At 35.0% G+C, this 487,587-nt stretch overlaps 1 protein-coding gene across 1 annotated transcript; it reads left to right on the forward strand.

The window, feature by feature from the left end:
- Positions 1 to 10,591: 10,591 nt before the first annotated feature.
- Positions 10,592 to 487,297, forward strand: LOC145666042 (opioid-binding protein/cell adhesion molecule homolog). Its single transcript, XM_081733141.1, has 10 exons — positions 10,592 to 10,817; positions 15,028 to 15,131; positions 89,907 to 90,114; positions 150,226 to 150,381; positions 278,238 to 278,366; positions 290,299 to 290,436; positions 414,866 to 415,015; positions 424,814 to 424,894; positions 442,403 to 442,498; positions 484,816 to 487,297. Exons 1-10 carry the CDS (start codon positions 10,592 to 10,594, stop codon positions 484,989 to 484,991), a joined length of 1,464 nt encoding a protein of 487 aa, XP_081589267.1. The 3' UTR covers positions 484,992 to 487,297.
- Positions 487,298 to 487,587: the final 290 nt, after the last annotated feature.

Consider the following 487,587-nt stretch of genomic DNA (forward strand, 5'->3'; position numbering starts at 1 on the left):
TCAACTGTATATTAGTACTGTTCCTGGTAAACGAGAAATTGTACGTTTGTGTGACATATGAAGTGTGTGATCCAAAGGAACTGATATGAAAATGCACACAAAAATTATGACGATGAGAAAATTGGAATATTGACATTAGCAGCAAAGATTATAAAGGCGGTGATTCCTGAGCACGTGTACAATATTAATATTTACCCAGAAATAGAAGAGATGAGATCCATTTTAGGTAAGCCATGGCTTCTAATATCCTTGCAAATATTGCTGCAGCATCTAATTTCTTCTGCGAGGAAACAGGCATCACTTGGTCATGTGATCATCTATGCCTGCAGAGAGAGATCTACGATCCCCCCAACAATGCTTAGTGTCGGAGTGAATATGAATCATGCATTTGGAACTCGCTCGTTGATAGAAGAACTGTACCAACTGGTTTTTCAGTGCCTTACAGCGAAGTCATGTGCTACAAACAACCGTAATAGATTCTGATAGTGGCAACAACATCTTGAGAGAGTTCTGGAGATTTCCTTCAATGGGCCGCAGACAACATTCATCATAACATCAACACCTTTGCGTATGAGCTTACCCCTTGGCCAACACCATTGTTCAAATATATTCATGCAGAAACCAGACAAAAGAAGCCTTACTACAGTGATTACAAAAGATTGTTACACGGTGTCTTTATTCAAAATTTAGGATTAAGTTCATTCTGAACGTTGGAGCAGTACTTCATCGAGTTCGTTGGACGAAGAAAAATTCAGAGATTCGAGTGGGTGATATTGTCAAGGAATACCGCTTATTCGTATTGTCGACGTCCGAACGTGGAGTTTCCGTTGTACTTGATGGATATGATTCTCCAAGTGCGAAGAGTCATGAGCGCGAAAGACGTAACTGTTATAATTATGAACCAGATGTGTTTTCTGGCTCCCCCATAGATATTTGCAGCCAGAAAACCTACGGTATGCGTCAAAATATACAGTACTGAAACTCGCGCATCTCGAACACGTGGTTGCGTTTTTCGACGGGGCGTAGCTCCAGCTACACGTGTTCGTATTGGAAGTGACTCTCTTGAAAGGAGGAAAAAGTGCTCAATTTCAGTTGCAATTCAGAGAGCCTGTTTATTTATAAAATGGTCAGATTTTAATTTATTGTTAGTTACGTATTTTTGTTTTAGCTGATTTAATTCATATGGAAGCAGTTCTTACGCATAATTGTAAATTAAGAAGCCTGCATTTCTTTCATACCGCAAATATTCAAACATGATACTTTACGAAATTGTAATATTTAAAAGCGTTTTATATCTTCAGCAGACTGTATTTTGCTACATCTGCGCTTGTATTATAAAGGAAAAATAAAATTTTGTTCCACTCTGTATGTGCGCATAGACTTGTGAGTAAAAGATGATGTATATATGTAAAACTGTGCAGTTTTCCACTTTGAAAGAATTAAAGTGCTCATGTGAGTCAATTTTTGCTACATAAAGTTATTCTATACAATTTTATTTGACGTATTTATATGGTAATTTCAGCAACTTCGGACCACCCTGTATACATTATCCCAACTTGGATAGCGGTGGGCTTTTAATGTCTCAATCTTGGATGGATTCTGCATCAAATGAGACTAAACTCAACTTTATTACTTCTAGGTTGATCCTAATTTTTAGCTGGTGCGCCTACACTAATATGTAGCCATTTTCGTCTTAACACCCAAGTAGGGGGCTTACGGGTAAGGGATCTTGGTATTGGTAACAATGAAAATTTGCATTATTGAAATAGCGGCATAGTGTAATTTATTTAAGTTTGTCGTGGAGAAGTCAGAAGTACAGGAACCATAATTTTATGATTATGCAGTAAGAGAGAAAGAAACTAAAGCTAGGCACTTTGACTCACTTTTGAGGTATATAATGGGGACAGTTAATACATACGATATATTATAAATCAGTAAATGAAATATTTCTTTTCGGATTTAAAGTTGCAAAATCTTTAAAAATGCGAAATAATTTCTTCTTCTATTATTCTTTAGGTTATCATTATATTTGGACAAAATTTAATGAGTAGTTTAAGAAGAAATATTTTAATAATTCAAGTTGCAGAATCTTTGAGTGTGAATTTGTAAATAATCTTTCTTATAATGAAAGAACGAAAGGATTTCCTTAATACGTAGAACCAAACTTCAGGAAATTTAGAGAATTGCTTACCCATGGTTGGAGAAAGTTTCCGGCCACTCTGAGACATTTCTTTCCTGCATGCTTGTGTGTTCTCTGCTTGTTCTTTTAACTTGATTATTACTTAAATGCTTGTTTGCAGTCCGGCGGGAAAATTAAAGAATGAGCGGGAAAATATGAGCGTGACACACATTAGAATTGCAAATTAAGTTGAGACAGCTGATAAAACAATGAACACTATACGTAAAGGCGGCTCCTTGGTTCGATTTCTGGTGAGAACACTTGATCGAAAAAGTGTACAAGCTTTCTCAGGGCGGCCACCGTGAGTGAAACTTTCCTTGTTTACTCCCATCAACAACTGACAAATGCTGGGATGATACCTAGCATAATTATTCCAGACCGCTTTCTCCTTTCCTATTCCCTTATTCCTCTTCAATTCCCCGGGTAGTGTGATCTGCGAGGGACGCCATCCCTCGTATGTGATAAGCTAGCATAGCCATAGTTCCCGATAGCCCAGAACTCAAATTTCTAATTTTAATCTGCAAATGGCCAAGTCGACCATTCCTTGAAGAGAATATTTATTCTTTATGTCTCAAAATAGTTGTTCATGGATTGAGTCAATAGTCATGTCAATAAGTCTATATTTTATGTTTTACTGTGGACTCACAAATATGTTCGATGAGTTTTGTATTTTCTTCCTTAGTTATCGAATACTCCGTTAGAAAATATCAATCGTACCTCTTGTTCGAAATTAGTTTTGCTAAAATAATTATTCATGAATAAAGCAAGTAAGTCTTGAGCTACTTTATGCTGCGAGTATATAAGATACTTAATTACTTTTCACACTTTTAGACCTATTACTATACATAAAGAAGCCTTTAGGAGGAAGAAAAGTCTGTTTTGTGGGACCTTCAATAAAGAGTTGAGAAAAAGACTCATAAAATGCTTTGTGTGGAGTGTTGTACTGTATGGGGCGGAAACGTGGACATTACGTAAAGGTGACGAAAATCGACAGGAAGCCTTCGAAATGTGGGTGTGGAGAAGAATGGAAGGAATTAGTTGGGTCGAGCGGAAAACGAATGAGAGAGTGTTAGAAATGGTGGGTGAGAAAAAACACTTTTGGATATTATTAGGAAGAAGAGAAACTGATTGGGACATTGCCTAAGAAGAGATTGTATCATGAGGGACGTCCTAGAGGGTATGGTGGCGGGAAAGAGAGGGAGGGAGCGAAGGACACTACAATTAATGGATGATATTAAAACAGAAAGATCATACGCGAAGACGAAGAGGTTAGCGGAGGACAGTGGAGCATGGAAGCTTCTCAGCTGCGGCAAGTGACCTGCCAATAAAGACAGAATACCTATGATGATGATGATGACTATACATTCCGCGTCACGATGAGTTTGGACGATCACTCCATCAAATGTACCATTTCTAATGTGTACTTTCAAATTCTACATTAAATATTGATTGTAAGAATACTATCCACTTTAGCCAATAAGGGCAAAATGTACACGGGCATTTTAAAGGAAGTGTCTACAAGCCGGAAGGAAGTCTAGGAAGGTGTCTAAGGAAGTGCCGTTGCTAGGATGGGCGGTCGCTTTAGTTTTGTAGGTATATACCTTGCTCTCTAACTCGACCCATGTTTAGTTATACCTGTAGTAATTGCTCGTTCACAGTGAAGTCCATGAAGCAAAACACAAAACCATACCACAAGTATAATAATCAAATAAGCTCATTTCTAGAAAGGTCGAAGCCGATCTTCCAGTTATTCCTAATGGAAGGTGATTTGTCAAGAAAGTACGGGTCTAACAGTATTTGCAATGTTCATAGCTGAGCACCTGCCCCTATTGGTGCCAAAGTCCACCTGGTGCCAAATTTCACAGTATGTCAACAACCCTGCATAGAGACCAACTCGAGTCCGGGATCCCATTAAATTTCAGAAGTGGTTAGCCAATTAAAGACCCTGCTCGTGCTGTGGTACTACGTACGTCTCCCTGACCCAACTGGGCAACCCTTACTTCGTTAATTTTAGGACGGCTGCTAGATAAGTTTTTGAAAACTATTACTAACAGAGGCGCTAGTGCTCCACTATTATAAAAGAATAGACCTTACTATGTTCATATTATAAGTGATTGATTATTTAATGTCTATTTGTTTATTTTGCACATTTTGAAGAAATACTTCAGAAATCGCTACTCGGAATGTGTCAACAGATATTTTAGGCGTCACAAATTGCTTACCCAATGCATCTTATGTTTCATGTATGGGATCAAAAATAAGTCATTAAATGTTACGTAGAATGATTGCTAGTAATGAGTCATTAATTCGAAACCTTTACTAGAAAAACTTAAACAGTTTGGTGTGCTGAGTGGGAACTGGCGTTATGGTAATGAAGAATGATCGATGATTTTGGTTTCTCTTACTTAATTCATTGATGATCTCTGGCAAACAAATTATTTCATACTACGCAGCTTTGCAGTTCTTTGATCTCCTAAGGTTGTGATAGCCACATATCTGGTATAACCGAAGAAGAAAACAATGATCTGCTTAATCAGCACACCTCGAATGAACATCTTTCGTTAGTTCTGGCCCCTTTAAAATACCCAAAGAGTGGATTGCTGTTTAGTTTTGAGTTCGTATAAATAGATACAAATTTTGTCTCTTGTAGCGATGTAGTATACCAAATTTGACTTATCTCAGCTGAATTCTTTAAGCACTTCTTGACACCAATTAGCATGATCCTGTTTTCTGGTTTCGGTTAAGATATGTGGGGTCGAACTGGCTGAACGTTGGCAAACGTTCAAATGATCATCTAAAGTCGTAGGTATTGCTTTCATGTTAGTGCGCAGGGAAGAATGAAACTCACAGTATGTTGTCTCTCTCAATTATTTTCTGCACATGATATGGCAACTTTGCTGGCAGCAAACCCATGTGGACGGGCGACTTTCACTAAATTCATTATTGAGAAATGTGCGATCATGATGGAGTTCAAACATTCCATTGTAAACTAACAAACTGAATGGCACTTTATGTCCAAAAGCCAAATAAAGTGGCTCGATGCAATGTTTTAGCATTAAACTACATTTGAAATGACAAAAATCCATTGCTCGAAAGTATTCACGAGAAATTACCATTTGTCACATAAAACTGCTGCTTCAAACTGCTGTGAAAAATAGAGGTATAGGCTTGGACAAACAAAAATAATTTATACATAGAAAGTTCTATTTTTAAAATGTTATAATAGGATGGCGTTAGGAAGAGTAGTTTTAAACGTTTCCAGCAGCTCTCGTACGTAATGAGGTACCACGTAGTTTTTCACACACTCAATGAGATATAATAGTTGTCCATTTGAAAGTTGAAAAAGACACTCCTCCTCCCGTAAGAGCGACAGAACCCAAAATCTTTCTACCTCAAATTACGGTTGAGGACTCCTATGTTACCACTTCCTATTACTGATATACAATGACTGACTGAACAGGTATGATCGTTTGGGAGATGTTAGGTTCGCTAAAGTTAATTCATTGCTAGAACCTCTACTTACGTCATAAATATTCAAATACCATGCTGATGTATCTGATGCACTTCAAAATGCAATGAGGCGTGCTACTCTCTCTCTCATTTTGGAAACGGATCAAAAGCGGGACAGACGGGATTTAAAAATTATATCCAAACACCTGTGGAAACACGACAGAATTTCCACAATTCACAAAGTTATTGCCCTCAATATAGAGAATGGTGTTCATTGTAAATTCGTAGTTAAAGAAGTAATAGTTGAAGACATCTCGAATTTCAGAACATGGTAGCCACATTATTAGAAAAAAAATATGCAACTTCTGAGGACATGAAACACATGTGTAGAACCGAAATACAAAACTTTTGAATTACTTTCTTTATAGTCTTGATAGAAGAGGGTATCTCAAATGGTATTCCAGAATCAATAGTTTGGTTGGTCACATTTTGCATGGCAGCGAAACTTGTGTTACCAGCACAAACTTCTTCATCTGTTTATCCAAGTGGACAAGTTCCTATCAAACAAGTAATGATTCAAGATTTAATGAGGATCCAGGTCTACATTCCTTATAAATACCAACGTTTATTTTTAATATGCCTATTGACCAACAGAATATGTTCGCTACGTGGAACAGTAACATAATAAAGAATAGTACTGCCAGTGATGAAAATTTTCCGGAAAATTTTCCGATTCATAAAAACATACTCCACTTAATCCTACATCGTTGTATAGCCGTGGTGTGAGGTGGAAAATTTTCTTCTATATTTTCCGGAAAATTTTCCGTTAATAACAAATACTGTATCAGTGATCAAGTAACAATTCCTCAGTATTCATAAATTGATTAAATTCATGTATAGAAATGTTAAAAATTGTAAGATTGTTTAAAGAATCTGAAAATTTTCATGGGTCAGACAATTTTCAGTACTATGTAGGAATAAGTGAAACAATTTTTCATGAATCGAAGAATTGTCTGTCCTGTACAGTGAAAATTTTCCGGAAAATTTTGAAACGGAAAATTTTCCGATTCATAAAAGCATACTCCATTTATTCCTACATCGTTGTTTAGTTGTGATGTGAGGTGAAAAATTTTCTTCTATATTTTTCCGGAAAATTTTCCGTTCTTAATAAATATCAGTGATCAAGTAACAGTTCCTGAGCATTCATAAAATTGATTGAAATTATGTATAGAAATGTTAAAAAGTGAAAGGTCGTTTAAAGAATCTGAAAATTTTCATGGCTCAGACAATTTTCAGTACTATGTAGGAACAAGTGAAACAATTTTTCATGAATCGAAGAATTGTCTGTCCTGTAGTGATGAAAATTTTCCGGAAAATTTTCCGATTCATAAAAACATACTCCACGTACTCCTATATCGTTGTTTAGCCGTGATGTAAGGTGGAAAATTTTCTTCTATATTTTTCCGGAAAATTTTCCGTTCTTAACAAATATCAGTGATCAAGTAACAGTTCCTCAGTATTCATAAAATTGATTGAAATCATATATATATATATATATATATATATATATATATATATATATATATATATATATATATATATATATATATGTGTGTGTGTGTGTGTGTGTGTATATATATATATAAATGTTAAAAAAGTGAAAGATCATTTAAAGAATCTGAAAATGTTCATGGCTCACAATTTTCAGTACTATGTAGGAACAAGTGAAACAATGTTTCATAAATCGAAATATTTTGTGTCTTGTATGGAAAAATTGAAGAACCTTTTATGAGGGAAAATTTTCATCATTTTGAAGCAAAAAGTAAAACAACTTTTTGTGAATCGGAAAGTTTTATTGCTCTGTAGAAACAAATGTAAGGAATTTTCATGAATCGGAAAATTTTCATCACGATGTAGAAACAAGTGAAAACGCTTTTCATAATCCGGACAGTTTTGGATATTATGTATAGTGATGTTAGGTGGAAAATTTTCCAGTATATTTAACTGCACATTGAGATATACAATTCCTATAGTGGAAAATTAGACAGCAACAAATTATAATATTCCAATTAGGTTTTGGGAACCAGAAAATTTTCTAATATTTCAAGTTGGGAAGTAAAAATTTACATAGTGTTTTTTTCTCTCTCTATTATATCTACTTATTTATAAATGTTGCAGAATGTAAATCTATAAAAGTAGTAAAGCTATGATAAAACCGTCTTATGCGTATTAAACTGACTAAATCTAATATTGTAAGATCAAAGGTGGATTCTGAGGGAAGAACGCATTGAAGTTTTTGAAACATTCTTGAAATGAAGAATTGTTAGATTTTCACTTCATGAAACTTTTAAAGATAATATTTATTACTAATAAATTTTACGGCTAAACAACGATGTAGGAATAAGTGGAGTATGTTTTTGTGAATCGGAAAACATTCATGACTTTTAATAAATTGAAATTTTAAATAATAGAATTGGATATTTGTACTCTACGAACTCATGTTCTCTGCACTTTGCATACACACACAGAGAGAGAGAGAGAGGAGTTGAATTGAGTTGATTTTGAGTTTAACGTCCCTTTCAGCAGCGAGACTATATAAGATGGGACCATATGATTAACGTGAAATCCGAACTACATGAGCTCCCGCTGGGAATCGAAGCCAGGTCTTCCATGCTAAAGGTGCGTATGCTAACTGCTTAGGAACGAAGGAGCTCGCAGATGAAGAGAGAGAGAGAAACATTGTGTAAAATTTACTTCCCAACTTGAAATATTAGAAAATTTTCCGATCCCGAAAGCTAATTGGAAAATTATAAATTGTTGTTGACTAACTTTCCTCTACAGAAATTCAATTTTGTAGCTGAATGTGCAGTTAAATATAGTGGAAAATTTTCCACCTAACATAACTATACATAATATCCAAAATTTTCCGGCTTATGAAGTTTTTTCCACTTGTTTCTACATCGTGACGAAAATTTTCCGATCTATGAAAATTCCTTTCATTTGTTTCTACAAAGCAATAAAACTTTCCGATGCACAAAAAGTTGTTTTACTTTTTGCTTCAAAATGATGAAAATTTTCCGACTCATAAAACGTTCTTCAATTTTTCCATTAAGACAGAAAATATTTCGATTCATGAAAAATGGTTTAACTTGTTCCTACATAGTACTGAAAATTGTGTAAGCGATGAAAATTTTCAGATTCTTTAAACGATCTTTCACATTTTTACATTTCTGTACACGAATTCAACCAATTTTATGATTGCTGAGAAATTGTTACTTGATTACTGATATTTTTTAGAACGGAAAATTTTCCACCTCACATCACTAAGTACTGCAAAGTAGTCTTCCTTTACTCTTAATGTTTAATACCATCATGCTTACAAAATGTTATTATTGTGCAGTAGCCTAAAATCATGTATGTCACTGCCATACTGTGTTAAAACAAAAAGCAAATCAATTGGCCTCTTTAAATCATTTTAAAAACCAAATTATTAAAAATTTCTCATTAATTCAAATACAAAACATTTAATCTTGAGTGTACCTTATCAGACAAGCTTGTGTAAACCAGCATATTCATCTTGTCATTGTAAATTAGCCAATAAACGAAAGACTAGTGTTCTTTCTTTCCACTTCAAATTCCTTTCTGCATTTGAAGCTTCCAAGTTGAATGAACGCTGGTATCAGTGCTTCAACAAAACCACGGGAAACACGTTTCTAGTGGTAGAAATTTCAGAAGTGCGAAATCGCAGAAAGCAAGATCAAGTTCAATTGGTGACAACTTCATTCCACACTCTTGGATCGTAGGCAAATAGGTTCAACACCGCAGAAGTAATTCAAGAATAGTGATCAAACCATTTTCCAGAAGTTGAGAACAACTCATTTCATCGCTCCTGGCAGTTTTGACTGGACTCCAGTCCAGATGTCAATTTCGTCTGATTTCGTCTGTTTTCAACAATTGCAAACCAGGAAATGGGGAAACATAGAGGAGAGTCCATTCATCATTCCATACAACAACATCAGCACAGACGAGGAATATTTGAGGCTGGTGCTCATTCCTATACTGTTAATTAATCTCTTCTTTCCTCCCTCGTTTCTCTTCCACTTAATCTATCTTTATCTTGAGTTCAATTTATGTTTAAACATAACCTTCTCTTTTACAAGTTCCGTGTGAGACATCAGTTCTCGTTCCTTTTACATCCCTTTGTTTGAGATATCTTGTGATAAATTAGTTTTAAATTAGTACCTAAATCTGGACTAAAGCACTGATGTCCGCATCAGCACATTATTTACTCATAACGTTAATATCATACTAAGTACTTCATATTTTCCTGTAATGTATTTAAGCTTTCCTCACATAAATTTATCTGGAATAAAATATTTAACTTAGTTACCTTTAATTTTGTTGTAAATTCTTTTAAAACATGACTTTGAAACTGCACAGAAACACTAATATAATATCCCTCGCATAGTAATAATAAGATGTAAGTGGCAAGCTATACGAGGGGGAGTCATAAAGATTTTAATTATCACCTCGAAAAAGTAAGGTTATTTAAGTTTTCTTCCAGGTGCATGTCTGTAGTCATGCCCGTGCCACGTCGCACTCCGCTAGAGGAGCCAAAACAAAATGTCGCAATCCATTAATAATGTGAAATATCGTGCGGTAATTCGTTTTCAGCATTTGAAGGAAAGAACGTTGCAAAAATAATTAATACTGAATTGATAGAAGTGTATAGAAACAATGCACCACGACGTGGCACATTAGCTAGGTGGCGTAGGTGCTTCCAGTGTGGCCAGACAAACCTGAAAGACAAAGAACGAAATAGCAGACCATCTTTCTGTGAAGAACCGAGAATAGCAGAAAGGGTGCTGCCCCTGATGTTCGCAGACCGGCGTATCACAATCGAGGCGATAGTGGAAAGAGTGAAAATCAGTCATGGTCTATATTTTGCACTACATTTTACACATGACAAAGATCGCTGCCTGCTTAGTTCCGCGACTGCTCACACTTATTCAAAAAGTCTACCGAACAAAAACAGGAGCGGAAATTTTGCACCTGTTTCAGGCCAGTACAGATGACTTCTTTAAACGCCTAATCACCATGGGTGATTTCTGGGTGTACCATTATGACCTCGAAGCAAAGGAGCAGAGCAAGCAGTGGAAACGTGTAGGTTCACTACCGCCAAAAAAAGGTGAAAATCCAACTATAGTCGGGCAAGGAGATGTTTAGCGCTTTCTAGGACTGCCATGATGTAGTGCTAACAAATTATGCTCGTAAGGGAAACATCATCATAGGAGCATACTACTGATATCTCTTGACGATTTTACGAGAGCGTATCAAGGCGAAATGTCGAAGGATGCTTTCCAAAAGGGTATTTTTGCTCCATAACAACGTTCCAACTTATTCTGCACAGGGCACCGTCTCACATGCTGCTTCTTTCAGCTATCAAATTTTGCCTTATCCCTGTATCCTCCAGTCATGGCAATCACTAACTTTTTCCTCTCTCCGCGGATGAAAAAAAAAAACATTTCGTAGCAGATATATCCGGAATGACAAAGAGGTCATTTTAGGGACGAAACGTTTTCAGAACAGCCAAAATAAGCACTTCTATAACGAAGGTCTCCGCCAGTTCATCTATTCACTAAGTAATGTCCTTTCATCTTTTCAACCTCTTCTTCAAATATTTTGCTCTTCGCTGATGACTGTAAACTAGAGTTATTATGATGCCTCTTTACTACAAATTGAAAATTTTGAAACTTTTGAGTTATGCCGGTTATGCCGGTTAGGCTAAAGGAGACGGTGATGATGAGTGATGAATGAAATGGTGGAATGAAGAAAGTGGGAGGAAACAGGAGAACCCCGAGAAAACCCACGCACACGGTGTTTGTTCATCACAAAGTTCACTTGGCGGAGGCTGGAATCGAACCCGGGACCCCATGCACCAGAGGTGAACGCTCTACCACTGAGCCATCGCGGCCCCTTACTACAAATTGACATAGATATGCTAAGTAACTGGTGCTCTAAATGAAACCTGTCTTTAAACCCTAACAAATGTTCTACCCTTTCTATCTTCTTAGAAAAGAATGTACTTTGACAAATATATACTGTCAACAATGTACCCATTAAACGGGTTTCATCTCAAAAAGATCTAGATATTGTCTTCGACGAAAAACTCTCCTTTGCGGATCACATCATATCGACCTCATCCAAAGCTATGAAACTACTTAGTCTACTTTCTAGATTTCCTTAAATACAATGTTTCCCTGCCCCAGGTTTGCCAACTTTTCTTAAGAAAAAATCGGGACGGGACAGTCGGTGTTGGAGCCACCCTCCTTCCCCCGGAGACGACTACACGTATGGCGAGTCATTGAAAACAATATAAATAATCAGCTGAATAACACGAGCCTGAATGAATGCGGCACCTTATTTTTTTATTTTCCCCACCCATTGCTCATCACTAGGAATAAGCAATACTGTATGCAGCAAATTCAAACCAAAACAACTGCAATTTATTTAATATAAGCAAAGATTAGAAAGAAAACTATACAATTTTTTTATATCACAAATGAGTGCATAACATTGTTGAGGAATTACTGACAAAGAGTGTTACTAAAATCAAGTCTTATTCTTTGGCTATCATCATACAACAAATCCAAGCCAAAACAGTTGTAATTCATTTAAGAAAAACAACGTTTAAAAAGAAAACTATATAGAATGTTGGTTTTTATCACAAACAAATGAGTTCCTTTAAAGAATGATTGAAACAGACTATCAAGTAAACAAGTCTTTTCCTTTTTATTCCCTTTGGTAAACTTAAATTTAAAAAAAAAATACAAAAGAAAGGCTTCGGTACTCCTAGTAATAGTATACTTTTCGGTACTCCTAGTAGCCTTGATCAATATATTGTTGCTCTTATAAGTTCAGATAAAGTCAACATGTCCAAGTTTAAAGTAATGAGTAGCTCAGCTCTTGTTAAGTCGACAGTGCAGCGGTTCCGAACATTTCTCTGGAACATGAATCAAATTAAAACGCAAATTTGTTAAATTGATTCTATACATAAAACTGAACGTGTAAAAGAATAAATTATTCCTTCGTATAAATGGCCCAGTAAAACGTTCATTAACTTTGAAAATCGATAAATTGGGACAATACGTGTCCCAACGAGTGTCCGGTCGGGACGCGGAACAAATAAGTCAGAAATCGGTACAGTCCCTACAAAATCGGGACGGTTCGCAACCCTGTCCGGGCTTTATGATGTTTTAGAAAGCGTTTATTTCCCCGCTCATTGAATATTTTTCACCTGTATGGAATATGACTGTACCTACTAATCTATCTCGCAGTTACTCGGTTTCAAACTTCTTTCATGGAATAGTTAGATTTAGAATTCTTGAATTACTTGATCACTCGAAGCAGGAACTAGTGTCCATAATGAACGTATGTACCCCTGACAAACAACGTCGCGCAGCTGCTTTACTTTACCTATATAAGATCATTAATGGTAAAGTTGATTTTGAATTCCTATTATCGCAGATTAACCTTCGTGTTCCTCCGCACTGTCTTGCTATCTAAATTTGCAAACTTACGAGGTTCCTATTTTATTATTTTTTTAAAGACCAGAGTGTGATTACAACACAGGTTTCAACAGGTTTCAGCATCTTTATTACGAAACGAAACTTTAGAACTCAAGTGAAGAGAATATTGTAAATTGGGAAACGAATTTTTTATTTGTATTTGTTTTTGCTTCTATCTTTATTTTTCTCCATGCTGTTCTGTTTCAGCCAAATGGCCTTATTCTGTGTGAAACTTTGTGAATTAGTAAATAAATAAAATAAAACATAATTGGTAAAAATGTGTTGCATTGAAAGGTGAATATGTACAGAAGGAGTTTTGTAGTCGCACCTTTGTATTTTCGATGTGATAATTAATACTTTTCGTATTTATTCTATGCAATTTTACTTTTAATCATTTATTTTTCAATTTCCCTAAAATGTTTCCAAGATGAATTAAAGAATTAAATCCTTTTAACAAAAAATCAATTCATACGATATTTGTTGGTTTCATGATACCAAGCTACAATCCACCACAAGGCATTAGCTTTGCACGGTACAATAGGACTGTAATAGGGTACAGTTCATCTCAACTCAAGAACGTTTTCTTGAGTTGTATTTTATACCATGCTAAAAAGTGAATCTTTTTGAAGAAGCTAATAGTAATTTTGAAACAAATACACAAAAGTGAATCATAAGTAGTTCCGCTTGATTTGTTTACTCAGCTCAACGAGGAAAGAAACAGAGGGACAACTTAACAATTGTGGAAACCAAGGGATATACAACTTAGAGGAAAACAAACATAAGCAAGAATATTGTCAAGAATATTAGAACAGTTACGTAAGCACATGGGTAAGAAATTAGGTACTTCATATAAAAGATACCAAACTTCGCCTGTAGTCTGGATAATCGCCTTGGTTCTGTTTGGAAATGATTCTACATGGTGTTGTAGGTATGCCAAATAGATATCAATTCATTCGTCATTGTTAGGCCGCTTAATACGTCCCTCTAAGAGGTAATAGGGGAGGTCATTCTAAGCGAAAGAGTTCATGTAATGATGAGCATTATTCTCAACGGTTTAAGAGCTACAAGTTGTGAACATTTTTTACTATATGATGTTTATTGCTCAACCTATACATATTCTACAGAGGTAAGTTATAGCAGAATGATATCCCATACCACCTCCCAATGGGAAGCTATTTCGTCCTATGGACACCATATATTCTTAGTTAGATTTAATTCAGGATATTTGTACGCCAGACGATGTGCGACAGGACGTCTGAATGTTCTTTAAACCTTGTGCAAATGCTTTGAGCCTTGCGAGCACTGCAGTTGTCGTATTGGAAGCTGGTAATCTACATTCACATTCGTCAAATGTTAGATAAATAGTAACATCTGGTCACCGATATCCAAATATATACGCTGATTCATGTTAATTCATGTTTATTTTTTCCTGTACTTGTGTACGATATGATCAGTATTTTACCTATTTTATTTCTATGCGGCATCATCAGCAATAATGTACCACTAAATCTTGGCGTTAGTCCTCATGTAGGTGGCACTGTCTTTACGAAGGTAATATCACGTGCTCCTAAAGTGTAGAATATTGAAGATACTAACATCTAATAAGGTAGTTATTAAAAGAACGTGCATCAGAATTACGTCATACACTAGTTGGTAATAACAGAAAATATCTCAACATTCGCTTTCTTTCTGCATAAAATATTTAACCTGTTTCATATGTTACAAATGTTACTTAAATATGAATAAACAGCTTAAATTCAGTATCGGTAATTGCTGTTAAGGTGTAATTTGTACTAGGCGCTGATGAAAATGTTTTATTAACTTTTTCAGAGGCTATGTTACCGAGGTTTGCTGAACCAATTCCTAACGTGACGGTGACAGTAGGTAGGGACGCATTGCTGCCTTGCGTCGTGGAAAATTTACGAGGGTACAAGGTAAGAGAAATAATTATCACATTGAATTTAATTTTCTATAATTTAATATTTATACATGGTAATGTAATCTCTTCAACGAGTACGTAGTTTTAAAACAAACATGAAATTTGTCAATTTTACGTCTCATCCTCGTACTCTGAAGGCTAAATCAGACGGTTATGATGAGAATGAATGAAATAGTGGCATGAGGAAAGTGGAAGGAAACGGAAGAATCCCAATAAACCCTTGGGATTCATCAGTTTCAAAACAAAACAAGTAGAATAGTAGGATAAACATAACACTCATTAAAGTTACAGAATCAATCTACACATAAAATACGAACTGAAGATTGAAATATTAATAGTATCTTCCAAGGTTATCTCTACTTCCTTATTAAGAAAGAAACTGTAAGAGTATATAGTCGTCTGGTGAAATATTAAGATCCAAAGTGACGCAGAACTCGAATCTCTTATAGTCTGTTCGTTTTTCTAGAAAACGAGCTTTCCGTTTTGCGCTAGTCAGTAATGTAAATTCTAGAATGTACATTAGTTCTACTCGTTTAAAACTAATGTTGAGTAAAGAATGGGTTTATACTTCAATTCATAAAGAACCTACACCAAAATCCATCAACAAATGTAAAACAAAAATTCAGCTCTACAAATGGGCACTCAGTTTAAGTTAATCATAATACGAGATTTTTGAATGAAGTGTTATCCATTATTACTAGAACATACAATAAAATGGGAACTACTTATAGTAGAGATGCCATGTGCTGCAACCCTGAACCACTTAAATTTACTGCCGCCAGTACAAGAATACATTTCTTGGAAATTTTATTTATTTAGTAAAAAAAAAAAAAAAGAAAGAAAAAAAGAAAAAAAGAGTTGAAATGATGATAGTTAAAAGGGAAATAACTTGTCATCTATATTTCAAGGTGAAGATCTTGGAAGTAGTCGAGATAGGTCGTGCTTTCTATATAACGTTTTAGTGTGCTGCTACTAGGTACATTTTACGTGCTTGGAGGAAACCAACTAACTCTTGGTATGGTAACCGCAGTTAAATACATTCTCACTCACTATGTGGTGAGTGGAAACTTGGACAACTGAACAATTTTATGTGAACAGAATCTCCAAACAGCCCACAGACACGCACCTCAAATTGACTGTACTTCCATCAGCAGATAATTATCACTTCAAGTGTTTCACCAGTTACTCATGAATGTACTCTTTTTTCAGTGATACTGAAATTATTTTGACATCTTTCAAAGCTCTTCAACAACCTACAATTTCAATATCAAAACTTGTAATAGTAAGAGACGTTTATAATTACTTGAATATTAAATATTTCAGGATATTAATATTACTTAAATATTTAAAACGTAAATTAAAAATCATTTCCTAATTTTCCGTCAATACTATTATATATCTCAAAATATGTAGTTGATACGAATAAAAGACCAATTTTTTACAGTTTGCTAATAATTTCCCTGAATAATTTGGTACAGGAATGACGTTTATACAATCACTTTCTGACAAGTTTGACTCCTCCACAAATTATCCTATAAACTTTGACAGTAGCCAAATCAATGATGTCAAATCCGCTAAGCCAACAGCTGTATTCTTTTAAACTTTTGTGAGCAATATTTCGTAAAACGTTCGTATATTTCAGCAGGTTTCGTTTCTTATATCTAGATTGACTCCTAATTTTCCTGGACATTCTGAAAGCAAACGTTATCAACATGGCGCTACACTACAGAATAAATTTGAACTAAGGAAGTAGAATACAAAATGCTATACTATATTGAAGTTATAAACAAAACTAGTAGTACCATACAACAAAACATGCAAATTCGTGGTTTAATCAAAATATACAGAATATTTCAAGATGCCTCTATATTATCGAGATCTTAAATTTTTGTGGAAATAAAAACTCAAGATATTTGGAAATTTCAAATTAAGAGGTGAGAAAAACTGGCCATTCTCTTTTTATTTTTTGACTGACTGGTTATATTAAGTACGGTTGAAAGTTATGTAGAATTTAAGCTGATATATACTTAGTCTTATTAGTCATCATCCAATATGTGATGTCCCTTTTCCAATATGACGTTAAACCAGCGCATTCTTAGGTTATATACACAACACAGAATAGTGGGTGAACTGAAAAAGAAGATGCAGTTCCGCAATGAAGTTTATTTCTCATTGTGTAAACACAATGTTCTTCGTCGAATCTGGAAACCGAGAACGCGTGGAAGATCAAGTCTGTGGTCCGGTTCATGACGCCCTCAACCAGAAGGTTGAGGAAAGAAATAATCACATCCATTGGCATGTTGAAACTCTCCATAAAATACAAAATCACAACATCATGAGATTGATTTGATCTTATGTATGACATAGCCTATCCTGATGCTCACTGAATATATATAATTTTAATTTAGAGACCATTTTAAATGAAATTTTACCTGTTAATCCTTGAGATAGCTTATATTATCAACATCTCGTTCTTCTTTTCCGTACACTATTATATTGACTTAATTCAGTTTTAACTGTTCCTGACAGTTAATAAAATAGATTATATACAGGGTGTTAATAAACTATACCGAATAACTTTAAGAGGTGATTCCTCACATCAAAATAAGAGAAAAAGTTCGTATGGACCTATAGCTAAAAGTGCATAGTTTCAGAGATAGGGGTGTCCAAAATCGTGAAAAAGTTAAATTTCAATAGGGTGTACTTCGAATTCGAGTAACTGTGGATGATGGTCTTTATCGGCTTAACGGAAGTCACGCGTAAGCAATCCATAAATGTTCAATGGGTGTGCAGAGTATTCTCTACAGGGTGCTCTCAACAGTGTTTTCAGATATGCCCTGAGTATAAGGTAGATCCAAGGTAGGCAAGGTGTTAGCCTTGGCAACAATGGACACCTAATGCTTCGGAGGGAAGTCGGAAGTTTTAGGAACCGGCAGCTCTACCGTCTTTTGTGTTCGGAATAACTTGTTCTGTGATGTAATTCAGCACGGTATCTTTCTCGTTTTTAGCACTTATAAGCATAAAAGATCGCAGCACGCGTTTTCCCAAATACTAGAAATCGTGCTGCTGACGGTCCTCAACACTTCCGATATCCTAACAAAAGATTCCGTGTTCACTGCTGTCAAAGCTTATCGTTTGCCTACTTTGAACCAAACATAAAGTTAGAGCACATTTAAAAATTCGGTTGATCTCTCTTTACGCTCATAACTACAACCGTCCACAGTTTCTCGAATTCGAAATATGGTTAGTTGAAATTTAGCTTTTTCGCGATTCTCGACAGCCCTAGCTCTGAAACTATATACTTTCCCCCATAAGTCCATATGAACTCCTTCTCTTATTTTGATGTAAGGAATCACTTCTTTCACTTTGTCGGTATAGTTCATTAACACCCTGTATATCAGTGGCGGCTGGTGCTTTGAATTTTAGGTGGTGTACAATAGATGAGCTCTCCTTTTTCATTATTATTATTATTATAAATAATAATAGTTTGATAATAATAATAATATACATAATAATAATAATAATAATAGCAGTGGCGTATTCATGATTTTGTTTCGGGGGGCTTTGCTAACTCTCGGGGGGGCTTTGCCTGAAAATGTGAAAATTCTGCAAGATATTGCATATACTTTACTATAGTAAGATTTCGGGGGGCTTAAGCCCGGAAGCCCCCCTAAATACGCCACTGATAGTTATTATAAATAATAATAGCGATTTCTTCATGGCATGCTTCAAGCATGTAATGGACAACCTCATTTTGTATGATTTTTGACGTACTCTTGAAAATTATTGCGCTTTCTAAATGACTCTTGAGAGCGCTGTCAAGTTCTGCACTGAAATTAATTAATCTACGAAAAACGCCTCGATTTGAAGACAAGTCTGTTTTTCATCATGTCCTCTTAAACCCAATTCGAAGGTGCCACGAAACCAAATGCAATTGATGATTATATTAAGCACGTACCTGTTTTGCGTCACTTTTTGATTGTGATTCTCAATGGACCGCCTATAACCAGCATTTAGTTGAGCAGCAATATTCACGTTTCCCAACACAGTGAGATTAAACTTCCTTGTAAATGTTCGTTTCTGATTTCTAATTACTTGCGTTATATTGAAAGTCAGAATCGGTCTTCCGATGCCTTTCACAAGTAGGTTTGCTTCTGAAGTTCTTTTCGAAAACGGCTAATTCAGCAGAGACGTTAGAGAATTCATTGCTACTGCATTGCTAGTTCACGTATATCAGGGACAGACACGTAATTATGCAATTACAGCTACAATATTCCAATGAACAACAAAGACCGGCACACACATACACACACACACAAACATGCAACACAACAAAGTCCGCTACCCGCTTTAAAATCTCACCCCTTCCCCAATTAACGCCCTTTTTCTAAAAACTACCCTCCAATTTTCTCATTCACCCAGGCACACATGAAAAGGAAAACATTGTATCTATGCTGCCAAATTTCTACTTATTCAGATACGAGTCTATTAAATATTGACATCCTCAATTTGTCTTCACTCTTCACGGACATCCAATGCTTCGGAGGGAAGTCGGAAGTGTTAGGAACTGGCAGCTCCTTGCTTTTTTGTGTTCGGAATAATGTTTGATGCGATGAATTTCGTCAAGGTAAACTTCACGTTTTCTTTACTTATAAGCGTGAAAGAAAACATTGCAGCATGAGTTTTCCCGAGTACGAAAAACCGTGCTGCTGACGATCCTTAACACTTTCGACATCGCGCCAAAGGATTCTGTTTTCACTGGTATCAAGACTTATTGTTTGCCTACTTTGGACTAATCATAAAGTTAGAGCATATCTCAAAATTCGGTTAATAACATGTCTGAGAACATCACCCTGTATGGAATACTCTGTACACCCACGGAAAATTAATGAAATATGCATTTTCGGATTGCGAATGCGTGACTTCCTTTAAGCTGATAAGGACCACCAACCATATTTTCTGAAATTCCATACAGGGCCTGTTAAAATTTGAGTTTTTTGCAATTTTGGACAGCCCTAGCTCTGAAACTATGCACTTTTCCCCGCAGGTCCATATGGACTTTTTCTCTTATTTTGATGTATGGAATCATCTGTTACAGTTTGTCGGTATAGTTTATTAACACCCTATATATATTAGGGTGTCTCTTATTTTGGGTAATTTCGTGTTGCATATGCTACCGTAAACACGCATTAGTGAAATAGCAGCTCTCTATGAGAACGTTAACCCGTGCCGACTTGACGACAAAGTCATAAAATAACATTTCCACATTAAAATATAATTTAGAATTTCCAACCGTGATAACGGAGAAACTAGAAGAGACAGAGAAATGAAACTTTGCACGAGGCAACTACAGAAAGGACGACATCTACCTGCGTATTGAAGAACATCTCCGAGTGAACAATGTAGCCAATCCAAAAGAAAGTTTTTTTTTTTTGTAAATTAAATGGCCTAAATACGATATCATCATTGGAAGGGACAATAAACATAAAGACAAAAGAGATGGTAAATGCAGATCAGTGTTGCACATTTTTCGAGAAATAACGTGAAATATGTGCAAATGCCGTTGGTGCATAAAGGGATTGACTTGCTAACATTTTGTACACAACAAATTAAATACTGATAAGAACTGTTTAATCTGACTCTAAGTCTAGAAGGGTCAGCGGAATAGTGTTGCCATCAACAGAAGAGAAATGTTTAGTTTGGAAAAGGTACAATACCTCGGAAATGGTCACTAGTGCTATATGGTTTAAAACCAATAATGTAAGGGGTTAAAGCATGCGGAGTAGTATCGTGGTTATGTAAGATCCACAAGTCACGTTATTTCCGTAGAATTCTAACAACCTGGTTAAAATATGAAAACAGCGAGCAATTTGCATGGGTATATGTACTCGTGGGTTTCTGAGGTCGCTGATAACGATGATGATGTCAAGATTAAAGAACCGCCACTGTGCAGCGTTGCCCCTTTAACAAACCTTACTTCTCAGCTTTAACAAGATACAGAATATCTCTGTCAGTACGTGACTTATCGATCTCACATAACTACGGTACTACTCCGCATGCTATACCGGCTTGTATTATATGTTTTAAGCCATACAGCACTTTACTGACCTTTTCTGAGTTATTATAACTTTTCCAAACTTAACTTTTCTCTTCTGTTAATATCACCACTGTTCAGCTGACCCTTCTAGACTTAGAGTCAGCTTAAACAGTTCTTATCAATATTTAATTTAACGTTTACAAAATGTTAGTACCTCACTCTCTGTATGCGCCAACAGCATTTGCACATGATTCACGTTATTTCCCGAAAATTTTGCAACACTGATCCGCGTTTACCATCTCTATTGTCTTTATGTTTATTGTCCCTTCCAATGACGATATCCTGTTTAGGCCATTTAGTTTCTTTCTCCGTTATCACGGTTGGAAATTCTAAATTATATTATAATGTGGAAACGTCATTTTATGACTTTGTCGTCAAGTCGGCACGGGTTGTCTTTCTCATAGAGAGCTGCTATTTCACTAATGCGTGTTTACGGTCACATAGAATACATTTGGGGGTATGCGTATCGCAACATGAAATTACCCAAAATAAGGGAAACCCTAATTTTATATATAAGTTTTTTAAAGTTTTTTTTTCTGTTCCTTTTGATGTGTAATGTTTAATATTGTATTCTTTTGACAAGGGTTAGGTGGTAGAGCAGCCATGGCTGAACCTCGCCCGCTTCAATAAAGACATTTTCATTTCATTTCATTTCATATATATATATATATATATATATATATATATATATATATATATATATATATATATATATATATATATATATATATATATATATATGTGTGTGTGTGTGTGTGTGTGTAGCGTCAGAATACTTATATACATTAACCCAAATCTTTAAGAAAATAGCATCATTGATTTATGTCAGTATTTGCACGAATGCTACGTAAGAATAAAGCAATTTCGAATTACTTGTATGATGTATATGTCATTGATTTTGATGAAGGTAATCGACATATTACTGCATGATATGTATCATAATTTCATCTACTTGTTTTCGGTATAAATACAAGGGTATGGAAGGGAAATTTACTTCCGAGCTATTTCCTTTACAGTTTAGCTATTATTATCTTTATTTAGCTCCCACGAAACAATACTTAGGCCTAACATATGAATCCACGCGCTCCATAACAGCACGAGTACACATTTTGGTAATGGAAAGAAACAGCCGCATCGAATTTAGCGTGGTCGTGTATAAGAACAGCATAACGTTCCACTGTCGCCGCATGGACGCGCGCGCATCAAGGTCTGATTGGATAGAAATCATACAAAATGTACTAGTGCTGTCGAAATCGTTTTTGGAAAACCGAAAACCGGTTTTTGAAAAACGTTAAATTTCATAAAACCGAAATGTCGGTTTTAAAAACCAAAAACCGCTTTTGAGGTTTCGGTTTTCAAAAACCACTTTTGCGGCTTCGGTTTTGAAAACCGAATTTGTGGTTTCGGTTTTGAAAACCGCTTTTGCGGTTTCGGTATGACTTTAAAGTAGGAAATCCAGGTTTTGTCAGTTTTGCGACACAAGAGTTTCAGGAGCCAATGGCTCCCTTCAAAATGACGAAGGACCCCGATGGTGATGGTGATCGACTCCTCTTCGGGATCGTCGTCTGCTTGTTTGTGTTTATTATCAACACGTGTAGTACGCATGGCTATTGGATGGTACGGCAACATGGGGATCGTTACACCCCCGGGGCGTAGAAAAAAATAAGCCACTGGATTATATTTTGTTTGTGCCAACATATGGAATCTACATATTGGACAGAGTATACACTGTAAATGCACGATAACATGAAACACAAAATCAAAGTTAAAAGCACTGGTCACAGATATCACTGTTCGATATATAATCACATAAAGAAAGTTTAAATTAAAGTTGAAGTTGGAGCACTGACAGTTTGTCCTTTTAATCTAAGCAGGATCCGTATATTACGTCATCTCAATGAAAGGAGAGGCTGTCGAAGCTCTGGTGAGTACAGTTAATAGTTATAACTACGTCATTGATGGTAATGTCCGTAGTATATTTTATGAAGTTCTCGCGTCATATGGTGCTATTATAGCAAAGTTACTAATATTGGTCTAGTTCTGGCTAGTACTAGTTAATAGATGACAGAACACACTTAGAGAACGGTTAAATTCAGTACTTTGATAAATGTAGTCACGCCGGAAAAAGGTTGCCAATCAAAAGTCCTGATTTTCTGAACACTCTGTATATCTAGGTCAATATGTTAGTGACAGTTATATGATACACAGCAGAGAAACGAAGATAAAAATTTTGTAGCTGGCCTTGTAAAGTTCGTTCGCTCGAAGTCGAAAGTAAATGATGGCTTGCAATTTAGTTTACTGAAGGAAATTTTATGTATGGATGCTTGTTTATATGACAGAATGCAGGTTGGTTAGGAATTATAAGAGTGAAAAAAAACAAGGGATCGCTTGCAATTTGAATACTAAGGTAGGTACTAGATTTGGTCACTTCAAATAGTTAGCTGTATCAGATGATGTATCTTGTTTTCTTCTATTCCATGTTTTTATTTCTTTTCTCGCTTTTTTTGTATGTCGCGGAAACATGAAGAGTGCGCTTCGCATGTCGCACGTGTATATCTGTTGGGATGATGATAATCTCTTTTTCCTGTTTTGTTCTTTCTGTTCGGTTCGTCATCTTATCCGCTGCGTTCTGCATTTTCCTCGTGTGGTGTGTGTTCCTCGCCATCATGGTAAAATTTGATTCTATCGATGGAGATATTCTGTTCTCTGTCCCTGAAATTGTGGGGCATGCGAACTCGGTAGAGATTATTGTTTAGTTTTTAGATTATTGTAGCCGGTCCGCAGTATCTATTGGTCCATTGAGATGACTCTCCAATTTTTCGAAAGGGAAAGTAAATGAGTACTTTATCTCCAGTGTGAAAATTTTGTTGTTTATGTCTTTTATCAAAATACTTCTTTTGTTGTTCGTGAGCCTTCAGTAAGTTATGCCGTGTCTTTTCTCAAGTTTTACGAGTTAATCCCGTTGAATCTGTAGCTGATGGGTAATCTGTAGTTTGCAATCGCTGATTGTCCTAGGTTCGTATCCAAACACGAGAAAGAAGCTGGATTTCTTCGTTCCTAATTTAGCGAAACTATTTAAACCAAAAGTAATATGAGGTAATAACTTTGGCCATGTTTCGTGATTTTGTTGGACGAAACATTTTAATGAATTCTGCAATGTTTTGTTAATGACTTCGAGTAATCCTATGTCTTGATGGTTGAAAGTAGGGCAGAACTTAAATTCAAAGTTATATATCTCTGCTAGTTTTTGAAATTTCTTCGCTCTGTGCACAGGATGTCTGTCCACATGAAGGAACCGAAAGGCGCCAAATTTCAGAATTATTTCTTCCAATAAAAATTGTTCAATTGTGTCTGCCGTAATCCCATTAACAGCCTTCGTCACTATATAACGTGTACTTGTTTCGATGGCGACTAAAACATATTTTGGTTTCCCTTCTTCGTGCGGATAGGGACCTAAGCCGTCAAACATCCATATTTCTCCTATATGACCTATCGGGTGGTGCAGAAGTTCACCTTGTTGTTTTCTGGGTAGTTTTTTCAAAAGTTGGCACTCCCTACAGTTCTTGATTCTGAATGCCAAGTATGATTTCATGTTTGGCATGTAGTATTTGTTAAGGATAGTTTTATATGTCTTTGAAAACCCAAAATGGGGAGCTGACGGGTCTTTATGAATAGACTCAAACCAGTATCCTGCCAAGCTTTTCGGGATGCACAAAAGATGAAGTAGCCCAAGTTCTGGATGTTTTTGTGTACGATACAATATGTTGTCTTTTAATCGAAAATATTTGGCTGCCCTCGTGGTGGAACTTTTTGCTTGTTCTTTCCCTTCTTAAACTGTTATAATATCAGCGTATGCGTCATCCTTACGCTGCTCTTCTCGTAAGTTCTTCAAAGATCCTGAGTATTCTATTTGGAGAATGAGTTCCTCTAGAGAATTGGATCTGTATGCATGTAGATCTTCGATTGCCTGATGTGGGTCCATGGGTTCTGAAGTATCACTGCTATTCTGCTCTAAACGGCTGGTGATATCAGCCGGATGTTTCTTTCCTTTGATGTGGCAGATATCGAAATTATAGTCAGCTAAGAAAAGTCTATAGCGAGTGTATTTTCCTACTCTGTCCGGGTGAGTACGCAAAGAGGTTAGACATTTTGCGTCTGTAAACAATTTAAATTTACGATTGAGTAAGAAATATCTAAATTTGCGTAATGCATATATAATAGCGTATAGTTCTTTCTGCCAGACTGAGCTTTTGGTCTCAGTTTTTGTGAGATATCTGCTACAATAGGAAAGATTCTTTCTTCGTTAGTTTTGGGGTCATAACAGGCTAATAGCCCTCCGATCTGGTGAGAGGATGCGTCTGTGTACAGCCTTATCTCTAGCTTTTCGTCGAAATGATAGAGAGAAGGGGCTCTCAAAATGTCTTCTTTCAGCTTCTCGAATAATTCGTCATGTTTTTCTATCCATTTAAATTTGGCATTTTTAGTAAGAAGCTGTTGGAAAGGTTCTATCTTGGTCGTGAAGTCCTTGATATGACTTCGTAAATAAGAACAGAGGCCAATAAAGCTCTGAAGTATGCGTTTGGTAGTCGGCTTTTTAAAATTCTTGATTTTCTTTGCTATTTTTGGTGAGATGCTTATCTTCTCTCCGCGTACAAGGAATCCTAGTACTGGGAGTTCTCTATATAACAGGTGCGTCTTCTTGGGGTTGGCTCGGAAGTCTTGTTTCCTTAATTTTTGGAATAAAAGTTCCAAATCTGAGAGTTGCTGTTCCCACGTATAAGAACCCATCACAATGTCATCTGCGAAATTGGTTATGTGTTTTGGTAAGCCGTCTAATAGCATTTTTATTACTATAGTTAAAGATTGGGAAGAGGGACAATGTCCCATTACGCATCTAAGGAATTTATAGCTTTTGCGTGTATGATTTACCTCGAAAGTCATGTATTTAGTGCTTTTAGGATGCAATTTTATCTGAAAATACGACTGCGAAATGTCCAAGGTTGAAATTAGTTTTTTTTTTCCTTTTAAAACCTGTAAAACGTCCTCTGTATATTGAAATGGTATGCTTAAATATTTGGTGTAGCTATTACATGCCTAGAGATTCAGCACAAGCCTGAAATCTGAACTCTTTGGCTTTTTAATCGCAATTAAAGGTGAGGAGAAATTACTAGTCTGTGTCTCCGTTATGATTTTGGCATCTAACAGCTGTTGTATCTGCTTATCAATTTGATCTCTTATCCCTAAAGGAATTGGTGGGGAACGGTGATGGAATGACGCACTTTTATCTATACGAATGTTGTGTTCATATCCTCTAAAATAGCCTATATCATCTGGGCTGTATGAAAACACATCCCTGTATTTGTACAATAAGTTGGTTACAGCTATTTGCTGGTATTCCGGTGAATCCGGATTTATATAAAAAAAAGGGTCAATGTTAAAAGTATTAGGGGTTTGTCTTAATCTTTCCTTTATCTCTTCTTGAGTACGTAATTGGTACGCTTTCTTTTCGTCTTCTTCTATTCTAAATGAAAATCTTCCACGCTCTCCTCTGTATACGCCACTGGTGTACCTTTATTTAGCATTATTATTCGTGGCGTAGGATTGGAAATTAGTAACGTAAGGTCGTTACTCGGTACTCTCATGGTCATTGCCTGTAAGCCGTATCGGTCTAATAATGATTGTAGTGGAGTAATATAAAATGCAGCGTGATGAATTGTTTCTCTTTGAATCGATACAGGGAAGTAGAAATGTGATTTCGCCGGAATCGTAATTTTACTTGCTGTGATGACGTTGTTACGCCTAAAATTGGTCTTCATGGCATTCTGTGCCAGCATTAACGATAACTCGGCCATTTGATTTGCTAATTTGGTAAGGTCCGTGTGAGGAGGTTGTGAGGGCGGGTTTTGACTTTAGTGGGGGTGCGGATTCGAAACATCAGGTGCAGAGGAAGTTGTCTGTGGAGGGGAAATATTCTGTAATGGAGGCGCGGAAGGCAACGATTGGGAAGTTGGCTGTTGCATATAGGTTGGCAAGTATGAATTAGGATTCGTTTGGCTATAATGGTCGTACAAAGGGAGTGATGAGGGTCGGTTAGGTTGGCCGATTAAAGAATGAATTGCCTGTGACAATTCTACATAATTTCTCTTTTGCATGAGATCCTGAGCTTTTTTCAATTCATGAAGTCGATCCTGCAGCTGCTGGATTGTTGGAAAGGATTCTAACGCTATCTTTTGCAACAAATTTCTTTGTAGTCCTAACGAAAGAAAATGAATTTTCTGTTTCTCTGAAGCTTCTGGCATTAGCTGTCTGATGGCCCTTAATTTCCTTAAGAAATATGAATCGACCGATTCATTTTCGTTTTGTTGTATTTGAAAAATTTCTAATTCCGCCTTATACGCTGGTAAATTTGGGCGGGACAGAGAAATTAAATTGGTTTTCAGTTGTTCGTAATTTAGTGTGTCGAATTGATTCAGATTTTGCAATTGTAAGACAAAGTCGAAAACTACGTCCTGCAGATACATAGGAAGAATTTCATTCTTCTTTTCAGGGGTCCAAGCCTGAAATAAAGCCAAATGATCAAACAGCATGAAAAATCGATCGGGGTCATCTGTACTGTGACTAGAATATCTAGTTAAATAAGGAATATTAAGAGGTATACGGGAGCCTGATTCTGCCATATTGTTATCACCTTCTTTATATGTATTTTTCCCAGATCTAGTTGTCGGCATAAATACCTGCCCGCCTGTAACGAATCAATCTACCGTTAATGAAACTATTTATAACAATACGGATACTATCTTTTATACGATCTTGCTTTTAGTAACACTTACACTGTATTGTTAAAAATTTTTTCGGTAATAAAAAGTTTTTCGTTAATAAATAAGTCCGTGTTTTCGTTAATAGAAAGAGCGCCCTGTAGGAAAGTCCTTTTAGTGTCTGTAAATAAACGCCGACGCATCTACTATGTAAAATTTCTTGGGTAGAGCAAAAAAATGTACTCGGAATTTGGACTTTCCCTTCACCTTTTTATTATAAAAATGTCTTTTATGTACACAAATTATAATAAGTATTCCTCTACTATTTAGGTAAGATTAGATAGGAGCCCGGTGACCAAGCGTCGTGGGCTTTGAGGTGAGATACTCTCGGAGACCAAGCGTCGTGAGAGGGACGTAGATTAGGTATCTCTCTCTCGGTGGCCGTGCGTCGTGAGAAAGAGAATAGGAACCCGGTGACCAAGCGTCGTGGGTATAAGGATGGGTACCACTCGGTGACCAAGCGTCGTGAGAGGAGTTTTAGGCGTTTCGATCAATCCGAGAAGATTGATGTTGGTCGAGGCGTGTAGGTCCCTTTTATCCTGTACTGTCGGCTTCCTTCGTTGATTCTCGTCTTTCCGACTGTTGGCGATGGTGATCGACTCCTCTTCGGGATCGTCGTCTGCTTGTTTGTGTTTATTATCAACACGTGTAGTACGCATGGCTATTGCATGGTACGGCGACATGGGGATCCTTAAAATATTTTTGATTACGGTGTAAATGAATGAAACTGTGATACGTTGTAGATGTCATGATCCTGAGAAAAATTGTTTGGGCTTTCCAGAGTTTTTCTTTTTCCCTCAGCATGAACATCCGAATGTTGTCTATGCTCATGTTAGCCGCTATTCTCTCCATCTCTCTTCCGGGTTGTGGGATAGGACTATTCATGGCTTCATACAATTCCACCAAAATTCCAAAATATCGTTACCTTCTGCTGTTTTAAGAAATGTGGTCCCGTAGTTGCCAAATTGTTAATGTTTGGTTGTTGTGTCCTTTGAGCCTTTTTTTCAGTATCACAATATCTACAATATATCACGGTTTCATTAACAACATATTACGGTTTCAAAAAATTCCACCGAAATTCAGAATACAGTTACCTTCTACTATTTTCAAAAAAGTGGCCTCGTAGTGGCCAAACTGTCAGCAACATATCACAGTTTCAAGCAATTACAATGAAATCCAGAATTCCGTTACCTTCTGATCATTTAACCTTTACAGAACGAACGGCTCAAGAATTGAGCCAGTAGTTTAAACCTCCATCACTTCGCTCCTAATTAACCTACAGAGGTAACTTAGGGATCAAACTTTCCAACGGTGTGCATTTCGTCCACATCGAGGGTCCAGGGGCGGAAGGGTAGGAGAAAAGTTGGATGTTTTAGTTCCCCCTTCCCCTCAGCATTTTAGTTCCCCCTTCTCCTTCCAAAGGAGCTGCAAGCATAAAAAGTGGTATCAATAAAGGTAAATAAACACTCTAAATAATGACATCTTGGGTATCGCCATTCTTGCCCCCGACAAATAATAGTGTTCCAATTTCTAAAAAATGTATTTTTTATTTCAAATCTTTTGAATTTCTTCTGTTTTTTTTTTACGGGTTTGGCACGAGGAGCACAAACGTTATTTCGTTGTAATCTATGTCCCATAAGATTTCCAACGATGTATAGCTTGTATCTCTGTGACGATTAGGGGCGTCAGGGTAGACGAAAACATTTCGAAAAATATATACAGGGCGATTCACGTAGGACACACGTTTGAATTTTCTTTGTCACTTGGTATTGAACTTCGTCCTTCGTCTTTTTTTATATGATTGTACTCAATGTCTGGCGTAAACGTGAACATATGTTTTTCTATCGTACGGCAAATAACAGGGTTGCCATAGTCCCACAAGCTTCGACAAATGTATGTTTTCTAATGTTTGTGAATTTTTTCTTCTTTCTCTTTAATGGGTTGGGTACGGGGAGCACAAAAGTAACCTCGCTGGAATCTGTGTCTCATAAACTTTCCAATCAGGTACGGCTTATATCTTTGTGACGATTAGCGGCGTCAGGGTAGACCAAAATATTTCGAAAAATATGTACAGGGTGAATCTCGTACGAATCATGTTTGGAATTTTTTTTCACTTGGTATTGAACTTTTGCCCTTCACTTTTCTACATAATTACACCCAATATCTTGCGTACACGTGAAAATATTTTTTCCTACGTGCGATAAATAATAGTGTTGCCATATTCCCACACGCTTCGAAAACAATGTATTTTCTTCTCAAATTTTCAAAATTTCTTCTTCTTCTTCTTTTACGGGTTAGTCACGGGGGAATAAAAGTTACCTCGTTAGAATCTGTGCCTCACAAGCTTTCAAACGAAGTATGGCTTATATTTCTCTGCCAATTAGAGGCGTCAGGGCAGACCAAAATATTTCGAAAAATATGTACAGGGTCATTCTCGTAGGAAACACATTCGTAATTTTCTCTCACTTGGTATTGAGCTTTCGCCCTTCACTTTTCTACATGATTCTACCCAATGTCTGGCGTACACGTGAAAATATTTCTTCCTGCGTACGACAAGTAACAGTGTTGCCAGCTTCTGACAAATTTCCAAAAACAAAAGATCTCATTTTTACAAAAAAAAACGTCTTCTTCTTCTTCTTCTACGGATTTGGCACGAGGGGCACAAAATTTAGCTCGTTAGAATGTGCGTTTCATAAACTTTACAATCAGGTATAGTTTGTGTCCCTGTGACAATTAGAAGGGGTACTAGGGCCACCAACATAAAGGTCTACGATTTTCTTGAAATCCCTATGCGTCCTGTAAAAAAGTGGCTATATAGTGGCCAAACGGTCAGTGATGGATGGTTGTACAAATGGAGACATTTTCTCAGGATCACAATATCTACAACATATCACGGTTTCATTCATTTTTATCGAAATCCAGAATACCGTTACTTTCAGCTGTTTTCAAAGATGTGGCCCTGTAGCAGCCGAACGGTCAGTGATTTGTGGTTGTGCCCATTGAGAATTTTTCTCAGGATCACAATTATTTCCAACATATCACAGTTTCAGTCATTTTCATCGAAATCCAGAATATCGTTATTTTCGGCTGTTTTCAAAAAGTGGCGCTGTTGTGGCCAAGTGGTCAGTGATTTTTGGTTGTGCCCATTGAGACTTTTTCTTAGGTACACAATATCTACAACATATCACGATTTCAAGCTAACGATTTCAAACAAACGAACAACATATCATGATTTGAAAACCGCATTTGCGGTTTTCCGAAAACCGGTTTTCTCAAACACCGAAAACCGCAAGTGTCCCAAAAATTCGACAGCACTAAAATATATCAAGAATTATTAATGTAGTTAAAATGGAACAAAGTAAGATTAAAGATTTTAAGGCCTTTTTTTAAAAATATTAAAAAACCTTCTCCACTTACTAAACAACAAGAAAAGTAGAGAGCGACATTTTATAAAATAATTGAATACTGACCAAAAAACATTACTACAAGCAAGATATCACGTGGCTTAGTTACAGAAAGATTCATGATGACATAAAAAGCAGAAGTTCATGAGAAAAACTTGGAGAAAGCATATAGGGCTGAAATTCAGTTGAAAGCTGCTAAAACAAGGGATATTGAAAAATACCTGTCCTCAATTTTACCTGCAGAGCAACTTTATCTTTAGAGACTTCTGGACCAGTGCTGAGGAATCAGGAAGTGCTGGGATTCTAATCAAGTGAAAGAAAGATATGAATAAACTAAATGTGTTGTTGTTGTATTACGTTATTGTGAAAATAGAGACAATGTTAATGGAAAATGACTGTTGTTTCATTTTCACATTATTGGCTCAACATCAGTATATTTCTTTACCGAATCAGAGTTATAGTATCTAAAACCAATTTAACAAACCAATGAGTTCCCAATAACACAAGTCCAGTATTTTCGTTATTTTATTATAGATAAATTACTTGTAATACTCGTTATTTAATACTTAGTGACATTTGTTATTAATCGAAGTATAAGTATGAAATCAATCTTATTTCCAAGTTTAAATTTCCATGAAATATTCATTTTTATTGATTTCCTCAATACCTTTTCAGCTCTATTTGCGTGGTTATGGAAGTCAGCGACTCGTATATTAATTACCTCACGCAGCTGAAGAAGACACAGACACTAGACCTCTCTTAATGTCCTTTTCTCTGTATTTGAAATTGCTTCTTTCGATAAAACTAAGGTAATTATAAAATTGAAGCAGTGAATTGCATAACCACACAAGTCCAGCTAGAGAGATATTTTGAGAAAGTCAATAAAAGTTTAATATTTGCTAGAAATATGAACTTGAAAATCAATCTCTTTTCATACATAGTGATATTTGTTATTCAGCAGAATGTAAGTATAAAAAGTCTGATTTCCAAGTTTACATTTCCAACAAATATTCAGTCTTTTATTGATTTCTCAATTTCTTCAGCTGGATTCGTTTGGTTATGGAAGTCACGTCTTCAATTATTTACAGGTTTTTCGGTCGACTTTTTGCATTGTTTTAATCGATGCAAAAACCAAGGATGTTATAAATAGAGGATCTGCCCATATGTATCTTCATCCTATTAAATCGGTGAAGCCAAAAAGCAACCAAGCATCGGCACATCTGATTGGTTACTTTCGTTTCTGCCATTGTCTGATTGGCTACTTTCGTTTCCGTCATGATTGTTGGCTCAAAACATTGCGACCCTATTGGGCGGAGTGGGCAGAGTAGGGGTGGTGAAACTGTGACGTTTGGCTTCAATATTTTGTTGTAAAGGCAGATCCTCTATTTTATAAGATCCTTGGCAAAAACACTTGAGTTATACAATTTGATTTGAACCTTCTTTTTCTTCGGGAAATGAATATGGTGCAGAAATTTGACTTTATCGTCTACATATTAAAAGTTCGGATTGCTTCCTTAAGAAATCCTTGCAATAAATTGGAATAGTACATTTACAAACTGTAGATCAGTAATAAGGACAATAAACTCATAATTCGTGGTGCAGATGAAGATTAGATTATGGGTGCGTTAAAATTTGGTACAAAATTTCTCATAAGTATGAACATTTCCATGTAGAGTCTTAAAGTTAAAGAACTGCACTTCATATATTATAATAAATATTTACTTCGTTGGTTATAAGTTATTTTCAAGTTTTGCAAAACCTCTGCATATTCAGAGTATTTCCTAAAGAATATAAGATATGAAGCTTATGCTTTGAGGCACAAGTATATTACAGAATTCAGTAAATCTCGTCCAATAAAATTAACACAAATATTGCGTATAATTACACTTACACTTTCACATTCCTACGTAGTAGGCTACACATATAAATCCACCCATAACGCAGTAAAGTTCATCTGAATTTTTAGTATGTATCATACGTATAATACTTATTCAAATAGTATTTATCATAGTATACATATTTTCTACAGTAGAATAATATTTTTCTTGAATGTGTTATATATTATATCCATCATATATAATATTTGAGCAGTTTCATCTTCTTGTTTCATTTAAAGGGTGGTTTCTGGAATAAATATGAATCATGGAAGATTTGCAGTCACCCCCTAATGACCTTAGCTGTCACTTACGCCGTAACAGATTAACAGAAGACTGATGATTTCTACTGCAGGAAAGGGAGAAAGACCAATACAGAAGTACGACAAGTAGGACTGTAAGGGAACGCCCGTTAGCATAACGCTCATCCACTACAAATCCCTCAAAGATTATGAAACGTATCTAGAAGTCGAGTTTATTTAAAAACCAAGCGAAATCTCCATAGTAAAACTGGCCACCTGCCCACAGAACCTCTACAATACAAATTCCAAAGTGAATATCAAAAGCAGAGAAAAATAATGCTTACTTTGATGTTCGAGTATATGTACATGTATGCAGATACAAAGAAACGAGATAATAAACTTGTATCGCTCGTGACTAAAAGGGCAGTTTTCACCACTGCTACGTGATAATCCTGCTAAGCCTTTACCCCTCTCTTTGTACTTGGTATCCTATGACTCTTTTTGTGCCTCAAATAAACCTTGTCATTTATTTATTAAGCTTTGTAAATTAACCAGTACAAAAAGTGAGCTGCTCACAACGAGAAGAAATCACTTTAGTCCATGGTCTAGGACCTGCCATTTTCTATAAACCCCGCGGCAAGTCACAAATGTTGATCACATACATTACTATCTAAATATAGCAATGATAGTCGCACTAAAAATGAATAATTTATTTTATCATTTGAAACTTCTTACATTCTTAAATACTGTGGCCTATTTCACTAAATCACGCTTAGTAGAAGAAGAATTAAGAATACAACGACCAAACTAACCCAAGTCATTCATTTTGCAAACTGTCGCGTATTTCCAACAATGTTTTAAAAAGTAGTATAAGTTAGATATTTAATGTTGTGTATTTAAAGATATAGAAATACAATGTGATGTTCGGGTGGATGGCAGCACCGTAACTTGGAACTTTTTCCTGTAAGGGCAAACATTAATATTTGGGTCTTCGTAGAAAAAAAATGTAAAGTTTGCTCCAGATTACATTTATTCTTCATTTTAAACAAATAGTAAGACTATTCATGGCTTTGGATTAATTGTTTTAACAAAAGAGACACTGACCAAAGCTTAAAACTTTACTTTATTTTAAATTATAATTTGTAACTGTTTCGGATATCTAGCATATCCTTCTTCAGACACGATCGAAATTAATGAAAATACAGACATATATATAAATGTTGTTATAACAGAGTTTAATATATATAATAATAATAAAACATAATAATAATAAACAATGAATATATATATGACGGTTAAAGAATTTAAACTCTGTTATAACAACATTTATATATATGTCTGTATTTTCATTAATTTCGATCGTGTCTGAAGAAGGATATGCTAGATATCCGAAACAGTTACAAATTATAATTTAAAATAAAGTAAAGTTTTAAGCTTTGGTCAGTTTCTCTTTTGTTTAAACAAATATATTTTGTTCAGATGTTGGAGGAACAGCATCATCTTAACTTATTTTCAGTTGTTTTGGAAATGGTATTTTAAGCACATGCGATGTTTTATAAATTAGGTCGAGGGGTCTATATTTGACACAACATAAAGCGTTACAAAATGTGTAGTATTTCTGGAGATCTTAATTGTAGACATTGTACAAAAGTGGGTTCTAAGCACATTTTATTTTCATTAAGACATTTTTTATGTGTTGAACCCATTCCACGCTTCATTTATGCATTGATATTCGTATCGTATCATAGATATGGAATAGGAAAATTTAATCTTAAAGTGGGCTCCCATCAAATGCCGGCGAGCTTGCGTGCTTGAGTGTTGCCACCCTGGCTACCCACAAGTTGGTTCCCTCGTAGAAAAATATATTCTCGAGAGAAACAAAATTATTATATAAACAGATGTTTAACCATCATACAGGCCATACTACTGTAAATACAAACGTGAAATTGAGACAGAAAACTCTTTTTTCTTTTTCTTTCTTTTTTTTATGAAATCAACAGATGATGAATCACTTTTGCAAATGCATATTATAAGGCGAAGTGAGGAGTTCAAACGATTGCCAATAATAGTGAATTTCAAAAATCCCTAAAGTTAGAGAGAAAAAAATTGGCATATGAACTTTTTATTATAAATAGTTGAACATATGATTTAGTGTTTTTCAAAATTTTTTTCCTAAGTAGAGAAAAGGCAATTTCTAATAAATATCGAACTATTTATTCAGAAAATTACCAATGTGAGGATTCGCTTTTGTTGAGGTTTGAACTTATAAACAAAATAAAGGAAATGCGGTTTCAGCTTTTGCAAAAATTACGTAAAAATGTGTTCTGTTATCTTCTCGAGCGCAAGATACTAGGGTTCGGTTCTCTATAGGAACTAATGTGGTTCGGACCTCACGTTGACTTGTAGGTTCACACCTCAAATAAGCCCTCTGTTCAAAGAAACACTAAACTCTAATTAACCAATTATTATCCTCTCAGTTGTAAGAACATCATCCCACCATGATCTTTTTAAGTAATAGAATAGTTCACTTTTTTCTTATATATTTTAAAATGGCAAAATCATAAATTTTGTAGAAATGAATGAAGAAATATTTACGTTGTTCTTATTACAATTACCGTATATAATACCTATTTCTGTGGAAAGAAGGTGTTCAACTCAAAATTAAAACTTGAATACTGCTTCGTGTCGCAATTTAGGGTTCCATCTTATATAAAAATAGTGCTGCAAAGGGACATTAAATTCAAATTAATTAGTAAATTAATCAACCTAATACTGTAACAAATATGACACAGTGTGTCGTAGAAGAATAGGACTAATATCAATAATATGTAAATTACTATTCGGTAATATCAGGTTGTATAAAAGGTACTATGTATTTGGAGGTCAAAATTGAGAACACATTTATTGTCAATTAAAAATAGCATTATGAAACCACATATGCACCATTTTATTCGACGATTCTTTGTCATTGTTCTGACAATACCATAGTCCTGTTGCTATAGAACTTTTGTTATTTCTATGACTCGTGGTTTTCTGGACTCATTTCAAACTAACTTAATATCATTCAGAGTATTCCGAAGAGATCGAAACAAATGATAGTCTGACGGTACCCGCTTCGGGGCATTCTTTGGTTACATTAGAATCTCCAAGCTCTCATAACATCTAACGGGTCATTAAATATGCATGCAGTTAGGTGTTGTCAGCGTAGTACCGGACACTCTTCTCCAGCCGTTTGTTTTGAATTCTTAGGTGCACTCGAGCTAGTTGTCAACAGTACAGATACGAGTCCATTGCTCTGCCAGGCGGCAGCAGCTCGTGATGCTCGATGACCTGACAATCTGATGACACGCACAGCATAATCTTCTTGGACGACAGTGTGGAGTTTGCCACAGACTGTGGCGCTTGTCCATATCTCAAATGCGATCATTCTCTAGATTGTTCTAGGTTATAACTTTCAAAAGAAAGGCTTAAAAGTTCAAAGGAGCACAGGATGAATCTGAGAAAATTTACAAAACATTTAGAAAGTTCATTACTGCTTAATGTTATTTTGCCACTTTATGTAAAGCACTGAACTCTCTGTTCAAAATTTGTTTAGGTGAAAAACAATTAAATCAATGTATTTTATTTACTTATCAAGTACTCATGAGTAACCACAATGATCTGACGACACCGATTTTATTCAATTCCATCTATCTCCTCTATGCAATTAGTTCACCCTCTTTTGGTTACGAAAATCCCGCTGCTGCATCATTCTTCGGCCAGACGGACACGACTATTGCAGACTTCAAAACGTATGTAGTCAACATCTTTCTCTGGCACTTGTACTTTCCTAGATTGTAGAATATTTTCATTTTTAAGCAGCTGGACGAAGTTCAGAGCCGCATTGGGACCAAAGCAAAATTACAAGATGTTCCTGCTCATACCGGCTTTCGAACTCAGGTCTTCCAGTTATTGGTGAAACCACTTACTGACTACTCAATTGCATCTCTTTTCACAAAGCAAAACATGTGTTTTCTTGAATTTAGAGAGTTACTATTGTTGGTTGGTAACTGGTGAATTGTAAGACGATGCAAATATCAACTTTTAATACAATACAACTTTAATAAACTGTTCATACAATCACGTTGTTGAAGTGGAGGTACATTTTCAGTTCCTACTCCAGAGATCATAATACTCCACATCGCAAATCTATCTTCATCCTAAAGACGCATTGCATATCGGTGAATTATCCATAGTACAGTGTGTTACATTATCAAACTTCTCACATTTAAGAGGAAAATTAAGTAACAATATCTTTCGTATCACATCGTTCCAATTCTTATTATTTTACAGTATTACACGTATTCCACTTTAAAATTTAAAAATAATAAAAAGTAAGAAAACAGAATGGGACTCGACTCAAAGTATTTGAAGTTTACCTTGTGAGATTATCGATTACCCTGTACTAACTCTGCTTAATTAACCTTCTACTTTTGACCATTTATTCACGTTTCCAGTCATAGTTCATCGCCTCAAGCCCTAAGAGAAGGATTTCTTCTGTCTGTTTCTATATTTTATATGATATCTTAGTGTATGGACGGTAGAAAATATAGACATAAGTTTTACCTCTTCACGGATATGGCATCAAATGATGCCACATTTTTGGTGGGAAAATAATGTACTTTAGTGCACTGAAATAGTATTCGTTCCAACGCTTGTTGCCAGGGTGAATTGTTGACGTGTCAGTAGATGGCTAGAGCAATCGTAACATACAGAAAATTTTGACGCGGTTTAGGGAGTTGTTTGTTTAATCACGTTCTGTGTCACTGCGCTTTTGATGTTTTTTTTTTTTTTCATGAAGAAGAGTGCGAACTGAAGGTAAGTAAAAATTATATTTTGAAGCACTGGTATCTTGCTTTTCAAATTATTGTGTATGTATGTAGCTATGTCAATCCTTTCGAAAATTATGAGCCAATTAAATGATGACATCGAATGATGCCTTTGTACAGATATAGTTGTGATTAGTCGCATTTATGTAGTAACTATTTTGAAACTGAAAAAAATATCTAACAATAATTTCTTGCTCACATTATGTAACGATATATATTCTAAACAAATAATTTCTTGCTCACATTATGTAACAATATATATTTGAAACAATCACAGAGGTACACAAAACGTGTTTTTAGTGTCATAGCCTGAACTTGTAACACGAGGGTTGCTTACGAATCACAATAAACGTTAGTTTCACATGTAGGGACGCTATTTCTCCGTGGTAATCACATAGAAACGTGAGAATCAAGGAATTACGGATGGGAGGGGTGTTCTGGGGCTTTGAACTCCTGAAACCTAGCTTTATTTGAAAAATGAGTCTGACTTTAGGGATAATTTTACATATTCAGTAATTTACCCTCATATTGAAATTGTCTTGAGCCAAAGATCCTTGCTGCAATACTTGGTTCACAATAGTTCATCATCAAAATTAGATCTTCATAGCACAGATTTCAAGGTATAAAATATTTATTTTTGACTGGTTAAATTTTATACAAGTTTTAGAAGTGAATTGCTCAGTGGCATATCTAGCTCGGGAATAGAGGGCTAGCCCCCATCTTTTCTGGACTAAAAATTAAATCAGGTTAGTAATTTTTTAAAAAATTTTGTAGTAGTATATAAGTGATGATGCGTTACATTCTCGAATCATTTGCAATGGCCCCTCCCCCCTAAGTTTTGCGCTTCTAGGTCCGCCAATGAAATTTGCTGCATATGTATTAGTAGATGGAATAATCGTATGCTTACCTACTTGTACTTGGATATTTATTATTTTTTTTTACAGAATTTCTATGGCTCAAGGTTGAGGCAGGATGAAATTACGAGCCTTCTATATTCAGAATTTCCATCAGACTCCGAGGTCAGCTTCTGCAGTGGTGATAAAGATGACTATCCGCCCAACGATCAGAGTAATCCTATTTGTGAGGGAGATTTTTTTTATTCACGTGATGAAGACAGCAACCCTAATGTCTCTGAATTGAGTGATTCCTGTAAACAGGATCAATCACAAATTCCTGTAATGAATTATCTGTAAATCAGGTGAGTTCGGCGATCCTCTCAAATATCTCCGATGCGAATTCACAATCCACATTTCAAGATCATTTAATTTTTTGTGCGAGAGTACCCCCTACTTCTGGAAAACGTTCTATGATTTGGTTTGATGGCAAAGACAATGATTACGTAAACAATGTTCCTGCTTTCAGTGGTCAACGTAATATCTGAGTAAAAGTGGTACCCGAGAGTGTTCTTTCATGTCGTCAACATGAGCATCTTTAACGCGTGGATATGCTACAGAGAAGTATCAAATGTCCCATTACTTCAATTCAATTCCGCTATCGTTTCGACACTCATATACCATGGAACGAATAATGATGACAAACGAGAGCGTCCATCAACCGAAGGGGAACCTCAACCAAAGAAGAAAAAGATCAAAGCACCAAATCCACTCCGATACGATGGTATAAATCATTTTCCACGAAAAGTAAAGGTCAAGCAGGCTTCTAGATGCCATGACCGATTGTGCGGCAAGAGAACAAGGTACATTTGCAAGAAATGTGATGAACCTGTGTCCAAATTGCATGGAGAATATTCACATGGGACAGTGAAACAAACAAACAAACAACAACAACAACAAAAACAGAGTATGCATGAGTATAAGTTATGTAGTAGTCTCGTGTTCCTTTTCAGTGAAGTCGCTTTTCTGTTCTCATATATTGTGTTCTGTTTCAACTATGTAGCATTTTTGTTCTAAATATTTACCACTAGTCCATGGAGAACTTTCACGCGGGACAGTGAAACAAAAAAGACTATACATGAGTATTAGTTACGCAATAGTTTTGTGTGCCTTTTCAGTGAAGTCGCTTTTCTATACAAATGTATTGTGTTGTGTATCAACGTTATGTAGCAAAGATTATTTAAAAAAATAATAATAACACCCCTAGTAAATGTATTTTAGCCAATATAAATAATTTTATTATTTATAAGGTCTAATCCTAAGGACGTCACCATCTTCATCTCATGGAAGGAAATCATTATAGACTCACTTTGCTCAGAGACCATCGAATCTAAGACCTGCCATCATCACTTCAGAGGAACATTGAAAATTATTTCAGTTTGTTCCAGAGATGTGGCATCGCCTGATGCCAGGTCAAATATTCCTTTATTGCACGCTGGCAACAAGTGATGCCAGGTCTGGGAAACACCAGAACCCTCACAAAACAAAACTAACATATTTTCTGACTTAAATTCTAGTCTGAATACACAATGTCGATTTTTTCACACCTAGAACATATAGCGTGCAAGAAGAGGTTAAAGCATGTTGAAATGTAAATAGCATTAGCGGAAGAATAGCAGTTGCTCTCAGTTTGAACTTGACCTTCCAACGATCAACATCAACACTATACTAAAAGCGACCTTATCCTGATAGCCGAGATACGCAGCTCCAATTCGAGCCACTCCGCGCACGTTACATAGTTCGTAACATTACACACGAAAAACATTACTTAGGAGATCAATTCAAAGAGCTAATTGAATGTAAATATATAAAAATGCCAATACAGGAACAACATTTAAAATAAAAGATACTAGGTTCATTAGTAACGGGTTATGAAAATGACGTCACGATTCAGAACTGGAAAGAGAGAAGGAAAGAAAGGAGTGAAAAGACGGCATCTAAGATGCGAGTCTCTTGTAAGTGTTGCAAAATTATAAACTTGAAAAATCTTATATCGAAAACAGAAAACCACTACAATTACTTGATTGATCAATGTTGGAAATCGTGAACAGTGGATAGGAAATGGCTTAATATTTTTATATATAAATTAAGTAGAGTAACTACCCGTAAGAAACTTTTTTGTCTGCTGGTAAATGAAACAAAGCAAAGAATGGGAGTCACGTGTAATGTCTGCAATTGTTGTGCAGATGGTAACTCTACTCTGCTAAATATCGTCTGCGCGCGTGCGTTAGTGTGAGTACGTGGGTGTAGTGAAACTGAAACAATGGAGAGTGTTGAGCGCGAAATTAAAAATATGAATGAATCCGAATCACCTTCTCGATATTATCGCAAACACGAGAAAGGGAAACCTCTTCTAAGTCAAGCAAAGCAAATTGTCATCAATGTGTATGCTCGACTAAGAGAAAAATATGCAGACAAAACAGTTGAGGAAATTGTTGATATGACAGCGTACTTCACTGGTGTTAGTGCCGCAGCAATATTTCATGTGAAACGTGAGTTCAACAGCGCAGGAGAATTTACAACTCCAGGCAAAAAGCGGCCAAATCGAAGTGATCGTGGGGAAAGTAAGTGCAGAAAATTAGATAATTTTGAGAGGGGTAGTGTGCGGAAGAAAATTCATGATTTTTATAGAAGAAACGAAGTACCAACGGTAGAAAAAATTGCTATTGTTGAAGATGAAGAGTTGCCTATTGTAAGTAACACTACAACCCGAAACGTAATGAAGGAAATTGGTTTTAAATATGGTCGTATAAAACACTCATCATCCATGATCGATAGGGAAGACATAATTAATTGGCGACATAGATATCTTCGCGAAATTAGGCGGTACAGGGAGGAGGGTATACATATTTATTATTTGGATGAAACTTGGATCAACGAGGGCCATACAGTATCTTATGTTTGGACAGACACCACTATAAAAAGTAGTAAACAGGCGTTTCTAGAAGGGTTAACAACTGGATTTAAACCACCGTCGGGAAGAGGAGGAAGGTTGATTGTTGTGCACATTGGAAGTGAAGAGGGATTTGTGACTGGTGCAGAATTAATATTTAGAGCGAAAAGGGGACATGGGGATTTATCATCAAGAGATGAACAGTAGTAGATTCGAGGCTTGGTTTGCATCTGCTCTTCCAAAACTACGCCCAAATAGTGTAATTGTAATGGACAACGCACCATATCACACTGTTTTCGTTGAAAAGATTCCAAATTCAAAATCAAAAAAAGAGGAAATTACACAATGGTTGGACGCCAAGAAAGCAGAGACGATATCTGAAGAAGAAAGGCAACTCCTAACATATACTCCGCAAATGCTGAAATGCGATCTCCTGGACATTGTGAAAAAAGTTAAACATAAGTATATACAACATAAAGTGGATAAAATGGCTTGTGAGGCGGGGCACAAAATTCTACGATTGCCACCAAGACATTGCGAATTAAACCCTATCGAGAGTGTCTGGAGTGAAGTGAAAAGATATATAGCCGATAAAAATAGCACGTTTAAAATGCCGGATGTTGAAAATTTACTGACAGAGGGACTTCATAAAGTAACAGCAGAAAGGTGGAAATCCTATGTGTCGCATGCCATCGCAGAAGAGGAAAAATTGTGGAGAATGGATGGACTGACGGATGATATAGAACCTGTGATCATCCAAACTGGAAGTGACTCCGATTCCGATGATATGGATGGAATTGAAGAACTCCAGTAAATCGTAAGTTATCTGACATTCTCTCTGTAGTTAATAGGGAACCGGGACAGTGATTCTGCCAGACCCCCCGCTCCTTGTAGGGTGTGTCATCCCAAAATTCTCAAAAAACAATTGTCCCAACTTAACTTTGTGTGCTCAAAAATACACAAAAATACATAGAAATCGTGCAAAACTCTATTTACACCCCCAAACTGAAAATCCTGGCTGAATCCCTGACTCGGGAGAAATTTTAACAACGTAACGTAGCGCTCGTTTTGCCGGGTCGCTGCTGCTTTACTCATTGCTAAGGTAGGAGTTGCGGTGTTTTGTTTAAAAAAAAAATGTTTTTAATTTAGTGTGTGGGAGGGTAGCTGCTCGTGTGTTTCTGTTTACTATTGACCTTTTGCAGGTAGACATATGAACATAACTTCATTTCTTATCCTTTGTTACTTTAATCAATGAAAACGAATAAGCAAAATAGTGTTCATGCTCTCGGGTTTTAATTGTGAGGATTCCAAATAAATCACGTGCAAATTTAAAATACATTTATTCCTCTTGTCGTGTCTTAATGAATTATTAAAAACAAATAGGCCAAGAAACATATTTTTTTTAGCGACAGAAAATGAACAATAAATCACCGCTCCCTGCATATCAGCTGAGACCCCAGAGCAGCGTCAGTCAAAACAATTGGCGATTGAGAACCAACAGGACGATGCAAACCAAAAAAAAAAAAAAAAAAAAAAAAAAAACACAAAGGTTTCCCTGTGTAAAGGTTCGCGCGCCAACAATGTAGTAATGCGCTTGTGATCCGGCTCTCAAGTTAACATTGCGTTTAGTATAGTCCTGTTAAAAGACAGATCAAACGATTAGTTTTTTCTTAAGTCATGAAATGAAATGAGTTACCTCATCAATAATGCCAAATTCCAACTCTTCACTGTTAGAACACTAGAAAGCAATACTATTATACTGGAATTGAATACACTGAGTTCAAAAGCAAGATGCATGGCAAAGGACATTCATTGCTGTGCTACTTGTTCCAGTCGTACATTTACAGTCTGAGGACGCCCGATCACAAAATAGAACACACTATCGACCTCTATTGTAGATAGTTCTGAATTATGATAGTTATGATATATAATGCCATTGAGCAAGAACGACTTAAGTATGTGCAATATAACATTGACATATCCAAGAAACGTGTATATTAATAGGTTCTTGGCATAGATGATTTTTAAGCATGATCGTTAAGATCGATGATGTCGTTGAGCAACAGTAGCAGAAAAATCGATTGAAACTTAGAATGATTTCTCCAACACTGTTTGAGATAAAAGGATCAAATTCTATATGTTAATAAAAATGTTTTAATATTCAGTCATATCTTGAGAGAAAGTGGTTGAAAAATTTTTGAGCCTGAGCATTAGCAGACGGAAGATTTTTTTTTATTTCCTGATAGAAATAATGCGTCCATTGGAAATAAAATGAAAATAAAGTACAGATGGTGTTTTGGGATAAAGAAATATGTTAATGTTTTTTAGAAGTTGTATACTATTACCGTCTTTAGAAATAAATAAATCACATTTTCTCTCCCACGTGCAAATTAATAATGGCGATGTATGAATTAGTTGGCTAAAAATGTACTAGCTTCTCTATAAATGAGACACATATTGCCTTAAAGTTTTATTATGTTACCGAGTTTCAATTTTTGCTAGATATGCTTGCAGAAGAGCACTTGTTTCGTAAGCCATTGGAAAACGTGTGATCAGCTGAGCAAGTAATAAACAGCAAAATCGGGAGAGAAGCATAGAAAGTTATTGTGTGAAAGACATAAGAACCGTGACTAAAAATTTCTTGCAATAATTTATATAAGGAGTGTGTGTTTTGTATATTATTTCTCTTATAGACAATTATATTGTAATGAAAAGACATCATTTATATTTTATTTATATATTTAGTTAATAGCTATGGTACATAACATATATTTTATTCATATCTTTCTATCCATCTGCTTTCAATTGTGCTGCCGGTTAGAATTAATTTGCACTGAGTTTTTTGCTGCCTGAGTCATTTTAAATAAACGTTGTGTAGTTTTAAGAGCTTTGTAGTTCTGACCCAAGTTGATTATTGTCGATTAGGCTATTAAGAATTAATATGCAGATTCCGCCCTATACTATGGTTATCATTACTAGTTTCAGCGTATTAATGGAATTTCATTGAAAGAATTAAAAATTATTTTACATGAAACACCATAGTGTTTTAAGAGATGACTCTTGTTCAATGAAAGAAAATTTTAATCCTTATATAAATATCTGATACAAATATCAGAAAATAATAAAACATTATCTACATCTTTCAATTTACATAACTTTCCATTCGTACACTTTTATTATAATTTTGCTTGCATAATTTTGGAACTTTGAAACTTAGACATATCATATAGCAGTTTGTTTATAATTTATCGAATCACCTTCACTAGAATCTATGGGTTTCCACTTCTTTGCTCAAATTGGACATTCTTGCAGTTCATAGCTTTGACATCACTTTTTGATTACTTTGACGCTAACCTTTGTTTGCTAAATTATTTGATCATATAACAAATTATCTTTCGAAGTCTTTCACTCGTCATTAAATATTTCAAATCAAATTTTATTGTTAACCAGAGAAAGAGAGAAGACATCAGCTATTAGGCTTTAAAAAAAACTACTTCAAACATTATTAATTTGCATCTGAAGTGATCTTAGATACTGTAACTGAATTATGACAGATATTGTAAATTTTAATTCCTTATCACCCACCTATATTTAAAAAAATAGGATAGAATTTCATACAAGCCCCGTTTAGTAAGGATATTGCTGTCTTTCTCCCAGTCCTTTTATGTTAAGTTGTGTTTCTTACGTGAAGCGGTGGCAGGGTAAAGACCCCCTCTATCTTCCCACTTTCCTCTGTAAACACGGTAAAATGGGTGTCAATAAATCTCCCCAAAAGTAATTAAATGGAGTGGGAAGAAGGAACACGCGACTTTGACGGATGATGTTAAAAGGAGTGGCGAGGAGGGAGATTCTGAGTAAACGAGAAAAGTGGAATGAACTAGAAGAAATACGGAGTGAACAGGGGACGAAAAAATATATCGTTTTGCATCGAGATTTTCGGAAGATAGAAGTGGGGAAAAGATAGTGCTCTCATCCCTACAAAGGTTTATAGAGTTTTCTGAAAAGCTCAGTTTAACTTTTCCTAATACTGCTGAAATCTTCATCTGACTATTTCATGAGTGTAGCTCTCTATACATAATTAATTTATTACAAAGAGTTAAAGTTTTATTTTTATATAAAAATGAAATGAAATCTTTTAGTTTTACGTCCCACGGTTATGCCGGCTAGGCTAAAGGAGACGGTGATGATGTGAAATGAATGAAATAGTGGAATGAAGAAAGTGGGAGGAAACGGGAGAACCCCGAGGAAACCCATGCACACGGTGTTTTTCCACCACAAAATGCACTTGACGAGAACTGGGATCGAACCAGGGACCCCATGCACCAGAGTTGAACGCTCTACCACTCAGCCACTGAGGCCTCTTATTTTAATATAGTATAATGATATTGCATGGGTATCTGTGTTACCATATTTGTTTCAAGTATTTTGTTATTTTATTATTGTAAAGAGCAAAATAAAGAACAGTTAATATAGAGCCTATTGCAATATATGGTTGTAAAATTGCATTCATATTGCAATATTGCTATCTTTCCTGCCACAAAAAAGTACGAAATTAATTCAGTTCTGTAGCGTGTAAACAAATTTCAGTTTCGATAACTTAACCTACTTAAACTGACCCTAAACTAACCTACACTAACAAAACTAATATAACCTAACAAAGCACAACCCAACATAAACTAACATACTAATATTATCGATGCCACAAATGAGGATGTTCCTAATTGTAAACATTTTTATTGCGGTACTCCTGTACCCCTGTTGGGAATCCGGAGTTAAAATATGTCATGGGTATCCGAGGGTTAAAACGAATCAGGCCATCGGCTGAGGGAAATATAATTGCCAGTCGAAGTTCTGAAATCCTAATTGCTTTCAAAATAACCTTCTCGAGACTCATTTCTTCCAATCATTTCCCTATAGGTGAAAGCGTATTAAAAACTAATCTTCGGAAATTAAGTTAGCAGGACTGTTTCATTGATAATACTACTAATAATAACAACATTAACAATAATTGCGATGGAACCACCGACGTGGTGACATTAAGAACGATAAAGGGAGTAAGGGGCAGTACTTCCGGAGACAACAATATCCGCTGAATGCCCTCTCAGCCATATTGCATGTTAATGTAGGTCATGTAATATAAAGCATTTTTTTAAATTAATAACTGCCGCCGAATGCCAATTAATAGTTGCCACAAAAATGTCTCTGCCCCTCCTGCCCCCTCAAAAAAGTAGAGCAGGAGTCGTCACTGTGTCCTGACTACAGAGCACTCTTAAACTTGATTATCAGCGGCTGAAACTCGAAGAACATGAAGTAGAATCAGTAGAATAATTGTAAGGTATTTCTGAAAATACTAATATTGTTATTTGTAATTTATCATACTATTATTATACACACAAATTTAATTGTTGTGCGCGGTTGAAAAGGCATGAATAGATGCCAAGAATGCCAAGGTCCTTTTTTGTGAAGTAAACCATGTATCTACCTAATTTATAAAGATCGTTTGCGAGATACACCTTTACAAATTCGACGAACGTGATCTATAAATCATACTTTTTAACACTCGCCCAACGGGGATCGGGTCATTTTTGACCAATAAATGTGTTATTTTTTACCTTTTTTCCTATGTCTTCCTTTTTCCGGTCATCGGCCTAGGTATGCTTCTATTAACCTATGTATATACGATGTAATAACACTTCTATATCCCTAACGTTCTTTATTTGTCAACCACAGATAAACAATTTTTTGTTTGGGTCTTGAATGACCCGGTTTTTCGCTGTTTACGTGAAGGATATTTTTTATTTGTCTTGTCGACATCACACCGTCCGATTTCTTGCCATTTTACTCACTCTACATGATCACTTCTACTCATGGTCACTTGCTCATCCCCTTAGCATGCTTGCTTAGTGATACAGCGTTCACTTCCGGTGCTTGGGGTCCGTGGTTCGATCCCAGCTCGCGCCGTGTGGACTTTGTGGTGGACAAACACCATGCCCCTGGTTTTTCTCGGGGTTATCCCGTTTCCTCCCACTCCATCCCACCATTTCACTCATCTCATCATCACCGTCTCCTTTAGCCTAACCGGCATAACCGTGAGACGTAAAACTTAAAAGGTTTTTCCCTTAGCATGCTCCAACATGTCAGCAATGTTACCAGGTGGCAAAAAATTACCACGAAACGGGAAATTCATATCAGTGGTGGCAATGCGGGATATTCTCTTCCAAATATGTAGGATATGAGAAAATTTTCTTCAAAATATGTACCAATGGAAACGCATGGTAATATATATGTCGCGAGTGAGTTGACTCGCCTAATAGAATGGTTTTCAATTCTAAGTGAGCTGTTCCGTCTCGTAATTCGTCAAGAGAATTCTGACTCAACTCATGTAACTGATGCATACCAGACATCACGCCAATTTAATGTTTTTTTTTTCCCTTGCCAATCGATACATAAGTGTTTAATTGGCTCCCCTAGCCTTGATATGAGCCAACGGAGGTCGAAGGCAGTCCACCACATCCAGCAGATCAAGCATTTGACAACGACAATCGTTATGTCTTTCTGTAATCAGACTTGATCAGACATTTCCGGCGTTTGATCAATGCCCAAAAACCCAATATAGTCATTTTTTTATTAGGAAGATAAATTCACGTTAGCACAATCATTTTTCCCTTGCCAGTCGATACTTTATAGTTTCATTAGTCCTTTTGCCGAGATGTAAGCCGATGAAGTAGGGGGGCCTAGCCACCCCACATTCATCTGGTGAGCACTTGACCAGGTTTATCATTAGTTCTTTTGTTTTTAATATCAGATTAGAGCCAGCGGGAAGTCTTATAGTACTGCTTTGTCCGTCTGTCCGTCTTTCCTTTTGTCCATAGTACCAGAGCAAAGTTTGTAAAAGATATCGAGAGCGGTTCTTTCGTAATCGATTTAGAGTCCCAGGAATAGGTTACATTTATTTCATTAACACCCTATTCAAACCGGGATTGGTTCAAATTAGCCATTCCCGGCTTCGTCAATTTTCGCCAGAAAACAATAATGGTTTTAGATAGGCACAAGAGGTTTTCTGCAATCGATTAAAGGTCTCAAAAGAACATATAATCACAACCCCAATACTCCACCCAATGAACGGAAGTGGTTGAAATTTACTACTACCACTTCAGGTTTGAATACTGATTTCCGTGGAGCAAAACCAGTAAGAGTCCGAGATCTTTTACTTACGTTCCAAGAATAGGTTGCATCTCCTAACCCTCTATTTAAACTGAAAGTGATTTAAATTTACAATTTCCGAATTCAACATTTATCGCATTAGAACAAAAGCAGTAAGGGATAACAAGTAGGCTTAATGTTTTTTTTTATATGGATTCAGCGTCCGAGGAATAGATTTTATCTTTGATCTTATTACTCTATTGGAACCAGTAGTTATAGATATACTATTTCAAGCTTGAGTATTGAATTCACATAGTTTGGAAGTCAACTGTAATTTCACACGTAAAACGGCACTCTTTGTTATTAAAAGGGGGTTAACTTCACGACAGCTTTCCCTATATTTAATATCAATATTTTTTCCTCTAGCCGAAAGATCATCTTTTGTTTAATAATTCCTAAGAAGCAATGTTTTAAAAAAGAACAACGCTATGTTGCTACCTAATAAGAAAAACGTTCGATATCACAATTTTTCTAGAAAATTAAAATAGTTCGGAATTTTGTATGTTACGAGGATGGGCACGTACCCGTGTGAAGTTTCCTTCTCTCGCTTTCAAATTTAGACTCGAAACCAAAATCAATCGTTTGTTGTTTGTTTGTTATTGATTGTTTTGAACAAAAAATTGTTTGTTTCGAAAAATTTCAAGAGATAATTACAAAATAAAATTGGTGTGGGGAGCAACTTCACACTGGCCCGCACTTTCAAATTTTGAATCGAAACTTAAGCCAATCGTTTGTTTTCCGTTTGTTACTGATTGTTTTGAAGAAAAGAAATTCGTTTGTTACAAAAAATTCAAGAGATAATTACGCTTTCACTGTCCGCCCTTACACACACACTTTGAAATTTCGATCCAACACCGTAGCCAATCGTTTGTTTTTCATTTGTTATTGATCGTTTTGAAGAAAAAATATTTGATTCGAAAATCATAAAGATATTTACAAAATAAATTTGGGATGGGACCAAATTTACCATTTACAAATTTCGATTGGAAACTAAAATCAAATTTTTGTTGTTAATTATTTTGAAGACAATCGGTTTATTTCGAAAAACGTAATGATATACTGTATATACATAATATTAAAAGTCATTGGCAAAATGACATTGGGTGGGCCAACTTCACACTGGGCTTTCAAATTTCAAATTCCGACTCAAAATCAAACTGTCATTTGTTTTTCGTTCGTAATTGATTGTTTTGAAGAAAAATCGAAAAGAATTACAGACATTTTGATACTAAAGTTGGTTGTCACATTCACTCTTGCCCTGCACTTCAAAATATCATTCAAACGGTAAAATGAGAAGAGAAAACAATCAGTAGCGTACGCAGAAGTTCGTCAAGGGGTGTTTAGACTCTCAAGTTCATATTGTTTGCGTATCTATCTTAACATAATAAATGTTTATTTTTACCATATATAACAACGGGGGGGGGGGTGTTCAAACTTCGAAATCCCTCTTCTTGCATACACACTGAACAGATTAATGCTATTTGACAGGAGCATATATTTTATGATAGCGCAATACATTTTATGGTTTTAAAAATTAAAAAAAGAGAAAACTATAATTGTAATAATAATACCTGAAATGAATGCAGATTCAATAATAAACCAATATTTCGTTATTTTATTTTAACTTGTAAAATGAGAATTGAAACAGTACAACAAATACAAATTGGATAATAACGCAATATTTTATAATAGCTTTACTATTTGAAACGAACAAAAATTGAAGAAAAAACAGTGTTTCGTCTCCCTTTATACATTAAACAAGTAACTATGTCAAATTTACACCACGTGAGGGAGTTCAGTTTGTATGGTGTGATATATTTTCTCAATTATTACACTGGTCGGCAAAATGAAACTTTTTTTCCCTCCCACGAAGGAAAATAAGTTATTCCTATAGGTTTCGAGCTCCTGAGTTCGAATCCGTAACCCGATTTTCTCCAGGATGTACCAGTTTTGAGGGAGGAGGGTTTGGGTGTTTCAATATACGCCCAAAAATGCTATTCTCTACCCATAATAATTTGCACGTTATAATTTAAATATCAATATAAATTATGCAGATAAAATTGCATAAAAAGTTAAGCACTTACGTTATACCACTGAGCCATCGCGGCCCTCGCCAGATAAACAAACTTTTACGACCAACCAGGGGTGCCACCGTTGTGTTTCAAAATTTACCACTTCGTCTCAGAGGCACATGTTTCGGTTAAAGTGTTAAACGCTTATCTACTCGTGCGCCCAGGAACGGCTTTAGGTATTACGAGACACTGTTCCCTTTATATTCTACAATTATATCGTCATTCCCTGTCCCCTTTCGGTGCCTTTATTTAGATAAAAAAAAATACCCTCCTGAATTTGAAATTTTTCGCTACAACCATTGGAAATTGTATTTAGAAATACATATTATTATCTATGATGTTTTATTTTAAAAATTGAACTACCATATATATTTTGTAACAGATTGCACCACTGTAATATAAAAACAATGCTGAAGGCATTATTCAGTGTTATATGTTTCAAGTATTTTCTTCTTCTTCTTCTTTTTCTTTTTCTTCTTCTTCTTCTTATTATTATTATTAAAAAATTTGCATAAATATTGCTTACGAATCCAAGAATTTTGGCCATTCTACAAATGCCAGCAATCGAGAACATTCTTGAGATACCATTACACATTGTCGCTTCGTTGTTCCGAATAGAACTGAAATATATTTAGTTGTTATTTATTTGTAACGAAATTGCAAATCTCTCAACAAAGTAAATCAAACGTAGGAAACTGTTGATCAAATTTGATAAAATGAAGATCAAACAAGTAGCATCAAGAAAGTCCGAATCTGGCAAGAGACAAGTGTAGACTATAGTTAGCCCCCTACTAAGTAGAGCTTATATTTATGTTAGTAAGGCTGATCATACGTCAAAAATTGTTCATCATATCTGATCAAACGATTGACATAAGAAAAAGTCTAATCGGAGGTGTAGGGGGCTTGCCCACATTTTGGAACCCTTATATCTCTCTTATTAAAGTTGATCAAATGTTGAAAATTTTTGATCAAACCTGATCAAGGGGTGATCAAACGATTGGTATCGAAAAATTTCGAATCTGGTGTGAAGGGAGAACTAGCATGCAGTTATCACCCCTACTAAATATCGCTTATAAGCTCATTAGACGTTAAAAATTATTGATAATACCTGATCAAACGATGATCAAATGATTGATATAAGAAAAAGTCTAATCGGAGGTGTAAGGGGGCTGACCTCCCATTTTGGAACCCTTGTATCTCTGTTATTAAAGTTGATCAAACGTTGAAAGTTGTTGATCAAACCTGATGAAACGATGATCAAATGATTGGCATCGAAAAATTTCGAATCTGGCGTGAAGGGTGGTTTAGCGTGTAGTTACCCGCCTACTAAATATGGCTTATATTTATGTTAGTAAAGCTCATCAAACGTTAAAAGTTGTTGATCATACCTGGTCAAACGATGATCAAACGATTGACAAAAATAATTTTAAATTTAACATGTGGGTGGGCTAACTGCACACACGTCCAGTGTGGGCCAATCATAGATTAACCTAAATCTTTACCGGGACAGTTGCAGATTAAGAATAGATAATTGTTTCAAAAATTTTCTGGTAAAATATGTCAATTCACAAAGGAAGAGTAATATTTAAAGAAGTGACTGTCGTAGGTGTATAACATTTGTGTCACTTGTGAACATAGAAACAGCGTTAAAAATAGAGTTCATTACTTTGTACTTATAATGGAAAGAAAGCTTATAGCTTCACTTAGCACATGTTGGTTAAAAATTATTATCATTATACTTCAGATAAAAATTCGAAGTCACTACATTAGGATCATCATTTGGTGCTTCATTAGGGAGCAAGTAGTGGGGAGAGTTTCAGGTAATATTCAATTTAATAAAGAGTATAGTTATGTATTTATCAAAAACCGGAAACTTCTCTCAAGTCGGAGAATCTCCTTCGAAACCTGTTATGTTGCTGCTGCACTCTGTGGGGTACTGCACAAAGTACGTTAAATATTTTTGTATTGACTTAATAATACGAAAATATTACAGTAAACTTTCTATTTTGTATTTACTTAGCAAATAAGATAGTACTTCTGTTTTATAGAATAAAACTTATTTTACTGTAATTATTATTAGATATTCGCTTTATTGTAATTCAGGATAGATTACAACATAGTCATTGTAGACAATAGACTGACTTGTGCAATATTTCTGTTTAGTTTCACACCTTCTGTTAAGATGGGAAATCTTCAATTTTTAATTTAAACTGTTTGAAAATTATTGTTTTCAGGAGTATGCGCATATTCTACACTTGTGCTGTATAATATTTCATTGTCTTTTCTTTCAGATAGTTATGATTCAGAACTTCAATTACGGTGATTTGTTTGCGTGATATTTCACGTACACAAATCACTTGTAATCGGAGGAATGAATCGAAATATTGAATCGTGTGTGTCAACAAGTATAATTGTTACAACTGTCAAAACATTCTAATCTTTAGTAATCGTTATTAAGGAATGTGAACAACACATTAACACAGCGAATTTCTCATGTTAAACGGTGACCACACTGTGAATAGAATACTAAAATAATAATAAAATGACTATATTAATTTTCCCTCTTATAGAAGTATATTGCAGACATTTATTACATGTTTTGTTATTGTTAAACAGACAAATGTGTCACGTTAACTAATTGTGGGGAAACTGTATCTACAGAGTGATCTCAAAGTCCTGTTTTCTTCTATCGCGTGTTCACATATTCATGCATTGTCGCATTGTCTTAATGTTGGGTCATTGGAGCATGGCGGAGGACAACTGAAGTAGTGTGACTATTCTTTACTTATTATTCCAGTGTGTGTGTGTGTGTGTGTACACTATCGTTTTCATAATAGAGATGACTCTCTTCCATGCACGATGTGAAATTCTCCTCAACATTGCTTGCGTGATGGTAGTAAATGTACGTCGAACAGCATTCTTAAATTCATCAACTGTCTCTTAACGTATGACAGCAACATTTTGTTTAATGAACCCTTGTAATGCATTTTCGCAAGGTGACAGATCAGGATTTCGGGTTTGCCAGTCAAAAGGTACAGCCAAGTGTACAGAACAACGTCCAATCCATTTGTCAGGAAATACCTCATTGAGATATTCTCTACCGGCAATAGCATAATGGGTTGGCGTCCCATCCTGCTGGAACTATACACGACCAAGCAGTCCCCGATCTTGCAAATATGTAATAAACCAATCAGGTAACACAATGAGGTAAGCAAATGTAATTCACACCATCGTCAAAGAAAGATGGGCCTACCAAGTGGGTTGCGGACATTGCAGCCCAGATCATGACATATGGTTGGTCGTGTTCAAGTACTTCATAAAAATGTAGTTGACTTTAGTCCAGAAGTAAACGTTTCTGGCTTTTGCAACGTAGTATATTGCATACTCGTCCGAGAAAGATACTTTACTCATTGAAGGAAGAGTTGTAAAGACTTTAAACATTCCCCAAAAAGCCTGCTGACTTTTTTGCGTGTTCCTATCACTCAATTTATTTACAAACGAAGCTTTAAATGCCTTTAACTGCAAATCCTGTATATGTTTTTGGAGTATGGAGTATCGAGTATAGAACATAAAATTCCTGTAACTGCCTAAGAATGAACATTTGGCGAACGTTCGACAGTCGTTGCAGCTTCCACACATGTTTCGAGTTGTGTTAGTGGTCGTTCTGAACGGGACTTATCTTTTATGACACCAACTGTAAAAGCTTTTTCTCCCACTATAAAATTATTATCTTTGGATGGAAAAGTTTCTGAAACCTCACACTGAAATCATGCTGAACATCTCTCATTGATCTTCAGTATGGGATCGTTCGTGAGCCCATGTGCTCCTTACAATCCGTTCTTCCATGGTGTAAGTGGACTCGGCAGCAATGATGTAGGTATATCTTAGCACCTGCAACAATATGAAACAGTAATTCATTAAGATCTATGTAATACATAAGGGATAACGGGACTTTGTGATCACTCTGTACATTATAAACAGTACGAAGAACACCAAAACGGTGAATAGCTTCTTGTACTGGAATTACGCTTTACCATCCAAAAGAAATCATCTGCAGCATCATCTGTTTCAAAGGCAGCGTGTAAAGGTCAATTACGGATTATTCTGCTATCATAAGTAGTCAAAATATCGAGCAATAATATTTCTCATGTGCAGCTCTGCATCACTCACTGTTTGTGCGTTTAGGGAAACGTTAAGTAAGTACAATCTATTGCAGGTCGATTGACACTGTGTTCCTGTAGCGTAAACCCTCAATTTAATGAATATAATATTTACTTCATTCTACATGTTATTTGGAAACTACAAACTATTTAAAAGGCTCAAACACACTTCTTTCTTGTAGGAAAACTTGACAATTGTGCAGCTTTTCCCAATGAGATCAAACCCACTGTTAACTTAGATCTTTCCTTAAAATCTTAAATCGCAAATATTTTTAAAATCTTCTATTTCTTACATGAATTTATAACGTCTTCCAAACAGTATACATGTTTGAAATCGTCGATATCATTGTACGACTTTGCTTACAAAATTTACAGCTACTACGCATTATCCAAGATCAAGTTAAGCCCGGAAATCGGTCGTTCAAGATTAAACCTAGTTGCCCCACCCAGGCACGTAGCCAGGATTTCGTGAAGGGAAGGGGGGGTCCGTGACATGAAATACTGTGGTCATCAAAAAAGGGACTCGATCACTCTAAACTATTTTACTGGAACATATGTTGGTTCGTTTAGCCAGGATTTCGTAACGGGGGGGGGGGGGGGGTGACATGAAATTCTGATGGCCCAGGAGCTCGATCAATCTACTACTTTACTGTCAACATATATTGGTTTGTTAGGACAATAAAATGAGGTTATGTTGGCAAGTATTTTAATAACAAACTAGGAAGAAATTTCGAGCAAAATAATAAAAAAAAAGTATTGAAAAAGATTTTGCAATATTTACGTCCTTCTCCTGTTTATTCAAATATAACAATTTTCCTTTCGTTATGACCTCAATTATTATAAAAAGTACATGCTGAATACTGTCTTGTAAACTATCTTCTATTATAAATAAAATAAAGAGTTTGTTTGTGCGTTTGTCTGTCTGTCTGTCTGTGTGCGGCCTGGGGACCAGACAAGTGGACCGAGAGTTACCAAATTTTGGTCAGGGGTACCTTGGCCCAGGCCCCAGATCAAGACGAAGCGTTTTTTTGTCAAATTTCGAAACAGTGGGTTCTCAGGGGGGCGTTTACCGGAATCGACTTGGGAACCAGACAAATTGACCGAGAGTTACCAAATTTTAGTCACGAATACCTTGGTCCAGGCTCCAGACCAGGGTTAAACGTTTTTGTCGAAATTCGAACCAAGGGGGTCTCAGAGGGGCGTTTACCTTGACATGTAAAAGTAGTAGAAAATGACCGATATTTATTTATTTATTTAACAATCACCAGATACAGCTCAGAGGCCATTTTACATTGGATATCCAACAACATTAACAATGGAAAGGATTTGGGAAGGTATCGGCCAGGGCCTGTTTAGTAGGTGCCATCCCGGCATTTGCCTAGTAGGACTGAGGGAAACCCTGGAAAACCTCAGTCAGGATGGTAGGCAGCGGGATTCGACGCCACGACCTCCCGAATGCCAAGCCAACGCTCTACCACTTGAGCTATTAGTGTCGAATTCATATTTTCGCGGTCGTTGAAATCAATGGTGAAACTCCAGTCGCATTAACTTCCAAATTCACGCTATTCGGCTCCGGGCCGGGGGTCACTGGAGTTGGGGTGGGATACCAAGACATATAAAAGTAATCCAAAATGACCGATATTAGTGTCAAATCCATAGTTTTCGCGTTCGCTGAAATCAATGGTGACACTTCCATTAACGATGACTTGCAAGCATGCGGGCCGGGAGTCAGCGGGGGGTGGATAGCGAGACATGTAAAAAATAGCCCAAAAAGACCGCTATTAGTATCAAATCCATAGTTTTCGCGGTCGCTGAGATCAATGGTGATACTCCCACAGCAGGGGCGTCATTTCAGACTTTGCTTGAGGGGGGCAAGAGCACCACCGACATAACACTTTCACGTTTTGTATTAGTATATTAGTAGACAATATATTAAAGTATATGTATTCCTCAAACTCTTGGGGGGGCAATTGCCCCCTCCTGCCCCCCTTAAATGAAACCCCTGTCCTTTAGGCGTTGACTTCCAAATACAGCCCCTGTGCGAAGCATGTGTATATTCAACTAGTTTTACAATATATGCGTTCCTTTCTCTGTTGAATCAAATGCTAACAGAACTTTCTTTTAACATAATTTTTTGTTTTTATTATTCTTTCAACTACTGTACTGTCGGTTCCAAATGACAGGTTAAAGGAGCAACAGAAAATTGTCCTTCAAATAACATGTTTGATACTGCAAGGATACGATGACGAAAAGTTATGATTAAAAATGTCCACGCTGTTACACAACGGCACTTATGCTTTCGAAAGGTTGAAATCTCCCTGACTAGTAGCAGGAATTCTGAGAATTCCATAACTTTTCTTGAAATTTCAAATTCCCTTACTCTTCCAGAATACCTCGCTTACCTCGCTACCATATTGCAAGTAATACAAATCTCCTCATAAGAAAGAGTAAGCAAAAGCTTCCTGTAGTTTTCTTTTTAATTTTTAACGATGATCCTTCTTTTTGTCATTTCATTTTGTTTTATCCTTCCTTATTTTTTTCATTTCTAGTCTCTAAGGGGGGGGTCCGGACCCCCCTGGACCCCCCCTTGGCTACATGCCTGCCCCACCACTTGATCGAGACTTGACATTGAACGTTGTTTGTGCAACAGATATTTTCACTAGACTTTGTTATGAACCTTCAGTTGAACTTCGTTAGTGCACACGGCTGTTCACAAGGTCAGAGTACTTTGCAGGAGAATATTAATGATTTACCTAAATGAATGTATGTATAATGAAGCCATTATTTCTCACTTCGGTATATGTTGGATTCTCGATTTATCCATTTATTCCAGTTGTTAATGTCTTTTCTCCAATCTCACCAAAGATCAAAATTAATTTGCCACATTACCGATTTTGTATTGTCTTAGTGACCTCACTAAAAAGCATGTTGAATTATCTTCAAGAAAAGTGCCTAAATAAATTGAGTAAGCCACCTTCTGAAACAGTGGAACATTAAATCTATTTCTTGTTGTTGTTATTATCATTTCGGTTCTTTTTTACGTTTCAACAAAATTACCACATACATATAAATAATATTGCCAATTTTGTAAAATAAAATGTGTGTAATAGGAAAGAATGACAAAGATTAAATACATATTATTCTACACTTTCTCCGAACTTCACTGTCGGGTGAAAATGAGTATTTATCTGATTGTCAAGGAATTATGTGAAAAAAATATATTATTTCAATGAAGCTGGCAAAGCAGTTAAAAATACTCAATATTTTGATACAAACAGCTGAATGCAACGTATCTATCGAGTCACTGGTAAATAGGACGTATGTTTCCATAAGTCGATTGAACAAATTATCAATCGTTTTTACGTTTCAAATTCCTTATACTTCCTGATATCTGTGTAAGCAAGCGCTATGTTTTCGTGTAATATATATAGTTCAACTCTGTCTCGTGTGATGACAAGGTTAGCTTGGATTTCATATTGGTGTGTGTTTGCTTCGCAAAGGTTCATCTAACTGCCAAGCACAGCTGTTGGTCGCCATCGGCTCATAACCTCCTCTGAAGTTGAAGATAAGTCTCCTCAAAAGTCTATCCTTGCCTTGCTCCTTATAACAAGATCCTTGCTTCAATTTCTTCTCCTTTTACTTTAGTTGATAGATTGTCAGACTCCCCTTTGTTTATCATGAAAAACATCCTGTCTTAGTAGAACATGTAGTAGATATTAGGTAACGAATAAAAGCTTGTATTTTAATATAGTATCACTTTAAGTAACAGAAAGCAGATTTAATTCAATAAAAAATATCTTTGAATACTATCATAATTGGGTCATTTCGCAATTCAATGTAAATCAAAAGTCACTACCTTCTTAATTTAAATAGTTTAATTTCTAGATTAAACTAATTTTAATAACTCCTCATAACAGAATAATGAATACGTCCAAGTTAAAGAATATATATATATATATATATATATATATATATATATATATATATATATATATATATATATATATATATATATTGTCATTCAGTAAATTTGTAATTACAAGTAATATGGCATCACCTTTGACATCAAATTCGTCACTATCATAAAGATAAAAAAGCAAGTTCTGTTGCTTTTCCACCCACCATCTCCGAACATCAATATGTCACCTAACACGTATCTGGAAGATCAAAAATAGTCCCCACCAGCATCGACCACCTTCTGCTAATGTTCTAGGAGACCATGGATTCTACCGCGGTAGAACTTGGTGTGCCGTGAAGCGAAGAAGATATCAAGTGCATGTTGCGCCTCTACTAGGGATTTGTACTGGCGTCCTCTAAGGTGATTGTCCAAGGAATGGAACAGATGATAATCAGACGGTGCAATGTCCGGAGAGTAGGCGAATTCAATAATGTTCCCATCCAAGTCGTAGAGTGGTGTTCCGGGTTATCCTAGTCACGTGGGGCTTAGCGTTGTCCTGTAACAGGAGGACCACTTTGCGATTTAGAAATGTTTTCTCCAGACTTTTGAGTTTTTTCTTGAACACGGCTCAACTGCTGACAATACACAGTTATGTTGCGTTGGTGCTCTGACCAGCTGGTAGCAGTTCCCCATGCACGATGCCGCGAGCAGTCTATCAAGCACACAGGAGGACCTTCTTCTGGTGCAGTGTTTGTTTCGGCTGTTTTGGAACCGGTTAATGAGATGCTAACCAACGAGTATGGCGCCGTGGAGCTTGGTACGGGATTCACTTCTTATCACATGTTAACACCCTGTCCAGAAATGGCTCCTTCCTCAGACGAGACAGCAAAGAAACACTGAATTGTAGACCCAGCTCTACACATGTCTGGCCACTGTTCATCTCAATTGCTGCTTGAAGATCTTCATTTTGTACATGTATTGGTCTTCTAACACATGGTGCGTCTCGGAGTGTTTCGTCACCGTTCTTTAACTTGTTAAACCACTGCTGCACTGTCAGCGTATTCACGACAGCCTTACCAAAGGCCTGGCATATCTTCCGCCCCATTGCAGCGGCGTTTGACCCAGTTTGAACTCATATAACATACACGCCCTTATGACGCTCTGTGGAGGTCTCATGTTCACTCTGTCCTTACGCAAGTTCACGGTATAACTGATGGATATACCCATATGTTGGATATACCCACACCAACAACTGACCTTCCCCTTATCTTCATTCGCATTTAACTTACGGTGTGAGGACCAAATGAACACAGACCTTCACGAAAAGCGACATCACTTTCTTGGTTACCTTTATAAAAGTGTGTGTGTCAGTCAGTGCTAGGATTTCAAGTGTCATTGTTGCGAAAAAATAAAACAACAGTTGATATATCCCGTTACTTAATAATGTGTATTATTCATTTGCAGTATGTAAATATTTAATTTCTTTGAACAGAATCCGAAGTACATTAGGTGATAACGAACGATATACTTTATAGCGCCATGAAAATTCGTTGTTCTTGATTTTCTCGAACCCTACAGACAAAGATTTGTCATCAAAAATTTCATTTTGCTTAGCTTCATGTGATTTATCGACTGATATACATTATGTCTTATCCTTGGATAATATTATAATTAACCAAAAATTAAAATTTAAGACTGTCCTAATGTCACAATGAAATGTTTGATTCATCTTAATACGTGTTGGTTATCGTACATTTCCAAATTTAAGATTTATAAAAATTTGTCTTTTTTCGATTTTCTGGAAAACTAGGCATGAGGATTTGTATTATCCAAAGTCGCTTTTGTTGGTTTATTGAGATTTATTGATTGCTATATGTCTTACTTTTAGACATCTTCCAATTTCCAACAAACGGTTATAATATTGTAAAATGTAATTTCCGTGAACCAGTCTCTCAATCTTAGTGAGCAAAAGGATACACATATAATTATTCTGTAAAAAATAATTTGAAATGTTTATCTGCTACTATCAGGGATTCATCACTGATTTGCATGAAATTTAAGGGTAAGAGGCAACTAAACTTATTTCTTGCTACTAAAGGCTAAACACACTCTCTTTTATTCCGATTATATTATATGTAGAATGAGTTCCTACTTTATGTGAAGGGAGACATGTGTGCTCGTTAAACTAACAGTAAGAGTTAGGAAAGTGTAACTCAGATATGTACTTTTGTAACCATTATTTATATTCAGAGATTTAAATGACTTGGCTACTTGAATAGATACAACAATACGCGATTTTGATATATAGGCCTATATATATATATATATATATATATATATATATATATATATATATATATATATATATATATATATATATATATATATATATATATATATATATATATATAGATAGATAGATAGATATAGATAGATAGATAGATAGATAGATAGATAGATAGATAGATAGATAGATAGATAGATAGATAGATAGATAGATAGATAGATAGATAAATATATAAAACCGTCAAACATTTGAGAAGATCTAGGAAGATAAACAGTGACGACGCCAGAGGGGGGGCAAGGGGGGCGAGCGCCCCCCTGGTGGCCATTCCTGCCTCCCTGACTGACATCTAGACTGCCCCCCCAGACTCCTACAATCATAAAATATTCTACATATAGTATTTTATATCAGTTTCATAACCAATCTCACTGTCAGGTCGTACTATCTATGCATTTACAGAGTACTATGTAGCAGATTAGTTCTTAAGCTTTCTTCTTTGAACGTCTGGATATCCACGCATATTTCTGTTTTCTAATTTAGCGACTTTTCCGGTAAATTTTAGTTATAATTCTTTCTTATGAATTTTAATTATTGTGCCTAGCGAACAATAGCAGATTTGGTCCACTTGTTTTCTTCTCATTGGATCAACTTCGGTTAGAAACAAAAGAAAGGTAAAACCAATTACATAACTTGTTTGTATTTATTGAGATTTGAAGTTTTCAGTTTCATATTTGGTTTTATTTAAAGGATATATACTTCTATTTCCTGAAACATTATTTTCGGCTTTTAATATTTAGAGGATGGGCTTATAACAGCTTCATTTGCGACTACCAGGACTTAATTTTTTTGAAGGGGATAAACAGAGTTGTGTTTTCCCTTCCTGCAAATGATAATAATAATAAATGTATGGAATTAAATTGATATTTAGCTCCCCCTCCCCCCCAAAAAAAGGTGTCGTCAGAGTGCTGATCTTTAGTTAGTAATTGGTATGCATTATTGCTCCCTTACTTATTTTGTTTCAAAGTACTGACGTGACGTTTACCATATTGACTAGAAATATACGAGAAGCTGCTGAAAAATTCGTAGCCCAAACCAGAAGGTGTGCACTGGAATGGTGAAGTTTTACCTCTTCTATACTTCCCCCGAGAGTCAATATTCATATTCATATTGTCTTTATTGCAGAAACTTCAGAGGCCATCCAAAGCATTACAATCATCAGATCTTAAAGTTACAGATTAAAATGCATACAGAAAAGAAAGAATATATATATTCTTTCTTTTCTGTATGCATTTTAATCTGTAACTTTAAGATCTGATGATTGTAATGCTTTGGATGGCCTCTGAAGTTATATATATATATATATATATATATATATATATATATATATATATATATATATATATATATATATATATATATATATATATATATATATAAAGATATAACTGTAATACATAACCTAATGTATATGAATTCTCGATTGTAATTCCAATACAATACAAAGAATAACGATTAAAACACAATACGATAGATAACTACTCGTACTATGCATGTCTATTTATTTTTCTCATAGTTCTTCAATGCTATGTTATTTTTTACTTTAACTGCTTTGTAATTTCGATAAACTCTTCTATATCATATATTGGATTATGTAATAAGAGTGACTTAAGTTTACTTTTACTATCTTATACAGTGCTCCAGTTTTTGCAGAAAAGTTAAAACAAAATCTGGAGACTTCCTCGCACTACTGTTCGTCGCATCTACCCTTATCAGATCTAAAATGGCGTCCTTTCAAGTGTTATTTAAGTTGGGAAATAAATACAGGCAATAGTTAGACGGAGCTAAATCTGGGGAATAAGGATGATGATCTAGACATTACAATCCTAGATTATGCAATGCCAAGTGTGTTCGCAGGGGCTTGATGGACAGGTGTATTCTCCTGAAGGAACAGAATTTTTCTTTCCATTTTCCGCGGTGTTGAACTTTGAATTTCTCTTTCAGTTTTGTGAGTAATGTAGATATTCTGGATTAAATATCTGATCGTTGTGGAGGTAGTCTATGAGTACGACTCCATACTTAGCCCAGAAGAATGTTGCAGTTTCTCAACCTACTTCTGTGTCTTAAACTTCGTGGGGCGAGGGAGAAATGAGTGCTATTACTTCACTGACTGTTGTTTCGTTTCAAGATCATAGTGATACAACAATATTTCGTCCATGGTTACTATTCGTGAGCGAAATGATCAGCATTACAGTCAAATTGGAAGAATACTTCTCTTAATGCCCTCACTCTTTTATTCTCCTGACAGATCTTTTGGGAACCCATTATATCGAGAACTTGCACATACCCAAGCCATTCTGAACTATGCTACCGACGCGTTCCAAAGAAATGACCACAATCTATGTCTCAAGAAGTTTTGCTGAGACGGTAAAAACTTTGAAAGGGGGTTGCAGTCAGACCCCAGACTATAATAAGTATATCGTGAGTTTACTATACACTTTAAAAAGTATATAAACAGTAGCTTAAATTATTTTTGTCACTTAAAATCTGGGGTGGCTTAGGCTCCCCGGCCCCGGACTATATCCACCACTGGTTGAAATTTTCAAGAATAATGTCACAAATTGCATCCATGATTTCGAGAACAGTCACTGCTTTAAGTCATCCTGGATGTAAAGCATAATTTGTTGAGAAATCGTCACGTTTAAACTAAGCCACTCACTTCTTCACCACTGTATTTAACGGAGAAGAGTATAGTAGTGTTTCATTGATTTCCTGATTAATTTACTTCGGTGACTATCCTTGGCGGAACAAAGGGAGGATTTAGGATTTAGATTTCAGGGCTTTCGGCATCTAAGGCCATTTAACCCATCGCGTTTTGAGGGATGACTCTCTCGGCGAGCACAATATCCGGGGAAAGGAAAGGAAGAAAGGATTGAGGAAGGAAAGAAGGAGCCTGGGACCTATAAGTTAGGTACCGCTCCGGCATTTGCCTAGTGGCAATGAGAAAAACCCAGGAAAACCTCATTCAGGGTGGCTGGCCTGAAAAAGCGTTTTACACGTTTTCGACAAAAACGTTATAACAGTTGTGATCTGGATGTTAGTGAAATTCACTCTTTGGGCACACATAATCACTTCAGAGGCCTGAGAAAGGAATAAGAATTTATTATTAATATGAAAATTTGTTTTTGTACATACAGAGATATGTTTTTCAAAACTACAGTTTCATCTTTGTACCTAGTACCTACATTCCTTCTGGGTTGGACAACGAGATTTTCAGCAGCAGCTCCCCGTGAATTACATATATAGCCCCCATAGCCCCCTTTGGATCCGTCACTGTATATATATAGTACTAGACAAATGTGTTACTTGTATCATACGCGAAAGTAATTCAATTTATGTTAAGGTTTCAAAAGTTGCATTGAAAAATATTTCATGTGCAGACGTTACTTATTTGTTAGTTACAAATTTTACTTGAAATAAGTTTATCATATAGGTCTAATACAAACAACAACGAAATACACAATGTAATGTAAAGTAAGTAAAAAAAACAATTAATGTCATTTTTTGTGTGGAAAATAGCCCCCCCCCCCGAAAATGTATCTGCCCCTCCTTTGCCCCCCTAAAAACTTAAAGCTGGCGTCGTCACTGAAGATAAATAATTTAATACTTTGGTATGGACAGTTCGCCTAATATGTTGCTTATAAGACTGTAGCGTTCCGCATGCTGCCATGATTTGACAAATGAGGTACTGGTAATTATTTAGGAACTTTCGATTCACATATGTTGTAAGCATTAAGGAAAAAATATACTATACAGTTGTCAGTGCTAAAATACTTACAAGTACATTATAATCAGTTGTTTAATAACGTAACAGTTACAAAATAACCTACATCTTAAAAGCACTGCTGTAGTTGCAGGTTCACTTTATTTTGTATATTTCACTTCCATAGAAGTTATGTTCGAAACTAAAACCACAAGTAATATGTTTTAGGAATACAGTATAAGAAACCTCATCACATATCATGTTGGTTCTGCTTCTGTCATACATTTTCCTTCACGTTAGTTGTTAGTTATATGTTTATATTAACCAGGTAGACTTAGTTTCTTACCTTTTGCATTGTTAACTCAACTTGCATTACACTTCATTGTATAGGCCTAATGTCTTGACATATACAGTGAACCCGTTATTAAATGATAACTATTTATTTCATTGAAAACAGATTGTTCAGCGACAGATGCTTAATAAAGTGCTGTTATTTTCTATTTTTAAATGTTGATCTTTGCTTAACTATGAACATGTGTTATGTATTTTTTCGGTTCTTTTTCTAACTACCCTCTTTACATTGGTAGTTAAATTGATTGTTTAAATTAGTGGTAGGCACAAAAACCGGTTTTTCGGTTTTCGATTTTTAGAAAAACCGGTTCGATTTTTCACCGGTTTCGGTTTCCTTCAAAACTGGTTCCAGTTTTTTCCCAAAATTTGTTCTATTTCTGACCAGAATAGTGTTTCGTTGTTCTCCGGAAACCGGTTTCCACAGAGTTTCATGTGTTTTCCAAGAGTTTTCACCAAAACCAGTTTCGGTGAAAACCGAAACCGGTTACGGTGAAAAACCAAACCGGGTTTTGGAGAAAACCGAAACCGGGTTTGTAGAAAACCGAAATGTCGGTTTTTCGGGTTTTGGTTTTTCTGGAAACCGGTTTCCGGTTTTTATAAAAACTTGTTTTGCCCATCCCTAGTTTAAGTATCAACAAAGAGGAGCACTGTTGCTCAGTTGTAGAGAGCTTATTACTGTTGCATGGGGTCTCTTGTTTGATCAATGGCCAAGTATGTTTGTGGTGTACAATAAAGTGTCCGTGGGTTTTCTTGCGGTACTTTCGTTTCCTCCCTCAATACCATTACACTAATTCTTCCATTATCATTCACTCCCTTAATCATTTGTCTCTCTCAGCCTAAAGGACATAATCGTAGAACATTAATTTGAAATTTCATTTCATTTCATAAATGTCAAGGATGTAATGTGGAAGAACACGTTAAAATAAAGACGTTTCTGTCCAGATAAATGCATTTTGGTGAATAACCCTCTTCGTTGAGAAAATACTCTCTTTTCTTTACTCATATGGTCTCATTCCTATTTGATAACACAAACCAAGGATATAGCGAAGGGTGGATGTTCATGGGATCCAAACCCCTTCCCGAAAGCTATATGAAACGAAAAAAAAAAAAATTACTACTTATAGAAGAAAAATAGCAATTTTCACGTTTGCGAAATCTATCCAGTCACTCACGGTTAGTTTAACTTATCTTCCTCAACTCATGCAGCAATTTCAAGTGCTTTTTTCTTTTAACAATGGATCCCTAATGATATATTTGTGGTACGTGCACTTTTAAACAGCTCCAACAGTATGGAATTACTACAACGTTTCAAATCTTCGCACTTTTATGTCTTTACTTTGATCCTCTTTCCATTGTTACATAATATAATCTGTTTCGCAGTGAAAATTTCTGCTAATTTTCTCTCGCATTGTATTTAATCAATGTCTTTCGCATTTTATGTAATAAGACGCACTCTCTCCTAAACACTTAACTCTTTTTTCTTTTTACCTTGCAATAAGACATCTCAAAGATATAAATAAACTGAATAAAACGAAAGACAAACATCCGACGCATAGTCTGACAGTTACACAGAAATTCAAAATAAGAAATTCTTAATTGCAGACATTTTGGAAGTCCATGTTGTTTCTTCTCCTGTCAAGAACCATTGAATGCATCACGATAGTTTGCCCACCTTGAACTGTAGTCTTTGGTGTAAAAAATAACTTGCTAAACTTTAGCAAATAAATAATCTAAATATGAGAATTCTAGTGGCGGTCTTCAGGTGACAGGAAAACTTTTTAAAAATGTCAAATTACTTTTCTTTTCGTAAAAGTAATTTATGTCTTCATTTTCCACTTGTTTTCTTCATTTCCACGCAATGTGGTTGAGGGTATGTCAACATTTAGCAGCCACTGTAGTATATAACAAGGGTTGGGCTGTCTTTTTTGGCAGTAGTATGAGGCAAGAATTTTAATCTGTGAAACTACAGCTTGCTGGACCTTCTATAGAGACCTAAGAGCGAAAAACTCAGCGGGTGCTGGAAATAACCTACAACACAGATTAATTTAACTTGAATTCAAAACATTTCAGGCGATAAACGGGCCGTGAAGTGTTCAATTTTGTGATATTTTTATATTTGCAACATCATTCTCCTGTTCTTGAGTGTTTCATATCAAAGCAAAAGGTGATCGATTAAGAAAACTCATCCGTTCTTTGCTGTCCTTCGGTCGAGATGAGGAGTGACTATTGAAGGAAAGTTCGAAATACTTTTAACTTACAAAATTTCAAGTCAGTTTCTGAATGAATGGTCGTTAAGAGAGCTGGCCGTCATAGGCGGCGCCACAGTGGGTGCAGTGGATGCAGCTGCACCCACATTAACTTCGATTTTCAGATTTCTTATAATAATCCTTTCTCTTTTGTATATTTCTTGTTCCCTATTTTTTGGATATATTTAAGTGACTTCTTAAGTCTCTCATAAGTTACTTGCTTTCATACAGTCATTTTCTAGTTTTTTTTTATTTTTTTAGTAAAGCTTAGAGATTATTTTTGAGATCTCAAGGCTCAATAGTGCAGAGCGTTCTGGCAACAACGTTAGGATGTGTTGTCCCATCCTAGCCTGCACCCTCATTACCAAAATCCTGGCGCCGCCTATGGTGGCCGTTGAGGGAATTTCTCACAACAATCTGTCTTCGACAGTTATTTTCCATGTGCTTCTTGCAGTATGTCCTAGAAACAATCACTTTTGTATGATGTACTTCAGCTATCTTCTTTTTTCTTTCCACAGGTTACTCTTAGTACGATCTCTTATAAATCTCGTAATGGTCCTTTGTTTAATTAGCAAACGTTAAATGTCTGAAATCTGTGGATAGTATCTGCTATGCAATTGGAAGGGAACAATTGAAGATGTGTGAATCCCCCAAACCAGATATATAAAGTCTTACCAGTACCTCCTATTACACCAGACTAGAAACTACATTTCCATGGTGAAAATTAATGTTTTAACTGATGATAAGACGGACAGAAAGAAGGCTCTTTCCTGAATATAGCTTCAACTTGATTTTTAATCACATTTTTAATATAGCTTTAATTCTTTCTTTACACATCTTTTTAATTCCATCCACACACGATACGTCTTCTTTATTTTTCTTCTCCATTCCCACCAACCTTAATAACAATATATTCTAACTATAGATACCAATTCAACATTACTACTAATAACCTAACTGATCAAAATATTGATTCATAATATTAACTAAAACTAAACTTGTTCGATGACATTATTATTGTAGACGTAAATGAATCTTCTATTAAGAGGTTACTCTATAATCACCTTTCTATTGTTCACAACTTAAAGCTGAAGTAGAATATTTGTACCTACGTCAACAGCTTCGGAAATCTTCCGAACGGCGAAAATAGATTCACACTTCTTATATCTCCTTAGAGTTGGATTTCAGCAAAACACTCTCTTATCCACAGCAACCCTATTTCATTGTAATCTACGTTCTGGTATATAACCTTATTTGACACTAAGATATAAAGGCACCAATCTATTGAATAAAGAAGACTGAACATGATGAGGTAAAAGAATTACTAGGAAAACCAGTTGGAACTCCGAAGAAATGCAACAGAAAGCAATTGGTCAGGTGCAAATGTCCCGGAATATCTCATGCACCCACAATTTAAGGGGGCAAACTACTAAAAATGATACAAAAGCTAACCATTTTTCTTTTGCCCGTTTTCCGTAAGTGAAAAGAGATAATGAAATACAACTTACCACTAATAGATAATGTTATTCGAAAATACGAATTGGAAGAATCTTCAGTGTTGCCATCCATAGAATTTACAGTGTGGCCAGGATATGTATTACCCAAAATCTAGGTTAAGGCAGCGATTAGAAAAATGAATTCAACGGTAATTGATTTATCATGTTGTCTTGGCTCCTTGTTAGCTACTTCTTAAATAAATACAAATATTATTTTAAAAGTAGTTAAGAAGGAGCCAAAACAACATAATAATACATCAGTTACGTTGAGTTCATTATTCTAGTCGCTCCCTCAACCTAGATTTTTGGGTAATTCATATTCTGGCCACACTGTAAATTCTGTGGATGGCAACACTGAAAATTCTTCCGATTCGTATTTTCGGGTGTAGAATAACATTATTTATTACTGTGGTAAGTTACTTTTTTTTTTTTTTTTTTTTTTTTTTTGCTTACGGAAAACGGGCAAAAGGAAAATGGTTAGCTTTTGTATCATTTTTAGTTGTCTACTCCCTTAATAAAGATAGAAGATACAGTTCCATTGTGATAAGTACAACTAAAAGAAGATATGATTCCTCGGGACAATAACCATATACAGTAATGCACCATTACAAAGACTGTTTCTATTCAAAAACACGAACTACAAGTACTCCAATCTATTCGAGACACCAGGACATGTTTTATTTGAATCACACTCAGTATATCACTCAAAAACACAACGAAATCTATATAACACATAAGAAGCAAAAATGTTTATAACATATGTAAGGATTTGAATGAAAATTTTAGAAACAATATATAGATCTAATAGCCGGGTTCGATTCCCGGTGTGGGCACTCGGTCGAAAAAGTGTAAAACGCTTTTTCAGACCAGCCACCCTGAATGAGGTTTTCCTGGGTTTTCCTCATTCACACTAGGCAAATGCCGGGGTGGTACCTAACTTATAGGTCCCAGGCCGCTTCCTTCCTTCCCTTTCCCGGATAGTGTGCTCGCCGAGGGACGTCATTTCTCAAACGTGACAGGCTAAATGACCTTAGATGCCGAAAGCCCAGAAATCTAAATCCTAAATCCTAAATAAATTTAATAGCAAAAAGGAGAAGCAAACAATTGCCAACAGGACAACATACCTTTGGTGTATATCTGGTTATGTTACAATAGTATATGCTATGGTTATCAATTTATCAATTGATCTGGAGGCGATTGCCTTTATATCGTTATAGTAAAATATTAAAACACTAAAATAATCGTAGATATGTAAATCCGGAGACTGTCCGAGAGAAACGGATACGTCTGGTTAACATGACTATTATGAAAGCTTAATATAGCAAAAAAAAAAAAAAAAAAAAAAAAGAAAAGAAAAGAAAAAAGAAAAAAAGAAAGAAAGAAAGAAAAAAACAATAGTGAGTACAAAAAAAAGGAAGATTAAGTATTAATCTCCACAAATCAAGAAAAATTGTGCCATACGATGAAAGACCAGAGAGAGAGAGAGAGAGAGAGAGAGAGATTGGTGGAGAATTTACATGCTTTGTTTTCTTTTTCTTTTTTCTTTTTTTTTTTTAAGAATTAGAGGAAACAACATTCCAGTTACATGAAACTATAAAACTCTGATGGGACAGTGAACAAGACAAAAGAATTGTTTCTATTGTGTCAGTGTATTTTTATTAATGTTGGTAATAGGGCATTGCTAGTAAACAAACAAAAAAAATCAAAGGTAACGTAAGTAAGTAATGTGCAATTTAAAAGATCAATGTTTTATTGAGTAGCCTCCCAGATCTAAGATAATTCATCAGGGTATTAAGTGAGACAAAACAGAACCACGGAGCACATCCGCGTCAGTGAAAAGCATAAAAATTAATACAACATACCATATATGTTACATATGTAATACGGTGGTTATATTGACTTGTCATTCAAATGGAACCCATTACTGATCAATACAAAAAAACATGTGTTAAGTTACTTTGGAAAGATGCTTTTCAAATCAGGGTTATATAAATGAATAATAAATGTTCCTGATAAGCCCGAGACGTGAATAAGACGGTAATCTACGAAATAAAACTATTAAAAGGAGAAAGATGTTTAGGAAAGGATTTTACAAAATTTCAATTGAATTGGATTAGAGTTTAGCATACCGTTCAGCAGCGAGACTATATGGGATCTAAATCTATGGCTTAACATGGTTGCGAACAACATGAACTCCCTCCGGGAATCAAACCCGGCCTCCCACGCCAAGGTGCGTACGCTATCTACACAGCCACGAGGGAATTTTACAAAATTTCAAGTTGCTACGTACGCTCAGCAGTTTTAAATGATAGCTGAATGATTCAATGAGTTCATATATAGATACTTATTAATTTAAAGATAACACATGGAACAGTGTAACTTACAAGATTAATAAGGGTTGAACCACATTTGCCCCTCTGATCAGATCTAATGCAACGTAGAATGACTCACAGATGTCGTGAATGGTAGCAACTGGAATACTACAGTATTACACATGCATTGCAGCATTCAGTTTTATGAAAGAGGATGGAGGCTCTTGCTTGAAGATCTGCTCCACATTCGTTTCACCAAAACGGACCACAGTTGTTAAATTATGTTCAGGTCAGAAATTAAGGGAGGCCGGAGGAAGTAGTCAACTATATCCTGATGTTCTTCAAACTACAACACAATAGCTCCTGCTGTGTCAATTGGCTTATTTTTATTCTAGAATATGACATCAATATGATGTACCTGGTTCCCTAAGATGTCAACATGATCACATGGAGTGACGCAACCGCTAAATATCAGCACAGGACTCAATGAAAATCAGGATATCGTAGCCCAGAGCCTCACACAGCTACATCATGTTTCACGGTTGGACGGATATAGTGCGGATCCTAAATTTATTTGGGCTACCACTGCACATAAACATAACGCGTGGTTTAAAATTAGGCCAGAGATAACTTAGCCGATCATATCACACATTTGCACTCATGGGCGCTGCATATTGTGTTTTCGCAGCATTACACAGTGGCCTCAATTACCTAAAACGCGATCAAGATTATTTTTTGTTACATTTCGTGTTCATTACTTGCAGTACGAGATAGAAACCACAATGAGGTACTTATAAGTGCATACAATCTCATTAGAAGAACAGACATACGTGTTTAACTTAATCATTTTTATCGCTGTCTGTTTCAGGGGTAGAGGATCCCTTCTGGGTCTGGGTTGCTGGATTTAGGAGACCAATGACTTCTTGAGGAAAATTTCGTCTTTTTGGTTTTATATGGAGTTGCAACCTTAGTGAGGAAATCACGAGGTCTGATGTTTCTAATAGTCGGTGCATGATGTTAACATTTGTTGCCTCTTCTGACGTTTTCCGGGAGTGAAACTGCTTTTGTCCTTTGAAATGTTTATTTCTTGTCTCTTGTTCTTCTTCTGATATCTGTCCTATGGATAGCACTGCTGCAGAAACAATTTTCTGCACCGTGAACTAGAACTTTCTGGACATATAATACTACGGATATAGGGAAACGAAGAGCTCGGCTATTTCTTTACGGTAATAATTAAACGTATCAGCTTTGACGAAAAAGCTACTTGATAATATGCATAATATAACACCAACCCTGTGAATAAGTTCTCGATGCGGATACTGCATCTCAATATATATGTATTACTATTTTTGCTCTGTGAAGATCAATATTGAAAGCAGAAGGACTAGTAATTTTTCACTAGTTCTTTTTTTAATAGAAAAATACTGGTAAAAATGGTGTATTTTCTTGACACGTTGAATTAATAAAACAAAGAAAAGAAAGAAAGGAAAAATCTCCTTACGCTTATTATTACCACTGTCTCTATGGCGATCAAAGTTGAATCTGGAAACGGTTGTCTCTTACCATTTCCGGGTTCAATAGAATATCAGTGGGAAAGATAGAATATATTCTTGTGAAGCTGGTTCGATTCCAACGAAGTGCTTCTTGTTGTATCTTACTGTCTTTGTTCTGCAGAGATCAATACTATAAACAGAAGTACTTGTAAATTTTTACCTACTTTTGATTTTAGTAGAGTAGAGATATTGGAGAAACAGGAAAATAGCTTTAAAAAAGTTTAAAACTCAATATTAGGATGACGTGAGACTTAAAAGAGAAAATAACGCGATATATAAACATGTAGAAGAAACAGGACATAATATACATTGGGAAAGGGTACAAGGTTTAGAAAAAGAGAATAGAACATTAATAAGAAACTGAAAAGAAGCGAAAAGGTTTTAAGAGAGAAAAAAGATAATAAATTGGAAAATGGACTTCAAATTCATGAATTATGGGATAGCTTGTTAGAAAGAATTGAAGAATAAAAATTCATGAATATTTGGGGAATTTAATTGGTATTTGGGAATAATAAGAAGAAAAGAAACAGAAAAATGATAATAATAGTGATTATATACATTATATATAATTTATGTATATGAGGGTAACACGGCGGAGGGTAAAGTATGTGCTTCTCTTTTTGCATCAGTTTTTCTTTGGGGGGAGGAAGACAGCAAAATTTCAGGCGTGGATTCCTTATGGGTAGACAAGCAAAAAAGATCATATGATCATATGTTGGGCCATTGAGCCGCCTGATGGTGTGAAATAGTCACATTCTGGTAGTCCCTTAATGTGACTCAATTTAAACCTCAATTGCTGCCGTGGTCCGCCATGGTACCTCCCAACATACATCAAATACATATCGGTTGAAAGTTACATTCTTCAAGAACACAATACCAAAATTATCTTCCTAGCTGAATTAGGGGTAGAGTTATTGAGGTTTAAATTGAGCCACAATAAGGAGTGACCAGGATGTGACTATTTCACACCTTCAGGCGGATCAATGGCCGTAACTCTGTAACGATACATTTCCCGACATATGGTCATATAAACTTTTTGCTTGTATACCCATAAGGAATCTACTCCTGAAATTTGGGGTACCTCTTTGTTACACCCTGTATATATAGCCTATACAGGATCTCACCTAACTTTGAGACCTGAAACATTTCCGAAATGACAAAAAAATTGACAAATTTAGTTACGCAGGAATGTACCCATGGCAGGGGCCTGAAAAATTCTGTAAACAGCGAGTGCCCCCAGGTATCCCATCATAGGGCCGCAGGGACCAGCTTGAAAATTTCTAATGGAAACCCCTATTTTTATTGCAGATTCTGATTCTGCGATCAAAATTAAGCAACTTTTACTTCAAACACTTTCTCGTTGTTCTAATAGATGGCGCTGTAATCGCAAAGAAATTACTATCGTACGTACGCCCCCTAACTTTGCGATCTGAAATACTTCCGAAATAACAAAAAATATGACAAATCCAGTTACGTAAGAATGTACCTATGTCAGGGTCTTATAATATTCTGTAAACAACAAGTGCCCCCAGGGGTCCTATCGTAGGACTCCAGGGGCCAACTTGAAAATTTTAAATAGAAACCCTCTATTTTTATTGCAGATTTTGATTCTGCGATCGATCATAACTAAGAAACTTTTACTTGAAGCACATTTTCATTATTCTAATAGATGGCGCTGTAATCGCAAAGAAATTATCATCATCATACGTACGCCCCCTAAATATGCGACCTGAAATACTTCCGAAATAACAAAAAAAAAAAAAAAAAAAAGTGACAAATCTAGTTGAGTAAGAATGTACCCATGTCAGGGTCCTATAAAATTCTGTAAACAAGTGCCCCCAGGGGTCCTATCGTAGGGCCCCAGGGGCCAACTTGAAAATTTTAAATGGAAACTTATTTTTGTTGTAGGTTCGAATTTTGCGATCAAAAATATGCAACTTTTACTGAAGTACTTTTCATTACCCACCTATATGGCGCTGTCATCACAAATATTATCGTACGCTACCTGGGATTAATGATAAACTAAATATCTCGAAAAATGCACCGGCAATTAAAAAGCACGAAATACGTGACCAATATTTTAAAAAAGACAGCATAAAATAAAATTGCTTTCATTTACTTTTCAATGCTACCATGGTAGACCATTACGATATGGAAAGGAAAGTGTTTATGTTTTGCAACAAGAAACATCTTCCCTAGTATTGTAAAGGTCAAATAGACCAATTTGTTTATGAAATATCACGTGACACGGACAGATTAAATAAAATCATTATTTCACACTAGTACGTAAAAGCACAAATGGCAAAGGAGATTTCATAAGAGAAGAAATTTACAAAACCTGAATAAAGCGCGAAGAAACTTAATTGTTATACAGGGCTATTGTAAATGATCTTCCCGATTTCAAAGGTTAATAACTCACATTTGTTTAGTCACAATGGCAGCTTATGTTAAATGAGAGAAAACTCAAAATTATTTTTATTTATAAACACATGCGTGTTGTGTTCCTTGTCAAAATTGCTCAAGACGAGTGCCGTTTGTAATTCAAGATACATCAGTTTGACAGTCTAATTCTTGGCACACTCTTTTCTACATCCCAGAATTAGGATATCCATCTGCTTCTCAAATGTGTTCTCGAAGTTCAGTTAAATAGTTAGGGAGGGTGACTGATACACTTGGACTTAACATAATCCTAGCTTCGTTGAAAATTCCGTTCACATGAAAGTAGAGATTTTTAAAAAAAAAAATGTTCTCCTGTCTTCGTTTCCTGCTATCTAAATTCACTGTTACCCTAGTTACTGAATGTGTAACTATACATCAGCTTTATCAGCCATGCAGTGTCTTCCTTTTTTTTTTTTTTGTCTTTTTTTTTCGAAGAACTTGATTATCATGAGTCCCCTTGCCTTTCACGACTTGGTTGTCTAAAATTGGCAGATGAAAAAATTGTAAGTGATGTTCTACAATATACGCTCAAACTACACAACTTTCTTGGTCTGGCAGTGAGCAATTCGATGGTAAAAGACAAATACTGCATTCCTGATGACATCCAGTTCAATAAGTGCAACTTCATTAATAACCCTTTCGTTAAGATTATCCAAAGTGTTTGGCAAAGTGATGAATTTTGTATGAGTGGAACTTCATTTTCTTCAACATTCTTCTCGCAGATATGTGACTAATGTCCTATTGTTCAGCAGCTTTATGAATGCTAAGTTGAGTATTTTTAACAAATGACTGCAACATCAAGCTGTTTGTCGCCGATTACGGTCGACCACGAATGTTACAATGCTTTATAGTCACCGTTTCCTGGACACGTCTTACGATGCACTCCACAGTAGATCTGGAAATGGGATTGTGTGAACGCGATTTTTTTCCGTTAAATATTACCCTTACTTCAGTACATGACCCTTGGTGATTGCCCCATCCTCGTATCACCGAGAGTGTTAGAACTTCACTTTGAGAGCTTACAGTTGAAATGCAGTTTGAGTGTTCAGAGGTTCTCGGTAATAATGATTACTGCTATCAATATCTAATGGCTTCTACGTTACTGGACCGTAATTTACAATCAACAGTAAGTATTTGCAGAACATGGCATAGGGATGACACATATGTGTCTTCTGGTCAAATGTTATTTGTTCCACTAAATTTATAAGAGCACATTTGCTCTCTAGCGATCAACTTTACATGTTCATATTCACTTTCACTTCTCAAATGGAATTATATGCAGTTTCAAATCAAATCGTAATTATGCACATCTACATAACCATAACAACAAAATGACGATGTCCTTTTAAACTTTAATAGATCCACCGATCAACCTTACGTGTTCATTTCCAATTTTACCTCTAGGTAAAATCACATGTTCTATATTCAAATCAAATCGTCATTATACATATCTACAAAAAATGACAAAAATGAATAACTTAATTCTCTTTTGACACTATGTTCGATTATTAATTGAAACTTCATATCCCAACGGAGAGCTAATCAACTTTCATAGTATCTACAAGCTCACAGAAAAAATCTCAGTTCTTGAAGAATATTATTGTTACAAACATGTTCTAACTTTATTTCTTTGCAAGTCTTAGCACCACCATCACACAGCATGTCCAGTTCTTGAAACAGCTTTTTATTTATCAACCTCAGGTACAATGATATTATTATTTTTGCGACTTATGTGTTATCTAGGAGGACAACAAAAAATACTTAAACTATAGTACGGAGGGTATAACGTCTTTGGCTTCCCGCAAAAAGTTGTAGTGACGTTTATGAGGAGTTGCCAGTCTCGTTTTTGGTGTAAAGAGATCAATTTTGCAACCGAAAGTATAGTAAAGCCCCGATCATCCGCTGAATTGGGTGGCAACGGCACTATGGATAGTGGAAATCAGGATAACCCGAAGGAAAAGACCAAAAATGAGGTGCAAACACGAAAAAAAAAGTATTTCAGCATAAAACCTATGCTTTATTGTACCAAAAATAAAATAAAATAAAACTTTTAAAATATGGACCGTACAGGAGAAACATTTGCTCTACGTCTAAAACCCTAAAATAAAGCAGAGTAAAAGAAAAAAAAAAGAAAAGAAAACAATACTGTGTTGCAAATAAAAACCGTTCAGTTATGCCTTTAAAAAACAAATAATGCACTATTGTTGGAAATATTGATGCAGTTTCCTGCACTAATGCCACTTTTTATTGCATACGAGAACATTCATTTACTGCACATAAACAAATTTCGAGGTGGATCTTTATTGTTTACCTTAAAATGCAATAAGACATACCATTTTGTATGAACAGAACTTTCGATGTTGTACGCGTGCTACTTGTGATAAACGCATTTAATTTTTTAGTCAATTTGTACTTCAATCACAGTACATCCCTGCAGCAGCAAATGCAGCAATTCTCGATTCCTAACAGTCGAGCAAACTTTGAGCACGATGGGTTAACTTTGACTCTTTAAATCTGACCACCATTAATAATACTTGCTGCTGTATCCCAACCGGTCTTTTATACTTGCAAACCCATTTCCCTGCAGAACGTCATATTATTCTACTGTTGTTCCTGTCATCTGTGATTTCTTTGTGACTCATTACGGGTACAATGGGTGCAATTCCAAACAACTTGATTTTAGACTTTTGCACAGCTAGATTGTGCATTTGGTCTACTGTGATGCGGTTTGAATAGAGAGTTAACTAGGAAGACAGAAGCTAATTCTTGGGATGCGGAATCGAATCCAGAAAACCACTTCTCGATATCTGTAACACTTGTTGCTATATGGATAATAATATTAAAACCTGAAATACTAAGAAGTTTCTACCTCTTTGGTTTTAGTACAGTATTACGGATGAAGTTAGGGTCTTTATCGAGACTGTGGATCGATTCCAGAAACTGCCTCTTGATAATTTTTACCGTCTTTGCTCTGATATCTAGAGATGGAAAAACGATGAGACGGGACATAGCCGTTCTGTAAAAGTTCCTATGCATATGCATAGAATAGTTTGGAACTTCTATAATTATAATAATATGTTTATAATATTAACGCTTCCGAAAGTTGGAACATATTTGAATTTCTTATTCAGGACAAGCATTTTTCATATAATTTCTTGTTCACATCTTAATAATGAATATTCCTTATTTTCTTGTAAGGGGGTAACCTGTTGTTACATACGACAGTACCATAGAATATGAACTTGGCAGCAAACGTAGTCACCTAGTATCTTTTTGAGAATCTAGCTTAAAAATACTAAGTACAAATTAAATTATTTTCATTAGACACAGTACTTGTGTAAAATTAAGATAAAAAACTATATATGTTGTAACAACAAAAGAAATTTAATATTACTCTTGTCGAAGCTCAGTGAAATAACTATGATTAGAAATAGGAGGATAAACTAGAAAAGGGTTAAAAATAAATAGCAAGGAAAAGATAAAAGTTTATAAAAACACGGTGAAAGCATGGATCAGGAGAAGAGAAGTCATTTCAGATTTCCTCGAAGGCACAGACACAAGTAATTACTTTCCATTGGCGAGATCCTGGAAGACGAGTTCTTTGAGTAAAAGATGGAAGAGGAAACAAGCTAAGGGGAAGAGTAAAGAAGAAAAAGAAGAAAAGAAAATTTTCCAGAGAGAACATAGGCGAGGAGAAAAGTGAAAAGTAGTGGGGAAAGAGTGATGGGAAGAGGTTTGCCGTTTTTAAATACTTTTCCGGAGGCAGAGAAAATCGATCAAGGGTTAATCTTAGTTGTTTAATAAGGTTCCACAATGCAAATGAAGGGGAAGAACTTAATCTGTGGACAAATTGCGAAGACGGACCTTTCAAGTGCCCTGAATTAACAGCTAAAGCGTTCGTCTTGATCGGTTTCCACTGGAAAATTAATGTTTCAGATGGAAATGGAAAATGATGAAAGTCTTTATTAGAATAGGAAAACAATTAGTCTTACAGTGCTTTCAGAATTTGTTGTAGTTTCCCTTTATACCGAAATTGTAGTCTTATGATTCTGAAATGTTTGTCTTATAATCATATTTTTTAAATTTTATTCTTATTCTTTTAAGTGTAATTTCATTCCCATTTGAAGGAACATCTTCTCTGGGGTCATGAGGATTTATTTATTAGCAGTATCATTGGAGGATAGATATCAGGATTTATACATTTATTGTCTGATTAGTGATTATGTAAATGATGAGGTGAAGTGCAATGAACAAAACATAAAGACATGTATTAGTTTAAACAATTGTATTATCTTCTGCTCTGGGGCTACTCAGAGCAGGTGTAGATACTTGGAGCCCTGTTAGTGAAAACGAAGGAGTGCATTAATGAGATCATGCGCTATTGATGTATGGATGACGATTATAAATGCGACAATGATACAGTACTAAAACTTAGTTGTATGTTTATTTATTGGCAAAATGCAAACAATATAACACAATTTAATAATTAGAATGTTTACAAAAGCGAATAAACCATATATTCAAATGAATTGCAGTTATTTGTACAGTTCGCAGCAAATACCTGCAACATGAGAATTCAAGTTTATTGTGAAACGACGAAGTCTTTTGCTCCAAAATAAGAGTGCAAGGGAGGACGCCGAGGTTTCTCCTGGCGTAATTCGTGCCACTTAGACGTTATGTTGATTCAATGCGCTGTTAGGCATAGTTTCACAATAAACTTAAATGCTCATGTTGCAAGTTTTTTGCTGCCGACTGTACAGTGCGACTGAAAGTATGAAGAAATTGTCAAGTTAGTTCTCCACCTGCTCATTACAGAAAGGAAATATGAAACTGTTTTAGGTCACTCTTAGTGTTAAGATGATAGTATATCTAAAGAGCAAAATTTTATAGTGTATCTCAAGAGCAAAATTTTATATATGTGCATTCTGCTTGTTTTGTCTTGCGAATTATAAATTTGGTACTAGCTAAATCATATATTCACTGCCTGCCAACTATACAACGAAGCATGGGGAAATGTATGCTAGAAATCGGCCGCAAAGATAGGGAAATGATCACAATCAGTTTCTTACTCATATTTCGTAAGTTTAGTTTTGCAGTGTTCTTCCACAGCACACACAGTTTAAAAAAAAAAACTGATAATACTTCTCTCCATCAGCAAAAGGAAAAATATGTTTAATGATAGATTCATGGATTTAAATTGAGGCAATGTTTCGTCTTCCAACGTTATAGCCGTTTAATTATTAAATAATTACTGAATTAGAGATCTGGTTAGAATCTTTATTTGTTGCTTTCTACTGCTGAATTACAAACGTAAAATTTTGCACTTATCTTCTTTAGACATTGGTTTAGAATTTGCTTCAGATACATCTTAGACGCAAACTCTCTCCTCGCCTCTAATGTTTCCTTTGAAGATAAAACTTGTGAGTGTAGGTGCGTGCAGGGTTAGATTTGGAGGGGGAATCTGAGGTTCTTCCAAGTTTCTGGGTCTCGAGCTTTTGTATTAAAACAAGAGATGAGGAGAAGACTCAACATGAAGTGTTTTGTTTCGTAACGGAAAAGAGAAGGAGGTTTGGTGGAGCGGACAGCCTTTAATTAAGGTAAGCGTGTCCCCTCGAGACATATCATGCTGAGTTGTTGAAGACTGCACGAAGAACCCGAGTAGAATTTACCGACATTGTGAAAGGAAGGAATAATGGATCTCATCTTGGATTTATCGAGTGGCGAACTTAATCCGCCTCTAGGCATCACCTCTGTGGGGACTTTTCTTAGTGGCTTCTTGTCAGCCTCAAGATGCTCTCTCTTTCTCTCTCTCTTTACCGTTGCTCGAGGCTTACTCAAGATACACTACACTGCCATTGTATTGCTCTTTGGGTGTAAGTTAGATAAGTAAACAAAATCTTCCGCTCTTCTGTCATATATAGCCAAACTTCCTGATTATTATTTGTGCAACTTCTTGTATCTAAAAGGAAACATAATAAACTCCATTCATAGTTAATAAAATACGTGCCTATATACACAAATACTTCAACACAAGATCACACGTACACTTGGATAAGTCTTAACGCAAAGTTATAAAGGGTATATATGAATGTGAACTCTGCTTGTAGAGAATCGTAAAATAGATAAAAGTTATTAGAAAAATAATTATCAATTTTGATAGTCTGTTTATATATGTTTCAAAGTATCATAATTATCAGTGCTTTCAACCTGCTTAGTGTACACAAGTGTACGACCATATGTATTCTATTGAAGAATCATCCTGATTGAACAAATGAGGCAACTTAATAAGGGAGGGCATCAAATAATGAATAAATAGTGGATTGCATTTTCTTAATTCTATTATCTTACGAACATTAATTTATACAGATTTCAAAGTTTGAAACGACTGTATTTCTAGTTTCTCGGAGCAAAGTGAAACTGATTTACAGCAGCAACATTTAAAACGAATATATATTTAAAATGGCTAATAAAAATAGGTGTGAAAATTTGAAACAATATTGGTCATAGCCAGTGGCGTATTTAGGGGGGTCTTCCGGGCTTAATCCCCCCAAAAATGTTTCTTAGTATAGTAAAGTAAATGAAATATCTTGCAGAATTTTCAGTTTTCCAGGCAAAGCCCCCCCCCGAAAGTTAGCAAAGCCCCTCCCGAAACAAAATCGTAAATACGCCACTGGTCATAGCTAGTAATGGAAAAAGTAACTGAATTGGACATAATTTGAGAACAAATTGAAGCTAGTACATACAGTACTTCTTAAATGTTTTAGACCAACTCAGATTTGAGTGAACCTTTACTATGGAATTTATATTTGGTGGATTAACTTCGTAGCCATGTACAGTACAACAGGTACTCCTGTGAAAAACATAAAATTGGACGGCGGTTGGATTGCGGTATTAAAAGATACTGTAAATATGTTTAATTGTATTTCTTAAAATGTACACCGAAAAAGAGATAATGTAAACAAAGGGTTGGAAGAGGAGACAGTATTTTGGTTTCATTTCAGAGATATTTACATAGAAGGATGATATAGAGACACATTTTAAAGGATAACAAGTTGTAAATGTTTCGTACTTCTTTCTAGCTTGTTGGTATGTTAACGCCTCAAAAGCTAAAAGTTCCTATGTTTTGAAAAGTGTTTACAACGACCCTCATATTGTCACTCACTGGGAGCGTAGTGCTCGTTATTGCCACTTCAACGAGCAACAATTGGCGTACGAAGCTTTGAAGAATGCTTTTCAAAATATATTTATTTTTGACTTTTTAAACGTTAACAAATCAAGTTAGAAAGAAATCATTTACAATTTGCTGTTTTTCAAATTTAAGTCACTGCATTGCCTCCTATGGGCATCTCTTTTAAACAAATGTAAAATTTTGTGTCGTTTTTCATCCCTTTCTTTACATTATGCAATATGTCTGTCCATTTTAAGAATTATAATTAGACATATAATCTGCAGTATCTCTCAGACCGCAATCCAATTATCGTCAAATTGTAGCTATGCTTTGGACAGGAGTAGTCTACTTGTGATACACGGCTAAGATGTTAATGCCCCAAAATAGAAGGTCTACAGTAGAGTCTCACCTAAATCCAAGATGCTCCTAAACCTTTGACCGGTACTGTAGTTGAAATGTTCGTCCTTCGTACTGGTAAGACTGCCAAATGTCCCGTAAAAAACGGGACAGTCCCGATTTTGGGCCCGAGTGTCCCGTGTCCCCGTAAATGTAGTCGGGACAGGCAAATGTCCCATATTTTAATCCGGTCCCATTTCTTCTATCAATAGCCCCTATCAGCTTATTCGAAAAGTGAAAAATCAAAAATTGTGACATTAGCTGGGAATTTTGTAATTAGTGAATGAACAATAAGCTGTAACATGTAAGAGCTTCGAGCAAGTTATCACATCACCCTCTCCGATTTGATAGCGAGCAAGCGAATAGACTCACAGCGCAGAGTTGGAGTTATCCCTTAGGAATCAAGGGGATCTGCAGTCTTTGATAAAATGCACGAGCTGGGCTGTCGTTGATAATACATTACAAGTAAAGTGTTCGAATTTTGTATCAACAAGGATGTCGAAACTGAAGTGCACGTATTCTTCCAATTTGAAAGATAAGTGCCCGTATCTGAAAGCAATGAAGTTGACTGCAAACTTTGTAATGTTACTTTTTCATTGCACCTGGTGGAAACTCGGACACTCCACAACATAAAAAAAAAAAAAGTAAATGTAAAATGGCTTTGAGTGCATCTACAAGCACAGTGAAGACAAGTGATCTTTTCTCCAGCAAAACATTCGATAAGTTAAAAATAATTATGAATAATTTTTTTGAGAGGCTAGGGAACAGAATTGTGCTTTGCTGTAGGGCTTTGAAATATGTTAATCCAGCCCTGACAATTACACACAACGTAGCGAGAAAAATCAGCTAAGTTTTTTATCAGATTAAACTGACAAACATAATTTTGGCAAATACAGCCATGTAATTAAATATCGCTAAACACACGAAGAATATCGAAGTTAGATTGTATCACTCATTTAAATAAAACGAGATTATTTGCATATTGTTTTCCGCTATAAGACATCACCTTGAATTTTTAAGGCGATTCTTTTGTAGTTGGATTGTGAATATCTTCACTCCGTACAATTAATTGCAGGTAACGATGAGAAAAAAGTAGCTGTAGCTTAGGGAACTTTCGCCTATTATGTTATTATTGTTCATAACCAGAGCTACAATTCGTTGGATTGTGTTGAAAAGTTTGGGGAGGACGGAAGATCGGAAGGTGTCCCGTATTCTCATGAAGAAAATATAGCAGGCTTACGCACCGGGAAAATACTTTTATAGAAAATATTTCAAAGGTTTATTTGAATTCCCTCACCCTCCGTAGGAATGCACTTTAATGAAAGTAACATGACACAAAACAGACTCGAACCTACTGCTACGTTCTGAAATTAATTTCATATAGTTAAGTTACTTTTCCATTACGACGAGACAGATTATGTCGAATATATTATAGAAATTACCCACTTTCTCCTCCTAGAAGCAACGGTTTCAAAGAAACTTCTGAAGAACTTGACCATTTATTTGTAAGTTTGTTTTTATAAACTTAGGTTTATCTTCCTAACATGAAAGGCTATTGAAATATGCACCTTTTTGGCGTACATTTTTAACTTTATCAACCCCATTAGGATACATATTCTAATAAAAGTGACATGGTAAAAACTCAGCTCAAGACAAGTATTATATTTAGAAAATAATTTCAAAAGTTTAGTCTGTTTCCGTGTAATATTAAGACACGCTGTCTTTTTATATATTGATAAAGAAATAAGAAATATCTACCAACCCCTTCCTTAGAAGCGAAGTCCCCGAAATCGCTAAAGCATGTGTCTATGTTGTTAAAAAAAATTGATTGTGTACCGAGTTCTGTCCTCATAAGCTGAGTATCTCATAAGAAACTCTGTTTTAACTACATTTCAAACCTCTCATTTTTTCTTACGGTACATATTTAAATAAAAGTAGGACGATAAAAACTCGGTCAAGGAAACTGTTTAAAAATTTATTTCAGATACTTAATGAAATTAGGCTCATTTCATTCTTCATCTTCCTCAGGGCCGTATCCGGGGTGGTCTAGGGAAGGCCGCCTCCCCTAAATTTTTGCGGGCCCCCCTATAATTTTCAAGGTAGGCTTGCAAATGAACTATAATATGGTGATGAACTGTAATATTTTTTATCGGGCACCCCTAACTTGAGCCGGGCCCCCCCTACATTTTTGGGCTGGCTACCGGCCTGATCTTCCTAATTTAAGGAATTCTTAGAGATTTATATTTGGTGTAAATTTTGAGTTGCTTCTTCTCCCGTAGGATATGGCAAGACGAAATCCCGGTTCGAAGTACTATTTTCCAAACTTCACCTGTCTTTCCGTTATGGTATATGGTATTTTGACCCTGTTTTTCAAGGACTTGATTATTTATTCACTCTCAGATTTGCGATATTAATTATCGAGCGGATATGTGCGTTAATGAGAAAAAAAACTAATTGAGAATCAATTCGAATGATCCAATATTTTCTGTTAACATTCTTTCTTTACAGTTAAAATTGGTAATATATATATTTTTTTTAATACGATCCAATTTTTTAGCTTGTATAAACTTAATGCGATTCTTATTTTTCTATTCTCCAGTAGTCATTTTTTTTTGTAACGAAAAACTATTCATTAAAAATTAGACCTTTGGGATTGTTGAAATTGATTTTTAAATTGAGCGGTTAAATGCTTAATAAGGGAGTCATTCTTGAAAAAATGTTGAGGTAAATATTCGTACATTATACAGATTGTTCATAGAAATTTTTAGATAAATTATTGCGCACTTACATGTCACAGATAGAGGCATTTCGGAGAGAATTTATTGTTAATTTAAATAAGTATGACCGACTACGTTATTGTCTTGAATTTTTGACTATTCAGAATTTGACTGAGAATTGAGATTAAATATTAATCACTATTTGGAGTGTAGGAAACTTTATGTCAGATAAGAATCTGAAAAGGAGTGAAGAATTGATTGAATACATTAAGAATTTGAGAAAAATACATTTTTAACTATTTGGATCAGTACAATATTTTTTTATATTATTGAAATTCAGTCAATTCAAGACATTCAGCTGTTGCGTCATTATCTATATTATCTTTAATTGCTATACAGTTTGTGTATATATGTTATTCAAACGCAATAGCACATATACACCGTCGCAATCTGGTTTGAATAAAATTGTTATAGAAAATTGACTTGTTTTTGTTTAATTTGCATGTATATGCCTTTTTCCTGATTTGTGTTTTGTACTTGGAAATATTGGATCATATGTCGGCCTTATTTTCAGAACAAGGGGAAAAGGGTCTTTTGTTCAGTCCCATCTGCCCGGCTTTGTCTAAGTGAGTTCTAATCGACAGTTTTATTATTATTATTATTATTATTATTATTATTATTATTATTATTATTATTATTATTATTATTATTATTATTATTATTATTATTATTAACCTTTTATAAAACTCTCGGTTTGAATTCGAACTGATGTTGCTAGGTGGAGGTGGACGTTACATCTTACATAGTAACGTATATATAATTTATAGTTACATATAAGTAACAAGTTCGCACTACAGGCAAAAAGGTTAGCGTACGGTTTACCAAGTGGTAGAATAATCGTTATATTCCCGGTACAATAAACAATGTAGATTCCCTGTAGCCTACAAATTACATTACGCTATATCTTAGTTAATTTATAATTCTATATAAGAACTCTGAATAATATGGTTTCCAATATAGGAAAATCTTCAATCAATTCTCTTTAGAACAAACTCTTCCTTTCCCGTATATTCCCAACAATTACGAGTGTTTTTACAAGTATTTCGTTTACAATGTTACTTCCCATATAAAAACAAACATGAACAAGTATGAAAACAAAAATGGAAATACTACAAAGTTAGTACCTACCAGCAAATGAATCGGTATTTATATAACTCTAATAACCTTGAGAGCAAACTCAAAACTTCCAGAATTATCTTTCCCCGATTCCAACGACCAAACTTCCAGAATCCTCTTTCCCTCATTCCGACGACCAAAATTCCAGAATCTTCTTTCCCTCATTCCAACGATCAACATCCGCTGCCGTGTTAAATGTTTTGCCGTACTAAATGAAACAAACAATATATTAATTTCTTGTACATGTGTGATTTGCATATTTCATTTCTAAACGCAAGTTATATCCTGCTTGTCAAATTAGCATTTCTTCAAGCGGAAAAGATTCATTGTACGTCATATTCTCTTTCCAATTAAAAAAAAACCGTCAGTACGTTTAGTAATCCATAGCTGCATTTATTATCGTATTTCTTCTGTGTCATTTAAATATATTAAGTGATTAATTAATATGCTGGGAAAGGTGTATCAATTATTCAAACTGTCGACCGCCCGTGAATACAACTATTAAATATCATGGATTTATATCTTTAAGAACTGTCAAAAGTCAAGAATTTCCACGGAATATGTCATTAGGAACTGCTAGAATGGCAAAATCTCTACACTCATAAATATTTATGAGTGAGGATAATTCTCTAAAAATCTTCTCAGCCAATGGTATATTAATCCGGCTAAGATCCCTTTAGTGCAGATCCTTCTGAGATACACTACCAGCAGGACGTTGTGACCATAACGTTACACATTGCCCTACACTTCCTGAGTGGACTTAATGTTACACTACTTTCTTGCCGGTGTGTTCTTCCGTTCTCACGCTGACTGAAGACATCTGTTAATGATTGCACAACGACTGTCACATCAGTAAACTCCACTAGCTACAGTTAATGAGCTGTGATGTTGTGTCGAAGATTCATAGTTTACCATTCGATAAAAGGACGTCCAAGGACTTGTTTTCTAAAAGCCTCACCTTGTTAGCTGCTTTGGCACCCATTGTGGCCTCACAGCCTACTGACTATCGCCAATTTTGCTTCGCTGTTGCCACTTTGTCACGCGTTGCACAGAGTGGTAGTTTAATCATTTCCATTTTACAATCAGGTTTCTGGTTGCCAACTTTTGATCTGCTATCTTGTCTCCTTCATGGTAGTCATTTAATGGAGAACAATTACATGTTTTTGGTATGTATATAAATACATCATATCCAAATAATTTAAAAACGTTTTATATTTGTTATACAATATTTTGAAATGTTATAAGTTATTATTCCTAAAAATATAATTCGCACCTAACACCTTCAGAAATATGCTTTATGATTTTGACTATGACTACATAGTCATATCTCCGTTTTTAGGACCATATTATAATAACTTCTAGGACAAATATTAATGTGTATACTAAAAGTGTACTTATGGACCTCCAAGAAGTCCGAATTCTAATTATTAGTAGGTAGTTTCGTTCATCCCATATACCAGCTTTGTACGGTTGTTTTTATCGATGTTGTAAACGTTCCTATAAACTTATTTATTTCAGTACAATTTTGTATTTATTATTATTTTGTCTACAGACAATTTTGGTCTAAACACGCTCTAAGGAATTATACGTAAACAGTAAATGACTGTTTTTAGTTTATCTTAAATTTAATGTGGCGGCATTTCTTTGCCCAGGGCCTTCTAGACCCCCCCCCCCCCGCGTTAACATGATTAGCGCACATGACTTCGGTAGTAGATCAAGGGAAAATTCACTGCGATTTTTCACTGGTATGGATCCCCGCTGTACTTTGGCGTTTTATATAGCCTCAGTGCTGAACGGTCATATTAGACTGCAAACTCGAATTAAACTAAAGAGAATGCTTGTAACAGAAACCTCTACGGCTGTGATATATCGTTAGTGAGTATTTTGTAGCCTGTTGGTTAATACTGATAGTACGAGGCCCTGATTTCAGTTATAGCTGAATGTTTTTCTTTGATATTCATTCAACATCATTAAGTAATTATACAATACCTCCAATTACGAATCAGTAAAACTATTCAGTGCGAAAAATTTGGGTGTGCTGGGCATATATCACTCAAACGTCTTTGACCATAACCTATCGGAATGTATTTCTTTTATATATAAATATGCGTTCTTATAGTAAGTAGAAATTTAAAATATAGATTGTTCATCAATTTCAAAATGCACTTTCGAATTATTTATTCATTCTTTTGAAAAATCGAAGTCACTAGAACTAAAGAACTTTCTGAACATTGGAATTGTCAAACTCAAAGATAAATTATGAAACAGAACAGTAAATTCATCAGTGTTTCATCATCATTGCAATCTCATTTTATATTAAAAGAACAATTATGAACTGGGATTACCAAAGCTAAGAAATGTGAGTTGTTTGACGATCAATTCATGTTGCTGTGGTTATTTCAAACTGATTTCTCTATAAAAAAAAAATACATCATTGTGTTTTTCTCTTCCAGGTTGCATGGGTTCGAGTCGATACACAAACAATTCTTACCATTCACCATAGCGTCATAACACAAAACCTTCGAATATCTTTGACTCACAACGACCACCGGTCTTGGTACTTACATATCAAGAACGTGCAGGAAGAGGACAGAGGATGGTACATGTGTCAGATAAATACAGATCCTATGAGAAGTCGAGTGGGATATATTCAAGTTGTTGGTAAGTTGACTGTGTTTCGCACTGCGTGAGTACAATGCACTTTCTTGAGGATATTATTATCATTTAGTGGTTAGGTTTCTAATTATTCAATCTTGTCCACTAAAAGTGGGGCAACTCGTGTTTTGTTTTTTAAATTCTTGGCTCATTATCGGGAATTTTGGAATGAATAATAAGGGTTTTCACCTTTCTCCTTATATATTCCAAATGCAAACATTTTATTTTATCGAAATTCTCCTTCCTCATTGAGCAATATGCAAAACCACTTACATTTACTGATCGATCATTTACCTATGACTTCCCGATTCTCTTTCAATGGAGGTTTCTTTTTCTGAAAATGGTTCACTTTAAGAATCAGAAACAGTGTTTTAAGATTATATTAAGTTATGAGTTTATTGTAATACAGTCGAATGTTTTAGAAAATTGAATGTTTTACATAGTGTCTATTCAAATAATATTAGGTCTTTCCCTAAAATCCTCCGAATTGCTTGAAGTAGTGTTCCTTTGAATGGTATGCATGCTCAGTATCCAACCGACAACCCACTGATATTGTGCAAACCAGTATTTCTTAAGTTTTGGTTGACGCGTGCCAAACGCATCTAGACAATGCGAAACTTACATTTTTCTTTATATCTCTTGAACCTTTTAAGGCTTATAGTTGAAAATAATGAAAACCCCGTACATAACCTTAAGGGATATTCCTAGGTTTCCCATTCTCAATTTACTTATATTTTTCACCATTTACTATCCTGAGGTTGAGCCAGATTCGTCACTAGTTTGGAGGAACAAGTCGGAGTTTGACGTAACTCAAAGTCATCTAATTCACTAACAGACACTTGTGTAGATCCTCACGCAATTTTGAAATTAATTTTCAATCTTTTAAAAATCTTCTTATGCTTCACACGACTTTTACTTGAATCACTTTCAAAGTATTTAATCTAGAGTCCATTGAAGATTACATAAATACTTCAGCCTGGCAGAGGGTAAACGTATTAACCATGCTTACCGAGTAACATCCAATTTCAAAAATTTTAATTTCTGTCCACCGACCTCGATAGTTGATCCAACTACGAAGTAATTTAGCTATATGTATAGAAACAAACTAACAAAAATACTCCAATTTTTCACATACGTGAGGTTAGCCTGATCACTTTCTCCGAATCGAAATCTTTTGGTGGCAGGAATTAGTGACGAATCAATGCTAATCAGTATCCGATCCGCAAAAATTGTGATACTTGCGTTCAGACAGAAAACTGCTGGGTTAATTTCACACTGGTCTAATCACTATTTACTTGATTATGGAGTATCACTTAGTTTCAGGTGAAGATTAAGAAAAAGTAAATTAAAACTCTTCATCTTCTTTCCTTTTGTTGTTTATGTTATCAATTCAGATAGACAAAAGATTTTCTTTACTTTTAGACTGTGGCACATGACTTTAGAGGAATAACCACTAGTAGAAAATCATTAAGCTTGAACGCCACAACGGGAAAAAGCCTTGTAACGTAAGATACATGAGAAATGATACACTAGTAAGAGTATACAGACAATGTTAGAGTTATGTGAATTACATTCATCAACTCCTGTAGCTTTGCAAAATAATCACCGGTTATTATTAACTTCATATTTAACTAATAAACAATTAGAAAAACAAACCGTTTTGTAACAGATTAAAGTGTTTTGAATATTCTACATCGTAAAACATACATCTCAAGACAAATTAATTTACTACGTGCGATCATTGAAACCTCTATCTATACATCTAACCTTGAAAGAATTATATCACATTTGTCATTTGAAATTATTACATAAATAATGAGGGGGGATGTTGCTCGGATCATCATAATTTACACAGCTGAAAGAGGAACACACACACACAAGTTGCAGCTGAACTTTATTTTGAAATTTCAAAAAAATGACAGTAACTCATTACCACAAAGTTAAAGTGGAAAAGAAAACAGTGTTTATTATGTAATTGAAAACATTATAAAGTGGTGTTATAAACTGGACGTATAGAAATAGCACTATAATACTAAGTACGATGTTTTTTAGTGGCAAAACTCTGTGTCAAAATACTGATCTTGCTCATTAATCGAAACAATATTTTGCATACTCGAAACGGAACAATTTCGATTAATTTGGATGTGCGGTTACTCTTAATGTGCTAACACCTCACGCTAGACAAAATATCGTTCATTTGTGGTAAAATCAATGTTTTCTCTTAAATTATGTGCTTCATTCAAGGTTTTAAGGACTTGGTGGTTTAAACCGAAAATTTTTATTGCGTATTATTATTACTATTTTAGAATCTAACTGGTTTATTTTTTAAAAAATAAAAGCAAAAGTACCACAATTTGAGTGAATTTCATGGTGAAGTTTTTCACATATCTGAAATCATGTAGAACATCTTTTACCTATCCTACAAATCATACATTACATTACAAATCATACATCTTTTACAAATAACACATTACAAACGTAGGAATCATGAACGTAAATAAGTATTGAAATCAAAGAAGATAAAATTCATGGGAGGAAGAAAGTTTAGAGATGAACTCGTTTGTTTTAAATCGGTGGAATGTAAACTCTGACGAATGAATTACAGATTTCGCAATTTAGAAGTACAGAGTTACATGATGCGAAAAAATTGCATTTTGCTCACAGCTAGTAATTATCAAAGAGCACAAAGATACAAAACACACGGAGATTCAGTGTTGACTAAGGATTTCACAGCATGTGAAGCACCATAAACATTTTCCAACCAACAATCTGAGAATATTGTTCTATGAAAATGAGTATTTTTCTCGAGATAGCTATTTTATTTTATTCGCTTCCTAGTTTCTTTCTTCATTATTCCCAAGCATCTTGCGGAGCCCTTGATCACCTTGTACGTCTCCGCGGAGTACACTTTGAGAAACTCTGGTTTAGAGGAACAAAGCTGATACATAAATTCGTAGTATTCAAGATTTTTATTCCTGCAAAGTCACGTCTTCCAATTATTTAAGTTTAACATTTATTTATTATAGACGTTTTAAAGCATTCCCTTACTCTCTCTTTCAGGAAGATAACTTTTTAAGGGATAGAATAAAGCACGTTTATTTTTAAACCTTCAAGTAATCTCACCTGTGTATTAGTGAATATCCATACAGTCCAGTGTATGTGAATAAACAATATTAAAGACAATATTAGTGATGCGGTGAGCAGATTTACCCAAGTTCAGCCTTCTGAAGAGGGTTTAAGATTGGAAAAGATAAATGACTATTCTCTAGTCATGGAGCATTTGAAAATACCTAGAGAAAAAGAAGATGTTTGGAGATACGTATAGATTTTCCCACACAGGGGTTATTATGAGTAGTAATTCAGTGAGATAAGCGAAATTATATTCATTAATCGAAGGAAAATTATATGGGATTTATAAATTTATACATAACACCAAATGTTTGCTGTGTATCCCAACTGCGCTTAGAGAGCAAGTTTTTCAAAGAATTGCATACTGATCCAAAAGTAGGTACACATTTTGGTGAACAAAAACTTACAATCTGACACTGACTAAAATACATATCGCCAGAATGAAGCAATATACTCAGGTGCGCGTATGAAGAAATCTTCAAGTATAAAGTTGGGTAAACACTTGTGAGGAAGAACACTTCAAGCGCTGTTTCAGTATGACTTGTTATTGCTGAATTCATGTCCGCCGTATGCCACGCTGTAACATTCACTGTTTCTCAGAAATTCACAAAAACAAAATGACGGTCGAAAGTACTTTTTGTAACAAAGAGAACTCAAAATATGTGTTTGTTCAACAACAGTTTGCACACCGGTGAACAAATTTTCTATTAAAGTTGGCATAAATATTCTTCGATATTCTAGAAAAACGATTCTTTGAATTTAAACCTTCAAGCAACCAGTTGTTAGTGTTACCAACCTATTACAATTTTTTTTTCCGATGTATTCCTTACCGTTCAACGTATCTGTGCCAAACTTGATATGAACATTATTCGATATCCTAGGAACATTATTTTCTTGAAATGACACTGCATCGGTTTGTAGAGTATTTGGTATTTTATAATGATAATACATATATATGTAGTAAATTATGCATTGTACCAAACTGCTGATTTTATATCAGCTCGATCGTTAAAATCCCGATCAAATGTCTGATTCATGCAAGTTCATGAGTCGCTGCAGAATGTTTCTATCAGCTTTCACCGTTTTTATATTCCCAAGTCTTGCACCTAACTGTTTCACTTCACACAGAGATGCAAAGATCAGATACTTGTTTTGAAGCGGTTTTTCCTTAAAATTTATTGTTCTTTCTTCAGTTGGCAGAAACCTTTCTTCCAAAGACATTAAATCAATATTGTCCTCTCTACGCGCCTCCAAGAGATCACCCTCAATGCCTTGGGTAGCCAAGTCCTTGTTAGCAATGTTTTGCAATGTCTGAGGCATGTTACTTGAGAAGAGGTCAAATCCCTGCAAAACTAAAACCAATGTGTTTTCGTATCTCCAATCCAATTTCATTCTGCCTTTCACTGTCTTGTTGTGAACATAGTTTCTCTTCGTTGCCTAAAAGACCAAAACCTCCAAATTGACTGATGATGTTGTGCTTCTCAGTTTTTTGGGTGATATGTAATTTTCGGTTCCTGAGCTTTTAGCTCTCTTTGGTAGTCGCTGAATCTTAGTCTTGCTTGTGAAAGATGAAAAACATGACTTATGCCACCACAGTACGTTGACACATGATAATACCACTGCTTGGATTCGATTGACTGCAGATTTGTTGTCCGTGTCAAGTAGTTTATTTCTTGTCTCGAAAGCTTACCTTAACGTCTCTAGATTTCGTTCGGTGTCACATATTAATCTCTCACTTCTTCTTTCTTGACAGATAAAACACTCTTCAACATCGAACTTCACATTACTTTTGAGGCTGCAAACAGCTTCTATGTTGGAATCTGAATAATGTCATCAATTCAGAAACACAACAAAATCCGAACCTACTGCAATGACAACAGCACTAACGAATTAAAGAACTGGAGACTAACGATAGCGTTTACTTTCTCTTCCGTAAAGTAAATTACCTCACAAATACGTTGTAATGACGATTTTTTAAATGTTCAATTTCATCCCTATCCGAAGATGGGCAAGCCGTAGAAGGTAACGCCTCGTCTGAGGAAGGAGCCATTTCTGGACAAGGTGTTGACATGTGATGAGAAGTGGGTCCTGTACGAAGGTCCAAGGCGCCTTCATCATTGGTTAGCATCCCATGAAGAGCCAAAACCGGTACTGCGCCAGAAGAAGGTCCTCCTGTGTGTTTGGTGGACTGTTCGCGGCATCGTGCATCGAGAACTGCTACCAGCTAGTCAGAACATCAATGCAACTGTGTACTGTCAGTAGTTGAGTCGTGTTCAAGAAACACTCAAAACTCTGGGGTCAGCACTTCAAAATCGCAAAGAGGCCCTCCTATTACATGACAACGCTAAGCTCCACGTGGCAGGGATTACGTGGGACATCATTCTGCGCCTTGGATGGGAAACATTATTGCATCCGACATACTCCCCGGACATTGTACCGTCCGATTATTACATTTTCCATTCCTTGGAAAATCACCTGAGAGGACACTAGTTCAAATACCTAGTAGAGGTGCAAAGTGCACTTGATAACTTCTTCGCTTCATGGCCCACCAAGTTCTACCCCGATGAAATCCATGGCCTTCCAAAACGTTGACAGAAGGTCGTCAATGCTAGTAAGGACTATTTTTGATCTTTCAGATACGTCTTAGGTGACATATCGGTGTTCTTAGGTGGTGGGTGAAACAGCGATAGAACTTTCTTGGTTACCTTTGTAACTATTAGCAAATAGTTCAGACTATTTGATATCAATATTAAAAAATGTTTCTTTTATGGGTATAATATAAGTTACTTAATATATTTAAAAGGACCATCTCGTATACGAATAATTGTAAATATTAACAAAGTGATATCAGAAGTATAATAAAAATCAGTACCTGCTTCAAGAGATATAATGATAGTAAGTATAATAATACAGGAAGTCCTATAAAAAGCATGACAAAATAGACTTATAGATTTAGTAAATCTTCCTCAGAAGAGATTACATGAATGGGGCTTTGACCACCCTTCTAATTATAACTCTTCCACTAATCTTCGCACAGATATTCAAACTGTTTTTCACGCTGAAACTGCTTTGCCTTAGCTAATAATACATTTCTCGTTGTGGCCAAGGATTGGTTGATATATATTGGGTTGTCATTGTTCATACATTTATCAATAGTAGATAAGTTTCGTTTTACTTTTCTTCTTGAAAGAAACAATTTCTATAATGCCCTCCGACAAATTTCACTATTATACCCGTCGTAGATCGATTATTAAATTCTTTTCATCGATGACAAGCATCAATTATAGATTCATCATTTAAAATCTTTCCAACCTTAATGACAATTTCAGGGATATTTTCTGGAGGAGATTCAAGAACTCCATACATTCTCAATGCATTACACAAAATATTATTCCACGTCAACAGACTCAGCTTTTAACTTCACCTTTTTGTTTTTTTAAAATACTTTATTTTCACTTCACAAAATGTCAAATTACTGCCTCTTATTTTTCAGAACCTGCAAAAATCATGTTTTTAACAACATTTGATTACTATCCAACTTTTCGTGACAGAAATATAATGATTTACCTAAGTCTTCTTCCATTTCACGGAAGACTCTTAGATCACTAATTTCATCTTTCATATCGAACAATAATTTGTAAACATCCTAAGTGAGGAAATAGATTTAGCTAACACTTTTAACTCCTGCATCTATCCTACAGTTTCTTCAAACACTTAGGATAGCGCCAGTGTTCAGTTTGAGGTTTAATAAACTTAACATTCGTTCCGTTTAGCTTCACACATCCAGAATGCATTCAGTTACTACAGTTCACACGCTACAATTTCTGATACATCTTGTCTCGGCCCTGGTTTTACATTCTGAACAAACTCTAATGAGAATAATGGATGTTTTCAATAACTGAAGACTCTGAAAATTAAGGGTTGCTGATATGGCTACCCTGTTCGACAATGTAAACATGAGTTGAAACGACTTTTACTATATACTGTACAACGATAACGTTGTATATAGCATTAGCAATCTGTACCATCTTATAAAAAGGGTCAGAGGCAAATTATTTGAGCAGTAGTATATAAAGAAAAGAAAGATACAAAGAAATATCTTTAGGTTATTTTGATCGTCAAATATGGATGTAATCTCTATGGAAACATAATAAATGTATGTATAAGGGTGCGGACATCTTGTTAAGTATGTAAAAAGTGGATTATTTATGCTTCATTTGATTGAATATTAAAATCAGTTAAGAAAATGGTAAAACGTGTGAAGTATTTGAAGATTAGTTAATTAAGTTAAGTTAAGTCGCTTACTAAATTTAGTGGTGTACCGGAAGATATACCCGCTAGGGGATTTCTTGAAAAATTTGAGGACGAATGTGAACTGATGGGTGTAGATGAGTCTCAATTTTTAAAATTATTGCCACATATATTATTACCACCCTGTTTAACGTGGTTCAAAGCTATCAGGAGCAGTCTTCGTACATATTCTGATTTCAAGAATGATCTACTATCGAATTGTGGGAATGATTTTATGATAGCGAATAGAGATGCCGTCTTGCGAACGAAATATTTCAATTCAAAATTACACCGGAGTATTACGGACTTTGTAGTATCTACATATAACGAGTTAAGATCACTAAATCCAAATCATCCGGAATCTCGTATCATAGCTTCCATTAGAATCTTATTACCATTCCGATTACAACAACTGTTAATGACGGCGCAATGTATCAACTTTAATCACCTAATTATGCTTGTTCAAAATTATGAAAGTCAGTCAGCAATACAGAATAACAATAGAATACAGGATACAGGTCAGGGCAATTCTGGACGTAATCAGACACAATATGCTTTTGTTCGTAATATAAATGTACAACCTGGAAATAATTCTAACGTGCCTAGTTTTAATAATAGAATGTATAGTTCTAATGATACCGGTAATCGAACGCAACCTAATTACAGAAATGGAACAGGGAATTTTAGAAACAGCAACAGAAATTTCAGTAGAAACAATAATCATCGCCGATTTTCACAAAATCGGTTTGCAGATGGCAGGAATTTTGTAAATAGGAATCAAAATATGGTAACATCCTATGAAAGACAAGAACGTACCCAAGATTGTGCTATACAATGTTGCTTAAATGCGCCCTTTGAACGTATAACTTGAACCATTAAAAAAAGGCGTCTGACGGATTTGTATTAGATTGACCTTTGCTTGCGTCTATGGTTAATGTGTTCTTCGTTTAATTTATTATTAAAATGTATGTTAAAAGTGGATTTTTTACGCTTCTCTTGATTCAATATTAAAATCAGTTAAGAAAATGGTAAAACGTGTGAATTATTTGAAGAATTGTTAAGAACCAGGATATAATCTAGATACTACGTAAAAAGCAAACGTAGTAATAACTGTGGTATTACGTACTTACTGTTATAATATACTAACCAACGTCACTATTGTATATTCATAGTTAATTACAAAGACTAGACATCTGTGTAGTTAACACTTTACACTCTATTGTAGCCAAAATTACTGAACACGAGAGAAATAGGTTTTCCAACTCCCATGTCAACGTTGCCAAGAAGTTAGGAAACCGTATGTTGTTCATCGAAGGTCGACATAGGCAAACTCTGAGAATCGGAATTTCGCTGTAAATCCTGTGCAGTGAATCCTTGGGGATGGTTACGTGATTCTCACAAATGCATGCTATTTGCTACACCAATATTGTGGTTTGAATCTCGTGATCACTTAAACGACTACTACTTTTGTCTTTCAGATGTAAAGCGAACAACGTAAAAAGTTATAAAATCAGTTCAGTACTTAAGAGCCAGTGCCGCCAGATGTAAAGTAGACAAAAAATAGGTTCAATCTCAAACAAATATAGAGGACGTGATCAAGGCTACAAAGAAGTATAAATGTAGATGGTAGATGGACGACAAGTGTTTCATATAGGACTTTAGAGGCTACTAGTTGAATTTATATATGAAATGAAGCATTTTGTAGTACCTGCACGGATCAGGGAAACAACTGTCATATATCTGTAAAGAAAAGTATATGAAAATTACCTAATATTTCTTTGAGCGAAGCTTCCACTCAGCAGTAAACTGATAACGGTTGAATGTGAATATAGATAAATTCATAGAGGCTAAAGACGTAGTTTGATATGTATCCTTTCCCCTGTAAAGCAACTTCAGCAACTTTACAAAGATTATTTTCTTCCTCATTAGGTATTTACTTATCCTTGGAGTCAGATGTTAAGAAATTCATTATGTTGTGAAAGAAAACTATTGATATAATGTATATGAATGCATAAGCATTGTAAAAATTAATGTAGTCCATACAGTTATCGAAATTAAACCTCAACTTTTGACAAGATGAGTACGGAAATTGAGATTACTTTTCTTGTTGTAAAACATCATATTCCTCTTCGATGCAGAAGTTCCGTCTTATATCTCTGATAAAAGTACTTGAAATTCGAATTTCATGTTAAGCTCTAGGTGTACCACTTATTATGATCTAATGTTTAAGAAAGAATATAAAAACTCTAAAGAAGCAAGCTAAGAAAGTTCATGTTCGAGAAATGTGTTCACGACTACGAAGATCGCATGACATTTGTGTAGTTAGAAACAAATGTAGAGATTTTTGAATGAGAACGAACTTCATAAATCGTTTCTACGATGCCACAGCATAATTGATAGTCTCTACTTTTAAAAAATAAAAGGCAAGTAAAGAGAACAATATAAGTAACGCTGTCTAACCAAGCACTTCAGTTTGATCAAATAGTAGACCTATGTCAAATATTTTTGATCTTACTATAGAATTTTCATCAATTTAATTTATTCGTATCATATGATGACCAGTACTTACACAAACTTGTTTCGCGAAAATCATATGAGGAGCTGAGAAAAAACTCTGTGTTTCCTTGAAATAAACGCATATAAACTAGCTAAATATGTATTATACACATACCACTTTCGTGCGTTCGTGAACGAAGTGTCATTTTTTCATTTTAATCCTTGATTAATAGGGATGATATCCTGATGAACAAATATAAAGATTTTATTGGTTGGATTTATGTGTACGGAAACACATAATAAAAGAAGTTACTTATCTGTTTGTTCTTCGTTAAAAAGAAATAGCACACATATAGCAGAGGAAAATAATTCACTGATCGAGGAACTCAGGAACAATAGTTGTTGAATTACAACTTCAGACTCTTAGTTGAGGCTACCGGTATATGTTTTAAATCATCATATTTGTGTTTATGAAAGAACATACAATTGATTATGCAACTTATATTTTTATTATTTTAGGCTGCAGAATTCTGCATAATATGCAATTAAAAACTCACATGCATTCATCGATTTAGTCTTGTTTGTATTGCAGTTTTAGAATCTTTATTAACTGAACTTAAACGAGAATAGGATATTCTAGAAGACCATATGAAATCATGAAAACGACTACTTGTAAATAGTACTTTTATCTTCTGCAGTATCAAATGCCACAGTGTTGTTACTTTTAAAGCTAGGACATTTTTGGTAAGATGAACAATTTAAATGTTGATTATTTAGTATATCTCATTAACTATTTAACCCAATTGTTGATACGAATCTAAGTATTCTTAGAGAAAACACATTCCAAAAATTCATACCAAAATGCAATATACAAGTTGTTAATGAATTAGAACAACAAGCTGTAAGACATAGACGATCACATCAAAATAAGAAGAAACATTCGTATTGATCTATGGAGATTATGTGGATAGGGTAAGCGCCTACGAAGTGGGAGACCCGGTCTCGGTTCCTAGCGGAAGCTCATGTGGTTCTCGTCCCATATTAAGCCTCAGGTCCACGTCTCATATATGTAGTCTCGCTACTAAAATTGATATTAAATTCAAAAATTTGGATCTAAATCTATGGAGAAAGGTGCATCGTTTCGAATCTATGGAGTTCCAAATATATTTAAAAATTTATCGCAATACTTCCGACTTTCCGCAGATACCTTCCTTGTTCATGGCTGTCAGGGATTCTGTTTGCCTGTTTTGAAACCACCTTTAGGTGAACATATCTGAGAATTGCTTATACTTTGTAAGGAATCCCTTGCGAACCCATTGCATGCACTTCTGGATTGCGTATATATGACTTGCTTTACGCTATCGTGGACCATCAACTCTACAGTTCCTTGAGTTCGAAATATCGCGTTTTCAAGTACTTTTCCACGCTTTCTTCTCACAGGTCTACATAAACTACTTTTCTTATTTGGGTATGAGAAATTGATTCTTACAATTTATCAGTCTAGCTCATTAACACCTTATATTCATATAATAAATGGCATATACAGGGTGATTTTTAGGATTTAGATGTCTGGGCTTTCGGCATCAATGGCCATGTTAGCCCGTCACGTTTCAGGGATGATTCCCTCGATCAGCTCATACTATCCGGAGAAAGGAAAGGAAGAAGGAATTGGGGAAAGAAGGAAGCTGCCTGGGACCTATAAGTTAGGTACCACCCCGGCATTTGCCTCGTTTGAATTAGAAAAACCCAGGAAAACCTCACTCAGGATGGCTGGCCTGGGAAAGCTGATTACACTTTTTCGACCGAGTGCCCTCATCGAGAATCGAACCCAGGGTGATCTGTTTAAACGTGTTCGCAAAATATTTAAAGAAATAACCATCAGACGAAAAATTTTAAAATAAAAGTTAACATTTTGTAGGGAGAAATTCACTTGAAATAAAATTATCCCCAATCGCCTTCCCTGTGAGTAGAGCGCGGGATAATTTTAAAAAGTTAAATGGAGACATCCACTTTTTATTGCGAATTCAAAATCTGAATCAGTAATAAAAGTTGGGTGTCCCATTTAAACTTCCAAAATTGTTTCCTGCTCACCCCCCGAGAGAGGTGGTGTGGTGTTAGTTTTAGCACAGGTGAATTTCTCCCTCCAGATTATAATATTTTTATTTCGAACATTTTTTCGTTTGATACTTATTTCTCCAGATATTTTGCAGTCTCACCCTGTTTATTATACATAAGTTACATATGATACTATTTTAACTATGTTAATCAGCAAGAAATGTAATATTATGTGACTAATACAACAAACAAGACTGTGGATTTAGCATTTTATTGGCTGTGCAGTTCAACAACTTGAAAGGCAAAGACACCTACAATTGTGACCTCAAATCTTCACTATCATTCTTCTTTCTTTTCAAATCGACTGTAGGAAAACACAGGAAGGTTGTCGCCATATTTTCCGGAGGGGTGACGCGTTTCTTCCGTCCAGTTGAATTCATCTGTGTACGGACCAGAGAGCTTTTGACGTTTTCGGTGTCAGGTTGCAGCTGCAGATGATATCTCATCCCCTATTTCCTTTTTTTCCTACAATATATTTTTCCTCGGAAAAAGATGAAAAGAAAAAAGATAAAAGAAATAAATCTTGAGTGATTGTTCACAATGAATTTTATTAGGTTGGCAACTTTTTTTGGACAAATTATCTCATGTGGCAGTCTATGTTTTTTCTATATAATTTGTTCAACTATCAGTGTCCTTGTACACTTACTAAACTATTCTTCGTATTGAAAAAGAAGCTAGTTATCTAATACGAAACAAACTATAAAAACACTGGGAAAAAAATAAAAATGTATAAATCAACGGTCATGGAACGAAAGTATGCGTCAACTATAAAATTTAGAGAGGGGAAAATAGCACAATTGGCTAAGTTTTGGTACCTATGTAATAATGTGAATGAATTTCCAGAGTGAGAACCCATGATGTAAACCATGGATAGTAATGATCTTAGTGAGTTTTCCTAGTCACTGAATTAAAAGTTGGAAAATGAATAACATCATCAAATGTATCGCCCAGTGTATTCTAATATATAAAGCAAGAAATCATACATTATGAAATTTTTATGTATTTAAAATGTTGGTATGAAATATAATTAAGTATACTAATTAGCTTGGTGGAATGGAATGTCAATAAAAAATGGTTAATATATTTTGTAATAGAAGAGGAAACAACGAGATAAGTGTGATTACAGAGAGAAAGAGAATTCTATTATAATTGTGTACTGGATAATGCAATAAAAGATGTGGCGGAGGAAAAATATGAACTGGGAAAGAAAATTATAATTGATAGAAGTTGATAATGATAACTCCTAGCTAAAGAACACGGTAATTTACATAAAGACATAGAAGTTCTCGGTTTGTTCCAAGTAGGTTACCAGCATTCGCCAATATTTATGATGATAATAACTATTATATGGTTTTAAGGATCTTGTTACTTCAGAGCGATAATAGGAATAAATAAAATCTAGTAACTATGAGGAAATTTATTTATTTACCTAGGTATTTATTTCATAAGGACAACACAATAAGCTTAATGCCCAGTTATAGTCGTGTACATAATTTTCTAACATTCACTATTATATTATACATTATTACACATACACAAATATACATCGTTTAATTATGCAGAAGTTACTGTCTGACATTTTTTTGAACTTGTTTTCGGAATACTAAGTAAATCTACTACATGAAATACAATCATTTCCTTATATGAAAATTGAATTTGAAATTTCAATTTTTTTCAGTCCTTCACTCTGTAAAAATATTTTGTTATTATTATTATTTAGTTTAGCCTGTCTGTTCGTTTGTGCTGATATGTGTACACCTAAAATTGACAGATAGCTCAGCATCCAAACAGATTTCAAACTTATGATTTTGTTAGAATTGATTTCCTTCCTTCCAAATAAGTCACTTGTCTCGCAGGTAGAACTTGAACATTTCTGCTTTCTAGAAAATGGCTTAAACATTTTTTCTCTTGAATGAATCCAGAAGGGGTAGTTAGCAGGGGAGCATTTTTGGACATTTTTAAGACAACGGTTCAACTTATTTTGTGAGCTTTTCATAAATTAATATTTTACTTATATGCTACAATATGATACAAGCAAGCTATCTCTTTAGAAATATTTAATTAGTAATTTACGTTTGGTGTAAGTTATAAAAGGATAATTTCTCAAAAATGACAGATGAATTTGCTCAAATTTCATGATCAAATAGATCTAACTTCAGAATATGGCATGAGATTTTCCTTTTCCAAAAATCTTTTTATTTTCAAAGAGCTGTTCGGACTCTTTTGACTGAAAAAAAAAAAAAACAGGAAAGAACATGATCCAGTGAATTAAAAAAAAATATATGCTGTACTGGTGTATGTATGTTTCATGATGACGGTTCTCGAAAATTTCTCTAATGATTAGTTTAGGATTATGTATATACTCCATGATTTTAGATTGTAGTACAATTCATTTCTTTCCAAGGAAACTAAGATGTTTAAGTTAAAGAATCCAGAAAATTTGAATTCCTTAAAGAATGAGCTGTGTATATATATCTATTGTTAGATAGGCAGGTATAGACCAAATTTTCCGAAAATTCCTATTATAATTTTGTTCATACATTATAAATACATATTTCAGTAACTACTGCAGTTTGGCGCAGCTCATAATGAGAGGAGAAAGTCTAATACAGCCACCTGTATTTTTTATTTAATTTATTAAGAACTTAAATACGAAATAATTATTGATTATAGTCATAAATGTATTTAAAAATCAGTATTTCTTGTTGAGGTTCCAAGAATTATAAAACAAGTTCAAAGTCAAATGAGTACGCATTCACCTTGATTTTTGTACTATAACATTTTGCTTCATGGTTTCAAAACTTAATAAGCACAATAATAATTAAAGTTCATATCGCATTGAAGATCAAAGAACAAATACAGAAATAAACTACTAATAACTGAAGATAATCAACAGTGGAAAAATTTATAGAAAAAGAAATTGTAACTAAGTGTGGTTAGTGAAAACTGAGAATATGGCCACCAATTCGGAATATTGGAAATAATTCATTCATTTTCTACAACAAAGAAAAATAAATAAAATATTAACTACCTAGGGCCTTGTTCTGAAACGAGCAGCAGCTGAATGTTCAGTATTAGCAACCAGTTATAATATTAGAACAGGTTTTGTTACAGTAGGTAAAACGGCGATATTGCAAGTATCTGAAGATAATATGGCCACTTACAAATTCCAGGATATAAAAAATAGAAATATGAATTTGACTACTAGTTTTCAATCCATTATTAGAAGAGAACATAACCAAGGGTCCCGACGTTCTTGATATCGAGTTTCTATCGTTCTTATATCCTGGTGAAACCGTTATCCCATTTCGTCGCTTACATCTGCAAGATTTTCTGGAAAGAAGTTGAAGTGGGAGTGCAGAAAGTGGATTTTCAAAGACATGCGACATCCCAGAGCTTCATATGCCACCAGAAGTTGCTGCACTAGGGCCTCGTACTTTTGAAATTTAGTTTTGACCAAAAAACCTTTCACAACTTGAACAAAAGCACGCCAGGCATTTAACTCTTTGTCGTTTAAACTCTGTTCAAACAATTCGTCATTGATAAGTTTGCGAATATCAGGTCCTGTGAAAACTCCTTCTTTTAATTTACCATTACTTAGTTTTGGAAAACACTGTCTAAGATATTTAAATCCTTCACCTTCTTTGTCCATAGCTTTTACGAAATTCTTCGTGAGGCCCAACTTAATATGAAGAGGTGGAAGCAGCATCTTGGCTAGATCGATCGGAGGCTCATACATGACACTGTTGGTACCGGGCTTAAATATCTCTCCGGGGGCCACTCTTTTTGTGAATAATGTTTTCCTGTGGCTCTTGAGTCCCAAAGACAAAAAAAAAAAAAAATACTTTGTAAATCCACCTCGCAACCAAGTAATATTGCAATAACTTTCAAATCTCCGCAAATTTGCCAACCATATTCTTTGTAGTTAATACGATTTAAAATGAGTTCGAGATTCTCGTAAGTCTCTTTCATCGAAACAGAGTGTGCCACAGGAATAGACGGCAGCTTATTTCCATTATGAAGTAAAACTACTTTCAGACTGTACTTAGACGAATCTATGAAAATACGCCAATCGGACGGATCATTGTGAATTTCTAATTCATTCATCAGACCATTGATGTAAGTGCATACGCAAAGGGAACCTTCCGTTCTGTAGTATTCTGAAAAGGGCTCGTTCCATTTCCTGTAGTGAGTGTAAGTAGTTTCAGCAGCCCGTAATTTTCACTCTTTAAATCTAGCACCCAGAAGTTGAGCTTTCCCTTTCGAAAGTTGTAACTCTCTCACTAAATCATTCAACTCATGTTGTAGGATGAAGTGAGGCTCATCTTTTACGTGGAGGGAACTGTCTCTCGGTTCTGCATTTGCAGATATTGAGTTGGTGTCCTCATCGCTTCCTGTAGGCGCTGTAATATCGATAGTTTCCCAATCTTTCGGAGGAGTAGGTACAGGTAAATTTTCTCCATGGGGCACTGGTCTGATGGCGGATTGAAAGTTTGGGTATTCGATGGCACGTTGTTTCTTCTTGTTACTTCCTGCTGTGTTCGTCATACAGAAATAGCAATAATCATAATGATTCCGGGTTCTCTCCATATCATCGAAACAGCAAAAGGCATCCTTCGTTTGGTTCCTTTAAGCCAGGTAGTCAGAGTCGCATGACAGATCAAACAACATACATGAGGGGCCCAGCTTTTATCTAGATCACCGATCTTGCAGCCAAAATAAAAATAATATGCTTTCCTAACGTCATCAATTATCGATCTAATCTGCGACTTAACCATAAATACGCCACAGATATAACAAAATCTGTCCGGTGAGTCTTTACATCCTCTGCGGAAAGAACTTCACATTTTGCCTCGGAAAGCGAAACTTAGAGCAACAGCACAACCACTTATTCCATAAAATCACTAAAAGATACTGAAAACACAGGCAAGTAGTTCTAAAAATACGGGAAAATAGAACTGAAGTTACTGACGTAAAAATTCCAAATCAATTCTCCCTACAAAATACTTATACACTTTAGAGATTACTTAGTGCAATACATAAGAACAAGACTGAGCCACGCAATAACGGCGCAGTCGGCGCTTTTTTCTCCCGCGTCATCGTGCCACGCATTGTTGCCACATTGACCATATTTTTAAAACCGGTTTCAGTGGTCTGAAAACGAACAAACAAAGGAGGGGGAGGAACACAAGTGTCAAACATTTCAATCATCCCCGTCCTCCCGGTATTCATTGTTATATATATATATATATATATATATATATATATATATATATATATATATATATATATATATATATATGCCAACAACAAGAGGGAATTATCTGTCGCCAACTGAGTGAAATCTAATTTATGTCTTACTCAAATAGCATTATTGTCAGACCGGTTATTTCGATGACAACTAAAGCCGTCCCTACAAAATGGCAAAATTGGCAACAATGCATAACACGAAAACACGAGCAAATGTAGTAAAACGGCTATCAATTTCAAATTCAGCATCCTGAAATTATTCAGAATCAGAGGTTTTCCTTTGTGTAACTAAACTGACATCGGCCAGTGTTATTAAAAATACCATGAGCCTCAGAGGCTCACCTTGCGTAGATTAAGGGGAAAAATACCTTGCGTAGTCTAGGATTAACATATAGTGGTTGAATAGTGCTATGAAAATTTCCTTTCTATAGACATAAGAGCTGATACAAATGTTAAAAATTCGTGTTTTCAAAAAGAATAGTGATTAATTGGTCAAATGTCCGTCTTATACAATTGTAGGATCTTTGGTTGCCTCTTAAACTATATTAGAAGGATAGTCGAAAGTGTCGCAGTATTTTAGTCATTTACTTCCCTTATACCTCAAGTTACAATGCAAACTACATGCACTCAATGTGAAGAATGTCATGTTCCAGTGTGTGAAGGTTACTTTTGTCAGTTATTCGATTCCATTAATATCATCTTTGGTCTTTGAGATAAACATGTTCTGCAATGTATATTCAACCCCCTCTTTAATTGTTGAGACATCTCAAGTGCTGCACATGAACATGAACTGGACCAAATAATAACCCAAGGAAGCGAGGTATGAACTTTATACTGCATGTATCATATGTTTAATTCTCTCAACTTCCTGAAGCATTTTCCGATATCATTAAAGTATAGTATAGGAGTTGTGCTGGAAAACGGATCACTTTTTGCTTTCCAATGAAGGATATTTTTGTTGCATAATGCCACACCTTCTCATGCTGTTCGGAGTACAAGTTGGTGTTGATGGTTCGACCGTCTGGAAAGAACTCTACTTAATTATTCCTCACTAATATCACAAGAGATAACCTTATTATATGTTGAAAAATAAAATGGGACGAAATTTTTCAGTTTAAAGTTCCACGAATTTGCCCTTTAGACTAATTGATATGATGATTAAGGCAAGTGAATAATGATGGAAGACTTGGTGAAATGAGAATGTAAGAGGAAACGGAAGTACACGGACATGACGTTGTCCATCACTAAATTACTTGTCCGGGGATCGAACCAAGGACCCCATGCATCAGACTTAAGCCACCATACCGGCCTTGTTTTATGTTCGAAACACTCTTGTTTGGCGAAAGGTTCCAGCACCTGGTCCTTGTTTAACCACAGTTTAAACACGTTAAGATTTCGAAAAAAATATCTACGTCGCCTCGCACATTATTATTCTCTTCAGGAATTGCAGATCACAGTTTCTCCTAAGAGTTTCTTACACACATCAACTAGCTTCTGTGCTTCAATTGAGACCAATTCATGAGGTACAATTCGGAAATTCTGAATGTATTTATCAAGGTTTGAATCTCATTCTAATGTAGTAAACCGGTACAGACTTGTAACTTCCATGTGCTAATCGTAAAGTTTGTCTCTATAATCTAGCACATGAACTACAAATATTGCTTTTGTCTCCTAATCATTGCTGACTTACCTTGATCTTTAAACTTAGTAAAATTTCTGGAACTATCTGTTTTCTTTAGATTGATCAGATGTCCATCCACCTTTCGCAATTAAAAGCTTTCAGTATCTTCACAGCATTATGTAGTTCGAATTCATGCTTCAAGAGTATCCAAGTTAGAGTTTTTTCTTGAACCTTTATCTTTGTGACTGTTAAATCCCACAGAAAATGCAGTCTTTCAGGGAACCAATTTCCACTAGCTGCGTGTGCAATCACGCACCCTTGATGGCATGTAAGTGCATGCACGTTAGTAGGTTTCGTAAAGACTCTCAATTAAACAACTCGTTATATTTCCCTAATATCCGGATTGATACGCATAATCGCTGGGACAGTACCTACTAGCTGCAAAACGTTACATATTGCAAAAGAGGTATCAAATTATAAACTGTAGTGATAATCTTAGTTCTGACTGGAAGTAGCATAATTTCATATTCAAATTAATTACAATTACTTAATATGTTCAATATCTGTCAATTGCCAAAAATGCCTTTCATGGCTTAATCTGAATTTATCTTACAAAATTCAAGAGATTTATTCGAAATTTCTTGAATCTTCTCGCATTCTTTTTATAACTACTGAAAGCAAAAAACTGCTTGTTGTATGTAGCAAATTTGAATATCAAAAACAAAGGAATAATTTAAAAGTAAGACAAGTTGGAAAGTATGTTTTCTTCATTCCAACCATTTTTGGGCTCATTTTCCTAAAATGATATTATGTTTCCTTTATTTTCTGTCATTTCCATAGCAACCCTTCTTTGTATTTCTTTTCTTTTACTTTCCCTTTTCTTACAATCCAAAGTGCCTTTCAGCAGTACATCTTGGCCCAGACAATGCTTCTTTACGGGGTGTCCTTATTTCTTAAAGAAAAGAAGGGGAAAATACAAACGAGAATGGTTCTAGCTTAAATTCTTCCATGTGACACACCGGAAACTCTCAAAAAAAGCATCAAAAAAAGCGGAAAAGTAAGAAAAGGAGAAGAAGCAGTGGGTCTTCTATTGTGAAAACAAATGGAGAGAAAATTTAACATCTTCGGAGGAATGTTCAAGGTAAGAATAGAATCCGCAGGTAGAGGTTAATAGTTTATATACTTCTTTCCTCGTCGAAACATCAACCTTTTATATACGTAAGACGACCACACAACATCACTGAGCAAGTTCATTTTCTCCGCCTTTGAGACTTTAATGTGTACGTATTTTTCTTTCCCTTTTACTTGAGTGGTAAAAGGAACAACATCTTGTCCGCAGACACTAAAAGAAAGAAAAAATACTAGAATGAAACAAATTGTTAAGCTCAGCTTACACTTTTGTGCTGTCACAAAATCTCATTACTAACTTGCTTTTGTTTCTTTAACTTAAAGAAATGACTTAATACAGTGTATCATTCAAGCGTAGTTGCTACAAGACGGGAAAATTAATTGCGTTCTTTATTTAACTCACAACCTTGTATTTGAAGAATTTTTAAAATTACAATTTGATATGCTTACTGAATGAAGCATGGTTGTCTACAAATTTTCAATTCAGTCTTAATGAAAAATAGTTGTACTTTAGTAGTTGCTTATTATCTCATCCTTTTCAAAGAGTTATGCAACACTCAAAACAGTATTTATCTATGGAGATACAACTTATATTCCCTTTTGCCTCACTTCCCCTACATCATCAATTATTTTATACAATCTTCAGTGACGTGTGCGTGGGTTTTCTCGTGGTTCTCCCGTTTCCTCCCACTTTCTTCATTCCACCGTTTCATTCATTACTCATCATCACCGTCTCCTTTAGCCTAACCGGCATAACCGTGAGACGTAAAACTCAAAGATTTCATTTTTATACAATCTTCAGTGAACCATCTACATCTCCCTGTCACGTATAACCAGAACTCATCAATAATTCAATAAGCAACAAGTTTCATCCTCTTCTGTCTATGGAATAATAGTCTGTAGTCCAGGCGTTTCAAGTAGGAAGGGGCAAACTGTTCAGGGAAAATATATTTTACTAGATGTAAAAATTTGGAATCGATCTAATTTTATGTGCGATAGAGTCCTAATTATTAATTTCATGCTTCTAAAACTACCTACATTTGTTTTCTTCTATAAATACAAATTGCTTTCTCAAATTTTAGCTCTGAAAATGCAATTATAACATTCAACTTAATGTAGTCGAATTTACAGTTCCGGACTGTTTTGGAAACAATTACACACTTTCATGTTCATCTTTCCTGCAACAGAATTAGCTCTAATGTATAGTACTTAATATCTTAGGAACCAGGGGTGTACTCAGCTAGTTTTTTTTTGGAGAAGAGGGCGACATTTCCAGAGAGCACAGACTTTTACAAACTAAACACGAACTGAAAGCCCTGTTACAGAATATGATACAGGCCCGGACTGGCTCAGGGGGCTAGGCTTCGATCACCGCCCAGACAGGGGCCAAATGAACATTTTAATAAAAAGAGAAGGTAAGGAGGAACAGAAAGAAATGTTGAAAACGTGTGCAACAACTAACATTCTTGTGAACAGTGACGACGGCAATTTGCATTCATCAAGCTCGTTTAGCAATTCATTAACATTTTGCTGTGACTTACGTCCTCTTAAAGTAAGAATGGGCCATGCTAGCTTCAGAGTCATGTCGGTGAAGCAAAACAATAGTGAAAACCAACACGCTTCCCATTGCGGAATATGAAAGGGAGCCGAAAGTATTGTGGCCAGACAATACAATTATTGAAAGTTTAGTTTATTGGCCAAAGAAAAATATCAAGTTGAAACACAACAGAAAGAGATCTGAGATCACTTTCATGATTTATGATATCACGATGTTGCACCGTCTCCTCTGTAACATGATCCCGTGCTTTTGATATTGTTGAGTCACTCATGAGTGTGTTTTTTTTTTTTTCACCTTCTTGTAGTTGCAAATTTTTTCAGCCAAGAAGCCTTGCTGTGATCAGCAGTGTTCGTTGTTGGTGGGAAATTTCCCTTCGGTAGGTAATTTTAGCAAAAAGGAAAAAAGGGAATTTTTCGATAAAACGTGAAAATCCAGGGAAATTCTCGCGCTGAGTGAGTGACCAATGTAAATGTTGAAATTTTCTTTGATTTTCAGAAATAAACCAATACAATAGCAACAGTTTATGTGTGTGTTCAAAGCAGCATAAATTGCATCTTTGTTAGCTGGGTCAATTTATGTAAGTTTTTTGTAAGAAAGAAAAAGAAAGTGAAGGAAAAAGTAAAAAAATAGAAACAAAAAGCAAATGCTGTTGATACTTCCTTTAATATAGCTAAATTAATCTTATCATAGAACTTCTGTCATAGAAACTGGACACTCAGCAATCTAGGGAAAATTTGATAAGAAAAGGGAATATTTTGCATCAGTTGGGGGAAGTTTTCTTAAGGAAACCTACGGACACTGGTGATCAGTTATTCGAAGTCTGTGTTAATGTAAGGTAGTGTATGTCCTTATCGTATCGTTTCGAAAATTACGGTGGGAACAGAGGTTAGTGCTATTATAACAAATGGATTATAAATTCGAACTTCTTGAATCTGTAGGATTGATAAACGAAAAAGTTGCGAATTCTTTATATGTAGATGTTTCTTTTAAATAAAACTGTGGATGCTATTGAATTCGTCTTCACGGTTGTCTAGGGTGACCAGATTTTTTTAAATCCAAAAGAGTATATATATAAAAAAAATGACAGTAAGTATGAAGACAGATGAATTACAGTATTTTATCCAATGCGCATGCAAATGAGTTAAATACTTAAAACAGTTTTACTCACCACCATTCATACTTCTGCGACGATCTTGCTTTCTTGAGTAAGTTAATGTTATCCTTGATTGCCAGTCTGAACTCTTCACAGGTCATGCTTACATTGAACTTCACTTTCATCACTTGTTCCAGTGTCGACACTGTGAGTTGACTTTTTTCTTCGCTCCAGTAAGTGTTAATAGCACTGAAGAGCCTCTCACAATCAACATTAGTGTCCGGTAAAGTAAACAAGAATTGCACGAGTGTCAAATCACTTTTAAATTTGACCCAGCCCGCACTAAATCTTTATACACTATTTTCCATTTCCCAACCATTGTCTCTCTTTTCTCTCCCCATTGTTCAAGGTGTTCTATAACACATCTGGATATTGCACAGTAAGTGTCAAAAATATCATTATCACTGAATTTCAACGAACTGTTTACATGTTTTACCTGTTCATAGAAATATGCAAACGACTCCTGACATTCTTCATAGGTAACTGATGTGTCAAGTAGTAAATGTTTCATCTTGTTTACTTCTCCGAAAAAACGATGTGACCACATCTCTAAGTATGTTATCACTTCAAAGTAAAACCTTCTTGACACTGAGTAGGCATATTCCTCTTTTATATTCCCTTCTTTTACAAGTTTCGTAAGTACATTTCTAGCAGAAAACGGAAAAAAGTTTTGTTCAATTCTATCTTTGTATTTCCTCAGAAGCTCAAAATATCCAACAGAAACTTCAGTCACTGTTATATCCTCCCTCTCAATTTTTGTAATTGTTTCAGTAAACAAGATTAACTGAGCGTGCAAGAAATACAGTCACAACTCAATTGTTTCGTCCCGAAAGAAATTGACTATAGCTATTGGAGCATTTTCATCACTCAAAAAGTACCCCTTAAGTGGTTCATACTGACGTATAATTTTTTCTACACACGGAAGGAGAGACAAGAATCTCGTCTTTGAGTGATACAAAAGACCCTCATAATGACAGGCAATGAGCTCACAAAAGTTTTTCAAATTTGCTGTCCTTACAGTAAAAATACTGAAATGGTTGTATATTTTAAAAACCAAATTCTCAACATCGATCGGTATTACTCTCGAACACGCCACAGAAATTCCATTGTGAAGGATATGAGCCCCACACCCGATAGGCAAAACATTTTTCTTCTACCTGCACTCTAGTTCGCTATGCACCTTTCCTGTTGTTTTATTTTTTATGCTTCCAAAATTTACTGGTGCATTATCAGCTACAAAACCGATTACCTTATTTTCCAAACAAAACTGACGTAATGTTCCCATTAATGCGTTCGACACAGTTTGCGAGGTTTCATTTGATATGCTATGAATTTTTAGAAGACATGTTTTTACATTAATATCAGTATCTACTTCACGGTACCGCACTAAAACAGGCATGAGTTTGGTCGCTTTACGATTGGAAGCATCACAAGCAACAACAGCGAAAGGAGCCTTTTTATCACTATTACTTAAAATATTTTCTGACCACACTCTTGTTAACAAAGCCTCCGTTTTCGTTCTTGCACATGCAAAATTTTTATTCACTGTTGATTTCAAAAGTTTGCTAGTGCAGTTCATGCTTCTAAAAGAGTGGTTATGTTTAACATTATGGTATAACCACACAAGTTCTAGTCCAATTAAATCTAGCTCTTCTGAAGATTCTGTGGTGAAAAGCTATCCAAATTACCTGTTTCGTAAGTTGATGAGCATTCAGTGTGCGACTTAGATTTTATATGTTGTTCTATATCATGTTTCCCTTTATTTTTTTTTATAGAGAACTCCTTACATACCGTGAACCATGCTTTGTAAACATCGTTACTGCGGGCCCTTTTAATGCAAGGATAGCTTATTTCAAACGCTTGATTATACTGACATTTTCCTCGCGACATTGTTAATAAAATAAATCCTTCCAATCCTCGAATAATATAATTGATTGAGTGTACGTATGCACGTTAATTAGAATAATAAGCACTGCGCGATTCTCACTACCAAGAACACTCACTTTGAAGGGAAAACAAAACCCCGTGCTATGAACTGTAGGAATACCAGATATAAATTCCGAAAATATTTATCATTCCAGGTACTCAATCAATTTAATTAACAATTTAATAATTAAAACATTGAAAGTTTGGATAAATTTATCACTTTAATTTTACCGTCTTTACTATAGTGTTAGTACTAATAAAAACAGTTTAGTTATATTATTATTTTTTTCTTTTGCAAAAAGAAAATCTGGCAACCCTACAATGCAACGAGGACGAAAAACGCAGCACAGCGCAGCGGGTCTGCTACTACGAAGTACTAAATAGTGTTCTCAACGTCCAAATTTTTACAAGAAAAAATTGCGATTTTCAGTGGGAAAATGCATTAAACGTTAAATGAAATTGAAAATACCACAAAAGAGTATAATTCGATATTTTTGGGAAGAAAAAAGAGTATAGAGTATATGAACCTCGAAAAGAGAATAATACTCTTAAAAAGAGTATGTCTGGTCACCCTACGGTTGTCGTTATGTATCCATGCACTACAATTGCTATTACAGTAAGAACTGCATATACACATAAATTTGGAATTACGTAAATCAAAATGAAAATTCATTACATCGCTTTCTGGTAGCAATATTACGATTTATTGATTATTTCTTTCCTGATTGTCTATTACGTCGCAACCATAGTAGGTAATTCCATTACGACCACCTGGTTGGCCTATAATATATTACGTCCACACGATTTGCATAAGTACACCCAATCTGGGTACTTCACATAGTTCGTGGACCACAAGTCCTCACTGATATTCATATCCATACGAGAGGATTTTGTCGTGGTTGTTCCGGAGGGTATATCCCCCCGAAAAATGTGCAGTTGGCTTTATTTTGCAACTTATCGTATCCCTTGATCACGAATACTGAAACTGCCAGCGCTGACTTTAAATTAATTTGTCCGTAGTTCTTTATCAACAAATTACAAATCTCAGCTGTCCCAAGGCGAGACGAAAAAAGAAATATCTGGTGTAGTAAAAAGTAATCCATTATTTTGGCATGACATTGAAGGCTTGACTTACCACAGTTAGAATGATCCGATTTAGATCACATATGCGCCGTTTTGTTCGATAACGTGTTGACATTCGGGAGGTAATATCACGATGCCTCCCTCATAGAAGCCCTTGTCCCTAGTGGCAAAAAAAATTGAGACAGTCGATTTCACAAGTCTCTCTTGGAGCGACTTTTTCACCAGCAAACGTGTTCGCCATGGACAGGAACAGATGGTAATCACTCGGTGCCAGATCCGGACTATAAGGGGGATGCATAAGAACCTCCCAACGAAGCTCCCAGAGCTTCTGGCGAGTCACTATCGATTTGTGTGGTCTGGCATTGTTCTGGTGGAACACAATGACTCTCCTGTTGGCCAAAGCTGGCCGCTTTTGGGCGATTGCTGCCTTCAGACGGTCCAATTGTTGACAGTACAGTTCCGAGTTAAGGGTTTGGCCGTAGGGGAGCAGCTCATAGTAGATAATTCCCTGCCAATCCCACCAAACACATAGCAAAACCTTCCTGGCCGTCAATCCCGGCTTGGGCACCGTTTTCGCGTGACGTTGTCGTAAGTGAACCACTTTTCATCGCCAGTCACCAACCGCTTCAGAAATGGGTCGATTTCGTTCCGATTCAGAAGCGATTCGCAGATGGAAATTGGGTCCATGAGATTTTTTTTTGCGTTAACTCATGTGACACCCATACATCAAGCTTCATTTTGTATCCAGCCTTATGCAAATGGTTCCACACGGTTTTTTGTGCAATGTTTAGCTCTTGGGTAATCGACACTGTGCTTACATGACGGTCGGACGCGACAATGTCCATGATTCTATCGACATTTTCGACACTTGGCCTTCCAGTGCGTGGTGCACCTTTGACGTCAAAATTACCGGAACGGAATCGACGAAACCAAATTTGCGCATGATTGGCTGTTACAGTATTAGGACCATAAACACTTTTCACATGTGCAGCCGCCTGACTTGCGTTTTCGCCTTTATCGAAGAAAAACTATAAAATATAGCGTATTTTCTCTTTACTAGTGTCCATTTTGACTCGCGCTCACACAACACTGAGTCAATTCATCACAACTATCTGAACAGTGTTTGTAGTACGCAGTCAGATCGTTTGAACGCCATCTCGTTGAACTTGATCGGACTTATACAAAGTGAGATACAGATCACTGGAGCCATCTATTGGTAAAATAATGGATTACTTTTTACTACACCAAATATATATGCTAATGATTACTGTCTGTGTTGTTCTCATAAATATTGTTACATACCCTGATTCTATTATGACCTTTATGGTATAATGTACGGTGTGGCTCTAAAGAAATGTGTGCTTTATCTAGGATAATAGTATGCTTTCATTGTGGAAAAACAATAAGCAATTCGGGGCGATTGGGGGCGAAGACAATATGTCAGCCACCGGGGCCAACTAATAGCCAGTCCGGCCCTGATATGATAGCATTAATAACTTATGATGCATAGACTACATGTTAATAAATAATACACATCTTACAATTATAATTGTTGTTATTATTATTATCTGCAGTTGAAACATCAGTTTTGATATTACAAAATTAGAATCACAGTTTGTCGGAAATGTACAAATAAATTATTCATTTGGAAATAAAAGTATTTTAGAAAGTTCATCTGATTAATTTCGCATATACATGACTAAACAAGTGAGTCTCATTTCACAGTGAAATTACAGCAGACTTCCGAACTAGGAATTCAATTCTCAAACTTGAAGTAGTACATGTATAACTGGTACTTGCAACATATTAAAAAAAATCAAATAGCACCTGTTCCTCTGACAATGAATCCATATCAGAAACCCGTTGCTCGCTGTGCCTTACTGTATTTTGGTCTCTGGCTATAAAGATGAAACCAGAAAACGTTAATTTGAAACACTTCCGGTTCGAATACATAGTTAATGGAATAGAGAGAATCTACTCTTGGGAAGCTGAATCGATGGCAAGGAAATAGCATCTCAATATCCCTTAAAGTTTTTGCTCTACGGAAATCAGTATTGAAACCGGAAGTAGCAATAAATTTCAACAATTTCTAGTTTCTGTAGAGTCTTTTTGGGATATGATGGTATGTTCTCTTAAAACCCTAAATCGATTACAGAAATAGCTTGCTGCTACCGACTACCAATTTTGTTCTGTGGCGATAAATGTTGAAACAAGAAATCGTTAATTTTAATCACTTCAGGTTAGAGTAAACGGTTAATGAAGAAGCCGAAACTTATTCTGGGGAAGCTGAATCAATTGCAGTAAAGCGCAACTCAATATCTCTTATCGTGTTTACTGTATGGACATCAATATTGAAACCGGAAGTAATAGTAAATTTCAACCCTTTCCAGTTTCGACAGACTGTTGCAGGTTATGATTGTATGTTCTTCTGATATCCTGAATCTTTCGCTGAAACCGTTTGTCACCATCTAATACCATTTTGTTTTACGACATTAATGTTGGAAACGGTTTATTTTAACCCTACAATGCATAATGAGACAGATATGGGTCAAAGTGGTAAATGTAATCTGTGCTTTCCTACATAACGGTAAGTAGTTACTAATGCATGTTAAACCAGATTGAGAACGTTCGAAGCTGGTTGTAATTCCATAGTTTCCGCTGGCACTTAAACGTACCGGTACTTCCGTTACTCATTTTTATTTTCTCTTGCAAAGCTATTTTTTTTTTTTTTACATAAAATAAAATAATGCATTGTAGGGTTAACCACTTCTGGCTTGAATAGGGATTACTGGAGAAGATAAAACTAATTCTTGGGATGCTGAATCAATTTAAAAACCGCAACTCGATATCTCCTACTGTTATTGCTTTATCAAAATAAGCATTGAAACCGGAAGTAATAGTAAATTTCATCCACTGCTGGTATTGGTAGAGTGTTTGGAGTTGACATAGTACGTTATCTTGAGATGCCGAATCGTTTGCAAGAAAAGCACTTCCGCTATGTTGCCGTTTTCGTTCTACGGCAAGAAACGAAACCGAAAATGGATAACTTGAACTACTTGCGGTCTGACTAAAGGGTTAATGTAGAAAATGGAATCTTTCCTGGGATGTTAATCGATTGCCGAAAACCGCATCTTGATATCTCTTACCGTTTTGCTTGTGGAAATCAATATTGAAACCTGAAAGAATATTAAATTTGCACCACTTTCGGTTTTGATATAGTTTGCGATAGTCATGGTACGTTACCTTGAAAGGCTGAATCTTTTAGAAAAGACTGCTTTTTAATATATGTTAGTTTTGTTCTATGGCGATAAATGATACCGGAAATGGATAACTTGAACTACTTCCGGTTTGAATAAAGAGTTAATGTAGAACGTGTCCTTGGGACCTTAATCGATTGCCGAAAACATTGTATCGATATCTCTTATGGAAATCAGTATTAAAACCAAAAGTATTATTAAATTTGTCTCACATCCGGTTCTTGTAAAGTGTTCACAATAGTCATAGTACGTTGCTTTCAGAAGCTGAATAGTTTGCAAAGAACCGCTTCTCGCTATATTTTACCGTTTTCATTTTATGGCAATAAACTTTGAAACTGGGAAAGACTAATTTGAACTATTTGCAGTTTGAGTGGAGAGTTACCGAAGGAGACGGAACGTGTCCTTGGGACGCTGAACCAATTTCAAAAAACCGCAACTCGATATCTCTTACCGTTTGTGCTCTGAAATCTGTCGACAACCGGGCGGACGGATAGACGGACAAAGCCGTTCTGTAAGACTTCCGACAATTATACTTAACATAGTTTGGAAATGTAATAAAAGCTATAGTCTACAGTACTGAATTTTCTCGATCTAATTTCTTATGCTGAACTTATTACTGAAACATTATTTGTGAAATTGAACAAAATCATATTTCCGGAAAATGTCAAAGAAAACTGAACCTTAAAAATAAGCTACCGTTACTTTCTAATGACAAATGATATTCTGCTACTAGGCTTATTTACGAAACATTGTTTATTATATATCAACAAAATTGTATGAGTTGTATTTATTGAGAAAATAGTTTGTAATAATAATAATAATAATAATAATAATAATAATAATAATAATAATAATAATAATAATAGTACCCTTGTAAATATTTTCGTAACAAGCGATTTGCACAACGTTATAGAATTATTAATGAAATATAAGGAAAGTCTGAGTCTTTTTTGAAAATAAATCACTTCCCAGAATAAATTATTACTTATGATTTATGCAAGGTTGTTAAGTTATTAATAAAACGTCCATTAATGAAATATGAACCCAAATTCGTTCTGACTCGTTTGAGAAAATCGTCCGCAAAATACATCGAATAGTAAACTACCCCTGTAAATTCTTTCGAAACAAATGTGTTATACCATATTGTCAGATTATTAATGAAATATTTCTCTACGTAATATGTATGAACATAATCGCCTCTATCGTTTTTAAGAAATTAGTAGGTCTATAGAAAACTCACCTAGAAAAATAAACTACATCTTCTATTTTTTTTCCTAAGAAAATGAGTTATACTATTTTAAGATTTTTAGTAGAACACTGATTTATGAAATACGAAAGAAATCGTAAGAGTCGTAAGAAAATCGTAAATTTAAATGTTCACCCTTCAGTATACTACCTTTACTTTTAGGAGTAAGAAAAAAAATCAAAACGCTTAGAGAATCTTAGCCTTTAAAAGCTTTAAGTTTTAAATTTGGTTTTGGTAAGTTGAACGGTATGGCCTCTAGATGAATGAACATCTTTACATCAGGGCGAACGGACGGACGGACGAACAGATGGACAGACATGAAAATATGGCACGTAGAGGTCATGATATAACAAGTAGCTTAAGAAAATAACAACTGCGTGAATACAGTTAGGTAGCAGTATTGTCATTTACCTAGTACCCAGTTAGGTAAATGAGAGTAACAATGACGATTAATCAGCACCAGTAACGTGGGCAGGGCGCTGACTGGGTGCAAGTCTCCTTTGGTACAGTGATACGAAATGGATTCTGCTTTCATATCATGTGTAAAATTTGTGACTCTTTTATATGACGTGCTACGACTGTTTTACGTATATAACTTTACATAGACATCTTTAAAAAAAAAACTTAATTCCCATAATCTCTATCCTTAAATCTACACAAGATTTCAACAGATTTGTTTGTATTCTGTACTTGTTTTTCAATTCTTTTCGTTACCATAGGCATAAAATTTTACCATCTGCGAGTGCGATAGGAAAGAGAGTGGATGTTTAAATTTTATTATTACTGTTTAGCTCCGATTTAACCACATTGTTAGTGTGCGCGACCTCGGTGTGCATGGTCCCTTATTCTATTGTTGTTGGGAACGTTAAAAGTTTCAGATATTTACCCAGCATCATTAGGCAATTCGGGTCCTACCTGGATTAGGAAGTAGCGAATTCTGATAGAAAGACTAGAAATAATGGCACCTGAGAACCGATGCGCTGGCCAGGGGCGTCATTTAGGGAGGGCAGGAGGGGGCAATTGCCCCCCAAAGAGTTTGAAGAATACATATATTTTAATCGATTGTCTACTAATATACTAGTACAAAACCGGAAATTCTTATGTCTGTGGTGCTTTTGCCCCCCCCCCCCTCTAGCGAAGTCTGAAATGACGCTCTTGGCGCTGGCCACTAAAATCACCCATCTGAAAGTAAGCCATCCTGCTGGGCATAATCTGTCCTGGCTTTAGCGTCAGGAAGTTTAATTCACTTCTTTGGTATTTTCACCAGTATTTCAGTACTGTGTAACTAAAGAAAACAGAAAAGAAGGTAAGCCCTTTCTTATCTGTCTCACCTGCATTTCGCCTCGCCTCTGTGTGCTAAAATGCAATACTAAAATTCGTGTCACAAGAGCCTATGAAGTTATTTGGCTGATCATATCACATTTCAGCCAGTAAGACACATGATGCCTATGTATATGTATATATATGTGTGAAATTGTAGTTCTTCGTTATGGCAATTATTATTACTGTCTATGATAAATTTCTGGCTACGACACTGATCACTACTATCAATAGTATTGCACTAACTATTGCCATGTGGGAAGTTGTAATTATTATAATGTGTTGACTCAGTTTAGAATATTTCCTTATATACCTATACTATTATATGAAAAAGTAAAACTGACTCATTCATCAAGAAACATAACATTTGTACGGGAAACTCTCTTGCTATGAAAACAACTTGTAAAAAGTAATTTTAGAAATACATATTTTAAAGGAGGGTAAACGGGTTTAGATGTTGTCTCCAGGAGTGAAGTATCTCACATTAAGTGAAATACTTGACATAGTTTTCCATTAAAAATTATCGAAGATGTGTTTCACAATTTTTCGAACGTTTCGTTCTTAAATAGAGGAAAGGGGGCAATTTCTATGTTAAAACTTTCTACTCTTTATTATGAAACTGCCAAATGTGAGGGTTTACTCAAGTTAGAGATGTGGAGTTCTTCATTTAAACTCTTAATCAAATGTAAGGGAATACATGTTTTGGCAATTCTCCTTATAATGGAGAAAGAGAATAATTTCTGTAATACTAAAATTTCCGATTCTTGTACAGAAAAATGTGAGTGCCCGTTTAAGCTGAGGATAAGAAGTCTGGTACATGAACTTCAAGTTGAAATTAATCAAAAGCTCGTTTCAGCATTTTATAAAATTAGGTTCCTAATGGGGACAATTTCCATTATTAAAATTTTCGATTTTTTGTTCAGAAAATTCTTAATGTGAGTATTCGCCTAAGTTGGAGGCCTAAATTTCGATAGGCCCTATAAACTTAAATAGAAAATGAGTTGAGTTGATTTTGAGTTTATCGTCCCTTTTCAGCAGCGAGGCTATATGAGACGTGGACCCACTGATTAACGTGGAATCTGAACCACGTAAGCTCCCGCCGGGTCTCCCACGCCAAAGGCGCGTACGCTAACCTCTTAGCCACGACGGAGCTCACCAAATAGAAAATGAGTAGCGACATTTTCGACGATTCGCTTCAAAATGGAAAAAAGGGACTTTTAAAAAAAATAATACTGAAATTTCTAGTTTTATAGTAATTAGAATATTTCTTTCGTGTAAAGAATGGGCATCCTTGTTTCTTCTATTATAAAGATTCGTCATTTGCTTTAGTGAATGTGTTTTAAAAAACGCCTAATAGTCGAACTCCATTTAAGGGGAAACGGAGTCATTTTGGGGGACCGGGCCCCCATTTACTCCCCGTAGGTGCACCTCTGAGAAACCAATATTGCTTTTCATCTAAAAAAAATACTAGCAGAATATGACAATATTGATAAAGTTGTTTTATAACGTACTGTTGCATTTACACAGAGAAAAATGCGTTCTCCAGACAGCGGTATATTGTACAAATATACGATATTATCTTGCTTTCTATAGAAATCAGTACGGAGCATACGTTATCCGTATGCTACATAGGCACTGCCCTTAGGTGTTACATCATGCCGTTGCAGGATGTCTGACATCTAACAGTTTTCCGTATGAACATAAACGTCAAGACACTATTCATACTTCCATTTACCTCATTTCTACTAAATCACCAACTATTTTATTATATCGCACCCAGTGGAAGAGTGTTACAACTCAAAAACTGGCCATTTTGAGTTATCATCGCTCAAAAGAGAATAGAGAGAGAGAGAGAGATGCGAGCTCTACTTGGTATTTTTGTATAAACGTAACTAAACAAATTAAGCCCCAAATGACAGAAATACTACTATTCCTTTGAATGATTTTGATAGAATAACAATTTTTAATAGTCATTTTCCCAGAAATGTATATTTTTGACTTGTAACCAGTCGTTCTTTCAGAAAAAAATGTTCCGGGGAGGCACACTTAGTATTCCGGGGGGCATTGCTGGTACTTTTCTATTTATTATTATATTGTAGACATATTAATTTAGTCTCCTCCGGTGGGGCACTCTCAGAGCTCCGGGGAGTCAGTGCCCTCCCAAAAACAGGTCTGGAAAAAACACTGCTTGTAACGATCTTCCACCGGGTGTGCTATATGTCTTTAGTGAATCACCTAAATCCCACTGTCATTTAGAACCAGAATTCATCAATAATACAATAATCAACTTTGATTCTCTTTTATCTATTTAACTATCTAGTGTTACATACTCAGCAGCAATTTGAAAATCCCGATATATTAATCCTGGCCAACAACTATTTACTGGTACAATAGTCTCTTCTAAGTTTTTATTGTTAAACCTTTTTTAACAGTTAACATTTTAAAGTTTTGATCTGATCCACTTTAATTTCACTTTATTATTCCTACTTCTCTAGTACAGAAACGATTCCCATTCTTTATTCTGGTTGAAACTAACATAGTATAGTGGTATAGCTTTATACTGCAATGTCCATTTTTCGCCTTTTTTTTTAACGAATTATTCCACATTATTCCTTATATTCTGTTTCACCCTAGCTTTGCCTGTTCTTAGTGAAATTCGGGAACATAAGCAGACTCTGTGATCTGTAAATCCTTATCCTACTCTCTCGATTAAATTTGTGCATTATCGTTTACGTTTCCTGAATTGCGCTGATCATTAGATCGACTTTATTGTGTACATGTTACCTCGAATTGTTTGACCTTTTGTTTCCCTGAAGTTGATTGGATCCTTCCAGAACTTTCTAATGGTTTTGTGAATGTGTCAGTATAAAATTGTAATTCTCAGTGTGCTTCTTCGAGTATTGTGTTAGAGGACCAAGCGAAGGCCAAATGTAAATCAAATTATCTTATTGTTTATATATGAAACAAGCTTTGTTTTTTGCTGGACATTGCTTTACTCAATGACTAAGCAAACAATATTTACAGCTCTTTTAACTTAGTTAACTTTACGAGTTCCTTTAACATCTGTAACACTGTTCGCTCTGTACTTCCTAGTGAAGCAAAATATTCTTCATGTTTGATAAGCCCTTGACTAAGTAACGAATTCATATATCTCTTTCAGAGCCCTGCCATAAAACAATGTTCACTGTTAACTTGTGACTTTTTGTGTAGCATGATTGCTAGCTTTCAACCTTGTCATTGCAGTTGTAAGTTATCGCGGCTCTATTTATGTGGGTTCTCGAAAGCCGGTTACCAGCTGCAGATGTTGATAAAATTGTCTTATAACTTATTGCTTCAGGTTGTTACTAACGTTAATCACTAGACGTACAATAACAATAATCGTTAACGATTCCTTCAATATATATTTATTTTCATTATCAGAACACTTATCAGAATTTTTATTACACGAGCGTAAACATCGGGATGTTCATATACCCTTCAGAGCAGGTGTAGTTTCATATTACCGTCCTACTACAGGTTGTGGTCTGAATAATAAGAAGGCGGAGACATCTGAGGACGATTATTAACTTCATATAATTCTCATTTCTATGGTGCAGAATGTGATTATTTTAAGCTAAAATCCAGATAAGATTGGTTTCTATATCAGTATGAAGTAATTGATATTACAAGATTCTACACGTGCTCTCAACATCACGTGCTGGCTGTAAACACACTTCAGACAACAACCACGAACAAGACGATAACCATCGTCGACGATCGTGAAGTGACGAAGGTTAATCAAGTCAGCAATATTTCTGAATAAAAGGAGCCGAAACACCCCAAAAGGTGTCAATCTTCACCGATTGATCATCACGACCACTCTCTAGGACGCCTTGTTTCTGACAGTTCCTTTATCCTTACCACTGTCTAGGGCGCCTGGTCTCTGGATTTTATTCTCCTCTCTTGTACACCTTGTCTCTGAGAGGCTCCTACCTACACCTTGGACGCAAGAAACTTGGTTCCTATCGCCCTAAGTATCTTGGTCATTGGGTTTTTACAAATTCATCAGCAAAACACCAAGTTATCTTAAAGGAACTTATATTTTGTCTGTAATATTTATTACTATTGTATATAAGGAGAAACGTTTATTGTAAAATGTGATTGGGAAAAGTCTAATTTCCAGTGTATCATCTTTTAGCTCTATTCTAAAAGACGTTATTTCACAATATTGTCATTCAATTGGGAAGCAGACATTCCGTTTATGTCCTTAGTATTTTACAGTGGATTTCCTGTGTCTTGTTCACCAGTTTTCCTTATCTGGTTGGCGTGGCGTGGAAGACCAAGATTCATTCTCCTTGGGACCTTATGTAGTTCCAATCCCACACTCAGCTGTAAGTCTACAACTCATGTAGCCTCATTGCTGGAAAGGACATCAAAACTCCAATCCAACCAATTTCCTTACAGGACACACTTTCATTTCTATCAGAGAAAGAAAAGGTAGTGCTTTATATCGACTATCTAACTTGTGAAACACAGTATATGCCTGCGAATGAAAATATCAAACCGGAAGACACTTTGAGATAAGATAACTGAGCAATTTCATAAAAATTAAGTACACTAAATGCTTTTGTGCCACTTGTCTCCTGTCTCTGAGAGCCCAAATCCTAAAATAACAGTAACCATCTGAAACTCTGAAAACTCTGTGAGTATGTCTATTGTTCCAAGCGGTAATGATACATCTTATGCCTTGGCTGCAAAACAATATTAAAACCATCATTTATAACCATGCATATACAAGTGCAACTGAATATATATTACAACGTTTAGAGAAGGGTCTATATATGGAAACAAAAAGTCAATGTAACACATAATGAAATTTGGCATCCTTTTCGAGGTTACAGATGCTGCAAATAGTGGAAAATGAAATGTGGCATACCATAGCGGACAAAACATGAAATAAAATGGTTCTAAACATTTAGAGGAAGTCGTGTTGAAGGATTGAACAGAATCACAGGAGGGGTGTATGGACGCTTTGGAAGGAATGTCTCAAATGTGTAACGAAATTACCGAAAAACTTGTGCACAGAACGCTCTAATTGGACGTAGAAACCCATAAACTGCTTACAACGCATGTGCATTACAAAACTATTGGGCGTGATCTGTGGTGAAATCACAGAGGCCAGCGAGGTGTTACACCAGAAACTTTTGCACCCCAGCTGGGACAGTACATATACTGCAGGAACTGAAAAGATGAAGGAGCTGTGAGAGAAGTTGGAACCCCATGCTTTTCTGTTAAATGCCAGTCAATGATGCCAGTCCAACTGCTAAATGTCTTTCAATGCTAATATTCACGGGGTATAATGCATAGAAGTTATCATTCCAATCATGGCTGGTTGATACTAAAGATGATTTCTCGCGTTGAGGACTCTACATCTTAGAAGGGAATGCACCACGGAGGCGCTGGTAACCCACCAACATTGCAGGAACAAAGTACACAATTTATTCGTGGTGCAAATTCGCACCCTATACAAGAGACAAGAATGAAGTTATTGGTCGTGCAAAACGCATAGTCACTCATGTAATTCACAACCATTTTATGACCAATTGCATAGTTACTCATTGAAGGAATAACCATATGCTCCAGCACGACTTCTTCAAGTGCAGCCGTTTCGATTGTCCTTCCAGCATCTTAGTTTTATCGGTTGATTGTAAATGCATCTGTTTCTAGTAGACACCCTTCAATTCTTGCAAATATGGTATTTAATGACGTGCGACAACTGAAAATGCGTTGCGCATAAAAGCAATTATCAGTTAGTTCTTATCATAGTTCAAGACCAAATCGATTTATTTGCTTTATGTATATTCTGCCATTAAAATGTTATATTGAACTGTCTAAGTGTATTGCAAACACGTGTTATCGTGTATTACTAGAAAGATGTCGTAGAGCATGGAGCACATGTTCACGGCTAACCTATCGGAAGACGTTGCATCGCCTGTCCACCCATGTGTTTGGCAAAACTTGTTCCCTGTCACTCCACATTCTTTGTGTTTACTTCGGCTGTATTATTACATTGTTATGAGCATATTCATATTAATCTCACTTACAAGTATTAAAATACATAAGTGTAGTAATAATGTACATTAAGCTATCCTTACGTTATTAGTAGAGACCGGATGTTTAGGCACTAAAATCCTAGAAAATAGGCAGGCAAATAGGCACTAAAAATTTAAAAAATAGGAAGTAAAATAGGCACTAAAATCTAGGTCGAAATAATGAAGATAAATACTCAATACTGTTAAAAAATAGATTCAAGTCATAAATAATGCTCAAAGAATATAGAAACATATTTCTTTGTCAATATCTTCTTTTATTGTATATATAAAAACTAAGCTCGTTACGCATTCCATACATACTGGGTGAACCTGGAAGATGTTCACATACTTCGGGAGGTGATTCGTGACATCAAAAGAATACAAAAAGTCTTTTTGCATGTTGTGGAATTCCGCGTCGTATACGAGTGACAGGGGGGCCAACTTGGAATCGAAAATCGAATCCTGACAATTGGAGCGAGACATGTGCACATACTTTGGGAGGTGATTCGTGACGTTGAAGAGGACTTTTGTCTTCTTTTCATGTTAGGAATCACGTCCCAATGTATGTACACATCTATCTGTTCCATTCCAATTGTCAAGATTTGATTTTCGATTTCAAGTTGGCATCACTATCACTCGCACACGACACGGAATTCGACAAACTACAAGAGAACTTTTTTGTCTTCTTTTGATATCATTAATCACCTCGGAAATATGTACACATCTTTGAAGTTCACCCTGTGTATATATTGTAACGTACCACGTGCTCGTGTTTTCAAACACCTAATATATGTATATATGTATGTATTATTTATGTTATATAAATTATATATTTTCCCAATGAAGGCTTACTTTGAAGAAAATGCATAGAATAGGCAACATTAGGCACTAAAGTAATTATTTAGGCAGTAAATGTCGAAATAGGCAAAATAGGCAAAATAAAATTGGCTTAAATCGAAACTATAACCCTCTATATAAACTTTAAAACGTTATTTTTGATCATATCTTTAATATTAAAGAATAGGCATTTTGCCTAACATCCGGTCTCTAGTTATTAGTATATTAGTAACCTATGTTTCCTAGCTTATGCCTGGTAGCTTTTCCGCTTGCTTGATTTAATTTTAGTTTAGCGTCTCTTTCAGCAGTGAGGCCATATGGGACGTGAAACTACAGGTTAACGTGGATTCGAACTTTCGCCGGAAATTAAAACCGGGTTTCCTACGCCAGCTCTTCCCTTTGCAAATTACAGAGCAATCTTCTGTAATGTTCGAATGCTAATATATTGTTTAATGTTTTCTTACTTAAAGAAAAATAAGAAAAATTGGTGGTGGTAGGCCTAGTTATAATGAACGTATTTCCGAACTAATATGAAATTTCTCACCGAAAAAATTAACATAATACAACAAAACCCAATAAAACACGTTAAATAATATACTGAAAACGATTAAATAAATTAACTGTTGTGTATGTGATAATATTTTGTTACGTTAAAATATTGATCACTTGAGATAATTACAACATAACATACCTGTTTAAATAATATATTGATAATATACCTTTTTCAACGAAATCACTAATTAAAGCGGATATACATCTAAAATATTTATGAAAATTGCATGAACATATTTTTGCTGTTTTCTTAAACTGAAACACTCGTTTTAGTTGTTAGAAAGTAGAAGAGAATTGAAGCTTGGAAACTAAGGCAAAAGATAAGGGAGACGAAACAATCCTTTTAATTACAGAAACAGATGGAGAAAACCTTCTCATTAAGACATACATTTGCCGCAAGTATTTTCAACTTTCCTTTTTGAAAAGATTATAATTACAAGATGTAATTAATGTAAGATGTTTCTCTTAGAAATTCGTCTCCTCGTGATAAGTTTTGGAAATTAACCTAAGTCTCCTCTAGGGAGCGGTCTCCTCTATGTCTGTTTGGTTTTTCACTTATTTTTCTTTCATTCCGTTCTCTCTCTTTCTCTCTTTCGCATTTTCTTATTTTCACTTTTGTTTCATTCCTTCAAAATATAAAAAGATATATTATTGTACCAGAAAGAGATTTCTTTCAAGTTTATTTCTTATTTTAAATCACAGATCCTTGGTAGAGTTGCCACTCATTCTTTTTAAGAGTTTCTCTACTATACAAAGTATTTTTTTTATAAAGTTTCGTGTAGGATATTTATGCTTTATGTAAGTTGAAAAAATATTTATGTCCCCTTCTGTAAAACCATTTGTGATATATTTTCGAAATTTTACATAGTATTCCGAATTTTTATTGCACCGTTATTCAAAACCATTATACACCTTGTTTAAGAAATACATACACAAAGTGTAAATTCAGGTGGGTCTTATGCAATAATCAAAAGCATCATGACTAGTGTTGTAAAGGCCTGGAAAAAACGGAAATTTTGGGTGAGAAACAGCTTTTTACTGTTGTCCCGAGCTTGGAAAAAAACGGAAAAATTGAAATTTTCGAATATTTTACTACATTATGCTTTTGAAAAGAGAACTATTTTATATTTACTAGTTTACAGTTAAGATCATTGAGTAGTTATGTTTCTCGTATTAGAATAGGGAAATTTTTAAAGTTAGCACCATTCCTTTAAAGTTAGCACCGTGATAGAATGGAGTTATGGCTACAAAAGATACTAAAATATAATCCTAATTAGATTAATTAATATAGACGCATTGAAATTATCTTAAGTAATCTTATAAAGTTGCCGTTTTATGGCAGGGGAGGGAAATGTTAAAGTAATAGAGCCAGAATCATTTTAGTTAATACCAGAATGTTAAAATCAAATATATATTTTATGGAGATACATATATTCCTTGTGCTTTGCAAAATTTCCGAAAATTTTGAACCCATTAGAAAAAAATCTTTTGTTCGGAAATATTGGGAAAACGCGGAAAAATAAATTATACACTTTTTATTCGTCTGATGCTAATCTTTTTGTTGCAACGTGTCTGCTGCATCTATACAACGTATTTTGCTACCAGGAAAAATATTTAGAGCAACAGCTTTAATTTTAGTTTTAGTTTTCTGATATCTAATAAAAATTCCTCTTTATTATTTGTATATTTGGTCTAGGAATTAATTCATGCGGGTGGACAAGAGATGGCGCAACGAACGGAGCGTCCCACAGTTCCGTGTATCCACACATGTGTTGCAAACCCCTGTCATCGCGTATCGTTCGTAGTATAGGGCAGTGGATTAAAGCGTCAACAACACCAGTTTGTAGTTAAGTGAACATGGCGCAATTTGTGCCTGACAAAGTGTTTTTGCGGGGTGTCCTGCTGCATTACTTTAACATGCAGAAAAGTGCGACTGAAAGTCATCGTATTTTGGTGGAAGTGTATGGTGACCATGCTCTAGCTGAGCGAACGTGTCAGAAGTGGTTTGCACGGTTTAGAAGTGGTGATTTCAGCTTGGCAGACCAAGAGCGAGCTGGACAGCCAAAAAAATTTCAAGACGAAGAATTGACAGCATTGCTCGAGCAGGATTCGTGTCAAACACAGGAACAACTTGCAGCAGCATTAGGCGTTGATCAAACAACAGTCTCCAAACGCTTGAAAGCCATGGGAATGATTCAAAAGATGTCACATTGGGTTCCACATGAATTGAAAGACAGAGACGTTGAAAGACGAAAAACCATTTGCGAATTGCTGCTTCAACGACAGAGCAGAAAGGGGTTTCTGCATCGAATTATTACGGGTGATGAGAAGTGGATCCATTACGAGAACCCTAAACGAAAAAATGCCTGGGTGAAACCAGGTGAACCAGGTCCATCACAACCAAAACGAGATATTCACTGTGCAAAGGTTATGCTGTGTATATGGTGGGATATGAAAGGTGTGGTGTACTATGAGCTGCTGCAACCGGGTGAAACTATGAATGGAGAACGTTATCGACGACAATTAATGCGTTTGAAGCAAGCTCTGGCCAGAACACGACCAGAATGGGAGAACAGACATGATAAACTTATTGTTCAACATGATAACGCTCGCCCACATATCGCAAAACCGGTCAAAACCTATTTAGAAAATGTCGGATGGGAAGTTTTACCCCACCCGCCGTATTCACCAGACGTTGCTCCTTCGGACTACTACTTGTTCGATTGCATGAACAACGATTTGATTGGACAGCGGTTTACTTCTTCAGAAGATATCGAAACATGGGTCTCTGACTGGATCGCTTCCAAGGATGAGGACTTCTTTCGCCACGGAATCCGTACATTGCCTGACAGATGGGCGAAAGTGGTGGCTAGCGATGGACAATATTTTTCTTAAGGTATTTATGTATTTTGTGTTTGTACTACAGCTTCAATGTGTGCGTACCAACCGCACGAATTAATTCCTAGACCAAATATTTTTCGAATAACTCAAAAAAAGAGATGATCTTTTACATATACTGTACACACATACACCGCACAAGTGCGTAAATTTGAGCAGTGACAAATATATTAAAGCACCGGGAGCCAACCAAAATACCCGTTCTTAGCACGGTGAGAATACGTTTCATTTTGAGTATAACGGGCACCAAAACTCTCACCAATGAACTTAGGGACCACTGAATTCGACACTAATATCGATCATTTTGCATCATGTTTATATACCTCTCCCTCCAACAATTTGCGGGAATAAATTTGGACTTAAACGGCATCGAAAGTGTCACTATTCACCTCAGCGACCCCGAAAACTATAAATTCGACACTGATATCGGCTATTTTCGATTATATATATATATATAGTGTATATATATATCCCCTTCCCCAAGTTGTAGTGCTGAATTCGAATTTAAACTTCATCGGAAATATCACTGTTCATCTCAGCAACTCCGGAAACTTCGGGTTCGACACTAAGATCGGTAATTTTCAATATATATCCAGACTCCCTTCCTCCAAGTTGTACCTTCAAAGTGAAATGATAAAATCATCCTAGGCTGGAACCTCATCTATATTGAAAATTTCTATCGAGATCAGTGTAGTGGTTCAAAAGTTGTTAAGTTACAAATATAGGTACTTTCGTTTTATATATATATATATATATATATATATATATATATATATATATATAGAGAGAGAGAGAGAGAGAGAGAGAGAATTTGTCGCACTGGAAAGTAGGTATTTGTTTACATACAAAATTTTGTACATAAAGTTTATATTATAGTGTGCATTTGAATATTAATTATATGTCTTAGTGCATGAGTATTAATGAAATTTGGCTACTGCTCTTTCTTTTAAGAAGTAATTTAGTTAAAATTTAAAAAAATTCACCAGATCAAAGAGCACACTAAGAACTCAGTTTCATTCAAGAGCCCTATTTGTTGCAACAGAAACGCTTCATTATGGTAGATGTGTATGCAATTGTAAAAGATATGTAATTAATGCACAACCACGAATAAACAACTAGGAAACACATAAAGGAATTGAGTGCAGACTATTAATTTTCAAGAATAAATACTACAGTTTTATTTTCTAATGCTTCTTTCTTTAAATATTCGCAACATTGAAATTTCTGAACTTACATTTTTTACGCGTTCGAAAAATAAAACTGTTCCATTACTAGTAAAACTAACCTAATACAAAGATTTTTGTTATTTTCCAAATTGTTCCAATTTTCCCGGAAAGAAACCGGATAAAACTGTTTTTTTTTTTACCAGCAGGTTCAAAATTTCCGGAAATTTTACAATACTAATCATGACGGGCATGACCCATAAACAAATTGATTATAAGCTCTAAAATCTTTTGAATATTATTGCTTGAAAACTAAGATGACTAGCTAAAGCTACTATACAAATTATATATATATAAAAGACAGCTTGTTATATCTAAATAGTGCTTACGGTTTAGTGTGAGAGGTTTTGGAGCTAGAGTGATTGCTTTTTTTTTTTTAAAAAAAAAAACAACAACAACAACTTAAATTTCTAACTCCTGTAGTTGTGTTTCTCGACTCATATTTATTATTTTTTTTCTTTGCTAAATTAATTCGTCTTATTTGTACTTGCAATTGGAACTTAAAACTGGTTATGTAATTTCAACCTTTGCTCAACATAGTAAATTATATTTCGTAACTCGTGTTTGTAAATTATTATCAACCACAACTCAGTGAGTAAGTATCCGGAATAACTATTAGTAAACAACTTTTAGTATTTTCGTCAGTGTGTGGTTGAAAGTTTTAAATAAATTCTGCTGAAGACTAGTTCAGACTTTCTTCACTTGAAATCATTACAAAAGTAAGATAATCATTATAAAAGGTAACTTGGATATTGGCCATAATTCCCAATCAATATGGCAATGTAGAATATAGGTGTCCTCCAGTTTGTTGACATAGTACCGCCAGACACGTATCAGATTCTTATAATGTTACCGATACGCGTAAAAGCGCGAGTCTTCCTACAAAATAATGTCGTGCCATTGGACTCTCCATACGGTATGTTCTCGGCGCCACTGAATAACCACATATCTATTATGTGCAAATAAAGGGAATTATAGCAATAGACGCCATGCAAATATGTTCCGTTCTCCTAACGATATCGAACTCTTCGTGAGAACAGTGTTTGCTGCTCAACAACCCCAGATTCGTGCACTGGTGCTCTGCGTGTGGTTGTTGGATCCACCGTAGTACAAGTCAGTCCTTTCAATTTCTTGTATGACTCGGCTATTAGAATAATGCATGGTGCTGTTTACAGCCTTCCTGGAATAATTCAAGCAGTATTACATGTTTGCATAATTGTAGCTGTAATAGCCTAATACAGACATCAAATTTGTGAAATAATTATCTGAAGTAGATATATGTCAAAAATTTTCTGTAGTCAAGGGTGGAATCCTGCAGGAATTGCTTCCGCATTAAATAACGAGGAAGTCATCGACTGTTTAAACATACTTATGTCTTGCTAACACTTACGTTATGCTATTCGTGCTGCTGTACAAGTCTTTCTGGCCTGTGATTGTCATTTTTAGGAACGTGGACAGTGGGTAAGTTGCTTATTTAAAATTCATATACGGTGCTTTATGGTAAACAGAACATACGTCATTCGTTTATATGGATATAAAAATCATCAACAAAAAAATTGAAAAGAGTAGAACTTTTATACTTCCGAACATATAGCCACAATAGTGACGTTTGGATTCTGTGTCTTAAGGAACCCAAACTACGATTTATTCATTTAGAAAGATCTACATACAACTTGCAAGGGCAATTTAAAGGGATTATCAAGAATAAATAACAATAATAACAGTAATTGGATAGAAAGTGAAAGAAAGTCATCCATGCTATATTTTAAAGATACTATCCTGCCATACGTCTGGTAAAAGTAAAGAATAACATCGAAGAAATTCAGGATAGTCAGCTACCAGAATCGCATCCGGAATCTCTCGTTTTCTAAGCTAGAATGCTAACTGATCGCCTTCAGACGCTCGGTAAATATTTTGTTTTGCAGCAATCTCAAGAAGTTTATGCTGAATGAGTTAGAGAAGGTAGAGATTTAAAGTATTATACACTACATATTTCTGCTAATATTTTGTAGTGCATCAATGAAGAAATGAGTTACCTTTTTGTTCAGAGAATAGAACTCTTTATTTACTTTTACTATTTCTATGTTGAAAATATAAGGGTAGAGGCCAAGGAGAAAGACAGGGTGCAGAAGACAGTATACCATCGCGCAAGTATCTTATGCAAAAATGTGTGTATTCATTATTCACACCATCAAATCAGTGCCGTAGATTTGGGGGGCAGGGGACAACTTCCCTAATTTAAGATCTCTCCCTCGGTTCAACGATACTTCACCTGAAGATAAAACATTATACTCCATATGATAAGAGAGTTCCCTCGTGGCTAAGCGGTTAGCGTACGCACCTTAAGCGTGGGAGACGCAGGTTCGAATCCCGGCGGGAACTGATATGGTTCGGATCCCTCATGAGGCTGGGGGACTACATCTCATATAGCCTCGCTGTTGAAGTGGACGCTAAACTAATCAGACGCAAACATGAATGTGTAAATGGGTCATATAATAGATTCACAATGCCCACTCCACCTCAAAACCAAGCCCATTTCGGTAAAGAATTTATTAATAAGAATATATATATATATATATATATATATATATATATATATATATATATATATATATATATATATATATTAATTTAATTATGTCAAATATTCAGGATTTAATTGTGTCAAATATTTTCTACTTACTGTAACTAATGAAACATAGAACGGGCCCACCATACTATATCAAAACGAACTGAAAATAAAATTTCCCTAATATGAAGCATAAATGTCATTTGGGCCCTATTTCAGTAAAACACCAACTTTTGCCCCTTGAAGTAATAAACATTTTTATTATGGTTTTAAATTCTAAAAAGGCCCAAAATTTTATGTTTGTCTAGGGGGGCCAATGTCATATCTTTCTAGGGGCTCCATATATTTATCCCTGGCGCTCAGAGAAAGATCGAACCTACGGCACAGCATCAACTAATGTGTGACCTAACAAAAGCGTTGAAACTGCACATAGTAATAAAATGCATGTGCATTCTTGTCTTCAATGACGTAAATAATTTCTTTCTTTTCTCCCTCGCTCATTAATATATATCCAACATAGTACATACAGAGAAAGAAAAGAAATCAACAGGTATAATAAGACCAAGTTGTACTTGAAACTTTCGTGACGTCATCATATTTACTTTAAAGTGCCCAAAGAGAGAAGAAAGTACAGTGATCACGAAAAAAATCAAATTCGAGATTCAACGGATTTACATGTTTCATGGCCCATAGACATCGAAAAAGCTATTTTTCGCCATCTGTCCGTCTGTTCGTTCGTTCTTCCAGATGCACTTCAGAAGCATCTTCCGAATTTTCTTTCTACTCTTGAAAATAAGGGTAGTTTACTCAAAGGTAATTTTTTAAAAAAATATGATTTTGTCAGAAACGACTAATGATTTTGTTCATATTTCATACATAAATATTACATTAATAACTTCATTATCTTGCGTAAATTACTACTGCGAATAAATTACAAAAAATAATTTAGTATTGAGATGAGTTACTAGTATTGAGATGAGTTGATATTTATTTATGAAATATGAACGAAATCACCTGAGATATTTTTGAGACTACTTTCTCAAAAATAGCTCAGGTGATTTCGTTCATATTTCATAAATAAATATTTCATTAATATTTCTATAATGTTGCGTACATCATTCCCATGAGAATATCCACAAGGGGTAGTTTACTCTAGAGGTGAGTTTTTTTTATGGTTTTGTGAAAAACGATTTCTGAAAATTTTCTTATTTTATATACATATATTTTACTACTAATAATAAAATATGGCATTTACTTATAGAAAAGTTTACAGAGAGTAGTTTACTTCTGGAGTGAGATTTCTTGTGACGAAATTTTCCGAAATCGCCTTCTAATTTCGTTCGTATTTCACAAGGACATATTTTATTAACAACTACAGCACAACGAGATTTAGTTCAAGAAATTGGAGAGAGGATTTAGCTAGCGTGCTCCTTGGATCATGTATTGGATGAAACTCTTAGAATCGGCGAGTATGCGTGCAAAGAAGCCATATGAGAGCAAGTTTCGTTGTGGTGAATGAGTACGAAGTCTAATGGAGTTAAAGCAAAATTGACACATCTTGCTTCATAGCCCCATAATAGTCTGTTTTAAAGAAGTGATATTAATAATGTTAGTCTACGTAATGTAGAAGAAGTGAATAAATGAACACCAACAACCAGAATCAAAACTTAGACACAATCAAACACATTCTTTCATGGAGCAATCAATGGATTTCATTAAATAGAAAGAAGCTCCACACAATCAATCCTAGAATGCGGTAAGTTATATCATAAACCGAATACTTTGGTTTAAAGTGAAATTAATAAATTTTGCAGAAACAAGACTAACAGAAGCAATCCCATAATACGGAAAGAATACTCATCAATCGAACATTTTGATTTATAATGATAGTAATTCAAAAGCTAAGTAAGAGAAAGAAAGAGATAAAGACAAGGGAAACTGTGTATCAGACAAAGAAATTTCTTTCTCTTGAATATAGTTTGTTTGAATATCACAAGCACTGTATAATACAATATGAAACACATCCACATATAGACTTTCAATAGACTTTAAGGAGCTGAGTAACATTTGTCCTTCTTTGTTTAATTAATAGAAAGCTGTTGAAAGATATGCGTTTTCTAAAAAAACATAAACATACCTACATTGAAATACAGGTTGATAAATTCAAATGATAAAGAGTTAATTGCTGTAATGAATGTAAATATTCAAGAGAAAAATGTGCATAGTGCTCCGATTGAAACTTTTAGTTTTGATTTTCAAATTCAGAGAAATCTGTAATGTTGTCACAAACTTTTATGATACTTTTGTTTGCAAAATTAAGTGACTTGAAGATGATGAATTCTTGATTCATGCGCAACACACAATACTAACAACATTCAGTTCCAACAGCAAGGAATCAGTTTACTGGAAGAAGATCTTGATTTTTCAAAATGTTATTTCTTCGCTAAATCCTGAACATAACCGAATTCTTGGTTTCATGGATTGTCTAAGTTACGAATCGCCACATTCAATGCTTTTTTTTTTTTTTTTTTTTTTTTTTTTAGTAAGATAGGTTGTTACAAACCTTCACAGTCGAAGATGGAAGTGCAGTATCTTGTTTCGAGGAGAGCAGATGTTTACTCTGCACGCTTGGAGAGATTTCCCCGAGGTGAATCCCTACTGCTACTTCTGTTGAGCTGGCAATTAGCAGGCTGAGCATCTCATGGGAATATTAGCTCTTGTGTGCCTTCCTGCTATAGTGGCGCAAATGGGTAGGTCAGACGATATTGAAGGTGATTGAATACCAGAATCATCTGAGAGCTGTTGGTCACTTAATCTGCTTTCAGATTACTTTCATCGCCTTATCTCTCACATTCTTTCCTCTTCCTCACCCAGCGTGTGTGATGAGATCCTAAGACTTCTCTCTTATAATCCAATCCGAGGGACGCACATATAAGTACAAACATAGGACATAATTTAACAAGTACTAATAAAACAAATCCTGTGTGGAAACGTAATATTCTATCGAATAACTTTTTACTGATGTGTTTGATTTTAACACTAACATTATTCGATTTAAGCGACATCGAGACGGAGCTTTTTAAATTATTTTGATGAAGAACCTGTTAAACGTGAATTTTTTCTTTGTCTTTCTTTCTTTCTGAACAATCTATAAGAGACACAAATGATTTTATGAATAGTAAGACTCGCTCTTTATATTCCTCCTTCCTTTGTAAACAATCCAAAATAATGGTGGGAAAATATATTAAACTTCTTAAACTTCGCATCATTCCTTTCAAACTTTGTGGTGCTACTGATTTTTTACACTAAAAAAAACAGCTATAAGCACAATATAATAAAAATATTGTAGCAACTGTATTACAACAAACAAAGCTCAAACAAATTATTGTAACAAGCCTTGCAAATCTGTTAAAATACACATTATTTGATATTTGATATAGAGATAACTGCGTGAGTTAAACCAAATCTAATTTGTAACCGTTTCTAACTTACAAGGAAAAATGTTTACGAACTACATTATCGGCAATGTCCGAAAGAAATATTTTTGAAACTTGATAAATAGAGTTTTATTTTAAATACATTTTGTCTTCTATGTGAAATAATTATTTCCACTTTGATCTAAAGAAGTGTACGATAAAATCAAATTGCGTTGAAATTAGTTATAATTATTTGTAATTAATTAATAAAATTTTCACGGCAGGCTTGCAAACGAACTATAATATGATTGGATCGCCCCTCTAACTTCTACCTCCCCCCATACATTTTTGGGCTGGCTACTCACCTGAGCAGCTCATATAAATCTTCAAATAACAGTACAAAGAACAATTGTAAACTAAAAATAAAATCCGTGCTAAATGCCAAAAATGGAAACGTTCGGTTTAATGTCAAGATTTGGCCTATGTGCCTAACACTCCTCAGAGGATAACGGGCTATCTAGTATTCACTGTGGAAGTAGTTCAAATAATCGCCAGAAGAATGCGCGTGGGCATATGTTCCACCAGTTCTGAAGTAAAATCTGGGACTTTTACTCAACATTTTCAATTTGGCACTTAGCACGGATTTTATAGTCAGTCTACAATTGGTGTTCACAGATATACAGCCAATGCATCTTGGTGAGACTCGGAGACGTGCAGGGTAGCTCGCTCCAAATAAGCATTATGGTGTGCAAATACAGCGTGAGTTTGTTTTCTCGAGGCCCTCTCGTTTTCTCCCACTTCCTTCATTTCAGTATATCATTTATTTTCATCATCACCATCTTCTCTAAACTATGTGGCGTAACTGTAGGATATAAAATTGAAAGATTTCATTTTATTTCATACAGGGTAAACCACATAAAATTAACTCGGACAGGTAATACCAGGGACGAAGAAATGATTATGTATAGTTCTCTGAATAATTCTGGTTGATGCCGGTGTGCTGCCCAATGATGTGCAAATGTTTAGTATCCTGTGGGGTCTATTTCTATCTAGCTCCGCGTTGTGGCGCCAGCATGCCATTCGGTATACAATTGTTTAGATTAGAATACAGTGCCTGTTATGGTAAATAAGTCGTTTAGAGCAGCAGCAATTCCTTTCAGAAGCAAAGTGTGATGGTGGAGGAATATGTGCGGACGGTGTCAATTAAGAACACACAGGATACCATCACTGTCAGATACCCAATAACGAAACCACCTCCGAAATGTTGTGTTTAGACTTCTCTGTAAAAAGGGCGTCAAACCGGTCTGTAGCGAATGCCAGTAGGCTAAAAGCAAATGTTGTCCGAATCACGAAGATAGTACTACTTGATATTCAACAGCGGATAACACGAGCCCTCTAAAACTCTACCCGGAAATTACCACAGCAGGTTAGTATATCACGAACAACGTGTTGGCGTGTATTGAAATCTCTGAAACTGAAACTATATCGAGAAACAGATATGTGGGATCTGACGAAGCCGGACACAGGTAAACGGATTGCGTAGTGTAAATGGTTACTGACACTAATTGCGAATGGACGTTTGCTGTAGGTACTGTACTTTGTGTCCAACAAAGCATGGTTTCATTTACAGAGTTACGTAAGTGCTAAGAATGCGTGGTACGAATCTGCTGAAAATCCACATCCTGCACGAAGCATCCGTCCGAAGTATAACGAAGGAAATGTTGTTCAGTGCACAGCTTCAGACACTTGTAATGAGTCCAGTGTTATTTGCATCATCAGTGAATAGTGAAATTTATCGTGGCTTCTTATAACAGTTTTACTGATACTAAAAGAAAGACTATATTCTTTCAACAAGATGAAGCGCATGTTATATTGAATAAAATCGCTAGCACTCTGTATGAATTGTTTACATAAGAACGTACAGTAAGCATGAGGATGTGGCCCTCTCGTTCATCGGATGCACTCCTTTTTATCTCTGGGAAGTTTAAAGCAGAAATTAACTCTACTATACTGGCTAAACCGCAGCAAAACATAATTTTCCTAGAATTTCAGCCAGTATCCGGTATTGCCATGCCGGGTTACTTTTAAGTGGGTCAACGAGTAGTACTTTTTATTCTATGCTTAAAAGACATGGCATGACGCTAAAAATCTTTAGATAAAAGTTTTTTTTTTAGCACATCAGGGCACTGTGTCTTCAGTAAGGAGTGTATCGAAAAGTAGTTAGCAACATTGCATATGTCAGGAAAGTCAGAAGAAAAGATAAAAAGTAAAGCAAACCCACATTTTTATTAATAGAGAACCTCTATGTATCTACATGACAAAGAAAATACAACTTACATGTCCCGTCGTACATATGAACGTAGTTTCTGTTTAATTCGAGCCATTAACCGTTGCACAGTCTCGACGATGCATTTCCTCGATGCTGCAGCCCAGTTTCTCTTGAATTCCGCCATGTTGCGCACTGGTTTATCATTCTTTCGGAAGTTGCGTTTGACAATTGCCCAATATCTTTCGATTGGACGGAGTTGTAGGCAGTTTTTTGGATTCATGTGTTTCCCTACAAACTCGATGTTCTGTTCATTGAGCCACCGTACTCTCGTCTTAGCATAGTGCGCTGCTGCTAAGTCGGGCCGAAACAAGGGGGAGATTGCATGCCTTTTATACAATGGCAGCAGTCTTTTTTGTAGACATTCCTTTCGGTACACTTCTGAGTTTATGGTGGATTCTGCATAAAAAATAGCGGAGCGCAAACCGCAAGAGCAGATTGCCTGCCATACCAGTACCTTTTTGCCAAATTTTTCCACGTCAACGTACCTCTGTGCAGCATATACATTCCCAGCATTGCGTGCAGTATAATATTTGGGTCCCGGAAGTGTTTTTGAGTCCTTTTTTACGTGCGTTTCATCATCCATCAATACACATCGCTCTGGTGACTTTACGATGTTGTCATACAGCTTGCGGGCTCTTGTTTGTGCCGTTTGTCTCTGGTTTGGTGTTTGTTTCGCACGTTTTTGCTTCTTATAGGTCTTCAAATTATGTCTGGAATTGATACACTGAATCATTCCTATGGACGTTTTCGCTTTGGTAGCCAAATCCCGCACAGACATTGATGGATTTTGGTGTATCAACCGCACAACATCACGGTCGAGTCCAGGGTTTCTGGGACCATTTTTTCGCCCGGATCTCGGCATATCTTCAAAGCTGTAATGTTCACTGAATTTCTCAATGACCGATTTCACAGTTGTATGATGAACCCCACACTTATTTCCTATCTGATTGTATGTTATGCCTTAGACTGTGCACCAATTGTGCAGGATTTCCCACTTCACTTCGCGTTTTACACGCGACATTTCCCATTCAACTCAGCAACACAGCAACAAGCATGCAGCTATCCGCTTACAAGACTTCAACTGACCAGGTGCTTCCAGGTTTTGCCGTCTATGCAACCTCGCAAGTGCACACCGATACCCCCAATGTTGCTAACTACTTTTCGATACACTCCTTACTTGATTCCAACCAAGTGTGAAGTACCAAATGTCTACAAAAACGACCTCATATGTTCTTACAGTGGAGGTTTTCCGAGTAATGGTAAATACGGAGACAAAATTGTAGTGAATATAAATAAAGTATACAAGTGTTCTAGCCGCGTTAGGCAAATGCGGGGAAAATGTTTCCCCAAATATAAAAATACTAATTAAGATACTTGTTGTCTTCCCGTTTACACAGCTTCAGTAGAATGAAACATTTCAAAACTGAGATTAATTAGAACGTACATTTTCTATGAGGGACAGATCAATAGATTGGATAGGTTTTAGTCATAGAGACTTTTCCTCAGATATTACTATCTATCTTGAAATTTTAAAAGAGAACCACGTATTAATTTTCTTATTCTATTAGATCGAATTATAATTAGACCAAAGTTGGTAGTGAGAATAATAATAGATATACCGACATTTGCCAAGATCGTGGGCAAACTTTTTGACGCATACAGTTTCGTTTTCAAATTTACATACAAAACTTGATTCCGGTCGCGTGACGGGGCAAATTGAGAATATTTTGAACTTATATTTAAAGATATTTTCTTTTCGTACATTATAGTAAATGTAATGTTTTTTGGATTAACTTTACATTACACGCTCCAGTTCACTTTTATGCGGATCAAGAAGTAGAACTGGTTGAGAAGTAATTTGTGAGAAATTGCATTTTGTACCTTAATATACAAGTTAAACATGGCGTAGTTGTGCGGAAAACACCCACCAACTTCTCTTAGGTGATCACGCAAGTGGCGGATCTAGAAGTAGCGTAGGAGTGAGACGCTCCCCGGTGAAGAGGAAATTAATTTTTTGTTTCTTAAGTCAAGATACGACACAACAAAATATTTTTTGTCAATATATTACACCAATAGTAAGCTCTTAATCTATTATTACTACAAACTTGCTAATATTTCTAAGCTAATATTCCTCAGCAGGTAATATTTGCGAAACCTCCAAATATTCCATCCTTTTGTGAAAGAATGAAGATATGTAAAGCGACGAATCCAGAAGTGGTTGCGCAAGTGAAAATGTAACTGTTTCTGTGTTTCTTCAACGAGACAAAAGGTCAAGAGGGTTTTCTCCATTTACATAATGGACCAATAATATGTTATTTAGCTGTTTGTTGCTATAAATTAGCTAATATTCCCAGTGTTATAATATATTTTGCACCCCCTTCAAATATTCCATCCTTTTGCACAAAAACGAAGAGATATAAACCTTCTGTGGCTTAGCAGTGAATCCAAAAGCGACTGCGTCTACCCCTTCAATTGAAAATGTAACTGCATTTGTGTTTTTTCAAGAAAACAAAACGTCAAGAGTATTTTTCTCTATCAATCTATGTGATACTATTGTCACTACAAACTATCAAATATTCCCAGTGTTATAGCGTGTAATATTTTGCGCCCATTTTTTTGTGTAAGGATGGAAAGAGATAAATCTTCCGAGGCCCAGCAGCAGATCCGGAAATGAGCACATGCCTCTTCAAGTGAAAAATTGCCCTTTTTGTGGTTTTCAACAACACGAGACGACGCAAGTAACATACTTTATACTGTCAATATAATATAGCAGTAATCTGTGTGCAGTCTATTGTTAGTCTAAACTAGCTAATATCTCCAGTTTTGATAGGGGTAAGGTTTGTCGCCATCTTCAAGTCGGCCATCTTTTTGTGCAAGAGTGGAAAGATATGAATCTTTCGAGGTCAAAGCTCTAACTTTTTAAAAAATCTAAGAATTACTCAAGATGCTTTTTCTGATGATGCGCCCCGTCATCCCGGTACCAACATGAACATGGACCTTTCCATACTGGTCAGAGATTAATATTTAAAAATTAAAAGCCAGCTACTTCATACTGAATTACACAGACGTCTTAAAGAAGCTATAGAATGGAAGTTTCAGTACAATATGTTGTAAAAAAGACATGAAATTTTCTCCAGTTACACCCTTTCAAAATTTCTTGCGCTGCACTTGTTTCAGTAGAAACGGTTTAGATATCCCTTGCATACATCTGAACAGGCTTTGCTAAGAAAAATATGTTCAAGGGCAAACAGAAAGTCTGAGGGTACTCCACTGGAACATTATTTGTTCAATGAGATACCCTGCGCAAGATTGACATGTAATTGAACTTTAAATTATCTTGGCTCTGGCATGGTACAGGGAAGCTAATCAACTCCTGAGGACCCCAGGTAGTACGCCTGCTAGAAACATTGCAGCTAAACAATTTGATGATTGTTTTTTTTTCTCTCTTGTAATATATAGGGCAAACATTATAAGGGAACAAGAATTAACATTCATCAGAAATGCACGTACTGCCTTTTATTCTTGAAGTCGTTTAAAAATACAACCTATTCTCACTCCATTCCCTTGCTTCAATTTTGGATCTTACTTTGTTTCCTTTTCAGAGTATAACGAAACTGGGCATAAGTAAATAAATTATAAATTTAAAATATAAGAAAACATACAAATGTGTTTATTATATGTAGAAATCTGTTTCATTGGATTCTGTTCTGCGCCAAGTCAACCTATCCTGGATTTTTTACACACTTTCCCAAGTCCTTCTTTGTATTATACTCCCAACGTTTTCTTGGTTTACCCAAATCAATACTTCCCTTTAGTTCTCACACTAGAACTATGTGTAGCCCGTGAGTACTACTGATGTCAGTTACGTATTCCGCCCATCTTACACGTCTCGACGTGATTATCTTCATGCTATTAAGTTACCTCATAGTACATTTCCAAATCCTGTAGTTGTTCCGAAAATCATCATTACGGAAACATGTAAAGAAAAAGCGCAACGTACCAGTTGGAACGCCTTTCGCCCTCAGAATTGCTCTGGTGCGATATGCAATAGAGCCATAGAGGTTGTGGGTTTTAGCATGTTGAACATTATACCTTTCTTCATGAGGTGCATCACTCAGTTCCGTACAGAGAATGAAGACGGAATTCTGTACCGGATGAACGTTTCCGAAACCGACCACAGATGTTCAAATATGTCCAGGTTCGGAGATTTGACGGATCAAGCGGGGTGTTCAAATTTATCCTAATGTTTCTCAAACCACAAGGCAGAAGTTCCAACTGAGTGAATGGGCACATCATCATCCTAGAATATGACTTCATTCCACAGAAATAACATTTCGATCATATGCTACATGTGGTCCTCTAAAATTACAACACAATCAGAGGCAATGACATGACTGGTAAGCGTCAACACAGGACTTACTGAAAACCGGAATATTGTAATCCGCCCACAACTCATAGAGTTTCACGATTGAGCGGAGACACTATAGGTCATAAACATCTTTGGGCCTCCGTCACATTTAAACACGTCCTGTGGTTTGAAATAAAGTGAACGATGACATCTATATCACATATTTACATGTCACATGTTTCCATTTATCTACTATGTTCATCTTATGTATCTCATGGTGAACTGTGATTATCGATACAGGTTGTGGGAGGTGTTGCTTAGAGTTCTTCTGTTACTTGCACAATAGTATCCCTACACGACAGTTTAGAGTGATAATTCTCTTTAATGTTCGGAGAAACTTGTCGTTCAGATTTTTTACCGACCATTGTTCATCTTCATCAATGTTTTGTGAGGTTAAACTGGTTAAAGTTAAAGCTTTATCTCTTTATGCTAAGAAATAAAAACTCTCGAAAGTATTAATTGTTGTATACAATAATTAGTACATTCAGAAAGTTTTCTTCTTTTACTATTTGACGAACCGGTGTGTCATTCCCTACCGGCTGCCTCTGGATGTGAGCTATGTAGGCCGACATCAACTTGACAGTGTCCATCACGATGCCCCAACACACTTGCCACCTTCGTCACGCTCATACCACAGGCCAATAATTTGACATATAATCGAGCGCCACACTCGGGTAGTGCAACTTCGATGTAAATCTAACCTTACTCCCCAACAGCTCGATGCTGCGGTACTCACTTGATTGTTGCCAACATATTTCTGACATGTTTCCAGCTACAGGTATTTCTATTTTATTAAGTTGTGAGAATTTGTATATGTATTATGTATTATGCATATACTGTATATATGTACTGTTAATTACTATTATTATTCTTAACCATGCATTTTTACAGTATGTGACATTAGAATCGTTGCTTTCGATAATACCTAACTTATAAACTGTTGATAAGGAAACACAATTGTTTATTAAAGTCCATTTGTTTGACTACGTTCATATGGATAACAATAAAACAATCGAAAAAAAATAAACTCAGACACTGTTATGGAATAGTGTAGTAATAAATTCGCAAGTATGTTCATTCAGCTAGGCAAATGACAGTAAAAAAAATGGATGATTCATTTAATTGTTTTAATTATGTTAGTGGACATGTGTCAATGTTTATTTTCTTTTTTCTTTTTTAATAATTTACTTTTATATTCTATTATAAACTTCTTCGCTTGCTGTAAGCATTAAACAAGTTTGATAATCATGTAACTTAAAATAATTTTTTTTGAGAATCTAAAAATTCGATAGGGATCCGAGCACTTATTTGCCCCAAACCCCCTTCCTTGGCTACATTCCAGCACCGAAGTATCTTGTAACAATTTTGCAGACTTTTTATGATATGTATGTATAAAGTTCTAGTTTAAATGCCCTCTCTACACACAGGGAGAATAAGGTTATGGGAAATATTTGAATCCTCTTCCTCCTTGGAACATTTACTTCAATGAAAGTGTAATAAAAAAAATATACAGAAGATACTTTACTTTTGGTTAGGTTAGGTTGAACACACTAATCCAGAATACGTCTTTAATTAAATTGAAATGAATTAAAAACACACACACACACACACACACACACACACATAGCTCGAAGTGTATCTTCCAAAACTCATTTCAAACGGATCAGACTTTTACCCGACCTGGAAACTAAATTTGACACAAATCTAAGTTATTTCTGATGTTGTATTTTTAGCTACCCCACTCCACTCTCTGCGAATGGGAATTAACTTAGATTTAAATGGGAGCGTCACTATTCATTTCAGGGACTCTGAAATCTATGGATTCGACAGTAATATGGGCCGCTTTCGAACATTTTTATATGCCATTTTTCGTACCCTCCCTAGGTATGCTAGTGGAATCTTATCCTCATTGGGGGGTGAAATTGGTCTTAAGTGGCATGGGAACCGTCACCCATCAGCAGATAGACCCTAACAAACTATGGATTCGACAATAATATCGGTAATTTTCGATCATTGTTTATGTCTCCCTTCCCCCTAGTTGGGATTTCTTTAACCAGACTGTAAATAATATGTGTACCAAATTTTGTTAAAATTCCTGATGTTTCAGAGATATGCTGGAACACACTGCACATGCATCCACTTATATATATATATATATAAAGATTCCTACTCTTATCGGAAGACTGAAAACGAGTTTTGAGCAATATATAATATTCTAGTAGTCAGAAATGTTGAGATGTGGGGACAAATAACTCTTAAGAGCTTATGAACATAGTTACTAGAAGAAAACAAAAAATACATATAGTCACATTGAAGAATTATTGGCCACTCTAGAAAGCAATGTTTTGGCAGCTGTATTGTGCCGGTGCTGTGCCATCAATTGTAGCTCAGAATAATCTCTAAAATATTCACTGAATAAACGTAACATTTGAGGATGAAACTGATGCACAACACGGTACTTAACTGCAAAATTATGGTTGAATTAAAATAAAATTCAAATGTTTTAATTTTGAATGTGACTAGTTGGGGAAAGGGTGAGAGAGAGAGATAGGTTATGATTAAGAAATAAAGGATGAGCACTAGCCTGACAGATCCGATTAGACTAGTTTCGTTCTGGTCATCTGGATGATTAATGGTTTTCCCTGGGGGAGTCTGGATGTACTGGAGTCATCCAACAACTGGATCTTAATCCTGCTGGACTGCCAAGGTCGTCGAGTTCTCTCATATCGATGCGTTTCCAATGATGTTCTCCTACACATTCATTCCACTAATCAGACATTAGACTCTATTGAATGTGCGGCGATGAACCGACAGAATGGTACTCCCAAGACATGGAATAGGTTGTTCCTCAATGGTGTGATGTGCTTCTCCGACGATCATGCACCTTCCTAAACTTCGTGGCGAATACCCCTGTCGATGTGTCCTCCATGGTTTTACTTAGTCGAAAAACGATGAGTCTGACGTTCAGTGAACCAGGATTTGTCAAGCTAGGCGGAAATCAACGCGGAAAAGCAAGAAGGAAACTAGTCGCGTTTATTGACAATTTCAAAAATAACAATTAACAAATACATGCTTATACAAACTATCTGGAAATGTACAGCATTAATAAAAGGTTTTGTTCCGTTGGATTTTAAAGTTCATGATACTGTCTTGGATAAACGCAATTTAATAAAATAACTGGATTTAGCGAATTAAGTTAAGAGTTTACACAGTTACCAAATGGTCACTTCACATCTAGTGCACAGCTACTTCGCAGTATGTGGAATTATCTAATACTTTGCCGATATCGCAATTGGCAGAGGAAATTAACGTTTATTTAATTACAACTGTAAGTGAAAGTGTAAGGCTTTCAAAGAGAGATGGACGGACAGATATGTTGAATCAAGACTGCATGTATAGCTAAATAAAGTTGTTGCACCAGTGACAGGGAACGTTTAATTTTCTAACCACTTCTAGAGGTTGTCATATTATGTCAATTACGCTCCTGTTCACTTGTCTTATGTTAAAATACAACGTAGTCGATAGAAAGAGTGCAAATACAATAGCGGCGGTCCTACATAATATGTAAAGTGTTATCTTGAGTGAAATTAAGATTGGACAATCCAATGAAACATTGAATGCAGTAAATAGCTGGAAAATAAATTTGTTATCGTGCTTAGAGATAACCCAGTGTTTACGAGCATAAACATGCGGATTAGAAAAATGAGTAATTCATGAGGAGAAACAATGTAACACCTGCTGCTTCTCCCGAACACAAAATAAAAGGGTTACACGCAGTATATCTCGTTTAGAATCAGCGGCTCTTCTATCTGTGAATGATCATTTGTTATCGTAAGGGTCTAATAACGTGTAACAAAGCAAAAGCAGCCCATATTCAGAACTCGGTTCCCTTCTGTATTAAACGATTGAAATATTTCTTGTTCTCTTTCTCAAAATATATAGTTTTTGTTTGAATTGTTATAAGAATGTACTGTACATCTTTAAATAGTAGAAAGAATAAGGTCCAAGAGCTACTATTAAAGTAGGATTCGAACTATTTCTTGTGTTTGAAATTGAGGCATCGCAATCATATGAGTTTGAGTTTGTGAAACTGCACTTAGAAGTACGGTTAGGAGTACTTAGGAGTAATGTATGGTTCAAATTGTTATTGTTATTTATATTTACACTAACATATTAATATTTCTAATAGAGAGTAGTAGAAGGACAATAACAAGTGAATGATTTAATGCTTCTCTCTTTCAGTACCTCCTAGCATAGTAGACAAGGAAACGAGCACAGACATGGTGGTGAGAGAAGGAGCCAATGTGACACTGGCATGTAAAGCCACTGGTTACCCTGAGCCTTATGTAATGTGGCGGCGAGAAGATGGAGAAGATATCCACTATAATGGAGTGGATGGTAAGTACAAATCTGACATTATTTACCTAGGTAGTATAGCATACAAATGTTTCATTCGTTTGTGATTTTGAATAATAACATGATGCATCTATGTTTCGAATAAGTTGAACACCATGTTGTTAGAAATTTTGAAAATGTTCAGGAAACTAGTTACTTTGAGAGATATCCCGGATTTCTTGAAAGCCCGAAGTATAGGTCCTTTTAATGGAAGGTAGTTTACCACTGTTCGTAGTTCACTTCCCTCCATTTTCGTCTGAGATGTTATGTTGTCTTATAAATGCAGTAATTTCATTGTTTGAAGATCAACTGAGAGAATTAAGACTATAATGCTTTTCGTGTATTATGATTTTTGTACACATTTAAAATGATGTGAAGTTTTTTTTTATTTAATTAATGATTTAATTTAACTTACATATTAGAAATTAAAAGTTCGCATTGGATTAAAATATCTCGATTGTTCGCAACGAAAATTCGTCTTTTTGTAAATAGCATTGTTCAATGAAATTTGCTGAAGGTTTGAGGCAGGCGTACATAGAAACAACAATTATGATCCTTTAAAGTTGACCGGAGCATCAAATGAAGAGAGATATAGAAATTAGCACGAAAGCAGATATGCCAAGTCTTAAAGCGAAAGTAACTCAGTAGAAATCTTAATCACTTAACGAAGAGGTATCATAAATTAAATTATGAAAATATTTGTTCTTGCAACTGAAGCCCGATTCTATTTTGAAGGTATCTCGTAAATAATGAATTATATATTTAATATTGCGTCACACCATTAATCAAGTCAAAGTGATATGTAGAAGGCAGACGTTTCAAGCGTATTGGGTTCATTATTTGAGCACTCAGCTTTAAGAAAATTATCCGTATCCTACTACGACTTGAAGCTATCCTTTGTCGAAATTCGAAGAGATAATTTTAATATGAGTTACAATAGCCTGTAATACATTTTATCAAGTCTATATTCTGTCGAGGAATTTGAAGCTTAAAATATATTAAATTATAATCATGCACGTGGTTCTGTATGGTTGCGAAACATGGTCGCTTAGTCTGAGGGAAGAACATAGACTGAAAGTATTTGACAACAAGATCCTGAGACGAATATTCGGACCCAAGAGGAACGGGAATGGGGAACGGCGGAAACTTCATAACGAGGAACTACAAAATTTATACGGTTTACCAAATATTGTTAGAGTCGTCAAGTCTAGGAGGCTTAGATGGGCAGGTCATCTAGCTAGAATGGAAGAAAGTAGAAACGCTTTCAAAGTCTTGACTGGAAGACCCATCGGAAAACGACCATTAGGAAAACCTAGGCGCAGATGGGAGGACAATATTAAGATGGATCTCGCAGAGATTGGAATACAAAGTAGAAACTGGATGCAGTTAGCTAAGAATAGAAGTCAGTGGAGAGCTTTTGTGAACGCGGCATTGAAGCTCCGGGTTCCATATGTCATAGAGTTATTTAGTAAGTTAGTTATATTGATGTGGAGTTCAGTCAACCTGTTCTATGTAACTAGTGAAGAGTACAGTGGAAAAGTATGGAGGCACAGTGTGATGCTACTCAGAAATATGCCATTTAAGATTCATACGTATAGAAAATACTTTTGAAAACCAATTATTGCTTGTGCAGCAAGGCAAGGAAAATAAATTATATTTTGATGTAAGTGTTGTTCAATAGAATGAAATTTAATATTATGAATTAAGTAAAACAACTTTTAATACGAAGAATACAGGGTAAGTTTGCGTGTGTCACCATACAATCAGAGGGAAGAATTGGAAGTAATACATCCAACACCAAAAAATTACCTCGCACACCTCCTTGCTAATTTTGCAGTTGAGTAGAATGTTCAGAAATAAACCTTGTGCACATTGGCAACTTTGATAAGCTGAGAACAATAAGCTATGCATGCAACTTAACTGAAATCCAATATAGTTTATGGTTTCTAACTTTATTTTGCGCTAAATAAAACGCTTTCAAGTTATCGTATATACAAGTGTTCCTGAATGGCGACCATCTTTGTTGTCGGTGGAATGACATTTTTGCATTTGAAAGCGTTTGCGAAAAATACAGTTTCTCAGAACTACGTAGCAGACGAACAACAAACAAAAACGAATGTTTAGAGAAGAGACTGAGGTACACGAAGAATATATACTGTTGCTTCTAAATAAATATACAGAGTTGCAAACCAATACATGAAATCACTAGAAAAAGTACAGAAAAGTACATTTTAAAGGGGCTGTAATTTGGAATGACATAAAGAGGGGGGGGATTTATAAGTTTTGTGTTGAATGCTATTGCATGTAAAGAGTCTGCAAAAAATATCCACACCTATGATACTACTGGCACCATAGATTTATGGTGGTCCGAAAGTTGAAGTTTGTGATTTTGATGCCATATTAAGGGGCGTAATATCTCTGAAGGGCAAAGTGCCAAAAATTGCTGCTTAGGCTACAAATTAATTTTGTATGTGAATAAACTATTGCAAAAGAAACTAATGGCTCATATTACATGGAGAAAAAAGTAAGGACATGGTAAAAACGTGAAGAAAGCACGCGCTTGACGATGGTCGTAGCCCGAAAAAAATAAAATGTTTTGATATGTTTCATGCTAGATCTGAAAAACTACGCATGGTTCAGCATTTAGGCCAACTTTGGTTTGTGTTAAGTTGTGCAAAAGCTTGCGATTAGTTTTCGTTATATCTTTCTAGCTCCAAGATCATTGCCACATCAGCAGGGTGGACAATTTATCTTGGCCACTTGCTATAACAGACAAACCAAAAGAGACAGAAAAGCGAAACTTTGCACGAAGCAAGTATAATGAGGGTAACGTATATGTATGTAAATAGAAAGACATAACAGTGTTGCAACCTAATATAAAATTAGGTTATTTTTCACATGGCACTACGTCAGAATATTACATATTTAAAATCAACGTGTCAAACGTAAACGTATAATGCCACGTTTATTATTCAGTGTTCCGTACTAAGGATGTTATACTATCACAAACATCCAAAGTTCGGAAGCCTCTAATACAAATACAACATAATGGAGATGCACATGATAATGCAGATCGAAAGTAACTCAGTGTTGAATACCATGGTCATGATATGACTTTTTTCGAATGAATAGGAACGAAGCTTGAAAATTTTAAGTTTGTTTAAAAGCCTTTCTTTCGAAAAAAATGTTAAAATAAATATCACATCTAGTTACTTGTATGGTTTGTAATGGATATGTAAATTATTTTGCCGTTTACAGAACGTCGATATCTCAAACCGTTTCCTAGATATGATAAACATTGAAGTTTGCAACACTGCTTAAATCATGTAATTGCGAGAACTTGTTGTAATTAAAGCTACTAAACGCTATTGATGTAATGCTACAGAGGAGAAGAGGAAACAGCAATCATTTTAAATATTTTCTACAAATACGCCAGTTTCAGCAGAATAGGATAGAATGTGTAACGCAATTTCGTGAACACAGTAACTTCCGTAACTGGGATTGGATTATAATGATACTTTGCTGATACATTAAGTGACTTAATACCGTGGTCCAGTTCGACGATGGGTGTCGTGGGTTCAATGGGGACCTAACCCCTTTACCATATAGACATGGCAATGATCATGGAACTAGAAAGATGGAACAAAGGCTAGTCGTAAACTTTTGCACAACTGAACACAAACAAAACCGGACCTGATTGCTGAACCATGCGTAGTTTTTGAGATCTGGCATGAAACATATCAAATCATTTAAATTTTTCCAGGTTATAACCGTCGTCACGCTCGTTCTTTCTTCACGTTTTTGCGATGTCCTTACTTTTTTTCTCCATGTAATATCAGTCATGAATTTTTTTTGCAATAGTTTATTCACATACAGAATTACTTTGTGGCCTAAGCAGCAATTTTAGGCACTTTGCCCTTCTGTGATATTACGCCCCACACATGGCATCAAAATCACAAACTTCAACTTAGACCACCATAAATCTATGGTGCCAGTAGCATCATAAATGTGGATATTTTTGCAGACTCTTTACATGCAATAACATTCAACACAATACTTATGAACCCCCTATTTTATTCCATTCCAAATTACAGCCCCTCTAATTTGTACTTTTCTGTACTTTTTCTTGTGATTTCATGTATTGGTTTGCAACTCTGCATATTTATTTAGAAGCAAGAGTATATATTCTTAGTGTACCTCAGTTTCTTTTCTAAACATTCGTTTTTGCTTGTTGTTCGTCTTGCAAATGAAAAAAAAAAAAGCACTATACCGACTACCGACAATAAAGATGGCCGCCATTCAGAAACACTTGTACATACGACAATGTGAATGATGTTATTGATCTTCTCATACACAAGGCTCATCACACTCCAATTTCTATAATTGTCGGATATGGCCGAGCAACCATTTTCGTCATTTTTGGATCACTACAGATGGATTGGCCCAATTGAGTTGACTGGAGTCAAGAATTGTTCAATATGAAGTTTACAACAAATATATATATATATATATATATATATATATATATATATATATATATATATATATGTGTGTGTGTGTGTGTGTGTGTGTGTAAAACAATTTTCAATTTTTATTATAAACACAAGAAATAAAAGACTTACGTAGATCGTTATTTTTGTTTCCGTTTCCTACTTTTGAAATAAGTTGTGCGTAATATATTGTAGCCTCCAGCATGGTTAATTTTGCTTTTCATTTTATTGATACTAAGAACGATGGTTGTTTTTGTAGCCTCGATAGTGTTTTGTTTCTGGTGTAATGAGCTTAACGACAAGCATCAGAGCCATCTATTTGAGTGCGTTCGAAACTCTGTTTGGCTCCACGCCACATGGCTGGCTGGTTCATTTTTTTAAAATCTTTTTTTCGCTCTTGTTTTTCAACTGAAATTGCACCACTAACGAAAGGATAACATGACAGGAAAAAGGAAAACAAATGAAGACGCGAAAGCACAAGCATTATCTTACAATGAATTGTAAATGTATTGCCGAAAAAAACCGCTTATAGTCTACTTGATACGTAGTTAATTGTTGATAACACAGAGACAAAGAAAACATTATTATTGTACATGAAGTGGTCACAATGGTCTTATCCACCTTCTTTCTGAAAGTTGCGTAGTGGTTTATAGCTTTGTTTCCAATAATGTTTCCAATATTTTAAAATACCGTTTTTTTTTTTTTTTTTTTTTTTTTTACATTACAGAGGGTATTTTAAAATGGTAGTCGAAGTTACAAACATTCACTACTTTATTTAATAAAAACAAATAAATACATGCAACATTCAGAAAACTTACCGAGCTTGGTTGTGAACTATTACAAATGTTCAATGTAGAACGTTTCAGATATCTAGGCGGTAGTCCATTTCCTGCCGTACACGGCCTAGCATGTCACGCGTAACAATGTGGATTGTATTGGTTTTGCGCGTCTACAGTCCGTTGGTTGTACACAGTAATGGAGGATAGTAAACTGCATCTTTAACGTTGCTGTAGAAGAGGAAATCAGAAGGGAAAAGGTCTGGAGAACGTGATAGCTGACAGAAGTTTGGAATCATCAACACGTACTCGCCAAATCCAACGATGTGGTACGGTTCTGTTCAAGAATGATCTCATCTCACTGTGAAAATGTAGTGGGGCTCCATCCAATTGTATGATGTAGGTGTTACTATCATCAACCAGTTGTGGAAATAACCACTCGGTCAACATATCAAGGAAAATTAATCCCGAAAAGAATTTCTGCATGGATAAAATAGAAAAACACGTAAACATATTCTTTTCACGTAGCATGAAATACATTATCATTTTAGCAAGCACCCAAAAAGGTTTTCAGTGATACTGTTCCTGACAAATAGTATAGTGCACAAATCTCGAGGCAAGGCGAGTGACTACTCCCGATTCAAGGGCTAAGTGTACATATCCAATAGATAAGAAGGAATTAATTGCATTCCTATGACTGTGCATTCAGGCAAGGATGGAACGTAATTGGGACTGTCCTGTAGTAGAACTGTACAAAGGTACAAATGCTAATTTGTTTTTCGATTTTATGATAAACAAACACGCGCAAATTATGGATACATTAAAATGTCAAATAATACTTCTGACAGAGTAGATACTTTCAAATATCTAGGATCAATATTAACAGACGAACACCATATTCACGGAGAAATTTAATGTCGACTGAAAGCAGGGAATTCATGTTATTATTCAGTTCAAAATCTCTTGTCGTTGCAAATTCTGTCGACGAATTTGAAGCTTAAAATATATAAAACGATAATCATGCCTGCTGTTCTGTATGGTTGCGAAACATGGTCACTTACTCTGAGGGAAGAACGTAGACTGAAAGTGCTTATGAACAAGATCCGAGACGAATATTCGGACCCAAAAGGAACGGAAATGGGGAATGGCGGAAACTTCATAATGAGGAACTACATAATTTATACGATTTACCAAACATTGCTAGGGTCATCAAGTCTAGGAGGCTCAGGTGGGCAAGTTATATATCCAGGAAGGAAGAAAGTAGGAACACTTTCAATCTTAACTGGAAGAGCAATCGGAAAACGACTATTAGGACAGTATTAAGATGGATCTCGCAGAGATAGGAATACTAAATAGAAACTGGAGCCAGTTGGCTAAGGATAGAAGTCAGTGGAGAGCTTTTGCGAACGCGGTATTGAACCTCCAGGTTTCATAGGCCATAGAGTTAGTTAGATAGTTAGTGTATATTTACCGATCATTATGCTCATAAACTGTGTAATCCAATGAGCGCGTTATGAGTGTACTGGCAAGCAGTGCATTTTTTTTTAAGAAATCACTACTGGGTATCCAGGCATGAAAGGGCCCTTGACACACAGCAAAATTCAAACGCACAGAGAGTTTTTAAAGTGGATCATTGTATAATGTACACTTTTGAAGTAATGACATACAAAATGACGTATTTGTCAGACTTCTGCTAACCGTTTCATTTCCAATTCAAGATATCGCCATCAATAGAGGAGCGGACATTTTCTTTTTTACATTTTGGGTCAGATCACCCTTCAGGCCAATATTTAAAGTTAAAATCATACTCTCATAATTGGATAGTTTCCTTTATTTATTTATTTTTTTATGCCCATATTTCTAACTCAAGTCAGAAATACAACTGGCTATCGTTGTAATGCAAAGTGTTCCCGAAAGTGTAAAAGTTCTATTCACAGTATTTTTTCAAAAATGATGAGTCTTAATTGTAATAAACCAAAGCAGTGTTGTAAGCTGCAGATAAGTAAAGAATCCTATTTCATAAAAAAAAAAAAATATCCAAAACAGTAAGTTGTTGTCTTCTGTCATTTTCTCTCAGAGACTATTCAAAAGGTATATAGGCCAAACATCATTGCGACCGTTACACGTGAGAGTTCGGCTTCAACCTTTCTACCTTCTTGGTTGGTCTATTAACTTTCTCTGTATTAAAGTTGAGTTAATTTTGAGTTTAACGTCACTTTTAGCAGCGAGGCTACATGATGGGACGTGGAATGATTAACGTCGGATCCGAACCACATGAGTTCCGGCCGAGAATGTTCTCTGTATTACACTGGGAAAAATTTCGTAGTTGAATTCCCAAATATCAGTGTAAAATTATTTACCCTTCATTTTGTAAGTTAATATACATTTCCTAAGATTAAACTACAACATTTGCTGTTTTTTTAACACATTTACAGTAAAGTTATAAAAAAATATATTTTTTTGATAAAAATGTAATTTTTGCACCATTTCGTATTAGTTATTTTACTTTATAGGTGTAAATTGAGTTGCATAGAAGCTTGGGAAACAGATTGCCATCGTTTTTTTGTAAATTTGCCTACGGAATTTTTCAGTGTAGAGTAGAATGAAAATATTAGCATCCCCAGGTAGACTAATAAGTACGCGAAACGAAGTAAAGAACAATATCTGAAATTTCAAGAATGAACCTTTCCAATCTTACCCCTGTCCACAGAGTACAAGCAAATACATATAGTCACAAAACCAAAATATATTTATATAATTTTAAATCAACAGTAATTTAATTAATTTATTATTCAAGTACTCTTCCAGTAATTTAAAGGTTTATGAAGTGCATTAGGTATTCAACCTGCTGGGCCTGGGTTCCAAGTGCTGGGCCTGGATATCCATTTGGATACAAAACGTTAGATTAAAAATGCTCTACTGGCAAGAACTTGTTTCATGAAAATGTAGTCGAATATCAGCCCATAAAACACGTGTGCATCGATTGTAGTTTATTTACATGAAATCTGGAAAGCCCTTCCTAAAGCGGGTAGATTGGAAAATAATTACCACTTACTCCAATGCTAAAAGTTGCCATGTTGGGACAAATTTCTAATTGTGCTTTACATATTAATTTGAGAATTCTCAATACAGTAGAATTATTTTTGAATATATCTATCCATTAAGTCAAAAAGTAAGAGACGTCAAAGTATGGGTATTTGAACTACCACTCATGACATTATTAAATATGCCCACGGTTGAACATAAGTTCTAATTACATTTTTTATACTAACTATGTGGACGTCAAATCTAAAATAATTAATGTGAACTTATCCGTTCTTGAGATCACAAGAAAAATCACCTCAAAGTTGGGAATTTATATTTATTTATGTTTCAACTTTGAAAGCATTCTTCTTCTATTCTTTGGAAAGTTATAGTTATATTGGATTCATTACATCTTATGTTGCAAGTGATTGCAGTCACGTAGTAATATACAGTCTACTTGTACAGCGGGGCACACTTCTAAATGGTACACCTTAGCCGTAGATCTCCATATGGCTGTACCATTTAGAAGTTTCCCCTCTGTACAATAGTCACGAAGGTGGTTAAGTGTTTAAATTATACTGAGCCTGTTTTTAATCCTTTTTTGAAAACTTAAAATTTTTCATTGCTGTTTTATTTTATTGCATGTCCAACGAGTATAGTTTTAGTTTAGTTTCTAATTCTTAAATGAAATGAAACATACATACATAATTAAAATATACTTTATGCCTTGCTTGGAGTTTCGATATATTCTATTTCATTTAAATAGTATTTAATAAGATCAAGATAGAAGTATATATATATACGTATATATATATATATATATAGGCTATATATATATATATATATATATATATATATATATATATATATATATATATATATATATATATATATATATAGAGAGAGAGAGAGAGAGAGAGAGAGAGAGAGAGAGAGAAATAGCTTGCAAAGTTATGGCTTGCAGTGGTTATTCATTACAGGACGTTCGAAAAATAATAATGATTGAACATTATAGGAACGATAATGAATTCAAACTTAGATCAGTAAATACGAAGATGAAGAAGATATTCTCCCATCCGTATTTTATAAATGTTATTCTCAAGAGCAGAAGCGCACTCACATGTGAACGTATACATGCATTTATTATTGCAATTGCTGTTTCTACAGACCAGTAACCGCCGCTAGTATATACTTACGCAAAGTTAAACATAAATACAGTTTTAAGATATGTCAGAAATTAATTTATTTCATACTTGTAAATAATTTATGAAATAAATGGTATTTGTAATAAGCCTACTAATATTGTTACTTGAACTCGTTAGAAGGAATTGTGGTAAAGCAATTCCAATTTAACAATGTTTCATAAGATTTACTTTTGGCAGCATAAAATGATTGAATGAAAGGAAAGCAATCCTCTGATTTTCGCCCAAACTTATTCTCCATGGTGATTGCTCTTAAAAAGATTGCTTGTAGAAATAACATTAAATTCATCATGTTGAATCTCACTTTCTTGCTTTTTTCCTCTTGGAATCAACAATTATTTTCTAAGATTACAAAGAGCTTTTCTTGTTTGTAATTTATATTAAATTATAGAAGCATCACCATGTTCACGCTGTTGGGTATATCTTAACTAATGAGGTATATGTCCGATAATTGCCAATTATGAGATTCGATATTACGTTCGTTATGTTGCAACTTTTTAATCAGAAATCTGTCAAAAGATGCTGACTACCCCAGAAAAAGAGAGAAACTTCTTTTTCATACTCTTCGGTTGAAGCTACTCATCTACATGAATGGAAATATATATAGATAGTGTATTACGCGTTCAGTGTACGAGGAAATCAAGTCCTCGTATGGTCATTTTGTGTATATTTAATTTTCAAGATCTTACCCTGAAACTCCTTTCAGAGTTTAAAAGATTCGTGTTCAGATATTATAAATAACTTATATAGGGTAAACAGAAAAAAAAGAAAAAGAAAGAAAAAAGTAATAACTTCACTATGTTCTTGAGCGTACTGTAAAAAAAAAATGTCTGTTTATCTCACAACTTCGGTAATTGGAGTTGAATTACCTGCGTCCTGAACGCCCATATATGATATACAGGGTGATCCAAAAGTCCCCTGACATCGATAACTCTGTTATTATAACAAAACAAAATGCAAGAGGGGAAACCGTCTCCAAATATGATGTTTTCAATCTAAAGGAAAGCATTTTTTTTTAAATCGATCAGCCATTTGGACTGTACATTCTTGATGTGCCCAATGTTAAATAAAAATCCAACGTTGCCATTTACCTGCACCCACAACGTAAGTGAATGAAGTTACTGTCTTTTACGCTAACGTGTCAATAGCCAGCCCCCATTTCAAAAATAACTTTACTCACTTATGTTGTGCGTTCGATTTAAAAAATTCCTTCACTTTAGATTGAAAACATTATATTTGAAGACTTTTTTCTCTTACATTTTGATAATAACAGAGTTATCCTATGTCAGAGGACTTTCCAGACACCCTATATGAATATAATATTTTCTTTATTGCACGGGTGCTCAATCTGTGAGAGAAATGCATGGGGGACACGAAGAGAAGTGGAAAAGATAAATGTAATAAGAATATATTGCAGTAGCGGAAAATTATATTTATAAAGATTGTTCTGAATTTCTTATTGATAGACATACTCTTATTCCCATAATTCTTCTCAAATAGAGTAAAGAACGTTAAACAAATAAAGAAAATATCAATAATTAAGGAAGTTATTACAAACCAGAAATTCCTCATGGCGGTTGTTGGTAAAAGGTTATGACAAGTGAATTGTGACATGCAATAGAATATTTATAAATTGCTTGCGTTTTACAATACCTTAATTGGCCGTCATCATTACGATCATTGACATCATTATTCTCTTCCACTAGTAACTGGTCTCATTATTTATACAAAGGAAAATAATCTTGGGGTTAAAATTTACCGGTTCTAGGTCAAACAGCGCAAACAATAACAGCGATGGGCGAAAACTGCGTGTGTAAGTACAGCGTGGACAAAAACAGTGCATGGACAAAAACCGCACAAGGACAAAAGCCCATGCAAATATCGTGTGGACAACAGCTCATGAACAAAAACCGCGCAAGGACAAAAACAGCGTACGCAATACCGCGTAGACAAAAACCGCGCAAGAACAAAAGCAGTGCATACAAATACCGCGAGTACAAGAACAGCGCATGGGCAAAAACCGCGCAAGGACAAAAGACATAGATGAACATTTTGCACTAGGCTCGCTCGCGCTCGAGATCGCTTGTTTCAACTCGTCTCGCGCTCACTCGGGCTCGCACTTCCAACCACTTCCCTCAACTGTTCTCAAAATCATTCGCGCTCTCGGTCACTTGGGCTGGTGCTCACTTCCCTCGACTGGGCTCGTAGTCACTCGAGCTTGCACTAACATGAACGGGTCAAGATATGAATTAGGTTGAGAACCATTGCCAAAGACTGTTTAAAAGTTTTATAGACATCTTTAGGAAAGATGAGCCACGAACATTTACAGGAGAACTCCCTTAAGTTTGACAACCAAATGTATTTACTGTGTTTCAGGTTGCATAATTGACAGGCACCTTTTCTAGTTAAATATATATAAGGACAAAAACAGTGTATCAACAAAAACCACGCAAGGAGAGAAACACTGCATGCAAATACTGTGTGAACCAAAACAGCCCATAAACGTTTTGCCATGGACCTTAGATGAACATTTTACACTAAGCTCGGTCGCGCTCGAGCTCATTCCTTTCAACTGAGCTCGCGATCCCTTACCTCAATGGGGATCGCGCTCATTTCTCTCGACAAGGGCTCGTATTCACTCGAGCTTGAATTCAAAGGAGCTAGCACTCATTATTTTTAACTGGGCTCGCTTTCACTCGGGCTCACGTTTACTTCTCTCAACTGAGCTCGCACACACTCGGGCTCGCGCTCATTTCCATCAACATGACTCGAGCTCGCGATCACTTCTCTTGACTAGGCTCACGATCACTTCTCCAAACTGGGCTCTCGTTCACACGAGCTCGCACTCAATTCTCTGGAGTGGGCTCGCGCTCAATAATCGTAACTGGGCTCGCACTCACTCAAGTTCACGCTAACTTCCCTCAACTAAGCTCCACTCGGGATCACTTCTTTCAACTTAGCTCGGGGTCACTCGGGCTCCCGATCACTTCCAGAAACTGGGCTCGCAATCAATTCTCTCGAATGGGCTCGCTCTCACTAATCCTAAATGGAGTTGCGTTCAGTCGGACTCGCGCTCACTTCTCTCAACTGATCTCGCGCTCACTGAGGCTCACGATCGCTTCTCACAACTGGGCTCGGGCTCATTCAGTCTCGCATTCATTTCTCTCGACTGGGATCATGCTCAGTCGGACTCGCGCATACTTATTTCATTGAGGCTCGGGCTGACTCAGGCTCGTGCTCAATTATTGAGTCGAAGCACGACTAAGCGCGAGTGCCGAGCTCACGAGCGTCGGGCTTCCTAGTTTGGACACCTATGACGAAAGCAGTGCATGCATGGCCCGTAATACACATCCTTTCCCAAAGCAAACATTAAGACAATAGTTGTGAGACTAATGTAGTAAAGTACACTATCTCTTGCGCTCAACCCGACTCTTGGCTAGATCACGCTGACTTGCAGTATTTCAGCCTTCACTATAGACTTCATCTTACTGATGATTCCTGTCAGTAGGACTATATTAGTTGACTGCCACGGGGGTAAAGTGGTTTCCTGAGCTTGGGGCCACGCCGCGAAATTTTAAAATTACCATTATTTCTGTAATTTTTGTTTACTTCTATATTGTAAACACATACTATAAAAAATCCACGGGCTACGATCACCTTGGAACTTTCTGAGGCCAAACGAATATTTCAATCCATATTATCAAGTACGAGGTGAGGTATTGATAAAGACCACAAGGTCTGAAGCAGTTGTAGTGAAACCTGAAAACAGGTCTCGTGGCCTACTCAAGATATGTATGTGAACCAGATTTCGTGTCTCATGGCAGTCAACCTGTTAACAAGTAACACTTCCCAATTGTGACACTCCGATTTTGATAATATTTGGCAGTTAAATACTACAAATAAAACAAACGAATACGTGTTTTTAAATAATCTGCGGAAAAACGGTTTTACAGGGCAAAAGTCCTCACAAAATTTTTGAAAGTTGATGTTCGAAAGGCAAAAAGAAGTGTACCGAAGGGAACGAAATTGTGCACAGTTATTGTAGACGTAAAATGAGGGGATATGTGTTACGTATTTTCCTGGAAGAAATGGTTAGATGGATCACGTACCCCGCCAAGCCTTTGGTCACGAAATATCAAAAATGCTAATAACCGTATGTCAGATGTGTAAAGGACATGAAGAATTGCAACGAAACTTCGTATAGGGACAATAAGCAAAAATAAACGAATGCGCTTTTTATTTTCTGAGAAAAAACTGTTTTAGGGGGCAAAAGCCCCCCAAACAAACTTTTGAAAGTTGATGACAGAAAGGCAATATCAAGCGCACCAAAGTGAATGAAATTGTGCACATATATTGTAGACGTAATTTGAGGGAAGGCGTGTTTCGTATTTTTCTGGAAGAAACGGTTAAGTGGGGCACGGATCCCTCCAAACATTTGATCACGATTTATGAAAAGTGATAATAACAATATATCAGAAGTGCCAAAAGGACATGAAGAATTGCAACGAAACTTTGTGTGGTGACAATACGCAAAAAATAAACGAATACGTTTGTTTATTTGCTGAGGAAAAACGGTTTGGGGGCAAAAGCCCTCACCCAAAGTTTTGAAAGTTGACGACCGAAAATCGAAAAGTTAACCAAAGTGAATGAAACTGTATACAGGTATTGTAGACGTGAAATGAGGGACTATATGTTTCGTATTTTCCTAAAAATAAAGGGGGGTTGAGTAGACCACAAACCTTCTAGACTGTTGATTACAAAATATCACAAGTGCAAATAAGTATACATCAGAAGCTTGTAAAGGATATGGAGAATTGCAACGAAACTTCGTGTAGAGACAATTTGCAAAACAAACGAAACGTGTTTTAATTTGTGTGGAAAACTGTGTTGGGCCAAAGTTCCCTCAGAAAGAAGTAAATGTTACCGTAATATTGCAGGAAGGAGTGGACCGAAGCAATGAAATTATGTGTAGATATTGTATATGTAAAATAAGGCTTTTGTGTTTCTCAAATGTTCCTATCCGTTTTGATTCAAATTTGACACATCAACAGCAAGGATGAAATAAATTGACACGTGTTTTTGTTTATGCGGGAAAACGTTGTAAGGGTTAAAGGCGCCTCCTGAAATACTATAAAATACGCTATACTATTTGTGCTTTCTGTTGATCTGCCAAATTTGAAGAAATCGGATGTGAAACACGAAAGGCCTTATTTTACATATATAATTTTTACGCACAATTTCGTTCGGTTCGGTGTAATACTTCTGCCACCAATCTCCTAGGTCCACCGAATAGATTTTTCTTTTCAGAAAATACGAAACACGCATTCCCTCATCTTACTTCTACAATATCTGCGCACAATTTCATTCACTTCGGTCCGCTTCGGTCTTGCTTTTCGGACGTCAAATTTCAAAATTTTTGGGTGCGGCTTTTGCCCCTAAAACCGATTTTCCGCACGAAATAAAAAACTCGTATTCGTTTATCTTTTGCTTATTGTCCCTACACCAAGTTTTGTCCAAATTTTTCATGTCCTTTAGCCATTTCTGACACTGTTACTAGCACTTTTGATATATCGTGATCAAAATTTTGGAGGGATTCGTGAACCACCCAACCGTTTTATCCAGGAAAATACGAAACACGTAATCCCTAAATTTACGTCTACACGCCTGGGCACAATTTCGTTCACTTCGGTCCACTTGTTTTCGCCTTTCGGGCGTCAACTTCCAAAATATTTGGTGGGGCTTTTGCCCCCCAAAACCGTTTATCCGCAGAAAATAAAAAGCACGTATTCGTTTATTTCATGTGTAGTGTATCCCTGCCAAATTTTATCAAAATCGGAGTGTTACACTTTGGAAGTGTTACTTGTTAGTCACGCGTTACGGAAAATGGGATAAATAGAGCATCGAAGGTGTCAATGCGAACAAATAGGCATACCAGAACATTACGTATTATGGTATCCATTACTAGAAGAACGGCTAGAGGGAAGCGATCAAATAAAAAGGGAAGAAATAAACGAAATTATAGTTAATAAGGAGGAAATTATAGTTAATAACTAATCAGAAGTAATAAGAGGACAATATACTAGCACAAATTATTAAAATTGTAAACAAAACGGAGAAACACCAAAATAGGAGTAATATTTTTAATAGTGTTGCTGAATGAATGGAAGAGTGCCTGTGAATCTTTCTGGGCCGGAGGAATCCTCCAGGATGGATTAACTCGGTATATCCCCGGTTAAACCGGATACGAAATCTGAATATCGAGAGTGTGTATATTTGTGTCAGGAACGATTTCGAAAAGTGTGTTTTGTGTAAAAAGTAAATTTATAAAAACCTTTAGTGAAAGAATGTGCCGGAATGAAGCACATTCCGGTATTCGCATTGCCGTATTCAAATGACATACGTACCTCACAAGGAATATACATGAACGTGTCATCCGGACATCCGAAACAAACCTAGTCCATTCGATAAACATAATAAAGATATGTTCATGCACTAAGAGTTAGGTACCATGGGCAATGAAATAAGTCCCTGGACCCCATTAATACTCTTAGCATAATTAAAATTGTAGACTCGCAGTTTAAAATATATTGCATGAACACTGTTCATTGAAAAGTCATGCTTTATAGTTCAATCTCTTCAGCATGAAACAAGTTCTCTAAAGGTGCTATGTATTGGCGCCCATAACGTATTTGAAAACGGGAAATTGGGAAAATCCCCTCCAAAAATACTTCCCATCAAATTTGGCCCCCTCTGGAATTGCCCCAGAAAAAAGCACACAATCCAAATGTATCTTGAAAAATACTACAGGGGTTAAAAATGAGGGTACCAAGTTTCGTTTTGATAGACGGAATAGATATGAAGGGAAATTTTGTATACCAATACGCTATGTATATACAAAACCGAACCGATGACTTGAGCTATGAGGAGAACACAATATAAAAAGTATAAACGCAATACTATTTATTGAGATATCAAGAATTTTACAACGTTTGGTTTGGGAAATTTTGTGCATTCCAGGCTAAGCATGGGCTGTTTTTGTCATAGGTGTCCAAACTCACGATCTCGGGCTCGCGTGCCAACTCGTCCTCAACTGGGCTCTGGCTCAATAATTGGGCGTGAGCCCGAGCCTCAATTATATCAGTGAGCGCGAGTCTGAGTGAGAGTGGGGCCAGACAAAAGGAGTAAGTGCGAGCGCGAGCCCAGTTTGATGATTGCTAGCCCGAGTGAGTGCGAGTCCAGTTGAGAGAAGTGATCACTAGCGCGAGCTCAGTCGAGAGAAGTGAAAACGAGTTCGAGTGAACGCGAGCCCACTTAGAATTAGTGAGCGCAAGCGCATTAGAGGGGATTGAGTGCGAGCCCGAGCTCAGTTGACAGAAGTGAGCGCGAGTCCGAGTTAACGCGAGCTCACTTAGGATTAGTGAGCGTAAACCCGAGTGAGGGCGAGCCTACTCCACAGAATTGAGTGCTAGCCCGTATGAGAGCGAGCCCACTTTGGGGAATTTATCACGAGCTCAGTTGAGAGAATTGATCGAACTCGAGCCCGGTTGAGGGAAGTATGTGGAAGCTCCAGTGAGCGCGAGCCCAATTGAGGTAAATGATCGCGAACCCAGTTCCAAGAAGTGTGCAAAAGCCTAGTGCAAAATGTTCATCGATGATTTTTGTCCACGCTGTATTTGCATGCGCTATTTTTGTCCTTGCGCGGTTTTGTCCATGTGCTGTTTTTGTCCTTATATTTATTTAACTAGGAAGAGTGCCTGTCAATTTTGGACCTGAAACACAGTAAAGACATGTGGGTTGTCAAACTTAAGCTGACGTCTGCTTAACTTTGTTGACTTCTGCTGTAATTGTTCCTGACTCATCTTTTTGATATCTATAAAAATTGTAAACAGTCTGTGAAAGTTGACTTGTAAGACAGAGAAAGACTTGTATAGATCATATTTTTTTAAAGCACCAAAGTCCACTGAATGCCACATCAGCTGTGCTGCAGACAAGTATAACTGATAACTTTCTCTCTAGTATAAATGTTCTCATTATAATGCAAGATGGAAAAATGTCATATGAAACAACAATTATAGATTATATTTTATTAAATGAAGAATTGAAAATGTGCGTAACTGGAATCAGGTAATACAGAGTAATTGTATTAATAGTGCTACTTCGAATTTCATCCAAATGATAAAAATTGTATAAGCAATTCACTTGTTAACAATAAAAATAAAAAAGTAAGTAGTAAATATCCCAAAATAAAACTATGGATAACAAAAGGATTAGTCAATTCCATAAGAGAAAGAGATAGATTAAGTCATTTAGTAATAAGAAACCAAAATGATTTAGAATTTAAGGAATATTACAGAAGGTATAGAAATAAACTTACACAATTAATAAATGAAGTTAAAAACGACTACTATAGAAAGCAAATTATATTATATAATAACAATGATAGTAAATTATGAAAGGTAATAGCAGATATTATAGATAAAAATGACAAAACATGTGTAGAAATAAATGAACTAAACACTAAAAATGGTCTAGTAATGTAAGAACTTGATCCAGTGTTAGTAGTTGAAAGTTTTAATGAGCATTTTTTCCAGTGTTGATAAAAAATATAGTTAACAAAGTAATTAATGTTAAAATAAATATTAATTTGAATTCCCAAGCTAAAGTGGTAAACTCTATATTTTTCACTCCAATCACTGAACATGAAATTGAAGGCTTCATAAATGAATTATCACCAAACACAACATCTCGTATAGATGGATTATCAGCAAGTGTGTTGAAATATACGAAATCAAATATATTAAAACCTTTGCAGTATACCTTTAACCTAAGTTTCGAAAGAGGTGTATTTCGTGATGATTTTAAGACTACTGTAATATAACCTATACATAAAAAAGGCTGACCCTAATAACTGTAAACTTATATCGATTCTCAGTACCAGTGCTAAAATGTTAGAAAAATGTATAAAGAGAAGATTAGTTAATTTTCTTGAACAAAATAAATTCTTTCCTTCAAATCAAGATGGATTTCAAAAAGATAAAATACATCAGATGCGGTGTACAATTTAACAGAGATAGTTTGTAAAAATGTTGGTAAAGCTGAAAAAGTAATTGCATTTTTCCTAAACCTAGCTAAAGCATTCGACACAATATCATACAAAATTCTCTTAAATAAACTAGAAAGATGTGGAATAATGGGTATATTGCTATCTTGGTTTAGCAGTTATTTGAAAGAAAGAAAACAAGCCTTGGAAATCGGTAATTTTCAAAGCAATTATTCATATGTAAAACAAAAAGTCCCACAAGGAACTGTGTTAGGTCCAATATTATTTTTAATTTATATAAATGATTTGTGTAATTTGAAAATGGACGGGCATATACAATCATTTGCTGATGACGTCTCTCTTATATTTACTGGTAAAACATGGACAGATGTATTCAAGAAAATGAAGCAGAAATGAAGAAAGTGAAACAATAGCTTGATAATCATGAGTTAGTATTACCTAGGTAAATGCTGAAAAAGGAGGTATATAACTGGTTTTCGCCAACTTTAACAGGACGGCCGGAAAACATGTCACTAAAATTGCATTATTGTCAAAAGTACTGAAAAATGTAACTGTTGTTCTCTTATTAGTGAAACTAAAGTAAAACACTTAGGTATATTTATTGATAAGCATCTAAAATGGTCTCACATTACACATATTGCAACAATATTAAGAAAATTATTATATAAATTTGTTCAATTAAGAAACATTGTAAGCATAAAAATATTACTTACTGTATATTATGCTCTTGTAAATAGTATACTTACATATGGTATATTAATTTCGGGTGCTGCTTACCCTACTCATTTAAAACCTTTGATTGTTCAGCAAAATATTATTGTAAGAATATGTTTAAAAATGAACTTGAAAGTAGACTAGATAGACTCTATGACCAATTTTCAGTGTTAACACTTTCAAAATTATATTTGCAGAAGGTATTATATTTGAAAAAGCTAGCCTAGTGCGAAGGTTCACCTATGGTTTTTGTCCATGGGCTGTTTTGCTCACACGATATTTGCATGCGCTGTTTTGTCCACGCGGTATTTCTATGCGCTGTTTTTATCCGTGCCCGGTTTTGTCGATGCGCTGTATTTGTCCACGCGGTATTTGCATGCGCTGTTTTCGTCCTTGCGCGGTTTTTATTCATGCGCTGTTTTTGTCCTTGTGCGGTTTTTGTCCATGCCCAGGTTTTGTCCTTGTGCTGTTTTGACCGGATACCAAATTTACCATAGTTGATTAAAATTACTATCCCCCCCATATTTCTCGTATACATTCCTTTTAACAACTATATGTAGAATACTCGTTTCTTCTATATTTGAGAGATTGCGTTATCCTAAGAAAATGGTAACGGATTTAATACGTTGTTCATTTCCCGTATTGTAATAGAAATTAAAATGTGATTTACTCTTTGACTTACCCAAGATTATGCTGATCAAAATGAGGATTCTGAGAGTAAAAGTTGTTCTGAATGAAAACGAAACTATTGGAAGATAAATTCACGGAGGTGATGACCATTATGTATGCAGGAATTACGAAAGAGATTAGACTAATGATTACAAAAAATGAATAAAAATTTTCACGAATTTATATCTACGGATTCTTTCTTTTCTTAAGTTTAGTGTCCCACGATTATGCATGAAGCTAAGGGAGACGGTGATGATGGGGGTAGATAATAATGGTAGAGTAACAAAAGTAGTAGAAAATGGGAGAACCCTGAAGAAGCTCACACAATGTTTATCCACCACAAAGCCCATTTGGCAGAACTAAGATAGAACCAAACAACCCAAGCTCAAGAGGAGCGGTCTCTACTACTTTTCCTTAAAGAACGTTCTGGCTATTATTTTTCACTGTTCAAGACGATCGGACTAGAAATAATACGAAGATAAAACCATCGAGAACATTTAAAACTCAATTCATGCTACTATAGAGGAAGCCAAACTCCAATGTATTTAACCTCAGAATCATCAGCCAAACACCTCAAACCACCCGACCTACACTTACCGGTGCCCATTTATCTACCGCGGTCTAATCTGCGGTTTTATCGAAAATTTTGGGGATATATTGTAAATAAACATGATTAATAAGTTACCTATTAGAGAAATTGATTCAGGTCAATAGTCTAAACAAACATCATCTGAAGACTATTCTGATCACTCAATAAGCGAAATTTGTAATTTCTTACAAGGGGCAATAGATCTCTGGGAGACTTGATTTTGATGAAACTCGGTATGTAGGTGTGATCTAGGAGAAACTACACAACCAATATTATAGCTGCTACTTCCAACAGTGAAAGACAGGATTTGTCACTGAAGATGAAGCATCGTAAATATCATATGAAAAAGGAACGTGCTTTACGTTCGGAAATATCTGAAATAACTATAAATTCTGATGGACATAGATCGATACTAGGAAGGACATTTCTTAACGGCATCCTGTAGTTGTTAACATTCTATTGCATTGTTTAACTTCCGTGTATATTAATTAATTATATATTAATCTTATGCATAATCAACTCAAAATCAGCTTGAATATATACGGAAATATTAACTTTTATCAGTAGCAGAGTGTATGGAATGAATATATATTTTTAAGTTAACTCTCGCAAAAACTCTTTGTAATAGAGTTTTTCTTACAGACTTCCTCGCATTTCACTTTGATCACATTCTTTTTACATTATTCACTCGCCTGGGATCGATGTCATACTTGTGGAAAGATTGGTGCGCTCTAAAAATGTGAAGCGATATAAAGTATTGAAGACTATTATAGTTTTGTGTTTGTCTATTAGTGATTGTTATTCATATAGAAGTTTTCGTTCTCGTCCATAAGAGAGAAGAGTATTTCCTGATAATACCAAATTATCCTATGTATTTTTGCTTATTGTGCATTGTATGTCAAATCGTATAGGAAAATTTGGAACTATACAGTTTTCTATGAATCTATAATATTGTTACATATGATTAATTTTTGTGAAGGTAGATATAGTGTTTTATATGGTAATATTACAGATTTTATATTTCTTAAGTTGTTATGTGTTGATCTCCATTGGTGAACAGAAACGTCCGCAAGATTTTTCCAAGGGATTGGGACAAAAGACAGACAAGCAAGAAAAGTCGTGAATATCAACACCTTTAGGAACTTAATTCCTTATGTAAAAAAATATTACTAACACACATTACATAACTATAATTAACTACAACACACATATATTCAATTCTGTAGTGGGTAAGTAAGCAAACCTAATATGTTTTAACGTGTATTTCGAAGAAACGAACTGCTTTCGAAAATTCAGTTACGGCCGATTGCCTTCTGCTGCGGGCGCCTATGGCAGTCAACATATTTGTTGTCTCTTATCCAGCAGCCGTACTTAGTTTCATTTATTCACTCACTTCCGATTTTCATAATATCATCGTTGTTGATGGGTGAAAACGGATGGTATACGTAACTCTTACATGTTGGCAGAGATGCCCCTTCTCGTTTAATTAGAAGATCATCATTCAGATAATTGTATTCAGTAGTTTGTTTAGAAACAACCTAGTCTTTTATTTTGAGTTTAACGTCTTCTTGTAGCACCTAGGCTATAAGAAAAGTGGTTCTATAGTCTAACGTTCAATTTGAACGACACACAAGCGCTGTTACATATACACGCACACACACGCCAAGATGCAACCATTCTCGTATTTCACGTAAAACACAATTATCTACGCACAATGCAAAGTTTATAAACTACAAGAAATATACAATATACCGGTATTAATATTATAGTGTGTGAATAAGCAAATCTTATATGTTTTGATATGTAAGTATTTCGAAAACCTAAATTCTCTTCCAAAATTCAGGGGATGGACAGTTGTAGCCCTTACTCAATCCTGTGGTCGACCATGCTTATGTTTCTAATTATAGCTGTCTTATATTATCTGATCTTTCCCCTTTCCCCCTTCACGTGATATTTCCTTTCAGTTGGTTAATTGTGATAGTATTATATTTACTTTATAGGCAGTCATTACGTTCTGCAGTTGGACATTTCATCATGCTCACCCTATGCCTTACAACCACAATAAAGAGGTATTCTCTTGTTTCTTTCATGATTCAGGCTTTGGTTTCTTCTTTGCAAAGTCACCGTTAGTACGGACATAAACTGTTAATGAAGTTACTTTTGAGAAATTTTAAGTCATTCGTTTGCTATTTTCTCTCTTGTAGTTAGGAGTTCAATACCATAAAGAGGAAAAGTGAGAGAGAAAGAGTAACCTGTTTGCAAAATCCTCTTAAAAGCTTCGCAAGATGTCACTTAATTCTAGTAGTAGCTTTCTGAACAGCAATTTGATTCTTCATCTACGTCACTCGAACTTCCTAAGAACTTCCGGATGCTGTCATATCTTCGGAAACTCCTTCAGAGTAATTACATTTTCTACTCTTCTCATCTTCGAAACTTCTCCTACTTTTTATTCTTACTCTGATCTTTTTTTCTATTCTTTCTCTTCATCTTCACATCTTTCTTTCAAGGATTGAAACATTTCACTTTTCATCTCTTTCTCCTATTCTTCTTCACTACATTTAACTATTTCAACTGTTTTGCTTTCTTCCTTATTGGCCTTCTATCCGTAAGATTCATTCTTGTTTCTGTAGAAAAGTGAATGCGAGAGGAGAGAAGATACGTCTATAGAAGGGAAACAAAAAGAGTCTTGACTTATCTTCATCAAACCGGTGATGCTCCAATTACAAATTTACGGCTGGATTCCGACTATATCATCATTAAAAGCTCAGTTTATGACCACATAAAGATTCACCCGGTGAATAGAAATCGCAAATTAGCGACCTTCTTTTTCCCCTCTTTTCATTCTTCTTTTCACATATTTTTTTAATGCTTGTTAATTGTTAAGAAAAAAATAAACTTTCTTTTTTACATGTAGGCTATCTTGTTAGAGAAAATATATTTTAAAAAAAAGAAATTGTCAATTTCGTCCTTTAATGACTCTCAGTCACTTCAAACGTACAACTTTCATAATTTGGATTCGTAGATTTTTCTGCATATTCGTCCCATTTATTTGGTTAATTAACACTTCGAGTCGTTTCTTTTCTTTTTGGAAGTAACGTGTTATTTTAGAAAGTAATTCTACAGTACACTAAAATAAAACATGAGAAGCTCGTTTTTAAACTAGTAAACGACAATGAATAAGGATGCACACGAATTGAGTGACGAGTCGATGTTTAGAGCTCACTGGATTCATCTCGAGAAGGTTTTGTCTCAACTTGTCTCAAGTTTCGAGACTTAGATGTCTCGTGTACGTGACGAGACAAAAATAATACGAGTTAAAACACAAAACTAAAAATTTAATGCGGGAAATTTGTAACGTTCTCATGAATACGCTCCAACTCTCACAAGTTATGACAGAAGAGACTGACAATCTGACAAGACAAGAATGATGAACAGATAGTTGACGATGTAATCTGTTATTTTTATCTGCTCAACTTTGAAGCCAGAAAAATAAATAAACAAAAATAACAATCCCAAACTTTCTCTGCGTAATTACTTAGTAGTTAGAGCAGCGTTTCCCAACCTTTTTCAACTTGCGGCACACTTCAGGGTAACTTGAATTCTCGCGGCACACATATTATTATTATTATTATTATTATTATTATTATTATTATTATTATTTGAAAATATAAAATACTGTAGTATTTTTTTTTTCTGATTACTGATATCCTTCTCACAGAGAAGAAAGCTAGACCACTGTTTTTTCCCCGTGGTAAATCATTATGCTTATTTTTCATTTTAATTTAAAAATAGAAAACAATTACAAACAGATATAGGGCTTAAGTTGTTAAAAATACACTTTTTTTTTTTCGAAAACTGTGTCCAACCTTTCATTAAGAAGGAGGATCACTACATAACGAACGAACAAACGAATCTCTTTTACTTTTAAAACACAAATATAGGTAATTCGTATGCATGTTTACTTTGCCGGAAGGATTGAATAATATTTTAAAATTTCAAGTTACGAAATAGTCTGCAACAATAAAGAAGCAATAATGGTCATAACAATGATAACAAATACTTTTTTTTCAAAATTAGAAATGTACAGAAAAATGTTCTACAGAAAAGTAACACAGTATGAAACTTTAAATTTTAGATTCATAGTAGTAATTTGAAATACAAATATACCTTTTTCTGTATGTCTTGCAATTTGATTGCTATAGAATTACTAATTTTGTTCCGATTTCCTCGCGGCACACCAGCGACCCATTCGCGGCACACCACTGTGCCGCGGCACACCGGTTGGGAAACGCTGAGTTAGAGGATACCACTCAGTTGATTAGATGTTTTCTACTTTAACGTCCAACGCATTTGTTTCAGCCTACGAGAGACGATGATAATAATTATAACGAAACAGTGCGAAGAAGAAAGTAGAACAAAACGGAAAAAGAGGAGATAACACACATACACGGGATTTGAGCACCACAAGCGCACTTGGCGCATGCAGCGTACGAACCAGAGGCCCTACCACCAGAAGAAAGCTACCAGGGGCCCGGAATAGTTTGTGTTTTTGTTATGTTCACCATTCAGTGATTTTTGTTGACTTAGATAACGAACTAAGCAGAAAGAAGACGATGTTAAAATCATGTAATTTAGTTTACTAACAAGCAGTATCTTGTATTCTCTAGGAAACTACAGAAATAAGTTATAAAAGTTTCATTTCTGGGCTATTAAAAAGAGGGTGAGACCGGTAATCACTTAAGGTTTGAAGACACAAATCAGAATTTGCTTCTAAAGGCGCTAAAGTCAGATTGTTCTATACAAATAGATTTGATGCGACTAGGTTTATTATAATGCAAAAAAAAAAAAAAAAAAAAAAAAAAATGGTTGGTGCGAATAAATGTGCAACCCACACGCATCATATTAAAAGGCCAAATATATATAAATGAATAAATGAAAACTACAACACCTACTTAATCAAAATAGTCACCGTCTTCAATCATACATATTTTTTTTTCTATCTAGTCAACTATTAGATTTCCTGATGAAATAAGTCTGGAATCTACGAAGCAAAGATTTCTACCGCATATTACACCACCCGATCGTCAGAAAAGGTCTTCCCTCACGAGAAGTGATCAAAATGCTAGAAAAAGTGGTAGCTAGTGAGAGAAATATGGGCGGAATACTGTGGATGAGAAATGCTTCATGTCGCAATCTTCGTGTGATGTATAAGCGATCATTGTAGTTGACTTGAGAATATTGTGTATGTTCATCACTGTTGGGTGCTTGCGGACAAGTAACCACTATAATGATCAGCTCAGCACGATAACGGTCTGACTCGTGGTTTCACCTCTTCTGAGAAATACATGATCGTTCACCCCTACCATAGTCTATTTTTCTGTTACCAGCTGTCACCGTTAAGTACCAGTAATAACAAAACCTCTGTTGGCCATTAACTGTCATAGTTAAGCTATGTCTATGTTCGTTGAAAATATCGAAGCATAAAATATTAAAGTATCGTTTGGTGAATTTATTTTCAAAATACAACTTAAGAAATTAATGAGATTCATGCAGTATGAAAATAGACTTGAAACACGGTCATTGTATTTCCAGTAATAGACGAACTCAATAATATGTTACGGGGGTGATTACATTGAAAAGATATATTAAAAATGGGACAAAATCCTGAATGATTGATTTAGAAGTGAACGTAACTTACTGTTAGTGTTGAAAGAAATACCAGCAGATGTCAACATCATAAAAGAGGAATTCAACTGAACGCCCTTCTAACGACATGCATCGTGTTATAGCGATGTCTGAAATTAGTTTTTGGGGAGTGAAAATGTAAAATTAAATAAAATTCTTCCCAGCACTGTAATTCGTATGTGTTTTGCAGCAAATTTATAAAGCAAAAATTGAACATGCTTAACTGTGCCCCGGTTCGCTGAATGCCTGATGTGAAAGTGTAGTGCTGACCGAAGTTTATTATTATTTAATGGAAAATGTTTTATTAAACTGGACCCTAAAAATTTAATCGAAGTTCCAGTTCTTCATATCAGAGAAAAATATTTTGTCCATATGGCATAGTGACTCCTATGTGATTTATGAAAATGTAATAAAAATTTTTAGGTAATATATCATGTCATATAAAGTAATCTAAGGGAGAGATACATAAAATACAGTAATTGTTCTACATTGGTTAGTGTAGCCAAATATTTGGTGAAAATATCTAGTTAGCATTTTTGGGATAACATCAGTTTTAAGAGGGAGGAGAAAACTCAGCTGTACACGTCACTTATATATAGGGCTCCTAGACGTTCTTGTTTAGCCGGAACAGTCCTAGTTTTATATATTTAGTCTAGGAATTAATTCGTGCGGGTGGACAAGAGATGGCGCAACGAACGGAGCGTCCCACAGTTCCGTGTATCCACACATCTGTTGCAAACCCCTGTCATCGCGTATCGTTCGTAGTATAGGACAGTGGATTAAAGCGTCAGGAACACCAGTTTGTAGTTAAGTGAACATGGCGCAATTTGTGCCTGATAAAGTGTTTTTGCGGGGTGTCCTGCTGCATTACTTTAACATGCAGAAAAGTGCGACTGAAAGTAATCGTATTTTGGTGGAAGTGTATGGTGACCATGCTCTAGCTGAGCGAACGTGTCAGAAGTGGTTTGCACGGTTTAGAAGTGGTGATTTCGGCTTGGCAGACCAAGAGCGAGCTGGACAGCCAAAAAAATTTCAAGACGAAGAATTGACAGCATTGCTCGAGCAGGATTCGTGTCAAACGCAGGAACAACTTGCAGCAGCATTAGGCGTTGATCAAACAACAGTCTCCAAACGCTTGAAAGCCATGGGAATGATTCAAAAGATGTCACATTGGGTTCCACATGAATTGAAAGACAGAGACGTTGAAAGACGAAAAACCATTTGCGAATTGCTGCTTCAACGACAGAGCAGAAAGGGGTTTCTGCATCGAATTATTACGGGTGATGAGAAGTGGATCCATTACGAGAACCCTAAACGAAAAAAGGCCTGGGTGAAACCAGGTGAACCAGGTCCATCACAACCAAAACGAGATATTCACTGTGCAAAGGTTATGATGTGCATATGGTGGGATATGAAAGGTGTGGTGTACTATGAGCTGCTGCAACCGGGTGAAACTATGAATGGAAAACGTTATCGACGACAATTAATGCGTTTGAAGCAAGCTCTGGCCAGAACAGACCAGAATGGGAGAACAGACATGATAAACTTATTGTTAAACATGATAACGCTCGCCCACATGTCGCAAAACCGGTCAAAACCTATTTAGAAAATGTCGGATGGGAAGTTTTACCCCACCCGCCGTATTCACCAGGCGTTGCTCCTTCGGACTACTACTTGTTCGATTGCATGAACAACGATTTGATTGGACAGCGGTTTACTTCTTCAGAAGACATCGAAACATGGGTCTCTGACTGGATCGCTTCCAAGGATGAGGACTTCTTTCGCCACGGAATCAGTACATTGCCTGACAGATGGGCGAAAGTGGTGGCTAGCGATGGACAATATTTTTCTTAAGGTATTTATGTATTTTGTGTTTGTACTACAGCTTCAATGTGTGCGTACCAACCGCACGAATTAATTCCTAGACCAAATAATTTGTTCACACTTAGATTCCATCATAATACTTTTGGTAAGTATTGTTCTATTATTTAGTTAATTCTAACATTTCAATAAAACGCAAGTGCATAATTATGAATGTACTGTTCATTTTTATAGCGTGTCCCGATTGTTAGTATACTATTTCATAGGCTGTTCTGTTTCGTTTTAGTTTGAAAATCAGGGAGCCCTACTTACATAGCATAAGTAATGTTTTATCAAGAGCGTTGTACCAGCTGTAAACAAACATGAATTACATTTGGTAATAATTGTGAGAAGTGCTCTTTTGTCCAATAGGTTGGACAATTTATATCTTTTATGAACATGTTTAAGTCATAATTTTTCTCTGGTAGTATTCCAAAACTACGACTTTATATGATTACTAGTCTTCGTCTAGTTGCAGACTTTGTCACTATTCCCTGGGTATAACAATTGCAACCCTCAGCTTTTTTCTTTCCTTCTAAGGAAAACATTTTTAGAAAACAGTAAAACACGCCTTTAATTATTTTAAATTAAAAGCTTAAACACTAATTTTCATACCTCTAACCCTAAGGGATTTCGAGATGCGGTCATTTTATTTTAACAGTTGCTACAACTGTTCCTTTTTTCCTCTCTACTTTTCTTTCTTTTTAGCTAGAGGAAATATCGAAAACGCTTCAACATGTCTTTATTTTACATGAAAAATCTCAATTATAAATTTCATATCTCTAACCTTAACGAATTTTGAGATATGGGCATTCAATTATAACAATTCAAATCCACTTTTTCTCCTCCCCCTTTCTAATTTCTCCCCCTTTTTCTTATCTTCTAGGGAAAGTAGAAAGAAACGGTTAAACACGTGTCTAATTATTTCAAATGAGAATTTCAAATACCGAATTTCATTTTTAGAGATTCAGAAATATAAACATCTTATTATAATAATAATTGTATTTCCCACTCTTTCCCCACTCAACCCCTTTTCTTTCCTTTTAGGTCAAATATCAAAAAACGCTAGATTCTAATTAATTTAAACGAGAAGTCAATATACTAAATTGCATGTTTTCATATTCAGATATTCCGATATTTAGATATTTTAAGATAATAATTGCCACCCTCTTTCTCCCCTTTTCTTCGAATTTCAAAAAAATCTTTCTTAATGAATTTTTATCACAAATCCTTTACGCAGTCCAGATGTCAAACATCTAGCTCACTCAGTTCGGCCTGACCGTTTATCAGTCAATCAGTGAGAACATATTTTATATATAATTAGATTTTCGCGAAGTTTAATTTTTTTTTTTTTTTATGATGAGTGTCCAAATTCTTACATATCCAAGCTTTCATAACTGAGTGATTATATTCGCGATGGAGTATTTAACTCAAATCCAAATCCGAATAATCGAATCGACTTCATTAACGTCTGCTTATTCCTTCCACGAAGGAAAGAAGCTTTCAGCCATTTGAGTTATTTAGGTCCAGAAAAAATTCAGTAATTGAAAAAAAAATGTATTTGGTTGGAATCCAAACTCTGCAAGAAAATTATCTCTCTAGGAAGAGTTTCCTTCTGTTTTGCCGCTGTGTATTGCAAGTAGGTGAGTTTTTAGTTTTGAAAGTTTGGCGAATTCATAAGAACCCGCATTCAGCAAATATCGAGATTTTTTTTAAAAAAGAAATAGAGATAAGCTTTTATTAACATCATTGTACTAAGATGTGTGGTTTATTAATTGTGGTTAGGAGGGGATTCTTATTTCATTTTAAACAGTAAGTCTAGTCCCTTATAGCTCATAAAAACCGATGTTAAATAGTAATTAACCAACTGAATAGCAGGATGTGTAACTTGTGTTTCCAGTTTCTATTCTTCTTAAAGGACAGAATTTTAAGATTAACTTTGTTATAACTAGTGAGTAGGAAACATCAGTTTGGGAAAACAGAAACCACTCAACGCGAGCCATAATCCACACAACTAAAGCTGACGAGTCGACATAATGGTCCGGTAATTGATGTCTTGAGAACCTTACTTTATGCCTATTACTTTTTTTTTTTTTTTTTTTTTTTTAGCAACAAAGATTTTCAATTAGGATGTTGTTTCTTTATATAATTCATAGAATGATCTTGTACCATTGTATCACAGTTGGGACAAAACATAAGTAATAAGTAACTAATAACAGATTGATGAAAGCATGTTGTGCAGTAACCTCAAATCGTGTATGTTTCTGCTATATTGTGTTAAAAACTAAAATATAACAATTGAAGTGTTTGAATGTTTTAAAAAAGAGATAACATTAAATTCTTAATTCAGCCTATAATCTTGAGTGTACATTCTCAGACGAGGTTGTGTAAGCTTTCATATTCACTTTGTCATTATAAATTAACCAACAAAGGTAAAACTAGTGTTCCTTTCTTTCCACATTACATTCTCTTCCGCATTGCAACTGCTTCCAAGTTGAGTGAATGCTAACATCAATGTTCCCTTTCAACAAGCTACAGGAGACACGTCACAATGTGGTAGTTGTGGTAATTTTTACGAAAGTGCAACGTCAAAGAAGAGAACAGCAACTAGAGTTGATTTGAGTTGAGTTGATTTTAGTTTAGCATCCCTTTCAGCAGCGAGGCTATATGAGACGTGGACCTACTGATTAACGTGAAATCCGAACCACATGAGCTCCCGCCGAGAACAGCAACTAGAATTGGAGATAACTTTCCTGCGAACACTTGGATCATAGGCGAAGAGGTTCAACGCCGCAGAATCAATCCAGAATAAGTATCTAGATATTAAGAACAACACACTAGGCAGTTTCATTCATCGCCCCTGGCAGTTGTGACGGGATTAAAATCCAGACGTCAATTTCATTTGAATTCAATTTCTAGCCAGGAAGTAGGAAGACATAGAGGAGAATTCATTCGTCGTTCCAGACTACGACAACATCATATTTAAGGCTAGCGCTAATTTGTATCTTCTAGTTATTTTTTTCTTTCCCCTCTCTTTTAGCTTCCACTTAATTGCTCTTTGTTTTGTCAATCGAAATCTGTTGAATTTATTTTATGCTAAACATAACCTCCTCTAAGTTTGTGTGAGACATCAGTTATCATCCCCTTTTACATCCCTTTGCTTAAGTTTCTATAATGAATTAGCTTTAAGTTAATATCTAAATCTGAGCTAGTAGAACTGATGCTCGTACCGGCCCATGTTAAAGAGCGCACCTGCACAATATATATGCCATCTTGAAAAGCGCCATATTGAATCGCGGTCAAATACGATAAATGGCAAGGGGGTTATGTGGGGTATCAAGTGGTACTGGAATTTACTCCTAAATCCATTTCCGTAACCAAAGTTTACATATCTGTTTTCACTTCAGAGTTAACAGCTCTCTCACCCACAAAAACATAAAAAAACTGTCCAAGTTAAATTTGTGATATGAAATGCGGTCGTGTGAGCAGTTGCAGGGTTTTAACTAATACATTATTAGTCACTTGATGTTCAATAGTCACTATACCAATCAGATCTTGAGTCTAGTCAGAGAAATCGTTAATTAAATTGAAATGCCTGAAGTGCAAAATGGAATAGCAGAATTATAACAAATTATACCTATTCGAAGCGCGCTATATATAGGGTAAGGTCGGCCGAATAGGGTCAGGAAAAAGACAAAGAATAATTACTCAGAATTATGATACATTAATTTCTTGTTTTTTCTTGTTTTATATACACACATCCCTCCTTCACATTTCTCAATTCGTTTGGTCTTCTTATTCGTAATTCTTAAAAGGTTATTTTTAAAATTGTAAAAGTTGTGCATGACCCTTTTCACCCAATCTCTGTCGGGTGAAAAGGGTTAATGAACAGGGTGAAAGAGGTCATTAATGACCTGTTAAAATACATACAAATATTAACATATGCACTCAAGATACACATAATAACACTTCTACATTGCACACTGACAGACTGGCGACCCAATATAGGAGCCTAGAACTATTCATTGTTAAGAAAATCGTATTACATTTTTATAAACTTCTGATTTAAATCTAAGAGGCGAATAAATTCGAAATTTTAACAAAGTAGCTGATACAAATTATACATTGTATTAGTTGCTCAAGATAAATATTAGTTTTATGCTAACACATAAGATAGAAGGCGATAACTATTTATTGTTGAAAAAAAGAACAAAAAAACAGAGAAATGTTTTAATAAAGCCTGACACGTTATTTCACTACAAGTGTTCAAGAATGTAATAAGTCTCTGGTAGATTTTACGTGAGTACACTTTCGTCACATAGACATTTCAAGCTTAGATGTGCCTACACTTGCCACAAATAAAGGACCTTTTACCTTCAGCTCCGACGTAGACTTCATTATACCATTCTGTACCTTTACCTTGACATCTGATCCTAGAACCAAAATCTTGTGAACGAGGATCGTAGTATGACACAAAGCAAAATTTTCACAATGGATTTTCTTCCGATTGCTTAGAACTTTCTGTTTCAACATTTTCTAAAAATCTTCATCATCAGACAATGAAAATGTTCGATCGATTGCATATTTCCCAGGCGGTTGTGATCTTTTTCTGTTCTTTGCAGCGGTTTCTTTGTTCAAACCACCACTTATAGCAATGGATCATCCTTCTAGTTTGCGCAAGGATATCTTAGCATTGCGCTTTCGAAACAGTTGTAACCACTCAATACCAGCCAGCCGATATACACGTGAAAAGTGTGCTTCAACCCGTTACTTTCTGCAAATAAGAACGCAACACGTCGTACGTATTACGACCTAACCCAAAACCACACTCAGACAGTTTCAGAATTCTGGATACTAGTTCCTTCTCTTGCTCTTTTGAAAACAATGTCTGCCCTCAACGTTGTTTTATACTTTTCAATGGATCACGTACATATTGTTCTAACCTTCTCTGGAGACAAGAGTGTGGCACATTAAACAAATCTCCCGCATGTATTTGGCTTCTTCGTTCTTTATATGCCTCTATTGCCAGCTTCATCTGTTCTTCTGTTCATTGTTGTTGCCTTGTTTGCCGATATATCCCCATCTGAAGAGAAAAAATATAAAATAACATTAATCAGTAGCATTAATTTTTTTTTACGTTTAAGTTAGTAAGTAACTTTAGCAAGTCAGTAACTACGGTAAGTTACAGTACACATAAGTACATTTAGTAACTACGATAACTTTAGTAAGTTAGTAACATAGATATACTCGAACTGGCCAAAAAAAATTACATGAAACCAAGAACGATATTCTAAATGCCTTTTATAGTATATTACTGACCTGACCCTGACCCACATTTTACTGACCCTAATCACCCCAAACCAGCCCTTTAGGCTCCTGGAAACACACACACACACACACACACATATATATATATATATATATATATATATATATATATATATATATATATATATGTGTGTGTGTGTGTGTGTGTGTGTGTGTGTTTGTGTGTACCTAGCCGTACTGCGGAAAAGTGAATTCGGATAGTGTATGCGTGGGATACTGAAGCCAAAGACTGAACGACTGCTGTAGTATGTTTCTCACCTATTTCTGACAGAGTTCTACCAGAGGTCATTTCGTACTCAAACCTAGACTGATCAGTATTAAAGATGCATTTACTGTTGTACAGTTTCTCATGTATTATTTTATTAATTTTAATTGTAACATTTTGGGCATTATCAAGTAATTCATCTTCGTTTTCAACATCTTTCTTCGTTACAAATTGAGTAATCCATCGTGAGCGAATCCTGTGCTCTTTCTTAAATTTGTTAGTGAAACCGCGAGATGCACGGAATGGATAGTTCAATTTCCTCGCTGTCAGTAACATCCACGCTTTCAAATGATAATCATGGACCGTAAGTCCTTTAGTGCGATAAATATTAAATGCCTTTAATACTTCGTATGTTAGCAGTGACATGGTATGAGAGCGAGGAGGTTTGTTATGGAACTTCAAAGCCTTATACACAAACGCTGTATTGCATTTGAATTTCTTCGCTGCAGCTGCAACAGAGTTACGTTTCCCATTCCTTTTCAATAATGCAATGTGCTCCTAACTTTGTCTGTATTTGTTGACGATAGTTTCTGTTACACGTACAGAAAATTTTGTCCGGCTTGGAGATGACATCTCATACTCGCTCGTAGAAGGCTCACTGTCAGTAATTGATGGACTAGTTATCTGTTCCAAATCCATTTTGTTTGTCGAATCTTCATCTTCATTCTCTGTGTCAGTGTCTACATCTATTGTGTCACTAATTGTTAGAGAAACGTCACCATCATATTTGATTGCTACCATTGCAAGCAATGTATCTGCAAATATCTTCTACCCCATTCTCACTCACGACCACTACTTGATTTAAAATGTTGACTACGTTTATCGGATTAATTGTTCGCATTTTATGCACGGAACGAATGTTGCACTGGTCCAACAAATAAGTTCGTACCGAACGTCACACGCCTGCCCGCACCAAAATTGCTGTACTACTACCGTTTGTAATTGAGAACAGACACCATACACCTCATTACACACCTATGTTGCAATTGCCTGCAGGAAAGTACTCTAAATTCTGCGTGCTGTCTTAAATCCATAAATAATAGTCTAAAGTCAAGAGAAGTAATAAGTCTACTTTGTCAATTTTTACTAATACGAAGTACAATATTGTGGAAATCCACCACATTCTCATAGAGTATTTCAAACGAAAAAAAAGAGGCCTTACATATCATTGTGAGTGTTAAAGGGAATGAATAAACAAGTCCCAAAATGAATTTCTTGAGTTGTCAAGTACGTGATTTAAGTCATAAATAGATCTTCGGACTTTAAGGAACACCTGCTACAATTAGTTATTTATCACAGTTTTGTAATGAAAACTAGTCATGCACTTATTATAAGAGAGGTTTTATCGCTAAAGGTGGAAAGATGCAGATATTTAATTCTTTAATATTTAAGGAAAAAACAAGAAAGAAGCTTGTTTTATGGATTGCAACTTGATATTGAGTCTTGTAATAATCTTTGTTGCCATCTATTCTTCGCAGGTGTGTATGCATTCTCTTATGACTAATAGCACAACAAACACAAGAAACGTGAATTCTAAGTTTCCAAGTGTATCTTTTTCTAAGTATAGGCTGTGAACTGATAATTTGAATCCCCTTCACTATTCAATGCGTTAGAGATAAATTGAATTTATTTAGACAAACTGACAATAAATACATTAAAATATTTTAACTTCGTAATATGCACGGTAAATTATAGGTTGTCAAGTAAGGTTTCAAGATCGGAGAAGAAATCCTAACACACTACAGTGGACCATGTATAATTACCTAAAAAAGATTTGTGGTTTGATTCAGTTGAACGTCTGACACTTATGCCTGCTACGCAAAAGGAGACAGACTTATTGATTATAGTGGAATCCGAACCACTTTGGTTGTTCAACTAATATGAACCAGTTTATATAATTTATCTAATCGAACAATCCCTTTGGCACTCTCTACTCGTCAGTACTATTAAATATGTGTTTCATCAACCACCAATCTTTTCCATTGCGTGTCGAAATAGGTATAATTTGCAGCATGCTGCTATTCCATTTTTTCACTACAAGCATTTCAATTTAATTAACGATTTCTCTTACAGGCTCATTACTTGATTGGTATCGTGGTTCAAATGACTACTACTACATTAGTTAAAATCCTGCAACTGCTCGCACGACCATGTCTCATAACACAAATCTAACTCGCCCAGTTTTTATATGTTCCTGTGAGTGAGAGAGTTTTTAACTCTGAACTGAAAACAGATATATAAACTTTGGTTACGGAAATGGATTCAGGAGTAAATTCAAGTGCTATTTGACACCCCATATGATCCCCTTGCCATTTATCATATTTGACCGCGACTCAATATGGTGCCTTTCAAGATGGCGATCATGCACTGAAAGTATCCCCACATATAGATGCTCTATTTCGGTTTACAATAGTGAAGTCAGATACTTCAAAAGTTTTTTCATTTTTGTGCCAAAAGGAAATTCTTGCACATTCTTTACTGGATTTTAAGATGGCGTCGGTGTAGCAGCTCAACGAAGCATTTGCGCATCGAGTTACTATTACTACGTTATTTAGCAACTCGAACTGAATCTTGTCACTAATTTTCATTAACATTCAACTCTGACGGTTTATGGACCTTGCTAATTAGTCAAGCCAAGAAAGCTTAACTAGCGGTTTTATCATGAAAAAGGGAATTTTAAAGAACATTCTAAGGGAAAAGTTGCCACCACGGCACTCCGTTCTCTGCTAAAACTGGGCATGGCACCAACATCTACGAAAATATTTGCAATTAGAAAATAAATGCAATGTAAAAATATGTGTAAATATAAGTAAAGAGATACTGAAGTAAAGCATTACATTCGCAGATTGAGATTAAATAAAGGGGAAAAGAATTATTTCCTTCTTTGCAGGTAACATAACACACGTCCTGAACGAAAGTATATATTATTATGGACATGCGTTATTTTTATTAACTCTTGACAAGTTTTTGCTCAAGGAGTAAAGTTTATAGAACTTAACTGAACTTAGTAGAATAACATTTCATAAGGATAATTATGCGAATAGGTCTCCAGTATTTCAGACAGGAATATCATACCAATAAATAAATACCAGCATATAAAGTATATTTCACTACAAATAGAACAAAATATAAACGGTTGCTCTGCGTTAGTTACCTTGGGTGTTAGAGATATTTAAATTGTCAGTAAAATTCTTGAGAGAATAAACAATGTAGAATAATTGATTTAGAGAAAACTAAAAAGAAATCATGTTTTTATCCTTGAAAAGCACAAGACAAAGAAAGTGTACAGGTACAAGCAACAGTTTTGTAACACTCCTGCAGGATTTAACTTTATTCTCTTATTGAATCAAATTCAACGTGCTTTCTTTTTAATTTTCAGAAAGTAGTACAATAAATAATATTTCTGAGTGCTAGAATGAACAATCACCACCTGCCACTAAATTATATGTACTCATATCTTACTACTTCCAAAACTTGATAATTTATTTTCTCACTATATCTCGTATTTCAGTAATATATAAACAAACGGCCACATTTAAAATGCAATACAAAATTACATGGAAGCGAGCAAACCAACGTTTTTCACGTAGAAAGGGCAGAGATTAATAATTAAGTAAGACTTTCTTGTAGTTACCCATGTTTTTTATTCTATGACTTTGTCTAGGGTTTAAATGCAGCACATCTCTGTGTTACGTAACTTCGTTATGCATAGACATTTTTATTTGCTTTTTCCCTGAAAAATGTGTTAGAGGGAGAGTGTTTTACGTAAATGAGGGGAAAAGATTCCAAAAATCAAACAAACTGAAAACAAAAAAGAGGAAAGAATATAAATCAGATTTACGAAAATCTGATTACTATTAAATTCAACAGGTGAAAGACAGTTGCTTTAATGCAAACGTAAGTTTCACGCACGAAATGTAAACAACAGAAAACCTACAGAAAATCAAATGGAAACGGAAGCTCGCAATAGGCATATACATAATGCTCCTAATCTTGTAGTTTAAAGAATCAAAATGCATTTTTCTTCAGCGTACCGTATCTGATCAAGCTTTACTTTAGTTCCTTTTAGAAAGTGATTAAATTATGTAATCTAGTTTGCTGTCAGTCTAATATTCAGAACACAATTCTATTATATATATATAAACTGGTAAGGGAATTATTCTTTTATGTATATTTTTTTTTCTGTGAATTTTCGGAAATGCATAAGAAAAAGATTCATGGCATGGATATTTCTTATGAATCTTGGGAAGCTCCGAATCCAGTTCTCGTAGGAGTCGTTTTATGAATTTCATTACGAATACTAGAAAAATGTGATAGAAGCTCTGGAAGAATCCGTTGAATAGATATTCATCCCCCATATTTAACTACACTGTGTACTCATGAAAGAATAATTCTAAATACAAAGGAATGTTGCACAGATTTAGATTGTACTCATATATTTACTTATTCAAGAAACAGATAAAACTATTTAAAAATGACAAGTAAGTATGGGAGATATCGTCAGGGTATAATTGAATATAGAATTCCAGGCTTCATCTAGTGGAGTTCAGGAAAGAATGGAGAGAAATTCAGTTAGGTGGGCTGACATGGAATTCAAATTTTTCATATCTCTGTTGCATAGGAAGAACGCTGACACTTTAGATACATTAGTGTAATAAACATAAATTTTTGATAAGGAAACATCACACCTATTCAGATATTATTTGTGTGTTTTGAATCTTCGTCATTGTTTAATTACCTAGGACATTTTATTTGACAAACTAAAACAGTAAGCAATAAGTACATATTTTGCATTCAGTAACACACTATTATATATAAAATATGCACTGTGAATGCTTCATTAAATTTACGATAATGCATCGATGTACTCTTGGTGGTTATAGATATCTTTTAAAATATGTGTATCTCTTTATTGAATATGACTGCTGTATCTGAAGTTCTCATCTGATTGGGCATGACATTGTTCATTCTTATTGATTTCGTACTCTCCTATAACTAAATGATTAGCATCTAGGGTTTTAGTAAGGGAAAGTGAGCTCTAAATCCTATGAAACGCACTTCATATTTCACGTTAAACTTAACACCCATCTCTTATGTAGTCTCCGTGCAAAGAAAGGTTGCTAAATTTCAAAACAAGCAACCATGGTACAATAGGTTAATTAATAAAATAATATTTCTATAGGTATTTTACGATTATGGTGGATTATATTTTGGAGGTTGTTAACACATAAAGGAACAATCGCTCAAATAAAAAGTATGCAGACTATTTCAAATCTCAAACATGCAAAGCGTCTAATTATAGTTACGTCGAAGTAGAAACATTTGGCATTACGAAAATCTACTTCAAAACTAAATTTTGTGTTTAAGTGCAGTTTAGATGCATCACTAAATTATTGAAATTACACAGGGTGAGACAAAGGTCGTTCGACACACTTTTAGTTTGAAACCTGAGAGGAAAATGTGAAATCTCTGGAAGATGGTAGTAAAGTGGTTTGCAACACGTAGGTTATACGGTAACTTTGGACGTCATCTGGAATGTAAGTTCGAAATTTCAAATGGGAAGGAGAACATGTTAAGTAATGCCGATGTCAACTTAGGAATCGAAAGATTCAATTGTTGTTTTCATATCTGGCGTAGTTGTGTGTTATGAACACTGAAAGTCTGAAAAGTTTCACTGTTGTTGACAATCTCTTATTGTTACAATGATCGAAGTTACCTCTGATGAAATACCTTTCTAGATAGAAATCATTCTAGTATCGGCGAAACGCAGTTCCAGGGACATTGGAGACATCTACAATACAGAGCATCGAGGCAGATATCCAGTATTGCACAGCACGGTCGCGTATGTGATCGCCAAGCTACGGAAAACTTGCACTTTGAAAGATAGGTACGAAGTGGAAGTAGATCCATATTAAGTGGTCCAGAAATCCTAAATCGTTGCTCGACAGTTTTTCATTTTCTATGCAGTTACCTTACCATGTTGTTAGCTCAAAGCAGTCATTAGTTTAAGTGTACCGACTGTAGTTTTTGAGTGGAATCCCTATTTGTTTTAGAAGATTCGCCAATTTGTGGTGTCGAAAGGGATTAACGAATCTGAAGTTTCTCAGTCTCTAGTTATTCTATTGTCGCCGAGTAAACATCAAACTATTTAGTTAATTATGAGCTACAAGGATGTGTGATTGCTATTGTCATCCAAGAATTAGGCATGGGTAAAACTGAATTTTGAAAAAGTCTGTACAATTCACAAGAAGGAAAATGATCAGGAAATAGAGTTTGTTTCTGGATCAAGACCTCTGAGGTAGATATGCTCATGCTCTGAGGTTCAGCTCTTTAGCGTACATCTTTATTTGTATAATTTTCTTAAAATTCAGAAAATTGAAAAATAAAACCACACATGTCACAGGTACTTGTCTCTTGTAGGCTATGTGATAAAAATTTGCAATTCCTCTCTGTAACAGCTTTGTATGAGGATGTAATTCTCCCAAAAATTAGAAGTTTCAGATTTTATTTTAAGTATCTTTATTATGAACACAAAAGTATATTGTACTGTACATACATCAGAAATTAATTGGTAATGGATAATTGACTCACTAAAGGATAAGAGAACATATCTGAAAAATATTGGCTTACTAATATTTAAACAAATTGTACTACTACAAGTTGAAAATTTCATTACACAACTGATGAGTGATAGTGTGATACCGTACAGGTTCGTCATAAGCTGAGTGAGTATAAGCTTCCTTAAAATGTTCTTGAAGGGCACCTATGACTTGTCTCATGAACGTTTAAATGAAGTTCGTGATCCTAGTGTCTCGTAAAAATGAACTTTGAGGTCATGATGTTCGATGCTCACTTCTTCAAGTCCAATATACCAGTTTTCTTCATAAATACACGTTACTATGTTATTTGTATGGAGAGATAGCAATGATGCTTTTGTCACATTTACATCCTGAAAGCCAGTACAAATCGAGGTGCGATAGCATCTGACCTTTCTTTCATGAATGAGAAGATATTTATGATATAAGGGTGTTTGAGGAACAGGTAAACAAGAACCAAATCTCGCTCGTAGTTGACATTCATAGTTGATCGCCTGTTCACTGCAGGTATGAATGTACTACATACCAGGAATGTTTTCAGACAAAACTCATACATGTCCTCTGGAGATAAAGTGTGGTAATTGCTACCAACTGTAAACTCATCTTTGTTACTGACCTCTTTGTTGTCATTTGTATCCGATCACAAGAATGACAAGAAGTAAAACGCTGTCACTCTGCTTTAAAAAAGTTTTTCTGATTATATAAATTGATTACGTCTTTCTTATTCTTGTAGTGGCTCGCAACCCCATCTGTAAAGTCATATGATTTTTATCACTGACGAGACATGTTTATGTCTTTACATCGTTAATCAAACGCCTCGGAAAGGTGTAGACTACTCTGAAGGTGTGTTGTAACAAATCACTGAATATACACAAACTTCTAGTTTGCGAATCACTTTCGTCACTTAGTTTATAATCATAAACAAATGGGGCAAGATTTACCTTTTTGTTAAACCAATGAAAACTGAATCTCGTCTTGAGTGACAAATAAGAATTTTTCTGAAAAATCAGCTAAAGATGCATTTATGGTGTGAAATGTGTTTTTTTCTTTCTTGTCTGAGAGAAAACTGAATTATACTTTCGACACAAATTTTTCTGTTTTTCTCAAGGAAGTTTTCTCTTGTTTTAACTAAGGTAATCATCCCACCACGATCTTTTTCTTACCTACTGCATGTAAATAGCACTTTCAGAAATTTCTTCTCTTTACTCTTCGTGCAGCATTAGTAGATATCATGATTTGGGCACTGATTCACTATCCATTATGAATTGCTGAGATTACAGCTCTTTAGACAATTGTAATTCCTAGATAATTGCTCTTTACCTTTGTTTAATACCTAACTTCCTTATTTTCGATACAGGTGATTAACCTAACTTAAGTTATAACACATTACCTTTGATAATTCAATACTGTCTGATGGAAGTTTAAGTCATGACAATTTTCTGATTCATTGTCACTGTTTTGGTTTTCGAGATTTTTTAAACAACAAATAGTTCTTCACTGTATGCACTCGTAATGTCTGAAAGTTCTTTCGTTATTTTTGTATTTTTGGAAAGTCACAACCAAAGAGTTATCAAAAAATATTATACCTAGTAAACTTTATTTCATGATAATTGTATGTGCTTACAATGTTGCCACTTATTGTCAACATTAGCAGATTTCTTTTTTCTTTGTTTTTTACTGAAGCGAGTAATTTTTTATGCCTCCTAATACTATCCCATATACATTCTTATGATATTATTCATCATTACTTAATGATTTCCGTGTATAATTTCAAACTTCTTGGAAAGGAAGGAAAATTTCAGAACCATAGATTACATTTTCTTTGTTGGTTTTAAGTTTTAGATAATTCCGACCCCAAAATAATATCCTGTCTTGTTTTATTTTCACACGTTATTGCAATATTTGGTAAATATAGATGAAACAAGTATCTTAACGTACTAACAATATTTACTACAATGACTTACTAGTATGCGTTAAGTAAAGAATTTAAATTAATGGAAATATTTCTAAGGCAAGTAGCAACACACAAAAATACATATGAAACTGAAAATACATCAAATGTTTGTTTAATGGAGATGTTTATATTTCTTTGTTTCCACTCCTAAAGATCCTCCACTGATTTATGCAGTGAAAATGCTTATACTAGCGTATTTATGTGTTACATTCACATATACAGGAGGGAGACAAAAAATAATCTAAAACCACTTAGTACAGAACACGTAAGTTTGGCCCTCCATTGTACAACACGTGTTGCGGTTGCCGATTTTTTTTTCAATGTGTCATGTGGACCTTCCTCTTCCGTCAGCAGTAACCCATTCACCTGTGAGTGTCGTGGTGTGAAAGTGGTGCGGTAAAATGGGAGACCTGACAGACTTACAAAGAGGCATGAGCGTTGGTGCCCATCTGGTTGGAGCTTCATTGGCAACAGTGGCGAATATTGTAGGGGTATCGAAAGGCACTGTGTCCAGTGTCACGAGTACATACACAATTCATGGACAAACGACGTCTGCAAAGCACAACAGTGGTCGAAAGACAATCTTGTCAGATAGGGACCGGAGGGCATTAAAACGGATTGTAGCAGCTAAAAAGAAGACCACTGCAATGAAAATTACGTCTAAACTCAATTCCGGCCTACAGAACCCAGTTTCATCGAAACAGTGCGACTTGAACTTCATAAAATGAACATTTATGGCAGAGCCACTATCTCCAAACCCCTGCTCACAGCAGTAAATGCGAAGAGGCGTATCCAGTGGTGCAAGGAACAAAAGACGTGGACTCATGAGCAGTGGAAACACGTAATGTGGTCCGATGAATCGACCTTCACCTTGTTTCCAACATCCGGTCGTGTTTACGTGTGGAGAACACCGTCGAAGGCCTATGATACAGACTGTCTGCTCCCAACTGTAAAGCATGGGGGTAGTTCTGTTACAGTGTGGGCAGTGACATCGTGGTTTTCCGCAGGTCTCATCTTAGCACTGCATGGAATGATGAATGCTAAGGCGTATGAGGCCATTTTGGGGAGCTAGGTTATACTCATGGCCCAAATATTGTTCCCTGATGTGATGGCATCTACCAAAATGATTTGGCACCCTGTCACTCTGCAAAAATTGTGAAATCATGGTTTGAGGAGCATAACCAGGAGCTATCACACCTCCCCTGGGTCCCACAATCACCAGATCTAAACATCATTGAGCCATTGTGGTCTGAGTTAGAAAGGCGTGTTCGGTCTCATTACCCATCACCATCATCCCTTAAGGAACTGAAACATGTTTTGGAGGAACAATGGTACAAAATTCCACACACCACGATTCAGGAGCTGTGTAGATCCATTCCATGTGTGATCCAAGCTGTTTTGGACGCAAAAGAAGGCCCCAGACCATAGTAGGTATGATTTTCACACTTTTGGAAACGTTTTAGATTTTTTTGCCCTACCCTTTTATGTTAATCCGTTAATATTTGGTTTTGCTTAGAATACTATCGTTTTCAGTCAAAAGTAAATGCGAGCCTTTTTGGGTCAATATACATAAAGCAGTGGAAATTGTTTTCTGTAAATCAAATTTGATTCACTTTCTTCTCAACGTACTTATCTTTTAAGGCTGTGGATTACTAATTTAACGCATAATAATATATCTGAAACGAGCTATAAAAGATCGGAAAAACAGTGAATAAACGAGTCAATACTTACTTGAAGATGTTATTTTGTTGATTGTTTTGTTGTGTTATGTACATCTCTATAGACAAGTAAACCCAAAAGTGACATTTCTTTCTTTTAATATAATTCTCTCTCCTTTTGATACCATTCTTTCTGAAATTTGTTGAAATAGAATCTCACTAACAAAAATATATTGATCTTTTTCGAAATAGTCATTCAAACCACCTCATTATTCATCAAATATTTGTAGCTTAAAAACAAGACATTAGTATGACACTGTATCCCATTTAGGTCACAGATAACCAGTACTTACAAATATAGGACATAAAAGCGAATGTGAGTTTCTATCTGGTAGTAAACCAATATATACGCCATAATTTGGAAACCAATTAAATGATACTTGTCGTAGTTATCAAACATAAATATCCAATCACCACATGAGTTCAAATAAATTAAAATACATATCTTAAGGGGGAGCGGGGATTATGTCTTATGCGAAAAATTTAGTATCTCAGGAACCCTTCAAGTTAGGAAAATTACATTTGGTGTATAAACTCATTAGAAATAAAGGATTACAGCGTTTTCTAAACTTCCGTTTAAATGGGGAAAAATATCTATGTTAATAAAAAAGAAATGTACGTACATAGGTGTGTATGTTACAGCATAACTCTGGAACTCGTGGAAAAATGCCAACCAAACTGTTTATACATATCTAGCAACATTACTGTGGGGGTAAGACACGCCTAGCACTCCTAGGGGAAAGGGGATAGCTCCTCTTCATACTTCTATGGATATGAGGGATGTCTTATCTACATTTTGGCTTAAATGTGATCGGGAATGTTATCAAACATTTCACCGACACAGATAATTGTGGATTCTATACCAATATTGGTTGTTTTCGATTACTTTTACCTATACGTGTAAATCTAATCGTAAACGAACGATATTAGTGTCAAATTCATGATTGTTGGAGTTGCTAATACTTCCGATGACATTTAAGCCAAAGTTAGACATGAAAGGGCATGTCAGGGGGTCTAGAATTCAACGGGGATAACTAATTTCTAAACGCTATTTATTTCACTCATTTTTTTATTTTCAGGGGGGCCACTCTAAAGTTGTTGCTCTTAGTTACAATATTTACTTTACTCAGAGTTGCTTGGGAATTATTTGTTACTTATTTCACTCATATCTTTATTTACACGAAAATATGATGATTGCGACGTCAAAGGCGTTGATTTTTGTACAGTAACTTATTTAACATGTTTCTGGATTTTCAAAGGGACAATATCAAAGGCGCTGCTCTTTCTAGTTCATTTCATTTGGTGTTGTCCGATAATTGATACTTTATTCTTTCGTTGCATATCAGCTGGCCTGAGAATCGGCAGGAATTTATTTCACAGAGAAATTCACACACTTCTTTACCTTGAAGGAAGGCGTTGCTCTTTATTGTTCATTTCTCTGATATATTTTTCTTAAAAATTGCATACCACTTATTCGTGTATTTCAGCTGCCCTGGAAGTCAACAGGAGCTTTAACGCCTAAGAAGTTGCTCCTCATTATCTACTTCGCTCATACTCTTACTTTCAACAAAGGTTGGGAACGGTAACGCCGAAAGTATGGGGACGTGGGCGGGAAGGGAGTAACATTACGGATTTCTATCACTCCACTTTCATTAAAGCATGTGCTAAGGGGCAATAAGTTCACACACTTTTCATAAACCTATTCACCCCTGCGGAGACGGGTATTTCTGCAAGTTTAATAATACCAGGTATTGTGAAAAGTAATTAGAAAATTCTGCAACAGCAAATCTCATGAGAAGCTGCAACTCGAGTTTCTTATTAGTATTAGCTCCTCACGGCCAGCACAAAGTATTTATCTTGTTTTGTACATTAGTATTCGCTATGCCTAATTATTGTAATTCTTCATATGTTTTGCTATATCTCACATCATGAAAGTAATGTAATAGGCATCATCAAAGATATACATAGTGCACAAGGAGAAATAAATTCCCACGAGGACATTTTGCACTTCGTAACGCACAAACTATTATAGAATAGCAATATTATCACTCAAACATTGTTGAAAATGATTAATCTCTCTTTGTTATTAAATGGAAATTCTCTATTGTTATAATTTTGCTAAAGATTGCTAGGAATTTAGAATGATGAATTCATGGTCTATTTTATTATCTCAAATAGAGGAAAGGGGGGCAAAGTGGATATATGGGGCAAAGCGAATAACGCAATTTACAGTCAACTGAAAACAGAGGGCAGGAAATGTTTGCCCCAGTTTATGACGTCACTAGTGAAATAAGAGAAGGACATTACTGTTTTGTGTGTACGTGTTGTTGTTTAGACGAGAGAGGAAAGAAAAGGAAAATACGCATTTTGCTAAAAAATTCAAGAGGTAAGGATTTTGAAATATTTTCTTACTATTCCGTAGAATGTTTGCGAACACACTATGCATGGACAGGGTGGGATCTTACCTTTGTTATCATGCTTGAGAATTATCGTAAATACGTCGTCCATATGCTGTAGACAGTCTTTTGTCTCATGAGGTAGTGTGGGGCAAAGAGAATAATTTTAGAAGGGGCAAAGCGAATAGCGATTCACTTTGCCCCAAGCATAATGCAGTACTGTTTTAGAACATCTGTTTGGCACTAAATGTGGTATTGACAGTACGTATACATTGCAACACAGCTAATTTGAATATTGGAATTCATATTGAATTTGTTCCGTTAACACTTGTCGAACAAAAACATAGCAGTAGTAATAGTAGTAGTGGTGGTAGTTGTAGTAGAGTAACATCAGTAGTTGTAGTAGTAAGTTGGCTTAGGATAGGAGTTCAGTTAAATAATCGCAGCGGCTATTAACGCAACATATCCTATATTAAACTATGTAATTCTATACCACTGTTAAGAAACTATTAGTTTGATTTTACATCTTTTAAAATGATTTTAATTAACTTCAGTTCTTTGTTTGTTTCTTCGTTTCTCTACTTTTTGCCTCGAATCAATTTACGTAAAATGTTTCCTACATGTTCAGTACTAATGACCACAGTGGCGTACGGTGAAATTTTGTTCGGGGAGGGGGTAAGCTTGAGGTCTCTACGTGCAAAGGAACTAACGAGTACCCCTATCAAGGAATGTTTAAAACAGAAGAGTGCGAAGAAGTATAGCAAGTCTACTATGTCTACCGAACCAAGTACTGGTGCAACTTCCGTAAAGGAAGTACCAGAGAAAAGAAGGAAATCTACCATTTAAGGTTCTCCTGCAAGAAGAAATGTTTTGCTGCGGCTATAGGTCTCCCAATTACATCTGGAACTACAAAGAGAACACATTCAAAATCACCAGAAGGAGACGGTAGTTACCAATGCAAGTTCTGTCATGAATATTATTCAGATCCACTTAATGAAGACTGGATTCAGTGTTCTATTTGTCTGTCATGGTTTCACGAAAACTGTACCGATTATTATAAGGGACAAGACATTTACATTTGTGATCTGTGTAAACCAAGCGTGTGATGTGATTTTATTTTCAGCCTTAAGCCTTATTATTGTTTTTTTTTTCAATCTGTTTGCTACTACGTAGATTGTACTCATTAGGGTTAATATAGATTGAAAGAAACTAGATACTAGATGCCTACTTGATAAGAAAAAAAAACTTCTATGGACTTGAGCTTTTTAAACATATTTAGGGATCATGTGTATGCAAGCTTTGTCTAGACTTAATTCTATATTTAAATGTGTTAGGCTAATACTTGCAAAATATTAAACATTTTGATCTTCTGGTAGGTAAAGCAGTTCATTTAGGTGTCATTATTTTATTATCTTAGACTGTGTACACATATATTGTTCTACACAATTTCTATTTTGCATATTTGTATTAAACCCTGACTTTTAATGTATAGAGTTTTTGCTTATTCACTTTGCCCCACTGTCATGATCCGCTTTGCCCTACCGGTGGGGCAAAGTGAATAAATTGTAGTAGTTCAGTAATTAAGCAATATCATTTACTTATATGCAATCCTTGTTACTATTGTATTGTTATTTGAAAGTTTAATAATCATAAAATATTTCCTCAAAACTTTGGTTTCCTAGTCTTAATTTTAGTTGCCATTTGAGGCCCTTGAAGTTAAGTGATCCGCTTTGCCCTCCTTTCCTATACTAATATACAATGATTAAAGAAAAATACTTAGTTTTATGCCTATATTAATTTTATTAAATGAAAAACGATCAACCTGCTCTGCAAATAGTCTGCTAACTTCACCTTGGCCAATATATTATCGTTATGAACTTTAAATTTTTGGTCTAATAAAAATTTTAGGTCCGAATTTTCAGAGCTCTTGATGGTATTAAATGTTTATTATTATTATTATTATTATTATTATTATTATTATTATTATTATTATTATTATTATTATTATTATTATTATTATTATAGTACACTTCGGTAGAATATTGATGGTACATTCTAACCAAACCAGAGCGTTCTCAAAAAATAGATTTAGAGGCCATAATACACGAAATTAACTACCGGTAAACTAATGACCTACGTCAAAAAAATTACAGTCTACGTGATTCGTATTGCTGCCCACAGTGGTGCGAAACAAGAACTTACCATCTGTTTTCTTCATATCCACGCATTTTGCCTCTTCACGACGAACTTTCGGATGTCTACGCGAGTGTGGTGTCACAGTGGAGTCAGAACAGATCATATCTTATTCTTTCGCTTAAGAATTTCAATTCTTGTAATAAAATAAGAATACTAGTAACATAAATAGTTGCTTACTATTCAACTCGTATCAATACCTAAAATTACTACTGTATTAGTCTTTTCAAAAATGTTCTAAGTGTAAACTTATACTGAAATTGCTTCAATGATTATTAGAGATGAATAAATTACATAATGCAATATTGGTCCATTCACTTACACCTACCACATGAAAAGAAAGTATAAAAATTAAATTATCTGAAAACTGTAATTCTGAAATCTGGATAGGAACAAATTATTCTCAGGAAACACAAAATGAAAATGGGATTGCAAGTTTTAAATATTTTATTATATATATGTGAAGCAGAGAGAGAGAAAAACAAGGTCGAGGGGAGATTGAATGAAGCTGAAAGTTTGAGAACAAAACGACTTCCGTGTTGAAAACAGTCTGTTAGACAGCAGTTGTGTCGCAGAGGTGAAATACAAGAAAGAAAAAAGCAAAGAGAAGAAAGAAAAAGAAAGAAAGGGGAAACAGTAGGTCCACAGTGAAACCAAGATTGAAATTGGATGGAGAGAAATCGCCAGCAGTTTTTCTTCTTTATCGATCGTTCAACAGTGGCGGAGGGAGAAATGAGAATTAGAGACTGCTTTGGAGGTGCTCGCGAAGACACACTGAGCCACCTTCCAAAATAAACTCTCGCCACTTTAGCGGGAAAGTTTATTTGGAGCCTCGTCAAGGGAAGAAAGTATAAAGCCACAACACATAAACATAAATGAGCAGTAAATTTAAAATATAAATCAAATAAACGAATACAAATAAATAAAGTTCGTATTAGAATACTTTTCTGAAGATAAATAAAGGAAATTTCGAGAATAATAATGGAGTCAAATAGTTCAAATGAAATTTTATGTGCCGCTTTTTACTTCTACTTTATCTATCAATACAAACCACACATCAAGTTAAGTTTTTGCACAAATAAGACATAAACACTGAATACGAGGGCTAGTCAAGAAAGACTTGGACTGATTTTTTTCTAGGCAATTTATTATTACTCAGCAACAGGCACATGATCCTTTTCAAAGTAGTCCCCGCCCATTTGAATGCACTTTTTCATTCGAGTCTTCCAGTCCTCAAACACGTGTCGCAGGCCAATCTTTGAGAGGTCCTTCGAAACCGCCTCCGATGCCTTCAGAACCTCGGAATTATCGGAGAAGCGGCGTCCACGCAGTCTGGATTTTAGGGCAGGGAATAGAAAAAAGTCGCACGGTGCGAGATCTGGGCTATAGGCGTCTCCACCATCCTCAAACCTTTGCAACAGCTCCCTGCAAGTCTCCACTCGAACGGCCTTCTCCTCTGGTGTCAGGAGTCGCGGAATCCGTCGAGCACACACTCGGCTCATGTGGAGGTGGTCATGCAAAATTGTGAAGGCACTGCCATGAGATATGCGTAGTGCGGCTGCCAGATCGTCGATACTGATGCGGCGATCTTCTTTAACAATGACTGCTGCCGTGTTAATGTTCACCTCAGTAACAGCTGACGCTGATACACCTGGTCCACCAGCTTTCGTGATTGTCATTCGGCCCTCTTTAAACTCTTTGAACCACCAGAACACGGTACTTCGTGGCAGAGCGTCATCTTTGTAGGCTGCTCTCAACATTCCTAGAGTTTCTGTTGCACTTTTCCCCAGGCAATAGCAGAACCGTATAGCTGCAAATTGTTCATCTCGTAATGACCCCATTTCTTCTACAGGCGACTTCTAGAGGCGGCGCAGAACATCACCTACAATAAAAAGTCGTGGTTACCAAACATGCAATGATTCCTTAACAACATTTTATATATATGCACAGCAAGACCCACCCTACTTGTATGCCAAACTATGAAGCTCCAGCGTTAACAGAACTGCCGGGAAAAAAATCAGTCCAAGTCTTTCTTGACTAGCCCTCGTATTTCATAAGGCACGAGACAGTATTATACCGGAGAAAACTCGAAATATCTCGAAAGAATGTTTAGTTGCATTACATTTTCTACTTGATACCAAATACTGTGCGGGTGCATGAAGTTGGCTCCCCTATCACTCGGTAATGTCTTGCAATACGGTCACGAATTAGTGCTTCATTTGTGCTAATTTGTGCCGTAAAATTTAGAATATGTGCTCCATTAATAACAAGGGAATTAAACAACAATGGTGAGAGGGTAACTTCACATTAGCTCCTCCCCCCACTAAGTCATATAGGATTCAAACCTATGGTAACATTTAATGGTCAATTTGTGCTGATTCGTGCAGCATGGTTTAGAATTTGTGCTACACCAATAAGGAGGAAAATAAGTAACAATGGTTTGTTGGTGGTACAAAAAAATACAAAAATAGTACTAAATTTCGAGTGAGTTAAAATTCGAATTTCAAGATTTGCAATGCAGGTGATCGAAGTGGGTCAAATTTTGAAATGGTCTTTCGTTTATTTAAATGTTACATAACTTTTTCTTGATGGTATAAAAAGGTATAAATAATACAAAATTCTGAGCTTATGGAAATTGGAATTTCAAGATTTCGCACTACAAGTGATTGAGGTGGGACAAATTTTGTTTTGGTTCTCCTTCGTTAATTTGAATAGTACACAATTTTTCTTTGTGGTACTAAAAGTTATAAAATAGTACAAAATTCTACGCTAGTTAATATTCAAATTTGAAGATGACCCATTACAGCTAAATGGACTTGACACATTTGACCAACACTTGATGCTCAATTTGTGCTCAATATTAGAATTTGTAGCACACCGAGAAAGGAGAAATGAATAACAATGATCCGAACGGGGTGTGAAGTTAACCCCCCTACAAACTCGGATTCGATTTAAACACATGTCAATATTTAATGTTAAATTTATGCTAATTTGTGCTGTACCGAGAAGGAAAAATGAGTAACAATGATCTGAAGGAGATGTGAAGTTAGCCTTCTACCAATTTGGATTCAAATCAAACCTATGCCAATATTTGGTGCTCAATTGATGCTGATTTCTGTCGCATGTTTTGAACTTGTGCTATACAGAGAAGGGGGAAATCAGTAACAATGGTTTGAAGGGGTGTGTGAAGTTATTCCCCATCAACTCAGATTCAATTCAAACCTATTTAGTGCTGAATTTATGGTATTTGTGTCACACATTTTAGCGTTTGTGTATACCGTGAACGAGGAAATAAGTAACAATGATTTCAAGGGTGTGTGCAGTAATCCCCTCCCAAGTTGGAATTGATTCAAAGCTATGCCAGTATTAAGTGCTCGATTTGTGCTGATTAGTGATGCGTGTTTTAGAATTTGTGGATACCCAGAACCGAGAAAATGAATAACAATGGTTTGAGCGGTGTGAAATGAGCCCCCACCAACTAGATTCGATTTAAACCAATGTCAACATTTAGTGCTAAATTTTTGCTTATTTGTGCCGCATATTTTAGAAGTTGTGCTTTACCGAGATGAGAAAAAAGAATAACAGTAGTTCGAAGAACGTGGGAAGTTAACCTCTACACCAACTCGGATTTGATTCAAACCTATGCCAATATTTAATGCTCAATTTGTTCGAAGTTGTGCCGTAGAAGTTAGAATTTGTAACCAAACCTTTAGTTAGTTACAATGGTAGGGGAAACAGTGCGGCGTTAATTACAATGGTAGGTGAAACATATATATATATATATATATATATATATATATATATATATATATATATATATATATATATATATAAGTTTTCACACTTTCTCGACTAAAAATAAAATAAAATCATTCAATGTCAAGTATTTGGTTTTTGATATTTGTATTTGTGCAGCAAAAATCGGAATTTGCGCTGAAACCGTTAATTAAGTGTAAGGAAATAATTAAAAATTTAGGGAGGGGGAAAGGATGAAATTTTAACTACTACACTTTTGTACTAAGTATGATAATCAAAATCAATCGTGCAACAATACTCTAAATTAGTCCAACCACCGAGAGTCCATCCATGTTTAAACATAGCTATTTTTTGTACCTACCTATTGTGATCGTGTCGAGATAATTTATCCCTATCAAAATGAGTCAGATGGAATTTTCATTCATTCTTTTCTAAGGCGCTCACAGCATTATGCAGTAATTATATGAATAAAAATGTTTGTTACGCTTAACAACACTGCTCTCAAACTTTTTCCATCCGTGCGAAGCTCAGATAAGTTTAAACGTAGCACTTGCCCGATCTTTAATCGGATGGACAACTGTCGGGTATGTATGTAACAGACCTAAAGTAGAAAGTTATATTAGTATTTTATAGAATTATTGTAATAACAAGATTTCCATAAAGTTTCTATTGCAATGAAAGACACAATATATTAGTGTATGTCCTGTGCTTTATATATATTCTGTGCTTTATATGTCTACCCTTTTAGTATAATTTAAAGCATATAGGAGAACATATGAGCTTCCTTGTGGCTATACTGTTAGCATTTCTGTCTTTAGCGCAGATCACTAGGGTTTGATTCCCGCAGAAGCTCATACGGTTCCGATCCCACGTTTAGCTGTAGATCCACTTCAAATATACCCTCACTGCTGAAACTGACGCTAAACTCAAATCCAACAAAGAATAATATTTTAGGCGACTCAGTATAATATTATAGACTTCGTACACACCATACATTTTTTAACATATATATTATCCGAATTTCTAAGACGTTTAGTCATGACTATTCTCTTCTTTGTTATAAAATATTATTTTACTACTTCAGTTCACACCTTATTATTTTACTACTTCACCTCATTTCATCTATAACTTCGTGTAATATCAGAAAAATCCATATATTGCTTACATCAGGACCTCATAAGCAACTTTCTCCACGATAATCATCCATCCAGGCACCTCATAATAGTCCTTTTCAGAAAATCCAGGCCATCCTTATCTCTCTTTTAAACCAGAATTTTAACAAGTATACGCAGGAAGCTCTAATATTTTAACTTGAATGATATTAATTGACCTCACAAGGAACAGACATTAACGTGTCATCCGGACATCCGATTCAAACCTAGTCCATTCGATAAACATAACAAAGATATGTTCATGCATAAAAAGTTAGGTGCCGTGCACAACGGAGTAAGTCCGTGGGACCCATTAACTCTGTTAGTATAAAGAAAATCGTAGACTCGCAGTGAAATAGATATTACATCAACACTGTTCATTGGAAAGTCATGGTTTATAGTCCATTCTCTTCAGCATGAAACAAGCTTTCCAGAAGTTTTATGTATTGGGGCCATAACGTAGTTTAACAATGAAAACTGGGAGAATGTGGGAAAAAATTCCACCAGAAATCCCTTCTATCAACTTTGAACCCTCTGGCGTGGTCCTGTGTAAAAGCACTCAATCCAAGTGTATCTCGAAAAATACTATAGAGGATAAGAAATCGCTGTACCAAGTTTTGTTTTGATAGACGGAATAGATATGAGAGAAAAGCTTATATAACAATACACGCTTTCCCCTAATATCTATTCCGTCTATCAAAGCAAAACTTGGAACACACATTTCTTATACCCCATAGTATTTTTCGAGATGCATTTGGATTATGTTCTTTTACCCGGGGCAACTCCAAAGGGTCCAAAGTTGATGGGAGGGATTTCTGGTGGAAATTTTCCCAATATTCTCTCAATTTGTCCTGTTAAGCTACGTTGTGGGCCCCAACACATAGCATCTCTACAAAATTTGTTTCATGCTGAAGAGAATGAAATATAAACCGTGACTTTCAAATGAACGGTGTTGATGTAATAGCTATTTCACTGCGAGTATACGATTGTCTTTATACTAATACGGTTAATGGTTCCCAGGGACTTACTCCGTTATCTATGGCATCTAACTTTTGTGCATAAACATATCTTTGTTATATTTTTCGAATGGACTAGGTTTGATTCGGATGTCCGGATGACAGGTTCATGTCCGTTAATTGTGAGACAATTTATACATTTTAAATAGCATTGAATAATAAAAACACAGAGCTTTCCAAAAATAGGTAGAAAGCGAAGATTTTTCCTTTTTTTTTTAGCAAAATTGTATCTAAGTATTTCCACTATTTCTAATGATTCTAATGGCATTATATGACCGGAAAAAATAAAAAGTGACGGGTTGTGCGAACAAATAAGAGAAAATGGCTGAATGGCAACCACTTAAGGCAAAATATGAAAATCTCAAAAATGTACGGAGTAAAATAAAAAGAGAAAAGTATATTTGACAAAGCATTGTTCTGATCACATTTCCGTGCATTACTTTGTTGCCTGTCGTTAACAGTTATTTGCGCAAAGGTCAAAAACTAACAATTTGCGTTTGAGAGCAGTTGCACTACCAATGGCACTCAGTAACCATCCTAATAAAAAATCAGTACCATTTTTGTACTATAGAGAAAGCGCATCTTTCTGAACTTATATTTATTAATATGGATATACAAATTAAACGAAACACAGTAACAGACATTATAGAAGATATAATGAGAGTGAAATATGATTTCAGTATCTACTCACTTTATGCATTGAAATTTTCTCAATTAATTACGTTCATATGAAAAATAAGCACTGAAGGAATCTACAGAAACAACTACAAAAACAAAATCAACACTTCTCAAAATTATATGTATTATAGAGTTCACGTTAAAATCCTGAGTTTTCTTCCAAATAATGAGACACAAAATAACACTGGAAAAGCTCAAACTGCTGTATCGAAACGAAAAAAAATATTTTATGCACCTTTTTAATCACAAAATTCACAAACACATTCTTTAATATTAGAAGCTGCACTACACGCAGAGTGTGCCCACTGCAAAAAAATTTCCACATTTAAATCAAAACTCGTTGATTCTACCAAACTCCCCACATATTACACAAACATCATCAGTATCATTATTATCATAATATAGATCTGCAGAATCAATATCATCACTGTCCGACGAAATTTTCAACTGAAGACACTTCCTCCTTATCAATAGAATCCCCTTCGTTTCTCTTAATTGAATACTTTGCTGGTTTATTATCTCTTTTTTCTGCGTCCATTGCTTTTGTGATGACTACGTTTCCTCTTTATCTTGTAATTTGGGTTACACAGATGTTGCTGTGAAAATTATTGATTGTCCTGGTTGTCTAGTTCCCGTCTTTGAGAAAGTGATATTACTGGTAGTGGTGAAATATTAACCAACTGTTTAGTACAATAAGCCGTTGGACTGCTTGATTGCTAGTTGATTTCATGTTCTGTTGTATGTGGTTCGTTTTGTTCCCTTCCTGACGCATTGTCTTGTTGGGTAGTAAGTATACAAACAAAATCGTCTTTGTTAAAAGCATTTGGATTAAATGGGTAAATACCTGTTACTTGAGAGCCCTTCACAGTAGTTCAATCTTAGCAACACGTCTATACTCTTTTGAAAAAATATCAACAATTTCAAACATTGTTATTATGAAAGCATCACACTCACTATGGAAAGCTTTTTTCAATGATTCAACGTCTAGTGGTTGAACACAATGCGAAGTACGGGGTGGAATCGTTAGCACTCTAATTCTTTTCCCACGACATATGTTGAAAGCATTCAATGACACATGGAAAGAGTAGTTATCAGTCACGAGAAGAAATGAATTTTCAATCGACGGATGCACAGATTTAGAGAAATGTTTTAGTCAGCTACAAAATAATTTCTCAGTGATGCATCCTGGTTTCGAACAATGGTACGCGTATATGGCACCAGGAGGTCCACTGCTTTATAAATGAGGTGAAATGCGGTATAAATGAGGTTGTCGAGCAAAACTAAACATCAGTGGAACGTATGATCCTGCAGCAGTTATTGCACAACATACAGTTGTCGTTCTTCCTATGTCGCTACTCGTAACTGGTTTCTTCTCCTCCAAAGCTATAATCTTCTTTGATGTGTAAACAGAACTCCTGTTTTATTCATATTATAAATGAAAGTAAATTGACATTTGTACTTCTTCATTTCTTTTCTAAATTATTATAAAATTGGTTCACACTTTCCTTGTTGAAGGCTGAAATACGTGCAAGACCGAGCATACCTCTGGTTTTCGCAAACTTAACTCCGAATTTCTTCAAAATGAAAAGAAAAAAAACATATACCTAATTCTTCTCAGAGAGTCGCAGCTCAGGATTGAAATTTATTGGAATATCGCTGCAAATTCGAAATCAAGTTTTCGCAAATATTTTATAATAAGACCATAGAACATATTTGTAAGATGCAGGAGAGATCTGGAGAGAACGCAGAGCGCTTAGCAAGCCTGGGGTCAATTTGTCTCCATCGTTTCACTCTATCACTAAGACAACTGTATAGCACGTTTAAAATTCTTGCGGTTTCACGAATACCTACATCTATGATGATGGCTTCCACAACGGCCTTCAGAGTTTCTGAATTTCATTAAGCTTCCGGTGTTGTTCACTGTTTTCAGCGTGGCATTATTTTTGAAACTGAAACTACAGATAAAATTTATTAGTTAATGTTTTTAAATAATTTCTTTTTACGAAGGTTGTTGAAGTCAAACTGGGGTATTGTCCAGTGATTGTTCATAAATATCTATTGCAAATTGTAATCATGTGTGTAACAGGGAAGTATTTATATTGCCACACAGTGCACAAATATCGCCAGTCATTTATTTCATAGGTAAAGAGGAAGGCGAACAAGCTTGTGAGTGCTAACGTGAAAAACTTAACGATTTCAATTCTTGGGAACAAAAACGTAGAAATGGAATTTGCAAAATGGTTTTACATGAACAACCCTCGTTTAATTAACAACAGAAAATATTTTGCTCTAGTAAAAAATACGTTCAACGATTTCTAATATAGCATTTGGAATACGCGACAAAACGTACTAGCGACAAAACGTACCACCGACAAAACGTACCACTTACCCTGAGGGCTGCTTGTGAAGGGTTTTCTAAAAACACTTTAAATAATGACAAGCGACAAAACGTACCACTTGCCTGGAGGGCTACTTGCAAAGAGTCTTCCAATCAGCCATCAAATAATGTCAGGCGACAAAACGTACCACTTGATAGGACGGTATATAAGTATATATATATCGGCCAAAATAAGGTTAAAAGTTGAACAGATTGGTGGTGAGAAAAGTACCGATGCAAGACTAAGGCTAAGACTAAAGCCATGCCTGCAAGATTCTCGCCAGACCAAGACCAGCAAGAATCTTGCATATGAAATATTTGAATATTTGCTGATTTCCATCACACTTTATCCAGGCTTTGGACGAGAGACGGATAGGCATTATTAGAGGAGCGCGGGCGCTTTCTACCACAAGGGCCACCAGCATCTCAATGTCACAAATCAATTGCAGTTTTCTTTCTACAGTAAGTCAATAGTATTAACAATTGACAATTAAAACCTGATATTCTTTCATCAGTATATTATTCTGAATTGTTCAAAATATTATATGAAGTTCAAGGAGAACGTATACTATATTACAAAATTAGCAGATGTTTTAGAGTACTAGTTTTTGATGCTACTGTATCTATCACTTTTGTGGGGCCGCGGTGGCTCAGTGGTAGAGCGTTCACCTCTGGTGCTTGGGGTACCGGGTTCGATCCCAACCCCCGCCAAGTGAACTTTGTGGTGGACAAACACTGTGTGCGTGGTTTTTTTTCGGAGTTCTCCCGTTTCCTCCCACTTTCCTCATTCCTCTACCATTTCATTCATTTCTCATCATCACCGTCTCCTTTAGCCAAACTGGCATAATCGTGGGACGTAAAACTCAAAGATTTCTATCACTTTTACATTCGAATTTTTTTTTTTTAATAAATCTTTTTCAATAGACATCAACAAAATGTTTTCAAATGTTCCTGAGACATGGTACTCGTTAGCCTATTTTTAATGTATTTCAGTTTATTTCAATTTTGAAAAAAAATCTTTTACATGTTACCTAAGTTACGGGCAAAGTCAATAAAAATTTGTATGCTGGAAACCTGGATAAGTATTACTGCACAAATTACAATTCTGCAAAATTAAAAAGCAGCACATTGGACAATTTTGCAATACGTTTTGCATTCGCTTTCCTTGTAAACAAATGTATTTTCTCCTAATTCTGAATCACTTGCACTATCAGCACAGTCATTTTTCCTCGGTTGTGCTCGTCATCAAGACTGATTTTCAAGGATATCCACGTCCTTCAAAAGTCCAAGAGAATACATTTATAGTATCCTTGGAAACTTCTTAACTGAAGTTTTTCAGAAAATATGTAAGTTTATCGAAAGACACGTCTGGAAGTTCTGTTACTTGGTTGAAGTGGCTAGGGTCCAAATAATCCATAAAGTACATTGCTTCTTGAATCTTGAAGAAATACTCAAAACTACCATGTCCAATATTGTGTTGAATGCTTCGATGCAGTACCTGGTCATTGGATAGAAGCAGCTTCATCTTCATATTCACAGGAAAAATCTTTGTCCATCTCTGAAGGCGAATTGTCGATATATCAATAGAAAAAAAGAAATCACGTTCTAAGTCTTCAAATTTGTTATTGGCCCATTCTGCAAAGCTTAATGCTACATTCTTAACGGATTCAAAATCATCTCTCTACTCTTTCAGTTGGAACAGAGTCGTCTGCATCATCCGTTAGGACTACACTAGCAGCACCCTCTATTTGGAGATAGTTTGACAAAGAGGTCGTCACTTGAAATATCTTAAGGAACATTTCTGCTGTCTGAATTGTTTTGAACTTGAGATCTTTTATATATCCTTTCGCTTTATACTTAGCTTTTGGTTTGATATTTTCTGTAGAAGCAATTTTCTTAATTGTTATTTTCAACTCTATATACAAAGCACTTTTTGGGCTCGAAAAATGACCAAACTTTTTCTGAAAAACAGTGTGTTTTCTACCATCTTGTTTCCGCAATAACTTTAAGACGCCTTTGTTAACATTTGATCTGCCAAATGGACATTCGCTGATAAGACTCATGCATAAATATTGCACAGTCATTCAGCAGAACAATGCACAGAATCAATGCATTTTTTTTTTTTGTCAGATCACATATGACATGATTGAGTATATGAGCGTGACACCACACGTGTAACTGAGTTTCTTAGTAGTTAAGCGGTTAGCGTATGCGCCTTTGTCGTGGGAGACCTGGGTTCGATTCCCGGCGGGAGCTCATGTGCTTCGGATTTCCCGTAAATCAGTACCGGTATGTTCCATCTCATATAGCCTCGCTGCTAAAAGGGCCCTTAAACTCAAAATCAACTGAATCACATGCGTAACTGATCATAGGTGAATTGAAAAAATCCGAATATTGTTCTTGCATGTTACGTGAGCCATCGGTTGAATTTCAAATACACTTTTTAATATCAAGGTTCAACTTCTGCAGAATTTCCAGCAGTAAACCGCAAAGACACTGGCCTGTGGTAGATATGCATTTTACAATGACAACAATACTTTGTTTAACAACATATCGTAAAACAACAGAGCACTGGCCTGAAACTACTATATCTTGAGTAGTGTCTAATAGAACAGAAAATATTGAAGCTTGAGAGACTTCTTTCGAAATATCTTCTCTGATAAGTGTGCTGCTAGCATTCAAAACATAATTCACCGTGTTTGGTAAAAGTTTCGCTGGTACGTTTTGTCGGGACACCTAGCATTTGGGAACGTTTCTATTTAGTTTTCCGGTCTATATCTTACAGTAATTGTTATCTGAATGCATTGATGTTATATCACAAGATCTCAAAAAAAAAAAAAAAAAAAAATGAATAACGAACTACAGCGGTGTGCATCAACGAAATTTAAACGAGCGTTCACTTAAACGCGTTCTAAATTAAACTTTCAAGTTTAAACCTGGTTCCAGGACCTTTGTTGCACCATTGAAAGTCGAAGTTCAGTACATCTCGTTTAAGTAAACTTCGGTCAATTTGTAAAGTCGACTCTGATTGGTTGTCGTCTTTTGCCACTAGTCTTTGTTTAACAAAGTAACAAATGAAGAAAGCATACCGCGTGCCGGTCTTTTCGACTTTCGAGATTGTGTGCATAGAGTTGTGAGAAGTCTAATATCAGTGATCGTAATTCTAATAAGGACATTCCATGTGAAATCAACTAATGAAATGACAAAATCTGACTTGACGATCTTAGATTTTTGTAAGAATTGATGCACAGCTTTATTACAGTGGGAGATGAAAAATTCCAAAAATTATCCCTCGCCTCCTGAAAGTGCCCCCATACAGGGTGTTCAAAAATAGCCACAAAGGGCATTTTTCAGTTACAGTGATTATTAAAAATTGTCATAAAATGGTTAATATATGCAGTAGAGACATGGAACAAACACCATCGGAAATCATAAAGATTGCTCTACAAGTTGTATTATATTCAAAAAACTTGTACAATAAAAAATAACACTTCAAAAATTCAAATTCAAATTTAAATTTTGAATTTCGCACAGAAATGCACCTGTGAATTTGTCGTATGTGTACTAAAACACCACAAAGTTTCATTTTGGGCACTCAATGGGATCCGATTCAAAATTCAACATAAACCAATCATTTGAAGATATTGACCATGTAAATATCTGGGTTGAGATCGATAACCATTTGCCTGTAGCTATTTACCTGAAGCATCAAAGAAATTTATATTCAATTTCATTTATTTCTTAATGTATTCATTTGAATTTATGCAATTAACCACCTTTTGAGTTATTTAGATAGTTATTACGTTTCCGAACATTCTTAATAAAAGTCATTATTCTTGTTAGTCAGTATGGATGTTTCTAAATTTATATTGGCTACATTGATACATGTTATTTTCATTCCTTTGTTTCAGGATTGCTGTTATAGACCTGTGGAAGTGCATCTTTGAAATAGGAAAAAGAATTTATTGACTAATTGTTTGTGCTAAATGTGTGTGAAGTGATTGTGAAGAATGCTACTGTGCTTCATAACACATTTAATACAAATATTGTAAATGGGAGGGAAATATATCCCTCCCTTTCATAATACGTTCTGTAACAGCAATCAAGTACTTTTAGAATTAATTTAACGGCTAATAAAAGACAAAAATGGCAAAAGAGTTTCATAAAATAAGCTATATTTAAGGCTATAAGTATTTAATAGATTTGTATGGCTAAATGCCTTTCCAAACAGGCTAGGTTTAGCCAAAAATAGGCTAAATTGGCATCACTGCTTACATGTGCTTCTTTTTCCTAATGCCTCTTAGTAGTGGTTCTAGATGTCAGTACAGATTAGGTTCCAATACCACGCTTCGTTATAGCTACAGAGAACAGAGCGCCACTGCCCTCCGAGCGCCATTAGCCAACTCTCCCTTAAAAAAATGTATTAAAATCTCTTATAATTGTCTTATCTACATGGATCGTATGAGAGCTGATTTTATTTTTTTAAGATATGAAACACACTTTTATATTTAAATTTATTTCATTTGAGATTCTTTGGTATCAATTTTCTGTGCACACTAGTTTTCTTTATGTTTTGCCTGATAAGTTGGCATCTTATGGTGCATGTTAGGGGAGGATAATGAGTATAAGAGTGTGGGAAATACAAACTAGTCAAAGGCATAGGATAAACGTTTGCCTAAGCGTAAAAGGAAAGACAGAATGAGTTTAAACAGAGTCGAGGATTGAGATTTTCTTCAGTTGTACTAGTTGATGTATTCCTCTCGTTCTGAAATTGGAACAAACCGCCCCAGGCTAATCTCATGACGTCTGTTACAATGCTAATAATTCTGCTTCACCGCGCACACAGAGAATAAACAGCAGGATAATTTCCTCCTCTTCTCTTCCCCGCTTCTTCTGTCTGTCTTATATCTTCCTTTGTTCTTATTTTACACTGCTTTGGCTTATCTCTCTTCTCTTCCATCAATGTTGTGTATTGTGTGTTTCTTCGTTGTCTGGCTATCATTCCTTTTTTGTTTTTAAAGAAATAATTCATTGGTCTTTTCAATATTACTGAAAAGTAATTTCCTATTTAAATTTTGGTTTCATGTGGAATCACATTACAATCTCACAAATAGTATATGGCATGCAGTTCCAGTTCTGATTCTCACTCAAAGCATACAGAAACATATTCATCTTTCGGCATTAGTTCAAAGGAAAGAATTTTGATGAATTAAACTGGGAAACTAATTAATCCTTATCAGCCAAAAATATTTCCTTAGCTCATATCTTCATGAGAAAGAGAATGTAACACAGATTAATTGTCAGATATTTTGGACTTTCAGACTATATAGTCTGCTGCAGTTTTTGCCCATTGCTTCTATAGCCCGTTAAATCGAGACCCGTAAAATAGATGGATGAGTGTACTTACTCTAATATATAATTACTTTAGCTTAGCTGTTTAAATACATATACGAATATTAGTGTACTCCTTTTAATGTAATTGTTGAAATATTCCACTGGTTTCTTACGGAAAACGTTTTGCGACATGCGTTACCTAAAATGCTTTTGGGAAATATTTAAGCAACGAAACATTTTCTAATGTTAGTAAACATTTTGTAAAGCTTTCATTTGAGAACTCTCTCGTGGAAAAATGATCAGTGTACGCGTCTTTAGATAAAACCAGGGTTCTATTCCTGGTGGGAGTTCATGAGTTTCGAGTCCCACGTTAAGCCATAGCTTGACGTGTCTCATAGGATCAGTACTGAACGGAAGAACGGAAAATTAAACTCCAAATTAAACAATCAAATAACCAAACCTTTACTTAAATGTAAATATTTTAATGTTTACTAAAATATTAAATCAGTTGTCGTTTGAGTACTTAAAACAATTAGTCACAAAAATGCTTCAGGACTCCGAGCCGTATAAGTATAAAGGTTGTTTTCCTTGTAAAATGGAAGTATATTATAGTTATGTGGTAAATAATATATATCGGTGCGTATAATCACTTGTCGTGATAAAGCATGAAAAATATTATTATTTTATCTTCTGGAGTAACTTTCAATGAGTCAGCAAGTCATATGCATGCTACTGCTGGCAACACGACGATCCATATTACAAGGGAAAGGAAACTTTCTAGTCATACAGTGATTGCTTTCTTGGAATGAGTCACTGACGTTATAACACATAACTAATTAGTCAAGCAATCAATCAACCAATTCCAACCTACGTGCAGATTTTAGGAAGCAATTAGCACCAATTTTCTGTATTTCGTAATATACGTGTACTCCATATTTAGGCGGTAAACACCACTACAGAAGATCAAAGAGAAACCCCAAAATGAACATCTAAATGGACAAATTGAATCTTCCAATGTAAAATAAGGAGAGGAATTTGAATTGACCCATCGAAACAAAGCAAGTTTCTAGAAGCAGAAGAGCTTCGAAACAAGAAGAAACAATTTATTAAGTTAAATAAAATTGCTGTTCTGGCTTATATGGGTTCAAACACTAGAAGGAATTAAATGAAATGAAATCTTTGAGTCTCAAGCTTGTGCTGTATGGGCTAAAGGAAACGATAATAATGAGAAATAATTGAAATGGCGGAATGAAGATAGTGGGAGAAAACAGGAAAACCCGCACACTCGGTGTTTGCTCACCGCAAAGCCCACTTGGCGTGAGATGGGATCGAACCAAGGACCCCAGACATCAGAGGTGAACGCTCTACTTCTGAGCCATTGCGGCGGTTCAAATATTGAGCTTCAGTAAATAGTGACATTCAGTTAAGCGCTGATTCACATTGTCGTTTGTTCCAGAAAAATGCAAGATTTCAAACATTGTTACGGATGGAGAAAACAATATATACAATAAAGATCATCTTCAAGAAGAAATGTATCATTTAAAATGTGTTCTATTAAAAAATGATTACAATGAAAAGTATATAAATGAGATAATAATAAAAAGCTTAAAATGTAACAAGAAACAGAATTCAGACAGCATTTCGGAAGAAAACCAAACATTAGCTTTCATATCTTTTATTCACAATACTTCCAATAAAATCAAGGTCCGTCGACCCTACTGTTCCGCGCTTTTACAGGTCCCTTCATAACTATCTGTTTCTGCGTAGCCACTTTCTCCAGCTGTAGTGTGACGTCACCGCGGTGAAACAGGGACAAATATCGTCGGCTAAGCCAACGTTCCGCCATAGCGATTTGCAAAGGAAAAAAAATAATAACAAAATGCGATAAAAATAGACTACGTACAGATACAATACGTACTTACTTTTAGGATTGTGCAGCACCTGAAGAATAGCTTTGCATCCACTATCTTAAAAGCATCCTTCTTCCGAAGTTCCCGTGTTTTTCTATTCAAAAACCAAATTCTGAAGAATGTCCTAGCCTTGTCGAATAATTTCAACATAGAAGTGTCTTTCTTAGGACATCAAATGGTCGGCCAATCACATTCTTTTGTTTTCGATTTTTTTTTTTTTTTTTTTTTTTTTTTTTGTAAAATTTTCAAAATACATCTTATTTTTTGTTGCTTCCATCCACCGGGAAGAAGGTAAAATGAGACGAATAGCCTCACATTGCCATCATTCAACTTGAAGAGAATTGCAACTATGTTTAATTCTGACTTCAACTTTCGATATGATTTCGAAGTTTAAGTTTTTACTCATAGTCTTATCGGAATCTTCATACATTGACTGTTTCCACACATCTATCAAGCCTCGAATCATTGCCCCTGGACAGTTCTGTATTATTCCAAAATTAAGTAAACCTGTTCGTCATAGGACACGCGCCCATTAACATTCATTTCATCAAATATAAGCACTGAAAATTTCTTCACACTCTTTAACTAGCGCCCTTGCTCCATCAAAATTTTCAAGACTGGTGTAAGAATACCACAAGAAAATGGTTATTTTTGCATGCAATGTCGAAGTGTTGACATATTGGGTACGCGGATTAGAACATGCAACAGCAGATGATTGTATAATTTATCATTGTGGCGCGTTGTGTTAATGCACGAATAATATCTTAATCAGTCCATCTTAGTTTTTTCTTGCCATTTATTAGCATATTTACTTGGCCCTGTATAAAACTTTTTCGTAATATATCCACCACTGGATTGAAACTATCACAATATTATATTTTAGAACCGGTCTTTGAAATTAATTCTTTATTATATTTGCTTTCCAATTCTTTTAACTTCGTTTGTAAACATATTATTTTGGCTTTGTGCATACTGACAGAGTTTAGTTTTTCGTTGGGCCGCGGTGGCTCAATGATAGGGCGTTCATCTGTGGTGCATGCGTCCTTGGTTCGATCCCTGCGCGCCAAACACCGTGTGCGTGGGTTTTCTCGGGGTTCTCCTGTTTCCCCCACTTTCTTTATTCCACTATTACATTCATTTCTCATCATCACGGTATCCTTTAGACTAGTCGGCATAACCATGCGACGTAAAACTTAAAGATTAAATTTTAGTTTCTCGTTCTCTTCACGCAAAAAGGAAAGCTCCTTTCTTCAATTCATGACCCTCACTCTCTACAGAACAAACGGAACATAAAGAGTTATTTTTTGTTCCGGTCATAATAGTTATTTCATCTGACTGTACCCAAATGCCTGATTTGTTTTTACTCTAAACACTAGCTTTCGTACACTTATTTCTTTCATTATTTACAGGAACACGGTTCCGTATGATACTGATAAGTTCAGTGAAGGCACAACATCGGTTTAAACTTATTCTTGAGTGGAATATTTAGAAATTCACGTTTTAAATCACGTTTATAAGCTTCGGGAATAAAATGATCGGAATAGATGCTGGCGTTTTTAACTATGAAGGTGTCTTTCCGACAGCATTTCTCTTGCCAAACTTTCCACAGAGAATCCGAGGGAAATACCTGATAAATAACTTCGGAACCCTTAATATTTCTACTATGATTGCGACAAGTACTTATCGTACAATTCGACATGCTTATAAGCTAACACGAACGCTACAGTAATTAATTTTTCTCAATACAAGAAAACAAGAATCATTCGCTTTCCTGCAAAAATCAAACTAACAAGCATGGGTGAATGAGAAGGACCTTGGGCGAAAGCTGTTTCTGCTCCCGCGCTGACGTCACGATTTTACTACATCTTCGGTTTTCAAAGAAGGGTAGTTATGACGCGACCTTAAAAGAGGGAAGGAACAGTAGGGTCGACGGACCTTGCAATAAAATAAACCGCTTTTAGAATAAATATGGAAACACAACAATTTCCATTCCACCTTTAAAAATAAGACAAGTACTAAATTCCGTGAAATACAGATATTCTTTACTTTTCAATCTCATATGAATTTAGCCTCGCATACAGAACTACAATACGATAAATGCCAGGCATGAGGATCATACGTTACATTATATATACATTATATATATATACATTATATATACATTATATATATACAGCCGCGGGTGCATGATATCATCAAGGGAGGGGCTAATCCATAGTTTGCCGCTTTATCCAGTGCATACCTGAGCGTCAAGGGAGGCTATTGCTCTTCCCTTGGATCCGCGCCTGTATATATACTATTAAATCAACAAGAGAAATCAACATTGATACAATATTTTTACCAGATGAACAGTATATAATCTTTAAATGCATAGGTATATGCAGATTCACCTATGGATATAGCTAACCAACTAACTCTATAGTCTATGGAATCCGGCGGTTCATCGCCGAGTTTAAGAAAGCTCTCCATTGATTTCTATCCTTAGTCAACCTGATCCAATTTCTAGTTTGTATTCCTATTTCTGCTAGACCTATCTTAATATTATCCTCTTATCTGCGACTAGGTCTTCCTAATGGTCATTGTCCGATTGGACTTCTAGTTGAAATTTTGAAAGCGTTCCTACTTTCTTCCATTCTTGCTACATGACCTGCCCATCTGAGCCTCCTAGATTTGATAACCCTAACGACGTTTAGTAAACGGTATAAATTATGTAGTTTTTCATTATGAAGTTTCTGCCATTCTCCATTTCCGTTCCTCTTGGGCCCGAAATATTCGTTTTAGAATCTTGTTCTCAAACCACTTGTTGATATAGAAAGTTATTAAGAGCGGCAATGGAAATAATATAATAGCATATTGAACAGAGATGAAGGTTTGAAATTAAATTGAAATGAAGATATTTAATTAAGTAATGTTTGAATAGTTATGTTACAATAATAACACATCATACACACTACGTACAACGTTTAGTTCAAAAATGAGCTAATATAAAGACCTAGCAAACGAAATAAAAATTATATGGAAAGTCACAATGCTTCAGTGAAACCAATCATTATCTCAGCTACAGTTATTGTCCCCAAACGTACTGTGATACAACTGCAACTAGATAAACGCAAAACTTCTAACAAACATACACAAATCAGTAATTTCAGATATTTGTCATATGGTCAGGAAATTCTTTGGAGAATTCTTCCAATAATCTGCACTTGCCAGAGACAGACATAAAATTGTTAAGCTAATAATAATAATAATAATAATAATAATAATAATAATAATAATAATAATAATAATAATAATAATAATAATAATAATAATAATAATAATAATAACAATATAAAGTATTTATGTTATCATTTTAAATGAAGCTTTAAATTAAAGCAATATTTGATTGTTTCATTTTGAATAGTAAAATCATAGAAAAATGTAGCAATTAAAATTATACTTCAATAACTGTACAATTCCGCAAATTAATATAACTCTGAATATGAATGCAATTAGTGCGTTTGAAATGTAAATTAAAAGTAAATAAATAAAACGCGGATGGAATACAAAAAGAAATAAAAATAGTTTAGTTATTTAAGTTCCAAGTTCCAAATTATTTAAAACTATTAGGCAACATATCTTTTCTAAGTATGATGTGATAATAACATCTGCTTTTATAAGAAAATGTTTTACCTTGTGTTTCTTTCCGCTCTGAGAGTTTGGTGCAATAAATATCGGCAAAAGTACTTGGCCGATAGAGTAACACAGGACTATTAACGGCACTGTTAAAAAGTAGATATAGAGTCCTGACAAATATGTTCTTGGAATTAGAGCTAGAATACATAAAACATATTTCTGAACTTTTTAAAAGCATTTTTCTTTCCTTGCTGTTGGCCCGGACAGCTCTCCTACCAATGCCTGTAGTCGGTAACTTATGACAGCGTATGCCTAATGCATGAACGCACAAAACACCGAAACATCAAAAGAAGCATATTCAATTATTGTAATTAGTAATAGTATTCATATAATTTAATCTTATTTCATTATAAGTATTAACTAACCTTTGTTATAGTAGTTGTTCAAAGCGGTGAACATCCACATTCACATATTTATGAAATTTTCAGAAAAACACGCAAACGTTCTTCTGAGTTTCTTGAAACTTCTGACCTCATGTTGTTTTAAAGTTCGTCCATGATGTAGGGGATATTTCTATATACCACATTCTTAAATGGTCACTAGAAATAAAAAATACAAACAAATTATGATCTGGGAAATGTGCAGGCCACAGGGCTCTAGAAATGAATCTTGTCATTGAAAACTTCGTTAACGGCGTTCTAAAAATTCATGGGAATGTGAACTGTAGCAGAATCTTGTTTGTAATATGCAAATTGTCTCTTATTTTCCGATAACTACTGAAAAAACAGTGCGAGAAATTCTATATGATATGTCTCCAAATTTGTTGTATCTTCGAAGATATGGGCTCTATTACTCTTGTTGGTAGTACTGTGTACAGAAGAACATGCAAGAACTTTTTCATAAATGGAACTTTATATATTATTCGGACATTTTCAGTGCTCCAATATCTTAGTTCTGTGAACTAACATGACCACGTAATAAAACCATGCTTCATCTGAAAAAAAAAAATATTAAAGGTGGGTCACCAATACCACCAATAATATTTTGTAAAATCCAGTTACAGATATTCGCTGGACTTAAATTATCGTGCAGCCATAATTTTTGAAGTACAGTTACCCTGTATAGTTTATGTAAGCTCGGCAGCTCTGTAAGCTGAAGATTTTGAAATATCTACTTCTTGATGTATATGATGTAAATCTGAAATGTATAAGTATCTTTGTATTTCAGTTCCTCTTCCAAGAAGAGAGATTATTTAATAACCATTCTTACATTAAACCCATTAAACAAGAAGCTACTTACCTTAAGCTGTCCTATAGTCGTCCAAAATTGTGGAAACACTCTAATAAATAATGAACGCTTAAAGTACAACCAAAGTAAAAATGTATATGCGGAAATGTTTGGGAACAAATCATAATCATGTCAAATATTTTGAATTTCATACATTTGTCTTAAATGCAAAACCATAGCATGTGGTATGGTATTTTAATAGCAAAATTTGTAGAAATTGAGTTGAGTTGATTTTAGTTTGGCGTCCCTTTCAGCAGCGAGGCTATATGAGACGTGGACCTACTGATTAACGTGGAATCCGAACCACATGAGCTCTCGCCGGGAATCGAACCCTGGTCTCCCACGCCAAAGGCGCGTACGCTAACCGCTTAGCCACGGAGGAGCTATTTGTAGGAATTGAATCGCACTGTAATTTTTATTCTTGCGCTAACCATAATGAAGTATTTTTGTTTCTTTGTATCGTCGCAGGTGTCTTACTAGCAGAAGATGACTTTGACGTATTTGAGATCTCTGAAAAATGAAAAGCTCTTTCGTGGCTAAGCGGTTAGCTTACGCCCCTATTGCGTGAGAGACCCAGGTTCGATTCCCGGCAGGAGCTTATATGGTTTGGATTCCAAGTTAGTCAGTTGGTCCCTTCTCATATAACCTCGCTGGTGAAACGGACATTAAACTCAAAATCAACTCAACTCAACTCTGGAGAATGAAGCATCAGGGTGATTACAGAGTAGTTACAACAAAACTCCACATTCATCTTTGATGACTGGTTTAGGCAAATATTTATGTATGCTCGAGGTTAACAAGCAGAACGAGCGGTACTATTCGGATAGTAGTCCACACTGGTTTGACCTACCTGCCGGTTGTTCAGACAAGGTGATGGTATGATGTGGTGTATAGGCAACTCGTGTTGTAGATCCATTCTTCATCGACGAGATATTAACGGCAAAGTGTTCTGGGCGCAAGTTAGAAGGCGACATCTTTCCATCGCTGCTGTCGAAGGATGGGTTACTCCCTAAGTTATTTTCAGGACGATGACGCCCCACCCCATTACAGTACGTGTATCTGTGAGTACTTCGATCAACACTTTCCTAATGGGTTGATTATTTTGCAAGGTGCAGTGAAATGGCGATTTTATTTCCCTGACCTGATCCACTGGAACACTACCTGTGGGGCCGTGTAGAATCTATTTTGTATGAAGTCTCAAGTAGCAAATTGTGGATACATGTTTCAATATTTCAGCCGACGCTTTGTTCAAAGTTTTTTTGTGACTGGGAACTCAGAATGAATTTGACAATCGATTAGAATTGGGACCACATTAAACACATCCTGTAACAATGTTAGGGATACTACTAACAAATAGTAATAACGTCATAATGGTTAGTGCTGAAGCAAAAAATAACAGTGCCATTAAATTTCTACGAAAATTTGTGATTTGAATTGCATAACATATGCTATGGCTTCCGTTTAACACAATTGCTTAAATTCATACCAGCAGACGTCATTATGGTCTCAAACGTTTCTCACCATCCCTATTCCCAACCTACGTACATTTTTTTTTTTTTTTTTTTTTTTTTTGCTATATTTTCCGGCGTTTATCACATATAGTGTTTCCACACTTTTGGACCACTTTGCATTTACGGACCCTAATCTGCCTGATATTCAGCCAGCTCCTGTATCATTTGCCGATGCTTACGGCCTCGAGCGAAAATAAACACACAGTTTTCCTTAAACTAAGTACAAATAAGCTTATTATCTAGTTTGTTGCAAAATATAAGGTTAGTATGAATTGTGGGTGTTAGTGAAGCGTAAAGTGTATATGGTATAGCCTATCATTTGAACTTGAAATGTAGAATTTTGTAATGTTAACATTTTAAACTATTTTATACTTATTTAAAGTAGAGCCTAACACTTAACGGTGTTTGCAAACTACCATTGCTGTTATATTTTTTTATGAATTCCAACAAGTAAACCACCTTGGAAATGAAATAAAATTAAATCCTTATGTTTTACGTTCCACAATTATGCCGGATAGGCTCCAGGAGGCGGTGATGATGAGAAATGAATGAAATGGTGGAATGAAGAAAGTGGGAGGAAACAGGAGAACCCCGAGGAGACCCACGCTGAGGATGTTTGTCCACCACGAAGTACACTTGGCGCGAGCTTGATCCATCCAAAGACCCTATGCACCAGTGGTGAACGCTCTGCCACTTGCCGCCACGGTCCCTAAACCACCTTGGTGTAAAGACATGCTGATTAAGTTACGTGCTCCACGACTTTTTTTTTTTTTTTTTTTTTAACTTTTTGGTATGTGCACTCTATATTGATAATAACGTTAATACCCTAGAAGTACGTAAAAATGTGAATTTGGGATATTCCTAATAGCATGAAACTGAACACAATGAAATCCTTGTACAAGCTGCGTAACTCAACTACCTGGGAAAAAAGACAAAGAAAGTTTAAAAAAAATCCTAATTAAAGGGAAGGAAAGACGAATATAAAAGAACATTTTTTTTTAACATTTCTAAGCATATCTTAATATACAGGCTAGTGCAATTAAATTAGATTAACCAAACATCGCGTCAGAGCTGGTGTTAACTCATCAATGCGAAAGTTGAGGAATAGATTATTGCTAATAACTATCTGTTAATTCCAATTCATTATAGCTTAGGTAGTGTAATTCGCATAGTCCATACAACTACATTTGAATAAGAACGAGGGCCATCTGAAAAGTAGAGACCGTCTTCTAGTCTAAAAAAGCTAAGATTTTTGGGAAAAGGTACTTTCTTTAACGTCAGCACATCCTATAATGCTTTTCTGCATAGACACAATGTAAATTTGAACACATATCGTGAAATGAGAGTTTGTATCCCTGCCTCATATTCCTGTGCCACTAGTTCCTTCAGGAAAGAACTGGCCATTTTCTACATGTCCTCATTACTGTATAAATTTAACTGTCCTAAAAATGCTTTCAATTTCGTAGAAAAGGAGAAAAAACTGCTAATCGGGAGTCAGAACTGGGTTGCGAAATTAGTCTGCGAACTGACCATAAAGTTGTATGCAAATCAGCGTAGGAAATAATTTATTAGTATTTTGTTGCCTAGGGTTCACTAATAATATAATTAATTTAGCATTCGTTCCAACCCTCAGATTTTGGATAGTAGAGTCATCAAAATCACATTTTCTAATAAACGCAGAGACGTATTACGTCTAGTTTATTTTCTGGCAGTAACAGGTCCCTTAAATCTAACAAGGGACATCACCCAAATGTCCGTCTCCGATTTCAATGATTTTTTTTTTTTGATAGAGGGCATGTATACGTTATTTGTGATGACTGAAATTTTTGCTATGGTGCATGTTTTCTATTTTTTTAAAATTATTTTTAAGATTTATGATGTGGTTATTAGAGATTACTACATAAGACCGACCCTTACTACCTTTGAAAACGGAGTGTTAATGAAAGAACAACCAGATAGATACATATAAGGCCTAGGGGAAAGTCGTACTGCAGATATGACTTTGACGGCTGTCATCTTAAAATCCGCCATTTTGAATTAAGGTCAAGTTTTTTTTTAAATAGTAATAGGGTAATATGATACATAATTTCGTGCTACAATTTAATCAGGAAAACAATGGTGAAGTTAGTTTTAAGATACACATATTTGGCTTATTAATTGTTTATACTTACTATGTGCGCAAGTCCCTTACCTCCGCTCCTAATCCTCGTATTAATGATAATAAGTGGATAAAAGCTTTGGTAATATATATTAAGCCTAGAGGCAAGTGGTACGATGAGGGTAACCTTGACGGCAGCCATTTTGAATTGAAGAGAAGCTTTGAAAAATGAAAACCATAGCTTGTGACACCTCATTTTAATAGCTAATTTTCCCCAGAAGTCAATGGTATGCTTATTTTTGTTGTATAGTTAATCAGTATGAATTTAAGACTGCTTCTAATGTGCACCAAACGTCCACTATCCAATCTTTCAAATTGGCAACACTCCCAATTTTCACAGCATGTTTTTAAGATTCTAACTGGCACTTTGCATTTGTTGCCATGGTTCATGTTTTCTATATTTATTAGTTTTTCAAGTTGCGATTTCTCAGTTCATGAACAGCATTGGAATAAGCGTCCAGTATTTACAAAGCATAACTATCTAAGTCGAACTTCTATTTTAATTTAAATACCGTTGAAATGTGCTTCACTATCTGAAAACGGCAAAGAAAACCAACGTGGACCAATTATTAAGTTTATAATTTCTCTAATCTCTTTAAATCTAAAACATGTTATGTTTCTTGTCTTTATTTCGTGTAATATTTGATATAATATATATCCATTATTACATTCAATTTATTTACTCACAGTATATTTATAAGTAATATGTGAAATATTAAATATGTAATTATTACAGTCCAATTTATAATGAACTGATAATATTGAAAACATAAGTAGAGAATATTTCTAGAAGTTGAATGTGACACTTAACATCATTAGAATGAAAAATAATCTCATATAACGTGGTTCTATAAAAGAACTTGAAGAGTGGGTAACTTTACAAAAGGATATTTTCTTGGAAAGGTTTTTAAGTGGCAGATTTGAAATTTATTTCCTTACCATATGTCCGTTTTGAAGGGTTTTCTCTCTTCTCTCCGCTTCTCTTTTTTTCCATTCTTGTTCTTCCTCTCCTTTGCCATTTCACTTTTTTTGCTTCCTTAGAAGTTTGATATTGCCTATGATTTCCTCTGATTCTTCTCACAGAAAGTTATTGAAGTCGGAAGTGAGCCATTTGGATCATATTTTTTTTCTCACACGCGTCTGTCTCTCTCCCCCTTTTCACCCTATTCGCTGTCATTTGAAACATCACCCGTCTTTCCCGTGTTTCCCTTCATACCGAGAGACTTCTTCACTCCAATACAGAAGAAATAGAAGCATACTCAGAATTTAGAAGTAAAAAGTCTGCTGTCGAAACGAGGGGAATATTTTGACAAGGAAAATACAACAATAGATCAAAATAACTGTAACAATTTGACGTTAAAGGTTTGCGAAGTATCTTCACTAATATTATCACATGAATGAATACACAATATTTTATTTCGTAGATCAAGATCTGAAAATTGTAGAATATTGTGTTATCTATAATATTTAGTTACCATAAAGTGTAACTTAAACAGATATGAGAACTTTCAGAAGCGATAGTTGAATAATCAGATTACGTAAAATAATAATAATAATAATAATAATAATAATAATAATAATAATAATAATAATAATAATAATAATAAAATAAATCGAATGCTTCTTACTACTTGCTTTAATACATTTCTTCACCACATTGATTAAACTAGGTAACGCTTTTAATAAGGCTAAATATATGCATTCTTTGTTAAAATATTAGCTTTTATTTTCGTTAAGTGCTAAATTAATTTGTATTTATCACGGGAATGGGAGACGAGGGCAAGAAAGAATTGTTCCTACTCTGCAATGACATATATGAAATAGGAGAGTGTCCAAAAACTTCCTGAAGACGATCATAATACCGATGGCTAAGAAATCGAACCCAAAGAGATGTGAAGATTATATAACAATTAGTGTCATATCTCATGAACTTACCCCATCAGGATTCTGCCGCCTATAGTCGGACAATTTGTCCATGCCGACCAGATGCCGCGGTCGGATTGCCGGCGCCGGACGCCGGCATCTTTCAGCGCGATTTTCGACCGCGACGAATAGTTGCCTTGGCGAGCGGTCGGCAAACAGCCGGAAATGAGCATTAAATACGCCGGCACCGCCGTCGGAAAGTTGTCTTGCCGAGCAGTCGGCAAACAACCGTAAAGGCGCAGTAAATGCGCCGGCGCCGCCGTCGAAAAAAGGTCGGCATAAGGAGTCGGCTGAGGGTCGGAAAGAGGCCTTTCCGATTGTTTTGCCGGCTCTGACGGTCGGCAAAAGTCGGCAAAGAGTCGGCAAATGGAATTTTACTTGACGATTTTCGACCGCTTGCCGCCTCGGCAAAAGGTCGGCAACTTTGAACAAGTAGATCGTCGTGCCGCCGCGGGCGGGTGCCGGCTGCCTCCGGCGGCCCGCCACCGTCGACGGCGGCAATCCATCTTTCCGACCGCGACGTCCTGATGGGGTAACCTCCTAAGACCCAAGACAAGACTAAAATGAATTTTGTCATCAAAAATTCATTTCTTATATGAAAATCAGATGTAAAAGTCAATTCAAGAAAAAATTATCAACTCACATTTTTATGGTGTCATAATTGAATGTTCCCTATAGGGAACATGTGAAAGCTCATGTTTTGTGAGAGTATTTTTTAAAGAATAAGTCAATGTTTATTTCAATTATTTTACTATTCTTTGTCAATAATAAGTACAATATATCATTACAAGAATTAAGAATAGAGTGTAAATTTTATACATACATACATAGGTGTAGATACACACTTAAAATACGTACAATAAACTACCGTTTTATGATATCGTTGAAATTTGACCTTTTCGTCTACTTTTATATATATTGTTCTCAATAACTACAGCATGCTGTGGTACTCTTTGAAGCAATTCCTATTAGCTACCAGGCACAAGTGAACATTACATGTCTTGCACAGAACTCTGGCTTTATTGCTCTTATATCCAGGAAGTCGACATCTATGTGCTTCGCTATCCATAATTTTGGGCATATGAAGAGAACCTTTCTTCCTAAACTCAGCTGAGGGACGGGGACTTGTTGCTTGTCGTTTACGTGGATTTCTTGTCATTTCACTTTCTTCATCGATTTCGTTTTCTGTCTCTGGCTCCCCATAGTCCTTCATTTTCGTTGTATCGTGGAGAAGGGATTCTGCAAGAGACATTTTGAAGTCAAGAAACTGAAATCTGTTCTTTCTAGGTGTGCCTCTTACTATCTCATTTCTAACCAACTGGCTGCAATGGCAAAGTCATAGAGATGCGTAATAACTCTGACTGTCCATTTTCTCGTTCGTGTTTGAATTCTGTAGTATGAGATAACTCTGTCCAAAAGATCAACACCTCCCATTTCGGAATTGTAACATTTTACAATTTTTGACTCTGGACAGTCACATACTTTTTTCTTTCTTACACCATCTCTTACACTCATCGAATGGTAAGCAACCATCTACGGAAGATGCCAAGAGCACAGGCTTATTATCAAATAAGCCATCATTTCTAACCACCTGATCAATTGATCCTCTACCTAGGGACTGCAACTCCCTGTTAGATTTCAAACGTACAGCTTGGGGAATATTTTTTTTTCTTATAGTACGAGTTCCCTGCATCTTGGCTTCCGAATGAAGTAAATCAAGGAGTGTAATGGACGTAAAAAATCAATCCATATATATTGTACAACCTTCCGGAAGAGATGAAGTTAGTTTCATAACAGCCTTTTCACCGATGGTCAGATTCTTCATTTCAGGATTATCTGATTTTAAAATTGTGTCCAGTGAAGAATACATCAAATACGACATCATAGCTATAACTCTAAATAATTTTTTGATCTCGTCAGGCGTAGCGTTTAAGATCTTACCAGTCTTAACATGATATATTTTGTTAGTTGCTTTACTAACGTGTTCGTAAAAAGCACCAGGAAAGTACTTTACAAAATTGGATCGGGCGACATTTTCTTACATCGGAGACGCCTGGTTGAAAATCAGGAGCAGGGGACAAATGTTGGGAAACATCTGTATGCTTCCACCGTGTAGGACGTCCTATACCTTCTAGGTGAACTGGAGAGTCTTGTTCTTCAAAATCTGATTCATCTTGATTTACAAATTGAATGCTGTCCTCTACATAATCCGTGGAATCAGGTCCAAGTACTCCTCTTCATCTTCATCAGAGAGATCCAAATTTGAGTCATTTCCATCGAACAATAGTTCCTCTTGAATTTCTTTGTCTGTCAGACCTACGAAATAAAAATAAATTACAATATATTAGGTCTGATATACTCGAAATGCGTTAGATTAATTTGCAAAATCAATTTTTCAAATCCTAGGAGCTCAGTTTCCATTTAGATTGGGTGAAGATACTATGCATCTTAATTTGAATTCATTGTGTATTTTCTTAGCTGCGTAAAGACAAAATACGGAAAAATAAGCCTTGAATTATAATCAAAGAGTAAGTAACGCCGAATTGACTAGAATGGGGATTTCCGCTCAGATATGGATTTTGGAATCAATTTTAAAAATTATTCTAAACAATAATCTCACAAAATATTTATTTCGCGTTCGAAGAAATAAGTGTGGAATTTTGAAACAACATGTGCAACAAACACCGAAAACGTCCCCTCACCAATTTGATTGGTATGGTGTCAAGTTCAGCTTCTGCATATATGCAAGTTGTATGAGAATTGAGTGATCCATTCACAATTTTCTAGTCAGATGTCAAAGGTGATAGTTGAATTCCGAACCAACTATTGCATATATACAGAAGCTAAGTAAGGCAATTTTGAAGCCAATCGAACCAAATTGGCGCGGATTCATTTGTAGTTTTTTAACTTATGTCATTTTCAAATTCTTATATCACTTTTATTTGTGTGAACTTAAAAATATCGATATATTTATTTATTCCAGAGACTTTCAAATTGAAATAAATTTTCATAAATAGTGCAAATCACCATTTTAAATTAATCTTATGCACGATATTCTATCATCATTTCTGTCAGTTCATGCATTAAGCTTGCTTATCCAAGATAGGGGGACATTTCTCTTGGTTGCAATTGTCGTCTCTGGTTACAGTATTAGACCATGTGGAAACGGTGGAAATTTACCATTTACCAGAAAGGAATTTTGGCTACAATAGTTCTTTAATTAGATAAATTTTAAATAGTTTAAAACATAGCATGAATTTAGACCATTACTTACGTAAATTAACGTATTGAATAGAGGTAGGCTAAATATTTATCAAGGACATACACATTACTTCCAGAAAATGTACTCTATCATCTATATGTACTTTCGTCAATTTGGTGACCCAATGTTCCCTATAGGGAACATCGAAAATAAGGACTCCTTTTATACATTTTGGTAAGTCGTAAGAAATGACTGTTACGATAATTTAACAATACACTACTTAGGCGTACATAAAGCAACAATACATAAACTCAAATGAAAGAATCATATTTGTAAACAAATATTTACCTTTACGAGATGCAGCCACGAAGTTTTCTGCCATCTTCGTTGACTTTCCACTCTCTGATGACCTAAGAAAACAAATTAACATCGATATTCGCTACGTTGTCACATAGTTCCCAGCTTCTAGTACACGTTCAAGAAAAATACTCGCCTTCCTATTACTGCTATAAAGAAAAACACCAAACATATAGATGTTCCCTATAGGGAACGCTGGGTCTCAGGAGGTTAAAATTTTGCTCCGAATACTGAGCAGAAGGTTGTATGGAAGAACAAACGAAAAGATTGAGGAAGAACAGTTTGAGTTGAGGAAGGGTAAGGGCACAAGAGAGGCAATACACGCCAAACAGTGGTCTGACGGATACCAGTTTCTTGAGATGCACGTCATGCAAACTTTCGAGGATTGCGGACAAAACTCTCTCTAACTGCTTCCACCAATCGTTAGTCACGGGTGAGCACCCTGGAGCCTTTGTGTGTCGCACAGAACAACTGTTTCAACAAATGTATGGTGTCATTTGTACACTGTGCGTCTACTGGGTGGTCTCTTGCCGTAGTGTGTGCAAAACACGCTGTAAACTCGTTGTTGACTTCGTTCCTTTAAAACAAAACCCGCACCAGTAAAATTTCCATTTTCAACGACTGATCAATGGCGTCGCGTGCGGTCAACTTCGCAACTATCACTACGTGAGTCAAACCTGAAGTGTTTCGCAGTATGACATTAACTTAAACCAAGTCTGTACGCGGTTCTAATAAAGAATCATAACTGATTGAAATTGTAAACCCTATTAAGAATCACCTTGTATTCTGCAGTCACTGATAGATCATTTGTAGCAAATTTAAAAAGATTTATTCATAGCTAACGTCATTGCTTCTAATTTTGACATAAGAACATTTTGTAGACTTACACTCTCTACATATTTAGATAGCAATAGTTTAGTTTAAAAATTGGAGTAAAGCCCGAGACAAATATGAAGTATGTTAGTGAAAAGTAGTGCTTATTGCTATATTGTACAAAGTATTTTATTGTCATAACAAGTAGGGAATATATTAAAATAAAATTATAAAAGGGTAGTTTACCTGTTCATATAACGTAAATGTGACAATAGATCACTAATGTGCAGAAATAAAATACGGCTGATTTTTGTGATGATACGAAAATAGATGAAGATATGAGTGCACTTAAAAATCCTGCTATGTACAACTTTACAACAGTTGCACGTAAACAAACATGATACGAATAATAAAATCCAGTTGTTTCACGTAGGTAGAGACACTGCTTCCACAGGAAAGAGAGGCGTGTTGCATAAGTATATTTTGAGCAAGACCTTTTGGTAGATAAAGAAGAAAGTAAAATTGTGTAAAACAGAATCTTAAGGAGGTGGGTAATAATAATCAAATTTGGATTAGCTCAGCACAATATGAGATTCAATGAAAATATTTTGTTTCATCGGTGATGAACTGTGAGATTCTTTCAGTTAGAAAGTTAGTAAGATTACTTTAATCTAACTCAAAAATCTTTACTTTTTAAAGAGTTTACGGAAACTTCTTTATATATTTACCCAGGTCGTCCGTCCGTGCGAGAGAGAAAAAAATCACAAGAAATGCTTGATGTGTCACCATCCATTTTGGCCAGAATGTAGAGTCAAAACTTAGAAATCGAATTCTTTGTTGGAGTGATATTCAAACCCAAAGTGGCATAAATAAACCATTTACAGTTTAAAGTTCGACCACTAACTAATAAACGTGGTAATAGATAATTGGTTTCCTGTATTCAATAAAGCGTCCCCAGAGTATAATATATCTCAATCCTTAACTCTGTACTAATACTGGAAGTGATAGAAAAGCACTAGAACTTCATTTCTACCTCTCTGCTAGAAGCAGAACTTCATTCTACTTATACCTACTATCATTTTCGGTTTCAAAATTTATCTACATAGAGCAAAAGCTATAAGATATAGCAGAAAGCGTTTTCTATAAATGATTAGTGTGTTCTAAAAATATATACTATCTTCTCTCTGAACCCTTTATTCAAAATGGAAGTGGCATGAATTAATCATTTCCGGATTTAACGTTGATCGTTACAGAATAAACCTGGTAATATATAACGAGACAGCGTTTAATAAACCAATTAAACGTCCCAAGTATGCCTTCGTTTTCCATTTTGATGTCTCTACTAGAACTGGAAGTGGTAGATAACCACTACCACTTTCGGTTTCAAAATTACTTCAGAAGATATCATCAACATAAACCAAACTTCTTCACATGATGTACACGTGACTTCTATTTGTTATACTTAGTTACTTCTTACGGAAATCTGTGATCTCTATGCGTTACTTTACACACTGAATAATATTACAAATTAAATCAATTATTTTCTTTCTTTTTTTTTTTTAAAAAAAAGAATATTGTGATCCTTCATTTACTTTTATGACCATTTCTTGGAAACTTACCTAACCAGACTAATAAAATATTTTGAACTTCAAAAAAGTTTATTTATTATTATTATTATTATTATTATTATTATTATTATTATTATTATTATTATTCCCAATGTACTCCTTTTCCTTTAAAACTTATTGTTTATTTCATTTCAGTATCCAAATACTATATGCAAAGATATATCATGCTTTCAATACTCATTTATGTGCTAAAATAAAAGATTATAATGAAAATAAATCTGGGATAGCTTCTAATTGTGACCAAAGTTATACATTTCAAAAAAGAAATAAAAACATTTAGTTGTATTTTTCAGGCATTTGTTCGTTAACCGAACTCACTAGCAAATATAGTATTCCGATATAACCATTAGTCCAACCCACTAGCATATACACTACTTGTATCTATATAAGATGAAAATATTAAAAAGTATACTCGAAGATGTCCTCCAGATAATTCACAAAAGTTCCATCAAGTTTGCTCACTGGATGTAAAGGAAATCCCAGTCGATCGTTGCAATATATTTACACAAATACATGTGTGTATATAAAGCTAATCTGAGAATTTGTTTTAAGGTATGTTAATTTGAGGAAAAAATGATTTAACTAAAGGAAACAAATCTTCAAACCTATATTTAATTTGGTCATAACCATGTCGGTTACAGAGACTGTAAAATAATAACACAGTGCTAATATACTAAGCTAATATAGCAGGCTAATATAGTAAATATATGAAAATTTATCTGAGAAGGAAATTACGTAAATATTCTGTTGGTATTTATGTAAATAATATGGACTAGGTATGAACATGTCTCTATTATTCGAACATAGATACTACTAAATAGATTATTTACACAACAAAATGCGTACTATGAAAGTACTTTTACTTACCGATAAAGTTTTCAATCAAGTTTCCCCGCGGAATATCTAAAATTACATTTGAATTATATAGAAATTCAATGAACCCTGAGAGATAGCTAAGTAGAAATCACAATATCGTTGCCAGGAATTCAGATTTGGAGATTATTAGGATTACTATTTCGTGTTTGCAAAAAGATTTTCTTTTTATGCACATAATAAAAATACACCACACTAATTAGTATTCTTTAATTTGATGACAAAATGCTGAGAAAGCTCTAACATATTAAACATAAATTTAGTTCACGGTTTTCACTTGACTTGTTGCAAAAGTTTTCTCCTGCTAATCTGTATCATTTTTGCTTTAAATTGACACTTTAAACATTATGAGTGTCATTAGAATGTGTAAACGTAACATATTTAATCTCCCTACTAATTGACTAAAAACTGTTACCAAAGACTTAAGCCTCTTCTAGAAAAAGATTAATGACCTAAGCATGTTCTTGTAAGTTATAGCTTATATTCATACGAGTGCATGCATATATGTGTGATAACAGTAGCGTTGTGACCGAAAACAGCAAAATCAACATTCGGATTCGGAAATGTTTGTTTTCTTAGTCCTACATATCTAACTATATACTGGTAGAAAGGCTAAATATTTTCTTATTCTACGTTGGTTGCAATGCAGGTCAGAGGTTTACCCAGTCTCTGTAAAAATGGGTACCTGTTGAATACCGAAGTCTTGTACCGAAGTCTTGTAAGCGTGGAGCCCTACTTCCACTAAATATTTGCGCCTCGTGTCAACTGTCTCAAATTAGGTGTTTCCTACTTGCATGAAACTAAATCTATTCATCTACTAGGTTGTTCAAAAAGAAATATTTCCTATTGTAATGACACTTGGAAATACTTATGCTTTGGAGGAAGAGATAAACACTAAACTCTGTTGTCCGTTTCTTGATAAATTAAAGTTTTAGAAATGCCGGGAGTTTAGTATTAAGAGAAGATGTCAATTTCTTCCTTGAAACAAAATTTACCAATTAGTTCCCTTGTAATTATATGACAAACACACGCGCTTTTGACTTGAGAATTTTGTATTTGATTCTGGGTTTAAAATAACTTGATTCGGGTACCAATGCAAGCTGACGCATCTGAGATAGGTTTGATGATGGATGGGACATCAAACTCAAGGCAATGAAATAAAAATTGATCATCAGTTCAATTCAAGTAATAATACAATGCTTTTTTCTGACAGAAGATGTCAATTATAAGTATCAAATTACGGAAGACGTTATCCTCAAGAGGGGATCAAGGTGATAGTACTTTATATGGGGTGTTCAAGTTTGATAGTAACTCATCAGCATTACTTGTTCATGTGGTCAGCCCTCGGAAATATCAATGCTAGTATGATGTGCATGTAACATGTTTGTAAAATTCGCAGGTTAGTAATACTTAAAGTGAAGTGGCACGTTAGCCCTAACCATTTCGTAAGTGATTTTTGATACAGTAATTGTTTCCTTAAAAACTACTATGCTACGTTAGACACAAACATAAATTGTATCCTAAGTTAAAGGGAAACATACGAGAAAATGATCTTCGCTAGAAAAGAGAGAAGGGAATGCAAGGTAGTGACAGCGTGACGGTCTGTAGTCATTCATTTCCCGGCCTACAGAAACAAAGAAAAGTGTCATCAGGAAACAAGAAAACGTAGACAATGTCTAAAAAATCGGACACAGTGAGAGAGAAAAAGTAGGAAGGTATAGTTAAAAAAGAAATCCAGAAGAAAAATTAACTAAAAACAAAAACTCAATAGAGAGCAACTAAACTGCGATGATTAATAGCATGGCACAGCTTGTCAACGGGGAGTTCCTTTCGCAAGCATCCGGTGGAATGGAAAGATATGTTTTTGCCTTCTTTCTTCACCGTATTATTATCTATCTTTTCCTGTCCGTCCACCATTTTTCCTTTAATTTTACTTGTAGAAAAAAGTACAACCTTCTTACAAAGGAAAAAGCTGTAAGGGGTTTAGATTACACACTGTTATTTTTGTATTTTTATTTATTTACGAACATAATTCCAAACACAGCTGAACTTCAGTATACACTGAAATGTCTAATTTAACAAATCTATAGATAAGATAATGTAATACTACTACTACTACTACTACTACTACTACTACTACTACTACTACTACTACTAATAATAATAATAATAATAATAATAATAATAATAATAATAATAACAATAATAATGCTACAAAAACAGCCAATTCCAGTACTTAAAGCGATAAATACAAAATCTACTGGGGTCGAGGAATTAGAACTGATATAACGGTACCTCCAAACAGACTCCACATTACTATTATCAATAAAATGTATCTTCTGGATGTAGCAATACTATTGACTCATAACACAAGTACAATATGCAGTACAAAACTAAGCAAATACGAGGGTCACTACCAAAGTTTTGAGATGTGAAATAACTTACATACTTAAAATCATTTAACACTTACATTTTCTCAAAGTATTCACCATTACACTGTATACACATTTGCATCCTCGAAAACCACTTTTGGAAGCAGTCTGTCAGCCTTTTTCCTCAAGTGTTGAAAGTTTATTCTTGTAAGCCACTACAGCTTCTTCAGGGCTGCAAAATTTCTTCCCACGCATGCCATCTTTGACCCTGGGGAACAGAAAAAAAATCACACGGAGTCAGATCAGGGCTATACGTCGTATGAGTCATAAGTTTGACCTCCGTAGATTCTAAACACTGAATTGTGATGTTGGCCGTGTGTGCGGACGCGTTGTCATGATGAAACAGGATCCCACGCAATCCAGTTCTTGGACGCCGTTCCCGAAGCTTCTGGGACACTTTTGTTAGGCAAACAGTGGTGTACCACTGAGCAGTGACAGCCCTTTGTTCTTCAAGTGGAACAGTTGCAACATGGCTAGATTTGGAGACGAAATATTTAGAGATCTTCTTCCCCACACTTCGCGGTCGCTTCACTTTCGTGGGTGGATTTTCGTCTGGAAAGATCCAAACTGTAGACTGGCGTTTATTTTCAGGATCAAATCGATAGATCCTAGTCTCATCACCAGTAACAATGTCAGAGACGCGTCGAGAATTGCCTCCATCAAATCTTGCAAGTATTTCTTCACACCATTCCAAACGTATGCACTTCTGCTGTTCAGTCAAAGTGTGAGGCACCAACGAGATGAAACCTTCCTGAGCCGAAGATGATCATGAAGAATTTTTGTTACTGTTGGCGATCCAATATTCACTGTAGATTCAATGTCCTTGAAAGTTGTTCGAGGATTTTCTCGAATCATTTGTTCCACAGCGGCAATGTTTTCATCTGACGCAGCTGTCACCGGACGTCCAGCTCTCTCTTCATCTTTAAGCGATGTCCAGCCTCTTCTGAATTCAACAAACCACCGAAAAATTGTAGCACGGGAAGGAGCAAGGTCCCCAAATGCCCCCTACAAACGATCAAGTCTTAGTGTCTCGTTCAAATCACTTTTGAAATCGTAAAGGATCATTGCCGAAAATGTTCCCTTTCGAGCTCCCTTCTAGACAGCCGAATACTGCTCACATCAACAAACAAGTGAAGGCGATACGGCCACGCCGATAAGCGAGGCGAATTGAAACTTGCTTCGCTTCTTCGCTCTGGATAAGATAAGACTACCGAACGCAATTGTTGGAATTCAAATACTGTGCCAAAAGAATGCGTATCTCAAAACTTTCGTAGTGACCCTTATAAAGACCTGGCAGGCAAAATTAAATATATTAATTTATTCATATTAAATTCATATTTATTCATATTTAATTTATCCATATTAAATTCAAAATGGCGGACTTATTGATCATATTTAGGTCATCTGCCTAAATATTTTTATGCTCTAAGAACCTTAAGCAAGTATCACAAGTCAAATAGATGAAACATGTCAGTGCACACGAAACCATTATAGCAGGCTCCTGAGAATAGTGTGCCGAAAACTGCACACCCAGTGTCACAAAAATTCGACCAACTCCCTGACTTTTCAAGATAGACGGACATAAGTTGCATCGTTTGAAAGTTACAATTATGCTCTATTACGTTAATTTCGAGACATTTTTAATATCTCGGTTAGTTTCTGAGTTATCTGCCAATAAATTATTAATGTAATGTGAGAATAACTATATTTTTTACGCAATGTCCGCCATTTTTCAATATTGATGCAATACATAGAATGATACAAACTTGCATTAATTAGTCTATACTAATATCTTGAAACTGACAACAGAACGAAGTTCCCAGGTTAATTATGTGAGTATATATTGTCCTTTAGATGTAAGTCGATGTTTTGGTCTGGTGGCCAAATTGAATCCAAGATGACGGATTTTCCCAAGGTGGGAATTTTGAGGATATATTGTGGAAAGCATACTGAACCTAACCCTAGTGGTTTCGCTTTGTTATTATTTTAGTCCAGGTACAAGTCTAAATGCACTGGACTATTAGGAATCCTGTAGAATAGAGAACGTTGAACTACTGAAAGTCTACATCTTGTTCCATGAAAAAGATGTGTGTTACGTATTTATCTGAATGGAATTTGGAAATACAATCTGAGAGTAACACTTCGGACTTGAATTGGCCTTATGTGAGTTTATTAAGAAATCTGAGATCACTGATTTTAGTTTGAATGTCACATATTTGATTATTTAATGTTCGTAACAGTTCACGTTTTGTCATCTCATATGTTCGAGGTACTCTGAAACATATTATTCCAAGGAGGAAGTTTAGAACTAAATTTAGCCAGGATAGATTTGCAGGAATCTGCCAATGTCCAGATAGGTAAACACTATTCCTTTTTAGGAGAATATATTGCCTTGCAAATCGCTGCTAAAGAAGAGAGGTTTCGTATTTCTGTTAATCTGTACAGAAGCCCTAGCATGCACATCGATTACTTAGTTATGATGCTTATATGTTTTATAAAAGTGTCACAAGAAACTCAGAGATCGTTATGAATATTGCTTTCGTGATTGAGTTGAGTTGATTTTTAGTATAACGTCCCCTTCAGCAGTGAGACTATATGAGACGGATGTACTGATTAACGTGGAATCCGAACCACACGAGCTTCCGCCGGGAGTCGAACCCGGGTCTCCCACTCCAAAGGTGCGCACATTAAAAACTTAGCCAGGAAGGTGCTCACTTACGTGATTGGTCCATGCACACTCTCTTGTGCTCTCTCTATGTTACAAGTAGAGGGTTAGAGATAGATCACACCAGGCCGAATCTCTGGGTGCTGCCGTGTTGGTAGCTAGTCAATAAAGAGCCAATGTAATTGTTAGTGTAATAAACAGAAAGTGTAATTTTAATATTTTTCTGTTTATTACAAAATAAATACAACTATTATTTTAAAAAAATGTTAACAGGGAACCAAGACAACATGATAAGTCATCAATTACCGTTGAATTAATTTTTCTTGTTGCTGCCTTAACCTAGAATTTTGGGTAATTCATATTCTGGCCACACTGTAATTTCTATGATTGGCAACATTGAAAATTCTTGCGATTCGCATTTTCGAGTGTAGAATAAATTATTTATTATTGTTCAAAGTTACACTTCATTACCTCTTTTCGCTTAAGAAAACGGGCAAAAGAAAAATTGTTAGCTTTTGTATCATTTTTAGTAGTCGGCCCACTTAACCATGGAATTTTTGTAATCAAAAATTTATGATAAGAAACAAACATTTACGTGTCTCTGTTGTACAGTGCAAAGGTCAACTCGATGAGCACATGTTATAGTATGCCTAGTCCGAGATTCAAGGGTACGGTACTAAGCTGATAGAAATATGTAAAAAGTAACTTCAACGTTGAATCTTTGGAGTACAAGTAATTTACAATGACCCTCACATGATCCATTTCTATTCAAAATGGTTTAACTAAATTCAACACGAAAGCTTTAAAATGGCTCCTTTAAATCAATACACTAGCAACTACATTCTCATTCCCGTTGAAGAGATCGAGTATTTAATCTGACTCCCTTTACTCGTTTCCATATTAGAGGTCTGTCTAACGTCTGTTCCGCCCCCTATGGATAAATATTTGATTTCCAGATAGTTCTGTTGTTATAATGGTTTCTAATGGTTTCGTAGAAATTGAATATCGGATATAATTGTTTGGTATATCCTAGGTAACATCAGTCATATTCTGCGTCCTGTGTTATGTAACTAAATCAGAGTATTCAGGTGATATGTGAGCTGAAATAATCAACTTATTGATATCAATATATGTAATTTTTAGTGCTTATGGTTACTTAATACTAACTATTGTGTTTCTCATTAAAAACGAGGAACTGAAAAATGAATATACCATTAAAATTATCAATTATCTATTTCCAGAGGAAAGCTTTTAGTATATCCTATTTAAGAACTTAAATAGTCTGAAGAAGGATATTTCAGAATTATAACATACAGTATGATAAAATATATAGAAATTCCAAAATTAGTAGCTCATTTCACCATTGAAAGATATATGAACGAGATATATGAACTATAATTCATTATCGAACCAGATAATGACAAAGAGAAGTAAACGCATCTCGGAGAGAGAGAGGAGGACATCTAGTCAGTGGTTCTTAATGCTTAAGGATTATTTTTTCCTGGACTGATGAAAACGCAAGAACCTATTAATAAGTGCTTGGAGGATTGGAGTGCATTTCAATTCTTATCTTGCGGAGTTGATGCGAATATCACATGACGGTAGACATTTATGACAATTTCTTGAGGTTTCCTAATAAATTAACTTTGTAAAATTTAAATTAATCATTTATATCAATTCTATTTGTTGATACCACAACCTGATTAACTACTGAACGGTTCTCTCATCGATTTAAAACGCCTCGGAAAGCACTGACAATTTGCCCAATATATATCTTTAGCCCACCAACTAATAATTGGGAATTCAGCAATCTAGAGCAAGGTTAACGGTAAACAAAATTGTTAAGTGTTCAATAGTTCACATATAATTATAAATATTATACTGTTCTCACATTTTCTTCCGTTTGTATCGCGGCTTACTAAGGGTATTTATTGAGATCCCCTTCATGTCTTAGTGTAATTTGTGTAATGATTCACTTTAAATTGGTTTGTTGGAAGAGAGTTTAACATTTCTTTCAGCGCCGAGTCTATATGAGACATGAGACTAAAGTTGGAATCAGAACCACTGTAATTAATTTACACTTTTAAGCTCTCCCTTCGAGAATCGGAACCTGGACTCTATGGTTCAAAGGTGCTCGAGCTAACGACTACACCAACAGGAAAGGCTAATTTTACTTAGAATATGATAATTTTAGAGAATAGACAACTTAATATGTACAAAATACTTTTAAGAGAACAAACAGCTGTTTTCAAGACCTTTGATGTGAAGAAATTTAAATGTCCTATAAACAAAGCACTTAGATTTCTAGCCTTTAACCCTTTTAGGATTTCCACTTTTTGAGGTAAATTTTAGACTTTCCCTCAAACAGCTACTGATTCCTTACTGTTTATCGTAGGATCATGATTCATACCTCGTTTTTTCAGGATAGATCATACTTTCCAACGGTACTACTCTCTTGTTCGTATTATACACCAGAAACTAAAAAATTCAAAAAAAAAAAAGATTAAAAAAAAAAAAAAACAGAAAAGAAAGAAAGAAACATTTGAAATTTTTGTGCCCTCTGGCCCGGGTCTGGGCTTACGTAGGGATCTGATTTAAAAAGCAATACGCTGTTACGTACAGGTACATAATACGTGTGCAAAATGTCATTCTTGTATCTTAAAAACTGAGGTCGGGAGAAATTTTTGAAAGTCTGAAGGTGACCCATTTATATATATATATATATATATATATATATATATATATATTTCAAAAATGTACTGCGTCATTCCTATTTGACGTAGAGTCATAATTGAAACGCCATTTTCTTCAGTATAACAAGTCCTTTTTTATCGGTACCACCCACATGTCCGTATCACTCACCAGACCAGGAGAAGTAGGGAAGAACACGGAAGTGCTTTTGAAAATCCTACCAAAACACTATACCCCTCTGGCCCAAGATTGGGTTGATGTAGGGATCTGATTTTCTTTCTGAGAATATGTTGTCATGTATGTGATATGTGTGGCAAATTTCAATCTTTTATCTTGAAAACAAAGGCCGGAAAAAATGGTTGAATGTCTGAATTTAGGATATCTCTCTATATGAGCATATATATATATATATATATATATATATATATGCGTGTGTGTGTGTGTGTGTGTGTATTATAAAAGTTTACTGCGTCATTACTATTTCGTCTGGAGTCATGGTTCAAACGTTATTTTCTTCAGAACAATGAGCCCTTTCCAACGGTATCACTCATATGTCCATATCTTATACTTGAACTGGAGAAAATGGGATTTTTTTTTCTGAAATAACCACCCCTCTGAATACTTGCATCCCTCGGGGCCGATCCCCGTTTTACGTAGGGTTCTCAGGAAAATTTGAGAAATACTCGAATGTATACACAATTTGTATACAAAGTTCCAATCTGATATCGCAAAAACTAAGGGCGTGAAAAAATTTAGAAGTTTGCCTTAAGAAAAAAAATAGAATGTCGCGACTCTCCGCCCCCACTTGGCGCCAAGTTTACCATCTGGTTCCAAAACGCATCTGAGGTATTCTTTGGTCCATCTTTGACTTTGGTCCTTCTTGAGAGTATATATATATATATATATATATATATATATATATATATATATATATATAGTCTTAAACTTTGTTTATTTCCTATGTTTTGCCCAGTCGTCCAGGAAAAGGTTGCAGATTGTTCTAACGCCTCATGTGCAATTTTGCTTTTAATACGCGCTTTAATAGCAGCTCGTTTAATGAGAATATGCAGACATATATTCGTGCATCACTGTCGTCTATAACAAGATTGATATGTATGTGCAGCTTCATTCGACAAATTAAACAAACATTGATGTACAGATGACACTTCTTATTCAAGACGTTGCGTGATTCTGCGGTACAATCACCCGTCTTTCAACAGGATCACGCGATATATCTTGAATCTCCATTAGCCTATGCATGTCTACAATTCTATGAATAATTTGACGAACAATATGCTGCAGGACATATTACACTTTTCCTTTATAATTTTACCCTATGAACTCGGGAGATTCCTCGGTCAGCACCCACACCATTGAATCCGCAGCGCGACACTGTTGATCGTTGCATGCATTCACATAATTACTATACTTGTAACCCATTCAAGGTTATTTTCTTTCGGATATTCATTTCTATCAATGCATATAAATAATTCTATTCTTTTTTTAAAAAATAAAATGACATCATCATAACATTAATCTTATAATTCATTTGACTTATATTATGGTAATAATTAAAAAAGAACGAAATCACTTTTTATTCATTGATACTACATGTGTGGAACACTTATTAAGAGAAAAATGTTTAGTACTAGGGTAGGTTGTACCTTCATACCAAATAACTGTAAATGAAATTAAATTATTAAAAATTAAATTATACCATAGGATGAAAGTAAATGTTAAAATTACGAAAGAACTAGTGAAGGATGAAGACAAACAAGATAAACAATAGGAGTGACGAAACAAGCGTTTGTAAACGATAAAAACATATCTTGTTGGTTGTACAGTATCAAGTTGTGGCAATATCTAATAAAAAGCTTCGTTTAGAATATTTATTTTTATTTATTTATTTATTTATTTATTTAATATGCAACACAACAGGCTTAATACCCAATTACAGTGTTGTGTACATACAGCAAGTGTTACATATATAAATTTCTTAATTATTTCTACAGAAAATTTCTTGTTTCACATATGATCTGAACCTGTTTTCTGAAAGACTAAATACATCCACTTTATCAAGCTTATTTACAATATCATTGTATAATTTACACAACCTCCACATAGAGGATTTATATAATATATTGCTCCTGGCTTTTGCACAATAAAATGTCCCTGTAGTTTCTACTCTGGTTTAGCAAGTGGGAATCCGCAATGATAATTTTGAGACCAACTCCATACAATCAACCTTATTATTTAATTACTTGTATAAGAATAACAAGTTCAACATACATCTTCTTTTTCCTAGAGTTTGAAAATTAGAGTTATTTACTAGATCATTCTAGGAAAAATATTTGGGATAAAGAATAGTTTTTTTTTTGTTTTTTTTTTTTTGTATGTAAGCATTTTCAAGAATTTCGTTTGGATGTTGAGTTGAGTTGATTTTAGTTTAGCGTCCCTTTCAGCAGCGAGGCTATATGAGACGTTCGTTTGGATGTTTTCTATTTCTTGAGAGTATTTTTCATTATTGGGGGTCCATATAGTAGAACAATATTCTAATTTTGATCTAACATATGTAAAATAAAGTGCTGTAAATGTTGTCTCACTGAAGAAATCTTGCCCTATTCTGTAAATTAAACCTAAGTTTCTATATGCGCTGTTTGTTATCATATCTATGTGTTGATTGAAATTTAGTTCAGGATCAAAAATAACGCCTAAATCTTTGACAGTACTTGGTTTACACAATTCAGTTTTTCTCAGTGTATAGTCAAAGGTGATGGGATTTCTTTTTCTCGTAAAAGACAGGAATTTACACTTGGATACATTTATTACTAATTTGTTGTCATTGCATCATTTTTGAACTCGCTGTAGGTCTTGTTGTTGTATGCAGTCTTCAGTTGAATTAATTCTAGAATATAATTAGAGATCATCAGCGAATAGGAGAATCTCAGAGTTTTCAATAAAAAGTGAAATATCATTAATAAGTAGGAGAAATATTAGAGGACCCAGATGAGATCCTTGAGGAATCCCAGACAGAGTAACAAACATTTCGGTGACATGCCCCTTGTATAGGATAGATTGTTTCCGGTTACATAAATACGATACAATATATTTTATTGAAGACTTTAAAAAGTTTAGGCTTGCTAATTTCGCCACTAGAACATCATGATCCACGACGTCGAATGCCTTACTGAAATTGGTATAAATAACATCTAACTGGCCGCCTTTGTCTAACTCCGTTGCTATAAAATTTGTTACAACTACTAGGTTTGTTGCAGTAGATCATGTTGTAAGAAACCATGTTGATGTATAGATATAACTGGCCTTGCGTGATTCAGAATTTGTGTATATAAAATACTCTCAAGAATTTTTGCAAAAGGAGATAATATAGCTATAGGTCTGAAGTTTTTTATTTCGTTTTTATTTCCAGACTTTGGCACTGGACACTAAACTTTCCGGAAAAGTGCCTGTTCTTATGGACATACAGAATATAGTAAGGAGCGGATGCTTGAATATATTAATGCAGCCTTTGACAACATACGGAGGAATACCAACCGGTCCACGTGACGCTTTTGGTTTGAATGCCTTTATAGCCACTTCAATTTCTCGCACTTGTATTTCTCGAAGTTGAAAACTGTCCGACAGGATAATGCATTCCGTCTTGTTAGATATAAAACTGTCTACGTCATATTTTGCTGAGACATTGTTATAAACAGATTGACAGTAATGCACGAAGGCCTAAGCAATCTCACTATCCATATTTAGTTCTTTCCCATTGTAAGTCAAGGAGGCTGATGACATATGCTTGGTTTTGCTTTTGACAAAACTCCAAAGTTGGTCCGGATCATTATGAATAGAAAGTTCAGATTCTAGAATGAATGTTTTATACGCAATTCATATGCCGATCTTTCTCTGTTTGCGTAACTCGTGAAATTTTTCACGATGATATAGGCATGCAGTTATTCTACTTTTCCATTTTTTTTATGATGATATGATTTGGATTTTATTTTTTAATTATACTATAAATGAACAAGCTCGGATAATTTCCATTAACATGTTTCTTACGGGGAATACACATGCTAAATATATCATTAATCATGTTGTAAAAGTTGGATAGCACACTATTGATATCATTCATTTTTGAAATACAGCCCCTGTTTATTTTGTGCAGTTCCACGTATAACTTTTTGAAATCAGACTTCTTAAAGTTGAAACCGGAAACTTTTGCTTCTCTGTTTTCTTTCTTTGTAATGTTTAATGGGATAGAGACACTTATTGCTGGATGGTATCTGTCTTCCTTAGTAACAATAGGACAGTCTCTTTCAACGAGAACTTTATCAATATTTGATAATACTAAATCTAAAGTTAGGCCGTTACTGTTACGAATATTATTAAATGACGCTAAATTATACAAGAATATAAAGTTATGTATTTTTTTACAATTTGTTGTTGATGATAAGAAACCAAAAGCGTAACCTGTTATTTCAGGAATATTGAAATCCCCTATGCAGAGAATGCTGCTACCTATTAGGCAATTAGTCTCAATAAATTGATAGAATTGTTTATATATTACTACACTTGATTCAGGAGGAATGTATACTGCACATATGAATAATTTAAAACCGTGAATTACAAGTTTGACTAGAACACATTCAAAATACAAGTCATACGAATTAACAAGATATATATTATGATTATAGTGTGTTGCTATTATTACACCCCCTCCCTTACATTGACTAAACAGTTCGAGATTTCTATCCTGGCGGAAGACTTTGTATCTATTATCAAAGAACTCTGTATCGAAATGATTTTCGGTTAAGAAAGTTTCAGTGATTATAATAACATCATAATTATTTGAGAGTACATTTGTATAAAAATCTTGAGCTTTGGAAGGCAAACCAAAGGTATTTTCATAAAACACCGAAAACATACATATTTGCTTCTGAGACTTAACTTCCTGAGAGGAGGGTTCATACATGTTATGTTTACAGAATCCGGAGCTCGAATTACACTCACTATTTCCTGAAATTTCTTTCGGTAGAGGAATGCTACTTTGATAGCTACAGGTGATCAATTATATTGTTCTACTTACATGTTGCAGTTCCTGAAAACACAATTCTCACTGGTTTGTGGTCCGTTTACGCTTCACTGACGCAGAGCAGGAGGAGGGACAGAAATGGAGAGAACTCAAAAGAGGGATAAAATGGCTAGAATATTTAAATTGCATAGTTGAAGAAGAATGGAGAAAGCTGAATGAAACGAAAATCCAATAAGAAAATGTTTACAAAGGTTAGGAAAAGAAGAGCAATACCGTAAATGGAAATATTTAATTTTTTAAAAGGGGACAATCTAGATAGTATATAAGAAGAAACAATCTTATAAGGTTTGTAAGATAGAGCACTGCAGAAGGTAAGAGAGAGGAGATAAGAATATAAAGACTACAATTGATGGATTATACTAGAAAGAGCTATTTGTAAATCAAAACGAAAAGGTTAATAGAACGACAAGTACATGGTAGTCCTAACTTGTGAGTAGCGTCTTTGTTGTGATAACAGAACTCTTGCGATAATGACAATGACAATAGTTGAAGAATAGAAGAAAAACATGTGTCTAGTTTTTTGGGGTGAGTTTATCTTCTAGAAATACATAAACAGAATCACACATAGGTTACACAGTGATGTAAAGACCTGAGTATATCTTGTCTTCTCCATAAAATTGAACTATCAATCCTGTGACATGTTGTACAAATATTTCTGCGTATATTATGAAAAATCCTCACGGAATATTTTCACTTTAGAGAATTAATTTTAATCTTCGATTAGTATATTCTCGTTTGCGCACAAATGAACAATTTCGACTCACAACCTTACACACACACACACACACACACATATATATATATATATATATATATATATATATATATATATATATATATATATATATATATATATATATATATAGTGGAAAAATAAATAAGTATTTCTTCACAGATAAATATTAAGAGTAACTGGTTTTCAGGTCGCGTTAAACAATTAAAAATCACCTAGTGTACGGTTTGTGACCCATTCTAATGGTAGCTTTGATAAATTAGTATGAAAATCGAAGTAATAGAAAGAAACAAAGGAAAGAGAAAAGAAAAAACAGAAGACTAAAGGGGAGTAGAAAACGAAGTACTTTTACTACTTCTCTTCAAAAGAATACAACACTTTAGTCATAGTAGGTGTGTTGTTATGTCCAATCATTTTCTTGACACAACTTGCTCTTAGACCTTTGAAACACTGCTTCTTTTTCTTGTTTTCCTTCATTAAGGAGATGGCAAGAGCGCGCGCAGAGGGACATCCGAGGAAGGGTATCAATTTGATTCAACCTCCATTAGGCTCGTCTGTCGCTGACTTAACCCTTTAGATAACGTCATTCAACGGATACGGAAGTGATGTCACTCTACTGCTCTATTATCAGTAAAGATATGGATGACACACAAGTTGCTTCATCTGCCGCTCCCTTCTCTTCCAGAAAAAAGCACAGAACTAAAGATAACCATATTACACCAAATAGCTGTGTCTATATGGAGCGACGCTAAGGAGTAGCTGGTTTGTCCCACAATACAATGTCTAAGAATGACTATGCGCTAATGACACGATGCAGCATAGGTTAGTGTGTATAGAGCGCTGTAACATTATCTGTAAGACGGAGATAACTGCTCGATAGCAGATGCATACACGACCAAATAATCAAACATTCTCACATTTACGTACGTACTTCGGTCATGATATCTAATTTCACGTACGAACGAAAAGGAATGCTTATTTTTAAATCATACATCCATTTAATGAAAAACACATATTACAAGCTTTTGCCGGAAAGTTATAGACCTATTGAACAATTTTCTGTAATCTAAGATAGTTCTTTATAAAAACGTATTTTTTAAAGATTTTGTTAAGAACTACGAAGGACATTCTAGGAAATAAAGGCAAGAAGTAGAAAGTAAGCTGAAGTTCATATATATATATATATGAATACATGCAAATATACACAATTTGCATCTTCAAGTGTAAAAATCTTAAGTATATATATATATATATATATATATATATATATATATATATATATATATATATATATATATATATATATATATATATATATATATATACTTAAGATTTTTACACTTGAAGATGCAAATTGTGTATATTTGCATGTATTCTCTTTACAAACTGTTGGAATGTTGGAAATGTACTGAGAAAAGTTTCTATATTTTTGGACATCTTTTTATTAGCTGTAGATGTGTGTCGCATTTGTGACTTTGTTATGTTTTTCGACATAGGCGCAGTAAACAATGATTGTAACGTTATTTTTGAGAACACTGTCAGTTACAGTTAGTTGGGAGGATGTAAAATTGCCTGATTTTCAAATAACTCCATTGTTCAGTTTCATGACTAGGGGGACAAAAATACTAATGCTCTGAGCGAGGAAGGACTAAAATAGGCTTTTCAGTAAGCTCACTATCAGGGCCGCAACTTGTGGGCAGGGCAAGTCACCTCCAGGGAAGCTCCTTGCCTTTCGAGGGGAGCCCATGTTAAGGCAAAATTTTCTTATTCCATATACGATACGAAAATAAATTATATATGAAGCATCAAACAGGATCACTTTATTACATAAACGAAACAGCACACAAAAGGTAAATAAAACAAAAATGAGTTGTGGGCCCATTTCAGTAAAAAATGACTACTATTAGGATCCCTAGAAATAATATTTGTTCGTATGACTTTGAGATTTTCAATATTGTCCCCTTAATTAATTTGTAATGTATGGAACGTACCCAGAGGCGTGTGGTAGGGCCTACAGGCTGCGGGGTCCACAAAGAGTAAGAGAAAGCTGGAAGGAACGGGCTATTTTCGAATTTTGCGGGAGGGCCTGAAACAACATTATCTAGGGGGCCCAAATATTAATGCTTGCCGACCCCGAGAAACAAATAAGAATTACGGCGCAGTTCACCATCACTTTTGTAAATTGTAGTGAATAGCTTAATGAGTAATTTTACTGAAGTCAGTGAAGAATATAAAAATGTAGAAAGTGAGTCAAGTAGTACCTGCAATGTATTATTAAATAAACTAATACAGTTTCTAAATCTTTTCTTAAAGGTCAGAAGTTTGGGTGTGTAGTTTATGAGGACATAAATCTCAGGTTCCCAAATTTATCCACTAGGCGAAATATATTCAAATTAGTTATTAGTTTGTATAATAGCATTATGATGATAACAACTGGCTAAATATAATAAATATTTTCTAAATTTTTTGTGTTCATCATTATCTTTAAGTTATTTAGTAAACTTTAGAAACATACGAGGATCTTAGCGAAGAGTGAGAAATCTTCGATCTAATTTGTTTGAAAGTTATGTCATTATTCTTTATGGCAATAGAACTTTCTCGTGGTTATATACTTTGCATTACTTTTGCACGAGAGTTTAGGGTTTGACACCTCGTAGAAGCTAATGTAGTTTGAATTCTATACTAATTCCACTTTTCGTACAACTTTGGTGGTGAAAGGAATGTTAAACTCAAAACTAAACGATACAGTATTTCGTAATAGAAGTAATATTGATTTCAGGTTTCTATTAAAAAAAATAGAACTATAGTCTTTATATACCTGTAGTCTTAGAACTATAGATATCTTTCCTCATATAGTTTTCATAATTGTGCTTTCGTAAAAACTAGTTTACTTTGCAGTTTATGGTTCATGCTGTCACATGATTTTTTCTTTTTTAAATTTAACGTAAATACTCACGGGTCAATCCATACGAAGTGGTCCAGAGGTGGTTGCTGGACCAGCATCTCCGAAAATTCTAAAAAAAAAAAGAAAGAAAGAAAAAAGAGTTTGATTAACCTTGTGTATGAGAAAGTCAATAACATAATTCACGTTGTCGTATGTACGAGTGTTCCTGAATTGAGGCCATCTTTGATGACCGTGGAGTGCCAATTTTTGCATTTGCAAGCGTTTACGAAAACTGCAGTTGCACAGGATGTGAGAATCAGACGAACACTAAACAAAAACGAATGTTTAGAGGAAAGACTGAGATACACGCAGAATAAAAACTTGTGCGTCTAAACAAATATGCAGGGTTGCAAACCAATACATGAAATCACCAGAAAAATACCGCGGTCCAGTTCGTCGATGGGTGTCGTGGGAGCAAGGGAGAGCTAAGCCTCCTACCATATAGACGTAGCAATGATCGTGGAGCTAGTAAGATGGAACAAACGCCACTCGCAAGCTTTTGCACAACTGAACACAAACAAAAGCAGGTCTAATTGATGCAAAATGCGTAGTTTTTGAGATTTAGCATGAAACATAGTCAAACATTTAAATTTTTCCGGGATGCCACCATCGTCACACAGGTGCTTTTCTTCGCGTTTTTACCATGTCCTCACTTTTTCTCCATGTAATATCAGTGATGATTTTTTTGCAATAGTTTATTCACATACAGAATTACTTTGTGGCATACCGTAGAGGGGGGCTACTTAAACTTTGGAGGAAACTTTGACATTTTCAGTGATACTTTGATACCATGTTCTTCAAGATATTGTTAACTCACATTCAAGCACACCAAGATGGAAAAGAAAAGATTGTTGTAATAGAAGACAACTTGGGATCTCATTTCTCCCCACATTTTGTAAAAGATGCAGTGAAAGAAGGAATCTATTTCACTTGTCTGCCGCCTAACTCAACGCTTCTTCTGCAACCTTTAGATGTCGGAGTATTTGACCCCCTCAAAAAACACTGAATACAGATCTTGGAAAAATGGAGGAAGGAATCGCGTCGGAAGGGAATCATACCTAAGGAGCAAGTTCAAGTTATATTGAAAAGACTCATGCATGCTTTGGCTGCTAAAGTTCCAAGCAATCTCCAAAGTTCTTTTAGAACAACTGGACTTTATCCCTTCGATAAGCAAGCTGTGCTCAAGAATCTTCCTGGCGGTGACAGTGGTATATCTGAAAGGATCTTGGATGAAAGCCTTTTGGAATTTCTGAAGGAAGGTCGAGGTTTCAGCGAAGAGAGAATCCGCTACAGAAGAGAAAAGAAAGTGAACGTAACACCTGGAGCACCAGTTGCTTTGAAAAGCAACAAAAACAACAATCAACTCGAATCTGAAGAACTTACAGAACTTGAAGTGCAAAGTAAAGACTTCCAACTGGTTGAGCCAGCGTGTTCCAATGTGGCCAAGAAAAGGAAAATAGACGACGATTTTTGTTCAATTTGTAAGTGCAATTTCGCCCATTACCGAGGAAGAGATTGGATTTGTTGTGTGCCATGCAAGTTGTGGGTCTGCGGGATATGTAACAAAGGATCCAGAGATCCGTTCTATGAATGCAAAAATTACCAAGATGATATGTAATAGAACTCATTACTGTACCAGTTCTTATTACAAAACATTTTGTAGTTTCGATTTCAATTTTTTTATTATTTTTCTATTGTTTTACTTTGTTTGATAGCCAAGTTTTAGTTTCAGAATTTGTTAAAAGTGTTGTCAAAAGTAGAAAGGGTAAATAAAAGTACAAAAATACCCCAAAATCTGCCTTTATCATCCATTAACAAAAAAATGTTTTTCAAAAATAAAATCAAGTGTTAAACAAGCCCCAAAAGCCACTCAAATTTGACCTAAAATGAAAAGAAGTAACGTGTCAAACTAGCCCCAAATCGTGGGGCTACATAGTCACCAATTTAAGTCAGAATATTTTGGTGTAAGACTTAGTGTAAGGAAACGCTATTAGTAGGGGTTCGTAGCCGGAGGTCCAATTGTTGTAACTGCACACATGCAATATAATATCGAAAATAAATACAAGAGTTATGTTCAATAAACATTCCAAAACATGTCAAAGTACCCCCCTTTACGGTAAGTGCAATTTTTAACACTTTACACTCCTGAGATATTACGCCCCAAAAATGGCATCAAAATCTCAAATTTCAACTTTTGGACCCCGATAAATCTACGGTGCCAGTAGTATCATAGCTGTGGATATTTCTACACAGTGTTTAAATGCAATAGTATTCAGCATAAAACTTATGGATCCCCACTCTATGCCATTCCAAATTAGAGCCCGTTCAAAAGTATAATTTTCTCTAGTTTTTCTGGCGACTTTATGTATTGGTTTGCAGCCCTGCGTATTTATTTAGACACACAAGTTTATATTCACCGTGTACCTCGGTCTTTCCTCTAAACATTAGTTTTTGTTTCGTGTTCGTCTGATACGTACTTCCTGACATGCAACGTACAGAACAAGGCACAATCAGATCCGACTCAAACTTCGCCCAGAGAACACATAATACAAAAGAAAAAAAATGCCAAATTGGAGCTGCCCCCATCCACAAACACCGAAAATATGCTCCGCAACATAACGCACCGCGCGACAATATGATGTAAGGTAAACGTAGCAAGATACCGTTTATGTCGAAAATGGAAAGGATGGGCAGCACCAGGATATCAAGATATTTGATATCCTGTACCACTGACTTGGCGGCCATCTTGAAAGCCGTGATCTTGGATATAGCGTAAGGTATTGAAATGAGAAGCGGGGTGTATGATATATCCTTTGATCACATCGAGGTGTATGTTATTGTCTATTTCAATAAGTGATCTTATGATCTCTGATGACATTCCTGCTGCCAATGTCTTCAATGTGGATCAAAGTCGCTTCGAGAAAAATATTGCATTCTTACCGGACTTTGAGGGAGAAAGGATCAGAACAACAGTGGGATATGTGAATGTAACATGTCATTCCTAAATGATAATACCATTTGTATCTGTGGAAGGAGAAAAAATATGTGTCTCATGTATGTTCTGGTGGTTGAACCTAACGGTAGGTTCCCTGCAGTAAAGCCATCCGATTCGGCTAATACAATCTTAATGTCATTTGCTGGTAAAACAGCGAACATGAACAAGCAGAATCTTAAGACTTTCTGTTCGAGATGTTAAGACTTCTGTTCATGTGGAAAAGCATCCCAAGTGATAGGAAGAAATTCATCCTGCTATTTGATTCATGGTCTGCAAACAAAGACTACAGTCTTTCGTCACAGTGTGTGCCAGAAGACTTTACATTGATCAAACGGCTGATACCTGGTGGATATAGTCACATGATTCAGCATTTGGATGTTTACTTCTTCAACCCATTAAAAGTCTGTGTTCGTTTCATCACTGATACAGTAATAACAGAAAGTAAAGTGAATATTTGGCATCCTGACAGGTTCATACTTCAGTCGATCACAATTTATCAGTTCAGTGTTCCTCGTTTTTGCAACGTGATTTGATTCGCTTTCCATAAGGCTGGATATTTTACCGAGGAGCCTGAAAATTTGGGAACCGGTCAAAACCCCCACAGCCAAAACTCCCACACTCAAGAAATGTCAAAACACCCACACAAACGGTCATAACCCCCACACAAATGGACAAATATCCCAAACGCACGAACGGTCAAAACCCTCACAGCCAAAACCCCCACACTCAAGAAATGTCAAAACGCCCACACGATCGGTCATAACCACCACACAAATGGACAATTCTCCCAAATACACGAACGGTCATAACCCCCACAGCCAAAACCCCCACACTGGTAGACGGTCATAACCTCCAACGGTCATAACAGCCACACATAGCAACGGTCACAATCCCCACATAAATGGACAAAACCCCCACACAAATGGACAAAACTCCCACATGCAGAAATAGTCACAACTGCCACACAAATTGACAAAAACCCCATACTCATGTATTGCCCTTGTACTTTTTAATAACATTTTTTATTCCACTTAAACTGATGTTGCAACTATTCTTCTTGGGCGTCATAAAGAGCCGCAACAAAGACGTGAAATGACGATCATTTCAGAGTATGGGGCATTTGTCCGATTTTGTGGGAGTTTTGTCCATTTATGTGGGGATTATGACCGTTGCTATGCGTGGCTGTTTTGTCCATTTGTGTGGGGGTTATGACCGATTGTGTGGGTGTTTTGACATTTCTTGAGTGTGGGGGTTTTGGCTGTGGGGGTTTTGACCGTTCGTGCGTTTGGGAGATTTGTCCATTTGTGTGGGGGTTATGACCGATTGTGTGGACGTTTTGACATTTCTTGAGTGTGGGGGTTTTGACCGTTCGTGCGTTTGGGAGATTTGTCCATTTGTGTGGGGGTTATGACCGTTTGTGTGGGTGTTTTGACATTTCTTGAGTGTGGGGGTTTCGGCTGTGGGGGTTTGGACCTAGACCCGAAAATTTGACCGTTCTTTATGGTTACTGCTTAGAAGCAGTTGTGAATAACAAATGTTTCAAGTGTGACTTGATTGTGTTTGTCAGGTTTGCTACCGGTGAGTAGAGTGTTTGTGCGAGGCATGCACTTTTTTTCTGAACTGCATATTGATTGTAGTAGTTGGTAACATTTCTATATAATAACAAAACTACTTCAGATACGCAAAACAAACAACTTTATATTGTGTTTCATCAGTTAAACATGCTGTAAACACGAACATAATCTAGGTTAGAGGAAATAATAGGTACAGGATTTATCTCTTATGTTTTGGACTATGTATTACGACTATAACATGTATTTCCATGTGACGTTCTAGTGGCTGTGTCTCCTAAACCCTTTGAGCTTGGCACCCAAAATCTTCATATTGGAAGAAAATATTCCAGAATAGGATAGAATAAATCAGTGAAATATGAAGAACATAATATTATACTAAAGAATTGGTTAAAATTATCAAGATTTTAGCCAGCACTTCACATTAGAAACTTCTAACAAACTGAATTTCTTAAAACAAATCGTTTTACTAATCAATAAAAATGCAAAGAGATGTTCTTTCTTTCTCTTTATACCCACTTCTAATATTTGTTAGTTTGAGATCTAATTCCAATATTTGCATTGAAATTAGAAACGCTGTGTTAGGGATTCTATAATTTTCTGTACAACAAACGACTTTATTTGCCCCACCCATAGTCTTAGGTTGTTAGCCACGAGAGCCGAAAGCTTCCACCATCTTGTCTATATTGTTTTCTGTATTTTTAAGGCAACTAAAACTCAATGTGTTAAAATATTGGAGTTCTCGAGTTTCTAGCGGACCTGTTCCGTAATATTTGCAAGTTAGATGACTGTTATCCCCCTACAATTACTATTTTCTTGGTTGTAGAATTTCAAAGAGGAACTTCACTTCTACCAAATTAAATGTTTTTTTTATAAAGATAATATTATTTCATTGTTAGATCTTTCTATATTCATGAAATAAGGGAAAGTATTCCTAATACTTATTCTGCAATATGTTTAATGTCCCTCTTTAATTTTATAATTGTAACTCAGTACCGGCAGACGATGAAAAACCTTTTTTTTTTTAATGGGAGCCTCAGGCGAAAATATCTACCGGCAGTAAGAAGGTACAGCTTTTCATCTTTATTGTCTTGGCATTGGCAATATTGTTTTTATTGACAATTCGTTTTTATTGTAGTGATGTATTAATAATCACTCTTTGACCATTTTTACTCCTGTGTTTTACCAACATTCATTTAATAAAAGTTGAGTAAAACACTAAGCTACATTAATCCGGGGTAAAACGAAAAAATAAATTTCATCTCATGAAGGATCGGAACCTTGTTGGTACGTGGACACTTTTCCAACTCAGCCATCACTGCCCTAATTTTATCAAGGAATATCATAATAGGTTGTGAAGACAAATTACACAGGGATGTAGTCACAGGGGATACGGGGCAATAGGTAACCGCCCTTCAAAAGTTATCCTGGCCCTCAGTGGGGCAACATCTGTTAGTTGTTTATTAAATATGTCGTATTTACAACAAAGGGAATGGCCCTCAGTGGGACAACATCTGTTAGTTGTTTATTAAATATGTCGTATTTACAACAAAGGAAAGTTTTTATAATAGAAAGATGAAAGATTTTAAGTTTAAAATTATGTCAGCACCTTAAAATAATTAAAAGAACTTAATTTTTCATCCAATATCATATTCTCATTGGGTTAGTTGAGAATACACAGTTGTGAATTTATTACTATACTGTTAAATAACAGTATTTGAGTTTAATTTTATTTTTCTTCTAATTTATTTATTTTTTAACTATTTATATTCATATAAGCACAATGACAAAAAAGGACCCTTTGTTTCCTTATGATCAGTTTTTGGGACATTCCTTACAGAGTGTGATTATAACTTCATGCTCTAAGACACATGCTTCAGTAAGTTTCATACTAAAGTAATAATAATAATAATAATAATAATAATAATAATAATAATAATAATAACATATATATGTGTGTATGTGTGGTGAGTCACTATGCTTTCATATTCTGAAAAAAAAAGACTTGGTTTGATTTTAATACGTAAAAGATCCTGGCCCTCTGAGAAAGTTAGGCCTCCTTTTTTCCTAGAACAACATGATGGCTACATCGCTGAAGTTCCATATTCTATGCTTTACATTCAATTTATTATGGTTGATGGGTCTCTTTTGACACATTAATTAAAGATGCATATGAATATATATTTACTCCAGTATTTATAATAACTATTTGTATAAAAGAAATGTAAGCTATTTAAAGTTCTTCGTACTTTATTACTATTTCTATGCAGATGATTATTATGAAGTCAGTTGCTCTCCTACACTTCGATGAATATTAGTATATAACTACTGATTATCTTTTTAAAAAAATAATTTTCAATCTTCACAAAATACACCTTCGAAAAAGTTTGGGAAAACTCTTACTACTACTACTACTAACTTTATTTTCAATGCTGTAAACAGCTCATATTCAAAAATGTAGCATTTTGTTAAAACCATTATACAATCAATTACAACGGACTTGAAAATTATGCATTATACAATGAATACAATAATTGTTCTCAGGTTAAGATCCTTGTCGGAAGGTCAAAACAGTCAATTTCATAATATACCATTTTCAAAAATATGCAAATTTAATTCAATTTAATTTCAGTTTAGCGTCCCTTGAAGCAGGGAGGATATATGGGAAGTGGACTTAGTGTTTAACGTGCGATTCGAACTACGTGAGCTCCTGTCCGGAACCGAATCCGTGTATCTCGTGCTAAAGGCACGTACGCTAATCGCTTAGCCACGACGGAGCTCTACTATGTAAATTATAGGTTCATTTATTTATCACTTAAAAGAATTAATCAAGCTTGCTTAAAATTGTACATCCGGCAGACAAAAAAAATTGGTCACTTTCTCGTCATATTTCAACTTAAAAGATTGGTTGAGTGGATAAAAGATTCTAATGTAAATATATACTAAAGATACATAATAGGCCTAATAATAAAATCAAGATTGGCAAAGATTGGCAATTACATCCTTTGTCATAAAGTTAAAACATCTTGTAAGAAGCGCCCTATTTACCTCTTTTAACCTGTAATCATTTCTATTTGTTGTAAAGTATTGCCATTCTTTTCAGTATTTTACCTTTTAGGGCAAGTAATTTCAAATGACTCCTTAGGGCATGGTTATGGCAACATTTTCCTTTTTCATCTTCTCATTTCCTCCTTCAACGGGACAAGAAAGCAAAATAAACACATTGTTTTAAAAATGAACCTGTTATATCGCATGCTGAGTCAAGCTGCTTCATATCTCCTTTCTTCTTTCAAGAAGCAAACGTGTTTGATTTTACTAGTGGACGATCAAATGAACAGTGTACAGACTGGTTACTTACGACACACACAATAGTTTTGTCTGCTCAGTGACGTTTAAGAAAACAGGATTGCAGGTGTCCTCTTTATTGTAAGTTAACTGCAAGGTAATTTGCTGTTGTGATTTCTTCACTTGTGAACTGAATGAAATCGTGTGGTACGAAAATTGATTACGAAAAGGAAAAAATATATTTGGTCAATAATTATTCAATAATATGGAATAAGCAGCATAAAACTCATCACAATAAGGTGATGCTAAGGAACACATGAAAAAAGTAAGTAGTGAACAAGTGCAAAATGCATATCTGTATTGAAAACAAAGATACGTGCAGATTGAGAATAGATCGTCAGTAAACTAAGTAACTTACAGTTAAACTGAGCAACTTTTTACTAAAGAGGATTGTACTAGATATTAAGTTCCACCGACGGGTTATTTCTGAGCAATGTGGTTAAGCTGTATTTTTGTTTTCAAATATAGGGTTAGAGTTACTTCGTGGCTAAGCGATTAGCGTACGCGCCTTTGGCGTGGGAAACCCGGGTTCTGTTTCCGACAGGAGCTCATGTGGTTCGAATTCCAAGTTAATCAGCAGGTCCCATCTCATATAGCCTCGCTGCTGAAAGGGACGTTAAATCCAAAATCAACTCAACTCAAGTGTAGGGTTACTATTTCAAACAATGAGAGCTGTCACTGTATAGCACAATTAAATGACACAGGGTATATGAAAGAGGTCTGTATTACTTATTATTTTGCGCCGATGGGTTATTCGTGCAAAGTGTAAGGAAGCTATATTTTGCTTACAAATGAAGCGTTACTAGTATGAGATCTCTATAAATCAAATAGGAACTCGTATTTCTATGAATACCACTAAGATACTTATAAATAGAATTTACGTAACTTAACCTTGTACTCTCTACTAACCTAATCTAGTCTACACATAATATAACCTATCCTATTAACTTAACCCACCCTACTAACCAAATCTAAAGTACCCTATTAATCTAACATATTTGGTGCAGGATAAGAATAGTCCGTCAAACTGAAAAGATCATTTACTTTTTCTTGCTTTAGTTGATTCCCTAAGACGTTTCAGATTATTATTGCCCTAGCGCATGCCCAAACAATTGCGTACAGATTGATAATATGTGTGCAAATTGACGATCTGAAAATGAGTGCGTGCTGTCCTAGAACCTGCTATTCTATTATATTCAACCACTTAACCAGAAAATTTACTCGCAGTGTCGTACAAGATATTTCGTAATGCACGAATTGCATCCATGGGTGCAAATTCACTTTAAAGAGTTTTCCTTTATGGGTGTAAATACGCAGAATAGTGCAAAACACTTAATATCGTATAAAGTCACATGGATTGGAGCACTTGTAATAGTTTCACACTTTTAACTCTATATTTGTGAACATAAAATATAGTTTTCCTACATAAAATATATTGCAGAATTCTTAACCTAAACTTACATATTCTACTAAACTAATCTATCCTAACCTGTTAATATGATATGCTGTTATATGACGTTATGATGTTAATATGATGTTATGCTACTCTACTAGCCTAAATTCATCTATTTACTAACCTAATACTCTACTCTACTTACCGAACCTAAAGCCATAAAAGTGAAATAAAATGTTTCTTTTTTTTTTTAATTTGATTACTTATTCTGAATCTGCACGTAAATATATTACAGGAGATTGGACACACAGAAGATCTGAAACTCTCAGTACGTCAAGACGGTGGTGTAAAGTTTTCTCCGGACTCTGTGCTAAGGTCTTAGGATTTTATTTTGGAAGCAGTTCCTATCTAATTATTTTTTGAATCTAAATGTTAAATACTTAATTTTTGCTGACAACCCTGATTTGCCTCCGAGTGAGGAAACTTTATCGATAAAATCTATATAAAAGGCTGTTGTATGAAGGATGAATGATGATTGGAAAATTGAAAAAGGGAAATATGAAATAGGAAAATTTCGCTATAACCATACGCTTACATTATAAATCAGTACTATTATTCCTATATTTTTAAAGCAATACTCTCTAGTATATTTGTTTATAATAATAATAATAATAATAATAATAATAATAATAATAATAATAATAATAATAATAATAATAATAATAATAATAATAATAATAATAAAGAATTTTATTGTCGATAAGCTATACATAGCAATAGACAACGTCAAAATATGATACAATCTCGATATTTAACTATAAATAAATAATGATCTATAACTAAATTAATGATGAAATTACATTACAAAATAAATGACAATAACAATATACATTTTAAATACTAGCTCAAACGAGATTAGAAAATACGTTACACTTCAATTGAACAATTAAAATACTCCTGTAATGAATAAAAGGGCGTTGCAACTAACCAACTGTATAACTTACTTTAAAATCGATCTACATGTTCATCTTTTAGTGTTGCAGGCAACTTGTTACACAGTTTTATTCCCAGTGTCTCGTACCTATTTAACGATTTGGACAGTAGTTGATATGAGACATTTATGAATTTACTGCTTCTATTATTATTCGAATGGATGTCTTGCCTCAGTTGTAAATTTTGGTGATTACTTTTTATATAGAGGAGTACTATGTAAATGTATAGACTGATTATTGTCATAATTTTACGATTGATAAACAAAGGTCTGCAATGAGCTAATTTGTCTGCGTTTGAAATAATTCTGTATTAAAAGAATGCTATTTATATGATAATTGTTACCCCAAAATAATGTACCATACAAAATTATACTCTGAAAAAAAAGCAAAGTAAGCTGATCTGACATAGTTATCAGGAACATGATTTTCTAGTTGTTTTAGCAGATATATTACTCTTGAGAGTCTCCCAGAAATATAATTAATATGCTGTTCCCACGATAACTTGGTATCAATATAAATACCTAGAAACTTCACACATGATGAATTATTCTCAACAGGCACTTCTTTTAGACTAAAAGTCATATGTTGAGTTTTATTCTCGTTAAGTAAAAAAACATTAGCCTTAAACCAAATCACAATCTGATCCCATGTATTTTCAGTTATAGCATTAAGTGTACTAACATCAGGACTAGTATTTAGAAAGGTCGTATCATAAGCATATAATATAGAGTAAGGAGATAAAAAGTAAGGTAGATCATTTATCATTAGTAAAGATACAAGTGGCCCAAGTACTGAACCTTGAGGTACTCCGTACTTAACTGATGCAATACTAGATATATTGCTATTTACAAAAACAATTTGTTTAAGGTTTTCTAAGTAAGATTTGAATAACCTAAAACTTAAATCCTTGATACCGTAGTACGTTAATTTTTTAAAGAGAATTGTGTGTTCAACACAACCAAAGGCTTTGCTTAAATCACAAAATGTTGCCTGAACAAAATCCTTGTTTTCAAAGCCTCTGATAACCTTCTTTACTAACGAATCGATCGCTCAAACAGAAGATCAATCCTTTACGAAACCAAACTGTGAATCACTAATTACGTTATGCATATCAAGATAATCACATAACTGCATATGTATCACAGTTTCAAGAATTTTTGAGAAGACTGGTACCAGAGAAATTGGTCGATAACTAGATGGACAATTTTGCTGCCCCTTTTTATAGACAGGCACAACCCGTGATAATTTTAAAACTTCGGGGAATATTCCCTGTGTTAGACATTGGTTAATGCAATGTGTAAGTGCCAGAACAATACAATCAGTAACTTTTTAAATTAGATTACTCGACAATCCATAAACATCAACACTGTTTGAACACTCAAAGTTATTTACAATGTTGAGAACTACATGGGGATATATAGCCTATTTGTGAATACAAAATTATCCTGTATAGGATTTACAGATTGGTCCATTAGATTGACTGGTGTTACATTAGGTTTGTCTATATTATTGTGTACTTCATCTACATAATTCACGATAAAATTACTAAAATCTTCTGAATAGGGATAAACGCAGTCCCGATTACACTCAACTATAGAATTAATTACATTCCAAGCTTGTTTACACTTATTAACAGACAATTCCAATTTTGCCGAAGCATACTGCTTTCTCGCTTCATTTACAGCTTGCTAATATGTTTTCCTAGCTTTCAGGTGGGCTGACCTAGTTACTTCATTTTTCTCTCTCTTATATATGTTTAAATGTAACATCACCTCACACTTCATTGAGTAAAGTTGAGGGGTATACGACGAAGAATTATTTTCTCTATCTGGCTTTTTAAGTAGACTCTGATTAACTTTACAAATTTTACGTCAAAATCAGAGTTTAGATCACCACCTATGACTATCTTAAAGTTTATAAAACTACGCCTATTCAATAAGTTTAGCGGTTCCTCGAGCCTATCTAGAAAGACTATTGAATTACCGTTTGCGGATCTGTATATGGATACGAAAACCAACTTGAGACAATTAATAACGATACCTGTGGCTTTGAAATCGATTTCAGTACATAGAAAGTCAAGATCTAACTTCTTACAGTTAAGCGAGAGCTTGTCTCTAAGAAAAATAGCTACCTCACCGTGAACACGGTGATTCCTACAGAAACTATTAACAAGTACATAGTCATCTAATTTATTAAACGCAATTTCATCCTCTTTGCACCAATGTTCACTTAAACCTAAGACATCTAAATTATTATCATTCCCAAAATCATTTAAAACTACATGTTTATTGTTGATCCCTTGAACATTTAAGTAGGCCACTTTAAAATCAATAGCGTGGCTTTGTTTTACATTAACCTGTTGTGCTATAACCGTTTGCAGATTTTTGGCTAAGTCTGCATCATTAAACTTTAATGATCTAAAAAATTAGCATGAGCTAGAGGTATTGCATTACCTGAGGCAGTAGACTGTGAGATTATACGCTGAACAAGTTTATTACACATAAGGTGCTTCTCATTCCTGTTTAAATGTAGCCCATGTCTTGTGAAATGTGACCTATCTAGGAACTGCAAATCAACGTACTTTACATTTGGGAAAAACTGACATACCTTTGCTATCTGAGCCACCGCGCCTCCCTCAATAATGTTTTGAATAACAGCTTATGTTGTAAAAATGATCGAATATTGACGAATAGGAAAGCAATCCCCATGATGTAGAGAAACATATGCATGGCTTTAAACAGCAGCTTCCAGATGTCAAATATGAAAATGAACATAATTACTAGAATACGTTGCATTGAGATTGATGTGATAAATGGATTTTGCGGCAGAGATTGTATGGTGTAAGATATGAGCTCGCTGAAATGGAAATATATTTTGTAACACCAAACTGATATAACGGAGGAGATCTTCGACGGTTAGCGGAGGTAATATGGATTGAGTCGGTTGGGTTGTTTTATCGGCCGTTTTTAGAGGTAATATTAGTTCTGGATGCTCAGGAGTTGGAGCTGGTTTGGCTTTGCAGCGATAACTGTAGGTAGGATGAAGCAAATTGCAAGTGTTGCATTTCGATGGTCCTTGCAGATTGCGACACGCTTTAGTTTCCTGCAGCCCTGAGCAGTATCCGCATTTAGAAGGATTTGAACAGTCAGCAGTAGTATGATCGTTGTAAACCTGACATTTTTCACAATGAAACCAAAGCTCTTGAGCTCCAACCTACAGCTTTTGATTTCAATCCTATGATTTACGATTATTTGTGATTTCACGTCTATAACAAAGACAAACATTTTAAAGTATGTGTACTTTAAATAAATTACTTAAAGAGATCTTTTCCATAAAGTTTATCCTTTTAAATTATTGATCAAAGCCTTTGCATTTTAATAAACCTTCTCCGAAATAAATGAAAATGAATTGTGCTTCCATCTTCGGAGTTTTTTACACTATATTTTTGTGGACGTTTACAAGTTTGTCGCAAATCCTTTCGACAGTGAGATCTCGGAAACTACAGGCTCTAGAAAGATTACGTTTTCACTGATCGATTGCAAATTTTGCGTAGATTGTACAGTTCTAACTCAATATTTAAAAAGTGGCCATTATTTCTTTATTACATTTTTACGGAAGTGTTGAAATTTTTAAAAAAAACTAAGGCATCATATCCTACCTATTATACATTCCAACACCACATAATTGTATATAGGGGTGGCATATTCCTCAGGCGTTTGTTATCCATGACCAAATAACAATAAAAAACGAAATATAACCATTTCTACAGACCAAGTTGAATCTTTATTGTTTGGAGTGTTTTGCCCAATGAACACCATATATCACTGATATTATAATTGATTGTATGTGTAATGTACTAGCTTATTTTAAAATATATAAAACTATAATCATGCCTGTTGTTCTTTATGGTTGCGAAACATGGTTGCTTACTTGGGAGGAAAAGTACATAGATAGAAAGTACTTGAAAACAAGATCCTGAGACGAATATTCGGACCCAAGAGAAACGGGAATAGGAAATGACGGAAACTTCATAACGAGGAACTACGTAAATTATACGGTTTGCCCAACATTGTTAAGGTTATCAAATCTAGGAGGCTCAGGTGGGCAGGTCAGGTTGGAAGAAAGAATGAACGCTTTCAAAATCTTAACTGGGAGACCAGCCGGAAAACGACCATTAGGAAGACCTTTGCGCAGATGGGAGGACAGTATTAATATGGATCTCGCAGAAATAAGAATACAAAGTAGAAACTGGATCCAATTGACTGAGCATAGAAGGCAGTGGAGAGCTTTTGTGAACGCGGCATTGAACCTCCAGGTTCCGTAGATCATAGAGTTAGCTAGTTTATGTAGGCCTATTTGCTTATTACATACTGTATGCAAGAAGAAAGAAAACACTGATCATACTTGAATTAACATCTCCAACGGGAGTAGGCTCAAATCTTGCAATCGGTGCGAAATATTGAAAAAGCAATCGAAAAAAGTCTCCCCTTTGCGGTATCTCTTGCCGATTTTTATCAAGAAGAATAACAAGAAGATTCTCGCTCATATATGAATGATGCGCTGTGTACAGAGAACAGGGTCATCTAGTATTCTCATTAAAATGTGTTTCTCAAAATACTTATTGTCGCTATTGCATATGAGTTTTTTTTTCATGTACCGAAGAAATTGTATAATAACAATATAGAATATGAATTCTTGCTCTGGCTCTTAATTTGTAACCTAATATCCTTCGTCAATGTGGAAGTGATCATTGTGCTGTCGTCCCTATTCCTTATACAATTTTAGCATTAGCACGTTGATATATCTTTTTCTGATTACATATAATACTCTGCATGTCCAAATTTTAAGTAGAGTTTCACATGAAATCTTTTTGCACCTAAACAACACGTTAGTGCCAACAAATCCTTGTCACACAACCCGTTTGCATCTTCAGTTGGTGATATCTTAATAATAATAATAATAATAATAATAATAATAATAATAATAATAATAATAATAATAATAATAATAATAATAAAAGCATTATCTTTCTTATATCGATTAAATGACAAATTACTGTCCATCTGAAGTAAAATATTAGTGTGAGTGGGCGTCTATGACCAGTGAGTTCACTTCAGTGGAAATTGAAACGGCCAATATATGCAGAGAAAGCATGAGCATTAGCCGTTTTGCTACGAACAGATATGCGGTATACAACAAAACTACGGTCAAGAATAAAGTGACAAAATGAGAAGAGAAAACGACAAGATGATGCTATTTATACACTTTTAATTTCCCACAGTTTATTTCAAGATTTTCGAGCCGAGGCGGAGACTAGATTGATACTTGACACTTGAGTCAGGCCGAGATCGAGAATCATCGTTACGGTATATATATATATATATATATATATATATATATATATATATATATATATATATATATATATATATATATACAGGTTGTTTCACCTAACTTTGCGACCTGAAATATTTCCGAAATAACAAAAAATGTAAAAATGTACACATATTAGGAGGCTATAAAATTCTGTAAACAACAAGTGCCCCCAGGGGTCCCATCATAGGATCCCAGGGGCCAACTAGGAAATTTCAAATAAACATCCCCTATTTTCATTGCAGACTCTGATTCTACGATCAAAAGTAAGCAATTTTTACTTGAGGAACTTTTTCGTTATTCTAATAGTTGGCGCTCTAATCGCAAAAAAAAAAAAGAATATCATCCTACGTAGTCCCCTAACTTTGCGATCTGAAATACTTCTGATATAACAAAAAATGTGACAAATCTAGTTACGCAAGAATGTATACATATCAAATGGCTATAAAATTTTGAAACAAGTGCCCTCATGGGTCCTATCGGATGGCACCAGAGGCCAACTTGAAAGTTTTCAATGGAAACTCCCTATTTTTGTTGCAGTAATTGGGAAGGAAAATATGCAAAGTTTACTTGAAGTACTCTTCGTTACCTGCCTAGACGGCGCTGTAATCACAAAAGAAGAAATATCATCGTACACTGCCTGGGATTGATAAAAAACTAAATATCTCGAGAAATACACATGGAATTAAAAAGCACGAAATATGTGACCAATATTTTAAAAAGGCTCAGCATAAAATAAAATTGCTTTCATTTACATTTCAATGCGACCATGGTAGGCAATTACGATATGAAAAGGAACGTTTTTGTGTTTTGCAACAAGAAACATCTTCCCTAGAGTTGCAAAGGTCAAGAAGACCAATATGTTTTTTAAATATCACGTGATTCGGACATATTAAGTAAAACCATTATTTCACACTATTACGTAAAAGCACAAAAGACAAAGGAGATTTCACAGAAGAACAAATTTACAAAACTTGAATAAAGTGCAAAGAAACTTAATTGATATACAGGGCTGTTGTAATTGATCTTCACGATTTTAAAAGTTAGTAAGTCATGTTTATTTAGTCACAACGACATGCAGCTTATGTTAAATGAGCGAAAACTCAAAATTACTTTTTGTTTATAAACTCAGGCGTGTTATTTTCCTTGTCAAAGTTTCTCAAGAAGAGTGCAGTTTGTAATTCAACATACATCAGTTGATACTCTAATTCTTGAAACCTCTTTTTTACATTCCAGAGTCAGGAAATCCATCTGCTTCTTAAATACGTTCTCAAAATTCAGTTAAGTAGTTAGGGAGGGATGACTGATACACTTCGATTTAACATAACCCTAAGTTCTTTGAAAATTCCGTTTCACATAAAAGTAGAGAATGAAAACGTTGCCCTGTCTTCGTTTCCTGCTATCTAAATTTACTGTTACCCTAGTTACGGAATGCGTAACTACACATCAGCTTTACTGGGCACGTAGTGTCTCCCCGTTTTTTTCGAAGAACTTGATTATCATGAGTCCCTTTGCCTCTTTCGAATTGGCAGATGAACAAGTTCTAACTGATGTTTCACAACATACGCTCAAACTGCACACCGTTCTTGGTCTGGCAGTGAGCAATTCGATGGTAAAACACAAATACTGCATTCCTGCTGACGTCCAGGTCAATAAGCGCAACTTCACTAACAACCCTTTGGCGAAGATTATCCAAAGTTGTTGGTATTGTTTGATACAGAAAAAATACTCGGAGTTTTAGATAAACCCAGAAAAAGTAGTATAGTGGCGATAAATCAGGGGAACAGAGGACAAGTAGGCCACCCAATCTCACCTCTTTTGTCAATCCGTTATTTAGGAAATTCCGTGTAAGAAATTGCCGCATATTAACACCGTTGTGCGGTGTTGTACATCTTCCTGAAACCATTTGTGGGCAAAATTGTCTTCTGCAGTATCTCTCATTGCTGAAACTATTTGATTTCGAAGCATCTCCTCACACAGTTCAGAAGTCAAATTGTTATTAACAAAAAGGGCCAAATTATTGTATATTTAGCACTGCCGCCCAGATATTCAACTTTTCAGGATGTAGAGTGTGTTTGAAAGGACCAATAAGATTTCTGTCAAATCAACACCTGCTATTACATCTGTTAATGAAACCGGTTAGGTGGAACGTGCCATCATCAGAGAACACAATGCTGGTAAGAAACGTAAGAAAATCATTGATTTGTTTCATCATATCTTCATAAAATTCTACACGGCGATCAAAGACATCTTCATTCAGCTGGTGTATCAGATGAATTTTGTATGGGTGGAACCTCATTTTCTTCAACATTCTTCTCGCAGACATGTGACTGGTGTCCTATTGTTTTGCAGCTTTATGAATGCTAAGCTGAGTATTTTCAACAAATGACCAGAACATCAAACTGTTTGTTGCCGATTTCGGTCGACCAGGAATGTTACAATCCTGTATAGTTACCGTTTTCTTGACGCCTCATACGATGCACTCGACAGTAGATCTGGAAATGGGATTGTGTGGAACGCGATTTTTTTGTTAAATATTACCCTTACTTCAGCACATGACCTTTGGTTATTACCCATCCTCGTATCATCGAGAGCTTAGACCTTTACTTTGAGAGCTCTAATAAAAACCAGTTGAAATACAGCTTGAGTGTTCAGAGCTTCTCGGTAATAATGCTTACTGCTACCAATATCTAATGGCTTCTACGTTGCTGGACCGTAATTTACAATCAACAATAAGTATTTACAGAACATGACATAGGGGTGAGACATATGTGTCTTCTGGTCAAACCATAACAACAAAATGACTATGTCCTATAGATCCACCAATCAACCTTACGTGTTCACTTTCAATTTTACCTCTCAAGTAAATTCACATGGTCTAAATTCAAATCAAATCGCCATTATGCATATCTACATAAACATGGCAAAAATGAACAACTTAATTCTCTTTTGACACCATATCCGATTATTAATTGAAACGTCATGTCCCAACGGAGAGCTAAAGTAATTCAACTTTCGTAGTGTCCACAAGCTCACAAACTTGTGTTCTAACTTTATTTGTTTGCAAGTCTTAGCACCAACATCACACAGCATGTCCACTCTTGAACCAGCTTTCCATTTATCAACCTCAGGTACAACGATATTATTATTTTTGCGATTTATGTGTTATCTAGGAGGACAACGAAAAAATACTTAAACTAAAAGTTGCGTATTTTCGGTCGTAGTATCCGAATCCGCATTCATGGAGAGGATTTCTCTTTGGAATTTTGGGAAGATGAAGCTAACTTCTTTTATGTAAGTTGAACAGACCTTCTAAACTGATTGGACACGTACTTAAATTGCAAGAGTATTTCTCGTACTATTTAGAATATCACCAGCCTTGGCTGACGTACGTACATACGATGATATTCATTTCTTTTTGCTATTACAGCTCCATCTAATAGAATAACGAAAATATGCTTCAACTAAAAATTCTTTATTTTTGATCGCCTCCAATAAAAATTAGGGGTTTCCGTTTAAAATTTTAAAATTGGCTTCCGGGGCCCTATGATCCCTGGGGGCACTTGTTGTTTACATAATTTTATAGGCCCCTGACATGAATACATTCTTGCATAACTAGATATTTCAAGTTTTTTTTTTGTCATTTCGGAAATATTTGATGTCGGAAACTTAGGTGAGACACCCTGTATATATATATATATATATATATATATATATATATATATATATATATATATATATATATATATATATATATATATATATATATATATATATATATAGACGTGGAAGCTGAAGCGATTTTGGAAGCTTCAGATTATGAAATTGTGGAGAAAGATGTGTTTTGTATCATGTAATGATCCAATAGAAATTAGTACGGTAGTGGTTATAAATCAATATAGAGCGCAGAAACTGATATGTATGACAAAATGTCGAAACGTGAAAACACTCCTGGGTTGCAAAGTGTTTCGAAGACGATATTCCCATGACCCTACTATACTATGTTTTTAAACAGCAATGGCATGATGTGAATCAAATAACCATCAAATGTGAGATGCAGAACAGAAGAATGTAGCGGAACAATCTCTTCTAGAAAAAAATGCGCAAAATTCGGAAAGAGCTATATGGCCATGCTGGTTGTATACAGGGGTGTGATAGACAAAGTAATAATATAATATAAATACTCAAACAAGCCTGATAACACCACATGTTTGAACCAAGAAGTGTGACCCTAGGTAGAGGTCTGCACGGGTCGGAATTTTTAGCCCGGGGCCGCCCGGCCCAAGAATTTATAATGTGAGGCCCGACCTAACTCCGAAATATGTTTTAGCATTTAGGCCCGAGCTCATGTAATAATCAAATGAACCCGAAATATGCCCGAATTACAAAGGCGTAATAATTCACCCAAAATTGTATATTTATTTACAGCAATTAGAGGTTTAATTTTGCAGTTGTGCTTTAAGAGTTTTCCAGAAAGAAGAGTCCAATAAATATCAATGTACAGTATATTTACTGCCGTATATTTACTGCAAGGACCATATGTAGCATAGGTTAGGTCATATCTCGTTGTATATTTATTATCTATTAGAACAAGGCTTATTTCAAATTGTGGTTCTATCTCCGGCAGCCTCCACGGGCAGGACACGTATTGCTCGTAACACCGAAAAATGGCCGTCGCTAGCAGAGAATGTCTTGTGTGAAAATCAACACAATATTAGTAAAACCTTTTAAATCTATTGAAATATAAAATGACAGATTTTCAGCTCTTGAATATATTTGTAAATATGTATATACTTGGTTTTAGCATAGTGTTTTACCTAATCAAATATTTAGTTTTACTGAAACATCAAAATTCTCACAAATAATGCACGAAAACAAATACTCATGCAGGTGGGAAACCTTTGTAAAAGGGCCAACAGAGGGCAGCATCTGTTGGCACAAGACAAGGACCATGCAGGTAGTTAAGAATACAGGTGCATGATACGTGGTTTTGTTGATTTCTGTGCCATTTTCACAATTAAATATAGTGTGCTATATATCTATTTAAAGCTTGGAATTGTGGGAAAATAGTGATAGTAATGAAAATACAAACACATCCCTCATAAGTGTGTAAACAGCATGAGAAACTAGTGAAATGCGATAATTAGGTCATGCCGTTCAAAGACCTGTGGTTTCAATCCTCTTCACCTCAACCACCCTCCGTCATAAGATTTCATCGAGCTTCGAGGCGAGCCATGACAAAGTGAACAACTGGGGTTGATTTAAAACAAGGACTCGGGTGAAGTGATAATAATTCGGTTCTTGGACGTGAGGCAGTTGACGTAGAATCTGCGTGAAGAGCTTCGAACGGCGCACTCTTCCTTGTGTAAACAATCATCATGTACTGTGTGGTGATAAGAAACGAAGTGACAAATTAACGTTTTCTTTATTGTAAGAATTTTGCTAGTGTTGATAGCCGGTGTGCTAAAACTATAGCATGTAAAAATGATATAAAATTTTAATGAAAACCAAACTATTTCTTTTGCAATATCAGTGTGTCATCTTCCTTTCACTTATAAAGGGGATGAAAGTAGTTACGCGGAATATAGTCACTATACACTAGGGTGCATCGAATTTCCACTTTTTTTTAAATCAGCTTACCCTTAGTGATATTTTTGTGCGAAATGGGCTCCATATAACATATAAAAAATTGCAAGTAGATTGATCAATATTTTTAGGTGCCACCAACGGCCGAAATTTTTAAAATTTTGTTAAAAAAAAATGTTATTTTAAAAAATGTAAAATATGTACTTTTATAAAATATGGTTATCCTATGTGGTTTTGTTTCTGTAAAAAGTCTGTATTTTACGTGAAAAAAATTTCAGCTTGATGAGTCAAGTCATTCAGGTGCCACCAGTGGCTTAAAATATGAACAATTGTGTCCCTACTTTTTTCATTTCTTAAAAATTAAGTTGCATTGTTTGTGATTCATCTGGATCGTTAATTAGATAAGAAATATTCTGTTTTACATCTGCAGCTCTTTGCTTATTTCCAAACATTAATGTTGGAAATAACCCAGAACTCACCAAGAGGAGGTGGCTGCAGTTTGAGGTCCGCCCACGCGCCACCTGTTTATACTAATGTTGCATATGGTAGTGCAAGTTAATATCGTTACTCTTTTATCTCAAATTGTTTTTGTATTAAATTCTGGTATGTTTTTTCTTGATTGTAGTGTTGCTAGGACAAATCTATGTTGTGCTTCTTGCCCACATACCGCTAATACCGCTTCTGTCACCAACTTCACCATTCTTTCTACAGCGCGAGTGTGACAGGGTAAGGATGTAATAGATTCATCAGTCATTGGAGCCGTCTTTACATTTTCTCTTAGCTTCTGCAGGCTCAAGTGTTTTGTCAGTGGTGGCTCCATCAGCGTGCATGTTGATCAATTAATCATATCAACATAGTTTGTCGCTTCTAAGTTGATTTCAGGGACGACGAATTCTCGTACCGGTACGCGATCACCAGATTGGGTCGTTTGTCTTGCTTTTAGGACTCTCCTCCAGCCAAGTTCTCGTACTTTAGCATCTTCGTCAGTCAACATTGATAGAAGTAGGTTCTCAGGATGGCCGTACCACGCATTTCTACGGATCACTGGATGAATTTTCCTTCCATGTGGCGAGAAGTCGTGATAAGGTGCCACAAATTACGAGCTCCTTCTGCAAACGATGGATTACGGATCACAGCAAACCAGAGTGGCGCGTAAACCATCATGATGTACTGGACGATGGTTTTATGTTCATTAGTGGGTTCTTTTGTTCCTACGTACAAACGTAAGACTCTTATTTGCTGTAGTTAGCCATCTGGCTTGATGAATTTTACCAGGCTTCATGTGAGCTAACCCAACGGGTCATTGTCCTGAAGAAACCGCTTGGCAGATATTCAGCAAATATTTTTGATCCGTGCTTAATGCATCCTCAGTGAAGTTGAGGTCCCAGTCTACTGGAACGGGCTGAAAATTCTGGAGTGGCAACTCTTCGCATGTTGGAAGTGCTGATCCTATTGGTTCTCTAAATGCATTTGGTCCAGTAGACTTGCCGTCTATAAATTCAATCAAATGTCGAAATGGGAGCTCATTCGTGTGTATCATACAGACGATTCTCTGAAGGGTTTTGTTCAGGAAGACTTCAATATATGCCATCGCACCATTCTTCCGACCAGTGTTGGTAGCAGTACCGTCGCAACCCAAAAAAAAAAATAAAATAAAATAACAGAACGGACAAGGGGATATTCTGATGAACAAAGAACTTTGTGATGGCAGCCCGTATGCTCTCTCCTCTTCCAGATGGAGAGACGTGGCCAAGATAGTTCGATCCTGGCTCCTGTAGCAGTACGTAGTGATCTTTTTTCATTATTCGGTGGTTGATGCCGTCTTTAGCCTCAAGGGTGAGAGTCTGATTCTTTCTTCCGTCGAAGTATAACGCTTTTGCTTCGGTCGATTCAAGCGATGCACTCGCCTCTTCAACGATGGCGTTTCCTAAGGATTTCTTCTCTCTCCGAATCTTGCTTTTGACGATCACCTTCTGCTTATGAACTGGGGTAACCAAAAGCGACGAAGTGATAATTGCGGTCTGATATATTACATTTATATACTGCATTGGAGAATGTCGGCAATCTAACTATCATTTGTTTAGAAGGGCTAGTCTTCTTTCTTTTAAGCGCAGGAAGAAACTCGACAGTGGAAACTGACTCTTCTCCCGATTCATTTTGTAAAGAGACGCTATCGTTTTGTCTTCCGGAACTACTAATTTCATTGGGGTTTGGTTGATTTTTCTGACCTCGATTTTTAAGCAATAAATGTTTGACACGTTTCTGTGTCTCCTTTCTATAAAGTCCTGCCATACCCATCTGTCGGGTGGTTCTCTGGTTAATTAAAAGTTAAACCTTCAATTTAGGCACATTCTTCTCTCTCGCAGAAGTGCAAGCAACTGGATCGATGCATTTGCAAGAAGCGATATCAAACAAACTTTTGCTGGCAAACTCCTGGGATTCTGCAACTTTGGAAGGAAGAAAAACGGGCTTGTCCTTGGACTTTTGCAGCTGACGGACCTTTTTTTGATAATATAAAATCAACGCTATAACACGTTGCTCGCTCAAAATAGCTGCACCGCTGATTGATGCATTTTCCCAAATTTGAATTACTTTCCTTGCCACTGAATGAGCTAGCACCTTAGCAGAGTGGTCCTTCTGAGATGCTGCTTCCCATTTCATCTTCTCTCTTTCCCATAAGAATTGCTTAAGAACACCAGCGATTGTTAGAAGCTGATTAAAAGTGAATTCCACAGGGGATCCAATGATATTACGGACAAAGTTCCTGACATTCAAACGTGATTTCTCTTTAGGTGACATCTTTACGGACACTTGATAGTTTATTCACCGAAAACAATTTTGAACAGTTAGACACTTTTGTCAACGCAAGACTTCAACAAACTTGCCGCACCATTGGAATGACGAACTGACATGTTGACTGCCGACAAGCACAAGTAGGACGCAATCCTTCAAAAACGCACACAAATGCACACGTATTTTCACTTAAACATAATCAGCAACGTAAACAGTTTCCACATCAAACACCATTTCTTCTGCCTAGAAAGCAACGCAAAATTACTCCTAATCTCATCTCCAGACACACTAACAAGGAGTCACTTTTTTTCTTTTCTCTCGATGCTACTCCACTTTTAATTTTACGACAAACTAACTTTTGGACGACTTTATTCTATGCAGTACAGGTGTATTATCGAAAGGAGTCTTTCTACAAAAATAATTACTTGTTATTTTCTTTTCGCGCTACGAAATTAAGCTGGACAACTACCGGTATGTGCCTTATTTGATAACATCCCATCTACTGTAAAGTCTGTTTTTTTACCTTGATTGCCCCATTTTTTAACCCAATTAGCTGCTTATAAGAGACGAAAACTCGATTTTTTTTTTACAAAACACTGAATAAATTTTTTTTTGGGGGGGGTCAAAATTTTAAGAAGCCGGTAGCACCTGAAGTACTTGACCGACCAAGCTGAAATTTTTTTCACGTAAAATATGTACATTTCTGCCGAAAATAACTACTAAGGGTAAAATATTTTCGTGAGAGTAAATATGTGTAATTTGTTTTAAAAAAATGTATTCCTTAACAAATTTTTGAAACTTTAGGCCGTTAGTGGCACCTAAAGAAATTAACTAATCGGCCTGCGATTTTCTATATGACATACAGAGACCATTTCGCAAAAAACATTCGCTAAGGGTAAGCTGATTTCAAAAAAAGTGGAAATTCGATGCACCCTACTATACACCTGGCTGGATCGGGATAGGCAGGGAATTTCGCGATCTTGTGAAATTTCGTAAGACACACACAATAGTTTACATTTTGGGATCGCAACCATATTTCCCAATCTAAAGTCTCTTCCTGCTAGAAGGACTTGCTATTTGCGGTAAAATGACTAAGTAGCAGTGTTTCTTCTAGAACTTCGTGGAACAAGAACTTCAAGCAACAAGGTGGTCGTCTTATCAATGGGAAGAGATGATACCCCGAGGGAGCACCATAGCTTGGACCATCTCCAGTGAAGATTTGGAAACAGAGAGGGACTTTAAATTGCGTCTGTAAAATTTTAAAAGAAGAGTGCGCGAACATTCAAAATTCGTTAAAAAGACCTAAAATAGTAAAACGTGTGAAAATTAATATATATATATTTTTTCTTTCTGTGTATATATAAAGTGTATCACTTTTTCCGCGGGTGCAATATTAAAATCTTCCAATGGAAGTTGTGTTTCATTCTTCACCAGGAGTTCCTCTCAGGTATGTGTCAAAATTCAATGTAATATGTTTTCTTTCCAGCTGCCCGGAGATGCAGAAAGCATCACGGCATGATTACAGCTAACGTATGTGCTAGTTGGGTGAGTGGTGTTATTGGTACTCAGAACCTGAAGTAAAACCACAAAATGCCTGAAATCAAGAGACTCATTGCATCCTATTAAAGTAAAATAACTTCATTTTGTGCAAATAATTAAATTGTCATTTTTGCTCTACCACTCTCATTTTGCTCTACCGCATTTATTTGCATACTTTATGTCCTTTACATATTAATTTAAGATAATTGCTCATTTGCATATGATTCTCGTATGCAAATTGTTTCGGCCTTCAGCCGTAAGGCAGCCTCTCTGCTGCTTCTCCCCTCTTCTTTCACAGTCTCTTGTGTGTGAAGAGGGGGAGGCAATACTATATATTTGTGATTGTATAAGCAAGACACCAAAGGTGTCTGAAAGCTATAATTTGTATATACAATCTAACGGAATGCATATGGAGAAAATAACCTAACAAGTGAGAAAGAAAATTTATGACCTGTGTTTCAGAGATACTTGAAGGTTTCGTAAGAAATTGCGGGGCTTCATAGGCAATATCTGAATATGCAACCTTACAGAGAAATTTAGAATAATTTGGGAAACGCTTAATATTTATACATGTATCACTCACAAAATTATATTTCCAAGAAACTATATTCTCGATACAATGCATATCCAGACGAAATAATATTCTGTGTTTCCTTGCATTCGTACTGACATGCTCTTATTTCACCTTAACTTCCAATCCTGTATAGAAGTAACCACTTTTTTGAAATGCACTTTGCACTATAGTATAAACATATATGTATTTAATGTTGCCTGGGTCGCCACCACGCGTTCTGACGTGGAAAAGTCTTCACGGAAGATTCAGGTAAGTGCGGAGATATTAAGTGTAACAACAACCCGGAAACAATCACATCGCGCGGACACTGAATACCGCGACTTCGCTATCATCTGTGGGTTACGTATGTATTGATTAATTAAACTAATAAGCATTAAAGAAATCAAATGTCACAGTAACAGGGAGTCAAATTTATGTTCTAATAGAATTACAATAGCTTCTTGTAGAGATATATATAAATTTACAGATTTCTTGATAAATGTTCTCAGATTAAATTTTGGCATATAACATCTTCGAGATTTCGCTATAACCATTTTTCAAAATATATTCCGACTCGAATTTACATATTTTTTGATATATGTATTCTATGTGTTAATAGAAAGTTATTCCTTATGTGTACAGCTATTTGTGTAAGCAATTATTGGTATGTAGATCTCATTCCTCTTTGTTCAACTTATTAAAAGATATCACTGTAGTATTCCAGAATTATCACTTCGCCATTGTGCAGCAGATCTACTGGGCGTTTAATATATTCTATCCTCATCATATTTTACATCCATTGACATAGTCGGGTTTCGTTTTATGAAATAATTGTTTCATCTAATATTATAATCAATATCTTCATTTAAATATTACATACTTATTCATACCTCATTATAACATTACCATTCATAACAATCATTTTAATTAATTTAACCCTGTCTAGAATTCTTGTATCGTAATTAGAATAATACAATAATATATGTCGCCACTAAACCACGAATCCTACTGTTCACAAGGTCAAATCTGATATCGCGTACGAAAGAAGAAAATTCTAAGCTTATTAACATTCATTGTCTTATACCCATAGTTAAGTAGTTTGAACTGTTACATAAGGAAAATATGCTCTAAAGATATGAAATTTGTATATAAACAACCTCTGAAACACAGAAATTTTGATTTGAAATTTAAATTAAGTATTATGGATTATTTCTACATTTTAAATTCATCTAGATGGACTACGATAAGAAAAAAAGGGCCTAAGCCCCTAGAAGAAACTTTTCTAGTGTACCATGTTGATTGCTTCTTAATTATACAATTTCAGCAATAAAATCATATATTAACAATTTTACGTTCAATATTAAGATTGACTCCTGTCTACTATTTTGTATTAAAATTTGCTTTGAACTCTATCTCGTTGGAACTTTTTTAAATAATTAAGATTGTTTAATTTAATAGTCTAACATTAATAATTCATCCTTTCTACATTATTCTACATTATATCTTTCTTTTTTTATAAACTTTTAAAGTACAGGATCTTTTTCCTCTTCTTCTTCTAGCAATTAAATTATTTTTAATTAATCAGTGTATTAAATAGGTAATTAGTAATTTTGGTGCAGGTAAATAATAAAGTGGCCAATTAAATAAGTAGGAAATTACGACCTTAGAAAAATTAAACAAACGATAACTATTACGAATTGCATAACATAAACACATTAACTTGTAAACTAATTCTGTGAATAAAATAAACTAAGTCGCAGGTAATAAATAAAAACAGAACTGTTAATGCCAGTAGTGGGGCATAACAATACGAAATATTCAACCACTTGCATTCATGAAAGACCAATTCTAAATCAATATAGACGGAATAGTTTTATTCCATAGAGAGTAAAGCAAAGATATATTTTTATACGAACACAAAGGAAAATTAATTTGAAACTCTTCTGCCAGAGATTATAAATATAATCATTTAATAATGTTTTAAAACGTGTTTCAATACATAATAATTAATACGAAATAGAAAGCACGAGTCCTACCTGTCAAATAGGTGATAGTCCTTAAGGGCTAATATCGAAATTTGTTCCAAATTGTTCGTTATTATATGGAAAGAAAAAGTAATATTAACCATTTTTGATTACTGACAGAGAAATAAATTTTTTTTATTACCTACATGAATAGTGCTATTTCTGCTTTATCAGTACTTTAGAATCGTCACACATACTCTAACTTTGTTTGTACATGGATATTTAGGTAGAATGTATAGTGGCTCCAACGTAATTCCCTAATGTAATCATGATAGCTCCTGTTGGTCTTGAGCAGCTATATAACTTTAAAGTTCATTTTTCATCATTTTCGCCAGCTTTTTACTTTGGAAGAAGGCATTATCGCTCCATTTTTATTCGATATTTTCTGCTTCTTTTGAGATTCAGTACAATATAGCTATCTCTTTGGTCACCATTATTTCAGCACCCGTTATACATGTATATATTGAAAAGAAATATGATCTAGGAACTGATGCACATATGTGAGGTATTCCGATGTAACTATCAACAACTTAAATCTGTACACTTTAAAATTAAACAGAAGTATTTTATATTAAACTTAGCATTTTATTTTGCACATGATTTGTTTTTCTGTCATAATTTAGACCAAACAAAAACTATTCTTCATTGCTATTTACCATACATCCATTCAATGAATTTTATTATAAAATAATATTGTTCTTAAATTTAAACAGTACTATCTGTTCATTTGCAATATTTATTCATTTGAATATTCTGCCAACAAGTCCAATATAGAATGCTTTTCACGATTCCCAAGCTTGACCTGGTCCCACTGACATCCTATGCAACAGTAGCGACCACAACTAGCAGGCTAAGTTAGAAACGTTTCCATAACTTACTTCCTTTTCTCTTTACATTAGAACAAGAAATGTAGTAAATATGTGAAGATCTGGTAAATTGTGTTTGATAACTTATAGAATCTGCTTTTTATTATCACTTAATATAATCCAATGAGAGTTTGACGTTCTTTCTTTTTCTTCTTTCCAGTTAATGTAATAGATGGAGAAGTGATTCATATAACCAAAGTAAGCAGACTTCATATGGGAGCTTACTTGTGTATAGCCTCCAATGGGGTTCCACCTTCTATAAGTAAAAGAGTAATGCTCAAAGTACAATGTAAGTATTATTACTTTAAATTGTTCACCTTTACAAGTGAGGTAATAAAAACTAGTAAATAGTTGTTTCTCCTTCAGTAGTGGTCACTTTATATTTTTAGGTTATTGTTGGTTGTTGTTCGTCTGAAAGTATGTGAAACTACAGAGTGTTCTATTTTTTGGTTATACTTGTTATGGATGATTTAGATCAGAAATGTGCAAGTGAGAAAGAAATGTCTCTATCTGCTATAAAAGGTGTTTACAATTTTCGGTTTTAAATTCAGTCGAAACTTGGTCTAATAAATTCGAGAAGACTCTACGTATTTCACAACAAATGAACTATAATATTAGAGTCCCAACCCAGCAACTATGGAATCAAGAGATAAGGACTAAAAAACAAAGATTGTTATTTTACTAAATGAAAAATGTAATCATTTCATATTATAAAATATACTTTTTACTGAAATATCTAGTGGACAAATGAGGATTGTGTGGTGGGGCGGATCACATCCTGTACGATGAACATAGTAATGAAATACGAAATACAAGTTTTACATCAAACTGGAATGAAGTGTTAATTTCATATATTATTAACAGTAATCACTCTATATAGAAGTCCTGAATTTGTGACGTAAGGTAAGTCGTAAGATAGGACAAGCACTGCGAAAGAATTTTTTTGGAAATAGGACGGAAGGAGAGAGGCGGGCTTAGGGGAATGTGGTTGGCAAGTATTATAGTAAAATGTTCATATTTCCGAATTACATGTGTGTTTCACTGTTTTTTTGATATTTTCTGTAGAAGGAATAAAAGGTGATACGAAAAACGAATGGAGGTTATAATTGTCATATCTGGAAATACTCTCGACATACTTTAAGGTTAGAGACATGAAACTTTGGTATTTAAACTTTCCATTTAAAGTACTTAAAGATATTCCTTTTTTAAATTTTCCACACCGAAAAAGAAAAAGTGGGTAAAAAGAGTGAGGTTGCAATTGTTCAAATAAGGTGGCCATATCTCGAAATCCTTTACGATTAGAAACATGAAATTCGATGATTATATTTCTCATTTAAAACAATTAGAGTTACGTTTCATCATTTTCGTAAACTTTCTATAAGAAGGAAAGAAGAAGACTTGAGAGTTGGAATTCTTATAACAAGATCTCGAAATTCCTTAAGAGTAGAGACATAATTATTAATTGAAGACGTGCTTTAGACGTGCTTTAGACGTGCTTTAGACGTGACGTGGTATAGACGTGCTTTGGCATTTTTGATGTTACCCTTAGAAGGACAGAAAAAAGTGTGTGTTTTCAGTTGTTGTAATCAGATGGTAGTGTTTTGAATTTTTTTAAAGTTACGGACATATTAGTTATATAAGAAGTGCAAAGACGTAGGCAAGGTAAATTAAAGGGTCTGGTGGTGAACTCTTTGCGTACAATATATACAAAGAGAAATAAGAATTTCTAAGAAATTATTTATAGGCTAATACTTGTTGTTTTCTGTTTGTATCTTTTAAATTTGATACATTGTAATAACTAGGAATAGAAGTACTCTCAATTCATAAAATCAACTTTTGGGTGGGGGCCGTCGCTCTCTCTACCCTTTCCGTGAACTCACAACTGACTAAAATATGTATGAAGTATGAACATTTTTTATGTATATTTTTTTTCAAAAATATTGCCAGATGAAACATTCCTTTATATTGTTTCTGTCATTTTTTGCTCTTTTCGGAAGAAATGTATAATTCCATATTGTTGAATTAGTAATATAAATGAATAGTACAGAATTAGTAATAATTTCTGAAATATGAACAAGATCGGTATAGATTTCTCTAAAAAAAATACAAGGAGCTGAATAAAAATTCATGCTGAACTACTTCTTCAAATTATTTCGTAGAAAAATGTATTATAAACTATATGATGATGTAATATTGTCATGAATTCGTCCAAAAGCGGACACCGAACTTTAGTTTTCACTATAACTTTCTCATTTGATATGGGGAACTGTAGCAATTTATCGCGAAACATTCCATAAAAATTTAATTTAGCATTTATACTGTAACTGTGTTATATCTCAAGCAGAACCGTAACGACAGTCACTCACAAATCTATAGGGAAATCTAATTAATTTATGCAACATAAGAGATGTACCCAATATTTCCGGTCACAGATATTACTGACATAAGCCACAAATCCAGATATCATCTCTTGCACCAGAGCAATCCATATTATTCCATTGCAAGCATAACACGCACTGGATTCACACTTTCTAGACCACGATATCTACCTTCAGACAATATTTTGAGTGAGGGTTTTGGTGTACCATATACTTACTTGCAACACTTTCGTGACCCATAGTCTTGGAACAAATAGCTATAAAAGCTCAAGTCATGCTTTCCTCCGACTAAATTATCTTCTTTTCATTCTACTTTCTTATGTCCTGATTACTTCTATTTTTTCCTGGAATACGAATACGAAAGTAATAAGAAATTATTTTTTTATTCCGTGAGTTTGGAAAATTACAGATCCTTCTTTGGAACACACACACACACACACAAAAAAAAAAAACGTCCGCTACAGAAACTCTTTTGAACAGTCTTTACAATAAATAATCTATCTTTAGTGCAATTTTATTTTTCTCAAACGTCCGATCTTCATCTCAAATCAACATTAGAAAACATATTAAGTTACTAAAAGCTAGCACTCATCCATTTTTTTTTAGTACCAATGGCTTGCAAACACAACTCCTCACACTTCAGGTAACTGTCTCAACACAATCACATCAAGTTCTTGCTTATCTATCAATATTTTTCTCACGTTGCAAGCAGGTAGTTCACGCTATGATGAGGATCCATTTTAGTATAAGGGATCTTGGTGAAATTCCTCTAAATATATCTCATTGCAGCTGTCTTCTAAAGACTCACTGGAAACATAATCACATTCCAGAAACTATGATTTCCGGTTTATTTCGAGGGAAAGGAATTATGCTGATTTCCGGAGTATTTAATGAAATATTTATTTATGAAATGTCAACAAAATTGTAGTCATCTTCGACAAATTTGTCCGAACAAGTGTCGCCTTGGCAGTATCTTGACTTGGTAGTTTAGAAAAAAAGAAAAACAAAGGAAAGGAAAGAGCTATATTTTTTTATTTTCTTGTAATATATATAAACATAGTCTGTGAACAAAACTCAGGCCATAAGTTGTCTTTGCTCAAAAGGAAAAGAAGTATTTCAGTGTTTGCATACCTTGAATGAAAAATCAACATAATTCTGGATTCGGAAAACGTAATTACAGTTAAGAGGTTAAGATCATAATAATCAAACAAATACTACTCACATTAAATAATAACCAAAGTAATCGGCTTCATTTTTTCGGTAAAAGCTCTTCAAGACAGGGAAGGAATTAAGTTGCACTGTTGTATTTAAAACTTATTTTCTTTTTAATTATTTCTAATTATAACATTTTCGATAATATAATCGTGATTATACAGTATTAGGAAGGTTCATAGCAATGAAGGTTATGGACCAGTTTGAAAAAGCTCTGCGTTAATCTCTCTCTCTCCCTTCAAAAAAAAAAAAAAAAAAACTCGAAAATGAAATATTTTCAATCAGTGAGTTCACGTTAGAAATTCATTTATACGATGTGCTAAGAATGCAGCGAATATGCGACGAATATGCGAAGATAAGAATTAAGGAAGTAGACAGAAGCCAAGGCCATGGAAATCTTCGTCTAACTAGTAAGAAACATTAACCAGAAATTTCAACATTTGAAGTATGCTTGTTGAAATACCAGCAACTATCTTCTTGCACTGATTATGTACTTACAACTTTCGGTGACACTTCCTAATGTGCGTCCTTATTCTTTTCCCCACGTATAGCATTATGTATCAGATTTGCTCCAAATGTGCCGTAGATTTAAGTTCTTTTTCCATCTTAAGTTTATACTTTATAATTTTTTTCATTATGATTGCATCGGACTTTTTTCTTTTATTACTAAGCCTACTGCTTTTCTCTATATCCTTAATGAGAAGGGTTAGGTGTTTTCATGACAAGGGCCTGGCTGAAACTCGCTTGCTTTAATGAAGACATTGAAAGTGAAATAGAATATGGCGTGTCTTACGTAGTGCGAAAATTTATGGAACAAGCAAAGAGGAAATGTCATTTTTTGGTTTTGGAGTTTAGCATCCCGTTTCAATACTGATGCTATATTAGACGCCTGTAATTTATGGTGGAATCCGAACCACCGTAATGCATCCAAATTTAAATGCTCTCCCACTGGGAATCGAAGACGTTACGCATACCGAAGGCACACGCGCTAGACCTGAGGGGAAAATATTGAAAGTCACTGTTTGATCCTTTTTTGTGTACAGAGAATGTTACAAAACATTTTCATTTTTTTAATGAACGCTGCTTCTCTTTATAGTAGTAGCAATATTAAATTTGTTTACTTTAATTATCACTGAGCTAATCTAGTGCCACACTTTTTAAGTTTGGCGTATAAAATAATAGGGTGGAAGTTTTAAATGTGTCACTGTTTAACATTATTCGCTTATTTTTATTAAATTTAAACTTATTTTAAAAATATAGTTGGCAATACTGCATATTGTGTGTGAGAAACAACAATGATATATATGAACTATCTTTCTTCCAGTATTTTCAACCAGCGCTACTCACTTTCTGGCCTGATTACAAACGTTTTCCAGACTGTAATCCCCTCTCACATTTTTTCCACACAGCTAATAATTCTGGAGCTCTACTAAAAGAATAGACCTAAGAGAGGGTGAATTTTGAGCGGGCGAAAGAGGGGCAATCATGTCAGAACATTCACAATTTACAGAGGACTCTGCTGAGTCTCTTTCTCCATTGAGGCTTTTGTTGTTCTCCCTTATACCTTGTGATATTTACGCCCAAGAGAGCTAAACACGATTTACAACACCGAGGAAAAGATTTAGTGCTATGACCGGCTGTTTTCTACGGAAATGGTCGGCGCTTTTCCTCCTCGTAATGGAGCTAGAAGAGCATTATTCCCACTAAAGGTTTTATTAAGTCTCAACAAGATCTGAACGCCTGGAAGTGAACAAGGGAAATGACTGCAATGTCTATCAAGGAGTTTTAACAAGGCTCACTGGATTTCCCTGTCAATCTATCGAACTTCTTTGTCTAAAACTACAGGCGAGACAACTTCACCTTCCAACTTGGCTCCAAGTAAAAGAAAAATAAAATGTTTATAAACCCTTACTGCTTCATGTAACTGAAATTAACGTTTCTGCCTCACCTAAATTTTACTCTGCAGTGATTTACGAAGAAATTACACTTTCTACTTTTCTTCTTCTTTCTTTTACTCTGAGGTTAATTCTGCACATACTATGAATTTATAGCATTTTCCGTATCAAATTATGTATCATGCACGTATAGATTTTTTTTACTGGTATTGTATTTGAAGGAACACTCAAGAAACAGAAATAGTAATACAAGCTTTATAATCCTATTAGCGTTTAAAAAATGCCTAAAGATCAGATACCTTTCTTACCAAACGATCAAGGTAAGCAAAATGATATGGGTGAATGTAAATCTTCATACGTAGTTTTCGAGGGGATTAATCAAAAGAGTATTTATTTTTTAAGCTAAAAATTGATGACGATAACCACACCATATATTATCATGAACCTGATATTAAATGAAATCTTCATCAATTTTTCTATTGCCTTACTTGCAAGGCAACAGTACACAATAAAGCTAATGAGATACAAGTCCTGTTCACCATTAACTTCCAAACTTTACTGTCTGTTTCAATATTTCATTGTTTACATCGAGGTAAAAACAAATGACAGGCTGGAGAGAAAATTATCATGCATACCATTCGAGAAAATCAAGGAAAACAAATTCCTATGGTGCTACAATAATAGGTATGTCCCGTTGCCGATAATAACACAACGACACACACACAAAAGGTAAAAAAGTTCTGTGCATCGGACCCCAGAGTATGGATTCGATCTATTTTGTTACACAGAATTCAACTTTCGAACCCCAGGATAATTGACCGTTTCAAATTTTTAATGGGCAAAGACTTTGAGCGATTTCGGATAGGGAGAACACAAGGTTTTCGTCCAGGAAACAAAATTGACATGATCAATTGTCTTAGGACTTCGAAATTTGGTAACAAAATACATCAAATCCATATCCTGGGGTCCAATGAACAGAACTTTTTTATGGCTGTGTTACGCGTAATTTCCATATTAAAAATCGCTCAAGTTTGCGCCCATAAAAAGGACTTGTCACTGCAAATCGTCCTGGGATTTTGATATTTGGATTCTGTGTAACAAAATACATCGAATCCCACGGTGCGCTGCACAAAACTTTCGTTCCTTTGGTGTAGTTGTGTTACGTGTATCCTCCTTATCCAAAATCGCTCAAGTGTTTCGTCCATAACAATTGTGTGTGTGTGTGTGTGTGTGTGTGTGTGTGTGTGTGTGTGTGTGTGTGTGGCTGTGTAATCGATAGTTTTCTTTCTAATAGAGCAGATTGTTTATGAATGTACTGTAGAAACAAGAAGCTGCATTGCTGAGTAGCAGATTGTGTGAATTGTTGTTTGAGGGCCACGATGGCTCAGTGGTATTTTTCCTTAAACGTATCGCTTTCCTGGTTCTATCCCAGTTCTCGCTAAGCGTGCTTTGTGGTGGACGAACGCCGTGTGCTTGGGTTTCTCGGACTTCTCCCGTTTCTTCCTATTTTTTCGTTCCATCAATTTCATCCATCTCAATATAATCATATATTTTAGTCTCGATGCATCATGGGACGCTAAAGTAGGAAATTATTGTTTGTTTTATTTTAACGCCAACATATTTCTAATATGATGCATATATTCGTAAGAGTCATACACGTGGCAATTGTGAAACTATTTACGTTTTTTTTTTTGTCTTTCTTTCTTAAATTAGTCTTTCGAATTTAAATTATGATCTCAGTGCCCAAAATAAAATTTTCCTTTTGTAAATAACGTGAGACAAAAGGCCAATTTCAAAATTTCATAACCAACTGCTTTTAGAATGTACGTACAGTATAAAGTAGCGTAGTGACATTGTAACAGATATTCTTTATTAATATATACTCCTTGTATGTTATCCTATTATATGGAGGTCAGTCAAATTACTGAGAAACACTGAAACAATCATCTGAAAGACAGGACTAAATTGCTCAGAAGTTCAACCTTGCTTATCTTGCAGACATAGTTCTTAAAAGCAACTACGTAGACATGAATTGTGAAAGGCATAGACTTTCGCAATTTGTGATTTCTATTCACTCTTTGTACTACATGATGTCAGAGTGTAAGAAATACACATCATTTGATATGTAATACTAATTCTATTAAGTGTGTTTTTTTACAGTATTATTTTTGACATATATATTATTTCAAATATTTTTTATCTGTTTATCTCCTTTTATTAAACAAGTAAACTTAAAAAAAGGAACAGATAGAGATATAAAGGTATAGGGAAGTACTAAATCATATAACTGTACATATGTTATTGAATATTCAAATAAAATTGCTTTGCTAATTAAGTTCTTTTCTGTCTTAGTTTCTTTCTTTGTTTTGCCACGAGGGTTACCGAAAAGTCATGCCATTTGTTTTGTTTCTTCTACGAAAATAAGAAAGAAGCAAGACATTCTTAAATACGAAAATGAAACATTAGTACATATGTAAACGTTACATGTAAAGAGTTGAATAAACATACATAATGCCTACTAGGAAATATTACCTTGATCAAAAAGGTCCCGGAATTCATTCACAAAATTAGAAATACGAGCTTATTCCTGAAAATTTATGTTGTACCCTTCGAAGTAATCCCCATCGACTGCAACGCACTTATACCAGCGCTTGATCCAGTTCTAAAAACATTTGTGCTACTCAATTTTCGATATATCCATCAGAGCCGCCTTCGATTTTCGTATCATCTTCTCTCGGCTGCTAAAAGGTGTGCCCTGTAATTATTTCTTGAGTCAATCAAACGGGAAAATGTTTTACGGAGCTAAATCCGGTGAATTTGGTGACTGCAGAATGGCATTCGTTACATTTTTGATGAGAAACTCGCGGAAAATGATAGTATCTATTGATGCTTCGTTGTCGAGGTGCAAAATCCACGAGTTGTTTGTCCATAGATCTTTCCTATTTAGGCGGATTGCTTCACGCAAACGCTTCATAACGCCCAAATAATACTTCTTGTTGGTGTCTGACTTTCTGGCAGAAATTCATGATGTACACCAACATTTTAATTCATGAAAACCGTAAGCATCACCTTTTTCGACTGATGATGAATGTTTATTTTCTGTCTTGACTCATTGGGTGCTCGCTCCTGGTGCTCGCTTAGAGAATCATTGCCGAAATACGTTTCCAATATTTTCAAGGTTTCTGCACCATTGAATCCGTTTTCAACGCAAAACTTAATACACACTCGTTGTTGCAAAATTAACTTCATTGCATAAATCGAAACATGCACCCAAACAAATGTACTCAGCACTGCGTCACTTACATAAATAGCAAATTAGGATGTTCAAAATGGGGTAGGAATATCGCTGACAGTTGTGGCAACCCACAGGAAAAGAAAAGATCAAACCAGGTGACTGAGAGCATCCCGCGCTGGTGATTCCAGAAACTTTTTGATCACGGTAGTAGAACGAGAAAAGTGAGTACAACAGATCGTTCGTTTCATACGTGATTTACTTCGAATTAAAATATTAGAAACCATTACAAGTATGATTACAATTATGCATGAACCCCAGAAGCGCATACCAATGACAGCTACAGTCCTTTCAAGTAGCTTCCCAAGTAATCTACACTGCTAATGATGTGAAAGGTGCAAAATACCCGTGACCCCACCATGATCGAATCTTCTGATTTCACGGCTCACTACTGCGGCAATGGCTTAACGTGTTCGAAAGCGTCTTATATGCAATGGATCCTTCAGTTTTAGTATGAGTTCGAAATTGCAAGATGATGAATCTACGAAATATGGTGGATGTTCGACTATTCCCCATTTCGTTAGCTAGAAACTTCCGCACACACACTGCAGTACGGGCTGTCGCGCTGTCATGAAAGATGAGTACATCATGTAGACTGTCAGGATATTTTATCTGAATAGCTCTAAGTAGCAGGAAAGTGCAGGAATAGTACAGTGCCTTCACAATTCGGCCACGTGGTATGAAATGGCTCCAAATTACTCCCTAATGTAATTCACCCTCATGTAATGCCTGACTGGAGAGGTATCGTGACAAAATATCTGCGTGCGTGGCAAGTCTGAATCACGGCGTACCCTGACTGGCGTTTTAGTTCGGACTCATAGGCCTTGATCCTGTAGCCTTACTGTGGCGTCATGATCCTTCCATCTAATGAATCGTTTGGGAAACTACTTCGAAATACTCTAGATTCCACTGGTATGTGATCCTAGACTTTACGCATAGTTGTAATAGTACTTCTATTGGCTTGTAATATTGTAAATCGAGGTAAAACACATATTTAACTAAACTGTCGTTGCAGTCATTTTTCCCGTGCTATTTCTTTATGGGATATACAGTATATGTTTGTCCAACTCCCTACGTCTAATTTTTTTCATATCTTCTAATCTTTCATTTGTACACTTCAACTTCCATTTTCCCATTTGAGTTTTAAAAGAAAAGTTGCTATGACTTTTGTGATAATCTTCTTATATTCCTATATCTAAAATAGCAAACATTTTTACTCGTTGTTAAGAATCATTTAAGATAATATATATGTGGCATTGGATGGCAAAGTGGCGTAACTTTTTTTTTAATGAGATTAAGTCATTTCCGTGAACTTGAAACCATAACCTGTTGGATTGCAAAGTCGTGTATCTCAGAGTGAAAAGACCAGGTCATAGGCCAAAAGATGGTAGCACAAAGAACTGATTTTGTCCGATTTTTCTATATCGATTCTAATAAAAGTCTCAGTATCTCACTATGTCTCAAAACTGACTTACGCCGCTTTTCTATCCAACGCCTCATATATTTTATACAATTTTCTAAATAAAAATAGGACCATTTTGCTTGTAGCGATTTAGTCCTTACAATGCAACAAGAACCAGAATAATTAGTGTCTTTTAGGTTAGGTTTGTCTCTCAGTAATTCAAATGATTGTTGAAGTTGTAATAGAGGACACTTAAATTACATATCAATAAATAGTATCTGAAAGACGGTGATCACTTTAATTGTTAGTGGTGCTGCCAGTTAAAATAAATTGATATTTTGTCTTCTGTTTATTCATTATTTTAAAATTGAAAAGCGTTCCTTTGCACCATACACATTTTCTTTTTAAATTCTAATATTTAATCTTAGAAAAAAAGAACTTTACTTTTATGTGTATTGCTTGGCTTAAGCAGTATATCAAATAAAACATGTACGAAATAGACGTACCTAATAAAAAGAAAATTCTTATTTGGAGACAAAATTAACATCTTACATAAGTTACAAAATGATTAGGATCTGATTTGTTACCGATTAATGTCTGCAGTAATTCAACATTACTGAAAGAATGTTTCCCATGCATGGACTTCGTCTGGAATGTTAAAGTGTTTTACGGACTCCTTATGCACAGAGTAGAATAATAAAAGAACATTTTAAGAATGCACTATGAACATAAGTTACTCTGTTTACATTAACAGTGTATTTTACAAGAAAATCAATGAATTTTTGTTTATTAAATATTGAGACATCCAAATGATCAAGGATAGTAAAAGATCCACTTTTCTGTTGTAATTAGTCCTTGATACATTTGGTAGTATTGCTTTGAATTTGAAAAAGTAAAAATTAAATGAAATGAAATCTTTAAGTTTTACGTTCCACGGTTATGCCGGTTAGGCTAAAGGAGACGGTGATTATTAGAAATGAATGAAATGGTGGAATGAAGAAAGTGGGAGGAAACGGGAGAACCGCGAGAAAACCCACGAGCACGGTGTTTGTCCACCACAAAGTTCACACGGCGCGAGCTGGGATCGAACTTGAAAAAGTAACCGTAAGGGATACCCAAATCCAAATCGAGATTATTTAACAAACATAATAAAAAATCTGCTGTTTTATATAAATATATAAAATCTGCTGTTTTATATGGAAAATAAGTGCTTCACGTAACAAATTCCAATTTAAATTATGAAATGTACTTCAGGAAATATCCAACACGATATCTTTCATAATGCCTCAAAGTATGGTGTTTCGTATTTATCATGTTGCCGGAAGATAAACTTGCATTAAAAGGAAGTGTACCTATTTAAATTAAAGTTAAAATATACAAAGTTCTTTAATTTTTCTTAATATACATGATTTAAATATTTGTCAGGCAGAGCTTTTCACTTATAATATTGTATAACTTTCTAATGTGTCTAGGGTGTATTGCAAACAACGTTATATGGGATTTGTGCTCAAATCCAGTTTTCTTTATTTACTGAAGCTATGTTTTCCATATCAAACCAACAAGAAAATGCAAAATTAATTTAGAAAATCCTTAACAAAAAAATATGAGTGGAAACAAGGTTTTCCAAGTATGTGTTTTCTGATTTATTTGAAGATGTCCTGTGTAGATATGTTTCTCTTGGAAGAAAACACAACACGTTATTTCTATCTTTAAAAAAAATCTCTTCCATCATTCTAATGGATTTATTACAAAGTAAACATTCTCTTGGAAAGAAGAAATCATCTTAATGCATTTGTGGGTGCAAGAAATCAAGTTTATCTTAAAATTTATGGTGCCCAGAGGCATAGCAGCTTTCTTTTTGATACCAAAATATCTTAGAGTTTATATTTGTATTCTGAGCTTCGTGTCATCCCTGTTACTTTTTTTTTATGTTACTTGTGATAGTAGTTATGCGTTAAAGCATGATGAGCTTAGGAGGTCAAACACAAACCTGAAAACTTTTTAATGATTTATTTTTTATATGCTTTCTCATCTTATTTCAGTTCCTCCAATGTTGTCTATTGAGTATCAACTAGAAGGGGCGTACATTGGCCAGGATGTCATTTTGGAGTGCCAGACGGAAGCATATCCCAAGTCTATCAACTACTGGACTACGGAGAAGGGGGAAATGATCGCTTCTGGTAAGAGACTAGTCCATTACTGCTTGCCGAGATAACTAGATTATGTTGGATGTTCGTCGCCCGGTAAGAATTAGAGTGCATCCCCTCAGGGATCAAAGGGCGCCTCCTTTGGGAGATTCTCTCCTTTCTTTTTCGTCCCTGACTTCTTTTTGCCTTCCGCCTTCTGTGTTCTCTCCATTATTTATCTTTAAGGAGAAGGGTAAAGAAACAAGTTGAAATACAAAAGGAAAGAAAGGAAAGAAGAAATTACTGCGAGAAGAAAGAGACTAAAAGAAGACAGAATGAGTGAAACAATATCATTTTCTGAGCAGAGCCGAATTTGTGTCAAATTTTTATTACAGTGTATCACAACTACTATGTCATTATATCACAGTCATCTTTTCTATAATTATTACAAAGATATTTTAGGTAGCAGATATTGTACCCCAAACCCATCATTTTTCCTGCTTTTTAAACAAGCATTACCAATTGAAATATTAGCTACACAATCATTGGATTGAACATTTAGAGTTGAGTTGATTTTGAGTTTAACATCCCTTTCAGCAGCGAGGCTATTTGAGACGGGACATACTTATTAACATGGAATCCGAACCACATGAGCTCCCACCGGGAATGGAACCCGGGTCTCCCACGCCAAAGGTGCGTACGCCAACTACTTAGCCACGAAGAAGCTCTTGAACATTTAGACGTTAATATCATATTTGATCGTTTCACACACATACACACTATATATATATTCGCTTTCTAGAAATAGTAAAATACATGCAGAAAAGTTAATGTTTATTGATTTTAACTTTCTTGCGATAAGTTTCCTTCACATGTAATTGAGTTTTGTTTATATAAAATATTTTTATTGTTGTTAATAATAGTAATAATAGGCATGTTTTGGGCATCTTAATATTTTCTCCCATGGAATCAAATGATTCACACCCATATATTTTATGTGCGGGTTGTGCGATCGACAGAAGCTTTATGGTTTTGGGAGACTTTTACATGGTATTGAGTTCATTGGCACATTATTTAAGTAAAGTACACCTCGTTGTGTTCATAATTTATTTATATATATATATATGACAAAATATATATGAATATATATGACAAAATATATATAAATATATATGACAAAATCACGATTATATATAAAAAAAAGACAAAATCCTATTTATTAAGAATAACAACTTTTAATATTAGTTCCTCAAACCAAATTCAGAAAACTTAGACAAAGATATTTCTCAATTTGTAATATTCTATTATCACCACAATTAAACACTGACGTAGATTTTCAAATTTATCTGATATTTAATTAAAATAGTTGAGGAGTTAACATAATGTAAGAAAATTGTTTTGCATATAAAATAATTTTGAACATAAAGATCAAATATAAGAAGATTACTTGCCTTTCAAATGGCAGACAGCTAGTTACTCAAGTACTGATATTTAGGGCTGTGATGAATTAGCACTTTAATTCTAATTATGTGCATTTCATTTGTTAGTTTCAGTTAGCGTAATCCACCATAGCTTACCCAATAGTATAAATAATTGTGCACGTTTGATAATGTGCAATTTTGAAACTACCAGTTTCACTGTTAATTTGTGCTTGAAATTTAATGTGATATTATAATTGAAATTTATTCTTGATTGACATTATGATCTTACTGTGATTAAAGTACAATAGTGACACCCTGCATAGTAGAAGTGAGTAATTATTTTAAGTTGGCAACTGTACCACATGAGATATACCCATGAACGATTTTAGTTCCAAGCATTAGTAGCAATTGTTAAGACCTAATAAACGAACGTATGAAAGGGAAAAAAATAGTTACAAGAGCTTATCTCAATCTCTTTTTTTCAAAGATGGAATAAATAACGTTTTTTCCATTCATTTATTACAATCGAAAGCAATAGGCATAATTCGAAAATTTGATAGAAAGTTCACAATATGTTTTTAATGAAACTTAGATAATTTTAGGAAAGCTACCGTAAAACATGCTTTTTTTGTTTTTGTTTTTAAGAGTAAAGAAATTCAATCTTTTTGTTGTGATTATTTTGATTGACTAAAGTTTAATGGGGACGTCAACATCGACGTCAACAATTTAAGGTTATTTGTCCTTAAATTTAAAAACAAACATATCAAAATATAACAAAAATACTGCTGCAAAAGGGAAGTAAAAATCTGAGAGATAAAATAATAAATATATGAGAATAACAGATATATAACAATAACAATAAAGATATATCAATAAACAATAAATAGTAATAATTGAAACGGAGGCTATTATTAACACGACATTCTCAAATTAAGGTCAAGGACCAATATACCAAAATACAAAAATATTGCTGGAAAAGAGAACTAAAAAGATAAAAGAAGAGAGAAAAATAATAAATATATGAAAATAACAAATGTATGACAATAACAATAGTAAAAAGCAATTAAACATCAGAAATTAACACTTGAGGCGAACTTTCCGGTCAGTGTCTATTAATTCGTCTTCCACCATGTCAGATTTCAAAGAAACAGCAGGTGACTTACGAACAAGTGTTTTCGTCTTGGTCTTTTCGGGGAAAGAACTGTTTCATTGAGCCGGCGTACAGTATATGCTGGCTACGTTTTAGCCAGGAGACAAAAGGTCGATGAGCTGGTGTTCGCGAAAGGCCATCATTAGTAGAAATATGTGGGATTATGTGGGGTTTGTTATATGATGCGCCTGGGGTCAGAACTTCTGGACTTTTGTCGAGAACAAAATCAATAAGGATGGTAACGTCGGACGTTTGGGTTTCTACACATTTACGAGAAGTAGATAACAGTGCAAGGACATAGTAGCAAAATACATAGAAAGCGAGGAAGAAATCCTTTCTTTTAAGCGACGTTTCGCATCAGAGGCTACGTGTCTTTTTAACAACCATTGGCTCTCGGATAAATTTTTCATATGGAAAGGCTGGGCAGTCTCGAGACCAAGTAGAATGCTCACCCTTCCTGTTGACACCAAAGTGTGCTTGGTTGCTGTACAGGGTTCCATAACTATGTCTACCCTTGGCATAATTCGTACAAGGAGCAGCTCTCGCATTACACGGCATGCTGGTGTGCCCGAATTGTTGATGTTTGAAACAAAGGGGACAAGGAATATGGAAACAAACCTTAAATCGATAGTAACCAGCTTTCAAGTAGCCTGGAAGTGTTGGTAAACTAAAAGTAAGAATCAGTGACTGTGTAGCAACGAATTCGCCTGACTACTTACTTTTTATGCTTGCTACCTCTACATATAGGTCAGCCAGTTCTGATTTAATCTCTTCTTCGATGGTGTTTAGGAGGTCATGCATGACATTACACTGCGAGAGACGTTTAGTAGACGATGGAGCTCTATCGACACGTTTACTGTGCCAATGGAGTGCAATTTGAGTAACCTTGCTGTTTGCTTCTCGTCGACCGTTTTCACCAATAAAGTGCCATTCCGTAATTTTTTGATAACTTTAACCTGTCCGGTGTTATAAGTAATAATAACTTTATTAATGAGGAAAGAAGACAAGCCCTTATAGCACTCTGACGAATTGCTTTAGTATTGATACTATCATTAACTTTATCTTTAATTACAAGATAACGGACTATATGCATCACAATGCTTGTCTTTTCCATACTATCTACAGCTTGAGACTTTTCCCTACTGTAATTTGGTTTGGCCATTTTGCGAGAAAGTGATCCCAGACCCGATTGTAAGGTTGAAGTACATGCAATATATTGCTATTAAATATATATTAACAAATAGAAAATATGTGTGAACTCCGCAACTTCACACCGGGGTGCTTGCGAGGAGAACTGGCTATCCCATAAGCTCACCCTCACCGTAGGATCAGCGTGGTGAAAACGCGGTCAGGAAAATGGGTGTCCAAGAAAAACATTTCCAGTCGACAGAAAAGCATTGCCCCATTAAAAAGAAACAAAAAATGACTACAAACAACCAATAGACCGCAACAGCCAACAAGAGAGTGCGGATTTTTTTATTTTTATGTTTTTTATTATTTTTATATGTATTCATAGTTTTGTTTATATTTTAATATTTTCAAAGACTTGTACACCGGACAACAAGAATATTGGACGCACACAACAGCTGGCCGGGATGAGTGCACGTCCACCCCAGTTGGAGGAAAACATCCACGGACCATTCACTTCCCAAGGCTCCCACCAACCCTTTGGACACTACTGTATCCAGTCCTGCTATCTGCACATGAACTTTATTCCTTCGTCCCATGGCTCCGGGTCTATGCGCCTTCCAAATCACAAATCCAATTATCAGACACAGACCATAGCAAGGTTGGCGTGCAGAGAAAGCAATCCACATCCGAGGGTTATCCTTTTACTTTGCTTGATCGCAGGTTTTAAATACTGGGTGATCGGCCCGACAGAACCGCCAACCTGGGGGACCATAGGCTGAGTGCAGTTCCGAAGAAGCGATGGGTGCGCCATATCATAACACGAGGGTCAGTATTTTAATCAAAGGCAGCGAGGGTAATTCTTTAGTGCCAAAAAATATCCGACTGTATTTAATGAACATGGAGAATCCTTACAAAATTTATCCTTCAGTGTAATTTTAAGATAAAATACATTCACTCTTTCATTCTCGAGCCATTTCAATCTCAATGAATGAGAATAGATACAATTCTCCAAAGAAGATATACGATATATTGCATTAAATTGAGTTATTTTTTTATGAAAACTATTTGCAAAGCTCTTATCAAGTTCCGTGTTTGAGTAAATGTTATGATTCCATTCACCTCATTACACACACGTATTATAGCATTCAACCTAAACAATAAGTGTATTTCCTGAACCTAAAAGAAAATATAAGGGACGATTATTAGAATTGCATATTTGTTTTGAAGTTATCATGTTATAGATATGTAAATACTCAAATACATATTGAAACGAACATTATAAACAAACATTTTAAATAGTGCATTGCGTTTATGCGTCATAGCTTATTTTCTACACGTAATTCACTATGCACTTTAAGAGACTAGCGCTCAAGAGTTTTGGAACATCTCATATTTCAGCGGCCATCTACTGTGAATCTTATAAAGGTCTCTTAAAGGTTGGCCGCACTTTTCATTGCTGTTTTCAGGCAAAAGTCCAACTTCGGGTATCTTCGGAAAAAATAAACCAGGTTCGAAGCTAGCCTCCAAGATAGCCTTTGCAATCGGGAAAAAGTTTGCAGATGTGTTTTTTCTTCTTTTAAATATAATAAGACTTGTTACCAAGTATAGAAAAAAGCAATATTGATTGAAATACGTAATGATACAATATTTCGAAACCTTGTATTAATATCAACAGACACTTGTTTGTCATTTAGCTCTCCATACGTAATGAAAATTTAGATACGTAAGGAATCTTTCCATATTTAAAAGAATGCTCAAAATCAAGACATAGAACATAATTATTGCCTGAGTATTAAAATAAAAACCAAAGTAGAACAAAAACAGCGTTTGCAGTGGATATGAATGTCATAATAATCTTGAGAGCCGTTATACATAGCTAAAAGCATGTTTCGAAGAGTGCTTGTGTTAGCTCAGGGGTAAGGTAAGCTGTTGGATTTCAAATCGTAAGGGTGTGAATTCGATTCCCATCTGGGTCAATGCTTTTTTGTGAAATTATATTTTCTGGGTCAATGCATGAAAAATTATATAAAATAATTACACTAAAATACATCAGTTGTATATATAACATCATCTTTGCAGAACATAGTAATTATTATGCTTAAATATAACATCTGAGATAGGTGTTCACAGTACGTCGGTATTATATATGAGAATGTTAAAAACGAGTTATGAAGCTCGTTTAATAGCAATAAAGAAATTATGTAGTGTGTTTATTTGCAGCTATTTGCCATATGGAGGTTACGTCTCAATATTCATATTACAGCATGTAATTTATGCTCTTAAAAAATTATCAGATACATAAAGAGAGGGTATAAACAGAGAATCCAAAGTCGGAACGCCCGCAAGAAATTCATGAACCCGAAACGTCACGTGAGCAGACTGGAAATGTCCTTATGAAACATGCCACAGCAGAAGGTCTTTACATAGATTTTCAATTCAATCCCTGATATATGCTTTTGCAATGTGGAAGTAGTGGTACGTTGGGTCGCCCTCTCTCGCTCACTCGCTTGCTGTTTATTTATATATATAAATGAATGAATGTGTGTGTTTCAACATAATTCTGATGTGTCTATAGCAATTTTAACCATATTTCTTACAGTCTGGAAAGATCGATATTAGCAGCGGCGCAAATCTGTCTTCAACATTGGGGGAGACACGTAAGAAGTTTTGTTGTTAAGCGATGCTCAAAATATTTGTGAAGTTGAAAAACAATCCTGTGGAGGATCAGGGAGCAGAGTTGTCTTCAACATTGGGAGGCGGGCAGATTTGAGGCTTATTCTAGTGGGACATCAGTTTCATTTCACTTTGCTTCGTGGTTATCGGACACAAATCATCACATTTTTCCCAAAAAGCACATTTCAAATCAGATTATTGGGGGGACAGTCCCCCCAGTTCCAAGATTGGAGGGGACAGTGCTCCGGTTCCAAGATTGGAGGGAACTTGTCCCCCAATTTCTCAGGGATTTCCGCCAGTGGATATTAGTATTGAATCCGTAGTTTCGTTGTCACTTAGGTAAATAGTTCAACTTCCAATTCAAGTCCAATTAAGCTCCCATTAGCACCCAGGATGGTTACGTATCGAAATACAAATATCGAAGTCAACCGGTATTAGAGTCGAATCGTAAGTTTTCAGCGCCGCTAACAGTCCCGCATTTCCCATTAATCCTACTAGACCCGTGCCTAGAAGGCAACATATTTGCAGATTGCAAAGTTTAAAAATTGAATAATTTTTATTTTTTTCGTTTGAAAATGTTAAAAAAATCAAGAGCAAATATACTATTTCATGAACAATCCTCTTTTACTATTCTAATATCTTTAATGATAGCGTACGAAATCTAAAAATAATTTAGAACATGTTTCACATTTGTAATTTTTGTTACGTAGTTGTAGCTGTAGCATCTAGTGAGTGTTATTTAACTGTAATAAATTCACTAATTAAGCATATTCGAATTATTTTTTTTTTTTGTTTTTAAGTTAGGGATGAAAGGGGAGAAATATGTAGTTATTGGGGACGCCTAGAGAAAAAGTACGTAGGAACGCCAAGCTTCCAAATGCAACACTGGTAGCTAAATTAATTGGTAGAAATTTTAATGCCATTTAAGACCAAATTTAGTCCTAACGATGACAGTATCCGTTTGCTCTTCTATGAGAAATGAAAGGGGCTGACATCAAAATTATAAAAAAACGACATTTGTGTCGAGACCATAATTTTGGGAGTCGCTTAGATAAAGAGCGGCACTCCAGGTGGCATGTAGGTTAAGCTCCCATTAGCACCCTGAAGGGGTGTGTGAAATTTTGACAAATAGAAGTAATTGAAAGTGATTAATGTTAGTGTCGAATCCATATCTTTCAGGGTCCCCAAGTTCATTGGGAGCAGTTCTGATGACCTTTTAAGTTTGAGTTCAACTTCCAGTAAAAGTAAGATCCGCCAAAGGAGTGACATAGACAATGATTCGAAACGACCGATATTAGGGTAGAATGTTGGTTTCGCTATCACCGTGATAAATAGCCTTACTTCTGAACGAATATGTCAGCTGGATTTTGAATTTACAGGAGCAGCATCGAAGGCATTGCTCGCACAGCTCTAAGTATTTTAATGTTTCTGTATAAGTGTATATCCCAGAGTAACTCCATAATGTCTGGGGCAACCTTTACCAAACTTGGGGGACATATTACTTTCAATCTAAGTAGAAAATATTGTGGTTGTACGACGTTATGGAAGTTGGGAAGTGTGACACGTAAAAATAATGTGAAACGTGTTAGTGTTTTATCTATAATTTTCTCGGTCGTTCAGATGGATAGTGATGTGCAGAATAGAGTTTACATCCAAATTCATCCCCATCTTTACAGGATGATGGCCTGAGAGAGCTAAAAATAGAATCTCAAAGATTACTGAAATATTTGTCGAATTTATAGTTTTGGGTGTTGATAAAACGTTTCTAATAACTTTGGAAGGTAATTTGTACCCACTTCAAGATGGGATTTTTAATGATATTAATTTCTCACCGTGAGAAAAATGACCATTTGAACTATTATATCAAGCCAACCTTCACAATCGAGGAAAAAATTGTGTAGATGTATGTTTCGTCTTTCAAATGAAATAAGACATGTTCCGATCAAAAATGGAGTGGGCCAATGGGTTGGTTGGTAAGTGAGTGAAATGGGTCGATTTGTGAGTGGGTCAGTGGATCGTGGATTAAAAGGATGTGACCTACTGTGAAACACCACTCATCGTGACTCACACTGACCCACCGACCCATTCTGTTCAGTGCATTATACACAGCATCTTCTGAAGACTGGTGAGTTTGTCCACGTTTTACTTTCAAGATCTCCATTTTTCTATTTTCATTTGTTTTTAATGGAAAAACTTCAGTCACTTTTGGAGTTTCATATTTGCAATTGTAAGAGTGGCAATAGCAATAGGAGTTGGATTTTGAGATGCAGCCTGTGAGCTTTTAGGGGAGTTAGATGCTGGAAAAAATATTTTTGAATCACGTGTACTATATGAATTATTATATAAAAAGATTGAAAGCTATGTCTGAGTCATCATCACGGTCAAATTGCATAGTCAAATGAAATGATGTTTGGTATAAAATCATTCCCCAATCCCAACTAGGAAGTTATCATACGCGTATCACTTTCATTATAATATATATTCTTAGGGAGGAGTAGGAGTCCGAACTTTTGCGAAAAATTGAGTATCTCACAAGCCATTCAGCTTAGAACTGAAATTCAGTATATAACTCTTTATTAAAAATAAACAGAACATGTACTGACATTTCTTTAAAATTTTCTTTTATGAGCGGTGAGGGGGGCTGTATTTTCTGTATATTGGAAATTGATAGTGGGTTGATTTGTAAAAATAATCGACAACGATTGATATTAGTTGAGAAACAAATTGAGAGATGAAAACTACAGATCTTCGAATTTGATACTCACTAATTTCTATTATAATAATTGCAGAAGCTGGTGTTTAATATATGGACCGCTCAAAGCATAAGGCAATCAAGCCATAAAGTTGTGAGAGAAACGACCATAAAATTTCTATTCCAAACTTAATTACATGGGTATTTTAAATTAGTACGCCATGCTTAATATTATAGAAAATTAGTTTTTCTTTTTTACATTGGTCCATTTTATCTTGATTTGAGACTTTCGAATTTCATCCTATTTTCTACTGAAATGTATCTGTAAGGCAACAAAGAAATAATTATGTATAATAAATTTAAATTCATTTTTATTCGGAAGGTGAGAAACACTTTACCATTGTGTATTGCAACAGAGAGGTGCTTGAGCGATTGACAGTAGAAATTCAAACTCCGATAAGTGATAATTTCACAGTCTTATTTTATTACATGTGTAAACTCTTTATTCAATGGAGAGGAGGACGTGGATGATGGGTCACAGTTGATGACGATGGGTTTTGGTGGGTCGGAGTTGGTCACAATGGTTCACAGTTGGTGGTGGGTCAGAGTGGGTCAATGGGTCATTTGGGTGGTGGGTGATACTGGGTCATGGTGGGTCGTGGATAAAATTTTCATTGAATCACACCATCTCTGATTAAAATTGTACTAAAGAGAAGAGGCAGCAAAGGTGCACTTCGGCGATTATGCTCAAATTTTGCACATAGATTGTACCCCACCAGAAGCCAATAAATATGAAACGGTTCATGGTACCATCTAGAACTCGAGATATAGCGGTTTGTCTGATTGGCTAAATTAAGATCTCAATGATTTATCCTTCAACAAGCAAGCTTTTTATAATCGTTTCCTGGGGAAGTCAGAAGAACATGTGCCTAGTAATCGTAACGCTGATAGTTCGCGGCCACCCCAGGAATGTGTTTTAGTGTTTTCTTAACTCAACTAAATATAAACAAATCACACATATAGGCAATTTATCATATTTTTTGAGAGTAATTTGTGGTTCGTTGGCGTTTCATCGCGTCTTTGCCGTTAGTGGTAAAATTTTCAAAATGGAACTGGGGCCACCGCGGATCGTAACTGCGGGACCAATAATTTTTGGCGAGAAGTCGATAGTTGACCATCTGTAATCCACCGACGATTACAGCTTAGGGTAATGAACGATGTCTTTGCCTTGTAGACTTCATGACTACCGACCTCGGCGGTCAATTAGATTTTAGTATTCCCATACTAACCGTCTATCGCTCATGTTTATAGACGGTGTAATAATAATAATAATAATAATAATAATAATAATAATAATAATAATAATAATAATAAGTTGTAGTATATCGTTGATAATAGAATAATTATATTGAATATGTATTGTCTAGGTAGGACTACACACAGGATTTGGCTCGTCTTGGTTCGACTCGACTCTAATCCGAGTCGAGTTGGAGGAAATTTTTCGCGCCGAGTCCCAGGGTAGACTTCAAAGATGTCTGTTTCGAGTCGAGTCTAGTTTCAAAGAAGAGCCACTCGTGCCCATCCGTACTAATGAGACCTTAATCGGAATTAAGCGAAATCTAAAGTCTCATATTTATCTAAGTGACCCCGAAAACTATGAATTCGACACTAATATCGATCATTTTCTAGCAGTCTTTTATATGGAACCCCCTTCCATTCACTATAGCTAACCTGACAGCACTCTTTTTCAGACTAAGAAATATGGTTAAAATTAGTCTAGGCCAGTGGTTCTCAACCTAATTCCTATCACGATCCTCTTTTATCACATGCACTTGCCAGCGACCCTGTTATAATTTGTGTTTTATTATAAGCTTATACGATATTTAACATATTTATTTGTATAAAGCAGAATCCATTTCTTGTTTATAGTGAACATTGCCATGCCATGGAAAATCAGCGCGCGGGGCGAGAGTATACGACGATTTCTCCGCACATATGAGTGAGATCAACAGACTAACTGCGAAGCGCCACCATGGTTCCCACGAAGCGCAATAAAATTTTCAAAAGTAAACCCTGCTTTTCCTTGGTTTTGAGCAGTTTTTATTACGTTTTTCGTTCTATTTTATACATGTGCACATGCGTTTTCCTAAAATGAGTAACACACTTCCTCCGAATTTTGTTCCTACTTTTTTCGGCGCCCGGCGCTCCGCCTCCGCCGCATTGCACTGATAGTGGATACGGTAACACTAATATCTATATTCCCTACGATGAAGGTGCTGGTTCAAGATGGATGTTAAACTCCTTCATTGAAGAGACCATTAACGTAGTTGATCTAAGCCCACAACTTCTTGACCAACTAATAGGTTTATCGTGCGACAAATCATTGCAACTGGTTTTCTGTGACGAAGATTTGGACAAGTTATGTGTGGTGAGGAGAGAAGAATATCCTGGTCTCGTATCTACTGATTCAAAAGTAATAATTCCATTTGTTATATTGTACCTGTTCGAAAGTGTTTTTCTATGGTAAACATTAAAACAAAGAAAAGAAATCGCTTAGCAGTTGAAAATTGCTTGATAATGTTCGTCACGAAGATTGAACCGGGCATTGCTGCACTAGTGAAATTACAGTATGCTTAAGTATCTAATTAGGTTTCAATTTTAATTGTATTTAATATGTAGGTTTTGTTGCATGTGTATTATTATCGTATTTCAATATACAGTTTTAATTAGTTTCATATCATACCTCTTTCATTTAAATTAATTTTGCAGGTTTTGAAAATGTTTAGTAGACTTACTTTTTGTTGTTCTTTACAGTATGTATAAAAATAAAAGTATGCCCATCAGAACAAAATTCAAAATAATATTTAAAAATAATTTCCGGTATTAGATTCTAACTATTTTGTCTCTTCCACTTACCTTCGCTACCCCCATTAAATCCTCTTGCTACTCCCAGTTTTAAAAACCCTGTTCTAGGCATACATAAGTCATATTGGAACATATATACACACATATACATACATACACTTTTATATATATAAATACAGATAAGAGAGAATTGAGAGAGAGCGATTAAGGCATTGCTCCTCTCAATCTATTCACGTTACCTTTGCGATTCGTGAATTTCTTACTTGACAGTTGAGGGCTAGCTAGTATTTTTTTCAAAACCACAATCCGATTTTGGATATGCTCTACCTAAATCACATTGAAATGCTCTACCTAATATTGAAAAGTTACATGCGTATGAAAATAGCTCCAAATAAATGCATTCCATAACTTATTTACTGATATTACACTATTTTCTTAACTTGCATGTAATATTCACATATAACATACCGACGTTCTGTCAATACCTCAGATGTTATATATTAAAGATAATAATTACTTATGTCGTGAAAAGATTATTTTACATAATTCTCATGCATTGAGAAAAATAGAATATCATAAAAGAATGTCACCTGAACTGATATCAAACTCAAGAGCTCGGGGGTGTACCACTGAGGTAACATGGTCGCTCTTCGGTAGCTGCTTCTAATGAAATATAACTGAACTCACACGTAAATGCTCGTTTCCTTATGGAAATTACAATGACGAAACGAGAGTGTGAATACATAATTTAGAAATATTGTATCATTAAGTATTTCAATCAATGTAACTTTTTTCTACACTTAATACCATTTCAACATGTCTTATTATATTTAACAGAAGGAAAAATATATCTGTTCAATTTTTCCCGAATGCTAAGGTTGGCTTGGAGGTTCGAACCAGCATCTATAGTTTACTGTTTTCCGAAGTTACCCGAAGTTGGATTTGGAAAGTGTTCTTCTGAAAACAGCTATCATCATATCGCTCAATCTGTTTGAAATATGTTATATGTTTTTATACGTGTAAAGTCAGTATAATAATTCATTCTTCAAACAGCTTTTCTTGAGTATTAATATTCCTTTATGAAAACTGTTTTTAATATTATTATTACGGCGCACCATTTTCAGATTTCTTTCGCGAGACGTTGACCAAGTCGTTCCCCACAATAGGCGTGTCGTGCAAGTAACCAACCACATGTCAGATACTACTTTTCTCTATTGCTCCCTGTCGCAGCTGAGAACATTGGTAACTATGGATAGACGTACAGTAGTAATTACTTTATGGGAGTTGGAAGTCTATTCTGCAACTGCAACTAGCAGGCTAGTAGTTGTCCCAGCCTCTACAGGAAGATGATGGATTCGGAAATATGGTTTTACAGGTCAGACTGGTAGTTTACGATCTCCTGATTGCCCTTATGTGTCTACCGAAGCTGGAGATGCGAGAGTAGCAAACGAAGCCCGGTTGGACCCACTAAGGACGTCTAGACAGCTAAGGGAAGCTTCTGACTTTCCGGTTAGAGAGCATACAGCTTTGCGAAGGCTTCGTCATGCTGGGTTACGTGGCCGTGTTGCTGACGTGAAGGAAAAACTCTCAGACGATCTCAAAACTTTACCGTCTCACGTTTGCACATGCGAATGTGGGTCGCAACTGGGAAAACGTAGTTTTCTCAGATGAATCATATTCACAACATCAAATGAGGGACGCCGCTTTGTTTATCGTCAGAGAGGCACCCTGGATATGTGTCTGCTTGCAATCACAGTGGTCATGTATCTATTGCATGTTGGGATTGGATTTCCAGACGCGGAGCAGGACAGCTTCACAGAATTGAAGGACATTGGACAGTGCTCAGTACTTAAGACATTATGAGTAATATCATGGTACCATCTGTACGAGTATTCCAGTCTGATGGTGTAATTCAGTTCAAGCAAGAGCAGTCGCCTATATATACTTCCTTGTAGTTCAGGAATGGTTGGCAGCCTGAGATTGATTTAATTGACTGGCCGCCTCGTGGAGCAGACCTCAATGCCATCGAAAATATGTGGGCAGAAGTGAAGCGTACTCTAAGGGACAGTTGGCCTGAGGCTGATCCATCAAGAACTCGGGACGACCTGTAGAATTTTGTTTCCGATGCATGGCTGGAGGTAGGGGAAGGATATGGATTTTGCACCCTTTTAATAGATTCCAAGCCCAAAAGAATGGAGCGTGTAATAAATTCAGATGAGTCTTGGACACAATAATAATATCCCCGCCTTAATTCACGAAAACAGCCCTTTCTGAAAATATTTCTAGAAGTAATCCACTCCTTGTGTCCGATTTTTGTGCAATTCAACTAACAAAATAGTAATAATTCGCTGGAGGCTCTGAACTCAAGAGCTCATCATTGGTAAGACCGTACTCTAATAGTGAGCTAATATGAACACACGAACCCAATGTGAAGAAACACAACTTTCAATTTGCGGTGTTCGATGACAATGATGCTCATATACGTTACAAATGTTGTATTCAACTTGGGATATTGCGCAACACACACACACACACACACACACATACATATATATATATATATATATATATATATATATATATATATATATATATATATATATATAAAGAACCTATACAAGGCAAAATAGAGACAGATGAATATACAAAAGCATATCAACGTATTCGAATGAAACTCTAAGTAACGACATTCCGTTTTAAAGAGAATTTGGGTTTCTTCTCGTGACGTTAAGGGGATCGGGAAAAGCTGCGTGTCTGGAAAAAAGATCCGACTTTGGATACTCTGTTTACACACTTTCTATATCCGCAAGAATATACTGTATTTCACGAATGTAAATGACATGCTGTAATGATAATATTAAGAAGTAACATCTGTATGGCAAATAGCAGCAAATAAATACACTACATAATTTATTTATTGCTATTAAATGAGCTTCTTAACTTGTTTTTAACATTGTCATATATAACACCGACGTACTGTGAACACTTATCTCAGATGTTATATTTTAAACATAATAATTACTATGTTCTGCAATGATTATATATATATATATATATATATATATATATATATATATATATTTATATATATATATATATATATATATACAACTGATGCATTTTAATGTAATTATTTTATATAATATTTCATGCATTGCAGAAAATATAATTTCATAAAAAAGCATTGACCCAGATGAGAATCAAATACACAACCTTACGATTTGAAATCCAACAGCTTACTTTACCCCTGAGCTAACACAAGCACTCTTCGAAACATGCTTCTAGCGATGTATAATGGCTCTGAAGATAATTATAGCGTTCATATCCAATACAAACGCTGTTTTTGTTCTACTTTGACATTTATTTTAGTACTCAGGCGATAATGATATTTTATGTCTTAACTTTGAGCATTCTTTTGCATACGGAAAGATTCTTTATGTATCTAAATGTTCCATCGTTTATGGGGAGCTAAATGCCAAACAAGCATGTGCTGATATTAATACAAGGTTTCGCAATATTGTATCATTAAGTATTTCAATCAATATTGCTTTTTTCTACACTTGGTAACAACACACCACATTTGAAAGAAGAAAATCACATCTGCAAACTTTTTCCCGATCACAAAGGCTATCTCGGAGGTTCGAACCTGGTTTACCTTTTCCCGAAGATACCCGAAGTTGGACTTTAAAAAATCTTGCCTCAAAATAGCAATAAAGAGTGCGGCCAACCTTTATGAGACAAGGTGTACATAAGCAGAGTGCAGCGGGTCAAACTTCATATTCCTTCTAAGTGACAGCTCTATAGACCTGGGTAATTCGACGACATCTGAATTTTTCTGAAGACTTGCCTTATTTTTTTACTTTGTTCACAAAGCTGTCAAAACCTAAACGAAACTAATATTTCTTGATCTTGTGTAATTTCTCACATAGGAAAACAACTCAATCTTTGATTTCTAGCAAGTAACGAATGAGAAATTTGGAAGGTTAGAGATCTTCCTTCTTTGTGATTTCTTTGTCGGCAACAATGTGATTCCTAGCATTCAAGGGTCGAGATGAACTGATTCACAATATCGTATTGGCCACTAAAGGATGCTCAAAACCTATTATGGGGATTTGCCAGTATGTTAAATGCTTAACTATAGGAACATAGGTTTTAGTTCCTTAAGTACAGAAACCATATACGGAGTGTTCATTCCGAAATCATCAAGACACTTTTACAAACTTAACTTTACGTTACACTGGCATAACTGTTGTACAATTCACACATCTTACACAACATGGCCTTTATTTCTTCAACTCTGAATGGAACATCAAAACTCTCAAACTCGTCTGTACAATTGTGTCTATGGTGTCATCTAGTATGATTCCTATATCGGAGTCCGAAACTTTCCACGTAATTCTTTGTATGGTTTCTTGGCTCAATTCAGTGTTTACGTAAGGTAATCTAATTGGTACTGACATTCTTGTAATATTTTCGAGAAATTACTTGAAGGTTCGGTAGTTGGTCATACTGAGTGAAGATTCAAATTAGTATTACATTCTTGTAAATTTTATCTTCCAGAAACTGCATTTTAGGAAAAAAATAATAATACTTGAAGTTGATGGATATTTTTGTTCTTGAAGAGTTTGCAATGTGGGAGTGGAAAGGAGAGAAAAAGTTAATTAAGGGCAGATTAAGTGGAAAGGGGTCTAAAAGGGGGAAAAGGAATAGAAGACAAATAAAGGGGAAAATACACTGGACAGTTATCTCTCTTCCCATCCGGATGCAACCTTTGATACAATTGACAATTTATGAGAACCCTTATTTCCTCCTAAAGAAAAAACATGCGTATCTAAGAATCCTAACACTATTTATTGGTCTATTAATAGATTTCGTAAGATATTTGTATAATAAATATTATACCGAACTAATAAAAATACAATGAAATATAATGGAGTTAAATGACATCATGCTTTCCGGGATACAAAGGATATTTATGGGATGCTCTGATCATTCGGTGAATGTTGGATCAAAGCACTACTAAAATAGTTTCTGAAGTTTAAGATTAGAAAAAATCGAGGCAGATAAAGAATTGTTCTCAACTAGTTCATCCTGTAAAGAAAGTTATCAAGATATCTTGGGTTTCTACGGAAGAACTATTACCTTGTGGAATTAGGAAGAGTTTGTTAGTGACGTATTACATTATAAAATGCACATGCATCTTCAACTTTATATCACTAATTCACTATTAAAATCTCCCACAATAAATCAGACAAAAGCTACATTTATTAAAACGAATTATGAACGAACAAGTTACCTTCTATCTAAAACATATGTAAAGGAAACCAAGAACGTTCTGTGTTTTTTTCACCCACCACCTCCGAACCTGGATATGTCACCAAAGACGTATCTGGAAAATCAAAAATAGTCTCACCCGGAATCAACGACCTTCTCCCAGTGACCTGGAAGGCCATAGATTCCATCGCAGTAGAACTTGGTGGGTAGTTAGGCGAAGAAGGTATCAAGTGCATTTTGCAACTATACTAGGGATTTGAACTGGCGTCCTCTAAGGTAATTGTCCAAAAAATGGAACAGTTGATAATCGGGTGTTGCAATGTTCCGGGAGTATGGCGGATGCAATAGTGTTTCCCATCCAAGGCATAGAATGGTGTACCGAGTTATGCTAGCCTCCTGGAGCTTAGCGTTGTCCTTAGCATGAGGATCCGTTTGAGATCCAGAAGTGTTATGAATTTTCCTTTAACTCGGCTCAACTGCTGACAGTACACAGTCGCATTGATGCTCTGAAGAGCTGGTAGCACTTTCTGATGAACGATGATGCGAGCAATTTACCAAACACACGGGAGGACCTCTTCTGGTGCAGTGCTGGTTTCGGGACCAGTTTATGGAATATTAACCAATGACGACAGCACCGTGGAGCTTCGTGCAGGACTCACTTCTCATCACATGTGAACACCCTATCCAGAAATGGCTCTTTCCTCAGACCAGACAGCAAAGAAACACAGGTGCCTACACGCGTTCCTTCTGACCCGGAGTCAAATCATGTGGGACAAATAAACCCAACTTGTAGTGCTTACCAGGTTGATGGGCGTGCTACCGAATGGTTTCTCCACTCACACTAAATTGTAGTCGCAGTTCCTCACATGTCTAGCCAATGTTTGCCTCAATTTCTGCCTGTAAATCTCCATTTTGTACATGTGTTTTGGTTTTCCGGCATGTGATGCGTCTTCGAGTGTTTCGTCACCATTCTTAAACTTCTTAAACCACTGCTCCACTGTCCGCGTAGTCACGATATCCTTAACAAAGGCCTGGCATATCTTCCTCCCCGCTGCATCGGCGTTTGACCCCAGTTTCAAGTCGTACAGCATACACGCCCTTATGACTCTCTGTGGAGGTCCCATGTTCACTTTGTCCTTACGAGAGTTTACGGTGTAATTGAACTGCCAGAACCAGTTAGTATGTTGGATATATCCACACCAAGAACTGACTTTGCCTTATCTCCATTCGCATTCAACTCACAGTGTGAGGGCCAATGGAGCACAGACCTCCACAAAAAGTTCTAGAACGTTCTTGGTTACTTTTATAGTTTTAAAAAAATCGACCTAGAATGTTGACATTGTAAGGAGGCACCTACTTTCTTTACGGTTAGAAAATACAAGAAAAGTTAGTTTGTTACGTTTTTAAATCAAGTCGTCAGTTACAATTGCGTGAGATTAAATTCTAGTGGTGGATATTAATTAGTACCCTGATTTACAGTTATATTACACTCCAGAGATGCATGACAAGTATATTTTTTTCTTCAATTCGAACTGCATGAATGTATTGTCTTAGTCGGAATTTGAAAACTGATGAATTTGTTATTAAAGTATACAATATATGTAACTTTTTGTGATCAAATTATGAGTAGTCTATATTAAAATTGTTGTTTATTCATAATTTATGAATTAATGGCAACAATAGGAATAAAATTCTGGTTAGTTTCCTAGGTTAGAAGATTTTGAAGGCATCATAAACAATAAGTTGAGGGAATAATGATGGAGAAAATATGAAGAACATGAATGGAGAAACTTGAAATGACTTAAAATTCTGGTTTATTCACTATAGACTTGAAATTTGTGGACAAATTTTAATTCCAGTGTTTTTAGTTAACATGCAGTGAACTTTAATATCCTCTATTGATACAATTCATGAGATTTTGAATAATTATTTTAATATTTTTAAGTGAATATGTACACACAGGAAGGAAATAATTTCGTAATTCTAATCTCCACTATAACATATATATACTGACTTGTTGGACATGCCTCAGTGTTTCTAGTTTTTTCTTTTTAAAAACTAAGTTAAAAGTTGCCACTAGCTTTAACAGCATCAGATCTTATTTTCTTATAATAATATGCTATTAAAGGTTTTGCGTAGTCGTAAGCGATTTCGAACTCGGGCACTTCACATTTGGTAAACCTAATATGTTCTAAATCGTACTAAATTGATAATATTGCTTAGTTCTGATAACCAAGTATATTTTCTGCCGATAGATATAATATCGTCTGAATGTTTAGATTTTTACTTTCATTTAAACTACTACGTGATGCAACAATATCCATTTTTTCCATTGATCAGTATTTGTTAAGATCACTCTATTTTCTGCATTAGTCTTGTACATATCAAATGATGCGATTGCCACAACAGTCCGCCCAAGTGAGAGAACAGATAATGCAGGTTTCTTTTATCTAATATTTCTTCATCATTGATTTTCCAATTCAATACGAACTTTATCGTCGAATATATTTCTTAAATCTAGTCTTCATATGCTGTAAATGAAAATACTAAGATAAGAAATATGCCTTTATATTGATTATTTTAAATTAGATAATTAATGATGATCTTCCTTTAGAATGTTGTACGTAACGTCGTTTTAAAACAAATATAAGTACATTTTCATCATGGAACATTTTGGAATACGCTTAGACTTATGCGAACATCAACTAAACATAATAAATTAAAGTATCTATACAGTTTAATGCCTGTTTTGGAGATAAATAGTTCAAACCATTGAAGGTTGAAACAATTCAAGTGTTTGATGCCATATAGTTGTAGGTATATACATGATGTGTTGTCTCCATTGCTATGCAGATTTTTAAGCAACATTGCTTTAAAATTGAAATTATCGTTAGACAATAGAACATTCTGTAAAGTATGTTATTTTTCCTCGCTTTATGACGGAAGAAGTGTGTCACATCACACGGAGATTTCTAATGCTTATCAAATTCCTATATTATACGTTTAACTCGAGTTCAGGTGACTATACTATACTATAGAAATGTGTGCCTGGTAGCGATAAGTTAGGTGTGCATCCTCTAATTTTTCTTAAAGCACAATTTACTATAGCTGAAATTGCATTCTTTTATCAGTTTTACCAGAAGAAAATTTGCCACAACTTCGTCATCACTAATGAAATTTTGTATCTGCTCTGATTCAACAATTAAACTATGATGACAGTAATTACGAATTTATGAACCACTTCGTTATCATTGTGTTTTCACGAAGTCTGATGTCTGTGTCATTTTCTACAGATGAAACTACCTATTATGTTTATTTTCCTCACATACGGTGAAACAGCAAATTTGAGTTCTTAACTTACGAAGTTGCTAGAAATGAATAGAGCATTTCACCACAAGCTGCCAGAATTTAGTTATACTAGGAATGCAAAGGATATACCCGATTGCAATGAAATGAGCTGAGCGAGCTTAAACTATGTAATCAGGAAGCGTTTTTCGGTGGTTATTCCTCGATGGTACATCATATTTTTGATTTCGACCTATGTTGTCACTCAGCACGACATACTCTATCAGCGTGCTAAGTTTGGTTGAGATCGGCCAAACGGTCTAGGAGTAAGCGTTTTTCGGTGATTATTCCTCGATGGTACATCGGATTTTTTATTTCGACCTATGTTGTCACTCAGCACGACATACTCTATCAGCGTGCTAAGTTTGGTTGAGATCGGCCAAATGGTCTAGGAGGAGTTCGCGGACAACCAAACGGCTAACCCGAGTATAAGAGCTTCGCTTCGCTCAGCTCAAAAATATGCCTAGCTAGCGTCATTTTCATCTATTAAAACTTAATCCTATATGTCCAAAAACGCCAAAGTAACTATTTCTTAAGGCTGAAAATACGAGTATAATGAACTAAGTAACATAAACATATCTCTGTGATATATTGTTTGCTTTCGAGGTGAGATAGTAATATTTCTTATAGTAGTTATATATTTGTAAAAATCGAAACATCCTTTGAAATATTTTAATGTCCAAGTGGACTACGCCAAACCTACATCATATTTCTTGCAATTCAAGGTCTCGAGAAATGGCCTTCTGAAGAGTGAGAGAGAGACAGATTTTTCTACCGAACGTTTGCCTAGAAAATTTTGAGCTTAATCAAACATTTGAATTTTAATTAAGAAATCGTATGTTCCTTTCCTTCTTTTCTCATTATAACACAAAAAACTATTTAATAAGTGTATTCAGAAGGAAAGAAAAGAAACGTGAATAAATTCAAGAATCGAAACAAATCTGTTGTTCAGTAGAAAAAGAAAAGAGAAAAATCATGAATGTAGTGAGTTTTGTAGTTCAAATGAATTGTTTGTAGAACTTTAGAGATATGTTCAAGAGTAAAAATGTTTTAGTAAAATGTTAAATAATGTTAAAAATAACTGTTCCAAAAACGTAATAGTTGTGATTTTTGGAACGAAGTTATAGTTTGCTGCTCATGCATAAGTTAAAACTTTAGCTAATGACATGTTTTAGTATCTAAAGACATCTTTTGCAAGAGAATCCGTGAAGCAACGATAAAATTATTTGGGTCATTAAAATTCGAGATTAAGAAAGTTAGAAACGCTGTTCACAAGTTTCCTATTTCAAATACTTTGATACGATATGATAATAACAAAAGAAAATGTTCTGTGAATAACGAAATGTCGCTTCCGTGTTAAACTGCCATCATAATCAAACTGATCATTTACGACTTTAATTTTGTTACTTAGATTTGAATTTAGCATCCCTTTCAGGAATGAGACTATATGAAAAGTGAACGTACAGCTTAACGTGGAATCCGAAGCACATGAGATTTTGGCAGGCACAGAACCTTTAATTTTGTAAACTACACTAATATTAAGTTCTGGTAGAATTCTGAATCTCACACTAAAGTGCTTTCCGAATTGAAAACGAAACGTGAGCGAATTTTTGAACCATAACATAAAATGGTATGTATCTATTCCTTGAACTTGGTACTTTTTTTTCTTTCTGCTAGTATGAAACTGTGCAACCCGTAAAATTCCTGTGAAAAGATGTACATCTTTCAGAAAATTGATAAGGTGGTTATGAAACAGTAATAACACATATGATCTTGGGTTACTTAACTTACACTTGGTGGCAACTAGTGGTGTGTTAATTTGATGAACAATCAAGGAAACCTATCCCTGGATGAACATTGGACTCACAAGTTCATAATGTTCCAAATCCATTTTTCTAGGAAAGTGGTACTTAAGTAGAAAACATAAAAGAGCGAAATTTTTTTTATCTTTCTCTTAAAAGTAGTCTTATCATTTAAAAAAGATGCAGAGCAAATCGTATTTTATGCATCTCTACATATTTCAGCTAAGGAAGTTGCCTGATGAGCATTTAGATTATTAGAAATGATAAATAAGCATTTTTGTCGGTTAGTCAATTATATTTCGAAGTTCTTCAGTTTTTCACATAACATATATACATCTTATTTGGTCTTCATTTACAAATACCTCAGATGGATCATTCTATTTAGTTTCAGAAAGCTACAACTGTTTCCGTGTTATTTAGATTATGAGGTTTTGTTGTAACCGCTAGGAGAAGCGCGAATTTCCAACTTCAGCCTAACGTTCCATAAAGTATACGAATGTTATAAAAAAATATGTAGGTACTCTTTTTTTATTATTAACGTCACATTCACGTGTCACCTCCTGTATGTTTTAAAGGCACGAATCTAATAGTTATATAAATAAGTATTGAGATTCTTTTAGTTTCGTAAAAAAATGTTTAAAGCTGAAATGTGTCAAGGGGATACATACACACACACAAACATCCCCCCGTGTGACGGTCTTTTTGACTTCATCACTTTTACACCCCCGCCCGATCTCGATTAAATTTTCAACATAGACCTGCTTGATTTTTATCATATCACTTTGACTGTGCAACTTAGGGGAGGGGGGGGAGAAAGATATATATAAAAATGACCGAAATTAGTGTCGAATCTATAATTTTTCCGGGTCGCTGAGAAGAACAGTGACACTTCCGATCCGTTTACATCCGAATTCAGCCCCGTAATTTGGGGAGGGGAAGGGGCAGATGCAGAAAAATGATTTTAAAATGTGACCAATATTATTGTCGAATTCATAGTTTTCGGAGTCGCTGAGTTGAAGAGTGACATTTCCAATCACGTTTACATATAAATTTTCCCGGCAACATGCGGGAGGGGAGAGAGGAGATACATAAAAATAAACGAAAGTAACCAATATTAGTGTCGAATCTCCAGTTTTCGGGGTTGCTAAGGTGAATAGTGACACTTCCGATCTCGTTTAAATCCAAATTCTACTCCGCAACTTTGGGAGGGGAGGGAGGAGATACATAAAAATGAAGAATTGTCAATATTAGTGTCGAATTCGTAGTTTTCAGGTTTGCTGAAATGAATAGTGATTCTTTCGATCCCGTTACATCCGAATTTAGCCCCGCAACTTGGGGGGGGGAAGGGGAAATACATAAAAATGATTAGAAAATGTGACCAATATTAGTATCAAGTTCATAGTTTTCGGGGTCGCTGAAATGAACAGTGACACTTCAGATTCCGTTTAAATCCAAATTCAGCCCGCAACTTGGGGGAGGTGGAGGGAGGAGATATATAAAAATGATCGAAAATGACTAATATCCATTGTTTTCCGGGTCGCTGAAATGGACAGTGACACTTGCAATGCCATACCTCGCAACGTGGGGGATGTGGAAATATATATTATAAAATTGAAAGTGTCTATGCTTGTATCTCTTAATCTCTTGAACCGCCATATCGATCTCGATCAAATTTTTGACGTAGAAGTGGTTCCGGCCTGGGAGTGGTTTTAGTTATTCACTTTCACGGTAGAACTTAGGAGCCGAGGAAGGGGGAATTATAAAAAATATATAAAACTTAAAATCTATTGAACCAAATGACCAATCTCGATCAATTTTTCAACATAGCTGAGGCTAGTGTCGAATTCATAGTTTTCGGGGTAGCTGAAATGACCAGTGATACTTCCGATCCCGTTTAAATTCATATTCAGCCATGCAACATGAGGGGTGGAGGAGGGGGAAATATAAAAATGGTCGAAAATGATAGATTTCAGAGCGCTTTAGTAATAGTAAAAAGTGACTGAGTAACGGAGTATTACTGTTTTTTCTTAATTTAACCCAGCGAAACGAATAATTGATGCTAGTTACAAATAAGATTGTTTTCGTTGGTGTTAATAACAATATATACTTTCTTTCCTTATTATTTTGCAAGCAATATATTACATAGAAAATAATTTGAAGCAAATTTGTGATTAAAGTCAACGAGGGCATAGATAGAAGACCTGAATAAGCAAATGAAAATGACTAAATACTAGCTTAAAGTAAACAAAATATATTTAGAAATAACCGTATAGATTTATGTTGTGAATATAATTGAAGACCTAAATTGAGAAACGCTCCAAGTCTATTAGAATATATATATATATATATATATATATATATATATATATATATATATATATATATATATATATATATATATATATATATATACAAGGGCGGATCCAAGGGGGGGGCTACGGGGCTATAGCCCCCCCCTTGACGCTCAGGTTTACACTGGATAAAATGGGATTCAATTCTGCTTTACACTGGATAAAACGGCAAATTATGGTTTAGCCCCTCCCTTGATCATATCCTGGATCCGCCACTGTATATATATATATATATATATTATTTTTTTTCACGACTGACAAAAGACATTATAATATTGAATATTTCTGTTGTGAAGTGCTTTTCTGTTTTTGTCATATTAGTTATGATTACTACTATCCGTACCGAAAGTTCAAAGCGAAAGTGAAACCGATATATCAACGAGAGAAATGTGTATATACATTACGTGTCCTTATGGACTTGAGATCTTATAAATTCAGGTCCTGAATTTAAATATTTCTGTGTTAAATACCATTACATGTTCAATGTATGAATAATTGGTTACATTTTAATATCCTATTGAAAATCATAAAACTCTACCTACATCGGAGATTTTTCTCCCCCCCCCCCTCTAAGTATGTTCTGAAATGACGCCAATCTGTTGTGATACAATATTGTTAAGTGATTGCTGTAATTTACATATTGTTGTGATTGTTACGGTGTTACGTGTAAAAAATGTGCTGAAATTATACAGCAAAAAATGGATTACCAACTTCAAAAGACAGGCAAACGAGTCCAACAATGTTGTAATTAAATATCTGCGAGGCGATTAGCTTTAGTTTCTCGTTGTTTGTGACTATGGTAAAATAAAGCATTTTATCCAAATAAGATATTTCTCAGTTATTAATTTTCCATTGCAGAGATATGATTCGCATAAAGACAAAAACGCCCTAAATCCCTGAACTGAACTCAGCAACATTCCAATTTCTTTAACTTGAGATTCTATTCTATTCAGTTTAAATTATTTTGTACTGAAAATATTATGAGTTAGATTTCAGGCGTAATATTATGCAAAGTAATAGCCATTGAAACATATATCCTGACGAATAAAAAACTGAAAATACAAAAGAAGTGGACTTGGAACTTTTTCCAATCCAGGTTCTCAATTGTTCTTGGGGTTACAATAGGTAAATAGTCAACAGTAGGGCAACCCAAAAGCAATAAAAGCATAAAAAGAATAACAGTAACTTAAACATATGGTTGGTACCTTGAACATGACTGTGGTTGTCTAAGGGTTCAGAAGTAACTATGTTTAAAAGCATAATTTTAGAAAATAAAGCATAAAACATAATTTAAAATATCTAGCATAATTCTTGGAAAATTCTGTTTAACTGCAAGTTTAACATACTGTATTAATATTTTAAAACCAATATTTACAATGGAAAATCATTGAGAACATAACAATGCAACAATGCCTTCTTTTTATTTCTGTAAATTTTTCGGTGTAATCCTTTGAAGTGGAGAAAAGAAAAAAGGAAAAGAAGAAAAACTTTCCGCCAACAATGAATGAACAATAGTTTGCTCCTAAGTGTAACTGCGGAGCTCTGTGAGAAAAAGTTGAAGTAAAGTTTAAAGATTTTATAGTTAGTATGCTCCCCCTCAATCAGATTGATTGATTGATTGATTTTAGTTTAGCGTCCCTTTCAGCAGCGAGGCTATATGAGACGTGGACCTACTGATTAACGTGGAATCCGAACCACATGAGCTCCCGCCGGGAATCGAACCCGGGTCTCCCACGCCAAAGGCGCGTACGCTAACCGCTTAGCCACAGAGGAGCTCAACCCCCCTCAATCAGAGAAGCGTAGAATACATTCGAAATGTACAAAAAGTGCACAAGAACTTCACACTATATTGTTATGTGTATCTCTTGAACGTGAGCACTTTCAGTAGTTTTTGGTTTGGGAGCATCTTTTACTTTCCCTTTCTGTATATATGAATCTCTAAGGCGCACACAAGTGATAAAGAAAAAAAAAAACTGACTCGAGTAAAGCATATCTATCATAACATAGTAAAGTATATCTAAATATGATTAATGTAAAACAATGATTGAAATTAACAATAAAGCGTAATAAAGCATAATTTAAAAATAATAAAACATAATTACACAAAAAATAAAGCATAATATGGTTGCTCTAGTCATCAGGGTACGGTATGATAGAACAGTCTCTCTTTAATTTTAACTTTGATAATTCAAACGAAATTTTATTCCACTTGAAAAATTATTGAAACAATGGTAACAAACGTGGGTAGATCGAACTTCTGAACTTCCTCTATGCATAATTCGAAGAAATTACAACACAATAATTTTTGTGGTGCCTACATTGCAAAAAGAAGAATATCTCTGTTCAGTTTGGCCTAGTTATGAGTTATCCAGAGGCAGCTATAAGGAGGGAGTGACAAAAACGTAACGTCGGGTGATTTTAAAGATGATGAAGACAAGATAGGCGATGGAGTAAAGGAAGACCGTTTGATGACCTAAGATCTTCATGTTTCAGAAATGGCTGATAATTAAAAATTTATTGAATGTCAAATATTGCTAATGTTGTATTTCGTACAATTATTGCAGTTAAAGATTTTCTTAACCTTGTTAAAACAAGCAAAGCAAAGTAAGATCACAAGCTTTTTAAAGTTAGATCAAATTATTTATGTGATCATTCCTGTATGTAAATTTGTGTGTTAATTCAGTGTATGAGATGCCTTACATAAATGTGTTTTCTGTGGTACGTATGGTTCAATTTATGTGTAAGTAAATGTTGTTTGTTCGTTTGTATACAGTATAAATTCTCACGGAAATAATACAGTATATTAACATAAGGTCTACAACAAGTTAATTAGCCTTTTATATAAGCGTATAGTAGTTTTATTTCTTAGTTTTTGTTTTATATATTTAAAAATGAATACTTTGGATATTTAAAATACTTTTTCGTGTTTCCATAAACTTCGAATTAAGAAGATTCAGCTCTTTATGTAAAAATAAGAGCCATTCTGATAGTCTGGCCTGATATAAAATCATTTTAAAGGGATAAGACTTAAAACCTCCGGAAGTCGAAAATAAGGCAGGAGATCACTATATATATATATATATATTAGTGGTCCTTATTTTTCGACTTCCGTGGACTTTTAGTTTCATCCCTCTAAAACGATTTTGTACCAGGCCAAAGTAATCCATGGGGAAAATTGCTCAATCGGATAATACTAAGTGATACATACAAGCGATCTCAAGTAATTGCATTTACAATATACAATTATCCAAAAGAGCAAAAGGTACCTTGTAAGTTTAGAACGGCTAAATGGAATGACACCATGTCTTGGTTAGGGATAATTAAGGAAGAATCGCATCTATTACTGTATAGTACCATCATTGCAGCCATCTTGAAGTCCTCCACCTTGAATTCATGTCCAAAATTGTTAATAGATACGGGTCGTGTGACTTCTTTTTGGGTACGTTTTACCACTAACGAACGTCTAAAGTTATTCCCAACTAGGGGAGGAGCTAGGTTATCCCCCAATGGACCCCGCAGGACTAAGTAAAACTAGTATTTGCAGAAGCTTCAAATATCCGTGAATCAGATTTAACATGTAAACACGAAAAAAAAGTGTTCTGAAGAGTGAAAATTCAAGATGGCCGCCAGCCGCAAAATCATTTACATATAAAGTAACTATTTTCTTCAAAAATTTACAGAACGAAAATTAACAATAGTAGAATTATAAAACATACCTCGTTTTGTTTGGTATATAACAAGTAATTAAGAATATATACTCTTGTCCTCATATATATTTAGGTTTCGAAGAAAAAGAAGAAGAAACATCAGAAATATTCATTTTTTCCCATTCATTTGAGATTCTCTTTTCGCTTACAGAGACAGCACACTTACTTGGAAGTCAAAATTTATTACCAAAATATTGTATCATGCATTCTCCTCCGACGTACCAAAATCTATGAGTTACACTTGATTAGTTACGGAGAAAAAACTTAGACGAAGCAAAACAAATCCTGGCGAAACCCTTGAATTTACATATTTTTTATATATAGAAAGCAGTTCATCTTCATTTTAAGACAATATGTACACATGACTGAAACATATTAAAATTTCCAATGAATTGTTTCTTTTATTCACATTCACACTTTCTCAATTTACAGAAAAATAATGTTATAAAAAATTTGTTTATCTTAATTGTAAGACAATATATACATGGTTCAAACATGTTTAAATTTCTGAAATATTGGTTTCCTTCCCAAGATTACCTTCTGAATTTAGAGAAAAAGTAGTTTTATATAAAAAGGTTCGTTTATCTTATGTATGAGACAATGCATAAATGATTCAAATATATTCCAATTTCTTAAAGAATAGTCTCCTTCCCAAGATCACCTTGAAAGTGTTCCAACCATATGATTTAGATCCGTTTTGTAACATTAAGATTATTACAAATTTTTCAGATATGGAAATGGATAATGGTGCATTATATAGGTATTAAGATATTCAAGATAGTCTATATTTTCCCTACCTCTACATTGATTAATTAGATTATCTTTTATTGTGGACAAGGATTTGTTAATTGCAAAGGTGCTATTGAAGATTTCTAACTACTACTGAAACTAATATATTCAGGAGTGATACAAGGTAAATGATATATAACTAATATAATGATCCGATTACATAATGACAAAAATAAATGACGCTGCCATATCAAGTAGTTAAATGAACATGTTTTAATACATTTCCAAAATATTGAATGTTGTGTAAAAGCACTTTAGAATTATTTCTATGGCACGTTGCATTGTAATTTTACGTATAATAATTAAAAATATTAGTTTATACATATTTGTACAGTCTTACTGGTTTTGATTCTTACGTAATGATACATGTTTAAGGCTTCATAATACGCCGCAATCGCAAGACGTCGCTATCGATCGCAATACGGCCTACCAAAGTGCGCACTCATCTTTTGAATCATCTGAAATATATGATAAGCTGCTTAGTGACAGGAGATCAACATCATCATCGATTTCATCATCAGCACCTAAAGTATGAGTACTGCTATCCAAGCCAAAATGTTCACTATACAGGTAAAACGGTATAGTGGGCCCCCTGACCACACCGGTTCTAAAAACTTATCACAAGTTTGCCAACCATGTAGAATTAGGCTTGAAGTGTCTTTATTTGGTATGTGTGATTGCTTCCATATACAATATCTGTAATTTACACGTTTGATATGTGGAAGTAGCGAACGTTTGCATGGTGGCAACTTGGGGAGATCACTTTGGAAGCAAATGTTATCAGTTTATTTTAACTGATACCTTTACCAACCATTTTCTTTAACATAAACATTCGAACTTCATCATTGTCTTTTAAGGAAGAGTATCCTAACATCAAGGAAGTAACTTCATTTAATTGGAATGTTAATCCTTCGGAAACATCCTATTGGTTTCCTAAAGCAGCAAACTTGTCTTTGTTCTTTTTTCATTTTCTTCAAAGGTATCACTTTACATTTCCTCTTAAAAGCGCAGTTGCAATCTTCACCAATGCAATGCAATCCCAAAAGAGCATCACAACAAAACTTTGCCAAATTTCCTTGCAATATCGAAAATATTTAGGAGTCGTCTGTTTCGTCCACTTCCAGTATCCTAATAAAATTGCAAGGCATCTAACATTTGTGCATAGTAAAGTACAAAATGTCATTATTGAGGCTTCAAACAACTGCATTTTTATAATTATTTTCTTTCTCGTACACGAGGAACAATATTACTCTAGTAGTTTCTTCTTGCGTAGCATGAAGGGATTCAATCTCTTTTTCCTCAGTTGGTTTTTCATCTGATGTCAAAAGGAAAACATATAATTTAACAACCAGCATAAATTTTCTACCAATTCGTGTTGCTGCTGAGTCCCTCTTCCACATTCGATGCATTAGGTCCACCAATTGCTTCTTATTTTCGTCGTCTTGCAGAAAAATATGGAAATGTAGGGCTTTTTGGTTTTAGTTTCTTGAAGTAATAGTTTTTCACTACATTCATGGTGTAGACGTTCTTGAGATTTTATATAACTCTCCACGTAAATATCAGTTAAAAATATTACATGTTCTTTACGGCTGTGGAAATCCAGAACTTCAGAAATCCAGAAAACTGGAGAAAAAATTCCCCAAAAGTTGGTGGCAGATTCTTCATTGCATAAAACTGGGTATTGCCATCTTCTATGAAAAAGATTTTCTCTGTAAGAGGAGGATATGCAGCATCTAGGACATCTCTAGTAAGTCCTTTGCTGTTCTTTGTTTTCGCCATGAATATTTAAGTGTTCCCTGACTGTGAGAAACAGGGTTATACAATATGTCATAGTCTCATCAATGCTTACAGGTTGTTCCTCAAGCTGAGATTTAACAAGTATTTTGAAAGCAACATCACGCGGTTCTTTGTTATTTTATAAGTAGCCCATCGGATGCTTTCAACTTGATCAGTATTTTTGTTGACATGGATTTTAGATTAAGTCGTGGCAGTGTGTCTAAGAAGTTTTTCTTGGGTTTATACTCACCTCCTTCAACCTGAAGCCTTTCCCGTAGAAATCTCTATTTTCTCGTTTCTCTGCTTCTTCAGTAGTTAGCATATCGCATGTAATATCTGAAGGAAGAGGAGCAACCGATGAAATTATGTACAAATTCTCTTTATCAGCAACTCTATACGGATTAACAAAACCTGGTAGTGCTTACATTACACGCTGAACTGCAAAATCGCTTCGAAATATTTCTGATGACGAAAGTTCACGATGTCTGCAGTTTTTTAAAGTGTCTTCACCGACAACCATACCAGTCGTTTCCAGTATCATTTCCAGTGCACTGCTTCTTTCAGAAGTTGTACGCACCTAAGGTTAGTAAGCACCATAGTTGACCATGATGCCACTGAGTTCAGCTCCACTAGAGCAAATACAAGATTTAGCAAATCGCATGAATGCTTCCTCCATAGTCATATCAACAGAATACCTGTTTCCTGGAATGAATGAGCAAGCTACTGAAGTTGCCCCTTTATTCAACATCTGAGTTGCTTCTGGGTGAGTACTTTCGATGTTTGCAAGGAATACATCAAACCATGTAAGGTGATTTGCATAATTGTGGCAACCAAAACTGGAAATTAGATCGGCCATATCTTCCACACATTTATGAAAAGGACTAAAGTTGTTTGTCTTAACTGCATACAACAGCATGGACACAAGTCAAGCATAGTCTATAAAGCTTAACCAGAACATAGCAGTTTCCCTGTTACGCCATTTCTAACCTTCTCTTGAAAGAGAATGTAAACTTTCGTATGACGTTGAATAATAGGATCTTGGAGAACTCTGTCAAGATTGTCGGCATTGCAAGTTTTACTAGAGCTTCAAATAAACGACTGTTTAAAATTTCATAAGTTTGGTCTTTTTTTTTTTTTTTTTTTTTTTTTGACAGACACACGTCAAAATGTAGACGTTCCAATGCTACACTGACTATCTTCCAGCACCACATAGATTTCTTGTAGCTTTTCCCACTAATGAAGCTATTTAGGCAGCCGGCAGATACTAATATTGGCTTCTAATATTATGTCGGAGTAACCTGATCCTTCCATCTTTTGGCAAACATATTTAAGTACTTCTTTATCATATGAAGGCTCCAACAAACACTGTATGACTTTTATATTCTTCTGGATTACTCCATTTAATTGGAAGTGCTTTCATACACACATCTAGATCAAATGTTGTGGTAGTATACAGTTGACCCACCTCTGCTGTAGCTTCTTCACACTGTTTAAGTTCTTTCACAACATTGTACTCCGTGATAGGCTCTGCGATTGACAGGTAATTGTCAATAGTTGTTAGGCGAGTTGGTGACTATCCGGTTGTTCAGCAGCGCAAATCTGTCTTCAACATTGAGGGGGAAGACCGTTCTCATATATATTTTGGACGGGAAAGTCTGTTCTCAAATATATATATATATATATATATATATATATATATATATATATATATATATATATATATATATATATATATAAGCGATGTTCAAAATACTTATGAAGATGAAAAACAGTGCTGTGGAGAATCAGGGGAGCAGAGTTGCTTTTAACATTGGGAGACGGGCTGATTTGAGGCTTATTCTGGGGGGAGGGAGTGATGAGACTCATATTACGGTAGATCAATCTGATTTCTGAGGTGAACATGTTGTATATTATATATCAGGCGATATAGATGAAGTGGCAGTCAGACGAAAATCATCACATTTCTCCCAAAAAAAAAAACACATATCAAATCGAATTATTGGGAAGGGCAGTCCCATTTGCGCCAGTGCGGTTACTGATATGAATCGTGCAAAACTAGATACCTACTGTTTGTTACTTTATACTGCCAGTCCATATTATCGAAGTACCGTTATCTTGTAAAATAACATTATTATTTTAACTTTGCTCTTACAACTACGATTCATCTACTAAGAAAGAAGTTATCTTGAGAAGGAAACCATTCTTTTAGAAATTTAAATATGTTTCAATCATGTGTATATTGGTTTAAAATGAAGATAAACGAACTGTGTTTTTATACTTAAAAAATCTGTAAATTCAAGGGTTTCGCCAGTATTTGCTTTACTTCGTATAAGCTTTTTTTCCTCCGTAACTAATCAAGTGTTACTCATAGTGTTGGTACGTCGGAGGAGGATACATGATAGAATATTTTGGTAACTAATTTGACTTCCAAGTAACTGTGCTGTCTCTGTAAGCGAAAAGAGAATCTCAAAGGAATAGGAAATAATGAATATTTCTAATATTTCTTCTTCTTTTTCTTCTAAACCTAAACATATATAGAGAGAACAGCATGTGCTCGTAATTACTTGTTACATACCAAACAAATGCGAGGTATGTTTTATAATTCTACTATTGTTAATTTTCGTTCTGTAAATTTTCGAAGAAAGCAGTTACTTTATACGTAAAGGATATTGCAGCTGGCGGCCATCTTGAATTTTCACTTTTCGGAACACTTTTTTCGTGTTAACATCTGAAATCTGATTCACGGGTATTTGAAGCTTCTGAAAATACTAGTTTCATTTAGTCCTGTAAGGGTACATTGGGGGCTGACCTAGCTCCCCTACTAAACTTATTTCTAGTCATTTGACAGTTGTTATGTTCAAAATATCTGTTTATTAACTTATAACTGTCTTTCCTAAGTTACAAAGTACTCTTGTCTTATATTGTTTATTGTAAATGCATTCTGAACTTAAGATCATTTGTGCTCCATTTAATATTATTCAATTGAACTATTTCCCCTCATGGGTTATTTTGGCCTACTATAGAACTATTTTAGGGATGAATCTAAAAGAATTTCTAAGTAAAAGAAATAAGTCGTCTACCCTATCATCTTGGTACCTGTTAAATTTCAATTCTCATAGCATATATTGTGTCATTTCTACCCAAAAAGTCATGTAGTGGTACCATGAGCTCCTTAAGTTAACTACAAAATATTGTGAATTTTGAGGCGAATAAAGTGTCAGTGGAATAATAGCTTACATATATTTTAGAATTATTTCACAATGTTTTTATTTCACCTATGATAAGCAAGTCAATGATAGCAGTTTCTTAGAGAGAACTATGAAATGTATAGTTTATTAGATGCGCAATGGAGCTTTAAGGCTCAAGCTTTTGTAACAGCACGTTTAGCTGAAGAATCTTTACCAGAGAGTAAAATTGTACTAAAAATAAACTTCTAAATATTGAATGAGTGGCAAATTAAAATTCGTCGATGAAGTGTTTTTCTTCAGATTATCTAGTTCTAGGTTAGTCAGTATAACAAGGTCTTTAGCTATAACTCATAATAATAGTCCGTATATCTTAATAATAGTTAAAAAAAAAAGAAGTTATGTTAGTATAACGCAATCTTTTACCTATCCGTTCAATGAATATTTCACACTTTCTAAATATAGTTTTGATCAACCTTGTTCGTCTTTGAAAAATTTTAAAAAGGTCTAAACTATCATTGATGTAAAAGTGAAGGAACTGAGATTCTTTTTTCAGCTTCAAGAAACAAATGTCTTTCAGAGCGAAAGGAAAAAGAAAGCAGGGAGTTCAAGATAGAGAAGTAAAATGTAATGTTAGTCCTCTTTCAGTAACATGTTAACTTCATTTCCCTCCATTTGAATGCAAACTGCGGGAGAAAGCATTGTCGTTGGATGACAAAATGAAAGCCTTCAAAGTACCCAATTTTCTTACAGATTAAATGACAGCGGGAAATGAAAACTTCTTTCTTAAAAGAGAAGAAGGGAAATGTGGGAAACATTATAAGCATAAAGATGAATAAACGAAAGAGATAGAAACAAGAAATGTTGATTGAGTAATACTCAGGGATTAATGCATCATTTGTTGATTGAAATATTGCTACGGGGGAGTCACGTTTTAAAATACAGTTACTAAGTTATGTCGATTACTTTGTTGAGTGATTCATTTGTAAATCAGTTGTGTCTATCATATTGTTATCACCTATTCCTCTTATTATTATAAATTCAAAATCTATTTGTTCTTCAAATAAGTAGAATTGAAGACCTCGGAGCAAACAGAGGACAGCTCTAATTTTACATTTCACTCAGGGTTCAACAAAACTTTGTTAAAAATAAATTTGTTCTCCTTTCGCCTCCAAACTTCTGTTGAAGAAAGGTTTTATCTTATAATAACGTACAATATCTTTTCACAAAAAGTTTGGAGGCCAGAGTACAATAAGTTTTTAACGAAGTTTTGTTGCAATCCTTAGCCAAATGTAAAATTTGAGCTGTCCCCGTCTTCCACCGAGGTCTTCAATTTATTTATGTCCCTATCAAAGAATTTCTTACATTGCATTTTCTACTTTGTTGGGAAGAAAAGAATATAATACAGTAGTAGAAAAAAAATTATTGAACAAGCCCAAGTTTTGTACTATTTAGTAGCAGAAGCTTGTATTGATATATGCGTTGTTGAAAAATCTGTGGCAACCGTTCAAAAATAAAGGATTGTATAAAAATCGAAATTTATATGTGTGTATTTATATAGAATTATTCCCTGAATATTATACAAAAATTAAACGACACTACTAATATAGAATTATGAGCCATGATTTATACCTGTAAATATGTGGTTATCATAAATAGTCTATAATACAGTTACATGATAATGTAAGACATAGTCAATCAGATTAATATTTAGGCATTATATTATAACTATATATATTAATGAATATAAATTATATTAAAATTATAAAATGATACAATGAAGATTATACAACAGGTATTAATTTAATGTTATGAAGATATTTCTGCTAGGTAATGTCTGATTAAGAAAACGTTAAGTTATTGCAACTATCACGATTTATTTTAATTTCAATAAATAAGTGTGTACTTTAGGCATAATATTTTAAATAGATATTAACTATATATTTAAATATAAACTCAATTTTATACTTAGAGTAGTTTTATTGAATGTATACACGAGGACTGAGTAAGTCTCTTCAAACAACTACAAATAGTGGCGCTAGTATCCTGCTAGTATAAAATTCGAAAGAATAAACCATTCTTTATATAAATTATCTTTGTATTAGCCCATTCGTTACTTTTCATAGTAGTTGGTAGAAGTTGTTTTATGTGATAAACGGAAACTTTTTCATGAACAATTCGGTGCAATAATTTTCTTTTATAATTTGAAATGCACTTTAACACGAAAACAATGCATACAGTTACTATATTTGACTTTTGAGAATGAATCACTATTCAATAGAACTGTGTACAATTGATTTTCCGAATTCCAGTGTGGTTGTATTTTTCTCAGGGGTGAATTTCGTGGAGATCGTCGATTCACATTTGTTGTTGCCAGTAATGTTGATGCTGTACGTGAAATGATAAAGAGTAATCGGCGTGCGACATATTATGGGGTTCAGGCATCTTTCATTATTGGCATTAAATCAATATACGACTTTAAATGATCACTTGGAACGTATGGTAACTTTCAAGTTGCTGGATCCTACACAACTTGAACGAAACTCAGAAATAGGTTCATGTCAATTGGTGTAAAGAAATGCTTAAAATATTCAATCGAGATAAGATAACTTTGGTGAAATACATCATTACATGGGAAAAATTTGAATCTGTTCTTAAGAACCCAAAGCTAAAAACCACTCTGCTGTATGGTTTCAAAGAGAGCTGAAACTAACAAAAGATGTTTGCCCAAGTAGTGCTATAAGGTTACCAACTATTATTGCTTGTTTCTTCGGTTATATTAGACATGTGGGAACGATAGGTTTAGAAGATCGAAGGACTATAAATGACGATTTGTTTATCGAAGATCATCAACAAATTGTGCAGAACGAATCCAAATCGTCGCATTATTCTTCACCACAACATCGCCAATTCCCATTCAGTACATCAAAGTCTTGATTTTTGTCCAATGAAAGTGAAAATGTAAAATTAATTACTCGTTGTCCATGCCAACTAACGACTTCTTTTTGAACTCAAACATTAGAAAGTAAGAAGATTGATGAGTGATTTGTGTTCCCCAAAGTAGGTGTTGATGGATTCAGAACAGCGTTTTCTAAAGCAGCAACCTCAGATAGAAAGTATGCTTTCAAATTTGTTCGATTGGATAAAAGTGTATATTGATATTGAAGGTGAATACTTTGAAAAACAATAAAGCCAATTCCAGAATTACACACGTGCTTTTTGCAGAACTTTTCGAACGAAACAAATCATCGCCGAACGAAATATCGTCGAACCACAATCAGAAGCAGCAGAAAGTATATGTTATATCATTAAAGATAGTGTTGACCAATCGCTTACTTTGGCATTGAGAGGCTAATGATCCCAATTGGTAACACATTGAATTAAATTACCACATTCATGCATACTGTACATGGAATTGAATTGGAATTGAGTTTAGCGTCTTTTTCAGCAGTGAAACTAGATGGGACGTGGACCTACAACTAAACGTGAGATTTGAGCCACATGAGCTCCCACTGAGTATCGAGCTCAGGCCTCCAGCATTGAAGACATGTGTTAACCATATAACCATGGTGGAGCTATATAGAGCATTAGAATAGATGATTTTAGCTGTGCTAATGATGTCATGTACTGTTGAAATGCGCTACGCTTCTTCCCTCCCATCAATTTTAATCCAGAATACAGGAGTAAGACGGTAAACTAGATACGATCTATAAAAATATATGTTTTTAATAAGATTTCACTAAAATTATGTTTCAGAAATTTAGGCAGAATGCACCCTTGCACTACTAATTCATTTCAACCCCAAGCAATTGAACCGATTGGACACCATATTTGAGTAAAAACATTTGTTTACGGAAGTTATAATCGTACATTTTAAAAACACAAGTAGGGAGGAAGAAAAGATAAATTCACTCTCTCGTTCTTGATTAATGCTTAACCCGAGTAGTGGGAATTGTTGTAAAGCCTAAAAAAGACACACCCTGTTGCACGAAAACCTAGAATTCTTACGAAAGATATCGTAGATCATATTTTCTAATCACGGTGGGGGAGGATATAAAGCGTTCCATATCAGTGGGCTAAATGTACCGCTATTCTTGATTGGTTTTAATCCCAAGCACTGAGGATTCGGAAATGATTCGGAAAAACACACATAATGTTGTATCAAAAACTGAGTGCTGAGTTTTAATAACTTATTAGGGTATATTAAAAAATTTTGGGCTATGGAGGAAGGGTAAGTCTACTATTTTATTCTTTACTGGCCTTCACTCCATGCAGGCAAGATGATGAGGAAGCCTAAAGAGAAATGCATTACACATTAAGCCAAAATTGATCGTATATTTTAAAACTAAAATTATCGTGTAACTTTTTTTTTAAATTGTGGGAAAGGGAGTGTATTTATACTTTCTTTCTTCGTATATTTCAATTCCAAACTGCAGGGACGATCAGAATGTTTTAAAGGAACAATACAGTATGTTTTGTCATAATCGAGTATTTTTTCGTGGCTTATATTGCAAAATTGCCTTGTATGTATATGTTCAAACTTATAACATAGTGGTGAAGTTTCCCCTATTTTACAATATTATTCTTGGTGGGTTGTAACCCCAAACAATATAAGTATTTATGTTAGCACTTTATTTTCAAAGAAAAATATTTTTAGAATCATTGCCACAGAAAAAAAATGGTTGTCATAGACAATTATGGACAGAAGATACATTACACTAATTCTTTTGTTTAAAATGTAAAATCTAGAAACTAGGCTATTCATAATTGAGAAGAGCGAATAAGTACATCTTCCTCATCTTTGGAAGTAGCATGAAAAATATCATGCAGCTAACAAAACTTAAATAGTTTACAAAATTTTCAGTCCAAAATGTTCATAATTTCTGGTTCATTTCAAATAAAAAAATTCTTCCATTTTAGAAGAAGGGAAGGAACTTAAAATGCTAACTGCATTACCTCGCTGAATTGCTAGACTAATGCGTTGAAATAAAAATTGTGCACTTCTTTGATCTCCTGTCTTCAGATTTAATTTCAATCCGATTTCCTTTAGGAATTCCCTAGCTTCCTTGCTAAAAGCTCCCATGGTTTCTGTAGCAAAGGCAATAAACATATGATCTTCTTTTAATTTGGAATATTTCGTGTGTTTCCGCTTACAGGTAGTCTCAGCAGCATTTCCGGCCTCTTTACATGATGAAGCTAAATGGGAAGGTGCAAATGTGTCTACACAGGTGACGTCCCATACCAGTCGTTGCCCCATTTTCCAAGGGATTAATGTCACTCCATCTGGTCGTTTCCCATCATCTCTGGACATTCCAGATGGTTCTAAAATATTTGGAACATCAATACTGGCAAGAGCTCGTCTTATTATATTATTCAGCTCTCCATGACGAGAAATTCGACCTCCACTCCTAGAACAGCTTAGTGCATGTAAGCCTTTTTCATCAACCTGTTCTTGACACGTACATTTGAAACTGTGACAGATATTTAAGCCGAGACGTAGAGCGACACAAATTTGAAACGTGTTGTTGTCTAAGAGAGTTCCAATATTTCTTGACGGTGTAGCTTGTAGCCATGCACCAGATTCTTTCCTTTGTAAGGATTTAAAACGGGCAATATCAAATGCATTTTCAGGAACCAATTCTTTATCAATTATTGTTGTTAATATAATTTTATCCCAATGCTGTTGTAAATCCAATACAGTGGGAGTCTCATTATTGTAGATACCATTCCATATCTCCAATCCCTCCGCCAGGTGATGAATTTCCACTTTGTCAACTGGAATGTATAATATGTTGGAGACAAGTGGCTTCACTCCAAAACATGAGGACAGGAAAGCTGGAAGGCTTAGATCTGAGACTTTTCTTACACTTAAACTTCCTAAGCGAATTGGTAAGCTTGCTTGAGTCCATTGATCTTCATTCAAAGAATAATTGATGATTGACTGTAATGCATATTTCATACAATTATCAAGCTGAAGTACCTTGGAAGGCATGGACCATGTGGGAGTGGTACGTAAAAAATAGATCAGTTTTGGTATTCCCATTCAATTCTTAAGTAGAAAAAAGGCGATATGTGCTGGTAAAGTCTTCAGACGCTGAGTTACTATTTTTAATCTATTTAAATGCTCATCAAAAGTTTCCTCATATCCATCCTCAAGGAGGGGTGATCCTAAGAGAGATAATTCATTTTTAAGTACCGTCCGTATCCCAGGTAACAATTCTTGAAACTGGGATTGAACTTCTTTGCTTGGATTCCCAGACATGAAAAAAAGTTCGCATTTAGACGGATTAACTTCCAGACCAAGTTTTTTAGATTCTTCTATTAGAGTCTTCATGTCTTTGTAAACTGACTGTGGAGAACCACCTATGCTACCGTCATCTAAGTAGAAGGTATTTAGTTCAGACGATAAAGCGCGAACTATTGGGTGGATGGCCAAACTAAAGAGCATTGGACCAGCTGGATCACCTTGTTGACAGCCAACTTGTGATGGAATCGTTCGTTCACCAAAAAATAAGATTGATGGTTGAGCATAACTTTGCCAAAAGAATGAATATAATTGAGGCAATACTTGTTTCACTTGCTGTAGCATAATATCTCTTTCCACGGAATTGAAGGCATTTTTGAAATCGATCTTGAGAATTACGTTATTAGAATTCTTATGTGTTTGTATGTAACTGCGGGTGGCATGTATAATAGCTTCATTTCCTTTTCTCGTCGCAAATCCAAGTTGGTGAGGTTGCAAATAAGAGGCGCATTTGGCATACACAGAGGAAACTGCTGTCTTAGATGCTAAACGTCTAATTGTACACCCAACAGCTATGGGTCTAAGTCCTCCATCCTTCTTTCGAAGTGCACCTAAATTTGCACCAAAAAAGTATTTACATATTTCAAGATTGACATTTCCAGTCAGTATGAGATTTATTAAGTTTGTGATTTGTTCCAGCAGATATGATGCCGTATCACCTGCCGATTTGGAAATAAGATCTTTTAAATGTTGAGGTGACAAACCATCAATCCCTGATGCAGAACCACTAGGGAAACTATAAATAGCTTTGACACCATTCCACTATCCACTATGATTTTAGGGTCAAGGTCGTTCGGAGGATCGGGTAAATTTAGATTCCTGGAAGGAGCTGGGTGTTTACTTTTGAGATCGAGAAATATTTCCTCGTTTATTGGAGCCAAAATATCATCAGAACTTAACAACCTTAGGGCCCCTCTGGTATCAAAGTCAGAAATTTTTGCTTCTATTTCTGTAGGTGTAGAAAGGCGATAATCTTGTTTCATTAAAATTGAATAAGTTTCACGAGAGTTATCGTGGAGCAGTTAGACGAACAGACTGACAGACACATAATGTGTATCGAGTAGAAAGGTAGAATCTTCGGTGTGCTCGCTTCAATTACTAAGCAACCTGCCAGCTGATCCATTGGTAGAAAAAAAATCATCGTTTTAAGAATAAAGTGTTTATATGATCGCACTCGCTAATAATTCTTTAAAGAATTGTTGGTCCAATCCACTTTCTATCCGATTTATTGTCAAATGAGACAGTGACTTAACATGTGTTACTCACTACCAGTTTTTATCTACTGTATATAAATAAAAATAAATAAAACGATGTTTGATATTTAACATCGCCTAAACTGCTGCACTGATTTTGATTTTTTTTTTTTTTTTGTACGTGATTGGACCTGATCTAACTTAGGATTGAAACACATGTTCAGCAAGGGGCTAGGAAAGTGATATTTAAAAATATTCAAATGTTTGTTATTTTGAACTTTCAGCAAGATTCAACATTACTCTGTTTCGTTTCATCTGACAAACACAGAAAGTAGTATAAAAACGTGTTTAACGCCTAGCTCCTCCTAGATCAATTCACCGATTTTGATGATTTTTGATACGTGAATCGAGTTTGACGTATCACTAGAGACGAATAGTGATACTCCAACTACCGTTTAAATCCGAATTCTTCTCCTATGCGTATCGTAAGGGGGAAGCAGATGAATACCTCCCATAAACCTACTCTCTTCTTGTAAACAACGGGTATTTCAGCTACTTGGCAAGGAAATTAATACTTGTTATATTTATATCGGTAGTACTGCCCATTTTGTTTTACTAATATTATCATTAAGCTCTTTTAAAACCGGAAGAGTAGTATCCATCTTAGACTCAAAAACTAAATGTGTATTTTAATTCGGAACTGTTTTAAATATTAAACATTGAGGACGCTGGGTAAATCTCAAAGAGGGCAATGCTCCATCTCTGGGTCAATCCAAATGAAATCGACCAATGATGCTTGCTGCCAAAATTTAGTTTTTTATTGATTTTTTATCTAAGTCTGTAACACGTTTAAGGAGTTGAAAACGGGTATTCATTTACTTTTTAGCCGCGCAGGTTTTGTCATAGCGGCCATTTTGTATAGGCGCCTGAGCGCATTTTGAACTTTTTGTGCATTCCGTTAAACGCTGTAAAATGTAGGTTTTGAAGACAATGAGTTCAAACCAAAACCATATAAAAGATAATGAAATGGACAATATTCTATGTTCTGTGCACATTGAGACGAGCTTCAGAACGTGGAGAAAAGAAGCTCTGAACATTGAAGTTGGAAACCTAGAAAGTGCAATTTTGGAATGTACATTTTGAAACGAAATAAATGAGACTCACCTTCATTATTTTTGTCTGCACAGAGACTAGATAATAGAAAACGTCCTAAAAAAAGTTTCAGATCTGAAAACTATATACTTGATCTTTTGTAAATTTTTGAACATTGCGAATTTTCGAAAAATCGTGTATTTTCATCATCAAGTATCTCAGAGAGTACAGAAGTGAAAACCCCAAATTTGCACAAAATAGACGATAGTTGTGCAGTAATACGTGGGTAAAATCGCATCACTGAGACTCGAGTCATTTCTGAGTTATAAGGCTTTTTTTCACTGGGACTTAATATCATGAAGCGCCATTGGAGTGAGTATAAACTTTGTAACAAAGTTCAAAATAACATGACAGTAATGTTAAATAAGTGAATTAGGCATAATTAATGAATCACATCTTGTACAAGAAACGAAAGTTGTCTGTTATTTCTTTTCTACTTCAGTGCTGCTGTTAAGACATAAATGAGGTAAATAGTTGACTAATTTGTGTACAGAGTTTGGCACTGATAATTGAAAGTGGGACCTGTAGGAGCTGTAAACTCTGTAGGTGTGAGTTTCCGGTTAACCTTAGTGATTGGCACTCTAATTTTGTCATTCGTACATGGTTTAAAAGAGGTTCTTGGGCCATGGGGATGGAAAAAGTGATCAAAAAGATCGTTATTTTTCTGAATTTATATCATAAATACAGGCTACGTTATCATCAGATGCAAATGACATGCCATATTCTGGAAGTACTGAAGTACTGCAATCAGCAAATTTATCTGATTGTGAGTAATCATAACATCAGATTTGTGCTTTCATTAGAGGTACAAATCTATGATATAATCTGGTATTAATAATTCTTTTACAGGTAGCAAATCTCCAATTTCTTGCTGTTTGACTGCACTTCTTCTGCTGAAACATAGATAAATTGTATGCCTGAGATACTTTATCAACACAAAACCTGCACATCTGTTCAGCTTTTAAGATCGTGAATTTCACATCATTGCAACAACTTATAACTCAGAAGAATCTTTGACCTGGAAATTGGTCGATTTATTTGGATTGCCCCTTCTTTATTCTTAATGATTTTATGAACGGCAGGCACAAAGACGGACAGACACACAAATAAAAATTGAGTCGAATGGTAGAAGCTAGCTACGGTCGCTTCAATTATTATTAATTTTTAGTAGTATATTTTATATTAAAAATTATGATAATACTAATAACAATAATAGTATAATTATTACAGGCTATAGATAACGACGAAGCTAAAGATCCTTTTAAAATGAAATTATCAATGTTATTGAGTAATTCTGGAAATCTGGAAATCATGTGGCAACGGAAAGGTCTGATACAAACTGTGTCAGTATTGATATCCAAAATCACCACTCGACGAGAAACATAAAACGAGGATGAACAATACAACTTGTAGGCTACATTGGTTGTAGAGTCCATGAATAATTGTATGAATTAATTCAGAATTTTAATCGCAATAAAGAATATGTGAGATATTAGATCACGGATATGGAAGGATATAGCGAAACTGAAAGTTAATCCTCATCCTCACGGAGGTTGGGGAGCTATATGTTTTCCCGTCCAAACATGTCTAAAATAAGCGATATTAGATTCAATTTCATATCATTCAGGGTCGCTGAAATGAATTGTAAAACTGCCGACCCCCTAGCTCTCATTGTCATCGAAGTCTATATATATATATATATATATATATATATATATATATATATATATATATATATATATATATATATTGAGAGAGAGAGGAGAGAGAGAGCTTTAATTTAAAGAATTTTACTGTTGTTAATTTGTGAATTTTTTGTTAGTGGATTTTTCTTTCTTTCTTTTTTTTTTTTTTTTTTTTTTTTGTTAGCTCTTTAGATAAAGAGTATTGAATTTTGTCTTCTTAAGTTCTTTGAATGATAATGACAGTTCATTACACGAAATGGAAAATTTAGTATAGAACATTTGTTATAAACAGTAAATATATATTGTGTATAAAGTTTATGATAATGTAAATAAAATTATAATTTTTATCTTCCCTTCTTTTTATGCTTTGATATGACCGAGAATAACACAGCAATGACTGATAGATATATATAGATATATATACATAGTTATTCTGTATGTATGTGTGTGTCTCTGTTATGACACGGTACGCTTGTAGCTCTCAGTGTCGACAGCTTCAGATTAGTTTGAAATCTCTGTAATAGCTTTATTTCAGTACTATTACCCGTTGACTTCCACCCGTGCGTAACTAATTTGTTCCATGTTCCATTTGTTGACCAGTTGTTACTGTTGTTGCATACTGCATAAGAGCATGGATTAAAGTAGGGACCAAATGGCTGTGAATGTTGGATTGGTCTATTTTGCATTTATGAACTTGTCCCTATGTGTTACCCTGTTTAAACGCGGCCGAGTAAAGCCTGTCCTTTCAAGTTAATGAAATAATTTCACACTGTTCTTTCTAATCATATCACACATAAAATTAAAGGCTAAATACACAAATAAACTTAATGGTATGTATATAAAATTAACGTGCAAATTACGTTAGGGTTTTTCATTAGTTCTGTTTCCGATTAAGGTCAATACTTCTTGTCTTTAAATCTTGATAGCTTTATGTAGTTATTTTAAAAGAATGAATCCTTAAATATTACTAATTCAATGGTCTTGAATTGACTTCTTTTAACCTTAAAATATCCCTTCCTACTTATTTATTAAAATCAACCAAATTAAGAAAGGATAGGTTTAATATCTACTTTAAAAAAACTTTTGATCTGTATTTAATTTATAGCTAAGTAATTGCAACTTATTCCATACTGAACTTACAGTAATTCACCATCAATTTGGAAACTTCAACAAAAGTTTGACATTTAATTTCTTCAACTAAGAGATATAAATGGCGTACTATATATTTTAAAATGAAATGAAATCTTACAGTTTAACATCCTACACTTGTGCCCTCTTAAATAAGGGAAACAGGTGTGTGTGTGACTGGTAATAAAACAATTGATGGAATTAGAATGTGGGAGGAAACAGCAGTACTCCGAGAAAACCCCTAACACGATGTTGTCCATCATAAACGTAATTGCCCGGAAATGAAACCAGTGATCTCCCACACTAAAGTAAGCGCTCTATGACCGAGCCATTATGCTCCCTAGTAAATATCTCGAGGACGAAATAAAATGCAAGTTAAAATACATTTTAAATTGTGCGCAAAACTTTAAGTGTTAGATATAAAAGTGTGACTTCAGTAGTTTGTGGCATTTTGCACTTAAAGAACAATATATATATATATGGATAATAGAACTCTAAATTAACAAAACATGAAACAAATGAAGATAAATTATTACAAAAACGCAAAGATATTGTACACTCCGCATAAAAAACTTGCGACAGCTATCGCCGTGCAGGTAGACCACCCAATATACATATTATTCCATAATCGTGTCAGGTAAAGAGACCCCCTCTCTCTCCTTCTTTCTTCTCTCCTATTCTAAAATAAGCTAACAACATCAGCATAATTCTTATTTCAAACTACACATGTATTAGTTTCGATAAAATGAAATAACAAAAACGAAACGAAACAAGATTCATAAGTTGATGTAGGGAGAAACTGAAACACACCCAATGAAAAATTGAAACCAATGGATGTCAATTACACAGTGATTCAGAAATGCGGCAGATAGAGAAAGAGAGAGAGAAGAGGAGAGAAGAAGAAAAAGAAAAGGAAGAACAGATAAAACTATGTAATTCAAACGTAGTAAGAAAAGAACCTAACATTATAAAGTTCCGTTTCCAGAAATCGAACAGTAATATAGAAATAACTTTTCTTTTTACATATTTTCACAACTATTCAAATATATAGAAGAAGCTTTAAACATTCATTATGTCATTTTCATAATGGATAGCATAGGCCTACTCAATTTCAAGTATAATTGTAGATCTCCGAGACACATCTAGGATAATGTCAAAAGTTTAACACATATGCTTTGTTTCCGCGTGGTTCGTTTGCAATTTCGGTAGTGTTCATTGGACGTACTGTTCCAAAATACATTCTAATATACCCAGTAGATAGCCTTGGTCATATCCTCCATTTCGGATTACTAATGAAAACTTAAAAAAAGAAAAAGAGAAGAAACGAAAAGAAAAGAAAAGAGAAAGAAAGAAAGAGAAAATAGAAGAGTTCCATTTTACTGCTAAATTTATATCTGAAACACCCTATATTAAAAGCTTAAACTGTATCGCAATGAAACGTTACAAATGTTGGAAAGGAAAATTTATGTTCCTCAATAATGTAGCATGTTTCAAATTTCAACGTGAAAAAAAAAAACATTGAATTATATCATGGGAACAAATTTTGTGTCGAACTAGTATAAATAAAATTTTGTTTTCAAATAACCAAAGAGGTTACCATTTTCTAGTCTTTTCCGAGATTCATCTGTTCCGAACATCCAGCATTGATTTAATCTATTCCTAATATAAGGTAATTTGCGCAGATAGAATGAACACGCTTAGAGCTCAAACGGATCATCGTGTCAGTAGGGTGATGTTGTTTAGGTTGTAGACCACCACTGGGTAAGGATGGACAAAAATTTTCGGATCCGGATATCCGGGATCCAGTGAGATCCGGATCCGAATCTTGCCGGATCCGAACCTCAGATCCGGATCTCGGATCTGGATCCGAAATTCGAATCTCAGATCTTGATTCGTATCCAAACCTACATCTGAAATTGTGATGATAAAATTGAATATGTAAAATTCGTTAAAACTTTTTTTCGGATTCACTGATATAGTAGGTTGCTGTGCTTTTAAATGTTTCCATAACACGTTTGTGCTACCTTTGTTCTTTATTTTATTTTAATCTTGCAATATTTACATGTTGCACTTTCTGTCAAAGTCTCTTTAGCAAAATGTTTCCAAGTTTGATTTCTTCCTATTTCAGAGTATAGTGAACTGTCTGAAAACTGATTTAAATGGTAACAAATTCTTCTGTTTAGCTCCTCTTCGAAACTTAATGTTAGCTTCACATTGAAAATATTAATTTTATTCTTAGAAAATAAACTTTCTTCTCTTCTCATATACAAATGAAATATCTTTTATATAAGGCCCTTCTAATCGCAGGAATACTAGACAAAACAAACTCTTTATTAATAGTAGTTTCTGACCCACTAGAGTCCATCAACAAATGAAATAATGAATATCTATCACTTCGAAGGTATATACAACAAAAAATATAGACTGGTTGGCGTGGAACAACAGTAGATTTTTAAACATACACACGAGGAGAGCGATATGGTTGTGTTCGTTGTATGACTTTATTACCTAACTTATGGCTTGCCCTTCTGAGGTCGGGAGTTTGTTGAAGGAGTAAATATGAAAGAGATTTCTGTTATTTTTTCTTCACCCTCCAGGTTTCTTTAATCATACATTGCAGGACGTAACCAAAACATATCCATGCATCGTATCATTGAAACGTTTTGTGTTTTGTATATTAAAGTGTTCAAAAATATTTAACATATTCGCATTTGTTCATGTGATCTCAGGTTCAATTCTCGGTGGGAACATACATGAGAAAATTGAAAGCTGAAACAATATGAAAATAGTATTTAAAAATCCGGAAATTGATACTAAAAATTTAGCTATCTATTGGGACTGTAAGGCTGTAGTTAAATTAACCCACACGTTTCGTGAAGATATATTACGTTGTTATTGTTTATTTACTATAAGCTACCAGATACATCCTCTGTAATAATACAACTAATTTACACTGTATCATTGAAACGTTTGGGTGACGGAATCAACAGATGAAAACATTGGAAGAGGAATGGAAGGAAGGTCTCCAGAGCCTTAGATCAAGGTACTAACCTAGTATTTGCCCAGTATAACAGAGGAACAACCCTGGAAAATCCTCAGTCACGATGGCTGGTCTCCGAATTCGAACCCGGTGTTATCCAATTGCGAAGCAAGAATCCTAAGAAGTAGCCTGAGCTCGCTCCGTATTATTATTTAATTAACGTAATGTTTTAAAATTAGTGAAAATTAAACCGTACTTTCTTTATTGCTGATGTTATAGTTAATAAGCCTACATGAGACATCAGTCCCCCATCAAAAATAATACTAGAACTAGAATTCAGGAAGCGGGGGTGAAGAGATTAATGAGAATGAGAAAACTATGTACGATGCAAAAACAGTAATTATGACCATCACAGATGTATTCACTTACATACGTCAATTAATATTTCTCTGCTACAGTGCACTCTTACTTTCTATAGTGGCAGAAAATTGACCCACTTTTGTAAACGAACTCACTAAGCATGTGCGTATAGGCGCAATGACCGTGCAAAGAAACATAGGTAAAACTAGGAAAAAATAGGGAAAGCAAAGGGAAAATGATAAACCGCCCTTCAACTTAAAATAAATAAATAAATAAATAAATAAACTTAGAGCTACGAAAGATGCGAAGCGAATTTTATTGAAAATATTGTTTTTCCTTAGTGATTAGTTGTGCTAAGTATGAATAATTAAAAAGAAAACAAGTAGCTAGCTCTGAGTTTCGCAAACTAGTTGGAAAGAAAATATTGGATAAAATTTAATAATAAAGAAGGCATTTATAATAATTAAAACAAACTAAATTCTTGGCACGACAGTCCTTTTGTTCCTACCAGCGTGCTTACGTTCAAAGTGGGGATGTGTAGTCAACGCATCGACACCCGAAGTCCCTAATGCCAGCTTTCTAGACTGGAGTCCGCTACCTCTTACTTAAGATAACTCCCGAATTGTCCTCACGATGCTGGGTCAACATCGAAATTGTTGAGTGCCTCTCCGGAAATTGAACCCATGACCACGGGCACCGAATGCACGCTCTCCGTCTTCTATAGACGAAAAGCTATAGTTACCCACATTATATAATACAGAAATAAGTTCTGATTCTCTAATGGCTGCTGATGGTGATAGTCAATGTTCACCGAAGCATGATCCCAAACCCAAACTGAGATATTGATGTCACTGGAACGCCTGAAAAGTCATTGTGGGTAAGTGAATTGCCCACTTGTCAGGATGAAGGGCGATGGTGATGTGAAATGCGGGTCTGTCAGAGGTACTACTTATGATAATTGGATTTATAATATTCTATGTTGCCATAAACCCACTTCAAGAACATAACTGTTAATCTTAGCTTTGAAAATGTTACATAAGGAGTTTTATTGCTATTATTGCGGGTGAAAATGTGAAAATGCACAAATACTGATATCACACTCGGAATTATCGGAGATATAACTTCTGGGGAAACATTACTAACTGCTCGCACTCTAAAATTTTCACTTCTTTGCAGGGGCGTAGACAAAGCTTTTTAAGGGCATGTTTTATTAAGTAAGAAATATAGTAGAAAATAATTATAGAAAATAATGTTGAAGGACAAGCCTTTTTTAAATCAATCATACTTGAATGTAAAATATGCTTTTAAAACAATTTTCCATTTATGCAAGGCTACAAACAAGTGAGGAGTGCCATCTGGTAGCCACTATTCACCTCTTCGAATCAGAAAACTATGAATTTGACACCAATATTTTTCGTATTCTATTATTTTTTTTACTTATAACCCCTTTCCCTCCCTGGAATGGTTTCAGTGTCTTAGCCCCCACAGTAGATTTTTGTGATGGTAAGTTATACGTATAGTAAATTCGTTTGAAATTCCTCCAAGAGTCAATGTTGCACGGTATGTTTTTTTCTGAGTCAAACTCTCTAATACATACATTACAGTAAGAGCTGAATTTTAATTAACACCTGACTGTCGTCGTTGTGCAAACATTCTTGATGATATGCCGTAGGGAAAGGAATTGAATTAAGGTTGTAAGGTTTAATATCAAGTTTGAAACATCACGAGTTAGAAAAACGCATATAATAACAAATATCATATTTGAAAATAATTTCGAATTAAACTAGCTGTGACTACATTACTTCAAAATTGAAGTTGTGGAATGCACAGTATGATCGTAGCTCAAAGAAAATAATCAATAAGAATGTTCTTGATTCGAAGCTCGGACCATACACGTAGGAGTAACTTACATTAACTATTCATCTAACAGACAATGACGCACAGAGTTTGGCACTACTTTATCAGATGGTTCTATCAAATGTAACCTAATTAACACAATAACAGCAAATTTTACTGTCCTAAAAAGTGTTCTGAACAACGAGACGTTCATTATGCACATTGCAACTAAGTTACAAGAGGTTTATATCCTATCAGAACGACGCATCCACCAAGTCAACTTTTGGAATATTCCATTAAGTTAGCTTTCAACGTAGCTAAGGGAAACGTAAGTGCATGAATACAGAGTTCTCCGTAGCAGAATGGATAAAGTCGTTTCGATAACCACAAGGTTCGCGGTTCGAAACCCGTCTCGGAAGCTGCAGATTTTTTTTAAATTCTTAATTCCTCAGTTCTCAAGATCTTTCCCTCCATTCGTAATCATCTGATGCTCACAAAAGTGTTCTCCACCTTAATTCAACAACTGCCTAATGTGATCCTCGCAATTCGAAACCTTCCCTTCTTCTGTTTCACAAAACCACAATTTTCGTCATAATATGAATGCTGTCCGCCCATTTTACCCCAGTTCTAAATCTGTGTATATAAATAATTCCTCTCTGTCTCCATATTTCAATCTCTCTCTCTCTGTCTGTCTCTCTCAATGTCGCCCAGGAACTCATATGGCTTGAGATCAAACCTTCGACTCTTGAAACCAAATGTAAGCTCTCTTGCAATGTGCTATCTAAACTCTATAGGTTTGTTGCTAAAAGCAGTGTCATTTTAGATTTTATTCGGGGGGTGGGGGGTGAGAGTCTCCGCCGACAAAAAATTTTCACTTTCTATTAGTGTATTACTATATATTTGCTCAAACAATATGCATTTATGAAGCTTCTGGGAGGGGAAATTACATCCTCCTGTCCTGCCCAAATGACGCTCTTGGAACATTTGCTTGCAATTACTGAAAAGAAATGTAATGAATCATTGAATAACACTCTTTAAAAAAAGGGGAAAGAATGAAACTAAAGGTATTAATGAGGCCATGGGAAGATTGTATGATTTTTTTTAAGGCTCTTTAAATATATTTCAGAACAAACGAATGAAAAAGGCTATTTTAGAGCTATAACATTGTAAACTTGATTCCTGTTTTTTTTTTTTCGTCTGAATGGAAAGATTGTACTACGTCACACACACTGCTTAAGACAAGGAGAGGTGAAGGAGGGAGGGAGTTGGATTGAAGACAAGAAATAACTAATCGATCGAGACATGTAATTCTGGATTGCAAGAGTTTGTTATTAATTTTGATATAATTTTTGTAACAATTTCTATGCCGCGGACTGTACAATAGTATTTTTTCTATAGTCTTACTGTGAGTGATAAAGTACCACTTAGCCATATTCTTCACTTCTCCAAAATATAATTGCATGCCCGATTTTTCTAAATCCCTTAAAATTATAGGTTTGGTAACAATGCATTCGACGTAATGGTAGGGAAAGTCATGGGGGAAATATAACGAGATTTCCGAACGCAGCTCACAGTTTGTAACTTAATGCAATGATTCATTAAGAACATCATAGTACTTGGCAAATTCATAATACTTGGTTATAGGTAAAGCAGACAAGCATTTCGACCACAAAATTCCTTAAGAAACGGAGAGTTGTTAAGAAATTCTTTCTCTCTATATAAGATTGGAAGGAAAGTTCATAGTTGTTTCGGTAGCCATCGTGCTAAGTTACTTTCTGTGCGGATTTAGTACTTCTGAACCTGTTTCGAATCCCACTGGATGTGCTTACTTTTTTTCATTTTGTAATTGTTTAGTTATTTTTGCGGTACACTTTTATAATATATGTATTACACGGAGGTGATGGACAACTTTCTAATTTATCAAAAAATAAGGTGTACAAACTTAAAACCTTCTCTATATATCCCAATGTCTCTATATATCCCTCCTTAGTGCAAATCATTTCTTCCGTTGATCCTTAAGATTTTCGTAAATCTGAAAACAAATCCGGAGTTCTAGTGTTCAGAAGATACTATCAACTTTAATACCTCCATCACTACCAGAACGCTGTTCATATTATTATTATTATTATTATTATTATTATTATTATTATTATTATTATTATTATTATTATTATTATTATTATTATTATTATTATTAAGTAGGGAATAGGAAAAAGATTTGAATGTACTAAATTTGGTGAGACAACATTTTATTTCCTCCCGGTTTGTTTTTACACCAACCAACACTTTATGTTGTCTTAGTGTATCAGAACCATTTTAGATAGTATCACCGTTTTCTAGAATGTATCTCACAAGAATGCCCTCAGTTTCACGAAACATTAGGCATCATCTTACCCCGAATAATTTGACTTGAGTATATTGCGAGTGGAGATGAAGTGTGTTCTCAACTGCTTTCAAATTCGTTTTGTCTCAGGTTCAAAGTAGTAGTGTTGTCAACGACTCGGGCAGCTCGGCTCACGGCTCAGTCACCACCGAGTCGAACCGAGAAGTAAGCCAAGCCTAAGCTCACCCAACCGAGCCATCACAGTTGGAGCGAACCGAAACGAGTGATGGCTAATCCCAATCGAGCTGGCTCGAATCGAGAGTCAACCTGAGCTGAGTCGAACCGAGCTGATGGCTCACCCCAACCAAGAGGAACCGAGCTAATGGCTCATTCCAACCGAACTGACTCGAGCAGATGGCTCACTCCTACCAAATCGAACCGAGCCTGGCTCATCGCAACCGAGCCGGTTCGAGCCGATGGCTCACCTGAGCGGAGCCAAACCGAGCCAATGGCTCATTCCAACCGAACTGACTTGAGCTGTTGGCTCAGTTGAACCGAAATGGAACTCAAGGTGAGCTGGAGGTCCAGGCTCGAGTCAGCTGACATCACTATTTCCAACTCGATAAAATTTTTGCGTAAAGATCTTGAAGAATTAATGGATTTAAGCAGCGTTTGGTAGTTTTCATTGGTTCAGGTGAGTAGGGGCATGGTTTTTTACCCCTCTTTGGTTATGATGCGGGTACTCTAAATCATATCTTTAACTTAAGGAGTTTTCTGAGCATACAGGAAACCAACTGAAAATGATGATAAATTTCCTTCTACCGCTTGTTGAAATCGATGCAAGTGAGCTCGCCGAGAATAGACCTGAGACGCACAAATGGAAGGTAAATATATTGTATATTCACCATTTGCCAATATTGTTTTAGTTTGAGGAGTGATCGCAAAGTTACTTTTGAAAAGTAGCTGCAATACAGTTACAGCTACCTGATAACAATTGTAGCTCGGTATAGCTATTAGCTAGTTTTTCCAGAAAAGCAGCTGAGCTACGGCTACTTTTAAAATGAACAGTTCTCTCTACAGCTATACGCTACTTAAGCTCTTGTCACAAAAAACAGTTTACTTGGCATCATGCTTCATAATATATGTCATGGCATCTGCATGTGTAACTGAACTTAAAGTTTGGTTAAAATACCACATAAAAGTTGTGTCTGCCAATTTACAGTTCACATTAAAGTATGCATTTTTGTATTCTTTCTATATATATATAAAGAACACAAAAATGCATACTTTAATGTGAATATATATACAGTGCAGGATCCAGGATTGTCTGAGGGGGTGCACCAATATCTACTAAAATAACGAATCACACTGAAACTCTTCAAAGTGACATGTGATAATATTCTTTACTCCTGACAACACTGATGCATAGAACGGAGGAAAGTATTTTAAAGAGGGTCGCAAGTGATATGAAGGAAAAAACTATTCTTCTCTCCTCCTAGCTTCTGTTTTCTTCCTTATTTGACAAATGTTATATTTACTTGGTGAATGCTTTTCATTCAACCTTTAGAAAATCGACTTAAATTATTGCTTTTCCGAAGTTCTGCTTTCTTTTAAGCCCCAAAAGGAAACATGATGGCAGAAAGTTTCGGAAAGTATTGCTATTTTCACTGCTAGATTCTCATTTTAGATAAGTATTTTTACCATGAAGAGGGGGTGGATGTGCACCTTTGCATCCCCCTAAATCCGGCGCTGCACACACACACACACACACACACACACACACATATATATATATATATATATATATATATATATATATATATATATATATATATATATATATATATATATATATAAAATTGTATATGCTTTCGCTGCTAGAATGACATGTTGACCCATCGTCAACACATAATTTATTTTAGAAAATTTTCTTGTAATATTGTTGGAAAATAATTAGAGACAGAAATCAGAATATAATAATATATTCTCCCTATCATCATATAAAAATTTACTAAAAATTGTGAGGGAATGTTGGAGTTACAAAGTATTTTTGCGTCCTGGAAAAGATTTCTTGGTAGTTGTAGTGCAAAATTCTCTACATATAAAAAATATGTAGCTCAGCTACAGCTACAAGCTACAGGTTTAGTCTTGTAGTTCCGCTACAGATAGAGCTACAAAATTTGTAGCTAGCTATTGTAGCTTCGCTACAAATAGTGCACTACTATCGAACCGAGTATGAGTTATACTAACAACAACTATCACTTAGTATAACTTGTATCATATACCGTATATAAGGAAAAGTTGATGACAAAGTAACGCCTTACATTTCAAATGTAACTTAATCAACAGATTGAACTCTAGATAAGATATTTCACCTTTCTGTCAAATTATATTTTTATATCAATGAAATATTTTATCATTTTGCTTTTCATGTGTCCATATTAGGCCTATTCAATATTACCCTATGTATATGCCAAACTTTGGACTATCTTCTAGAAAATTTATTTCCGATAACTCATGAATTGTAACGCTTAAGCTGTGAAGCCTAAAAGAACATCAGCGTGTCGTTGTTGCAAAAATTGATACTTATTAAACACTTTTACTGATATCTCCAACAGAACAGCAGAGTGTATTAACAGTAAAGAAAATGTGGGTTAATTGTCACTTGAATACCTTTTCTCCAATGAAAATCCTGTGGTGCTGTATGGATGCGAAACATCGTGTTGTAAACAAAAATTGTGAAAATTTATTTTCAATGAAAAAACTTTGTTCCTTTTAGTGTTTTTTTTTCAAATGTCCAATGAAAACTATGACCCTATTCACCTAAAGCGATGGAAACTACTGAACACTGCTTAAATCCATTAATTCTTCAAGATAGCTATACGAGAAATTTATCGTGTTGGAAATGTACACCTGATTTTACAAGAACTTTATTTATTAACATTCCTCTTCACAGCCGAACCAAGGATTTCTTTAAGGATAGGACAGATACAAGAAGACTCACTAAGTCGGATATACAGTAACGTCTATAAAAGCGACCAAACTCGATCCATTTGAGTGCATTAATGAAAATGTGCCGACTGTAATGGTGCAATTGGTTTAAATGGTTCAGCTCACGGCTTGTTCACCACAGAGCTGAACTCAGAAAGACGCTCATATATCACGTGTACCTAGTCGATGGTACATCTAAACCGAGCCGATGGCTCATTCAACCGAGACGATTTGAGCTCATGGCTCATTTGTGCGGAGCCCAACACACACTCGATAACATTACATAATAGTACTGGGTGTATGTTAAACAACAGTCGCTACCTTTCACATGGCAACAGATTAATTCGAATTAAAACAAGCTCGATATGTGGACTCAGTATCACAGAAATAAGTTGCGATAGAAAAACTTTATAGAAAAACTGGATGCTTTAGGAGTTTATGTAACTTCCTATTTCAATTGTGATCCTCATGGATGAAAAACTGTAATATATCGAGGAAGCACTTTCGTATGGATTCAGTGTGTGATGAACAGGTTCCATCTTACAAGATGAAAGCAGATTTGGTAAATGAACTTCAGAGCCATCTTTCGCGAGGTAGTAGTGCACATTTAAAGTGTTAATATTACAAACTAGGGGAGCGCAATAGACAGAAATAGAGGAGGAAAAGTGTCTTAAAGTTTCCGACTTGCAGCATATATAAAACGACGTGTCAGTTTATCAAGTGACGTCGTGGCAAAGTGAGAAGCAACTACGACTCACCTGTAAAGAAGCCCGGGTTCAATTCCCACTTCAATCAAAATTTTCTTTTGCTTTAACTGATAAAGTAGCCACTTGTAACTACAAGTAAAATATTAATTCAAGATATGTTTATAATACATAAAACAATAGAAATGTTCAAATCAGTTGTAAAATTTTTCAATGTTTCAATTTTAACTTGCAATAAAATGTACCCTATTCCATAAACATATTGATATCACGAGTTATATTATGGTTACCACATTTGTTTCTAAAAAAGTGTTCTAGAAGCATTGTGTCTATATGTGTAGACAGTGTGTGAATTATAAGGGGGACAAGGGAGAAATTCCCTTTGGTTATAGCATACATCCAGTATTACCAGAGGGGATTCTCATTTTGTAATTCTCACAGTGTCCACACATTTTAATTTTGCTCTGAACCAAACAAGCAGAATGGACTTGTGAAAAGGCATGACCAACGAACAGGAGGAGAAAACCGAGCTGTTATTGGGTGCCTCTGCTAGAAGAATATTACCTCAAAAACCCATATTGATATGTGTCAATCGTTGACGAACCGTGCAACTTCTAATTCTACTATGAGAATTGGGGTTGCAGATTTCTAAAAAGTGAGACGTTCATTGTTAATCTAAAATGCTTCTGATACACCAAGCCACCATAAAGTCCATAGGTGTACCAACAAACTGGGAGGAAATAAAATGTCTCACCAAATTTAGTACCCTCAAACCTTTTTTTATTCCCTACTTAATAATAATAATAATAATAATAATAATAATAATAATAATAATAATAATAATAATACTGTATATTAGATTTTGAGCTCAATGCTTCTTTCAGCAGCGAGACTATATGAGAAATGAACCTACAGCTTAACGTAGACTCCGAACCACGACTCCTGCCAATAATCGAAGCCGGATCTCCCACACCAAAGACGCGTATAATAATATTGTATTTGATTTAGAGTTTAATGCCCCTTTCAGCAGCAAGGCTATTTATGAGAAGTGAACCTACAGTTTAACGTAGGCCCCGAAGCACATGAGCTCCCGTCGGGATTGGAACCCGGGTCTCCCACGCCAAAGACGCGTATAATAATAATAATAATAATAATAATAATAATAATAATAATAATAATAATAATAATAATAATAATAATAATAATAATAATAATAACTGCGTTCTAGTAGTGATGAAGGAGGTATTAGATCTGATAATGATTTCCTGGACACTAGGAATCCAGATTTACTTACAGGTTACGAAAATCTTATGGATCGATGCAAGGTGTGATTTGCACTAAGGAGGAATCACATTGGGATATATAGAAAAGATTTTACGCCTGTACACCTTTTTATTTTTTTTATAAATTAGAAAGTTGTCCATCATCTCCGTATAATACATATACTATAAAAATCTATGGCAAGAATAAATGGAAAATTACGTAATTAGAAAAAAATAAAAGCATCGAGTGGGATTCGAACGAGGTTCAAAATAATTGCATCAACTCAAAAATAGGCTACTTAATCCACATGCCTATCGCAATGACTGGAGAACGTTCCTTCAGTTGTATTGATAGATAACGAACTTTTACCAACCTTTCTTCTTATCACGATCTCTCCCTCTTTTTTTTTTCTTTCTTGTAGAAGCGTGTGTGTTTTCTTTAACAGTGTTTTCTGCGTTCATGCTAAGGTACTCTTTTGTATTAAAAGTATCATTATATGAAGTTACAAAAGAGGAACTGAAAATTTCAAACAGCAAACTGTGAATTGTATTCGTAAGTCTTGTTTCTTTTGCCATTCTTTCCCCTCGTATCTCTCAGAATGCGTTGTTGCCTAAGTTACAATTTTAAGGCATTAGGAAAAATAGGGCGTGCAAATATATCTCTGAGAAGTGTACATGCAATAACTTCATATTCTAAAATGGCATTATATAATTGATGAGTAGCAGTAATGTGACTAAATAGAGTCGTATTAAAAGCAAAAGCATACACTTGGTACTTTTCCTCTGAAGCACATGTAGTGGATATATATTTTTGTTGTAATATTCGATTCAGAGTCAACATCGTTATAAAGAGATTCAATTAATGGAAAACGTTATATATATTGATTGTCTTTAAGCAAAACAATCCTGCTCAGTAGTAGTTCGTTTATCAATCTTTATTAGTTTTAACAGCCCACTTTAGTAACCAAAAATAAACTCGTTGTTATTGGTTCTGGTACCGGTACTTGTATCACGTGAATGAATCTTTAGAGTGACAAAACATGTGAACAATTTTTGGAAAGCCCGTAGAATTGATAAAAGAAAACTATAATTGTCATATAAATCAAAATATCTAGTTGGTAGGCGAAGTGTAAATACCAAGTAATTTATCCACAGTGATGTGCACTGCATAAAAGAAAGAAACTACTTTTAGACACAGTAGGATACTTTACACATTACCGACACTCTTTGAACACCTCCAGAGTACACATATTCACCCCTTTTAGCTACTGTGTTTTCCAAGTTATGTCCCAGATGCATTTGCAAAATGTGTCATCACTTGATTTCGAACTGCTTCCCAAGAAGAAGCCTTTTAAATACGTCACACTAGATACTCTTTTTGGAGAATGAACACTTTTGGACACGCGAAGCACATCTTATAAACACTATTTCATCAATTTTCCTCTCAACATCTGCACTAAAAGTTTTTTTTTTTTTTTCACACTGTGAGGCTGTGTAGTCACTACTTTTCTGCTCATTGTCCTGGATTCATAAAAGTTGTTTCAGTACCACTGATTGGTAGGTTGGAGCTTAGCGTTCCCTTTCAGCACCGAGAATATATGAGACGTGGCTACTGTTTACGCTGGAATCCAAACGATATTAATGTGCTCAAATTTCAAGTCTCTCCCACTAAAAATGTAGCCCGGGAACCCGGCCAACATCAATTTAGTGTTTTGAGATGATCGGAGATTTACAAATTAATAAATTATTTATCTTCAGTATTATGAATTTGAATCAAAGTTGATAGGGTTCAGATGTGTTGATTAAACATTACACATCCAATAAACCTTAGATAAGTATAATATTTAATAAATAGTAATGCTATGAAAATTAAGAGTAGAAATTCTTATTGAGAATTATTTTTCTTGCTTATCTTCTTTCATCTCAACCGCATTGAATGACTTGCGATGGTTGCTTTATTAGATGGTACAGACATTTTTAGAAACAACTTCCTCAATTGTGACTTAATTCCAACTGGAATCAATATATGTATTACATTTTGAGAAACAAAATTGACTGTATGCACCTGCTGAGCGGAATTTTAGGGCCTGCAAAAACAAAATGCAAACGTTTATATAGTAACAAAGTCAACCGTGAATTATTTTTACATTGAAAAGCTAATAAAATTAGTTTCGAGAAATTTATACCAAATTTCTCAATTAAAGTTGATGTGTCAAAGTCACCAAAGAAAACTGTGTCTTGAAAATGTATTTCCTTAAGGTGAATTGAGTACAATTTACTGTACCTTCAAGAAAATTTTAAACTATTAATCATTACAGGACAATGAGGGCGTATAAGGGATTCACACTTTTGTAATTTAGGTTTGCAGTGGTGAAGATATGTAACCCCTCACTCTATTTTTTTCTTTTGTGTCAGGAAGTTTCTAACATCTGCATGGCAAACTATTCTGCTCTGTTCTTCTCTGTGAATAATAGGACACAACAGTGATAGTTCAGGTTCAGTATTACGAAAAATTGATTTATCATGAACTACAAGCCTAAATGCATGAAAATTATATTGAAGACATTTTAGTAAACAGTTAGACAATTCAAGATTAGTGCAGTAAAACCATTCATATTCATATTTATATACCTGCTATTTGTTGCAACTAAACATATACTGAAAACGCTTTGTACTATGTATTAAGTTTCTACTAATTCCTTGCCGTGAATATTATTCGTCTTAACCCTACAACGGCCAACCTATTTTCCTAACATAAACAGCCAAGGTGAGTCCAATGGACTCTCACTGTTGATAACGTGTTATCGGACCTTATATTGTGTTACGAAGTGTAATTTCGTTATAATATTTTTAAGTGTTTCTGATGGAATATGTAAGTATAACAAACCACGTATTCCTACAGTGTTTACAAGCCTGTCAGTGTTACCATCTGAACTAAAATTTTGGTGGAAATTTAATTGTAACTTTTAGTAGGAACAACGTTCGCAAACTACACGACTTTCAAGAAACCTCTTTTATAAAGTACTGTAAGTTATTAGAAACAATATAAATAATGCAATTATTGGTTTGAAATGTACTCGTAATCTTCTGGTACTACTGAAGAACATTTTTCGTTTTACTTGTTTGTTGATTTACATTTTTTGCAGTATCTAAGTACAACCGAATGTTCAGAACACACATGCTTTCGACAGATCGTGCATGTTTGAATTTGAATTCGTCCTTTTGCGCATCTCCAAGTAAAAAAAAGTGTTTTTTCTTTCTTTCACCAACTTTACATTGGTAACATGCATTATATCACTATTGTTGAACTCAGCAGTCGCAGACTGGATGGATTTGTGAAGACCTACAGCACTTCTCTTATCAATATCGACATGTGGCTGGATAAGACTTTCTGCTATTGAAGTAAGAAAATTCTTTCTGTAAATCTTCCGATCAGGATGTAATATACTCCACACAACATAGGCTGCAACGAAGAATACATGAAGCATATTTATGAAAAAAGTAAATGGCCATATGTTGATTTTCCTTTAGCATGAATATTCATGGACCAATTGGTCCAACGTGTCAACACCTTTAGTCTCATTATAATTCAATATTTTATCTGGTTTGGTTACTTTTCTTATGTCAATGTCTCCAGAATGGTGCATGCTTGAGAGAAGAATTACAGATGTTTCTCTCAGGGACATAAGACACAAGTGTAAAATCTATCTGGAAACCAAGCATTGATGACTTCTCTTCCTTCCTCCTGTTTAGTAAGAATTTGGGTGGGACGAACTTCTTTTGATTTTTCACTGATTTTACTAGTGTAAGACCATTGCGAAGCAATGTTATGACGAGATAAAAATATGTGAAATAATTCTCACATTGGAAATTTCTTTTACTTCGAAATTTTCCCTAGAATCATAGTGATTTTTGAAGCATTGGTTCATTCTTTCCCAAACTTCACTTATTAGGGCCACTTTATCTTTGTTTTTTCTGTCACTTGTTGTTTTGTTATCAAATTGGATATCAAATTTGATAAATATGCACAAATACTTGAACCTGTTTTTACTCATCGCACCGTGAAATATTGGTTGTCCATACTTTTTGTCATGGCAGTTTTATGTTCAGGTCTTTAGCTTTGAGACGACTAGTAATATACATAGTTCCAAGTAAACACTCCAATTGTCTCTCGTCGACCGGCTTCCACTGATTCTGCATGTTGCGTCTTCTGTGTTCACATACTCCATCTTCATGGGTGTACCGAACTATAGTATTCAATACATCGTCTTGAATAAATAATAACAGAGCGTCTAAGGGATCTTCGGTTGTTTTATTTGGAGAAAGGAACCTTATTGTCTCCCCATTTGATGATGATCTGAGATTTCGTCTTCTATGGTCGAGGAGGTTTAGAATATCATGTGGTTCCGTCCTTTGCATAGAAAATCTTTTCATTACTTTGGCACCGATTCCCAACATCTTCAATCTCAGAATTACTAATCGTATCAGAAACTTCTAATGCTTCAGTTTCCCAATCACTTCCGCTACCTTCAAGTTCATATAATGTCCTTCGTTTTCATCCTCCAACAACTGGCGAATTACTTATACAATATTCGAAGAAGCTGCCATTTCTGCACTTACATTAGTACTAACATACACTAACAGTTCAACTACCTGCACCACAACGAGAATCAGCTGATACAAACGTATCTTAGAATTAATAATTTAAAGACAAATATACCTATATTTCCACTGGGAACTCAAATATATGACGCAAATTAGTAATGAGTCCATTGGACTCATGTTGGCCTTTTGTGTTACGTATTTAAGAAAATAATTTTAAAACATACCCTATTGTATATTTTTTCAATTCCGAATTGCATTCACACTTTACATTGCCTACCGATATCATATCTACAAAGACACATATATTGAGCAAGAAATAAATTGCAGCTGAATAAAAATTATACGCGATGAGTCCATTGGACTCACGTTGGCCGTTTAAGTGGTAACACAGATCGCAGATACAAAACTGCATAAGTGTTGATATAATAGTTGTGGACAATTAGAATATTATATATTATATAAAGTAGTAATTATTAAATTAAAATATATCTCAATAATAAAATCGAGTTGAATAGAAGATTGCAGTGGGCATTTTTAAAATCATTGCTTGGTCTGCACTACCTGGGTAAAATGTGCAGATCCTTCGTCCTTCTAGGATTAATTACACAAATCCTTGTGAAAAGTCATGTTCATTTCGGAGTAATCACAAACAAAGCTTTGTATCCGATTGCAGCCTTCTCCTGAGGATTATGTTTTTTAAAACATATCTTTACTATACTTTGCCGTCTGTTTTCAATTCTACGAAGAAAATTTTAGAATTGAATCTTCTATGTCTATAAATACTTCATGCTTTGAAATCAAAACTAATTTCAAACGTACTGATTTCCTCAAAGAATTGCTTCTTCTAACACTAGAAGGAAGACCATGCAGATTTGGTTATAGTGTTTTTTTTTTAATTTCTCTAATAGTACGAGAAATCGAACTGGTCTGAACTTTTGTTTTTTCTTTTCAAATTAAAACTTTTAAAGCCATGCAATTTCGGTTTTATAACATTGAATGGCTATGAAACTGGTCCTTCTTTAAACCTGTAGTGTGTGCTATTCTCCAGAAGGAAACACGAAGGAAGAAGATGGAGGAAAGGCGAAACGGTTGTAAGAGAGAAATGAGTTGGAGAATAGTACAGATTTTGGAGAGAGAGAAAGAGAAGAAGACAGAGTGAGAAAGGGAGAGAGCTAATTATTAATGTTTGATAGAGTCGCACTAGTGCGAAGCTTCATTGAGCGGAAGAACAGCTGGTAAAGTTCTCACTCTCCAGACCACGACACAACACGAGGAGATGCTTGGATTAGTTGCGGCATAATGTCCCTTTTCCTCCAGCCACTTCGGGCTTTTTTTTTCGTTGCAGATCTCCAGCACCCTTCAGCATCTTCTCCATTCTCTTTGTCATCCTCTTGCTTTCTCATCATCTCTTTCTCTCTCTATCTCTCTCTCTCTCTGTTTTCCCCGAATCTGTTCAACAATTGAGAGCCTTTCACCAATATATCCAAACCCACTCTATTTGCAAACTGAAGCCACCACACAAACTGATTTGGCAAAAGATTTGTCTAGCCGCCCTTAAAGTAAAAATAAAAAAGTAGAAAACAGAAATTCCTTAGATACTCATTATTACAACATTATGAAATAGAAATATTGAATCACTGTAAGGTTCCTGTTATTGTGAAATCAAAAATTTCAGTACTTTAAGAAGTAAATGCATTTTCTGTACCAGTGCCCAAATTCCTAAGGCACGTCTAAAATATTTGAAGATTACTTCATTATAGTGACACAATACATAAATATTCAAAATGGAAAGACGAGTATTTTCTTTTCCTTTCAATATATTACAGTAGGACTAAATCTTATCCGAGGTAAAAATTAGAACTGCATTCCCTGTTTAAGGCGCTACAAGTCCAAAAATTAAATCTAAAAAAGATAAAACAGTGGTAGCGCCTTTAAGCTGTAAAGAAAATTTCCTACAATTTCTCAAACTACATGTTATCTTTCCCCCAAAATCTCTCTCTCAACACACACACACACACACACACACACACACATATATATATATATATATATATATATATATATATATATATATATATATAGATAGATAGATAGATAGATAGATAGATAGATAGATAGATAGATAGATAGATAGATAGATATAGATATAGATATAGAAGATAAATGGATGATTAGATAGATTTATTATTCAGAAATAATCTCAGTCTGTGAGTAGTACTAAATCCAATAGGTAACGCTCCACTATGTTCGCTACCTGCCACTTTGTCTTCCTCTATTTGAAAATGGGCAAATATGATGCTGAATATGAACGTTCTTTGCTGTGATAGTGTTTTCCAAGTTCAAACCTTTTATAGTTATTATCACTCATCGTTGGAAGAATTCGTTACATTTCCTCAACTGACTGAATTCCAACAATGAAAAAGACATTTCAAATTTTCATTTATTTGCTATAACTTTAAAAGTTGATTTGCCGTGTCATGGCAAATGTTAACATATCTGAAACTAATTTACAGTTATCGGGAAACAGTGTGCATCCTGTCCTTCATGTTTAAAGATGTTTCCAACAAGAAAAGGACTAAATATTCACAACACTCGTAAACATGCTGAACTAGAAATTCATAGTATATGTGAAGCAGAGGAATTTGCGACAGAACTGGGAAAGTTAAAATCTAATGTTTTCATTCTAAAAAGAATTTCCCGAGGAGCTCTTTACACACGGAAAAGAAAGTATTTGACAGTTGACAGATTTTCTTTTGCCGATAACTCTGAAACAAATTAAATAATTTGGATATTTTTGTTGATTTCCTTAGAATAGTTATAATTTGATAACTTGCCAAAATTGGTACTCTAATAGACTAATTTATTGTTTAGTTATAAGGAAAAGAAATTTTGTCAACTGAAGAATACTTTCTTTCGTGACTGTACAAAATTTGTCTCATGTCTTTAGAACTTACATAAATCAGTCATGTGCAACAGTCGGCTCTCGGGCTGGCTCCTGCCCATTGTTTCCTTCACCCGGCCCGTCTGATCCATTATTTAAATTATATATTTTAATCAATATTAAAAACTGAATGGAAATTACAAATCTTGAACACGCAATGACACTTACAACATAAAAAAGCAATTCAGAAGCTAATGTTTCTACTCAGCACCAGCCCCTCTCACTCAACTTTGTGCTACAAAGTTCATCACAAATAAGATTTTTATTTTTTTCTTTAGTAAGTAAAAATTTTTCGTAACCGACAAAAGTTTTAACGTTCCTGCGATGTTAGTGTACGAAAATGAGATTCTCTAATGAATATAACTATTAAATTCTTGTGAAAATTTTATACATTGTCTCGTACGGCCCTTGACGCCAGAAAATGTTCTCTGTGATTGACCCACCACATGCTCCACCAAAAATTATTTCAATAGAAAATTAACAAATAAGCAAGTTATAATTTAGAAAATCTCCGAAACTTTTATCACCAAATCCTAAGTTTTACTTTCGTAACTTTGCCAAACGCATACTGAAATGTACATAGATAGACTGAATTTTATGTTTTATTAGAAATAGAATATAAATCTCTCATAATGTTAGTTACTATGCATATGGCACAGCTCTCGTAATCATATGTATGAAACATTTTACACATAAACAAAGGACTAAATAGATATAAGTCACTAAATAGATAAGATTGAATACTTCATATGAAAGATTGAAATACTTTTATATGAAGAATCTTTGCTTCATGAAAATAGTAAACATTCACAAAAAAATAATATTTTTTCTGTATTGGAAATGTTTTCTTTTTCTTTTCTTTTCTTTCTTTCTTTTTTCTTCTTTTTGTAAATAAATAAATAAAATGCATATCATCAATAATTCAATTACTGTGACTCTATAGCGGATTTTTGCTATACTGAATTTAATGAATACTGTTACAAGCTGTTACAAAAGTAAATGAAGAAATTAACTAAGTTACATCTTGCAAGTAAACTGTTGCTAATAGATGCAAATACAATATTCTACAATCACACAAAATATTAGCTTCCGAGCCCTTCATATTGGTCAGCAAGTAGCACGTGCGACTTTGGTGCATGCGGTTCAGGATTCTATTCCCAGTAGGAAAATACACACACGCACAAAAAAAAATCCTTTTCGTCTACTCTCGTTAGTTATCTGTCTTCTTTAGCTTTAATAGCATAAACGTAGGACGTTAAACTAAATAATTCCATTTGAATACTTTCCAGTGATTTCATCGTCTGAATCGTCAGTTGTTGCTATCGTGCTATATATTAGCATATGTATACAAGTGGTTTGACGCAGTTGGCGCGAATTTGAATGTGATATTTTTTTCTGTTCGAATACTCAACGCTTGTTTGTGGTAATCCTACATCTACCACTACTACTACTATAAAATACAAGCTGTTCTTGACATCAACCGACCACTAGATTGTAGCCCGTGCGTATGTGCTCTGCAGTGTGCTTAACTTGTGGTCTTCACAAAGAAAATTTTTCCTTTCTACATGAAGTCTATCATACTAATCGAATATAGGTGAATGTGTTTATAAAAGACACTATTTCCATATGCCATGCACTGTTGACGAACTTCTGTTATCCAGTCTTGATTGGTTGCAGAAACTAGTGTTTTATACGGAAAATTGACACATTAAACGCACAAGGGAATCTAGTTCACTTTTGGTATTAGACATCCATATAGTGCTATGTATAAGTATCGAAAATATTATAAAACGGCTTTGTCCGTTCGTCCATCCGTTTGTACGTGATTTGACAGATAACAGAGGAAACATGGTAAAATATATCTAGGTACGATTTCTTACAATCGTTTCAACGTTGTGTGGCCTATTTATATTTAGTTATTCACCTCTGGTGCCTGGGGTATCGGGTTCGATCCCAGCTCCTGTCAAGTGAACTTTGTGGTGGACAAACACCGTGTGCGTGGGTTTTCTCGGGGTTCTCCCGTTTCCTCTCACTTTCTTCATTCCAGCATTTCATTCATTTTTCATAATCACCGTCTCCTTTAGCCTAACTGGCATAACCATGGGACGTAAAACTCAAAGATTTCATTTTCATTTTTACTATTTAGTTATTTGTTTACGTGTAAAATGTTTAACAACTATGATTATTAAAGAGGTGCTACACGTATAGTAACTAACGTTATGAGAGATTTAGGTAACATTTCTAATAAAACATAAAATTCTCCCTATCTTTTTAAATTTCACTGCGTGTTTGGCACGGTTAATGGAACTTAGAATTTGGCGATAAAAATTTCGGAGATTTCTTTTTTAATTATAACTTCCTTATTTCTTAATATTCTATTGAAATATTTTGTAAAAGTATGTTTTCTTTATTTTTGTGCATATTTCGAAGAAGGCATGTGACATTTTCTATCATAAGAAAGAGAGCTATCTCTATTTATCAGTGTTGACAAGAAGTTGTTAGACGAAGTCGTTAAATAGAAAATGAAATGACTCCAATTTTGGGTGAAAAGTCGCTTAAATATTTTTCGTGGAATTTTGCCTCTTTCATATATATATATATATATATATATATATATATATATATATATATATAAGATTAATATTATATAAGATACGCGATCAATTCAAGCAATAGTACTATCTACGCTACAAGAACATATATGAAAGACTCATATATAACTAACAATAACTTCACTTTTAAATATTTTTAACTTGACCAATTTTGTTTCAACGAAATCAAAAATGATTTTAGAAAAACGAACAAAATTAAAGGTCTAGAAAAAAATCTTACTTCACTTCTACTCACGCTTCTACAGACAATCAGTTTGCTATCGGCAATATATTATTTCTGCCTCTAAACGGAAGATCTGGAAACTAAAGGACATTAAAAGCTGGAGTTGGTCCCCGTTAGAAGGTAAGAGATAACAGCAATCAAAGTGGGCGTACAGAAATAAATTTTGTGCAGTTTCCCAGCTCGTCAACGCTTGCACTGATTCATATAAGCAAAAGGAAAATAAATATATATATAAAGTGATTCGAGCTAATAGTACTTACTTTAGGACAAGTTTTTTACAGCACAAAAGTCGCTAGATTTGTAAGTAAGTCGCCAAATCGTCATTCCAAAATCACCAAAAAGGTCGCTAATCGTAAAAAATATTTTTTGCCGCTATCCTGGTAGGCGAATCCACTAGATTTTGCGACTTTTCCCCCAAATTGGCAACACTGCTATTTATGTCAAGCATGTGCAAGTTGGAACACATGGTGGGCCAATCACAGAGAACTTTTTCTGGCGTCGAGGGCCGTACGAGACAATGTATAAAATTTTCACAAGAATTGAATAGCTATATTCAATAGAGAATCTCATTCTCGTACACTACCATCACAGGAACGTTAAAACTGTTTTTTCCGGTTACCAAAATATTTACTTAGAAATCTAGAAATCTAGTGTTGAAAGAAACATTAGCTTCTGGATTGCTTTCTTATGTTGTAATTCTCATTGCCTGTTCAAGGTTTATAATTTCCATTCAGTTTTTAATATTGATTAAAATATATAATTTAAATAATAGGTCAGACGGGCCGGATGAAGGAATCAATGGGCCGGAGCCCTCGCGAAGGGCGACTGCTGCACATGAATGGTTTATGTAATTTCTAAAGACATGGGCTAAATTTTGTACACAAGTGTATACATATAAGACAACAAATTGAAGAACTGTATATCGGTCTTTTGACCTCTCCTTCAAAAAATCGTGCCGGCGTTACTGTCATCATGTTGTTTACTTACTGAATTATATTGTGTTATACGCAGAATAAATACTTGTGTATTTTATGTAATTTTTAGAATCCTTTTACATTCATTATGGCTCTTGCTTCACAGCAAAGCGTATTCATGTTCAGCATAATCAGTTTCCATTGTCAAATATAGTCAGTGAGGCGAATGTAATAATTCACCCCCACATTTGAGATTTGCAAGAGTGTCCTGCGAACAGGTTATGGTAAATTCCTGAACTGTGGAAAGTATCGTTAGAGTTTTTACTATCAAAGCAATTATTAGCTCAGCCTGTAGAGTGCTGGCTTTGTTTCTGTGCTGTTAGGCTATTTTTCTGGCCTTCACATTCTGTATCCTTTTTCTTCTTTTACGAGATTTTTTTCCGAAAAAGGAGAGAATTTACGTTCTTCTTATATCTATTTTTTTTTTTACCATTCATCTTGTTTGAACTGCGTAAGTAAGATCATTTTGTAACTTTTTTTTGTCATCCATTGCCCTCACAATAATAAAATCGTTGTTTTTAACAAATTGTTTTATTCTTTTATTTGCAGTTTGCCACATTGACATATTTGTAACAAAATTGAGGTTTGGTCCAGCGCCTTTCTAATTCTCAACCCCCCAACGACCCTACTTTAGGGTTGCCTAGTACTGCAGGAAACGGAGAATTGCAGGTGGGAGTGCAATTTTGGAGTCTTGTATGCAATCCGTATTGCTGACATCTCGGACTAGGCTCCGGTTTTTAATCCTGAAGAAGAAGTTAAACTCTACGAAGATTGTATACTGAACAAAACGTGATGTCCGCGATTTTACAGGTTCTGGCAATAGAACTACGAGAGATCAATCATAAAAAAGCAGTAAACTGAGTGATTCATTCGCAGTTAATTGAAGAAGGGAAGTATAGTACATACGTCTTGCTTTGTCGTTATGCTTCAATTTTGTCGTTATGCTTCATCAGTCATTCTGAAGATAGTGCACCTGTAGACAGTGCACAATACGTTGACAATGCCTGCTCGATACAATTTAACTCCTTTACCATTACTTTCCTTACGCATACTTTCGTTCCCTATATTTGGGTTGAAAATATTCTCTTATCTTCGCATTGTTGGTAGTTTAATATAGGAAATGTACCTTCTTAATTCAGAAAGAGGAGTCAGAGAATGATGTAATATGTCGCCCCAATTATTCAACGTTTACAATGAATGTTTAATGAAGGAAGCATTAATAGAAATTGGAGATTTCAAGATTTCAGGGCAGATCAGTAACAAGATCAGGTATGTAGATGATAACGGTTATAATAGCTAAAACCGAAACTGGACTACAGGAGATGATTGACAAAATAGTTTACATTGGAAAACTATATGGAATGGAAATCAACATCGAAGAGTCGAAAGTCGTGAGAATGACCGGTGGAAACACGCCCTTATGGATCAGAGTAGAACATAGAGAACTTGAAGACTTCGATAATTTCGAGTATGTGGGAAATAATTTGACGAGAGATTCTTACTGCACCAAAGAGATCAGTTCAAGGACTGCCATAGCTAAAGAAGCATTCAACAAGAAAAGATCACTCTTAAGTAGCAGGCTCAATATTTTACTTAAGAAATTGGACAAGTGGTGTGTATATATATATATATATATATATATATATATATATATATTAAGTATTCAACTATGTAGTTAAGAGACTTGGACATTATGGAATTTAGAGAAGAAATATTTGGAGAGTTTCGAAATGTGGTGTTGGAGGAAAATGGAGAAGATAAAATGGACAGAGAGAGCAGCCAACGATGTTTTAAAATGGATAGGAGAGATGAGGACACTTCTATCCAGCATCCTTCGTAGGAAGGCCAATTGGATTGGATACATCTTGGGAAGAAATTGTCTTTTTCACACCGCCATAGAAGGAAGGAGGGAAGGGAAACGAGGAATAGGAAGAAGAAGAACACAGCTGATCGATGATTTGTAAAATAGGAGAAAGTATTGTGAGCTAAAAGAGGAAGCTGGAGACCAAGAAACGTGGAAGAAACATTTCCAGACCCATGTGTAAAATTGAGAAAAATCCTCATTAGTCCCAGCACCTGCCAAAAGGCAGAATATGTAATAATAATAATAATAATAATAATAATAATAATAATAATAATAATAATAATAATAATAATAATAATAATAATACATGCGATGGGGGGACTTGTTTGATATATATGATTACATTGAATTGCATGAGAATGTCGAACCTTCGTTTCCAGTGTACTCGAAAGTTAGAAAATGTGAAGCCGCTCATTTCTGTAACTCACTTGCTATGGATTTTAACGCGCCTATGCTATAAAGACTCCTTATATCCTGTGTTGTTATTTCTTGTTAGATCGTGACAAAGCTAACAGTCCGGGTCCGAGAGTTCTGTAAATAATTGAATATGCGTATATTATATAAACCAAAGAATACAAGATATAGAAAAGAAAAACTTTAAAGAATTGAAAAGTTTTTCTCTGGATAGGGATGGATAGAAAGCTGCGTCCATCCAATTGAAAGATTGCTGATTTCAGATGAGAGACAATAATTTTTGGGATATAGATCCAGTATCTTAAATGTGGATTCTATCTTCAATGTTGTACCCCTACTGAAATTAAAACTGATGAATCTGTAACTTCAGGTTAAAATATTGTAGTTTGGAGGTCTATAGTAGTTTCGCAATGTTAAAAAAAAAAAAAATCACATTTCTCATTCTTCATGGTTGCTGTTGTTTGTTGCAATTTAGCATTTATTTTCAATACAGAGAATATACATAATATTTAGCTACAGTTTATGGCGGGAATCGAAACCACTGCAATGGATTCATGCTCTTCCGCCTGGAATCGGACCGGAGATGTCGATCACGAAATACTCGTGACTAGTGTTGTAAAGGCCTGGGAATAAAACGGAAATTTTGGATAAAAAAAAACAGTTTTTTATTGTTTTCTCCCGAGCTTGGAAAAAAACGGAAAAATTGGGAAAAATTGAAATTTTCGAACGTTTTACTACATTATGCTTTTAAAATGAGAACTATTTTATATTTACTGGTTTACAGTTAAGATCATTGAGTAGTTATGTTTCTCGTATTAGAATAGGGAAGTTTTGTTTGCACCACTCCTTTAAAGTTAGGACCGTGATAGAATAGAGTTATGACTACAAAAGATACTAAAATATAATCCTAGTTAGATTAATTAATATAGACGCATGTAAATTATCTTAAGTAATCTTATAAAGTTGCCGTTTTATGACAGGGAAGTGTTAAAATAACAGGGACAGAATCATTTCACTTAATACCAGTATGTTAAAATCAAATATATATATATTACGGAGATCCGTATCTCCCTTGTGCTGTGTAAAATTTTTGGAAATTTTTAACCCATTAGAAAAAAATCTTTTGTTCGGAAATATTGGCAAAACCCAGAATATATAATTTGAAAACTATTTCTTCGCCTGATGCTGATCTTATTTGCTGTAACGTGTCTGCAGCATATATATATTTCTCTAGCAGGAAAAATACTTAAATCATCGGCTTTTAATTTTATTTTTTAGTTTTTTGATTTACGATTTAAAATATCCCTCTTTATTTATATATATTTTTCGAACAATTCAAAAAGAGATAATCTTTTTACATACTAGTTGAATATACCCACGCTTTGCACGAGGGCTGTATTTGGAAGTCAACGCCTGGTGGAGTATATCACCATTGATCTCAGCGACCGCGAAAACTATGGATTTGATACTAATATCGGTCATTTTGGGCTATTTTTTTTACGTCTTGGTATCCCTTTCCCCCCTGCTGACTCCCGGCCCGTATACAATTGTAACAGAATTTACAAGTCACCGCTAATGAAAGTGTCACCATTGATTTCAGCAACCGCGAAAACTATGAATTCGACACTAATATCGGTCATTTTCTACTCCTTTTACATGTACCAGTAAACCCCCCCCTGAGACGCCCCGGGTTCGAATTTTGACAAAACGTTGAACTCTGGTCTGGAGCCTGGACCAAGGTATTCGTGACTAAAATTTGGTAACTCTCGGTCAACTTGTCTGGTTCCCAAGCCGGTTCTGGTAAACGGCCCCTGAGACCCCCCCTGGTTCGAAATTTAAAAGAACGCTTCGTCTTGATCTGGGGCCTAGACCAAGGTACCCCTGACCAAAATTTGGTAACTCTCGGTCCACTCGTCTGGTCCCCAGGTCGCACACAAACAGACAGACAAACAAACACACAAACAAACTTTTTATTTTATTCATATTGGAAGATATATGCACATACACCGCACAAGTACGTAAATTTGAGCAGCGACAAATATATTAAAGAACTTAACATGTGAAACTTCCGTTCGTTATTATTAAAGTCTAGCAGAATACCCGTTCTTCGCATGGGAAGAATACGTTTCATTTTGGGTATAAAGAGCACCAAATCTGTCACCAATGAACTTAGGGACCCAAAAACTATGAATTTTGCAGTAGCATCAGTCATTCTCAATTACTTTTACATGTCACTCTCCCCCTTTAGGAGTACTAATGGGGACTGAATTTGGATTTAAACATCATCGTAAGTGTCACTGTTCATCTCAGCCACCCCGGAAACTATGGATTTCATATTAATATCGGCCATTTTCGATCATTTTTATATAACCACTCCACTCTTCTCCCTCCCACAAGCTGAGGCGCTGAATTTGGATTTAAACAGCATCGGAAGAGCTAATGTTCATCTCAGGACCCTAAAAGCCATGGATTCGACACTAATATCGGTCATTTTCAGTCATTTTATATATCTCCCCACCCCCAAGTTGCGGGCCTGAATTTGGATATAAACGGCATCGGAAGTTCATCATTGCAATCCCAAAAACTATGGATTCGACACTAATATCGGTTATTTTCGATCCATATATCTACCCTCCGACAGGTCATGGCGCTGAATTTGGATTTAAGCGGCATTGAAGTGTAACTGTTCATGCCAGCGACCAGAAAAACCATGGATTCGACACTAATATCAGTCATTTTCGATAATTTTTTAATATAACCCCATTCACCCTCCTTAAAGTTTCTGTGTTGAATTTGGATCTAAACGGCATCGGAAGTGTTACTGTTCATCTCAGCAACCCCGAAAACTATGGACTTGACACTAATATTTGTCATTTTCGATCATTTTATATATCCCCCTCCCTTTCCTTCAAGTTGCAGTGCTGAATTTGAATTTAAGCTTCATCGGAAATATCACTGTTCATCTCAGCAACGCCGAAAACTATGCGTTCGGCACTAAGATCTATTCCACACTTCCTTCCTCTAAGTTGCACCTTCAAAGTGAGATGGCAAAATATATACCAGGCCCGAACCTCATCTATGTTGAAAATTTTTATCGAGATCAGTCTAGTGGTTCAAGATTTGTTAAGTTACAAATATAGTGTCATTTATTTTTATATATTGTATATAGATAATTTGTCGCACTAGAAAACAGGTATTTGTTTACAAACAAAATTTTGTATGTACATAACATTTATATTAAAGTTTGTATTTGAATATTAAATAATAGTAATTTAGTTTTAGTGCATGAGTATTAGTGAAATTTGCCTACTACTGTCTCTTTTAAGAAATAATTTGGTTAAAATTAACAAAATTTCACTATATCAAAGAGAACATAAAGAACTCAGTTTTATTCAAGAGCCCTATTTGTTGCAACAGAAACGCTTCATGATGGTAGATGTGTACGGAATTGTAAAAGTTCTGTAATTATTGCATAACCAGAAGTAAACGACTAAAAGGCACATAAAAGAAATGAGTGGAGACTATTAATTTTTATGAATAATTACTACAGTTTTATTTTCGAATGCTTCTTTTTTCAATATTCACAATATTGAAATTTCTCAATTTACATTTTTAACGTGTTCGAAAAACAACAACGGTTCCGTTACTAGTAAAACTAATTTAATACAAAGATTTTTGTTATTTTCCCAATTTTTCCAAAATTTCCGGAAAGAAACCGGAAAAAACGATTTTTTACCAGCAGGTTCAAAATTTCCGGAAATATGAACAACACTACTCGTGAGGCAGTGGCTGGATGAGCACGACGGCACTTCATTCTTGTTTGCTAGCAGTTTGAAGTTATGTGAGGGGATATATGAACAGGAGAACAGACATCGAATACAGATAAACGACTCTCCACATGTCTAAATTGGTATCCCCTTAAATTATATTATCCCCTCCAATAAGAGCTTTATGGTCGATGGAAATTTAAAAACAAAAAAATACAATTATGACATCCTCGTATACGGGAACGTTCCAAGATAAGGAGAGACGTAAAGTAAATACAATTAAGACTGTCTAAAATCTCTAAATGTTAGGAAAAGTGTCTCAGAATGTATTAATTTTATAGTTCATTTTGATTTGCATGAACAGAAGGAAAATCATAACGCGAAAATGATGTTTACAGATCGAGAATTGACTATTACCTAACTGAATAGACTTTAAGCTTTTGCACTTTACGTTAAATTGAAAACGAAAAAAAAAAATGGAATGGAATCTTTCAGGTTTGCGTCCCACAGTTATGCTGGCGAGGCTAAAGGAGACGCTGATGATGAGAAATGAAGGAAATAGTGGAATGAAGAAGTGGGAGGAAACGGAAGAAACTCTACAAAATCCACGCACACGGAACCCCCACCAGAAAGCTCACTGGGCGAAAGCTGGTATCGAACCGTGGACCCCATGCTCCAGAACGCTCTACCACTGAGCCGCAGGCCCCTGCATTGAAAACGCTAACATGCTAAATAACGTATGCTTTCAAAGTAGTATATACGTTAGTATATATAGCATTGCGTATTGGATATCTACAACAGGATTCAACATAAGAGATAAAAATTCATTAGAGGCACTATGGAATTGTTTTTTACTTGAATATTTATATTTCTCGTTGTGAGACTCTCTGCAATCGCAGTATTGAATTCTAATATTGCATTCACACCCGTTCTTTAAAATTTAAAGACAATACGGTAATGCTCTGTAGAATAACTTATCGCAGCATTTTCTTTAAATTGTCTTCAAATAGTATTGTAAATATTGCTTAACAGTTATTAAAATTAGATTTACCCAATCGAAATTGCCAAAGAGTATCATTTTTTAAAATTAGATTGCTAATAAGGTTAATAATACTAGTCTATACCAATAAATTGATCTCAGATACAACCTAAGTATTAGGGCAAGAAAAATGTAGTTTCGTTTTTGTTTTCGTCTAGAGGATAATCAAAATCACTTACAGCGTTACCAGAAAAAATATTGCACTTCCTTTCTGTAATTATCCTAAGAATTTGATTACTGAATCTGGTAGTACGTGATATTTTGTCAAAAGCGAAAAGCTTCTTATGTGTAGCTCCAGGGACACTTAACGAGGAATTTCTCCAAAGGCTATCTATACAAATTGGATTTTCTATCAAAGCAAATAAAAGACAAGAATACTTCATTCGCGCAACAACACAAACCATCGACTCTTTGAATGGACAAGCAACGCAAGTACAAGGAGAGAGGAAATGGAAAAGGACGTTTTGTCCCTTCCCTTTCACCTCGCCATAGCGAATGGAAGGGGCAATGATCTTCTCATTGTCTCATTCTGTAACCTTCTTACGGTCCTCTTCATCCGTGTCACCTCGCCACAAGGGAAAAAAGAGCTCCTATTCTTGTGGCAAATCCGATTTCCTCTTAATTTTCCAAAGAACGCTCGCCAAGAACCAATCAGAGGAAATGTTTTTCCTGTGTCCATTAGCCTCTGTTTCAATAAATGGAGCAGCCAGATAAACACGAAATCTCGTCTGTCCACTTCTATTTCTCTTTGCTAAAGAATTTCTCTAATAAATTTCTCCAGGTTAGTTAGCTACTATTGTTGTAAATCAAAACATTAACTAGTACCTTGCATTAAAACAAGAAAAAAGAAACAGAAAAGAAACATAGACATGTTCTAAATTAGTAGTCGAAGCTTTTCTAATAGAAAGGATTAATTTTAAACTTTATTGTTTTATATTCTTTGAAAATTATTTTAAATTACAGTATTCGAGACTCGCTGTCCCTTCCCGTATATGTTGTACTGTCTTTCGTAATATTCCTGTTGGCTGTAAGTCTCCATTAAATGATTTATCGCAAAGTGTTAGGGATTGATTAATGATAAAATGATCAAGAGAAGAATAAAAGTAATGAGATAAGTAGAATTGTAGATAATCCTTGGCAAACAATGCATATTTGGACAATGCATATTCAATATTTTTTAGAATTGCTCTACGAATGGCATTAGTGCGAATGAACTACATAAGTATAATGACGTCTCAGGCTTTCGGGCTAATACTTTTTTCTTTTAAATTCGATCATTTCAATCTTCCTTCTATCCAGGGGCGCACCCATGATGGTTCACCGGGTCCGGAATCCCCCAATACTTCCAAACTTAACATACATTTGTACACTTGTTGAATAAAACTATACATGTTTAACAGGGAAATGATTGCTGTAGCATGAAAATTTAATCTTACATTTAATCTATATTCTTTATCATATAAAAACAATCTAGTGCTATCATGCTTTCTGAAAATATAGAAGAAAACATCTTACAATTACTTACTGTCTTTTAGAGTGCAGAATAATATCCGTTCAAATTTCTTATTATACTATCAAATTTCACTATACGTGCTGCTATCAAATTTCTTATTATACTGTGATGTAGTAAATGAGATTTTTGGATGCAGGTAATTTCAGTTATCAAGTTACGATGGAGAAGTAAACAGTATCACGAATTTACTTGTTTGATCTTTTATTTTTACAAGGATTATTCTGCAAGTTTCTCTAGTGGCCTTTCAAAATCCACCTAATGAACTATATTAAGGGTCTTCACTACAGCGAAATTAAACTATCGCGAATTTTAGAGTTTTTCTGTAATATCCTCAAAACAAATAAAAAAAATATTCGAAAAGCAGAAACGTAGTGAACTAGACAACATGATTTTGCATGTGATAACTTTATCACAACTCATCTATCTGCTTTCGATTTGCAACTGTAGATAGATTTAGCATTTTTTGCGGGTTCTGTAAATAGCAGTATAGCAAAAGCAAATAGGTGAATTGTGGTAAAGGTACGGCATGCAAAATCGTATTGTCTAGTTCACTACGTTTCTGCTTTTCGAATATTTTTATTTGTTTTGGAGATAGTACAAAAAAACTCTAAAATTAGTGGTAGTTTAATTTCGCTGTAGTGAAGACCCTTAAGATATTAGCTTTACAGTTCTTTGAAGTGCCCCATCATACTTCATTCAACTGTTGAGACGATACAACCACTTGACGTAGACAGTACAGTACTCCGACTGAAATATCAGCAAAACTGAAATTACGGTTTTAAAAAAATCCAGTACCTCTTAAGACACATTCCCAGGGATGTGAAACTTCACCCAAGGAAACAACCAGAAGTAAAAGGTTGCAAGGCACGGACCGTTGGATGGAGGTCGAAGATTTGGATTTCTTCATCACTTACTTTCTGCATAATTGAACATATTTTGTGAGCAAATGCATTGTAATGAAAAAGAAATGCAGTTGAGTTCCCTGTATTGAAAGTCTTATTTTCAATTCTTAGAAAAAGTCCGTAAAGTACCATAATATAATATATGCCACTTATGGTCCGAACTCTTCAAGCAATCAACTACCAACGGTTCTTTATAGAAGAAGAAAACTGTGGAAAGTCACTTTTGAGACCTGAAATCTTGTTGAAGGACAATAGGTCTTGAATTGTTTTCAGTGAGCCGCACGTAGTTCTTGGCATTTGTTTGGAGTAATGTAATAGTAAAACAACTTTCATCCTCTGTACGTTTGCCTGTCCGTAATTTTAAAAAGTCAGTGGAAACAGTGAATAATTTTGGTGTATAATTCATATTCTGTTCATTAGTGAGAAAATGAGGAACCAATTTTGCACAGACAACAGATATTCAAGTAGTTGAATATCCTGTCAGTACTATCAAGATTATTGACAATTTCGATAGTTAACTCTCCACGTTGATATTGCAATTCCTTACCTTACTGCCTTACCATGTGAATTGTTCTTTAGTTCATAGCTTCACGAGGTCGGCCATAGCATGGATCATCTTTGAAACTTTCTCTTCCATCTGACAACGATATAAACATTTAATCCCCTTAAACTGAATGCAAATTCTAGGGATATATATCACGTTTAAAATGTCTATGTAAAATGTTCATTGTTGAGATGCCTTGTTATTCATTGTCTCAGTGCATCACAAATTCCTAATAATGAAGACACCGATAATGTCTGCATGTCTGCCTGATGTTAAAAAAATGTCACTGGCTCATAAGTAATTTGCCGAATTAAATTATTGTTATTATATATTTGCAACTTAAAAACGGTGTTGTTACATTTAATTATTTCAAAATTTGTGTCATCACTATCATTGATACAGTTACAATACAATACAGCAGCACATGCTACTGTTTATTATTAGGGCAAAGAGTGTAAATTTATATAAGTGTGTGCGTTACCATTCGTATATCCGCATGTTAGATTGTCAGTAAACTCATTCAAAAAGGTCTTAAATGTAATGAAAAATTAGAGCTTTTAAGTACGCATGCTTTCAATCTATAGTGTACAGCGGGATGAGGGCTCGGGCGCAATAATAACACAAGGTATATAAAATATCAGGTAGCGCTAGTTCGCGTTTAGCGTTCTGATTGGCTCACTGTCTGTGACGTCTTGTGGAGGAACTTTTGCCCATCTTGAATCAGTATACGAATTAGCGTAATTGCGTATGCGGTATTTCACGTGTTCTCTTGAACGATACCTCGCGATACCCAAGGGCACAGACAAGTATGAACAGACGAGCAACTTCCTATATGCACTATAGAAATTAGTTTGTATAGTGTCCACATTCAAAGAACCCATCAACGTTTGGTGGTGAACGATGTTTCGGCGCTGCCATCTTTTTTTTTCTTTTCTTAGCGCGACGTCATGGCATGTCAGAGTTAGGTGCAGTGCAAGAAGATCAGACTAGCAATTATCCTAACCAAATAACTATTTATTATCTGGGTACCTTTAATCAGAGTATTTTGAATTGTGCCTGGATTGCTTTGTTGACATTTTCGTACATCCTTATCGAACATTATGTTAAAATAATTTCTACAAACCAGCGGTGAAAGACAAAACAAATGGATAAGCACACGATAGCAATGCAAATCTGTGCATACCACGCATTCACCCACCATGAGCCACTACAGACGGCTGTTTTCGAACTTTTCAACATGGATGTTGCTTTTCACAACAAATCGACTTGTTGGTTCCGTCATCGTATGTTAGAGGCACTATGATTCTCCTTGTTTCCAGTTTTATTTTTTCGGAATTCACGGTCTGTATATTCTAGTCTGTGCCCAAGGATGTTATAAAATAGAGGATCTGCCCATTTGTATCTTCATCCTATTAGATAACTGAATGACCATCACATAGGTTGGCTCAAAACATTGCAATCTTGTAGACACGTAGTATGTTTGTCGTTTATTTTTATTAAGTCGTTGCTCCAGATTTATATTATACAATGGTTACATGCTGCAAGTATTGGTGTAGAAATAGGATTGAGAAGAAATTACCCGAAATAACCTTTCATGGAAATCCACCAAGAAAATCACCAATCATAGGAAATATACCTGTGATGTACGGTTTCGTGATTTTGTGGTATAGGCAGATCCTCTACTTTTTACCAACTTGGCGATTCCTTCACGTGACGTCACCAACTACAAAGTATCCTGGGAAAATGAGAACAGAAAGGCTGTATCGAGAGTTCCCTGCCAACAACTAGTTGAAAATTAAAATATCTAATTAGGTTAATTCTTAGTTGCAATGGTTATACCAACAATTTAGTAAGGCTATCTTTTATTTTACATATTATCCTTTTATATTTTACTTCGTAAAAATTTGATTCAAAGTAGTTAGTTATACTTTTAAAGTTAGTTTGACCTGGATCTTTAGATAACTAAAATTGTTCAAGATAGTTGCCAATCATCTAAAGTGTTGTTATGCTGTTTATGCTTTAGGGTAGGTCTACTGATGACACTGATTTCTCCCCTGCCATTTCAGTTATGGAAGAAAGGATTTCCTTTAAACAACAAGAATATAAAAAAAAATTTCTCATTATAACATCTTCAAATTCACGGACAGAATGGAACATGTTTTCTGTGTTTATTCTATGATGTCTTCTCTGTTTGTTGTGCATTTACCTATATCTGTTAGCAATGGTATATCTGTTACGTATATACCATTCTTTACATTTTCTTCTGTCAATATTTCTGAGAGAAAAAAAAAGTACCAATGTGCAGATTTCATAACGAATTGCAGATATGTCATTTTATTCTCTCCACAACAGAAAACAACATCAGGTTAAAAAAGAATGGGGCAAGTATCTACTTTGGATAATGTTTCCCAAAAGTTCTTGTCTGTAGTGTGTTTCTGCTTCGTTTTCCCTGCTTGTCTGTATGACACTTTGTTGAATAAATATAAATATCAAAAAGTGATCCTCAAAAAGAAGCAAATAATTTCAAAGCATCTATATAGTTCTGAAACAACCAAATACAAAAGGAAAAAAGAAGTGATACAAAGATGTTTAGTTTCTTGTGTTCTGTCATGTTTTAGCTTGTCTAGTAAGTTTTACACGTCCATTTCGTTCCTTGACAGAAGAACGAACCTCATGGCGATAATCTGAATTGGATTGCAACGGAGACAGTCACACTCCCTGGGGGACATCTAAAGAGACCCTTCAACCCAAACGAAGCTTAGTCACGAGATTTCACCTGAGTCTTCTCGGGTTTTCTATCGCCATTTGTCAACGTTACAGGGTACTTAGTTTATAGCGATCCTTTTATTTTCTTTCTCCAATCTGTCTTGTTTTGTTCTTGTCATTTATTTCTCTCTCCCTGCGAACCTGATTTAAGACATAAACTAAGGTTGTTCCCAGCAAACACTATCCAAATAAAGTAGCACTTTGTTTCATGGATTATTCACACAATGGTTTATATAATAAAACAAATGTTGCATTAGATTACAGAGCTAATTCACAGGGGTAACAATAAAGATTAGAATGTCTGGTTATTTTCAAAATGCCAGTTACCACTTAATTTGAACATTACCAATAAACCCTTTGCATTCTTTTAGTCAAATAATTATTACATCATAGGATCTTGTTTTAAAATGATGAAAAATAATACACGGAATGAAAATGAAGGAATATTTTAAATGAATTAATTAAAAGAATTAATAACTCATATCTACCAAAGGACAAATTCATGATTTATGACAGGACGCTCTTGTAAAAGCTCTTCTAATTCCACGTGAAATTTATAGTCGAAATAATGGGTTTTAAAATACAAATGTCAGTTGTTTTTAAAATGCTTCATAGTGCATTTGAAACAAAAAAGATAATATATTAACTTGGATAATGTACCGTATGTTGCGAATAATATCTATTGTACGCTTTCCTCAAAATCTCCTCCTTAAATCAACGGGTATGCCTTGGTGTTTTCAACGAAATTTTCGATTAACATTTCGCATGTATCGGTTCCCTCAGATCCATTAGGAAGATCTAGGCACAGATGGGTGAACAATATTAAGACGAGAATTCACAAGGTTGGTCCTGAGTTGCCCTCTCAAAATTTAGGGAATGGCCAACGTACCCATTGTATATACTCAGTGCGTACTTCATTTGAATTTTGATAGGGAAATTAGCTATCAAAAAATTTGCATAGCAAAATGGAAATTATATATTATTTATAACCTAATATTATTAATATTACGTCAGTTAAGAATGTTATTCATGTAAATTAAAGTATTAAAGCCAACATCATTCACATTATAAGCGCCGAACATATTAATTTCATTGGGAAGATATTGGAAGGATTCGCAAAAACAACGGATTTTTTTTCTTTCTTTACAAGTTTCAAAATCATCTTTCAGCTCCTATCCAAACTATTAGCCTACAGCGAAATACTCCTGGACAGCAGAGAGGAGAGTACAACTGTTTCCATCTAAACACAGCACTCAGAACCAGAGAAGGTATTATTTTAGAGCTACCTATGATAGAACTATACTACTACTTCAGTTCCTAGGTGGTTAACTATAAGTTAGATACACTTGTATACATCTACAAGAGGACTAGAACATTTCTTTTGTATTTTAGTAACATTCAAGTGTTATTTTCTGGGAACAATAACCTGTGATATCCATTGCTGATGACGTTTTATCTCACCTTCTCCCTTTTGCTGCGCTATCCCTCTGGACGGACCTATACTAGCCATACGCGTAGTGATACGAAATTTGAAAATCTGAGTTGGCTGAGTTGTTTATTAAATTTAATCAAATTACAAAGGTTCTTGGATGCATCGAAATATCAATTACGTTTCCTCAGAACGGTATATCCCATGTCCGAACGTCTTATATCCCGTAATTGTACTATTTAAAAGTACTATTTACAGACAGTTCTTGAGCCCACTCGGGCTATGTTCGTCTGCAAAATGGATGACATCCCTCTTTGATCAATGCACCAATATTTTTGAAAAGTATAGTACCCCTCCACATGACAATGTAAATAGGTTTTTATACTATAATTATCTTGCTAAATATATTTTGTAAATGTTATAATGTTTAAACAGTAACTATATTACATGTCTAAGCAGGGATGAGCGTAAATAAGTTGAAATTTGTATTGTATTTACATCCCTTGTGATTGTTTTCTGCTAGGCGACCTGCCTGTTTTCCCGCACAGGTGTCAGCACCTGTCAAGCTTGTCATTTGTGGAGTGGGGAAATTGAGAGTTTTTAATTATGTTTCTTCTTTTTTTTCGTGTGTGTATTATGTAGTATTGTTAATGTGTAAAAAGATATCAATGTGTTCAGAAAAAATGTGAAAATTATGTGATACTTTCAGAATTCAAAAAGGAAATGATGTAAATAAGTTATTAACAGTCAAAGTCATGACCTCATTTTAGAAAACCGATATTATTGTCAGGGCAAAACCGTTGGCCCATAAAGAAAACTTCACACAGAAAGGGAGTCTACCTATTTGGAGCTCCTGGCAGCGAAATAACTACGGTTGACAGAGAGGTCAGGGAACACTTCGGTCCGAGATCCGGAAATACAACAGTGAAACCCGTACTGCTTGTAATAAATTTATAGAATACTCATATAGAGTAAACTCAATGCTTCAAATACGGGAGTGAGTTAGTCGATGTTTTAAACAGAACGAGTGGACATTATACTTGTTTCATTTAGTTTATCGTGAGATAGTCAGGGGTGTTCGTGATACACCAAACTTATACTATCGAACTATGGTATCCAATGATACACGGTAACAAGGACCATTGCTGGATCTATGTACTAAGTGATACTGGTGAGTGCAGCAGAAAGACAAAGTGGTGAACAGTACTTTTAACTTTCTCAGGAACAATGTTGGAACTATTCAGGAACTAACTACAATGAGTTTTTTCTTACTTTTGAAGCCATCCAACACAGGACATGTTCTTTCATAAGTGTAGTGGATTCTACTGTTTAAATGTTGTGGGTCTTGTGTACCACACACTGCATACGGTGATAAGGGGTGATCAGTCTATATCACACCTAGTGTAATTATACTATAGAAATTTCCTACAACTTAGCAGTGTAGGAAGTGTCAAAAGTTTCGATCATAGATTCCTGTGTGGTGCAGTCGCGGCGCAAAGGTGACAAAAAAAAAAATCTTGGGGTATTTTACAAAAATTGAATTAGGAAAATAAATAACAATCAAGTGCAATATCCCAACGAACAAAAACCATAGTAGATGGTTCAACTTAGAAGAACACTATTAGAATTCGAAAGAAGGAGTGATACACTCTAAAGCGTTTTTCACAGTCCTTTGCACCTTTCAAAAACAAACCGCGTAACTTGATGTTGTATCACTGCGCGCACGACTATTTGCTGATTGGTGAAGAGAAAATTGTTTCGTCTGTTTCCCGCAATATTTCTGCTGCAGCACGTGCATGTATTTCTGCTACTGCGATGTACAGTACTCGTCTCACTCTCACACCATTGCCGTGATATAGGGCAAAATACCCAATACTATATAACCTCCCCTCCTTTAAGTTACACTGAACATTATTATTTTTCTCCAAACTGTAATTATAGATGAAATTACACTGAGTTATGTCAAATTATCAACTGAACGATAAAGAGATGGCGCTGGTATGTAACAGCAAGATTATTATTTCTTTTTCATATATTATTTCTTGTTCATGTAGTACCTAAATCATTATGCATATCCATGAAAAACAGATGGTGCTTTTCCCCCTTAAGTTCAATTTATTGATGTGCTTTCTTACATTGTATAGCATGCGAATGTACAAATACTAACTTCAGTACTACAAAGTAAGTAAATAAATATTCTATGAGAATATGAAAATTAGCTATTATAGGTCTTAATTTTCTTCAAGTGAATTGAACAACGTTGATATCGTTTGATAAAGTATATACTTTCCTTCTGCACTTACGGGTTTGCCTTGTTTATATTTAACAGAATAACTCGGAGCAGCAGGTAACCTGCTGGCTTCCTTGGGCGACATCTTTAAATTGTGGCGCGCACTTCGTGTGTTTTGTCATTTGTTGTAACAGTTCTCTCTTACAAATTCGATTTCGGTTCAAGATTTCGATCCCATATAGATACATACTTTGAGTCGAAACCTAAATGTTCTTACTGTGCCTAAACAATACATTAATTGCCATAATACATTGCATTTGTTGGGTATTATTTGCTCATGGAAGAATAAACTGTTATTAGTCTCATTTTCAGTGTTGCTAACTCATAGTTATTTTTCTGTTTTTCACAAAAAATGGTTGTCAAATAAAAGTCATTTCATGAAAATGGGCTAAGAAAATGAAAACGAGAAATCAAGTAAACTCGCTGTTCTTATTGAAGATAATAACTTCCTTATAGTATTTCAGATCTTTGTTTGACCTTTCATTAGAGATAAGGAAATAGTCAATTAAAAAAGAGAGAGAGAGTGAGGGGGATAGAGAGAAGTTAAAGAGAATAAAACCTCTTTTAGTGATTCATTACAAAGTAATATGAGGTTATTTTTTTTAGTTATAATTTGTTATAGTTTTTAAAATGCGATCAGAATAAATGACCATTTAAAAGATGCAAAAACCGAATATTCGGTGCCAGAAATGAAATAATGTACAAAGGAATCTTCAACATTTAAGAATTTTTATAATATAATATTGGATAGGAATGTTCATAATTTTTGAGTCTTATTTTTTTTTTCTGGCTGCAGTGAAATTAAAAGGAGGTACTATGTGCATTTTAAATAATGTGCCTTTATTCCTATGTAGAATCTAAAAAGTTTCTTGGAATTTCTTGAATAAGATGTCGATAGAGTCTTCATACTCTCGTGACTGATATTAGTTTATGGCGTAACTTTTCTGTTAGATATCAAATTATAAGTCACGAGGATTCGAAATATATTTTATAGGCATTTTATTACATAGGAAATAAAATAAGGAATTCTCTATTCAATAAATAAGTAAACTCAGTAGTTTTCAGGTTCTTGCAGAATGAACAATTGGTTGTTCCAAACACTCGCTCGCCTATGATGGAAACGTACAAGGAGCTCAATTTTGAAATGAAATGAAATGAAATTTTTTCGAGTTTTACGTCCCACGATTATGAGGCTGGGCTAAAGTAGACGGTGATGATGAAAACATGGATGAAATGTTGGAATGAAGAAAGTGAGAGGAAACTGAAGGACCCAGAGGAAACATACGTAGACGGTGTTTGTCTACCACAGGGTTCACTTGGCGCGAACTGGGATCGAACCAGGAACCCCATATGCCAGAGGTGAACGCTCTACCACTGAGCCACCGCGGTACCCCAAGAGCTCAATTTTGAATAGAAATCGTGAGTACAACTGCACATGTTTCTAGATCCGATAATTAACTCTTTTGTGGCTATATGATCCGCGTACTAGTCGTCGGGCGGGAGACCCGCGTTCGATTTCCGGACGAAATTCATGTAGTTCGGATCACTCGTTTGGCTGTAGGTCCAAATCTTATAGAGCCTTGTTGTTGAAGGGGACGATAAACTTTAATCCATCCATCCAACCATAGATCTGCTAGTAGGAACACTCAGTCATCATGTAATAGTGGCTCTGAATCCTAACATTTTAGGTAGATTCTCAGCTAGAGGAAACGTTAGGAGTGGGGATAGTAAGTTTTAGTTGTATTTTACACTGGTTCAACGTTCTGCTCTTCTTTCTCCTGATGCGTGTCTGCGTTTACATAGTAGTTCAAAGATTCAGGAGAGCAGTGCGTACGCCACTGCAAACGAGAGAAAATGGTTCCTGATTTTCTTATCACAAGCCCATGCCATTTTATTTTTAATCACATTGTTTTCCCCCTTCAGTTTGTTTATTCATTTCTTAGCACAAATTTGCATATAACATTTTTTGTTTAATTAGTTGGCAACATTTCTGCACTGCAGTCTGCTTTGTTTACAAGGGGTGCAAAGCTTCGTGAAAATCAGATTAGAAGTGATTCCATTCAAAGCTATGACCAGCCGAAAATTTCTCGCAACATGAAAAATGAAATGAAAATTTGAGTTTTACGTCCCACGGTTATGCCGGTTAGGCTAAAGGAGACGGTGATAATGAGAAATGAATGAAATGGTGGAATGAAGTAAGTGGGAGGAAACGGGAGAACCCCGAGAAAACCCACGCACACGGTGTTTGACCACCAAAAAGGTCACTTGGCGGGGGCAGGGTTTGAACCCGAGACCCCTAGCACCAGAGGTGAACGCTCTACCACTGAGCCACCGCGGCCCCCGTTCTCGCAACATGAATCAACATCCATAACTCCCGAACAAAATGTCGAATTGAAGTCAGGTGAAAGGAAATGTTCATTATTTTTATTCCTGGAATACATTACAGAACACTAGGGTAGTTGATTTGTGGTTGAATGAGGAAAATAACAAACAATCAAGTACAATAATGCATCATTCAAGTTAGAAGAAAAGGGTTTGAATTCGACTGAAACAGATATTCCATGTTTATTTATTTTTAAAGGTAAACAAGAAAGTTATGTCGTTTTTTCACCCCACCTAAGACGAATATCGATATGTCACCTAAGACGTACCTGAAAGATCAAAAATAGTCCCCATCAGTACTGGCAACCTTCCGCCAACGTTCTGGAAGACTATGGATGCCATCGCGGTAGAGCTTGGTGGGCGGTGAAGCGAAGAAGGTATTAAATGCATTTTACACCTTCACTAGGGGTTTGAAATGGCGTCCTCTACAGATAATAATCAAACCGTTCAATGTTCGGGTAGTATGGCGGATGCAATAATGTTTCCTATCCAAGGTGTAGAATGGTGTCCCGGATAATCCTAGCCAGATGTGGCTTAGCGTTATGTTGTAACAGGAGGACCTCTTTGCGATTCAGAAGTGCTGGCTTCAGAGTTTTGAGTTTCTCTTGAACACGGCTCATCTGCTGACAATACACACTTGCATTGATGTTCTGACCAGGTGCTAGCAGTCCTGATGCACGATGCCACTAGCAGTCCACTAAACACACAGTAGGGCCTTCTTCTTGTGCAGTGCTGGTTTCCGCTGTTTTGGAACCGGTTCATGGAATGCTAACTAATGATGTTGGCTTCGTAGAGTAAGTTAAGGATCTTCTTCTCATCACATGTCAACACCCTGTCCAGATATGGCTCCTTCCTCAGACGAGACAGGAAAGAAACGTAGGTGTCTGCTTGCATTGACTTCTGGCTTGGAGTCAAATCATCTGCGACCCATCGACCCAACTTGTAGTGCATCCCAAGTTGATGGAGGTGCTGCGGAATGGTTTCTCCACTCACACTGAATTCTAGTCCCAGTTCCTCAAATGTATGGCCACTGTTCCCCTTAATTGCTGCCTCAAGATCTTCATTTTGTACATATGTTGGTCTTCCGGCACGTGGTGCGTCTTTGAGTGTTTCGTCAACGTTCTTAAACTTGTTAAACTACCGCTGCAGTGTCCGCGTAGTCACCACACCGTCACCAAAGGCCTGGCATACCTTCCACCCCGCTGCAGTGGCGTTTGACCCAGTTTGAACTCGTACAGTATACACTCCCTTATGACGCTCTGTGGAGGTCCCATGTTCACTCTGTCCTTGCGGAAGTTCGCGGTGTAACTGAACTGCCACAACCAGGTATTTTGTTGGACATATCCACACCAACAACTGACCTTCGCCTTATCTCCGTTCGGTTTAATCTCACGGTGTGAGGACCAATGGAGCACAAACCTCCACAAAAAGCTACAGAACTTTCTTGGTGACCTTTATACTTAGCCTCTGCACAGAATAAACTATCTTAATGCGAACTTAAATGAAAGAAGGTCTGACGTCTGGCGGTTATGTCTTTTAAGCTAATGTAGTTTGATGAAATATGAAAGCTAATTACTGCGAAACAATTCGTCGAATGAGTGTGTAGGAGGAAACGGAAAAGCTCCGAGAAAGGTTACGGACATGATACAGAACACAAATTTCCTTGGAAACAGATGTCTGCGAACAACACCTGTCCTGCTTGCGGAAGTTTAGTGGATAAGAAAGGTAGTCATGGCCTATCATGTCTTCACAGTACTGGCAGATACTCTCGCCTCTCCAATGTTAATGACCTCGTCGTGAGAGCCCTCATCTCCTCTGGAACGCCTTCCGTGAGAGAGCCAATGGGGTGTAGTCGTTCTGACGGCAAGAGACTTGACGGAATGTCTTTGGTGCCGTGGAAACGAGGGAAGGCTTTAATATGGGATTTCACTTGTGCCGACAATCTAGCCCTCCTTTAATCTTCCTACTTCTTCCTCGAAAGATGGGATGGTCGCAACTCCGAGAATCTGAAAAGAGACGAAAATATAACAATATCTTGGACAAATATTACTTCGTCACCATCGCCATCGACACTTGTGGCTTCTGGGGTCATGAAGGACCGAACTTTATTAAAGAAGTTGGACACAGAATAACTCTCAACACAGGAGACACTCGAGCTTCAGCCTTTCTTATACAAAGATTAATAATAGCTGTACAAAGAAGGAACGTAGCAGCGATGCTAGAAACGCTTCCCCCGGGAAAAGCATTAGAAGAAATCTTCTTTCAGTAATCACCCTCCCTCATCAATCTCACGCAATTCCTGCTAAATAATAATATGTAAAATGCATTGGTGCTATATTTTTCTATGAAATTAGGATTATGGTATTTTACAAACATCAACGATGGGAATACCAAATCATCATTTTATAATCCCTTGATATGTATCAGTATCAGTTTAAACTTTATTCCTAAGATAAAATAGTAAATTAGTGTTTTGAAAAAGAAAAAGATCGTAAATGAATAAGAAACAACTGTAATGTGAAAGAATTTGTAAATTTCTAATCCATAAAAATACATTTGATAATGTAGTTGAATCTCATACAAAAGGCACATATAAATATCTTCACATAAAATAGCTGTTTTCGATGTGAATTTGAAGTTATTTGTAGTACATGTTTTTCGATGCGGTCCTCTGATACATGTTTCTGCGCTCTGACTATGGATTTCTTTACGTCGGTGTCGTAGTTTTTGATTCCGTGAGTGAAAATAAGTACTTCTAAACTTGTAAATTCATTCAGCGAAAGGTATTTTAAATTCGAAAGAAATTAATACAGAAGTCACAAAAGGATTCTTAATAGTGACAACGCCAGCTTTAATCTTTTGTTCGAGGCAAGCTGAGAAGCAGAAAAAAATTGGGGTGCAGGAAATGTTTGTATACCGAATAGGTAGTTTTGTATTGCATGACAAATATTATAATGCAATGTATCTGGAAAGGGAGAAGGCGTACTCACCGTTCTCAACAACTTGCCCTCCTATCCTCCGTCTAGCAATACCATTGATTATTAACTTTATTTAATAATCGATGAGGGCTCCGCAAACTTTTTAAGCATCGCGGAGCAAACATGCTACGAAACTTCAGCTAGTGGAGCTTCAAGAGTAAGAAAAAAACAGGCAGTTAAGTATTATTGAAAGTAGAAATGTCGTATAATAAGAAGTTAAATAGTGAACGAGTTAAGGGAGATGTAAACACATCAATGATAAATTCTACAATAAAAATAATGAGAAGAGAGAAATGAAAGTCATGAATTGTTTATAAAGTATAAGACATTCTTAATAATGACACTTACAAAAGTTGCATCATAAATATTTTATTTATTTATTTACTTATTTATTTGGTGTTGTTAAGTTATACACTTAAAGGGTGTATCGATTGGAGTAATAGTTATTCCTTCGAGAGTTTATTCTGTACTCAGACAAAGCTGATTATGACTTGATTTTAAGTTTAGCATTCCTTTCAGTGGTGATGCTATATTAGACGTGAACCCACAGCTTAACGTGGAATCCGAACAACATGAGCTCCCGCCGGGTATCGAAACCGAATCCGTACGCGAAAGGTGCGTACGCTGTCCGGTTAGCCATGAGATTGCTCTGGGACTAGGTAAATCAAACATGTCAATCTCAGCTTCTTTCGAATTCTAAGAGTGTTCTTCTAACTTGAACAAGCTTTTATGATTTTCTTTTAAATATTGTACTTCATTTTGTTTATTTTCCTCATTCAACTTTTGATGAAGTACCTTCGGAATTCTTTCTAAGTATCTTTGGGAGTCACCCTTGCGCCACCCCTGCACCACATTAAATTGTGCATTAATGGAATGCAGGACTAAAAATAATGGACATCCTCTTTTACCCGACTTCGAACTGGCATCTGTTTCTCGTGTTGTGGCTGTTTTTGTATTTTTTCGACTGGTAAAAATACAATAAATTTTTGATATTGACTGGTATAAATTTTTGACTGGTAAAAGTGCTGGAATGAAGCATGTCTATACAAAGGTTCGTCTTAGTTTTTGTCTTATCCTGTTCTCTGAAATACCCTTCCAAACGTTGTAGGTGCTGTTTTGAAACACCATATACCGGTATATCTTTAAATCATAATGCCCGAGTACGCATCATTGCTATTCTACATAACTTGGAATATGCTTTGTCATTTATATTAAAGCTAAGCGCATGTAATATGGTTTACATAGCTTTTCTGCTGGTTGCCTAAGAAGAATATCAACCTTAGCAACGCTCTAGCGACAATGTTAATTTGATGGGTTCAAAATAATCCCTAAAACGTTCTATAGAAAAGTAACCACTTTAAAAATATCAACGAGAACTGACAAATCTACTTACAATTTGGAATCGACCAGCTACAACGGCGCTTAATTCGCAGTTTTTTTTTCCCGAGTTCTCATTTTCAAAAGAAATTGATCAGAAACATATAAACGTAACATTTTAATTTATAGAAATAAAGAGATTCTAAACTGCATATGTTTAATTCTTGTCTGTCACAACTCTCGACATGTACTTAAAATTGCCTTAATAAATTTCCATATTTATGGAGTTTATACAATTCCTCTGGATATAAAGTACTTCTAATCAAATATCAGCTCTTCATAAACAAGCGATTTATAGATCAAAACTATTGTCACAAATATGATTTCATCTAAATTTCTGTCACACTCATAAAAAAGTCCTACATGAAAAGTCGAGCCAGTGTCTTTACATATAATATTGCAGAACTTAGCTTGTCTGTAAAGGTTTTACATTTTATTTCAAATTCATTGTATAATACAGAGTTACACTGAACAAAAGCAACCATCACACTAAACACATTTGGAAATGGCATCTAAATACCTATTAATATCCATTTTTTCTAATGCTAACATTTGTTCCAGTATTTGAAGTCCTTATTCTTTTGTTTAAAATGTTGAGATTTTCTATATATATCATGTAAGAAAAATGGAAATTGAACTATTATTCTCCATTGATTTAATTTTTTAATACAAACAAATGAGTTTCGCTTCACATTATGAAATTACAGTAGACTTACGAACTATGCAAATTCTATACTGAAACTTGCGGTAGTACATATTTAACTACTGATTCCAATGTAGGAATAAGATAAAAGATAAAACATATTCCTCGAGGACTGAATTTACGTAAATCAAAAAGCCATTACTCTCTATTTCTTACTATTTTCACTCTATGGAAATTAATATTGAAATCAGAAATGATAATTGATGTCTATCAATTCTGGTTGCAATAGAGTAATAAAATTAGAGATGAAATATAATCTTACGGTACTGAATCCATATCACAAACCTGTTTGTCGACATTCATTTCCATTCTATCCATTATGCGATTAGTATTATCATCAGAAATCGTAGATTGTCACAACCTCAGATTTGAACAGATGAATAGAAGTCGAGACAAAATTCATTCATGGGACGGTGAATCAATGTCAAAAACCATTTTTTGATCTATTTTACCATGTTTGTTCTATGAAAATAAGTATTGAAACCGTAAGTACTAGTAAATGTCAAAACCTTTTTATTTTAGTAAAGTGCTGTTTGTGATGATGGTATGTTTTCTTGAGAGTTGATTCGATTGCAAAAGTTGCTTATGGGTATCTATAACCATTTTCCTTCTATGACGATCAACCTTGAAAGAGGAAACGGTTGATTTATACCAACTCACGTTTGAATAGAGGGTTCCTGAAACTACTGCAAAAAGAACCCTTCTTGTCATTCTTTACCATTCTTAACGTATGAAAATAAATACTGAAACCGCTAGCACTAGTAAATTTCAATGCCTTTCGGTTGTGTAGAGTTATGCGGCTGGTTGTAATATGGTTCATTGAGACTTTGAATGTATCATAAAATGGCACTTGTCGATATCTACAACCATTTGTTTTTGGTCCGGGACGAATATGGTTAAACCAGAAACGGTTGATTTGTACCAATTCTAGTTTGAATAGAAGCAAGCGGAGGAGGAGCCTAGTTTCGTGAAGCTCCATCGATTTCAAAATACCAGTTAATGATATATTTGACCGTTTTCGCTCTATAAAAATCAATATTGAAACCGTAACTACTAGTAAATTTATATAACTTCCGGTTTCAGTAGAAAGTTGAGAGGGGTGAATATGTCGAGATGCTGAATTTACTGCAAAAACGTCTGTCGATATCTCTTAATATTTTATAGTTCAGTGGCCATCTACTTTAAAATTGGTAATGGTTAGTTTCTATCACTTTTGGTTTGAATAGGTGGTTAACGCAGGAGATGGCCACTGAAACAGCCATCTCCTGCGTTAACTATTTCAGAAACTATTTCAGAAACAGCCAGTCGATTGCAGAAAAAACTTATCTTGACATATTTTACCAATTTTGCTCTATGGAAATATGTACAACAACCGGAATTACCAGTAAAATTTTAATACTTCCTGTTTTGGTAGTGTGTTGCAGATTATGATATATGTTCCTTTGGGGTGCTGAATGGATTATTTTTTTAAAAAGTCGCTCTGTTAGCGTTTTTTTCTATACTGATATGCATTGAAATCGAAAATGGCTGATTTTAGCATTTCAGTTTTGAATAGTGGGTTAACTGAGAAGATAGGATTATTCTTAGTACGCTAAGTCAATTGCAGAAAAGTGTTTCTCATCTCTTACCGCTCTTGCTCTGACATTTGTCGCCTGACAGATGGACAGTCATAGCTGTTTGAGACTTCCGACTCTTTTGCATAGCATAATTTGAAAATCTAGAAAATAGTCTACTTCTTAATGTTCAATCACATAATACTAATCAATCGTCTTTTGTTAAAAGAAGAAAAAAAAACCTTCAGTGAAGATGTTTCATTCTTCAGTATTTCACGCATATATATATATATATGCGTGAAATACTGAAGAATGAAACATCTTTACTAGTTACAATGTAAAATATTTTACGTTGTAACTAGGTTAAATGATCTGCCTATCATTCATAAGCAAAAAAAAAAAAAATTGTTAAACTTCAATGTGTCCTCTATGGTCTCAAAATCAAACGGTTTTGGATATTAATGTTGACAGCAGCGAATTCTGTACCTTACACAACATTCTTAAGTCTTTATAAACTAACCTGGTTCCATTCACAGTTCAACACAACTTAGCAAAAGATAGTTCTATAGATTCTATGTGACTCAGTAGTATAGTTGACAAAGTGTGACTTGGAATCAGGTTCTCCCATTTTCTCTTCGCAATAGTCCGTATTTCAAGACCTTTCCCTTTGCCATTTTATCCAAATCGAAAAGTAGGTTTCTTCAAAGCATGGCATCTTTCTCTCTCTCTGTGACGAGAATTCGTTGGGGGCTTTCATCGGGTCACCATTTGTCATTCTCCGGGGTCCCCCTGTTCTCTTCCTCTTTCGCTACTATGTTCTCTTTTCCAGTGTCCGATTCTTTGAAAACGTTGAACCATTCAGGAGAAACTTCAGGAGCTTTTCTCTAACGGCTGAGTCCATCAATCCGTAGCTTAAATAGAGTCCAACGAATGCATACAAGTCACTGTGCCTTTATCGGTGTTCACAGAAGGATAGTCTAAAAAAAATCACAAATAAAAGCACACGCATACAAACACAAACAGAGAGACAGGCAAAGAAAAAGGGAAAAATAGCGCAGATTGTATTTGGTAAACATAAAAATCCTATGACAACAAGTGTCTGTTATTGCGTAATATGTATTTTACATGTTGTATTTCACATTTCCTTTTCCAATAACATCTATAAATGTTCTTTCTCTATTCAAAAGGACCCATATATATATATATATATATATATATATATATATATATATATATATATATATATATATATATATATATACGTTGGTCACTAAAAGGAACGGTATACTTCTGTATTTGACATATTACAAAGCATTGAAAAGAGTATTTCTGAATGTCTTTGATCTCTGTTTACATATAGTTATGAATGTAAAAAAAAAAGTTACATAGTTATGAATGTAAAAGTCTGGATTATATTGCTGAATCACATCCCATCATTTTAAATTCAAACGGATGTCTCATTCAGTTTTTTCATAAAACCAGATTATTTTCACATATATTTAAACCTTTAGTTTAATATGAACATAATAGTAATAATTAGTGTATCGTATTTAGTTCATCAAATGGTCATGAAATTTCGTTTTGGAACCTTTAATTCCCAACTGGAAGCAAATGAACATCCTCAACCATAGCTAGTATGCATGTTAACAAATAAAACAGCCAACTGAATTTACAGTTTGCGATTGAAGTTGTTTTTAGTAAAATGAAAGAAAAAAGAAATGCTAAGATGATCAGTTTCTGTAGAACTTAATCATGTACAATCTCATACGATGCACTGACAACCAACATTGCTCACGAGACAAGAAACATAATGGAAGCATGAAAAGAAATTTCTTGAATCTCGTGGGCAACATTAGCTCACCAAAATGTCAGATCTCAGGCACTGTTTTAGTGTTACAAGATTAATAATGAAAAAGGAAGATACAAACTAATAACGTAATTGAAGGAATGCAATAAACGTTATTTATTAGCATTGAAATATATGAAATAATACTTCAATATACGTACTTCACAATATGATTTAATAATTAATATGGTTAAGTGTTGTGATATTACACCCTTTGTGGATCTCTTGTTACGCAGAAGGATTCTGATAACTGCTAGGTGGAATTTAAAAGAAGATCAGAGCATAAATGTTGCACATAAATTTGCTAAACGAGACAAGGCGAGGATAGCTTTCCGAGAATCGATACAAATAAGAATTCTTCGAGAATCAAGACGTGACGACAAGTTGACTAAAAGAAAAAAAGAAAGAAAGAAAGAAACCGATCCGAGAAGAGGAAACCTCATATTTCCTCCCATTTCGTCTAGTGGGCAACCTCCTCTCTTCTATACCTGTAATAAGTAGTTGGTGTTTTCATAAAAAGAGTTCATGGTTTCAAGTTCTACGATGGCCAGCCTGACTTGGTTTTTCAAGAATTTCATAAGTTTTACCAGAACTATGCTGGGATGATCACTTTTAATGAGTAAACCATTGTCAATTTCCTTTAAAATTTCTTCCCAACTTCCACTGATAATGTTTACAATACAAAATGGTCTTCCCATTCTATATAGAAAATTGCAAAAGGGAGAAATTGTTTCATTTGACTTATGTTGTGTTTCAATTGTCCATTTGAATTACTTTTCTTTCTGTGTGTTGGGACTCTATGAAACTTATTTTTTCTCTATTTCTTCGTGCCGTTTCGATTTGTGGAAGTGTATTTTGTATTTCTTACTGTATTTTATGAATCTATTTTATACAATTGTGATGCCGAAAACTAATAATAAATTCTTACATTATTTTCTTCCAATTACTATAATTCTAAACATACTATTTCTGGGGAAGAAGGTTATGGTTCTTATAGGTAGTTGGGAGCTGAATTCAAAGATGTTTAGTTTTTTCTGAGTCAGGGATGGTTTAGGAGTAATCAAATTTTTAATTTATTTCAACATTTGCATATAATTCTAGACATTGTGTTCATATAGTGATATATACAATATATATACTGACTGAAATTCAAGAAAAAATCTGTAACATTTAGAGAGTAACATAATGTAATCTTTGACACAATGTTTACGTATGTATTTGAATTTTATCAGTTAAAAAATGAATATTTACAAAGCATAAGCTACATTGAACAAATGCTTTATGTCGTCCTTTTGTACTGAGTGTCCTTTTAGTCCAACAATAACACAACTAATATTGTCAGCACAAGTTTCCCTTCATACTGTTTTTCCATGCGAGGTATTGTCTAAGCCCCTGTCCCTGTCACATCCTATACATCAGTACAACGTTCTGGAAATAAGTGCATTTTTTAATCCCTAAAATGTACTTTTAAGGATATTGCATAATAAATGTATAAGCTTTGATCACTTGATTCACAAATTCCCTGTCTCATACTTCCAAGGAATTTTTGTTACTTTATTGTAACATTATCGTATTCCCTTTTCATTGTTTGTTAGTATGCATCAAACTTTCAATCCTTTTAAAGCTGCTGAATCGGAGGACCCGCAATTATACTACCTTTAATTTTAGCATCTGTTAGATGATGAAATTCGTCAGCAAGATGTTCAAACCAACTGCCTGGTAGATTCATAGCCTTCACAAATATTGTTTCATTAGGCTCAGTTTCATATGAAAGATGCAAGAACTACCAGATTTTTCCGCTCCATATTTTTAACTGCTGTCCTGGCCCTATTTATTTAGAAACATACTGAACATAAACACTGAAAAGATAATTCATGGAAATACTACAGATATACATTTATACTCACCTTATTTCTTCAAAGAACAAAATAAATCAATTTACATTCGTAGAAATGGATGCTTTCTCATTCATGGTGAGTAATATCCTATAGTATTCAGATAAATATACTCAATGTCTGATGAAGAGGACGTTAGGTCCTTGAAACTGTAACAAAAATCGTATAATTATTAAATAATTCATTTTGTTCTGGTCAGAAAAATGTGTTTTAAAAGTATTCAGATAATATAGGATATTAATATCTGAATAATTATCCAAATATCTGAAAAAGTTAGAATTTCAAAAGTAATGTTGTCGACTATTTACACAAATTCCTATATGAGCTTGAAATACATATTATTGATATGTTCAATTTGTTAGAAAACAGTCACTGATTCCATTATAATTATTAATTTTTACTTCTAAAGTCGAATCTTTGTAATACAGTGCTATTATAGTATTAAGTCCAATATGTAAAATACTAATGTGTTTTATACGTTAAGTGTAAAACTTTTTTGTGGTCGTCTAAAGCAGGAAACCCAAGAAAACTTGAAAAAATGTTTTGTTTTTTCTTTTCTTGCTTAGTTGGCAACTGCTTGCGCTATTTAATTTTGATCTATCATTTTATAGTATGTTGTCGTGTTTAAACAAATTGTCTGAATTTTCATTTCTTGTAGTTAGTGGCCAAACGATCTCAAATTTAAGTGCTACTAATGTATGACACAGGGCAGCGAGTTTGATTTCTATGTTTGTCGCAATTCCGTGTATCATATAGCTCGACGTTAGATCCCAAACAAGCTAAATAGTGTTGAAATAAGAGATATAATGCACGACTATATAGGACAATTTATTTACTGTTCAGAACCACGAATCTGCTAAAATATGCAATGAATTATTTGCATTTAAACCTCTACTGAAGATTCTTGTTCGTTCTTTTTCAGTTGAACAAGAAGCAAAGCATCCAACAGACGGATGATGCATAACGGACTGAAAACCTTACAAAGTTTATCAATTCTTATTCATTTACAAGCAGTATATTATAGGTAAAGAGTAGGTGTATGACCGTTATGAAAAGACTGACAACAATAGACACAATCTGATAGATAACAGTTTTTTGCTTTGTATTAACTAGATAACTGGCAGTGTTGAAAAAAGCCCTCCACTGACTTCTGTCCTTAGCCATGGTCAATCTCTACATTTAAACGCTCCTTCTAATACTCAGTTTCTAATGCTTTCAGTGTACTTAGTGTATACCATTATCTAGAACTTTATTATTTAGCAGAAATATGCATATAAACAGTTATTTAATTATTTATAGCAATTAAAATTAAACAAACTGAATGAATCACTCATTGATCGCAGACGATACGTATGTGCTCTATTGGATACTAACATGTAAGTATAAGACATATTGAAACTTTTCTGTTCCCAAACTAGCTATATTTCTCTGTTCGTTCCTTCCATATCTTTTTCTTTTCCAAGTGGAGATGTTGGTCAAGTAGAGATGCTGGTCGACGGCAAAATGCTTTGTGGAGAAATAAAAGAGAACTGCACAAAACAGGCAAACCGAATAGGGAGAGAAAATGAAAGAGGGTGTATTCATGTCAAGTCGTGAGGCCAAACGATTTTGATCCTTTTGAAATGAATGAAGGTTTAGTGCCAATTTCCACAAAGCCATTGTGAACACAAAGACCTGATCCACTAACATTCTTATCTTGATGGATGACAAACAGAAAATTAGTTTTTTCTTTCCCTTTATTTGTCGATATTTCTATTACTTCAAAGAATAAAAGTTTCATTTTTCTTAACAAAAAAAAAAAAAAAAAAAAAAAGAGTTTGTTTTCTTTTGCATGGTTGCAGTTTCTTCCTAATAAATATAAAGGGTGTTTAGTTTTTAAAGTTTAACGTCCGACGATTATGTTTCATGGTTTAGGAGGACACTGATGATTGTAGGGGGAAAGAAATGGAATTAAGATAATAGAAGGAAACGGAGGAAAATGGCAGAAAACGTCGATATTACTGAAGCACGCTTTATTTGTCTACCATGAAGCCCACTTGGTGCGAGCTAAAACCCAACCAGGTACCCCATGCACCGGAGGTGAGCGCTCTGAAACTGAGGCACCACAACCCAGGGTTTTAAGAGTCAAGTTCAATAAACTTTGTGAATAAGTTTCACTGGGAACTCAGTCATTCAATTCATTAACATTCAATTGTCTTTGTAGATCTCTGATATGCAATCATAGTGACCAAAATGTTAGTGTCTTTATATATGACAGCATTTTACTTAATAATGAAAAATAGCACAAATGACACAAACCATGTTTGTAGATTGGGTTTGTGCATAATGGTATTTTACGTGCTTCATTTTTATGCTGTAATTGCAAGTTATCGGTTAAACTAATAACCAAGCTAACACAACAGACATCTAAAAAGGCTTCATACAATGGACAATCTATACTTCAACGTTGAAGTGTACGCACCTCCCAATATATTATCTGTGATGGTGAGCATTGTTGAAGCGAGCGAACCTTCCTCTTACTAATTTCAACCCAGAACTATAGAAGTGAGTTATGTATTATTTGAGCTGAAAACAATTGAGACAATTGGATATTCTCAGAGAAAAATATACCATATTTATTTAAATCTTCGGGGCAATGGGATGAGAGTCGTCGGAGAAATGAGTTCGATAAAAAATATACATAATATTTTATCAAAACCTAGTGAATGTTACATAATTTGTCGAGGAACTCTAAAAAATTCCGAAGGAGAGGAGTGAAACACTGCTTTATTGTTTACTAATTTGTGCTTCATGTCGAAAGAATAATTGGGAAGCCCTAAAGAAAACCTATGACGTATTGCACCGAAATAGAACATTTTTTAACACAAATTTTCATATGAGATACTTTTGAAATTGAGGAGTGGGGGTTGCATTTACTTTTTCCTACGTGGCAGATTTTAACTCCAAGCTGTGAGGACATTTAAATGTCATAAAGATAACGTACAATAAGTTTGGTAACAATTTAATATTTTTACGTGATTTATATTGGAAAATTGTCTTGCATGTACAGTCAACCTCAAAAGTGTGTGCTTCCTTCCTCTTATAACCCTGTTCGGTTGGGTCCATTACTTTTGCTAGTATCACAAACTCAAGGATAGATAGATCTTTAATGCACGCCTAACATTTCAAGCAGGCGACAACAGTTGGTAAAGCCATTGAACAGTAAATCACAATTTTGCTTTTTCAATTGACACGGAAAATTATCCCATTGACGATTAATATCTATTGTCTGGAGCATGCTGTACAATGCGTGTCATATATCAAAGGCATTATACGAGTAACTACTGTGTATAATGTATTCTTTCACTACATACTACATATGAGAAGAAAGAAAAGCGTTATGAGTTTAAAAATCATTGAAATAAACTGAAAATATCAAACTTGAAACAGTTGAAATAAATAAGTTTGTACATCTTTTTCTGCATTCGTGAGTCTACTAAAATTCTTCATAATTCCAACATATCTTTCTTTCTTCACAGCAGATATTGCTTACCACACTTAGTATGAACTGAAATTGAAGTATTAATTAAATGTTAAAATTTCGAAATTACCGGGAATCGAAAGTGTTATTTCTGTGTGAAACACCAATGTGGTAACTACTTACCTAACCTAGCCAGTTCCTTAAATTTCTCCCAAAACTGTTAGCTAGGTAAAACCACTTTCCTGTAGGTTCCGAACAACCACTAACTTTCTATGAAGAGACCATCATTAGTTGAATTAATTAATCTTCTTCATGAAATTTAATTGTTTAGGTAGAGAGTGGGTGGGTAAAGAGACCACCCTAAGGAATTTTATCTTCTTCAGTCCTATAGAAACATGCTAGCAAGTAAGTAAAAGTTTATAATATACTTCCGTCCTTAAGTTTTAAGATTTAAATGAACCTGTTTTGAAGAAGCTTTACGGAGTAATTATTGATAATTTCAAGTCATACAAAATGTCCACTTTACCCGACCTAGTCGGCAAAGTGGACACGTCTTTCCACAATGTCTGTTGCTTGTGGGATATCATTCGCGGCGCCATGATACAGTGTAAGAGTTTATGGATTACAATTGACTTGTTAATTTAGGGGGTTAAAGTGTATCTTTATATCCAATAGTCATCTATTAAGAGTTCACCTAATTTGAAAGACTAGCAGAAACTATTATTATAACAGGTTACCTGTAGTCGTAAGAAAGTTAGCTAATTCCGAACACAGAGAATTTAAAAAGAAGCTACCAAAATCCCACCTTTCACAATAGTCAAATGCATTTATTTGTTAACGGAACAAAATAACTTTATAACGTCTATATTATTTCGATCAAGAATATGAACTAATCTGTATGAGAGTATATAATAGTGGATCGCTGTTTCAATATTAGAATATTAAGTCTAATTTATTACATAATTTAGCAATATTTGGATCAATTGGAAGCGTCGGGCAAAATGACCACAAGCACAGTGAGATGGTGACTTTACCCACCTCTGCTTCTTACCACTTTGCCCGATTGTGCGCCATACTGTACATTTTCTTTTTCGCTCTGAACAGCAAAACTAAAAAAAAGTGGAAAACATATTAAGCATTACACTTGATAACAAAAGTATTATATAGTCGTCAATTTCTATACAATCGGCAAAAAATCATTGTTCAACTAATATTTACTCTTAGATCACTAATAGATGAAAACACTCTTTTATTCCTAGAAGCAGAACAACAATTGCGTATGGCCTCTTTGTCATCTAAAACTACTATGGCAACTAGTGCAACTGAGGCATATACAGACAAGAAAAGTGCCGATGACCACTTTATCTGATCTGTCCTTTTTATACTCCCTTCCCCTAATTGCTATTACAAATCTATTATTGTTTTATTATTTTCAACGAGCTTTCCCATCCCCATCATTTCAAAAATTCTACATGTTTTTCATCAGTTGTTGTGACCTAAAATAAAATGTGGCGTGTACAGGAAATAGGTTTATTCATCGCACGAGATATGACATCTAAACTTACCCGCAAACTCATTCGTACTTTGTCTGTTATAAAAACCGAGTGTAGAACAGAGAACCACTTTACACAAAACAGATTTAAGATAGTGTACAAAATAATGATTTCGGTATGTGCTGTCGAGGTGTGCATATCGTTGGACCAACGACGGCGATTAGGGGGGGCAAAGGGGGGCAGTTGCCCCCCCACTTTTTTGAAGTAACACATTAATGTATATAGCTTCATTTGAAAATGTTAAGTTTTGTATGTATTACTGGTTCATAAAAAATGATGCCATATAATATTTCCCGTTGCGTGAGTACATATTGGTTGTCTTCTCGTGGAGTTAAGCAAGCTACAGGAATTGCATTTTAATGGCAATTCAAAGCAATTAATATTGCAATTGCGTATTTCTTTAAATTTCGTAGCATATGCTTGTACTGTCTTTCATTTTCTAACAAGGTACATTCGCGAAGTGTACCCTCGGGATTCGTGTAAAATTGATTCAAATGCAAAGTTCTCCTCGTCACAATGTATATTGTACAAATTTTAGCGGCCCACACTGGTATTGATGTACCTTCATATATCCAGAATTCAATCATTTACTAGTATAACGCTCAGACATGAGATTGCTTTTAGTTTCTTTAGATGTAACTGGACATGAATGTGGGCATGTACAAAACAAATTTGATCAAGTACTGCTTCTCTGACACATGCTACCAACCCGAGCTGCTATCTTGGATTCAACTTTTGGTTTTCCAAAAGGGAATAGGTGCAAGTGAGACATCAAATTCATGTACAATTTTCTCGGAAACTCACTGATGTAGAGGATTTTACTGTAGCTTGTGCCGTTTGCAAGGTATTGCATGTTAAATCCTTCCAGGCATTTCGCGAATAGACATTGTAGAGTAATATCAGTTACACATATATTTTTGATGTTGACAAATCAAAACAATTTCTAACTGGAAAAAATATTGTAGGTATTAACAAACTCCTTACATTGGTGTCATAATCTTATTACATTTCTGTGAGTGATTATATTAGTTCCATGATATACTACAACAGAGAAGTATTGTATAACGGTCAAAATGCTTAATGCAAATTCAGATACGATCATATTTAGGTGAAGACCATTTCCGTATTGACGTCTGTGTTTCTGTATTATGTACGTTCAGAGAATATTTCGTCAACGATAAATCACGTAAAACATTACATATACACAGCGGGCCCTGCACAACATTCTATTTGATTCAATATTCATGAAGTGCCTGATATTTAACACGCAATAGCTACGATAAAACTCACTACATTAGTGAATTTCCGAGAAATTGTACATGAATTTGATGTATCACTTGCACCTATTCCCTTTTGAAAAACCGAAAATTGAATCATAAATGACAGCTGGGGTTGGTAACATGTGTCAGAGAAGCAGTACTTGATCAAATTTGTTTTGCACATGCCCACGTTCATGTTCAGTTACATCTAAGAAACTAAAAGCAATTTTGTGTCCGAGATTTATACTAGTGTATGATTGAATTCCGGATATATGAAGGCTCATAAATACGCAAATTATCAGTATGGGCCGCTAAAATTAGTACAATACATATTGTGGCGAGTAGAACTTTGTATTTGAATCCATTTTACACGAATCTTGAGGGGACACTTCGCGAATGTACCTTGTAAGAGTAATAACATATATGTAATGTCATGTGTGGAATTATAAATTAAGTTGTTCATTAATCTTCAGTTTGAACCTAACTTTTGCAAAACAAGCCTCATTGTTCATTAATATAATTAATATTATTCTTTCTATTTACTTGTTTTGTAAATTTTTTTATTAAATAATCTGATCACACAATTTTCCAGACAGAATTTTAAGATGTTCATGAGCAAGGAATCAAATCTCTTCTTACACTTCGTTGTTTAAGAGTACAAAGGGCTAGTATCTACTTCCGTTGCTCTTGTCAATTTATTTAATAAAATATGAAATACGATATATGGTATTTTAACCGAAGAAGAAAGTATCCTATTAGTTATACAACCTTTCGTCAAACAAAGTGTTAGAAACAACCAGATAAACTAAGATTGATATACGAATATTCAGATCATGCCTTGCCCCCCCACTTTTAACGTTCAATCGCCGCCACTGTCGTTGGTGTTAGTTTCTTAGTTATATATCCAAGTGGATAATGCTTTTTTGGTTTTACGAAATTTATTTTGGCAAGAATTCGAATTCTGACATTTTTCGTTACGTCCAGTCCTTGTATTTTGGTTATTTACATACAGTTTTAAGAATCAGTTTAAAAGTGAATGGGAATTAACTTTCGCCGTATTGATAATTGTCCTACGTCTATCAAACTACATGAACGGATTGTTGTTGCTTTTAAGTTATCGCCAGATCAGGTAACTTCTATTAAAATGAACTTCAATAGGTAAATATTATAGTAAAGTATCAAGTTAGATTACTTATGAAAATTACTACCCAATTCTCAACGTAAGTGGTTTATAATTACGCAGACAGTGAATTTGTTTGGACCACCATTCTGCTAGCAACATGTCACAATTAATGACAAACTAGCAAACTCGAGAATGCTAAAATTGTCAGCCTGCATTCCAAGTAGGGAGAAGTGCTAATTATAGAGCATGAATACCATAATGCAAGCCACTTTCATAAAACTCACACTGGCAGGAAATTAATTCGCATGAACTTTGAGCATTCAACTCTTTCCTATATGATTATAACAAGTTTAGGTTATGCGTCACTTACAATGGTCAAATTAAAATTTATAGTTTCTGCGATAGTCCCTCAAACATTTACAAAAATTTAATGTGCGTCGTTGTACCCATCCTCAATTTTCCACTTGTTCCCATGTTAGACTTTTGACCCTATCACGTCCAGCTCAAGTTAAGATTCCGTCTCCCATGTCAGCTCTCGAATTACTTAATCACACTACTTTCATTGTATTACGTTCAATTCGTGACATCCCTGCTGTCAAGGGACGTGACGTTCAATTCGTGACATCAACTGACACTTTTACACTATAGTGCTTCTACATGCCTCCTGACCCACAGTCCTCTGATATTGCTGGTTCTCCTAATAGGAAAGTGAATTTAGAATATAGCATTCAACTTAGTGGTTCACTTTTTTTCTACTCGGTACTGTGATATCCTGCAGAATCTGGTTCCAATTTCGAGCAATATACTCTAATAATCTATGAAATCCTCATCTGCTGACATAACAATGCAAACTATAGCAACTGTTTCAATGTGAATAGTATACCTTCTCCACCATTTGTGACAATTTCTACCGCAAGTAATAATGTTGCAAGTGAAAATTTGTTTGTCCCAAAGACGGTGTAAGAAAAAGAAAACTGACAGTGTCAACAGGGATTGTTGTTTGAAATCGAATCAAAACATAATATTATACTCTTTTGAGAGGTTCACCGATTCTTTTCAACGGTTTTTAATCTGGCTTTTCAAAAATGCCGTCTGAAAATTCTCATGGGATGTACATTTGCTCGCACTTCAAAGGCAGACCATATCTACGTAAACATGGAAAAAATCCAAGTGCTTAATACTTAACTTTATGGAAGACTTTTGCGACAATGTTTTATTCTCTTGTTGCGAGATTTACTTTTTCCTGCTACTCTTTACTACCTGATGCTGAGTGTCAAACTCTTGAATATTCTATAAAGTGTAAGAACCAGTGACAGAAATTACTATCTGACTGAATCACGAATATATTTAATGATGAACAATGACTTTCTTTAATCAATAGATGTGTTTATTTTATTAAATTTTCGAAAACGTTCGCTGGAAAATTGTCTTTATTACGAGAAAAACATTAGAAATAGCAAAACATCTCTTTAGTAAAATTGGTGGTAAAAACGCCGATTAAAAATGAGCCGTTGACTGCAGAAATCAAACATGTTTGCAGAAGAAGCAAAAAACTGAAGAAAACTATCTATATGATTCTTCCATCATAACATGAAAATTGAATGCGTCTCGATGCTCATTGGTATTGAGCGAACAAGTGTCATTTCGATGCTAAACGATCCATTGACTTATTACAAACCATTAAATTCACAAAAAAGAAATATGTAAATTTTGGACATGTTTGTTTTCTGCAGTAAGCGGTTCAAATTTTCCAGACCTGGGTTACAGTCTTATTATGATGGTTTGTATTGGAATAGAACCTAATTGTTGCTATCTTTTTCTACTGAAGCGATTTCGGCCTGCTGAAGTCATTCAAAAATATAATAATATTCGAAAACCACTCCCGAAGCTGATCTCAGCGAAAGTAACTAATTTTGTATAAAAAATTACGAGTAGTAACTACCACATGGCTTTAATCAGTAGGTCCTATGTCCCGTCTCTATATAGTTTCGGCACTAAAAAGAAACATTAAATTCAAATCAGGTAATCAATCTATCAACGAAATATTGCATAACATTGTAACATACCCGATTTGATTAGAATTATGACGTCTTGTGCTCAAGCTACTACTTAATTTGTTTAAACTTTCAATTTGCAACAAATGAATATAGATTTAGAGTATTGTCAATACTTATTGTTTCATTCGAATAAATGTAAAAACAATTTAAGCTTACTATTAAATAAAATGGAGAGAAATGAATAAAAGATAGTAAATGTGTTAAAGATATGACATTTCAAAGCAAACAATGAGAATAAAAGAGAAAATATGCGTTCTGGTATCTTTAACTACAGGGGAAGAGGCACGTTGTGGTTTCCATGGCTTTCCAGCCAGGTTCTACTATAACTCACTGAGGCAGGACTAATTAGTGTCTTGTAATTTTCTATTTCCATTCCATTTGCCTAGTAAGTTTCGTTTGTGGAATATTCCTCCCATCGTTTGCTCTTATCTTCTTTCGCCTTGTATAAAGTTTCTCACATGTACCACTCTCCCCTTCTCTACGTGGAAATAACACCTGTTCCATATCTTCCAGAAACAGACGAACATCGCAAAATCATTCCCTACAAAAAGTTATGACCCTCTTAAACACTTTAATACATGCACATACTCTTGCATACATATAGCACATTTCTTAAAGGGAATTTTGCTATTATTGAATTTAAAATCTTAATAATTAAATTCGTTAAAAAAATTGACAAAAATGCAAATTTTATTCCGATAAGAATAAAAGAGTTCTTAAAATAGTCAATTTGTATTCAAGGACGGCTGGAAGAGGATTATGAAGAAGCACTTACTTAGTAGTTAATTGTGAAGTAGTCTTTTCTCAAATTATGCATTAAATGAACAAAAAGACAGGTTAGTGGGAATATAAAGATTTATTATCTTCCATTTGAGTTCATATAATTTAATCCATCATGGGCATGTAGTAATAATGCCTACAAATCACACAAAAATTTTAGTATAATTTTGTCATTTACGTTTGGATTCTACCTTTTGGCCAATTATTAAATTTACACATCATACAGTTTAGTTTCGACTGTCACGCTCCTTACAATTTTATTTGAGTTTTCCCTATTTTAAAGGGTATCATAAATTGGATTTCTTGCATTTGACAAACTATCTACTACCTTTTGTTCGTTAGTTTTGCACTAAAAATTCTTAAGTTATATTAAGCACAATATCAACAATGATTATTTCTTCTATAAGGGGCGCGGTGGCTCACTGGTAGAGCGTTCACTTCCGGTGCTTGGGGTGCCAGGTTCGATCGCAGCTCGCGCCGTGTGGACTTCGTGGTGCACAAACACCGTGGTCGTGGGTTTTCTCGGGGTTCTCCCGTTTCTCCCCACATTCTTCATTCCACCAATTCATTCGCCTCTCATCATCACCGTCTCCTTTAGCTTATCCGGCATAATCGTGGGACATAAAACTGAAAGATTTCATTTCATTTCATTTCTTCTATCATAATTATCTGAATCATGACGACATTTAAAAACACTAATAATATTACACCTTTTCCATTTTATTCCATTTTAGCTGTCTTTCTCTAAGATTGCCATAGATGTTCCTAGTACATTGTCTTTAACCCTTTCGCTACGGGGTGCTTTTTGAAGTTTCCGTCGACTTTCAATTACTGAATTATAGCTCAAAGACTATCCGATTGATGTAGCTGAGAACTTGTACTTTAAAGGAAGGTTGTAGTAATTTCATGGTGTAAGTTTAGTGGTAATATTACTAAAGATATGGAAATGCAAGGCCAAAAATTCACAAAAAATCCCTAACAGAATTTTAAGATTTTTTGAAGCTGGCACCACTGTTGCTAAATGAGTCCAAGTCATCTAAAAAAAATTTAGTCTTTTGACAACGCACAATGAAACTGTGAATTCGTTGGCTGCCATACAAAGACTGGAAGAAAAATTCTCTCACATTTTACACACGAAATTCATACAGTTTTTTCTCCTCAAAAGGTACAATTAAAAGTTATGCAGATGCTCAGGCTCGGTCTGGCCAGGGGGCAGGGATCCCTGCCGGAGCCCTCTCTCTCTCTCTCTCTCTCTCTCTCTCTCTCTCTCTATATATATATATATATATATATATATATATATATATATATATATATATATATATATATATATATATACCTGTGTGCATATATAATGAGAATTGAATAACATGGAAAGTAAGATAAAACATGTTTGTTGTGTTGAAGCATAATTACTCGTTGTAGTTTGTTCAGTTCCCAGAGTTCGGTGGCCCCCAACATTGAATGTAGTCTTAGGATTCCATTATTGGAATGAAACTAACAGTATTATAAAGTCCTGCTTAGGGACTTTTGTTTTTGGCTTAGTAAAAATAAATTTCAACAATATAAAGAATGGGGCCCCATCATCATAGGGTCTAGGTCAAAACCCCCACAGCCAAAACCCCCACACTCAAGAAATGTCAAAACGCCCACACGATCGGTCATAACTCTCACACAAATGGACAAATCCCCCAAACGCACGAACGGTCAAAACCTCCACAGCCAAAACCCCCACACTCAGGAAATGTCAAAACGCCCACACGATTGGTCAGAACTCCCACACAAATGGACAAATCTCCCAAACGCACGAACGGTCAAAACCCCCACAGCCAAAACCCCCACACTCAAGAAATGTCAAAACGCCCACAAAATCGGTCAAAACTCCCACACAAATGGACAAAACTCCCACACATAGCAACGGTCACAATCCCCACATAAATGGACAAAACCCCCACACAAATGGACAAAACTCCCACATGCAGAAATTGTCACAACTGCCACACAAATGGATAAAACCCCCACACAATCGGACAAATCACCTACACTCTGAAATGATCGTGATTGCACGTCTTTGTTGCGGCTCTTTACGACGCCCACTTTAGTGTTTCTGTCATTACAAAACAGTGCAAGAAGAATAGTTGCAACATCAGTTTAAGTGGAATAAAAAATGTTATTAAAAAGTACAAGGGCAACATACAACCAGGATCATTTCAGAGTGTGGAAGATTTGTCCGATTGTGTGGGGGTTTTGTCCATTTGTGTGGCAGTTGCGACTATTTCTGCATGTGGGAGTTTTGTCCATTTATGTGGGGATTGTGGCCGTTGCTATGTGTGGCTGTTTTGTCCATTTGTGTGGGTGTTATGACCGTTGGAGGTTATGACCGATTACCAGTGTGGGGGTTTTGGCTGTGAGGGTTATGACCGTTCGTGTATTTGGGAGATTTGTCCATATGTGTGGGGGTTATGACCGATCGTGTGGGCGTTTTGACATTTCTTGAGTGTGGGGGTTTTGGCTGTGGGGGTTATGACCGTTCGTGTGTTTGGGAGATTTGTCCATTTGTGTGGGGGCTATGACCGTTTGTGTGGGCGTTTTCACATTTCTTGAGTGTGGGTGTTTTGGCTGTGGGGGTTTTGACCGGTTTTCGCATCATATAATCTAAATGTATATTGGGGCCCATGAATGCCGAAATGAGACTGACTTTTATAAAGTCCTTCTGGGGCCTCAAGATGTATCGTTGCTGAAACAGCTTAGTGGGGGCCACGGTGGGTCAGTGGTAGAGCGTTCACCTCTGGTGCCTGGGGTCCTGGGATAGATCCCAGCCCTCGCCAAGTGAACTTTGTGGTGGACAAACACCGTGTGCGTGGGTTTTCTCGGGGTTCTCTCGGGGTACGAATTCGTGCAGAATAATTTGAAACAGGAGAATCTTGAAAATGTATACACACGTTGTATGGCTCATATCCCTAACTTGGTAATGGTAGATTCCACAGAGCAAGATGAAGCAGCAATAAATCTATTTGGTCTCATTCAGATGAATGCAGTGTTTCTGTCTGAATCACATAAGCGCATTGATGTGTGGACGGAAAAAGTAAAGCAGAATTATATTGGAAAGTGATATGCTTCAAAATATTGGAGCTACTGGATGGTGAAGTAAACACAGAGTATTAAATGCGATCATTGATACTTTCACTTATCAAGGGAAACACCAAGATGCAACAGGCTTCCTAAGCGACCGATTTCTGACTTTTCTACTGCTCCAAAACGACATTACAACCAGCAGACAGTTCGATACAAAAACGAAGTTTCAATTTCAGACCTTGTTGCATAAATGGTGTGAATTCCATATCATTGTGATGTATGCTGTGTACGATGACCTATTCGCGTTAACATCCACAGTCTCAAAATATTTACAGTCCCAAGCTCTGAATTATACTACTGCTTGGAATTTAGTAGCAAAATTACGAGAACAGCTATGCGAGAAACTTCAACACCAGAATAAAGAATTCGCAAACTTTATTGACAAAGCAAAAGACTTTTGCAAAGCAACGAATCTGCAATTAAAGGAATATTATACTGACATTGAAATTGAAGATGATTTTACTGTTCGCCGGCTATCGAAGAAGAAAAGAATGGCTGATGAAAAGTCATCTGATGAAAGAGGCTAACCCTTAAGCTCATCAGATCTCTTTAAAGTGGAACATTATTATGAGATTTTGGATTTAGCAGTAAACAGTGTGGAAGAAAGGTTTGAATATCCTTCTGAATTACTTAAGGATTTACGGTTATCAAGATCTTAAATGTTTCAACGAAATAAAAAGAACGGCTTCCAGAGAACGCATTTGCAGCACTGACAATAAAATTAAACCTCGATAAGGCTCAACTATCGAAAGAACTTATAAAAATTGCAAACATGTATGAACCCTTATTTGTTGGTGTCATAACCTTCAAAAAAAGTGGACAAACTACCAAACAGGGATACATCGAAGGAGATTTCAATGATGAAGGCTCCGAAGAAAAGGAAGGGCAAGAAAGTGTGAAAATTGGTAGAGCTTGTGGCGCATGCTTATCCTGTGCAGCAGTTATTCTTTTTCAATTTATATAACAGACGAGTTCATTAAACACACTCTATGCCGCCTATAAATATGCCTTAACATAATCATGTATACAAGTGTGCTTCGAACGAGTATTCTCAAAACTGAAACTTATGCCAATATTGTTCGCCATTAGTTTCGAACCTTAAAACACCAGATTTCGAACCCCGATTAATGTGGGTTTCTTTCACCATGGATTGGCGCGTCCTCAGTTTGTGGATCCAAGAGAAGGTCTGTAGATATATTGGTTAGCTGTGAATCTATTGAATAAGCAGTCATGGACAGACTGTAAAAGGTGATCCTCTAGCTTGAGGGTTTGGCGTAAGGCTAACAACTTCATCGTGTAAAAAGGGCACTTGTTTAGAAACATTCACAGAATCCGCGGACTAGGAGTGATAACTTAGCACGACCTCAATAAAGTAAAATGGACATGAAATTTCCAACATGGAATATAAGAAGTCTTTATAGGCAGGAGCCTATAATGTTCGTAACGAGCCATTTAGAGAAATATAGGATGGATCTAGTAGGTGTTCAGGAAGTTAGATGAAAGGAAGGGGAGGATTAAAATCCTGAAATTTTACGTTCTTTTACGGGGAAGGGAATAAAAATCACCAACTAGGAACAGGGCTTTTCGTTCACAAACGAATAATATCAGTAATTAAACGGGTTGAATTTGTTAATGATACTCTTAAAGGTCGGTAGTGGGATATTATTGTTTTGCAGTACAGTTATTATTGTTGGTCTGGAGTACGCTAGTCTGGAGTTTATTTGTTGTTGTTGGTTTGGAGACTATTTATTACTGTTGGTCTGGAGTACGCTATAACAAAAATCAAAGACAGCAACCAGGGTCTAGAGCTGAATAGTATTCACCAGGTAAATATAATAGATAATGATAGGAAAACAATAGAAAGCAATAGAGAGGTCTTATTCGACGCTTGCAGTTTACCGCGATCGTAATACTGCAAATTATGGGTGCATCAAAATATCAAATAATACTTTCGACAAAGTTGATACTTTCAAATATCTAGGGTCATTGTTAACATACCAAAACCACATTCACTAAGAAATGAAGTGTCGCCTTAAAGCAGAAAATTCGTGTTATTATTTAGTTCAAAATCTTTTGTCGTTATGGATTCTGTTTAGGAATTTGAAGCTTAATATACATAAAATGATATTCATGACTGATGTGGTCGAAAGCTATTTCCCAAAACTCGTATCAAATTCCTTAAAGACTGATTGCAATGTGCACAGTTTGACCTACAACTTAACTACAATGTAATATCCATAATCAAGTTGATAGTTTAAGTTATTGACTAGACATGCCGCTGAAAATAAAAGTTTGCAAACCATCAGTCGCAACGGACATGCATGACTAGGAATGGAGTATGCAAGAATGTCTGTAAAGAGTCACCATACTAACGAATTTAACAACTAGTATTAGATAGAACGAAAAGGAAATTTAATCTTTCCAGGAAATGAATAACTACATTATTTAAGTATGCTGTTTGGATTATTATATTTTAACGTTGATTATTACAACTTGTCCATGTTTTCAAACCGTAAAATCGCAACATAAGGAAATTCCATTTACTGATCGAAAAGGAATTGCTTTCCCATGTGGCTATTCGACATAGCTGATCTCCCATTGTTGAGGTTCGACACGACTCACATGTTTAGCAGTGATTGATGTGATTGGTCATGTGACCCTCGAGGACAGTTTTTGACATTTCTCGTTCTGTCTCTGTCACTGTCATTTAGAGAACTACGAAGGATTGATGAAAAAGAAAAATTACATGTTTCCGAAAAAGAGACCAATATATTTTAAAAATTCAGTCAACGGTTAGGCAACGAAGATACATTGAGATACAATTTTGCACTAAGCTTATTTTTCATTACTGCAAATAAAATGAATAAATATGCTTGCTGAGTATAGCACAAGACATATTTTCCATATGTTCATATGGAACATTTGTGTCTTTCACCTAAACTGGATAGGTTGACACGTGAATAATCTTTCCAAATAATAAAGTAACTAAAAGTGATAAGCAAGACAAAACCTAAAATATACTATTGTAATTTTACTTTGCTTACGTATAATACAAATATTATAAAACAGGGTACCATAAATGATATTTAAGTTACTATTCTGGTTTCTACCGAAATATTTTTATTTTCAAAATCTATTACGATAGTCGTTCTTATTATTGCATTTGCATATTATGATGGTCACCAACATAATTGATGCATTTTTTTTAATTAATTTTCAATTAATCTAGAGAAAACTACCATTAGTTTCAAAGATAGTAAAGAAGTTTGACAATGAAGAAGATCTTGTTATTTTACATATTCTTAGAAGTATCTTTATTCTATATGTGGCTGGAACCTTGGCTACATGTGGCTCAATAACAAAATCAATATACGTGGACTGTGAGCAGACATTACTTGTGCTAGAACTTGTAACCAGAGATGTCATTTTAGGGGAAAGGGAGTCAATTCCCTCAAGTTTAAGATATATACATTTTAATCACTGTCACAACGCAATGACGCTACTTGTCAGGACCTGATTTCCCAACAATAACGGTGCTCTGGAACTTGGTTTCAATCGATTTCGTTTACCTTTGACTACTTCTGACCAGACAGCTTGTATAAATGGTTATATGCTGGTTTTAACGAACATGTAATTTCATTACAAAATAAGGGTCAATCTTTATTACAAAACTTGCATTTATTTCATAATCTTGGCGACCACCACAGAGTTTTTCAAAATTTATTCTCTACTGTTCCAACAGTCCTTAGGAATTTCATATCTTTACAATTGAATCTACTAGCATTTCGAATGCTAATGTTTATATTTCCTACCATATCTCAATTTTTCTTCTTCTTACTAACTACAAATCTTCAGACTAAAAATGTAAATAAAATGTATTATGTAAAAATGTATTTTCTAGCAAAGTCTAGAACGCTTGAGGACACTTAAAGCAAATTAGATAACACATATGACTAAAAATCTGAAAATAAATAATGTGAATGTAAAGCACTTCTAGCACCCACTTTTAAGCCAAAACAACAACAGATTTATGCAATCAAATTGACATTGAGTGAGTTGTGATTTGATTCTTGTAAGGGACAATTCTACCTGTAGATTGAGCTACGTTTTTCTCATGTTACTTTGATTAAAGAGCATATCCTAATGAGGGAGGAAGGTTAAAATTTATACCAATATATAGAATTTCGAAGGTATTTAACATTACATTTTCATTGAAATGCGCTACCCGAGTGGAAAACGGATAAAAACATTTTCCATAAACCTGTTCTCAGGCATTACAGCTTATGTAAAATAATATATGAATTAAACAAAGAGAGCTAAACGAAAATTTATAGAAATACAAAAGAATTTTTGGTGATGAAATTACTACATGCCTAACAGGTAATATCAGGCAACTGTCCCGAGGAAGCTGCCTGAAGAATTAAAATATGTAAGAACATTAATTCAATGAAAAAAATAATAATTGTGTGGCAAATAAGTAAATTAGTAGGCCAACATATTGTAGGAAAATTTACATTGACGTCGGAAGCATTACTGACTACACTTGAAAAATAATCACAGAATCTAATAACATCTATTCCTCTAAAGAAGCTTATACTAATTTGATTTAAAAGGACTCCGTGACCGTTTTTAGTAAAGAATAGAATATTGAATTAATTTGAAAGTTGTGTTCGATCAAAGAGGTTTGGGGACAAGTCCTTCCGAAAAATTAGTAATTTCCGGATTGCAAAGCGCATCATTGTTAAAAATGCATAAATATTGCAACTTTTATTAGGTAAAGGTAACCAATAAAGTTCTGTCGCTTTTTGAGGAAGTCTGTGTTCCATTGGCCCTCATATCGTGAGTTGAATTCGAATGGACATAAAGTGAAGATGAGTTGTTGGTATGGGTATATCCAACATAGGTACTACCTAGTTGTGGCAGTTCAGTTACACCGTGAATTTGCGTAAGGACAGAGTGAACATCGGACCTCCACAGAGCGTCATAAGGACGTGTATGCTGTACGAGTTTAAACTGGGTCAAACGCCACTGCAGCAGGGCGAAAAATATGCCAGGCTTTTGGTCAGGGTGTCATAACTACGCGGATAGTGCAGTGGTAGTATAACAAGTTTAAGGACAGTGACGAAACACTCGAAGACCCACCACGTGCCGGACAACCAACACATGCACAAAATGAAGATTTTCAGGCAGCAATTGAGGCGAACAGTGACCAGACATGTGAGGAACTGGGACTACAATTCAGTGTGAGTGGAGAAACCATTCCGCAGCACCTCCATCAACTTGGGAAACACTACAAATTATGTAGTTGGATCCCATATGATTTGACTCCGGGCCGGAAGGCAACGCCAGAAGACACCTGTGTTTCTTTGTTGTCTCTTCCGAGGAAGGAGCCATTTCTGGACAGGATGTTGACATATGATGAGAAGTGGGTCCTGTACAAAGCATTTGCGTTTTATCATATTCGCAGTAGTTGCAGATATACGGGCTGACAAAGGACTTCGTAGACACTCTGTATATATATATATATATATATATATATATATATATATATATATATATATATATATATATATATATACGAGGTGTGGTAATTAAAAAACGAGGGTGGTGTTATAAATGTGATGTATTGCAAAGAAAGTTACAATTGACTCTTATCCCCTTCAATATACTACTCTCCCCTATCTATACATCGCTGCATACGTGCCTTTCATTGTTCAAAGCAATGCTGTAGGTCGTCAGATGTCACCCTAATCTGAAAATAAATAATGTTAATGTAAAGCACTTCTAGCACCCACTTTTAAGCCAAAACAACAACTGAGAGTTATGCAATCAAATTGACATTGAGTGAGTTGTGATTTGATTCGTTCTACCATTTTTCGTTCATCTCTTCCACAGACTGAAAATGTGTTCCCTTCAATGCACTTTTCACTTTTGGGAATAGTTAAAAGTCATAGAGAGCCAGGTCTTGGAAATACGGAGGATGGTTGAGCACAGGAATGCGCTTGGCTGCTAAAAACTGCTTCACAGAAAGGGCATTATGGGCAGGCGCATTGTCTTGGTGGAGGATCCATGCATCGTTCTTCCACAAACCCGGTTTCTTCTTCCTTATTCTTTTTCTCAACACTTAATTAGGACTTAAGTCATGATGATACCCCTGATATCGAAAAAACTATGAGCATTGCCTTTACTTTGGACTTGCTCATTCGTGCTTTTTCCATTCTTGGCGATGTGGGAGTCTTCCAGTGCATTGATTGACGCTTAGTCTCGGGGTCATACTGAAAAATCCATGTTTCATCACACGTGATGACACGTGTTAGCAAGTCTGGTTCTGCTTTAAGTCATTCCATGACGTTACAGCAAATGGTCTTTCCAATGTCTTTTTGTTCCTGAGAGAGGTTTTTCGGGACAATTTTTGCACAAACTTTTGTCATGTTTAAATTGTCCTGTAAAATTTGTATTACTGTCTCTTTGTTAATGTTCGTCACGTCTGCGATTATCCGAATGCTCAGACATCTGTCTTTCCGCACAAGTTCATTAATTCTTTTGAACATTTTCGTCCGTTCTTGAACACAAAGGTCGTTCATCATCTTGAACTTCCTTCCTACCTTCTGAAAATCGTTTATGCCATTCGAAAACTCGCGCACGTGACATAGCTTTATCACCATACACCTCTTTTAACTTTGCACAAAATTCAGTCGGTGTTTTGTTTAATTTTACCAGAAATTTGATGTTAATGCGCTGCTCAACTTTACTGTTCACCATGGTTTCGGCACTACTACAGAACACTGTCCTCTTCATGCAAGCCTGCAAAGAAAGGAAAAGCTTTCAGAATTTTGAAACAAACAGTGGCTGCTCGTGAAGGTTCAAGATCAACAACACATCATTAGCTACCTTCCCCAACGATCTTGCGCGACAGGAGGTGGACAGTCTCGTTATTTAATTGCCACACCTCATATATATATATATATATATATATATATATATATATATATATATATATATATATATATATATATATATGCTCGGAGTGGACCATTTATCATTATACTTCTTTTAAACTAATAGACGAAAAACGTTAAAACTTTGTACAATGCATACACCGGCATGAGGACATTGGCATACTCTGAAATACCACAAAATTATCAGTATTGCTCACTCACCATAAAGTTGGGTTTTTGTTTCTTCAGAAAGTACTACGTCAGGTTACTACATACTATTTCAAATTGACGTGTAAACTGAGAAAATCCAATACCATACTTGTTATGCAGTGTAGCAACTTAAAGAGTCTATAGCATCAGTATCATAAATATCGAATGACAGCCAACTTTGGAGGGTTCTGTAACAGTAATAACGCAAGTGAGCCCGACGGGCTGCTGCACATCTAAAATATATTATATTGAATATCACGGTCGTCATGTGTTTTTCGAAAAAGTAGATACAACATCATAAGGAGTTGAACATTTGATTTTTTCTAAAGGAATTTATTTCCACCCACTGTTTTGACAAGTATCACATCGAATTACGCGGATGGTTTTAAATAAACATAAAGATCATAGTGTTTCTGCAGCGATTGGACATTTCAATTCATTCGGAAGATATTAGAAACATGTTGCTTAAAATGTCTTATTTGTGGGAACTTTTTCAACAATTCTGAATTTTTTATGCTTCTATAATATTACAACAATACCTTTTGGTTGGTGTAAGTACAATAAGTTCTACGAACTACGTAATTTTCAGCAGTGTTGCAAACTTTAACAATTTTTATCGTATCTCTAGAACGATTTTAGATGTCCCATTTCTTTAAGTGGTATGTTTATGTTCACATTTATTGAAAAACATCTATGCGATTGTATGAGGTGCTACTTATTTAAGCTGTTTTTCGAAATAAAGGCTCTTGAAGAAGGACAAGTTTTTAATCCCTTGTAACTTTGTATTCATTCAAAATCCGTCATATCACAATTATAGTATTAAACTCTAAATTACATCAGATGTGCATTATCCCGTCTGTGTAATTTGGAATATTACTGCTGTAGTGGACACCAAACTTTGGATGTTTTGTGATAATGTAGTGTCCTTAGTTTAAAACACAACGTGATAATTGTGGTATTGTATGTTTTTGTTTTACATGCAGATTTTATAGCTAATGACCTGACATAATGTCACTTAAAATTACAAGTTTATATTTTGTCTGCAACTCTGTTAATTTTGTGGCATCAAAGAATAGTTAGATAATGTCCCCCTGTCAATATTTGCGTGGTACAAAATTTTAGCTCTTTTGATCCGTAATTTTAAATATTACAAGGATTTATCAACATAAATGGTCCACCCGGTAAATATGAAACATTCATTTTTATACTTGGCACGTTCAGTGTATAAGAAAATCAAGTCCGCTTTCGGTCATTTTAGACATATTTCGTTTTTATGATCTCTTTCTGGAGCTCCTTTTACATCTTAAAAGATTAGTGTTCAGATATCGTGAATAACTTATATAATGTTAGAAACAATGTTAACTTTTCCACGTACGCCGAACAAACGAACGAACGTCGTACGTCTTAACGAACAAACTTTATTCCTCTTCTTCTCACAACTTTGGTAATTGGATTACGTGCTCTTGTGTTTTGAATGCTCCGTTTGTTGACTGCAGTTGGCAGTTCGAAGAAATGCCAGTGAAGAAAAACATTTAGCGAATTCGATAAGATAAATTCACCTACTTACATTGTTAGTATGTTGTCATTATTTTAAAAAATAAAATGCAGTTGTTAATCTACAAACCGTAGCACATTAACTATATATGCATCCATCTTTCAGTTTACGCACAGAGCAATAATATTTAAACATTTTAACGTAATACACACCAGACGAATAATAAGCAAAGAAAGAAGGCGCTGTAAAAGTTCACTAAATCTTCACTTTCGAAGCAGCAGATGCGTGAATATCATATTACACTTGGAAGTATACGCTTTCGAGCGATATGAAAGCTAATCCAATTTCAAATTTCCATAGAAGGTGATGGAGGTTAATACAGAATCTGTGAACCTATTATGATACCAATAACATCATTATCAAATGTAAATTACTTACGGCTAACAATCGGAATATGCAGTGTAATGGCTATTGGAATTCAGTTATTAATGAGCATCATACATAGTGAAATACCTTCCATTCCACAAGTAAACACTTATATGATGTGCATACGTTGTCAGAATGAGATACTATATGTGTCTATACAGTAACGTTTACTTTAAAACATAAATATCTGTAACGTTTTTATCTTTTAGCTTTCATGTGCGTTCGTACCACATTGTTTGAACGGTTTATATAGTTGCAGCAATTACTTCATAGCGGAACATATATTTAGAAAAAATATGATATGGGTTTTTTGTAAATTAACTTTTACGATCTTCACACACACAAGTCTTCTATTTCCTGTGTATTAAGAACATAAAGACTAATTTACAATAAAAATGTAGTAGCATGTAGTCTGAAAAGCATTGAGGCTTTACTGCACGAGATGATATTAGTGTCCTAAATTTCAAATATATGAATCGCATCAGGTCAGGCCCAACGTCATTTCAGCTCACAGTGGAAGCTAATAGATGTGAAAAACTTTTTTATATTCAGACTAAGCTATTGCGCCATGAAGGTAAGTGTACTATCCACAAAATTATTCTACATTTTATAATTTTGCTTCGATAGAAGCGCAAATGCTGAACAAGCTTATTAAGAAGTATTATTATTTATGTGCAAGATATGTTATCAAGAGCGTCAATCAAGATTGCTTAGTTCCTTTCTTGCTAGGAATCTCAATGTCCGAGGTTCTTTCTTCACACTGTGGACGACTGATCACAGAAAAAATGGATAATATTCTTGCAAATTTCGATAAGACTGGCATATAAGAAGTCATGGCATCGCCAATGACCTAAATACCTATCTCCGAACGTTAAATGATTTGAAGAAATCTGGTTACACAAATAAGCTCGTTGTTTGGGTGCTACATAATATGACTCAAAGTTAATTAATCAATTGAATTTCGATTTGCGAATTTTTACTGATATGTAACGAACTCGAGTCATTTCTGAAGCTTTGCTCACAAGTGGTAAAAAGGGGATAGCCGATGATAACAATGTGCAAAAAACCCTTGGTCGAAGCGAGCTGAGGCTCTCACAGTTTGTGACAAAGCCCACATTGACTTCAAGGAAGGTCATATTGTGCATTTGATGAGGTTGGAACGGCATCGTACATTGCGAACTGCTGCCGCCGGACGCAACGGTGGACTCGAACTTCTAGTCAACAAATAGCGCAAGTGCACTTAGGAAATCAGAAAAATGACCAGAACTGGTCAACAAAAACAGTGTTGTATATCAGATTGACACCTAGACTTCATACCTCTTTATAGGTCTGTCAGAAATTGAAAGAAATTGGCTGGGAGTCTTTAATGCATTTATCATATAGCTCGAAATTGGCACCATCCGTCTATCATTGGTTTTGGTTACTGCAAAGCTTTCTGAAATCTATTAATTTCGTTTCAAGGAAACGGAAAAGCTTAAGAGAACCGACGATCAAGGTGTTTATCTACCAGAAAATACAGTAGCTGGGATCGCCCAAGAACCCCAGGGACCGAAGGTGAGCACTCTACCACTGAGGTCCCACGAAGAAGTAGTGATTTGTATTCTCTTGTAATAAATCAAGTTCTTCATAACTTCAATGTTACATAAGAACGCAGAATTCCAAATCAATCTGTCTCCTTTAATTTGAAATCATTAAACGTGAAAATTTCCACGGCTTCCCCCATAATTGTGGATGATTTTTTGATAAATGATTATGTAATTACAACTATACGAATGCCACTTTACAATACATATGAATTTGCAATACAGAAGGAGAACATGTACTGTTTGTTTTCATTTTATCTTTTCTGTAATTGACCATAATGGAACTAACTGAACTCTCAAATAGGGATCAATTTAAGAGTTTCAGAAATAAATAACCTGGTTACAACGTATCACTCACTTCAGGTTATTGTCTATATACGAATTACAAGGATTTATTTGGAGAAGGGATAAAACGTACTTAAGCAAAATCACAATAAGCGAAGTCTATTCGTATATACACATCCCTTTTAGAGATACATTTTATTCATTGTAAATGGAAGCGCGAAATTTTTGCAGACAGATATTCTACCTTCACTTACACCAGATAAATCATGCACTGGTTTCCTATACTGAAACTTGGAATTCAAAATGAGTGGAAGATTCAAATACAGTTCTCTATATATTGAGATAATCTAATTTACTTAGGTCCAATATAAATTGGACTGCAGTAAATTTGAACAATTCATGCAGAAGTTATTGAGAGGTGAAATTTCATCATAAGGAAATTACTTTCAAACGTGTTGCATTTAGCCTTAACGTGTACATGTAAGAATTAAGGAATAATAATAATAATAATAATAATAATAATAATAATAATAATAAAATAGAAATCGGAACAATTTTAAAACAAGAGTAAAGTATAAAAATAAACTTGAGTAGTTTTCATGTTACATCTTTTGTTTCTATTTTTACTTCCATGTTTTAGATTGGGCTTGCAGCATATTTATATGTATACACTATATTTGCTTCTATATTCTCCTTTATATACTGTAGTTTTACGTTATCCGATTTACTGTATATCCTGTGGTGAAAAAGATAATACTAAAATTATAATTAAATAAATTCACTTTTCTTCACATATCATACCATCACTCACGAGACAAAAGGCGTATCTCATTTTCTTAACTTTTCCAGGAGACTATCTTAATCCTTTTGTCGTTATTTATTCTATCGTCTTCTTTTAAAATTTAGTTTGATTTCCTTCGATTCAGATATATAACTTACGGGATCGAACTAAATTTTAAAAGAAGACGATAGAATACATAATGGGAAAGGGTTTAAACTTGTCTCTTGGAAAAGCTAAGGAAATGGGATACGCCCTTTTGCCTCGAGAGGGACGATATCTGTATGCACGTCAGTTATTCGAGACATTTTTATTCTATTGCTACATCTCTACCCCTTGATATATTATAAAATTATTTTATTCTTAGTTTCGTTGTTGAGTTCTAACTAAACGTATTATTTATATATTTACAGCAACTTATTCTTGAAATTTGACATAAAATAACACTGTTTATTGCAGTTCATCAAATCTCCATCCTAACTTTATAGCTCCTCTGTTTGTATCGCTCTCGTAAAATTATTCTCTATATTATGTTGTACATATTGTTTTACATGTTCTAATCCCTTCAGAGATAATTTACTTCTAAATTCGTACCACAATTCATAATAATAATTAACTGTATCTTCATATCACTTCAAGTTATGTTTTTATGTTCTTCCTTTATTTTATTTCGCTAGTATTTACTTATCTGTTCTATTGTTTCAGGTGACAAATATGAATCAGTGTTGGTTGATAGTACGTACAAAGTTTACATGATGCTAAAAATAAGAAACATCAATAAAAATGATTTTGGATCATACAAATGCGTTGCCAAAAATTCCCTCGGAGAAACAGATGGGGTTATTAAACTAGACGGTAAGTTGAATATCAAATTCAAAATCTTCATTTCTTTAATTTACTAAAATAATGTTTTCTATGCATTCGTTTGGAATTTGTTCTAAAAGTATAGATATTATTCCACTTCTTTTCACCAGGTTTACATGTTACGAATGCGCAATGGTAATATTTTAAGAGAACCTGAAAATTATTAATTACTATTGTCAACACGTTGATAATTAATTTCATTTTAGGGGGAAACTCGAACTGTGTAGTTTTCTGATTGTACTAATCTCACTTATGTAATAGATCTGGTGAACATGATCAATCAATCTGAGGCATTAGATTAGCAATCTCAAGGCTTATATTCTCTGGTTTGAATCTCACTTAGGAAAGAATTGTTCTGTCTTTCTCTTCGACTATTCATTATGATTAATCGTCATTCCTTTTTGTCCCTTTTAGCCTAAAGCAGAAACTGTGATCTAAAGTTCAGAAATAATACAATATATGATGAGTAATTTACTTTCTTAAAACACAGATTTTTAAAACATTTACATTATGTATAGTTATGTGGTGAATGGCTACGAAACATGGCCACTTACTTCGCGCATACTTAAAGTATTTGAAAATTAAATTCTGAGGCAAACATTCGGACTCAAAGGGAATGGAAATTGGTAAACTTTATAAGAGGAACTGGATAATTTATATATTTTATCTAACATTATTAGGGCCATTAAGTCTGAGAGGATCAAACGGAAGTCATGTAACTAGAATGGAAGAAAGTACTAGCGCTTTCAAAAATTAAACTGTAAACCGAATTAGAAAAAGACTATTAGGAAGAAATAGGCGGAGATGGGAGGAAGGATAAATTTCATAGAAATAGAAGTAGAAATTAGGGACGGGGTTCTGTTATCTGAGGAAAAATGAATTGGAAATCCTTTGTCAATGTACCATTGAACCTCCAGATTACACAGAAAATAGAATTAGTTAGTATACTTGTTAGAATGAAACGGAAGATATTTTATTGAGTAGTGGTAATAATGCACACAAGCAACTTGTCTGAATAATTTAGCAACTCTAGGAAAACTGCTCAAAATTGCTCATATGGTTTGTGTAACTGATTTCGCATTTTAAAACGTCATTACTTCAAAATAGTGATCCGTTTCATTTACTTTATCATTCAAACCGAGGATAAATCATTCTTATCGTATAATTTCGAAAATTAATTATACAATTATGGAAGAATGAGATAAAGGTTTTCTAAAACTTGTAACTGTTTCCTTATACGCTGCACACCCAGATCATTATTATTGGGTTATTTTATGGTTACTGCGGTTAATTTGCACAGTGCTGTTTTTTTGTGGTAATTTGTATACTGCTTTTGATTAAGTAAGGAACCTTCTGTCGCACTCTAAGCCATGTCCTGTTTTTCTGTGAAGATTTCTACAGATCTCTAATTCAGAAGTATGTTGTGTTACAAAAGTGTCAAACATATGAAGTGTCTTCTGCTTCCTTTTTTAAAATCCTATTTACAAGGAACAGTTTTATATTACTGAAAGACAGAGAGGTCATTATTAATTATTTCTTTTATATAGAGTCTGATAAGCTTCCAACTAGGTACGTAGCAGTCTCGGCGCAGAAACATGAATGTTACACAACTGGGTCAGTCGTGTGTGATGTATCTGCCAGTAAAGTAATCGATATGTGCGAAGTCTAATGAAGCTGTGAATCGATTCTGTGTAGGCTACATTGTATCATATTTCGATAGATACTTCAATCGTTCTGGCATAATTAGGCTGTGCCATGAACGCATCAGATACGCTGTTTGACGCCTCCGGACTGAATATCGCCTACTAAGCTACGTATATTCGAAACGAACATCAATGAAGCTGACACAACTGGTGTTGTGCCAAGTTTAGCTGTTGATGACGTCGGAGAATTCATTGATACAATGCATTATGGTCATTGTATTTCTTGTATCGCAATCAACCGTCCATTGTTCCATTCCCATAAATCACGTCTCAGGACTGTCCATAAGGTGAATGATCATGTCTTAGAAGTCCGCCATAAAGTGTAGCGAAAACGAGCTGCAAACACCTGAACGAGTGCTACCTGGCGAGATATCGGTGGAAGTTTGTGGTCACAGTAAACAAAGCAAGCATACGTCTGATCAACTGAGGCAATTATGAAAAAATACCAATTCAAAATAACAATGAACCTTGTGCATCAGTGAATCATAATTTATCCATGCGGTTTTATTATTGTAGCTGGATTTTGTTAAAGTTACCTCACATTGCCAACAGTGTGATTATTAATATTATGTTTTACCAGAGATATATTTTAAGGACATTTACAAGAACGAAAAGGCAATCACATCCAGCCATATACCCAAATGTCCCTTGGTATTTTACGCTTATGTCCAGATTCGACCTGCCCCCTTTATCACTATGATAACGAAGAGTTCCGATGACATCCCAATGTACTAGTATGTTTTGGACTTCTAAAAACCTTATGCCTTTTACGTTTGCAAAGAAGTTTTCTCCAGTAAAAAGCGCAGTCTCATATAATCGTCAAAAATACTGGTCGTCACGTTGAACACAACCAGAGATGGAAGGATAGACTGTAATACATAATTGGACACTTGAAAGTAGTCCATATCGAAACCTAGTATTAGTCTCTATGTTTGTTGATGTTTCATTTCTTTCATATTTATATTATGATTTACTTTCACATACTTAATAGGATTCTGTCTACTTATTTCATCATTAATCTGTTCCAAACGCAGACAAGTAAGCTCATTTTACATTTCAGTGGATCATTCATTGGATTTTATTTTACGTTTGAGTCCCTTTTATTGCCCCTATATGAAAAGGAGTCTATTGATTTATATGAAACCCGAATTAATAGTTCATCTTTTACCAGTCAGTTCCACATATCGAAACCTCAAGACCACGCAGTCACAAAGTACGTGCCTGAGCGATTTGCCCATGAAAACGCAGTTTATTTTACTTCATTGTTAAATCAGAATTCATCAATTTCAAATTCATATTTTAGTCCAATATGTACATTTTTGTATGTTGATGGCTAATTTTGCGATATTTTACTCTTAAAACTTTATTAACATGCTGGTATTAGAATACAGCTGAATAGGTATGTTCTTCTCTTCTAAAATCTATTTCAGAAGTCTCAATGTACGTAACTTTATAATTATATGCTTCGTAAGGTCGACAATTCTTCCTAAGTTTCTTAGTTTTACATATTATTTACTTTTTTCCACTTGTGTATTCCACCAGCTTAACAACAACTTCAGAAACTACGCACATAATCCGAATGGAAAGTTTGTAGTTCCATTTAATCGTAGGTAGCACTCTGGTACTATAAAGGGTTCATCATTCAAGTTTTCTCACATTCTTTCTCATGTTTTCTTTCTTTTTGTTCTATTTTTTGGTCTTTTTCTTAGTTTCTTTCGTTTCTTTATTTTTTCGTAACATATAAATTCTTCTTTTCGTCATCTTTCCTGAGGTCCATCAATCATAACAACACGTGATCACTGGCAGAAGAGAAACTTTTCTTGTACTCTGAAAAGTTATTGTAATTAAAGTGTCATACGAAAGTTGAAGGCTTGGGACCTCTCTGTAATGCCTTAACAGGAAATTAATTCACGTGCGGCTACAGGTTTTTGTCGAAAGAAGAAGCGTGAAACCTAGAAAGTAGCTTAAGAGCACGGGAAGGGACATACAGATAGAAAGGGTTCCTCAGGAAGAAAAGAGAAAGTTGTGGCTTATATTTGGCGGATTTTTCTTTCCCTGTCTACCCTCCGCGTCTCTGGGCGGGAGTAAAAGTAGGAAAATACCCAAGGTGGGGAAACGGGTCATCTTTTTCTCGAAAAGTTATCATTCGTTTCATCGCTGAGATTACAGAGGGATTTTTCCTTGCCTTTTCTATTGCTTGTATTCTTTTCGCAGTTGAAAAGGGGCTTTACTGATGGAGCTAAAAGCTAGGGTCTTTTGCAGTTTGGTTGGTGGAATTTTAGCGCGTAGGAACTCAGCTGGGAGAGTGTGGAATGGTTTGTGGTAGGAGGCATCATCGAACTTTCTCTAGCTGTTGCAAGATTTCAAAGCCATCCATTTTGCTGACAAGGAGAATCCCTTGCCTAGGTCAAGATGTCCATAGAAATATAAACCCAAACGTTCCGAAGACGACTGATGTATTTAACAAAGAAATAAATAATAAAAAAAATAGTTGTCAGAAGATGAAGACGATGGATGTTTTCAGAGAAACAAATTAACTAGCAGAAAATTAGGACTGAAGTCACTTGTTTGTTTATTTTTTAATACTCTGTTCCAGATGGACAATCAAATCCAAAGCCAATTACTTGCATATTGAGCTTCTTCATAATCAATATAAGGGCTAGGGAGAGTGAAGTTTCCAAGAATTCTAAACTTTATTCTCTAACTCAATGAATATTGTTCTTTTTAAATAAATGAAATAAGGAACTTTCCAAAAAGCGAAATTCAATTTTTCACTTTTACATCTATGATTGTGCCTAATAGTCTAAATGATTTATGAAGGTGAATGATTTTGAACGAATTGGTGGAATAAGAAAGTGAAATGAAACTGAAGAGCCTCGAGCCCACGGGTACGATGTTGGCCGCCATAAACGTTAACAGCCAGGTGTCAAACCATGAGTACTTGACAAAAAATGAACGCTTTATTTCTGACTTTATTTGCTCCTATAAAACATTTCAAATCTGCCTTTTAGTACGATTAGTGGGGATTCGCTATTTTTTATTTTTTATTTTTGCCTACTTACTTATTTGATTGCCTGAAGTAATTTCAGTAAACAAGTAGTCGACATTTAAGGATATTTATCAGTTTCGTTCCACTTTTTTAAAAATAATTTACAAAGTGTAGCGGAAATCAAAGATTAACACTAATATTTTTCTGTGTATTTATTACGTTTTAGAGAATGTTAGTGAAATACTTTGTATTACCAGTTTGTTACACGTTGTCAAATAATTTATTTCGTAATACACTTGCATGTTGGATTTGGGTGAGATGCAGACCTTCTCAACGACATTGCCCTATTTACTCAACAGTAGTTTGTACTTACTAAAAAATCAGACACATATATTAAAATATTATTCTTTGTCTCTGCAATATCTCGAAAGGAAAACGAGAGGACAAAAGGTTAAGTACGTTCAATGTCTTAAATTTCTTTGGTTTGGACCTCAGAGCTACCTTTATAGTCAAAAGAAACACAAGAGAGCAGCTAAAGATCGTAAGGTTGTAGACAGTACTGCTACACATAATGTTGGTTAGGTAAGCAAAAAAGCCAGCTTTTCTGGAATGGAGCTGGTTTGGAAGAGAAAAGAACATTTTCACTCTGTTGACTTGTTAGTGTATTTCTTAGTCAAGGGTCAGTTTTGCTTTCTTGTAGTGGATTCTATAATTGTAAAAATGCTTTCTACTGTTGACTTCTATATTCACTTTATGGCTAGTTGTCTTCTTTATTAGTTTTCAAATTGACATTTCACTGGTGGCCCGAAAGTTATGGCATCCACATATGTTGGTTGCTTAACGATTTTTATCAAATTACTGTATGTAGTATATGTAGTACGGGTTGCCTAAATTCAAACTGGCAGTCAAGAGAATGTTTTATTAACTAACAATAAGAAACAGATAAAACCCCATATTTGTTTTGGTATAGAATTTCATTTACATCTCGTTCTTCGATCGAGAGACACCTTATTGTGAGCTTCAGATTTATATTAGAACCTCATGTAAGTTCAATTTACAAACGACTTTTTTTTGGAATGATGGATAGCGATAGTAAAAATTCTTTATTTACAGAATTTATTCTTTCTTTCTTTCTTAGTATCGACTCAATATGTTTGAAACAGGAAACTCTGGTATCGTGTTTTAATTTTCTCTCTCTCGAATTTTAGCGGCTTCAATAAATAGTTACGTATATAGGTAGATACACATATTCCACGTAACCTCCTACATAAAGATATCTTTATCTCAACGAAAAGCTGAAATTCCAGTTTATGCGTAAGTTCTAAATGACAATTTTGTTCTAGTAATTCTAACTATAACTTTTCCAGAACAGTTGTTGCTAACTCTATTAAACTTTCACTAAAACATCTGCTTTTCGTAGAACATTACTCTAATAGCTCTAAAATCATTTTGTTTGAACTAAAAATCAATTCCATGCAGCAACTTGCCTATTTTCTGTCCTATTGAGCAATTATCCTTAAATATTGATCTTCATATTTTTCTCCTTGAGAATGGAGCAATTAAATGTTTTATCGCCTTATAATGGGAAAATAAAGGAGGAATTTATTGTTATTTCCTTATTAAAGTGAGAACGTAAAAAGAAATCAGTATTTTAGAGACACAAAAGCCGTGGATAGAAGCCCCGGGTATTTTTAAAATTGCCATTTTTCGAGCTCTTGCTTCTTTAGTGTTTGCACAAACAGAAAGTAGATGAATCAGTAAATTGAAACTAGTTTGCTAGTTATTATTTCAGAAAGTGTTATTCTTATTCTGAATGCTTAGCCATTCCTCAGCCTGTTGAGGTGAAGTTCTTTCTGAGAGAAGGAAGTATGTAATAAATTCTTGTCGTGCTATTCTGTTTTATGTATATTATTCTGTTTTATGTATATTAGTGAAAGGTTTCAGTTACCACAATACAAAACTGTTTTTTAAACGCGTTATAGGGTAATGGTCTATAAGATTCCTCGCGGTTGTCTCTGGTTCAGGAGAAACAGGTTCGATTTGCGGGAAGCAAATGTAGTTCTAATTATACTTAAAGAGCAGGTGTATATTTCATATAAACTTGGCTCTAAAATTTTATGTTAAACTTCGATCATATATTTGAAAAAAAGGTGTAGGATGCATAGATTTTGTTTGACTTTTAGAAAATCTAATAATGATGAACAATTAACTTGAATTTACGAAGATAATTTCAGTTCCAAGTCTAATAGTATTTAGGTATCCTGTATATTATTCGCAGGCCTACAGACAATAATTCAAACACGAGAAAAAGGGAATGTGTCAGTATATATATATATATATATATATATATATATATATATATATATATATATATATATATAGTATTGTGTGTGTGTGTGTGTATGAGACATCTTGAAATTTGGCCGCTGTAGCGCAGTAGTGTTACACCATCATCATCACAGGTATTCTGCCATTACGGGCAGGTCACTTGCTGCAACTTAGAGGCTTCCATGCTACACGTTTTTCAGCTAAACTCTACGTCTTCACGTACGATTTTTCTGTTTTGATATCGTCCATTAATTGCAGTCTCCTTCGCCCTCCCTCTTTTTCCTGCCACTATACCCTCTAGCATTTCCCTCGTGATACAGTTTCTTCTTAACCAATGTCCCACCCAGTATCTCTTACTCTTCTTAATAATATTTAAAATTGTTCTTTACCCCTATCATTTTTAACACCCTCTTATTCGTTTTCCACTCAACCCAGCTAATTCTCTCCATTCTTCTACACACCAACATTTCGAACATTTCTAATCGTTTTTTTTTTTCATATTTTTTTGCGTAACAGAAGCATATTTCATGTTTCTGACACATACAATACAATACTCCACATGAAGCACTTCATAAGTCTTTTTATCAACTCTTTATTCAAAGTCCCACGAAATAGCATTTCCTTTCTCTTAAAGGCTTCTATCGTCATTCCTATCCTAGTTTTTATTTCATGTTCACATTTGATATCAATACTAATAATACCTATCCAGGTATCGAAAACTGATCACCTGTTCTATTTTCTCCCTTCCTACTTCTATATTTGATACCGATCCCTTCGTTTCAATCACCATGGCTTTTGTCTTTCTAACATTTATTTTCAGCCCATGTTCCACACACGCCTTCCACAAGCTTTCTAACATCTTATTGACTTTTTTTTTAGATTCTGCATCATCTGCAAACCGTATACACTTAATCAATTTTACCTCCTACTGAAGTTCCGTCTTCATTTTGTAGGCTCTTTTTCACTATCTCTTTTCGATAGATGTTAAATAATGTAGGCGAGGGACAGCACACCTGTCGAACTCCTCTTCCAATTACACTCTTCTCTGTTATTTTCTCCTCTATTCTAACACTTACTTGTTGGTTCATATATAAGTTTCTTACGAGTCTTCGATCTTTCCATTCCAATCCAACTTTCCTTAGAACTTCCAACAACAATTCTCAATTCACATGGTCAAAGCATTTTCTACATCAATAAATACCACATTACATATGTTCGCTTTTAGCTATCAGCAAACTGGGAAAAATAGAATGGTGGTTTTTCTTTGCTTTTCACTTCGTAGTATCCTAGCCGTTAAAGTCACTCTGACCACGCCTGGAACATATCTCCAAATTTCCGTACCATCAATATGATTTCCGCCAACTTGGGTACTGAAGAACTGCTGCCTTCACCAGAACACTCTAATTCTGATTACTCCATTTAGGGCAATTCGGCAAGGTGGCCCTTCTGGTAGTGAACTACTGCCGATGTAGCTCTAAAATTCACTATGTTACAATAGTTGACAAATCTGGCGGCAGATTTCTATGAGGACGGTATTCAAAAGCTTGTTTTACGATGCAATAAGTGCTTTAATATTGATGGGAACTATGTAGAAAAGTAGATTAAGATACAGGCATTCATGGAACAATAAAATTGTTCCGAAAAGTACATTTTCTTTCGCGTGCGCACTTTAGCACTCAAATAAACATAGTGTTGATAAACTTTTAAGCAGCCGCTTCGGATGACAATCATTCTCAACGTTGAAAATAAACACCTAAAATAATAATGAAACGTTTACTTTTGATTATTGCTCATTCCATACCTCTCTATCGTACAAAGTAATTTCAAATAGAATAGTAATTACGATATTGTAGTACGGATTATCGTCTTCATTTACGTAAATCTTCACTATACCGCTACTAATACAAAATTTTCATCTTAAATGATTTCTTATAGTTACTTAGTAAGTGTAACCGTCTGCTACATTTAGATAAACGAACTACAATTTACTTGAGGACAGAACATTCAGGCACGAATTATCTACAAGCTCCTTCAACATTTGTATGCTGTTTGGAAACGTGATGATATACTTATCTTCGTTTAATAATGACTGTCCTAGTATTTATGAAGAAAACAAAGTTCAACTTCCCTCTGACATATTTTCACTTACAGAAACATTGGCATTATTAATACAATTCTTCTTCCATATTGGTAGAGACTTACAAAGAAAAGTTGACTGAAGAGATATTTATTACTGCTTTACACCATGGGATATTAGTACTGCTACTCATCTTTTTATTACTTTGAATATGAACCTAATAGTTAAAGGAATTGAGTATAAAAGCATTAAGTTCTTTTTAAATCTTGTCCTTAATTTGGGCACAGTAAAATGAGTATTGTATTGTACACAGTAAATGAGTAGTTTAGTGCACGTAGTTGCGATCTTTTATGTTCAAAGTTTCATGAAAGAAGAATTAATTCTCAAAATAAATGCCTCAGTATTTGTTTAGTAGAAAAGTTTGGAAACTATTGCTGAATGGAAATGAAATTCGAAAATACAGTAAAACGTTTTGTAAGAATTATTTTTAAAATCTGTCTCTTATTTTCCACTTAAATTGAAACTTTTCTAGATTTCTCTTCTATCTTTCATTGCAATTCTCATTAATACAAAACCTCTTTACGTTGTAGTAGCGAATACTTTGTTTTGTTCTCAGTAGTGTTCACTGAAAATAAATGAAAAGTTTAAATTAATTCGGTTTTGTAAACTAATTGGTTGATTCTATTTTGCAGAAATTCCAGCGCCTTCAACAACGTCTACAACAACTACAACAACAACTCAGGCGACGTCTCCTGTGTCAGGGAGGAAAAGAGGTAAATTTGTTAATATCTTAACTTTCTTATGTTCGTATCTATAGCGGTTGAGACAGTTCAGCGTAAGTCTGGTATGTTCTGCTCGTTACCTGTTAGTAAACGTAAGTTAATATTGATTACAACTTAAATAGATGTCTCAACAATAGCACATGTAAGAATTTATTGAGGAGCAAGTGACACTGACTAAATTTAACGGTAATACCATTATGCAAGTGTGAAAATTTCGGTGAATAATATAAATAATTTAGAAGTTTACATTAAATAGAAACCACATAATATTTTAATTGAAAAGATATTACAATTCGTTAATTATCAACAAACTTCTTTTACCTTTCAACACCACTAATGAAAACTGTCGAACATATTTGTTGTTTACTACTATTTTCTACAAATTAACAATATGTAGTATATCCAGGGTAGTCTTATTTTCAAGTGATGAGCATCATTCTATCAATTCATATTTATGTACTGACATGATTCTATATACTTACTAAGTTGTAGTTTCTTACTTCGCTCTCTGTTTTATCGATCCCATAAGTTACCAGTTACAAAAGTTCTCCGATTCGCCTGTTGCAAAATTGTGTTTCTTTTTAAGCTTCATATAAATAGAAAAACGCTTGGTTAGATTGAGCACCATAAAATGGTAACATTTAGCAAATACAATCGAAATTTTGAAAAGAATATAAAATTCAAATAATTTTTTTATTATTAATCTATTAACCGACAATAATCTACCCTCTATTTATCTTTCAACACACCTAGACAATTTATGTCTAGTATAAAACAAAAATAAATTAATAAACATAATAAACACACCAATATGTGTATTAACATAAAACCCCACTCTATAATTTTAATATCACATACATTATAGTAACAATAACAAAATAAAGTCCCTTAAAATTCAAAATATTTTGTAGATATTGCCAGGAAATGAAAGGAATATGAATGCAAAACAATCTAACGTTTATGCATTGAAAATGAGTTAATACTAAAACTAAAATCAAATTTCCATAGTGTTACGGCTTACAAATAATACGACAAGCAGAACAGGTTTTAATTAGATGATGTTTGGCTATCACATCGCATTTCTTCCTCCTTGTTTCCACATATCTAAATCAGAATTTGCTACCTCAAACTTGAAATCATTTCCTAATCTTCTCAAAATGTTCAATATCAGCGATTCTGTATGAGGGAGAAAATTACCCCCCTTCCCCTAGGGAAGTTAACCGAGACCACGTGAAATATTAATTGGGTCATATGGAAACACTAAATTAGTAAACACAGAGAGAGTAAGGTAAGAGTATACACTCCAATTCTACCTTCTGTCAATATGTTACCCTAAAGAAGAGAAGAGAGATAGATACTCTATAAGTATTAGTAGCCTCTTCGTAGCCAAGTGACTAATGCATGTACTTTCTATACGCGTATTTCTGTATTCATCCTCGGATACAAAGCTATAGTGCTTCATAAACCACAATAAACATTAAGTTTTTCTTACACAACTTTGAAATTAAATGGGGACGTTAAACGCCAATGAGTCCATCATAACTAACATATTAAACACTTGCGAGAGGAATAATGCTTAAAATATAAAGTGGCAACAAGACTGGCACTGGTGCAGCAGTGAAACAAGGACTAAGGAAAGAAGATAGAGTTAGGGGAAATAACAATATTAAGGTGGATGTGTAGTGTTATGAGGAAAAATAAAGTACGGAACAATTATATAAGTGGGACTATGAAAGTACAGCCCTTGACTAAAATGTCTCAAGAATGGTTGATATGATGGCCTGGACAAGTAGAACCAAGGACCCAAGATTATCTGAGGAAGAGAAATGAAAATATCGAAGTAACAGGAAAAAGGCTAGGTTAAAGCCTCAATACAAAATACGAGATGATTTGAGGTAGCGGGAATGGAAAATAGAGGATGTGCAAGATAGAAAAGAGAGAAGGAGAAGAATTAAAACAAGAACACCGACCGCACATAAACGTGGGAAGATGTGGATTCAAGGAAGAAGTCACAAACAATGCTTAATGTTTATTGCCAATATTGGGTACTAATCTTGTATTCTGCAACAGGAGAAAAATACAAGCTATTTGTCAAATATGTCTCATTGCCTGTTATGGAGGAACAAAAATGTCAATTTTTAAAATTTATTTCTAATAGTTCAGAAAATACCGTGCTCGTGGGTTTTCTCGGGGTTATCCCGTTTCCTCCTCTTTCTTCATTCTACCATTTCACTCATTTCTCATTATCAACATATCCTTTTGCCTAACCGGCATAATCGTGGGACATTAAACTTAAAGATTTGATTTCATTTTTTAAAGATATTTGAAAAGTTGCATCATCTTCAAGTGACGCAAATTCTAAACTAAATATCTGAGCCGACCTCTCTTCCTAAGAGAGCTCTCTTGAAATAGAAAATGAAAACAAAAATATTACAATTTCGATTCAAAACAAAGACGAACTAATTCGTAACAGCGGTGTTTAATCTGCGCTTGCGTATGTGGTAACATAGCACTAACGTCTAACTGAACAGAAATTTACAAACTCAAACTACTATAAAGAATTATATGGCGACGTTCTTGTCCATGTATGAGTAGGATGAACCAAAAAAGAGAAGTAAACTTTGGTTAAATTAAAAATAAGAAGGGAAAAGCAAACCTACCACAGAATCGAACTTTCAACTTTCAAGCTAGTAGACCAACAGAGTAATCATTTACTCCACCTAGACCGACATTTCGTACTTTAGTTGTGGCACATATGTGTGAAAAAATTGTATTTTTCTGTTTTTGGTTTTATGGGTGATAAAATGCAATTTTTTGTTCTTCATTTTCTTTTTCTAGAAAATAACTTTTATAAGGAGATAATCTTGTTTGAGAATTTAATACATATACTCTTAAAAGTTGTCCTTCATTATATTTTCACTTTTCCTGTCTAAGACGGACCTTTGTTTAAAAGGTACTTATTATGCCCGTAATGTGTCGAATGATTTAGAAATTCAATTGCACATAATTAGGGAACAAAAATCCTGCACAACATAATATTTCACACGCTAAGAAGTAGATCAGCTACCATGCCAAATTTAACCGTAATCGGATGAGTGGTATATGAGTTTTTCTTTGGAAAATATATTGCAAAATTTGACCTCCCAAAACTCGTAACTAAGAGGCTGCACAGCATAACATTTCACACGCTTATATAGCAAGTCAAGATCTATCATCATGCGAAATTTTGTTAAAGGATCTAGCATCTCCGCCAATTTACGTCGTTCCTCTCTCCTATACCCTTTGATGAGTGCAGTTCAGATTTTGTATATTTACTGATCCTCGTTATACTTTATGAACATACGCCATATCTAGATCCTCAATTGTTGTGTGAGAACATTTACTTCCTCCTGCAAGACGGAACTATGGCGTATTGGAAGGTTCCTCAAGTATTCTATTAGAATTAGATTCCATTAGACGTATTAATCCTGAGCTGCATTTGTTGTCCTAGGTTACAACATAAGTGAATGAAGTTACTATCTTTTACACTAACGTGTCGATGCCAGCCCCCATTTAAACATTACCCCATTTATATTATGTTGTGAATCCAGGTAAATGGAAACGTTGCATTTTTATTTAACATTGGGCTCATAAAGTGAGTACAGCCCAGAGGGCTCTTCGGATTAAAAAATATCCTTCACTTTAGATTGAACACATCATATTTGGAGACGGTTTTCCCTCTTACATTTTACTGTGACTCTGATAATAACAGAGATACTCTATATCAGCGGACTTTTGAGACACACACACACACACACACACACACACACATATATATATATATATATATATATATATATATATATATATATATATATATATATATATGTATATATATATATATATATATATATATATATATATATATATATATATATATATATATATATATATATGTGTGTGTGTGTGTGTGTGTGTATAATTCCAGGGTGAGCCATTTTAAATTATTCCACGGAAATATCTCAGAGAAGGTTGAACATAAATGAACCGAACAAAAACTCAAATATGAAATGCCATGGGATACACCGAATGGTGTTGTCGCGGTGTCTCCTAGAGCTGTCATTCGCGGAGGCCCAGGACCCACCTTTAAAATTTTAAATGGAATCATGGGGCGAGTGATACCTCGCTTGATAGATCTTTAAAAACTAAAAAGCGTTGTTGCATAAGATTTTTCAAATCGGTCACCATATTCAAGATGGCTGCCAAGACATGGTGCTTGTATCAGATAAAATATCCAGTACCACTAATATGAAAACGGTTCGAGATAAATGAACAGTCATAAAGTGAAAAAGGAAAGTGGCATAGGGCACTTCGAATAATTTTCTCGCGGTGTCCCTAGGGCCGCATTTAAGGGGACCCAGGGCCCAACTTATAAATTTTAAACGGAAATATGAGTCAAGTGATACCTCGTTTGATAGATCTTCAAACACTAAACAGCGTTGTGGCAAACGATTTTTCATATGGGTCACCATTTTCAAAATGGGCGCCAAGACATGGTGCCTGTACCAGATAAAATGTCCAGTACCACTAAAATGACAACAATTGGAGATAAATGAACAGAATAAAACTCGTACAGGAAATCACAGAGGGTATTTACCATTGCACGGCTCGAAAATAATGCAACGGAGAAAAAATATTATCAAAGTGTAATTGGCATAATGCAAAAGAGGAAATGTAATTCTTACAAAATTATCTTTCCGATCTCCCGCCGTAAATGGGTGAAGCGCAAATGAATGGTAAAAATCTCAAATGAAAACCCTACTTTTACTTGCAATAGGTATGGTTTGTCCGAAACATTTGTGTATAGAATTGACTGGTACTGTAATGAATAAATATAAGGTGAAATAAGGTGAATAAAAATAAGGTGGAATTCAAGTTTAACACCCATTTGTTTTGCAAAGTGTGATTGGATGGGGAAAAAGCAGGAATGAAATGAGAAGCAAAGGTTTTAATAATACATTTTTGGAACTTGCAGATATTTTGTCTGCCCTGGGAATCATCTGCAGCAGTATGTACCGTATTGTTACCGTGGATCACAACTGAGATTACCGCTGAAAGTTATTCGAAATGTAACTGTGGACAACAATTCAGTGAAGCTCGTACCGGTATTCTATTACATGCTAGAAGACATAGAAGGAAAAGAATCAAACCAATATCATGCAGACGACTGTTGAACAAATTCAACATTTGTTATAAAATTGCATTGTTCAACAGGTTTATTTTGCATTTCAGTTGACTCATTTTTCCATCAAATCATTCCTTGCAATCAAAATGGAAGGCACCATTTAACAAGAATTTTACATACTTAAAGTCTTGTAAGTCTTATAACAGAGAATCTATCTCTTATAGAAACACATTTCAGACAACTTTGTTTCGTACATACAATTTTCAAAAACTAAGGTTCTCAATTTGCAGTTTCACCGTTCCTTCCTGCTTCACTCATTTACGGAGGGAGTTGAAACGATAATTTTGTAGGAATTAGATTTCCTCCTACGTATTATGGTACTTTCACTCTAATCATCTTTTGCTCTGTTGCAACATTCTAAAGCCGTGAAATGATCAGTATTCTCTGTGATTTCCTATTCGAATTTTTGTTTTGTTCATATATCTTCAAACATTTTTATATTAGTGGTACAGGACGTTTTATCTGATACAGGTACAATGTTTTGGTAGTCATTTTGAAAACGGTAACCCAAATGAACAATCTTTTGCAACAGCGCTCTTTAGTTTTTAGAGATATGTCGAACGATGTATTACTCATCTCATGTTTCCATCTACAATTTTGAAGTTGTGCCCTGGGCTCCCATGAAGGGAGCCCTGGGAGCCACCGCAGCAATACCAATCGATGTGCTCCACAATATTTTCTATTTGAGATTTTGTTCGCTTCATTTATGTTCAACCGTTTTCATATTAGTGGTACTGGACTTTTTATTTGATACAGGCAACATATCTTGGCTGTTATTTTGAAAAGGGTGACCGATATGTAAAATCTTTTGCCACAACACATTTAGTTTTTAATGATCCATCAAACTAGGTATCATTTGCCTCTTGTTTCTATTTAAAATTTTGTTTCCCGGGCCCCCATGAAGAGCGGCCCTGGGTGGCACCACGACATCACCATTCGATGTGCACTATTGTATTTCCTATTTGCGTTTTTGTTTGGTTCATTTATGTTCAACCGTTTTCCAGTTGTTTCCGTGGAAAGATTAAAATGGGCCACCTTCTATAGATATAGATATATATGGCATTTACAAAAACTTTTGCTTGTGACTGTACCTAAAGATATGGAGCCCTCATTGTCAATATCAAAATATAGAAAGAAGAAAGAATGAAAGAAAGTTGTTCTTTTCTTATTACTCTATATATGAAGTCGAAATTTTCTTTCAAATAGGGAAAGTTAAAAATTCCTGTTAATGTTCTATATGTGCGTGATGTTAGCCTGGAACATGATATGAATTCTTTGTTGAACTCTTAATCCCTATAATGCATATACAGGCGCGAACTCTAAACAAAAACCTTTCTGTCCACTCCTATATTCTGGAAAAATGGAGGTTACCTCACTCCGAGCTTTTCCTGGTGATCCCCTATTATTTATGTTCGACCATAAATCATTACTAAAGTCGGAAAGAGGTTACAAGTTGCTTTGAATGCATTGTTTCGATTTTCCATTTTTACTTGGAGCGTTTGGTAAAGTCAAGAAGTGAAAAGCTAAAACAAGGTTGGAACATACATTGTTAACTTTTAGCTGTTTATGCTTATCCCAGTTACGTTGGCAACGCATTTATCAAATAATGCATGTTATAAACGATTTGAATTAATTAGTTCCATTAAATTAAAATACATCAACCACTTGAAATAAATAGATATTTTTGGTCTTTGAATAGTGAATATTTTTTTTGTTCTAACACTTGTTTTAAGGACTTGGCATTCACTCAGAAACACATAGTATAAACACCTTTATTAACAAAAGAATTTTATTCAATAACAGAAAAAACAATACTACTTTACTCATTTTCAAAGTAATGAAATGGAGCATAATATCCCAGTGGTATAGTACTCCTATCTTACACGACGGGACATTAATTGGATCTCAGTAATGTAAACTCGTGTCCGTTTGTTGTCTCAGGTTTTCCTCGGTTTCTACAACATTTTCATTTCATCAAATCTTCCAAAGTCATTCACTAGGATCTACATCTTTATTCTGGAGGATATACTTGTTGTAAATTTCACGAAATACTCGCTTAATTCCAAACGTAATGATAAAACAATAAACAAACAAATAAATAAATACGAGTGTATTGTTGTCTGTAATTTTATTCCAGAATTCTTAAGACTGTTAGCTTCTTATAACTCAGCATATTAGATAGACGAATTTCTACTTTCTTCTCGTGTGCTTAATCGAACGAATCAATTCTTCAGTCACCATCTGTATCTCTCCCAACTGAAATTCTTTTCAAACACTTTTTCTTTAAGAGTGTAATGTACAATAAGCCAGAACGGGCTGAATTATAGTTTTTGTGAAAAATGTTTTAATTTGAAGAAAATCTAATTTCATCAGAAATTGAACAATATCCTGTAAACAATGTTATTTTACAAATAGACAGTTATTCTAGGAAAAAAACAAGGCTAAAGTCAACACACATTTCACGGATGTGCTACTAACCGAGAACTTTCTCAATGGTGAAAACATAAACAAACTCTAGTAAACACGGAAATACGAACATATAAAAACCAAGAATTAGAAAGTTCATTTGTTCAGTTGAACCAGTACAGTAGGTTGCACCGTCCATGTTGTAGTTGCTGTCCGAGCAGCTTGAACCGAGTAGAAGTGCTGTCTGTTATATCAGCGTGCAGTTCATGGGAACGTTCGTCGTCTAGACCTTCTAGACCACGACGCCCCAAACTGTAAGACGCCCCAAGGAGGATCGTGAACAATTTACGTCAGGCTCCAGTCCCAGAGAAGTAAGGTACCAAGAACGGTGAAGACTGGCTACGAACCCAGAACACCTTAAACTAGAGTCCCTTAGCGACCTGCACTTCATCGACGATACGAATGAGTAACAGCGAAATAAGTAAGGAGATGCTCTTCTGCGGATTCAATCCCAGCAACTCAATTCGCAACAAGAAGATAAAGAAGTTTGCTAGTGCTAGTGAGATTGAGTAGTGGTACCTGCCCAATTTTGAAGTCTGTTGTCTGCTGGATCTTTCATGTGAGTAAGTTAATCAAACTCTCTTCTTCATGTTCTCTTAATTTCATGTTCTCTTAATTTTTTAATTGAGGAAAAGGAAAGTCAAGGACTCTATTATTTTTGCACCCATAACCTTCCATTGGCATGTATAAATTAAATTAAATCCATTTTGATTTAGTTCCGAATTCAGCCTTCAGCTATCTGAACTTAATTCCCATCAATCTTGCCTGATCCTTCAAGACAACGCGCAGATGGTTTTATTAGTTTATTATTATTTTAAAATCCCCGATCTCCCAGTTCATTATCTCATCATTATCTCTTTTGTAATAAAACTTAAAAGTCCAATTTCTTATTTTTTATTCCAATACAACTAAACGTAAGGCGTAATTCTCATGCGCTGCATTTGATATATGTTATTAATGAGATAATTCTTCTAAGTGAAAGGTAGATAATAATTGTACTACTACTAAGAGGTATATTATAACGTAATGTTATATAATCTCCCTCTAAAACAGGGCAATTGATTACGTAATGTTTTAATAGTTTATTCAGTGATAGGCAGACTATAGTCACTTTTCGAGGGCCTAAAATGGTAGGGCGGCATTTGCTTTTTAGGAAATTGGGGAAGAAGATGCCCTCTAGGAACACAGGACAGTTGAAAAACATCATCTCAAGAAGTACACATCACATTAGGAAAATTAATGGCTTCGATATCTGCAAATGCTATCAAATGACAACATAGTTTATCCCACACCGCCAACTCAGGGGGTTAGGAAGGCAGTTATTCTAAAACTGTAATAAGAAAGTGATATTTTATAGAAAAAATACTTGATTCTATAGAACGTAATGCTGTATATAACTTTGTCCACATTGTTAGTGTAATTTCTGTCACAGATGTAGCTGAAATGGACATCATTTGGAAACATTCGCGGTTTGTTTTGACAATGAACTAAATCTAGTTGCGGTGTTCCCCAGCAGCAACAACGTAGATGTAGTAATAGTTTGTTCCCGTGGGGATGCTTTTTTCAATGCGAGTCCCTTTGCCTATCACCATCGGGGTGCTTGTTTGAGGTGAGTCCCCTTGCCTCTCATCATCGAGGTGTTTCTTTTGATTCCATATCAGAAGGGTCCGGACAAAAGGGCGAGGACAGAAGGGCCTGAGTCAAAACGGCCCGCGTCAAAAGGGCCTCGGTCAAAACAGCCCGGCGACAAAAGAGACCGAGTGAAAATTCTAGCCTAAATTGAGGTGTCGAATCTACCCCTTTCCATTCAAAACATATTGTGTAATATCCAATAATGCGGAATCCAAACTATATGCCATGACGTCCATACCCCATTCACTGCAGTTTTCGCATCAATATCCATCTGCAATATTTACTTTCCCTGCTTCCATGCGTATCGTTATATTTTTACTAACGCTATATTTTCCCCACAGTATGTCCTTTCAACACAAATAAATTGGGTATTGTCCACAGAATATTTTTCATGTAATAAGTATTTTTATACTACTGAGGTTTTTCAGGCTATATCTCAGATTTCTTGACGTGGGGATTTTTGTCGCGGAGCCGTTCCGACCGGGGCACTTTTGACGCGGGGCCATTTGACCGGGGCCCTTTTAACGCGGGGCCGTTTTGACTCGGGCCTTTCTGTCCTTGCCCTTTTGTCCGGGCTCTTCTGACGTGACACTTCTTTGCCTCTTATCATCAGGGCGCTTGTTTTAGGTGAATCCAATTGTCTCCCACCATCAGGGTGCTTTTACCAGGGCGGACTACTTATCTTGATACACTTTAAACTAATAGAGTAAAGATGAAATTGTGTATCATGATAATATCGGCGATGAAATGTTGTTTCCCGTAATCTGTGATACTACAAGACTATCAGTGTTGCCAACTCATCATAGAATTATATGTTTTCAAATAACACTACGTCAGTGTATTACATACTTTTAATCTGCATGTTAAACGAACACTAGCAATATTATATTAATTTATTCAGTGTTGAAAACTAATGGCGCTACACTATCATCAATAGTCGCAGTTTTATAATTTCTACAGCAATAATAACGCAACTGGGATAGACAAGGCAACGCACACCCAAAGTACTTTAATGTCTTATACTATGGTCGTGATATAACGGATTTCGAATGAATATGAACATAGTCACAAGGAATTTAAAATCCTTTACTTCGGAATTCTGCTTAGATAAGTACCTCATCCAATTCCATAGATGATTTTCAATGGATCTGAAGATAGTAATGGCGTTTACAGTAATTTGATACCTCAAATCATTCTGGAGATATAGTAGAAACTATTAAAATTTGCATCATTGTGTAAAATAATGCCATTTCGGGAATTTATTGTAGTTGCACCTTACCATAGAGTATTGTTGTTGTTGTGTTATGAAACAAACTAAATCAAAAATGGTTGGCAAAAATTTCCCATAAATACGCCATTGTGAACACTATTTCAAATTTAAACATTTTTCATATATCCTTCACGATTTAAGATATCGAATGCTGTAAATGGCATTATGATCTTTATATTTATTGAAAAGAAAATAGGTAATTTGATATGATAATTATTAAAACATTGTTCCTAAATAAAGATGTTTGAAAAAATCAAAATTTCAATTTCTTGTTACTTTGTTCCTAATTGTTCGAAATAGGTCACTTGATGACTGTTGTATTCGACGTTAAAGTAGTTTGGATAATCATCACTCCGACAGTCTCACTTGCATTACTACTGCTGTTTTTGATTTGATTGTTTCTGATGTTTGTGGTACTTTAAGATTCTTTGTTTGCAACGCTGAATAATAAATGATACATTATAATTTTTCGTTTAGCATTTAGGTTGAAAATATGTAATAACCTGACGTAGTACCGTTTGACAAAAATCAATTTTATGTTGAGTTGGTAGCATTGTTAAACTTATGATATCACACGGTACTTTAGACCATGTTCGCCTGCCGATATTTACATAGGGCAAAGTTTCAGCATTTTTGTCCATTTATTTTAAATTTGTAAGCGTATATCAAGATAAATGGTCCATCCTGTATATATTATTCGATACAAGAAGCTGACTATAGTAGAAATTTTAAACAAAAAATCAACGTATTTGTCACAGTATACTTATTATGCAATTGATCAGTTCCTATTTATATTTTAATCACTTTCTTTATATATATGACCATATCTTCGTAATAATTTATAATATAGTAATGGTAAAGCTTCCCATTCGGGATAGATAGGCCTAGGGGAACTGGCAAGATATGGCTCTTTGAAATTCGCAGAAGAAGTGGTGTTAGCAATATGCTTGTTTTTTTGTTTTTTTTAAATACAAGATTTCAGAATTTTGTATTTTGCAGAGACTGGCTGAAGCCTAAGATGCATTTCAAACACAAATAGAAATATATATCAGTTTCCCTGGGGATCGAACCCTGTTCGTTTGATTTGTAAGACTCTACTACAACGGAATTCCTCTTTGTGTCCGTCTTTTCCCAGTTAGGTACAGTATATGTTCCTGATGAGCTTTCGCCATTGGTCCCTGTCCCGGGGTTCTTCCCGAGTTAGACATCTACCTGAAGACATTCTTAACCATATCTATTCATTTCATTTTTCGTCTCTCTTTTCCTTCGGCCCATCCACTTCATTACCATAACTCTTCTGGCTACATAGTCATTTATTCTTTTTATTAGATGACCATACCACTGCAGCCATCTTGCTGGGTTCATATGTTACACGCCCAGCGCAGCATTCTCATTTCGGTAACATTCAATCCTTTTCCTCAGCAATCATCAGCAAAAGAAAAATTGGAAGACATGGAAATATGTAGGAACAAACCATAGTTCGACTTGGAATGCATTAAACTAGCAGAGAAGATAAAACAGGAAAAATTACGTTGGCTACAAAATCCGAAAGAAATAACTACACAAAATTTCGTAGACATCAGGTGGGAAACTACCAAAACTTTTGAAACAAAGAAAAGCTATTTTTGAAAGCCAAAATTATGGAACTTGAAGATAATAGTAAAAATAAAAACATTCGGGACATGTATAAGGGGATCAGTGAATTTAAGAAAGGCTATCAACCTCGTGCTTATATATTGAAGAAAGCTGATGGAACAGTTCTCACGGATACAGATAGCATCTTAAATAGATGGAAAAATTTCTTAAACGATTTGCTTAACACGTAGCAAAAAACTAATATGCGTGGAGAAAGGGAGATACACACTGCAGAATCGTATATTCCAGAACCCAACGAAATAGAAGTAGAAAACGCCAAAAATAAATAAAAGAAACACAAATCTTCGGGCGCAAACGAAATTCCGGCTGAGTTAATTTCACCTGGAGACGAAGAATTGTGGAACAAGATACACAAACTCATTATACTTATCTGGAACAAGGAAGAATTGCCACAAGAGTGGAAACAATGAATCATTGTTCCCATTCACCAGAAAGGTGACAAAACTGACTGCAATAACTATCGAGGCATTTCTCTTCTGTCAAAATCTTACAAAATTCTTTCAAACATTCTATTAGCAAGATTGATCCCATTCGCAGATGAAATTATTGGAGATTGTCAGTGAGGATTTAGACGAAATCGATCAACTATCGACCAAATATTTTCCATTCACCAAATACTCGAAAAGAAGTGGGAATACAATACACCGGTACATCAACTACTTATTGATCTTAGAAAGGCTTACGACTCGGTTAGGAGAGAAACATTGTTCAACGTCCTTACAGAATTTTGAATACCGAAAAAGCTAATTAAATTAATTAAGGAGTTTGATGTAATAAGGCCGTAAGCGAGTTTACGCCCTTTTTGCATCAAACGCATTTGTGGCTTTTGCCAGGCTTGTTTAGCCTCCAGGTAACATTTCAACTCAACATCGGAACAAAATGCTGCATATTACATTGTTTTGTGTAGGAAAAAAACACTACTTAAATTTTCAACATCGTTTTTCTCAACCGCACGTTTCAGACTTACGTCTTTATTGCATCAAACTCCTCAATTAAGGTATCTTTAAATGAATCCCAGAGGAAAGTCCGGGTAGGAAAATGGAGCTTTCACGTCGAGAATGGCCTAAAACAAGGAGATATATTGTTATTTAACTTTGTCCTGGAATACGCTATAAGCAAAATCAAAGATAGCAAGCAGGGATTAGAGTTGAATGGGGTTCACCAGATTATGGCTTATGCTGATGATGTAAATTTAATAGGGGAACAATAGAAAGGGATAGGAGAACAATAGAAAAAAATGCAGAGGTCCTATTAAAGGATTTCAGTAACTTGGGTTTAGAAGTAAATGCATAGAAAACTAAATACATGGAAGTGCGTCGGTACCGTAATACGGCAAATGATGGATGCGTTAAAATATTAAATAATACTTTTGACAAAGTAGGTAGTTTCAAATATCTAGGCTCAATGCTAACAGACAAAATTCATATTCAAGAAGAAATTAAATGTCGATTAAAAGCACGTAATTCGTGTTATTATTCAGTTCAAAATCTATTGTCATCGCGAATTCTATCGAGAAATTTGAAGCTTAAGATATACAAAAAGGTAATCATGCCTGTTGTTCTGTATGGTTGAAAAACATGTCGCTTATTTTGAGGGAAGAACATAGACTAAGAACGAGATCCTGAGGCGAATATTCGGACCCAAGAGGAACGGGAATGGGGAATGGCGGAAACTTTATAACGAGGAACTACATAATTTATACGGTTTACCAAACATTGTTAAGTTCATCAAGTCTAGGAGGCTCAGGTGGGCAGGTCATGTAGCTAGAATGGAAGAAAGTAGAAACGCTTTCAAAGTCTTGACTGGAAGACCAATCGGAAAACGACCATTATGAAAACCTAGGCGCTGATGAGACAACATTAAAAGATGAAGATGGATATCGCAGAATTAGGAATACAAAGTAAAAACTTGATACAGTTGGCTAAGAAGAGAAGCGAAGCCAGTGGAAAGCATTTGTGAACCCGGCATTGAACCTCCGGGTTCCATAGACCAATGAGTTAGTTAGTTTAATTAGTTATTGAAAATTATGCGTGATTCTATGGTCACACTAGAGACCTGCACAGGCCGAATTTTTCGGCCCGAGCCCAATCCAGCCCGAACGTACCTAGGCCCGGCCCAGCCCGGGCCCGAAAAGTTTTGGAGATTTTCGGCCCGAGCCCGGCCCGGCCCGATAAATTTTTCAAAATTCTTGGCCCAAGGTCGGCCCGGGCCCGATAAATTTTAAAAGTTTTTGGCCCGACCCCGGCCCGATAATTTTTTAAAAAAATATCTCGAGTCCGAATCTTTCTTAAAATTTAGTACTAAATTTGACCTAACCCTCAGAAACATTTTCTAAACTCTGGTTCACAACCTGACGCTTGCATCTCGAATGATACCATTGCCTCCCAGAACTTTGCCTGTCATCGAGAGAATAAAAACTCCATTCCCTGTAACAAAAATCTAACTTAATTGATTTTTAGCATAAAGTGAAGATGGCAATATTGTTTAGGGACAGGCAAAACATTCCCACCCCTTCTTGTTATATTTTGAGTTCAGTGAAGGTCAAGGTCAGAGCTCAATTTACCGCATAATGCCTGCAATCCTCTATAGTGAAAGTGGAGCCGCTAAGCAACACAAACTGTAAATAGCTATTGTATTCTTTGTAACATTTTTCACGGACACACTTCTTCAACGTTTGGCTTTATTCCAATTATCATTTAACGAAATTCAATATTTATTAAAGAATTGATATTGATCGGCCCCAGCCCGGCCCGACGTGAAGAGAAATCAGTGTCGGCCAGCCCAAGCCTGGCCCGGCTCAAAGAAATAACAGTATCGGCCCGCCCAAGCCCGGCCCCGCCCAAAGAAATACCAGAGTCGGCCCGCCCAAGCCCGGCCCGTGCAGGTCTCTAGGTCACACAGAAATCCACATACCTTCTTCGAATTTTGCCATCCCTCTTGCTTTCCATGTGTTATTTCCATGTTCAAAATGACTACCTTTGGCAAAACATAAATGTAAATATTTATTTCTTTACTTCATTCAATCTTTCTTCTTGAGGCATTACTTTCCAATTTACTTCTGCGTTCTTAATTAGGAATATAAATCTGCTTAACTCCAAGGGGATAAAATTTGAATGAAAAAGGGCGAAGTGTCGAGAAAAACTGGTTCTAATAATGAGTGTAGTGACCTTGAAGTTTTATCCATACCTTCAAGTATCGTTGGAATCTAGACAATCCAGAGATTTGTAGGAAAACTGTTAGAGTTGATCCTCGTTTAGTAGGCCATTTACTGTAAAATTTAGAAAGAAAAATATCGTTCATCTGATTATCGATTAAACACCTTTAAAACGGATCAATAAAATATTACAAGCATCCCTAAGTTGAATTCAAATATAGTAATTACTATATAAGAACAAAACCCTGTTTCCTTTTAAATAACAAAGAAATGCAAATGTGAGACAGGAAATAAATCTAATTCAATGAAATATCCCTAACTCTTCTTACTACTAGTAACACTCTGTTTGCCATTATGAATAATATCTAGAGTATAAAATTTAGATAGACGAGGTATGTTCAAATTAATCACTTTGCCTACCGATGCTGTAGAAAATAAAGAGCCATAAGAAATAGCAGAAAACCTCAATAACTCTGAGAACATTAGTGGATGATTTCCTTTTTAAGATGAATGACTACAGTTATAAAATCATAAGAAAATTAATTTTCTTGGTTTAAGGTGGATCACTAGGTGTTCTTGGTGCTATGCTAAACGCTACTTGAGTAGTGCGGCGTTGCCAGGTAGTGTTGAGTGTTTAGTAATGCCAATAATAAAGGAAGAAATCATGGAGTTCTGCTTGGATACATACAGGAGAAATTAGTTGTCGATCCTTACTGCAATTCACAGCTCAGTTCCACTTCTCGAATTGCAACGCTAGAACCCAGGGATTTTCTTATTGTGACTACCAGAGTAAACGTACAAATTTGGCAACGACGCATTATGGCGTTCTGCACAAGTTCCTTTTCAAAATATATTTCCTTAAATATATATTAATATTCAAATAAAATATGAAACATAACACGAATAACGGTCAAACAATACATCTGTTTCATAATAAAATGGTTACTTTTAGTCCAAATCGAAGTCATAGTCGATTAAGAATTACACTGCAAATTCTGATATCCTTCATACTGATGGCGTCATACCTCCGAAGCGCACAATTCGATTTGATGTGAAAAATGCCTCACAAGCAATATTACATATTTTGGCAAATCTCGTTTTGTTTTTATAGATTAACTCATAATTCCACTGTATTAATTATATATATATATATATATATATATATATATATATATATATATATATATATATATATATATATATATATAAACATATTTTCGCAAATAAAATTTTCATTCTTATTCTCTTTATCCTACTGTAAAAAGTGAAATTTTAACACAAAGCTACGATAAAATATAGAAATTCGAAAATGAAATTTTGTTACGGTTTATAAATTTATAGACTATTTAATTGGATACATCTTAGAAATATTTCATTTGACCAAACTACATTTCTCCCAGTATTCGCAAAATAAATAAACATTGTACAGAGCATTAAATTCCATTGAAATTAGAGGGTTCTTGAAATTTCATTTGCATATCTAAAGATATTGATTCAAAAATAACTGGAAAGCGAAATCTAGTATCACAATTTGATTTACTACTTAGAATATGCAGTTCGGTTCAAACTTACCAGTGTCTTTGTGGTATTTCATTTCTTCTTCTAATTTAACTTTATATTTGCATTTTTTATATCAATTTAGTTAGTACTAAAACAAATGACATCTAAACTTCGTATACCATTCAGTAACATTGTTTCATGCTATTTTGCATCATAGATGAAGCACAAAATATCTTGAAATAATATTGTCTTCGTTTTATTAGAAAATGGTTCTCAAAATATTATAAGATTTTATCAAACACTGCGACACACCACTTATTTCCATTAGTTTATCCAAATTTTAGACAGACAAAGCATCACGAATATTTTAATTTCTGGTTACTTTGAAATGAAAAATTCTTTTGAATTTCTTATAATTGGTAATTTGAATCGGTGACAGTGTGTTAATAACTGTCGTGCATAAATATGAATTCCCAAGTATACTAAGAAATACATTTTTATTTTCTATTAGTAATTCCCAATATTACATTTATATTTTTTTCAATTCTAAAGGTAAACAAATTAACAGTTGACTATCGTGATTCTTTGTTTGTTCAGGGAAACCCAAGGATAAGTCGTGGAGGCAGAGACACCGAGATCAAATTGACAATGAAGTCCTCAGTGATTATGACCTTGAGGAGTGGAGGGACAGGGGTGAGTTCAGCAATTAATATTTTAACAAATTTTAGTCGTAAATGTGATTTTCATCAGGCAATTATTAACATACTTGTTATATTGAGTAAAACGAAATTATGATTTTACAATTACTAGGACATTAGTGAATATAAAACTTGTTTTTGTGATGTTTTATTTATCCATATACGCCTTAGAATACATCTTTAATGCATGTTGGTTTTCATCTCATTGTCTATCCTTGAATTACTGTACGCTAGGTACATATTTACTCGTGTTACACAGCCTATGTTTCAATGAATTATTGAAATATGATGCATTCCTTTTATTTATGCGGCCATGTTAATTAGCGAATTTTGTTCATTAGATCTACTTGTACAAAACATAATTATTTTCTGGAATAGGAAACTCTTTCTATGCATTTTCTTCTGAGATTTGCCAAATTAGATTCAGTTTTATATGTTTGATTCAGAAGGGCACTCTAGTATTTGAGATTTCTGAAACAGCTGGAAAGCATAAGTTGTCTCTACATACATGCACAGTATGCACTTTTGCTAAAGACATTATATCATTATTTGCTATTAGAGGATTGTGATTAATAGTTTGCTTCTTCAATTTTCAATAAATCACACGGACAGATACGAGTACAAAACGCAATGAACACTTCGGAGGCGAGGCTACAATGTAATGGGCAAACAAGAACATCAATAACAAAGTCACTTGGAAATGTGTCTTTTATTTTGTCTTCCTCAGAAAAATCTAGGCTAAAATAAATACTAGTGACAAGAATGACGTTATTTATTTTGCAGTTAATATAACAATTTTGAAAACAAATATAAGAGACTGAATTCACTAAACATGTGCATAGAATAGTTTCAAATACTTTGTTTGTAGGTGATTACACCGTTGTTTAGGAAGGACTACTGTCTTCAACACGATATTATTGTATTATGTTGTCCTTATATTTTCAATTAAAGTTATACTTCGTATCATTTGACAGAATCATAAGAGATCAACATCACATTTAATTTTACAATATATAGGACATTTTTATATATCTAGGATCAACATTAATAGACCGAAAACATGTCAACTAAAAGCAGGAAATTGTGTTACTATTCAGTTCAAACTCTTTTGATTTCGAGATATATAAAACGATTATTACACCTGTTCTGAAACATGGTCGTCTTTTTTGAGGGAGAAACAAAGACTGGAATTATTTGAAAATAAAATCTAGAGGCGAACAATCGGTCCCAAGAGGAACGGAAAGAGGGAACGACGGAAATTTCATTACATGTAATAATTTCCGTTAATAATTTCCGTACAGTCTACTTAACATTATAAGGGTAATTATGTCTAAGAATCTCAGGTGGACAGGTAATGTAGTCAAAATGAAAAAGAAGTGGAAACACTCAATATTTTAACTGAAGATTCAATCAGGAAAACACCATCAACAAGACCTAGTCATAGATGGGAGGGTACTGTAGTACTGAGGTGGATCTTGCGGAAATATAAATATGAAGTAGAAACCGGATCCAGTTAGCTTAGGACACGAACCACTGGAGAGCTTTCGTGGATGTGATATTACAAATTCTCGTTCCATAGGTCTTGAATTAGCTAATTACTTTATATAGGTACATTATTATTTGTAGAGGTTCATCCATACTGCTAAATGGGTATTTGAAGAAAATTCAGAGACAAAACCAGGTGTACTATGTTACGAACTACATAACTTCCTATATGTGTCCTAGTTTTTCTAGATTGGGGCGCATCTTTATCCATTCAATTAAGAGATTAGACATATTAATGCAATTTAGCTGGAACTACTTGGGCTTAAAACCAGATATCTAATCAATATGTGTAAGTTATAACCCCATCCGACGTACGACCATACAGTTTAGCCAGTGTTTCATTGTATTTTAGTGAGCTCCAAATTTTATAAAATAATACCTTACGATACCATACCTTTCAGACTGACAAGGGGCCACTGCACATGGGGGAGATGTGGTTTTAACTGTTAATCTTGTGTGGGTGAACACATATTTGTAACCCTCGATTTTTCGCATCTAGCTGAAGATAATTAAGATTTATTTTTGCATTAGTTTGTTCTCCGCCCACCATTAGAATTTGCTGAAATTCTATTTGTTTTACTACCCTCCCTGCACTTTCTCAATTTGTTGTTATTTTGTTTTTTGTGTGCATTTTTAGACACACTATTTACAGATATTTAGAGTAAATGGTGAATTCTTGCATTATGGCACAAGATCAACTTAGGTCTCTAGATTCAATTGTGCGCCCCATATTTTTTTCACGGCAAGTATGGGGAAGACGTTATTAGTTTTTTTTGAGTATTTTGTATCTTACTGCGTCATTTATGAGTTCAACGCAGTCAAGAAGCGCCATTTGCTTCCATATCTATTAAGGGATGGGGCCCTACCGTGGGTTTTAGCATTAACTAGAACAGACGAATTTGTAAACTTGTTGTATGTAGACATAACGAGACGTATGATTACATTATTTGGAGTTTTTGTAGTTAAGAATCTTACGAAATACAGCATTCGATCTAGAGATCAAAAAGACGGGGAACCCATTATGACATATATTTATGATAAGCTAGATCTCATGTTTACTTTTGATAAAGCTATGCCTATACAGCAACAATTTTCTGATCGAAGGATTATTGCCTCAGTACTTTAAACTAACATGTAATAAACCGTTTACGTCGGTCAATGCGTTGTGTGAATTTTTGCTACAAGAACAGTCAGCTGAGTTAATTGTGAATTATAAGACACTTGTTAAAGCTAAGTCTAAAGAACAAATCTTGCAGTATAGCAGACTGGAATTTACCACAAAGATAGCTTATGTTTTGTTGCGCGATAATTCTCATGTTTCATTTCTTCTCGAAGAACGACAGCAGAGGAACGAAAAGCTTGCAGTTTTAGAACACCAGGATATCTTATCCGCTGGGACAGGATGTGGTAATCAACAGTCTGTAGATTCCATTCCAGTTCATAAACAGAAATGTAACTCTTTTTCTTCTTTTTGTACTTCAGAATGTAAGAGTGACATGGATATTAATAATCATAGCAGAATGAGTTCTCCCACGAATACTTATGATATTGCTAAGAACGAACAGAATAGGCGTAACGGGAATTACAGTACGTTTCACGCAAATAACACACATTGTCCGGCTAAAACATTAGTAAGCAATATGGCTTAATTCAAGGGAAGTGATAATTGTAATGTTTTAAATAGCGAAAATAATTCAGGGAATAGTGGGGGATCTGCTCTCAAGACCCACACGGTAACTACGCCTATTGTTAGGGATAGGATTCTGCCTTGTATCAAAATTACAATTGGAATTGGTAATCAAATTATCAAATTGGAAATAAAGAGTATAAAGCGTTGCTGGACTCTGGTAGTGAAACTTTTTGTACTAGGGAGCTTCTCTCTCCTAACACTAGACTTGTTAAAATACCTACTATCATTCGTAGCATCTCGGGTAAAGGACTTGAAACCAACTCGTTAGCTGTCTTGAAGTTCAAAATTGACGGCTATTCATTTACGCATACTTTTAGAGTTGTAGACAAACTTGCATGTTCTGTTTTGTTGGGGAATGATTGGTTACTTCCTTAGCAGGTTACTATTATCCAGGACATTCACGTAGTTCACAATTAGGTTTGGGAAACTCACTGACTTCGCGCTACCTGAGAGTCATGCTATAGGTACAGTTTCCGAACAAACTGCGAACTTAATGCAAGCGTATTTCGCAACAGAAAAATCTGTTACTTTGTCAGAGGATGATTTCGGAGTGGCTAAGCGTTACGTACATGAAATTAAAATGCTAGCTGACGTCCCAGTGCACACTACTCTGTTTCCAATTCCCTTCCACTTAAGAGAAGAAGCTAAAAAGCACGTTGGTACTTTGCACAAACAAGGGATAATTAGGAGGTGTGTATCTAGTTACAATTCACCCATTCTTCTCGTGAAAAAGAAGTGTGGATCTTTCAGATTTGTTTTGGATGCCAGGGGCATTAACCTGCATATCCACCTGACAATTTTCCTGTACCGTGGATAGACGACATTATTTCGCGTCTTAGTTGGTGTACTGCCTTGGCATATTTATGGTTTTTTCCAGGTAAATATCACTGAGGAATATCAACATGTCACTTCTTTTTCAACACCGGGAATTGATTTTATACAGCCCACCCTCAGGGTCTTATCACTATCTCACCAAGAAGTTATGTCAATGAAATAGTGAACGTGGTCCTCAAACGTGCACGAGAAAAAACAAAATTGGCTTATTTTTCATTAGCCATTTTGGGACACGATATTTCGTACGTTTTCTTGCGAATATCCAAAAGAATTACTGACTCCATTAGTAATTATGAATGTCCGAAGACGAAAATACATGTGGAAAGTTTTCTAGGATTACCTAGCTTTGTAAGATGATTTTTACCTAATTTTTCTAAAATCGCGGAGCCTTTGAACTCGCTTCTCAGGAAAGTTGTACCGTTTAAGTGGACACAAAAACAAGATACTTCTAAGAAAATCAAAGACCTTCTAATAAAATCGCCATATTTAATGCATTATAATTCGAAGTACCCAGTATTATTTGTTCTTTGAATCATCAACTCACGGTCTAGCTGCCGTGCTCAAGCAACCTATAATTTCTCCAGATGACCCAGAGTTAGCACCCATTGCTTATTGTAGTCGCAGTATAAGTAAAAGTGAAAAATCTAGACATCCTTATGAACTTCAACTTTTGATCATTATATATGCCTTTCGATCCTTTCGTTATTTTTACTAGGACGTCACTTTTATTCGAAAACCGATTGTAAGAGTTTATTGTTTCTGAAACAGAGAAAAAATGTAGGTAAATTTGCGAGGTGGCTTAGTTTTATTGAACAATATTACTTTACTGTGACACATGTGTCCGTGCTGTCTAACGTAGAAGCCGATGCTATTTCCCGTTTTTCTCGTACCCCCAGGGATATTTTTGATGAGCAACAGAATGAGGATGATCCTCGAGTATTTTCTTCCACCGTTACTGAGTGTAATAATATGTTAAGTGACAAGCCTTCTCTAAGAGATGAACAAATTAAGGATTCGTTTTATACGGATATTTTGATTGGTTAGAAAAAAGGAAAAGAAAAATCCGAAAATTGAAAACCAAGCATTTTATTTCACGGTTAAAGAAGGAATTTTGTTTAGAAAACAGAAAGACATCTAATGGTATGAAATTTTTAGTTGCTGTACCTGTTTCATTGCGCTATAAAGTTTTTAATGCGGCTCATACTTCTGGCATTGGCTCAAGTCACGGAGGTTTCTCAAAGACGTATGACATTTTAGTGAAAGCTGTGTATTTCCCTAATATGAAACAATACATCTATCAGATGCAAGGAATTTTTAATTTGTCAGACAAGCAACAACAAGCCTATTTCTGCTTATGGTACATTGAAAACGCATCTTCAAGTGCCACACTTCTATCGTCTTTTCATCGATATCGGCGGGTGGTACTCCCAAGTAATATTTCGAGACATAATTATTTGATTGTGGTTGGTGATTATGCTGCCCGTTATACTATTTGTGGTTCACTAGCTGATAAAACTGCGTCTTCTGTAAGTAGTTTTCTTTATGAAAACGTAATTTTGAAATACGGTATTTTTAAAGAAATAGTCACAAAGAATGGTCCATGCTTTACTACTAACTTATTCAGGGAATTGTATGCAATTATTGGACCTAAGATTCGACTTGTAAATGTTCAAGCTCATGACGCTAATGGGACTGGTGAGATAGTTAACCAAAACATTGAACAGAGAATGAAATCTGCACTGTGTAATAAAGATCAAGGAAAATGGGTAGAACTGCTGCCATATGTTGCGTTAGCCCGCAACGTAACTGTCAATTTATCCTCTAGATATAGCCCTTTTGAACTTTTACATGGATTCCGACGTAGAATGCTACACAAAGCAATTTTGGACACACCCTGTCAACTTCAGGACAATGCTGAACGTTTGCGGCAACTTGCAAAAATACAAGACAAAGCCCATGACAAATGTTCCAAAGACATAAGACTTCAACGAAATTTTATAACAAACGTCATTCGAAATCCAATTTCAAAGTCGAAGACAAAGTATGGATTTTGGACATTACCATGAAGAAAGGATCCATCAGAGATTTTAGTAGACGTTACTTTCGTCCAGGAATCATTCAGGATATTGATAACCCAAATTCCTATTTTGTTAAGTTCAAGACTGCGCGAGGAACATTCCAGGTTGATTCAATTGCAGTACAAAGGTTGAAAAAGTACTAGAAGCAGAAGGAAAACGAGGAAGATGGAGAAGAAGATTGCGTTGACTTGGGTATACAAGACGTTGTGGAGAATGCTACTAAAGATGCCTGCCGTGCAGAAGTACAGGAAGAGAAACAGAAGAGAGAAGGTGAAGGAGAACATTGTGAAATTGTTTTTAATCCTGCGGTGAACATGATAGAAACAGAAGATATTCCACGTGTGAAATTTCGTGAGGTTGTGATTGCCAACCAAGTACCCACTTGGGCTGAAACGGGGAAGAATTGTTACGGTTTGAAACCGAAGTTTGGTCCCAATTCTGCAATCAACAAGAAAATTAGTGTTTTTCGAGGACATATCACTATGATTAAAGCTGATGCTGTTGTCAACGCTACGAATGAATTACTTATTCCATTAAGAGGAGAGGATAGACGTATCCAAGAAACTGCAGGAGAAGAATTTCGTAAAGATTGTGATAAAATTTAAAACCAGGGCCAGTGAAGATTGTCCCAGGCTATAATTTCCCAGCTGATCATGTATTGTTGACATGTGGTCCCAGGGATGCGAACAAGAAAACTTTGAAGATTTTTTTATAACAATTGTTTTGATTTTGTGTTGAAAAATCGGTTTTCAACAAGTTTTTCCGTGTATCGCTACTAGTGCATTTCATTTCCCCAAGGAACCTGCTGCGAGAATTGCTTTGTTAAATTTACGAAAATTTTTATAGGATCATTTGGACAAAGTACACCGTATTGTATTGTGTATTTTCGATAAAGAAAATTGTGATCACTATCAGCGTTTTTTACCTGTGTATTTTCCCTTGGAAGAAGGAAAAGAAGCTGTAGCTGTTTCTCTGCAATGAATTTCTTCTTTATAAAGAAGAAGCAAACGAAACTCAAAGGAAGATTTGATGAATTAGGAACATCTGTGAAGTTGGTGGCGAATTTTGTTTTGACACTGGCCATGTCATTATGGAATTTGTTTTGGTTTGTTTGTGCTTCTAAGTTCTTGCCGGCGATAACAATTACGACGAAGAAAAGAAGATACTTAGAACTGTTGGTTAACCTTGTAGAGCACGTATCCTTTTTTTGATTATTTTATCAACAGCTTATAACCTGAATAGGTAGTATTTTTGCGCCAAATTAACATCTTATTGGTACACGATGCTTTGTAGAATAAAGAAAAGGGAGGCAGACGCAACTGTGAATTCATATTTGTAGGCTATCCATGTTATGATACTTATGAAGAAAGAATTGCTACTTTTTTTTTGTATTTTTCAAGATGCACCTTATGATCCCAATGTGGATGTAAAGAAGAATGAAGTTTTCTTTTCTGGATTATTTTGATCTGATCCTACGATTTGTTATTAGTTATTGGAAACATACTCAGTCGAAGTATTCTTTTGAAACGAATATATATTGTCATATTCTTTTGTGTGATTTTAGTGATTTTTTGAATTGTCAATTTTTCATTGCCTGCAGTGTATATAATGAACTTGCGTATTTCATCATCAAGATGACTTGGGACAACTTTGTGTATGACGAAGATTTGTGCTTTATATGATATGCACTTCTGTACATTTGAAGAATGGACTTGATTCCACATTTGCCTGTGGGTCCACGTACTTTTACTTTTATGCAAGAAGAAAGAAAATATTTTTATCACATTTTTTAGTTAGGGATTTAGGAATGTGTTTGGTGATAGTCTGTCATGTTGATTTCTTTAAGAGTTTAATAGGGAGTGCAGAAGGCTGTAACTCTGCCAATACGTCGGTCATTGTGGAACTATATTCTCCACAATTTTTTCTAAAACCTGAAATCAACATTCTTTTTTGTTGTTTTATCTATTCTTTCTATGGATAGCTAGATTATTTTTTCTTGTACCACGTAATAATTAAATGATTATAGAGTTAAAATTTTTATTGGTATTGGCGTTTTTATTTCCTATATACAGATATATACGTATGGATTACGGTTTAGTTATTACTTGTTGCAATTTTTCCCCCTGAGTTTTCGTCGATTTTATTCCTTTCATTATTTTATCCAATTATTATCCCTACTCTCGTATCTTACGTGTTTTATTCAGTCATTGACTGTTTCCGCTATTTTTGTGATGTTACTATAATAAACCTGTCTACTCTACTCCTATGATCTACTTGTACTGAATGAACTTTCCAGTTATGTGATGTGTAAGGACATTGTTCCTGTGATTTCCAGAACTACATTTCGTGCTTAGTGATGCTGTGTTTACAACATCGACGTTGCTGTGTTTACGTCATTTCGCCTTGATTGTTCTGCTATCAACAGTGTTTGTGTTGTGAACATTTATGCTGTACTCATTATTTCTCTCCATATGATTTCTTTCCAGACTATATTTGCTGCTCGGTTAGCGTACGCGCCTTTGGCGTGGGAGACCCGGGTTCGATTCCAGGCGGGAGCTCATGTGGTTCGGATTCCACGTTAATCAGTAGGTCCACGTCTCATATAGCCTTGCTGCTAAACGGGACGTTAAATTCAACTCAACTCAACTATATTTGCTGCTGTAACTTTTGTTATGAAGACTGAATGGAACTACAAAGATGTTCATGTTTTTTTAATGAATGTAGAAAAACTAAAACGTGAATTTTTTGTCTCCGAAATGTTTTCATTCGGGACTTTGATTTCAGAGGGGGGATGTGAAGATATGTGTATTTGGACACATAATAAAGCATTTTATTTCGGAATTTGGGATATTTGTTTTTTAAATTTTATGCTGTAAAAAGCATCATCGTTTATTTAAAGTTGAATCACTTTTAATTTTTTTCTAAGTTCATTTACTTTTCATACAAGGAAGTTTTCATGCTGTTAGTTAATTGCTTCGACACATGTAATTTCTTAATCAATAAAAATGACAGATTGTCTCCCTATCAGCAGTAAATATTGGGCGACTGCACAATATTTACTAGTTTGCCTTTACCCTTATTTTATTTCAACGTTTAAAACCAAATTCCCAGTTAAATGCTGGAGAACTTTTTTACGTATCATAGAAGGAAAATCGTTAGCTAAAATAAACTCATGTACCTTTAACTTTTCTCGAGAACTGGTGTCATATCCTGAGTTAAGAGGAATTTTCTCTTAAATTACGTAAATATTGAAGAGAGATAGAAAAGAGGTAGAGGGTTGTGGAGGATGGGATACCATTAAATTTTATTGATCTTGAACAATTATTTTAGGGGAGTGACAGACAGAAAAAGAGAGATGAAGTATAACTTTAGCATGAGGTTTATTGAATGGGGAAACTTGACAGGACTCTTAAAAATTCAAGAAAAGCAATTGCTGTGTAACTTGATTTCTTTGCTTCATTTCTTTTTGTTTTCTATTTTCCGACCACAGTATTTTTAAAATTATAATTAAAATTAAAATTTTATTTTTTATTCGAAACTATTATGTTTATGTAAATACTTATCATATCCGTATATCCGTAATATATTCTATAAATCGTATACATTAATATGAATGTTTATTTATTTGTGGTTTTAACTAATCGATAGCTATGACAGCTTATATAATAGGAAACTATTGGGAAGAGATCATGTTATTTGAATCTGTTCAGTACGTATTTTAAGTTGCTCAAAATTTATAGTGTATCTCAGACGCAACTAAAGTTGACAATTCAAACCGTTCGACTACCGGACCGCGGTGGCTCAGTGGTAGAGCGTTCACCTCTGGTGCTTCGGGTCCCTGGTTCTATCTCAGCTCGAGCCAAATGAACTTTATGGCGGACAAACACCGTGTGCGTGGGTTTTCTCGCGGTTCTCCCTTTCTTCCTACTTTCTTCATTCCACCATTTCATTCATTATTTCATCATCACCGTCTCCTTTAGCCTAGTCGGCATAATCGTGGGACGTAAAACTCAAAGATTTCATTTTCATTTACCGTTCAACTACCGGTAAAATGTGTGAGTTACCTGATTTCCAAAGATTACAAGTTGTTTACAATCAGTTAAATGGTCCAAGTTGGCGAAAGTGATATATGTGTTTTGTGTGTCGCTATCGACAATAACCAAAGTGATGACGGGCTATAAATTTCATAGCAAAACCACATCTACAAAGACAAATAGTAGATTTGAGAAAACTCTCAGTGACAGGTTCTGTCAACATTAAACCAGATTGTCACTCAGAACCTTCGTGCTACTGCTGTGTAGATGGCGGAGAAGGTCAACTAGTACATCTAACAGCCTGTGTCGATAATCACAGACTGCCGCGACTTTAGACAAATGGGGTCGGGTTGCATAGTAGGAACTTCTGCTAAGGAATCCATAAGTTTTTAAGAGGACACCAATCGTGACAAACATGGACCACTGATGACTGAAACGTGTTATATGATTTGACGAGTCATTGCTGACCTTATTTCAAACCATGGAAATATGGGAGAAGATTTATGTATGGACGCCGAAAGAACCATGTGACACCAAGATCTCTCCTCAACCGTGAAACATAGCGACGGGTCTGAGATGTTGTGGGCCACAATATGCTGGTTTCGAGTGGACTCTGTGTGGAAGCTTATCGGTCGCTTCACTGCTTGTACTTCTATTGCCATTTTAGGGGACAATGTGCGTCCTAGGCCCAAATGTTATTTCAGGGCAATGACACCATATTACAGGATAATAATACGCCCATGCTTACAGCATGAGCTGTTCTGGTGTCGTTTTAACAATATTTGGACATAGTTGAAGACCTTCCCTGGCCCGTCCAATCCCTGGAGCTGAACATAATTGAACATCTCTGGTCCGTTTTGGAGACACGAGTTCGGTGCAGATTTAAGTTTTTATCATTTTTCTTGAAAGTGAGAGATGCACTACACGTAGAATTGTGTAATATTCTACTTGCTATCATTCACGACCTCTATGAATACATTACGCGTAATAACAGAACTGTTCTGAGAGTGAAAGGAGGTTCAACAACATGTTAATTTGCTGTTAAGTTACAATTTTCAAATATTTCTATGATTTTGATAAACATCTGTGCACACACATGCACACACACATATACACACACTGACACACACACACACACACACACACACACACATATATATATATATATATATATATATATATATATATATATATATATATTTCTTTAATTCACAATGTTATCAATTTTCCGTGTAACGTGGGTTTCTGTCGCCACGGCATGGCGCGTCCTAAGGTTGCGGATAGAGGACAAGACCCCTAGATATAGAGGTTAGGCTGCGAATATACTGAATAAGCAGTCACGGACAGACGATTAGGGATGATCCTCCAGCTTGGGGCTTGGGTAAGGCTAACAACCTCATCCTGTAAAAAAAAAAAAAAAAATTCAGAAACATTCACAAAAGCCTCGGACAAGGACTGATAACTTGGCACGACCTCAGCAAAGGAAAATGAGCATGAGATTTGGAACGTGGAATAATAGAAGTCTTTATAGGGCAGGCGCGTTAAAATCTGTAACGAGTGAGTTAGAGAAATAAAGGATGGACTTAGTAGGAGTTCAAGTAGTTAGGTGGGAAGGAAATGGATCTGTGAACTCCGGAAATTTTACGTTCTTTTATGGGGAAAGAAATAAAAACCACCAATTAGGAACAGAGTTTTTCGTTCACAAAGGAATTTTACCAGCAATTAAGCAGGCTGAATTTGTTATTAACAGACTTTCTTTTATTACTCTTAAGGGTCGGTGGAGTGATGTTATTGTTTTAAATGTGCATGCCCCAACAGAAGATAAAAATGACGTTATAAAAGACAGTTTTTACGAAGAAGTGGAACGGATATTTGACCAACTCCCGCGATACCATATGAAAATTCTATTAGGGGATTTCAATGCGAAGGTAGGACGAGAGAATATCTTCAAACCAGTTATAGGGAACGAAAGTCTGCATAAGGCAAATAATGACAACGGTGTTAGACTCGCGAGCTTTGTAACATCCAAAAACCTAATTGTTAAGAATACAAAATTCCCTCATCGCGACGTTCATAAATACACTTCGACCTCACCAGACGGAAAAACAAATCATCAGATTGATCACGTTTTAGTAGATAGAAGAAGGCAATCTAGCATAATTGATGTCCGGTCATTTAGAGGAGCTGATTGTGACACTGTTCACTACCTGGTAGCAGCGATAATAAGAGAGATTTTATCGTTGAATAAACGAAATATTCAATGTCCGAAAGCAGATAAATTTTATTTAAAGAACTTATAACAGAGTCAGGTAAGAGAGGAACACCAGATTGAAGTTTAGAATAGATTCTCGGTTTTAGAATATTCGGAGTGCACTAGTGTTGAGGATACTTTGATTGAAATTAGAGATAGCATTAAAATTTCAGAAAAAGAAAAACTGGAACACGCAGAAATATTTAGGAACAAACCTTGGTTCGACCGAGAGTGCATTATGCTAACAGAGAAGAGAAAACAGGAACATTACGCTGGCTACAAACTCCGAATGAAACTACACAAAATTTCACAGACATCAGACGGGAAACTTCCTAAACTTTTAAAACAAAGAAACACTATTTTTCAAAGCTAAAATTAAGGAACTTAAAGATAATAGTATAAATAAAAACATTCGGGACATGTATAAGGGGATCAACGGATTTAAGAAAGGCTATCAACTTCGTGCTTATATATTAAAGAAAGCTGACGAAACAGTTCTCACTGATTGGATAGCATCTTAAATAGATGGAAAGATTTCTTTAACGATTTGCTTAACGCGCAGCCAAAAACTAATGTGCGTGGAGAAAAGAAGAGACACATCGCAGAACCGTACATTATAGAACCCAACCGAATAAAAGTAGAAACCTCTATAAAGAAATTAAAGAAACACAAATTTCCGGGTGTAGACGAAATTCCGGCTGAGTTAATTTTAGGCGGAGGCGAAAAATTGTGGAACTAGATACACAAATTCATTCTCCTTATCTGGAACAAGGAAGGGTTGCCACAAGAGTGGAAAGAATCAATCATTATTCCAATTCACAAGAAAGGCTACAAAACTGACTGTAATAATTATCGAGGCATTTCTCTTTTGTCAACATCCTATAAAATCATTTCAAATATTATATTAGCAAGATTGAGCTCATACGCAGATGAAATTATTGGAGATTATCAGTGCGGATTTAGACGAAATCGATCAACTATCGACCAAATATTTACCATTCGATGGATACTCGAAAAGAAAGTGGGAATACAACACTCAGGTGTATCAACTATTTATTGATTTTAGGAGGGCCTACGACTCGGTCAGGAGAGAAATATTATACAACGTTCTTACAGAACTTGGAATACCGAGGAAGTTAATTAGATTAAGATATGTTTAAATGAATCCCAAAGTAAAATAGGGGTAGGAAAATTTTTGTACACGAGCTTTCACGTCGAAATTGGCCAGAAACAAGAAGATGCGTTGTCTCCATTGCTATTCAGCTTTCTTCTGGAATACCCATAAGGAAAATCAAAGATAGCAATCAGGGCCTAGAGTTGAACGGTATTCACCAGGTTATGGCATATGCTGATGATGTAAATTTAACAGGGGATGATAGGAGAACAATAGATAGAAATGCAGAGATCTTATTAAACGCTTGCAAGGACATGGGTTTAGAAGTAAATGCAGAGAAAACTAAATACATGGAAGTGCGTCGGGACCGTAATACAGCAAATTATGTATACGTTAAAAAATTAAATAATACTTTTGATAAAGTGGATACTTTCAAATATCTGGGATCAGTATTAACAGACGAAAATCGTATTCATGAAGAAATTAAATGTCGATTGAAAGCAGGGAATTCGCGTTATTATTCGGTTCAAAATCGCTTGTAGTCGCGAATTTTATCTAGGAATTTGAAGCTTAAAATATAGAAAACGATAATCATGTCTGTTGTTCTGTATTGTTGTGAAACAGGGTCGTTTACTCTTAGGGAAGAACATGGACTGAAAGTATTTGAGAACAAGATCCTGAGTCGAATATTCGGACCCAAGAGGAACGGAAATGGGGAATGGCGGAAACTTCATAACGAGCAACTACATAATTTATACGGTTTACCCAACATTGTTAAGGTCATCAATTCCTAGAGGCTTAGGTGAGCAGGTCATGTAGCTAGAATGGAAAAAGTAGAAACGCTTGCAGAGTCTTGACTGGAAGACCAATCGGAAAATGACCATTAGGAAGACCTGGGCTCAGATGGGAAGAAAATATTAAGATGGATCTCGCAGAGATAGGAATACAAAGTAGAAACTGGATCCAATTTGCTAAGGATAGAAGTCAGTGGTGAGCTTTTGTGAACGCGGCAATGAACCTCTGGGTTCCATGGGCCAAAGAGTTAGTTTCTTCAGTTATCCATGTTCTTGAATTTTCCAGTGTACAAATCGAGAACCAGTAAAAGTGACATAACTTTATGCAGTAAAACATAGTAGTGTTAACAGAACTCAATATTAACAGAGAACAGTGCTCTGAACATGACTATTCTTTAGCGTGATATTTCAACAGAAAGGATCCGCTGTTGCGGCCAACAGAGGGCCAATGTTAATTGCAGAGTATGAAAGAATCACTGCGGTAATGTTAAAGAACAGGGTGAATGCATACGGAAATGGAAACAGCAGGGCAGTGTTTTTTCATTGTTTTCATTGCTAGTATTAATATTGCATGTTCAGCTTAACTTTTTCTTGCTAGGTTAATGTTAGAGCGTGCTAATTAAAAATTAATTATATTCCATTCAGAAGTTGTTTAAGATATTGGCTGCATTTTGCTACAGCGCAAAACAGCAGATAGGAGGCTACTCAGGTAGGTTTCTTTCATTCTCTCCCCCCTGCTAGGTCTCTTGCGTGAACTTCGGGATAAAGATACCGACGGAATGCAGAGTGACAACAGATAAGAGCAAAGTCTGTTTTCTCTCTCTTCATCAATTTTAAAGATTTCATTGATTCTACGTAAACATCTCCGAGATCGTTACCTCTAGAGACATATTGGAGATAACGACGAAAGTTTCAGAAAATCTGTCTATGTTGCTTTCAAGTAAGAGAAGTGTTCATCTTATAGAAGTAGTTTGGGCACGGCAAATTAAAGGTGTCAACAATAGTACTTAGAAATGAATTTTACTATTATTCTAGTATTTCTACTTCACGATATTTGTTGAATTGTCAAAAACCATTACAAGACTAGCAATTTTGAGAAATAGACGGCTGCTATGTTAAACACATACAGAGTAACTGAAGAATAAATTTAAATGTATTATTTAATATTTATTTTAGAAAACGAATTGTCAGATGGAGCCGAAAGGCCATTTTTACCGAAACATTAATAACAAAGGCAAGGAATTGTGGAAGACGGGCAGAGCATATGTACACCATCCTGGTGATATTTTCTGGTGGGACAGAATGCCGTAAAATCGATTATTCATGCAAAAATGCACCATCTGCCAGGTAGTCACTACAAGCAAGAATAATATCTATTTCGTTCAGATAGTGTTCCCCATGGGACGAGACGAGACGAGAAGTAAAGTTTTCTAATCTCGTCTCCTAAATTTAATACATCTCGTCTCACCTCGATCCACGAAGAGTTATTTCGCTCTTATCTCGAAATTTTATTTTCCGTTTTATTAATTTATGTAAAATAAAATTACGCCCTAATTTATTCCTTAATTTCATCAGGAAGTTATCACAACCGTTCCGCGTCACGATTGGTCCAGGTATAGTGAGATATAACAACACTTAAACCATACTTATTATTGGAGTAAGTTGTGTAATGACTTGCATATTTTAAACATAAATAAATGTTCTTCATTGCTTTTATGCCATCATTTCATCAATTTGTAGTGTTTTACATTTGAATCATGCAACATTAAAACAGTGTTTGAGATTCAAGACTTGGGTGAATTAGTGTTGCCCACGCGACTCGAGAAATTTCTTGTCTCAAAAACCAGACGACAATTGTTGTGTTTCTTGCCACGTCTCGATTTTTAAAAGGCACTTCTCGTGTTGTTTTCGGGATTATAATCAAAACGAGACGAGAAATTTCTGGTCTCGTGGACAACACTACGTATAGAATCGGATGAACTAGTGGACTTACACGGGGGTGCGTCTGTAGGAAGCAGGTGCGTTAGCAACAGTGGGTATGCGCGTAAAATAAAAATTTATCCAATCATTATGTGAACTACAAATAAAAACTGTACGTTTCGAATTGCTAACATTGAAATACATCACGAATATCGACCAATATCCAGTTTTTATTTTTCTTAGGCCACAGTGAAATATATTCCAGTATAAATTGCCATGGCGCTTGTAGAGATGTTAGTTTCCAATGCAAATTAACAAGCATCTCTGACATTTTCATTCAAGAAGTCTTCCTTTGGGAGTTCGTTTGACAATACGACTACAGTTACTAACATCTTACCTGTTCTTATTTCGAAGATAATTCAGGTTTGAACTTCTTATAAAGTATTTCTACTTATAATATCAATTCGAATGTTATCAAAACCAATGGCGCATGTAGGAGATTGTTTCGGGGGAAGGGGGGATAAAAGCTTGAGAATCAGTAAAAAGCATTTGTGTTGTACGTCTAATGCGAAAACATAATAATAATTTATTTCGGGGGCTTGAGCTCGATAGCCCCCTAAATATGCCACTGTTCAAAACATATTTGTTATAAAATTATTAGTGCATAAACATAAATGACCCTTCATAATATTACTAAATGTGTATGTTCATTGCATTGTTTACAAAGAAAAATATCATGGTCATGGAGCAAACTTTTCAGTACTGTATCTCAGTTACATGAGACACGATATCCGCCTACATAAATAAGTAATTCATTCCTGAGTCAACAGGTTTATCTGTAGATTTTCCAAAAAAGTGGCACCCCATCCTTGTTCTGCACCTCTATCTAATTAAATTATATGATGAATATGAACTATGAAGATATAGAATAATGTACATGTTAAGTGACACACAATAACAATTACATGCATAGTGAGAAATATAGAACAAGGAATATGTAAATAATACGAGGCAATGAAACTAAGTACTCTAAACCATTTGCTCATACATACGAAAGTCTACCATCCAATCATCTAATAATCAAATATTCATGTCGGAGAACTCATATTTTATTAATAACATTATATTCACAATGACGAGGGTCAAATAATGCTAAAATTCAAATTTGACAAGGATACTTATATAATATTCATACTAATCCATTTGAATTTTTAATTATAGATTTTATGATTTTTATGTTGTCAAGGGAATTTCTAAATCCAAAACTGATTTTTTTAATGATAGGTCATTATATAATTTGCACAAACGTACTAAAGGAGAGTTCTTGAATTTTTCAGTTCTAAAAATATCATATTAAATAAATTTCTATTCCTGTTTCTAATGCCAACAGTTTTAAATGAGATATTTTCCAATATCTATCTTATAGTTTGCAATTTTATATATCAAAATTTGCTGGTGTATTACATTCCTATCCTCAAGGCTAGCATATTGAAATTTAAAAAATAAATTGGAGTATGAAATCCTTAATCTTAGTGCAAACATAAGATATTTCTTAAAGTAAAAAAAAATGTAAAAATTTCTTTTGAATAATTTCAAATGTACTAGAAGTCAACTTACAAGATATAAACCACACAGATGAACCATACTCCAACTTACTTGTAAATAATGTATTATACAGTAATTTGAAGCTGTTAACGTCATTTAAATCAAAAGCATTCCTAATTATAAACCCTAACTTTCTATAAGCTTGATTACGTACTTGATTTATATGAGCCTTAAAGGTCAAACAATCATCCATTACCACACCCAAATCTTTACACATATTCACTCTATTTAGCTGTTGTCTGTTTATTGTGTAGCATGTATTATATGAGCGTTTTGTTGTGGAAAATATCATATATATATATATATATATATATATATATATATATATATATATATATATATATATATATATATATATAAGACCTTTTTAATATTAAACTATAAATAATTCTCAACTGAGCATTTATAAAGTGAATCTACGTTATTTTGCATAGGAATAATACCATCTTCACCTTTAATTTCTCCATATAATCTTATTTCATCTGCATACGTAATACATTTCGCAAATTTGATCCTTGATGGTAAATCGTTAATATAAATTAAAAACAATAATGGGTCTAGATTTGAACCTTACGGTACTCCTCAAGTTCCCACAAATTCAGCAGATTCAAAATTTGTTGTAAACTATATATTGAGTACGATTTAGTAACTAACATTTCAACAAAGGCAGAAACTGATTTGAAAAACATATTAGATAACTTTAGCAATATAACTGAATGATTAACTTTATCGAAAACTTTAGAAAAATCAAAAGATATAGAATGTACAATTGATCCATGTAATACAGAATATATATATTGCGTATACGTCATTAATTTGGAAATAGTTGACCTTCCTGGGAAGAAACCATGCTGTCTAATATCAATGTATGATATTACATGAGCAAGAATACGATTATATAAAATATGTTCTAAAAATTTAGACGGAGCACATAATTGCAACTGTAATTTTCAATCTTACTATCATCTCTTGATTTAAAGAAAGGTGAAATACGAGCTTATTCTAAAAGATTGGATAGGTCATAGACATCATGATCAAATTTTAAATAACACATCTAATACTTACTTCTGCACAAGCTTTCAGTATGTAAGGTGGAAACCAATCTGGACCACCAGTATTTTTCAGCTTGAGTTTCTAAACTGCTTTACTATATTCTTCAGTAGTAATAGAATTCAATACTAACGTGTGTGGAAGTAAGCTGTCTAACTGATTTAGATTATTAATTTTACAACAATCTGAATTTTCATAAACTGATTTAAATAAGTCAGCAAAGCCATTCACAATTGAATTATTTCTTTTTAAAACATTTTCTCCATGTTTCATTATTATTATATGTCTATTATATGTCATTATGTGCCATTGTCATTATATGTTTATTATTATTAATAGTAGTATTTACGTTTTCGCTACTAACAAATTTCAAAAGCAATTTATATTCGACTTCAACCCTTGCTCTATATTATTTATATATATTTTTATATATTTTGTTAATCATTTTCTTAGATTGTTTTCTGAGTTGCCTAAACATTATTTTATTCTATTCTGAATATTTAATCCTCTTTCGATGTATTTGTCTTTGTTTAATTATCCCAATCATCTCATTGTCAAACCTACACGGGTATTTATTTTTAGTTGAAGATATCACTTACGGTACATTTTTTTTTCAAAAATGTTATTCACTTTAGAACAGAAATAATCACAACCATCACAATTGTCATCAACATTATCACAATTGTCAAGCATTTCAAACTTTTCTTCAATAAACATTGTATAAATCTGTAGAAAATTAGCTTTCTGAAAGTTATATTTTGATACATATTCACTTTTAGTTTCTTGTTTCTTAATTTTTAAACTCACATTCAGCATTAAAGCTGGATGATGTATATCCTCGTTGACAAATGGATTGTAAATTCTACATAATTTATCGCTTCTTTTTCTATATTAGTTAACACCAAATCTAACCGTTTTCATTACTTACCGTTCTTCCGTTTTCATTACTTACATCATTTATTGATTTTAAGCCACTCATATTAATGAAATCTTTCAAGTATATTATAACATATCCCATCCTGATTAAGATCATAAATTACGAACCTGGTGATACATCTCAGGCTCAAAATTCATCTAGGTAGAAAATTTGATTGCGATTGATCGGGGGTTCAAGAGTAATTAAGTTTTATCTATTTTTATGTGTCTCTCCTCCCATCCACCTGCTCTAAGTTCTGACGTCAAAGTGAAATGATAAAAAACATCTCAGGCCCGAATCTCATCTATATTAAAAATTTGATCGAGATTGATTGTTTGGTTCAAGAGTTATTAAGTTTTGTTTTTTTAACTCCTCCCCCTCTTGTATGTTCTATCATCAAAGTGAATAGATAAATGCCATCCCAGGCCAGAACCTCATCTATGTTGAAAGTTTGATCGAGATCAGTCGGGTGGTTCAAGAGTGATGAAGTCACAAAGACAATCACTTTCAATGTTATTTTTCTTTACATATATCTCCTCAAAACCTACGTTGCACCATCAAAGTTAAATGATAAAAATTATCCCAGGCCCGCACGTCGTCTATGCTGAAAATTTGATCTAGATCGGTTGAGTAGTTCAAGAGTTATGTTTTATTTATTTTTATATATAAATCTCCTCCTCCCCCTCCCCTAGGGTCTACCATCAAAGTGAATAAAAAAACCTTCCAGTCTCGAAGCTCAGCAATGTTGAAATTTTGATAGAGATCGGTTAAGTGGTTCAAGAGTTATTAAGTTTTATTTATTTTTATATGTCTCTCCCCTCCCCTTTTCATCCTCTAAGTTCTACCATCAAAGTGATAAGATAAAAACCACCCCAGGTCTGAACTTCTTCTTCATCTCAAATATCTATCTTATAGTTTACAATTTTATATATCAAAATTGGGGGCTGGTGTATTACATTCCTTTCCTCAAGGCTAACATATTGGAATTCAGACAATACATTGGAGTATGAAATCCTTAATCTTAGTGCAAACATAAGATATTTCTTTAAGTAAAGAAATTGTAAAACAAATCTTTTGAATAATTTCTAGTGTACTTGAATTCAACTTACAAGATATAAACCACACAGATGAACCATACTCCAACTTACTTGTAAATAATGTGTTATACAGTAATTTGAAGCTGTTAACGTCATTTAAATCAAAAGCATTCCTAATTATAAACCCTAACTTTCTATAAGCTTGATTACTTACTTGATTTATATGAACCTTGAAGGTCAAACAATCATCCATTACCACACCCAAATCTTTACACATATTCACTCTATTTAGCTGTTGTCTGTTTATTGTGTAGCATGTATTATATGAGCGTTTTGTTGTGGAAAATATCATATATATATATATATATATATATATATATATATATATATATATATATATATATAGTATATTCAATCAAAGTCTTGTGAAAATATTTCAATATTGCTTACGATTGGAATACCAATATTGGGTCTAAATTATCTAGACCCTCAGAAATATTATAATATTTGTTTACTTATTTTGTATATTCCTGGTAAGCAGACGCCTGAAATGCCATGATTTCTCTTTTTATCTTCCCAGATATTTCTTTTGAAGTTATAAGTTTTACGTTTTAAAGTTACATTCCTTAGTTTGGAAAGTAAAATATTGGCGATAATGCTTTTCGTTTTGCGTTCCCTCTGCCGTGTCCCTTTCTTCACCGCACAAGAATCAAGATTTGGGATAAAAACGTTTGAAAAATGAAAATAGGGAAAGTGTACCGTGATTGACAAGGCTTGTTATAAAATACAAGTAAAAAGATGTGTAGGTAGATAAGGCTGTCTCATGTCTGACATAAGTCAATCTTGGCTTCGGTAACCCTTTCTTCTTCCGAACCATTTGATCAGTTTGGCAACTAACATGACTTCGAAGATATGCATTCTGCACATTATTAAATAAACGATCTTTTATCATTTCGTAACTGGTTTTCCTCTCCTACTAACTTTTTGAAGATCAGTGAGGAACAACGGTGTGAATGGATCTGCACCACCACGAGGAGGAAAATAAACCCTGCTGATTCTCCAATACTTGAATTTGTGTACTTATATATATATATATGTTCTGTCATACTTCCTTATACGAAGTAATACTAATGAACTATAAGAGCTAGTTTAAAAATAAAAAAGGTAACATATAATATTGGGGTAGGTTAACATTTGGAGAAATTTTGAACTACATAAGGCAAATAATTTTCATAATCTGGAAAGAAGTTCACCATATTATTATATAGGGATTGGTGATCTCAGCTGAAAACGTTAGACACGACCTTAAAATACAGTAGTACATCTATAACTTCTGATTGCAATAGGGAAATACGACCAAAGATAGAACCTGTTCTTCGTGCTTTGAATCCACATCAAAAAACTGTTGCTCGCTATCACTTACTATATTTGCACTATGGAGAATAATATTGACAGAAGCGCCAATTGATATCTGTCCCTCATGGTTCTAAAGAGAAATAAAATCATACGTGAAGCATACATAGTGCGGTTCATAAGTTCCCGGCTAGGGCCATTGGAAGAAAAAAAGGAGGCTGGTATCAGGATTTTAGTTTGTTTATTCGCAATAGAATCTGTTTCAGGGAATACACTCCTGAGAACATATTTTTAACTTTTTTATGGTCTTGGAAAACTCTTCTGTGGGAATCCTCTTCAGCTGGTTGGTCACAGCTTTTTGAATCTCCTTAATGGAATGATTTTTTTCACTCTTTAGTTCAAGTTCACCGAGGTCGAAAACCTATGAAGAAATCAAGCTATATGAAACTACCAAAGTAGCGTATAAGCAGACGAAACTCAATCAGGTTCATTGTCCTGAACACAGTAGTCTATGTTATGGTCCCTTTCAATTAAACATGAGTTTTCCTTCTCGGCTCTCCAATCCGAATATAACAACCAGCTTTCAGTTCCGAAGATGAATTATGTCGATCACTATGGCCAAGACTTACTACATTTCCTCCCTTTTCCCATAAATATTTCGTATGTGGATTTCAAAAATTACAGGATCCCTAGGAAAGATGTATATGGCAAAATAATACTATGAAGGAAATTAAGGTTTCTAACCTTTGTGTGAGCAAGTACTTTTCTTTTCTGTTTAAAGTTCAGGTGCTAATTGCATATATTATTATTCTTTCTGTTGGGAAATTTTAAGCTTAAGCATATTACCGAGAATAATATAAAAAAATCATTTTGGAAGATGTTTAGCTAAAAAAAAAAAGTTATTTTTCTACCAGCAAAACTTAATTAACCATTTAAGGGGATACAAAACAATTAAAGTAAGATGCAAGTAATTGGTAGTATTTCTTCATTCAATATGACAGATCCCTTGTGACCTCCTTGCTACTTCCTGGAAACATTTTTACAAGATCGCACAGATTAAAATAAAATTGATATCCTTACAAAGTGCTTTGTTTGTCGAAACGGAAATAATTGTATGAGATACTCGTATGCCAATAACCCAGAATTATATTTGGCGTTATTGTTTGGAGTTTCGTACCAAGGTGATAGAGGACGTAACTTATAGCTTAATGTAGAATCCAAGCCACATGGGATAGCACCGGTAATCGAAGCCAGGTAAGCGAGAATTGTGACAAATATAGTCAATTTTTCAGCATTGATTATAGAAACAGATCTAGGTGAGAACGTATCAAGAAGATCACAAAATGTGACAGAGTAATTCTCTCTTTCAACAAATTCCTTCGGTTGTCGATGACAGCTTTTCAAATACGCATGTTAACATTGACAGGTATGATTACAATGAATACTTTTCCTTTTGACACAGAGATTTGCGAAGTAAACAAGATCGAAACAGGGAATAGCATTAGGTACAGAGCAAAGTAAATAAATAATGTTTTCTTTAGGTTGGACTGAGATTCAGTATTTGAAATTATTGACATTCTTAACTGCATCCGTATTTTCTTACAGAAAGAACTGTTGAATGTTTACATTATAAAAGAAGTAAAGAAAAATAATTTAGTTAATGTGCTACAAGGAAAATTTGGAGTCTACAAATGTATTTTGTTTCACTTCACATTAATAGATCCAATTTAAGTATGAAATTCATAATAAATGTTAAAAATTCAACGATAAAGATCGTTATTCAACAAGTATCAATACAACATTTAAATAACGTTTCAAATAAAAATTGTGTTCTCAACATAAACTGCTCTGAATAACGTTAATGAACTAAGAAAATTATATCTGTCAATCTCTGTATTTACACACACACACACACACACACACACACACACATATATATATATATATATATATATATATATATATATATATATATATATATATATATATATATATATATATATATACAGTGGTCGAAGTGAGACGGTATGCGGTGGTATGCCATACCGCCTCTGGTTTTTCAGTGATCAAGACAATATATAAATAGCCGGTATGTTGAGTCAAAATCATAATAAAACATACCACCTCTGCTTTTTTTCCACTTCGAACACTGTATATGTCTTAGGGTGTCCCTTATTTAGGGTAATTTCGTGTTGTGATACGCAAACACGCTAAGAGCATTCTATGTGACCGTAAACACACATTAGTGAAATAGAAGTTTCCTACGAGAACGTTAACGCTGCCAACTTGACGACAGAATCATGAAATAACGTTTCCTGATTATAATTTAGAATGTCCAAGTGTAATAACGGAGAAACTAAAAGAGACAGAGAAACGAAATTTTTCGCGGAACAACTAGAGAAACGACGACATCTGCACGTGTATTGACGAACATCACCAGACGAACAGTGCTGTCAACCCAAGAGAAAGTTGTGTTTTTGTAAATGAAATGACCTAAATTGGATATCATCATTGAAATTGACAATAAAAATAAGAACGAAAGAGGTTGTAAACGGAGATCAGTGTTGCAAACTTTTCGAGAAATAACTTGAAACATGTGTTAAATCAAACGCCGTGATGCACAGTGACAGGCAGTAAGGTACTAACGTTTTGTACACCTTAAATTAAATATTGAGTAGAACTGCTTACGCTGACTCCAAGTGTAGAAGGGTTTGTTGAATAGTGTTGCCTTCAACAGGAGAGAAAAAATTAGTTTGGAGGTGCAATAACTCGTAAACGGTCAATAGTGCAGTATGGTTTAAAACCTATAATACAAGGCGGTAGAGCATGAGGAGCAGTACCGTGGTTATGTGAGATTGATAAGTCACTTTTGACGTAATCGTCGCTATCAGGGACCTCGAAAATCCACGAGTGCATAAATCCATGCATATTGCGTTGTTTTCATATTTTCACCAGGTTGTTAGGATTCTAATCCACTGTGCAGCGCTGCAATCTTTTACAAACCTTATTTCTCAGCTTTAACAAGATACGGAATATCTTGTTATTATTGGTTTTAAACCGTACTGCACTAGTGACCTTTTACGAGCTATTGTAGCTTTTCGAAACTCAACTGTTCTCCTCTGTTGATGTCAACACAGTTCAAAGGATCCTTTTAGACTTGGAGTCAGCGTAAACAGTTCTAGTCAATATTTAATTTAAGGTATACAAAACGTTAGTATCTCGCTCCTTGTGTGCGCCAACGGTGTTTGCATTTAACACATGTTTCACGTTATTTCTCGAAAAGTTTGCAACACTGATCTCCGTTTACCATCTCTATTGTCTTTATTTTCATTGTCGCTTCCAATGATGATATCTAATTTAGGTCATTCGATTTACAAAAACACAACCTTTTCTTGGGTTGCCAACGCTGTTCATCTGGTGATATTCGTCAATACACGGACAGATATCGTCCTTTCTCTAGTTGTTCCGCGCAAAGTTGCGTTTTTCTGTCTCTTTTAGTTTCTCCGTTATCACAGTTGGACATTCTAAATCATATTATAATGTGGAAACGGCATTTAATGACTTTGTCGTCAGGTCGGCAAGGATGAACGTTCTCGTAGGAAGCTTCTATTTCGCTAATGTGTGTTTACGGTCACATAGAACACATTTAGCGTGTATGCGTATCGCAAAACGAAACTACCCTAAATAAGGGACACCATAATATATATATATATACATTTTCACTTCTTCATTACTCGAATGAAAGAGAAAGATAATAATTTGCATTCCTTCCTATATTCTACATATCTCAAGCAGGTTAATGTTAAATACAAAATGAATAGTGAAGATCTAGTAATTTATTGTGTTATTAGAACATTTTGTTGCTTGAGTTGAGCTTAACGATGCTATGAGAAGTTGACCTACAGTTTAATGCCAAATCCGAACAACGTAAGCACCCACGTAGAATCAAATTCAGTCTCCTGCTGAAGAATGTTTGTTTATCGTATAGCCGCCAATGACCTCGCCCATTTTGTTTGACAATATTATAGTAAACTAAAAGATGGTTATGTAACAATCCTACTGACGAAATATTCCCTGCTTTTGCTATTGTTTGACAATTGTATTCTTTCCCTCTCACTAAGATTATCCTGAAAATCTGAAGGTGTTTACCGCAGCTTAAATATTTAGAAACCAAGAGCACTTTTCGATAGCCTACATATTATATAAAGGTAACCAAGAAAGTTCTGTCGCTTTTTGTGGAGGTCTGTGCTCAATTGTCCCTCATACTGTGAGTTGAATGCGAACGGAGATAAGGCGAATGTCAGTTGTTGGTGTGAGCATATCCAACACACTACCTGTTTGTGAGAGTTCAGTTACACCGTGAATTTGCGTAAGGAAAGAGTGAACATGTGACCTCCACAGAGCATCATAAGGGTTTGTATGCTATACGAGTTCGAACTGAGGTCAAGCACCGCAGCAGCAGGACAGAAGATATGTCACGCCTTTGGTGAGGGTATCGTGACAACGAGAACAGTGCAGCGGTGGTTTAACAAGTTTAAGGACAGTGACAGAACAGTCGAAAATGCATCACGCCGGAAGATTAACACATGTACAAAATAAAGATATTCAGGCAGCAATTGAGGCGAACAGTGTCCAGACATGTGAAAACTGGTGCTATAAATCAGTGTGAATGGGAAAACCATTCGGCAGCGCCTCCATCAACTTGGGAAGTACTACAAGATAGGTCGATGAGTCCCACATGATTTGAGTCGGAGCCAGAAGCCAATGCGAGCAGACATATGTCTTTCTTTGCTGTCTCGTCTGAGGAAGGGACCATTTGTGGACAGGGTTTTGACATGTGATGGGAAATGGGTCCTGTACGAAGTTCTACGCCGCCGTCATCATGGAGTTAGTATCCCGTGAACCGGTTCCAAATCAGCCGAAACCAGCACTGCACCAAAATAAGGTCCTCGTGTGTTTTGGGCGGTCTGCTCGTGGAATAGTGCACCGGAAACTGCTATCTGCTGTTCAAAACATAAATGCAACTGTGTACTGTCAGCTGTTGAGCCGTGTTGAAGAAAAACTAAAAACTCTGGAGCATTTCTGAATTATAAAGGGTCCTCCTTTTACAGGATAACGCTAGGCCCACGTGGCTAGGATTACCGGGAACACCATTCTATGCATTGGATTGAAAACACTGTTGCATCCGCCATACTCCCCGATCATTGCGCCGTCCGATTATCACCTGTTCCATTCCTTGGAAAATCACCTTAGGGGAGTTCAGTTCAAGTTATTAGTAGAAATGCAAAATACACTCTATACTTTCTTCGCTTCACGGCCCCCAAGTTCTACCGCGATGGAATGTATGGCCTTGGCAGAAGGTCGTCGACCCTGATGGGGGCCTTTTTTGATCTTCCAGTTTCGTCGTAGGTGACATACCGATGTTCGATGGTGGGTGGAAAAACGACAGAACTTTCTTGGTTATATTTACTGTGATATATTAAAACTGCATAAATACTGTCTTAATAATCACGTGTTTTATCTATTATACGTTTTTTAACTTAAGCATGTTGCCTAAAACTATGAAGGCCGAAGTGAGAAAATTAATTCCAAAGAGTTGTATCTTTAATTACTATTATTTATTTATTTATTTATTTGCCTTTAGAGAAAGGAAATTGGAACTGATCTAGAATACAGCTTTATACAGCGTAATTTTGAGATTATTATTTTTAGGTTTCTCTCACAACAACCTGCCCCCCCCCCCCTCCGCCAGTTTGGGCTTGAATACTCTAAACTCCTTTTCTGTTCTCTCTTTTGAATAACATATAAGAGTTAACGTTATATTTTCAAAGCACGCTGATGTAAAAATATAATTCGGAACTAAGATTTCAACGTATAAATAAACAGGATCTTTACTGCCATAAGGTTACAATCAAATTCTGCTGTACTTTATTTTTTTTTAAAAATCCTCTTAGTTTAGTTTTCAAAATGCATACAGTTAGTTCATTGTACGCCGAAAGCAAGGAATAGGAAGAAGAAGCAGAATACAATTGATCGATGATTTGAAAAATATTAGAAAATATTGGGAGTTAAAAGAGGAAACTGAAGATCGAGAAACTTGGAAGAAACATTTTCAAGTCCAACCCTAAAATAAATGAATAAATAAGACATCATTCGTCTCGTGGTCCCGAGTCGAACGCACTATAGTAGTCAAATCTAACTTTAAAGTGCAGGCTTCGTCTTCTATAGATTAATACAGATATAAGACGTAATTTTCAATCAATCAATTATTTGTTTCGTTTCGTCCTACTATACCTTATCTGCTCCATTTTGGAGTGAAACATCCAAAAGGAACCAAAATAGTATCAGAACAACTATGGGAAACTTAAAATATTTCAATTAAGGTATTATATTCTTTCCTTTACATTTTTGACAATAGTTACTTGAGAATTACTGACTGTTAGAAAATATACTAAATATAATTGCTTTTGTGCTGGCAGAAGGATTAGATTTTCCTCATCTGCTTGCAGTTTCAAATGATTTGCAACATACTACTAAAATCGTCTTTCCCTCTGTATGACTGAGTACAAAGCTTGCATGTTCTCGCAGATACGTAGCGATCAACTTGCCTGTTATTTGGGACGTGTTGCATCTCCCCAATGCTCTTCCGCGTCTCGTAGCGCTCATACGTATAGAATGGTTGCAGGCCATGCTGAATCGATAAACTTGAAAGATTTTATTGTCTGCATTAAGGCGTCCGGTTCTTTCGTCTTGGAGTAAAATACAGAGGACATCGTGAAATGAAGAAGGATAGTTTAAAGTTACATTTTGATGAATTTCCGTAATAAATTATGCTTTAATTGTTTGTTTAACGGCAGCAAAGGTGGTAACACAGGGAATTCGCCACTACCTCTGTGTTTGCTATATGTACCTACTAAACATATATAGTAAAAAATAAAACAGTACGAAATTTCAGTTTGCTGTAGTACCCAGTGAGGCTTACGTAAATCGACTATCCTAAACCAAAGAAATAATATTGTACACCTCATGATTAATAATTTTTGTAGATGTGAAGGAAGTCATTTCATCGATATCACAACGTAACAGCAATACGAAGAAGACCCTACTAGAACAGCGCTCCAAACCAACGATAGCATATCAGGTTACCAATGCTGTATTTTTTTATCGCTGTTATTGATCGTCACTACAACGTGATTCTGTCTTCAGCTGACATTGAATCTTATATTCCTGTTATTGGATATTACCAGTGTGAGAATTAGGCTATTTATATTGACAGACAGTCTGATATAGTACAAATTAAGACATAGAGATCCGAAAATGCATAATTTCAACCGGAAAATTCCGCCCACCCTTTACTCTCATATGCAAATCTAATACTATACAAAGGTAGAAAACAAGAAACTTATTAAATCAATAAACTAAACAGGGTTGAAAATACCTTGCACTTCATATGTACAATGTAAGGTGTTTAGAATTTCATACATGACTTCATTATATGTTTCTCCTTATCCTAATTCACCCCCGACACAAACTGAAGTGCATGAATACACGATTGCAAGTGACAACTATGGGTAAAATAGAATAGTTAAACTGGGTGATGAAGAAAATAGGAAATGAAAACTTTAAGTTTTACGTCCCACGGTTAAGCTAAAGGAGACGGTGATTATGAGAAATGAATGAAATGGTGGAATGAAGAAAGTGGGAGGAAACGGGAGAACCCCGAGAAAACCCACGAGCACGGCGTTTGTCCCCGCAAAGTCCACACGGCGCGAGCTGGGAGCGAACCAGGGACTCCCAACTCCGGAGGTGAACGCTCTATCACTAAGCCACCACACCCCCATGAAGAAAATAGGGTAAAATAGTGATATAATGATAGTTATAAGTATGAAAGTTAATAGTTTATATATTTTATTTGAGAATACGGTTAGCAGGTTATAATTATTTAAAAAAGACCAAAACAATGGATTTTGGTAATATACTCAAACATTTTATTATTGAATATGGTTTGAGCGTAGGGAAACAAGCATCCTCGGCAGGGATGCTTCAATTAGTTTCTTCGGTAGGGACCGAAATATGATTGAAGGAGAAATTCCCTCACTCTCCCTGGTAATTTGAACCCTGGTTATTACTATAATACGCTGTCAATGTTATTGCCGATCGTTGTAATGTGTTGCCACAGTCTTGTTTGCCTATTTTATTTTCCTCGAAACAGGCTATGCCACGACAAGCAAACACATGTTTACAAACAGTTTATAAGCAGCTGGCGCAGTACAGAACATATTCATGTATTTCATTGCCAGTGAGCATTCTCAACATTTTAACCACAGCTGGAAGTCCGGTTAACTTCAACAGAAAAATTTAAACCCCCATCTTTTAGAGCTTGAATGCTGAAACAGAAATAATTAAGACGGCGCTGTTAAAATAGTCTAACCAGAATTACGGTACATGAGATAACAGTGATTCATGGAGATCCGAATTAGACCAGTAGTTTGCAACATTTTTTTTCTTTCTTGACTGATTGCACATTCTATTGAATACTTAAGACAACGCAACATACTTCTTCCATTTTTTAAAAATAATAATAAATATTATTTCTCTTTAAAATTGCTAACAAGCGATGATTTACACAATAATCGATAGCTATTTAGAGGAAAATAGGGATCTCCTCATAAACTCATGTTGAGAAAAAAAAATGCCTTAGACTTTCATAACAACTTTTACGTTCTTCATTTTGTTGGAATAATTATTTGCCAATTATGTTTGCAGGTATCTCAGAAGGTCATGTATAAGAAGATTCCCCATTGGGAGGATACACATCACAATAAAGATTATTTTTTAAGAAAAAACATTGTTATTCAAAGTTTCATACATTTTAGGTGGAAAAGCATAGAGTAAAGTTCCATAGAACAAGAACTTATATAATTCAATGATTCGTATTCCTTATACGCATTCCACTTATACTATAATAAATCTGTATTTTCCTTCAATATCTTTAAGTTTATTATTTTAGATCAAGATCTCATATCAAGAAAAGGCCTTCCGCCTTTTAACGTGGCTCTATTTTCCGTCTACAATTCTTGCATTCTTCCTACAGTAAGTAGTTTTTGACTTCTGTTTATTGCATTCGCAATTACTGTGGACATTATTACTTAAAGAGCAAGAAGTCAATAAGCGTTTTAAAGGAAAATAAGAGATATTGCTCTTTAGAAAAGAACACCGTAGAACATAAGATGTTATGCCAAATAAATAATATGCGTTACTGACGAAAATGTCTATTTTTGTGAAAACATAATTAGAGTTAACATTTGCATTCACAAAATTTGCTGACACAGACGACAGTTCAGGGAATTTTCCTAACGGAATAAACATTTTTCTCTTGTAAGAGATTTTTCAACGTTTAGTCAAGAAAGATTTAGGCGAAAGTGATTTACTTTATCATCACCATTTGTTATAGAAAGGGGAAAAGAGTATGTTGAAGACTTATATGAGACTAGGGATAGAGTGTGTAGCCTAAATGTTGAAGTAGCAAGTGAAGTAGGCGAGGATGATAAAGGGTTTAGTATTCTTCGGGATGAGTTTGGAAATACTATATTCGAGATTAGAATGGAAAGGCAATCGACATAGATAATATACCAATCGAATTCATTAAAAATATGGGAGACAAGGGCAAGAAAGAATTGTTCCGACTCTGCAATGAAATATATGAAAAAGTTAGTGGCCGAAAGACTTTCTAAACATGATCATGATAACGATGGCTAAGAAATCGAACCCAAAGAGATGTGAGGATTATAGAACTATTAGTCTCATATCTCATGCAGCTAAAATTCTGCTCCGAATACTGAACAGAAGACTGTATGGAAAAACAAACGAAACAGTTGAGGGAAAGCAGTTTGAGTTCAGGAGAGGTAAGGGTACAAGAAATGCAATTGGATTATTAAGGATGATCAGTGAAAGGTGTATAGAAAAAGGAAATGTTGTATTTATTGATCTGGAATAGGCTTTTGACCGAATTGTTGCTGGGAGTTCTATAGAAGATTGGGTTGGAATGGAAAGATCAAAGACTCATAAGAAACTTATATATGAACCAACAAGTAAGTGTTAGGACGGGAAAGGAACTAACAAAGGAAACTGCAATTGGAAGGAGAGTTCGGCAAGGATACTGTCTCTCACAACATTATTTAATGTCTATTTAGAAGAGATATTCAAAAAGAGCTTACATGATGAAGACGGCATTCAATAGAAGGTAGAATGATTAGATGTATAAGATTTACAGACCGTATGCTTTTTTTTAAGAATTTGAAAAGAAAATCAATAGGATGTTAGGAAACGTGAGGAAGGGTTTTGAAGAATATGAAATGAAAATAAATGTTAGAAAGACAAAAGCCATGGTGATTGTACTGTATGGGATGGAAACATGGACGTTACGTAAAAGTGAGGAAAAACTACTGAAAGCCTTCGAAATGTGGGTGTGGAGAAGAATGGAAATAATTAGTTGGGTCAAGCATAAAACGAATGAGAGGGTATTAGAAATGGTGGGGGAGAAAAGAACAGCTTTAGATAATATCGGAAAGAGGAAGAGAAACTCGTTGGGACATTACCTGAGAAGAAATTGCATCATCATGGATGTGCTAGAGATATGGTGGCAGAAAAGAGAGGAAGAAGGAGAAGGAGACTAAAATTAATGGACAACATAGAAACAGAAAGATCACACGTAAAGACGAAGATGTTAGTGGACGACCGTAGAGCATGGAAGCTTAGCTGTGGGAAGTGACCTGCCAATAAGGACAGAATACCTATGATCTATCTAAGACGGAAGTTAGTTTTCTATAAAATATTTTTGTAACACTTCTGTGGTTATCTGTAGTAAGTACATATTCATTTTCTGTTACGACAAATGTGACAATCTCATGTGGAATTAAGTGCCGAATGAAAAATGCATTAAACGAATTCATTATGTGAGATAAGCAAGGAATAATCGATCCAAGACACAAAATTGAGCTCTGCAAGCCACTCTACTCTCATATTTAAGACAAAAACGTCAATTTATTATTTTGTCACTTCTTTTTCTAATTCCTTTTCATATACAAGGATAAGTTATAAGTCTCACAATGTTTCCATAACTAAAACAGCAGATAGATGAATACGCCGTGATCGGCCGTATTTACAGGTTCAAACTGGCCCATAAAGTAGTGTAGCAAGCGTGATGTTTAACATGGAGGCCGTCTCTTCGACAGTATCTTCAGCCAGTTTGTATTGACAGTGACTATGAGCGCTCAACAACATCTGATACGTGAAACTGTTACGGTATTAGTTCGAACTTGGCCATAATATTTCTCATACGAGAGGACAAGGCACGGTGAACTACAGTACAGCAGCTTGTTGATTCCAGAAATGTCATGCAGCTTGTAAAAATGTAGATAATCACCGAAAGTTCGGCCACTCGAAGTTATACGACACACTGGTTAGGAAAATCCATCCACCAGCACATAACAGTTGTTAAACTTTTAACAATTATTATGTGCTGGTGGATGGATTTTCTTGACTCAGCTATCTTGTCTCAGTCCACTGTAGTGCGTCACCTTCACAAACCAGGAAGAAAACCATCAGGACTTGCCGCATTCTGTCACATGAGTTGACTCCAGCTCAGGCCCAGAGAAAAGTAGATGAGTGCGACAAACTCTGTAAATCATGCATGCATGAAGTGCGTTTTCTAAAAGAATTGTCGCATATGACGAAACTTTGATGTTTTTCCGATATCCAAATGTTCAAGAACAGTGCTTGAACAAGGAGCAACTTCTAGAAGCAGCCGCCGAATTGGGTCGTTTCTAGCATAAAGTCATGCTCTGTATGTGGTGAAACTACGAGGGATATTTCACTTCAAGTTCATTTCTAACAGTCGTACCATCAATGTCGACCTTTCTTTCCAAACTGTTAGAACGGATTTATGTTGTACTACGCCAAATATATCCTTAATTGCTGAACCAAAAGCGCGTTCTACTTCAAGAGAATCACGCAAAATCAAACTGGGCTGAAAAAAAATGCAGAAACTTTGTGATATCGAATATATGCAACATCCACCATATAGTCTTGACTTTGCCTCACAGGATTACTGATTGTTTTAGTCTGTAGCGCAGATGATCTTTTGTTGTAAACATGATGCTTCAACAACCAGTAGGAGGTAAAAGCAGTCGTGACTTACTTCTTCGCTTCTAAGGACAAGACCAATGTATTGACGTAGAATCGAGGAGCTGGCTGGAAAGTGGCTGCAGTCAGTCAAACATGAGGGTTTTATTTTCAATATTAACATGCAGTGCGCTGAACATCGTACTATTGTACTGTAATAAATGCAGATATGTTGAGCACCAGAATATTGCAAGATTTATGATTCAGCAATACGCATGAGCAACTTTTAAGTATTTAAATGTTCGTATAGAAATAATGCCAAATAATAACTTACAACTGCGCAAAATAAATCGAAAATTATTTTCGGTATTCTTAGTGCTGTGTTTGGTTTGAAAGAGTAAAAACATGACAGCGCTAGAGCATGGGTAGTTGAAATATATTTTTCTTATAGGTCTTTTTTTTTTTAATATTTCTGCCATGAAGTATAGTTCTAATATTCATGTTTAGTCAGTGAAGTTAATGAAAAGACATAAAAGACTGAAATATTTGTACGTAATAAAAAGTGTTTTCCGCAAGTCATAGAGGTTCTTATGTATTTGGCTGCTGACTGAAATTGTGTGTATCATGGACACTTTGTGCAGCGCTTATCATTTGGTTTATTATTATTAATATCTGCTGTTCATATGTTATAATAATAGATCACAAGAAATGATAAGCGTATTCTTCTAAGAGTTGCACACTTTCCAAGCTATCTTTAATTCATAATCCTTTGCGTTATATGCTAAAACTGCTGAAACAGGGGTTACGTTCGGCCTCGTCTCCTCTGCTCTGGCTGTCACTTGTATTCGTGCCTTATTACAGTTTAAAATATTATTGGGAACTATCAGTCTATACTTAGATAAATCCATATTTCAGGAAATAAACGGAAATGAGATAAATTAAACTTAGGTCAAATCCCTTTTTCATTATTTTCCCTAGTTTGATATCCCAAATGGAAGAAGTGTGGTACTTTCTTGAAAGAATTTTAGTGAAAAATACAGGGAGTTCCCTAATACTAACAACATTAATAATAATAATAATAATAATAATAATAATAATAATAATAATAATAATAATAATAATAATAATAATAATAATAATCGTTAAAATGCAATCTTGGCCCTTAACACATATTTAGAGAAATCCTTGCCTGAACATTATTTTCAGCAAATTATCTCTTCTTGTCTTTCCCAATAGAAACTACTTGTGCAATATCCTAACTATATATAAAACTACATGAGCTGACATAAATTATTGAGCACTTCCTGTAGGGGTACAATGATTAAATTTGGTATGATTGTAGCTTTCCGGAACTAACCCACAGGAAAATTGTCAAAAGTGAATATTTTTAATTTTTAAGGGGTCTAAAGAGGGGATGAAAAATTTCCCTATGTTATTTAAATGGACCTTCTTTTGGACTTATAATCTCATGTTTTAGGTACTTAGAATTGGAATAGAAACTTGAAATTCGTTATGCTTACACATTTTCGTGAGCACTACCTAAGTAAATCAGTACAAGTAAAAAATTCTGACCTTACAGTGGTTTTATAGGGAACTGAAAAATCTTTCCCATGTTATTTATATGGGACACCTTTTACACCCTCAAATTATTGACCACTTCCTGCAGGGCTACAATGATTAAATTTGACATGATTATAGCTTTTCGGGACAAACCCACAGGAAAATTGCCAAAAGGGAATATTTTTAATTTTTAGAGGGTCTAAAGAGGGGATGAAGAATTTCCCCATGTTATTTAAATGAGAATTTTTACGGACCTATAATCTCATGTTTTAGGTCTTAGAATTGGAATAAAAACTTCAAATTCGGTATGCTTGTACATTTTCGTTAGCTTTACCTAAGTGAATCATCAGAAATGAAAATTTCTAACCGTAAAGTGGTTTCATGGGGAACTGAAAAATGTTTCCAATGTTATTTATATGGGACGTCTTCTATACCCCAAAATGTTTAGGCACTTCCGGCAAGATTAGAATGATGAAATTTGGCATGATTGTAGCCTTCCAGGACTAACCGACAGAAAAATTGCCAAAAGTAAAAAATTCCAACTTTATAGGGTGGTTTTATAGGGAACTGAAAAATCTTTCCCATGTTATTTATATGGGACACCTTTTACACCCTCAAATTATTGACCACTTCCTGCAGGGCTACAAAGATTAAATTTGACATGATTATAGCTTTTCGGGACAAACCCACAGAAAAACTGCCAAAAGTGAATACAATTAATTTTTAGGGGGTCTAAAGAGGGGATATAGAATTTCCCCATGTTATTTAAATGAGACTTTTTCTGGACCTATAACCTCATGTTTTAGGTACTTAGAATTGGAATAAAAAATTCAAATTCGGTATGCTTGTACGTTTTCGTTAGCTTTACCTAAGTGAATCATCAGAAATGAAAATTTGAAACCGTAGATTGGTTTTATGGGGAACTGAAAAATCTTTCCAATGCTATTTATATGTGACGTCTTCTATACCCCAAAATGTTTAGGCACTTCCGGCAATATTAGAATGATGAAATTTGGCATGATTGTAGCCTTCCAGGATTAACCGACAGAAAAATTGCCAAAAGTAAATAAAAATCCAACTTTAGAGTGGTTGTATAGGGAATTGAAAAATCTTTCCATGTTATTTATATGGGACATCTTTTACAGCCCCAAATTATTGTGCACTTCCTGTAGGGCTAAAATGATTAAATTTGACATGATTGTGGCTTTTCGGGAGAAACCCACAGAAAAATGCCAGAAGTGAATATTTTTAATATTTAGGGGTTCTAAGGAGGGAATGAAGAATTTCCCCATGTTATTTAAATGGACCTTTTTTGACGTATAATCTCATGTTTTAGGTACTTAATATTGGAATAAAAACTTGAAATTCGGTATGCTTGTACGTTTTCGTTAGCTTTACCTAAGTGAATCATCAGAAATGAAAATTTGCAACCGTAGATTGGTTTTATGGAGAACTGAAAAAATCTTTCGCATGTTATTTATGTGGGACGTCTTCTACACCCTAAAATGTTTAGGCACTTCCGGTATGATTAGAATGATGAAATGTGGCATGATTGTAGCCTTTGAGAACTAACCGTGAAAAAATTGCCAAAAGTGAATATTTTTAATTTTTCAGGGGTCGAAAGGGGATGAAGAAATTCCTATGCTATTTAAATGGGCGTTTTCTTGGGATACAAAATCTTATCTGTCAGATAGTTGAGATAGGAAAAAAAAAGAAATTCGGTAGAATTTCGCTCCGCTGCAGCTGCCTTTGTCCCCACTTTGAACTCGTACTGCATACACGCCCTTATGACGCTCTGTGGAGGTCTCATTCACTCTGTTCTTACGCAAGTTCACAATGTAACTGAACTACCATAACCAGGTAGTATGCTACACATACGCAGAACAACAGCTGACCTTCGTCTTATCCTCATTCGCATTCAACTCAGGGTGGGAGGTCCTATTGAACACAGACCTCCACAAAAGCGACAGAACTTTCTTGCTTACCTTTATAAATTAACAGAAATAAAAAATTCGAACTTTGGTGGGGTTTATTTATATGAACTACTTTTATGTCTCAAAATTATTGGGCAATTTCTTTAGGATTACAATGACTAAATTTGGCATGTCAAAAGAAAATTGCCAAAAGTGAATATTTTTAGTTTTTAGGGGATTTTTGAAACGGTTATTACGGAACGTGTTTGTTACAGTTGCTTTATATGTTGTATTCTTGTTGATCTCTTGTTAAAATGCACGGTTATTGTTACCTTAAGTTATCATTATAGCGGTTGCTGTTAATTGTTTAATTTTATTTAATGTTATTTGTTTTAAACAGTTGTGCACTACATATCAATTCAAGTACCTCCGATAATTGTAATCGTTCCGAGGACAAGAAACTGCGCTCTCTACACAGCGCATCATTCGCATATGAGCATGAATCTCCTTGACATTCCTGGAAACATCTGTACATGTTCATTACAGACAAAAGTTATGGACGCCGTGATAAAAATTGGCAATTGATACTATAAAAGGGAGATTTTTTCGATTATTTTTTCAATATCTCGTAACGTTTGCAAGATTTGAGCCTACTTCCGTTTGAAGTTTCTAATTCATGTATGATAAGTGTATCCTTTCTTCTTGCATTCAGTATGTAATAAACAAACAGATTACATACACAATTAATTACAATGTCAGTTATAGATGGTGCTCAATGGGCAAAACACTGGAAAAATAAAAGTTCGTCTTAGACTGCAGAAATGGTTATCGTTCCTTTTCAATTATTTGGGCATAAAACAAACGTCTGAGACATTTACAACTCCAATATACAACGATGTGGTGTTGCAATGCATAATGCTTAGGATATGATGCTCTTTTTTTTTTTTTTTTTTTTTTTAATTTCAACACTTCCAGCGTACCCGTAAAAATGTAATAAAGAAATAACAACTATACCCAGGGAACAACACCATTGGACTTTCATTTCGGAGTATGATACATGTCTGCTGCAAAAATTCCTTTTCACTTATACTTGATAGTAACATAAGAGTCTACGCAAAAAGAAATCCCTTCAAGCTTCTTTATGGAGAATGCTTGGTGCCTGTCCAAATATAAATCATATTGAACTTCATTTTCACACTATGATACGAACCTTCCCAGACACAAATACCACTACGTTCCACTTTTTTTAGTATACGAAAGACATGACGAAGCAAAAGCTTTCATTCAAAGGAGTATGTGTGTAGCAGGATACCACAGGGGTGGTGTGGAAATACTACAAAGTTACAAGAAAAAGAATCGACCTTTGTCTTACAAATATGCAAGAGTTATGGTCGAACAAAAATCCGAGATTTCTTTTTTGAAAATTATAAATAAGAAAAAAAAAAACTCTGAAAATGAGAATCCAACATCATCATTCATTATACAACAAGTCGATAAATTGTGGTTGACAAAACAAAGGTTGCTATAAAAATAATATACTGTGAGTTACTAAGCAGAGTATTAAGGAGCAAAGGATGATAAATATTAGATCTGGGGATGTTGGGCCGATTTAAGGAAATATTAAGAATAAATGCACGAACATATGACATGCGAGGCCGTAGGCCGAGCAAATACGGGGGTCTGGGGGCGAAGCCCCCAGCTGGCCAAAGGCTAGTTATACTATAAAGTTCTTAACGAAACGATGATTTATCAATTTATAAGAAAATCTCGTGAGCTGCTTTAATCAAAAATTAAAAAAGAAACTCACGTAAAAAAGCGTGAATAATATTTTTTTAGAGAGAGAGAAGGAAATGACTTATTTATATTATTGGATTGTAAATGAAATGTTCAGTTCATTTACGAAATATTTACAAATTTGCTTCAGCATCATTTGAGAAAATCATTCATACGATTACGCCCACTAGACAACTAACGATCTTACTGGCTTTGTTCTATTGATGACTTGCGTCGTATTATAGATTTCTTAAGGAACTATTTATATGAACAAGTAATGCATAAATTTAATTGATTTTAGTAAATCTATATTAACGTTTACAAGATAATGGTTAATTCTAACTAAGTATTACAAGATTTTTTTTTTTTTTTTTGTATTTTCTCCTATTTCTTGCCCTACGTGTGATGTTCCTTGTATTTAGTGATTTTCTTTCTTCAAAAATAGACTAAATGAAAATCCCAACTTTGGAAATTAATAACTAGGGTGCAGAAAGTCTGTACAGAAAAGTATTTCACACGTAATGGTTTCTGTGAATCGTGTACAGTAAAAGGTTTTTGCTTACGTATCAAAACTAACCACTGTTAGTAAACTATTTCTTTTTTATATTTCGAAGAAGAATTGCTTTCTTCACGTTGCCGTAGTGTTACTGCAGTATTTATTTCTGAAATATGGAAAAAATACATGAACAATTTCAAAGGATTTTTTTTTTTAAAGGAAAATATAAGTTATCCCTATGGAATATTTCCAAGAGAAAAAACTTTTAAATTATTGGAAGTTTCTTTAATGAGATGTTGATTAATGAAATTTTAATTTGTCGTTGGAGTGTCTTTTAAAAAGATGGCAATTCTTTTTATTTCCAACTTCCAGTAAACTTCCCCTAAATTTTTGGACTTTTGAAAAAACCGAAATTTTATAGAAAAAATTGAAATTTTATAGAAAAAATCTGGTCTTGGTCCCTTTAAAGATATGGTCTTTGAACTGTATACCTACATCTGAATAAACGGACGAAGAGTTGAAGGAACATGCAGAAATAATTCTTTTGATAGGTTTGGATTTAAAAGCATTTAAACTGATTTAAAATTACAAATAAAATTTGATTTTTTCTAAACTAGAAGACCTGTTTCATTTTATTTGTTGTTTGAAAATAATGAGAAATATCATAAGAGAAAAAACAAAACTCATTTCAAACAAAATGCTTCTATAATTTAATTTTAATATTATATTTTCTTCCTATCATTAAAAGACTGCATGTTTCTTTATCATAGTTGATGGTCTTCTCTTTACCTTTTAAATTATTACAAACGAAAAAACACTAGCCCTTATTGTAGATTTATCAGCTCGTGCATTTGTATATCTGTTGCACGAGCTCCAACGTTCAATTCTTTGAGTGAGTATCAGATGCATTAAGTAGTTTAAATTCCATTTTAAACTGTAGGTCTTGTCTTATATAGCCACGTTGCTCATAAAAAACGTAAACGCTAATCAATCAATCAGAGAAAAATATTTAAATTCCATCGATCTGCTGAGTGATGTAGATTGATACCATGAGAAAGAAGCGTAGTAGGATTGAGTTGAGTTTGATTCAACTTGATAGCAATTGGTATTTGCCGGCAACTATTTGTGGGGATTGCTATTGCGGTCTGAAGCAATGGAAAGATTGATGATTTATTACATGAAATATCATGCATTGCTATCTTACGAGGAAGGTCCATAAACCGTGAGAGTTGAATTTTGATGAAAATTTGTGACAAGATTCGGTTCGAGTTGCTAAGTAATGTGGTAATAGTCATTCGATACGCAAATGCTTGGTTGAGCTGCTACACCAACGCCATCTTGAAATGCGGTAGGCAAAGTCCAAGAATACCCCTTTGTCACACAAATGAGAAAGCTTTTGGTAGATTTAACTTCAGTAAGGTAAACCGCGATAGGGCATCGTTCAGCAGTCTATCCCATCGCGCTTCGAAATTGGTATAATTTGTTGCAGTTTTATTATTCCATTTTTTACTATAGGTATTTCAATTTTAATTAACGATTTCAATCACTAGGCTCAAGATATGATTGGTATAGTGAATATTGTATAAAGTAACTACTACTGCATTAGTTAAAGCTCTTCGACTGCTGCACGACCTCATTTCATAACACAAACCTAATTAGCATAGCTTTTATATGTTCTTGTGGGTGAGAAGGCTCTTAACTTCGAATTAAAAACAGATATGTAAACTTTGGTTATGGAAATGGATTCACAAGTAAATTCCAGTGCTATTGGATACCCAACGTGACACCCTTGCCATTTATCATATTTGACCGCGATTTAATATGGCGCCTTTCAAGATGGCGATCATGCACTAGAAGTACCCTCGCATATAGATACCCTATCCCGATTTACCTTACTGAAGTTAGATCTACCGAAAGCTTTTTCATCTTTGTGTCGAAAGGGGTATTCTTGGACTTTGCCTACCGCATTACAAGATGGCGTCGGTGTAGCAGCCCAACCAAGCATTTGCGCATCGAATGACTATTAATACATTGCTTAGCAATTCGAACTGAATTTTGTCACTAATTTTCACTAAAATTCAACTCTCACGGTTTATGGACCTTCCTCGTTAGTAACATGTGTTGACCATTTTCGCCAATCATTTCTCTGTGATGATTTACTTTGTAACATTCCTCTTACCTAATTTAATTTTTCTAATTGAACTATATTATTTGATTGTCTTACAGATTTTGAATTTCCTGATAACGTGAGGAGCGACGAAGATAGCGTCTCATCTCCTGGACAAGGAAACGACTCGAGTAGTGAAGCTACGAGGACAGTAAGACTACCTTTGGAATGGACGTGCATCCATTGGAATGCATTCTGGTGGCTGCTCTGTTTACTTTTCTCAAGTGCTGGTTGACGTCACCATCATCTATAAAACAAAAGAAACAAACTGAAGGGTATCGCAATGAACAATGCAGACAAAGATACATTCCATACAGTGGAAAGATTGTTCCTTGTAGCAATCCTTGCTTAAAAAACAAAACTTCATTGCTATGAAATGAATTTCATGATGTGTTCCTTTGAGCTAATTAGTATATATTAAATAAAGAAATAAACAATAAACGAAAAAGTGTGTGTATGTGTGTAAGTGTATATTACGTAATGTGAGTGATTGAACATTATTTTTGCTTTGATTTTTCTAAAAGGAAAACTGGCGTGATAACAGTGACATTGAATAATGAAGTAGCGTTTGTATCCAAGAAATAAAACTGATTATATATATATATATATATTGCTAACTGATTATAAACTGCCAAACGTACGCCATATCAGTGCTACGCTAACATTTTGCATATTCTAAATACCTATATATACAGTTTCAGCATTTTTAAGTACAGAAATATTTCTGCGATATAACAAAACACCTCAGGTACTATTATCTATGCTGTACAGTTATGTTTTTTCTGAGAAAAATTTGGAAAAATAATATACAAGCAAATGCAGAGTAGAGCACCAATCCCTCCCTGTTCTGCATTCAGCTAAATGTAAAATATACGTATGCATGTGAGAGTGTATACACACTATTTTGTGACACTATGTGAACTGTGGTGATTGAGATATTGTAATTGTAATAAAATGAAAAAAGACAAGAAATGTATTAATAATAAGTGCATACCATTAATAGCTTTAGCGTTTGTAATTTCAAGTTGTACTCACTACAAACTATATAGTAAATAGTTTTGATAATTTATGTTGTGGTACAAATAAGGTTTATAACAACATATTCCTAGTAAAACAAGCTAAGAAACCTATAACAGAACATAATAGATGCATTTAAAAGAATTTATGAAAATTGGTACTCTGACTAACTGTGGATCGCTAATCATCGTGGTGATAGTTACTCGTTGCAAAAATGCCTTGTTTACCCGCTACATATAACACATATAGCACGCAGTAACCGGGTGAGGCTGTGCCGAGTTATACCCTAAAATCGCCCGGAAAAAGGCAGAAAAGAAAATGTGTGCAGGTAGCCTGATACCTATGGGAGGGGAACACGTGACCAAGAACACGACAGTAGTGTCACAGAAGCAGTGTTGCCATCCCAACACAAACTTTTAGTTTTTCAAATAGAAAGTATACCATTTTATACCACTAAAACAATTGGCATACAACGTGAAAGAAAACAAGCAAACAGTGGGTTACCAATGTTGTCAATTAAGGGTGATACGAGTCTCTAAATTTGAGAAATTATGGGGCCTGTACAGAGAATCGAACAAATATACAACAATAGCAAGACTGCGGAAGGAACAAATGTACAGTAGTGAGTAAAGCACAGCATGAGCAGCATCGGCCTAATATCGGCCATTTTCAGTCATTTTTATATATCTCTTCCTACCCAAGTTGCGGGCCTGAATTTTAATTTAAACGGCATCAGAAGTGTTAATGTTCATCACAGAAATCCCGAAAACAATGGATTCGACACTAATATAGGTTATTTTCGAACATTTGTATATACATCTCCCCTCCCCCATGTCACGGCGCTGAATTTGGATTTAAGCGGCATTACCAGTGTAACTGTTCATGTCAACGACCCCGTAAACCATGGTTTCGACGTTAGTATCAGTCATTTTCGATCATTTTTTAATATATATTCTCCTTTCCCCTCCTTAAAGTTTCGGCGTTGAATTTGGATTTAAACTAGATCGGAAATATCACTGTTAATCTCAATGGTCCTGAGAGCTATGGATTCATAGTAATTACGATCATTTTGCATCCTTTTTATATATCTCCTCCTCCCCCGATTTCCTGGGCTAAATTTGGATCTAAACGGCATCGAAAGTGTTACTGTTAACTTCACCGACCCCGAAAACTATGGATTCAACACTGATATCGGCTATTTTAATATTTTTTTATATCTCCCCTACCCCTCCTCTAAGTTGCGGGCCTGAATTTTTATTTAAAGAGCATCGGAAGTGTTACTGTTCATCTCAGCAAGCCCGAAAACTATGCGTTCGACACTAAGATCTATTCCACACTTCCTTATTCCAAGTTGCACCTTTAAAGTGAAATGGTAAAATATATACCAGGCCCGAACCTCATCTATGTTGAAAATTTTTATCGAGATCAGTCTGCTGGTTCAAGATTTGTTAAGTTACAAATGTAGTGTTCATCATTTTTATATACTGTATATAGATAATTTGTCGCACTAGAAAACAGGTATTTGTTTACAAACAAAATTTTGTACATAAAGTTTATATTAAAGTTTGTATTTCAATATTAAATAATAGCAATTTAGTTTTAGTGCATGAGTATTAGTGAAATTTGCCCACTGCTTTCTCTTTTAAGAAGTAATTTGGTTAAAATTAACAAAATTTCACCAGATCAAAGAGCACATTAAGAACTCAGTTTTATTCAAGAGCCCTATTTGTTGCAACAGAAACGCTTCATGATGGTAGATGTGTATGGAATTGTAAAAGTTATGTAATTAATGCACAATCAGAAGTAAACGACTA

Source organism: Thermobia domestica, chromosome 12 (assembly GCF_964235325.1).
Source record: "Thermobia domestica chromosome 12, izTheDome1.hap1.1, whole genome shotgun sequence".
NCBI lineage: Eukaryota > Metazoa > Arthropoda > Insecta > Zygentoma > Lepismatidae > Thermobia > Thermobia domestica.

Excerpts from the sequence above, each read along its gene's own strand:
- LOC145666042 (XM_081733141.1), top strand. The coding sequence starts at position 10,592 with ATGACAAAGATCGCTGCCTGCTTAGTTCCGCGACTGCTCACACTTATT. Across the intron at positions 10,818-15,027 it reads TTCACTACCGCCAAAAAAAG|AGGCTATGTTACCGAGGTTT; the intron begins GTGAAAATCCAA and ends TAACTTTTTCAG. Across the intron at positions 290,437-414,865 it reads GGGGGAAATGATCGCTTCTG|GTGACAAATATGAATCAGTG; the intron begins GTAAGAGACTAG and ends CTATTGTTTCAG.